The sequence below is a fragment of the Pleurodeles waltl genome, chromosome 9, assembly GCF_031143425.1.
Source record: "Pleurodeles waltl isolate 20211129_DDA chromosome 9, aPleWal1.hap1.20221129, whole genome shotgun sequence".
Classification (NCBI taxonomy): domain Eukaryota; kingdom Metazoa; phylum Chordata; class Amphibia; order Caudata; family Salamandridae; genus Pleurodeles; species Pleurodeles waltl.
Genome location: NC_090448.1, coordinates 908,493,341 through 909,070,056, shown reverse-complemented (window position 1 = coordinate 909,070,056; position 576,716 = coordinate 908,493,341). Strand labels below are relative to the sequence as shown.

General features: G+C 44.0%; 1 protein-coding gene across 1 annotated transcript; it reads right to left on the bottom strand.

Moving 5' to 3' along the window:
• Window positions 1–161,462: 161,462 nt before the first annotated feature.
• C9H14orf132 (chromosome 9 C14orf132 homolog) lies at window positions 161,463–539,117 on the bottom strand. The gene is made up of 2 exons (XM_069208256.1): window positions 538,636–539,117; window positions 161,463–167,196 (listed from the first exon to the last, which is right to left on the bottom strand). Exons 1-2 carry the CDS (start codon window positions 538,660–538,662, stop codon window positions 166,972–166,974), a joined length of 252 nt encoding a protein of 83 aa, XP_069064357.1. The 5' UTR covers window positions 538,663–539,117; the 3' UTR covers window positions 161,463–166,971.
• Between the last annotated feature and the right edge of the window lie 37,599 nt (window positions 539,118–576,716).

Here is a 576,716-nt window from a genome sequence, read left to right as displayed (position 1 = left end):
CCTCCCCCAGGCAGGCACCCTGCACCGGCGGACTGCTTCAAAGGCTTTGCCACCTTTGAAATCTGATTTCTGCTGCTTCTCCTAGCAGCTGATGGTCACCCAATGGTTTTCCCCCACTTTGTGTGGGAAAACTGACTGGAAACTTAGCCAGAGTGGGAGGCGTGGTGACCCCCAGCTGCACCACCCCTCAGGTTTGGCAGTCAAGGTGAACACTCCATTTAATTTTCCTTCATCTTGGATGACAGTAAAATAGTCAATCAGTGATAGGGATGTGATCCCTTCCCAGAGGAAGGGGTCACCAAGTCGGTGTAGCCACCCTAAAGTAGGAGGCCCATTGACCACTACCAGGTACTCCCTACTCCCTCTAAAGCCCACTAAATGCATTATTTATTGGACATCCCCAGACCTACAGATCAGATTCAATGTCCAGGAACAAAGAAGACCCGAGGCACGAGAACAGAAGTCCTGCTGCAACAAGAAAAAGGCTCCAAACCCTGACTGCTGCTCCTAGGACTCGACAATCGATGCCAAGGTGTCGCCTGGAAACCTGAAGGACTCTAAAAAAAAACAGAACACCTCCAGCTTTCTGCAAATCAAAATGAACCACCCTAAGAGTGAAGGTATTGCTCTCCTGCAACACACAAGCAAGAAACCAGTGAAATCCAGTTTACTGACGGGCCACTGACCAATGAACTCGACCTAGTGGCCCAACCAAAATCCACAAAACAAACCCAAAGGGCAAAACCTACCAGTGTGCCAAGTTTGGTGGCACTGTGACTTTCAGGGCCTGAGATGTACCATTGCTCATGGTACTGGACTCCAACCATTGGACACCCAGAAACAAAGTCCACTCCAGACCTCCAAAAGCCCAAGATGACTTTCATGGGATTTTACCAGTCCAAAGCTGTAACACTGTGCCTGGAGTGATGAAAGGCTTTTGTAATTTTACAGCTCGGCAGGGATGGCACTGTGCCAATCCTATGCATAAGGATTTCACTGTACAAATGTCAAAAGACTTTGTTTCTTTCCAGCTCGGCGTGGATGGCACTGTGCCAGTCCTATGCTTAAAATCTTTGCTAGAAAAAAAAAAATTTGAGGTGAGCAAATCTAGAGTATCGCTGGTGTTACTAGTGTCGCTGGTGTTGCAAGGTGCTCCTTACTGGAGCTGCTCTCTATCTAAACTAGGGAACTACCCAGAGTTCTCCCTTCTATTTTGCATAATTTATGTGCCACTCCAAGCCCGAAAGAGTTTTCTTTTGACTTATACTGGGTGCTTCCTTGTGTCTGGACAAACTAAAACCTCTCTGAAGAGATGTAATGACATTGAAACACTTGTCAGGGGTTGCTTTTGCTCATTCAAGGTTGGCTAGATCTTTACTAATCAAATTCCAGTGTTTCTCAAGAATCTTATGAATCAAATGGTTGTCTTTACTGGATGCCAGAAGGATTCTTATGGTTTCCTCTTCAGGTTTCTTACTGGCTTTGTGTGTCAAAATGTGTTCCAATTTGCAGATTTGGCTTGTTTATTTCCTTGATTTATGTCTTTCTGATTGCATCCTCCATTTAGGAATCTCTGTCCTGCTTTTTTAATTTACATGCATGTCTTCATCATTAGAGCTGTTCCTTCTTAGCCTTAAGAATTACCCATTGTCATTTTTCTGATAAGGTGTTGGTGAAAATGAGTTCCATGTAGGACACTTTTGGTCACGGTGGGTTTGCGATACAAAGTTGTCTCCAAAAATCCATCTTTTATGTACACCTCCACATTGATTGTTATTCAAAATCTCAAAGTATTTAGAAGAATTTGTTTTTTGTGCCCATCGAGATTATAACTCATCAATAAATCTTAGTCACAGAGCTATTTTATCAACATGTCTGTTGCTCTCATCTCTCCAAGTTACCTCTCTCCCACCATCCAATTGTCAGATTTGCATAGCATGGAGAGAAGGAAACTCCCATGGCTGTCCCAAATGTTTGGGCACAGTTTTGATGGTTTATTAAGAACACATTATACTTCAAGCACAATTCTATGAATTCAACTGCATTTGAGAGTGTTGAAGCTCTTTTATGTTCTCCTGTTGCAAAACATATTCTGCTGCATGTAGACCAATCTCATGGTCTGTAGACGTGTATAGCGGGACTACATCAATGGTCACTAAGATGTATCCTTCCTGCCAGTTGGTTTCTGAGAGAATCCTTAAGAAATCTCCTATGTCTTTTATGAAGGAGCTTAATGTTGTCACTAACGAGGCCAAAGAGTAATCCACATATTTGGACATGCTTTCACACAGGGAACCACAACTAGAGATGATTGGTCTTCTTGGTGGTTTACTTAACATCTTATGAACCTTGTGTAGAAAATATATGGTAGGGATTACAGGGACTTCCACCTTCAAAAACTGTAATCCTTGATCAATGAGAAAAGATTCCTTGTGCTATGCATTGAAGTTCTTTTCAAGGTCAATGGTTAAGTCATTAATAAGATTTGTATGTAATTTCCTGTAGTTGGTAATATTCATTCAGTTGTCAATACGCTTCATCCACATACTCTGTTATTTATAATCACTAACTTTCCACCCTTGTATGCTAGCTTTATTTCTAGTGTTTTGTTTTCCATCAGATAGGATAGTGCATTCCTTCTTCTTTTGATGGACTCTCCTTCATACCTTTATTTTTAGTTTTTTCGAATTTCTCCAGATCACTACTCACCAAGTCAAAAAATGTGCCAATATTGTTGCCAAGTGTCAGTATAGGACAGAATCAAAATGTAGGTATCGGGTTGCTGATTTTGTGACAATCCCTGTGTATTTCCAACTCCTGAGAGGCCTGAATCTACGTAAGGCATTCATCATCTAGATTGTGTAATAGATCATACAATGTATTGATTTCTATCTTCTGGGCAATTGTCAGGTTACTGTCTTTAAATTGTTCATTTACCTCTGCTGTCTCCTTCGGTTCTATTTCCCCAAAATATTTGGCCAACTTTACTTTACACACAAACTTATAGATGTCAATCTTGGTCAGTCCTTTTTTCAACGGTTTTTCTTCTTGGTTTTATTGGTAATCTGAGAGGTTGGCCACTAAATATCCTTTCATAAGAGCTTCCTGGCGGTTCATTGGCTCTATTACTGGCTTCTTAGCTGATATCTTCTTTTTCCTCCCTCTTCTTGTTTTGAACCACCCTGAGATTTGTTTCTTGATTAGCCTCTGCCCTGTCCTCTTCCTTTGCACCCTGGTGTTCTCTGGTTCATATGCATTAATTACATCTCCTCTAAAAAAAGTAGTTTTGATGGCCCACTGCGGTGTACCTTCTCCTTGACGTATCATAGCATCAGATTCACTCATCGTACCATTGAGTGATACCATTTGCTTTTTCTGGGCTGTATTGTGCTGTTTCTTAAAATCATCAAATCTTTTTGCAAAAGTTAGTATTGTGCTATTATTGTAATCTTGTTTATCCCTTATAAATTTCCTTTGTTTTCTTCCTTCGACCTCTGATTCATATTTCTCAAAATTCTTCCCCATCATATTTCTCAGTCATTTACTTTCCTGCTCTTGTTTTCTTGCATTAACCTTCAATTCTATTTCTGCAATTGTCCTGTGAACGTTATCTTTGTCTAATTTTGTATATTTGATGATGATTAGCATAAATTTTTTAGAAGATTGCATTCTATTTTGAACCCATTCTTCTAACATTTCTGGTTTGGTATCTGGATGGTTTTTTATGATAAAATTCTCAGACCTTTTTGAACTCTCCCTACTTCAATATGTTTTTCTAAGGTAATTAGCTCCCAACTTTTTGTTATTTCTTTCTTGAGCTTTCTTTCCAGTCAGTTACACAATTGTTTTATACTTAATTCACTCTCTTCTAATTTGGCACCTTCGTTCATTCCATTGGTAGTTTTATTATCTTGCCTCCATGATTACTGCTACACTTGCCTAGAAATCAGGCAAACATTGAGAGTGAGCATGCATTCTATAGTTCTGCACTCCTTCTTTCAACCACCCTTGTCTTACACACATGCAGGGATACTGTTTCCAGTACTAGACTGCTGCTGATGCTTGCCTTGATACAATGTATCTTTTTCAAACCAGTAACATCTTACCTCTAGGGAGACTTCTGTTTCAACAGAGTCCTCCGACTCTGCTCTCTGGCAGACGGCCTCCGTGTTTAACCCCCTGCTTCATAGATTGTTGGCTCATGTGCTGATTTAAGCTTGTCATGTAGGAGTGATAACTTCTCCATTGTATACTTCATAATTCAGCCAAAGCTACTACTTTGAAGTTGAATCATGTTGGTGAATCAGGCACTGCTTCTAATATTTAAATATTGTCAGAATGCAGTCAGGTTTATAAGGCACTCAAGTTTGCCGGTACTCGCATTGGAGCCTGAACTTGCTCCGTCAATACAAGTACCAAATAGAACACCACACTCCAGGATGATTAGTTAATCAGTTCTTTATTTTAAAAACACCACCACTAATCCACCCCAACATGTTTCGACTTCCACAAGTCTTGATCAATGTATGAGAGTCCTACTTCTCTTTGCATATATATACAGGTACCCATATAGGCCAACAATGAGGCACTATGGGAAACGTAGTCCATTAAAAGATATAGGGGGTCATTCTGACCCTGGCGGTAGACTACCGCCAGGGCCAACGACCGCGGATGCACCGCCAATAGGCTGGCGGTGCATCCATGGGCATTCTGACCGCGGCGGTACATCCGCGGTCAGAAACGGAAAACTGTCAGTGTCCCGCCGGTTTCCCGCTGCCCTGGGGAATCCTCCATGGCGGCGCTGCAGGCAGCACCGCCATGGGGATTCCGACCCCCTTACCGCCAGCCTGGTTCTGGCGGTTTTGACCGCCAGAACCTGGCTGGTGGTAACGGGTGTCGTGGGGCCCCTGGGGGCCCCTGCAGTGCCCATGCCAATGGCATGGGCACTGCAGATGCCCCCTAACAGGGCCCCACTAAGATTTTCAGTGTCTGCATAGCAGACACTGAAAATCGCGACGGGTGCCACTGCACCCGTCGCACGCCTTCAACTCCGCCGGCTCCATTCAGAGCCGGCTTCCTCGTTGAAGGCACTTTCCCGCTGGGCTGGCGGGCGGCCTTCTGGCAGTCGCCCGCCAGCCCAGCGGGAAAGCCAGAATAGCCGCCGCGGTCATTTGACCGCGGTGCGGTCATTCGGCGGCTCCCGCCGGCCCTGCGGTTACCGCGGCCGGCGGGAGTCAGAATGACCCCCATATTATTTGTTTTACCATGGAGGCAAAGTTCAAATGACAACCCAATTGGCGCAAGTGTGATAATTTACATTCAGAGTTATATTATCACCTTTTTAACATTGTCTGGGTATTCCTTGTTGCACCACCATAATTTAAGCACCAAGGGCCATATGTATGAACACTTTTTCCCACAAACACAAAATGGGTAAAACCTTTTGATACAAGTGGCCCTTAGTGACTGATTTTCCCTATGCGTTCGTATTGTGCCAAAAAAAGAACAATTTCTATATAATGAGACCACCATACTTCTCAATATGTGTGCTCAATTTGGTATATACTTTGTTCCTCCAATACTATGCTACAACTGCCTCTGTTTTGTTTATCTATCATAATAGGTAAATACTATCTTAACTATTTATCTACAAGCATTTCACAATTGAAATATTGAGGAAAATATTAAAATAGTGTTATAAAAGGTTCACAAATAAAATAACTTCAAATACTGCAACACTTGAAAGTCTGTGTTTATATGATACAACTTTAAATCTCAATATATCATATTTCCTTTTTACTTAATCAGGTATCTATATATTTATTACGTTATTCCTACTGTACAAGAAAAAAAGTGGTTAAAAAAAATCACTGTTTCCAATGCACTACTCTGTCTCACCCTGTACTTCTATCAATCTATCTCTTATCTCCACTCTCTGACTGAAATCAAACCTCATTCTACTACTATGATCTCCAAAATAACCCTTTGGAGATTCTTCCCTCCACTACCCCTTCTGGCTCAGCCCAAACCACATTTCCTACTACGATCTTTCAAACAACCCTACTAAATTCTCCCTCTTGTATCTCTCTTTTGACTCATCCCAAACATCATTTTACTACTATGATCTCCCTAATCCCCTTCTACAGACTTCCCTCCTCCATTTCTCCTTTACTCATCCCAAACCGCATCTTACCTCTATGATCTCTCAATTAACAATTTCTGGATTCTTCCCTCTTCTATCCCTCATTATTTTATTCAATCCAAATAAAAGACCCACATGTCCACAGCTCAAATCACCTCATATTTCCCTATACTAACACTAATAATATACTATATTTCCCTAAACTAATCCACCACTAATCCTTTTGGGTTCTGGAGTAGCATGCTTCTCACTGAAAGCACTTTGACACCTCATCAGGGGTAGTAAGCACTATATAAATACAATTACAATTACAATTATGATCAATAAGCCAATTAAAATATACAATCCTGTACTGTAAATAACAACCTTGATGATTCTATTATAAACTACAATATTTTTCACACTATCACATTAAAGACAGTATACCACATTCCAGAGATGCTGGGCTAACAAACATTATGCCAGACCACAAAACGGTTTTGACTGGCACAGTTTCATGTCGTTAGTAGTAAGTAATGAACAAAACTAAATTGGCTTTCGCAACTTTCATCAACATCAATTACACTCAAATTAGTTTTGGCTGGATTATTATCATCCAACATAAGTTCTTTCATAAATTCTTAAAATATGTATATCACTTTCTATGCACCATTTATAATACATGACACAACGCTTACTGATGCAAAGTGAAAGATGTTACTGTCCTGATCAGAGAACTTTGTATAAAATATACAAAAGTTCTTTCAAGGTTGCATACCACTAGTGTCCAGTCACAGCAAGCAGTCCTTGTTACGTTGCGGGTTGGTAATCCGCCTGCGGCGCTCCATTCTTGTCCCACGGAGAGGCCGGCACATTTGGGCCTTCGGTGGGCCATTTGTCTGCCCGCAGAATCCTTCTCTTGTGTGGCAGTGAGGTAGGGTGGCCCAGGGTAGGGCCACGGATCTCGCCGAGGTCAATGCATGCTCTGTTCTTGGGTGGCGTCTGGCCCCCACAACGCTTATATAATACTTAGCTGTTTCTTTGGTTCTGGGCTGTTCATTCTTTGGTCTTGGGGACCACGCTTTCTTTGTCCCAGAATGCTTGTCCTTCCCAGCATGCACTGTTCTTTCCTTTTATTAGTCCCTTTCCAAGATGGCATTTTGTCTAGTTTGTCCTATGACACTTTCGCAACTTGATATGGCATTTTTCCTTTTTCCTGTGTTGTTCACTTCCTGTTTTCTGGTATATAAGGAAGTTGAGTTTCTTTCTTCTCAGCTTTGCAACATGCTGGTTGGTGGTGGTCCTCACTCTTGTGTATTCCTGCTGTGGATTGTTCCTGCCTGGTTTTCCTTGTAGATTCCTGATGTTCCAGTTCTTGGAGTCCCGAGTTCTACTGTGCCTTTCTGATCTTCTGGAGCTCCCTTCTGGAGGTTTTTTTCCCTGGTGGTTTTCCCTCTGGAGCTCTTTTTGGAGGCCACGGACTGCTTAGACTTTCTTCTTGCCAGCAGCACCGTGGCTACCGGAAAGGGTGCTCTTATCTTGGCCAAACCAGGACGGGTAAGATCCGAAACCGTACTCCACTTACATCCGACAGGGACGGTAAGAGAAAGGCGAATCGTGACAGTCCTTAGCTCTATGGCTAAAATTCACCCTGAGATATACAAAAGAAAAGTTACTATAATGCAATGCATTGTTGATAGTGAGCTATTGGTGCTCTTGGGGGAGCAATTAGTGGTCTTATGATTGCAGAAGTTCACCAAACCATGCATATCCCAAAAAACTTGTGAAAGCCCTGAGATAATGCTTCACGGAAATCAACATCCTCACCAAATGCTGTAAAATCTCACAGACTGATTTAGGTCACCGCTAGTGTACCTTGCTTTAAAGCTCTTAAGTGTAACTACTATTATTTAATATTGTAGCTACTAGACCCCAGGATTATCAAACCAAACCCACAGAAGACATCATCATACCTGGTATTAGCCTGTCTCCAATCTGATTGCAGCAGCCCTTAATGTTACCAGTCTCAGCTACAATCATGAAATGCAGAATATGAAAAAATGTATTGAAAAAAGCACAAAAAACGTTTTGTAATTGGTAAGCTGAAAGTAAAGCGAACCTGCTAAATGTAAGGCCGGTCGGTCCTTAGAAATTCACTGTGGAACTAATTGTAATCAAAGAGGTATTTTGTAGGATATAACCCGGGAAGCGTCCCCTCAGTCTGGGCATTCGCAGGTACTTAGCTTGACTTGTTGTCACTCCTTCTATGAAATCAAAATGTGGCCTAGATCAAAAGTTATGTGATGATATCCTGGTAACCACCTGCCATTTTAGAGGGGAAGAGGGAGCCTCAACGTGTATCAAGGTCCATGAAAAATGTTTATAAGTCTATACATTACCGCCTCCAATCTCAGCTTAGCTATTTGCATTCCATATCAGTACAGTAGTGCGGGCCGGTGTTTACAAATGCTTGGCTTACTTCATCATATCCACATGCAGCAAATAGAAATGTAACCTAAAGCAAAAGTCACATGGTGATATGCTGAAAATCACCTGCCATCTTGGAAGAGAAAGAGGGAACCTCAACAAGTGTCCAAGGCCTATGTAAAATGTATACATTACTGTGTCTAATGTCATTGTAAATCTTTCTATACTGTATTGATATATTGATGCGACCGGGATAATAATATTTCTAGAGGAATTCCCATCCTGTTCTGCATATTGAAGAGGGCTGTCTATTAGTGCTGGAAGAAAGCCAAGGGCAATGCAATAGAGTGAATGTATACCTGCTGGACCTGACCCTTTCTGCTGGGTCATCCCCAGACCTTTTGCTTTATCCCTCTACTTTTTGCTGAATTTGATTTTGTGGCCCTTAGGACTCTGAGCACTTTACCACTGCTAACCAGTGCTAAAGTGCATGTGCTCTCTCCTTAAAACATGGTTTGGTTAGTACATCCACAATTGGCATATTCAATTTACTTATAGGCCCTAGTAAAGTGCCCTACATGTGCCCAGGGCCAGGAAATAAATGCTACTAGAGGGACTGCAGCGCTGCTTGTGTCACCCACTCAGGTAGCCTTTAAATATGTCTTAGGCCTGCCATTGCAGTACCTGTGTGTGCAGCTGTACTGCCATGTCGCCTTGACATGTACTACCCCTTGCCAAGCCTTAAACTCCCTTTTTATTACATATAACTCCCCCCTAAGGTAGGCCCATAGAGCAGGATGCTATGTAACTAAAATGTAGGATATGTACTTTTCAGGTTTTCATGTACTGGTAGTGAAAAACACTCACATTTTTTTACACTACTGCAAGACGTATCTCTCTCATAGGGCAACATGTGGATTGCCTTATTACAATTTATAAGTGCAATTTCCCATTGGGAAGAGATTGGACCTCCAGGTTTGTTGTCTCCAGAATCACAATTTAAAACCACAACTGATGATAAAGTTAAATCTTAAATTGTAATTCTGAAAATGCCACTTTTAGCATTTTTTTATCTTAAATAATCTAGTACCTTCTGCCTGCCTACAAATACACGTTTGGGTCGGTGACAGCTGGGCTCTTGTGCATTCCCTCCAGGCAGCCACACACAAAGGGAGATTGGGTGTGACTGAGTGGCTGTCAGCATGTTAATGGGCCACCCTAGGCAGGATAGGAGAGAGGAGCTGACACACCTAAATGGGCTGTGTCCTGATCCCACAGAAAGAGCTGCATAGCCCCAGTACTGAGTCTGAAGCCAGGGTAAGAAGATCAGGGACTCTGTGCACTTCAATGGCCTCTCTCTGAAGCCTCTAACTTTAAGGGCACCAGTAGGTATAAGAGCTGGACTTCTGACCGCATCAAATCAGTACACCTCTGGACCTGAGGACATTTTGCCAGGGAGATGGACTGCTGTGCTGGTAAAGGACGGTCACTCTAGCTGGACTTTGCTGGACTCCTGCTCTGCTGTGCCTGCCCTGCTGCCCGCTATTCTCCTTGTCTGGGAGTAAGAAGGCCTGGACCTGTTTCTCTACATACCCAGAACCAAAGTAACTGCAGGGGCTAGCTGGCTTGCCTTCTGTTCTGAAGTCTCAGGGACGTGAAAAACTTCTCTTCCATCTACAAACAGCACCTGGACTTTGCTTGCTGCAAGTCTTGCCCTGCCAAGTGGTGCCAACCCAGTCCAGGGCCCTTGAAAATGAGTATAAAGTGCTTCATCTGCCACAACCTGTGCAGCAATGTCGTTGCGCTGATCAGAACCACTGTATCACGTGCTGTGAGATCAGGATCGATGCATCACTGCTGTTGCAGGGGCTAGACCAGCACATCTCACTCAGAACTGCTCCATTGCCTTGGTTTACACCGATTCAGAACCAATGCATTGCTGCCACTGCATGAAGAAAATCAACACATTGACCCTCCAGCATGGAGAAATACGGTGCAACACCCCAATCGCATAGGGATCAGCAACACATCTCAAGCTGCAAAATGGATAAAGGTACTGCTGCTCAGACCAGTATATATTTGTACTTTTATTCATTTTTTTAATTTGATTAGGGTTGTGGTGGTGGCCTGGAATTTCAGTAGGGGCCTAGTATATTTTGCATTTAACATTTTTGCTTTTATAAAGCAAAAAAGGTTTCACAGAACACACTTCTTAAATTTGCACTATTCATTTATTTTATCATGGGGCATAGCCTGCCCATGGGGCATCCGTCCAGTACTAGTCATTGGGTATATAAAACAACTGTATGTGTTCTTCTAAAACATCTGTGATTTAGGCCAGAGATGGCACTAGATCAAATGCAAAATAGGTTTTTTGTATTTCATCTGTTTTCTGCAAAAAGTGTATTTTATGTGGTGCAAGATATTTTGATGTCTTGGGAGAATTTTTATAGCCAACTTAATTTTTGTTTTGGGCATTGGTAAATTAATGTTAGTGTTTTCTTCATTGTTTGCCATGCCTCCTTTGTCCTGCCAGTGTGTGTGTTTCTTTGATATAGGCCACCATTTTGTCTTTGTTCTCCATGCCAAGTGGCCTGTGGCTATTTTGTGTAAACAGTCTCCATAGGCCTTTCACTGTCCGTAGGGTTTGTGTTCTTTGTTGTCCATGCCTACTTGCTTGTTGTTGTTTGACTTAAGGCCAGTGGCCATTTTGTGTAGTCAGCCAGTATGCTTTTGCTGTAGTCATGCATGTGTTCTTTGGTGTCCATGCCTCCTTGTTTGTTGGTGTTTAAGCATGTGGCCAGTGGCAGTTTTGCGTAGCCAGCCAGTGTGTTAAATCCTTTCTTTCTAGTTTCTAAAGTTGCTTTCAAGGGGCATTGTTCGAAAAGGGCTATGCCTTTTTGTTGTTATTGCTTTCTTTTAGATTTTCTCTAATGTCAGTTCAATATTCTTGAGGGCCCTAGTAGTATGTATGTACAGTGTTTTTATAATATTATGTGCATTTTTTCTACTTTTCGCTGAACCTCCTTGCCCCCCAAAGGATTTCTCACAGTCCCTAGTGAGAAACCAGCAATTCATTTTGTATAGTGTTTGATATTTCTCAGCACCCTTGCCTGCCATATGACTATTAGGCCATAGGTGCACATCAGCATTCACTTTTTTAAGGATTATTTCAATTTTCCCTGGACCCCAGCCTGCCATAGGTCTGAGTCTTAGGTGCACACTAGCAGTCCCTTTTTTGATGATTAACCTATTTTTCCCTGCACCTACTGTCTGTCATTGGTCCCCTAGGTCATAGGCGCACATTAGCATTCACCTTTTTGAGGATTATTCAATTTTCCACTGCACCCGGGCCTGCCATAGGTCTGAGTCTTAGGCCAAAAGAAAACACCTGAATTCACTCTTTTAAGGATTATTTCATTTTTCCCTGCAGCTGCCTGTGTGCTTAGCGCCAATATTTAACTCCTTGGACAGACCAGGCATTAGGGGACCTGTGAAAGAAGTTCCCACCCCAATCTCGAGGAACACCCACACCAGAGGGTGGACGACCCCATCGTAGGTATGTAGGGTAAGTATGGGTGAGTATTATGGAATTTGTTTTAAAAAGTGCCATTGGGATCCCTAACATGGGGACCCCTGCAAGGCACTGGGTGCAATGGCCATGCCCAGGGAACACTTGTCCCCTGTGATGGCCATTGGGGTGGTGGGCATGACTCCTGTCTTTGCTAAAACAGGAGTCATGGTTTTGGAGGTTTGTGGGTCTGGAAGTGATGCAAGGCTGGTTAGCAGCATTTTTTTGCCTCTGACCAGCCTAGCGTAATTTTTTGATGCAAATCCCCTTTCACCCCTCACACCAACCCCATTCGGCAAGCCGGCGATAAACTTTTTGACGCAAAACATTGGAGCAGTTTTGCACTGCCTTGGTATGTATTTCCGATACATGTGCAAAGGTTTTCATCTTATTTCCTTGTTGCTATGCCATCTCAGGCAGGGAGGGCTAAAGGGGGGCTTAGGTCCTTATTTCTATGAAGCTCCCTGTTACTGTGGGAAAACCTCCCTGGGTAGGCCTCAAACACAATTGTTGTGGGTAACTCCTGGAGGTGAGAGATCAATTTCTATAATAATATTTTCGACTCTACATGCAATGGGGTAGACAATGCGCTTGATCTAGCCCTATAAAAAAATCATACATTCTATCCATACTAACTACATAATAGAGTGGGCCGGTGATTTTAATATTCAGTCTTGTTCTCTTCCAGCGACACAGGTATGTGGATTTACTAATCAGGATGGGGTGGGATACATCCACTTTTGCCACAATGATTATGGGAATGTTCTGAATTCAAATTGTTTTAAATATGATTTATTGCTATTGGGATGCGAATGTGATACAAAAGGGAAGCCGATCCTAACCTTCACTCGAAGGAATTCCTCATCCGTTATTGACCATATCCTGGTGTCTTCTTCTGCAAAAGCTTGTGTGGTACCCTTAGCATTGCCCAATCTGTATTAAGTGACCACAATCCTACTATTCTCCCATTTTTATTGTGGGGCCCAAGGTGGGAGGTCTTTACCACACTGAATAATATTGCCCCTTATAGGCCCAATGAGGTGAGAATAACGTGGACAGACATTGACCCCGACTGCATTTTGCAGAAAATTGGTAATGGAGATTCCTTAGAATGTAGCTATTGCTTACAGGATGAAGTAACCCCAAATATGTTGTTAAGTTCCTTTGATCACATTATTTGTTTTATCAAGGCCCATCTGACACGCCAAACAAAAGCCACTCGAATTACAAAAAAAAGGGGATGGTTTGGCCAGGCATGTACTGAGGCTCTGTGGGAGCTAAAACTTGCTGTCCATAGAACCCCTTAGGGACCCTGAGGTAATTAAGTCCCTCCTTGTTAAGCATAGTGAGGCTCTGAAGATAAGGAAGAAAGCGCTCCTGGAGCGTGGCTAGGCGAAATTGACAATAAGTTGCTTTGGGGGACAGTCAATGCTCCTTTCTTGACTACTGAGGCGCCCCCTGAGATTGGGACCTTAGTACCCTGTTCTGCATCGGTGGACCATTTCTCTGAAGTTTTTAAGCGTAATAGTAGGATCTGTTGCTTTGTTGGGGATGAGGAGTTGAGGAATAGGAACACCATTCTCCTGAAAATTTCTACTGATGAGGTACTTCTAGCTCTTCATGATAGCACTGGGGGTAGGGCCCCAAGCCCTGATGTGGTGCCGATAGATGTATTTAAATCAGCCACTAATTTATGGGGCTCTATCCTTAGAAGGGTGTTTAATACAGCAGCTGTTTATGAGATTCCGTCTTCATGGGGCTCTTCTGTAATTATCCCTATTTATAAAAAAGGGGACAAATTGGATCCTAAAAACTACACCCAATCTCGTGTTTAGACTCCTTTGTGAAGGTGCTAAGCAGGATTTTGTTGTTAAGGCTGGAAGAGAGGGCACGTTAGCATAATATTCTGCCCCTGCCCAATATGGCTTTAGAAAGGACTTGGGTACCATCGAGCAGTTTGTAAACCTGGACTTACTGACTGGGAAGTATACCAGGGCAAAAACAGGGGCTCTGTGTCTTTGTTTTGCACACGTAAGCAGTGCTTTTGATCTTGTTGAGCACACTTTTTTGTGGTCTACATTGTTTAATCTAGGTGCCCCAGGGGAAATTATTGAATTTGTGGCTCGTCTTTATGAAAATGTGTCTTGTAAAGTTTGCTTTGCACCGAGGGGTGAATGTACCCCTTCCTTTACAGTTGGAAGAGGCATTCATCAAGGTTGTGTCCTAGCCCGCCTATTATTTTCTCTATTTATTAATGGGATGGATTTGTTTTTGCAATCCTTTAAGGCTGACGCACCCTGCACGGCAGGGCATCTTATACCCATGTTGTAATATGCCGATGATGCTGTCCTACCATCTAGGACCCTGATGGGCATATAGGAACTAATGAATTCATTTGAGAAATTCATGACATCAAAGGGAATGGCGATTAAATAAACAAAAACAATGATTTTTGGCCATAAAGTAAAAAAAAAGTAGAACCTTTTTTATCCATATAACCCTGATCATTAATGTAAATTCCTTTAGTTATTTGGGGGATTCTATTTACAAGTAATGTGTCTTGGAAACATACGATTTCTACTGTTAAAACTAAAATGAGTAGGAATTCACAATGGATTTTTAGATTTGGAAGCAAATTAGGTAGTCACCCTGTAAGAGACATGCTAGATTTTTATAGGGTAAGAGTCGTGGCCATGGAGGCTTGCAGGGCTGGTCTACCGAGGCACATGGAAAGCACATCTCTGCAAATGAACGAAAATATTTTTTTTAAACGTTTACTCTGCTTATCTACCTCATCTTTTAATTGGATAATACATTAGGAGGTAGGATTATAGTTTCTGGAGGATGTGATTGTGACAAGACCTTTGTTATTATGGTATAATATTTGGGCAAAAGAGAAAAATAATTTTACTATACAGATCATTCAAGATTGTTTAAAATTGGATAATGTATTACGGATTCCTTGGTTAGTCTATATTGATTCTTCTTTTAATACCTTGTTTAAACTATCAATAAGGTTGGACCCTTTACAAGTGCTTTCTCTTTCTCAACAAACCATTAAAGAGTCCTCTCTGCACTATAGAATGGAATGTAGGAGGGGTGCAGAAATGATGAAATCGACTTATATGTCTTTTACCCCAGAGGAAGGTTGTGAAAGTTATTTATCTTGCGTTACTAATATGCAGCCCTGCTTTGTTTTGATAAGATTTAGATTGGGACTTGTGCACCATTAAGTTGTGTCACCTAAGATGGGGTCCTGTCCATCAGACATGGTTCCATGCCCATGTGTTGGGTTTAGTGGTTTAGTAAACAAAGCACGAAGCACTGTATGCAGTTCTGGCATTTATATCTTAAACACCTCCTCTTTGCCCAGAAAATCAGAAACCAACAAGCTGCTATAAAGTTTCTATTTGCTTTAAATTGCCCTTTTTGTGTTTTAATGTTGCACTTTATATTTTAAATGCTATTTATGTGAGGAAAAGTATCAGGTATTAGCTGGTAAGTGTACAGAATTGGTATGCGACACATGGATTTGATTAGTCTTTTTAGGAATATTTGAATTTTTTATCATTATGAACGTTTTATATTTCTGTGTGAGAATGGTTTTAATGATTTCATTGATTTTAATGTTTATTTTATGTACTTTAATGGCTATTTTGAATATGTTGAATAAAGTTTATGAACTGATCCGAACCAACATGACTGGCATGTTTGTTGTTATGCCGGTTAGTTTGATGTACGTTTTAATAAATGTTTTTAATTCATATAATTTGTTTCTAATGATATGCAGCATTTTATTTTGTATTTGTATGTTTTTTTAACCTAGAATCCACTACCTACTCACTGTGGAAATAAGCCTTCTGCTCAATCAGCTATTTTGGCATTTTATACCCTCATTTAAGATTGCTGGTCAGGGTACTCCACCACAAATGTGTCAGAGTACCTTGTCCACCAAACTGATATCCATCCACTCTCTATTTAGAGTCAGGTGAACCGTGATGTTTCTGCCAGCAGTGCCCTCACTGGATCTGCTGGTGAAAACCTTACACCAATGGCCAACAGACTTTTAGCCATTGGTGTAAGTGCCTCAGTCCAACTGCCATATTTAGAGCAGATGTTCTGAGATTTGTTTTCTGTTTGGGACCACCAGACAAAGCATGGGAATGTCAAATAGAAAAATAGAAAAAAACAAACCCCCCCACAACCTGGAAGAAAATTCCCAGGGTGTCAATACAATACAATACATTTCTAAAGTGTGCAGCTACCTAAAAAAGGTGTTCCGGCGCTAGCGGAAGAGAAAGTCACCTTGTAGAGACCATGGGAAGGAGTTAGAACATCCATGAAACCGGATCAAAAAGAAACATTTTTAAACTTTTTCTAAAGGCAATTTCTGAAGAACAACTTCTAAGGGCAAGAGCCAGTCCATTTCAAAGTCTAGTTGTCAAATAGAGGCAGGAGTGACGTCCTGTTCTGGACTTATATATCCTAGGAACATGAAACAATTTGAGGGGATTGGAATGCAAGGAGCAGGCGTGCAAGGACAACTTATGCCAGTGCCTAAGGTAAAAGGGACCCTTTTGGTCGAAAATTCATAAGGCAAAGATGAAAGCCTTAAATTGGATCCTATTGGTAATCGGGAGCCAATGAAGCTGTCTAAGTTGGATAGATATTGAGACCCAGGGAGGAATTTGAAGGATCAAGCGAGCCACCGCAGTTTGAATGGTTTGCAGACGATGGATCAAAAAACTTGGAAGGCCCAAGTAAAGACTGTTGGAATAATCAAGTCTAGAAGTAACCAAACCAAGTACAACAGTTTTTTGCTGCTCCTCAGAAATTGTGTAAAGTATACGATGCAAGGATCTCAGAGTCAAAAAAACAGGAACAAGACAAAGCTATAGTCTGTGGCTCAAAAGTGAGGGTGGAGACAAATTTGACTCTGAGATTCCTTACTACCTGAGAGGGGCATGGAGGGGATTCTATCTCTGACGGCCACCAAAGGCCAGGATCAGGGTTGGATTTAGTACCAAAAAAAAAATCTCTTTTTTGTTTGAGTTCAGTTTAAATGCATTCATCCAATCCATAACAGTTGTAAGACATAGCTTAAAGGAGCTCAAAGTGAAAGGGGCATTTTCCAGAAAGGTCAGGAAAAGTTGTTTACCATCTGCATATGAGACTAGATACACTTCAAGGTGCTCAACAATACTGGCCAGAGGTGACGTATACATGTTAAGAAGGATAGGGCTAAGGAACGAGCCCTGTGGAAGTCCACAAACTAAAGGATTAGCAGTGGAGGTAAAAGGAGGGAGGAAAAACTGCCTGAGTTTGATTGCAGATGAAATATTTAAACCATAGCAAGGGACGATCAGTAATACCAATCGTTTCCAGCCTTTCAAACAGAACAGCATGCAAAACAATATCGAAGGCCATAGAAAGGTCCAAAAGAACCACCAAAACCTGCAAATTACAGTCAAGGTTAACTTTAATGAATTCAGAGACTTCAAGAAGAGCAGTTTCAATACTATGACCTGGAAGGAAGCCTGACTGGGAGTCATGCAATATATGGTTTTCCTCCACAAAAGATGAGAGCAGCCCAGTAACATTTTTTCCACCATCTTCACCATAGTAGGGAGCAGCGAGATGGACCTAACATTACTCAAAATCTTAGGATCGGCCGAGTGCTTCTTCAATAAGGGAAGTAAGAGGGCCTGCTTCCAACCCAAAGGAACAACTGCCTGTATCAAAGACTCATTTAATAGGATTAACCACTGAGATTGCCAATTTAAGAATGGTCAGAGGACATGGTTCCAGTGGGGATCCTGATTACATTTAACAAGGTTCTTGGATGATTCTTCAAGGGAAACAGGACTAAAACAGGACTGTAAAAGTAGAGGATCAGGGGATGGAGAGTGGATTCAAGGAAGAGGAAGGGGAATGAGGATAAAAATCATTAAAAATCATGAATGGCTTGAATTTTATCATGAAAAAAGTTAAAGAGATCTCCACATAGCTCCATTGAAGGAGTAAGGGTGTTTTTGATCACCGGATGGGACTAAAAAGTGCTGATCACCTTAAATAATTCTCTAAGAGTGTTATCTGCCTTAGAAATAGAGAGAGTGATAAATGCTTTACAAGCCATACGAATAGCTTTATGATATTCCTTGAGGACAGACTGATACGTCACTTTAGCGACCTTATCATATTTGGTTCTTCATAATCTTTCAAGCTTCTTAGAACTGGGCCTCTGTACTTTAAGAGCATCGGAGAACCTAGGGGCAGAAGACTTCATTGTCTTTGAGGCGTGAAGTTTCCTAGGTTCAATAGTATCAATGGCCTTTGCCACCCATTCATTAAACAGAACAGCGGTCTATTCTAAATCTCCTGCCGATCAAATATAGCGGACTAGAGGGCATCGGCCAGAGGCAGGTCATTAACTTATACCATGGTCGAGACATTGTTTTAGCCATACAAGTCGAGAAAGAAGAAGTGGTACTTTAACCAATTGTTCAAGGTTGAAACCTTCTAAGGTACTCTTGAATTGTTTTGCCAGTTGTTTTTGTTTTTTTGTTTTGCAAACATTTATTGCACATTTATTTTTGTAAAACAAAAAGATTTGCTCATCTGCCCAATGACCCATTGTGGTCATTTATCAGACTTCCAATACCTTCAGATAAGTTCCTTTCCTCTGAAGACATAGGCAGACCGAGACCTCTGAATATAGCAAAAAGTGGCCTGTGCTGAGGGCCTAACTCATTTGAAGAGACTGTATTCTCTAATCAAAGTCTCTCTTCCTAGTACGCGGTCTAGTTCAGTGCTCGGAATCATCCATATCTTGGCTGTTGGTTGCTAACTATAATCACGTTGTGCAGGGTTCTCACTCCATACGTTTCTAATGGAGTAGACAATTTAAATCCGTGCATGCTTTGAAAGTAGGCAATACAGTTTAGCATTCTTTTTTATGTGTACTGATATTTACGTGATTTCAGTTCAGTGCTTAATTCAAGCTGGTGGTTCAGGCCACTGGTATAACAAAAGAGGAAGAAGGAGAAAGAAATAAGCTGATAAACCGTCACAAAAGGACAAAGAAGGAACATAGAAAAGTGAGATAAAAGGGCAGGGAGTGTCTGGTAGTGGAATAAAGAGGCCTGGGCTCAAGAATGCACAACCCTGGAATTGGCTTCTGCGCGGAGCTTTGGGCACCAGCACTCATTGTTTAATAAGTTAAGCACTGTTTCTAATATGAGACAAGCTCTCATCACCTGAGAAAAATATTGGTTGTGAGCAGTCGGGCTTGCTTTGCTTTAGAATAGGAACTGACTTGTTACTTGGTTTCCCTTTACTGATGAATAATTGGCTACACATTCTTTACATGAGGTTTCCAGACAGTCTCTGCTTGCATGTCTGGGTATTGCCTCACGAGATGATCAGAAATAAAACAATACACCTATGGGTACGTCCTCTTTCATTGTGTTTTTAATTGCAAATTTCATATACAAATAATGTCAGAAACAAAATATTGTGATATTTAGCAGGAGACTCATCTCAGTCTACTAAAAGTGGACAATTTCTCTCTTGTACTGCGCTCTGGAATTGTATGAGTATTACCAAAAAAAAGTCTGTATCAAATATATATTAATATAAATCCTATGATTTTTGTAAGAATTGGGACACACTTGGAAGAAAATTAAATGTAGTATACAAGAAGACAATGTCCTAAAAGTAAATTATGTCCTCAGAATCATTTAATGGCTTGAGCAGAAGTTGGATTTGGCTCGCAGGACCGCCTTAAGGGAGTAATAATTCCATTCATCATGATGCCACCCAAGGGATACCAAGATAATTGTTTTCAGTGTAGGAGGAATTTGCTATCTCATGCTGAGAAAGTGTACCGCGACCCGCATTACTTAGAGGACTGCAAAGTGCTAATGCAGTAACATCAAAAGTGAGATAATTATATATTCTTGCTAGACGATAAGCTGCGTGATGGGAATGCAATGAGCATTGTGAAGGAAGCAGGAGGAATACTTGTGTATACAATCCAGTTCCCTCTAATCTTTGTGAATGCTGCATTATAGAGACATGTTTCTTAATGTGGTGAATAGGAGTGTTGAAGGACATAATTTGCAGTTGAAAAAAAAAAATGTTTTTATTATCCTAGGGATTGAAACAACAGTCCTAAACATTTGGGGGTATGGATTATGAGTAGGCAATTGCATAATATGCTATGTGGGTTTGCCTAGTTGCAATCAATTGTGAATATATTGTATTTACTAATGGATTATCAGTGCTGATAGGTAGATCCGAATGGTTCAGTTACTGTAGTCTTACCCATCCTTGCTGGTATCAGTCATTTCATTTGGTATTATGTATACCTCTCTCTGATGGACTCATGCCAACCATGTCAACTCACTGATAAAAGTATATATTTGGTCAATGTCTGAGTTAATGAGCTCAGTTTGGGATTCCATCTGTCAACTATGCAGATAAAAATGGAACTGAGCGTGTTTATTGCTGGGATGTATTGAAGAGGCATTGATGCTATTGCTAACCTGCTTCATGTTGACACGTATGGATGTAGTCTATAGTCCATCTTTCAGTTTCTATATCCTTGACGGATGACACTTGCCCCAGTGGTGTGGGGGCCTTTCATACCAGTTTGCCCAAAGCCTCTGTTCCTCACTCTGCATAGTACTCTGAGATACTCTAACTCGAGCCCCAAAGCTCTGGCACTGAACACCATTCCTAGAGAGCACTGCAATGTCAATATTACGAGTGTTACTAAATTTCGGAGGTATTTCGTTTCCCCATTAAGTTGTATTGTAATGGAAGAAGAAGTAAGTGGCAGAAAGGTAAACATGTAGAATTTTGGGTTATAAATTTGGGGATTTCCGCCCTAAACTGAGAGTGTCGGCATGCATGGGACAGCTTTTACAACTTTCATCCTCCAAACTGCTGTAAAAGGTTGAAAGGTATATTTTGGTACAAACAAAATCCTATTGACGGTTGCTCGATCTGACATGTTATATTTAGAATTTGATTCACAAGCCCACTGCTTCTCACCTTTTTATTGAGATGAGTCCTACAGGTTACTGAGGTCCACTTCCCTCATTCCTTCGGCCATCCTTAAGTTTGTTGCCAGTCCTCAGAAACTATGTTGTTGAAAATTACACATTAGAGATCATTTTAGTGCTTTCTGTTCTTATATGGAAATTTCGCACTGATACTGAGATCCCCTGGATTTTAGTTGAAGTTCATGGCTAAATGTATGTTCTATTTTATTATACTTTAGCAATTTCTAATGTTCCAACCAGTCCTATCTATGCATGCCCCACTTTCCCTCTAGCTTTAAACAGATGTTTTTCATTGTTTTAAGTCGGCCTAGTCCGGAAAGAACTGAGAACTAACAAAGCGAAAAATGAGTGTTAATACTTGTTACTACTGAAACCACTTTTTCAGTTTTTTATGGAAAACTCTGAGTGTAACAAACCAGAAACCTTCAAAAAAACACTCTGAGTGATGGGGTTATTGGCGGTACCTGAAACACCTCAGAGGTGAAGTGGTGTAGAGGATGAGGGGACCAGCAGGAGGTGCAGTCCAATCACATGAATCAAGACCAGGAGCAACAGGACTACAGGGAGCAGTAGGAATGGGAGGCATAGGGCCAGGAGGACTTTAGCTAAAGAAGCATAAATGAACAGACATGGAGGATCAGGATGAGAAGGACCTGTATTACAAGGATCAAGAACATAATCACTATTGCCAGGCAGAACAGGAGGTCTAGCATCAAAAGGATCAGCTCAAAGACCTGAAAAACCAAGAGGACTACGAACAGGAAACTCATGGCTAGGATGATAAGGCCAGAGGGAACATAAAGCGCAAGACCCAGATCACCAGTGGGATGAGGGCCAGCACCAGAATCATGAGGACTAGGGCCAGCAGTACAACCCATACAAGCAGATACTATTGGACCAGGGATAGATAAAAAACAACACATCAGGAGCATTTTGTCCAGGAGGAGGTTAACCAAGACAAGGAGAACCAGGGCCAGGGGCACCTATGAAAATTGGATTAGGGTTAGAAGGGCCTGGATCAAACTACCAAGAGGGCCGCGGGGAACAGAATCAAGTGTAGGAGAACAAGTGTTCAAGAGAAACAAGACCATGTGGAAAGGACCAAGACAGCTATAAACTAGAGGTTCAAGGTCAGAAGAACCAGGTTCAAAATGGGCAGAGAGAGGATGATCATGGCAGTGACCACTGGAATCAATAACAGCAGAGTCAGAAGGACTAGGCAGGACATGGAGCAGGAGAATGACAGTGACTAGGAAAAGGAGGAGGAGACTCAGGAGGAAGAGGAAGTGGCCAGTGTCATGGTACTCCATATGCATTAGGGCAGTCCTTAGTTACATGGCTGATGCCTCTTATAAATTCTTGTACAAATTAGTTAAACTTCCTATGCAATATCTCTTTTTGAGACAAATTAAAGTGTGGCTTAAATTTCCTGTTACAAGACAGATTGCTTTCCATTGCTCTATTAGTCTTGTTGGTTACTTTCCTGAGCCAAATTAAGCTTCCTCCTGTACACCAACAAATTGTGAGCGCCTGCATGTTAATTGAAAATATAAGACTTGTGACTCATACCCTAGTTCTTTTTACATCATTTATAGTTTGCTATTTGGTAAAATGTATCAGCATAAGGGTTTGTGCATAACTGCTAGACAGAGCTCACGTAATAATAAATGGAGATTTTGCATTGAAGAAAGTCGGACCAGCATCTCACAATTGTAGTGATACCTATGTATCTTCCTTGTGATAATGGAAGAAAACGCCTGCGTACAGAGCTGGAAAAAGAGGATCATACTGTCTGCTCTTCTAAATATTAGAGAACATAGGTAATGCTTTAAGAGAACATTGGGCATGGAGCAATATGCTAATAGGTCTGCAGATATTATATTCTAATGGGACTCTCACAGTCACTAGTGATCAACAGCATGTGCAATCACTACAATCTTGACAATATATCAGGCATATGTTGGACTGGTTCATGAAGTACTTTGTACAATACAAGAACTTTCCTGTTGCAGTAAAACAATGGCAATTATGCTACATGGAGGTAGTTGGTCTTTTGGTAGTAGATTTATGCTGGATCTTTATGTGCACTTAATCACGTTGAGGCTTGGCTGAATAATGAATAAGGCTACTTCACACTCTTTTATTTGTCCATGCAGTGATGGTTTTATTAAAAATCATGTGTAGGAGTGAAAGCTATAATATGTAAGGGTCTCTAGTACAAAGAAAAACATGCATCAGGGCTGTAGTTAGTATTCAGAACAAACAGCATTACAACAGCCAATCTATCATCCTTCCTCTTCTCATCACAAGCTCAAGTATGGCCTTCCACTTGGGGAGCAAAAAGATATTCTGAAGCTCAGATGACACTCCAATGCTTGTGTCATTGCCTGGGACCTATAAAAATGTAGTTTTACTCAAGCATGTGCTAGTACACCAGAGATAATCTGATAATTGTAAAATAACCCTGGGCTCCTCAAAGTGTACAGAATCAGGTGTGCCATATTGTTAACTACATTGCTATACATTACAAAAAAATCTATCCCAAGGCCTGCTTCCAATATATTGGCACCTGGTAAGTATGTACTGGTATGATCCACAAAAATGTAAGCTCTCTAAGCAGTATAGAATTATATAATGAGTTTATTATGAGTTTATTATACAATTGTCAATTTCAGGAACAGTCTTGTATTTTTAGTGGGGTTTTCATCCATTACCATGAAGGCTGTGTGGCTTTTTGATGATGTTCCCTTCTCTAACACTCAGCGTCTCTATAATGGAAATCTTTTTTTACCTACCCTCAGCAACTCACACGTCTTTTCCCCCTTCCATTACATTTCCTCCAGAGCAACCTTGAACAACATCTCCCACAGTCAGACTCTTATGAATACAATTTAACATCACTATTGAACTTCAATACTTCTTCAAATTCATCACACTACTAATGGGCCTGTGCTACTGGATTTTAGGAACATTTTCCAGCGCCTTCTGAATGGCTAATTCTCGATCTACACATTGTATAATTAAGGGACTCTAACCTACCAAGACTATCAACAACTTTACTCCACTAAAAGCAGGGCGCAAAACAAGATTTTCATCCTCTTGCTCTAATCTATACTTGCCATTGCCCCTTCATATCATCTATATCTGATCACTTATCAAATCCCATCATAACCACTCCATGCTACATTACCTTCATCTTGCTGTACCAAGATTCCAGTGCACCACTTCAAGGTTCCAAATATTTTACCTACTTAGTGCCCATCTCTGGATCACTATTCCTTATTACATCAGCCAACTCATGAGCTTAAATGTAACCTCAAGTCCCACCAACGTAATGAAAGACCATTACAGTGGAATACTGATCTCTCTTCCTCAACATTCCCTGAAAGACAAGATATTTATTTTTGAAATGTAAGTTTTTCACTTTCTCTGTCATGCTTGGAAAGGTGAGTTACTAAGAAAGCTTCTGTAAACTTATCATTGTGTCTCACCACTAACCTTATTGTGTAAGAACTTCAATTAAACAATTCAAATTAGTAGTGTGCATGTGTCCTACTCAATAATATGTTCAGCATTTCTGTTAGGCTGATTTCTGTTAGGTGATGTAGGTCGTCTACCCATTCCAAAACAACCCTATGTGTTGTGGCCTTGAGTGACGAGCCAAACACTGGAGTGACATAGAGTGGAATATTACAAAGTGTAGTAGCATACAGTGGAGTTGCATACAGTGGAATAGCATAGACAGGAGAGGCATATAGTGGAGGAGCACACTGTGGAGTGCCGTATGCTGGAGTGGCATGGGGTTTAATAGGATATAGTGGAGTGATGTAGGGTAGAGAGGTGTTGACTGGAGGGGGATATAGTGGAGTGGTGCACAGTGGATTAGTGTAGAATAGAGTGGCATATAGTGGAGTGACTTAGGCCCTCATTATGAACACGGCGGTCAAGACCGCCGTGTTCATGCTGGCGGTCTTCCCAGTGACCGCCAGCGCCCCCAGAACCCCACCGTCCGAATAATGTACATTCCTCTGGGCCGGCAGGCGGAAACATTGTTTCCGCCTGCCAGCCCAGAGGAATGCCTGGCCGGGACATTGAAGGCGACTCCACATGGAGCCACCACCAATGCCTCTGTGTAGAGGGTGCAGCTGCACCCGTCGCGCAGATCATTGCCCAAAGATCGGGCAGTGACCTGCGCGATGGGGCACTGCACAGGGGCCCCTGCACTGCCCATGCCAAGTGTATGGGCAGTGCAGGGGCCCCCAGGGGTGCCCCAGTGCACCCCTTCCGCCAGCCTTTCCATGGTGGGGAAACTCACCAGGTAAAGGCTGGCGGCTAAGGGATCATTATCCGAGGGGCAGCACCGCTGCCCTGTCGGATAATGATGCCATCCACTGCCAGGCTGCCTGACGGAGGCAGCCTGGTGGTGTGTGAGGGCCGCCTATGGCGGCCCTCCCTGGCTTCCTTATGTGGAGGTGTGGGCCACCATGCCGGTTGGAGGGATTTTCCGCCACCGCTTGCATGGCAGTCCACACTGCCATGTTCATAATGAAGTCCTTAGAGTGGAATGGCGTACAAGGGTGTGGTGGGGACTGGAGTGGCATACAGTGGACTAGCTTACAGTAGAGTGGCAAACAGTCAACCACTGCTGTCTTGGCTCTTCTGTTGTGCTCACTCTCCTTGCATACTGCAAGCCACAGACTAGGACCTATCAAATTATTGCACATTCATGTGTCACATTACCTTTAAAGATACCAGATTCCATAAGCAAACATGGCTTATGAAACAGCAGCACTGAGTTTACAAAGAATGGATGTGATTAAGTCAAAACTGTACATTGTAGGTATAACACAGGAATGCAACACAACGTATTATGGGGTGGCGAGGCTGCAGTTCTCTTCTTAACTGTAGTGGCTTGATTGTAAGGACCATGCTCTTGCAGCATTGGTTTTGTGCACAACAGCCAGACAGAGCTCACATAAACATCAATGTAGATTTTGCATTGAAGAAACTCTGAAAAGCATCTCAAGTTTGTAGCCATTCCTATGTATCGTCATTAGATAATGGAATAGAACGGCTGTGGACAGAGCTGGAGCCAGAGGATCATCCTGTAGAGAGGAGAGGTGTAGAGTAGAGTGCGGTAAAGTGTAATAGCGTACAGTGGTGTGGTGTACAGTGTAGCTGTGTACAGTGGAACAGCGTATAGTAGAATGGCATAGAGTGGGACAGTGTACAGTGAATCAGTGTAGAGTGGAATGGCTTAGAGTGAAGGGGCATGCAGTGGAATAGCATAGAGTGCTATGGCATAGAGTGTATTTGTGCACAGAAGAATAATGTGCAAAGAGGGGAGTAGCGTAGAGTGGAGTGGGGTAGAGTGGAGTGTGGTAGAGTGGAATAGCATAGAGTGGAGTGGCATAGAGTGTAGTCGAGTACAGTGGAATAGTGTATACTGGTGTGGCATAGAGAAAATAGCGTACAGCGGAGTGGCATGGTATGGAGTTGGGTAGAGTGGAGTGGCGTAGAGTGAAATAGCATATAGTGAAGTGGGGTAGAGTGAAGTGAAGTATAGTGTAGTGGCATAAACTGGAGTGGCAAACAGAGGAGTGACGTGGAGTGGAATAGCATACAGTAGAGTATTGTAGCACACAGTGGGTAGAGTGAAGTGGTGTAGAGTGTAATAACATGTAGCATGTGCCATAGAGTGGTGTAGAGTGGAGTAGCATACAGTGGAATAGTGTACAATAGAGTATTGTAAACTGGAATGGCGTGGAATGGAGTGGAAAAACAGAGTGTAGTGGCATAGAGTGGAGCTGCATACAGTGGACTAGTGTGGAGTGAAGTGGCGTACAATGCAGGGGAGTACAGTGGGATAGACTAGAGTGTTGTAGAATGGAGTGGTGTAGAGTATATTAGCAAACAGTGGAGTGGTGTAGAGTGGAGCAGCATAGAATGGAGTGGTTTAGTGTGCAGTTGAGTGGCACATATTGGAGTGATAGAGTGGAGTGGCATAGTTTGGAATAGCGCAGACTGGAGGACAAAGAGTGGAGTGACATAGAGTGGAATGTGGTGGTTTAAACAGACGTAGGGGGAGAAGTGTATGAATTAATATTGATGTAATGTGGCAGAAATATAGATTATGGGGTGTAAATGGTAATTTTGGTAGAAGGTCTAAATAGTTTAAGTAGTGTTAATGTTATGAGTATCAAAATAGTTATATAGTTTGCCGCGTGATACCACTGTAACTTTGCGGCATACTGTGGTGCATACCAACGATGAGGTAGTATATGATTGGTTATTGGCTGTCTTTACAAAAGAAAAAGCAGCCATGTTGCTTTGAGTACACTTTGGCTTTGTTCTGGTTTAGGCACTTAGGTAGTAGGTTTTATTGTTGTTCCCTACCTAGTACCATTTTATTAAAATGGTAATAAGTAGTGGAATCTATTTATATTTTTTTATATATTTTTAAAACAGTTTATGAAGAACCTTGGTAGTACCTACAAAGTACTGAGTTAGTTACAGGAAAAAAATATATAGTAAAAATTTAAAATATACTGCAGTGTACTATAGTAGTGAAATGCAGTGTAGTCGAGTGTATTTATCCGTTTTTTTACCAGTTATTATTTTTAATTTTTATACAGCATGGTAATTTGTACATAATTTTGTGGTTGTCATAGACTGTTTTTGTAACAAATTAAACTAGTAAAATAATTGTGAATACACTATAGTAGCCTAGTATAGTGCAGTGTTTTTTTTTAAATTCCTTAACATTTTATTTTTTTTAAGTATTTTGGTACTTCCTAGGGTAGCACATTTGTACTCTGTAAATTAGTTTTAAAGATATTGAGACTTGTAAATAGTTTCCCCTACTTATTACCACTTTAATAAAGTGGCAATAGGTAAGGAAATATATAAATACTTACCTATACCTATGGCCCTAACTCAGAACGTATCCAAAGTGTACTTATTTTTACATTTCTTTATTGAGTATAAGAACAAAAAACAAGAAGAGGACATTATGGGAGCTCATGTAGTCTACATGCCTTGTGGCCCTTGGCACAATAAAAGTTGCATAATAATAGCACATTACAATCTTCGACTTCTTAAGTGACCAGTTCACAGAGGAGACCTCCAAGTCCGTACATTGACGTTGCAAAAAATATATTGGTAGCATGCAGTTTTTCAGTACTATTCAGGGCGATGCCGGTAACATGTGACAGTGTACTTAACACAACATGGCTTCCTGCAACATTTGTAAAAGCATTCATCAGCCAATCACATAATGCCTTGTTATCGGCATGCACTGCAGTCCTTTCACAAAATGTATGAAAATACTCTGCCACAGTTATCAGTAAATTAAAGTGCCTCATCATTTGAAAAATACTTGACCTACCAGTAGTACCAAAAAGGATCTTCTACTCACCATAATTTATAATCCTGCCTAATTTCAAGAAAATCCTACTGTTCGCACTACTGCCAATATAAAAGTCTACTGAAAATGTACTGAAATAAAAGCACGTTTTGTTATCTCCTTATTTCCTCTGTGCCCCTTGATAAATCACCACAAAACTTTGAATCATCTGCCAATGTTAAAAATGCTACAGGTCTGCAAGTCTTGTGGAGATTTGTTAAAAAGGGGCCGATTTACAACACACTAAAAGTCTGAGGAATTCGTATCTCTGGAAATCCTAACTGTAACTTTGGAGTGGCTTCTCCCACTGTGTAATATGTCTATATATGTAAACATATACAATGAAAAGTCAAAGGTTTAAGATGAATTATAGTTAGGAAAACTAAATTTATTTCTAAACAGAACCAAATTAAACTATGCAAAACATAGAAATGTAAAAGCTATAGTTATAACTTAAAGCTATAATTTCTGCCCTGAGCAAACCATATGATGAGAAAATCGTGTATGGTGGGGGCGCGGGTTTTAGTTATCTTAGGGCATGAGTTATAGTTTCTTGAGATAAGGGGAACTATAACTGATGAATTTCTATTCAAGGCAATTTCTTGCCCATGAGGGGCACCTCACAGATCCATCTAACTATAGCTACCTATTGGCGCCCACCTTTTATGTCAGTTAATTTATACTCTGCGCTCTTGGTGATTAGAAGAACACTGTTTGCACTTTATTCTGATTGTGAAGAAATTGAGTTATGATGATGTATTTTGACGTTGAATTAATAGTTTTGCCACAAGAAACCGAAATAACTAAAAATAATTTAAAAAAAATAGTAGATGGTAAGTTAATAATAGACTGCTACAGTGATATCTGATTGCATTTAGTGTGCAGTAGAGTGCTGAGTGGAGTGTCATAGAGTGGAGTAGAGTGCTGTAGAGTAGAGTGCTGATAAGTGGAGAGTCAAGTATCATAGAGCTGAGTGCCATAGAGCAGAGTGGACTAGAGTGTCATAGAGTGTTATAGAGTGGAGTGGCATAGAGTAGAGTAGAGTGGCGTAGAGTGAAGCAGTGGAGTAGAGTGGGGTGGAGTGGGGTGGAGCAATGGTTCATGGAGTGAAGTGGAGAAAAGTAGCATGAAGTGACATAGAGGGGTTGCGTAGAGGGTCATAGAGTGGGGTAGAGTGCCGTACAGTGGCATATAGTGGAGTGGAGTATAGTGCTATAGAGTGGTGTAGACTGCTGTGGAGTGGAGGACCATAGAGTGTTGTAGAGTGGATTAGAGTGTCTTTGAGTGGAATAGAGTGTCATGCCATTGACTAGTATTTTGGGGCCAGATGTAGCAAAGGGTTTTTCCCATTCTGTGTCAATGGGAAAATGTGTTCGTACATATGGCCCTTAGAGTGGAATACAGTGGAGTATCACAAAGTGGAGTGACGTAGATTGGAGTATCACAGAGTGGTGTTCAGTGGAGTGGAGTAAAGTGTAGTGGTGCAGGGTAGAGTGGAGTAAAATGCCATAGAGTGAAGTTTTGTAGAGTGTCCCAGAGGTTTGTGTTTTAGAGTGTTGTGGTGTAGTATGTTGTGGCATAGAGTGGAGTGGCATATAATGGAGTGGCAAATCATGTAGTAGAGTGGAGTAGTGTAAACTTGAGTGATGTGTCTTGAGTAGTGTGGAGTGGCTTAGGGTCATAGAGTAGGGTGTGTCATAGAGTGTCTTGTATTGGACAGGTGTAGAGTAGAGTGGCATAGAGTGGAGTAGTGTGGCATACACTAGAGTTGTGTGGGGTGTTGTAAAGTAGAGTACTGTGTAGTACAGTGTCATTGAGTGGAGTAGACTATTGTAGAGTGAGATAGAGTGGAGTAGAGTGCTTGAGAGTGGGGTAGGGTGTCATAGAGTGGAGGGGTGTAGAGTGTTATGAATTGGTGTAGAGTATCGTAGGGTGGAGTGGCATAGAATAGAGTGGGAAATTAAGCATCCAAAGTCAATCAGAACACTCCATTTTTAAATTGGCGCTCCTGTGAGAGTCTTTCAAAAATCTTGCAGATCCAACTGTCCTGATATACACATATTTTTTATTCTTAATTTTTAAAAAAGTACTGAGCACATTCTCTGGACCAAGATCTAGCTTTCTGCCAAATTTATTGTAATTCCATACAGCAGTTTTTGTTGTAGCCCTTCTAAAAGAAGTCTACAGAAAGTGCATGGAGATTTGAAGTCTATGGAAAGTGCATGGGGATTTTGCATTTTGGGACCTCTTTTTTCTCTTGGCCCCACTTGGCTGATCACTCCAAAACTTTACATGCAGAGACTAGTCAAAAAGTAGCACTTTTTTGGATTGTTTCATGGAGATTCGTGAAACAAGGCCAAAGGTATTAGCAACACAAAATCACTTTTCCTATGGAACAGCTGACCTAAATATAATTACCTAGAGGCGACCACCAATTTGCTACTTGGCAATATATATATATATTTAGTTAGGTCTGCATTTCTATAGAAAATGCCTTTTTTGATTTGCTAAAAAGTTTAGTGCTGTTTGTTTGACAAATCTTTAAGTAATGTGCTAAAAAAGTGCTCGGCATCGCCGAGTTCCTACATGGGAAGTTTTTGGTTGATTGGTCAAGCATGGGCCAAGAAAAGGGGATGTGCCAAAATGCAAAATACCTGTACATTTTCGATAGATATTTTTGAAACGTGATATCACAAAAACTTCTAAACGAAATTACAACAAATTTGCTTGGAAGCTAGATCTTGGTCCAGAAAGTGTGCTTTTTGTGCCTCGATTCAAATTCGTTCAGTAGTTTTTGAGAAATGAAGGTACAAAAATATTTGTATACCTGGACAGTTGGGTTCAGGGGACTCTTGTGAGAGTCCTGTGAGCTCAGCTTTAAAAATAGAGTGTTCTGATTGGCCTATGGGGCTTTTTTCCTTGGGAGATTCTCACAGAACGAGTGCACACTATGAAAGAAAATGTTACAGCATACATTACAAGACACCAGAAACTTAGTCCCCTGTCCTAAAAACATTGTTTTTTACAAAAATATGTGGTTAGATTAGCACTCGTAGGGGGCTCCCAGAGGGATTTCCCTGGGCCAAAGTTTTTTAAAAAAAGTTTTTTTGTACGGTCCTATGTACACCCAAGGGACCATGGCATAAAAATCAAAAATGGCATTTGCCATTTTAAAAAATTTTATATGACCCCCCAGGGTCACCAGATTCTAGGGCTCAATACATATTATTTGGGGAGAAGGTGTGCCTTGGGTCTCCCACCGCAAGCTGATTATGGCATCAGGGACCCTATCCCTCAGGGCCCTGACATACTTCTAAAAGGAGAAGGGCATGTGCTGTCCACTTTTTAGAGCCCCTATGAGTCCCCAGGAACCACATCCCCAGGGGCCAAATAAATGGGAGGCGGTATGTGGTCTCCCTCCCCAAGCCACTGTAGGGCCCTGGGTATTTATCCTCATAAGTCGTATGGCTTTTTAAAGGAGAAGGTGGCTGCATGACCCTCTCCTTGTGCTGGTATTGGCCCTGGGGACCCAACCCCCCAGGAAGCAATACCTCATAGTGCCTAGGGAGCCCACCTGTGGTTCTTTGCCCAAGAGAGTGTGAGTATATCATACCCACATTCTCCCAGGCAGAGAACTCAATTTTGCTCTTATCTAGGCGGGAGCAGTGAAAAAAATGCTAGTATGGTGCTGGTTGGGACACCGGGTGGAGCTGCAAGGGCTTTGGGGCTCCATCAACGACCCCTTGCAGTGTGGGCTGCCATCAATGATGTTATTTCTGATGTTGCAGCCATATTATCAATGATGTACCAACATGTCATGAGTGATGCAATATGGGCGGTAATTAGCTGTGCTTTGTAAGGGCACTCATTATAGGTATTTTAGGGTAAGAGCTATAATTAACTGAGATAACAATAACTGAAATTGGTGAATTTCAGTGGATTGTTCATTTAAAATGCTATGGCCCATATTTATGAAAAATGATGCAAGACTGTGCTGGCGCAGTTGTGCGTAATTTGTTTAGCACAAGCTAACGTCATTCCGTAGGACCATCCCTGCGCTATATTTAAAAAATGACACACGATGGCCCTAAGGAATGGTTAGCATCATAATAAATAATGCTAACCATTGTGACATGCCTTAAGGGAAAATGTCACTAATGCAGTAAAAGTGGCACTAGACCGTTTAGCTGCACATATTTAACACGCAAATGGGTTTGCACCATTTTTTACCGCATTATCATAAAAAAACAACGCACAAGCAAGAAAACATACAAATTCAAACACAAGATGGTGATTCCAGGGCAGGAGATACCCCAGGGAGACCCCAACCATCCAAGTACTAGCTAGGAGAGTCCAGCAAAGTCCCAGGAGAAGGATAACAGGAAGTGCAAGTTTACGCTGTCGTAAGATCCTCTCCCTCTTTCTGCGCTGCCCATGAGGCTGCTGTGGTGGTGTTTGTGTTGCTGCGGCAGTGGTGGAGGGACCTCTTGCCGTGGCTGACGTCTGTGGCCTGTGCCAAGCTGGAACAGTGGCACTTCCACGTTGGCCTAGAGGTTGATAATGTTCCTTGTGTTTGTTTGTTTTCCTTAAGTGTGTGGCCTCTCATTATTGCCTGGTCTGACCAGGCGTTAAATTGTAACGCTATTGGGCCTTAGAGTAATTTTTTAGGTCCGGCTTCGTAGTGTGTGTCGTTTTTTAGTCAGGAGGTAAATATGGGGCTGGAGGGTTAGCGTATTTGTTTGGAAGGGAACACCTACCTTTCATATCATTGCCACAATGCAATGCAAGGTGGGTTGGCGCTTCCAAAAAATGATGCTAATTCATATATTTTGATGCCAGACAGGTCTACCGTCAAAATATAAATATGGAGTTAAGTTAGCGCCGCTTTAGTGTAAAAATAAATGACCCTAAGGCGGGGCTAGCTGTCCCTAAATATGGGCCTATTTTTTAACTGACAATTTCACCTAACTATAACGTCCCTTTAACCGTTTGTTTTTTCATTGAAGTTCTAAGGTTTTTTCTTACTGTATAGTAACATGTTATTATAACTACTCTGGCAAATACCGTTTTCCTCAATTTGGAGTGGAGCAGTACTATGATAGCCCAATTGTCCAACCTGTATGTGGAGGTCAGGACACACTGGGAGTTGTAAACATTTATCAGAGGGGAAATAGTGTCTTGCCCTGTGGATCTTGAAAGTTAGAGATTGCTCCAGCTGCTCTACTGACTTTCAGACAAAAGCTATTTAGCTGTGACAGCCAAGACCCAGAGAAGTTAAAAAATTACACCTAAATAGCTCAAGTCGCTTACATTACTGACTGGCTGACCCTATAAGGAAAGCCTGGAGACATTCATTTTATAAGGCTCGCAAGCCGTAACGTGCGACTCTCCAAAGTTGATAGCCAGGTCAAGGCTGCTCATGAAAGAAGCTAAGCAGTCCACCAGCATGCATAAAGCATGGCCCTGGCTACAAGCAATTTTATGGGTGTTTACCTGGACTGAGTTCAGATGGGAGCAGAGTCAGTTTATGTATATAATAAAAAGCAGAGGAGCTAAGATACACCCTTGACGCACACCTTGTTTGAGGAACAATTATGGAGACATTTCCTTGATAATGACCAGATGTACCCTAGCTGCTAGATGGACCTGCATTGAGTGCAAGAAATTCACTATAGATAGCTTCACCCCCATATCCAGTAGCATCTGCCACAGTTTGGTCCTGTTCACAGAATCAAAGGCTGGTTACAGTGGACAACGCCTTACAAAGAAGTATTTATTCACTAACAGACACAGATTCAGGCATTCCTCCACTGTACCCAGCCCAGGATAGAACCCAAACTGGAATGGAGAGAGGATATTATGTTATTGGGCCCAAATAGTAAGATGGTTATAAATTACTCCCCCTATGATCTTGATTGTGCTACCTATTAGTGAAATTGGTCTGTAGCATTTTGGGGACATACGATCTCCCTTTTTAAGTATAGGCACAATGGTGGACAATGCCCAAGAACAACGGATGTTTGTATTCAAAGAGTGTTCAAAAACATTAACAGTCAAAGGACCCCACAAATCAGGCCTACATGTTATGATGTTGATTGGAACACCTATCTGGTCCTTGGGCTTTTCCTCCTGAGCTCTGCTGGATTGCTAACTCAACTTCTGATTGTGACACAAATAGGGGTGCGAGTGCTGTAGTCTATTTTGTGAGGAGTTAACCATGCCTACTTTCTCCTCAAGGCAACAGTCGGACCCTAAGATGTTGCAATGGTTCCTAAGTCAGACCCTATGATGTTGCAGTCAAGAAGAGAGAGGCATTTCTAAGACTGATTTTCATGACTGTGTCACAGAAAAGTTTGCTGTTATTCCCTCCTGCACTGAGCTCCAAGAGTTCCCAATCTCTCCTATGTAATTCCTCCTTCCTGGATTTAAGGTTGGATTTATAAGCCAAATGGATGGCTCTAACCTCGGGCTGCTGGATGGTGCCTTCCTTAATCTAGGGTTTGCTGCCGGGCAATGTTCAACGAGCCATCGGGGTCCCCCCTTGTCTGGCTTAGAGTGTTTAAGCAAAGAGAGTCTAATACACTGACTCAGGTTTTCATAATGGACTAACATATCACCCCCAATTACTTCTGACAGACAGTTGAGGAACAGCTCTTGCTGCAACTTCAACAGTGTGTCCATGGTGTCAGGTGGGTCTTTAAGGTGCCAGACAAGCCTAAGACCATGTGACAAATGTTGTGTAATGGGGATATCTTTGGTGGGGTGCTTATGTCTGCTTAGGGGCAGTTGTCCTAAGACAAAAAGGGCATTATGGTCCCCCACTCGGTCTGTACAATCTTCCCTTTAAAGAACCAGGATAAAAAATTAATGGTCACAAAAATATAATCGATAAGTGAAGTGCACCCATGTCCTATAAAAGACGGAAGGTGTGGTCCATCCCCGCTAACCGTATTGACAAGCTCGACTAAGTCGTGCACGGCTAAGTGTCTGGACACCTCGTCTAGCCCTTCCGTCACTGAGCTCTCCATGGAATTCCCCAGCTGATGTCCCAGACTCCCAGACATAGCCTTCCAACTTAGTATTAAAACTACCACACAACAAGTAATAAGGCTGCAGTTTTATACCACCCTCTGGAGGCTGCAACTTGAAAAGAAAATTAAACAAATGTGTGAAGTGGACGCAAACAGTATTGCAAAAATCAATATTGTAAAAATTAATTAAATAAAAGGTGGATCACGATAATTTGGTATGTGTAATTAAAATTAATGAGACTAAGGTCCCACAGTCAATAACTTTTACTTCCTCATGGAGACTCAAGCTGTACCAAGTCAAGAGTCTTCCCATGCTCTACCTCTGGGAAGAGGGAGTGGCTTGGCTGGAGTAGCATGCATAGCCATACCAGGATATGGGAGTGGTGGCTCAGGTTTCCTACAAGGCAATGATATCACACTTGTTGATGAAGGCCATCCAATCAGGATTATTACGTTTCCCCTTGAGACCCAGAATGTTCCAACTAAATATGGTGAATGATCAACCTGGCCTAGATCCTGGGAGACCACCCTTTGCTGCAGGAGAGTTCAGGTTAATACCATGAGTGGTAACAAGATTCGGCTGAGCACGGAATCAGTCAGGGCTTGATAGGGCTTTAAATCTGTTGGCAGTGGGAATGAAAAAGAAGGTGGTTGGTCTAATTGAGGAGACTGTTGGCCTTTGGGTAGGTGCCCTGTTGAGCAGGCCAGTTGGTTGGATTGAAGGTACGCAGGGTGAAAATCAACATTGGGCATCATAGGAGTAAATAGATTGGGCAGTTTGAGGGCCCCAAAAATGATTCATTCTCTGAGTTTGAGGGACAGGAGGTTTGCAAAAATGTCTTAAGGGAACCAGAGCAAGATTACTCGTCAATGCAGTGTGTGGTTCAGAACAGTACATTATGAGCTAAAAATGGAAAGCTAATATTCGCGTTTACACTGTCGTCTAAAGTATCAGCTTTCCATGCACATCTCTGAATTGGCAAAATGTCTTTGGCATGATAGAAGGGCAACCCTTTGTATTTCACAGGCCAATCTAAGGTTTTATTGCACAACTCCTCATAGATTCTTTCTATCCATTTTATAAGTGAGGGACCCCAATGACAATTACCTTGTAAGGACACATGGCTGGAGCGAGGTTTACAATGGTCTGTTCAGACTTAAAGAATATGATGTCAGCAAAAGGCTCCTTCCTGCACTGATTCATCTGAGTAGGGCCTAGGATAGAGGCTCGGGGGGGCATTTGGAACAGGGCGGGATGGGGGTCCCATAAGAGGTTGCTCATTTATTCAATGTCTCTAGTCTAGACAATGCTTTGCCCCTAATTGTGATGGAATGAGTTGAAGGGACAGGGTTCACACTAAATGGCTGTTTTGAAGCCAGCTATACGGGTGCTTCTGAGTGATGGGTGTTGTTATCAATGGTGGAAAAGGAGGACGAGCAGGGGAGGGTCAGTAATGAAGTTAATTTGACTTCAATGGAATATAAGCGTGAGAAAAGAGGCGAGATTTCTGTTGTCAGCAATGATGTAAACCTCTCAAAATGGCCTTCCATAAGGCGACCCAAACTATCCTGAGACATATTTAGAAGACCTGCCTCTCTTGTGCGGAAAGGCTAGGAATAAAGATAGTTGCGGGCCACCAAGTCTGAAACCTGCACAGGGGCATCTTGTAATGTGGCAGTATTAATACATGGCTGTTTGAGCCAGAGGCCATGCTAAGATTTTCTGGAGCAAGCAGGAGTAAAGTCGCAATTCACTACTTGAGTGAAGCCGGATGACATCACAGTTCTGTTGGAGTAATGACTGAGCTAGGCGAGTTGTTGGATAAAGTTGCCCTGTGTGCGGGAGTGAGGTCCACCCGTGACGAGTTTAGAGAACTGGACCCTGGTCCACAGCCCAGATTTAAAGAAAGTATTTTCTCAATTAGGGCAATTTCTGTATTAATGACTTCTACAGCTCACTCAAGCATGCGGTCAATAGAAGTAGATTCAACAGGAAGAAGTATAGGAAGAGAGCCACAATCAGCAGTTTTCATTTTCCCCATGCTGATGACCATATGAAAGGATTAGTAGGGCACAATATGAGGGAACCACCGAGGCCGGACAGCTGAGAAAGGTACAACATACAGGTAACCCACTTACATAACTTCCAGGGTTATAACGTTGGTAAAAAAGCGATACCTTCCGGCGTAAAAAAATAAAACAACAGATGAGGCCCAGCCCAATCGCTTCCGGCCTATGACGGACGAAGACGGGACCGGTCTTGGCCAGATCTTGGCTCATGCGCGTCCCGTACTGCAGGAATCCACCACTGCTTTTAAGCACTTTGCAACCGTCCTTACCCCTCCTGTGACAGGGGAATGCTGGAGGATATAGTCTCACCCCAGCAGGACTCCGACACCAACTGGAAGAAATTTGGGCAGAAAACAACGCGGAAACGCCTTTTCGTGGTCCTCTAATCTCATCATTCTAGGCATTTTGCTTATTATGGTTATACCCCAAAATGTTAACTCAAATTAAACATAAACCAGCATTTCTAGGAATCCGTTTGCTTAAGTTATCAGCTTCCTTACAAATTACCGAAAGGCGACTGAAATGTCAGTTTCACCATCAGGCCTTTGCAAAAAAAGCATATTCATAAATAAGTAAGGGATACAATCCCCTGCTATGATCGTTAATTAATATTAAGCTTCCTGTAGTTTTTATGCCAAGAGAGGTAGGCATTTTACCATAGATTTGCTCCAATTGTTTATGTTATTGAGAAACTGTCCATCTGAATGTATGTCATTTCCATGCAGAGACTTGAAGAGATCAATTTGTCAATACACGGACAACCGGTTATATAGGTGATTTCTGACAGATGGTATTTATTATTTAAAAGCTACTTTCTAGGCCATCCCATGTGGAAAGCTGTGTTTATCAAAAGCTTTTTCATAGTTTTGAAGGTCTCCTACTGAAATGCTCATTGAGGCAGAATATCCTGGTACTTCGTATTCTGAAAATGGATTTATAAGGTATTGATGTGTTTGCTGCCTGACAAGTTCATTTGAAAACACACCAAGCATTGCCCTTGACTGTGCAAACACGTCACTTTTAAAGGCCCTGGAGTACTGGAAAGATCAGAATTGAAAGATGGCTGTAACATGCCTAAAACTAAGTCGTTACACCAGGGACATGAAATAATAAAAATAGACGTGAATCTAAACATTGAATAGAACTTCAATTTCCTTCTACTTCTAACCACGTTATTTGTGCGATGAATCGTTTTTTGTTTCACGGATCTTTTTCATAGTAATCCACAAGGAAGAGGGCATCTGTAGAAAAATACTATCGCAATGGGTAGGTTTAGGAAGCCCATTGAAATGTTGATGCAAACCTAACTTGGGCAGAGATCCTTAAGGTGATTAAATTCTGGGAGAAATAACACATCAAAGACAGACAGATTTAAGTTAGAGAGAAAGAGAATTATATCAGGCTTGGAAAAAATAGAGAATGAGCGAGAGTAGAGTGCAAGAGAGACTCTAAGCCATTTTAAGGAAAACCCAAAGTCAGAAAATACTAGGCTGACAACCTCAAACCGGTGAAACTCCATTTTGGTGAATTTCCTAAATGAAGAATGAAAAATTAAAAAATGAAGAATAAAAAAAGTTGGGGTGCGGGTAAAGAGTTTGCCAGTGCCCCATCTGGGCATCACCAAACTCCCTAGTGAGGGGACCACTGCTTACTACTAGGCCCCCATATTAATATACATGGGATGTCAAAAGTCTCATTACACACACATATCGCATGGACCTGGGAGAAATCCCCTAATACCTCCCAGGTCCATCTAAAGATTCAGCTGCTGCAAAGTTACAGGAGTGGCTATGACAGCTATTACTCCTCTGCCTCCCCTGAGCCATGCCCACCAGTTTGATTAATTTTTTCTCTTAGGAGGCGAGGTGCGGCACCTTTCTTCATACCATCCCTCCCAACCAACTAACAAAAGACATAAAACAAGAGGTAGGGATTCGAAGAGGAATGACTAAGATTGGTCCCAGTCTCTTTGTTTTAAATCTTTCCTTCTTGGATCATTTTACAATGCTACGTCATCTCGGAATGCTGCTTTGTCCTCCCACCACCCTCTCACTCTTTTAACAGAAGAAATTAACCAGGAGGTGAGGATTTAAAGAGGAGCCAGATACTCTTTGGATTCTGTATCCAAAACAGTCAGCCTTAATCCCATTAGGCGTAGTTCCATTTTGGTTCCATTCATATTAAAGAACATGATATTCAAACAAATAACTCCACTTCAGGGACCTTTTTAAAGACATCAAAGCCATCTTGTGACCCCTTGACACACATGTTCATGTATGTTGACTGCACAGGAATGAAACGGCAGACATCTGCCCCCAAAAAGTCTTAAATATTGAATTGATAACCACATTGAACATGGTTTCGAGCGAGAAGACTCCTGCTGGATCCCAGACTCCAATTTAAACTTCGCAGATTGATAAGGACCTTGCTTCAAACATTGGGCTAAGTCAAAAGTAATTTTCGAGCTATAAGCATTCAAATGTTTGTGAATTTATTGTTATTGGCTATCCACAAATGTTTATTTAGCACAAGTAAATAAGTGCATATTAAGCCGCTATTGCTTATAATTATATAAGTGGTGATGAGCGAGTAGCTCATGGGGGGTTCTGGCTTCTGAGTTTGTGTGAATTCACAAACTCACCTCTGCCCCTCACTCGCCCTTGAAATGGCAGGAAATGTGCTCCAACAAACGGCTGGAGTACATCTTCTTTCACGTGGAAAGGCCAACAGGACACCACCAAACATGACAGGTGTGTAGAGGAAGATAATTCTACACGTGCAAAACTGATATTCATGTGGGAAAAAAGAAAGGAAAAAATTCTCAGTTGCACAAACAGGGAGCTTTTCCCCAATGAAGAATACTAAGGTGACTACAATTTTTCTGTGGGGAAACAGTCAGCCTAAAAATAATATTAACAGGTTCATTACGAGTTTGGAGGCAACTCTGTGGGACCGCCAAACTCGGGGAGGACACCACCACCATAGCAGTGATATCCCCACCATGTGTATTACAATGTTCCTGCCAGGTTGACCAGCGGGAGCATTGTAATACGCATTGCCACAGGTTAGGTCCTTAAGAGAGCTGTGTCCTACATCACAGCATAGAGGGGGCCGTCCAGCACCCTTGGAATGCGCACTGTCTGCAAAGCACAAGGTACGCATTCCGATGGTGCAAGGCAGGGGGGCTCCTTCACTGCCATTGGGCACTGCAGGGATCTCCTCTGGCCCGAAGCACTGGCTTTCTGCCAGCCTTTTCATGGCGGGCCCCCGCCATGAAAAGGCTGGTGGAAAGTGGGGTTGTATTCAGCCAGGCAGCACTAAGTTCAGCACTACCATGACTGATTACAATCCTGACCACCGTCACCCCGCCGAGATCTGTGACCCTGATGGGGACGGCAATCTTTAGAGGGGTCTGCCGCCTAAGTCATAATTGGGCGATTAGACCTCCAGGAGTGTGGCAGTCTGACCATCAACGCGAGTGTGGGGGTCCTTGGACTGCCAAACTTGTAAGAGGCCCTCAATCTTGATGCAGTTTTGAAGCATACTACTAGCAAATCGTGAATTGCAAAAAATAATAAACCTGTACCCTTTTGTAGGAATGTTACTTCATTTTTTAATTGGCCAGTTGTGTTCGGTAAGGAATGAGTCACACTGCTTCAGTGCCACATCCGGCATGTTGGACACCTCATTAAGACAACTAAACAGGAGTTAAAATCCACATTGTTGAACCCTGCCAACAAGTCCAACAAATTGAGCAGTGACTCCTAAAAGTGAGACCAGGACCACTTCGATTTCGCTATGGACATGAACTGTCTTTTTTAACTCAGGACATTGACAGCAAATTTACTATTTTTTGAATACTCACTTTATCATCTGTTTGAAAGGAGGACTTCCTATTGTTGCTCCCATAGATGATAGGAAGAGATGTTGGCTATTCAGAGATGTTAACAGTGGAGGATCAGATTTAAAGATGTTAATGTGCAGAAATTGGAGATACTCCTGCCAGAGCTTTGAAATATAGCACACCAAGGTGGCATTGTCAAGAGCCCATAGATGCAGCTCAGGCACCCTCAGCACTTAATGAAAGCTTTTACCCACTTGGAAAGCCTAAAACAGCACAGTATTTGCTACATAAATGCCCACTTAAAGCCCCAACGGCATGGCTGCAGCTGACACCATGAAGGTTGTGTGAGTTTCTTGCCCACTACATCAGCTTCTGATGCATGTTCCACGCCCAGAATGACTAACCGGCACCTTTGGAATGAGTAAATTATTATTGAACACTGCTAAATCACGTCTTTTGAAAGGGTACATTTTCGACCTCTTCAAAGCATGCTGCTTCACATCTTTATATTCCGTCAGAAAAGCATTCAAATACATACCTTCAGAAAGAAGTCTTCTCGTGTTTTTGACTTCTAGCGTTGTCAGTCCTGGGTTTCTAACACAAATGGCCCACAACCTCAGAAAAGCTGGTGGACATGTCCCTTTTGTGTCTCTGACACAGAGGCTTTCCGTCCCCTAGAACATTGTGAATGCTCTGTTGGAAGGGTTGAATAAAGGCATGCTTAGTGGATATCTCTGCCTGCAGCTTCCAGTTACAATTAACAGTTGAACGAACACTGCACTGACAAGCTGCTCATCAGTTCATGTGTCTACTGCTTCTAAGAGCTAGTTTTGTTTCATAGATGTCAATATATTCTTGAGCCAGCTACTACTAAGGATCCCACTGAGGCCTTCAGACAGGTTTCACTGCAAATTCAAATTTGTTTACTCCTTAGCAAATTCTAATTTGGTTATTCCTGGCAAATTGTGATTCAGTTCTTGTTACTGATATAAGTTAGCAAAATATGCCCACAGAAAATGATTTGGAATTCATGAATCGCATGTAGAATATAATACAATTTTGCAATTGCCCCAATAGTTCCTCTTTTTGTGGGGGAAAACACATTAAACTTGTAATTTTGCATCCCAGAATAATTGATAACTTGAGAGGGAATTTCAAATGCTAAATTACTGCATTTGTAGTTTCCTCATACTCAGAATGAAGTATTTTTAGACTAAGCATAATAACAGCTGGAAGAAGGAGACTGAATAACAGCTGGAAGAAGGAGACTGAAAAAAAGCTGGAAAAGTGTTACTGGTTCATTCAGGTGTTACACTCAAGCTGCTTCCTCAGCCAGACCAATGGATGTTCTGCAGGGTATCATGGAAATCAAGGGGGCTTACTTACAAGCCACTTGTGCCGCTGGTGTGTCACTTTTTCCCATATAAAAAGTGACGCACCAGCAGCGCAATGAGCTTGTATATAAGCCCCAAAGTGTTTAAGGTAGTTAGAAAGAAAATCAAGAAGAGGAGAGGGCTTAGGTTTTGCCTTGTTGATATGGCTGCGAGCTCACAACCACAAAATGCCATTGCTCTTCTTAAACATGCTGCGTTACAAGTCGCCACCTAAGGATAGTCACTTGAATTTATGTCAGGTGTCAGGTATTGGGGAGCTATGCCAAATATCACAGAAGAAATAGCTTCAACACTACATTAAGAAGAATTATTGAATTCAACAGTTCTGGCGCTTTTAGATTTAGGAATAATTGAGCTTTCTTATTATCTAGACAATAAAGACAGAACATTCAGCAGCATATGCCCTCTTCTCACATAGTTGATTTACATCATGGGTTGCAGCAAAGCAAGCTTAACGTTGATATCTTTCCTTATACACATGAGTGCCTTATCAGTGCCAACCACCCTCAGAGACATAACACTCACAACATGTGATGCAAGATTGCTTACATACACAAAAGTGTGAAATTTCCTTTCACACAAAGCACGTGCATAGCATAGTCAGCAGCAAGACAAACTTTCTTCACACAACCAACACAGGTACAGCAAAAGCAGTAGCAGTGGAATGAACCCAGACACAGCAGAGGTCCAACAGAAAAGATATGCCTTTACTTTTCGAACTTCATAATCAGTTGTTTACTGAGTTGTCTTGTTCTAAGATTAAAGTGAATATTTCTGCTTTAAAGAATTCTTATAACATTAAGGGGCACGTTATGGATTTAGGTGCGGACATACGAATCTGAATATCCAAATATGGCTAGGATCCTTGGCTTTACATGTCATTTTTTCTGAAACAGGAAACTTCATCTGGACCCAGGAATATCAGGTTCGAATCTGCATGTTTTAGCCCTTCTGAGAGAAGTAACAGGGTCAAACCCACAATTATTTACTACCTGCTAAGTGTAGGTGATACATGGGCGTGGAGGCCTTTGGAGACCTGTGGTCTGGATGCGCAGGGTGTAGAGCAGGACAGAGAGGAGGCCTTGCAGCTCTGCCATGCTGCAGTCACAGCACGATTGGGGGCCAGACATATCAGCTGCCTGCAGCCCCCCACAGCTCTGCTGGTATGAGAGGTTCTGGTATCTGCAATCCTGGAACTATTGAGTTCCACGTTTATAGAGTCAGTAATTCTGGGCATGGAGACACTGCAAAGGTCAAAATAGTCTGGGCAGTATCAGGATACCGCTACAGGCCACCTGTAATCAGAGCTTTATTATAAAATACTAAAATCACTATTTCACTGGTGCTTGCTTGTTGGTGTTCTCCTGGTTCACTTATACATTATTAGCATTATAAGGATTGCTCCAGTCCCATTAATATTGGCTATGGGCTTCTATATGCATATACAGAGGCACAGTTAAGTAAGTGCTTCTATAAAATTGTTGTGTGAAGCTGACACGTCATAAACTTTCAAAGTTTAGCAACATTGCCTAACTTTACCTAACAACATAAACGATTTTTTTGTATGAAGTTATTCAATTAAAAAACATAGGTGTTAATTTCCTGTTGTTGCTACTTCTTATTGAAATTTTAATCCACTTTTCTAAAACTTTACAAAATGTTGAAGTTCCTGAAATTTTGGTTTTGAAAACAACTTCCAATCCTTTTTAGACGTTTGTCAAGCGTGCCCTCCTTTTGGCACAGTAGAAGCAACATGGAATACATGCTCCTACCAAACACATGCACAGGTGCAGCAAAGGCCCCCAAGTTACATTTTATCTCACACACAAGAGAACAGCAGCAGGGCACTCACCCACACACTAGCACTCCCACACACCAACCCACAGACACACAGGCATACACATATATGTTTAAATTCTGAAGCTCCTGCATGTGCCCCGTGCTGTAAGACACGGGGTTTAGCATAATGGGCGTTGTGGCAATACCCAATTACGTGATGTAATCTTCATTCATCTTAATTCTTTTGATAGTTCCAGTCATTACGACCATCATTCATCTTGACTGGTATGGCCTTTAGAGATTGCTTTCTTATGTGAGGATGCTGAAATGCCAGCAGATTTATTGTGCACAGTTAGGTAGGCCGCCTTTCATATTCAGTATTCTTCTGTAGCTTTTTGTCTAGAGGTGTGAATCACCTCGTGCACAGTGATTCGGATGAGGATGAAAACGAGGGGTGTAGAGATAACGAGTCTTAGTTCTAGACGGATCCGACTTTAGCGCTGGTGGCACCTGATGCAACAAATTCCTTTCCCCCCCAATGCCCTCTTTCTCCACTGATTCGCTCACTATCACCTGAAACAATGCCCCTCGTCTCTCCAGAGTCGCTCTCTTCCATACATTTCATGTGTTTTGCAGTGCTACTCACACTAGTGTAGGGTGTCAGAGCATTTGACAGCACACACATTGTAAAGAGACAATGAATCATACGTGAGTAAATCAGTCAGTAGCAAATGCTACATAAGACAATGAGGATTCCAAGGTGTAGGAGTCACATGTGTCCCATAGTAAGCAGTATAATATGAGTGTTTGGTAGGAAGAAGCATAAACTCAGGATTTAAAACATACCATAGTGGTTGGGGTTGGATTTAATAATAAGAATACATCTACCCAAACAAACCTTTTTATCAATATTAGGGTAATGAAAGACTGGGAAAACATAAGGTTCTACTTTTACCATGCAGTTTCATGCAGGTCTTTGATGACAGTTCATAGGTCAGTAAGCTATATTAGGAGGGAGACTTATGAACTACAATCAACAAAAGGATATCTTTGACAAAAGCATTAACCCACTGAGCCATCCACACAAAATACAGTTATGTGATCTGCATGGCACACATTCTTTGCAGCAGGCTTATTAACTCTCTACAATACTTTATGAAGACTCAAAACTGCCACTAGAAAAAACTCAGATCTCTCTCCAACATGGACATTAAACACCAGTGTTATCGTGACATTTCAGTTGGTGCCTGAAAACTGCTGGACACACAAATAACTCTGCAGCACGTGCTCTAAACCCCTAAGATATTTCTAAACTGAGCCCCTGTCTGTCGAGCTTAGCACCAGGTGCAATGGTAATGGCCGCACTGCCCTAAAGCCAGCCCTGCTTGAAGCAGGTCAGTTTCTTCTTTGAAGGCAGCCCCTTTGTGTTTCAGTCACCCTTAGCTGGTTGGTTCTATGACCATCATTTTATTGCTTTAAGAGTTGTTTTTAAATCCCTTTCCTGACGTTAAATATAAACCCATTTTGGCATAAACTGCTGTTACATTTCTCTTTTCTAATGACCTTCTGTAGATGCCTAGATCTTCCCGGGTCTATATTCTATAACACATCCAAGTTTAATGGCTTTCTGCACCTTTGGCAATAGCCTTCAGGATGGCTGCTCTACCCTTAGATGTTGCTGCTCTTCGCCACTCCTAGTAGTGGTTATGCTCATGTATAACCTCTCACTATTGTTAAAGGGTTTCTCAGAGCAGGAATTCAGTAATACTACAGAGGGGAGAGAATGCCTTTTCAGTGCCTGGGGAAATCACCTGTTTGTTGAGTAATTAAGAAAAAACACATCATTGAAAAGCACTAATTTAATTGTAAGCAAAGTGGTTCTGTTTATAATTGAAAGTCAACAACCCCAAACAGCTTATAATTCATTAGGTAGTATTTGGGTGCTTATCTAATTTGGTTGTTGCAGTGAATAAGAAATGAAACATTCACCATGACTATCCACAATCCATAAGCGATTGCTTAAGATTGTTCATTGTGAATCATAGTAACCATTTTAAGTTTTAAGCACAGCAGAGTAAAGTGGAAATAGGTAAGTCTTTATTCACAAAGGTGAACTTACACCTTTGTGGAAGTTTACATTTGGTTCCTGTTCACAAATCTATTTTACTAGTAGTATCTTTACAAATGCAGAGTCTACATTCATAAAAATATAGGACTGTCCTAGGACTCAATGGAGCTAAAGAGTGGATGGTTCACACTTAGGGCTAGATTCCTAAAGGTAAACATGCACTTTTGTGTAAGTTTACAATTGTTTCTAGTCACAAAGGTATTTTACTAACAGTATTTTTATGACTGTGTGGTCTCCATACATAAACATATAGAACTGTCCTACTGTTCAAGCTATTCACTGAATGGAAATTCAAAACAGAGAACAACATTTACCTGGGAGACTTCAACCTGCTCTGGAGTGACCCCAAAGACACAGCTGCCTTCCTATTATCCTCAACCTTCACTAACCTCGACTTCATCCAAATATACTCAAGTTGACATAAAGGAACTACTCAAGATAATATTATTACAAAAGAGGACTCCATCATGATAAACTCCATCACTTCAGTTGACTGTTCTGAGCATTATATCATTCACTTTTCCCTGTCCCTCACATGCAGCACCCACCAGCTCAAAGCAACGAAGCATACATACTTGGCCAGAGACCTCAGAAACCTAAACCTCACCACCCTCTCCAATGAAGTAGTACATAAATGTCAACCTGCCCCCACCTCCCGGGAATGCAACAGTCTCCCAACCCAACAGAACAACACATTATTCAAGATCATTGACATAGTTGCATTGAAATATCTCAAAGCTAATCAGTAGACAAAACATCTGCCAAAGAACTCAATATGTAGAGAAAACCTCAAAGAGCAGCAGAGTGAATAGGGCAACAGTACTCATCAGCCCACTCCCTAACCCACCTGAGATCAGAAAGAAACAAATGCAAAAAGCTAATCTTCAAAACAAAATCTGCTTTCATAAAATCTGAACTTGACTCAGCAAAAACAGACCCAAAATAGTACGTAAAGCAGTAAAACAATCCACCCTCCCCAACCCATACACTAACATACTGTTCTAAAGAGAAATGTGGGAAATCACCATCCATTTCATGAACAAAATCAAGAAAATTGAGTTATTGCAGGTGCCCCTGCCCACTAACATTTCTTTCCACACCTCTCATCTATCAGTTCCATGTCCAGGTGGTCCACCTTCAAAACCGTCAAAGAAAAAGACCTGGCCCAAATCATTAAAAAAAATAAACTTTTCTTTCACCTCCTTGATCCCATTCCTGCCCAAATCCTACAACAAATCAGCAAGATGGTGGAGGCTACACCTCATCAACATATCTCTGGAATCCACACAAATCAAAATCAGCCAAGACACACCCCTTCTAAAAACACGGTCTCGACCAGGAGAACATTGATAACTTCTGCCCTATCTCCACTCTCTACTTCCTGTCCAAAATGTTAGAAAGCTGCACAGAGGCGCAACTCAAAAAGTACTTGTAGGACATAACCTACTTGATGACTAGGAATCAGGATTCAAAACTAGTCATAACATGGACACAGCCATCCTCAAAATCACAGACTAAGCCCTGGAGACCATAGATAATCAAGAATCGTGCTCCCAGATATAACAGCAGAATTCGGCACTGCCAACCACCTCATGCTAATAAATATTCTTGAAACAGAATGGGCATGAAATTGTTGATTCTCAGCTGGTTCACCTCCTTTCTTGAAAACAAAAGCAATTTTGTGAAAATAGGCAACTCTCACTCAGAAACTACAAACCTCTATCAATGATTTCTGCCTTGTTTGTCAAAATATACCTAGAGCCTCCCGCTGACATTCTAAAATGCTTCTACCTAAACTACCACTTCTATGCAGAAGACACACTGCTACATGAACATTCCCTCCCTATAAGACATAACCTATGTTGTGGAAACCCTCCATTAAACACAGACCTGGATGTTTGTGTAAGACATTGAAATGAACCCACTCAAAACTGAACTTTTCTTGATCTCTGCCCCAAAAAGGTCTATCCCCAGTGCTAATCTGACTCAAAAAGAGTGCTACTCTTGACTACAAACCAATCATTGTAGAGAGTGCCAAATCCCTGAAATTCATCCTCGACAAACACCTTAATGTTCTGAATCACAATAACCTAGCCAAGACATCTTGTTCAATTGAGTTCAAGTTGTTCAATCCCTGGTAATCTCAAGGCTAGGCTATGGCAATTCTCTCTTGACAAGGATGCTCAAAACTCACTTGTCGCCCCAAATAGCTACTCTACACACAGATGCTAGACTAGACTAAGGATCCAGGAAATTCAACAGGATTTCACCCATCTTCATGCCCCTTAATTAGCTCACCCTTGAAGCAAGATGTGTCTTTAAACTGACACACAAGTCTCTACAGGAATCTAAGAGCTACCTCCATCAGAAACTATGAATGTAAGGCGGGCAATGCATCAAAAGAAGCATTGGGTCAGTTGTACTGGAACCCCCTTCCATAAAGAAAACTAAAACAATGAATCAGTCCTTCTCAGGTTGTGCTCCAAGAGTATGGAACTTCCTACCAACCAGCCCCAGAACAATCCCTTTGCTCAAATCCTTAAAAATGTCTGAAAACCATACTTTTTCGCTGCCACCTGAAATCTGAGACAGACTGAACAAGTTCCACTATGAGAACATTTTGATCAACTTGTAGCAACTTAACAAGAGAGTGATATAAATTATTCACCCTACCTACTGTGTATATTTTCCCTTGCTTCCTGCTCAATATTCCCTCCCCCTCACCTCTCCTGTAGCATACCTGAGTCCCCCAATCCTGTAGACACTTTTGTAACCCCCTGAAGCCTACTGTTAATAAATAAGATCTCCCCCTAGGTCTTGTTCCACTCCCTTATTTCTTATCCCAATTCCCCCATCTTGAATATTCACCTGTTGCCTAAGTGTAAAGTGCTCTGATATCCAACGGTCTTATTTGCACTTTATAAAAATTGTTCAAAGATGTCATTTCCACCTAGTAGCTCATGCCAGGCACCTTCAGAACACTTTTGGACCATTGAAATATCATAGGAGGACTGAACCTGCTGTCTCAGATCTGAGAAGAGCCTAGGAGACTGGACCTGTCCTCCAGCTTGAATCCAGGATAAAGTTGTTGTCTCCGGTGGTATCAAGGCTGACCTCCTGTTAAAGCTACAGGGAGTCAACATGTACAAGAGGCCTTTTCCTGCGAATGTACACTGACGAGTGGCAACTGTACCCGGGGCTGAACCCTCCTGTTGACTTCTGATTGCCCCACTGTGAGTCTCCAAGTGCCTCTGCTGAGGTCATGGGGCTTTTGAAGTGTGCTCCTGAGATGGATTGGGATTTAAAGTACTAAAGTCAGAAGGTAACATTTTTTACCAGGATGCACTCTGCTAATATATCTGAGCTGTGCTCAATTGCGGTCAGTGTCTAATTTCACCTATGTCCTATTCTACCTCAAGAATTGAGTATCATTGGTACGCTGTGCTTCTCAGCACTATTTCTATTTATACATTAGAAATACAAATCTCTAGTTCCCCTTGTATTTTTTGTCATTTTGGTGTCATTTTGTTTATTTATTTTTTAGTTTGGGATATTTACTGGTTTACATGTTGACTTTATTACTGTTATATACGACTGTATAAATACTTTACACATTGCCTGTAAGTTAAGCCTGTCTTCTCTGTGTTGTAGCTACCAGGAGTTTGAGCTCAGGTTTATTTTAGTGAATTTAGTGATTCACTCTGAAAAGGATTGGGACTGATACTTGGAGTAGGTAATTACCGCCCTCAAATAGTAACCCAATTTTTTACATAGATCATTTGAATAAAGCCCATTGCATTCCCTTAAAAGAGTTTTATAAACTTATCTCTTTCAAAGCCTTTTAAGGATGATTTCAAAGTGGCGTCCAATGGCCAAAAGGAAAAACACCTTTTTAATTTAAAACATTTGAGCATTATTATCTACAATAACTGAATAATATGGGTGACGTTTTAAGACTACTTCTATTGATTTAGTGCAACTTAACTCTGACAATGTTATGACAGTATTTCAAATACCATTAAAGAGAAGGCAAACATAGCAGAGTAAAAACAGCTGGTAAAAACCGAAACTGTAGACAGAGAGAAGGCAGTACTATTAAATACTGACCAACCACCCTACTTGGAAGTCAAACCTAAACTCACTGAGGCTGCAGAAAAACCAGGACATAATCTGATTAGTACTGGAAATCTCAGCATTTAAATTGGCAAAAACATCCAAACAGGGCTTCTTCTGCCCACCTCTCAGGCTGTAGAACCCCATCTCTGGCCATATTACAGTAAATTGGATTAAATATTGAGGGGGTCATTACAACCCTGGTGGACGGTGTTAAAGCTGCGGTAATACCGGAAACAGCGCGGCAGACGAAAAAAGGGAATTATGACCGTGGCGGAAACTGCCAACATAGACAGCCACTTTAACACTCCGACCGCCACGGCGGTACAGACAAGCAGCCCGGCGGTCACCGCCAACAGACAGGCGGAAGACAATGTACCGCCCACAGTATCACAACCCGCCAATCCGCCACCTTTTCCGGGGCTGATTCACCGTGGATAAAAACACGGCGGAAACAGCTCCTACAATGGGATAACACTCACCTCAACACACTCCACGAGGAAGGAGGCCACCATGGACCTGGAACTACAAATACTCCCTGCGCTTGTCTTCCTGCTCCTCTATGAACACCAGCAACGTAGGCGCCGAAGACAACGGTGAGTACTGCACCTACGACATAGGGGAGGCAAAGGTCAGGGACACACACACGCAACACCCCCACCCCCAACCCAACCTTTACCCACTACAACACACACACCAATGCATTTCCAAACAGCACAGTAACAACCCACTGATGTATCCTGGGGAGTGCAAAGCCACAGTCTCTCAAGTCTCTACAGTGGGTGGGTTGCCCACTGTACCATCCTGGGGAGTGCAAAGCCACAGTCTCTCAAGTCTCTCCAGTGGGTGGTTTGCCCACTGATCAATCCTGGGGAGTGCAAAGCCACAGTCTCTCAAGTCACTCCAGTGGGTGGTTTGCCCACTGCTTTATCCTGGGGAGTGCAAAGCCACAGTCTCTCAAGTCTCTACAGTGGGTGGGATTGCCCACTGATCAATCCTGGGGAGTCAAAGCCATAGTCTCTCAAGTGGATAACAGTCTCCACTGGTTCTGGAGGGGGACTGGTGCCCAGAGTGCTTCATCCTGTGAAGGACAGACAGAGTGGATGCAGGTCTGCACTGGTTCTGGAGGGGGCTTGGTGCCCAGAGTGCTTCATCCTGTGAAGGACAGAAAGAGTGGATGCAGGTCTCCACTGGTTCTGGAAGGTGAATGGTGCCCAGAGTGCATCACGCTCCCCATGACGGTCCCAGTTCCGTCACTGTCCCAGCTGCACATGGGCTAACGATGCTTGATTTGGCGGTCTTTGCCCTGTTCAGCGGTATTCACCATGGCGGTCTTTGCACTGTTCAGCGGTGCTTGCCTTTGCTGTCTCTGACCTGTTCAGCGGTGCTTTGCCCTGTTCAGCGGTCTTCACCATGGCAGTCTTTGCCCTGTTCAGCGGTGCTTGCCTTTGCTGTCTCTGACCTGTTCAGCGGTGCTTTGCCATGGCGGTCTTTGCCCTGTTCAGCTGTGCTTTGCCCTGTTCAGTGGTCTTCACCATGGCGGTCTTTGCCCTGTTCAGCGGTGCTTGCCTTTGCTGTCTCTGACCTGTTCAGCGGTGCTTTGCGATGGCGGTCTTTGCCCTGTTCAGCAGTGCTTTGCCCTGCTCAGCGGTCTTCACCATGGTGGTCTTTGCCCTGTTCAGCGGTGCTTGACTTTGCTGTCTCTGACCTGTTCAGCGGTGCTTTGCCATGGCGGTCTTTGCCCTGTTCAGCGGTGCTTTGCCCTGTTCAGCGGTGCTTGACTTTGCTGTCTCTGACCTGTGCAGCGGTGTGTGGCATGACGGTCCCTCAGTGCCCAGCGGGGCTGTGGCTGTCAGGGCCCTCCAGGGCACTGAAGCTGGCGGTGGTCTCCGGACCAGTGATGATACTGCTGCCCTCCAGGGCACTGACTCTGGCGGTGGTCTCCGGACCAGTGATGATACTGCTGCCCTCCTGGGCAGTGACTCTGGCGGTGGTCTCTGGACCAGTGACGATACTGCTGCCCTCCAGGGCACTGACTCTGGCGGTGGTCTCCGGACAAGTGACGATACTGCTGGCGGTGGCGTCCCGGCCGGCGGGGAGGATGGTGGCCTTATCCGCCGTGCTGCTCTTACCAGACTTTGGAGACTTCTTCTGCCCCTTCACCACCTTGGGAGGAGTCACAGCTGACTCGGCACTCCCCCCGGGACCCTTGTGAGCTGTTTGGCCGGCAGGAGTCTTCACCCTCTCCCGTCGGGCACATTCCAACTTAAGGTGCTTTACAGGGGGTGGACTGGCAGTGCTTTGGCTCCGTGTCACACTGGCTGCCCTGGTGGCCGGTGCACTCCACAGACCTTTAACACGCACCACTGGTACCAGACTTTTTTTGGCTGAGTTGCTACTACGGGACCTATGAATTGGAGGGGTGGGGGCGGTGGGAAAGAGGTCAACGTTGCTGAGGAAGAGTTTCTGACGAACACTGGGATGGGTAGCTGGAGGGGGTCTGGGAGTGGAGGAAGAGGAGGTGGTTGTAGGAGGTGTAACTTTAGGTGATTTGGGTCCAGGTGCAGGTACTGGAGGCTGTCGTGAGGTGGATGGATGTTGGGTGTGTGGGTGCCGGCATTTGTGTACTTTGGGAGGGGGCGTCACAGACACACTGGGAGTGGACACAGGGGACGTGTAAATGGTAGTGGGGGTGGTGAGTGCAGGTGAGCGGGGTGTGGTGATGGGTGTTCTTGTGCAAGTCCTAGTGCCTGTAAATGTAGTGCATGCAGGTGAGAGTGTAGATGACACTGGGAGGGAGGAGGGAGACGACGAGGAAGGGGATACAGTGGAGGCAGTGTATGTTGCTGTGTCTGTATGTGGGTGATGCTTGTGTGAGTGCCTGTGGGATGTGTGGTGCCTATGTTTGCCTGAGCTAATTTTGTGTGTTGAGGTGTGTGCATGCTTGTCTGATGGTGTGCTTGGGATAGGCTGGGGTACAGGGGATTGGGTCTGGGTGGAGGAAGTTGGAGGGGGGACTGCTAGACACAGGGACAATGGCTGCCATGCTGAGGCCAGAGATTGCAGTGTTTGATGATGGGCAGCCTGACCAGAATGAACGCCCTCCAGAAATGCATTAATGTGTTGCAACTCCCTTTCTACACCCTGGATGGCATTCACAATGATAGACTGCCCAACAGTGAGTGACCTGAGGAGGTCAATGGCCTCCTCACTGAGGGCAGCAGGGGTGACAGGGGCAGGAGCTGAGGTGCCTGGGGCGAAGGTGATGCCCACCCTCCTGGGTGAGCAGGCACGGAGCGAAGGCTGAGGGGCTGCTGGGAGGGCGGTGCTGGTAGGGGGGGTGGTGGCTGTACCTGTAGAAGTGGGGGCACAGATGGTGCCGCCACCACAAGGGAGCTCCCATCGGCGGGCGAGTCCGTGTCGCTGTTTGGTGATCCGGTGACCGACGTGAAGCTCCCCTCACCCTCCGTCCCACTGGTGTATTCAGAGTCTGTGGTGTGGCCTCTACAGATGCAATTCCTGGGATATGGCCTACATGGCTATGAGTGTCATCTGTCCACATAGATGACACAGGGGCATGAATAGCTGTACTTGGCACTCTACAGAGGTGGGGTGGGGGGCCACAGGGCCATGCCTTACAAAGGGGCCTAGCCTACGTTACTCGCCCTGGCCTAGGGAAACCCACAGCCCTCCTCCCCCACCCAGACCCCTCCACTGCGCGCAAAGTCCGCAGAATGAGAGTGTACTCACCCCCTTGTGTCTGCTGTGATGCCCTCAAGCGCCCATCCAACTCAGGGTAGGCCACCGCCAGGGGGGTCATGGTGCGACGGGCACCCCTCCCACGTTGGGAGGCCATCCCCAGCTTAGCCTCCGCTGTCTTCTTGCTCCAGCGGCAAATGTCCTTCCATCTTTTACGGCAGTGGGTGCCCCGTCTCTGGTGGACCCCCAGGGTCCGGACGTCCTTGGCGATGGCAAAGGTCCTTCTTCTGGTGGGCGCTGACCTACATGACATGTACAGGGGAAGAAGAGAAGTCATTACCAACTGCACCGTCGAAGTGTTGCGCCCATCCCTACCCTCGCCATGTGGCACATGCATTCACACTCCTTCATGGTCGCAGAACTCTGCCCCCTTCCTACTGACATCCAGCCCTCTCCACCCAGCATAGCCTATACAACGTGCTCTCTGTGTACTTACCTGTTGGTCTGGAGGACCGTAGAGTAGCGTGTACTGGGGGAGGACCCCACCCACGAGCTTCTCCAACTCCTGAGCAGTGAAGGCAGGGGCCCTTTCCCGAGGCGCAGCAGCCATTGTCTCTTCCAGACCGAGGTCACAGCAGCACTTGCAGTGTAGGTCCTCTCCTGTCGAAGATCAGGTATCGAGTGATTGAACAGATAGAAAATGGCGGTCACGTCCGCGGCGGTGACGTCCGCGGCGGTGCGTATCATCACCGCCGGCGCACTTCATCATTGGCTCCTGGGACCCATAGGGTCCAATGTTAACCAATGCAGCATTGCGCCGCGGTCTATGACCGCCTACCGCGACGGTGTACAACGCCAGCGCAGTTACCTCACATCCCATTGTCCCAGTTTAGAGGTCAGGCAGCCGCCATTTCAGGGGCCCACATGGCTTCATTTACTACTGCGTCACACATACCTAGGCCTACACTCAACACACATACAGGAAGAGTTTTGTATTTGGTGTTGTGTTCTGTGTAACTGTGGGTACATACCTGAGAATTTGTTGACTCTGTGGTCGCTGTTGTCCTTCTTAGGCACCGTCAGCTGGGACATTTGAGGAGATGGCGGAATCCTCTGGTGTACCGACCGCTGGTGGACATTTGATCATCACCTACAGGTTTGACCGTGCCACAATCCAGGAACTGTGTACCCAGTTGGAGCCAGACCTGATCTCACCAATCCGCCATCCCACAGGAATACCCCCTGAAGTGCAGGTGCTATCAGTGCTTCATTTCCTTGCAAGTGGTTCCTTTCAAACAACAGTGGCCATGGCATCAGGGATGTCCCAGCCTATGTTTTCCAACGTGTTGTCCAGAGTGTTGTCTGCCCTGCTGAAACACGTGAGGAGCTACATTGTTTTCCCTCAGGTGGAGGATTTGGCTACAGTTAAAGGTGACTTCTATGCCCTGGGACATATCCCCAACATCATAGGTGTTATTGATGGCACCCATGTAGCTCTGGTCCCCCCCGTAGGAGTGAACAGGTGTACAGGAAACGGAAGAGTTATCATTCAATGAATGTACAGATGATATGTTTGGCAGACCAGTACATCTCGCAGGTAAATGCTATGTTCCCTGACTCTGTGCATGACGCCTACATCCTGCGGAATAGCAGCATCCCGTATGTGATGGGTCAACTCCAGAGGCACTGTGTGTGGCTATTAGAGGACTCGGGTTACCCCAACCTGTCATGGCTACTGACCCCAGTGAGGAATCCCAGGACCAGGGCAGAGGAACTCTACAATGAGGCCCATGGGCGGACTAGGAGGGTGATCAAACGCACCTTCGGCCTCCTGAAGGCCAGGTTCAGGTGCCTCCATATGACAGGTGGTTCCCTATTCTACTCACCAAAGAAGGTGTGCCAGATCATCATCGCCTGCTCGATGCTTCACAATCTTGCTTTGCGACGCCAGGTGCCTTTTCTGCAGGAGGATGGTCCAGATGACGGTGTTGTGGCAGCTGTGGAGCCTGTGGACAGTGATGAGGAGGAAGCTGAGGAAGAAGACATAGACAACAGGGAGTCAGTCATACAGCAATATTTCCAGTGACACACAGGTGAGAACAATTTTTTTACTATTACATTCACTTTCACACTTCTACCTCTATCCTGTCTGTCAATTAGAAGCAGTATTTGGTAACTGAGTTGTACATTTCCATTACGGTTTCACAGGTGTGGTTAACAACGTGTGTCATCTGCTTGCATCCTTCATGGACTTGTGATGTGTGACATAGGTATGTTGGCATTACATTTGTGGTTCAAGGGTGTTTATTGAAGTGCTAATTATTGGAGGGGGTGGCAAAATGGTGATGGGTGATGGTGGAGGAATGACCATGGCAGAGTCCAGTCTATTTGTCTCACAGGTGCACTGCCCATATGGGCATAGGAAGTGGAGCTGGGGCAGTTCCAATCTGGACAGGGTAACAAAGTGGGACAGTGGGATGACAATCAGGGTGGTCTCATTTCCTGGCGGGGGTCTTGCCATCTTGCTCTGTCCTGTTCCTGGATCTCAGGGACCGCTTGCGGGGTGGTTGTCCGTCTGCAGGGGGTGGGGTGCTGGTGTGGTGGTCCTGTGGCGGGGCGTCCTGTCCACTAGCGCTGGTGGAGGTGGTGGGCAGTTCATCGTCCAGGCTAGTGTCATGGGCCCCTTGGAGTGCCACGGTGTCCCTCATGGTCTTTTGTATATCCTTCAACACCCCTACGATGGTGCCCAGGGCGGAGATGATGGTTCTGCGTCCCCCCCTGAACCCCAAATACTGTTCGTCCTGTATGCGCTGGGTCTCCTGAAACTTGGCCAGGACCGTAGCCATCGTCTCCTGGGAGTGGTGGTATGCTCCCATGATGGAGGAGAGGGCCTCGTGGAGAGTGGGTTCCCTTGGCCTGTCCGCCCCCGTCGCACAGCTGATTGACGTGTCCTGGGGACGGAGGTATGGGCCCGCTGGGTAGGTGCTGTGCTGGTGTTACCAGAGGGTGGAAGGTCAGTGTTGGGCTGTGCCTGTGCAAGGGGAACCGACTGTCCCGAGGCCCACGATGGTCTGGGCTGGTCATCTGGATCCAGTTGGCCAGAGCTGATGTCGTCACTATGGGCCTCTTCTGTGGGTGGAGTGGAGATGTCTAGACCCTCCTGTGTGGTGATGTTACGTAGTGGTCCTGCAGGGGTATAAGAGCATGATTATTGCATGTGTGTGTGTCATGGTGTGCAATGGGTGGGTGTGCGTGTACCCCAGTGCAAGCATTCCTGTGTGGGGGCTTGTGTGATGATGGTGTGGGGGGGTGTTATGGGTATGTGCAGTGAGCATGCTTTAGTGATGGGTGTCCATGCTTGGTTGTGTCATGCAGGGCTTGGTGTTGGGATGTGTGGTTTGTGTTATTAGTGCATTAGTGAGGAGTTGGAGTGATAGGGGAGGGGGTGAGGGTGAGGGTGTGTGATAGCATGCAGGTAGGGTGGGGGATATGATAGTTAAGATTTGACTTACCAGTGTCCATTCCTACACTGACTCCTACGAGGCCCTCTGGATGCATGATGGTCAAGACCTGCTCCTCCCATGTTGTTAGTTGTGGGGGAGGAGGTGGGGGTCCGCCGCCAGTCCGCTGAATCGCGATGTTGTGCCTGGAGACCACTGAACGCACCTTCCCCCGTAGGTCGTTCCACCTCTTCCTGATGTCCTCCCGATTTCTTGGATGCTGTCCCACAGCGTTGACCCTGTTGACGATTCTTCGCCATAGCTCCATCTTCCTGGCTATGGAGGTGTGCTGCACCTGTGATCCAAATAGCTGTGGCTCTACCCATACGATTTCCTCCACCATGACCCTGAGCTCCTCCTCGGAAAACATGGGGTGTCTTTGGCGTGCCATGGGGTGGTATAGGTGATGTGTGGGGTGGTGTATGTGTTGATGAGTGTGGTGATGTGTGGTGGTGTGGGGTGTTTTGAGCGTGGATGTTTTATGGGTGATGGTATTGTGTGCCTCTGTGTGGTGGGGTTGTCTATTGCTGTTGTCTCTGTCTGTCGCCTTCGTCTATAGTTTTTGGTTGTAGGGGTTTGTGGGTGATGTGGGTGTGTGTTTTATATTGTGTTGGGTGTGTGGGAGTGTTGTTTGTATGTGTATCAGGTGTGTGTATTGTGAATTGACCAATGTGGCGGTCTTTTGGAGATGTGTGTGTATTGTGAGCGCGGCAGTGTGTACCGCCAATGGAATACCGCGGTTGAAAGACCGCCACGTGGATTCGTCGGTCGTAATAGCATGGGCATGTTTCTGTTGGCGTGACGGTGGAGGATTTGTTTTCACCAGTTTATCACTGACCTTTGGTGTGGCGGACTTGTGTGGGTGTCTGAATTTCGGCGGATTCCGTGCTGTGTGTCATAATAGCTGTGGTGGAATTCCGCGGCCGCGGCGGTGTATTGGTGGTCTTCTGCACGGCGGTAAGCTGCTTTTACCACCAATGTTGTAATGACCCCCTGAATCTCTTACACTTCTACAAGGACCTAAAAACGTATCTCTTCAAAACTGATATGCCTAACAGTTTCACTACACTCTCCTTTTCATCCTTCTCTTCAATGCAAGTTACAGATATACTTTTCCAGGTTTATGTAAAGCACTCTGATGTCATAGTGGCTAGGACCTCACTATATAATAAATATTATTGCTGTTTGACATCTTTTCCACATCCTATCCAATTACTTGTGGTATTCTGATTACTCATTTGCAGTTTGTCTTGGTGTCTTGCCTTCCTCTCTTGAATAGTTTATGCCATTCTTTGCTGACAGGACTTCGCAGACGGATATAAACAGAGTGTCAGCATCTGCAGTAAAGTCATCATTTGGACTTCCCAAAGCTTTATCCTAATTCTGTGCTGTTCAGTGTTTATATAAAGTTCTCAATGATTTTGTGGCCGCATGGGAGAAGGTTTCCATATTTACACTGATGACAAACTACCTCTGAGTGGAGATTTCAAGAAGAATGATCAGCCTTGATCTTGTCTTCTGGAAGTTATCCAGGACTGGAGACTACTGGCTTGCTCTCAGGCCTAATATAATCAAGTTTATGTTGGAAGCTGTAAGGCAAATGGTGTACATTGCATAAATGGTAGATTGACTAGAAACATATTTGTCACAGACAAGTTTAAAACCCCTGGTCATTTTTTGACAATGAGTTGAGTATGAAGGTAAAAACTCTGAAAGTAAGCTTCTGCCAACATTTATTTTGGCTTGACAAATTTTTAACTTATTTACAAGTAAAGGACCATGCCACAATATATGAAATGCTAGAGAGGTGAATGTCACTAACATTGATTTGAAAGTATAGTTTAACATGATTATTGTGTCAAAACTATTTTCAGTACAAAACATCGAGTAACAGACATCAACAGTAGGAATACCATGTTTATCTATGTACATATAATATAATTTTAAGGAATATTATATTTAATATTGTTTGCTTTAACATATTTGTAACAAATATTCTTAGTTTGTATATTAATTCTAGATATTAGTAGTATTAGTATAATTGTTATACATTTTTCTTACTATAATTTGTAATTTTAAACATGTAATTTTTAAAAATCTAATTAGTAATTTATAATTTATTAGCAGGTTTTTGGATTTGTAGGAGAATATGGTGGGAAGGAAATTTATTATAAAGTATTGTTCCTTCATGGTAATTATTTTTTAAATGTACATTAAATATTTAATTGGTTAATAATGATCTACTTTGTTTAATTGATTGTCACTTTATGTATTTACTTTTTAATGTTTATTTTGTTTTTGTATAGTTTAACTAGTAATTTATCACTTAGTAGTGGAGTGTTGGGTCTCTTAGAGAATAGGGTTGGAAGATATTTAAAATACATGTTTTTAATGAATTCTTCATTGTAATTAATATTTAATTAATATCTAATTATACACTCTTCAAATTGATTATTTTTATTGTAAGATTTTTGTTTTTTTAATTATTTATGAATTGCTTGATAATATTATTTCATAATACATTTTGTAAACTATATTTTATAATTTTAATTATTTGTGTTTTATTTGTTTTACTAATTGTTTTTGTAATTTGTATTGTTTTATTTATATTTTAGTTTAATTTATTTTTAGTGGTTGTGGGTTCTTTGGTTGAAGGGAGGAAAGTGACTTTTATTTAAACGTTAATTTTTTTAATTTATTTTATACATTTTTTTTTTTTTTTTTTTCAGATCTGTTTCCCAAAATGTTGGGTCATGAGCTAATTTTTGGGGGGTCGTTAAAGTCCTGGCAATAAATAAAGATGCTTCGAAATTTTGTATTTATGTGTTACATTTGTGAAATGTTAGGCTATGTCTTCTGCTGCTTATTTTTAACAGGGGGACTGGTGTTTACTAACCCCTCTCACTTTGCAGTCAAAGAAAGACATTTCAGGTGACTTATGTGACAATCCCGCTGGAGTACACGAGGTGTGAAAGGAAAGCTGGGGCATGCAATTCTTTCCTAATACACAATGAAATTTAAATAACTATAGATATACTGTACAATTCAGCAATTAGGAGAGCAAAATGAAGCACATTTATTTGGTAATTCTGTATGATGGGAAAAATATTTCAGAAGGATCAGAACAAATGAAGACACTTTTTCTTGGTGACACACATATGATAAATATTAGCTGAAAACCAATTTAGACACATTTTCATTTATGTGCAACATATTTTTATCTATAAAACTGTATGTCTGGCCAAATGTAGTAACCCAATAAATGGAAAATGTATTGGCTGCAAATAACAATGGGCTGCCACAGAGTGCTTTAGTTACATAAAAAAATTGCACGCCTTCTGTTCATTAAAGCTAGGTGGGAAGAGAAACTTTGTCATAATAAAAAGTGGGGTTTGGTTCTATAAAGTGTGGAATGCAGTGCTCTAGAAAGTATATATTTTTATATTGAATACGTTTTATGCTAGGGATTCAAATGTTTTTAAAAAGATTTGGGGAAGTTCAAAGACTTTCCCTTGTTTTGCTTAAGTTGGAGTGGTAATAGTAGATTTAATCCCTCAGAAGTCCAAGGTATTGCCTACTGTTGCTTATATTGGAGTTGGAATAGTAAATCTAGCCATTCCAAAGTGTAACACTTCCTCTACTGTTGCTTATGTCAGAGTGGAAATAGTAAATCTAGCTGTTCTGATGTTGAACAGTTTCCCTTATTTTGGTTATGTTGTGATGGTAATAGTATATCTAACCTCACTGAAGTTCAGCACTCTCCATCATTTAGGTTATGTTGTGGTGGGAATAGTAAATCTAGTCCTTTCAAAGTTATAATTCCCACTCCAATCTACTTCTGTAGATTGGCAAGGGAATAGTAAGTATCACCTCACCGAAGTTCAAAACTTTCCCTGCTTTTGGTTACGGTAGGGAGTTATAGGTAATGTATTCCCACTAAAGTGTAAGGATTTTTGGACTTTTGTTTAAATTCAACTTATATTACTTACTTTTGCTACTGTATTTTATTTTAATTGTTTTTACTTGAAATGTAATGTTTTGTATTAATTGTATGTGTTAGACTTTGCATCTTTTGTGTGATTTCTCCTAACTTTTTGCCCTCTGACCTTTAGTTTTGCTGACCTTGTTTTTGATGGCTTTGGGACTCTGAGCACTTTCCAACTACTAATCAGTGCTAAAGTACATGGGCTCTCAACTAAATCATGGTGATATCTGCTTATCCACAATTGACATATTTCATTTACTTATAAGTCCCTAGTAAAGTGCACTGCATGTGCCCAGGACCTGGAAACGAAATGCTACTAATAGATCGCACCACTGATTGTGCCACCCACTTGAGTAGCCCTCAAAACATGACAGGCATGCTTTTGCAGAGCCTTTGTGTGCAATTTTAAACTGCCATGTCGACCTGGCAAGGTAGCCCTCTTGCAAGGACCAAACCTTCCCTTTTAATACACACCCTTCCCTAGGGTAGCCCCTTGACAGCCCCAAGGGCAGGGCGCAGTGTATTTAAAAGTTTAGACGTACTTTTAAGGTTTAAATGTCCAGGTAGTAAAAACTGTTAAATTCGTTTTTCACTACTGCAAGGCTTATTTCCCTCATATGTTAACATTGGTAGTGCATTATTACACTTGATGTTTAATTTCCAATTGGTAAGAGATGGGACCCCTAAGTTTGATGTCCCTGGAATCACAATTTAAAATCACAACTGATGGTGAAGTTGGATTTTAAATTCTAATTCTTTCTTTAAATCATCTTGCGCCTTCTGTCTGTTTCTGAGTACATGTTTGGGTGAGTGTAAGCTGAGCTTTTGTGCATTCCCTCCAGACAGCCACACCAGGGAACTTAGGTTGAATTGAATGGCCATCTGCATGTTGATGGGCCATCCTGGGCAGGATGGATGGAAGGAGGTGACTCTTTCACTGAAATGGGCTGTACCTGCCTCCACACAAATGATTGCATACCCTCTGTGGTGAGTCTAGTGCCAGAGGAGGAAGGGTATGGACTCTGTGGACCTCAGAGTCCTCTTTTTGAGGTCTTCCCACTTCAAAGGCACCATTGGGTGTAAGAACTGGACTTCTGACCCCACCAATTCACTACACTTATGGACTTGATGACATTCTGCGAGGAAGAAAGATTGCTGTGCTGCTGAAAAGGCTTTCACTCTACTGAACTCTCTGCACTCCTTTTCTGCTGTGCTTACCATGCTGCCTGCTGCCCTTCTTACCTAGGATTGTGAAGGACTGGACCTGCATTTCTATATCCCCAGAACCAAAGTGACTCCAAGGGTTCTGGCTTGCCCCCTTTTTTGAAGTCTCAGGGACATCAAAGACTTTACTTCATTCTGCAACAACACGTAGACTTTACTTGCTGTAAGTCTTGCCCTGCCAAATGATGCCAATCCAGTCCGGGCCCCTGGAAGTGGGTATAAAGTACTGCAAATGTAAACTCCACTCATTGCCGTCATCGTGCAGGTCTGAACTGACACATCTCCTATTGACCCGATGCATCTCCACCGAGGACACAAGCATCGCATTGTTGACTGTGCAGCTCAGCGTTGATGTATGCCTTTATTGCATAGGGGTTCACCAACACAACGCTCTTCGAGGACATCGCATTATCGACTGTGTGGCTTGATGATGACACATCTCCGACTATGTGGATCAGAACCGATGCATCACTTGCATCCAAAGGATTCAACACTGATGCATAGCCTCCTCTGCTCCTTGATGTCAATACATCTCTCCTTCTAAGGTGCTACATTGCATTTGACCCACGTTCCATTACGGTCAGCCTGACCTTTTATATTTCACCTGTTCTAGCATGATCAGATATATGTTGGCATGTAATGCTTTTAAGCATTATATTTGCAGATATTCTTTGAAAATCCATCTCTGAACATCTACTTATTGGATTTTTGGTGTTCAGGTCTTGTTTTGTTCATTACATTAAGAAGTATTTGTTAACCTGGTGTGCAATATTTGTGTGTGGTGTTTTTAACTGGTGTGGAGTTTTTTAAGTGTTGCACAAATACTTTATCCAATGCCTCCTTGCTCTGTGCCAAGCTACCAGAGGGTTAGCACAGATTAATTTATAGTGCACAACTAACTTATCCTGACTAACATTGTGGTCTCTACTTGTCAGGGTGCATACCTCTACCAACTAAACAATCAATTTCTAACAGTATTTATATAATTGTGATGTATAATTTTGTTAAGTGTTTTATTTTTTTGTAACTCATTTTATTATTGCATTTGTTTTAATTGTTTTTAAATATTGTTTTTTATGCTTACGATATATATATATATATATATATATATATATATATATATATATAGGGAGAGAGAGAGAGAGATAGATGGGTAGATAGAAAGCTAGATCACAGAATTAATTAAAGTAAATATTAATAATTATATTAATTGTCATTTATTTTTAATATAAATTATGTTTCATTTTTCCATTGGTTAAATATCTTTTTGTTCATTTTTACTTCTACCTAATGTTTATTTTTTTAATTTTATGTATTTAGAAATGGTTTTATCATTCTTATATATATATTTTTTAATCTGCACTTAGATATCTGTGAATGTGTACTTATTAAAGCTATTAATTTTACATATTTTACTTACTTAATATTCTAAATACAATAGTAATAATTCTATATATATATATATATATATATATATATATATATATATATATATATAAAAACATTATTCGTACCTTTTTGGGTGATATTCTGGTCCACAATATTTGTGACACAATCATTTTGTAGTTCACTTCGAAGTATATCTGCTTTACGTTTTTTAGATATTTTTGACACATTATTCTTTTCAATCTGTATTGTTGTTTTTTACATTCTGTCATACAACTTTCAAGAGCTCAAGGCAGAGCTAATGTAGCTGCCTTTTTGTAGGTGCTACAAAAAATCTTGTTTCAGTAACTAAAAACCCCAAATTTTGCTTCACAAGTTGTGACTATACAAAATCAATGTGAACATGTCAGTCTCACCTTTTTCCATCTCTAATAGCTCCCAATCTCCGATTGGGTAAGCTATTGGAATCTCACGTTAATGTTTTGAAGTTGTTATTTGTGCAGGCTGACTCCCTGGAGGAGTAGGAATATGATACTCAAACCATACTGACTTTTATGTCTGTGGACAAGGATTGGGTGGAGATTCAGTTTGTGTTATTATCTAAATACCTGTAATTTTGTTGACTTCTAAATGCCTTTCTTACTGACAGTACTTTATTTTCAGCTGGGCTCCTCTCCTTCTGTTACAATAAATAAGACTTTGGCAACTTTCCATGACTCTGGAATGGCAATACATTGGAGGGCATTCAGCTAAATGGAGGGTCGACAGTTACATGTTCTTTGAAATACGTACAATATGTATTAGTACTTACATTTTAACCTTTTCCATAATCATTGTCAATCCTTGCCCAGTCTTTTTAGTGTGTGTTAAAGTGGCTACTGTAGATACCTATTATGTTCATTTGGAACCTTTGTATAGAAATTTCTTAGATTATTTTGAGGGTTTGTGGCAGTCACAGCTAATCCATTAGGGCACAAGAGCTTCACCCCGCCAACAGCAGCCTCTGCAAATCCTTTAACAAATGGAACAATAATAAACCATTTTTATTATCTTTTCATTTGTTAAAGGGACGGGCCATGAGGGATGACAAGGATGAGGAGAATCCACTGTGGACTCCCCTTAGTGCGCAGGTATGTTTGGCCAGCTGTCTCAGGCTGGCCAAACATACATGTGCAGTAGGCTCTCTCCAGCCCAGCAACTGTAGAGCATACACAGGCTCCCAGTCTGCCTGGGAGAGCCATGGCTGGGTGCTCCCAGCCAATCCTAATGCAGCATCAGAATTGGCTCCAGGGCAGGGCTGACGTGACAGCAGAGAAAAAGGTAGGTGATTTAAAAAAATTTTTTTAATTAATTTGCCACCCCCACATGTCCCCCGTGCCCTCTTCAGCTCCCCACCCCAACAAAGCCCCACAAGCCGCTCCTGGTTTGTGGGAAGGAGAATGAAGAGTTAGAGGCTAAGAAGAGCTGATGAATGACTGTTCAGTTCATCTGGAAAAAGCCTGTGATTGTAAGCCATTAAGGGCCATATTTATGGCAAATCGCTGCACTGCGTCAGTAGGAAGGGGCAGGAATGTGCCATATCTAAGGCATACCACACACTCCTGTCGTTTACCCCTGCGCTGGTGCACAATGAACTGCCTAGCACCAAGGCATGCACCCTTGCACCATTGTGCAAGGGTGCCTGTGTTGCAAGAAGGATTGTTTTTGTGCAGGAACAAACAATCCTGGGAGGCATAGTCCTCTTTTTATGTGTCCTGCAAAATGCGGCACACATAGAAAGAGAAAGAAACAATGAGAAATAGAGATATTTCTCCTTATTACCCTTCCATTTGGAAGTCGTAAGGTTTTAGCACATTTCCAGGTTCACAAGTTCTTGTAAATCTGTGAATGTGTCAAAATCCATGTCAGTTGCATGGGAACACCAACAGAATGTCCATTAAACGCCTTAACACGGCAGAGTAAGGCAGCGCAGTGATTTACACTGCGTTGCCTTGCTTCATATTTCTATGTTTTCGGAGCCTCTCAAAGCCATGCTAAGTGGCTTTGCATGGCTTCAAAAATATTACTTAAGGCTTGTGTCACTCATATACCACACTGCGTGGTGCAAGCATGATGCAAACTACTCATAAATATGCTCCTAAGTATGGAGTATCTGTGCTACGACCTCCATCTCACAGCTGCCATAAAATGTAAATTGCATTGCTGATGCAGTCGTGACTCTAGTGCAGGTGACAGTGTGGGAGACAGTTTAGTGTTTGGCCATGTCCCGTAGTAATAATGCCATGTGATGTACCCACGCAAGCAGTGACTATGATTCTTGGATGTGGCAAGAGATTAAGACGTGCATCCAAGAAACCAGTTTTGCCTAGAAAAAACGTTATTACCTTTCCTGCTACTCACTGGTCCTCCTCCTATGCCTTTTGGTGAAATTTTGCCTGTGCCACTGTGGCTGAATTTCCTGCTGCTTCTTTGCCTGCATCTATGTCTCACCACTCCATGCTTAAACACCGTGTGGCGATAAGAAAGGAAAAATCCTTGCCAAAAGTGGTCTGCCTGATTTATGGTGATTAGACAGATTGCTAAAGTGCTATTGAACTTAGCACTTAACGTTATGGATATCCTTTGAATTCTCTTCTGAATATCGATAGCAAGCTCCTGACAAAAAGAGACACTAATTTGTTTTTTTAAAGAAAAGTGCACTCTTAACCCTCAATGAATTGCATATATGTTTATAATCTTGGGGCCAACGAACTATGATTTTTATTCTTCTATCTGGTCATCAATTATTTCGACTTATCATTTGGAACCCAAATTCAATTTAAAAAGGCGTTTTCATGAATGTCAAACCAGGTAATCAAGTAATTACTAAACATTGATTTTTAATAATACTTACTGCATTTGAAAAAGGGGCACATTTAATTTCTTTATTCTTTGTTTATGAATAGTAAACGTCTGTGTTGTTGCTCTGCTGCAAAACAAAATTCAAAATAGGAAAGGGGAAAGTTTTAGGCAAGCGAAAACACAAGGGAGTGTCAATCTAGGATAATCACGGTGCCAGAGTTTTCTTTGCTTCTCGAAAGACTTGAAACCATTAGCGCTTAGAGGGGCACTCACTACAAGAGGCTCTAACATACCCTCATTAAGAGGAGCTAGACTGACTTTTCTGATCCACTTACCCCGTCTTGAATTGAATTACCAGGACAGTTTGGGTGGGGTTGGCAAAAAGCTTCTGTGATCTCATCTCGATCCTACACAATTGCAAGACCTGAAGAAAAGAAACAGGTTAGTGCCCAGGAGTCTATAATACTTTGTTTTTGTCTTATTATAGAGGTTTTTTTTAAGTTACGATCTTTAAGTTTTTTGTTTCTTAACCTTTGGGGCATATTTATACTCTGTTTGCGCCTGATTTGTGTCAATTTGGTTTCCGCAAATCCGGCACAAACTTAACTCCATATTTATACAAATGTATTGAGTTTGAGTAATTTTTGTACTGTGGAAACCTACCTTGCGTTATTGAGATGCAAGGTAGGCGTTCCAGGGCAAAAAATTACTCTAAGGCCTTTGCGCCTTATTTATACGGCTGTGCAAAAATGACGCACCGGAGGGTGAGGGCCTTAAAAAATGACTCTAAACCAGTTTAGAGTCCTTTTTAAATGCCTGGGTCAGGGCAGCCGTTAAGGGACCTGTGGGCTCATTTCCATGGTCTCTGACATTGGAAGCAGTCCACAGGTGCCCTTCTCTGCCGCCAGGGACACCCCCTGCCACCCCCGCCCACCCCTGGAGGACACCCATGGATGGGGGGACCCATCTATGGTAAGTAGAGGTGAGTAAAGGCAAGTATTTTATTTTTATTTTTTAAAGTGGCATAGGGGTGCCTAACTTGGGCCCCCTACATGCCATTGTGCCCAATGGCCAGGCCCAGGGGACAGATGTCCCCTGGGCCTGGCCATTGGGCAGGAGGGGGCATGACTCCTGTCTTTGCCAAGACAGGAGTCATTTACATTTGGGGGTGTGCATCAAATAATTATGCTAGTCAGGTTTCAGCCAATATTTTTTACTCCAACCTGACTTGCACCATTCTTTGACGCACAACCCCCATTCTTCCCCATGCCTCTGCTGCCCAGTTAGAGTCATTTATTTTGATGCTAACCAGGCTGCAGCGCCGGCTAACGTAATTCCATAAATAAGGCTCCCAGCTGGCACGTTGGAATGGCGTTAGCTGGCAGTAAACTTCAAAAAGTATAAATATGGGCCTTAGTGTTTTTTGCTGTGCTTAACTACTCATTTACTTTCTCTTCGGACTGCATTGCTCCTTTGATTTAATCACCAAAACTGAAACAAGGAATCTTTGCGTAACCCTGTTTAACTGCTTAAAACGTCTAATGCGCATTTACCTGGGACAGGGGAAGTTGCACAATTAATTACAACTACTCAAAAAGTGCCAGGAATTTGAAGCTTCCAACCCCTTTGGGCTGCGTACGGCGTTTGATTCATCCTTCAATTGGTGCAGGATGATGGAATGCCTTCCAAAAACAGGTGTGGAGTTCTTGGTTTTATAGTGGATATTAACTGGGTACACTGATGTTCAGGTGTTTTATTCTTTTTAATTGTTTTGTGAGCTTTCATTGGAGTGTTGCATTGTTTTGAACCATTCACAATAAGCCTGCATTTGGTGCTATGTCTGAGAAAATCCTCCAGGACTCAAACTCTATTATTAAAAAGACACACATTTTCCACATTTGGAAATAGTTTTTTTTCATACTCGGTTCACTTGGTAGAACATGTTAGAGGGAAATCTGTTAATAAAATAAAACAAATCATTTTGACACAATAATATAGGTTTAATCGATTTTCAGCTGGGAACAACAGGCAGTCTCACATAGAGGCCATGACTAAAGTTCAAAGTTCTGGTTCAAACACCATTAGCATTTATACTGTAAAAAACACACAAAAACTGTGGTCAAGAGTTCAGCATTTACGTAAGCAACTACAAGCAGTACAGATAAGATAATGAGGTGCCTCTGGAAAGAAGCACTTGCACTTGTTGGCCTCATGGGTGGGTAAGTTACACTGACGTCATTCACCATATCTATCTTTCTGCACAACAAGAGATTATGGGCCTGATTACAATTTTGGAGGAGGTGGTAATCCGTCCCAAAAGTGATGGTAAAGTGACGGATATACCACCAGCCGTATTACAAGTCCATTATATCCTATGGGACTCGTAATAGGGCTGGTGGTATATCCGTCATATTTGGGACGGATTAACACCTCCTCCAAAGTTGTAATCAGGCCCTATATGTTGCGTGCTGCTCATGGTAGCCCTGCCTTGCAAATACTTATCTGACCCTTACACAGTTCCCCTTAACACAATATGAATGACTTGTGGTTTTTAGGACCCCTGTGCTAAGGAAGGATACAGCCTTCTGTTCCACCCTGTTCATGCTAAGTGAACATTTTGAAAGCAACAGTTGGTGCAGCTTTAAAGAAAAACTCTCATTCTAATGTGGCTTTGGGCCTCTTGTGTGTTTCAACACAGCTAACTTAACAATGCAGCATGTGTATAAGTTTCCTAAGTAATAAGTGTTTGTTTGTCCTAAATATGGCCTGCCTTTTCTATTGAACCCACAGTCTGTCTTTTTTTAACATGTCATGTATTAAGCCTTTCACTACTTACATTGGTTTACAACTATGTAGCCTAAAATGTTGGTATTGGGATTTGGGAACTTATGTTTGTTTGTATGTGAAGTATTCCTATTCTTCCTACATCATTCCGCCCTCTAGTTGATTATTCAACTACTTTTCCTTCCCATCTACTAATGAAACTAGGGGAATCACCACATACCCGCTACTTTGTCCCTCCCAATTTAGCTGTCATCCTTTTGCAACATGCTATTATTACCTGAAAAATAAGACACATCAAAAGCAACAACACAATCAAAGGCAACAAGGCCTTGAACAACCCCGACATCCAGGATGGTACCCATTCGATCCAGCCCTCGAACCACCCATCAGGGGCACCCCCCTCATTGATTATTTTCTTTTGTAGATCATGCAATGTCTGAATGGCCTGAGTTAATGTCCCATTGTCCACATCATTGGCCGGCACATAAAGATCCAATCTTCTTACACACCCCTCCTTCCATGGCCGTCATTAAATCAAATACATATCTGTGTTGCATTAACATCAGCCTAAGGGCTCGGAGTTCTTCCTTGACAGCATTGAACCCATCTTCAGTTGCATTTATGGTCTTCATCAATTCAAAGTGCGTGATCTGCAGCCAGTGTGTAGTTGCCTTCGCCTGAATGAATGGTAGGATGCTACCAAATAAAGATTTGGGCATCATTAAAAAGTCTGTGTTCCTGTGGAACGTCTTTCCACACTTCAGTACCAAGAAAACAGCAGTTCTTTTTGTCCGGTAATAGTGAAGCAAGGTTGTTGGATGGCTCATGGGATGGTCTTGTAACTGAGAGATGTCCACACCTGGTATTACCAGGGAGCGGGTGTGCAAAGTCACTAGGGAGCAGAGGCCATTCCAGTTCGGGGGTAGTTGCATGTGGAGCCGGGCACCACACATCCAGTAGTGATCCATCAGGCTGGAGGTGCCGCCCTGCATATCGGCGTTGTAGGTGGTGATGTTGCAGTTGAGGTTACTCCCCACCTTTAATGTCCCATTCCCTCTGAAACAAAGAGAAAACTGTGTTAATTTAATTGCTATTCTTGTGTCTTGGTATCATTCCATAATGATATTGCTCTACATGAGAACTTGGCCTCGGTATGCCATTTATCATGGGCAAATACTGATCCTGTGATACTAAGAACTGGCCTGCCTGCGCAATCAGGAAGCAGGGGTTTAGCTCGTGCAGTAACAGGACTAACGTGAGTTGGCTGTAGCTGTGCTCTCATTCTGCATAAAAATAGGTGCAGGAGACAATATGTAATGTTTGGGGATACCTCTTTAGGGAGAAGCAATTTATCTACTCCAGCAGCATGGGGGATTAGAGAGCATACATAACAACTGGTGTTGGATGTAGATGTGCCTATACTGTGCATGTGCTGGTAACACGTATTATCAAACAAAGCAGTATGGAGAGGGTGATGGTCAGTATAATTATCAACAGTTCTACGCATGCGTGTAATAATTGATATAGGATCAAAAAAATTAAAATATCCAAGGGCTAAACGCAGCAATATCAGTGCAACGAGGAGGAAAAACAAACATAAAATGCATAACTTAAAAGAAGAATTGTCTAAGATTGAAGCTTTAGAGGGAGGCTTTACTCCGGTTGCTTCTCCTGTTCTCCCCCCTCTTTTTCCTGCTCGGTGTCCAAAGGGATGGATGGCACTGGGAAGGGTCCATTAAATTTGCAGTTCTTCCATTGTCTTGCAAAATTGCTAAAGTTCCCAAAGATAATGGTGTTTGTTGATCCTTTACAGGAGATGCGTTGGCGCGCTTCTTGGCTGCGGGTGTAACTTGTTTAGAAAAGAACTTTGCAACTTTGGTTAGCTCAGACATGTATTCATTCATTTCAGTTTGTACAACTTCAGGTGTACTCTCAGTCTCCAACGTATGTCTAGTTGATGGCACAAATGTGCTCATTGTTCTACCTGTCACTATTTGATGAGGAGTCAAATGGTGCTCTGATCCTGGGGTTTTTCTCAAAGCAAAGAGGGTTAACAGACTTGGCATTACGGTGAACACAAGGTCCTGCTTCAATCCACCTTGAGAATGGGCAGACTACAACTATAAGATAGCGATAATGATTGCATATGTCAATCATATCAATGTAGTCAATGTGCAGTTCCCTAAAGGGACCTTGTGGGCGAGGTATTGTAGAAGCTATTACCTTAAAGGTGGGATTTGGTGAATACTGCTGGCACACTGTGCAGGTGTGTGTGTACATTGTAATCATCTCATGTAAGTAAGGGATAAACCAATCCTGACGTATTTGGAGGGACATATTGTCTCTAGCAGTATGTGAGGGAAGATGTAGCTGGTTTAGAGCTATCAGTAGCAATGCTTGGGGCATGACAGGCTTCCCTGTTGATATTTGTCTGTATATTAAATCTGTTCCTGTTTGTGTGCATCTTCTGGCTTCCCACAACAGTTTCTCATGCTCTGGTGCATTTTCTTGTATCTCTCTTATATGCAGGTGAGCTGTTTCTGTGTAATGTCTGGATGCATTCTAAGGGTCTGAAGGTGTCAATGTTTCACTAGCTAACAAAACTGTTGTATGTGTGTCACTAAGAGGGTGTGTTGCTGCATCTTTGGCTGCCCAATCAGCCAGGGCATTTCCACAGGACACAAAATCCTGCAATTAGTGTAGGCTGCACATTTCACTACTGCAACTGAATGTGGCAGTGTTAAAGCTTGTATCAAGTCCTCTAAAAGGGGGCGGTGCATGACAGGGCTTCCATCAGACTTGAGAAATCCCCGTCTATTCCACCGCATAATGCTGGAATGCACTGTTGTAGTGACATAGGCTCAATCAGAGTATACTGTTATTGTTTCTCCTTCCCCTTGTTTGAGGGCTGCCCCTAAAGCTACTAGTTCAGAAGCCTGGGCTGAATATTGAGATGGCAAAGTTATCTGTTCAGTTATCTGCAGTGTGTCTGAAGAGTTGTGCTACATCACTCTGGCCACTGCAGCACCTGTATGTCTTATCCCTGTGTCCTGATCTATTGTGGAGGATCCATCCACAAAATATACAACACTGCCTGGAATGGGGTCTTCTGTTGATTGGCTACACTCATCTGGAGTATATGTGGCACAATCATGGGCATCATCATCAGTGACTGAAATGGGGTGTGCAAAGAAGGTAGCAGGATTGACTGTGTGGCATTTAACCACCTTCAAGGATGTTGGTGATAATATTATCTCGTAGCCTGATACTCTCTGTGCTGTTAGTGTTGTTTTAGCTTTCTGAATTATTGCAAACACAGGATATTCAGCATACAGGGTCAAGGGTGCACCCGTGACAATGGGAGCACTTTTCTCTACTGCAAAGGCTGCTGTGGCTAGTGCTTGTTCACAAGGGTAATGACTTTTCATGACAGAATCAAGTAGGCCACTAAAATATGCAATTGGTTTGTGGCCTAAAGGATACTTTTGGGTGAGGACAGCCGTCATCACCTGGCCATTACAGTGGCAATTCCTTCCTCTGTTTTCTTGGCTAGTTTCTGCTGGACCAATTTAGCTGCTGCTTTCTCTATTTTATCTTTCTCGCTCTTTTCCTTTTCTTGTCTCTTCTTACAAAAATGTATTATGTGTGCTTGTATCTCTGTCCATGGTTTGGCCTCTAAGGCAACTATATTATCCAATTTATCCTGCACTTCAGCTGGCAGACGCTTTTTCACTATATTGAAAAATAGTATTGCATTCTGTCCAGTGACATCCCAACTCTCCACCATTTCCTGTGTCCATTTTTTCTTCATTCTGCTAAGGAATTGGGCTGGGTCCTCATTTGGCTGCATTGTTTGTGCCATAAGGGACCCAATGTCTGGCCTGTCTGGATACATTTTCCTCAGTTGTTTCCAACAATTCCCCTTACTCTATTAAAGGGTGCCCCATCACATTTTGGGTTAGTCAATGTCACATCCTTTACTCCTACCTTTGTGGACTGAGTGTCTGTCTCATCTCTTATAAGGGAACTTTAGTAAACTCTTAATGTCCCCTATTGCAAGAGTAATCTCTTCAGTATGTTTCTCCAGAGCTGCTATCCATTTCCCAGCACCCTCAGCAAGTTGTGACAATTGTTTTTTAAGATTTTCTTTGTCCATCTGGAGCCAGGGTATATATTGAGTCACCCCTGGGCCCTTGAATATCAAGGGCAGTTGTGACAGGACTGTAGTCCTATTGCCAGTAGGGTGATGAGAGTCATACTTACAAGCATATCTCTGCCACACCCTCAAATGTTTCTGCATATAGGGATAATCCCAGTAAGGATCCCCTGTGCCCTCAAAAATGCACATTTCTGCATTAGCCATGTATAAGGGTTCAAAGGAACTCTCTTGCGGCCATCGTGTCATCTGTGATGCCAATCCTTTTGTCCAACCTGCTAGGTTGTCAGTAAAAGGGACAACATTATACCAACTATTTTCATACTCAGCTACTATTTAATTGGGTGTCAAATTATTGCCAGGGCATACAGGGAATGCATGTGCCATGTCTTTCCTCAGTGTCATTTTTCCTGCCATATCAAATGTTCCCTTTCTCTCTTATGGGCGTGCATTCGCCCCATCAAATACTAATCTCTGTAATTCTCTTAGCTTCTTTTGTAAAGTCTGTCCTGTCTTATTGTTTTCTTCTCCCTCACTGCATATTGGGACAGTTCCTTGTTATGGTCCTCAAGAAGGGACATTCTTTTAACATGTTCAGTGATGTCATCTAATGTCCCCTCTGATCCTTTGTAGAATTGTTTCTAAATCCAGATCTTCTTCACCTAAGCTGCTATGTGTGGAGACTGTGTCATCTAGTCCTTCTTGTTCAATTATTTGTGGCCTAGTGAGGGCCCTTGACTGCCTCTGGGCCCTTCCTCCTTTTCCCAAGTCGCTCTTTGGTCTACCCGTCCATCTTCCTGCTCTGTGACCCACTTGACTACACTATTCTCTTCTGCTCCTGAGTGCATGAACCTCCAGCACTTTGTGGGAGGATTTTCTGGTGTGAAAGCTAACCTTCTTGTCTCATTTTTAAGATTGGTACTCTGTTTTTTCAAAAACCTTCCTTTTTTCTAGCTCCATCCTTTCTCTGTGCCTCTCTTGATCCCTCTTTAGGTATACCTTCATTCTTCCTAGTGGGGGACATCTCATCCTCTAAATGAAGTGTAAATGTGGCATCTACTGTCCCTATGTATTTGATGCTGTCCCCACCTGACATTTCCCGTGGTGTACTGGCAATTTGAGGACATGGAGATGGGTGAACATATTCTCTATGTTTAGAAAAAGATTCTAATGGTGGGCTATACTCTGGGTCTGTGTATCCCACAGCAGGGGGATGGGAAGAGGTGGGTAGTGAGTGTGGGGCACCAGGTTGCAACGTATACATGCCCTGTACCTTTGCACTGCCTAACCTTAATTGCACATCTTGATAGGGGTGTGGAGGAGCCGAAGGGAGGGTCTGAGGCTTTGTTTTTGACTCATTCATATTTGTTTCACAAAAGACCCTCCATAGGTCTAGTGTGATCTTCCTTTTCTCTAGTTTATTTCCCTTGAATTTACTCTGTAGGAAGGTGGCAATGTGTTCTATTGTTGTATTATCAAATGTGCCCTCTGTGAGGCCACGCATGTGCAAGTTTTAATGTTGCTTTGTCCCCTTCCTTACAGTATTTTCCTATCCTGTCCCTGTCTCAGGAGAACACTTTAACCATGTGTTCTAAAGGAGACCCCATGTCTGTTTAGTCAACTTAATCTTTTGTACTATATGGTTTACACTCTAAATGGGCTTCTATTTACTTCCTATGGTATTTCCAGACTTCACATAAACTATTATTAGGCTGTGAAGGTGAACATCAGATATATATATATATATATATATCCCTAATCTCTGAAAGACTTTGTTCATTTATATATAGATATATATGGTAGGTGCATTTATGTGTGGCCTAAGTGGTTTGTTTGCCTGACACAACAAACAATGATATTATTGTGATATATATAAATGTTTATAAATTACTCATATCCTAAATTCCACACTGGGAGGTCCCTAATAAATACATACAGTAGGAGGTCTAATACTAAATATGAGTCTGTTATTATTGCAGGGAATTCACATGACTGTTGCCCATGGTTCCACTGAAAAATTGCAGTAACTTCAATATATTCACTTTCCGGCCACAAGGTGGCTCCAGTGTCACACATGAAAAAATTAAAACAAAATGTATTTATTTTTAGAGGCCTTCAAATGAGTGCCTTACAATTGGAAAGACAACTGCAACAGGTTTTGTACATTTCAAAATAAACTCTTTTATTCTAATTATGCGAAGATCCTGTTCACATCTATCTGAAAGGTAGTTAAATATATGTGTATGTATAGTAGCTGATAATTCTCCTTCTATTTGTATACCTTCAATATATATGTGTATGTCTCAATCTATACTATTTGATAATTCATCTGCCCTCCAATCTTGAGGTTCTATAGTTTAATAATGGGGATAACAGTAGTGTCATCATCATCATCATAGCTTTATTTCGGTAAAACACAGATACCATAAAAGCAAATCACTAAAAATTAAAATTTTACAAAAATATACTATAGATAAAAAGTCCTTATGTAAAAGTCCTTGAATGTAAAACATTTTCCCTTTAAGAACAAACCATATAGAATCGTGATAAAATAAATATGACATTTTCCATAATAAGTATCATGAAACAAATATATTCCTAATTTAAAAACGAGAGATGGGTTAAATGAGAATACAAGACATTCCCAATATAAACTCCTGTTAATGGGACGATTTTAACATTTTTATTCTAACACACCAAATTTTATCTAAATACCTTGCTAAGGCAAATGCCACCGTGCCCTCACTATTAGACCTAAAAATTCAGAGGGCAGTAAAACGGTTCTGAAAACCCATAATTCTACAAAGAGGGACGATCCACTTTTTACGGTGTCTATCGTAAGCAGAACAATGGAACAGTACATGAGCACTACATTCAGGAAGGGAGCAGTCCATCGGACAAAGATTGGCATAAGAATCATCTTTAGACCAATTACAGGTAAAAGAACGTAGCGGAAGGGAGCCTAGCCTGAATCTGATGTAAAGGGCGCGGGCTCGAGGGAATGTAATCAAATCCATATATGATTCAAACTCATAGTGACATTTGACTGATGTAAACTTGTCCGTCAAACTACCTAGAGGGACCTCTGTTAAATTCCCCACTTTTAGCCACCGCCAATATCCATCCTTTACAACTTGTGCCGCATTTTTGGGTAAATTATTAGGAGCCATCCAAAAATGGGCCAGCCCCAGTTTAGACAGACTAGCCCTAACATACTTGCACCAGGGAATTTTTTCCGCGTTGTTTCCACTTGTCAAGACTTTCAACCATATTCTATACGGGCTAAGTACGTCCAAGGACCATAGTCTGATCCAATATAGTATTGGTCTCAGCGCTGCTATATGAGCAATAGAATCGAGGTTCACGTCCATGCGTACAGGCAACGTAGGAGAACTAGTGGGTATTCTAAGGATAGACTTTATAAAGAAGTTTTCAGCAGTCTCCAGATCTTTTAGGTTTTCATGTCCCCATAGTTCCGCTCCATAAAGAGCATTCCCTCTGGCTTGTAACTTGTATATTTCCATTGCTGGAGTGATTGCAAACCTGGGGGACCTGTTCGCAAATCTCAGTACACCACCCAGGTTCTGCTTTAGTGACATATGAGCCCTTGCTATCTGAGCCTGCCATCTATGCGTATCCTCCAATCTAACCCCCAAATACACAAATTCGGCAACTCTCTCCAACTCGACCCCTTCCATAAAGATGCTCTTTCTTACTTTGTGTTTATTGTCACCAAAGATCATATACTTTGTTTTCGTAGAGTTCACTTCAAGACCGTGATCTCTACAGAAGGATGTGAATTTTTGGAGTAAGTTTGCTAAACCAGACGCAGTTTGGGATAGCAATAATGTATCGTCCGCAAAGAGCAGACATGGTGTCTTCACCCCCCCCTAGTTTGGGAGCATCATTATCACAAGCAAAGAGATAAGGAATGCAAGCATTTATAAAAATAAGGAAGAGGGTTGGGGCTAAAACACACCCTTGTCTCACTCCCCTTTTAATTGGGATCTCTCTAGTTACTTCTCCATTTGGTCCCCATCTAACTTTGGCAAAGGTCTTATTGTACAAGCTTTTGATTGTATTTAGTAACGTACATGGGAGTCCTGCTCTATCTAATATCTCCCATAGCTTTTGGCGTGGGACCAGGTCAAATGCAGATCTAAGATCCACAAAGGCTACGAATAGCTTTCCTCCTTCCAGGTCAACAGACTTCCATTTCATCGTGAGGAATCTAAATATCTGGTCGATTGTGCTAATTGTTTCCCTGAAGCCAGCCTGGAGGTCACTCAGGATTTGCGTTTCTTGCATCCATACCTTGACTCTCATCAAAATCTGATGACAAAATATTTTTTGGAGATTATCCAAGAGACTGATTGGCCTGTAATTTATTGGGTTAGATCTATTTCCCTTTTTATAGATAGGTATAAATATAGCACCCCACCAAGTGCAAGGGAAATTTCCAGTGGTCAAGACTGCATTTGATACTTTATTTATATATGGGACCCATGTCTCTGGGTCAGTTTTATATAAATCCGCCGGAATACCATCGAGGCCAGGAGCCTTTCCCAATTTTTGGGCCATAACAGCCTCTCTTGTTTCAGATAAAGTAAATGGCCTAGGGTTGCTTTCGGAAAGAGAACCCAATTCTTATGCCTCACGAACATTCACTTCCTCTTCATAGAGTTTTGTGAAATGATCAACCCAAGTATCGGCGGGGATATGGCAGTCAAGCCTATCGCCCTGGTTTGGCCCATTGAAAGCTACTAGGGATCAAAAACGTTTTGTATGCTTTTCCCTGGCTGCTGTAAATAGGTTCTGCCAGGCCTCCATTTCCCAATTGTTTTTGGCCTACTTTATTGTTGACGCATAATCTCGTCTGGCATTCGTTATCAAATTTGTATCTCTTGATTTGATCGCTTTGATCAAGCCATTTCTAGCAGCCCTACATGTTTTGTCAAACCACCTGTTGCAAAAGTGCACTGGGTGTTTGACATTTCTGTTGGTTTTAAAAAAAAGATCCTGCAAAGTATCAAATAATGCCATATGGATACTCAGAATCTCATTTGGAGAATGGAAGGAAGAGGTTTCAACAAGCTGATGTGTTGATACTGTATCATACACAATCTTCTGTAATTTTATTGACTTTTGAAAGACCTCCCAGTTCAAAGTACGCTTGTTAGAGGAGAGTGTTGGGGCAGCAAGGCTCTCTTATTGCAATGGGTATCCTCATTTTCTAGAATTAGGCCCTCGTAGGTGACTAAAATTGGAGCACGGTTACTTGTGTACTGTCTTCCTACGCGCATATCATGTACACTAAACCAAATTCTTGTATCGATTACTGCATAATCCAATGTACTACTATACTGGCCTCTAAAAAAAGTATGGTTTGCAGGTATATCTGAGGGAAAACGGCCATTCGCAGGGCGAAGGCCGTGAGTAATTATGAAGTGAATAAATTGTAGCACTCTAGTGTTTGACCTAACCTGTTTCTTTAGAGAGGAAAAAGGCGGGATATTCCATGCTACATCTTCTAATTGAATTACTTCTGAAAAAACACAATTTGGTTCAAGTGTAACATTTAGGTCCCCTACAATAAAAATAAAATGACAATTTATATATTCTAAAACCAAGGCATTTAATACTTGAAAGGTTTTGGACAATTTGTTAGGGGGACCTGGTCTATTGTAGATATTAATACATAGTAAAAGGAACCACACTTCTGCTGTATGGATAAAGCCAGTGTGTCCTCTGAGTCCACTTCAATTTCTTTAATTTTCCCCTTGACTGAGATCTTCAGCCATGTAATGAGCCCTCCTGCTGGTTGCCCCATTGGGGAAGGACTTGCTGGTTTACAGTAGGATTTGAAACCTTGTCAAAGAGCATTATCTATCGTCCATGTTTCTTGGAAAAAACAAATATCAAAGTTGTCTATGTAGACCCCCCAGTCTGGATCAGCCAATTTAGTACGGATTCCTGCCAAGTTCCATGACAAAAGGTTTGGGGTAAAGTGCCCATCACTTGCAGTCTTCTTCAATAAAGGTACAAGGATACAGATGTTAACATTTGGGTTTGTAGGAGTAGAGTTAAATAAAACATTTTTTGTACCTGGAAGTAGTGTCAATATTTGTTATGGGGTTCATGAGGCTACTACACTACTTTTAACTTTGAGAATAGTGTCCTTGTATTAGTTCTTTGAATAATTATTTATAATTGCCTAACAGGCATTTCTCTTATGTCAATGTAGGTTGTTTTAAGGCCTAGAGGTGATATACTACAAATACCTAAGCATTCATAAACTTCTGACTTAAAAAATGATCCTATGGTATTGATATTGCTAATCTACTAAGGTCAGTTCTGCTGCAGAGGGCGACAGCCTGACCATTATAAAAATGAATAATTAATTCAGGGATGTGGAATTAATTAGTTGACTTTTTGGGACCTGCCCAATCCAGTCAATTACTTTACTTTTGAGTATACTATTATAACTTAACCTTCATAAGAATAGGAGGTCTGATACTTATTCCTAAATTATACACTAAATAACAAACTTATATATTGACATTTATTATGTGGCCACATTTCTGTCTATACATGCATATACATACACAGTACATTTTAGTATACATACACAGTAATTCTTAATTTCATACTAGTGCAAACAAAATACTACTGGTCACTTCCCTCTGGATTCATAGAGGGGACAACTTTTCACTGTTTTCAACTATAAATTGTGACTTCCAGATTTAAGATCTGGGTTAGGTTGACATGAGTGTTCTTTAAAACATACACTGATTGCTCAGCCCCCAAGTCCAACACTACTCCTGACCACTTTTGACTTACTTAGTCAAGCTCCCTGTATCTTCAGGACTTACCACCGGGATCCCTTAATATTATCTCAATTCATACCCAATCTTGCATGCAAACACAAACATTACCTACATTACAGTGTCAAAATTGTAAATGTCTTTATAAAATAAAAGGAACAGACCTCGTACTTTGTCCACCTTACTACCTTCCACTGAGACCCATCTGTCCCCACGAAATCAGAGATTTTTACATAAATGTTGGCATCTCCCTTACCTCTTTAAAATGTGCACAAATCACCTTGTGGAGACAGGCAGGGCCCCCAGTCCAGCAGTTGGTGAGATCAAAGTAGAGCTCCTAAGCTTTTAGCTCGCCAATATGTTAGAGGGAAATCTGTTAATAAAATAAAACAGATCTTTTTGACACAATAATATAGGTTTAATCGATTTTCAGCCGAGAACAACAGGCAGTCTCACATAGAGGCCATGACTGAAGTTCAAAGTTCTGGTTCAAACACCAGTAGCATTTATACTGTAAAAACCACAAAAAACTGTGGTCAAGAGCTCAGCATTTACAAAAGCAACTACAAGCAGTACAGATAAGATAATGAGGTGCCTCTGGAAAGAAGCACTTGCACTTGTTGGCCTCATGGGTGGGTAAGTTACACTGACGTCATTCACCATATCTATCTTTCTGCACAACAAGAGATTATGGGCCTGATTCTAACTTTGGAGGACAGTGTTAAACCGTCCCAAAAGTGGCGGATATACCACCTACCGTATTACGAGTTCCATAGTATATAATGGACTCGTAATACGGTAGGTGGTATATCCGCCACTTTTGGGACGGTTTAACACCGTCCTCCAAAGTTAGAATCAGGCCCTATATGTTGCGTGCTGCTCATGGTAGCCCTGCCTTGCAAATACTTATCTGACCCTTACACAGTTCCCCTGAACACAATATGAATGACTTGTGTTTTTTAGGACCCCTGTGCTAAGGAAGGATACACCGTTCTGTTCCACCCTGTTCATGCAAAGTGAACATTTTGAAAGCAACAGTTGGTGCAGCTTTTAAGAAAATCTCTCATTCTAATGTGGCTTTGGGCCTCTTGTGTGTTTCAGCACAGCTAACTTAACAATGCAGCATGTGTATAAGTTTCCTAAGTAATAAGTGTTTGTTTGTACTAAATATGGTCTGCCTTTTCTATTGAACCCACAGTCTGTCTTTTTTTAACATGTCATATATTAAGCCTTTCACTACTTACATTGGTTTACAATTATGTAGCCTAAAATGTTTGTATTGGGATTTGGGAACTTATGTTTGTTTGTATGTGATGTATTCCTATTCTTCCTACATCAAACACACTGCTATAACCTCCACAAAGCCGAAAATATGTATTTTATACTTTCTTTCTTCACCACTCTTTGCTGCATCTGACCAGCTTTTCAAGGCATGTGTCAAGAGATGCTGCTAACCCATTAGACGTGCTACAATAATATCTGCACTTTCTAACTGACTTACTTACTCTCTCACTAACTCAAACGCTCACTCACTCTTGTACCCACTTCAAGGGAAATTGCATTATTTAGAAACAATGACAACATATGAAGAAGAATACGCTTTATACTTCTTTGTGCCTTAAATGTTTATTCCACAACTACCGTGCCTTAATAGTATGTAAACGTCGACTTCAATCTCATTAGTATTTTTAGCATATATTAACTTGTTTGGTGTGGTGGATTTCCTTCAGGTTTGGATGGGCAATTATGTTTTGTTTACATGTTAATTATTGCTTTCTTTTATGTTACAAATGGTACCAAGGGCAGTGTCATCGTGAAATCAAAAGGATCTTCTAAGAAGAGCACAGAGAATGCATGTTTAGTCCTTTGTGAAAAATACAAATCGTACCAAATATCCGATTCAGCAACAAGTCCCCCCTACTACTTGTCTTACTAAAAAAATAAACAAATGGAAATATTATTGGAACAGGCCAAAATATAATAGTATAACGGTGCAAAGTTAAAAAATACATTGAGACACATACTACTAATTCATACATTTAAAAAAATATGAAAAACAATAACAACATAACAGAAAAAACTATAATAATGCTAAGATTCTTGAAATGGTTGCTAACATTATTACATTTAAAGACTAGATGAATTATTGAAGAATGAATTGTATACTTCAGTAAAAATAATAAATGAATATATATAGAAACTATGCCATATTGTTTTAAAAAAGGGTATCTGGCCTATTCATTTGGTATTGCTGTTTAATCGCTTGTTTGTTTTGCATAATGAGTTGTTGAAACCTTTGTGTGGCATGGTGAGTCATTGTGCTATGCCTAGCCTGTGGCATATCATAGAAAGAGCTCTGTGCCAGTTTCAATTCCTGTACTAAGCTTGCAAAGTGATACAGGCAAGTGAGTACAACACTGCTCTGTGACTTGGTGTACACTTAACCTAACCCTGGGGTGGATGCTCACTGCAAGTTAGTTTTTCTTGTTCCAAAAAATATTAACTGTCACACACACTAAACACTCCTTTTATTTCAGTCTGCAACTACGAACCCATATGTTCTCATAGAGAACCTTAAATTAAACATGTGAAGTTATTAGTGCAGTTTAATCATTTCAGGGTTTGACTTCAACTTAAATGAATATGAAGAAGCAAAGTGACTGAAAGGATTTCTACAGAGGTTCTCAAAAATGTTACTGGCAACCATGGTGGTAAAAACACACACATGCGGTGACAGGTCTGTAGGGAATTTGCCATGAAGAGCCCAAAGTAGATGCACTTTTCTCAAAAGTGTCATGCAGATTCACTGAACGGCAGCAACGTTATTTCCAATGAAACTGTGACTTGACTATAATTACACTGCTGTAACATTGTAACATACATATATATATATATATATATATATATATATATATATATATATATGGTGGGAACTGCTAAAAATGGGAGGGGGGCACATTGCACCCCCTTGTTTTCAGCCCCAGGGACCCCATTGGCTGGAGCCCAGCCTTTTTAAAAAAGTGATAGGCCTTGCTGCAATTACAAAGGGGAGGGAGGGGTGGCACCAGCCATTAATGGGCCTGGGAACCCCATCCCCAGGGCCAGCTCAGATGCTACCACGCCATAAAAAAATGCCCGAAGGATGGCGTCCCCGGGGCCCAAACTGGCCAATGGAGGGAGCACATGCCTCCCTCCCACACAAAAGTGCACTGGGCCATGGGGGATTGGGTCTCATGGGTCAAAAGAGGCCCAGGGAAGGGGGACAGGTGTCCCTTTCCCCATTAACTATGGTGACGGGCACCTGTGGTTGCAATTGGTCTGGAGAGGGTGGGCCACAAGCTCCTCTCACCCTGAAATATGTTGCTGGGCCCCAGGGAATGGCATCCCCAAGGTCAAAAGTGGCCTGAGTAAGCCAGCAGTGGCCAACCTCCTGCTGCAAGGCTGTGCTAGCATGGGGTTGGCTGCATGTGAAGGGCTGGCTGCAGGGCTTGACTGCAGGCCTTGCTACCAACCCCTTCTCTGCGCATGACCAAAGGCCAAGCATGGGGCCGTTGGATTAACATATAGTAATTTAGTATTACTTTACGTTAAAAACCCTAGAAATTCACTGATAAAACCAAAGGTTACACAGGGACATTATAGTTTGAAAATTGATTTTTAAAAAACCTTAGAAATTCACAAAAAATTCTAGGTTACAGGGACATTATAGTTATGCTCAGATTTTAAACACATGAAACCATAGAAATTCATCAGTTAGCATTATCTTAAGAAACTATAACTTCTGTGTAAGGTGACTATAACTTGCACCCTCGCAATGCATTGCTAATTACCACACATATTACCTTGGTAACTACATCTTCTATGACATCATTGATAATATCACTGCAAGATTTGCAGTAACATTATTGATGAGAAAACTGTGTGTGTATGAGTATGTGTATATATATATATATATATATATACATATATATATATATATATATGTATATATATATATATATATTTATATAAATGTGTGTATGTATATACATATGTGTGTGTGTTCATGCGTGTGTGTGTGTACTGTTTCCTAGTTTAATTATAATGGGCACATTTGCTTTTTGATACAGAAATAAATGGCTAAACCAATCTGATAGAAGGTAGAAGTTTCCTAAGTGATTGTGCTTTTAGGAATGTGGTTGAGTTGGCTGTAAAGAGGGTAATGTTAGTGATATCTGCTCCCTTAAATCATGAACTCTTGATGGAATTGTGATTTGTGAATCTACTGAGGATTTACAACTTCAATTAAAAATAAATACAAGACATACTGTTGGACTAAGGAGCTTTTGTTAACTTTATGCATTGCAAATTGATTAATACAGTCCCAGATTCTGATTCTGAATTGCTGGCAATCATAGAAAACATTCCTGCATTGAGCATCATGTTAAGAAAAATGTATCTTTAAAAAATAATTTTTATCAGACGATTCTGTGACCCAAGATCGATTCATGAAATAATGAGTGGGGGGGGGGGGGGGTAGGGGGGGGGGGGGGGTTCAGTATCTGCGAAAAATAGTAAACAATGAAATGGTGGGAAAAATATTCTGGGGCCCATGTTGTGCTTGGATAATGGCCACCTTTAGAGTTGACCACACTCAGTGATTTGGGAGCAGAGTCTAGCTGCAGTCCAGTTCCTGTGGCCAACACCCTTTGCGCATGGCCAACGATTGTGTGTGGTAGGGGTTGTTTGCAGTAGCCGATTGGGTTTAGGGACAGGTTCGTGACCAAACCAGGCTACACATGGCTGAAGGCCATGATCTGAGGTAGTTGGTAGTGGTGGGTTGAAGGCCAGGCTTTGCAGTTAATCTGTGCTATGCATAGCTAAAGGCGGTGTACAGCAGGGATTGACCTCACGAGGCGGACTGGATACAAGGGCTGGTTAGCAACTAGACCCTACAACTAACCCCCTCTGAGGCACGCCAGGTCCTGCGTTTAAACCACATGGCAAGTGGTTGGGCCCTACGTCCACCACCACCTAGAGCATAGCTGCATGGAACTCTTGGATGTGTTATTTTATGCAGAAAAAAAATAAACATTCAGTGAAAAAGACCTCAGGTTTATAGCAAAATTATGATTGCCTTTGTTGCAACAGCTTAACATAAAAATCATCTAAAAACTTGTCAGGATACTTCAATTCGATTTCCTCAGAAGCAGAAGATAACTCCTCAGTCCCGACCCGAGCTACTCACAACGAATATTAATCCTTCGTGCTGAGTACCCCGGAGGGGGAAAGGGGAATGGGATGGTAGAGAGACTGCCACAGAGATGATGAACGCCAGTACTCAGTCTGCCTCTTCACATCTAAGATTGGATACAGCACCTGCAAGAGTCACAGTCGCAATTACTAGGGACATACAACATCAGTTTTTCACTTTCTACTCTCAACACTTAATTCTCTTTAATTCTATTATTTCTTCACTCACCCTGAGTTCTCTGTAGCCTTGCTTCTCTCTATAAATTATAGCTCTTCTTAAAAAAATGCTTATTACTGATTCTGGAAGAACTTCTCAACCTTTGTTAGAGATTGGTTTTATGTTGCAATATATATATATATATATAGTTGGTGATAATGCGTTCTTCAAATCAGCTGATGTTATTTAATTTCTCCTGTCTTATTGTGGCTTCTGTCAATACTTGTATTTGTAAATGCTTGTTTATTAAAGTTCGTTTCTCCTTTCTTGCTTCGACATTTGTTGCTAACTTGTATTTGTAAATGCTTGTTTATTACAGTTAGTTTCTCCTTCCTTACTTCGACATCTGTCGATAACTTGTAGTTGTAAATGCTTGTTTATTTAAGTTTGTTTCTCTTTTAACCCCTTAGCTGCTGGGCCTTTTCCCCCCCAGTGCTGAGCCCTTTTTTGGCTATTTGGGGTAGTTCGCGCTTAGGGCTTCATAACTTTTTGTCCACATAAGCTAACCACGCCAAATTTGCGTCCTTTTTTTCCAACATCCTAGGGATTCTAATGGTACCCAGAGTTGGTGGTTTCCCCTGGAGGAGACCAAGAAAATAGCCAAAATACAGTGAAAATGTTGTTTTTTTCCAAAAAAATGGGAAAAAAGGGCTGCCGAAGAAGGCTTGTGTTTTTTTCCCTGAAAATGCCATCAACAAAGGGTTTCTGGTGCTGAAATCACTATCTTCCCACCTTTCAGGAACGGACAGACTTGAATCAGAAAACCAAATTTTTCAACACAAATTTGGCATTTTACTGGGACATACCCCATTTCTACTATATTTGGTGCTTTCAGCCTCCTTCCAGTTAGTGACAGGAATGGGTGTGAAACCAATGCTGGATCCCGGAATGCTAAACATTTCTGAAAACTAGACAAAATTCTGAATTCAGCAAGGGGTTATTTGTGTAGATCCTACAAGGTTTTCCTACAGAAAATAAAAGCTGAAATAAAAAAATTATTGAAATTGAGCTGAAAACAACAGCCATTTTTCTTTATGTTTTACTCTGTAACTTTTTCCTGCGATGTCAGATTTCTGAAAGCAATATACCGTTTTGTCTGCTGGACTCTTCTGGTTGCGGGGATATAGAGGGCTTGTAGGTTCATCTAGAACCCTAGGTACCCAGAGCCAATAAATGAGCTGCACCCTGCAGTTGGTTTTCATTCTATACTGGGTATACAGCAATTCATTTGCTGAAATATGAAGAGTGAAAAAGAGGTATCAAGAAAACCTTTGCATTTCCAAAATGGGATCAAGATAAGGTTTTGAGGAGCAGTGGTTATTTGCACATCGCTGAATTCCGAGGTGCCCATACTAGCATGTGAATTGCAGGGCATTTCTCAAATAGACGTCTTTTTTACACACTCTCTTATATTTGGAAGGAAAAAATGTAGAGAAAGATAAGGGTAATAACACTTGTTTTGCTATTCTATGTTCCCCCAAGTCTCCCGATAAAAATGATACCTCACTTGTGTGGGTAGGCCTAGTGCCCGCGACAGGAAATGCCCCAAAACACAACATGGACACATCCTATTTTTTTTATAGAAAACACAGCAGTTTTTTCCAAAGTGCCTACCTGTAGATTTTGGCCTCTAGCTCAGCCAGCACATAGGGAAACCTACCAAACCTGTGCATTTCTGAAAACTAGAGACCTAGGGAAATCCAAGGAGGGGTGACTTGCGGGGCTCGGACCAGGTTCTGTTACCCAGAATCCTTTGCAAACCTCAAAAAGTGGCTAAAAAAACAAGTTTTCCTAACATTTCGGTGACAGAAAGTTCTGGAATCTAAGAGGAGCTTTAAATTTCCTTCCACCCAGCGTTCCCCCAAGTCTCCCGATAAAAATGATACCTCACTTGTGTGGGTAGGCCTAGCGCCTGCGACAGGAAACGCCCCAAAGCGCAACGTGGACACATCCAAATTTTTGGAAGAAAACAGAGGTGTTTTTTGAGAAGTGCCTACCTGTAGATTTTGGCCTCTAGCTCAGCCGGCACCTAGGGAAACCTACCAAACCTGTGCATTTCTGAAAACTAGAGACCTAGGGGAATCCAAGGAGGGGTGACTTGCGGGGCTCGGACCAGGTTCTGTTACCCAGAATCCTTTGCAAACCTCAAAAAGTGGCTAAAAAAACAAGTTTTCCTTACATTTCGGTGACAGAAAGTTCTGGAATCTGAGAGGAGCCTCAAATTTCTTTCCACCCAGCGTTCCCCCAAGTCTCCCGATAAAAATGATACCTCACTTGTGTGGGTAGGCCTAGCGCCCGCGACAGGAAACGCCCCAAAGCGCAACGTGGACACATCCACATTTTTGGAAGAAAACAGAGTTTTTTTTTGCGAAGTGCCTACCTGTAGATTTTGGCCTCTAGCTCAGCCGGCACCTAGGGAAACCTACCAAACCTGTGCATTTCTGAAAACTAGAGACTTAGGGGAATCCAAGGAGGGGTGACTTGCGGGGCTCAGACCAGGTTCTGTTACCCAGAATCCTTTGCAAATCTCAAAAGGTGGCTAAAAAAACAAGTTTTCCTCACATTTCGGTGACAGAAAGTTCTGGAATCTGAGAGGAGCCACAAATTTCCTTCCACCCAGCGTTCCCCCAAGTCTCCCGATAAAAATGATACCTCACTTGTGTGGGTAGGCCTAGCGCCCGCGACAGGAAATGGCCCAAAACACAACGTGGACACATCACATTTTTTCATAGAAAACAGTGCCTACCTGTGGATTTTGGCCTCTAGCTCAGCCAGCACCTGGGGAAACCTAGCAAACCAGCACATTTTTGAAAACTAGAAACTCAGGGGAATCCAGGATGAGGTGACTTGTGGGGCTCGGACCAGGTTCTGTTACCCAGAATCCTTTGCAAACCTCAAAATGTGGCTAAAATAACACATTTTCCTCACATTTCGGTGACAGAAAGTTCTGGAATCTGAGAGGAGCCACAAATTTCCTTCCACCCAGCGTTCCCCCAAGCCTCCCGATAAATATGATACCTCACTTGTGTGGTTAGGCCTGGTGCCTGCGACAGAAATAGATCACACAACGGTCAATGTTGGTCCTTACGTGAGGCAGCTGTTGACCCTGGGGTGATCCATTCCTGACACAGGCACTAGGTGTAGGCACTCAAGTGGGGTAGTGTTTTTATCAGGACAGGTGAGGAGTCACTGGGTGGTAGGAATGTTGTGGATCCCAGCATTTTTCCTGTAGTTTGTGTGACAGAAATGCGAGAAAAATTGAGTTTTTTTTCAACATTTCAGCTTTGCAGGGTAATCTGGGTAAGAAAACTTTGGGGAATCCACACAAGTCACACCTCTGTGGACTCCCCCGAATGTCTAGTTTTCAGAAATGTTTGGGTTTAGTGTGTTTCTCTATATGGCCGCCGAATCCAGGACCAAAAACACAGGTGCCTGCCTTACAAAACCAGTTTGTTTTGCCGTAGACAATTTTGATGTCTCCACAATATGATTTGGGTGGTGGAATTTGGGGCTGAACTAAATTGGGGAGCTCCCAAGAGAGCACTCTCTCTCTGCTTGCCGCCGCATTCACCTGCTCTCTGGGTTGGCCTAACCCACTATTGCCCAGTTGCACGAACAGCTTGCGAAGGGACAGCAGGACTGTCCTCATCACCTCCCTCATAATGTACTGGAAGAGGAGTTTTCGAATGGGACTCCTCTGACTGAAAAATCACTCCCAGAGTCTGCGCCATTGTCCTATCCCTCAGATGCTGTCTCAGTATCTGATGTCTCAGTCTCTGATCCTATGTCAGAACGGTCCTCTATAACCCGAGTGCAGGCAGCAGTCATCCATCAAGATGCCATCTCTGCTATTGGCTAAACTGTTGCTCTAAAACACTAGCCTACGTAGACAGTCACAAAATCGATGGTGTGTGTGAGATACGTGCAACAGTAGAGGCCACCTTACCTGCGCTTCTTCCCTCAATCAGCACGTACTTTCAAGACACTCAAAAAACACCTTGTCACATACCATTCGTCACAGTCTTTAGCACCTCCTGCACCCAGTCCAACAATCATTATTGGTGCTCCCACTCCCTCCTCCTCGGATTCCCTCATTACCACCCAGCAAAAGTGCCCTTCATCTCTCCATAGACTTTACTAATGTACTCAGCTATTTACATAAAATACAGATGTGCTCTTTGCAGTAGGCATATAAACCTTCTGCGCTTCTTTATGGCACTAAAACTGCCAGTAGACAAGTCGGACCCTTTTCCCCCCAGGGAAACCACACACATATTGACAAAAGTGATATATATATGACAGCCAACCACCTGAAACTCAACTCAAGCAAAACCGAAATAATCCTCTTTGGCCCACACAAAAACACCTGGGCCCCCCCATGGTGGCCCACCACGCTAGGCCCTGCACCCACCCCCACCAACCACGCACGCAACCTCAGCATCATCCTAGACTCCTCCCTCTCGATGACCCAACAAATCAACGCTCTTACCTCCTCATGCTTCAACAAACTCCATATACTGAAAAACATTCAAATGGATCCCCACAGAGACCAGAAAAACTGTCACTCATGCACTCATCAGCAGCAGGCTTGATTACGGAAACGCCTTCTACGCCGGCACCACTCTAAAACTCAAGCGCAAACTACACGCATCCAGAACTCAGCAGCACGACTCATCCTCGACCTCCGCCGACACAAACGCATCTCTCCACACCTCAAATCCCTCCACTGGCTCCCCATTGACATAAGGATCACCTTCAAGATCCTCATCCTCGCACACAAATCACTCCACAACACAGGCCCTGCCTACCTCAACGAGATTCACCTTCCACACCCCCACACGAAACGTCCGCTCAGCTGACCTCTCTCTCGCCTCTGTCCCCCGCATCAAACACACCACCACCGGGGGCAGATCCTTCTCCTACCTTGCACCCAAAACCTGGAACGCCCTCACAACCCACCTTCGCAAGACCCAAAACCTACTTCTTTTCAGGAAGGGCCTCAAAACCTGGCTTTTCGAACAGTGAACATCCCAGCCCCTTTCCCTCCCCCCAGCGCCTTGAGACCCTCACAGGTGAGTAGCGCGCTTTATAAATCTCTTTGATATAGATCTACCTCTATATATATATATATATATATATCTATCTATCTACATAGATATATCTATAGATATATCCATGTACCTAGATATATCTATCTACATAGATATATTTAGATCTATATATACATATATTTTTTTTTAGTTGTTGTATGGTTTCCTTGGGGGCCAAAATGGCCCCCAGGGAAACCCTACAACATCTAAAAAAAAATATTGCCCCCACAGGGGGTCACCCTGCCCACGGGCGACCCCCTGTCATTTCATTTTTTTTTTTTTTTAAAATCCCCTGGGGGGGGCGCGATCGCGTCCCCCCCAGGGGGCACCTACCTTTTTAAAAAAAAAAAATTATGCCGGGGGTTCGGGGCGGCCCGTTTTCCGGGGGGGCCGCCCCCCCAAAGTGAAATCCCTGGTGTCTAGTGGTGTTTCCTGGCCCCCGATCGCAGCACAGCTGCGATCGGGGGCCAGGAAACAGTTTCAGAAGGCCTCGTAAGAAAGGGGAGAGTCTCCCCTTTCTTACGAGGCCTTTTCAAAGTGTTTCCTGGCCCCCCCGATCGCAGCTGTGCTGCGATCGGGGGGGCCAGGAAACCTGAAAGTGTTTCCTGGCCCCCGATCGCAGCACAGCCGCGACCGGGGGCCAGGAAACACTTTCAGGAAGGCCTCGTAAGAAAGGGGAGAGTCTCCCCTTTCTTACGAGGCCTTCCTGAAAGTGTTTCCTGGCCCCCGATCGCAGCACAGCTTTCTTACGAGGCCTTCCCGAACGTGGAAAAGGCCGTTTTCCCCATCAAAGCAGGAAGCGGCCGCAAGGCGATCGCGTCCCCCCCAGGGGGCACCTACCTTTTTAAAAAAAAAAAAATTATGCCGGGGGTTGGGGGCGGCCCGTTTTCCGGGGGGGCCGCCCCCCCAAAGTGAAATCCCTGGTGTCTAGTGGTGTTTCCTGGCCCCCGATCGCAGCTGTGCTGCGATCGGGGGCCAGGAAACAGTTTCAGAAGGCCTCGTAAGAAAGGGGAGAGTCTCCCCTTTCTTACGAGGCCTTTTCAAAGTGTTTCCTGGCCCCCCCCGATCGCAGCTGTGCTGCGATCGGGGGGGCCAGGAAACCTGAAAGTGTTTCCTGGCCCCCGATCGCAGCACAGCTGCGACCGGGGGCCAGGAAACACTTTCAGGAAGGCCTCGTAAGAAAGGGGAGAGCCTCCCCTTTCTTACGAGGCCTTCCTGAAAGTGTTTCCTGGCCCCCGATCGCAGCACAGCTTTCTTACGAGGCCTTCCCGAACGTGGAAAAGGCCGTTTTCCCCATCAAAGCAGGAAGCGGCCGCAAGGCTGCTTTCTGCTTTGATGGGGAAAACACCTTTGAAACGTCAGCGCGCCTCGCGACGCGCTGACGTCACAAAGGGGCGGGTGGGGGGCGGGGGGAGACACGGAAGCTTCCGTGTCTCCCGAGGGAAGTTAAAAAAAAAAAAAAAATACTCGGGTGCGACGCACCTGAGGATTTATTAATACCCTTCCTGGTGTCGGCCACTGGTCGTGACCCGCACCAGGGAGGGTGTGTGGGCGTCGGCCAGTGGCCGATGCCCGCACTCAACAGGTTAAACTCTATTTTTGTTTATTACCATTGAATTTGTAAATGCTTATTTGTTAACAGTTCGTTTCTCCTTTAAACTTGGCCTTTGTTTATAACCTTGACATTTGTAGATACTTGCTCTTTTAAAGTTCGTTTTTTCTTTGACTTTAATATCTTAAACAAGAACCTTGAAAACATAAGGTTAATTCATACATTAACTCTGTAGCCTTGCCGGCTTCCACGGGAACGGTCTACTATCAAACTCTTCGAATAAACCTTGACAATATTTATCCGTTTTCTGTAATATAATCTTCAAATGTAATTTTACCTCACAGGAGTTTCTGTTCTGAAGCGCGCTCTCTCTCCACACAGCTGATTCCTGTCAGACCTCAGTTGAAGTGCAAGGCTTCCAGCTGGAGAGCTCGTAACCTAGCAACCAACCGATTGCAAGACTAGAACTGTAACTAACCGTCAGGACTCACAGCGGCCATCTTGGATCTTCTCTTCTTGATTCTTCCTTTGAAATAAGCGCAAGATTACTCTGCAAACCTTCTTCCAGTTTGGGCTTTGCTGTCTCCACTGAGGATATCTCTTTGCTTTTCTCATGCACTTCTTTGATTTGACTTGGCAAGTTTGTGTGGTCATGACAAAACTGCAATTGAATAGCAGCCATGTTTACATATTAAAACAGAAAAAAATGTTGAAATTCATAAGTTATAGTTAGGACCACTATCTGTAACCCACACAGCAGTCATGCAAAACGTGGCTTGTTCTCCAAATGCAATGCTCATGACCTCACAATAGTTAAACCAATATATTTTAACACTGAAGAACACAATGTATTTGAACAATTAGACTTATTTACCACAATCTAATTGGTACTACATTTGCAGTCACCTTTGTCACACTGGTAAGGGTAATGCGATCTGTAATCACTTCTGTAAGATGATTTACAGTATTTGTATTTGTATCAGTTTCATTATGGGTGAGGTCATAAGCATTGCATGTTGTGTGTGAATTATGGCTTGCAAAGCAGTTTTGGCCCTAGCCATAAGTTGTGAATTTCAGTGGTTTTTCAGTTTTAATTCATACCCATATTATTCCCTTTCTAATTGTTGGACTATCATGAGTATTCAAGAACAGGCTCTCTAAAACATACCTATAATTGAATTTGCAGCATCGCATGATTTTGTAAAGCAGCTATATCTACATGTTAAAGTTTTAATGGGTTTGCTAATCAAACCACTGTGAAAGGCATTGGAAGCCAATTTTTCAAGTGAGAGCCATGGGCGTTTGTTAGACCTGACATCTTTGGTGTGATATTCTACAAACCTTTTTTGCCTTCACTCCCTGATTTTTACTGAACTTCTTGGTGACATTAGAACTCTGTGCACTTTACCCTGCATATCCAGGATTAAAGTGCTTGTGCTTGATCCTAATCCCCTTACTGCTGGTTCTCCCCTTTAAGCGTGAGGCATTTTTCGGCTATTTGTGGTAGTTTGGAATAAGGACTCCATAACATTTTTCCACATAAGGTATCCACTCCAAATTTGCATCCTTTTTTTCCAACATGCTATGGATTCCAAATGTACCCCAGGTTTGTGGATTCCCCTCCAGGGGACTGAGAAAATAGGCAAAATCTAGCTACATTTTGAGGTTTTGGGGAAAAATAAGGGAAAAATGCTCTAGAAAAAAGTGTCTGTTGTTGTGTGCCCTAAAAATGGCATAAATTAAGGATTTGCTGGGCTAAAGTCATAATCTTCCTGGCTTTCGGGAACATGCAGAGATGAATAAAAAAAAGCTAATGTTTTACCACAATTTTGGAATTTTCAAAGAGGTAACCCATTTTACTTATGTTTGTGCGTTCAACCTACTTCCAGTTTGTGGTGGAAACCAGTGGAAACCAGTGTATATCCCAGGGGTGATCCAGAAAAGATACAGATTTCTGAAAAGTAGACAAAGCTCCAAATTCAGCAAGGGGCCATATGTGTAAATCCATCTAGGTTTTCCCCAAAAAACAAACTGTTGAACTAAATAAATATTGAAAATGAGTAGTAAAAAAATAGTATTTATTTTCATCTGTAAGTTTTTAATACAATGGGTAGTTTACAAAAGCAATATACCATTATATCCGCTAGACCCTTTTGGTTGTGAGGATATCCAGGGTTTATAGGTTTTCCAAGAACCCCAGGTACTCAGGGCCAAAAACTGGGCTGCATTGTACAGTGTTTTGTTTCATTGTGTTCCAGGTATAGACCAATTCATATAGTGAAATATGTAGAGTGAAAAATGGGTATCAAGGAAACATATGTATTTCAGAAATGGTCACCACATCTGGACTTTAAGAGCAGTGGTTATATTTATACATCTCTGAATTTGTGGGTACCTATACTAGCATTCAACTTAGAAGATATTTTTCATAATGTCTTCATTCTTCCACATAGGCTTATATTTGGAAAGCACAAATGCAGTGACATCCAATTGGTAATAAATTAGATGATGGAAAGTTCTGGAATCTGCAGGGAGCCACAAACGCCTTTGTGCCCAGTATTCCCCCAAGTCTCCTGATAAAAATAGTACCTCATCTGGATGGGTAGGTGTAGTGTCCGCAATAGGTAACAACCCAAAACACAACATGGATACATCACAATAATTCACTCAAAACTGACCCTTTTTTGGCAAAGTGGACAGCTTTGGATTTTGGGTCTTAGCACAGCCGGCAACTAGGAAAACCTGGCAAACGTGCACATTTATGAAAAGTAAACACATGAGGGAATCCAGGGTGGGGTGACTTGCATGGCTCTGATCAGGTTTTTTTTTTTTTTTTACCCCGAATCACATGCAAATGTTGTCTGAAAAAGGATATTTCCCTCATATTTCTGTGAAGGAAAGTTCTGGAATCTGCAGGGAGCCAAAAACTTACTTCCATCCACCATTCCTCTAAGTCTCTTGATTAAAAATGATAGCTCACTTGCGTGGGTAGGCTAAGTGCCTGCAACAGGAAATGGCCTAAAACGCAACAAGGATACATCACATTTTTTCACTGAAAACTGACCCTGTTTTGCAAAGAGGGTAGCTCTGAATTTTGGGACCCAGCTCACTCGGCACCTAGCAAAGTGCTGTGATTTAGTAGTCATGGGAGAATGTTAACTAAGACATCATTGACTGTCCATACTTCTGAATAGCAGGAGGATTCTACGATTTCAATAGAGGGCAGTTAGACTTGGACTGAAAATTCACCCATAAGGTTGAGGGCCTGTTGCTAGTCAAGTAAATTTGAACACATCAAAACTATCTAGAAAAGTCTTTATTATGTAAAAGACTTAACAGGAAACCAAGCAAATTTGCACATTTTTGAACAGTAGACACCTGGGAAATCCATGGTAGGGTGACCTGCGTGGCTCTCATCAGGTTTTCTTAACCAGAATCCCCTACAAACCTCAAACTTTGACAAAAAAATATATTTCTGTGATGGAAAGTAGTGCAATTCATTGGAAGCCACAAACCTCCCGATTTTCCCAAGTATCTTCACAAAAATGGTGCCTCACTTTTGTGGGTAGACCTAATGCCCACATAGGGTATGGCCCAAAATGCAACATGAATAGATCAAATTTTTCCTCTGAAAACTGAACCTTTTTCATGAAGTGGATATCTGTGGAGTTTGGGGCTTAGCTCAGAGAGCACGTAGGAAACCTAGCAAACTTGCACACTTTTGAAAACTAGACAATCAGGGGAGAATGCGGGTGTGTGAATTTCTTGGCTCTAACTAGGTAATTTTACCTTGGATCCCTTGAAAACCTCGAACTTTTACTAAAAGCACATTTTCTTCACATTTCAGTAATGGAAAGTTCTGAAATCTGTGGGGAGCCACATATTTCCAACCATCCTTCTCACTTGTTCCATGACAAGAACAGTACCCCACTTTTGTGGGTGGGCCACAAGACCACAATACAAAAAGGCCATAAAGTGCTGCATTGAGAGGCAAGCAATTGTGGCAGCTGCAGTATTTGAGGCCGACATTTTAAAAAGCAAGACAAGCAGAAAATTCCAGGGTGGTGTACCTTGTGTGGATTCCATGAGGTTTTGTTACACAAAATGCATTGTATACCTCAAACTTTGCCTGAAATCACAAATTTTCTTTACATTTCTGTGTTGGAATCTTTCAGATACACAGGAATCCACAAAATTCCTACTACCCAGTGTTACGCTACATGTGCTAATAAAAACACTGTGCCACTTGTGAGGCTGGGTCTACTGCCCTCAGCAGGAACGGTTAAACCAAGGTCAATGGAAGCCATTGTGAGGTGACTCCCACTGACTTAAGTTTGATCCATTCATGTCGCGGGCGCTAGGCCCAAATCCTACAGCTACCCCTATTGTTGATCTCTCCATGTTTTGCTTCAGGGTCTTTTGTGTCGTGGTCTCTTGGCCCACCCACACATGTGGGGTACCTTTCTTATCTGGAGACCTGTGGGAGCTCAGGGAGCTTTGTGGCTCCCTGCAGATTACAGAAGTTTTCCTCACACAAATTTGTGAAAAATGTGTGATTTTAGTCAAAGTTTGAGGTTTGCAGGGCATTGTGGGTAAGAAAATGTTCAGAGGTCCATGTGAGGCACACCACCCTGGACGCCCCCAGGTTTCTAGTGTTCACAACTGTATGGGTCAGGAAGGTTTTCTCAGGTGACAGCCTGCACCAGCACAGAAAGTGAAGCCATTCACCATTGCAAGTGGGCCGATAGTTGAAGTTAGCCACACTCTCCTGACCCATATCAAAAACAATACCCAAAAGAATCAAATGACATCTTGCTTGCTATTGGGATGGGATTCTTTAATCCACAGAGGAGCAGAAAGACTCACGGTTTAGAGGTGAGTGAGGAGCCTGATGCTAAGATGGGCCAGACCTACTCCAATATTTTATTAAAAAAAATATTCTTGCTATACAGTGGGCTTTTTACGCTATGGAGGGACAAATAAAGGCCAAACTTCCTGTCTGCCTTGGGGGAAGTGGAGACAGGGCTGCCCTTTTTTAGGGAGGTCATGAGGCCAATTTCAGAGTGCAACACCCGCACCACTATATTTTACTCCAAAGGCAAAATCCCTGGTGTCAGGTGAATTTTTTACCTCCGGGGGCAGATTTGGGGCAACCTCCCCAATTGGGAAAAACCTATCTGCCCTTTGGGGGGGAAGAAAGACATTATTGCTCCTTCTGAGGCAGGTGTATGGCTCAATGCCAGGGTAAGCCATCTTTCCTTTTGTTTTGGCGCAGTTTTGAAATCCCTGGCGTTCACTTGGATTGGAGTGAATACTTATATTTACCTACTCAGGGGGCAGAAAGACTAAAGGAGGGGTGTGTGGTGGGGAAGAGCATGGACCAATTCACAGGATGGCCACCCCCACTGCTATACAAATACTGCATAAATGAAGTTCTTGATGTATAGTTTATTTTCTGCCCCCATGGTGGCAGCTTTGGGGTAATTATCACCATTCCCCCTCCAGACAGGTAAAAAGACTGTCAGCACATTTTGTGGGTGGGGGCATGGCCATGCACATGATGAGAGCACACCCCTATATATTTTTAATGGCCTTGGTGTCTAGTGGGCTATCTGCCTCCCTGGGTGTGCAGATGGGTGGGTAATCACTTCATCTGCCCCCAAGCATGGCATAAAGACTGCCAGCATATTTTGTTGGGAGCTAGGGTCATTGCCATGCCCATGAAAGGGAAGCTCTCAACACTATATATATATTTTTTAATTAACCCCTGGTGCCTAGTGGGCTTCCTGCCCCTAGGGGGCAAATTGGGGTAATCACCCCATCCCCCAGAAAGTCAAAAAAGACTGTCAGCATATTTCATCTCGGTCAGAGGCATAGCCATGCCTATAGAGGGCAGCCCCCCTTCATGTTTTTTATATGACCCTGCTGCCTAGTCCCCGGGGTGGGACATAAAGACTGTAAATATCAAATGTAATGTGGGAGCACCAACCCTTACCTAAAGGGCTTCTCCCCCATCCCTGGTGTCTAATGAGTGGATTCCTGCAAGGGGGTCACTCTCCTGTGGCAAACCCAAAGTAGGGATGAAAAGGGCAGGGATAGCATTAGGAAGATGGGATTCTCTCTTTTCCAACAACAATCAGTGCTTATGGGGCTGAGGTATGCTCCCTGAGCACTGATGCATTGAACATAAAATGAGCCCATTGGCTTGTTTTACTTTCAATTTAGTGTAATGACATCAGTGCACCCAGCCTAAAAAATACTCAGGGCCTGATTTAGAGTTCAGCAGACGGGATGACCTGTCCTCCGAACTTCTGACGTGGAGGCTGCTGCCTTACTGGCTACCTACCCGCTGGGCCCATTATGACTTTCTCACTGGGCTGATGGGCCGAAACCAAGGTTTCTGCCCGGTAGCCTAGTGGAAAAGTGGTGGTAGCATTGTCACTGGCTGGTAATTGAACCGGCGGCAATGCTATTGCCCGCAGGGTGCAAGAGCACCATGGCAATACTCACAATCAGTGAGCATTGCCAGGGTGCTGGGCAAAGGAACCCTGCACTGCCCATGCCAAGTGCATGGGCAGTGCAGGGGCCCTCCTGCGGCCCCCTGCACCTGTTCTCTGCAGGCCTTTTAATGGCGGTGAAATCACCTTGAAAAGGCTGGTGGAGAGCCTGGTCATAATCAGCAGGGGGGCACTGACTTCAGCGCCGCCCTGGCTGATTCTGACGTCTGCCACCATCAGCCCGTTGGGATCGAGGATTCTGGTGGAGATTGTGGTAGGTTGGCGGGGCTGCTGACCAACCTCATAATGTGAAAAAACAGTGCTGATTGCAGAGGCCACCTAACTTTTTGCCCCCATTTTTCAGTTTTTGCAGGTGTTTTCCTGACTCTGATGGAGCCCTGGGTACTGCTCACCAGTCCCAGGGCCTGTGCTCTGTGTAAAATGAGAATGCAAATTATGCTAATTATAATTGGCTATGTCAAACTACCTATAAGTGCCTAATATATGGTAGGGCACGTAGGTTTAGGGACCCCTACATAAGTAGTAGGCCCATAGGTGCACTGCCGAGGTGCCCAGTGTCATTTTAAAGGTAGGCCTGCCTTACTGGCTGCTTTGAAACTAAAGTTATATGCAAATTCGACTTTGGAAATAAAAGCAATTCCGAAGTCTTTAACTACCTTATTTTTACATATACGTCACCCCTAAGGTGTGCTCTATGTGCTCCTATGGTTGGATGCCATGTAACTATGAGCAGGGACCTTATAAAATTGTTTTGTAAACCCTGCTGAGGTAAAACAGACAAATTCATTTTAACCCTCACTGTTGTGAATGGCCTCCATAGGATAAAATCAGGAGACTTTGGCCCTCATTCTGACCCTGGCGGTCGGCAGAGAGACGGCGGTCGGACCGCGAACAGACCGGCGGTATTAAAAATGGCATTCTGACCGCGGCGGTCCCCGCCGCGACCGACCGCTACTTCTCCACTCCGACCGCCGCGGCGGTCATGACCGCGGGGCTGGAGTTTCCGTACTCCGGCCCGGCGGTCGTCCCAAGACCGCCAAGGGTATTATGACCCTGCCTACCGCCGCGGTTTCTTGCGGGCGGGAACCGCCGTGCGAACCATGACGGTAAGCACTATCGGGGCCAGGGAATTCCTTCCCTGGCACTGATAGGGGTCTCCCCCACCCCCCACTACCCACCCGAGTCCTCCCCCCACACCCTCCACCCCCCTGCCACCCCCCAGAGGTGGTACGAACCCCCTCCCCACCCCCACCCCGACATGCACATACATGTACCCCGACATGCACACACCCCCAACATGCACATATACACACCCCCTACACACACATACACAACGGGGACACATACCCGCACACATACATGCCGACATGCGCACCTGCCGAACAGCACACATTACCCATAGACACAGCAGCACCCCCCGCCCGCATACACGCACTCACACACCCCCTCTACACACTCACACGCACACCCCCATGCACGCCCACATCACACAACACCCCCCCAACCCCTCCCCTCACGGACGATCAACTTACCTTGTGCGTTGGTCCTCCGGGAGGCGACGGGAGCCATAGGGACGTGACCGCCAACAGAAGACCGCCAACAGAAGACCGCCACACAGAAATGTGGGTCGTAATTCTGTGGGCGGTGTTCTGCTGGCGTGGCGGTGGAGGTTGACCAGTCTCCACTTTCCCGCCGACCGCCAGTGTGGCTGCTGGCGGTTTTCCGGCGGAACGCTCCCAGCGGTCAGAATGCGCACAGCGGCACACCGCCGCGGTCGGCGGTCTTCACCGCGGCGGTAACTCAGCGGTCTTGCGAAAAGACCGCCAAGGTCAGAATGAGGGCCTTTATTTTAATTAACAAAGTCCCCTTAAGTGCCAGATACGGTGAGTTTGGTATCAAATTAATTGTCATAATAAATCCCACACCTTACAATTGTTGGATTTAATATAACTAGTTGAGGTAAAGAGTTTTAAAACTCTACCTGAAAGTTGCCAAATATCAGCTCTGTAGTGCCCTTCTTTGATTGGCCAGCCTCTGGCAGCCTAGCCAGAGTGCTTTGATGAGGTGTGAAGTGGATTGGGCTGAACACAAAGCATGTGCCTGGGGGAGGAGATCTGCCTCAGCAGATGGTGAATCAGGAAAGGGGAGAGCGGCAAAACTGGTCTTCAAAGGCAGGGTAGGATATTTGGAGCAGCTCAGCACCTCCGTCATATCCTGCAACCCCAGACAATTAGGTGCCCTCTCGATTAGATTAGGGGAGGGATGTGTTTAGGATTTTTAGCCACACGTCGGATTTTTGAAGCATGTTGCTCCCTGGGACTGATTTTTGCCACACTTCCCAGGAAGTGGTCATCTAAGGGGGAAGGAGCCTGCCTGTGATTGGATACCTGGGACCCCCCTGCTTTCCACCCAGGAACAAAGATAAATATGGCAGAGCTGCACCCACACCTCAGATCCCTCCAAGGAAGAATATCAGAAGAAGGACTGCCCTGTTGGACCATTGACCAGGACCTGGATACTGCACTCTGAAGGACTGCACCAGCTGCACACTTGGGCTTCACCACAAAAAGGACATTGCCTGGCTTCAACTGGTTAGAGGAGGGACTCCCTGTTTGCTACAGATGAAAAATCCTGAAGAAATAGGACCAGCGGACCACTGTCCAGTATCCATTTTGGAGTGGCCCGGTGCATTCTGAGAGTTGGAGTCTGCACCCTCAAGGAGCAACTCAGAGCTTCTGGATCCTTGGTGTGTGCTATAGACTCGTAAAGGACCCTCAAAGACCTTCTAGGAGAATATTGGTGAACTTCTTGGAGAAAAGCTCCATAGAGATACTGACCCGCAGGGTGGATCTAGCCGGCTTGCCTCAACCACGACCCGGCCTGACTGGCAGGGTCTTCCTGCTGAAGAAAATCTCAAGAAAAGTGACTAAGTCTGAATGTAGTTGATCGGGACCTCCCGCGTAGTGTATCCGGAGAGGGCTCTAGGGACATCGGATTAAGATTCAGGTTTGGCCTGATTGAAGAATTCTTCACGAGGTCTCTTGCGATGCGTATGCGAGGAAGGGCTCCAGCGAGGGCAGATCGGACTGGCGACTTTGTCCCTCTGAAGAAAGTTTTCAAGAAAATGACTACATCCGAAGGTAAACCTTTGACCGAGGCCTCCCGCTTGCTGTAGCCGAGCAGGGCTCCATCACGGTCCCCCCTAAACTTTGACTTTACCCCAGTCGAGGTGTGACCAGATGACCAGATTGGTGCTTTTTCTTTCTAGGCGCTAAAAAACACTATGGCCCTCATTACAACATTGGCAGCAAAAGCCGCTTACCGCCGTGCAGAAGACCGCCAACACACCGCCGCGGCTGCAGAATTCCGCCACGGTCATTATGACCCACTGCTCGGAATCCGCCAAAATTGAGACAACCACACAAGTCCGCCACACCAAATGTCAGTGATAAACTGGCAAAACAAAACCTCCACGGCAACAGAAATACGCCCACACTATCACGACCCACGAATCCACGCGGCGGTCTTTCAACCATTGGCGGTACACACTGCTGCGCTCAAAATACACACACTCCTACAAAACACAGCCACTTTGGACAAATTGAAATACACACACCTGATACACATACACACACCACTCCCACACACCCAATACAATATAAAACACAAACCCACATCACCCACAAACCCCTACAACAAAAATACCAAAAGAAGGCCAGAGAGAGACACTACAAACTACTACCAAGCATCCACAGGCACACAATACCATCACCCAGATAACTTCCACGCACCTCACACAACACACCACTAAATATCACCCCACACATCACAACACACACCACCCCACACACCACCCACACCACCCCATGGCACGGCAAAGACACCCCAGATTCTCTGAGGAGGAGGTCAGGGTCATGGTGGAGGAAATCGTCCGGGTAGAGCCACAGCTATTCGGATCATAGGTGCAGCACACCTCCATAGCTAGGAAGATGGAGCTATGGCGAAGAATAGTGGACAGGGTCAATGCAGTGGGACGGCACCCCAAAAATAGAGTTGACATCAGGAAGAGGTGGAACGACCTATGGGGGAAGGTGCGTACCGTGGTATCAAGACACCACCTTACGGTTCAGCAGACTGGCGGCGGACCCCCACCTCCTACCCCACAACTAACAACATGGGAGGAGCAAGTCTTGGTGATTCTGCATCCTGAGGGCCTCGCAGGAGTAGATGGAGGAATGGACTCTGGTAAGTAAAACTTTAACTATTACATCCCCCACCCTACCTGCATGCTAACACATACCCCCACCCTCGCCCTCACCCCATCACTCCAACTCCTCACAAATGTCCCAATATCACAAACCACACATCCCAACACCAAGCCCTGCATGCAACAACAAAGCATGGACACCCATCACCAAAGCATGGCCACTGCACAAACCCATACACCCCCCTAAAACACCATCACACAAGGTCCCCCACAGGAATGCAAGCACTGGGGTACACGGTCACCCACCTATTGCACACCATGGCACACACAGATGCAATAAACATCCTTTTATACCCCTGCAGGACCCCTACCCAACATCACTGGACAGGAGGGTTCACACATGTCCACACCACCAACAGAAGAGGCCCACAGTGATGACAGCAGCTCTGTCCAACTGGATCTAGATGACCAGCCCGGCCCATCTGGGACCTCGGGACAGTCGGTTTCCCTCACACTGGCACAGGCCACCACAGAGCTTCCCTCCTCTAGAAACACCAGCACAGCACCCACCAAGCGGGCCCATACCTCTGTCCCCAGGACACGTCAATCAGCAGTGTGTCCTCCACTACAGGGAACCCAGGCTAACCCACCACCCCAACAACAACAGGGACCTGGGGGCAGTGGCAGTGGGCACACGGTCCAGGGGACGGAGGCCCAGGAAGACAGGGGAACTGGGAGGGCTGCTGTGCGACAGGGGGAGGACAGGCCCAGGGAACCCACTCTCAACGAGGCCCTCTCTAACATCATGGGAGCCTACCACCATTCTCTGCAGACGATGGCAACGGTACTGGCCAAGTTTCAGGAGACCCAGCGGCTGCAGGAGAAACAGGCTTTGGGCTTCAGGGAGGAACTCAGATCCATCAATTCCACCCTGGGCACCATCGTAGGGGTGCTGAAGGAAGTCCTCAACACCAGGAGGGACACTGTGGCACAACAAGGGGCCCCTGACACTAGCCTGGACGATGAACTGCCCACCACCTCCGCCGGCACTAGTGGACAGGAGGCATCGCCACAGGACCACCACACAGGCACCCCACCCCCTGCAGAGGGAGAACCACCCCGCAAATGGTCCCTGAGATCCAGGACAAAGACAGAGAACGATGCCAAGACCCCCGCCAAGAAATGAGACCGCCATGAATGTCATCCTTCTGTCCCATTTTGTCACCCTGTCCATCCTCAAACTGCCCCAGCTCCACTTCCTGTGCCCCTTTGGGCAATGCACCTGTGAGACTAATAGACTGGACTCTGCCATGGACATTCCTCCACCATCACCCCTCCCCATTTTACAGCACCCTCCAATATTGAGCACTTAAATAAACACCCTTAAAGCACAAAACAATCTGGAGTCTGTCTGTGATTTCGAAATTAGCAATTACAGTGACAAAATGCTCTTTCAATTGTAATGTCAACATACCTATGTCACACAGCTCTAGTCCATGTGGAAACAAAGCAGATGTCACACAGTGGGACCCACATCTGTGAAATCGTAAGGGAAAGTGACAACTCAGTGACCATACACTTGGTGAAAACGACAGACAGTAGAGAGGTTGTAGTGCCAAAGTACATGTAGTAGGCAGGTTTGTATTCTTACCTGTGTCTCACTGGAAGTATTGTAGGATCACCAAGTTCCTGTTGTCAATGTCCTCTTCTTCTGCTTCCTCGTCTTCACTGTCCACAGGCTCCACAGCTGCCACAACACCTCCATATGGACCATCCTCCTGCAGAAAAGACACCTGTTGTCGCAAAGCCAAGTTGTGAAGCATACAGCAGGCCACGATGATCTGGCACACCTTCTTTGGTGAGAAGAATAGGGAACCACCTGTCATATGGAGGCACCTGAACCTGGCCTTCAGGAGGGCCGAAGGTTCGCTCTATAATCCGCCTAGTTCGCCCAAGGGCCTCATTGTAGCGTTCCTCTGCCCATGTCCTGGGATTCCTCACTGGGGTCGGTAGCCATGACAGGTTGGGGTAACCAGAGTCACCTGCAAATGGCGAGGGACAACTGTTAGACACACACTAACCTGTAGGGATATCCCCAGACCCAGACAACCATTCCCACTGACTTGCTTCCAGGTGCTCACCTAATAGCCACACACGGTGCCTCTGGAGTTTACCCATCACATAAGGGATGCTGCTATTCTGCAGAATGTAAGCGTCATGCACTGAGCCAGGGAATTTGGCATTCACATAGGAGATGTACTGGTCTGCCAAACACACCATCTGCACATTCATCGAATGATAACTCTAGTTTCTGTACACCTGTTCACTCCTGCGGAGGTACCAAAGCCACATGTGTCCCATCAATGGCACCTATGATGTTAGGGATATGTCCCAGGGCATAGAAGTCACATTTCACTGTAGGCAAATCCTCCATCTAAGGGAAAACGATGTAGCTCCGCATGTGTTTCAGCAGGGCAGACAACACTCTGGACAACACGTTGGAAAACATAGGCTGGGACATCCCTGATGCTATTGCCCCTGTTGTTTGAAATGACCCACTTGCAAGGAAATGGAGTACTGACAGCACCTGCACTAGAGAGGGATTCCTGTGGGATGGCGGATAGCTGACATCAGGTCTGGCTCCAACTGGGCACACAGTTCCAGGACTGTGGCACGATCAAGCCTGTAGGTGACGATCACATGTCTTTCCTCCATTGTCGACAGGTCCACCAGCGGTCTGTACACGGAGGATGCCGCCATCTCCTCACATGTCACAGCGGACGGTGCCTATGAAGGACAACAGCGAGCACAGAGTCAGCCAACTCAGAGGTAGGTACACACAGCTTACACAGAACACGATTCATAATCCGAAATTTGCATGTATGAGTGTTTAGGCAAGGCCTAGGTATGTGTGACACAGTTAAAAACTAAGCCATGTGGACCCCTGAAATGGCGGCAGCCTGACCTGTAAAGTGGGACAATGGGAAGTGAGGTAACTGTGCTGGCGTTGTACACCGTTGCGGTAGGCGGTCGAAAACCGTGGCGCAATTCTGCATTGGTTAACATTGGACCTTATGGGTCCCAGGAGCCAATGATGATGTACGCTGGCAGTGACGGCACGCACCGCCGCAGACGTGACCACCATTTTCTATCTGTTCAATCACTCGATACCTGATCTTCGACAGGAGAGGACCTACACTGCAAGTCTGGAAGAGACAATGGCTTGTGCGTCTGGGGAAATGGCCCCTGCCTTCAGCACGGAGGAGTTGGAGAAACTCGTGGATGGGGTCCTCCCCCAGTACACGCCACTTTACGGTCCTCCAGACAAACAGGTAAGTACACTGGGAGCATCCTGTATGGGCTATTCCTGTGTCGAGTGGGGTGGATGAAAGACAGGGGGGGGGAGAATGAGGCGTGCATGAAACGACGGTGAGTGCATGTGCAACATGGCAAGGGTAAGGATGGGGGCCAATGACCGTGACGGTGCAGTTTGTAATAACTTCTCTTTATACCCTGTACAATTCATGTAGGTCAGCGCCCACCAGAAGAAGGACATCTGGAGTGCCATTGCCAAGGACATCCGACCCCTGGGGTTCTATCACAGAGGGAGCACCCACTGCTGTAGGAGATGGGAGGACATTCGCCGCTGGAGCAAGAAGACGGGGGAGACCCAGCTGGGGATGGCCTCCCAATGTGGGAAGGGTGCCCGGCGCACCATGACCCCCCTGATGTTCAGGATCATGGCGGTGGCGTACCCGGAGCTGGATGGGCGCTTGAGGGCATCACAGCAGACACAAGGGGGTGAGTACACTCTCATTCAGCTGATTCAGCGCGCAGTGGAGGTGTCTGGGTGGGGGAGGTGGGCTGTGGGTTTCCCTAGGCCAGGGCGAGTGTGCTAGTTAGGTCCCTTTCTTCGGGCAGACCCTGTGGCACCCCACCCCACCTGTGTACAGAGCCAACTACACCTAGTCAGGCTCCCGTGACATCCATGTGTGCAGATGTCGGTGATAGCATTGTAGGCCATGTCCCAGGGATTGAAGAGTGGACCCCAAGTGTGCGGCTTAATGCATGCACTCAACATGTCTTTCTTCTGTCTTCCCCCCCCTTTTTGTGGTCTCCCTGTTCTTGTGTGCATTAGCATCATCAGGTGGAGCAGCAGTGGCACCGGAGCAGGAGGGATCTGCATCCCACATGGCCCTAGAGGGCGACACTACGGAGTCTGAATTCACCAGTGGGACGGAGGGCGAGGGGAGCTCCACGGCGGGGACAGGAGCTGACACCAGTGATACAGACTCGTCCTCTGATGGGAGCTCCCTTGGGGTGGTGGCCACATCTGTGCCCCCCGCATCTACAGGTACCCCCCCTACCAGCACCGCCCTCCCAGCAGTGCCTCAGCCTTTGCCCCGTGCCCGCTCACCCAGGAGGGTGGGCATCACCTTCACCCCAGGCACCTCAGGCCCTGCCCCAGTCACCCCTGCTGCCCTCAGTGAGGAGGCCATTGACCTCCTCAGGTCCCTCACTGTTGGCAGTCTACCATTTTGATTGCCATCCAGGGTGTAGAGAGGCAGTTACAACAAACCAATGCATTCCTGGAGGGCATTCATTCTGGTCAGGCAGCCCTTCAGCGAGCATTTCAGACTCTGGCCTCAGCACTGATGACAGCCATTGTCCCTGTCTCTAGCCCCCCCCCCCAACTTCCTCCACCCAGACCCAATCCCCTGTACCCCAGCCTATCCCAAGCACACCATCAGACCAGCATGCACACACCTCAACACACAAAGGAAGCTCAGGCAAACATAAGCGACACACATCCCACAGGCACTCATCATATCCATGCACACATACCAATATCCACTGCCTCCACTGTGTCCCCCTCCTCCTTGTCTCCCTCCCAGTCTCGTCTCCACTCACACCTGCATGCACTACATCTACAGCCACTACTTTCATCACCAGCACACCCACCACCACACCCTGCTCACGTGCAGTCACCACCTGCACTACAGTTCACACATCCCTCTCCCAGTATGTCTGTGACGCCACCTCCCAAGGTACACAAACGCAGGCACACACCCACCCAACAGCCATCCACCTCACGACAGCCTCCAGTGCATGCACCTTCACCCAAAGTCACCAAACATACACCTCCTACAACCACTACCTCTTCCTCCACTCCCAAACCCCCTCCAGCTACCCGTCCCAGTGTTCCCAAGAAACTTTTCCTGTCCACCCTTGACCTCTTTCCCTCACCTCCCCCACCCTGTCAGTCTCCTAGGGCCCGACTCTCCAGGTCCCATCCTAGCTCTTCAGCCACAACATCTCAGGGACCAGTGGTGCCAGTAGTCACCAGATTCTGGAGTGCACCAGGCAGAAGGGCAGCCTGTGTGGCAAGGAGCCACAGCACGGACAGTCCCCCACCTGTCAAGCATCAAAAGTTGGCCAGTGCCCGGCGGGAGAGGGGGAAGACTGCAGCAACCAAAGCCGCTCCCAGGGGTACAGGTGGGAGTGTGGAGTCAGCTGCGACACCTTCCAAGGTGGGGAAGGGGCACAAGAAACTCAGCAAGTCTGGGAAGAGCAGCACGGCGGAGAAGACCGCCATCAGCCCCGCTACCCAGGAGGCCACCACCATCATCCCCGCTGCCCAGGAGGCCACCGCCATCATCCCCGCTGCCCAGGAGGCCACCGACATCATCCCCGCTGCCCAGGGGGCCACCGTCATCTGCCCCGCTGGGCCAGAAAGGACTGCCAGCACCAGCCCCGCTGGGCCAGAAAGGACCGCCAGCACCAGCCCCGCTGGGCCAGAAAAGTCCGCCAGCACCAGACCCGCTGGGCCAGACAGGACCGCCAGCACCAGCCCCACTGGGTCAGAAAATACCACCAGCACCAGCCCCGCTGGGCCAGGCAGGACCGCCAGCAGCTGAGTCGCTGCCAAGGACCCCGCTGCAACAAGCACCGATGAACAGGACACCACCGCCACAAGCACCGCTGAACAGGACACCTCCGCCACAAGCACCGCTGAGCAGGACACCTCCGCCACAAGCACCGCCGCCACAAGCACCGCTGAACAGGACACCTCCACCACAAGCACGGCTGAACAGGACACCGCCGCCACAAGCACCGCTGAACAGGACACCGCCGCCACAAGCACCGTTGGCCCATGAGCACCAAGGGCACTGACGCTACTGAGTCTGCCACAAGTAGGATGAAGCACTCTGGGCACAAAGCCCCCTCCAGAACCAGTGGAGATTTACATCCACTACCTCTGTCCTTGGCAGGATGAAGCACTCTGGGCACCAAACCCCCTCCAGAACCAGTGGAGATTTACATCCACTACTTCTGTCCTTGGCAGGATGAAGCACTCTAGGCACAAAGCCCCCTCCAGTACCAGTGGAGAAAGGCATCCACTACCTCTGTCCTTGGCAGGATGAAGCACTCTGGGCACCAAGTCCCCTCCAAAACCAGTGGAGATTTACATCCACTACCTCTGTCCTTGGCAGGCTGAAGCACTCTGGGCACAAAGCCGCCTCCAGAACCAGTGGAGAAAGGCTTCCACTACCTCAGTCCTTGGCAGGATGAAGCACTCTGGGCACAAAGCCCCCTCCAGAACCAGTGGAGACTGTTATCCACTTGAGAAACTGTGGCTTTGCAATCCCCAGGATTGAACAGTGGACAAAGCACCCACTGTAGAGACTTGAGAGACTGTGGTTTTGCACTCTCCAGGCTATGGCAGTGGGCAAACCACCCACTGTAAAGGTTTGAGAGACTGTGGCTTTGCACTCCCCAGGATTGCACAGTGGGCAAATCACCCACTGTAGAGACTTGAGAGACTGTGGCTTTGCACTCCCCAGGATATGACAGTGGGCAAACCACCCACTGTAGAGACTTGAAAGACTGTGGCTTTGCACTCCCCAGGATTGCACAGTGGGCATGGGGCCCCCTCGTGCATTTGGCATTGTGCACTCAACCGGCTGAGGTGCCCCCCTTTCCCTTCCCCCTGAGGTGCCTGTTTTATTTCTATCTGATGCCCCTGCAGTTTTCTCTCCGTCATGTTCGGGTATTGAGTGTGGGCCTCTGCCATGCAGTGTGGGCCCAGTGTTCCACGGATTTCAATGGAGCAATACCTGGACTACTAATCTTGGTGTATATATATTTGTTTATAGTGTATATATATATTTTTGCGTACTAGATTTTAATAGATTACAATGGTCACACTAATTTCCTTTTGTCTTTGCATTCTTCCGGGGGGTTAGGGTGTGTAACTGTAATGTATCATGCTGTATTAGTGTGTGTGTTGTCGTGGGTGAGGGTGGGGGTGTTGCGTGTTGCATATGTGTGTCCCTCCCCCCTCCCCTGTGTTGTAGGTGCATTACTCACTGCGGTCTTCGCCGCCGGCGTTCGTGCTCCTGGTAGAGGAGCAAGAAGATAAGGGCAGGGAAAATGTGAAGCTCTGGTTCCATGGCGTCTTGGTTCCTCGTGGGGTGTGAAGAAGTGAGCATTTTCCTTTCGAAGTCCTGATTCCGCCGTGTTTTTGTTCGCGGTGAATCCGCCCCGGAAAAGGTGGTGGATTGGTAGGTTGTGATACTGTGGGCGGTACATTGTCTCCCGCCTGTCTGTTGGCGGTGACCGCCGCGCTGTTTGTACCGCCGTGGCGGTCAGAGTGTTAAAGTGGCTGTCTTTGTTGGCGGTTTCCGCCACGGTCGTGATTCCATTTTTTTTCTGCCAGCCTGTTGGCGGTCTTACCGCTGCTTTAACATCGACCGCCAGGGTTGTAATAACCACCTAATTCTTTAAAAATTCAAATCTCTGGTTCCCATTATCTGATTTGTATCGTTTTGGTGTTGTTTTAAAGATAAAAATATAATCCGTTTTTATAAATTGGTGTTGGATTTATATTGTGTTTTGCGTTTAACTTATTTACTTTTTTGTGATTTTTAAATGGTTTACTCACTTGTCTCCTAAGTAAAGCCTTGTCGCTCGCTGACAAGCTACCAAGGGTTGAGCTTTTATTTTATTGATATTGGGTTTAATGAATTGAGACCTAACTGGACCTACATGGAGGTTAGTGGCCTATTTCTAAGTGTAGGTACTTACCTGCCCCTACAAATAACCCACTTTCCAACAATAAGCTTCTCCTGAGAAGCCATAGTTAAAAATATTATGAAGTAATACCTCTGGTGCTCTGCACCAGAGGTGCCTTTACCTCCATAGTGTCAGCCATTGGCCGACACCCACACTCAAAGGGTTAAAAAATAATAACATTGGCCTACACCTAATTGACATAATTTAGTTATAAGTCTCTGGAAATGGTACTTCATGTACCCAAAGCTTATAAATTAAATACAGCTAATAGGTAGCAGCACTAATTGTGCCATCCACTAATATAGCCTTGTAAAACGTGTCGCAGGCCTGCCACTGCAGACTGTAGTGCAATTTAAAACTGCCATTTTGCTCTGGCATTATAAGCCCTTTTCCAGCCCTAAAGCTTTTCTTGAAAAACTTAGAAGCTCCCCTCAAGTTGGCCCTGGCCATCCAAAGGCAGGGTGCATAGTGGTGTTTAACTTTTATTTATTCTGACAATGAGAAACTCCTAAATCAATCTTTCACAGATGCAAGGCCTATCTCTTCCCAAGATTAACCACGGGTTACCTTTTTTCAGTTAATAAGTGCTTCAGATTGGGAGCAGATAGACAACTACTGTTAACACTCAAATTAACTGTAATCTAAAATCCTCTTTCATTGTAAAATCTGATTTTCAGTTATATTTTAAAAATGCCACTCTAGGAAATGTGTCATTTTTTTGCCAAATGTTTCTAAGGTCTTTCTAGGAATTTCCAGCTACCTAGCACCATTAATAGTTCCCCATCAAGAATTTGTATTGGGCCCAGACAGTAAGCAATGGAAGGCGGGTGTTGTTGGGAGTGGGTTTTCCTCTCAGGATAGTCAGACGGAGTGATACCCTTCCCTGAGTGCATTCAAATGAGCTTGCCCACAGCACCCACAAAGGCACCTGATACTGAGCCTGCCCTTGCCTTTGTCACCCTAGACAGTTTTGAACTTGGACCAGGAAAAGGGGAAGAACTGACCAGAACCAGTTTAAGGGATCAGGAATAGATCTAGGAATTCTCCCACACAAAGGTTGGCACCTGGTATAAAAGTGGGACCTCCAGAACCTCTCATCAGAACACTGTTGGACCTGTAGAAGATGCAGAAGAAAGACTGCCCTGCTGTGAGGAGGACTGCCTCTCTGCTTGAAGGACTTCTTGCTGTCTGAAGAAGGAATACTGGACCTGCTTACCTTGATCCCAGGATACTCCGAGCCGTATTTATAGGCCCCTATCGCCATAGGAGCGTCACTTTTTGTGACGCTCTTATGACACTAAGCACCGTGCCGTATTTACAAGTTGGCGTTAGGCCAATTTTTTGGGCTTACCGCCACCTTGTAAATACGGCCCCTTCCCACGCAGCACTGTGGGTGGAAGGGGCGTGCAATGTGTGTTGCTGTGGGCGTGCCACAGCAAAACCCATTGCATTTTGACGCTGCCTCAGATTTATGAAATTTTGTAAACCTGAGGTAGGTCCAAAATCTAACGTTGCGCCTGGCATTAGCAAGGCACAACGAGGAGGAATACTTTTTTCCTCCTTTTTTTTGTTGCTTTTTCTATGCGTGCTGCATTCTGTCGCACGCATAGAAAAAGCGAAATGCCAGAAATGATTGTTTATGTGCGGGAAGATGTCCCTTCCTGCATATACAAAACCATTTAAAAATGACACTTTGGCACTTCTGCGTGTGCTGCCTTGTGAAGCACACACAGAAGTGCCAAAGCACCATTAGCGATTGTTTATGTGCATGAAGGGACACCTTCAACACATAAACAATCACACCCCTCAACACAGACATCCTTGCAAAATGGTGTAAGGATGCCTGCATTGGTGCTGGCAGCTAAATTTAGCACCAGCGCAGGGGGGAACGCAGGGGTGCACCGTATTCCCTTAAATACATTGCATTCATGCATTTCTAAAGTGACACAGCGCGGCGCTGCCAATTTTGTTGCAGCACCGCACTGCACCACTTTTCTTTAAATCTGGACCTCAGAGTGCCTCCAAGGATGAGTTGGCTCACCTCTGTGAGTTACAAGGGCACAACATTCTCCCAGGGGACTGGTGTTTTGCAGAATGCAGCACGCTTGAAAAGAGGAAACAACAAGGTGAACTAAAGATATTTCTCCTCTTTGCACCTTCCCCCGGAAGGTGTACTATTTTGAAACATTCCCAGGTTTTCCACTGTTGATAAATCTGGAAATGCACCAAAATTCATAAGTGGACGCCTGGTGACACCCATGCTCCTCCTGTGGATCCCTTCCCAGGGCAGAGTAACACAAGACAGTGACTTGCACTGCCTTGCATTACTTCAGGTTTACCAAGCAACACAGGGACATGGAAGGTGGTTTTGTGTTGCTTGGTAAATCTGACTTATGGATTGCGTTGCCCTTGTGACATCATGCATAATGCAAGGGCAGTGCAATCCCTTGATGAATCTGGCTCAAATTTTTAAGAACGGTATTTCTGTTATAAAGGAGAAATACGAATGCATAGGTGTGAATGAGTCTGTCTCAAAAAATGCTATATTAATATGAGGTTACATTAGAGCAATGGAAATGCTGAGATGCAAAATTCCAAGCGCTCCAAGATACCCTACTAATTGTCAGACTAATTGAAAATGAAACACCAAGCTTTGCACTACATTAGAAGTCAAGATAATTTAGATCTCCCAAAACAACTTTTCACAAACAAGCAGCTAAGTTGAAAGAATGTCTTTCCACATACAGAAAGCATTTTCATTTGAACCAACAGCAGTGTGAGAAGGGAAGGGAGTTTAACAGTGCAAGAGGTAAACTCCATTGAAATTCCAATATGTTTAGAAAATATAAATGTATTGAAAGTATTGTAAAACACTTTATAAGTAACATACGTTTGCAGACGAGATGCAAATGCGGAACAATAGGGCATTTGAGTTCCCCTTGCAAATTACTCACGCCATTTTTTTCCTTTATAAATTGAGGCTGAATATCAGTAGAGAGGGCACTTTAATGTCCTGTATGAGTGCATTTCACAAGATAATGCATAGGGGTCAATAAAAAAGTAGTGTGTTGGATTCAAAAGCAGACTTCACAATGGAATTTATTTCTACCAACCTAGCGCTAGGAAGATGAAAAGGAAAACAAAATATGCACACATTTGCCAACATTGCGATTTTGGTGGGAGACCACCTACTTTTGAGCCAAAAATGTCTTTTTAGTTTTCTCCCACTTAAAAACCTCCACATCAACTAAAAAGGATAGAGACATTCTATTTCCCTCTAAAAAAAAATCTCCATCTCATGTATTCCCAAATAGTGGCATGTATGGCGCCACCCACATGTTTATTTTGTTTAAAAAAGAAAGGCTTCCGTATAAAACCAGTGTGCACTGATTTCTAAGTGATTTCCCCTACCCTGCCCCTGCAGACGTGCAGATTTTTATAGGTGTGGTATTATTTGATCAATTAGCAGCATGCACAGTACATCTGAGTGCCCTTATGGTATTTCTTTATTTGACACCCAGTACAAATCTAATGCAATAATCTAGCAAGCTTGTCCATATTATATTTGATATGATATGTATTCAACCAATTAGTTTATTTTATGTGTATATATGTATGTACGTATGTATGCATGTAGTATTTGTATGGAGCAAACCTTGCATAAACATACATTCAATATACAGTTAAGTCCATAGATGTTACCTCTGTGGTCAAAGGTCAGTCAGCGTCCTGGTTCAATGAGGAGCTCAAAGTGCTTTGTAAAATATGTAAAAGATTCGAAAGAAGTTGGAGGTGACAATACTTTCCCTAGGACAACGGGCCAGATGTAGCAAAGGGTTTTTCCCATTCTGTGTCAATGGGAAAATGTGTTCGTACATATGGCCCAACATTTTGTATAGGAATACCTTAAATAAATGCCACCAAGCAGTCAAGAAAATCCAATCAGACTTCCTTACAGTTCAAATTGGCACCTTCCATAACAAACCACGTGCGCTTTTCAAAATTGTTAAAATATTTACACTCCTAGATGCCCTACTATAACCATTGATGCCTTTACTCAAACTGTGTAACCAGTTTACAGATTTCTTTAATTCTGAAATAAAAAAAACTCGGAGATTTCCTTCAGTTGCCATTCCGACTTTACAGGCAACAGCAAGCCTAGGCTTTGGCAGAAGGCCTCGCCTTCACTCAGTGGCCCCTCCCTATACGAGTTTGTCCCAGTTTCAATTGAGGAGTTGGATCAGGCCCTAAATTCATACAAATCCAGGTTTCTAGCCAATCCAGGGCCCACTCACATTCTTGCTTCCATTTGCGCAGCAACAAACCCCATTCCTAAATCTTCAGCTAAACTTATCATTACAGTTGGCCACTGTTCCTATTTGTTGGAAACAGGCAAAATGAATCCCTCCTCTGAAAAAGCCATCAGCGGTAAAATCCAAACTGTCCAACTTTAGACCTATTTCTTTGCTGCTGACTTTCACCCAGGTACTTGACAAATGTACAAACCAACAACTTTCTGGTTTATTGGAGATGAACTAGCTACTACACCCCTCCCAGTCAGGTTTTCACCCTGAATTCAGCACCGAGCCCACTCTGCTGGAGGTTGCTGACTCTATTAAGCTGTCGTGTATCAAGGTAATCAGATAGCCCTGATTCTCCTTTATCTATCCGCAGCTTTCAATACTGTCTCACACCCTATTTTAATACAGCATCTACATCAGTGTGAGTGGCCTTGCGCTGGCCAGACTGTGTTCCTTCCTTACAGGCAGACACCAATCTGTATGGATGACCCTATTTACCTCAGAACGAAAGCCTCTAGGTTTTGTGGTACCCCAAGTATCTACAATGAGTTCTACACTCTTTAATGGTTATATGTTCCCCTTGACAACTCTTGTTGAGTCCTTTGGCATACAAATAGTTTTGGACACCAAAGATACACAATTTCTCTTCACTCTAGATACAAAACGCCCCAAATACACTGAGCAATTTTAAGGCCTGCATTTCTGCATTGTTTTACTAGATGTGCACATGCAACCTGCAATGCAATGCCAGTAAAACCAAAATATTGGTCTTCAGGATTCCCTCCCGACTGGAAAAGTAACATCTGGCCAAATAGGGTTGTTCTTCCACCAGCCCCTGCTGCATTGGCCAGTAATCTGAAAGTGAAATTCAACAACTTAGTCACCTATGCCCCTCAGGCAGCGAGTGTTTTTGGCTCCTGCTTTGGACTATTAAAAAGTTCAAAACAATTCCTGTACATTCTCTTATTCCTGCCAGGCTGCTAAAGAGTGGAATGCTCTCCCACAGCAGCTTTGGGCCACAGAGGACATCTTGGTCTTTAACTGCCTGCTCAAGACCTGGCTTTTCGGCACTGCATTTCAAGCTCCATTACACCCAGGATCAGTTCTTAATAACATGCCAGAACAGTCATTGAGTAGCTGTTGGAATCTATAAATTCCTGGATAGATAGATAGGTAGCAAAATTCTGAAAGCAGACGTTGACTATTATGATACCATGATGTAGTGTTGTTCAAAGAGGTGTATTTTCAGCTCTTTCCTCAATTTGAGAAGTGCTGAGAAAGGTAACCTGATGAGTTTGAGAGAGCGTAGCTTACTTAACCTATATTAAAATGAAATGCTTATATCAATGTGTGATGATGCCGCATAGAAAACAATAATAATATCGATTTTGCTTAAACGTGCACCTAAATTGTGACCACGGTAAATGGCCACCAATGTATACGCATACTAATAATGATGAATAAAATGTTTATGTTATGTTTAATTAAGCTTATATTAACATTTATGTTACTGCATCTATATTGAAAATCTTTATAGGCCTTAAGTTAGTGTGAGCTGCAAGGTTTAGCTGCCCAGCTCTCATATTAAATGCATTTTTCTGTATTTACAGTATACTGACTCGCAAAGGGCCATGACCCTGCAAATGTTCTTTTTCTTCAACTTGGATGACGAATGTATCTATGTTAATTCCGTTCCCAAGCGCATATCCGGTGCCTTGGTTTAAAAAGTATGAACAAATTGAAACAAATGTAGATTAATGAAATGTACAAGGTCACTTAGACCGATGGACAATGAATCTGCTGACCCAAAAGACGTGCCAAAGAGTGAAGTAACGCCGGATGTGCCACCTCCGAAGACGTCAATTATGAAGACCAATCAAAGAACCATGAATTAATGTGGGGTGACAATTGGGATTACCAAATGCTAAATTTGATAGGTTAAAGATAGTGGGGTATAGTAAATGTCCAAAAGAATTTTGGGGGGATGTACTATGAAAAAGGGATAAAAACCCATGTCACAAAAGGGTCATTAGAATGAGGTAGGGAATGCTATTGATTTTATCCAGAAACTCTGCCACTCTGTTTGGTGACTTTGAGACTTATTAAACCATCCTCACCCATAGACGGCCCATTTACACTTTTCCTCCTTAAGAGGGGAGTTCCCCTTATGCCCTTTAGTTGAGCTTTGACTGATGGCGTTTTGACTGATGTCCTGAAGACGAAGACTGAACCTGTGCGCTGACCTAATCTTTGGAGGGTAATTATGACAATGCAATTTGTAATTTGTCTGTTTGCTTTTCCTTTCTAGGTACCAACTGCTTGATTTTTGACAGAGACCATAGCTAGATGTTTTCCAAATTGGTGCTCTAAATTGTTTGCATGAAGCCCAACATGCCAATGCTAATTAGCGGTGAGGACAGGTGATCATCAAATTGCAAATAGACAAATGACTGACACTATGCTATGTTGAACTGACGCGTATTTGACACTCTGCTATATTCTGATCTATGTTTATGCCATGTTATATTTTAATGTTCATGATTTTTGCCTTATTGAAATCTTACCAAAGCTGCCATATCGTAACTATGCTGTTGTGTTTCTTGGCTTTAAGATTGACGCACTTAATCTTAGATTGTAACTAATAGGGAATAAAATTCATAAAATTCTATTAAAGGTGTGGTTATTCATGGCTGAAAGTTCATGGTTGCGTAGTCAATTTGATTAATGTCTTTGACTAAAGTGAAATGTATTGTTGTGATAAATATTGATGACATTATTGATATATTGATTGACATATTGATCAGCTTTCCCGTCCTACGGTGTCTCTCAACTGGGTCAAAAGATTCATTGGCCTAAAATGAGTCCTAATGTGTAATAAATTAACATAAAAGGACGCGTCAACAGTTCTGGTAGCAGAGGACGATTTGGCCCTTTGGGGCCCTAGGACGGAGAATCATTGTTTAAATTGTTTTTCTTTAATAATGCAAATCGGAGGTATGATGGGTTTCTAAGTTCACCATGACTTTCCCGGGATCTCGGAGCATGCCTAAGTGAGTTGGGAATGTTCTCGGCGTCATAATGTGTGTGGTATAGGGTTTTGCGCTTGCTTAGCTTATGCCTTTTTTTGCAGGTGTTTGGGGAGGTTTGTGTGTATCTAGGCCAGGTAAATGTTGTTTAGTAGGAGTGGGCGTACTCCGCGGTATGAGAGTAGGGAAGTTGGCGTACTTCACATGAGTGTGGCACTTTGTGCTCAAAATTATCCACGTGGTTGGTTGTTTATGTACGGACCCATCGTGGTCTAAGACTCCGGAGTATATTGACAAGTGTAGGAGACACTTGAGTCTATGTTGTAATCTGTGCGGTTTAGTAGGTCAATTGGGCGTGGTTGACAAGTCGAGTTTGAGTCAAAGTATATGTGCGAAACCTTCGATGGAGATTTGGCAAGTTCTAAAGTGCACTAGGACGAACCATTGACAAATCAAGAGTAGAATTTGCGGGTTGAATTCTGCTTGCATATGCGGGGACTGAGGAAGAGAGAGTAGCGGCCGATGCTTCAAGTTAAATCTCTGTAAAGTTCTGAAGTGAATGTGTTACCCTTCCTGTAGTAAACCGGCAGATTTGTGTTGTCATTAAAGGTGCTCGCAATAATTTTGCATTCGTTTCTATGATTTTAGTGAGGGGCGGACGAGCTGCAAGACTTTGTCAGCTGCAGTGTGTGAGTGTGACCTCAGTGGTGCCGCGCTGAGATAGGTCAGTTGTCGAGAGAGGTCGCGCACGGATTGGCTGCTGTCTGTGAAAGGCAATAGGTTGAGAAAGGTGGGTGAAGAGTGTCCTGGGAACAGAGGGCCAGATGTAGGTAGGAAAAATTTAGCGAGTCGGAAATTGCGAGTCGTTGCGACTCGCAATTTCCGACTCGCTAAATGGCATGCAAGAAGAAAAAGCAACTTCAATTTGCGACTCGCAAATGAAGTCGCACCGCAGATTGCGAGTCCGCTGTTTGCGAGGTCGCTTTTTGCGACCGCGCTAAAAACGAACACGCAAATTGCGAGTGGGTGTCGCAAATTGCGACTGTGCTGGAAATTGAATGCAGGTGCAGCAGAACACTCTGGGAAACACTTCCTGGCTCCCGATGATGACATCACAGCCAGGAAGTTTACTAATACACCTGGGAGGAGGGAGGACCACACCCATTTTCAACTGCTACACTGCAAACAGGAGGAAGAGCAGCTACCATGGCAGAGACACCAAGAAAGCGCAAATTGAAATTTGCAGAAAAAGAGCTGGAGGTGCTGACTGAGGAATGCTGTCAGCCCCATGAACAACTGTTTGGTAGGGCAGCCCTCAGTGTGCCAGAGGTGGAGAAGAAAAGAATCTGGACAGAAATCCAGGACAAGGTGAACTCCAGGGGTGTCAGCCACCGGAGTATTGAAGATTTAAAAAAACTGTGGTATGACCTGCGCTCCCGGACCAAGGAGAGGGCTCCGGGAGAGGGCTCCGGGAGATGAGGGGCACTGGAGGGGGACCATCCACTGTACCACCACCCACACCCCTGGAGGAAAGAGTGGAGGAAACGTTGCAGCCAGAGGCAGTGTGCGGGATGGGAGAGCTGGACACTTCAGAGCCAGGACCATCAACCGGTGAGTGCCATGAGACATGCATGTACACCCATATATGCCATACCCCCACCCACCTAGTACACAGCAGCATGCACAACCAAAATAGCTCCATTTCAGAGTAGCAACCACCAGAATGGTGCATTATGGGCAATGTAGTCAAGTAGGCAGTTGATAGGCAACAGTTTATTAGGAAGTTGATAACAGATGGTAGATACTGATAGTGTGTTCCCTATGTCCCACAGGTCTCCCACACGACAGCACCGCCAGGCAAAGTGTCCAGGGGCCACAGGTCAGCCACCAGCCTGCAGAGGACTCAGGACAAACCACCACAGGGACCAGCACCACCAACACACAGTCCCCTCATGATGCACCAGTTGCCATACTGGTGAGTGAGCCAGCACCTGGTCCCAGGCACAGTGCCGTTGTAGATGACACAGAGCCTCCACAGCGTCGCAGGCGACATGTAAATGTCAATCCAGTGCCGCAGGCTGAGTCAGGGGACGCCTCCATGTCGGCTGCCGAGGCTGCACTCCTACAGGGTCAGCGCCTGCAGACACGGGAGATTAGGAGAATATCAGGGCCCATGCGGCGCATGAAGCAAAACCAGAACAGTGGCATGCAGTTGGTACACACAGAGCTGCAACAGCTCAATACACACGTCGGCGACCTTGCACTCTCAATGAGACAACTGGTGGCAGAACTCATAACAGAGAGAGAGGGTGCAAGGTGCCGTGACAGGCAGTTAATGCACCGGCTGGACCGAATGTCTGCCTCCATCGTCAGGCTGGCTGTGAACACCACTGGCCTTTCACGGTGCACATTCAGCCTCCAGGTAGACATGGGCCACTTTGCCAGTGATGTGGCACGTGGACTGGGGTGTCTCAGCCACGCCGTAGATATCATGGAGGCACGGCAGGTGGCTAGGGGCGCAGCTGACACGCCGTAGGACAGTGAGTAGGGCTCCACCGTCAGCAGTGTCTCAGCCAGTGACACCAGGGTGTTGCGCAGTGGTAGTGCAAGGCAGGGCACTGCTGACACACCAGGCACCAGCCATGCTGGCCGAGGCCGGCGTAAAGTGTGAGCTCCGCACTGTCCTGGAGTAGGGGTACATGAGATCAATGTGTCTCATGCCAGGTGGACTTTTACAGCCCCTGAACTGTAGTTGATGTATATAGTTTTTTGGTGCACATTATTAAAATTTCTTGTTAGTTCCACTTCACACCTGGACTCTTTGTGTGTGACATTAGTGAGTGTGGTGACAGTTAGCACGTACCTTCCAAAGTATTGGTTTGCAATGTGGTCCCGTCTCAGTCTGCCTTGATTTGCAATGCTTCTATCCCCATGATGGCGATGTGGTAGCTCTTGCTCTTCATCCTCTGAATCTGGGTCTTCTGGGGTGAGAGGTAGCCCACGTCTGGTGGCAATGTTGTGGAGTATAGCGCATGCGCCAACTATCTTGAAAGCTGTTACTGGGTTATACTGGAGGGCACCTCCACTTATGTGGAGGCATCGGAATCTTGACTTCAGCAGTCCAAAGGTCCTCTCTATGATATTTTGGGTCCTCCTATGGGCATTGTTGTATCGCCTCTCTGTCTCATTGCTGTGTGTTAAGTACGGGGTGAGTATCCATGGTCGTAGTGCATATGCACTGTCACCTGTTTGGCACAAAATGTACAATGTTAGCTGGGCATAGATGGTTTCCACATTGACCTGTGTGTATGTCTGCAAGGTGTATTCAGCTATACCTAGGAGGTATCCGTCTCCAAACTCCCCACGTTCTAGGCGTTGGTGTATCCCACTGTTCCTGAAAATGTAGGAGTCATGTGTACATCCTGGAAATTTGGCAACCATGTCAGTGATAACATAATGGGCGTCACATACCACCTGGATGTTCAGTGAGTGGGTACACTTCCTGTTGCGGAAAAGATATTCCAGATTTGCAGGAGGGCAGGTCTGTACATGTGTCCCTTCCACACACCCTATGCCATGGGGGAAGATGGCAATCCTGTAGAATTCCAACTTGGTGCTGTTGATTTCTGCCTCATTCCTGGGTAGGTATATGTATCTGGACATGTGTGTGAGTAAGGCATCTAGGAATGCTCTAAAGATCCGTGAGAGGGCACTTTGGGATACCCCACCTGCCACAGCAATGACCCCCTGATAGCTACCCGAGGCCAAGAGGTGCAGTGAGCATAGCACTTGCACATGCGTAGGGATGGCGCAGCCGCGCACAGTCTGGCGTTGAAGCTGCGGATTGAGTAAATCTATTAAATCTAGTATTGCTGCACTGCTGAGTCTATATTTATCATATATCTCCTCCTCTGTTTGTTGTAAAAGTGTCTGCCTGGTTCTGTATATCTTCTCCTGTCTCTGGCTCCTCCTCCTCCTCTGCTGTGCGGCGTGGGCTCTCCTCCTCATTCCTATCACATATATCTCCGCCATCTTGAGTAACCCAGGTGCCTTCTGGGTCTCCTTTTATACTTTGGTTCTGGTTACCACCTGCTCTGAGTTAGTGGTAAATTGGAAGTGCAAAATGGGCTTTTTGCGACTAGTCGCAATTTGCGAGTGGCTATTGCATTTGGTTTGCGACTCGCAAATTGTGACTTCCTATTTGCGGGTCGCAAAATGGGGTAGCTACTTTTGCGAGTCAGTAATGGCTTGTGTCGCATTTTTCGAGTCGGAAATGGGATTTTTGCATCCCATTTCCACTTTTGCGGGGTCGCAAATTGCGATTCGGGCCATTTGCGACTCGCAAAAGTTTGCTACATCTGGCCCTAAGTCGCTTTCTGATTAAATACAAATAAGAGAAATTGCAAAATTAATTTTGTCAAGGCATTTAAGAGCGCTCTGAAGGGAGATGCATATATTATGGCAACTGATGGGGAGACTACACCGCCCGAGGGTAGCTTACATGGTTATGGAGGAGAAGGGTGTCGCGCCTTGCTTATGGATGAAACAGTGGCGCAAATTAACAGAGAAAGAGGGATGTTTAGCATTCCCAGAACATGGGACGTTCAATCCAAAGGTGCTAGAGAACTTAAGGTGGATGCTAAGTACACAAAAAACACCTCCGAGGCCCGCTCAATATAAGGGTTTAGCGATTTGGGATTTGATGGCTCTTAAACATAGACAAGAAAGGTTCCAGAGAAGGCTAAAAAGGGCAGAAAAATCCTATGCAGAAGCTAGATGGGATAACGAGAACAAAATGTGGACAAGGGGAATTGTTGATGGATTAAAATTGTTCCCAGCAATAGCACAGGGAGAAGAGTCACAGGGAAAGAAAGCCTCCTGTAAAACAGATAAGGACTCTGGTAAGTCTAAAGAGAATAAGAGACCTTGGGAAGAGGAAGACGATTCGGACGATGAAGAATTCATGGACCGATTATTACATGATCGCCCGCCCACCACCTTATGCGGTAAGCAACAGTGTTCCAAGCACTAGCGTGGGTCCTGGGAACCAGACCCAGGAGAAGGGAGTTACTGATACAGTACAGACTAGTGATACAACTTCGATCACAGTACCCAGCTGTTTCTCTCATGGGTAGTATTTTTACTGATTCTGTATCAGGTGAGGCTTTGGTCTGACTTGACCCTGGACTGTCACCTTTTTCCTTATCTCTTTTCTTTGCCCAGCTGCCTTCCCATTTTTCTAATGCACCCCAAATTTGCACACTTTGCAATAGTTCTTTTAAGTGCGCTTTCATTCCAGCAGACCTCATGTGCTCAAAATCTTTTGAATCAAAGTCTAATCTGTAGCTTCTTTGCAAATGTTTAGTGTTTTCAATGTCAATATTGTATTTGTCTGCCAGGTTTGCTAATCTCTGATGCACCTTGCCCACTTCTTTGGTAATCTTGGGGCACGGGAATCTCAGTTCTGCTTCAGTGTATGACTCCAATCTGTTTACCCCCATCGTGTCCTGAAAAGACATATCGGAAGAAAACGCATAAGGGTGATAACTGGCCAAAGAAACCACTTTTAAGGATAAGAAGCATACCAGATGAAACAATAATAGAGGAAACTGATACATCCCGAGTGGAAGATCTAAGTGAAGGAGAACTGCAAGGTGAACGCAGGTTGAAGAGAAAGAGAGTCGCAAACAGAAGATATACAGGTCCTGAATGGGCATATGCTACAACATCTGAATGACAACAAGAATTCCTAGCATTTTGTTTTGATCGAGAAGTACCAGGTCAATACTACGGTACCTGAATTAACTCAAAGAAAAGACTTTGTTAAAAATCGAAATTGAAAACTAAGAAGGAGACCTATAAATTACCGGATGTGACATTAGAACCGGATTCGACTTTGAGAAACCTGATTACGACAAGTTGCTAACCTGATTTGACAATGGGGTCCTGGAGCGAGCTGAAAACGCTGTAAATACAAGCAGAGAGCAAGAGAGAAAAAGAGTTCTATATCATCCTCGAGTTGACTGTTATTCTGCTATCTGATTCTATACAGACATGGTTTATAATAGAGGTAGTAACAAGGGAAGTAAGGTGTGTGGTTGGTTAAGCCTTATAATAGGTATTGTGTGTGCAATAATAATTGTGGGAATGATTGTGGGAATGCCGTGGTTGGAGAAAAAGACTATTAACACTACTTCAAAACCTGAAACTACAACATTAACACCGAGGGAGAAGTTTGAGCAGGATGCGAGACACTTGCATGAGGGAACTAATTCAAAGGGGGAACTTTCTACTAATGTCTTCTATCGCTTGCTAAATGAGTATGTTGAGACCATGGATGCAAAAGATTGTTATGTGTGTACCAAGATTCCTTCGTCTGTGCAAGAAGGGGTTACCTATCATAGCCTTCCCCTAACGTACGGAATTAGCTGTAGTTTGCTACTAACCAGATTCTATAATCAAGAGCATGTGCAATACTTTTATTCAAATCTGGATGTTCTGTTCTCTTTTGTGCCTGTGATTGAATTTTTGAACAAGCTAGCTAAGGAACATGATATAAAAATAGTTAGAGGATTCTTTGAGCCGACGCTTACATTTGGAACTGCTTATGCACATCGCAACAATCTGACTTGCTTACTATCACCTGTAGAGAAAAGCTTTTTAGATCACACTGATGATAGACGCAAAGCATTAAAAGAAAGATTAGAAAAAGAGTTAGAGAAACGCACATATGCAAATGATTATGGTTACACCGCAATCAAGACACAAGGCAAACTAGCTATAGATGCATTACATGTAGGCAGGCTTTGTATATATAGGCCGAAATCCGAGCAGGACAATTTGTTTGTGGGAATGAGTGAATGTAGACATGTGTTCTTGTTTCAGAGTAAGTGGACATTTATGTTGAATGGACAGGATCCAGCGATCCCTGGGATCTATTACATCTGTGGACTTAATGCTTATTACCGTCTCCCTAAGGGATGGTATGGGACATGTTATTTGGGAATAGTCTTCCCAAAGATTTACCAGATTGATGACTTAAAGCAAATACCTAAAACGTCTGAATAACAACATGCTAGACAAAAATGAGAATCAGTGGCTGCTGTCATTGGTGATATATTCGGAGCTATAATCCCTTCAGTAGGGGTTATCTTGAATTCTATGAAGATTCAAAAGTTGTCTACTATTGTGGATAACATGCAGACAAATTTTACAGGGGCTATACTCCGGATGGATACTGAACTTGCTGTAAAAAGAGCTATGACTCATCAAAATCGGCTTGCTTTAGACATTCTTTTAGCAAAGAGTGGAGGGGTCTGCAAGATGCTCAACGAGCGCCATTGCTGCTCATTCATTCCGGACAATAGTAAAAAGATTAGAGGTATGCTTACTAACCTAACTAGAGATAGTGCAGATTTGAAGGATTTGAAGGAACCTGGAGTTTGGGAGAAATTTGGAAAGGGAATTGCCAGAGTAGGGAACTGGTTTACCAACATTTGGAATGCGGTACTTGCAAAAATACTAATGGGTTTATTAATTGTTCTGGCCTGTCTATTAGGATTGTGGGGGGCATGCAAAATTAATGATAAAATTAAGAGAAATTGGACCAAAAGAACCAGGAGAAATGAAGAAAGTGAGAGAGAGAAAATGTTCAATGAAATTTGGGAGAGTTCACATAAGGGACAAGATGTTGAAATGCGCATTATGCGTAAAGTGAAAAATTAAAATGAAGGGTTAAAAGGAAAGGTTTGTGTGATGACGAGCGTCATCAGAGGAGGGACTGAGAGAGCGTAGCTTACTTAACCTATATTAAAATGAAATGCTGATATCAATGTGTGAGGATGCCACATAGAAAACAATAATAATAGCGATTTTGCTTAAACGCGCACCTGAATTGTGACCACGGTAAGTGGCCACCAATGTATACGCATGCTAATAACGATGAATAAAATGTTTATGTTATGTTTAATTAAGCTTATATTAACATTTATGTTACTGCATCTATATTGAAAATCTTTATAGGCCTTAAGTTAGCGTGAGCTGCAAGGTTTAGCTGCCCAGCTCTCATATTAAATGTATTTTTCTGTTTTTACAGTATACTGACTCGCAAAGGGCCATGACCCTGCAAATGTTCTTTTTCTTCAACTTGGAAGACGAATGTATCTATGTTAATTCCGTTCCCAAGCGCATATTCGGTGCCTTGGTTTAAAAAGTATGAACAAATTGAAACAAATCTAGATTAATGAAATGTACAAGGTCACTTAGACCGATGGACAATGAATCTGCTGACCCAAAAGACGTGCCAAACAGTGAAGTAACGCCGGATGTGCCACCTCCGAAGACGTAAATTATGAAGACCAATCAAAGAACCACAAATTAATGTGGGGTGACAATTGGGATTACCAAATGCTAAATTTGATAGGTTAAAGATAGTGGGGTATAGTAAATGTCCAATAGAATTTTGGGGGAATGTACTACGAAAAAGGGATAAAAACCCATGTCACAAAAGGGTCATTAGAATGAGGTAGGGAATGCTATTGATTTTATCCAGAAACTCTGTCACTCTGTTTGGTGACTTTGAGACTTATTAAACCATGCTCACCCATAGACGGACCATTTACACTTTTCCTCTTTAAGAGGGGAGTGCCCCTTATGCCCTTTAGTTGAGCTTTGACTGATGCCGTTTTGACTGATGTCCTGAAGACGAAGACTGAACCTGTGCGCTGACCTAATCTTTGGAGGGTAATTATGACAATGCAATTTGTAATTTGTCTGTTTGTTTTTCCTTTCTAGGTACCAACTGCTTGCTTTTTGACAGAGACCATAGCTAGATGTTTTCCAAATTGGTGTTCTAAATTGTTTGCATGAAGCCCAACATGCCAATGCTAATTAGCGGTTAGGACAGGTGATCATCAACTTGCAAATAGACAAACAACTGACACTATGCTATGTTGAACTGACGAGTATTTGACACTCTGCTATATTCTGATCTATGTTTACGCCGTGTTATATAATAATGTTCGTGATTTTTGCCTTATTGAAATCTTACCAAAGTTGCCATATCGTAACTATGCTGTTGTGTTTCTTGGCTTTAAGATTGACACACTTAATCTTAGATTGTAACTAATAGGGAATAAAATTCATAAAATTCTATTAAAGGTGTGGTTATTCATGGCTGAAAGGTCATGGTTGCGTAGTCAATTTGATTAATGTCTTTGACTAAAGTGAAATGTATTGTTGTGATAAATATTGATGACATTATTGATATATTGATTGACATATTGATCAGCTATCCCGTCCTACGGTGTCTCTCAACTGGGTCAAAAGATTCATTGGCCTAAAACGAGTCCTAATGTGTAATAAATTAACATAAAAGTTCATGGATATTGTTTCAGATCCAATGTGCATAGATGAAGATGGCCTGTTACCTTGTATTTTTACATCATTGTGCCTCCAGTGTTAGGGTGGTTTGGATGTGGGTATGCCAAAAGGAACTGAGGATGATGAGCTTGTCAACCAGATAGAGAGTGGGAAAGCTTTGTAAATGATGTAGTGAGTTTGGAGATACTATGGGTCTTTAGTGGAGATCAGGGGAGGCTGTGAGGCAGGTTGCTACAGTCCAGACGTAAGAGTACAAGAGCTTGAACACCAGTTCTGAAGTGGCTCTCTGAGATTAATGTTTTCACTTTCTTTAGCAGAGTGAGCTGATACTAGCTTGGCTTTGTTTTCTCATCAGTACATTCCCTGAGAGTGATATATTTATCCAGGGTGAAACCAAGTGACTAGATGTAGGAAATGTGGTTACTAGTTGAGGGGGTTGAGATCCTACTGAAGCATCAACCCCAATTCTTGTTAGGGTGAAACACAAGCAAACCCAAAATTAACCTGTGCTTAACCCTCTGGTAGCTTGGCACAAAACCAGTGAGACTTAACTTAGAAGCAATGTGTAAAACATTTATGCAGCACACAAGCAGAAATAAAGTGAAAACACAAACAAAACAAATCAAACACAAACTTAAGAAAATAGAGCAAAATCTAATAACTTATTTGACACCAAAGCAAACAAAAATCCAATTAGTAGAGTCACACTTATGCAATTTTAAAGATTTAGGTAAAACAAAGTGCTCAAAAGCGCAAAGAGGCAACTGTGGTCATCTGGTCGTGCTGGACCAGGACAAAGTCATAAGTTCAAGGTGAACGTGATGGAGCATGGATGGCCGCAAAGGACTAAGTTAGGCCAGCTGAACAAAGTACCTTAAATCCTGGTTGTGGAGGGCTCGTTTGGAGGATGTGTTGCGCAGTGGTGAGTTAGGGCTGCAATGTGAAGTTGTGTGTCAAGGATGCATCACGCAGCAGTGATTCTGAGGGGCTGCAATGTAAGGTCTTGAATTGAGGATGTGTCCCACAGTGGCAATTCTAAGGAGTTGCAAGGCAGCACTGCAAGGTCCTGCATCAAGGATGCATCGCGCATCAGCTGCTCTGAGGAGCTGCAAGGTCCTGCATCAAGTTTGCATCATACAGAAGAAGGTCTGATGTGAGGCTGTGAGACAATGCATAGCACTGCTTCAATTCTGCTTGGATCACAGCTGAGCTGGTAGTGCTCCTTCATGCCCTCTTCCGAGGGTCCAAGACTGAGTGGCACCATTTAGAAGGTAAGACTCACATAAGACAGAGTCCAGGTGCCAGGTTTACGGTGATTGGAGCATTTTCCATTGTTGAGGCTCTGATCAGGACGCCAGCCAACTAGCAGTACTTATTCTTAGTCTTTCATAGGTCCAGATATGTCCTAAAGAACGGGGTCTGAGAGTTCACTATTTATACCTGGTGCCAGCTCTGAAGTGAGAGAAACTTTTAGAGTTTTCCACTCCAAAAGTGTCTGGAATGTCCTTCTTCCTTACCCTGGCCCCAGCTAGTCTGGGGTAGAAGAGGCTAGAGTGAAACCCTTTGTGATTGTGCTGAGGCAGAGCGTTTGTGATGTACAAGTGTGGCAGTTGACAACACTTTTCCCTCGTCCTGACAGAGATAGCCCTTCCTGCCAACACATATTCCCCTTTGTGCCACTGTCTTGGAGTAATACACAAAGAATTGCTTCCAACTGCACCTTGTCATATAACATCGGAAATAAGCCGTAGGGACCAAATGGTCGGGAAAAAATGCCAAATCTCTAAAATTGCCATTTTCAGAACTGTGACTTAAAACTCAACTGTACCATTAAAGAGAGTTTTACAGTGCGATTCTTTAGAGATCAAACTCAAATTCCTACTTGGTCCCAATTGAATGTTACAACTTAATAAATATAATAAAGGAACACAGTTGTATCCACTGGGAGAGGTACGTGTCTCATAGTGAAAAATTGATGTAAGTGGTTTCACTATCAGGACCTGTAACATTTCAAAGTACATGTCCAACATTTTAAATATACTGCACTCTGCCCTATGGTCCTGAGGGTGACGTGTATTAAAAAGGAGATCCTGGCCTGGCAAAAGGTTTAAATTGCCAGGTTGAAATGGCAGTGTAAAACTGACCACACATGTCGCAATGTCAGGCCTGAGACATGTTTAAAGGTCTATTAAGTAGGTTGCACAATCAATGCCTGCTAGCAGCATTTGATTTACAGGCCCTGGGTACATGTAGTACCACTCTACAAGAGTCTTAAAGTAAATAAAATGTGTCAATTGGGTGTAAGTCATTGTTACCATGTTTAGAAAAAAACAAGCACTTTATTACTGGTTAGCAGTGGTACTGTGTGCAGACTCCTAGAACCCAAGAAAAACAGGTTTAGAAAACAGGAGTGTAAAGGCAAAAAGTTTGGAGATGACCCTGCAGAGAAGGCCAAGTCCAACACTGGCATTGGCGAAAGTTTGGGTTTGAAGGTGTTAGGGGTCATGCCATTGAGCCAGGTTTTGAATAGTCTCTTTCTAGTTGTTCTTAGCAAATAATGGCAAGTCTATCTTTGTAGTGTTGATCTTCAGATAGTTCCTTGAAATCCAGACAGGGATAAGACTCAGGCTGTGTTTGAGACAATGGGGCCCAGATTTACAAAGCCCTTCCATTGCCAGTGCATCACGCAAGGCGGCGCAAAGCAGCACAAGAGCTTCAGTGAGATTTACTAAGCCACGCAAAGCCACCTTGTGTGGCGATGTGTGCATAATAAATCTGAAGTAACAAAAGGCAGCGCAAGAGTAATGCAAGACAGTGCAACTTACAGGATTGCACTACTCTGCCCTTGGAAGGCGTTCCAAAGGGTGGAGTATTGGTGTTCCCATGCCTCCATCCATGGATTTGAGCACATTCCCAGACTTACTAAGGATAGTAAATCTTCAAAGTGAGGCATTTGTTTATTTCACTTCATTTGTTTTCTTTCTATGTGTACTGCATTCCACAGCACATATAAAAAGGGAAAAAAATCCTCAGAGCATTGTTTTTGTGCAGGGAAGTGCCCCTTCCTATATTAAAATAATCTTGGTGCAACACAGGCACTCTTGCACCATGGCGTGAAGGTGCCTTAGCTCGGACCGCACTGCACTTTTAGTAGATATGGGGCAATCCTGCCCCCTGCCTGTCATGAAACGCAGGTTATCTTGCTGCTTTGCATTGCATTGCATGACTTGTTAATAAATCTGCCCCTGGGTATTTGAAATAAGCAGACATTAAATTTGTTGATCAGCAGCATAATAGGAAATTGTGATGCTGTTATCAGTGAGTAGAGCCCCATGAGGCACCATGGAAAGATTAAAGTAGACAAGATTCTGGGACCTGGAGGTCCCCATGTGACTGCAATGGCATTGGTTACATATATAGGAGAACATAACAAGTATCTTGTAAATCACCTCCAAGAAGAAATAAAACATAAAATAATAAAAACATATGTAGGTTGGGTAACTGGGTGCTTAGAGGTTCACTTCTGTCCAAAACAAACAAAGAGCACTGTATCAGAAATGTTTGTCACTTGCCAATCACCTTTTCTGAGACGTGGTCATGTGTCTAAAGGTGAAAAATAATGTGCACCACTCTGTTTTGATTCTGTAGGTTGGGGATGCATTTCTTTCGGAAACCCAAATAAACAGTGATAAAATACCGAACCCTAGATATATTTGGGCTTACAGCTTAGAGTTATTCATAGACAAGAAAATACAGAGTCGCATTAGGTATTACACATAGTACTGATTTGAACAACTCTTGCAGTTGTGGAGCAAACAATATCTCTGCATAGAACTAGACCCGCTAAAAGATGGCCATCTGTAAAGAGAGGTGCTGTACCAAGAACTACTGCCCTGCTCAATAGAGAAGCAGAATTGGAGTATTTACTTAGCAGAACAAATTCTGCATTCTCATTGTTTAAAAGAATTAGATTTATAGCACCCTGCTTCTACTGGCATTTTGGCAGTCAGCTAAATTCATATTATAATTCGACTTCTGACTCAGTTGCACCAGCAGTTGGTTGTTGTCAGCATAAAGCTCTCACCTAATGCCTCTGACTCTAATTAGCTGTGCAGGAGGATGCTTTGCAAATTAAAAAGAATGGGGTGATATGGTCGTTCCTTGAGGTATAGGACATTCAAGCTTAAGGTAATGAGTGCCAAAGGCATCTCGTTTGATAGCTGGAGAGTGCTCTTATAGAACAGCTTTAGCCAGTGCCCACCCTTTTCTGAAGAGTTTAACCCCTATTTCAAAGTATGAAGCAGAGTGTCCTAAATCATAGTATCAAGGCCTTTGACAAGTTGAGTAACATTGAGTCACAGAACATCCATGTTCTCTGAGCTCTAGTGCTTTCTCTTCGACATCCAAGATGGCTGTTTCTGTGCCCTGTACTGAGCAGAAACCACATTGACTGTCATCCATGAAATTGCCTTCCTCTGTGTACTTTTGTAGCTATTGGCATATTTCAGCATTCATTACCTTAGTTAAGAACGGAATTGTAGAGATTGGACGATAATTAGATGGCTTGCATGTGCTAAGCTTAGTTTTTGTTTTTTAAAAAGGCTTTGGGGTCATTCCCTTTCTGTAGCGAGGCATTTGAGAAGTCACTATCTTTGGGTATTACTTGAACACAATTCTTTATTCACATTACTGGACAAGCATCTTTGACATTGCGAAGTTCAGGCTTTCCAGTCAGAGAGATGAGAGCACATAGGTATCCTGGTAGGCTAGACATTGCAAAGGGGATTAGGATTTTTCAGTCTATTCACTAAATCCCACTCGCCGACAAACTCAAAATCTCCGCTAATACATGAATTGAAGGCAAATTAAATCAACGCTGAATTTTCTTCTTTGTGTGTAATGATGGCAACCACTTGCTTTGCCATCAACATTGCTCAATCCCCCCCCCCATTGCTTGTATCTTTTATATTGTACCTCCTACTACCCTTTTTGTTTGATTCCATGCCACTGACGCCTCAATGAGCCATGTCGAATCCTGTTTAACCCCTAGAGTGCGGGCGCCGGCTTCTGGCCGACGCCCACACTACCTCCCTGGGGCGGGTCACGACCGGTGTCCGACACCAGGGAGGGGGTTAAAAAATACTTGGGTGCGTTGCACCCGAGGATTTCTTTTTAAAAAAAAACACATCGGAGACACAGAAGATCTTCTGTGTCTCCCTGCCCCTTTGTGACATCAGCGCAACAAGTGAGACTCTCCCCTTTCAAACTAGGCCTTCCTGAACAGATTTCCTGGCCCTCGATCACAGCACAGCACATTTTCTTAATTGTTTTTACACGTGGAAAATGGATCATTAGAAGTACTGATAAAGGGACACACGCACGTTTTGAAATTTGAGTAAGAGAGATGGAGGCTGGGAATGCACGTGCCACTACAGTACAGCTAAGTGCCCAAAACCAAAATGTTCTTGGTGTTACAATCCACTGAGAGAAAATATGATTGGGACTGTGTAAAAACAATAAAGAAAAATCAGAGTGGTAGCATATCCAGCTTGGTGCATTATGGGAAATTAAGGGGGTGATTCTCACTCCGCCGCCCGCCAGAGTTCCCCCCTCCAGAATACCGCACCGCGGTCATTAGACCGCTGCGGGTATTCTGGGTTTTACACTGGGCTGGCGGGCGACCGCCAAAAGGCCGCCCGCCAGCCCAGTGCAAAACAACCTTCCCACGAGGACGCCGGCTCCGAATGGAGCCGGCGGCGTGGGAAGGTGCGACGGGTGCAGTGGCACCAGTCGCGAATTTCACTGTCTGCAATGCAGACAGTGAAATTCTTTGTGGGGCCCTCTTACGGGGGCCCCTGCAGTGCCCATGCCATTGGCATGGGCACTGCAGGGGCCCCCAGGGGCCCCACGACAACCCATACCGCCATCCTGTTCCTGGCGGGCGAACCGCCAGGAACAGGATGGCGGTATGGGCTGTCAGAATCCCCATGGAGGCGCAGCGAGCTGCGCCGCCATGGAGGATTCAAATAGGCAGTGGAAAACCGGCGGGAGACCGCCGGTTTTCCACTTCTGACCGCGGTCAAACCGCCGCGGTCAGAATGCCCAGCGGGGCACCGCCAGCCTGTTGGCGGTGCCCCCATCATTTTAGCCCTGGCGGTCTTGGACCGCCAGGGTTAGAATGACCCCCTTAGTCTGTTTGCAATCTTGAATGAATTGAATGAGGAGTAAAAACGTATTTAAACACTTGTGGGCGTGTGTCCTGTAATTACCGGCATCTGAAGAAGGCACTTAGCCGAAACGCATCATGCTGGGGTGAGGAAGTGGAATCCAAGAATGCCCCTGGCTCTGTAGTGGAGCCGCTTAGTTTGGACATTAATTACGTGCAGTGCTGCTCGTACGAAGGAGGCACCCACCTGATAGAGTTTGGTAACACAATGAGCAGCATTTGGGTGAATGTATATATATATATATATATATATATATATATATATATATATATATACACATATGGATTATATATATATGGATATATATATATATCACTTTTGTCAATGCATGTGTGGTTTACTGGGGGCTGCGATTGGCCCAGAGGAAAACTGGACCCACATATAAAAGTGATCTATATCTATCTAGCTATGTGTGTGTGTGTGTATATATATATATATATATATATATATATATATATATATATATATATATATACACACACATATATACATCTATAAATATATATAGCTATACATGTATATATATACATATGTATATATATCTATATATATATATATATATATATATTTATATATATATAGATGTAGATATCTATATAGATATATTTGCCAACAGTTGTCTTGCAGTTGCAGCTTGCGTCTTCAAAGCAATGCGCATACTTCAACTGACACGTTTCAACTGTAGCTTTTAGGCAGCAGTAAAAAGGTCAAGTAAGTATTGTGATTATGTTTCTGCTACAAAAGAATCAGACTTTTGTCTGGTGGCAGTTTTGATGCCATAAAGTAGCGCAGAAGGTTTATATGCCTACTACAAAGAACAAATCTGTATTTTATGTAAATAGCTGGGTACATAGGTAAAGTCAGCCATCACCTGCGCTATTATATAAATGAAATGTATGTCCAGGAAGGGCGGCTATGGAGAGATGAAGGGCACTTTTGCTGGGTGGTAGTGAGGGAATCCGAGAAGGAGGACATGGGAGTGGGAACACCAATAATGATTGTTCGACTGGGCGCTAAAGGTGCTAAAGACTATGACGATTGGTATGTGACAAGGTATTTTTTTAGTGCCCTGAAAGAAAGTGCTGATTGAGCAAAAAAGCAAAGGTAAGGTGACCTCTACTGTTGCACGTATCACACACACACCTGCAATTTTGTGATTATCTACGTAGGCTAGTGTTTTAGAGTAACAATTTAGCAGTAGCAGAGATGACATCTCATTGGATGACTGCTGCTGAAACTCTCACTCGGGTTATAGAGGACAGCTCTGACATAGGATCAGAGACTGAGACAGCAGATACTGAGACAGCATCTGAGGGTTAGGACAATGGCGTAGACTCTGGGAGTGATTTTTCCATTCGGAGGAGTCCCATTCGATAACTCCTCTTCCCGTAATTATGAGGGAGGTCACTAGGACAGTCCTGCTGTCCCTTCGCAAGCACAGTATGTGCAATGGGACAATAGCATACAGAGAGAGTTCTCTCTTGGGAGCTCCCCAATTTAGTTCAGCCCCAAATTCCACCAACCAAATCGTATTGTGGAGACATCAACAGTATCTATCAGAAAACAAACTGGTTTTGTAAAGCAGGCACCTGTGTTTTTGGTCCTGGGCTCGGCAGTCATATAGGGAAACATACTAAAACCAGACATTTCTAGACATCTGGGGGGAGTCCACAGAGGTGTGACTTGTGTGGATTCCCCCAAGGTTTTCTTACCCACAATATCCTGCAAAGCTGAAATGTTGAATAAAAACTCTATTTTTTCTTGCATTTCTGACACACAAACTACAGGAATATGCTGGGATCCACAAAATTCCTACGACCCAGTGTTTCCCCAGCTGTCCTGATAAAAACACTACCCCACTTCAGTGACTGTACCTAGTGCCTGCATCAAGAATGGATCACCCCAGGGTCAACAGTTGCCCTCATGTAAGAATCAACATTGACCGATGTGTGATCTATTCCTGTCACAGGACTAGGCCTACCCACACAAATGAGGTACCATTTTTATTGGGGGAATGCTGGGTGGAAGGAAATTTGTAGCTCCTCTTAGATTCCACAACGTTCTCTTACCGAAATGTGAGGAAAAAGTGTTTTTTTTGCCAAATATTGAGGTTTGCAAAGGATTCTGGGTAACAGAACCTGGTGAGAGCCCCACAAGTCACCCCATCTTGGATTCCCCGAGGTGTCTAGTTTTCAAAATGTGCAGGTTTGCTAGGCTTCCCTAGGTGCCGGCTGAGCTAGAGGCCAAAACTACAGCTAGGCACTTTACAAAAAACACATCAGATTTCAATGTACAAATGTGATGTGTCCATGTTGCATTTCCTGTCGCGATCATTAGGCCACCCATGCAAGTGAGGTACCATTTTTATAGGGAGACGTGGGGGAACACAGGATAGCAAAACAAGTGTTATTGCCCCTTGTTGTTCTCTACATTTTTTCCTTCCAAAAGTAAGACAGTGTATAAAAAGACGTCTACTTGAGAAATGGCCTGTAAATCATATGCTAGTATGGGCAGCCCGGACTTCAGAGATGTGCAAATAACCACTGCTTTTCAACCTTCTGTCATGCCCGTTTTGGAAATACAAAGGTTTTCTTGATACCTATTTTTCACTCTTTATATCTCAGCAAATGAATTGCTGTATACCCGATATTTAATGAAAACCCATTGCAAGGTGCAGCTAATTTATTGGCTTTGGGTACCTATGGATCTTGAACCTACAAGCCCTATATATCCCCGCAACCAGAAGAGTTCAGCAGACGTAATGGTATATTGCTTTAAAAAATCTGACATTGCAGGAAAAAGTTACAGAGTAAAACATAGAGAAAAATGAGTGTTTGTTCAGCTTAATTACAATTTTTTTTTATTTCAGCTGTTATTTTACTACTGTGCTTGCGAAGGGACAGCAGGACTGTTCTTGTGACCTCCCTTGTAGGCTCTACACAGATTACCCCTTGCTGAATTCAGAATTATGTCTACTTTTCAGAAATGTTTAGCTTTTTTGGATCTAGCATTGGTTTCACACCCAATCCTGTCACTAACTGGAAGGAGGCTGAAAGCACAAAAAATAGTAAAAATGGGTATGTCCCAGTAAAATGCCAAAATTGCGTTGAAAAATGTGTTTTTTTGATTCAAGTATGCCTGTTCCTGAAAGCTGGGAAGGTGATTTTAGCACCGCAAACCATCTGTTGATGCTATTTTCAGGGAAAAAAACACAAGCCTTCTTCGGCAGCCCTTTTTACCCATTTGTTTTTTTTTAAAAGAAATTTTCGCTGTATTTTGGCTAATTTCTTGGTCTCCTCCAGGGGAACCAACAAACTCTGGGTACCTTTAGAATCCCTTGGATGTTGGAAAAGAAAGGACACAAATTTGGCGTGGATAGCTTATGTGGACAAAAAGGCCTAAGTGCGAACTGCCCCAAATACAAAAAAAGGACTCAGCACTGGGGGAAGAGGCCCAGCAGCTAAGAGGTAAACATCGCTCTGGCAACCTAGATGTTTCTCCTTTTCACAGCATGTCTATTCTGGCAGTTGACATGCTTGATTTGATCGAGCCTTCTTAGTAACCTGATGCCATAGTGGCAGACCATCCAAAGTTCTGGCTTGCCAGTCAGCGTGATCAGAGCCTGTGAGTGTACTGGTAGGCTAGAGTCCCTTTCTCTGCTGAATCCTGATATGCCTAGCAGTGACACCTATGGGACCAGACTGTCTGAGCACTATCATGGCCAAGTGTCCCCTCCATCAACACAACAAGGAAGATTTTCCAGTGGCTCATCTACATTTATAAACTCTGGGTTTCCTGATTACATAGTGGATACACAGTGTGAAAATGCTTGCTTACCACCTATGCAACAAAATCCCAACAACACACGTACAAAGAGCAAAAACATCAAGGATTTTTCTCTTTGAAAGTTGCAAAGGTACTTAAACATCATTGGTACTTGAATACAGTAGGTGCTTGTGAATTTGAGGCTGATATTTTCTCGGAAAGGGGGAATAGTCTATAGAATTGAACCCTGTTCTGATGTTATTCTCTGTTTTTTGAGGATCCAACTCATAATCCCATTTTATTTATGAGGGGATGCTGTCTTGAATCATTCATTAATGCCAGATTGGGTATCTCCCTGTGGTTTTGACAGGTAACTCAGAATGAACCTTTTTGTGCATTAAATACTGAGATTAGAAAATTATAAATCTTGCAATCAGCGTAATGCACCATTGACTAGTTAGAATATTCTTTTTAATTAGAGTGTATTTTTAATAATTTAGCAAATATATGTAATTGAAATAAGGGAATTTTCACTTGAACTTTTGTTCATCTGAGGGAACCCTAGAGACCGCATGTTTCTTTCCACATACATTTGAAGTCTCTTACAATACAATAGTTCCTCCTCTGTACTGTAAGCAAAGGTATTGTACTGTATCACAGAATGGTTCATCCAAGCCTGTGGCATATATATTCAGCAAGCTTATATACTGTCCATTTGGTTGGCTCATCAGTAGTAAACCCTCTTCTCTATATTAAAGTGCTGTTTTTTACTGGCAATTGCAGCCCAGGTTCCACCAAAACAGAGACCCTTTTGGAATGCGCGAAGAGGCTGCCATGGTAACACACTCTCCATTTTTTAGCTTTTTTGTTACTTTTTATTTATGTTAGGTGTCGTTTCAGATTGCAAGCTATTTAAATATTGTGTCTATTGAGAACCAATCCAAACCTTTTACATTTTACAAAATTGATCAAACCCCTGACATTGCATATCTGGATCTCAATTGGTTTCAATATTGTGTACTTTTACAAACGTCCAGTGCTTAATTAGTTTCCAGTGCTCCTCACAAGCATGTATTTTTCAACACCAGCACTTATGACAGTCTGACACATTGTGGTGCTATTTGTCTTATTTAGAAACAAGCACAACAACAGTTGTTTATTAATTCAATGTACATATACAATGATTAAAATCTGCCTCCCAAGCCATTCTTACAGCTTTTGGGGGCCTGGAATAATCTGTATTGTCACACTAGTATGAGTGTGATGGTTAGTAGTTGGTTTGATACCATCATTGGTAGTGCTGACACGGGCAATGGGTGGTACAAGAGAAAGTGGCCTCCTGATGAGGGCCCTGGAACCTATTGTTTCACAAATTAAGCACTACAAATGTCATCCTAATTCCTTTGTTTGCCAGCTATGATGCCATTGCCGTTAACAGCGCCATCCATTTAATGCAGTCTCAGTTGCCAACAAAGTAACGCCCTTCCCCCAACCCAGGTTTTTGGTATGCCTCCGTCCACAGCACAATACCCTAGGAATTTCATGCATTATGGAGGGGTCATATCACTTGAAAGAATCCAAATTTGTGTTCAGTATGACATAAAACCTTAATATATTAATCCAAAACAAACAACAACAAACATCTATATCGCTGCAGCCATAGAATCATTCTTGGCTTTTCTCACTTCTATAGGGATATCACATGGTTCTGCTACAGTTCATTCCATCCACCAGTGCACCCCATTTAGTCTTGCTCTGACTACTCATGCAGGCCCATACCAGCACTCTCTGCGGGCCTTCAGCTCTGCCTGATAGGGTCTGTCTCATCCACACCAACCAAGAACTTCACGGGCTAGCTCTTCTCAGTGTAGCTCCTCAACCTCTCTGGTCTGTTGTTTTCTTGTGCAACGAGGATGCTGCAGGAAGTCCCTTTGGCAGACATTGCTTCTCCTGTATAGTGTTTATTGCTATGGAGCAGTCAGGATGTCCATCGTCTTTGCGCTGTCCCAGGGAGTCCTGCTCACAGTCCGTAGTCATGCCAGAGGGCCACTTCTGACTTTTGTTTCCAACAGGCAGCATCATCATCAATATGAAATGACTGAAAAACAACTTATAGACTGCAACATTTACCCGGTCGGGCATCAAGGTGCTAAAAAAGCCTACTTAACCCAAATAACCTGAAAGGAGAGCTAGCAATCCCTAGAGGATCTTATGGGTTAAAAAGCCATATTTTAAGCGGTATCTTAAATTATGAATGACTTTCAGCCTCTGCCAATGGAGGTGACAGAGAATTCCAAAATGTAGCTATGGAGATGGCAAAACATCCGCCATCCCGTCTGTCCAGATAATGCCTATGGACCATTGTCAGCTTATGACTCATTGAGCAAAGTCTCCTAGTAGGCACACACCAGTGAAACTTGCATCTGATAAACCTCTGTCCTTGGGTATTAAGAGCCTTGTGTGCAATGCACAAGGGCTTGAAAATTAATAATTATTTTTCAAACTGGAAGCCAGTGCAGCTGCAACAGTTCTCACCACATAATTTTAATAATTTGAAGCTTAATCAAAGATGTTTTCTTGATGTTAAGCTAAAGAGCATTACAGTAATCAAAAATATTCAAGGCCACAACTACTGTTTTACGAGCTGAAAGCAGAATGCAAAGAAATATTTTTCTCAGAGACCTAATTATGTTAACACATTAGGAAACTATGTAATTGGCCTGTAGTTCAAAAGAGAGAAGATGGTCAAAGATCACCCCAAGATTTTTTTGTAGAGTTGATGGGAACAGGAGGAGAGCCCAATACTTCTGGCCACCAATTGCTATTCCATACAGAAGAATTGCAACCAAACATAAGAATATGTGTCTTATCCACATTTAGCTTCAAGCATCTGTGCTTTATCCAAGAGCAGATCACCCACATACAGTTGTTAAAATTCCTGGCTACCCATTCCACATCTTTCGTGATAGTGACTATGATTTTAGTTCTATCTGCATACGATCACACTCACCAACAAAATGACTGCATTAACTTTGCCAGAGAGGATTCCTCGAGATTAAACAATGTTTTACCCTGCCTGGCAAGGAAAAGGGCTTTGAAACAAACAGTCCACAGATTACTGTCTGTGATCTTTCTGAGTGAAAGGACTTTAAAAGGCTCAAGGATTTTCCCTTAATCCAGAACTGGGATAAGCAGGTTGTCAATCATGCTGGAGAGACCGTATCAAAAGCTGCAGATAAATCCAACATAACCAGGACAGCGGTGATAGGCCTGGCATCCTTGGTGTTGTCTCCCCTGTCTTTTTTGCCTCTGCCTCCCATATTTTGACTGTGTGCTGGACTCTGTTTTAGCTGTTTTTGGTACTCTGGGCACTTTACCACTGCTGACCAGTGCTAAAATGCAAGTGCTCCCTGCATAAATTGTATGTGCAATTGGCTTTTCCATGATTGTCATATTTGATCAGACTGACAGTTGGGCTGTTTTTGAATCTCCATTAGACAGTGACACATAGGGAGCTGGGGTGTAGCCTGCATACCCTGATGGGCCATCTGGGCTAGAGTGGAGGGAAGAGTGGTCACTTACACCTGAATGGGCTGTGCCTACCCTCTCACAATGCAGTCTCCAGCCCCCTGGTGTGAGTCTGGAGCCAGGCCTGGGCAAGGCAGGGTCTTGTGAACAACAGAGACTTTCCTTTGAAGTTTGCCTACTTCAAAGACAGAAAGGTTATAGGTAGTGGACCCAAACCCCCAGAATTTCAGATTACGTCTGGAACCAAGAGGAACCTCTGCCATTGGAGGAGAGCTCAAAAGCTAGAGGAGGAGTGTGGCCCCTTTTCTTGTGACTGTGCTTTGCTGGGCTGGCCTGCAGTTGCTGCTTCTGCCTGAAAGAGGACAAAGACTGGAATTTGTGGTATATTCCTGCTTGTGAAGTGTCTCCAAGGGCTTGGACTGAGCTTGCCTCCTGTTTTGAAATCTCATGGCCATCAAAGACGTCCTCTGCCAACACCTGGACTCTCTGCTGAGACTCCTACCCTGCCAAGTGGTGCCCTATCCAGTCCCTGGGCCCTTGAAAGGTGAAGCTGGTAGAAAAAGGAATGAAATCCACACACAGGAAGCTGTGCGGGGAAAATGTTGTCACACAATCTGCAATGCAGCGGTAAAAACGATGCAAGCTCTTGCAGCACGGTTCTTCCATCACCGTATGGGCGGATTTCGCATGCATCATCACTGGGCATCAAAATAATCGTGAACCTGCGTGGATCTGAGGTACCCCGTCCAGAAATTGACGCATCGCTCTCTTGCGGGAGAGAAAGACAACACACTGCCTACCCAACCAGAGAAAACAATGATGCATGGCCTCACTTGCAAGTAAGAAATTGACACATCACTGACTTTTCTGATGCACACTCGCCCGTGCGGCTTTATTTTTGACACAAACCAGATACTTTGTGTAACAACAACGTTACATTGTTTCCTATGGAGTAAGACTCATTTTACTTTGAAAATTCATATCATGACTTGTGTATATTGGATTTCTGTCATTTGTGCCAAGCTACCAGGGGGGTGAGCAGAGGTTGTCTTAAGTGTGTATCTCCATTGCCCTGACTAGAGTGAGGGTCCCTGCTTGGACAGAGTGCAAACTGACTGCTAACCAGAGACCCCATGCGATCACACTCGCCAAAAAAATTACTACGTTTGCTTTGCCAGAGAGGTTACCTCAAGATTAAACAATGTGTTACCCTGCATGGTAGGGAAAAGTGCTTTCAAACAAACTGTTCACAGATTACTGTCTGTGATCGTTCTGACAGGAAGGATCTTAAAAGGTTTTTCCCTAATCCCGCACTGGGATAGGCAGGAAGTTAATCATGCTGGAGAGACCATATCAAAAGCTGCAGACAGGTCCAACATAACCAGGACAGTGGGTTCTCCCACAACTACTAATAGTCTGATATCATCTACTGCCTCATCCAGTGCAGATTCAGTGCAGTACTCAATTGGAAAGCACGACTGTGGTGTGTCCAACAGAACCTGTGCTTTAATGAAACTCATCAGTTGTTGATTTAGCACTTTAGCTGGAAAAGGTTGCAAGGATATAGGACTGTAGTTTTCCAATGAGTCTAAACAAGCGTTTTTTAACAGAGGCCTTACTATTGCTTCCTTCCATAACTTTGGAAAGCGATGCAAATCCATCACTGAGTTCAGTGTAACAGACAGCTGCTCAGTTACAAGAATTGGAGTTAAATGAAAACTTTTAGGCCAGCATAGATCCACTGGAGAGCTTCACTTAATGTTCAAAAGAAGATTCTTAAATTCCCCCACCGAAACGGGAGGGAAAGAAGCTAGGAAAGTAGAATTATCCATCCCAGTGCCATGCATTGGATCTGGAATATATTGTTCTTCTGAGTTAATATATTTATTTGTCCTATCCTGCTCCTTGGAATTCAAAAAGTCGGAATAAATATTCAGGACCTTTTATTGGATAAAAGTTGCCAAATTGTCACAGAAAGTAATGTCTGTCTTACTTGTATTAGGGGGGGAGGACAGCATCTTGAAGACTTAAAAAAGTTCCTTTGACGCATTTGGAGAATTCATATTTCTCTCTGAACAAGATTTAGATTTTTGCTCAAAGGTAGTTCATTTATAATCCTTCATAGCAGCACTATATACAACCTTATCCTGAGGATCATAATTTCTATGCAATTTGCACTGCTGTCCTCTACAAGATTGCCTCGTAGACCTAAGTTTCTCTGAACATCAAGGAACCAATGGCCTATCCCTATGCCTCCCAGAGGTTATCATTGGTAATCAAGGCACTTACCAGCCATCCTGCAAATTCTGAAGCTTCCTGTTTTACGTCCTTATGGTGCATCATAAATGTCCCGGATAGTGCTTTATTATAAGCAATCTCCAAAACCTTTTTGTATTCCCTCTTCATATCATTGTCAGCATGGAACAAGGCATTTTTTGTGTAGATGGACAGCTTATGTATAGACTTGTGGTCAGGATGTTGATGTGGCCAAGAGAGAGATGGCACATCCTCTCAGCATAGCTGCTCGCCACACCCCCTCACCCCAAATAGCCACACATTTAAGGCAAGTGCAAGGATGAAGCTAAGTGCCTGTGACATCAATGTGACCATGACACATGGCCATGTAGTGGTGGGCACATATAAAAGACATTGAATGGCATTTCACTTGTGCCAACCGATATTCACAGAACAAACCCCTGAAAATAACCAGAGACCCAGAGGGGCATTGTGGCAGAAATATATCCTGAAATTAAAAGAAAATGATTGGTGGAATGATTGAATTACTGTCAGTCTCTGATAATAGCTGTGGGCTGGATCCCAATCCATGTTCGTTTTTTATTCACTGTGCCACTTCAGGCAGGGAGCAACCATTTACTAACCTGTCAACCAACTGGCATATGGTTGCCCTCTGTCAGAAGAGGTACAGTGGGCCTGTTCCGATAGGAGAACTCCAGTCTGACTTGCGAAGGCCATATTTCCTCTGAACAGGAGTTCATGCAATCTTACATATTAATAACATTATTATCAGTACTGCGGTGTATCAAGTGTCATATAAAACACTGAGCTACAGGACCCATGTGGGCATCCTCACAAATTTCTGGTGCCATGCCGAAAACTACGAAGGAGTGATATGTGAAATGCTTGCATTAATCAAAACCTTTTGGTATTACTTTTGGCCATATTTCAGTCTGTTTTTATCATATTGTGAACCTCTGGACAGGAAGCAGACATATGAAACTTGTCTTTGGTCATGATTCATGATGAAGAATCCACCCCGAATTTCCAGATATTTTCCCTTCCATCAGGGAAATAATCAATCATACCCTGGTTTCAGTCTTTTTGGGCCACATCAGTGAGTTGTAACAAGAGCGTGTTCAGGCATACCCACTGCACTTAACACATCATACAGAGAAAAACAAAAAAGTGATTGGTGGAAAATTTGAATAAATCGCAGCCATGTACTCTGAGCCACTCTATTTAGTCCACAGTTTTTTTTCTCTCTGTGTGACTCCCAACGTGAAATACACATGTGCAAATCATCCTTACTCCTACTGAGATAGGAACATTCCAGTCTAAACTGCCTGACCACATCTTCTTTAAAGGGAGCACAGTCTACCCCAGATTTCTTTTAACCCTCCTAGGCCTCTTCATTGAAGCTCAATTTGAGTCTGACTGCAAATTGAGCTATTCGACCTGTTGTACTTTGTGTTTTACAAATCTACTACAGCATCATTATTCTATTTGAAAGAATGCATTTTGAGTGCATGATAGCTTTGTTGCAGCAGATATGCTAATATGAGAATATTCTAATGATTTGCATATCCATACTATTGAGAAAAACAATGTTGAAAACTAATAAATGAAAATACTGTGTAGTGTGTAAAATGCGCCCAAGGGGGGTGGTCACCATCTATGTTAAGAGTACTAAATAATGTGAAATGTTTAACATTTTTGTACTAATATATCATAATTAACGGTATAATCTATGTTTGTAATGCCATATGTTCTTAGCTTAGCTAGAGGCCTAGTAGGCGCTGGTCCTTGCTTGTTTAAACGTGGAGACACGATGAGCTGCAGAGAACTGGAACTGGAGAAAAGGACCTTGAACTGTACAGAGTTCAGCGACGGGGAGAAATCTGCAAACTCACCAGTCAACAGGAGAAGATCAGAACAAATTGTTACAATTATGTGTAGAGTAGGCTAAATGTACTTTCCCAGGACTTGAACAATGGAGCTACTGACTAAGAGCTGGGGGCAACAATTTTGTTACATGAGGAACCGGACGATGTTCTAATCGACAGAAGAACCAATCATGTTAATGGAACTTGACTCTCAAAATAAAGTAGACAAGAGGTAAACAAAAATTATAGGTTAGAGTCATAACCTTTGATAAGGTTGACCAATTGGAGAATTGTGGGACGGACTGAGAGACCCTAATAAAAAGTCATGACATGAGGGGAAAAATCAGAACGGAGAGGCAAAAGTTGATGATGTCAGGAGACGCTGTCCGAAGTGCTGAAACTTGGGCTTGCTTTCCGTGAGCCTGAGCCTTGCTGATGACTGATGACCTGGTGACAAAGACTGACTCGCTGCTGATCTATCTTGGATAGGTAGCTATAACCTGACTGACTAATGAATGCTTTTCTTTCTAGGTACCAACTGAGCTGTTTAAAAGTTTTTCTCTTTAGTTAGTGTTTCCCAAATTAATGTTTTTGACAAAATTGTTTTTGCATGAAGACCCACATGCTGATGCTAATTGGAGATAGGTAGGCTGACAAGGGTGACTTAGGGTGACTTTGACTTTGACTGACTGACTTAAATTGCTGAATTATTCAATTGCTGATGAATTGCTATGCTTTGTTTAACGTTGGTTGCATATTAATAAAGTGCTGAAAGTTCATTGCTCATGTTGCTAATAAAGTTTGGAAATCATGGTTTTGCAGTATAAAGGTTTTTGATTAGAATTGTAACTAATAGGGAATAAAACGAACTAACTTCCATATGAGTGACGGTGGTCTCTTATTAGATTAATTCATGGTATTTCATGTTTACTAGATTGATTTGTTGTGGATGTCTTTTACTCACTATACTTGACTAGGATACCCTATGCGATCCAAAAGATTCATCAACCTATAAGTTTACTTACTAAGGACAAGGCACGCTAACAGCTTTCAGTCTTCATGGATGCATTACAACATGTCATTTAGCACACTCGAAATTGAAAAATGTTTCACGAGAACTGTAAAATCAAAGTAAGGAAGTATTTTCTTCTTAAACCAGTCTCCTGATCCCATCTTTTGTGATTTGGTACACAAGGAAGGCCCCCGAGAATGTACTCGAACACTTTTTCAACGATATGCACATTTTTGCTGATATTTCGCGTAATATCTACCTATTTAGCAAGGAAAATATTTTGCAACTTTGACAAGCCCTCTGTTAAAACAGTTACATACTAGTGCTTGCATATTGACCAGATACGTTCGCCTTCGGATTCTAATGTGATGGAAAAATATGTATTATACTCCGACACCCATGCTTTAATCTGAAGACTAAAAAGAAGCCCGATTTAAATTCTTTATGGTAAAAAGCCTCTCATCGAAAATGCATCGTGAAATTCAGATTTTCCATTCATCTAAAAGCCGTTGTCTTCACTTAATTATGAATGCTTTTCAGACGAAAGATTTCTCTGCAGGTTTTCCGGACATGAAGAGGAGAGGTGAATGGAAACGTATAATTGAAAGGAAAGTGGTCGAACTGAGTTACAATTTGCATGCTCCTATGGGTATGGCGTCTAATTATTATTTTTGGTAGGACATCAAAGCACCTTCCAGATGCATGGACATTAGGTAAAAAATGGGCTGTGCTGTGCGCCTTAATTAATTTTTGGGACAATAGTAATGTAACTATTTTACTTCTGCATAGAACTAGATTCTAAAAGCCGTATGCATTGCTTCCGAACATTAAGACCTCTGAAATCTGAGTAAGCCATCAACTGTCCAAGTGTGTTGAGGCTCACACTTCTGTTCCTTGCTGTAATTTTAGCACTGAAACTGGACTCGTTGCATCTGCCAACAACATCAGGCTGATCTTAGATGTTGGTTGATTGACTGCTATTGTTCTCTTAGACCTCTCCACAGCTTTTGATGCCATCTCCCATGGCATTTTGCTGGATAGGCTTGACACTTTGACATCAGTTGCACAGTTTATAGCTGGTTCTCTGATCTTACTATGAGGATGTGCTCAAGCAGCTTCACTGGATCATTTTCGTTCAGCATTCAAATTCATCATCCATGGGGCTCCCTCAGGGTTCTTTGTTAAGTCCCATGCTTTTCAACATCTACAAGATCCCGTCATGCCAACTGTTAGAAATGGGGTCTTTGGATGGCAGTCAGGTTACCCCCTTTCCAAGCAAGGACCCTCAATCTAGTCAGGGTAAAGGAGAATCACCCTCAGTTAACCCCCGCTCACCCCCTTGGTAGCTTGGCACAAGCAGGCAGGCTTAACTTCAGAACCAATGTCTAAAGTATTTGTACCAACACACACAGTAACGTAGTGAAAATACTACAAAATGACACAACACACGTTTAGGAAAATAGATCATATTTATCTAAACATAACAAGACCAAAATGACAAAACCCAACATACACAAGTCAAGATATGAATTTTAAAAAGAATAAGAGTCTTAAATCCTTAGAAAACAGTGAGAACACTATTAGTGCACAAAAGTACCTGGCTAGTGTCAAAATAAAGCTGCACGGGCGAGTGTGCATTGAAAAAGGCCAGTGATGTGTTGATTCCTCACCCACAAGCGAGAATGTGTGTCATTCCTCCTTCAGTCGGATCGGTGTGCGTAGCTTCTTTCTCTCCCGCAACAGAGCGATGCGTCGATCTGGACGGGCACCTCGGGTCTGGGCAGGCTTTGCGTTGATTTTTGATGCCCAGCAATGTTGCATTGAAATCCGGTTGCACAGTGTCAAGAAACTGCACTGTGTGGGGGCTTGCGTCTTTAAGAGCAGCCACTGCGGGTGTCGCACGTCATTTCTCCAGCCACGTTGCGTCGATCTTCCAGACGTGATACCGGTGGAGCATTGATTTTAGCTGTGAGGCCGGCGGTGCGTCATTTATCAGCCGTGAGGCAGGTGGTGCGTGAAAAGTTTCCCCACATGGCGGTCTTTGCATGGATTTCTGTCCTTTTCCACCAGCTTCACCTTTCAAGGGCACAGAGGCAGATTAGGGCACCACTTGGCAGGGGAGGACGCTCAGCAGAAAGTCCAGGTGCTGGCAGAGAGAAGCCTTTGTTGTCCCTGAGACTTCAACAACAGGAGGCAAGCTCAGTTCAAGCTTTTGGAGCTTCTTCACCAGTGGGAGGTCACACAAAAGTCAGTCTTTGTCCTCTGTCAGGTAGAAGCAGCTACTGCAGGCCAACCCAGCAAAGCACAGTCACAGGCAAAGGGGCAGTACTCCTCCTCCAGCTTCGCCAGCATTTCTCCTTGGCAGAGGTTCCTCTTGATTCCAGAAGTAATCTGATTTTCAGGGGTTTTGAGTGCTCTTCTTATACCCCTTTCTGCCTTTGAGGTAGGCCTATTTCAAGATCCTGCCTTGTCCACGCCAGGCCCCAGACACACACAAGGGGGTTGGAGACTGCATTGTGTGAGGGCAGGCACAGCCCTTTCAGGTGTAAGTGACCACTCCTCCCCTCCCCTCAGCCCAGATGGCCCATCAGAATATGCAGGCTACACCCCAGTTCCCTTTGTGTCACTGTCTAGAGGAGAAGCAAAAACAGTCCAACTGTCAAACTGACCCAGACAGGGAATCCACAAACAAGCAAAGTCACAGAGTGGTTTAAGCAAGAACATGCCTACTTTCTAAAAGTGTCATTTTCCAACACGCAATTTAAAAACCAAATTCACTAAAAGATGTATTTTTAAATTGTGAGTTCGATCCCAAACTCCACATGTCTATCTGCTCCCAAAGGGAATCTGTGCTTTAATAATATTTAAAGGCAGCCACCATGTTAGCCTATGAAAGAGATAGGCCTTGCAACAGTGAAAAACAAATTTAGCAGTTTTTCACTGTCAGAACATGTAATCCACACACGTACATGTCCCACCTTTAACCTAGGGCCAACCTTAGGGGTACATTACATGTATAAAAAGGGACGGTTTAGACCTGGCAAGTGGGTACACTTGGAAAGTTGAATTGGCCGTTTAAAACTGCCAACACAGACACCTCATTTACAGGTCTGAGCCATGTTTACAGGGCTACTCACGTGGGTGGCACAACCAGTGCTGCAGGCCCACTAGCAGCATTTGATTTACAGGCCCTGGGTACCACTAGTGCACTTTACTAGGGCATACTAGTAAATCAAATATGCAGATCATGGATGCGACAATGCACAATCTATACATGGAACACTTACACTTTAGCACTGGTGAGCATTGGTAAAGTGTCCCGAGCAAACAAAAACAGCAAGTCCAGCACACAGAAGCAACCTGGGGAGTAGAGGCAAAAAGTTAGGGGAGACCATGCCAATGATGCCAAGTCTAACACCAACCTCATTTTCCTTTTTGCCCTTCATTTTTATGCATATGTAGATGACACCTAATTGAATTTTTTGTCTTGATGGAGACCTCCATCTACTGCAGAATGAGTTAACAGGATGTGTTTGATTGGCATCCAGATGAATGACTGGGAACTGTCTCAGGTTTAAAGCAAATAGGATGGAGTTCTTTGTATTTGGAAAGCCCTTTTTTTGGTCCTCCAATTGATGACTTGATTGTTTTCTCTTCCTATACCCTCTTCCAGTGCTCTGAAACTTGGGGTAACCTTTGACAACAAGTTCACTTTTGAAACTCACCTCAATAAACTTATCTATAACTGTTATTTATGTTCAAGTTTATTAGGGAACTCATTCTGCAACTTCCTCGCTGCTCCAGGAAAATCCTGGTCATAGCAGTGATCATCTCTAATTTTGACTATTGCTACATCTACTTTCTGTACAAGTTGTAGTTTATTCAAAATGGTGCAGCCCATCTTATCCTAGTGTTGAGCAGGAGAGCTACTATCTCTGCCCATATCTCTTCCCTTCACCGGCTATCCATACATGAACATTATCTTTTCATTATCTTTTTCTGTCATAGGACTCTATGGGGGTTATTCTAACTTTGGAGGAGGTGTTAATCCGTCCCAAAAGTGACGGAAAAGTGACGGATTTACCACCAGCCGTATTACGAGTCCATTATATCCTATGGAACTCGTAATACGGCTGGTGGTATATCCGTCACTTTACCGTCACTTTTGGGGCGGATTAACACTCCTCCAAAGTTAGAATAACCCCCTATATAGGCATCACCCTGATAGCCACATGGTCTCTCCTTTCTCTTTCAACCCACCTGGGGGACATCTAAATGTTAGCACTCTTCATTTAATCAGCTTTCCCTAATTCAAGAAAGCTTGCTTTGGTAGCAGGTCCTTTCTGTTGGTGACCTCTCAAGCACAGAATGATCTCCCTTTGTCTATTTGTTCCAAAAAGTGTCTTTCCTCATTCCATAAACTACTCAAGACTCATTTATGTTCTATGTAGTTCTGCTGTAAATTAGTTCTGAGACCCTTGTTTGGCTTATTTGTATGCTTTATAAAGTCAAATCAATCCATAATTCTTTGTATTCATGCTAGACTGTAGGTATATATTTTGCTCCACATTTGTCAGAAGGAAGAACTGAGGATATGAATGATGTGCAGATAATATACAGAAATATATCTGCACACACTTTATTTTTAAATCTGAAGCATCTAGCACATTGTTGTAAGGATCCAGTGTTTACAATGGGAGATGAATCTTGAAGGTGCAGTGCTGCCTTTCAGTAAATTTATTCATACGGTTTTGCAACAATACTCAATGTTACCAATGTTGCTAAAAATAATTTTATTTTCTCTTTTGTGATTGTTTATGCATGGTTTATATGGTTTGTCTAAACTGGATATAAAAATATTTTTAAGAAACAGAAAATATTAGCATATCCCTCAGGAGTTCATGCTTCTTAGCAATCCGGTCTTTTCTGTGAATTAAACTAATATAGTTAAATGTCATAGTCATTTAACTCGAAAAAAATCGGACAAAATTTGGACGTTTAACACTTTTTAATTTCATTAGTACAAGAATACACTGGAAATTGCATGTACAGTGAAGTTGGTTGATACACTGGTCAAGAAGAAAAGCGCTGAAAAGGAAAGATTGCTTTTGCACCAAGCAATATTCATACATTATTGAGCCATTTACAAAAAGAAACTATCCCACAAATTACTTCTTCAAGAAAATACTTTCTCTACACAAAGTTTCGTTAACCAAAGTGCAAATAATTACAAGAATAGAGATTCTGTTACCAATCCTTTCAATATAAAACAGTACGCATTTCTTGGAAAGAATCAAAAAAGCTGAATATTAAATTTCTGGAATGTATCGCTCAAAGTTTAAATTTCAAAATGCTGCGTTAACAAAGGATCCTTTACTCCTGTGATGTAATAAAGCATTGCAGTATATAGGAAAACACTTATGGGAGTTCTATTACGATTACTTGATGATGATCAAAGAGATAGTAGGGCTTATTCTTTAAAAAATGCAAGTGCAGTATATTACTACACAGCCTAGCAATATTGAAATATGATACATATTGACGGAATCACCAAAACTATTAATGTTTTTACAGTATTTACAACATGATTCTTTATTATCAGCAAATTCATTTGAATGTTGAAAGCAGGAAAGCTATCAAGACTCCTCAGAAAACAGCCTGAAGGCTGCTCTAAACCCTCTCCCACAAGAATTTGCTCTTCAGTATTTTGGTCATGAAGAATTAAGATATGGTGGCCATGCCGTGTTTTCACACGTAGACCACTCATTTATGCAGGATTCGTAATCAAAACAACTTTGTGTATGCATTCTACCATGATATGCCAGAGCCAAAATGCTTTTAAACAGTATTGATCGAAAAATGAGCTCCATGACTTGAAAAGAAATCCAGTCCAAAAAATAATCTAATTTTAAATAATATATATATTTACACATATATGGTCACTCTCATTAGGCCAGCTATCCTGAAACAAGAATGGCAGACCATGAGCATCTAAACGTCCGCAATTAGTGTTCTCCATTTCAGTTGGTCAGACAATTTCAACAGTTTTTTCAGATTTTTCTCTTACTAATTTTTTCTGCCTTTTGATTGAAAGAAAACAACACGCTACTGGATTGTTTCAAAATACTCCTATGCATTCAACAGATCAAAAAAAAAATTGACAGAGATATAACAACAATCGGAAAATTAGCAATCAGAAATTTCAGGATATTCATTGGTGAACGCTATAGTTATTTGGATAAGTATGACGTCATTTACAAGCTCACAGTTTTGAACCTACTAACAGAAACGGAGGAAATCATAAATGTATCTCATGTTTGAAAAGGAATGGCATAGGGATCGTATACTGTCTATACAGTGCAATGGGACTGTTTAAAGTTTGCTTACTCAAAAAAAAGATATTCTTTCTCTTTCATATGTAGTGAAGTTCTGCCCACAAGAAACCACTAAAAATAATGCTTTCAAGTTTCCCTGGCTACTGGCATCACTTGACACATACCTCCAATGCTCCAAGAGACTCATTGCCTAAGTTAGCTTTAGCTGAACATTTTTGGTTAGAAAACTTTATTTTTTACATTGTTTCCTCCAGGTTTTAAAAAGACTATATATTGAGACTTTTTCATATTGGGCAAGTACACAGCTTCTTAAAAGTAAGTTTAATGATAAGGGTACGTGGTATTTATGAATACATGGCTGAAATTATTAAATATTGTACTAGTAAATGGGGCACCCTACTGTGCGGTTTATTAGAAGGAAAATAGCTTAGAAAGGGTGCTCTCTGTCTGTCTCCACTAAAATCTTGTATACATAAAGTTCTTTCATTTTGGTTGTTCGTCATATCAGTCATACTCAAAATGAACTCTTTTGCTCCTAAATTTCAACATTAGGTCCTTGGATTTGTAGACTACACTGCAATATCTTGCTTTCTAGGCAACATGTTTGCACTCTATAAAGTCTTTATGGTGTGAAATGGCACCAAATGCCCTACTTGATATTTTTAGGAAAAGCTACAAACATTACTGCTTTAATGCTTCCACAGTTTACTCACACAGAAAACTAAAGATCAAAGGTGACAAAATAAATACATTTGCAAAATTAGCGCATTTCTTTTTGTTTTTAGTTATGAACAAATGTTGTTGGTAAGACATTCAAACCTGTTGAGGAAGGCCTGACAATGATTTTGTTTTCATTGTTTATTCTATTCACTGACGCAAAGAGCTATCTATAAATACTCATTATTTCTAGAACGTGGCTAGTTTCTCACTACCACGGGCAGCATTCTCAAATATCCTGGGCTACCCAGAAGTTTCCATAGAAGAATAACTCATTTTTCTCTGATGACAATTTCAGATTTTTCAGGGGAACTAGTTTTTTTAGTAATGTCCAAATAGTGTATGATCCGTATGTAAGTCTAACATTTTGGGCAGAAAACCCTAAACTCTGAATTGTTCAAACGTTGATCAAACTATTTTGATTGCGGTCGAAATTCTGTAATATTGGAAAAACACAACATAACTTCCACATGGCAGCAGATCACAATTTCCAATGGCTCTTCTCACAAATCGGATAGTATCACAAGTTACTGTGAAGCGAATTCTCCACATAGCATAGATATGAATTGTAAATACAACAATAGATTTGCCATGTTGGGGCACACTGAAGAGCACTGTGTATTGTTTCTCCAAGATGTTGGTGTTTCAGACTGAGCCTTGTGATGCTATATTAGGTAATGAATAGCCAGGTGGATTAAACTAATGATTGTTACAGGACATTTGGCTTGCAGAAGGCATTACAATTTCTTTTTTTACTCTAGTGTAACCAGTGGTTAATAGTAGTTCAGATAAAAACAATTTATTGAAGGCAAATATAGTTTAATCACTAGAGAATAAGTAAATATATGAGCTAGATTTACAATGGGTTTGTATACAAATATATACACATACAATATAACCTAATAAGTGCTATATCTTTTTTTGGGTTCATATCAAACTGTAAAAATATTCTTCTGGCGTGTTTGTAAACATATCAGAAATTCCTTTCTTCAAAAATGATCCTACGGGGGCAAATTGCCATGGTTTTTCCATTTGCCTTACTTTATAAAACATCAATTTCAGGTGGTCTTCAACTAAAACTTGCAAAGTGTCATGGTAAGTATGCCAACTATGTTGAGATACCTTGTTGACAGGACTTAATCAGATTTCTCTTATAGCTTATTTCATTAAACTGGAGGCAAGATATAGAATACCAAAAGGTGCAATTTGTTATTCATTGTGACACATTCTCCCATTTCTTTTCAGTGCAATGTATTTTTGGTGGGGTCATAAAATAAATGTATAATCATTCTATCATTGGTATTGTTACAAAATAAAAAGCAACAGGTTCCTTGTTCACATAAAGGCTTTGAAAAGTGCAATATGTCTATTTTGCAATGAAGCAAAAGAATGTTTTAGAAGTTTTTGGATAATTCATAAATACATCTGACCTACACACTGGTCCTTTGCGCATGGTGTGATTGTAAATAAGAACTCACAAAGAATGTCACTTGTGCATGGTTCCTAGTAATATATGGGTCTATTATGACCTAAGTAGACTAAATATATGTGGGGCTATTAGATGTCTTTAGTTTCCCTTCTTAGTATTAGTAGGCATTTTCTTTTCCTTAAAGAAAAGTTTCTCTTAAAAGTCTCTCCTTCCTGTACCAACCCTAGGATTTCACTTGGTTGAGCACTTGGTTCAGCACTTACGCTTGAAGCTTTCTGGGTTTTTTAAAGTAATGATTACTGTCAAAAATGAAATGCATTATGTTTGGGAATATCTACTAAATTCAGACTACGTGGGTGTTTACCTTATTTACAGATAGGACTTTCGTGATCACTCCTCAAGGATGTCCACTAGTCTAAAATAAGTACTGATCTATTTGTGTACTTAATATGTATAAAGATGATTAGATTAGCTGGCTTTTTCGTGAATTGAATCAGATATAAACTATTCATGTACAAGTTCCGACTTTTCCTCTGTAAATCAGGTCTATGTCTGGCAAGAATGTATGAATTGGGACCAAAATGTTTTACCAACAATATAATTCTGATATAAAGATGACACAACCACACTTTACTGGGAGGAACTGCGTAGTTTTATCATGCTACCTCCAGGTAGTGAACTTCTTAATCTTGTTGTTGTTGTAAACATTTTTAAAGTGGTTCCTCTATTTGCCTCAGACACATAGGTAATCTAGCTGTTTACACAGGTTTTCTCCCAGGAAGCGGAACCCACTTTTGCTTTTCAGGTCAATAATGGCATTATCCATTCATCCATGTAGCCATAGTTAAGTCTTTTCCTCGGCATGGGAGGTTCCTTCTTGCCCACCCGCATTTCCTCTCCAGGTAAAAAGCCTCTCATCGAAAATGCATCGTGAAATTCAGATTTTCCATTCATCTAAAAGCCGTTGTCTTCACTTAATTATGAATGCTTTTCAGACGAAAGATTTCTCTGCAGGTTTTCCGGACATGAAGAGGAGAGGTGAATGGAAACGTATAATTGAAAGGAAAGTGGTCGAACTGAGTTACAATTTGCATGCTCCTATGGGTATGGCGTCTAATTATTATTTTTGGTAGGACATCAAAGCACCTTCCAGATGCATGGACATTAGGTAAAAAATGGGCTGTGCTGTGCGCCTTAATTTTTTGGACTATAGTAATGTAACTATTTTACTTCTGAATAGAACTAGATTCTAAAAGCCGTATGCATTGCTTCCGAACATTAAGACCTCTGAAATCTGAGTAAGCCATCAACTGTCCAAGTGTGTTGAGGCTCACACTTCTGTTCGTTGCTGTAATTTTAGCACTGAAACTGGACTCGTTGCATCTGCCAACAACATCAGGCTGATCTTAGATGTTGGTTGATTGACTGCTATTGTTCTCTTAGACCTCTCCACAGCTTTTGATGCCATCTCCCATGGCATTTTGCTGGATAGGCTTGACACTTTGACATCAGTTGCACAGTTTATAGCTGGTTCTCTGATCTTACTATGAGGATGTGCTCAAGCAGCTTCACTGGATCATTTTCGTTCAGCATTCAAATTCATCATCCATGGGGCTCCCTCAGGGTTCTTTGTTAAGTCCCATGCTTTTCAACATCTACAAGATCCCGTCATGCCAACTGTTAGAAATGGGGTCTTTGGATGGCAGTCAGGTTACCCCCTTTCCAAGCAAGGACCCTCAATCTAGTCAGGGTAAAGGAGAATCACCCTCAGTTAACCCCCGCTCACCCCCTTGGTAGCTTGGCACAAGCAGGCAGGCTTAACTTCAGAACCAATGTCTAAAGTATTTGTACCAACACACACAGTAACGTAGTGAAAATACTACAAATTGACACAACACACGTTTAGGAAAATAGATCATATTTATCTAAACATAACAAGACCAAAATGACAAAACCCAACATACACAAGTCAAGATATGAATTTTAAAAAGAATAAGAGTCTTAAATCCTTAGAAAACAGTGAGAACACTATTAGTGCACAAAAGTACCTGGCTAGTGTCAAAATAAAGCTGCACGGGCGAGTGTGCATTGAAAAAGGCCAGTGATGTGTTGATTCCTCACCCACAAGCGAGAATGTGTGTCATTCCTCCTTCAGTCGGATCAGTGTGCGTAGCTTCTTTCTCTCCCGCAACAGAGCGATGCGTCGATCTGGACGGGCACCTCGGGTCTGGGCAGGCTTTGCGTTGATTTTTGATGCCCAGCAATGTTGCATTGAAATCCGGTTGCACAGTGTCAAGAAACTGCACTGTGTGGGGGCTTGCGTCTTTAAGAGCAGCCACTGCGGGTGTCGCACGTCATTTCTCCAGCCACGTTGCGTCGATCTTCCAGACGTGATACCGGTGGAGCATTGATTTTAGCTGTGAGGCCGGCGGTGCGTCATTTATCAGCCGTGAGGCAGGTGGTGCGTGAAAAGTTTCCCCACATGGCGGTCTTTGCATGGATTTCTGTCCTTTTCCACCAGCTTCACCTTTCAAGGGCACAGAGGCAGATTAGGGCACCACTTGGCAGGGGAGGACGCTCAGCAGAAAGTCCAGGTGCTGGCAGAGAGAAGCCTTTGTTGTCCCTGAGACTTCAACAACAGGAGGCAAGCTCAGTTCAAGCTTTTGGAGCTTCTTCACCAGTGGGAGGTCACACAAAAGTCAGTCTTTGTCCTCTGTCAGGTAGAAGCAGCTACTGCAGGCCAACCCAGCAAAGCACAGTCACAGGCAAAGGGGCAGTACTCCTCCTCCAGCTTCGCCAGCATTTCTCCTTGGCAGAGGTTCCTCTTGATTCCAGAAGTAATCTGATTTTCAGGGGTTTTGCGTGCTCTTCTTATACCCCTTTCTGCCTTTGAAGTAGGCCTATTTCAAGATCCTGCCTTGTCCACGCCAGGCCCCAGACACACACAAGGGGGTTGGAGACTGCATTGTGTGAGGGCAGGCACAGCCCTTTCAGGTGTAAGTGACCACTCCTCCCCTCCCCTCAGCCCAGATGGCCCATCAGAATATGCAGGCTACACCCCAGTTCCCTTTGTGTCACTGTCTAGAGGAGAAGCAAAAACAGTCCAACTGTCAAACTGACCCAGACAGGGAATCCACAAACAAGCAAAGTCACAGAGTGGTTTAAGCAAGAACATGCCTACTTTCTAAAAGTGTCATTTTCCAACACGCAATTTAAAAACCAAATTTACTAAAAGATGTATTTTTAAATTGTGAGTTCGATCCCAAACTCCACATGTCTATCTGCTCCCAAAGGGAATCTGTGCTTTAATAATATTTAAAGGCAGCCACCATGTTAGCCGATGAAAGAGATAGGCCTTGCAACAGTGAAAAACAAATTTAGCAGTTTTTCACTGTCAGAACATGTAATCCACACACGTACATGTCCCACCTTTAACCTAGGGCCAACCTTAGGGGTACATTACATGTATAAAAAGGGACGGTTTAGACCTGGCAAGTGGGTACACTTGGAAAGTTGAATTGGCCGTTTAAAACTGCCAACACAGACACCTCATTTACAGGTCTGAGCCATGTTTACAGGGCTACTCACGTGGGTGGCACAACCAGTGCTGCAGGCCCACTAGCAGCATTTGATTTACAGGCCCTGGGTACCACTAGTGCACTTTACTAGGGCATACTAGTAAATCAAATATGCAGATCATGGATGCGACAATGCACAATCTATACATGGAACACTTACACTTTAGCACTGGTGAGCATTGGTAAAGTGTCCCGAGCAAACAAAAACAGCAAGTCCAGCACACAGAAGCAACCTGGGGAGTAGAGGCAAAAAGTTAGGGGAGACCATGCCAATGATGCCAAGTCTAACACCAACCTCATTTTCCTTTTTGCCCTTCATTTTTATGCATATGTAGATGACACCTAATTGAATTTTTTGTCTTGATGGAGACCTCCATCTACTGCAGAATGAGTTAACAGGATGTGTTTGATTGGCATCCAGATGAATGACTGGGAACTGTCTCAGGTTTAAAGCAAATAGGATGGAGTTCCTTGTATTTGGAAAGCCCTTTTTTTGGTCCTCCAATTGATGACTTGATTGTTTTCTCTTCCTATACCCTCTTCCAGTGCTCTGAAACTTAGGGTAACCTTTGACAACAAGTTCACTTTTGAAACTCACCTCATAAACTTATCTATAACTGTTATTTATGTTCAAGTTTATTAGGGAACTCATTCTGCAACTTCCTCGCTGCTCCAGGAAAATCCTGGTCATAGCAGTGATCATCTCTAATTTTGACTATTGCTACATCTACTTTCTGTACAAGTTGTAGCTTATTCAAAATGGTGCAGCCCATCTTATCCTAGTGTTGAGCAGGAGAGCTACTATCTCTGCCCATATCTCTTCCCTTCACCGGCTATCCATACATGAACATTATCTTTTCATTATCTTTTTCTGTCATAGGACTCTATGGGGGTTATCCTAACTTTGGAGGAGGTGTTAATCCGTCCCAAAAGTGACAGAAAAGTGACGGATTTACCACCAGCCGTATTACGAGTCCATTATATCCTATGGAACTCGTAATACGGCTGGTGGTATATCCGTCACTTTACCGTCACTTTTGGGGCGGATTAACACTCCTCCAAAGTTAGAATAACCCCCTATATAGGCATCACCCTGATAGCCACATGGTCTCTCCTTTCTCTTTCAACCCACCTGGGGGACATCTAAATGTTAGCACTCTTCATTTAATCAGCTTTCCCTAATTCAAGAAAGCTTGCTTTGGTAGCAGGTCCTTTCTGTTGGTCACCTCTCAAGCACAGAATGATCTCCCTTTGTCTATTTGTTCCAAAAAGTGTCTTTCCTCATTCCATAAACTACTCAAGACTCATTTATGTTCTATGTAGTTCTGCTGTAAATTAGTTCTGAGACCCTTGTTTGGCTTATTTGTGTGCTTTATAAAGTCAAATCAATCCATAATTCTTTGTATTCATGCTAGACTGTAGGTATATATTTTGCTCCACATTGGTCAGAAGGAAGAACTGAGGATATGAATGATGTACAGATAATATACAGAAATATATCTGCACACACTTTATTTTTAAATCTGAAGCATCTAGCACATTGTTGTAAGGATCCAGTGTTTACAATGGGAGATGAATCTTGAAGGTGCAGTGCTGCCTTTCAGTAAATTTATTCATACGGTTTTGCAACAATACTCAATGTTACCAATGTTGCTAAAAATAATTTTATTTTCTCTTTTGTGATTGTTTATGCATGGTTTATATGGTTTGTCTAAACTGGATATAAAAATATTTTTAAGAAACAGAAAATATTAGCATATCCCTCAGGAGTTCATGCTTCTTAGCAATCCGGTCTTTTCTGTGAATTAAACTAATATAGTTAAATGTCATAGTCATTTAACTCGAAAAAAATCGGACAAAATTTGGACGTTTAACACTTTTTAATTTCATTAGTACAAGAATACACTGGAAATTGCATGTACAGTGAAGTTGGTTGATACACTGGTCAAGAAGAAAAGCGCTGAAAAGGAAAGATTGCTTTTGCACCAAGCAATATTCATACATTATTGAGCCATTTACAAAAAGAAACTATCCCACAAATTACTTCTTCAAGAAAATACTTTCTCTACACAAAGTTTCGTTAACCAAAGTGCAAATAATTACAAGAATAGAGATTCTGTTACCAATCCTTTCAATATAAAACAGTACGCATTTCTTGGAAAGAATCAAAAAAGCTGAATATTAAATTTCTGGAATGTATCGCTCAAAGTTTAAATTTCAAAATGCTGCGTTAACAAAGGATCCTTTACTCCTGTGATGTAATAAAGCATTGCAGTATATAGGAAAACACTTATGGGAGTTCTATTACGATTACTTGATGATGATCAAAGAGATAGTAGGGCTTATTCTTTAAAAAATGCAAGTGCAGTATATTACTACACAGCCTAGCAATATTGAAATATGATACATATTGACGGAATCACCAAAACTATTAATGTTTTTACAGTATTTACAACATGATTCTTTATTATCAGCAAATTCATTTGAATGTTGAAAGCAGGAAAGCTATCAAGACTCCTCAGAAAACAGCCTGAAGACTGCTCTAAACCCTCTCCCACAAGAATTTGCTCTTCAGTATTTTGGTCATGAAGAATTAAGATATGGTGGCCATGCCGTGTTTTCACACGTAGACCACTCATTTATGCAGGATTCGTAATCAAAACAACTTTGTGTATGCATTCTACCATGATATGCCAGAGCCAAAATGCTTTTAAACAGTATTGATCGAAAAATGAGCTCCATGACTTGAAAAGAAATCCAGTCCAAAAAATAATCTAATTTTAAATAATATATATATTTACACATATATGGTCACTCTCATTAGGCCAGCTATCCTGAAACAAGAATGGCAGACCATGAGCATCTAAACGTCCGCAATTAGTGTTCTCCATTTCAGTTGGTCAGACAATTTCAACAGTTTTTTCAGATTTTTCTCTTACTAATTTTTTCTGCCTTTTGATTGAAAGAAAACAACACGCTGCTGGATTGTTTCAAAATACTCCTATGCATTCAACAGATCAAAAAAAAAATTGACAGAGATATAACAACAATCGGAAAATTAGCAATCACAAATTTCAGAATATTCATTGGTGAACGCTATAGTTATTTGGATAAGTATGACGTCATTTACAAGCTCACAGTTTTGAACCTACTAACAGAAACGGAGGAAATCATAAATGTATCTCATGTTTGAAAAGGAATGGCATAGGGATCGTATACTGTCTATACAGTGCAATGGGACTGTTTAAAGTTTGCTTACTCAAAAAAAAGATATTCTTTCTCTTTCATATGTAGTGAAGTTCTGCCCACAAGAAACCACTAAAAATAATGCTTTCAAGTTTCCCTGGCTACTGGCATCACTTGACACATACCTCCAATGCTCTAAGAGACTCATTGCCTAAGTTAGCTTTAGCTGAACATTTTTGGTTAGAAAACTTTATTTTTTACATTGTTTCCTCCAGGTTTTAAAAAGACTATATATTGAGACTTTTTCATATTGAGCAAGTACACAGCTTCTTAAAAGTAAGTTTAATGATAAGGGTACGTGGTATTTATGAATACATGGCTGAAATTATTAAATATTGCACTAGTAAATGGGGCACCCTACTGTGCGGTTTATTAGAAGGAAAATAGCTTAGAAAGGGTGCTCTCTGTCTGTCTCCACTAAAATCTTGTATACATAAAGTTCTTTCATTTTGGTTGTTCGTCATATCAGTCATACTCAAAATGAACTCTTTTGCTCCTAAATTTCAACATTAGGTCCTTGGATTTGTAGACTACACTGCAATATCTTGCTTTCTAGGCAACATGTTTGCACTCTATAAAGTCTTTATGGTGTGAAATGGCACCAAATGCCCTACCTGATATTTTTAGGAAAAGCTACAAACATTACTGCTTTAATGCTTCCACAGTTTACTCACACAGAAAACTAAAGATCAAAGGTGACAAAATAAATACATTTGCAAAATTAGCGCATTTCTTTTTGTTTTTAGTTATGAACAAATGTTGTTGGTAAGACATTCAAACCTGTTGAGGAAGGCCTGACAATGATTTTGTTTTCATTGTTTATTCTATTCACTGACGCAAAGAGCTATCTATAAATACTCATTATTTCTAGAACGTGGCTAGTTTCTCACTACCACGGGCAGCATTCTCAAATGTCCTGGGCTACCCAGAAGTTTCCATAGAAGAATAACTCATTTTTCTCTGATGACAATTTCAGATTTTTCAGGGGAACTAGTTTTTTTTAGTAATGTCCAAATAGTGTATGATCCGTATGTAAGTCTTTTGGGCAGAAAACCCTAAACTCTGAATTGTTCAAATGTTGATCAAACTATTTTGATTGCGGTCGAAATTCTGTAATATTGGAAAAACACAACATAACTTCCACATGGCAGCAGATCACAATTTCCAATGGCTTTTCTCACAAATCGGATAGTATCACAAGTTACTGTGAAGCGAATTCTCCACATAGCATAGATATGCATTGTAAATACAACAATAGATTTGCCATGTTGGGGCACACTGAAGAGCACTGTGTATTGTTTCTCCAAGATGTTGGTGTTTCAGACTGAGCCTTGTGATGCTATATTAGGTAATGAATAGCCAGGTGGATTAAACTAATGATTGTTACAGGACATTTGGCTTGCAGAAGGCATTACAATTTCTTTTTTTACTCTAGTGTAACCAGTGGTTAATAGTAGTTCAGATAAAAACAATTTATTGAAGGCAAATATAGTTTAATCACTAGAGAATAAGTAAATATATGAGCTAGATTTACAATGGGTTTGTATACAAATATATACACATACAATATAACCTAATAAGTGCTATATCTTTTTTTGGGTTCATATCAAACTGTAAAAATATTCTTCTGGCGTGTTTGTAAACATATCAGAAATTCCTTTCTTCAAAAATGATCCTACGGGGGCAAATTGCCATGGTTTTTCCATTTGCCTTACTTTATAAAACATCAATTTCAGGTGGTCTTCAACTAAAACTTGCAAAGTGTCATGGTAAGTATGCCAACTATGTTGAGATACCTTGTTGACAGGCCTTAATCAGATTTCTCTTATAGCTTATTTCATTAAACTGGAGGCAAGATATAGAATACCAAAAGGTGCAATTTGTTATTCATTGTGACACATTCTCCCATTTCTTTTCAGTGCAATGTATTTTTGGTGGGGTCATAAAATAAATGTATAATCATTCTATCATTGGTATTGTTACAAAATAAAAAGCAACAGGTTCCTTGTTCACATAAAGGCTTTGAAAAGTGCAATATGTCTATTTTGCAATGAAGCAAAAGAATGTTTTAGAAGTTTTTGGATAATTCATAAATACATCTGACCTACACACTGGTCATTTGCGCATGGTGTGATTGTAAATAAGAACTCACAAAGAATGTCACTTGTGCCTGGTTCCTAGTAATATATGGGTCTATTATGACCTAAGTAGACTAAATATATGTGGGGCTATTAAATGTCTTTAGTTTCCCTTCTTAGTATTAGTAGGCATTTTCTTTTCCTTAAAGAAAAGTTTCTCTTAAAAGTCTCTCCTTCCTGTACCAACCCTAGGATTTCACTTGGTTGAGCACTTGGTTCAGCACTTACGCTTGAAGCTTTCTGGGTTTTTTAAAGTAATGATTACTGTCAAAAATGAAATGCATTATGTTTGGGAATATCTGCTAAATTCAGACTACGTGGGTGTTTACCTTATTTACACATAGGACTTTCGTGATCACTCCTCAAGGATGTCCACTAGTCTAAAATAAGTACTGATCTATTTGTGTACTTAATATGTATGAAGATGATTAGATTAGCTGGCTTTTTCGTGAATTGAATCAGATATAAACTATTCATGTGCAAGTTCCGACTTTTCCTCTGTAAATCAGGTCTATGTCTGGCAAGAATGTATGAATTGGGACCAAAATGTTTTACCAACAATATAATTCTGATATAAAGATGACACAACCACACTTTACTGGGAGGAACTGCGTAGTTTTATCATGCTACCTCCAGGTAGTGAACTTCTTAATCTTGTTGTTGTTGTAAACATTTTTAAAGTGGTTCCTCTATTTGCCTCAGACACATAGGTAATCCAGCTGTTTACACAGGTTTTCTCCCAGGAAGCCGAACCCACCTTTGCTTTTCAGGTCAATAATGGCATTTTCCATTCATCCATGTAGCCATAGTTAAGTCTTTTCCTCTGCATGGGAGGTTCCTTCTTGCCCACCCGCATTTCCTCTCCAGCACGTGAGGTGGACCTTTATGTGACATGGCTTCATTGAACTGATATCACCTTTTCATTCCCCTTAAACGGCACCAAGTATCGCCTCGCTGTGGAACCAGACTCCACTTGAGTTGAGTTTTCCTTTGTTTCGTCTGAAGGTAAATTAATGAACACATTTATTTAAGCATATCTTGCCTTCTCCAATTCTACATTCAATAAGACCAAGCACAGTAACTAGAACTGGAGCACACACGCTGCTACTCTGCATGTCCTGTACCAATCCTTTTAATAATGGATTTCAATTTGGCAGATTAGAAATTAAGCTCCTGAATAATCTTGTGTTACAGCTTCCTGCAGCTGCTTTCCGAGCCCTTGGACACAATATGCAATTAGCGTGATATTTATGGCTTCTTGCTGAAAAATTCGGCATAGCAGTGAGATGAGCATACTGTGCCTGGAACATACCATTTCTGAAAACCCTGTACCTTTGATCTTGTAGGCCTAATATATCCTCTACTCAACTGCAGTGCTGACATTGTCATGTTCTTGTCAACGGGTCGATCTTTGCCACGTTAGCTCCCATCTTACCTCGACGCTGAGGTGCCATCAAGATCTTTACAAGTAGTCTGGGGAAGTAGTCCTCTCCTTTTACAAATAATACAGCTAGGGATCTTGTTAGCCGGAGGTCAAAACAAGATAAAACAAGCATCTGCATTTTCAAAGCACTGATCCAGAAAATGTAATCCAGAACTTGAATGTCTGGTTCCCAAAACCAGTTTAAAACAGGCACATCTTCTATAAACTGAATTCAAAGTTCTTATACCCTATTGACTTGGCCAATGATTTTACAAATACATTGATACATTAAATGCTTCACTTATGCTACTAAAGGATTATACAGAGCAGTTACCTGTACACAGCCACCATTAGCTATATATATTTTGCTAACAATTTTATTGTTTTGATGGCAGTTTTTGTAAGTTAATGGCTTGCTGATTGGTGGCAGCAACAGTCCTCAGCAAAACAACACAGGCTGCCGGTTTCGGCATGTCAGCAGTGTTCTCAGTTCACAGTTGTCTTAGAAAGTAAAGGCGTACACCACGCCAACCACCACAATGTTCCCAATGGTGGCTATTATGGCAATCCATAGCAATATAGCATCATTCGAGGAATGGGTTGTCTCTTCCGGTGGACTGGGAGCTGAAGCTGCGGCATGAACGTTGGCCGATGAGTTGAAAAGCGAGTAATCCGTGCCGAATTCTTCATTTGGAGAATCCATGAATGCTCCTCCCAAGACAGGAAGCTGTAAAGAAGAGTTAAACATTAGGCATTATATATTTTCTGACAACATATCATGAATATTCAATTAACGTTTGCACAAGGCAGAGATGTTAATGCTGCATAACACTAATTCACTGAAGACTCAATCCTGTTTCAAGCCAGGTACCTGGCTCTGGCTAATCTCAAAGTCCTCATGGAGGCTGGAGCCAAAAGCAAGCCCAGTCTGCCCCATTTCGATTTGAAGGTAAATATAATTGAAAGTGAGAGAGGAAAGAATGAAGGAGCAATACTGTGTGAGAGAGAGAGAGAGAGAGAGAGAGAGAGAGAGAGAGAGAGAGAGAGAGAGAGAGAGAGAGAGAGAGTGTATCAAGCGTAGAGCATGTTTAAGAATAATGGCTTTAAAGCTCTCCAGACCACTGAAGTATTGGACTCTAGGATTTTACAGTTTTGTTTTCTGGATGAATAACTCAGTAGCATTTTCTCCTCAGCATCATTGTTGCCTGGACGATTGCAAGCAAACCTTTGTCATAACACAGATTGTATGAGTGCAGCTGTTTTTGTGAGAAGTAGTGTTTATTGATGCTGTGCTTAAACCACCAACATTTCAAACTCAGAACACGTATGTAAAAAGCTGCAGCTTCTGCGCAATAGCGGAGGAGCGTTGCCCCACTGGCTAATAGCCAGCAGCTGAAAAATTAAACAACATTGTATTATCATTTTATTTTTCAGCTGCTGGTTGAGCAAGCATTTGCATGGTAGGGCAGGGCTGGGCCATGGGAGGGGGAGGAGTGGAGTGTCCTTAAGTGCACATGTAAATTTGGCCGGCTGTCTTAGGCAAGCCAAACTAACAGGTGCACTTAGGTTTCTCCAACCCAGCTATGTTGCACAGCCGGGTTAGAGAAACAGCAAATACTCTCATGCACTGTCTGAGCAGCAAACCAAGCCACTCGGGCAATCCTGGTGCTGCTCTCATGCTATGTATGAATACTGGGACACCATCAGGAGTGAGAAAGTAAGGCAGCAGCAGTAGAGGTAAGGTTTTTTTTGTTTTAATTTCCCCCTCTCCCTCTTGAGATTTGAGGCGGCTGCCACTGTACGTAAAATAGCTTGCAACACTGAAATTATATTTCTGTGTAACAATGTTCGGTACAAAAATAATTTTAACCGTAACCATGGTTTGATAACTCAACATTTCCAACTGCTATTTTACTTATTTGGGTGAGCAAACTTTCACTCTTCAAATAACCAATGTCTGTTCAGTGCACCCAGTGGGTTTATTTCAAAATAGTCTACCTACCCTTCTCTGCATTTTATCAGATTGCCGCCTACGCTCCTTGTGCAGTCTTGCTTTGACTTCAAATAGTGAGATACAGTATGCCATTAAGGTACAGCTGTGTCACAAATTACCTGAATTCTGCACAGAAGAGCTCCAAGAAAGATAACAAGATTTTTTTTGCTGCAGGTGCAATTGCACTACATCACATAAATACATTTGAGCTCCGATCATATCTTAAACGTGAAATCCATAATCAAATAATCTGTTATACTTTCACTCTCCCCATATGCCCTCAAATCTGCGCAAGGCTTCCACCTGTTGAGCATATATCTTTTCTCTTTCCCACACCATTTCCATCTTTGCTTTTCATGCTGTACAGACAGGGGTATTGGTGATTTCCAATCCTGAAGAATCAGTGACTTAGCAATTAAAGTAGCAACAAATATAATTTGCTTGGAACAAATAGGTAAACCAGAATGTTGCGAGATACCAAATAATGCCTCCAGCGGATTTGGAACCAGTTTATAGGATATAAAAACACTAATCCTCTGAAATATTTTCTCACAAAATATTGCCAGGTGTTTGCATGTAAAACTTATATGAAGCCAATCCCCCTGAAGCGCCTGACAGAGTGGACAAGAGCCCGATACCTCAGGGTACATTTCCTTTAATCTAGCTGGAGTATAGTAGAGAAGCCATTTAGAATAAAATTCATTTTTTAAACAATTTGGCCCCCTGAGTGCTTTATATGTTAAGTTGTTGTGAATTTTCCATTGCTGTGTTTCTATTTTGTATCCAGTGAGGTTTTTTACTTCAATTAAAACTTGAGCGATTATGTCCGATGTATGCCCTGTATAGAGCCTCCTATACCAGTTGCCTATGCCGAGTAGGTTCCTAAAATAGGTCTGACCAATGGTAGAGCTAGAGCTTTCTGTTGTTCTCTCCATTGTTTTCCAGAAAATGCTGGATTTGATAATAGGAAAACCTAAGATCATCCAAAATAATGTCTCTCTCAGCAAGGCATTGCGTCCATGTTTTAATATGATCCCCTACTGAAAAATCAGCAAAGCCCCCGAACCCCCCTCTTCTCATTTCTGTACATATCCATGATTAAGCTCTAGACCCAGCATCCAGGAATCCCGAAGTCTAATTGATTGGTCGACCCTACAGCTTTGGTATTTTACCTGTATCGACAACATACTGGCTTGAATCATTCCCGGAAGTTTGTATCTCACATGTTTCAGAAGGCAAGGTTGTTTAAGGAATCGAGGAAGCTGTAAGCCACTCACATCTAACATATGGTTAAGATAAAAGCTAGTGGTTGGCAATAATGTGGTCTTGGAAGCCCAATCCAAAAAGGATGCCTCATAGTAAGTTTTAATATTGGGGAGTGCTAGCCCCCCTTCTTCCACTGAAAGAGCTACCTTCCCTAGCTGCAGACAAGGTTTCTTATTTGCCCATATAAACTGTCTAGTCAGCAAATCAATTTCCCGAAAGAACTTTTGAGGAACACTCAAGATTATGCTTGAGAAAATAAATAACATCAAAGGAAGGATTATCATTGTGACCAATGCCACCCACTCTATTATCGTCAGAGGAGATGCTTGCCATTTCTGTAATAGACCTTGTGTTTTCTTAAGAGTGGGTATATAGTTTAACCGTAAGAGATCTGAAAAGCTGTTGGACACAAATATCTCTCAGTATCTAATGGGAATAGAGGTTGAGGATTGGACCCGAATGTCCATTGGTAGAACTATTTTCTCAGCATTATACAAAAGAGCTTCTGACTTAGAGTGGTTAATTCTATATCCGCCCAGGTCCAAAAAGATCGCAATCTTTGAGAGTGCTCTGGCAATATTACGTGAATCTACACGAAGATATAAAATCATATCATCTGCAAATAATTTAAGTTTAGGTGCTTGAGGAAGTGGGGGATATATATGTTTGTCTTGCCGGATTGCTGCTGACAATGGTTCGATGAAGAGTGCAAAAAGTACTGAGGAAAGAGGACAGCCTTGTCACGTGCCTTGTGCTATATGTACTAAACCTTCTATTTGTGCATTTATTAGAACCTTAGCGTGAGCTCCCGAATAGAGATTAAGTAATGTCTGAATAAAGTTCCCTGGAAACCCAAACCTTTCTAGAGTCATAAACAAAACTTCCAGTTGAACCAAATCGAATGCCTTCTCGGCATCAAGCATTTTAATTGCTGCTGCATGCTTATTTTGGGAGAAATAGTCAATTGCCTGTACCAAGAAATTAGTATTCGAGGACAATAGCCTTCCTGGGAGAAAGCCGCATTGATCCTCATGAATAAGTCCCTGTGCCACTTGGGCTGAGCTTATTGCTAGAACCTTTGTAAATAACTTGTAATCCTGATTGAGAAGACTAATCGGACGATATGAGCCTGGATATTCCAGTAGCTTATCTTTTTTTTAAAAACTAACCACTGTAACCGTAGAAAATGAAAGTGGAACCTCTCCCCCTTCTAAAACTTCATTAAATAAATTCACTAATATTTTAGCTATTTGGCCCTCCAAAATCTTATAGACTTCCACCAGAAGACCATCATCCTCAGGTGCCTTCCCATTAGGCGCTCCCCGAATTGCCACTTTTACTTCCTCTAGAGTAATGGGAGCCACAAGTACAGCTTGTAGTTCTTGATCTAACCCTGGCAGTAAAACTGCGTCTAGGTACTGTTGAATTTGAGATAAATTTGCTTGCATTGTCTCTGAATAGAGCTTTGTGTAATGGGAGAGAAAGACTCACTCTATCTCTTAGGGCTGATTTACCATTATTCCCTGCTCCACATCAAAAATGTTTTTTATCATATTAGAATTAGATTTTTTCTGACTGACAAAGCCATCAATCTCCCTGCATGCTCACTATCTTCATATTGCTTCTGAAGGCTTGTGTGTCTATTAAGAATTTCACGAGAAGTGTACCAATCTCTTAATCTAGTCTGGGCCCTTTCGAGCGAAGAGGCTGTCTCCTTATTACATATTAATTGGTGCTGCCTTGTCATATGTTCAAGCTCTTGTTGAAGTGTAGTGTTTGTTTCCCTAGCCATCTTCCCTAATTAAGCTTTAAATTAAGCTGCCTCACTTCATATATGGGCTTTGGTGCCTTCCCATATATTAAAAAGGGAAGTAGAGCCTTTATTCATATTCAAAAATTATGTGACTGATGCTTTGAGGGATCTAATCCAGCCTTCTTCTGTTAAAAGAGATTAATGCAAAATCCAGTGTGGATGGCTTGTCTGACTATTAGGTCCCATTATGCTGGCCCAGGGGACTGAGTGATCTGAAAAGGGATTGGCCTGTAGGCCTGTCATTGTCTTACCAAACATATGAAATTAAGATGTAATCAATCCTTGAGGCAGTATTGTATCTTTTAGAGAAACAGGTAAATTCCCTTTCCAGAGGATGTTCAGCCTGCCAAACATCTATCAGCGCTAAGTCCTGAGCTAACTTGGTAAGCATTTGAGATGCTCTTGGTTTATTCTGTGGTTTGTTCCTATGTGATGTATCTATCTGAATACTTGGTATGATATTAAAATCCCCTCATATGATGTAATAGTACTGGGGTAAGGAGAAAGATGCATATAAAGCCAGTATGGACCCTAAATCGTCCTCAATGGGGAGATAAAAACTCACAAAGTGAATCTCCTTATTTGCTACTATTGTGGTCAGTACTATCCATCTTGCCAGTGGAACCCTAAAGACCTCTTTCACCACCCTCGGAAAGTCCAGAGAAATTAAAACCGCCACTCCACTCACTGCAGCATTGGCCGACAAAGAAAATGAATGCATAAGAAAGTTGGGGAGTTTAGGGAGTTTTGCATGGAGTTTCAACTGGGTTTCTTGTATAAGGCTATCTGCACCTGCGATGCTTTTAACCACTTAAGTATTGCTTTAAATTTTACATTGTTATTGGCACCATTCAGATTACATGAAGCGATATTTACCCTTTTCTCATCCATCCCTTATCTTCCTATATAGCTCGACAAAACAATTGCCATACCCCCACCACCTGCTCTGTCCCCACCGAACAAATATGACCGAATGCAATTCTCATGTATTTTTTTCTGTACATAGACAGCTGTGCTGATCTGCATTTTTAATCACATCCCCATCAAATACTCTACCCCAGAGTAATTGATATAGTTGGCTACATTCCACCTGCATTTTCTCCTCTATCTCCACCCAGTGCTCCCCTCCCCTGTCCATCAACAGGGGCTTTACCCATCCTGGCCCCACCCTCCCATTGCGCCCTAGTGACCCACCAAGCCCCCGTAACCCGCCCTACCCTCCCTATCCTCCCTCCAGCCCGAAGAATGAGTGCATTGGTATGCCACTCTAGGGCTTAAGCCTTAGGAGGCGGCAATAATATATCAACTACCTATCCAAACCACACAGTTTGCTCACAGCCACTATGATTGTTGCCTTAATGTGTCCAAAAGGTCTTTTGCCTGCTGCACATTTTGAAAGATATAAGCCTGCCCCTTTTGAAACACCTTATGTTTGGCTGTTTGCACAATGCCTGCTGAGGCCCCCAGTTTCAATCAATCCTATGAATCAATCAATCCTATGAATTTGTGTCATCATCTTGCGGCTGAGACCAACATGTCAGAAAAGATCCAGAAACTAAAACTGTTGTCAAAATTGAATTTTTTTGCTCCTTTGGCCTTAGACAGTATTTGTTCTTTGATCCTGTAATCGACAAAAATAACCAATATAGTAAATGGATATTTGAAATTTGTGATACGCTTTGCAGGGACTCGATGAGCCGGCATGATGGAAAGATCGTCTTTAGTCCCAGCCTTCTTGGGAAGGATACATTTATATATTAGGTCAAAGATCACTTTAGTCACAGACAATGCTGTTTCTGTCTCTTCTGGGACTCCTGTAAACCTTAAATTAGATCGTCGAGATCTATTTTCCTGCTCATCGAGTTTAAGCTGGAGTTCCTCAGGTTCAGCCTGAATTTGTGATCTTGCTGACACTTGTCGATTTTTTGCATCCTCGAGGTGTGACACACTTTGTTCCACTTGAGTGACCCCTATAGAAAGAAGAGTTAGATTGGCATTTAACTGCTTCAACTGCTGATTTTCTTTACGTGCCTCCTTCTGTGAGAGTTTAATTGCGCGTAGTTCTTCCAGAACTTGACCAAGCATGGCCTCCACTTCAGTTGCGTTCTCTGATTCTTTTGCTAGTCCCGAGGTAGGTACAAAAGCCAGAGATGCCTGAGACCCCTGAGACACCTGAATGGGGGTTGTGCCAAAAAATACCAAGACAGGTGAACTTGGGGAGGACCACCTGACATAGAGTCCAATAGGATATCGGGAGTTGTTGGTCTACCCTGTATGCTCCCTTTAGTCATATTTGTCATGCTTGCCATGTTTGAACCTAATAATATATTGGGAGTTGTTGATCCACCCTGTATGCTCCCTTAAATCATGTTTGTCATGTTTATCATGCTTGTCCCTTTGTCTTTCTCATGTTATTCTTTTTGCACTTGAGCTGCTGGCCGAAAACAAAGGGTAAGCAGGTCTATCCTTGTACTGCCCCTCGCTTGAAGTTAGTCCAGAAAGTGAGTTGGTGCTACCCTTGTACTTGAAGGGCTTACTTGATTTTTGTCATTGCTTGAGCTATCAGTATTCAAGCTGGCAGATACCACAACAGGGTTGGTAGACTGGGGGTACTGCAATGTCTATTATTCTTGGCTGATTGGCGAGCTGGTCCCAGGGACAGCCGAGGGAATGTTCGCCGGGCCTAGAGGCCCTTCCGAGTCCCTGGAGTTACTATTCAAATGGTCTTGCATACTGGTGTCCTGTCTTTTATTTCTCATGGCAGTGGTCAAATTTTCAGACTTTTGGGGGGCTTTCCCCAACGTACGTGATTTGAAAGCTAATTCACGTGTCATACGTTTCATTATAGAAATAATGTCCAGAGCAGAAGGAGTCTTTTTTTATTTTTAAGAAGGGAAAAAGAGTGGTCTTTAGCTCTCCCTCCTCTGGCAAAATACTCTAGGAAGTTGTGATACAAAAGCTGGAGAAGCTAGAAAGCTGCTAACTACATCCAGATGCCTCAGGCAACTTTCTCCACACCTATAGCGCTGTCTGGGACCTAAAGCATGGTATCCTGTAGGCATATGGTTGATATGCTTCTAGAAGAAAAAACACTCAGTCCATCCCCATACCACAGTCAGGCACAGCCAGGCATACACCAAATTCTACCCCACACTTGTGACGTTGATTATCTCAGTAATTATCTTGAGTCTTCAGTTTCTTTTTTGCACCAGTCTTTCATCCATTTAGCGAAGTGTGGAAAATGCAGAGCCCAAAAACAATGGCAGAGCAATGAGCCCCTAGCCAAGTCAGACTGCCAGATGGTCCCTAGATGATCTTTCTGACTCCCGACTCCCGCTCCTGCTCTGGTCCGAAAACATCGAAATCCTGGGTCCCTGGACGATGGCTGCCGTACGTCCCACACTGTGCAGCTGAATTCGGCCCTGCAGTCTCACCGTGTCACACCCTGAGTTCATCCCTGCTTCAGCGCGTCTTCCGATGCTGCGCAAAGCTCAGCCGTCCTGCTGCCTCCGGAAGCTCAGCCTCAGTCACGGAGCAGGACAGGAGCTCCAAGTAACCACTCGAGAGCAGGATGAATAAATAAATGCACTAGAAACTGAGTCAAGACTAACAAGGTTTGCCTCAAAGAACCTACTAAAGAGAGTGAAAGTAACATGCAGCTTCTCCACAATGTCATCAATCTTCTTGTTGTTTGTGAAATATTGATTCACAGGCACAGCTACATTGTGCTGTTCCACTTTCATTAACAACTCTCTTTCTCTCTCGCTCTCTCTCGCTCTTTCTCTCTCTCATGAAGTACACTGTGCAGAGAGTCCAGTGGGAATTGGTATTGCAGAGGCAAACATTGATAGGAACAATTCTCCATTTGTGGTACTCAGAGGCAATAAATGAGACACACACTCAAAGAATAAAGACCAAGTTATCTGAGACCAAGTTAGAAAAATAACAATTCATTTTATTATGTTTCAAACCCAAGAACTTCTTAATCAGGTAAGTAGACTTTTAAGCACAAAGACTTTTCAGTTTCAGAAATAGACAGTGCAGTATTCAGAGTTCTCTGAATGTTATTTTACAGAGGAAAACAATGTTCAGCAAAGACAGGGTTAACAACGACTTATGAAACCAATCTCAGGGAGTGAAGGTAAGTACTGGACACTGATCAGAACCACACCAGCAGGTCACTCCGAGCAGCGCTGGGGTGGCCGTGTGCAGGGTTCAGTAAGGCATCAGGTGCCCAGTGGTTTACTATGGGAGTTTGTCCTTGTGAAGACAGGCTGCAAGCTCTGGGTAGGTATCCAGGCAGGGACAACAAGGTAGGTAGTATATTTGGGGAGCTCGGGGACATAGGTGCACCTTTGGTCCTCTTCTCCTGTGCCCAGAGGCGATGGATTCAGGGGTGTCCTTAGGTATCAGGTTTACATGTACGGGAGCGCTCGCGGTCAGGGGGTCCTGTATGTTGAGGCTGTAGGCGTTGTGGAGGAGTCCGGCAGGGGTGGAGCCAGAGTGGACTCAAGCTCTTAGGAGACAGGAGATATTGTTGGCACTGATGACCCACCTCAGCTGGGGTCAGTGGTCACAGGTGCTGTGGTTGCTGTAGCTGTCAGATGTTCTATCTCCACAATCCTTGTGGAGGATGCAAAGGCTGCAGGCATCTCAGAGGAGTCCAAGATGGGTGAGACCAGACTAAGCTCAGTTTCTGGGCAGTTGGGGACCTGCGTTGGCACTGTCGGTTGGCTTCACCTCGGGTCGTGGACGTCGGGTGCTGTGGTCACTTCTTGTTTTGTGTTTCTGGGATTCCAGCATCTGCAGAGTCCTTTCTTTGGAGTTTCTTGTTACAGGGCAAGTTCGGAGCCCACAGGAGACTGGAGTTGGCTTTTTTCTGCAGGATTCTTAGAGGTCATCAGGCAGGCAGGAAATAGGATGGTTCCAGGCAAGCTGATTCTTCTTTTCCTCTTCTGCGGGTGCAAACCTTTTTTGCCCAGCTCTTATTAGGTTGTTGAAATCTGAATTCTAGGGTTCAGGGCTGCCATCTAAATACTCAATTTTCGGGTGTTTCAGGGAGTATCAGGTGGTAGCCAATGTGCTGACCACCTTTAGGGTGACTACTCCCTTCTTATGTCCACTTCTGATGGGAAGTGGGCATAACCCTAACCCTAGTGGCCTAATTCCTTCCAAACATGATGGAGGAATTAAAAAAGTAATGTCCACTTCAGCTGGTCTACCTTAGGGGTGGGACTGGCATAAAGTGGCCACTCCTCCTAATTTAACTAATTTTCCCACCTGTGCTGCCGCCAAAAGTGGAGTCACGACAGGAAGGGTTGGTCATCTCCACCATCAGGAGAGACCTGTGTCGCATTTCAAAGGCCGCAATGCCTTTGATGCTTCCCGTCCTGGAATGTCCATCTTGCCTGGGAGAGGTCACACCTCTGCCCAGTGCAGGGCTTTGTCTCAGGCCCTCAAGAGTGCTGTCTGTCACCTTGGGGCCAGAAATGCATCTGTGGTGGCTGAACTGGTCAAGACTTTTCAGTCAGCACACTAGTAGTTGGAAGATTTTCAAGGGGCACTGAGGTCAGTGAGGGTTTATATTCTGAGGTATCTGATACCAAACATTCTAGGATTCAGGGAAGCCATCATGTAGCTTGGGAACATCCAGCACATGCATTTAAAAGGGCTTCCCTCTGCACTTACTATGTCTAAGAATCGACAAAGACATAGCAGGGGCATATCTGCTCATGCAGATATCCCCTTGCATCTAATACAATGCACCCTGCCTTAGGACTGTAATGCCTGCTAGAGGAGTGAGTTACATATTGTATATGAAGTGTTAAGGGACATGACACACAGGATGTATGTCATGTTGTGTTTTCAATTTTAGGAGCACCTTGTCACACAGCCTGCAATGGCAGCCTGCATCAGGTTGGTACTGGGTCCTTCAAAGTGGCACAAGTTGAGCTGCAGCTCTGAGGGGCCCTCTTCAGTACCCATGCTCTAAGTACCAGGGGTACCATTTACTAGGGAGGCATGGAGGCTGAAGGGCCTGGTCACTTGGTGATTAAGTGACCAAGTATCTTGTGTTAGGGAAGAAACACTGGCACTGAGGAACTGGTTAGAGGGAACCCACTGCACTTTAGTCAAAGTTGCATCTAAAAAACAGGCAAAAAGTGTGGGGTGTTACTACAACCAGAACCTATCCTCTCCCCCCCCCTCCAGCTCTCTGTCTCTCTTTTTTTTCCTCTCACATAAAGTGCAGTGTGCAGGGAGTCCAGTGGGGAATTGGTATTACAGAGGCAAAAGTAGATGGGACTAATGGTCTATTTGTGGTAGTGTTGGCGAGCAGTTAGGCTTATCAGAGAGTAGTGCAAAGCATTTGTTACACCCTCAGAGTACTCACACTTGGCAGTGTGGAGACAGTTGTGCTCACTGAGCCATTATAATATGTTTATGGGGAAGGCATGCTAATGAGTGTATTTTTTGGTGTTATAGTGCATAGTGATCTTCTATAAATGGGACTCCTAGGCCCTTCAAAAGTTATGGACAAGGCCGAGATTGAGCCTATAGAGTTTTATTACTGTATACTGTATCTGAGTTGAACTATTGTTACAAGTGTTGAGATCATGCCATTTGCTAGATGTGCCTGCAAACGAGATCAAGCCATTCATAGATTGTACTTTTTAGTGCCAAAAGGCACTGAAGACATTTCCCTATTCTGGCAATGTTTGACCCTTCACAGTATGTCAGCTGCTTTTAATTCCTACAAACAAATTTTATAGTGTGGTGGGGAGCTAATTTTAAAGCTTGCAGATATGTAGTATGTAGAGGTGGATTGACCATTAATTCAGCGTTAGAGAAGTCTCCTGCTGCTATCGTCTCTTCCCTGCTTTTCAGAGCAGTATCACTACAGGTGGCAACACTTATCACCACTAAAGTTAAACATGCTGCTAAAAGTCATTCTTTTGTACTGTAGCGCTTACACTCCAGTTGCTATGGCAACAAATGCTGCCCCTTGAAAGCTCCTCTGCACTGCTCACATTCACAGTATCAGGGCAGGGTCACCATCCTGGTGCTCAGGGCATCATTTATTTTTAAACATCCTATGATGAGCAGGTTTACCTGCCTTCGAGCAGAGCTTCTGAATTCAATGGGCCTGCACGTCCTGTGACAGACAATAAGCAATAACATTTGATGCCCTGCATCAGCTTCAAAACACACATTTTGGAACAAAATGGGGTAAATATTCCCTGATGGAACAAGCCACTTTGTACTGTCCCTCCTAGATGATGACATTTACTACATTTTGTCTTATGCAGGCCTATTTCAGAGAGAATGGGACATTTGATCACCCTAGAATCATCCCGTTTGTGAGAAATGTTCAAAAACACTCAGTGAACAGCTCTTCAGCAAAACTGGTGTCATGATTAGTGGCAGGCAGGCAGACATGCCTAAAACTTTCACACGTTGAAATATTGACGTTAATAAAAGCAAAATAGAACTATTGTTAAAAGTTAAAAGTACAAATATTTAACATCAATTTTCTTTTTAAGTTTTTTCGAGATCCTTGGGTTATTTATCCATCTATTTATGACAATTCCCACCATTTTTGTGATTTAATAAAAATAGTTGAAGAATCACATGATGATTGTTTGATGACTGGCTCACTCTTAACACTCTAAGAGCTAAGCTGAATCTCTGGCTCGGGTCGGATCAGCTGTTCTCATAAATTCTCTGGTTTCCCACCTCTAATATTTGTTAGTGATATGATCTAATATGCTATGAGTCCTTAATCCTCTTTCTCCTAACCTATGTTCGCATCCTCTAGGCTAAACATCACCCTCCCTTTTTGTCCACCTTGAATTGTCTCTGCTCTCACTTTTATACCTTCCTCCTCTTTACACACAACTTTACTAAAAGAAGGCTCTCTTCTCTGTTCTTCAGGTGTTGAAGTGCAGAATGGAGGAGGTGGGGCTGGAATTCTGTGCTATTGTGTCGGGAGATTTTAATGCAAAGTCGGGAAGTCTTAGTACAGTGGTAAATCCCTTCAAGTGTGACTGCGAGGATTATTCGGCACATGGTATGCAGGATCCTAGAGGCAGGGTTCTGATTAAGGAACTTAGGAAGATGGGCCTTCAGAATTTCTGTGACTTGGAAGTAGTAGATACTTACCAACTCCCAACTTATGTGGGCAGAGGGTCTGGAACCACAATTGATTATATCTTCGTGTCATCACCTATGAAAGATCTGGTGATCAGAGGAGAGGTTCTAGGGGAGTGTATTAGTGATCATAATCCCCTTATAGTTTGCTTTAAACTCTCAGGGGCTTTACGTAAATTAGGACGAGGTGGGCCCACATCAGTGGAGATAAGGGATCAGGGCAGGCGGCTTGGTTGGAAACATGTGCATCCCCAAAAAGCTGTAGGAAGGGTGGCGGGGGAAAACCTACATTTGTTTATGGAAATACTTCCGATAGAGGCTCTTAGTCCTAAGGCATTTATGGATGCAATAACAGTAGTAAATATAGCAGCAAGAGACTGTTTATTTTCAATAGGCAGCCACCCCAGTAAGCGCAGATGTAGGTGGTTTGACAAGGCCTGTTACGACGCTAGGGCAAACATGAATATGGCCCTCAAGAAACATCCCAGAGATAGGGTCCTTGTGAAAGAAGCAAGGATTAAGTGTAAAAGGGCTTTGAGGGATAGTAAGATAAAACACAAAGAAAAAGCTTGGGAAGAGTTGGAGCGTGCTATAGTCCTGAAGGATCCTGGTTTGTTTTGGAAGGTGGTAAATAGAGGTTCTTTTGGAACAGAGACATCTGAGGGCCTTGGCTGTATTATTGCCACGGAGGCCTGGGTAAATTACTTCTGTATAATTTTTGAGGGAATCCCCTAAGAAATAACCGGGATAATGAGTAGGAAATGGCTCCCAACCTAGCAATCAGGTTTTCACTCCAGGAGGTTATTGATACAATCCAGGGTAGCGCTAGTAATAAAGCCCCGGTCCGGATTCGATCCCTATGGATTTGTATAAATCCAGTCCCCAGGTATGGGCACCTATTCTTTTTAATGTTCTTAATGAGGCAGTTACTGTGGGTATTCCTGCCTCTTGGAGATTGGCCTGGATTATCCCAGAATTTAAAAAGGGTGATCGGAATGATCCTAAGTCTTGTCGCCCCATCTCCCTCCTTGATTCTTCTGTGAAGATTTTGGGACGGATCATCTTAAGGCGTATCGAGGCCTGGATGATAGGAAATGAAATTTTAAGCCGGGACAAGTACGGATTTAGGGAAGGTCTTGGCACGCAAGAACAATGCCTTAACCTATTGATGATGATTGGTAAATATACGCAAACTAGGAAGGGCACCCTCTACCTTGCCTTTATGGACCTTAGTTGTGCCTTTGATAAGGTAACTCGGTCTATACTGTGAGAGAGGCTAAATCAGTTAGGGATGGATCCTAACATTGTAGAGTTGCTCCGGTATCTCCACTCAGGAACGGTTGCAAATGTGAGGGTGGGGACTAGTGGGAAATGTTCAGAGGCTTTTAAGCTCACAAGGGGCGTTCGCCAAGGGTGTGTTTTGGCTCCCACTCTGTTCCTTTTATAAACAAATAGATTGTCATATTTTCTGATGGAACACTGTAGGGATGTCCCAAAGGTGAATGGCATTAATGTCCCTGTGTTGACGTATGCAGATGATGCAGTCCTTATGGCCTGCACTATGAATGGTCTCCATGAAGTTGTTAGAGCATGCCTCCTTCATGTCAGCTTTGGGCCTAGAGATTAATTATAAGAAATCACATTTTATAGTTTGTGGCAGACCCTTGAGTAGGGTGGGGGAGCTAAGGATTGATGATCAAACCATTAGCAGGGTTCAAGAATTCCCATATTTGGGGGTCATCTTTGATGATAAAGGTTCTTGGAAACCCTGTATTGCCAGAAGGGGTGTGCTTTTCCATGCTACAGTTGGTGTGACATTTGATTTTGCTGTAAGGGTAGGAAGTAAACCTATTAAGCCTTTGCTTGAAATCTACAGGCGGAAATGCCTCCCTGTCCTGTTGTATGGTGCAGCACTTTGGGGGTATATGGATACCCGAGCCCCTACTGTAGAAGAAAATCATTTCTGCAGAAGGCTATTGGGGTTGGCCAAATACTTCTGGTTTTTGCCTTCATTCGGAATTAGATCTCGAGTTTGTGCAAGACAACATCCAGCTGGCTCCTCTTTTGTTATGGATTTCTATCTGGAGTAACGAACATGCCACTTATAGTGAGATTTTAAGGGATTGTTTGGCCTGTGAGAATGTAAAGAACATCCCCTGGCTGACGTATATAAGAAAGATGACCCATGATTTGGGGCGGCCTGATTTGTTTGATAATCCTGAGGGCCTGACTAGCCGTGATAGAAATTGGGTTAAGGATAACTTTTTGAGAATCAAAGGACTAAAAGAGAGGGGGAGGCTTTAGGGAAAAAATCGGTCAGGGATTTTATTATGCTAAAGAAGGGGGTGGGCCCTGAGCGTTATCTTTTAGAGATAAATGATGTGAAGGAAAGGTCTCTTATTACTCAATTTCATTTGGGGATCATTATAAGTAATCTATGTTTCCCGTTAGGCCAGTATTAGACAGTGTCCCTGTGACGGGGTGTCCCTGCAGACCTTGCCCCATTTTACATTATTTAGTGTTTTTTATGCACCTTTTAGAACTCGTTCTTTATTACCTCTGTTGAGGCGTAAGGGTTTTGTGCAATATCGCCCTGCTTTTATGTGGCTGCAAATGGCCTCAGATGCATTGGTGTGGAGGGGGCTGGGATCATTCTTGAAGGGGGCTATTACTTGGTGTAATAATGTAGAGTTTATATAATGAAATTCTTTTATTTAAATTTTTTAATAATTAGGTTTTATCTGTTTGTATTTTTGATGGATACTTTTATTATATATTGTCTTATTGCTATTTTGGCTAATGTATTGTTGTTTATTTGTTCTAATGGTTGAATTATTTCATACCAAATAAAGTCTTTTTCTAAAAAGGTCTTCTTTCAAAGTCCTCTTCTCCCTCTTTAGTCCAAATTCAAGTGTGAATTTCGAGTTCTCGTTGCATTCATGTATTATTACAATGATTTCTCTTGTGTTTGTTAATTGTTCCTCCCAAAAGATGTTTTTCAATAAAAAATTGTGTTTTCTAGAGTTGTTAAAGTCATTCTGTTCTTAATTAAAGGAAGCAAGATCCCCACTGTTGTCCTGATTACAAATGTGTCCTTAAGTTCAAACAAACAACCATCAGTGAGGATTTATAGAGCCTGGCTAATCACCCGCAAGGGTATCCAGAAGCTGTCTGCATGACCTGTTCTAGGAAACACATGCAAGCTCCATTGATTTTAGTTCATGTGAAAATGCATTTTAGTCATTTGAACAGCTTATATTCCAAATATCTCCAAGAGTCCACTATAGAAAAATTGAGAACTGATAGCTTTGCTTGAACCTTACGCTCCTTTCTCAACTATAAAATTTGGTTATTTTTCAGCACAAGCAACTTATCTCCATCTCAAACTAAAACAATTTAAAAAAAGACATTAGTAGTGAATATTCAATTGTTCTTATTTACGTTCTGTACATGTTGGACAAAGTAATTTCAAGAGTGTTCAGGGGGTCCCAAATATAAAAAAGAGGCATCTTTGAAGACCTTGTAATAATGTTGTAAAATATACATATAAAATATATGATTTAAAACCAGTTCTGTAAATAAACAGATCATTAGGTCCTTTATAGGGGCACGGTGATGCTTAACAATATGAACTCAGGGCCTGATTTATACTTTTTTTTGCACCGCATTTGCGAATTTTTTTTACACAAAAGCAGCGCAAACTTACAAAATTCAATTATATTTCGTAAGTTTGCGCTGCTTTCGGATAAAAAAATGATGCAAATGTGGCACTAAAAAAGTATAAACAGGCCCTCAGGCCCTGATTTACACTTTTTGATGCAAACCTGCGTAAGCGCAGGTTTGCGTCAAAAAGTACAGCACCGGCTAGCGCCGCTCCAGAGCGCCAGCCAAGTGCCATATTTAAGGAATGACGCAAGCCGGTGCTAAGGCCCGGTTTTGATCAAAATACATGGCGCTAACCGGGTGGGGGAGGCGTAGGGAAAACTGGAGGTTGTGCATGAAAGAATGGCGCTAGTCAGGTTAGAGTCAAAATAATGACCTTACCTGACTAGCGCCATTCTTTCATGCACAACCCCCACGGACATAACTCCTGTCTAAGTAAAGGCCATGCCCAAGGGACTTAGGCCCTCATTACGACTCAGCCGCCTGCCAAGATCGGACCGCCGGGCGGCCGCCAATGCTTCCGCATCCCCGCCGCGGCCATTTGGAGATCCCCACTGGGCCAACGGGGATATCGGCCACAACACAGGAGCCGGCTCCAAATGGAGCTGGCGGTGTTGCGGTCGTGCGATGGGTGCAGTTGCTGTCAGGGGGTTCCTGCACTGCCCAGGGGCTCCCAGGGGCCCGCAACTCCCCATACCGCCAGCCTTTTTCTGGCGGTTCAAACCGCCAGGAAAAGGCTGGCGGTAGGGGGACTCATAATCCCCTGGGCAGCACTGCAAGCAGTGCTGCCCTGGCGGATTAAAACCGTCGGGGCCATTGTGGCGGTCAACCGCCATCCCTGGCGGTGTGACCGCGGCACTTCCGCTGCGGCCCTAATGACCTGGGAAGCACCGCCAGCCTGTTGGCGGTGCTTCCGTCAAAACAGCCCTGGCGGTCTTGCACCACCAGGGTTGTAATGACCCCCTTAATTCCCCTGGGCATAGCCATTGGGCCCATGCCATGTAGGGGTGGCCCAGTGTAGGCCCCCCTATGGGACTTTAAAAAAAAAAGAGGTAATACTTACCTCTACTTACCTGACCTTACCTGGAATGGGGTCCCCCATCCTCCACTGTCCCTTTGTTGTGGGTGGGGGTGTCCCTGGGGCCTGGGGAGGGCACCTGTCGGCTATGGAAATGGGCCCACAGGTGCCCTAACGCCTGCCCTTACACAGGCGCTAGATAATGGCGCCAAGCAACCTTAGCGCCATTATTTAGGCCCACTTCCCTCCTGTGCACCATTCTAGGGCCTTTGAGTCATTTTTGCCCGGGAACTTCTACCTTGCATCTCACTGACGCAAAGACGTTTCCGCAGCCAAAAAATGACTTTAACTCCATTATTTTGGCACTAGAAATGTTTAGCTCTAAAATATAATTATGGAGTTAAGTTTGCACTGAATTAGCGTAAAAAATAGAATTACGCTGATCCAGTGCAAACAGAGTATAAATGTGCCCCTCAGTTTGGTGGAAGCCCAGCGTGTGTCATAACGTTTGCCACCACAAACATTGGACTTTCGATTTTCAATGGTATTACTGCGACTCCCATGCACATAGTTTACCCAAGGATATTGCCTTGGAAATTGTCCGATGGCATTTGACGTTCTGTAAAATTCAATGAGTTCTGACAACGTTGTGCCCATGCTGGTTGTCCAGGATACTCTTCCACCTTTTCAGAGGTTTATTCATTGACAGGACTGTCAAAAAAAGCACAAGTGAAAGTGTAAACTAAATTCGAAAATGGATACACGTTGTTTAATTCTTGCTCTATTCCTTTCCGAAAGCAACAGCCTGTAGAATTTCCTGTGGGCAGGTAATAACGCTCACAGTTCTTTTCAAGGAGGTGTTTAAGGTAAATGGGCGACAGCGTACGTATCCACTGGTAAAGATTGAGTATGCCAATGTACTGATTACAGGATTATCTTGTTTCTCTTTTTACCCTCGCCCCTGTCTGTAGCAGGCAGGGCATTGGTGTCTAAGACCTCAGCTAATTCAAACTTTTATCAACACGTAGTTTTGTTCACACAAGAATGAAGGATATTTCTATACGAATCCTGGTGATTGGACAAACTGTAGGACATGCAAGTGCAGTGGCTACTCCTTCCCTTTGGGAGAAAGAGATTAGAATTATGCTAGACATGGACAACCTCAAATTGTGGGTGGATGTGGCATGGGTAGCCAACATGGCAGGTAGCTGAGCCAAGTGCTCCTGGTTTGTCTCTCCACCATCGTCAGTGAATCCCCCACACTGGGCATCTGGATTGGTGTCAATGACCAAAGGACAGAGGGGAAAGCCTGAAGTACCAATGCAGCTGGGTCCAATCGCCAGGAGATTTGGTGGGTGGCTGAGTTTTGAAGCATGGCTCATGCAGCTTTCACTGAGTGCCAGGGAGACTGCCCGAGCCATGCCTGCTGGATCCTGCTACATACTGAGGGGCCAATGCTCCATTGACTGTGCCTGAGTCTGACAAGACAAGTGAAGAACAAGATCCCACAAGTGAAATTGCAGCATAAAGAGGGGGACCTGGAGGAGCTCATTAGTGTTAGGGTGGTGACTACGCTTCTTTAGGTCCTTGCTTGAGAGGAGGCCCCCTGCACCAATGCGCAATAGGCAGTGCATTATCTATATTTTGGAGGTTGTGCTACCTGCAGTCTCTGCCCAAGGGGTGCCCCTGGGATGCCATCTTGCTGCTTTCTGCGAAATCCTGACACATCCAGCAGAGCCAGCCCTCCACTGACTGGGTTTGAGGCCAAGGAGATGGGCAAAGATCTTGAACCCTAGATGTCATAGTGCCATAAGGTGAGGGGGGCTGGAGGTGCACCACAGTGTGAAGGCCGCAGCCATGCTTCATTAAGCCCTCCTTCAAGAGAAGAAACCCTCCCCACTCCACCATGCAATAGGAAGTATGCCACCTACCTCTGAATTTGGCAGCACTCCTCGCTACAGTCTATCCCCCTGGATGCCGTCTGAGAAACCATGTAGCAGCTCCTTAGAGCACACAATTGGCAGAGAGATGCTCAAGGGCACACCCTAGAGGCATGATGCAACACCTCCTTGACTGTGCCATGGGTACCGGCATAGAACAACCTAAAGCACCTCTCCTGCCTTCCCCTTGACATTCAGTGATTCTAAGATGGGCATGTACTGTTCTGGGCTTGTCATGCTGTTATGCTCCCACCAGGGTCCTATCATCCAAGGAGGTCTGACATACCGCAGACTTCCTTGCCCCACACCGATCTTTACAATGGGCGCACAAGACTCCCATAAACCAGGTGTCCATCTGCCTTCAATAACCAAGGTTGCCGGCAGCTCCTCCGACCCATCACAGGCCCCTGACAAGCTTGATGTTCTCCTTCAGGCAATTAAAAGCTCACAGGTGTGCCTAGAGGTGAAGGTTTATGCAGTGGCTTAGGACATTACCCTCCTGAGGGGGGTACCACGGTAAACAAGTCACTCACTCTGAAAAGCGACTGACCAAACTCCAGCTTCAGACCATGGACCTCCCGAAACAACTCTGGGGCTTGAAATAAAGAGTGCACTTCTTAGACAGTCACACAGAAGATGCAGAGGGCCTGGTGCAGAAATAGTTGGATGGTGGGCGTTCTGGAGGGAAATGAGGGCCCCAAGATAGTAGATTAGGTATGTAAGAGACCTGAATTAAAGAATTCCTACTGGGTGCTCCCTCCCCTATCTAGCCATAGTCAAAATCCTAGACTTCTACGACAGGGGTGCATCCTCAGACAAGAGAGCCATTCTGTACCGCTTCTGCAGAAAAATCATCACATGCTTATCTTTCCAGATTATATGCTGGAGGTTCAATGACAGAGGGCTTCCTTCTTGTGGGTCAAGCACAGACTGTATGAGATGTGGATGAAGTAAACCCTCCTCTTCGCAGCAAAGCTATAGATCATGCAGAATAACAAAACCTACTTCTTCTCAGAACCTTCCGAGGCCAAGGATTGGATGGAATGGAACGGCTGATCTGTCCCCTCAGCGATACCCAGGTATCTGGCCCTGAGGGACCAATGTGGACTGCACAAGGGAAAATTCTTCTTGCATGTTTTAATGATGGATGCTCTTTGGATCATATGGGAGTTTTCGGTTGCAGCACGAGATGCTCATCACTTCCTTCATGTCCCACATATGATGGGAGACGGCTGCTGCTTGAACAGCTGTATTAACAGAGCTCTGCTTGACCGTACCCCATTTTCCCTACAGCCAGAGCAGGGGGTGCAGGAGGAAGAATGTGTCAGGCCTCTTCAATAGGAGGAATGGCCTATGGCATTAGAATACTCCAGGAGAATCTCCAGAAATGCTTGCTTTAAACCTATTCAAGTCCCCATCGTATATAGAGTGTATCTGTGAGAAAACAGGGCTGATTGCAGAGGCCCCATAACTTTTTGCCCCCATTTTCCTCTTTTTGCTGGTGTTTTCCTGACTTTGATGGTGCCCTGGGTACTGCTAACCAGTCCCAGGGCCTGTGCTCTGTGTAAAATGGATATGCAAATTAGGCTAATTATAATTGGCTAAGTTAACCTACCTATAAGTCCCTAGTATATGGTAGGGCATGTAGGTTTAGGGACCACAGCATAGGTGGTGCACACCTAGGTGCATTGCTGAGGTGCCCAGTGTCATTTTAAAAGCAAGCCTGCCTTGCTGGCTGCTTTTAAATTAAAGTTATATGCAAATTCGACTTTGGAATTAAAGGTACTTCCAAAGTCTTAAACTACCTTATTTTTACATATAAGTCACCCCTAAGGTGTGCCCTATGTGCCCCTAGGGCTGGGTGCCATGTAACTATAAGCAGGGACTTTATAAAAATAGATTTATAAGCCCTGGTGAGGTAAAAACAGCCAAATTCGTTTTTCCCTCATTGAAGTAAATGGCCTTCATAGGCTAGAATGGGCAGACTTTATTTTAAATTTTAAAGTCTCCTTAAATGTTACATACCAAGAATTTGGTATCAAATTGATTGTTGTAATAAATCCCACAACTTCCAGTTGTGGGATTTAATATAACTTGTCCAGGTAAAAAGTTTAGACTTTACCTAAAAAGTTGCCAATTTCAGCTCTGCATTGTTTTTGCTGCTGTGCTCTGATTGGCCAGCCTGCAGCAGCTTCTGCCAGGCTGCCTTGATTAGGTGTGAAGTGGCCTGGCTTCACACAAAGGAATGTGCTTGGGGGAAAGAATCTCCCCTCAGCAGATGGTGAGGCAGGAAGGGGGAGGGCTGCCAAACTGGTCTTCAAAGGCAGAGAAGGACATTTGCAGCACCCAGCAACACCCCCACATCCTGCAACCCCAGACAATTAGGTGCCCCCTTGATTAGATTAGGAGAGGGCAGGAGAGGGGTGTGTTTATGATTTTTAGCCACACCAGTGGGTGGGCTCAGCCAGATGTAACCTCCGAAAATCAGATTCATCCATGTTGGATTTTTAGAGACTGTTGCCTTCTGGGATGGATTTTTGCCACACTTCCCAGGAAGTGGTCATCACAGGGGGACGACCCTGTCCCTGATTGGAGAACCAGGGCCCTCCTGCTTTTCACCCAGGAGCAAGGATAAAACTGGCAGACCTGCACCCACGCCTCAGATCCCCTCCAGAATTCAACAAGAAAGGAACTAAAGAAGAAGAAGGACTGCCCTGCTGGACCCCTGGCCTGCACCTGGAACCTGCACTCAGAAGGACTGCACCAGCTGCACACTTGGGCTTCACCACAAGAAGGACTTTGCCTGGCTTCAACTGGTTCAAGGAGGGACTCCCTGTTTGCTACAGGTGAAAAATTGCTAACCAGAGTCCCCTGCACCAACTCCTGAAGAAAGCGACCAGCTGACCACTGTCCAGTGGCCAAAAAGGAGTTTGCGCCAGGTGCATTCTGGGAGTTGAAGTCCGCACCCCCCAAGGACCATCACAGAACTTCTGGACCCTTGGGGTGAGCTGTGGACCCCAAACTAACCTTAAAAGAACATCTGGGTGAAGCCCCAGAAGTTTGGAAAAGATTTGAGAATTTTTGGAAAAAAGCTCCAGAGAGGGACCGACCCGCCGCGGAAATTCTAGCCGGCTTGCCTCAACCGCGACCCGGCCTGACTTCGTGGTTCGTCCCGGTAAAGAAAAACATCCAAAAAAGAGACTAAGTCCGAACGTAAAAAGTTGACCGGGACCTCCCAGCCATCGTATCCGAGAAGGGCTCCATGGACGTCGGATCAAGATCCAGGTTTACCCCGGTCGAAGGATTTTCATCTCGAAAAAACGACTACGTCCGAAGGTAAAAGTCTCCACCGAGGAAACCCACATCGCGTATCCGGACAAGGGCTCCAGGAGGTCGGATTCAACTGGCAGGTTCGTCCCGGTGAAGAAAAACTTCAAAATAAAGACTAAGTCAGAAGGTAACTTTTTAACCGAGGCCTCCCGCGACCTGTAGCCGAGCAGGGCTCCATCGCGGTCGGCCTGAAAGTTTGACTTTGCCCCGGTCGAGGTGCAACCAGATGACCCGATTGGCGCTTTTTGTTTCTAAGCGCTAGAAAAGTAATAATTCTTTAAAAATTCATATCTCCGGTTCCCCTGAACCGATTTTAATCGTTTTTGTGTCATTTTAAAGATAAAAATATAAACTATTTTTATAAATTGGTTTTGGATTTTTAAACTGTTTCCTGTGTTTTATTTAATTACTGTTTTGTGATATTTGAATGCTTTACACTTTGTCTCCTAAATTAAGCCTTGACGCTCGTTGCCAAGCTACCAAGGGTTGAGCTGGGATTAATTTACTGAGACCTAACTGTACCTATGTGTAGGTTAGTGGCTTGTTGCTAGGTGTAGGTACCTACCTGCCCTACCAATAACCCATTTTCCAACAGTATCTTTCTCCACAGTACATTACCCCAGTCTACTCTAGTTGCCTAGACGTATGCACCCGCTGTAATACCCCAGAAGTGGGATTAAGACACATACTCTTGGACAGCCCCTTGACTCATCCTTCATGGGACAATATACGGATATGCCTAGTGAAGATCGCAGTAATTCAGAGAGACCACCCTTGCAAATGCAAAGCAGCAACATGCTTCATTGAGTTTGCCCTCCTCTTAGCCAAATATTCTATCACCATGAAGTGGATGATCCCCAAGCCCACAGCTATAGAGCCCTGGATTCAGACCTTTACCAAAACGGTGACTTCTGAAGCCACGGCCTTGCACCACAAGCAGACCAACGGCCTCATATGCCATCCCATTGACCACGCTTGGGAAGAGCTCCTGTAAGGATTCCTGGCTCCTGAAAATTATCCTAATCCTGAGATTGATGCCTCAGCCATACCCTAATCTAGTCCAAGAGAAGGCATCCCTGCCTCCCCTAAAGCTTCTGTGCGTGGCCCCTCCTCAACCCTCCCTAGGACCATAGTGGCCCCTCTGTTGGACCCAAGGGTGTACTGCTACAGGAACCCTTCCACCCCTCCTGTCCACTGCCTCAACTCTTCCACACAGCCTGCATTCCTAACTGATTAGACAATTTGACCACCACATTCTGTTGCATGAATGGACTCATACATTCCCCCTACTAGTGGTCCCCCAAGTATAGATCCTCCTTGATTTGCCCACATGAGATGCCATCAGACCCCCTCGACAGGTACAACACCAACATCTGGAACTACATGGGCAACATTCTCCTGCTTCTGAACATCCCATGCCCTACAATGATAATGTTGATTGTGAACCATTTCTGTAATCATATGAGGTTCAGGGAGAATGTTTTCTGTCTGTATCTGGTTGAATATTTAGAAATATTAAATCCTCAGATTGGCAGTGCCCTTACTCCCACAATTTGCATGCCCCTCCAAGTGTGTTTTCACATGAAATATCAACGTTTTTAAACAAATAGTGAAAATGAAAAACATCTAAGAAAAATAGTGTTAGTTGACAAGTGTATTTTGCAGCACTAAAAGACACTGCTGGGAAAGATTACAGCACCCGGAATATCAATTATATTTGACAATTTAATTATAAATTCCAAAAGTGTGCATCTCTAAAAAAATAATGGGATAATCTCCTGTCAGTGTAATGTAGTTATGATGATCTTTCACCCATGGTTTCTCTATATAAATAGGACACCCAGATTTATATTCCTATATAATTTAAAAAAAATTCAGGCTGTTAGACATGCATCTTTTCTGTAACCTGGGGCTAGAAGAATGCCCAATGTCTTTGGATTTCTAAATGCCCCAACTGTGGAAGATATCTTTGCTGCCACAATTTTACATTTTATTTTTCAGTCACAATAGGGAGGAAACATCTGATGAAGATTTGGAATCTGTGTTCTTTCAAACAGGTGACATTTAATGTAATCAAAGAAGTATTTTGAAATTGGTAGTATGTGTTCATAGTGCACAATAACTTAACTTCATATTTTTATCCCCATTGACCAAAACCAGAATGTTTCTGATAACTTCCATGGTATTGATTACTAGCACTATTATGATGCAGAATGTATTAAGTGAGGGTGGTGTTTTGAGCAGGGAACAATGGTCACGATACATCAGGAATTTCACTTAAACCCAAAGGGGTTGTTCACATGTCTTTGGGTCTGTGATTTCTTTCTTTATACCCAAATGGCCCAGTGACTGGAAATATTGTAACTTCTCCAAATAGATTTATATCTATTAATTACTAGGTGAAATTCCTTTCTTTTCTGTCCTATGAATGAAACTAGCCATTTACCAGCATTGAAGCTTTTAGCAGAGTTGGGTTTCCCGCTGTCTCCGGCAGATATAGAAATGTCATTAGGACTTATGAAAAAGCGACTACTTGTTACTAAAATGAGCAATATTAAATTCTACTAATGCTTTATTATTTCTATCTAGGTAAAGTAAATATTGACCTTCAAGATGCCTATGGCGCAATGCTCCTCATGCTGATCCATAGCACATGTACACCGGATGCCCCAATGTACAGGAAAATACTGTTAAAATGCCTCCAAAGACAATAATAATGGGATTCCGGTGGCAAGTGGGCTGGCATGTCAAGGGTTACCTCCTTAACATATATACTATTGATTGCTTATTTATCGCTATTCCCTGGATGATTGACTAAGAGATCATTTATGTTCTTATACTACTTTTCATGTGCTTATTGATGGCGCAAAACTATAAAGAATAAATGCAATTAAATCACAAGAAGAGAAAGCATAAGTGAGAACGGTTACAAGGAAGATATCAGATTGCATTGAGAATACACTCATGGAAGACGTCCACTGTCCTGTAATCCTCAATCACTGAGAAGGCACTGCCTGGATCATGGATCACGAATGCACAGAGAGGAACTTCTAGATGAGGTTCATGTTGCAGTGGCACTACAACACTTACATCACACCTTAAGAAAGAGCTCACTCACTGCTCGAATTCTCAAGGGCCATGAAGTCACTGCTGGAGCTCTTGAAGACTTTGAAGGCACTTCTGGGGTAGCTGATGATACCTTGGTATACTAAAGCAATGAGACAGCACCATACCTTCCACCTCCCTCCTTCTGCAACACTCTGCACATAAAAAGGTAGGCATCCTATCTTTTTATGTGCAGTGTTCCAACCCCCAATACAAAGTCTCTGCAAGCAGAAAGTTAAAATTTAATTTTTTGTTTATAAATACTGTTGGAGTGTGTTTTTTAATCAATATTAAAATGAAAAGCTTGCAATATATTGTGTGATGAAACCGCATAGAAAATGTGTTAACATAGAAAATAATGCACGCGTTGAAATGTGCCCACGGGGAGTGGCTACCAATGTATACGAAGACTAATGAAAAAAAAACTTATAAATTCTGAAATTAGTATGTAATAATGTTTGAATTTGTATTAGTATATCATAGTTAGAGTTGTGTGTTAAGAGTTTGCTTTATTAAATCAGAGGGCCTTAGCTTAGCGAGGGTTTGGGCCTAGCTGCCTGGCCTCATATTGAACTGTATTTTCTAACGTGTAATGTGCTGTTTTCCTGAAGGACACAAAGCTGTATTTTTCCAGGAGTTATGTGTGTGTAGCCGGAGGAAATTCTTTCTCATGAGAACCGGCTTGCTCAAGGCGACGTTTTTGCTAGATGCAACAGTGTAATTTGTAACAGGTGCAAGGTTAACCGTACTTGGAGAAGACAATGAAGACACTGACTGGAGCGCAAAGTGTAACATTCTCTACCTGACATTCCAACCATTGAAGACGTTAATAACTTGGACCAATCCGCAACACGGGAACTGAAATTGTGGAAAGTTCTAGTATGGTGCTTACCGAATTAATGGATAGGGATAATAATGCACCAAACTTCATCCAATGAAGAATTAGGGAATAGTTAGACAGTTTTGATTTAACATCGTAACCCGAGGAAAATGGGGGACATTTCTTCTTCCACTTTAACGGGGACTCTTACCCTTGCCATTTGCCATTCCTTTGATATGAGACTTTTGCTAGAGAACTTTTGCCAGTTGCCATAATTTAGTTTAGTCGTCCAGTCACCTTAAACCATCCTTTGCTCATTTTTTGCTTGATGCTAACTTCTCCTCTATCTGAGGGAAGTAATCCGTTCTGTAGCTATGCTATATTGAGACTCTGCCCAGTCCTATCTCTGCTGATGGTGAATCGACTGATGTCCTGAGGATGAAGACTGACGCTGTTTGCTGATCTGTTGGATTGGTAACTATCTGATGCAAATTGTAATTGTCTGTTGCCTTTTCTTTCTAGGTACCAACTGCTATTTTGATAAAGCGCCTTAGTTTAGATGTTTTCTAAATTCGTGTTCACTAAATGTTTTGCATGAAGCCCAACATGCTAATGCTAATTTGAGGTTAGTTAAGGTGTTCAATAATATTTTATGCAAATAGACAAATGATTGAGTTCTTGCTTTGTTGATTCATGTACTAATGAGACTCTCGATTCGTATAATGATGTGCCTAGATGCTAAATGAAATTAGTAGATGTATTGATTAAAATCGTGTTTTGATTTTTGATTGGATTGTTTTGGCGTGGATCTATTGCTAATGAGATTAACAGACATAATATTAGATTGTAACCAATAGGGAAATAAATATCTTAACTTTGACTAAACTGGTGGGGTTATTTGTGACTGAGAAATTAATGGTGTGTTCAATAATACATTTTATTAAATGTTTATTGACTAGTGATTGTTGTTATTGATTGATTATTGATTTATTGATTGGTGATGACAAGGAAATATTTCATACTGGGAAGTCTCCAAACGTGGCCCAAAGGTTTGTCGGCCTAAGCGCGTCTCCTGGTAAGTTTACTTATCTAGGCTCTGACGCGCTAACAATACCAAAAAGGAGTACACTTACACAAAAGTGCAAGTTTACCTTTGTAAATTGGGCCTAGAATGCTCAAGCTTGGGGACCTTCGGAAATTCACACATAGATGAAAACAAAATATAAATACTGTCATTTTCCAAGACTTTAAGTTCATTTTCAAGTTCTGCAAAGTATACAACTGAAAAATGTTCTGTTTAGAACAGGAGCTTGAGATAATAGCCCCAAAACCAAGTTTATGGTCCTTGGTCCGGTGAGGTAGAAATGTGTATCAAGGAACATTAACGTTGGTACTAATGTAATCGACCAGGTATACTATTTTGATTATATAGGAAAACCTGCTCAAGAAGCATAGCCCCTTTACTGGAAATCTATAATATGAAGGCCTTAGGTGTGGCACTGTATGGCTGTGAGCTTTGAGGCTTTGGGAACATTCATATGCTTTTCCTTGCTGAAAAACAGTTCCTAGGACACTTTTAGGTTATCCGGCAAGTACCTGGATGATCCCCCTCTTTTGTGTTCTGGTTCATAGATGTGTTCATAACAAAATTGAGTGTAGAATCCTCTCTTACTGACACCAACTATGACCACAGTGGTTTTAAGACTTTACTGTGTGTGGCTAACCACCCTGCCTCTGGTTGTGCTCTGTACGTTTGCATTTGGTAAAATTGGGACTCCTTAGATTGTGGTTCTTCCCTGAAGATCTATGCAGAATCTTTAAAACTAGACTTAAGGAAATTTAGTGAGAACACATCATCTTGCAAATAAACTAGTAAGGGTCCCTGGTAAGGGGATTTCTTGAAATCAAGCAGCTGCCTTTGTTTGAAACAACTATTCATGAGATTGTTCCTCCACAGGCAAGGAAACTGTGTATTCAGTTTAAATGTAAGACACTCTAAACCCAGCAATTTTGTAGTAAACGGTCCAGGGGTCTATCTGGAACCGACCTATGTCCAGTCTGTTATGAGGCACAGGAGTCTTTGAAGGATATTGTTTTTTGCCCAGTGTACCATTTAACCAGATAGTCCCATTATGTACGAATCTGGTTACTAGGCGGGATGTGGAGGCCTTCAGAATTCTATCTACAGATCTAAGCAGAGTGATAGTATTTCCACTGTCCACATTTTTATTTGCGATTTGGCTTTGGCGTTTGAAGGTCATTAATGGCACTGAGGCTACCGCAGATATTTGCCCTTTTTCTGATTAGCAGGTGATTGGTTGTGTTAAGGCTCTCAGGGTGTCTTGGATTCTGTGCCTAAAGACTTCTTGAGGTGGGCTAGGTTTGCTTGTACCTTTGTATTTTGCCAATTTATTTATCCTTATTATTTGTATATTGAGTTGTCTGAGCCTAATGCTTATTTGCACAGTTTTGAGACTTTGCACTTTATTCTTAATATCAATTTTTACAAGATATTTTGTGAAGCTCTTCCTCTGAAGCACTATTATGCCTGTCGTACTTTTCCATTTGTTTTGCACACTTTCATGATCTAGCTTCTGGAAACCTCTGGTTGAGAAGTTTAGCACTCTTTTGCAGGTTTTAAAAACTTGTTTTCTTTTTTCTTTTTTTACTATACTGGATGAATTGACTTTTATTGTTGTTTTTCTTTTTCTTTTGTATTTATTTATGATATGATGCACTTAAGGAAACAAGCATTTGGTTACATGGTTCTTTTTTCGTTTTTTTATGATGAATTAGTATATGTATGTACTTTCATGACCCTAGATATCGATATAAAGTGTTCAATCATTAATCGAAATATGGTTAATTTTCATATATTGTACATGATTGAGTACATCAGCCAGCAGCTTGATATTATTCTAATACATTATTTTATTACTTTATCAAAGTATGCTTTCTATTTTATATTGAGTAAGTGCTTGCTTATAATTAGGGCACAATGTGTAAGGGGGCACGGACCTCGGGAAGTGCAGCTGCAGGTTGTTTTGAGGCAGGGCCTCTGACCTGCAATTTGTTTTTTTACAGGTTATTTATGAAACATAAAAGTACATCTTTGCTTAGGTTAAGCAAATTTGGAAAAAAGGTAAGATTCACTCTTCGACTAAATAATTGTTTGATTCTATCTAATATTTAATCTCCCATGGCAGCCAGTAGAAGATTTGTGGTTATTCAGCACATGATCTGAAATACAAAACACCAAAAATAACGTGGCAATCCTTTATTTTCTGTGGCCTCCTCTGTCAAAAGTCCCGAGGGATAATTACCCCACGTTTCCATGTATCTTGCACCCCTTAGCACCTCCTTGAAAATGTGTTTTTGTAGGATGACAATGATTCAATCTTTTGAATATTCTGGATCAAGGTAGATTGGTATATGTGTTCTGCTTACAATATACAATCACGTACGTACGCCATCGTAGCCATACATTAGTGTCAGACAAGAATGAAAACCAACAATTTAGATGGATTGCTAAAAATTCAATGTTTTTCTTAAATCAGAATAATGTTTCATTAAACATGTTTGTAGTGTCCAGCTCGCTTTCAAACGCTAAATGAGCCCTATACATTTTGTTCTTCAGATTTGAATATGTGCCCAATGTATTGCCAGTGTAGTTTCTACTTTGATGTGTTCGAGAAAAATTATTCAATTTGTGTGCTTAGGCTGTGCTATTATTGAAGTAATCATACATTTGCATCATTAAAATGCTGATCATACATACAAATTCGAAGGGCGAGCATATGCCATGATAATAAGAAGCTTAAAGACTTTGGAGCACTATAAATCACTCTACGGATGGTCCAGTTAGTTTTCAGTCGACCACAGGCACACACAAAGGAGATTTAAAACACAAAAAAGAATTATATGATATTGCAATACAGGTGTCAAATGAATGGTGTTTATTGATCGCTTATCATACATATGTTCAACTCTTTCTCCAATCCGGAAAATAAATGGCCATGTTAGATAAGGTAAACGAATACATGTGAAAAGCAGAATGGCTTGAATGTATACAGGGAGTGCAGAATTATTAGGCAAATGAGTATTTTGACCACATCATCCTCTTTATGCATGTTGTCTTACTCCAAGCTGTATAGGCTCGAAAGCCTACTACCAATTAAGCATATTAGGTGATGTGCATCTCTGTGATGAGAAGGGGTGTGGTCTAATGACATCAACACCCTATATCAGGTGTGCATAATTATTAGGCAACTTCCTTTCCTTTGGCAAAATGGGTCAAAAGAAGGACTTGACAGGCTCAGAAAAGTCAAAAATAGTGAGATATCTTGCAGAGGGATGCAGCACTCTTAAAATTGCAAAGCTTCTGAAGCGTGATCATCGAACAATCAAGCGTTTCATTCAAAATAGTCAACAGGGTCGCAAGAAGCGTGAGGAAAAACCAAGGCGCAAACTAACTGCCCATGAACTGAGAAAAGTCAAGCGTGCAGCTGCCACGATGCCACTTGCCACCAGTTTGGCCATATTTCAGAGCTGCAACATCACTGGAGTGCCCAAAAGCACAAGGTGTGCAATACTCAGAGACATGGCCAAGGTAAGAAAGGCTGAAAGACGACCACCACTGAACAAGATACACAAGCTGAAACGTCAAGACTGGGCCAAGAAATATCTCAAGACTGATTTTTCTAAGGTTTTATGGACTGATGAAATGAGAGTGAGTCTTGATGGGCCAGATGGATGGGCCCGTGGCTGGATTGGTAAAGGGCAGAGAGCTCCAGTCCGACTCAGACGCCAGCAAGGTGGAGGTGGAGTACTGGTTTGGGCTGGTATCATCAAAGATGAGCTTGTGGGGGCTTTTCGGGTTGAGGATGGAGTCAAGCTCAACTCCCAGTCCTACTGCCAGTTCCTGGAAGACAGCTTCTTCAAGCAGTGGTACAGGAAGAAGTCTGCATCCTTCAAGAAAAACATGATTTTCATGCAGGACAATGCTCCATCACACGCGTCCAAGTACTCCACAGCGTGGCTGGCAAGAAAGGGTATAAAAGAAGGAAATCTAATGACATGGCCTCCTTGTTCACCTGATCTGAACCCCATTGAGAACCTGTGGTCCATCATCAAATGTGAGATTTACAAGGAGGGAAAACAGTACACCTCTCTGAACAGTGTCTGGGAGGCTGTGGTTGCTGCTGCACGCAATGTTGATGGTGAACAGATCAAAACACTGACAGAATCCATGGATGGCAGGCTTTTGAGTGTCCTTGCAAAGAAAGGTGGCTATATTGGTCACTGATTTGTTTTTGTTTTGTTTTTGAATGTCAGAAATGTATATTTGTGAATGTTGAGATGTTATATTGGTTTCACTGGTAATAATAAATAATTGAAATGGGTATATCTTTTTTTTTGTTAAGTTGCCTAATAATTATGCACAGTAATAGTCACCTGCACACACAGATATCCCCCTAACATAGCTAAAACTAAAAACAAACTAAAAACTACTTCCAAAAATATTCAGCTTTGATATTAATGAGTTTTTTGGGTTCATTGAGAACATGGTTGTTGTTCAATAATAAAATTAATCCTCAAAAATACAACTTGCCTAATAATTCTGCACTCCCTGTATTAAGCAGACTTTAGCATTGTTTCCGCGTAATAAAGTATGGCAAGTAACTCCAATTTATTCCTACATATATGCATATTCCATCCTTCATTAAGAGTGTACTTTTCTAATCCTGCATAGCAAATGAAAATTTCGAGTTTTGTGGTGGGGGAAGGGGGTAATGCCAGTAAAAACTACCAGTACAAGCGGATTTTGGTGTGCCACGTTTTTTTGCAGCCTGCGTCTCTTTAAGCAAGTTTGCTGTCCCTTGCAGGCACATCCATATGGTATGATTCTCGGAGGCAATTCTGGCTGATTAACAGGCATGAGACAGACATTTTGCAAATTCAACTGATTATCAGATTTTGCCATGCAGCCAGATGGTATTTCTAAGAACAAAAAGGATACTCTGTGCTACCAAATCAGTTAGTGTGTGAAAACAGAGAGTATATTGCAAACTGTATTATTGTACGATATTTTATAATATTACACGCTGCCCATAATAACACCATTACTAGGACACAAGCATTTGTTGAGGAAGGCAACATCAAGGCAAAACACAACATGCAGCACATTATAACTGTCCTGGTCAAAACAAATCTAGGCCCAGACTTTTTGAGGCAAAACTGTGCTAACGCAGTTTTGTGTCAAAAAGTTGAGCACCGACTAGCACCATTTTTTACACCACCTGGGCGTCATATTTATACTATGATGCTGGGTGGCGCTAAAAATATGTTAGAGTCCATTTTTTTTACATTAACCATTGCGCATTGTTGTATGGCAAAATGACGTTAATGCCGTAAAAATGACTCTAAAACATTTTACGACACGTCGCAAAACGGAAATGCACCATTTTGACCCACATTAGCGTCAAATACAGAAGCTAACAGAGAAAACAGTGCAAAGGAGAGGCAAAATGGACCCCAAAAGCCAGGCGTGACCCCAGGGGGACCCCAATCAACCAGAAACAAGCCACGAGGACACAGACAAGGAGGGAGAAGAAAAAGAGAAAGTATTGTTTCAATGCAGAGGAGCATGAAATACTGGTGAGAGAGGTGACAGAGCATTAATATCAACTCTTTGTCACCTCCAAATTGCCAATTGGAAGGAGAGAGGCAATCTGGCAGCAGACAGTAGACAAGAATAGGATTGTGGCAAAGGTCAGGAGAACCGTAACAGAGTGCAAGAAACGCTGACATGATTGTTAGCGAAGCACAAAGGAAAAAATTGCAAGGAACAGGAAGGCAGCACTGCATACTGGAGGTGGGAGTCCAGCACCACAAGAGGACTTGGGAGAGATGGAGGAGATGGTTGCAGCGGTCATCCTGGAGGAACTGGTCATTGGATTTGCAGGACAGGAAAGAGCAGACTACCAGGAAACACCACAAATGCAGGGTAAGTTGCATGGGGGAAAATAATGTCAACCTTTCAAGTGCTAGAAGGGGGAGGCACATAGGACTCACACAATACATGTCAAAGGAGCGTGGAGGGACACATTGCACATTAAGCAAGTTGCACCATGCTGATGTAAGCTTCACATGTACCTACGCCTTGGTAGTGCCAAGCACCATGACACAATGACAAGCACCAGGCCTGAATAGCTACATGTACAAATGCAGCACATGGAATGGATGGCATGTATAATGACTGTGCCTCTGGTAGGGTCATCACAACATCTCCTGCATATAGTCATATTAACCCTACCAACATGACCAAGACTTCAGAGACTAGGTAGTCAGTCAATGCCATACCTGGGTTAATGCCATGGTGGTGTCTCTTGCAGTAACATCTAGCAACTGATTTGCCTTCTAGTCAAAACACATGTGTGCTACATCTCACAGTACACAATTCATAGCAACTGTCCCAGACATGTGCTGGTAGCACCACCACCCCACACATTGACAACACATCCACGTAAGGCAGCCACCACTCCATCATGCAGTGAGGATGCCCCTTGGGTGCTGGGAACAATAATCTGAGCAGGCACAGGGGGAATAGGAGGGTAGTCCAGTATCACTAGAAACATGCCACCACCCAGACCAACTAAACTGGTGTAGTGTGGAAACACACCTTGCTGCTTAACAGAAATGTGCCACTCCAGAAAATATGTACCACAGATAGCAAACTGTAAGTCACAACAGTTACAGCCCGAGCCCACAACTACTCTGACACAACCATGTGAGACACAGAGGAATGGGGAAATCAACACACACATACAACACATGGGGTATGACTGTGTACATAATGGTGTATAATTCCACATTGACTGGTGGGGGATGGTGCATGGCAAGGTCTGGGGTTGGTAAGACTGCCTGCTCAGTGTACCGTTTGTGGTTGGCATGCTTAGTCACACGTTGGGATGGCGGGTGGAAATCTGTCTGCTCATGATAGCTCTGTGGGGCACTTAGCACAACATTGTTGATGGATCAAATTGAGTCAGAGGCTGTCTTGGGTGCATTGGGTGTGACAGAACACGTTGCACTTAGCTACAAATCAGGCAGTGGAACGGACAAATGGGCAAGGCATTATACCCCCTGCACTGCCCATGCCAGGTGCATGGGCTGTGCAGGGGCACCCAGAGGCTCACCACACCACATCACCACCAACCTTGGCATGGGGGTTTCACCGCCATGCAAAGGCTGGTGGAAATGCGCAAACAGACCTGGAGTGTGGCGTTGAACGTAATACTGGTCTGGTGTCACAAGACAGGTGCCATTGCCAGTCTGTGAGATTCTGGAAACCTGCCAGTGATGGGCCATTGGCCCATGGTGCATTCCCCATTGACAACAGTTGCACTACCACCTGAGCTGTTGGGGGTGGTCATATAGACAATGGCAGTCAAGTGGTCATAGGACTGCCGCACATGAAATGAAGGACCAGTATGACAACCTGCAGAATCACCATCAAACTAGCTTGAGGCCCTGACCTAAGTTCACCTCCAGTTAACTGGCCATGTCCACAAACTCATTTACCATAAGGCACTGTCACATACATAATGATGTACACAGCTAAAATATTATACCCATGCTGGTCATTCCTGGGTCCACCCCTGTGCATGTGTCAAATTAGCTGCATTGCCACCATGCAGCATCTCGTGGATCATGGTGCAAGGATGGCTGCATTGAGGGGGAGATAGTGGGTTTGTAGGAAGGCACACTTACCTGCACACACAGAAGATGAAATTGAACTCAGCTAGGTCCATGTTTGCTTTGCAATGTAGCACACATACACATACACATACATCAACATGAGGAGCTATCAATAGTAGCAAGAGCATAGTGTCCTGGCAATGCCAACCCTGGGGTGGTAAAAGGTTACAGTACTTTATGGGTGTAAGTGAAACATGTAAGACTGGGACAGCGGCATATTGACATGTGTGGTGCTGTGGCTGGAGCACTGCAACACCCATTGCAAGGCCTCATCATGCAAATGATGCATAGGGAGGATTTATAATGATACGATGGTGTCAAGCCACTGAAATGCTATAGATCACACCTAATAGAAATGACGCACCAAATGGCCCCACCTGAGCTTCCCCTCATGTGACACTCAGGTGGGGTAAAAGGGCTGATAGACTGCAACCAGTACAGGAATAATGTTGGGGACTAAGACAACAATGAGCCACCAATAGCAAGTCAGTGATGTGACAACTGCCACAACACAGAAATATTGATTTTGAACAATCTCATTGTAGAGTATGATGGCTCACCTGCTGATCTGCCTGTCCTGGAGTACCCCAATGACCTGGATGACCAGCTGACACCCATAAGCCAAGAGACCCTCCAAGAAGTCCTCATATTCCTCCAGACACCACCGCCAGTCACAAAGAGGAGTAATAATATAGCAGCCATCCCAGATGCCCCACCCAACATCCCAATAGTATGACCTGCCAGCACCGACACAGCTGAAAACTCCAAGGATCCAGGGACCAGCTTTGAGAGGACAGTGGTAGGAGTCCAACAGGAGCTGTCCAAGGAGGTGCTGGTGAGGAGGCAGACAATGGCAGCCAGCCTAGAGGGTATGTGCATGTGCCTCATTACGGCTAATGAACAGACTGCAGCCAAACAGGGCACACACTCCCAAATGTATGGAGTCCAGCAGTGTCTGAGGGACATGGCTGCTGCCATGAGTGAGAGGCCACAACAACAGCCCTCCCAAACTAGCAGCAGCGTGATTGAGAGCAAGCAGGACTCAATGCACCGGGAAGTGGCCTCCCTCGGGGCAGACATGGCTGCCTACCACAGGGATGTTTCTGCTATCCTCAAAAATCAGCAGCTCCTCCTTGCTGCAATGATGTCATATGTTGTTCTACAGATGGCAGCTGTCGGGAATTGGGAGTCCACATCTCCATCCACTGAAGTGTGTGTGGCCTCCTCTACCCCCCCACCTCCACCATCAAGGGCAGAGGAGACACCACACACATCAGAGGATGAAGATGTGGAACATATCATCTTCACTCGTAAGAGTTCAAGGTAGCACCAGCCCATGCCACATGGCCAGTGTTTTCCTTTGCCCTGTGCTTGAGATCATGCCAGTGTTAGCACAGTTGGATATGTGCACTCTTCAATGATACACTGTTGACCTTTCTGCTATGGACGGTAATTGTCTCTCTCTTTTCCAACTGGCAATTCATGTTCCTCTGCACTGAATGACACTTCACCCAAGCATGTCCCATGACATGTCCCTCAACCCTTGACTTGTGTTGCGTCACAATTGATATGGATTTCACAAATGGGGTCCCCGACCTGGACATTGCACTAAAACACTTGTAAATAAACACCACCTACACAACCAGCATGTCTTTGTGTATTGTGACACAATTACTGTGCTTAGGAATTGTGATGTGTGTAACATGTCTTCAGTCAGAGTGTCAGTACAAGAGTGCAGGAATATGGGTGCACATATCTATGCACACGAATCCTACATGATGAACGACAATGCTGGTCTCATCCACTACAAGCAAATCACTGAGTATGTCAAAAATGTAGAACACATGTATGCTTCACCCACTAGATTCAGCAGGAATGGCTGTGAAACAGTTCTCAGGAAATATCATCAGATGGAAGTACCAGTAGTACACATTGGTGTGAAACAGAGGTACTTAACCTCATCCGTAATTGCCACTGGTCAGTTTAGCAGGGTATATATTAAATGTAGGCTGTTGTCAGATGTGCCACAGTGGCCAACATTCTTACAGAGGACCCTAACAATGACAGCTGAATTACCACACCTACCTGTCCAATACAAAGTTAACATAGTCACCTTGAGTGTTGGTACACTGGATGGCAGATGCATAGACAAGTAGATGTGTTGTAGCTGCCAATGTGACAGCTCAGTTGTAAACAGGTGATAAAAATCTGATTTTTAATAACAATGAAACTAAACTAAAAAGAATGAATAAAACCTATCCCAACCAAGCCTAACCTATTCTAACTATACTTAACTAACAACTAACCCTAACTACCCTATAATAAACGTATTTAACACATTTAACAACACACTCTAAACATTGCCACCCACAACCCCCTTATGTTATGAGACACATGCTGGACAACATACACTAAACTACTCATATACTAACTATATCTAAACAATCATATATATTTTTTGTTTTTTTCTTAAATTCTTTTTTAAACACATATATACCCCGACAATACCCCCACCCACCAACCCACAAAGTAACATGTAAAAAGTAAAAAACCCACCCTCAAACCCACTTATCCTAACTAAACTACATACCTACTATTACCTAACCCTAACCCCCTAAAGCCCACTATAAAACATTAATACAAATGAGGAAGGAGTGGACAGAAGTGGAGGTGAGAGTTCCAAACCCAATCACAACTTTGCCCCCGTGAGGTTTTTTTTGATGTACTTCAGTCTTTTGGTATTTGCTGCCACCTCCTTTTCCAAACTGCCCAACCTTTTCAAAACTAGTGTCACATCCCTCTGCAGGCCTTGGAGCTTTTCCTGGTCCATGGCAGCAGGTGGTGTAGGCTGTGGAACTGATGTGTAAGGTGTTGCAGCTGAGGCTGTAGTTATGGTCGGAGCTGTGCCCCCCTGCACAGCTGTGGAGCTTGGTCTCCTCTATGTGGCCACTGCCAGAGTGGGTCCCCCTTGGGTAAATGCGGTGTGCCATCCACCGGAACCCAGATTCCACTGCCAGGATATGTCCATAGTGGACTGCCCTCTTCTGGAATGCTCGCAGTTTCTCATTGCTCCTGTTGGCAGCTGTTAAATTGAAACAGGCAACCATGAGTGTCATCATTGTGTGGAGCATGTACAGATTATTGGCTTACACTTTACATCTAATTACACATACACTCAAACTCACATTCTGGAAAAGACAATGCCCTGAATAAATGCAACGACAACGCTGCCTTAGTATCATTTCCTTGACACCAAAGCAACGCACAACAAGATTAGGAACCAAACCAAATGAGGTGTGCATTGCTTTTGTGCTAAATGTAATGATGCAAAGGCAGGTAAACTTCACATAGATCAGGCCCAAAATTCCTCATTATCTGTGTCAATTTTCAACCATACATCACCATTAACTTGAAATTGTTATTGGGAGGATGGGAAGCAGTTGGTAATCATAAGGAGTCAGTGGTGATAGGCACACATGCAAACCTGATCATTATGACTGTCACCTACATTGTGAGCATCACATCTACCTTACAAATTAATTTGCTATTCCTCTCCCCCTGTCCCTAAGGGGGGATGGCCATGCAATCCATCATCTCAACTATCCCAGTCATCCACCAAGGCATGCCCACTCATACATGAAGTCAGAGAGTGGACCATCTGTTCGGAGGGCTGCCAACTCGGAAGCTGGTATCCATAGGTCTATCACATCTACATTCATGTGTCCAGGTGTAGACACTCATCAATACCTGATCTGCCAATACAGTTCCTCACACACCCATATCCATGCCAGCACACGTCTGGCCTTGACCTGCATGCACGCCTATTACATTTGACATGTGTTACATACATGGAGTGCAAAATATGGAGCGCCATGATTGGGGACAATTGCCCACCCAAACCTCCATATTCATTACAATAAAGGTATGCACCAAATTGGGTTCAAAATGGTGCATCCCTGTGTTGTGAGAATGACGGAGTTCCCCAGTGCCAATATTCTCACAGTGTTGCACTTCTTAGTCACATATGGACCTACATGTGGGTTGTCATCACCTTGTTTACACAATGCTGCCCATTGAACACCTCAAGCCTCACAAGATATGACCCTCTGCTTCTGCATGGGGAACCTTTAAATGAGACACCATCCAGCCTACTTTGATATCTGATCATTTGACAGCTTATCACATCTAGCTTTGTGCGCAACACATAAGACTCACTCACACCAAACCCTGGATTACTTCACAGGACACACATTATCACACTTACTGGATACATCTGGGTCCTCAAATCTTGCCACTTCACCGATGGTGTAGGGGGCAGGTCCACCTGTAAGATATGAATGGAAAACCATGCTTAGTGTCCTATCACTTTCACTACTAGGGGTCAACAAGTTACAGTGGGTACTACTTTAGAGGAGAGAGCTAGTTATCCTTGAGTAAAACAGTGCAACAGACACACCACTACAAACACATGATGACACTGACACTCAGGTGAGTGAGAGCCACACATCTGCACACTTACACTGGGCCTGAGACTCATGTAATGCTATCTCTGTAACAACCATATGTGGGCGATCTATAGAAGATGGAACTCGATGATATAAGGGGGAGTTGTGTAACAAATACATGACACTACCCTGGTGCTTTGCAAAACAATTGACTCAGGTATTCAAGCTTGTCCTGCAAGGCACCCAGAGGCACTTTGTGATGGACATGTGGCTCAATTATTACTTTGCAATGATCATGCATTGAGTAATCCATGACTGATGTGGCAAAGTTGTCTGATGGTATCAAATGCCACATTTACATTGTCCCCTAAGGTGGGTAAGCCCCTTTTGCTAACATAATAGCAGGGATCATGTATGACAAATGATGACAAAGTAGCGCTATACATGCATTGCCCTACTTTGTTGACATAATCCAGGTAAATATGGTAGGCTGGCGGAATCTTGGTGTATCATACATGACACTATGCTGGGGCACAGGTGTCGCCATGGCCCCTGAAATGTATGACTTAGTGACGGTTGTGCATTACTCACCAGACATCTGACCTGCATTGGTATAATGGTAGGACCTGTGAACTCCATGTCTAGACTGGCACAGTTACACTTCATTCTGGTTGCATGCAAACTGTCCACAAGCATTGCATGCAGCACTCCAACACATCTGCTACTGTCATTCAAGAGCGGTGAACAGTAAATAGTATGCCAATGGGAGAATCACCAACAGGGCCACTGATCTCCACACCAAGATGATCCAGCAATTCCTGCTCCTTGGCCACCAGATTTGCCCAGAGATGCTTCAGCTGTTGCTCATTCCTGGTGCTTCAAAAATACCCTCTTCAGGTGGTGGAGCACCTTGCCCCACGGTAGCTACCGTGCCTCGGTCCGGTAACCTTGTATGACCCAGCCCTCCATCTCCAACAACAATGGCAGGTAGTGGGCTACTAGCCACACAAAGCCACCCATCTCTTCCTCTCCCATTCTGGTCAACCTCCACCTACTAGACATATTTAGACAGTACAGGTTAACCACATAAAAAAAAATAGTGAATATAAAGGGAACTTAAGCCTAATAACTAATCCCAACTATCCCAACTTAACAACTATCCCAGACAGACACCCCACAGTACAAGTACAATTATACACAAAAAACACACAAATTTACAAACACTGGGACAAAGTACAGACAATAACTGGAAAAACACAACAGGGGGGATACCTCAAGTTACAATACGCAGGGAAATCACACCACCAACTCCAAAACATAACTACACAGTTAAAAGAGGCACAGACTGTAAAGAGAAAGTTAAAGTACAACTACTGTACCATGCTTGTAAACAGGATGTCCTATTATATCACTTCCTGTCCCCGTGCATCATGTTTTCTGTTATGCCTGTATTTATATGACGCATGTGATATTTGTGTGGGTATTTTAGACGTAAGACATACGTGCGTCGTTTATTGATGCATCACCTTTATGCGTTGAATTCACTGAAAATCAGCATTGAGAAGAGTGCGAAGGTGGAATTCATGCTAAGGGTCCATGTGTGATATGCTTTGCATTTGCGGATGTTTTAGATGCATTTGTGTGCATTTTCATGACTCAATTCCTGATTGTGTGTTTTTGTACAATTGTCTATGGATGGCCCCTGTATCAACAAACAAATGACATGGGCTGTGCTGCAGTGTGTAATATTGTGTATGGCCACATGTGGTAGTCTTTGCAACAATGTGATGAGGTTGTGATTGGTCTGTTACACCGATGTGTGTGTTACAGAGTCAACAGCATGCAAATAGTTGCACGTCGTGCATATGCATGCATGTGTGACAACAGTGTATCTACATATGTATGGCAGTCAGTACAATGCAATAGTTCTGGTTTGTGATTCTAAATTGTGTTTTCTTATGTGATGTGTGAAGTTGTCTCACTGAGCATAATATTTAAGATGACATACACAGCTCAGGCATTGTTGATGATGGCTGAACAATGCTACCTAGGAAATGTTACCCAACAATTGTCTCCCTATTAGGTTTTGAGTTTATGGTGACTTGTGTGTGGCCTACACACATGTGTGACATGTGTATATCTTTGGTACATACTGTGCATAACGCACTCTGCTTACATTCCACCTAGAATATGTTTTGACCACAAATGTTTGATTAAACTCATTACATTTAGCAATGGTTGTTGTTTTTGTGTGGTGGACCTGCAGCCCTAGCTGCTTATGTTCTCATCCATACTGATGTGCATTCCACAGATGTGTCCTTGCAAAGTGTGAGGTCATGAGTACCCTGTGTCAGGATTGGGCTCCATGGCATTGGCAAGACTGATTATCATGGATGTACTGGGCAGGCCCAAGTTCTTCCATTGCTTGTCATACCTGGGCTAATCATGATGACCATTGTTACCAATGATGTCCCCCCCTTGTCACACATGCTCCGTGCAGCCATTGAACTCTGAGTTGTGATAGTATTCTGTCCCAAAATTACAGTCTTTCAAATTTTTTACATCCACTACCTCATGTATGGGCTCCTTGCTTATCTCCTATTTGGACATGTTGTAGTTGTGTGTAATGAGCTATTGTTGAACAAGTTGGCAACGTGGATGTAATTCATATGTTGAGGTCCATAGATTGTGTCCATCAGTTGTCACATACCAGTGATGAGGCTATTTGTGATGTGTGTGATGGTGGCAGTACAATTTTACGCATCACATGTGATGTTGAATCAGTACTTTTCAGATTAGTATTTGTAACATGCTCCCTGAGGATAGACTCACAATCCTAAGGTAAATGTTGTGGAGATTGATGAGACCAAAGCAGGATTGTTTGAATATGTGAGGTGTTTATTTACAATAGGTACAAGGGGAATTGATTTTTAAGTGAAGAAGTTATCAACTATATGCTGTCTGTGGCGTATCACAGCAGCTGTGTTGTGCTGTTCCCCCTCATTTTCAGCACCACCATTCTCCTATCCCTCCTCAGGCAGGTCATCAACCTTCTCACACAAGGGGACGTTCATCCGCACACATATGTTGTGCAGGATAGCACATGTCATTATGATCTTGCAGACAATGTGTGGGGCATATAGGAGGCTGCCTCCTGTGAGGTCCAGGCACCTGAATCTTGACTTCAGGATACCAAATGTCCTCTCTACGATATTCCGTGTCTTCTGATGTCCCTCATTATATGCATGGTCTGCTGCTGTGCTTGGGTTGGCAGATGGGGTCATAATCCATGGCTGTATGCTATAACCCTGATCCGCTGCAAAAGATTAAAGGAGTAAGTTGTTGTTAAGGCTTGCAACAGGTGTGTCATGTAGCATGGCAGTTGATATTTTGAGTCGGTTGTGACTCATATGTGTTTGTAGTATGGTGTCAGTTCCTGGTCATCCCAAGTTGGCTGTGCGTCGATCTGGTGGGCCGTGCGTCAAAGTTCCGGTCGCAACGCAGGTGCCGCATCGATCTTCTCCTTGCTCAGTCGGGCTGCGTCGTTCCGGTTCGGCGCGCAATGAATTCTCACCGCGGGGCAGGCTGTGCATCGTTTTTAGCAAGCTGTGCATCAAATTTTCGCCACACAAGGAGTCCAGTTGCAAGAGAGAAGTCTTTTTGGTCCTGAGACTTCAGGGAACAGGAGGCAAGCTCTATCCAAGCCCTTGGACAGCACTTCTTCACCACAGCCAGGGAGCAGCAAGGCAGCAGGGCAACAGCAATCCTTCACAGAAAGCAGTCTGGTGAGTCCTTTGGGCAGCCAGGCAGTTCTTCTTGGCAGGATCCAGGTTCTGGTTACAAGTTTCTTCTCCAGGAAGTGTCTGAGTTGGAAGGGGCAGAGGCCCTTCTTATATACCCAAATGTGCCTTTGAAGTGGGGGAGACTTCAAAGAGTGGCTTAGAAGTGCATCAGGTTACCTTTCAGTTCAATCCTGTCTGCCAGGGTCCCAGTAGGGGGTGTGGCAGTGCTTTGTGGGAGAGCAGGCCCTCCACCCTCCCAGCCCAGGAGGACCCATTCAAAATGCAGATGTATGCAAGTGAGGCTGAGTATCCTGTGTTTGGGGTGTGTCTGAGTGAATGCACAAGGAGCTGTCAACTAAACCCAGCCAGACGTGGATTGTAAGGCACAGAAAGATTTAAGTGCAGAGAAACGCTCACTTTCTAAAAGTGATATTTCTAAAATAGTAATATTAAATCCAACTTCACCAGTCAGAAGGATTTTATATCACCATTCTGGCAATACTAAATATGACCTTCCTACTCCTTTCAGATCAGCAGCTACCACTCAAACAATATATGAGGACAGTCCCAATGTTAGCCTATGAAGGAAGCAGGCTTCACAGCAGTGTAAAAACGAATTTGGGAGTTTTACACTACTAGGACATGTAAACTACAAAGGTGCATGTCCTGCCTTTTGCCTACACAGCACCCTGCCCTATGGGTTACCTAGGGCATACCTTAGCGGTGTCTTATATGTAGAAAAAAGGGAGTTTTAGGCTTGGCAAGTACTTTTAAATGCCAAGTCAAATTGGCAGTGAAACTGTGCACACATAGGCCTTGCAATGGCAGGCCTGAGACAAGGTTAAGGGGCTACTTAAGTGGGTGGCACAATCAGTGCTGCAGGCCCACTAGTAGTATTTAATCTACAGGCCCTGGACACATTTAGTGCATTCTACTAGGGACTTATAAGTAGATTTAAATAGTTCAATTGGGCATGATCCAATGTTACCATGTTTAAAGGGAGAGAGCATAGGCACTTTAGTACTGGTTAGCAATGGTAAAGTGTGCAGAGTTTAAAAACCAGCAAAAACAGTGTCAAAAAAGTGGAGGGAGGCAGGCAAAAAGTTAGGGGTGACCACCCTAAGGCTGTCAAGTCTAACATGTCATTACATATAATGTGTGGCACTTAGGTCCATTGAAATGAGTAAGTGACAATGCACAACAGGTCTCCAACACTGGCAGCACTGTCCTGCAACATTTTAACTATGCAAGAATGCCCCATGTGTGACATGTTTCTAGGGCGCCAGTAGCTAATATGCAGCCGTGCACCTACACTGCAAACCTTGTACTTGGCTAGCTGCCCTGTGGAGGTGGCTGTATCTGTGCAGGAAGGGACACTTTCCTATACATATGCTGTTTTGATGGACAATTGGCTCTTTCTGTGTGTGCAGCAGTATGCAGCATGCATTGGTGGCACATTCATATGAGTTCAAAGCACAGTCAACTCCTTATTGCAACCTGCACCCCTGAGGTGGTGTTTGATGTTGGCACTGCTTCAGGTTTTAGGTGACACCTACACTTGAGTCAGCATCATCATGCTATGTATCTTGTGGTGATTGACCTGCAGCAACACACATTGCACGCCCCTTCCATGCCACATACTGCATGGGAGGGTGGCTGATTTACAATGTGGCTTCAAGTCACAAAAAAGTGGTCATCTGCCATGTTGTACATTCAGTGCAGGCCATGACAATGGAACTGGGGGCTTTTACATCGGTTGCTTGGTGATCCTGAGTGCCAGCTAATGTTTGTAGCAGCCATCGGGTGTCCAATGGTGTGTATCCCATTGTTTCAGGATGATCAACATTACTACCAGTGTCTCTCCTATCTTCCAAACATGATTCAGCATTTATACTGACAACACATGCACAGTGCAGGCTATGGGATGAAGCTCAGCTACTTAGAAAATGTGTCCCTTGGCTGAGTGCATGTGAGGTCAGTGACGTCTTGTATTCTTCTACAGGGTCCCACTATGGCATCCATGATCTTCACTGTTTAAGAATGACTCTGCCTCATGGTGGGCCATTTATTGTTTATGGTACTGACATGATGGTGTTGTGGGTCAGTAAGTGGTGCATGTGAGGTGGTACTACAGTAGGTGTGGTGCCACTTCTCACAAATCTGGAACATGGTATTGTTTTAGCATTTCTATGTGTGTGAGCCAATGCGTCAGACAGATGTCTATGCACACTACATGTAAGTCAGGTATGTGTTGATAATATGTAGTTGGTATTGGCAGCAGTTGTCTGGCATTTGATGTTTGTTCTGGCAGTGACTTGCACAGCATGATTTGAGGGATCTGTGCCTATATGAGACTTACATCACATGAGGATGGTGTATGCTATTGGCATGGCTGTGCTATTCTTTGTTTCATGTACTGTGTGTGAAATGTACGTAGTAGGCAACCTGTGGGCACCTGTAGTGGTCTGTGTAGTTCTTCTGTTAACAAAGGGTACTTATCTGCCCCTGTCCTTCACGTGGTGTGCCTTTCAAGCTGTGGGTGCGTTACATACATGAGGGTGTATGTGTTTGTGGAGTGACCTGATTTTGCTGTACTACAGACTGGTGCATATGTGTTGTTACCTGCACATCTGTGTTACCCTGGTCATGTGTTAATGTCTTGTGTGTCCTGCAGGGTTGGTGTGTTGTATGTATATTGCTATGTTTGTTGACTTACCCACAAGTAGGCCATTTCCATATTGTCCATCCTGGAAGTGTTCATTGATCCTGATGTGCCTAGATAGGAAGGAGTCATGGACACTCCCAGGATACTTGGCCAAAATGTTTATGAATAGTCCCCGGTGGTCCACAATGCCCTGCACATTAATGGTATGCGTGTGGTTGCGATTCCAGTATAAGTGCTCTGTTGCTGCAGGTGGAACGAGCCGGATATGGGTGCAGTCAGTTGCACCGAGCACATGCAGAAAGCCATGGATTTGGTAGAACCCCTATTTTGTCTTCTGCTGCTTTTGCTGGGTGTTGGGGAGGCTGATGTGGCAGTGTGTCAGGGAGATTATAGCGTCTAACATCTTTGGCAGTAACACAGAGAATGATGGCTGTGAGACAACAGCAACCAGGGCACCCATTTTTTGTAATGAGTCACTTGCCAGCATGTGTAGGGCAGCTAGCAGCTTTGTCACAGGAGGTATGTTGTGTGGGGTCTACAGGATGGCTGTGATTGGTGGCTCAATGTGGTGCAGCAGATGTAGTATGGCTTGTCGGTTCAGTCTGTATGTCCTTATGATGTCCTGGTCCCTGAGGCCAAGGAGGGTTGTCCTGGTTCTGAAGACCATCTCCTGCCTTCTGAGTTGCCTTTGTGGGCTGCGTAGTGGTGGTGGTGATTGCTGTAGTTGTTGCTGGCCTCTGCATGGTCTTGCAAGCTGGATCTGTAGCACCTCCATCTTCTCCTGTTGGTTGGTAATGTTGCTTCTGTGTGTTTTCGTTAAGTAGTGATGAGTTTGACTCATTTTAACGCCTAGTCTGACCCAGGCATTAAAATTTGACGCAAATCAGAGTTACCTTAATTTTTTGGGTCCGCCTCCCACCCGTACATCTTTTTTGCCCAGGTGAATAAATATGTCACTAGGGGCTTTGAGTCATTTTTTGGACAAGAACGCCTATCTTGCATCTCATTGATGCCAGGAGGCCTTGCGCATCCCAAAAATGACGTTAACTCCAATATTGTGGCGCTAGACAGGTCTAGCATCAAAATGTAAATATGACGTTACATTTGCGATGAATTAGAGTAAAAAAAATTATGATAATTAAGCACTAACAGAGTATAAATGTGCCCCCTAGTGTTTTTTTTTATGGGCCATTAGGTTTTGACCTCTACTGGATGTAAGGAACACTGAACAGGTTTGAACCCCTGCATGCTCCTTGTGAAATATCATGCATTTAATTTCTAAAGCAACACTTTCTGTTACACGGGAAGACAGATTGCCTTTGATACTTATCTAGTAAAACAACATGATCCACACACTGCAGTTATAGCGTATAATGATTAATGGGTAAAGTACAGTGTTGGACCTGGCCCTTTTTGCAGGGCCATGCCCAAACTTTTTGCCTCCTTCCTTCTATTTGTCCTGACCTGTTATTGTTGGCTTTAGAACTCTGAGCACTTTACCACTGCTAACCAGTGCTAAAGTGCATATGCTCTCTGTGTAAATTGTACAGTTGATTGATTTATCCATGATTGGCCTACTTGATTTACTAGTAAGTCCCTAGTACAGTGCACCAGAGTTGCCCAGGGCCTGTAAAGCAAATGCTACTAGTAGGCATGCAGCACTGGTTGTGCCACCCACATAAGAAGCCCTGTAATCATGTCTCAGACCTGCCACTGCAGTGTCTGTGTGTGCAGTTTTAAACTGTAAATTCAACTTGGCAAGTGTACCCACTTGCCAGGCCTAACCCTTCCCTTTTCCTACATATAAGACACCCGTAAGGTAGGCCCTAGGTAGCTCCATGGGCAGGGTGCAGGGTGTGGTTAAGGTAGGACACATACTAATGTGTTTTAAATGTCCTAACAGCGAAATACTGACAAACTCGGTTTTTCCCTGTTGCAAGGCCTATCTCTCTCATAGGTTAACCTTGGGGCTGCCTTTAAACATGATTAAAGCGTAGATTCCCTTTGGGAGCAGATAGACATGTGGCGTTTGGGACCTCTGAACGCACAATTTAAAAATACATGTTTTAGTAAAGTTGGTTTCAAGATTGCATATTTAAAAATGCCACTTTTAGAAAGTGGGCATTGTCTTGCTTGAACCATTTTTGTGACTCTGCCTGTTTGTGGATTCCCTGACTGGGTTAGTTTGACAGCTGGGCTGTGTGCACCTTCATCCAATGACACAAAGGTGGCTGGGGTGTATCCTGCATATTCCAAAGAGCCATCTGTGCTAGGAGGGAGGGGAGGAGTGGTCACTCACACCTGAAAGGGCTGTGCCTGCCATCACACAAGGCAGTCTCCAACACCCTGGTGTGTCTGATGCCTTGCCTGGGCAAGGCAGGATTTCACAAACAAATGAGACTTTCCTTTGAAGTAAACCTACTTCAAAGGCCAAAATGTGTATAAGAAGAGCACCCAAAACCACAGACTTTATACACTTCTTGAGGTAGACACTCTAACTCACAGACACTTCTGGACAAGAAACCTAGTGGTGAAGAATCCCTGAACCAGACCTGACAAGAGGAACTGCCTGGCTGCCCAAAGGACTCACTGGGACTGTTTTTCTGTGAAGGACTGCTGCCTTGTTGTTGCCCTGCTGCCTTGCTGCTCTCTGGCAGTGCTGAGAAGTGCTCTCCAAGGGCTTGGATAGAGCTTGCCTCCTGTTCCCTGAAGTCTCAGGACCAAAAAGACTTCACTCCTGTAACTGGACTCCATGTGCAGCGAAAATTCGATGCACAGCCTGCTAAAAACAACGCACAGCCTGCCCTGCGGTGAGATATTTACTGCACGACGAACCGGAACAACGCAGACCAGCTTCACAAGAAGATCAACGCAGCGTCTGAGTTGCTACTGGAACTTCGACGCACAGCCCACCGGATCGCCGCACAGCTGACCTTGGATGATGCAGCCCAACTTCCAGAGAGGAATCGACGCAGTGCCTGCTGAGCGGGAGAAAATTCCATGCAACGCCCACTGGATCAACGCAGCGCTTGTGACTTCGCTCTGCAAGCCCATGATTCCACACACCGTCCCTGGGGCGCCAGAAAACCCCGCAACCCGAAGAGGAACCAAGTCCACGCATCGGAAATCGGCGCAGTCTTCCCCTACGTGGAAAATAACGACTCAGGTCGGTGTGCGAAGGGGCGAAACCGATGCACACCTCCCCGTTGTCCACACATCGCCTCCTCTGCGGTCCCTTGTGGAGATTTTGAATGCGAACCAGGTACCTTGTGCTTGCAAGTGACCTTTATTGTTTTTAAGAGACATTTATTTGTTTTTGCAAATACTTAAGACATTTTTTATCACTTTTACAGTGATATCTCAACATCTACTTATTGCAATGGTCCCTTGCGGAGATTTTGAATGTGAACCAGGTCCTTTGTGCTTGCAAGAGACCTTTATTGTTTTTAAGAGACATTTATTTGTTTTACAAAGATTTAAGACACTTTTTATCACTTTTACAGTGATATCTCAGCATCTACTTATTGCATTTTAATCGTTTTGACCTGCATCTTATCAGATAAATATTATGGGGCATATTTATACTCTGTTTGCGCCGGAATTGCGTAGTTTTTTTTTACGCAAATCCGACGCAAAGCTAACTTCATATTTATACTTTGGCGTTAGACCCGTCTAGCGCCAAAGATCTTGGAGTTAGAGTCATTTTTTAGCGTGGACACCTACCTTGCGTTAATGATATGAAAGGTAGGCGTTCCCGTCTAAAAAATGACTCCAAGGCATGTGCGCCTTATTTAAACTCCCGTGCAAAAATGGCGCACGGGAGTGGGCGGGTCAAGAAAAATGACATCCAGCCGCTTTTGCGTCATTTATTAGCGCCTGGTCAGGGCAGGCGTTAAGGGACCTGTGGGCTCGGAAGGAGCCCAGAGGTGCCCTCCCATGCCCCCAGGGACACCCCCTGCCACCCTTGCCCACCCCAGGAGGACACCCAAGGATGGAGGGACCCATCCCAGGGAACTTAAGGTAAGTTCAGGTAAATAATTTTTTTTTAAAAAAATTGTGGCATTGGGGGGCCTAATTTGTGCCCCCCTACATGCCACTATGCCCAATGACCATGCCCAGGGGACATAAGTCCCCTGGGCATGGCCATTGGGCAAGGGGGCATGACTCCTGTCTGTGCTAAGACAGGAGTCATATCAATGGGGGTTGGGAGTCAAAAAAAATGGCGCAAATCGGGTTGAGGCCAATATTTTGCCTCAGCCCTGACTTGCCCCATTTTTTGACGCCCAAGCTCCATTTTCCCCTACGCCGGCGCTGCCTGGTGTGGGTCATTTTTTTTTACGCACACCAGTCAGCTGCGCCGGCTAACGTCATTCCATAAATAAGGCGCCAGCATGGCGCTTTGGAATGGTGTTAGCCGGCGTTAACTTTTTTGACGCACAACTGCGTTGGCGCAGTTGTGCGTCAAAAAGTATAAATATGGCCCTATATATTTTTCTAAACACTGTGTGGTGTATTTTTGTGGTGCTATATGGTGTTATTGTATGATTTATTGCCCAAATACTTCACACATTGCCTTCTAAGTTAAGCCTGACTGCTCAGTGCCTAGCTACCAGAGGGTGGGCACAGGATAATTTGGATTGTGTGTGACTTACCCTGACTAGAGTGAGGGTCCTTGCTTGGACAGGGGGTAACCTGACTGCCAACCAAAGACCCATTTCTAACATTCAGTTTTTAAAGTAACGAACAAGGGATTTTTCTGTGACGTAATAAATCATAAAGGAAGATGAAAACATAACTTACATGCTTCCGTATATAAAAGAATTCATTAAAACCCTAAACTTGTAGCAATTCAAAGGTATCAGCACCAATTTAATCTGTACGGCTTAATCCTCAATCTAATTCTTCTTAAAATAAGCACATTTAAAATTGATTTCAAGTAGCTATTTATGTTTTGATGCAGAGGGATGCACCGCCCTCTTGGGGGTTACTCGTTTTGCCACCTTTCACTAAAACCCAGATGTGTTTGCTCTTACACACAATCTCATAGTGGCATCAGAGCCTCAGACTACTTTATCGGTTACTCTTGTTAATTTTGTCATTATTCTCTTCTTCTTTTTATTTTAAGATGAAAATGTAGTTGTACAGTTGGACTTTGTGCTATCCTTGTCCGGCTGACTGCCATGTGCCGATTGTGGGTTAGTTCCATTGAGGTCTATAAAAAGATGGATTGTTCTTGTAGATCTTCATAACTCAATCCAGTGTGATGATTGGTGGTGTGCATGTCTATTCAATTGGATCTATGGGTTTAATTGTGGTATGTGTGCCAGTGTCATTTGTTTCCATGGTGGCACAGTGACCCTAACATGTTGAAATAATTTGTGTAACTTTTCTGTGTGTTGCTAAAGTAAGTTAGCACTACATAGCACCCAAGGGCTTTTCCCTCCTGATCACCATGCTTTGATTGGGGTATTCAACTAAACGTAGTGTCTGAATGGAAAAAGATCTTTTCAGGAGTAGGGATTTGGGCCTTTCCAGGACTCACTCTGGCAAACTGGACAGCATGAGTAGCTTCCTTTCATTCACTTGGAGCTTTTTCTTTGAACAAGTCATGCTACGTGGAAGTTTGCTCAGCCTACATGGTGTTCTTTGCTAGGGATTGACATTGATGAAGTGTTAAACCTTGGGCATGTATGGTCGTGCTGATAAAGAAGTGGGTCTTGATGCAGTGGGACTTTAAACTAGTTAATTGACTGGTAACTTGTATGATAATTAATTGGGGGAAGATATTGCGATAACATTTTCAAGGGCGCTGGATTTATGATATTGGAGTTCTGTGGGTGTTGAGAAGTAAGTACCTTGTGTAAAAGCCGTCTTACAACTGAAAACCCTCTGATTCGCAAAAATACAGGGGCTGTACCCGCAAAATGGCTTCTTGGTATGTATGAAACCCATTTAATAAGTCAATATTGAATGAGTTTACCAACCCATAGTGTGTTGCAATTAGAAAGGGGAGTGAAATTGGTGCTGTTTCCTAACTGTGAATCTGTACCACATGTATCAGTGGTTTGCGGCCACAAATACAGTTGCAAGCCATTGACGTTAACAGAAACCTACAGTAGGATTTCACGACTGCTACCTTAGGCCTACGTTCCCCGATGCCACCTGCTTTTCTTTTCATTGATGCCACATGTCCCATCCAGTGTATATAAATTCTAGGGCAAAGCCAGCTAAGACTTTTGGCCATAAGCTACAGCACCCCTCAAGGAGCATACTGCCCATATGGAACTTTTCTACGGCAATATGTGTGCATGGGTTCAGCCCCAACTAACCTGGGCAATTACAGAGTGTTTGAATTTTGTAGCTATTTATTTATTCGTTTAAGTAGACTATCTTTTTGGAATTCATGAAACAATCACAACATCTAACATGAATAACACAATCCCAAGCAGGAATGAAAATTATATATTTTTATTGGTATATTCAAATATGTTTCCTTAGAGCAATGTTATCTATAAATATCGTACCAGTTTGGAACTCTGGATTTCTGACTTCTGCTGCTGCGGACCTGTTAAACCAGCCTTAGGCCCGTTTACTACGTACAGATGTCATCCGCGCGTCTCCTTAGTGCAGCTTCCATTACTCTGCACCTGTCCTCATTCTGTCAGGGAAAAATGCTGCCACTGAACTCTATAAGAATTAATCATAGCTGTCTCAGTGTAGTGCAATAGTATTAGCACAGAGGCGCCTGGCCTGTTGCATATGAGGGATTGTAAACTTTGAGGAATGCGATCATTTCCACTCCTCACTTTGAAGGCACGATATGCAGTCCAATGCAGTGAGGCACTCAGACAGCAGTTTGATGCAAAGCCGTGCCTCTTTACATAAAAAGTAGTGTTGTTCTTATTATGGAGCTCAAGCTTCGTATGTGCAATCTCTGTGAAACCTGTTTCATAAAACCGCAGTTTCTAGCTACATATGTTAGTTTTGTGATGCGTTGTATAATGTGTGCGTCATCCAAGGTGTTTTCCCATGCTTCATTCATGGAGCTTCTATTGTTATCACCCATCAGTGGTTAGTTTGTAGGAATACATCTGTTGTTCTGCTTTCAGGGAGGGGCACCATATAAAAGCTGAACAGGGGAAGGAGCTGGGGTGTTTCAACACAGCGCCACTTTGTAAACCCTTGTGCCACATTATGTCTGCGCCAGGCATAATGTATGCAAGGGGGAGTTCCAATGCAGGGAGGCCCGAAAAAATGGGGCCATGAAATTTACAACATTTCACTGAACCATTTTTTCCATCATTTTTAACACCTGCTCAGAACAGGCATTAAAATGACGCACCCATTGTAATCATTGGGCCTTCCTGTGCTAAGTGAAGTGCACAATAGCATAAAAAATGTTGACACTATTGTCCTAACAACCACCATGGTGAGCCGTATTATAAATATGGTGCAACTATGGTGTTGTTATGTGGGGCAGGGGTGAGGCAATGCGTCTCTTTCTTGTACGTACGCCCTAAGTGTTCTGGCCATAGACTAAATTGAATTTCTTTGTTTTTAAACCTGTTTGGAACTCTAAGAGTGTTTTCTTTCTTTTACTTGTGAGAATGTTATTGCAGAGGATAGGTCAGAGGTCTGTCCCCAAATCTATTGAGCCTTGGTGTGCAGGGGTCCTGTTGTTGCAGGTAAGTCCATCTCAGTGTTTGAGCTAGCTGTATTAGCCTCTTGGTCCCTGACTTCATTGACCCATCCACAAGTGCATCTTTTTCACCACCACCAGTTCTGTGGCTGAACTGCCTCCTAAACGACAGGTCCAAGTGTGTGATCTTATATGTAATACACTGACTGGCCTCATTAAAGCAGGAACAAATCGTGCCCCACTTGGCACTGTACTGTACTGAATTATACTGCCAGTAGAAGCTCTTTTACGTGGCAAACTTGTTTATTCTCAATGTGCACTCCTTCTGCAGAAGACTACGCCCAGGAGGTCAGACTCTGCTTATTATTTTCATACATCCAATAAACATGCTAACCTTTACCATATGCCTATGATATTATTTTCTTTGTTTTTTATAAATCCCTCAAACCTAAATACCCACACGCCTTTAATTGTTAGGTGTAGCTTCCTTCAAATCTTCACATTCTTTCTGCAAACCATAAAACAGATATGGTATGTTCTTGTGCAGAATCTGCATTTTATTGGCAGCTAACAGTGCAAACAAGGTGAAGTATGTCAGTTTGAGAGTCCTCACAATCAGATCCTGGAACACATGTCCCACTGCAACCTCATTGTTGTCAAGCGGCCTGAATCATGGGGGCATACCATTGTTTAGGTGACAAACTGAAATACCACAATACATGCTTCCACAATTATTTCATCCCCTATACTTTCCTCATTACCTTTGGGTCTTAGTCCACTCCATTTTGTTTATTTTTCTTGCTATGTCATGGTATTTAACTCAATTTTACTCTCACAGTTACAACTGTCTCCCATTCTCTCTCTACTCTGCATTTCAACTTTTTTTTTGTTCCATGTCTCTTCCTTTCTGTTCTGCTGTGTTAGAAATTGGGTTTCTGGATGACAGAGTTATGCAACCTGTTCAACCAGGAACCACAATCCTAGTCAGGATGAGTCACTAACACACCCTAAATTAACCTGTGCTCACCCCGTTGTAGCTTGACACAGAGCAACCAGCCTTAACTTAAGATGCAATATGTTCAGTATTTGTGCAGCACGTCAAACGGTAAAACTGTGAAAACACCACACAAAAAGATACCATATCTGGTTAAAAAAATAGATCTTAATTTAATGAACAAAACAAGACCAAACCAACAATAAGTAGAAGTCGAGATGTGAGTTTTTAAAAAGGAAACTGAAATGTAGAGCTTAAAAGTCCCAGACAAGTCCTACTGGAGTTGTACCTTCTCAAGAATTGAGCTAAGAGTCCTGAGCACAGGGAAGAAGTTCGCTGGGAGCATGGAGAGCATCGCTGGTGGTGGTTTGATATGTCGGCTGGGCATCGCAGACTAGTGGAATGGAGCCTCTCTGTCACGAACAGCAATGCTTGCTGTGCAAAGGAATGAACTTCCGGTAGCACCCGTTGATTCTTCGGCGAGCGGCACAGTTCTGGTCGCATGGAGCCCAAAAGCTTGACTTCAGGAGCCCACAAACCACATGCAAAGGCCCAGGACTTGAGAGGAGCCGGCTGAAGATGGGTCTGGAAGTCTTGTGTGCCCCTAAGACATCGGAAGAACAGGAGGCAAACCAGCAAGCCCTTTTAGTCACTCTGGTTCTTGGTTCAGGTGATGTGGTTCCAGTCCTTCTCACCCAGGCAATGAGGGCAGCAGGCAGCAGGCCAGCACAGCAAGAAAGCAGTTCTTCTAGCGCAGCAGTCCAGGAAAGAGTAGAAGTCCTTGAAGCAGCACAGCAGTCCCTCTTCCTTGCAGAGTATCCACAGGTCTAGAAGTGTATTGAGTTGGAAGGGTCAGAAATCTAATTCTTATACATAGCGTTGCCTTTGAAATGGGGGAGACTTTAAAGAAGGGCTTTGAAGTGCACAGAGGTGCTCTATTCCTGCCCTGGGTGAAGAATTACTACCAGGGGGGTATGCAGTCCTTTGTGTAGGGTCAGGGCTCGGCCAATTCAAGGGGAAAGTGTGAGACTGTAGCCAGCTCCTCACTCCCATCCTGCCAAGGAGGGCCCATCAGGATGTTAATGGCCCATTAGTCATATCTAAGCTCTCTTTGTGCATGGCTGTCTACAGGGCATGCAGAAGCCCAGCTGTCACCTCACCCCAGAAGTGCATTGGAGATTGGCTGCAGGCACACAGGGCTAAAAGCAGGAAAATGCCAACTTTCTAAAAGTGGCATTTTTGAAACTGTAACAATAAATCAGACTTTACCATTAAAGAGAATTTATCATTCTAATTCCATGGGTACTAAATATGACTGGTCTACCCTTTCCCAATCCGAAATTACAGCTTATTAAATGTAATAAGGCATCCCCAATGTTATCATAAGGGAGGGATAGGCCCACATTAGTGAAAAACACATTTCAGAGTATTTCACTACCAGGACACATAAAACCTGAAGTATGTGACCTGCCTTTTAATTAAATACCACCCTGCCCTATGGGCTACTTAGGGGCTACATTTGTAATAAAAGGGGAGTTTAAGATTTGGCAAGGGGTTTTAAATTTCAAAAAACCTTGGCAGTGCAACACCGCACTCAGGCTGCAATAGCAGGCCTGTGACATGTTTTAAAGTACTACTTAAGTGGGTCGCACATGCAGTGCTTCAGGCCCACTAGTAGCATTTAATTTACAGGCCCTGGTTTCTTTTTTAGGGACGTATAGGTAAATTAAATATACCAATTAGATATCTACTTATAAAACCATGTTTTAGTAAATGAGCTTATGCACTTTAGAATTGATCAGCAGTGGTAAAGTGCCCAGAGTCCTAAGGCCAACTGAAAGAAGTCAGCAAAAATATGTGACAAGCAGGCAAAACATTTAGGGGAAGACTACCCTAAGGCTGTCAGGTTTGACATGCTGGGTAACTAACTTTGCCTCTTTATCTTTTCACTGTGCTTCCACTTACCCCATTCGTTTCATACCTTTCCTTCTTCTACATTTTGTCCCATAGACCTCCTTAACACCTCATCCCTTCCCCTTTTGATTCCCCTCTTTGATGCTTGTTATCACTTTGCTTTTCCCCCCTTCCTGCAAACTTCATGTTTTCTATTTCTAACATTATCCCATTTGTTTTCTCACCTGTCACTTATTCAGCATCTCCCTCTCACAGAATCTGAGTATCTTCACAACCTATGTTATTACTTCACAGCCCTTCTTCCCCTGCATCTCTTGACTCCCTATTTAGTTTTTCTTTCCAGGAAACACAGTGTCCGTAGTAACTTGGTGCGTAAACCCCTTCAGCTTTCTATTTTTCTTCATCTTTTCATAATTGGGAATGCTTATGCTATCCATGCCTCTACCTACATTCCCACCATCAGTTGCCTATTTCACTGACTTAACTTTCCCTGCCCTAGTTAACAGTTTTAGAAATGGAGCTGACAATTAGAAGGCCTCACTGCTGTCTGATTCTTATAGCCCTACAAGGCAGCTGTCTTTTCAATCTCTCATTTTTGTGTCACTGTTAAAAGGTTTACAATAACAGCTGTGTGTTTACTGTAGTTTTCTACCACTATAGCCAATGGGGTGCCTATATCCTGTTATCCTCCTCATAATCAAAATGTGGTGTACCAGGATTTCGTCCCTTAGGGATTGGATCCTTCGGGCTACCTTGCTGTCATAGTGACCCCTTCTAGTTAAAAAACCAGTATGCCTAGCTATGGCCACGATGGGGCTGCATCCTCCCCATTACTATGGTGGGTGAGGGAATTCAGAATATGGAGTCATGTGCCTTCACAGTTTAGGAGTATTGTCCTTGATCAGGTCTTTGAGTACCGTGATTAGTTACCACAACAGGGAATTTAGGAATGGGTGTATAGGAGACATAGAACACATTGCTATCACATAATATCTGTCTCTGCAGTCACAGGACGGTCTTGATATAGCATTACAGTGTGAAACAGGCCAACTCCACCCGTTTCCTAGGTTGTGGGGTCTGCTGTACAGTCATCTGTTTATTGTATGCTGTGAATATGACAATAATGCATTCATATATGTATTTATTTATTTAATCATATGCAATATGTACAATCCTATCTTACATCTGCCATGTGAGTTCTGCATCCTGGAGCTCTTGTTTTCTGTACATGCGTATATGTGTAGTTCATTTGGGTTTAAGTCTGATTCGTTTAGGAAATGCATGTCTGTTTCAACACATATTAAGGCCCAGATTTACGACAAATTGGTACAGAATGGTGCTGCACCAAAAGGAGCACCCCCGCACTGCACCACTTTTAAAACGCAGGGTTGCGCCTTATTTACAGTAATGCTGTGCACCCCTGTGTTTCCATCTGCTCAGTGCTGAATTCAGCTGCCTGCACCAACACAGCTATTCTTGCACCATAGTGCAAGGGTGTCTGGGTTGAGGGGATGGATTCTTTATGTGAAGGAAGGTGTCCCTTCCTGCACATCAACAATTGCGATTTGGCTCTTCTAAGTGTGCTGGAAAATGCATCACATAGACGTACAAAGGCGTCATTTTTCAACAATTGTTTATGTTTCCTACATATAAACAATATTTCATGGCCTTTTGCTCCTTCTATGTGTGCTGTAGAATTCAGCACACATAGAAGGAGCAAAAAAAGAGGAGGAACAAAAGTATTCCTCCTCGTTGAGCTATGCTAATGCCACCCCTGGGGTGGTGTTAGCTTTTGGCGCTCCCTGAGATTTATGCCTTCTTGTAAATCTGGGGCAGCATCAAAAGCAATGGGTGTTTCAGTGGAATGTCCACAGCAACACCATAGCACGCCCCTCTGACACAGAAAACTGCATCAGAGTGACCCATATTTACAAGGAGGTATTAAGCCACTGAAAGTGACGATTCGATGGCGCTAGGGCCTTGTAAATCTGGCCCTAAGTATTTCACATATTTGACCACTTCAATGATACTCCAATAAAAAGTTGGATGTATGACTTTTGTCTCCCCCAGAAAGAAAATAATAAAGTTTGTGTTTCTTAAAACTTCTCACAGCATTTTGACTTTACAGTACCCATAAAAGTTGTCTTTTGTATTTTGCATTTTGTCTGCATTTGAATATAAAAGCGTTCCACTTAATGTGCTAAAAAAGAAACTGCAAATAGATTTTCTCCATAAAATGTATACATATTGGCTTTAACTATCGTAATAAAAAGAAACCTGTCAATTTCATGAGGTTTTAAAAATTATTTGACACTCTTTTGAAAATGTATAGTTTTGGTATGTTAAGCGAAAGAACATTATACGTATATAGGGCCTCATTACAACCTCAGCGGTCTTTTCAAAAGACCGCCGAGGCTGCTTGAGCCAGAATACCGCCAGTGCTAGTGGTATTTCTGGCTCCCTATTATGACTTTTCCTCTGGGCCAGCAGACGGTAACAGTGTTACCGTCCGCTGGCCCAGCAGAAAAGTCACATCAACATTGCTGCCAGCTCGTAATAGAGCCGGCGGCAATGCTGATGTGCAGCGGGTGCAGTAGCTCCTGTCGCGCATTTCACTGCCCAAAATGTGTGTCTGGTCTATGCCTGGAGGCCCCTGCACTGCCCATGCCAGGTGCATGGTCAGTGGTGGGGCCCCCAGTGGCACCCCAAGTTCCCCTTACCACCGGCCTTTCCATGGAGGTGTTTACCGCCGTGGCCAGGCTGGTGGTCGGGGACTCATAATCCCCAGGGCAGCGGTGCTTGCACCTTTGCCCTGGGGATTTCCGCCTGGCGGTATAGTGGAGGGGCCGGCTATTGCACCACGGTCATAATAGCTGGCAGAATACTGCCAGCCTGATGCCGGTATTACCGCAAACTTACCGCCAGCCGCCAGGGTCATAATGAGGCCCATAATGTTTTACTTTTTTTTGGTTGTATATGATTTGACAAAAAACACATGTTTTGAAGATAATTTCTTCGTGAAACTTTCCTCATTTTTTTTTTTATGAATTGCATTTCCAGGACGTTAATATATCGAGGTGAACGCCATTCACATGGAAACAAAGGGCCAGATTTACACGAGCTGTGATGTGCCACTTTTATTGCGATCTCCTAAGGCCACCATGTGTGCCCCGTATTTACAATACGGTGTACCATGGCGCATATTAGGACAATAACGTCAAAATATATGATGCTATTGTGGTACTTTGCGGGATTAGCACCATAAATTGTAGCGATAATCCTGCAAAGTAAAGGGAGGCCCATTGAAAGTAATTTTGATGCCTGCTCTGAGCAGGCATTAAAGTTGACTCCAAAAATGGTGCAGTGATACGTTGTAAGTTCACTGCGCCATTTTTATGGGGCTCCCTGTAGGAGAATGCCGCCCTTGCATACATTATGTCTGGTGCAGGCATACTGTGGCGCAAGGGAGCACAAAGTGGTGCAATACAAGCATTGCACCACTTTGTGAATATGACAAAGAAGAACACCCTCCTTAATGCCACATTAGTGTAAAAACAAATTATGCTAGTGTAGCGCCTAAAGGCGCTAGGACCTTGTAAATATGTCCCACAATGCCAGTGGTCTGTTTTCAGTGTTTTCATGATACCCGTATCGATACCAGTATACATATATTGTTGCACCTCTTTCACTGCTTTTACCACAGGAACTCAATCACTAGATATATTTTACTTTCTCTTCCCTTTCTTTACTCCTCAACCTCAGTCGCAACATAGATGAGTTGTTTTTCTTTTACCTCATGGCTATCCCAATCTCCCTATCCACATCTACTCTATTTTATTTTTTCCCCACTTATCCCACACCCAAAGGTTGTTATTTAACTTCTCCTTCAACCCCTATCTATATATTTTGTACCTATACCCTTGTTCCTATACCCCTACCTAGGGCCAAGATAATAGGTATCTCATAGGAGGCCACCGTAGCATGCTCTCCGTACCGGTGGTACCAAATGTCAATGTCACTATTATCTTCCGAATGTTACACTCTAATAAATGCGAGAATGTGGTTTATTTCATCTCACCAAAGTTGTAAAATGGGATGGATGAGGTATTGTCGTTTTAGTTTTTTACATATATTTAACTTTTAAATGCTCCAATGAAGTGCGTTAGTCAAATATATACTGACAGTGCCACCATGTGATGGCCTGTCAGAAATACGTGCCGATGTTAAGAAGTAAGTGCCAGTGTCGAGAACTAGCAAACACCTCCGCAAATTAAGCATTCCCTACCTTCACTGTAATACTGCCAACTCTATCTATATTCTGCTTTCTTCACCTTCTGGCTATACTGCCATACTTCTATTCCAAAACATGTTCCTTGCCCTTCTTTAATCCCATCACCCCCCATTAACTCCTCCCCATTTACTCTATTTTATTTTCTCCTCTCTTCTTCGTTCTTCCTATAACTCAGCTATTTCTCTATTGACTATCACTAGCATACTGCTGGTAAATTGGCATAAGGTTCCCATTGCTTGCGGTAATTGCGGCTACTAGGGGCATATTTACAAGAAATGGTGCAAAGGCACTGATGTGTCAGCTTTCTTGCGTCGCTCCTGCCTCACCTAATGACACCATGGGTGCGCCATGTTACATTATGGCGCACCATGGCAGTTGTTAGGGCAAAACCGTCAGAATTTTTTATGCTATTGTGGTGCTTGCTGCACCAGTGTCAACATTTTTGATGCTAGTAGAGCAAAGCGCAAGCAGGCCCATAGATTACTATGGGTGCGTCATTTTAATGCCTGCATTGAGCAGGAGTTAAAAATGTTGCCAAAAATGGTGCAGTGAAATGTTGTATATTTCACGGAGCCACTTTTGTGGGCCTCCTAGTGCTGGAACGCCCCCCTTACATACATTATGCCTAAAGCCGACATATTGGGGTGTAAGGGGGTGCAAAGTGACGCATGCATGCATTGTGCCTCTTTGTAAATACGGCAAGGCAAAAATGCCTCCCCAAAACCACAATAGCTTGTGGTGCAAGGAGGAGCTTGGGGCTTCTAAATATGCCCGCTAATTTTATAAGTAACTGACAAGTAAGGAATTATTCACTTGGTGCAGTCAGTGCTGGTATTTGTGTACATTCCTGGATACCTATTTCTAGGTGTATGCTAATCTTCAACAGGAAGTAGCTGTTCACATTCAGAGATCTTGAAATGCTCCTTGTATTTCATCTGGTCAAGTACCAATCCAAATTACACTGGTGTGTCCCACTGCTCATCAGCCTAATCACTCTCAAAGGAGCATTAACAATACTTGGGAAGAACCTAAATAGCTTAAAACATGTGTCTAAAGATATCAAACAATGATGGCATTCACATTAGAAGGCAAATACATTCAACTGTATGTACAAATACTACAATGAACTGCATATGCCATAAAGTGTTTGGGGAGAACTGGTGCTAACCTGCAAGCTATGTGCTACAACTCGCTAGAAACTGTAGTTCCTCCCAGAAAGGGTTTTTGTAGCTGATGAATCATTTGAAATGCACCAGAGTGTGGTGAGGTACCAGGCATAAGGAACTGTCAGCAGTATCTTAAGCAAACTCAGATCTGAAGACTACTCTCTGCTGATAAATGCCAAATAGCTTCAAACAAGTGTCCGGAGATGCCCAGCACTGGCTGAACCCAAATTTGATGGCAAATGCCCTAACTGTGTGTACAGATTCTAAAATATACTGCACACAGCAAAATACAATTAGATTAGTTGCGGGTTACCATATCAGCAGTTTTCCCTCTTCTTCTTAAAATTGTGGCTTCTATCTAAGAAAGCTTTTGTGGTCAAAGAGCCAGTAGGGATCCACCTCAACATTGAGAAATACTTGACCCGAGAAACTGAAAGCCGCATGCTAAACACTCCCAAAACTAAGGGCTACTCTCTGCTTATGAACGCCAAAATGCGTGAAACATGTATCTAAGAATGTTCAGCACTGGCTGTACTGCTAATTGAAAGTGAATACCTTAAGTTCAAAGTACAAATACCACAATGGGCAGTATATACCCCAATTCTCTTTGGAGAACTGGTGCTAACATGCCAATAGTGTACTTTCATCACCTTGAAACTTTAACACTTTATAATCACTTTCCGAACATGATGTTGTTTTCCTAAAGTCAAAATTGCCTCTTATTGTCCACTATGACTTTTTTAAATTAAACTACCTCTAGCCTTACCTCTGATATATAATGTTATCACAGTTGTTTGTTCTTTTAGCATTATTTTCTTTGACTATGAGATGATGCATCAGAAACCTATCTCCCATAATTTGCAAGTAGATGGCTGCTAGTCCATGTGAAGTAGGTTATACTCCTCCATTATGGCACTGGATATCACAGCATCTCTTTTACTCCTTTCAGACTGAGGGGTAAAGGTGTCCAGCATTGCCTTTTCCACACAATTCTAAACCCTCTGAGTGACAGTGGAAAAGTGTGCATATTCTATTGGCTGGAGGTTCACAATGGGTGTATAAGACATGGCCGACTCTTATGGATTGAAGCACTGAGGCACAGCACTATATTGGAAAGGTGGAGTTTACAAACCCCATCCCACAACTCTCATGCATAGCATTGTTTATCCATGGTAAGAAACCAATGGCATGGCCTGTGTCATACTAAGAATGCAATTAACAGTGCATGATCTAATAATGCCCTGCACTACCAATTACAATGTTAGGATGGTGGACCTGATGTGTTGTGGGAATTGCAACTGGGAGCCTTTCAGCTGAGGATTGTGAGGTCAAAGAAGGGTCAGACATGTGTACCTAGCCAGCTGAAAGTATGTATTAAAAAAATGTATGCAATGGGGGCGCTTCTCTGCATATAAGTCTGTGTTTTTGATAGTGTGTCTTTGTTTATCTGTATATCCCAAGGCATGTATATTTGTGTGTTCACGAATGTGCTTGTGTGTTAGTGTAGGAGTAATGTGCACAGTCTTGGTATAATTCCAGTTCTGGCAAAACTGTGTTGCATTTTGACATTGTCCAACTTATGCCAATAGAAATGCTGCACTACTTGTGTGGCTGAACCAAGTACCAGTGACAGGACCCTATCAAACCAAAAACAATGAGAGCACTTGCATGGGGTATCCTATTGACATCGATTGGATCCGTTCCTGTCGCTGGCACTAGGCCCAATCACACAAGTGTCACAGCATTTTTATCAGCTGAAGTGGAGAAATGCTAGGTGGTAGAACTTGTGTGGTTCTATGCAGATTCCAGAACTTTACATCACTGAAATGTGAGGAAATGTGTTTTAGTCAAAGTTTTAGGTTTGCAAAAAATGCTAGGTAAAATAACCCAGTGAAAACAATGCAAGTCACTCATCTGTGATTTCACAAGGTGTCAAGTTTTTATAAATATACAGGTTTGCTAGGTTTCCCTAGGTGGCGGCGAAGCTAGGGCTCAAAAACCACAGCTACCCACTTTGCAAAAAAAGGGTTGGTCCTGATTGGAAACATATGATGCATCTATGTTGCGTTTTGGGCCATTTTCTGTCACAGGCACTAGGTCCACCCACACAAGTGAGATACCATCTTTCTTAGGAGTCTTAGGGGAATGCAGAATTGTAGAGTAAGTGTTATTATCAATTGTATTTCTCTGCATTTGTACCCTCCAAATGTAAGACAATGCATGAGAAAGAAATAATTTTGAAAAATGCCCTCTAATTCACATGCTAGAATGGGCACCCACAAGTTCAGAGATGAGCAATAACCACTGCTTCTAAATTGATTTTCTTGTGCCCAGTTTGTAAAATATATGTATGCTTGATACCTACTTTTCACTATTTATATTTTACCATATGAATTGCTCTATACTCAGTACTCAATGAAAAATCATTGCAAGGTACAGATTAGTTATTTACTCTGGATACCTCGAGTTCTTAGAAAACCCACAAACCCTATATATCCCCACAACCAGAAAGGTCTAGCAGATGTAATGGTATATAGCCTTGCGAAACAACCTTCGTGATGAGAAGTTACAAATGAACACATTGTAACAAATGTCTGTTTTTCCCTACTGATTTTCAATATTTTTTTATTTCAACACTTTGTTTCTTTGAGAAAACCTTGAAGGATCTGCACAAATGAGCCCTTGCTGAATTCACAATCTTGTCTAGTTTTTAGAAATATATAGCTCTCCAGGATCCACCATCTGTTTCCACCACAAGCTGATAACACAAAAAATAGGAAAAATGGGCCAGCTCTCAGTAACACGCCAAAAATGTGTTCGAAAATTTGTTTTTCTGAATCAAGTCTGTCTGTTTCTGAAAGCTGGGAAAATGGTGATTTTAGAACCACAAACCTTTTGTTGACGTCGTTTGCTGAAAAATAAAAACAGACACTTTCTTCTGCAGCACCTTTTCCCCCCAAAAAACAAAAACATTCTTGATCCCCTCCAGGGGAATCCACAAACCCTGGGTACCTTTAGAATCCCTACAATGTTTGAAAAAAAAAGGTTACAAATTTGGCATGGATAGCTTCTGTGGATAAGAAGTTACAGGGGCCTAAGTCTGAAATACCCCAAATAGCGAAAAAAGGCTTAGCACAAGGGGGGAAAAGCCCAGGAGTGAAGAGGATAAACAATACCCATACTCACAGTGTTGAAAATGTAAGATGCACTCACCTGCCTCATTCGTAAAACCACACACCTGCTTTGCTAAATAGCAACATTTCTGAATATTGTAGTTCACTACCCATACAATTTGACAAACAGTTTTAAATTGCCTAAGAAATGCATCAAGGTCAGATTCCAAAGCTCTTACATCCTTTCAACAATATAATACGTTATTAAAGTAAATGATAATAATCATATCAAACCCCTTTAAAATTCAACTGCACAAACTGATAATGGGTAAAGGACATGCCATATATTTTCATCTTGACAAGGAGCAAATTGGAACGACTTAAGCCCACCCTTTGCTCGACCCGCTGGGGACAGGGTAGATGGAATAAACACAGAGGAAAAGTCATTGATGTGCAAGGGATCAACCTGAGATGTTTCCTGAATACACATTACGTGGAAAGTAAGGGCAATATTAAGCCACTCATAAGCATTCAGTTTCTTTTTTGGCCATGCAATATTCCAAGTCAGAGTTTCACAAATCCCATTATAACCTGAGTCTGAAGGATGGGGATCTTCACCTACACGAACCCAGAAAAGCTGCCTTTAAAAGAAGCCTAAAAGGAGAAGTGTGATATTATCCTCTAACAACAACGTAGAAAAGATATCTTGTAGAATTATCTCTACAAACCTAGGGTGTCTAAAAGTTATGCTGAAGCGGTCTCCAGCAAATGATTTTTTGATGGCCCGATTCAGCCCTCTCTCTGTGTTAGCAGAATTTGATCTGCAGCTGATATTGGTAATGTTGACCTAGGTGACCTAGGCCCTCATTATAAATCTGGTGGTCCATGGACCCCCAGACTCACGGTGGTGGTGGTCCGCCCGCCCTATTATGACCGTGGTTGAAACACCTCGGTGGAAACGCCGCCACCACCAGGCTGCCACCACCAGGAACTGACACTGGCTCCATTTGGAACCAGCGTCACTGTATAGGCCCTGTTTCCCACTGGGCCGGCGGGAACATCATTATAGGGAGGGTGGGGGCTTCGCCGCACTGGCGGTCTTCCGTCAACCATCAGCACAGTTGATGGCGGGGTATCCCGCTGTCATCAAAATGAGGGCCCTAGACTGGAGCCAGTGTGAGACTATGGGCCAGATGTAGCAAAAAGCAAAATTGCGACTTGCAATTTGCGAGTCCATCCGACTCGCAAATTGCAAGTCGCAATTTGCTATGCAGTACGGTGTCTCAGACACCGAGTGCGACTCGCAATGGGGTCGCAATGACCCACCTCATGAATATTCATGAGGTTGGTCGCAAATTGCGGCCCCATTGCGAGTATAGGCACTCGCTAACATGGAGGCCTGCTGACGTCAGCAGACCTCCATGTTCGCGACCTGCTTTTAAATAAAGCAGTTTTTTTTTTTTAAGTGTAGCCCGTTTTCCTGACAGGAAAACGAGCTGCACTGCAAAAAAAACGAAACCTTTTGTTTCGGTATTTTTTCAGGGCAGGGAGTGGTCCATTGGACCACTCCCTGCCCTGAAAAAATATTTTGGGGTCCAGTCACAAACTGGAAGGGGTGCCATGGGGACCCCTTCCAATTTGCGAGTGGGTTACCATCCACTTGAAGTGGATGGTAACTGCGATGCCATTTGCGACCGCGTAGGCGGTCGCAAATGGTATTGCATCCCATAGCGACTCGCAAATACATATTGCGAGTCGGTAACGACTCGCAATATGCATTTCTGCATGCCAAACCCACGTTTGCGACTCGCAAACGGCGAATTTCGCCGTTTGCGACTCGCAAACGGGTTGCTACATGTAGACCCTTTGTTCCTTAATTGAATAGGTGACTCAGCAGAACCCTGTGTGGGGGGAACGTTTGCCATTATTACTAACTAGGGTCAACATGTGAGGGGTAAATTTATCATATCCAAACTTAGAAGCCCAGCTCCTCTCTCATGCAACTCTCTGGGTCCCACAACTCGAGACATGTTCCACCAAGGCAATTGTTAATTTCGAAGGCCTGTCTCTTGGGTTTCTTGTGTTAATAACATTTGCTACTAGAGTGCAATGTGTGGCCGGCAAACTGTCGGGGAGTCTACGCATTCCTTGACACCCCCAGGGGTGATCAGATTACCCTCACTCATACCCTCAGAAGCTTTTTCAAGTGTACAGTTATAGGTTTGAATAGGTTGAGTCGGCTGCAGAGCAGATGATTGACTATTGTCAGTGATCCGGTCTAAATGCAAATTACAAGGATTACAAGACGCAGGAGCCCTCAAAAAGTCAACCTCTAGTGGTGCTATTCCTTGCTTCAAAATGGTATTTCTTTTCTCATCAAAGGCATCCATGGTGTGATGGTTCTCATTTCCCCTTTTTGTATAATATCTATGCTAGCCTAATGCTGTAATTTGTGGCATGTGTAATCCTCCAATTTCTCCAGCTCAAACACCACTTTTGCAACAACTGCTGATGGCTCCCTAGACTGAGACTTGTTTGTCGACAAGGTTCAATAAAGGTGCAAAGTCTCAAAAGACAGAGAGATTCCAAAAAGGTAAAAAAAGAAAAGCAAAAGAAATCCAATAGAAAAAAACAGTATGTGGTTGTGTAAAGGTCTACAATAAAACAGTAATGTACACCAATTACTGTATGTCAAGTACAAATACACTCCTAATCTCATCGCTAATCATCAATGTTAGAAACGGGGTCTCTGGTTGACAGTCAGTTTACACCCTGTCCAAATAGAGACCCTCACTCTAGCCAGGTAAGGGAGATACACAGCTCAGATAACACCAACTCACCCCCTTGATAGCTTGGCACAAGCAGTCAGGCTTATCTCAGACAAAGGCAATGTGAAAAGTATTTACACCAACACACACAATAGCACAATGAGAATACCACAAAAATACTTCACACCAGTTTAGAACAATAGCCAATATTTATCTAAATCAAACAAGACCAAAACAACAAAAATCAAACATACACAAGCAAAGATATTAATTTTTAATGTAAAAAGAGTCTTAATCCATAGAATACAATGGATGCATTGTTTTAGCACAAAGTAGCTGTTATGTGGAAAAGTAAGGCCGCACAGGTGAGCGTGCTGCAGAAAAACAAGCAATGCATCAATTCCTTACTTGCAAGTGATGCCTTGCATCGATTCTTTCTCTGCTGGGTAGGCGATGTGTCAGTTTCTGGGCCAGCAGCCTCGGATCTGTGCACTGATGTTGAAGTTTGTCATGCCCATGGACCATGTATGGACAATCCAGATGCACAGCAGCGATAAATCTGCGCTGAGCTGGCGATGTGTCAGTTTCACCAGTGCTGCATAGATTTTTCAGCCGCAATGCAGGCACTGAGTCAATTTTTCCTGCTGCTTGGCTCTGGTGTGTTGATTTTCTCTGTGGTTCAAACAGCTTCTCCTTCCAAGGGCCCAGGAACTGGATGTGGCATAATCTGGCAAGTCAGGGGGTGCTCAGCAAAAGAGCCCAGTTGTTGGCAGATGAAAGCTTTGATGTCCCTATGACTTCTTAACAGGAGGCAAGCTCATTTCAAGCCCTTGGGTAATCTTCACAAGCAGGATACACAGCAAAGTCCAGTCTTTGTTCTCTCTAAGGCAAAGGCAGCAACTGCAGGCCAACCTAGCAAAGCACACACAGCAAAGGGACAGTACTCCTCCTCACAGCTCCTCAGCTCTTCTACTTGGCAGAGGTTCCTCTTAATCCCGAAGTGTTCTATAAGTCTGGGCTTTTAGGTCCACTACTTATACTCATTTCTGCCTTTGAAGTAGGTAAACTTCAAAGGAAAGTCTCTGTTGTTCACAAGATCCTGCCTTGCCCAGACCTGGTTTCAGACACACTCCAGGGGACTGGAGACTGCATTGTGTGAGGACAGGCACAGCCCTTTCAGTGCGAGTGTCAGCTCCTCCCTCCCCACTCCAGCCCAGGAAGACTCCTCAGGATATGCAGGACACACCTCAGCCTCTTTTGTGTCATTGTCTAGAGGGAATTCACAAACAGCCCAACTGTCAGTCTGTCCCAGATATGGATTCCACTGGCAGGCAGAGGCACATAATGGTTAAGCAGGAAAATATCCACTTTCTGAAAGTGGCATTTTCAAACAGACAATCTAAAAATCAACTCTACCAAAATATGTATTTTTACATTGTGAGTTCAGAGACCCCAAACTCCACATGTCTATCTGCTGCCAATGGGAAACTGCACTTAAAATATATTTAAAGGCAGTCCCCATCATAATCTTTGGGGGAGATAGGCCTTGCAATAGTGAAAACCACATTTGGCAGTATTGCAGTATCAGGATATGTAAAACACACCAGTACATGTCCTACCTTTTAAATACACTGCACCCGCCCATGGGGCTACCTACGGCCTACCTTAGGTGTGACTAACATGTAGTAAAAGGGAATGTTTGGGCCTTACAAGTGGGTACACTTGTCTGGTTAAATTGTCAGTGCAAAGCTACACACACAGACACTGCAGTGGCAGGTCTGAGACATGTTTATAGGCTACTCATGTGGATGGCATAATCAGTGCTGCAGGCCCACTAGTAGCATTTGATTTACAGGCCCTGGGCGCCTCTAGTGCAACTTACTAGGACTTACTAGTAAATCAAATATGCCAGTCAGAGATAATTAATCATAATTACAATTTAATGAGGGAACACTTGCACTTTAGCACTGGCCAGCAATAGTAAAAAGCTCAGAGTACCAAAAACTAGCAAAAATGAAGTCCTGCACACAGTTAAAGATAAAGGAAGTAGAGACAAAAAATATGGGAAACCACACCAAGGATGCCAGGTCTAACACCCACCCACCATCTGCCATCACTTTAAGAGTCTAAAGATTTGCACCATTGCCTTATGTCACAATAAAACAATGTCTGACAGTGTAGGGTAATCTGACTGTGTACTGCCAATCACACTGTTACCAAAAAAATGTCCATGCTAGAACCGGAAGCCATCATGCCAAGTACCATAAAGCAAAAGCAGAGATGAAGAGGCCTCAATGAGGCACATTTAGTCAGAAGGCTTAGAATTAGAATTTTTTTTCTTCATATTTTCCTACTGTGTTTGAATGTATGTGTCTTGTGCACATCTTTGTTATAATGCTGTTCCAGGTGTAAAGGTGGACACCCTTGGTATGATGGTGCCCAGCCCTGGTAAAATGCTGGCCTTACCAGAATTATGGTAATATTGATCACATATTGGCATTCATGGACCCATGATGCCCAGTGATGAAGACAGTCTGGCACTCACACAATAGTGGCAGTTTTTGGCATATTTTGGACATCAGTGGCATGATGGTGTCAACCTGTGGTAGTGCTGGTCATGGCATAATCATTGTCATTCTGGCTGTATTTTGACTCTAAGGCCCTCATTACAACCCTGGCGGTCAAAGACCGCCAGGGCTGTTTTGGAGGTTGCACCGCCAACAGGCTGGTGGTGCAAACTCGGGTATTACGACCATGATGGAAGCGCCGCGGTTGCACCGCCGGGACCGGCGGTTTTCCGCCACATTATCGGCGGTTTTCCGCCACATTGGTCCTGGCGGATTTAATCCGACAGGGCAGCGCTGCTTACAGCGCTGCCCAGGGGATTACGAGTCCCCTTTCTGCCAGCCTTTTCATAGCGGTATGAACCGCCATGGAAAGGCTGGCGGAAAGGGGAGTCGCGGGGCCCCCTGGCACAGCCCCACAAAGCTTTTCCCTGTCTGCACAGCAGACAGTGAAAAGCGCGACGGGTGCAACTGCACCCGTTGCTTGGCCGCAATACAGCTGGCTCCATTTGGAGCCGGCTCCCATTTTGCGGCCGACATCCCCGCTGGGCCAGCAGGCGGAAACTCGGTTTCCGCCCGCCGGCCCAGCGGGGATGTCGTAATGGCCACTGCGGGAGAGCCACCGCATTGGCGGCCGCACAGCGATTACAATTTGGTGGGCGGCGGTTGCCACCCGCCAAAGTTGTAATGAGGGCCTAAGTCTCAGGAAGTTGCACCCTATCCACCCTTGGTATAATACTGGTCCTGGCATGTGTGTGGTAATTCTTGCCATATTGTAGCTATCAATGGCATAATAGTTACTGCCATTGGTACTGTTGACCTTCGCATAACGGTGGCCATTTTAGGCACTTTAGCTCCCAATATGAGAATCTCTGCATCCCAAATGAGGCTAGTAATAGAATTTACTGGGCCCACCAGGATTCTGAGAGTTGTGATAAAACCACAGACCTGTAATCTTCCTGAATGGACTCCGGTAACTGAAAACAGCTCAAGTCCCTTGTAGAATCTATTGGAGATACTGATAAATAACCTGGAGAAATGACTAGGCATTACAATTCAAAAGTAATTCATCAATTCTCTCTGGAACCTCAGGGTTCCACTAGTAACCCCCAGAGGTTCTGCACCACTGGAGTGAATGGTAGCCCAGATTCATTAACTCGGGTCAAATTACCCTCCTTATCATGACCCACTCTATATGAGGGTCTTATTGGGCATCAATGTCATGATGGTGCCCACTCGTCAATCTTATAAAATTGTTCCTGGTACAATAAAGATAACTTTTAGCATATCACTGGCAGATATGTCTGATTGTGTCCTCTCTTGGTACTTCTATCCCTGGTCCAATGGTTGTAATTTCTTGAATATTGTTCACTTCTCTGAAATGGCAAATTGACACATGGGCAACAAACATGCAGTCACTAATACATGAAAAGCTGTTACTGCAGGATTTAAAAGAATTATGGGCCTGATTACAACTTTGGAGGAGGTGTTAATCCGTCCCAAAAGTGACGGTAAAGTGACAGATATACCACCAGCCGTATTACGAGTTCCATAGGATATAATGGACTCGTAATACGGCTGGTGGTATATCCGTCATTTTACCGTCACTTTTGGGACGGATTAACACCTCCTCCAAAGTTGTAATCAGGCCCTATATCTGTACAGTCCTGAAACAACTGTCCAAGAACCTCTCTCTTCTTTCTATTATACAAAGCATTTCATGTTTCATTACATATGATTAAATTCTAAATGTTTACGTAAGAGGAGTGTAATTTATTCTTGTTTTCAATTCTTTTTGAGGACTTCTTTTACTTTTCCCCCTTTTCTCCCTTATGCACACCCATGTGAAACTGAAACCCAGTACATTGCCAGCCATGGCCCTGATGTTCAACTGAAGAGCCAACAGGTGAACTGTAAACACCCAAATTCCTGTGTAATATTATAGGAGTGTATGGCTAGTACAAAAGGCAGGGTACAGTTAAAAACAACATTACAGATAAATATTCCAATATTTTTTTCTAATGAATATTACTTATTTCTTCTTAGTAAATGTGAGTAATTTCTATGTGTTGGTTCTTGAAAACTCAAACTTCAACTTTGCATCTATCACAGGTCTGAGTTTGCAAGTGTCCTGCAGATAAGCATCCTATCCAAGACTTTTGAATTTGACTACATATTTTTGCGGAATCCAATGTCATTGATCAGTTCTCTTTGTCAAGTGGACAGGTTTTCTGAGACTTTGTCATATTTTTTTTAAAATACTGTCTATGCCAAAATGTTCACTAATCCTCTCTGTGGTTTGGGAGAATCTGTACTTGGCGTGTAGGAAGACAACTGCATATTTATTGAATTTCCTTATCCAGATCAATAGATACAATTAAACCTGTTGGGTGTATTTGTATTAGCTCCTTAGCTGCTGGGCCTCCCCTAAACCCCTCCACCCATGATGAGCCCTTTTTTCTTTTGGCTACTTGGGGTAGTTTGTGCTTAGGCCTCTATAGAGTTTTGTGCATGAAAGGTATCCACAGTAAATTTGTGTCCTTTTTTAATAACAACCTGGGCATTCGAAAGGTTACTAGGGTTTGTGGAGTTCCCCGGAGGGGACGCAGAAAATGGGCAAAACATAGCAACATTTTGAGTTATTAGGGAAAAATAGGAAGAAAGTGTTCTGGATGAAAGTTTATGTATTTTTTCATAAAGATAGCATCAAAGAAAGGGTTGCTGTGCTAAAGTCACCATCTTCCTAGCTTTCAGGAACATGCAGAGGTGAATCAAACTAACCATTTTTTACTAGAGTTCTGTAATTTTTCAAAGAGGGAATTCACATACAGACCATTTTTTACCATATGTTGTGCTTTAAACCTACTACCAGTTAGAGGTGGAAAACAGTGTCAACCCCATGGATGATCCAGGAAATCTATATCTTTCTGAATAGTGGACAAAATTATAAATTCAGCAAGTGTAGATCCCTCAAGATTTTCCCAAAGAAACTGTGGGCCTGATTTAGAGCTTGGTGGATGGGTTATTCAGTCACAAATGTGATGGATATCCCGAATGCCGTATTACGATCTCCATACGCTATAAAGGGACTGGATATCCGTCACCTTTGTGATGGAGTAACCCAGTCGTCCAAACTTTAAATCAGGCCCTTGGTGATGAAATAAAGAAATATTGAAAACAGGTTGTAAAAAACAACCATTTGTGACAATGTTTTCATCTGTAACTTTTTGTCATGATGGCTGATTTACAAAAGCAATGTACCATTACGTTCACTAGATGTTATTGGTAATGGGGATATATACGGTTTGTGGGTTCTCTAAGAGCCCGAGGTACCCAGAGTCAACAACTGAGATGCCCCGTACAATGATTTTTCATTGTGTACTGAGTATAGACCAATTCATTTGATGAAATATGTAGAGTGCGAAATATGTATCAAGAAAACCTATGTATTTCTGAAATGGGCACAAGGTACAGAATTTAGGAGCAGTGGTTATTTGTACATCTTTGAATTTGTGGGTACCAGTAGGTGCATATGATTTATAGGGTATTTTTCAAAATGACCTGCTTCCTACACACTGGCTTACAATTGGAAGGCACAAATGCAGAGAAATCCAATTGGTGATAACAAATATTCGACTATTCTATACCCCCAAATGTCTTCAAATAAAAATGATACCTCAATCATGTGGCTAGGCCTAGTATACGTGACAGCAAATGGCCCCAAATGCAACATGGGTACATCACATTTTTTCACTTAACACTGACCTGTAGTTTGCAAAGTAGATAGCTGTGGACTTTGGGCCCTAGCTCAGTTGGCATATAGGGAAACCTAGAAAACCTGTACATTTTTTAAAACTAGACGCCAAGAAGAATCCATAATGGATTGACTTATGTGGCTCTCACCAGCTTGTTTTGCCCAGAATCCCTTGCAAACCTCAAACTTTGACTAAAGCTACATTTTCGTCACATTTCTGTGATGGAAAGTTCTGGAATCTGCAGAGAGCCACAAACTTCCTACCACCCAGTATTTCCCTACGTCTCCCGACAAAAATGGCACCTCACTTGTGTGAGTAGGCTCAATGACCACGACAGGAAATGGCCCTAAAAGCAGTATGGGCACATCACATTTTTCCACTCAAAACTGACCTGTTTTTTGGAAAGTAGGTAGCACTGGGTTTTGGGCCCTAGGTCATCCGGCACCTAGGGAAACCTAGCAAACCTGTACATTTGTAAAAACTATGCAGGAAATGCAGAACTATGTGACTTGCATGGGTCCCACGAGGTTTGTTTACCCACAATTCCCTGTAAACCTCAAAGTTTGGCTGAAATCACACACTTTCCTTATATTTCTGTGATGGAAACTTCTGGAATCCATAGGAATCCACAAAACTCCTATCAACCACCATTACTCCACTTGTGCTGATACAAACATGCCCTACTTGAGTGGCTGGGCCTAATGCCCCGACAGGAACAGTTCAAACCAAGGTAAATTGGAGCCCTTGCATGGGGAGTCCTATTCACCTTGGTTTGATCTGTTCCTGTTGCTGGCAGTAGGGCTAACCACATAAGTGGTGCAGCATTTTTATAGCCACAAGAAAAACAATTCTGTGTTGTGGGGATTTTGTGGAATTCTGTCAGATTCTGGAAGTTTCCATCACAGAAATGTATGAAAATGTGTGATTTCAGGCCAAGTTTGAGATTTGCAGGGCATTGTGGGTAAGAAAACAACATGAAACTCACAAAAGGCACACCAATTCACCCTGGTATCTCGTGATTGTCTACTTTTCAAAAATGTTTGTGATTGGTAGGTTTCCATGGGTAGCAGGTGACCATGCCCCCAAATCCCACATGTAGCACTTTAGGGCTTTTTGTGTCAAGGAGCCTTAGCCCACCCACATCTAAGGTACCATTTTTAGTGGACAACTTGGGGGAATGTTGTGTGGTAGGGAATATGTGGTTCCCCACAGATTCCAGACATTTTCCTCACAGAAATGTGAGGAAATTGTGTGTTTTAAGTCAAGGTTTGCAGTTTGCAGTGCATTGTGGGTGGGAAAATGTTGTGGGGTGCATGCAAAGCACACTACCCTGGACTCCCTCAAATATCTTGTTTTCAGAACTGTCTGGGTCTGCTAGGTTTTTCCAGGCAGCAGCCTACCCAAGTCCAAAAAGTGCATCTGTTCACCATTGCAAGTGGGATAATACTGGGAGTTAGCCAAACTCTCCTGGCCCATATGTGAAATCAACAGCCAAAGAATCAAATGTCATCTTGCTTTCCACTGGGCTGGGATGCTTTAGTCTGCAGGGGAGCAGAAAGACTGAAGTTTTAGGCGTGAGGGTGGGGCCTGATGTTAGGATGGGAAAGACCCACCCCATTATTTTATTGCAAATAGATATTGCTGCCCTACAGTGGGCGTTCTACCCCCTGGGTGCAAAAGTCCAGGGTAATTACCGCTTCTGCCCCCAGGGGGGCAGAAAACCTGGTGCCAGATTTATTGGAGGGGGGATCGCCATGCCTATGCCAGGCAACCATCTCTCATATATTTGAAAATAAATTCTCTGCCCTCTAGTTTGATTTCTAGGGGTAATTACCCCACTCTGCCCCCAGGGGGTTGGCGCAGAAAGACTGCTGCCCCTTTCAGTTGGGGAGGAAACTTGACCACCCAACCCTCTTTGTTTTTTTTTAAACAAAATCCTTGATGTCTAGTGAGCTTTCTGCTCTCCCCTCCGGGAGGGAAGATCAGGGGTAATTATCCCATCTGCCCCCCCCCCCCCAGAGGCCAGAAAGACAGTGTTCCCATGTCCCGTTCATTTTTGGTGGGGACATTGCCATGACCATGGCAGGAAGCCCCCACTCCTCTTTATTTTAAAAAAATGATTCCATGGAGTCTAGTGGGCTTTCTGCCTTCCCTCGAGGTCAGATCAGGGGTTAATGCCCCATCTGCCACCAGGAGGGGCAGAAAGACTGCATTATAAAGTTAAAGCCTGGGGAAGCACTATCCCTTGCCCAAGGGGCAGCTTCCTTTCCCTGGTGGCAGGTAGGCAGTCCAATAGTACTGATTCAGTGAAAGTAAATCAGATCACTTTCCTTCAACTACAATGCCAGCGCACCCTGGACGATCATCATTGTAGTAAAAAAAAAAAAAAAAAAGAATCAGACTACTCAGGAAGCTCTTCCTGAGCAGCCTGATTAAACAATAATGGACTCCATCTGGTTCTTAGCACCAAAGGAGCCTTTAGGTTCCCCCCCAGTGTCAGCCATTGGGGTTATGAGTGGCTATAAGTTTACTCTAAAGAATTATATACTAAAATGAATTATATGCTATTACCCTTCTGTGCTGTATTCTTTTTGCACTGCATCACACCCTCTTAGCACTTTGTGGTGCCCACCAGCACTGCTCCCTTTCTGTTCTGCTGCCACGTTGCTCCCTCCTGCTCCCTGCTCAATTGTGACTGGCACCTTGTGTTCCCTCCTTGCACCTTTTACTTTCCCCACCCACCATCGCCTTTCACTACCCTCCCTCCTACAACCCCACTCCCCTTGCATCCCGCCCTCCCCTATAACGCCAAATTATTTGGCTTTTGTCGGTTCAAGTGATGTCTACCGGGCTTCATTATTATCCTAACACCTGCAGTTTAACAGTGGTTCTTCAAGCTTCCCCAACTCAAAGAATAGAGCAGGATGGTGGAGGCATTGTATACTTTGTAAGAAATGGCACAACTTAAGCAAAAGCAATGCAGGTGTCTCTACGTGTAAAACAAGGATCCGTGACTGCAGTCCCTCCGTACACCCTCTGCCTATTACTCAGATTTGCAAACAGTTTTCTTAGTATGAAGTAGATCACATGATCTGCAATGCCACTGCTTGCCTGTCTCATTATGTTGACTTGTTTGTCTAAGGCCTTAATTATGAGTACCCTGTAAAATTCAAACATCTGTGCAAATCACTGTGTAGGTGTGGGAGTTATGATTATGTCAGAAAAAGATGACAGTCGGATATTTCAAAAATAAAATGTAGCAGTTCAAACTAGGTGGAAAAACTCAATAAACAGCACAGGTAGAGAAAACCCAATAACGAGCATGCTTATTTTGGTAGGACAAGCACCAAAATTTGCAAGTTATGCCCCATTTTGAGGACAAAATTCATAACGGCCATGCCATTATTTATGACACTTGAAAAATAACTAACTTCACTGTATTGTTATAATATTAATGCACTTACAAAGAACTAGCAATCGAGGCCTTCATTTATTGCAGAATCACTGATAAAAGCTCATACATCCACAGACGAAGGTTATACCATGAACAATGAAGTGTATCAGGTATCAGTTATAGGGAGGTTACTATCCTTTACAGTGTGTTATTTTGCTTTCTATCTGATACAATCGCTTCTTTACCAGTTCCATCAGGCAAATTAAAATTATGTTTTCAGTACTCTAAGCAAAATAATTATGAGGACCCATGCTATGGATCTTAAACATACCTAACACTTAGCACCCAGTTTTGAGTCAGACAGAGCGAAACTGTGGCAGGGAACTTCACTCTCTCCGATTCACACTAGGTACATTTTTTCAGATTGTGAGAGAGCCAAAACCGATTTTCCAGGCAATAATTCGTGATGGAAAATGTGATTTAGGCTTTGACTGTAGCATCAACTAAGTCTCATTTCCCCCTTTTTGTGGCGGGGATTATACAGTGCCTCACCATCAGAAAAAAACAACCCTTCCCTCCTCGACTCCCCCCCCCTTACCTCACCAATAGATTCCCTGCATATATATTTACCACTTGCTCACAGCAGTTAGTAAATGTATGTGTTAAAACGCCATAGAATTGGGAATTCTATGTAATTGTATGACTTCGAGAAATCGGCCCCACTTAGTAGTTTCTTGTTCCATGGTTTTTTTTCTCGGAATTGTGAGGTATTGGTGCAAATGTACCTCACATTAACTATAAAACCGAATGCAGTTCCTCGATTACGCCAGTACCGTCCAATTTATAATCAAGCCCATTGAAGCATTTTAGATCTCTCTTTCAATTATAGCAATTATTACAATTATTCTTTATTGTTCAATTACAAAGCTACTAAGTAGATTAAATAGGAAAACTATATTTTGTCTTGCACTAATATTCTTCCCTATACCGTCCAATGCACGGGACTGCGTTTAAGTGAAATATTGACACAGCACCCTAAGATAATGTACACATTGTATCCTTCTCGCTAGTTTGGGGATTCAACATATCTCGTCTCAGTTTCTCTGCTTCTCCTGACCTAACAACCGTCCCACTAGTGGTAGACAGCCAGCACATAGTGCTGTTGTTTATCCGAGGGGACAGATCAATCAAAATACAGAAATAAAATATTCTGTTCAGTATCTTAGGCAATTTGTTTCAAGCATCATTGTAATGACTGTTTCTAAACTTCATAGAGGACTAAAACTGTAGAAAAAACAGGGAGGAGGGATAATTTTTCAAATGTATGGATCTGTGTTATTTAGTCTCAATCTTGATGTGTACAATTCCATGTTTCTGGCTCTCCGAAGTTGAAATTTCATTGAATACAACAAAAAATTCAACAAGAAAAGGGACTTTATTAATGGATGAGGAAGGGGGAAAGTAACAAAATCATATGGACAACAGTGGCTCTATCACATGAACTAAACACAGGTGGTGGCTACAGTTTTGAAATGAATTGTGTTTTGAATGGTTGAAGACCTGGAACAGCCCTATTTTACAACCTTAGAAACTGTTACATGTTCGCTTGTCACAGGAACCTCAGGGCACGGGCTGCTTCTGGCTAGAAATGTATTACCATTTGTTAACTTATATAACGTAAACAACTCAACATAACACAATGACTGACACAAAGCACCATAACAAAGCAATTCAAACTTAAGGTGCATTACAGATATGTAGTTAAAACAATACACAACAAAAGCACTGCAAAAAACAAAACACAACTCCAAGTTAGACCTTATCTTTTAGTCTCCATTCAGTTCTCAACAATTTCTGCTGTTTCACCCGTAGTTGGACCAAATATCTTGGTAGTTCTCTCATGCATTCCATTGCAGACTTCCATAAACACTGTTTTACAGATTCCAATAGGATCTTGCCAGCCACCACTCCTCAATCAGATTTCCCACCCCATTGCTTATTTCCATTAGGTCTCTCGTACATAACAAATGCAAGTACCATATATTCTATGTATGCACTCTTTGACATATTACCCCTAGTATCTCTGTTTTTTTAACTCTTCTTGTGGTCTCCTTTTACTTCCACCCATCACTAACAGACTCTTTATCCATACCTCATACTTCATTAGTAGGACAGGTCTCTCCCCCAACCCTAACCACACATTCCAATCTCAGTTTAAATCTCCCCCAATAGGATTACAAGACTGTCAGCCTCATAACATCCTCCTAGGAAATATAGAGTTTCAGCTCACATCTGCTATCCACACACTTTAACAAAATCTAATGTTCTATTACGGATTTACTAGAAATTTTCCCCGAACCTGAAGGTGTCACCTATTAAGTTTGAATGATAACGGAGCTGCCCCTCGTCTGTTATTATCTATCTGCCACATTTGTATGGCACACTATTCAAAGTATCACATTTATTAATGGTTTGGAAATCCGAGGAGGTCCGCATTAAAATTTCACAAGACATATTTATACACCTCAGGCAAAAAAAAAAACAATACGATATATAAAACCCCAAAACCTATCAAGAGAAATAATATACATTTCCAATAATAAAAATAAAATATAAAAACGATTTCAGTAAGATAATACCTTAAACCCCATTCAACAGGTGCAACAAAGTTCAAACCCTCAGTGGAAATACAGTATTATTCAAAATAGCTACATCGAATATCCTACAAGGAATTTAGCTTATCATGTGCAAAATTACACAAAACCTCAAACTGTGCACACATTCAAAACAGACCTAACAGGCTTGAGAAGATAATTCATTTGATAGTATGAAAGAAAAGGTTGAGAGCAACACTAAAATAGCTACATCAAATATCCTAGGTGGAAATTAGCTATCGTGCAAAATTACGTGCAAAATTACGCAAAGCGTTGGACTGTGCACACATTTAGAATAAGTCTAACACCCGCTTAAAAAAGTTAAAAACGCCATAGCAAAACATTTCATTTGGTGGTTTAAACAAAAGGTTGATAGCAACACTAAAAGAAGGAACATTGCGTATTAGAAAAACGAGTTTCAGCCATTTTTTTATGAACTGGCTTAGGGAACAAAAAACACATGCTTAAGACCTTGGATATCCATAAGACATAAATCACAGACATTAGAAGAGGCATTCCATTTGTGGGTAAGTGTCTTTAGAGGTAGCACATTCAACCTCAATAAAAGAAAAGCTGCCTCACTCCTTGCAGGCGGTTCCCAAACAGGTAAGACTGCAAAACACCTGGGGACACTAAATTTATCAAACCTTCAAACCGCTTCTTCTGCATGCAAAATTTGAAATCACACTGGAAGCTTTTACGCAGTATAACCAGTGTTAAACACCTTTTCAGCTGAGAGCATGGAAGCACAAGCGTAGAATGTAAATCCAATTCTAATCATTTCAGCGCATAACTACGATTTCTAAAGAACTGAGATTTATGTCTCAAAGTGGTATAAACGTCTCTGTAGATCAGGTGCCTCAGGGACAATTCGTCACTATGAAATAAGTAGTGTGCCCTCCTGAGCACACCCGCCAGGCCTAATACATAAATGCTTTTAAGGCCGAACTTTAATCTCAGAGCCGCAGAAGAGGCCAGTGTATTACAAAGAGCCAGACGACAAAATATTTGCCCCTCAATTCTATCCAGGAAGACCCAATCTGCCACATTTGTGGTTTCCAGCGCATATAGCAAAGTAGCAGGGATCTTAGCCTCATACACAGACAGAAGATGGCCAACATGTCGACCCCCAACAGCCTTATAAAACGCCCCCAAACTCAAGGCTTGTGTCCGGGGCTTAGCCAGATTTTTAGAAATGTGCTCTGACTCACTTAGTAAAGAGGACATAACTTTCCCCAAAAAGCAATAACATTTTACTTGTTCAAGCCTTTGGCAGCCCACCAAACAGAGCTTGTTTTTTTAACTTCTTTTCTTGCCCCCAAAGCCCACGACTTGCGATTTCTTAGCATTTATCTTCAAATGATGTTGGTCTATGTATCTAGTCAGGACTGACAAGTGATTATTCAGCCCCTTCGGAGTTAGGTCCATAATTGCTATATCATCTGCATATAGTAGATTAGTCAGTCACCTGTCGCCCAGCAATACTGGGAGCAAAACCAACACTGTTGGATAAGACAGTTGGCAAATCATAAATATACAACAAAAATAACAGGGGAGCCAATAGGCAGCCCTGCTTTAAGCCATTTTCTATCATACTTCTGTCTGATAGGCCATGGTTCCCTCCTAGCAATACTTTGCACCAGGTTGAGAAATGTAAGGATATCAAAAGGTGTAACAAAATAGCTGCAATACCTAATTTTGCTAGCTTCAACTATAGAGTAGGTCAATCAATCCTATCAAAATCTGTAGAAAAATCAATAAATGCTGCATAGATTACTCCCCCTCTCAGCAAAAAAAAACTTTCCATTTATCGCTTGCAGGGCAGAGATGTTATCAAGAGTGGTTTGCCCTTCCCAAAACCAGACTGCTCCAGTGGGAGAATAGAATTGTTATCAACCCATATTTTTAGATGCTCTAGGAGGGTTTCTCAAAAATCTTTCCAACAGTATCCAGTAAGGCAATTTGTCTATAGTTCGCAGGAGAAGATCTATCTCCTTTCTAATATAACAGGACAATAACGCTCTCAACCCAAGAGGGAGGGACTACACTGTTTACATGACAGAAGTGGAAGACAGAGTACAAGATCTTGGCCCAAAGCATGGGTTCTTGCTTAATTATGGAAATAGGAACCTCATTGGGACCCATAACACCAGATAAACACATGGGGACTGTAGGAGCCTCAATTTCTGCCACAGAAGAACTAAATCATTTAAAACAGCTTTACAATCTAGCCGAGTGATCACATGATTAGAATCAAGGCCAGAGTTTGAAGCATACAAGATCGTAATATAATCTTTCCATAGGGCCTCTGGAATGGGAGGCACAACTGATGATTTACGAGTCCCGCAACCATCAGCCACAATCTCCCAAAATTTATGGGAGTTCTTTAACCGTGCGGCTTCCCTTAGGTCAATCCATTTCCGCTCATGGTTCTCTTTCTAATGCTGGCCGTCATCAGAGCCTTCCTTCTCTTCAATAGTGAGATCAGTCTGGCCCTTCCGGCATCTGCAAAAGCAAACTGTAATCTCACTAACTTATTTATTTCTTTACTTAACTGCCACACTGACAAATTCTTATGCATAGCTCTCCTCTCCAATATTTTAGGTGGATTACTGGTACCTTTAATCTGATTACCATTACTAAAGCTCACATAAAACACGGTGAATCAGTCAAAGGGATCCCTACTCCAATTTTCATTTTCTGAGATGGCTCTTTCAAGTTGTTTTTCCATAAATCATATGTATGAATGAGGCCAGCAAGTTCTGCCAGTATTACTGACACAATTAGTCACAGTGCTAAATAACTGCCAGGATTCCACTGCAAGATCCTGCATCTTCAGGGAAAGAACAAGAAACTTATGTTTGCTTAACGTCGACTCTGGCACAGTCAAATCCTAGGCTGACTGTGCAAAAGAGTAAGGAGAAACATAGTAATCAATTATAGAGACACTCTTCTGTGATTTGTGCATTAATGAGGCTGGGGAATCTGAGGGAATCTTCCATTGAGAATCAAGTAACCATACTCAAACACTTCAAGAGGTTATATCCCCTTTTGTCGGTTCTGCTTTTGGGGGAACATTAAAAGTACATACCCTGTCTAAATCACCAAAGAGATCAACAGAGTAACTAGACACTTTACAGTTTAAGTCCCCCGCCAGCAGAACTTCACAATCAGCAACATCCTGCTGAATCGAAGAGACAAAGTTGAACACTTCAAGTAACAATTTATCCTGTCTCCATTCAGGCGGAATGTACACTTTCACATTAGAAAAGGGGCTCTTCTATCCCCAGTAATAAAGGGAGAGGCCTTCACTGCTTGAAAGCAATTTGAGGAGGTAGAAAAACATTCAAATACCCATTTTAATTTGTTACTCAAGAGGGTGGCTATTCCACCTTTAGCACACCCTTTTTTTGAATGTTGAGCATTATGGCTAAGGCAATGTAGCCTGGAGAAATAAGGTCTACAGTACACCAGGTTTCCTGGATGCAGATTAAATCCAAATTGAGACAGCTGAGGGAATCTATATTCCCAATACCATTCACTAAACCAGCTGCATTCCTGGAAGCTACTTTAAAGTCATTGCTAGTAGCCTGGGGATATAGTGTTAGCCTTTGCCCTTGTACAGTTTAACGCTCCTTCTACCCAGCTCAATTTCTCACCCTCGGTTTCACCTGACAATGAAGAAGAACCCTTCCCATCCGAATTCACACATTCTATCATTCCTTCACCATTTGTAATGAAAATATTCAAATTTTCTAAGTTAGAAAATACAAAATCATGAAAAGGATTCGACCTGCCTCCCTTTGACTACGTTGGGGCACACTATTCTTCCCTCCTCAGTTACATCTTTGAAGAGAATAGAGCTTTGATCCCCACGTTTCAATCAGGTTGTTTTTAAATCTCCTCTAAGACTTTCATTTCTTTCACCATGACCTGTTACTTCCTTAAAGGCTGTAGGTTCTCCACATTGCATTGCTCGTGGAGATGGATCAAGTTCCCTTATTGATAGCTGCACTGAGAACATCCCAGATGCAGTATGTGTTTCAGGAGCATTCTAAGGGCCACATTAAGCGCTGACTGCAATTCACGGGGAGCTAGAACCTGAATTAACAATTCCAGCTGATATTGCCACCTATGAATGGAGGTATTTCTTCTTAAAGTGTCCAAAAGAGAGTATAACATGCACTCCAAGTTCTTTACTGTATGGACATTCCCGATGAAGGGGACATTACTTCAGAGATTTTCCTACCAGTCATGAACCAGGTGGAAAATGCCAGAAAATACATAGGTGGTTTTACCAGGTGCACAAATTGACCCAGCAAAACTGGACTCTATATTCCTGCACTCAGTAATTTCAGATGCCCACACACAATCGACTGGATCAATGTTCCTCCAGGATTCCACTGTGGCTGACTCGTTATGAGGGCATGAGGATCGAAGTTCCCTATTAAACCAAAGCTTGCTTGAGAGGAACACCTTTCTTAGTTCAATCAGCTAAACTATGGAACTATCTACATGCCCACTTTAACTAAGTTGACCAACACACCTTATTCTGCAGTACTATTAAAATATGCCTATTCCATCTGAACTACTATCACATGACTGAAGTTGTTTCCTTTCCCATTGTAGTTATTGTGATAACTTCATCCTGATGTTTAGAGGACATTGAACCTGAGTCAATATTCCATTCTAACTACAGTGCTAGTGAAGGTATAAGTGGACATGTACATATTCACATCTGACACCCTAGCCTGTGTAGCCGCAGTTACATGCTCTCCACAACACATTTGAGCACAGCTTTGGCCCTCAGGCATTATACCTAATGTCCCTCTGCACCCCTTCAACACCAGCAATCTTTGACCTCTGCTCTGGTCATATTGGGGCACCACCATACCTCAACTGCAATATTAGCAGAGAACATTCCTGGGACTCACGCATGTCAGCCAGTGCCCCTCACCTAGGACACACACATGTCCCCATGCGAGTTCTGGCTGGCAACTCTTCTGGATAAGGTAACCTTACTAGCAGGCCAAGCAAAAGGCAGCTGCACATTGTACAAATATACCAGTGACAATGTCTTAACAGTATATCAACAATGTAATCATAAAAAAACCTAAAACAAAACAAATCTTATTATTATAAAGTTAATTCATGTTGCTTATTTGGATGACTTTTTTACCAATCACGTTAAGCATAGAAAGAAGGTAACAATTGCAAGATTTATATTTACAATTTTCAAAGCTTTAGGTTTACACATGGCAAACCAGTATTTTGGAAAGAATTATAAAAATGCAGAATTCAGCTCACAATTTAGCATAAGCTCCAGCTTGTATCAGATAATACACAATAATACTGAAGGAAAAATAAACAAAATCCGAGTTCTTACTCAAGTCGATATTTTTTTTTTGTGTTTTATAATTTTATGCCATAATTGTGTATTGTTATGTTTCTCGAACCATGATTAATTTAAAAAGAAGTGCTTGTTTTCTTTTTGCAATTCATCGGTTCCTTCCTGTGCCCTTGCCTTCTTTAAGTGGATTTGCGCATTTTCCCCAAGTATTCATGTTTCACAGTTATTGATGTCCAAGCAAAGAACGTGGAGAAGTAGCTTTGACCTTGAAGAATGTCTAGGGATCTGGACGAATTACCTCAGAAAAGCGCACATGTCTGAAAAGCAAGCAGAGGCTTGTACAAATCCCTCCTCGTATACTGTAATGGCGAAGAATTATAAAAGTATCTTAAGCGTATCTAATGGTGGGCCTCGTTGCAGATTTTATAGTGGCTTGAGTCAGAAAGTACCTCTCAAGATTATAAGTGTAAATACCTCAGACTATGAATTTGATTAATCATATGTACTGATTTTAATGAAGAACCAATACCTGCCATTAGAACAAGACATAACATTGGTTTAGGAAGACTTATTTGTTACATTGAACTTAATTTAAGGATTGGGATTTATAACAGTAAATTAATTGCTTGAGCAATAAATAACTTTAATTTACAAAAATAAGGACCCAGTGTCATGAATTCTGGACCGAATGTAAACACTTTGTGATCAGTGTTTTTGTTACACTTTTGCAAATTTTGAAAAAAAAATATATGTACTAATAGGTAATGAATACTTGGGGAAAATTAGCAAATCCCCTTAAAGAAGGCAAGGGCAGAGGAAGGAACCTATGAATTGCAAAAAGAAAACAAGCACTTCTTTTTAAATTAATCATGGTTCGAGAAACATAACAATACACAATTACGGCATAAAATGATAAAATATAAAAAAATCTAATCGACTTGAGTAAGAACTCGGATTTTGTTTATTTTTCCTTCAGTATTATTGTGTATTTTTTTTGTAAGCTGGACGTTTGATCATTTTTTTTTCATTTCAAATTTGAAATGTATTTTGTTTATTCATTATTTTATACAGACATTTATAAAGCAAGTTATAGCCTCAGAACTAGGAGATAGTACTGGTTTTGGGTAGAACGCTCTAAAATAAAAAATATATAAATGGTCCTTTAGAGAGCATTGGCGCACCATTGTGTTGCCTGACGTGAACATTAGCCTACATCATACACCTCCACTCTATGGCTGGCATATGTTTGCAGTGCGTAATCAGGGATTTAGAAAATAGAAAAAAAATCTGGCACAAATATTCACATTACGAAGAGTGAATGTTAAGAAGCAATACAAAAGGGGTGAATTTTATTTTACCGTTTGTTGTAGGGGGCAAAACATTATATAGCTTATATTAGCCTCTTGGAAAACATAAATGAGAAACTACCAGATGCAGCATTGACAGAACATCAAGTTAGATGCCACAAGAAGCTAAAAAAAACACATGCACTCCTGCCCCTAATCAAGATGACCATGAAAAGTCTATTGCTTGTCAGTAAAAAGAATGGCACAGCAGAAGCACCGACGCAAACGTCGAGAGCTACTGTCAAAGACATGTAGCAAGTCAAATCAATCTAGATGACAGCTCTCACATCCAATTCCGTGTCAAATTAGTACTCATGCTTGGATGAGACAAGAGCTTTTTGTTCAAGTAATAGAGCGAGCCTCACTTTTACGAGATTTCCATTTTCATCACTATAGAAAGTTAAACTAAGGAGGTTTGTCTGTCTTCTAGTCTAGTAGGACTCATACAAAATGTGCATCAAAGAAGAATAAAACAATGGAATTTTCACAAATGTTTCCATCAATGTTCTTCTAAGATCTGCTTCCTTTAATTGATAAATGTGAATTAGTAGTGGGTAAGATTTTGTTTGGAAGAGGCTTCACCTCTATTCTCAGGCAGAACTTTGAAAAATCCTAAAACAAACATATCAAATAAGGCTCCATACTGATCCAAAACCTTTGGATTATTTCCTCCATGTAAGTGATTGCAAAATAGCTGTGAAAAACCTGGTACTATCACATCTATGTGAAGGCAATGCCCTGCTCAAAGGATTCCAGACAGAATTTGCCCCCTTGAAAGGCATTTAGGACCTAATTTAGGGGATTGCTAGAGGTAATAACCTCTACCACTGTGGCTGGACTACCACCCACCATATGTAAATAACTCTGCCAGCCCTACAGACATTTCTCTGCCTTGACAATTGCTGAGCATCTAATCAAGTTTCAAGCGGCTGTTCAAAACTTTTTAGTTTTTCAAAAACAAACTCTGAAAGCACAGGAAAAAACTAATGACCATTAAACCCAGAGAGGGTTCTCCCAGGATGTAGAAGTAATTTTAAATTATTTTCTGTTTGGGATGGCCAAGGGTTCCCTGGTGGTCCTGAACTGAAAAAAGTATGTCAGATCACTCACCCTAACTAACACTGATGGTCTTATGATACCAATGGGTCAAACTCCATCAGCCAGCGGGGGCTCTGCCGTCAGACACACAATAGTGCACTAAACTCTACATAAAGCAAAGGGCTGTCAGTTTGATGGACACGATACTCTGTCAGATTTGTGCAGAGTCCCCCGTCTGCCGAACTCTAAATAAGGCCATACGTCACACCAACCCTATCCTGATGAAACTCTACTTGTTTTGAAGACTAGCTACAAACTCACCTTGAATGCCCCCCACGCTTATCCAGCTGACAAACTAACCATCTCCAATAGTTGACACTGCCACAGCAAGGTTGTCACCAGATTAGAGGTGAAGAAATGTAAGAAAGAGAAAGCCTGCTAACTAGCTATAATCTCAGCATCTAGAACAAGTTCCATGTGAAACTGCCTCAAACATGAACCAAATCACAAACGAGTTGAACCCCACCTCTTAACAACATTTCGACACAATCTACAGTAGCACACCTCCCATCCACTCTGTGAAAATACCATGTATTGTATTTTCGGCCCCTGACGAGCACTATGTTGCCCTGTTTTAAATTTGTGCTATGCAACAGTTATTCCCTTCATCCAAAAGATTCCAACGATCTGATTGTCTGGCAACAAATGTACGATTTTGAAGCGGCTGCTAGAAAGGACATCAGGCAAGAAATCCTGTATCTTGAATAAAATTGTGACAGAGGGTGAAGGAGGAGGTAAGCAGATTCTGAACCTGGTAGATATTGGGGGCATTAACTATCCCCAAAAGATTAAAAAAGCCTATGATTTTCTAGATTTTCTAGATTTAAGTTTGTACATCCCGGATTGATATGTAGTTTAAAAAAATAATATATATATATATATATATATATATTTTTTTTTATGTGGATATTCAAAGCCTACAAAAATGAAGGGCAAACCGATCAGGTATAGGGACTTGCCAAAGGCCTACCACTGGGGCCAGAACCCACTGCATTTGGCCTCTGACCAAGTCCTGTGACAACAGATTCCTGTACATGGGCAATCACTGAGCATAGATGTTTGGGTGCAAAGGATGGAGGCTCATGGCATAACTTGGTCACTAGCTTCCACTAGCCATGGTTATAGGCCTTGCACAGTGGTATAGAGCTTGGCTACTGCTAAAGGCCTGCACCCACATCTCTGCTGTCAGTGCTTAATTTGAGCCAGTGGTTGCAGGTCGGGTCCATCAGCACTCATTGCTGAGGACCAGCGCTTATTTTTCCTCAATTTACTTTGATCAAGAGGAAGAGACTAAAAACACAAAAAGGGTATGGAAGGAAGAAGAGAGAAATATAAAAAACAGTGACAAAGGGAGAGAGCATGGATGAACAAGAACCTCCAAGAGTGAGATAAAGGGGCATGGAGTGACTGGTGAAGAATTCACGAGTCATGAGGTGAATTCAATACTATGCATCCCCGTACGCAGTATGTGGAACCATGACCTTCGATAGAGCATGCAGCAGAACGCAGAACAAATTTTTCTTTTACAAATTAAGCTCTGCCTGCTGCTGTATGCTGTGGTGGTTTTCACCTCAGGGCATTAGGCAGGTGCCCTCTGTTTAGGTGATATCCTGTTTTCTAACTACACAGCACATGGCTGTAGGTTGTGGGCAGTTGAACTTCAACCCTGCTGTGAATGGAAAATGACTCTGCCTGGTAGGGATTTTCTGCACAGTAAAGCTGTCAGCCCCTCAGCCAATTCCCACTGCATACAGTCAAATTCAGTCCATAACAGGGCTGGCTTCGTTACATAGTGGGTTGGTAGCAATGCCGCCATACACATATATATGAAATTGATGGTGTGTAGTTATGGTTAGGCCGAGTTTCAATTGAAAAGCCATTTTGTGTTTTCTTAATAACGTTGACGTCATAAAGTGAATCTGCATTAAATGCTCAAATGAAAATGTTCATCCAATTCAGGTTTGACATGGCAAGAGTTGTGCAGTTTGCAAGCAGGGGCATAAAAATGTGATTCAAAAATGTATACTTTCCAAAAGCAACCCTTACTCTCAAATACATAAAAAAAAACTTCTGAATGGAATTACATTCAATTTGGCATAAAAGTAGAGCTTAGTTTGATGTTAATCTGTTGAGTAGTTTGTTTTAGAAATTAATATTAAAACAGTAGATTGGAACCGCTTAAATGAATAGAGATATCTGTAATATTAATATGTGGGGATCAACAAATTAACTGGCAGACTTTCCACAGACTGAGGATTGGATGTTGAATATCAACAACAGAAACGTCATGCTACCAAAATATTATGGCCACAATATTGAGGAACAAAATATGAAGCAGTTTAGTGTATAAAGGTAAGTATAGATGTATTATTCTTAACTCCAAAGCTTACATATATCTCCATTTCCACATCATACTTACCTAAACATATCTTCACAATATTTTGGGCCTCAATATTTTGTCCATGACATTCTCGTAGCACTATATTCTTCAATCAATATGAAGGTACATGATGACGCGAGTAAGATCCGGGACCAGTCCTGTGACCCGAAGGGATGTGTGAGTGAACACTTACCAGAGGTACTGGACTACTATACCTGTCTTGAGTTTAGTACATAGAGCTGTGGTGGACAGACCTTTTTATCAGTGTCAGCGAAGTGGGGGCGGACAGGTCCACTCATGTAAAGTTCTGCTTCTACATGCTTACTCATGATCTACTGCTAACATTCCAAAAGCATGTTGTGCATATTTGTGTGTGTGTGTGTAGCCTGTGTGGTACATGTATGGTGTGTGTGTAAACCAGAGTAATGGAGACTTATGGGGTCCATTGTGAATGTCCATGGCATGGCTGGTATCACAAGATGGAGGTAAGGTTGTTTTTCCAGACAGTGGAATTGTGTTGCTGAGATTCCTCAAGCTGGAGGGATGAGACCAAGTCAGTGGAGTGAGGCAATAGGGAAGGAGGGAAGATCCTTTAGAAATTCAATTAGGACTTTTGCTGAAACACCGACATTTGGTGGATCGTAATGTCAAATGGCGGGACTGCAGATTCTGTGGTGCAAAATGAGGGTACCTTTACGTGACAGCCAAGTAGAGAGGCTTCACACCTTATTGTGCCCCTGTTGTAGGATTTCCAGGCTGAAGACAACCATGATGTGAGAAGCATCACTCTACGCAAAAGCTAGGACACTTGAAAGTAGAACCATCCAAACTGATTCAAAAAGTGCAAATAGAGGATACACATATCCCGTTTGATACTACTGTACAAAGGTGTGACTCACTGACCCACTTGTTGTTCTTGTTCAACGTTCTCTATGGCCAATAAAAACCATGCTCAGAATACTACTCAGAAGATAGCTGCTTAACCAGAGATGGCATCTGCTTGATAGTCAGGTTCTCAGATATGAGGAAACATCACCCGAGTAAACCTCTTGCTCAAAGTGCTGTTTAACTGACCCGAAGTGCCTAGAAGACAGCCTTCCTGCTGAGAGAAGGAAAGGGCCTGCCAACCCAGCAGTGACTGTCTAGGAGGACCAGGGTGCAGCAGGGTCCCAATGCTGGTGATATCTACCAGAAGAGAAAAACTGTGATTAGCAATCTGTATATCCATGTGTGAGTGGCTAAATAGACTTTCAACCCATGGTTCCTGGTGCAAACTATGACAATGCAACTTAAAGATCACCAAAGCCATGTGGGTCTGGTATCCACATTAGCATTGTGTGTACCATTATTGCACTACGAGAAAATCTGTGTCTACCTCGCAACAGTATCAGTAGAAATAGTGGCTTGACCTTAGCTGCCATGCCAGAAGAAATCAGGCTTGACCTTAAGTGTCTTGCCACAAGAAGTCACCTTGCCTGAAAGGAGTAAGGCTGGTCGCTGATCTTGTTGCCCATCTGAGCCTGTGCTGTCCCTGAAGCCTGACCTGTGCTTGGTCAGGGCAGGATCAACCAAAAAGGGCCTGCACTAATCACTTGCACACCTCTTTTGTGTTGAGCCTGAATTCTGTAGGGACCGCAGTCCAGGATTGTGAGACTGTCCAACTACATCCATCAGAAATGTGAGGGAGCAACATCTCCAGATGCTATCTGATGAGCAGGTGACTGCAGCCAAAGAGGATCCCCACCTGGAGTTACCAAATTATGCACCCTCCCACAAGCAGAAAAGAGTACGCATGGAGACGAAGATGGCCAGCTCCCTGATTACACCGAATCTACCATGGACTTGAGGGACCAAGCTTCACTCTGTAGAAACTGTAAATATGAGCTGTGAGACGTTGACAGACTGCTATAGCAGGGGTGAACTGCACCCTGTCTAATCATGCTCCCACTTTTACCCTAGGGGAAACTCCAGGACAGGAAGATGGGCCTTTGGGGAAGTAGTGATTAGAAGTGTACCTAAACTCAAGGCCTCATTTACTCCAGTGGCACAGAGTGCCAGCCCATATTTACAAGGCCATGCAAAGCCACCTTGCTTGGCTTTTTTTGACCTTGTTAATATGGACCTCTTTCACTGCATGAAAGGGGCGTCCATGTGTGTTGTCTGGGGTGTTCCTAGCAACACCTATGGAACTTAAAGGAATCTGAGGCATTCTGAGATTTTCAAGTCTGGGAGTGGGTCAGATTCCTACGCCACCTCAGGGGTGGCATAAGAGTGACTCAACTGGCAGAAATATCTATATTTCTCAGTTTTTTTCTGATTTCTATGTGTGCCTTCATATACAAAAACAATCATCCCCACAATGCAGGCACCCTTGCACCATGGTGCAAAGGTGGCTGCATTGGTGCATGGCAGCAATTTGTGCGTCAACGCAGTGGGAGAGGACAGAAATGCAATATCGTGTAGATATGGTGAATTTCTGCCCTTTTCTGGCGGTGCAGGACAGTGTAGCAAGGCACTTTCTGTGCCGACCTATGCCATGGGCCTACTGTGAGTCTAGTATTAGTGTGCATTAAAGTACTTTTCCATGTGTGTTGTCTGGGGTGTTCCTAGCAACACCCATGGAACTCAAAGGAATCTGAGGCATTCTGAGATTTTCAAGTCTGGGAGTGGATCAGATTCCTACGCCACCTCAGAGGTGGTGTAAGAGTGATGCAACAGGCAGAAATATCTATATTTCTCCCTGTTTTTTTCTAATTTCTATGTGTGCCTTCATTGACAAAAACAATCATCCCCACAATGCAGGCACCCTTTCACTATGGTGCAAGGGTGCCTGCGTTGGTGCATGACAGCAATGGGAGAGGACAGAAATACAATATCGTGTAGATATGGTGAAATTCTGCCCTTTTCTGCTGGTGCAGGACAGTGCAGCAAGGCATTAGCCGTGCTGACCTATGCCATGGGTCTACTGTGCATCTATTATTTAGCACTAGTGTGCATTAAAGTACTTTTCTTCTTGAAAAATAGCACTGAGTTAAACAGTTAGTTATTGTGCTGTTGTATCTGTGGAGTCCTCAGCTCTGGCACCTCCGCAACACTTCCCTGAGAAGCTTCTGACCTTACACCATTGCTTCCACTGAGTCTCAACTACTGAAGGGTTATATTGGCCCACTTTCCAGAACCATTGCAGGAGAGACCCTGGGATATTGAGGCATATAATTTCAAACTCTATGGTAGAAGCCCATTAGCCCCTGCTTGCTCTGTGGTGCTCTGACCACTATGTGCTTGGCCACAATTGTTTGTAAGACATGGCTTGTGGCATTCCCTTGCATTCAACTCCCATGCAACTATTCAATGTTGCTTATGGCCTTTGGCATGTGCAGTAGAAATGTGCCATGCCCAGTCCTTTCTTTGCCCCTTACCACCCAAAACATTGACACACAGTCAATAGACATGCTTAGCAGACTCTGGGCATTAGGCCTGCCTGTAGGCATTATGCATAGACACATCCCAGGCAAACCAGCTGCTCATGGCGATGGCCTTGCTCAGCAGCCTCTGTGCACATGGACTCACTTATGGCTTGCGCTTTGCCAAGGACCAAGACCTAGACACCACTGTTACATCTAAATGTACTGTGTATAGCCTTTAGCTGCAGTGCTCCATGGGCACATTACATGGTGTATGTCAAATTAATGAGATGACAGTTAAAAAACATGTTCTTCCCTTTTAATTTAGGCACCATTCAGTTAATCTTCATGAAATTTGGCAGACCACTAACAATTTAATCCCAGTTATCGCATTTAACGTTTAGTGCAGAACTATCAAAAGCCATTAAAGTTATATACATGTAAAAAACATCCCTTTGGCAACATGTTAGTGTTAACCAATGGAATTTTAAAAATTGGATCACCTTCTGCACCTACTCCCTGTCCTCACCCAGACAAAACAATACAACAACATATAGAACCCATGACATCTAGAACACAAAGGAACTCAAACTGGTGAAACACCACTGCAGTTAACTGATATGCATGTCGAGAACGAGCCAGAACAATGCAGATAGAAGCACATTCCTATCTGGCCTGAGACTCTACCATGAAATTATCCAGATCAGAACCCACCATTCTGGTGGACAGCATCAATGCTAGCATCAACAGAAGCAAATAAATTTTGTCCTCACAATCGGCCACCTCCAACTTGATCACTCCCACACAGGACCTCTGCAACAATCACTCTCAATTCTTATGCAGCAGTATCACCACCTTTTATAGCAACTTCAGCCTGCAAGCAGACCTCACCAAAGGCCTACCAATCTTACCTAAACAACCAATACTTACCACACAGCCTGTCATCACTATAGATAAAACTCCTGCCACCATGAAGTCCATCCATTTTCGGGCCCTATTGGAACCCTGCCCCCACCATGCCTACTGCAAAGACTGCAAATCATCAGTACCATGCTCACATCCATTCTGAATGCCTTCACTTCTCCCATGACCTTCTCAGAAGCTTAAAAACACACAACTGTGCTCCGATTTCTGGAGAAACCCTCTGGTGACCTTTCAACCCTTGGCAACTAAAGACTGATCTCCCTGCTACCATTCCACATCAAGATCTTACAAAACATAATCAACAGACACGTCTATGAACACTTCAATGATCACCAACTCCTCAATACTCACATTGGATTCAGACAAAATCATAGCATGGAAAATGTTCTCATTGCTTCCACGGATGGCAACTGCATGACTGTGGGTAGCGGAGAGAAAGCAGCCATCATCCTCCTGGGTGTCTCTGCTGCATTCAACACAGTCTCCCACCTCATTCTCATCCAACACCTACATAACATCAGATAACAAGTACATGCTCTTTATTGTATCTGCACATTCCTGACTGGAAGGACCCAGTCGGTCAGCCTGGCAAGTATACCTCCGACACTCACACCCTTATTTGCTGAGTTCCTAAGGATCCTCCCTGAGCCCAACTCTCTTCAATGTACACATGATCCCGTGAGCAAGCATCATCTGCTCTCAAGATATCAATATCCTCTCCTACGCTGACGACACAAAACTCATTCTCTCCCTCAATAACAAGACTCCCTGTACCCAGATCAAGTTCAATGCCTGCATCACTGAAATCATACACTGAACGAATACAAACTGTTTAAAGCTGAACACCAACAAGACCAAAATTCTGATCTTCATGAAGGGCACATCACCAAGGACCGACGCCCATCCCTATCACCCTCTCCAAGAGCCTCAGGGTCATCATCAAGAGCAAACTCAACATGACCTCCTAAGTCAATGCTGTCACCACTTCATGCTTCCATTTCCTGAAGGTACTAAGGACAATTTTCTAATGATTCCCAATCAGCACCAAGAAAACAGTCACAAGCAAGCTGGACTATGGGAACACCCTCTGTGCCAGGATTAACAAAAACTCATCAGAAGGCTGAAGACAATTCAGAACTCAGAGGCCAGAATCATTCTCAACCTCCCAAAAGCACACACATCACACCACACCTGAAGGTGCTACACTGGCTCCCCATTCACAAACAAGAACAATTCATACTCCTCATCCACAACTTAAGGTACTACATAACACTGGCCAAGCATAACTCAACAATTGCATCTAGTTTCATAAACCTTCCAGACACCTCCACTCATCTGGACTCCTTCTTGCACAAAACCCATACATACAGAAAGCCAGTTCCACCTGCATTGCTTCTGAAGTATGCCACTACACATAAGAGCCTCCTCCTCTATTCTTGAATTCCAAAAGAAACTGAAGACCTGACTTTTCAAGAAGTTCAATTAGATCAAAGGTGTGCCTAAATTCACAGCTGCTCAGTGCCAGGATACCATCCTGGGTGACAGTGTGCACTAAACTCTGCTAAACATAATATAACAATGTAATTTAGGGGTCACCAGAAGTCACAGTAGTAATCCCTGCTCTCCCCCTTGCTACCTTTAGTATTGTTTTCTGACCCCTGGCCTATGTAGTGATCAAGCAGGACTAGAGTAAGAGAAATCTATTACTAGTGCACACTTTTAAAATAAGAGCACAATGTGGCGGATATTGTAAACAGTTGCAGAGAAACTGTGACAATCTGTCTATTGCAGGGCAACCCATCTTCCAGGCCCAGGGTCCACGGAAACTTCCCTGCAGCAGAAGCTTTTGATAACGGCACTGTAAACATTGTTTCAGTTTCACTGAAATCTGCCAGGAATTAAACAGTTTATAGAACTGACAATGCTGAAAGAGGGAGGTTCTATGAGGATACACTTAATTAAAATGTTATTAAAATCTTTGCTGGCCTGTGCATTTATTTAACATTTCCCTGTATTGTGCATGAACATGTGTGTGTGTGTGCATGTGTGTAGTAATATAACAGAAAGTGTATGTGTGAGAATGTGACCATGTGTGTGAGTGAAAATGACCGTTTTGTCACTTGTATGTAATTCATGGTAAAGGTTTTGCACTGGCATACTGTATGTCATTCTTAGCATAAGTGAGTGTTAGACATTTTAGTCTTAGGGTGGTCTTTCCCCCAACCTTTTGCCTTCATCCTCCATTTTTTTACCTCATTGTTGCTGGAATTAGGGCTCTGCACACTCTACTACTGCTAACCAGGACTAAAGTGCTAAAGTGCTTGTTCTCTATCCTCTAAAACATGACACTATTGGCTTATCCCAATTGGCATATTCAGTTTACGTATACTTCCTGGAAAAGTGCACTACATGTGCCTGGGGCCTGTAAATTAAATTAAATGCTACTAGCGAGCCTGCAGCACTGATTGTGCCACCCACTTAAGTAGCCCTTTAAACATGTCTCAGGCCTTCCATTGCAGAATCTGTGTGTGCAGGTTTAAATTGCCATTTTGACCTGGCAAAATAAACCTCTTGTCATGCCCAAACCTTTCTTTTCATTACATATTTCTTCCTAGGGTATGTCCTGGACAGCGCAGAGGGCAGGGTGAAATGTATTTAAAACTTAGGACATATACTTTTAAGTTGTAAATGTCCTTGTAGGAGGCTGGCTCTTTATATAGTGTACGGAAATGATGTACACTGTGTAGAGAGTCAACGCAACCCTGTTTTTGGTATCTAGAGGTAAAAAGCAGACCACCTAATGCTCTGTTTTTGTGGAAGTGCTGGTGAACAGTTAGGCTAATCCAGGAGGTGCTAAGCATTTGTTGTACTCACAGTATCTATAAATGTGGACACACAATGGAAGATTAACTCGAGACCAATTTACAAAAATACTTCAGATTTTTATAAAATGTTTCAGACCAAGATTATCCATATACGGAGGGTACTTCTTTTCTTATGATTTTTGAAAGTTTAGTAAATGTTCATTTTTGTGTGTAAATACACACCTTTGGAATCAATGGGAAAAAAATGTAAAAATGCATATTAAATCAGGCAATGCGCTCACAAATGTCACCTTCTATTTTTAGGTTGAGGTAATCAAAGTGTCCAATGGGCCAGCCGAAGAACACTGGGCAGTTCCTGGTTTAAGCCAGAGCAGTGACTGAAAGTCTTGGAGCTGACATCCAAAGGAGAAGGGGACTATTTGAAACACACTGCATCGATGGACTTAAAGGTCTGGTGGGTCCCGTTGAAGGGTGGAGGTTGCAAGGGGTTAGGGAAATTTAGAGCATAGCTGCTTGGGCAATGCAGGGCCAGGGAGGCTGGGTGCTATGCAGATAGGTCAGTCAGGAGTTGTGCATCTTTTTGTCTTTGGAGTCAGGAGCAGGTCACTTGGAGGGTTGATTGCAGGTCAGCAGGGCCACTCTGGAGGGTGATTCTTGAGTGTCCTGAAGTCCCTCGACTGATGCTTGCTAAGGGGCTTTTGAGAGCCCGGAGTGGACTTTGCTTCTGGGTGTCTGATGTTGGGGGTCCGGTACTCCAGGTAGCAGTATGCCACAGCCCTGGAGAGCTGAAGTGCAATCAAACTTGGCATGGTGGCAGGTCTTGTCCTTAAGGGCTGTTGTACAGAATTTGACTGGGATGCTCGGTCCGGGTCATTGGTCAGCAGCTGGTAACTTTACCGGACTTTGCAGGTTCCTTGCCTGCACGGTGCAGGGATTAATACTTTCACTCAAAGGGGGTTCCCTGGTGACTTTTAGAAGACTGGAAATGCTCTGGGGTTTTGTAGAGTCCTTCAGGTTTCCAGGCCATGCCTCAGTGGTGACTGTCAAGTCCTTGGAGCAGCAGGCTGTGCTTTGCACCTTTTTTTTCAGCAGCAGGGCTTCAGTTCTTATGCCTTCAGTTTTCTTGTCCTGGTCTTCTTTGTGTCCATTGAATCTAATCTCTTGGTCTAGTGATTCCTTCTAAATACTGCATTTAGGGGTGTTGGGGGAGTATCTGCTAGTGTCCAATGAGTCACCTACCTTAGGGTGGCTACACCCATTAAGTGACCACTTCCTGTGGGAAAGGGTCACATCCCTAACCCTGATTGACTATTATCCTATCATCCAAGGGTAAGAAAAATGAAATGGAGTGGTCACCTCGCCTGCCTCCCCAGGGGGGTGGTGCAGGCTGGGGATGGCCACTCCTCCTAACCTTTCTAAGTTTATCACCGGTTTTTCCACCTAAAGTGGGGATAAAACCATTGGGAAGCCATCTGCTGCTAGCAGCAGAGGTGGATGTCAGATACCAAAGGCGGCAAAGCTTTTGAAGCTGACCAGTGGGGCAGGGTGCTGGCCTGGGAGAAGAGGTATGACACCTCTGCCCAGGAAAGCCTTCATGTTCTGGTTCCTGAGAGCACAGGCTCTCACCCTAGGAGTCCAGAATTGTGTCTGGTGGTGGCAGGCTGGTTAGAACCAGCCAGCAACAATGCCAGTGCTGTTAGGTTTTGCAGGGGGCACCTCTAAGGTACCCTACAGGTACATTTTTATATGAAATCCAACACTGGCATCAGTGTGGGTTTATTATTATGAGTTGTTTGATACCAAACAACCAGGGTTCACGAAGGCCATGGTGTAGCTGGGGAACTCGTAATGACCAGTGTCCAGCACATGCATTTGCTATGGATTCCCTGTACACTTACTATGTCTAACAGTTAGCAAAGACACAGCAGGGGCATAATTGCTCATGCACACCTATGCCCTCATATGCATTATAGTTCACCCTGCCTTGGGGTAGTAAAGTCTGCCAGAGGGGTAACTTACCTATATTGCATGCAGTGTTAGTGGACAGGGCACTCTTGGTGAGTGCCATGTCGAGTTTGCAACTTTGGATACACCTTGTCATGCACTTGCAATGGCAGTCTGCATGAGGCTGGTGTGGGGCCTCTCAGAGCAACACAATTGGTGCTGCACCTCTGGGGGGCCCTCTTCAGTTCCCATGCCCTAGGTAGCAGTGGTGCCATTTACTAGGGTCCTACTTAGGTGGCTGAAGTGCCAAACATAGTACCGTTTTAGAGAAAGAGCCTTTGTAGCAGGGGCCCAGGGTACTTACTGTTTGAAACCACAACAATTTCCAGGCAAAAATAGGGGGCTACCATGTCAAAAGCGCCACAGTCCTGTTAGTGTCAAAGTTCTTAAATGCTTCAATATCCACTACTGCAAGGTGTATTTCTCCAATAGGAAAACATTTGAGTTACCTTATTACATTTTATAAGCCTCATTTTCAAATGGGAAGAGATCATTTCTTCAAGTTTGGTGTCTATGGAATCACAATTTAAACTCCTATCTTATGGTGAAGAAGCATTTTCAATTGTTAGTCTGAAAACACCTTTTTGATTGACAGGACATCTGTGCACTTCAAAGGCATGCCTTTGAAGTCTCTCCCACTTCAAAGGCACAACTGGGTAAAAGGAATGTACATCAGACACCACCACTTCAGTATACTATACAGCTCCTATGGTAAGTCTGTGTATTTAATTAACATAAATGTAAGGGTGTAGTGACTCAGTCTACATATACCATCGGAAAATGTTGACACAAATCCTAGCTAGCTCACAGTGCCCCTTCTAAACCCCTAAACACACCAGGGTATCCGATGGGTTCTGCAACCTCAAACATGACTACTCAGATTCCCAATGTAATTGTGGAAAAAGATCTAACCTTTTGTTTTCACGTAAATCGTCCAATAGTAGACACAAGAAAGAATGCAAAAAAGTCATTTAGAACATTTATTGTCTTATTCTTACATAAAAAACATGATCTGCAATAATTTGGCAAACGAGGCAGAAAATGGTAACCAGCATTACAAAGAAAGTGAAAAAGATAAACAGTTTAACCATGGTTTTGTGATTGTGTTGGTGCACTCCAATCTCTAACTGTGTACACCGTTGAGAACATAGTGGGAGCACCCACTGCCAGATCTGTTGGGAAAACCTGAGCCCCCCTACTTAGATTAGTGTCCCAGGATGCCAGGAAGCTGATCTGGTGTAGTGCAGGCTATTGGTCCTGGGAAGGGAAGAGGTCAGATTCAGGATCACGTCAGAGTCAGCCAAGCTGCACATCGGACACTGTGGCCCTCATAATGAACATGGCGGGCCGGCGGTGGCTGTAATTGCCGCAAACAGCATGGCGGTCCGGACCGCCATATAATGTACAAGGCAGAACCACCACAGATGAAACGCCGCCACCGCCAAACTCCCACCACCAGGCAGCCTGGCGGTGGCAGCGTTTCTGATCCGACTGGGCAGCGCTGCAAGCAGCACTGCCCACCGGATAATGAGTCCGATTACTCCAACCTTTCCCTGGTGGTTTACACTGCCAGGGAAAGGCTGTCAGAATGAGTGACTCGAGGCCCCCCTGGGGGCCCCTGTACAGCCCATGCACTTGGCATGTGCATTCCAGGGGCCCGCATGCACAGCCCTGTCGCGCATTTCACTGCCTGGTTTATGGGCAGTGAAATGCGCGACGGGTGCAGCTGCACCCGCCGCACTGCTACATTGCTGCTGGCTCCATTTGGAGCTGGCGTCAATGTTTAGGCCCTGCTTCCAGCTGTGCCGGCTGGCGGAAACACTTTCCGCCCGCCAACCCATCTGGATGTTTATTATGTGGCCGGCAGGGTGTTCTGCGTGCTGGCGGTCTTCTGTTGACAGTCAGCACCGATCTTGGCGGCTTTCCCCACCGAGATTGTAATGAGGGCCTGTGTGCCACATTCCAGGGTAAGTCCAGCAGAAGTGCTCCTCTGTCACCTATGGGTTGGAGTTAGTTTTTATAATACAAGCACCAGCCATGTCACAATATCTCAGAGGTGCAAGCTCGAATCTGTAATATGTCTACAAATATGGAGCTGTGTCCACGGACAATCAGTGTTTAGGCATTGTGTTCTGTCTGCTCGGCTTTGGACAGAGTGTACATACTAGATGGCATCAGTGCTTAGTAGCAACAAGCATTATGTACAATGATTTTGCAGTAAAATATCATATAAACGAGGAGCCATGTCAGCTTTACTGACAGAAAGAAATACTAAGTTAAAAATGTGCATTTAAAAATGGAAGCTCTAAGAAGGTGCTAGCATGCTTTAGTACAGCTGCTGAAGGATGGCCAATTGGCTGTAATGCACTCTGCTGGACTCCTGTTTTACTGTGCTGACCTGCTGCCAGTTGCCTTTTCGCCTGGGGTAGCTTGCTAATTTAAAGATAATAATTTGGCTTTGGCTTTGGTTTTAAAGCCGAGCCAGTAAAAGTGTTTCAAGATACAAGAAAAAAGATCACATCTTCTCAGTCCAGCTATTGAGTAGAAGCTGGAATGGTTGTTTCGTGGAAAAAAGGAAGCTTTTGGTATTGATAGTCAAAAGGCTATGTCCAATCTGGAAATGCACAAGTGACAAGGAGAGGTTAATGGCTTGTAATGGAAATAGAGGATTGGTAAATTCTTTAAATGTGAGCTTCAGTGATGAGAGGAGAGTCCATTGTGATACAGAGAGACTTATTTTCAAGGCAGTGGTCCTGCTGTGGCCTACAAAATAAGGAATTCTGTCTTAGTAGGGGCATGCTTACAGACATCTAAAACCACCTATCATTTAATGGGGTCTCAAATCCCAAGCTGACATCATGAGTGAAACGTTCTGGATGGTCCCTTTCATATCAGTATCGACATTCCCAAAACAGGATTCATCCTACATAGTCGACACTGTGACCCACTGCATGTTACCCACTGCTGGGTACAGTCTGAAGCAATGAAAATGATCATCTGCCACACTCTACACATGATATCCCTGCCCCAAAGGCTTCCAAATGGTTGGTCAAACCTGCAGAAGCATCAAGCAGGAACAGGGAATGACTTGTGGTAAGACCAAGCACCCACCAACATGTCCTAGGCTCCCAAGCCACAGCCTTTGGCTTTGCCCTGTTAGTACAGGAAGTGGTTTTGACCACACAATGTATCTGTGACTCCTTCACTGTGCTCATTGAGTATGGACTGCAGCTATGCCCAATGTGTACTGTGACAGATTATCTGTAGCCACAGTACTCACAGACCAAGGCCTTTTAGATATCTCAAGTTTCTCAAGTATATACCAGGCAAAGGACAATAACTTTATTCAAGCATTCTTTCCTGAAACCTGACTCCACCCAATGAGGTACTGGGCATAGAGTGGATTCTTTGCCTATGTTTTGTGTCTAGCACACCTGCTGACTGCTCAAGGCCCATGATGAGGCTATGACAACATTTGCTGGTCAGTGACAACATTTGCTGGTCAGTGTAAAGGGAATCCCCTTGTCCTTCCAAGTAATACCTAAGTGTTTCTATGGGCCATTTGATTATAAGAGCTTCTTTCTCCATCACTGTGTAGTTCTGTTCACAAGGAAACAGCTTTCTACTTACATATAGAACAGGATGTTCCTCCCCAGTACTATCTATCTGGGGCAGGACAACTCTGAGACACACCCAGAGGCATCAGTTTGTAGAATGGGCAGCCGTAGTTGGGGCTTTTAAGTATTGGTTCTGAGGTCAGAGACTGTTTTAGGGTTTAAAAGGTGGTAAGAACTTCTTGTCTTCAGAGGGTTGTTTTAGATCTTTTTTGGTTTTCTGAGATCAGTTAAGAGGGCTGCTAGCTGTGAAAATCTATGAATAAATTTATAGTTATATCCAGGGAGCCCAAGAAATGCTTGTAGATCCTGTCTAGTCTTTGGCAGGAGGACCCCTGTTATGGCTGCAACTTTTTTTAGACTGAGGTCTAATATGACGTTTACCCAAGAGGAATCCAAAGTATTTGATGGTCTTAGCAGCTATACAGCTCTTGTCTGAGTTAATTTTCAGTCCGCTGTTCCCCAAGGTGTCAATCCCAACTTGTAAGTGGATTAGGTGTTGTTCCATTGAAGAGCTATAAATGATAAAGTTGTCTATATAGGCGGCTGTGTACTGCCCATGGGTCTTTAGATTGTAATTCATCATTTGTTGGAACATTGCAGGGGCACCATGAAGCCTGAAAGGCAACACTGTCAAATGATATTAACCCCCGAGTAGAGAAAGTCGTTTTCTCTTTGTCGGATTCTCTCAATGGGACCTGCCAGTAACCTTTACTGAGGTCTAATCTACTGATGTATTTCGCTTTCCAGTGTATTTCTGGAGATTTTATTAAAGTCAATACAAAACTGAACTGACCCGTTGTGCTTTGGCACCAAGACAGTAGGTGAATTCCACTCAATAAGGGAGGGTTCGATAATGCCCATCTGTAGCATTTTCTTTACCTCTCTCTCTATGACTTCCCTACGGGTTTCAGGAATTTGATATGGTCTCAATCACACTGTTTTCCCAGGAGGAGCATTTATTGAATGCTCTAGGACAGCAGACCTGCCTGGGAAAAAGGGCGGATACCTCCTGCAGGGGTGGCAAGTGGGTTGCATGACCTGATTCAGGCTAGCTGGAAGGTCTATATTTATATACTGAGAATAAAACAGATCCCCTTACTAGGGTTTCCAAACAAGACAGGTAGGGGCCCCTCCCACATCTTTGGTAGGTTTATTTGATAGATCTGTGTTATCTGTTTTTCAGGATTTATCTCAATACAGTAAGTGACAGAAGGCCCCTGGTCTACCGCCTTATATGAGCCTTGCCACTGTTCCAAAAGTTTGTGGTCTGTTAAGAGCATCATAAGGAGGACCCAGTCCCCAATGGCTAAAGACAGGGATTTTGGCTTTTTATCATATTTGGCTTTTTAGGGATAGTTGAGCATTCTCCGCATTTGTCCTTACTATACTTTGGATTTGCTCCAAGTGGGTTTCAAGGTTGGTAAGAGGGGTTTTGACCCATGGTTCTCTTGGTCCCATTCCTCTTTTGCCATTTTCAACCAGGACCGAGGTTGGTGATCAAAGATTATTTCAAATGGTGAAAACCCAGTACTCTTCTGGACTTTGCATCGAATTGCAAAAAGAGCCAGAGGTAAAATTTCCTCCCACTTTTTGGTTTCTAGATCCAGAAGCTTCTTCTGCATCTAGAAAAGATGTCATTATATATTTTATAAAGGCCATTGTTAGAGGGTGATAAGCTGTGGTGCATATTTGTGTGATTCCTAATTATTAACACACTTACCTCATTAGCTTTGAAATAAAGGGGGTCCCTTGATCAGTCAAAACCCCTTTCAAGAAACCTACACTTGAAAAGTGTTGATCATGGCTTTGGCTATGTGTGTGGTGGTGGGTTGTCTCAGGGCCACTGCTTCAAGGTAACATGTAGCGCAGCCCACCATTAGTAGGACATATATACAGCTGCTGCTCGAAGGGAGCAGGGGACCGATGATATCCATTCCTACTCTTGTAAATGGCTCCTAAATTACTGTAAGGGGAATCAAAGGTATTTGGATGGGTCGATAACAACTGTTCTTTTGGCATATAGGGCATTCCCTACAGTACCTCTTTACCTGTTGATTTTTGCAAGGCCAATAGAATCTGTCTAGGATGGTCTTCTCTGTCCTTGCTGTGCGAAACTGTCCCCCAATAAATGGCTACGACCTAAGAACAACACTTTTGAAGGGAGTTAGAATTAGCAGCTTGTGAAGTGGGATTTCCCTCCTTTCCTATACAGTAACCTCTCCTTTTTGTACAATTGGGGACCTACTGCTTGTGGGTCTTCCTGTTCAGAAGCAGCATTCCATTCTTCTATGAACAGGGTCGCTTCACCCTGGGATGCTCAAAATTCCCATTGGAGTCCCATATGACGCTGTCAGTCTCTACTGGCAAGACAACTTGCAAACATTTCTATTTCTTCTCTTCTTTGTTTTCTGGATTTTCATACTTTTGGGGTACACCATTCACAGTCCTCGCTCTGAGAGAAAAGGGTGTTTCACCACCATGTGTCGCCTTCCTTCCAGGTTTCCTGGACCAGGGACTCCAGGTTGGGGTAATCATTCCCTGTGATTGGTGGTTTAGGCAGCTTGGGAATGTGTTCCACATTTAGGAGTACAATGGGATCTGTTTGATGTTGTGAGTGGGTTTCTGTCATAGGATACAGTTTTTTGTCCCTGTGTATGCATTGTACCTTCACCAGTCCCGCAGGCTCTTGTTTTCCACCAGGGAGAATCTAAGGCATCATGACACTTTGAAGACATAAGGTGTCCACCAAGGCAGAAACAGGTCCCCCATTTATTCTCATTTGACAATGGTAGGGTTGCCTCGTCTTGGTTGTGATACAATACAGAGACCTGACCAGGCTGATAGCTTGTTTTAGAGGACAGTGTCTGGCAGTATGTCCAAATCCTCCACACTGGAAACATTGAGGCCCAGGGTGTTGGGGGTCTAAGGGTAGGACTCAGTAGTATTGTTACTATCTCATGTCTTCTGGGCACCCAGGGTTTGGGTGGCCTCACAATACAGGTCCCGTCCCCCTCCAGTTGTATTCTTTGTGTTCTATCTGACTCTTATGGGCTCTGTTGAAAGCACTTGCAATGTCCCTTTCTAATTTTAGTTGTGTGTGCTGACACACCCATTTCTGGATTGGCGCATGTAGGGGAGCAAGGTATTGTTCTAAATATATCTTGTAAAGGATTTCTTCTTTTGTGGCAGTGGTGGTCCTTAACTATTGGTTAGTCATGTCCTTGACTTGATAGTACAGGGCCCGGGGTGTCTCCTGGGTTCCTTCTTTGATCTTTTGTGACCTTATCATATAGATTTATCCATCAAGTCCCAGTCTCTCCTGAATATTCCACTTTATTTCCGCATATGGGGTGGTTCCTTAGGGGTTTACTGCTTGAGTTCTTCCGACAGCAAGGGACCTAAGTATTGACCACATCTGTCTGCAGCCCATGCCCCAGCTAGGGCCATACACTTGTAGTTATTAAAGAAGAAATCTGGTTTTCCACACTAACATACTTTTGCAGGACCACAGAGGGCAAGGCACTGTGACCTCTCTGCTGTCCTAGGACATCTGCTAGGCCCACGATGGCTGTGTTTTAGGACTTGACCTGATCAGTCAGGGCCTTCTGGAGGTTATCTCTGTCTTCAGCCACTGCATCATAAATTGTTCCATTACCTTTTCCAGCTTCTGTTGGCTCTCCCTAATCTTGTTAAGAGCAGCCACCATATCGCCAGATCCGACCTTTGACACCAGGTGTAGGAGGCTAGGGTGGATAAATAAGCAAGGAAGCTGCATAGGTTTCTGAATGGTGAAGTTTATTATATATTCACAATAAAATCATAGTAATACTCCAGGGTTTAGCAGTGATTCTTGCAACATGTATCTCTTTTTCCTCCCTCTAGGATTGATGGTGGTTCTTGGTCTCTTCTCGAGGACTCTTCTTGAACAGGATGGTGTTGCTGGGATCCTCGGAAAAGAAAACAGTAATAAGTAGGGATTGACATGGTCCTAATGATGTCTGTACCAGCACCTTATCCATGATACATTTTGTGATTTGTAACAAGAAAGATATCCCTTGCCCTTCTCCTGGTTCTAAACAAACTTACCTTGCTTCTGCATTATGGTTGAATTGGTTTTAGTAGATCTCCCCGCCCCTAGCACTGTGAGGTCATCAAATGTTTCCCTTCGGTACAGGTTCTTACGGTGGACATATGGCACTTCTGGCAGGTAAGCGTCCCCGGTTTTTCCATTTGTGTGGGTGGATTTTCACCATACCAATACCAAAAACCACTGTGGACCCCTGAGCAAGCATAGACAAAAGAAATAGTTTTGTGGGTGGTAAGGCAGCAAAACCCCGAGCGTGCAGCCCAAGAGCCTCCACCCCGTAATACCTCCAGCTCCCTCCCTCGATTCACTCACTCACTATGACGCAAATCTGAGTTGAGGCTTTCCAGCATCCTCCGGCAGCAACCACCACTCTTCGGACCATCTTCTGGGCATCCTTGAGTTCGCTGACATTATCGCTCTCAGTTCAGGTTCCGCTCTCAGTACCTCCATGCTGTATCTCATCTAGATCCCTTCTCGCTCTCTTCTTTTTCAATTCCTCGCGTGATACCTCTTCCCCCATCCTCAACGCTTTTGTTCCCTCCCTTGTGCTGCACTTATTGGTTTTCAATTCCAGGATAACTGCCCTTCTACTGGAAAACACCTTTGTCCTTCATAATGTTGATGAACTCTCCAGGTCACAACCAAACAGACTCAGCATCTCTCTCTTTTCCTGTAGGCATTGCACTGGGGAAGCGAGATGTCAGATGGACTTCTTGATCCTGTTCAGGTACGTACGGGGACCACCAGTGCTCTTTCTCCCATCCACCCTCTCCTTTACCAATCTTAACATGATCTTCCAAGATGAAAGTTTGATGAACACATTTCGTTTTTTGAAGGCTACATGCAGATTTGTATACAGGATATAAGTTATGGGCAAAGGCACTACTATTTTCTATGGCTGTACACAGTACGAGCAAGTTCCAGTAGAATGCATGCATCATATACGAGTATCACTGTTGAGTTTGGTCAATATCAGGAGTATCAATGCCCCTCATCTTACCTTTGGAATGAAAGACGATATATTTTCAATAGACGTACCAAAAATAGCCTCTTTTTTGGAGTGGAGTGAACATTTCTATTTTCACTACTGATGTGGATTTTCACCTGATTGAAAACTACATTTTGTAGTAAGACTATGACTATCACCAATGTCCACGATTACGTCTTTGGGAATCCTCTAAAAATGTGAAAATACTCTCGGAATGCAGAAGGAAATCAAGGGAAGTAGGCTTTTGTTTGTTTATAGTTAGCGTTCGAGAATATGACCAGTGTCTCATTTTTCTATTTCACTGAGTGTGGTCTGTGGTTCTTCAGATAAATAATCAAATTTTTTCCCGTTGCATAAAAAAATGTCAAAAGTACAACATAGCAGGGACAGAATACTTTGCATATACTCTTGCTTTTTAGGCCCACACAACTCAATCAATCAATCAATCAATCACGATATTTATAAAACGCGCTATGTACCCGTCAGGGTTTCGAGGCGCTGGGGGGAAGGGGGGGGGGTGGAGGTGTGCTGCAGTTAGCGGTCGAAGAGCCAGGTTTTGAGGAGTCTCCTGAAGGTGAGGAGGTCCTGGGTCTGGCGTAGAGATGTGGGGAGAGAGTTCCAGGACTTGGCGGCGAGGAAGGAGAAGGATCTGCCGCCGCAGGTCTTGCGCTGGATTCGGGGGACGACGGCGAGGGCGAGGTTGGCGGATCGAAGTTGACGTGTGGGAGCGTAGAAATTGAGTCTGGAGTTGAGGTAGGAGGGTCCGGCTTTGTGAAGTGCCTTGTGAGCGTGGGTGAGGAGTTTAAAGGTGATCCTCTTCTCCACCGGGAGCCAGTGGAGTTCCCTCAGGTGAGGGGAGATGTGACATCGGCGGGGTATGTCGAGGATCAGTCGGGCGGAGGCATTTTGGATACGCTGGAGTCGTTTGATGTCTTTGGTTGGGATGCCTGTGTAGAGTGCGTTGCCGTAGTCAAGTCTGCTGCTGACGAGGGCTTGGGTCACCATCTTTCTGGTCTCTGTTGGAATCCACTTGAAGATTCTGCGGAGCATGCGGAGGGTGTTGAAACAGGAGGAGGAGACGGTGCTGACCTGTTTGGACATGGTGAGTGCAGAGTCCAGGATGAAGCCGAGGTTTCTTGCGTGGCTGGCAGGGGTGGGTGGGGGTCCGAGGTCGGCGGGCCACCATGAGTAGTTCCAGGCCGAAGGAGAGCGCCCGAGGATGAGGATTTCCGTCTTGTCGGAGTTGAGTTTCAGGCGACTGTTGTTCATCCATTCGGCGATGGATTTTAGTCCTTCGTGGAGGTTTGTTTTGGCGGTGAGTGGGTCTTTGGTCAGGGAGTGGACGAGCTGGGTGTCGTCGGCGTAGGAGATGATGCTGAGGTGATGCTGGCGGGCCAGTTTTGCGAGGGGGGCCATGTAGACGTTGAACAAAGTAGGGCTGAGGGAGGATCCTTGGGGGACGCCGCAGATGAGGTTGGAGGCTTTGGAGCGAAAGGGGGAGAGTCGGACTCTCTGAGTTCTGTCGGAGAGAAAGGATGAGATTCAGTGGAGGGCTTTGTCTTGGATGCCGGCTTCCTGGAGGCGGGTCAGTAGGGTGCGGTGTGTCAAAAGCGGCTGATAGGTCGAGAAGGATGAGGGCCGAGGTTTCGCTGTTGTCCATTTGATGTCTGATGTCATCTGTGGCGGCGAGGAGAGCAGTCTCCGTGCTGTGGTTTCGTCTGAATCCGGATTGTGAGGGGTCCAGGATGGAGTTGTCTTCGAGGAAGTGGGTGAGTTGTGTGTTGACGATCTTCTCGATGACTTTTGCTGGAAAAGGGAGGAGAGAGATCGGGCGGAAGTTTTTGAGATCGTTGGGGTCGGCCTTGGGTTTCTTGAGGAGGGGTTGGATTTCAGCGTGTTTCCAGCTGTCCGGGAAGGTGGCGGAAGTGAAGGAGAGGTTGATGATCTTGCGGAGTTTGGGGGCGATGGTGGCGTTGGCTGTGTTGAAAACATGATGAGGGCATGGGTCCGTGGGGGAGCCTGAGTGGATGGTGTTCATGGTTGCCATGGTTTCTGCGTCGTCCACGTGGGTCCAGGCGGTGAGGCGGCAGTCGCGGTTGGAGACGTCGGGGGGGGGATTTGGCGGTGGGCCGGTGTTGAAGCTGTTGTGGATGGTAGCGATTTTCTGGTGGAAGAAGGTGGAGAGGTCGTCGCAGAGTTTCTGGGAGGGCGGGATGTCGTTGGCGTTGGCTTTTGGATTTGAGAGTTCTTTCACGATGCCGAAGAGTTCTTTGCAGTCGTGGGCGTTGTTGTTGATGCGTTCGGTGAAGTGGGCGCGCTTGGCGACGCGGATCCGTTGGTGGTGTTCACGGTTTGCGTCTTTGAGGGAGGCGAGGTTGTCGGGCGTGCGTTCTATGATCCATTTCTTTTTGAGCTTCTGACAACGGCTTTTGGAGGTGGTTAGTTCGTCTGTGAACCAGGCTGGTTTTTTCTTTCCTTGGTTGGCGGTGGGCTTCTTGAGTGGGGCTAAGGTGTTGGCGCAGTCGAGGATCCATTGATGGAGGTTGATGGCGGCTGTGCTCGGGTCGGTCGCGTCGGGTGGAGGGTTTTTAACGAGGGTGCTGGTCAGTTGGTCTTGGGTGACTTTGCCCCAGCGGCGGTAGGGGGGTAGATGGATGCGGTGCTGCTCGGTAATTTTCTTATAGGAGAAATGGACGCAGTGATGGTCGGTCCAGTAGAGTTCGGAGGTGTGGCTGAAAGAGATGTGGTTGCTTGAGGTGAAGAGGGGGTCGAGGGTGTGTCCAGCGGTGTGGGTGGGAGTGTTGACCAGCTGGCGGAGTCCGAGGTTGAGGAGGTTGGAGGTCAGTGCTGCGGTGTTGACGTCGTTGATATTTTCCATATGGTAGTTTAGGTCTCCCAGGAGGATGTAATCCGGGGAAGCGAGGGCGTGGGTGCTTGCGAGGTCGGCGATGGTGTCGCTGAAGGGGGCTCTTGGTCCTGGAGGGCGGTATATGAGGGTTCCTCTGAGGGTCGTGTTGGGGTCTGTGTGGATCTGGAAGTGGAGGTGTTCGGCTGTCTTGAGGGTGTCGTCAGTGTGGGTGTGGATTTTGAGGGAAGCTTTGTGAGCGATGGCTATTCCGCCGCCGATTCCGTTGGTTCGGTCTCTTCTGGTGATTTTGTAACCGTCCGGTATGGCGATGGCGATGTCCGGAGCCGAGGAGTCGTTCCACCAGGTTTCGGTCAGGAAGGCCACGTCGGGTGCAGTGGAGTCGAGCAAATCCCAGAGCTCGATGGCGTGTTTTTGTGCGGAGCGGGTGTTGATGAGGATGCAGTTCAGGTGGTTGGGGTTGAGTGATTCTATTGTTGGTTTTGTCGTTCTGATGCAGGAGAAGTTGCAGGAGCGGCAGGAAAAAGGTCCTTTAGTGTGCTTCGGGGACGCCAGGAAGCACTCCGTGGAGGAGCCGGTGTTGAAAGCGCGGAGTTCGTTGGCTGAGTAGCAGATGCGGGGCGCGAGGACCAGGGGGGGTGGCGCTGGGCGCGGTCCAGGCGCAGACGGGCGCAGACGGGCTTGCCTCTAGCGCGCCAGCGGCGCGGACGCGCAGCGCCAGCCATTAAGAAGGGAGGGGGGAGGGAGGAGCAGCTGTGAGGCGGGAGGCGGGAGGGAGCGGCAAATGGGGGCGCGAGGGGCGCGAGGGGCGCGGGGCCGCAGGGAGGCAGCGGCAGGGATCGGGGAGCGCACAAGGGGCAAAAACACAGAAAACAAGCAAAACTAAAGGCAGTCACAATAAGAAAAACCACACAATAAGAAATACAATACTGGCACAATACACGATCGGGGAGACAGCAATCAGGGGGGCACAATGGGGGCAGAAGCGCCGGCGGCTAGGCGCAGAAAAACGAAAAACAACTTACGGGACGGCGGAAGCGGCACACGGGTCAAGTGAGCCCACTAGCCACCAGGGATGAGGCGCAGGAGGATGCCTGCGGGTGGAGGAGGGCCTCGAACACGCAAACGGCAGCGTGGTCGTGGGACAGAGGCAGGAGGCAGCAGGTTGGTGCTGCGGTCGTGGGGGGCGAGCTCAGGACCTAAAACAGGTCAGAGTTCACTCCACCTTCCCCTCCAAAATTCCACCCTTCACATTTATATATTTAAAAAAGAGATTGAACTGCAGTTTTTGTTTCACAAGCGACATAAAAATAAAAAGGCAACAACTGTGGTCACCACAAGGAAAAAATAAATAACAATGACTTAAACACAAAATGTAAGGAGCCGCAGCTCAATAAAAAAATACAACCAATGTAATGGTGTAAGAGGAGAAGCTAGTTGCTTTTGCAAGCGTCTGACATGTTTAAATGTAGCTTTTTTATGATGCATGCATTAAACCTCCTTAGCCCTTTTAAATGTGATGACATTGTGCACTTGCAGACTGGATCAAATCTGTACATCCTCTTGATTTGCTGCTCAGTTGCTTTTCCTCAAGACAGTATTTATGTACAGACTTTTGTTAGGGTCTCTGGGTGGACTGATGATCTCAATTATATTAGTTGTGTTCTGTTTATTGAAACAGTATCAAAATCACACAGAGAATTTTTTGCAAAGCATGAGACACTGGGCCAGATTTACAGTTTAGCAAACAGGGCAGTTGCTCACAAAGTACCTTGTCCGCTACATCCTCAGTACGCTCGCCACATTTATCGATGGGAGAACTTTAAGGCCATAACTATACTTTTTCAGCGCCGCATTTGTGTCATTTTGTGAAGCAAAAGCGGTGCAAACTTACAAAATATAATTATATTTTGTAAATTTGTGGCGCATTTGCGTAAAAAAATGACGCAATGCGGCGCTAAAAAAATACAACTATGGGCCTAAGTTTTTTGTCAAGGGAGTCCCTCTTGGCACGGTCATCAGAAAACTTCCCATGGTGGTCTGACAGAAATTGGCCATTGTAGGAGGAACATTATACAATTCACCATATTTAGGGTGGCGGCGTAATGTCTCAGGCTCCCAGGATATAGGGTCTTTTCTGTTGTTGTTTTTTTGGAGAAAAAAAACAAACTCCTGCTTTGAGAGATTGTTTCAAGAAAAAAACATTTTTGAAAGTTTGGCCAACAGCCATAAAAACCAACAGCTGCCATCTATCAAATATTTTTGATACTGAAAGGAATATCAGTGACACTAGTTCCTTTCAATGTATAGAGATGTCTGCTGGGCTGGCAGTCATCTCTAAGTTTGAAAGATGGTAGCTGTCAGAATGGCAGGGGTAATGTGTGTGCTATCTTGATGAACTGTACTTTTTCCACCAAATAATCTTAAATCAAGCCCAATGTTTGTTCTGGAACAGATATTTAACTTTCTACCATAGCACTGGAGTCCCAGATGTGATGTGCCTGCCCTACATGAATAAGAGAACAGCACATCTGAATGAATGTACTCCTCTCTAGTCTACTCAAAAACGAACAACTGAAATCCCTTTACTTTCTAACAATACATATGTTTCATACCCTACCCCTTTGCCATTCATGTCAGGGCTTTCCACAATACCCCAACCCACACTGAAATCAATATTTATGCTACATCTGCAGAGATCGTCATATACCTTATACATTACAATGCAAGCCACTTGTAGAGCCCACAGCTGCCTCCGTAGAGGCATCCAGAGCTAGAGGTAGAGGTCCGAAAAGGGCAAGTCTGATAGTATAGGGCTTAAAACATGAGTCAAAAATGAAGGTTTAACATTCCTTCGATAGGTAAATTCAGAGAGGCTGCAACACAAGCTGAGCGGAAGAGCATTCCACAGTTTGGAAGTCAGAAAGACAGAAGATCTGCCACCTCTTCTAGCCCTATGAATACGAGGCACTTGAAATAGTTTGAGGTTGTTAGATCCTAGGGATCTAACTTGGCATTGTCCTCCTAATGTAGAGAGGAACTTTTAAGAATAAAGGCCTTGAAGGCAAAGATGAGAGCCTCAAAGTGGACTCTTTTGATAATTGGGAACCAGTGAAGATGCCGTAGGAAGAGATAAACCAAAACTCGAGGAGGAATCTTCAAGATTAGCCAAGCGGTGGAGTTCTGCATTGTTTGTAAGCATTGAATTAGGTGTGATGGCTAACCCAAATACAAACTGTTGACATAGTCCAGTTTGGACATAACCACGGTGTGGACCATCATCTTGTGAAAGTCTTCAAATACAAGGTGGAACATCCTTTTTAGTGACCTAAGTGTGGCAAACCACTGTCAGAACTAAGCTTGATTTGGGGCTTAAAAGTAAGAATATAATAAAATTTCTATCACCATAAGTGCTGGAAGAGGAGAGCGCCCAATTCTGTCAGGTACCACTTGCTGGAATCCAGAGAGGCCTTGATGCCAAAGAAAAGAATCTCAGTTTTTTTTTTAACTAACCTTTAAATAGCTTGCATTCATCAATTCAATCACTGCCTTCAAGCAGAACGTAAAGGAACTCAAGGTTATTCGAACCTTTTCTTGAAAAGCTAAAGGGAGTTGGGTGTCGTCCGCATAGGAGACCACCATCACACCCCATGTCGCAACTAATTCTCCCTGTGGCTGCAGATAGAAATTAAAAAGGATGGGACTGAGTGCTTTACCCTGCGGCACGGAACACTGAAGTGGATAAAAGGAGGAAGGAAGACTGCTTGATAGTGATCCTCGATGAATGATTGTAGCCATAGCAGAGCCTGATCTCTGATGCCAATCCTTTCGAGTCTGTCAAGCAAAATAGAATGGAAAACAGTATTGAATGCTGAGGACAGGTCAAATAACATCACCATAACAGATGAGTTCTGGCCCAATTTTCCTTTATGATACCTCAAGCAGGGCAGACTCAGTACTGTATCCCACACAAAAACCTAATTGAAAGTCATGCAGCAGATGGTTGGGCTCAATGAAATGAGATAGCTGCCTATTAACAATCTTTTCCAAAAAGTTAATGTTGTAGGAAGGAGCAACATCAGTCTAAAGTTTCTTAATACCTTAGGGTGGGCAGAGTTTTCTTTTAGGAAAGGAAGCAGCAAGGCTTTCTTCCAGCTCTTCGGAACCAGAGCCAGGTCCAGGGAGTCATTCATCAATTTGTTTAAGGTGGGATTTATAATGGGGTGGCATAAAATATAGCAGGAGGATAAAGATCCAAAGGGGATCCTGATTTGCATTTTTGAAGTTCTGCTGCTAAGGATATGTGTTCAAACCTAGTAAGTAGAGAATCCGGGTTAGAAGAAAGAGTTAAACCCTGACCAGCGGGAATCTGCACAGGAAATTGCTCAAAATGTCTTGAATTGTCCTACAAAAGAAATCAGAGAGGTCTTCATATAACTCATTACAGGGAGAAAGAATGTTTTTGTTGCATTGGGGGAGAGGAATGAGTTATTGATTTTAAACAGCTCTCAAGATGCCTCTCTAATGGGGGAAGCAATTAAGGTTTTTTGAGCTTTCCAGATGACAGTGTGATAGCATTTCAATAGAGTCTGATAAGTTGCTTTAGCCTCCTTATTGTATGCAGACCTCCATCTTCACTCTAACCTTTTGCATAAAGATTTCTCCGCCTTTAACACATCTGAAAACCATGGGGCAGATGGATTAGATCTTTTGGAAGTGTTGGATTTTAGCACGCAATTAAGTTCAGGGCATGGCCAGCCAATTATTAAAGCTACCTGCATCATGTTTCAAAACTCCCTTGCAATTAAAGGGAATAGATACCCTATATCTCCATAAACTGGAAATCAGACATTTTGTGCCATGGTCTACATGTTTTCCATGTCAGCTCTTGTGAACTACAAGGAGGTGTGGAGAGAACACTGAAAGGAACCAAAAGATGGTCTGACCAAGTGAGTTTCAGTGCTGGTGCAACCAGGACTGTCCAGGAGTTCGATAAAATGAGATAGAGAATATGAACTGCTTTATGATTGGGCTCCTTTCCTAGCTGCTATAGATTGAATCCTTCCACAGAGGTCAAAACTGCTGAGCAAGTCTGTTAATCATGTTGTTCACATGTATATTAAAATCACCTAATACTATAAAATTGGCTTGAAGAGGAGACAATTGGCCAAACACATTGGATGGTAGCTGAAGAGAGTTAGTCGAAGCATCACAGGGGGTGGTAAATAGGCACACCAGATAGAGCAAAGAATGGGGCTAAAATAAAAGTAAATGTTAGCCCTTTAATGTTATTAATGTTTGTCAATTTAAAGATGGAGCAAGAGTCGGAAGATTGCCCCCACCCCCTGTTTTTCTTCAGCCAATGCAATGTCACCAGTCGAGCAATCTTTGAGCCATGTTTTTGAAATTAATTTCCCATCTCTGCACTATAATCATGGTTTCCAACTTTTGATTGCTTATCACTGTAATGAAATATTGGTTTCTTGCCCACAATGTTACAGTCATGACCACTATACTATACAATATATTCAGCTCAGCCACTCCACAAGTTCATCCACGCTGCACCCAATGCACCACCTTACATTCTTCATCCACACAAGCCAACTAAACACACCGTGTTTCAGCCTGATGTTGCATATACTAAACTTAAATTTAACACCAAGAAAAGAAAGTCACTGTCCAACATATTATACATTTAAAGAGGACTCAATTTCTCGTTACCTAAGCGTTAGCTTTGTCACAACTAAATCCTTTTCTAAAGTACATCTCTGTCCCATGAGTACTATTACATCATCCTCAGGCTCATCACAAAGTAACCTCTCTCTTACCAGCAACTCAGCCACTCCCCTCATTGCTGTCCTGAAAGCCCCTGTAGGCTACATTCTGAGCACTGTTCCACTGACATAGTACACCTTGCCCTTGATGCCCTATTCTTCCTTCCCTACTGCGTCTGAATACCTACTTTAAAATCCATTTTGTGCACAGCACCCCTTTGCCTTGAACATGGTTTACACTATTCCTACTATGTCACACACATAGATAGCTTTATGAAAACAGTTCTCTTCCTTTTCCATTAACTCCGAATTCTTAACTATGTTTCCTTCCTTCTCCAAAGTAGCATTTGAAATGTGCTTGTCTTTACCTCAACTATGTAACCATACATCCATATTCAAACCGGTTACACCTTTATCTGTCAATATTACACAAGGAACTTGCCCTTTCATTTACCAGAAACCATGCAACACAATGCAGAGTGAATATCTGCAGCATACATTGCACGGGTGCTATTTATGGAGCAAAGCATGGTGATGATGTCTTAGACTATGCACCAAGTAAATGGGCTATGTTTGCCTGATACTAAATATGAGTCTGGCAATGAGACATGGTGCGAATGTAAGCAAGCAGTGTTTTGCACCAATTTTGTTTTTGAGGCAGACTCCGAGTTCAAAATTTCCCACACAGAAAGTTACCCAAGGCTCTATGCGTAAAATGTGCAATTGTTGCAGAAATTACAGATATTATGTTTATGTTTAGATGTATCACACAATTTACTTTTGCCCATATTTTCCGCCTGTTTCATTTCGACAGTAGAACTCCATACGAATCTAGGTAAGTTTGCTTTACATGACTTTAACTGATGTGACTCTAATTAGGGGTGGGCGTAAATCTAATAATTTGCTGTAGCATAATTACACAAGGTTACTTAAGGTTACACAGACATATGTGAGGAGCATAACCCTGCATTTAGGGCTTTTTTTAGCGCAAAATGAACCCTTGCATCTAAAATACACCAGCGAGTGAATTTTTTGCTAAGAAAATTCTGCTAAATGCAACAGAATAGGAACAGCAGCAGCCAACAGTTGCCCACAGTCTGTTCTTGTGCTTTTGACTTGGTATTCTTGCCAGAAATTATGCCAGATTACACTAACAGGTGTTATTGTGTACTTTGTGGTAATTTGTCATCACAAGAGTAGTGCAAATGCACCAAAATTACTTCAATTACTCTGGCATAATTAAAACCTAGCTTTGATGTAGAGTCCTAAGGGTTTCAGGTCTGTTTCTGCCTTATTATGAAGCGATCTCATGAATTATCAGGTGTTTGGCACTACATTGCACAATATCATGTAGAGAAGTGATCACATCAACATTAAGAGCAAAACTGCAAAAGCTGATGGACATCACTATTTGCGTTAGTTCACAATTCACAGAGCTGGATTACAACATGCGGACATCTGCTAAACATTAGTAAATGTGCACCTGTTTTAGAATTCTTCCTTTATTGCCTAAAAATACTTGTTTACTTTGAGATGCATTATTCCAAGAGATTACAACATTTCAAACTGAAACACTAAAAGGAGCGTGAAGAAGAAAGTTAACCAATATTCTCCAATTATATTTCTGGAACGGCTGTTGGCAGTGTACCTATAGTTGTGCCACCACAAGTCGAAATTTCATATTGTGTTGACGTAATCAAAAATAGTATGTTTTTTTAAATTCAAAATGCACTTAAAATAAAATTTTAATGTGTGACTGACTTTCCAAAATTGTAAAATTCGGATTTGAGTTGGGAAATGTTGCTGAGACAGTCAGTGGCCTAGTGAATTTGAGTGCACGCCTTCGAACTCATAGGAATTCACAAACATTTGGCAAGTCGTTTCAATCCACGGAAAGACAGGTAAAATTATACCTTGTAAGGCTAGAATACATTCCATGTGATCCTTGGTTAATGAACTGAGTCCTCTAGACCCAAAGCATTAAAAGGACGCATGCAATCATGCAGAGAAAAAAATAATGAAAACTGAACTTTTCATAAAGGAATTCCATCACATATCCAGGCCACCAGAAATATGTGACTTTGTGGCGGCGGATTTTGCAGCATTCTTCTTCACATACTGCACTTGTCACATAATCCACGTGAGGTTCAAAGCTTGCAGATTTCAACAAAAATGTTTCTAGCATAGAAGGATCAAAACTCACAAATAGCACCATATATGGTACCACACAGTATCAGAACTTTGACAAATGCTAACTGGCTACTTTTCTTGGTTGATATGTTTCAGGGTTACGCTGCTACTAATGATATGCACCATTTGCACAGACAATATAAATGCATGTTAAAATAACAATCAATCAGAATATTGCGTCCACAGTAAATGCCACATTGTGCTTTATAATTTGTCTTTTCTTGTTTAGTGAATGCTGGTAGATAAATCGGCGCTCCATTGCCGCATACCTCCAGTGGTCCTGGATATGTGCTACCTTACATTATGCACTGTTTTATTTTGTTTTCAGTCCCTTTTGAGATCTTGCTGTAGATTTATATATAACAGTGTAGTGTGGTCAGTTTTACGTATTTGTTGCGCTTTAGCTTCAGGCTTTAGGCCTTTATGCACTTTGCCCTGAATATATTTTATTCATTTGCTGACAGCTTAGAGCCTCTGTGCACTTTGCTCTACATGCTTTTTATTAGGCTTCGTACTGTTATTTTTTGAATAGCCAGTTCTACGGTGTTGTTTTTTTATTCATATCACACTGTTTTGCCTACTTCAGCACTGGAGTTCTCCATAACATTTACTCTGTGCTTCAGTCAAGGATACAGTCTGGTACATTGCCGATAGACGTGGTAGGAGTTTAGACTTGGCATTCCTGCGTAGGGACATTTTGTGATCACGATGACATGTTAGTTATAAAATCACTTCCTTGTCCCAATACACGCAAGAGGGAGATTCCGACCAGGGAACCACAACTAGACGCTGACTGCCTCGTTACAGATGCTGAACCAAGATCACAGGTCTTTGCTCAGGTATGAGGGCTGATGTCTCCACAGTGATTCTAATAGGCAAGCTAGAAGCTTAACATGCTGTGCTCTAAAGAGAACAAGCAGAGGGAGAGTAGAAACTGTTAGACAATATGATAGCTTTGTTCTTATGTTTTACTCTCTTGGTGACTATTTCAATCCTACTGTGTTGTATCGTTCTGGTTATTGCGGCTCACGCCTTAATATCTGAAATACAGTCGTTTTATTAAAACATTATATAAAACTTATACTGTCTTTGTCATTTGTATATGAGATCATATTGTAAATAAGAGAGTTGGTTAGGATCTGAGTAACCACGACTTCCCTGAGAAGTTCCAAAGATGTCATGCGCTCGGCTGCCGAATTATTCCTTCCACATGGGAGAAATAAGTCACTGCTAGTTAGCCGGAGCAAAAACCGGATTTAGGGTGACAGAGTTCTTTACACGTGGGTTAGACTCAGTCCCCCACACCGTTATCGATCCTGCTGCCTAGAAATCCAGTAGTCTCATTTAGAATAATGAGAGCCCAGGCGACAACAGCTGGAGTCTAACCATGGCAGAAGTAAATTGCATTACATGAGAAAGGGGAACACCCTATTTTCGGATTGACATCAGGCTAGCAGATATGAGACCGACTGCAACCACAGGCTCTTATTATTTTTTAACAGATGTTGCACAAAGGAATCATAGTTATTATTGTGCTGCGCTTGTCCTGATTTCATTTCGTTTCTAAGAATTAAGAAGAACTACTAGTTGGCATAAGTCCATAATTTCACATCTAAAAAACCAAACACTTTAGTTTTTTGCTAACTAGGACTTTGGCAACCAAATGGATTCTTTCTTCTATTCCAGTCATTATTGCAAAAGTGAAGGGTTGTAATAATTTTCACTAGCTTTCACAGATACTAAACTAGTGTAGTGGTGGCAGCCAAAAACTATGAGGCCAATTCACAACGCCGATTTAGACCACTATTGTAGACTTACTGTAGTAAATGCACTTACCCCTATCAGGAATCCATAAAAAGAGTCCTGGCAGGTGTAAATGGACATATTATTGTGGATTAGCAAATCCCACTTCAAGCATGGGAAGAGGACTGAAGAAGGAGTGGTTGTTAACCTTTTACGTTTTTGAACGACCACAAATATGTGGGTATACTCATAAACTACAACACAACCATATCCCATCTGGGAAAAGGTCGGGGATTTACTCCAGCCTTAGGTTATATGTCATGTCCTTCTGGGATGGGAAGCGCAATAGCTCAACCCAGATTTGGTGATAGTGTTAACATATGTAGAGGGCTTTCCTGTTGATATAGACATGATTTGGGACCTAACTGCATGACAACTATAAGGCTCACAAACTCTTTAGAGTGTATATGTACATGGTGTAGGGTCTTGAGAACTAATATTAGTGGACAGGGATGAGTAAGAGAGCACAGTGTTAGAGATTCCCATATTATAGTAGAAACCAGATTGGCATTTTCAGTAGAGAGGACTCTTCCATTCTGCTGTCTGGCTGTGTGTAAATGATATACATACCAATGCCATTTTGTTGTGCACAGAACAAATTTAGAAGGTAGAATGAAGCAAATAAATTTGCTTGCCTTCTGGACATGTCTCTGACTGAAACATCATTCCTTCCTTACAGTGTAAAAATGAAAAAAACTGCACAGTATCTCCCAACCTCTTTTCCCCCACAGAAAATTATAGGAGAAAAAGTATAAAGAGACCAAAGATGTTGCAAGGGGAAGACATTGAACCTGATTGCTTATGGAGAGTTGACAGAGCACCGTTGTCTGACTGCAGAGGAACAGCCTTCTGAGATATGTGGGAATAAGTGCATGGCTTGGCATAGTCAGAGAAATTACTAATCTTACAGGCTAGATAACAAACATGAGGCTATTAAACAATCTATATATAGGAGGTAATTGGGGATTAGACTAATTTATTACACTGGGTAGAGACGTGTAATGTCCATGCGATGTAAAATGCTTTGGATTTTTCTAATGTTTATCTTACTTTATATAATAAATGCTGTGATTACATTAACAATTACCATCATTCTGATACATACTAATTGTACGTAATAAAATACCTTTTAGTGTAACATATAAATAGCTGTGAGGTCTACTGTTTTTGATATCCAGTGTGAGGGTTCACACATCTAAAAAAAAAACAAATAAGAGATTCTCTGGCATCTTCTTTCATGCACAACATTTTGAATCTAGGTGGGCCTAGCTCATCATAGGGAACAGTGAGAGACCCCTGTTCTCCTTTTCTCTGAAGCAGGCATAGCATGCATTGCCCCTTGGGGCTAAGGAGATCTAACGAAGGTGTGTTCCCTCTATCTCCTCAAATGAGGTTAACATCAGTGTAGAACAAAATATTTCTTCACAGTGAAAATGTTTTACAGTTAGAAGAAAAAATGTGTTTTGGCACATTCGGCTGCCTTTCCCGCTGTGGAGAATTGTGCTTGATTCTGCACAGAGGGAATAGGAAGCCCTTAAAATCACAAGTGCCATGTTACACCTAAAGATCTGCACCTGGCGTGGATTTCCAGATATATCATTACATCTGTTTTACAAACAGCACAATGCGTAAAAGTACATTCATATAGAGGTCTCCCCGTATCTATTATCACGAACTAGCACCTTTGAATCCCCATTGTCAGATACCACATTCAGCTTGGCTTTTAGATTAGGTTAGAAGGACTATTTTTTAAGGAGATGTGAGTTTGATATCTTAAGACACTAGCTCTAGAGTGAGAGGATTGGCCAAGCAATAGTAGTGAGACACCAGGAGAGGGATATTTGTGTGTTTGCACGTGCATGTGTTTATGCGTGTTTGTGTGCTGCACCTCGTAAAGGTACATTTCCATTCTCTGGCGTGCTGGGAAGAGAGTGAAGATCGAATTTTTTTGTCCCAAGTGCAAAGCACTCAGGGTGATCTGGAGCTCTAAACTTTGTCTTTTTGCATGGACGGTCTGACCTTTGAAAAAGCAAATGCTATTGTAATACCTCAGCACTACACACCTGAGTTCTTTGCAGATGGAGTAGAGATATAAGATTCTTTACACGGCATAGGAGAACAAGTCTTATACATATAAGGTGAACATGAACAGAAAGGATGCTCATTGTGCCTGTAGAAGATAACATACAGACGTTTGAGATATCATCCATGTGGATTAACATGTGAAGTGCACATTGATGAAGGAAGGATGGCAGCAATGACGGGAGGGAAGGAAAGCAAGGACGCAACAGATGGCCAACAAAAAGGATCAATCATTGAAGTCTGCTGGGAGGAGGAAGGAAGAACCATGAACTGCTGCAACGGGAGGAAGCTTGACATAGTGTGATGGCCAACACAAATGTTCCCTTAGTGAAAGCTCCCTGGGCAGCAATTTAGCACGTAAAGGAGGGACATTTGGCACAATGCACCAATACAAGTGAAGCATTTAAGACAAATACAACAAAGAACGAATAGCAAGAGTGGGCGTGGTTAAAGCCGGTATACTGAACACTGCATGTCTCGCAGAGACAGCACATACGCTTCCTAGGCTGAACTTAAAAATGGTTCATGAGATTGATCTCACGCTTTTTGTGAACAGTTGTTTCCTGCTGTAACCCAACACACTGTTAAAGTTATCGATCCAACATGTGGATTCAATTAGCAAGATATCCTTGTGGCTGACCCCATACTAGTCAATGGCTAATTTTTCATTGTTTGTGTTAATGAAAATCTATTTCCTAATTATGAGTGCAGTGCTGCCTATTTTCCTGGTGCAGGCTGAACTTAAACTGTATGTATAGATATTGGCAGTAGATATTGCCCTTATGAGAAATATATTTTATGCTTTTGATTCAAGTGTAGTTCCTGTTCATTCTTGATAATGTCATAAAGTAGATGAATTGGTACCCCTCACTCTTCCTGGTTCCAGATCTTAGGAAAGTGTGAGCGCTAAAGATATTGGTAGGTGTGTGACAGGCTGGCGGTCTCTAAATCAGAGTTGTGCCATCCACCTTTTTTTATTTAATGATGGGTGCCATCACAAATGTCTGGGAGAAAAGAGAGCAAGGCAGAAGAAAAGTGGGAGGTGAAAGCTAGGAGACTGGGAGAGAAAGATTGGAGAGGAAGGATAAGAGATGTTTGACTATTATTTTTTCTGTGGCTATATTATGGATTTAATGCCTTGAAAACGAAAGCAGCTCGATGTCTTTATAACAGAAAGTGTGTTGGAAACTGAACCATTTACACAAGTTTCTAAAGTTTGCTCAGGGGGCTCCTGATTGAAGCCTCAAAATGACAAAACCGCTCAGTTGATGTGCTTGCACACATAAACAAATTCCAGCTTTGGTCTTACTCCCCTATATTTTCAAAGTTCAACAGTCTTCATTGCTTCTGAATACTTTGTTCTAAACTGAATGCACTCTGTCACATTTTTTCTACCCCCGAAAAATTCTGCTGGAACGATTGGAGCATTGAATATATGAATGGGTACAGGATTGTGCAAAATTCCTTATCAATAGTCTTTTGGGAATTTGCTTAATAGGTACTGACCAGACACTTTTATACTCATGATTTAGATCTGCACTAAAAAGGAAGATTTTCCAGGCTTAAATAGGTAGAATCATAATTTGCCATCAGAGGCACAGTGGAAGAGTTGTTCTTGGTTGTAGTTCAATCCTGCCTAGTTTACACTGAAGAATTTGGTCCAGAATTAAGTGAAGCCATTTTTCTAATTTGGCCATCAAAATATAGGAAGGCATGAGTCTTGTATGGGCAATCTGTTTAACCTTCTGAATACCTCCAGGTCTCAAAAGATCCCTATCACCTACGGTGTTGCCTAGGATTCTATACTGTATCGGTCATTGTCAACTGTACATGGAGTTGTTTGGTGTGTAACTCACAGGTAACAGCATTAAGATATACCAGTATGCCCATAATACACAAGTCTAAGTGAAAGTCTCTTCTGCTTCAAATACTGCCTGTACAATATCAAGACCTGGATATCAAGCCCTACCTGACGCTCAACCGAACCAAGACAGAATTTCCTGTTAATTGTCATGAACAACAAACAAGAAACAGTACAACCCCGGCTCAACGACATGACCATTGACCATTTTATACTCCAACTTTCACTAAATGCCAAGTCACTTGGATTCTCTTTGGGTACCAGCCTGGTCCTCAAGGAACACATTGTAAATAAAAAAAGATAGACTGCTATTAACTCTCTTGTCTAGAGAAAGTGAAACCATCTCGGCCAGAAAATTACTTCAGAACTGCTGTTCAAGCCCTCATACTTTCACATTTAGATGGTGGCAATGCACTGATTCATGGCATCCAAATTACTACTAGGTTTGGGCGATATATTTGGCTCTGCTGATGGAGTTGGTGGAACTTTGGCCACTCAGCATTATGGGGATGATTCTCACCCTGGCGGGTGGCGGAGGCCGCCCGCCAGAGTTCCCCCCTCCAGAATACTGCACCGCGGTCATTAGACCGCTGCGGGTATTCTGGGTTTTACACTGGGCTGGCGGGCGACCGCCAAAAGGCCGCCCGCCAGCCCAGTGTAAAACAACCTTCCCATGAGGACGCCGGCTCCGAATGGAGCCGGCGGAGTGGGAAGGTGCGACGGGTGCAGTGGCACCCGTCGCGAATTTCACTGTCTGCAATGCAGACAGTGAAATTCATTGTGGGGCCCTCTTACGGGGGCCCCTGCAGTGCCCATGCTATTGGCATGGGCACTGCAGGGGCCCCCAGGGGCCCCACGACACCCCATACCGCCATCCTGTTCCTGGCGGGCGAACCGCCAGGAACAGGATGGCGGTATGGGGTGTCTGAATCCCCATGGCGGCGCAGCGAGCTGCGCCGCCATGGAGGATTCAGAAGGGCAGCGGAAAACCGGCGGGAGACCGCCGGTTTTCCACTTCTGACCGCGGCCGAACCGCCGCGGTCAGAATGCCCTGCGGGGCACCGCCAGCCTGTTGGCGGTGCCCCCGTCATTTTAGCCCTGGCGGTCGACGACCGCCAGGGTTAGAATGACCCCCTATGTTTGTATAGCAGAGTTCTGTGCAAATTCCGCTAATCACCATGTATTAGAGTTTTTTCTCATGTGCAGCTTGCCAACTGTAAGTTGACGAGCGAGATTTGCCATCCTGTAGCACAATTTTCTGTTGGTAGAAGGGCACCTGGTGAGATTTAACCAATTCAGGCAGTTGCGGGAGATCATGATAACTTTAAAGTCAGAAATCTGCTGCTCAAGTAGAAAATCTAATCCAGCGCAGCAAAATCAACATGAGAAGCTGCACCCTCTGGGGTGCCTTGTGGTGCCATTTGCTCTGATTTTTCAGCACTTAATGAGTTCCTGGTGCTAAATCATATTGCAAGCAGAGAGACGTTCCTATTTCCACCCATTTGTGGAATTACACAGAATCTCAATGAGTATTTTTGTAACTCCATAGAATTCCGCGAAGTTAAATTCAGCAAGTTTCACCCTGGCATAATTGCCACACTGGTTCCCATTATGGGCATCTTACATGCCACAGCACATCGCATCCAGAGCCTGGAGAAATATGAACACATCATCCCCATCCTGATGGAACTCAATGGACTCTCGTTGCCAACCCGCCTGTCTTCAAAACAAGCTCTATCATTTTCAAAGTGATTGTGATCATCCTCCCCACTCCGGCTTATGTTGCAGACAAGTTTACCATCTCTAGTGGCTCTGGGCACACATGCATCCAGGACATATTTAGACTGCAGATTAAAAAGTGTAAAAAAGAAGAAACAAGGCAGGGGACGTTCATCACCTGTGTACCCAGGATGTGTAGAAGCATCCTCACATCCATCAGGACTGTCCAATGCTGCTCCAGTTTAGGAAAGATTTGAAGACACACATCTTCAAAGAACACTATGTTACAAAGCATTAACTGACAAGAAACCAGCTACCTCTCTTATCACTCGATGACTTTACGCTTGTCTTTGATCCTGTCCAGCACTCCCCTGCCCAGCACTCTGTTGCCTTTTTGCTAGGTTTACACTATAGAAATATCACATACCAGCAAAACCGGTCTCCTGAAATCTGAGTCTTTCTACTGTTGTGGGTTCATTTTAGAGCCTTGTTTGGACACATGTATTTTAGCTTAGGCCTGCGACCTGTCCCCTTTTACATTGTTACATGCTTCATTTCATTTATTCATTTTAATTCATTTTAGCGTAACTGACTTTTTAGCTATTTTATTTTTCTAATCAGTGGCTATTCTGCAAAAGTGTTGTTATTGCTTTTCTTGCACAACATTTCACCTTGTACCTCTGCCTAAGGCTGCCAAAGGACTGTACATGATAATCTATCTGGTATTGCCTCCACAAGAGTGTGCAGCCAGCCTCAACACTCAGAGACATAATTACATGAGGCCTGTTTCTTAGAACACAACAAGTTTTATTATAAAAACAACATACAGGCCAAAGAAGGATAGAGACGTCATTACAACCAGAGAATCCATACTAAACCGTATGCCATTTTATTGCCACGCTGCTGACTTCAGCCCTGGCTCTACAGCCTTTTGAGGAGACGGCAGGCAGACCTCTGCTTCAGGTATGGGGCGAATGTTCCTTACACGGACTAAGCACAGGCAGAGAAAGGGATAACACTACCATGCTCTCACATAGAAGCTAGGAAGCGTGGGTAGGAATTCTTAGGCATATGTTTATTCTAATATGTTGGGATTGTCTATCTGCTTTTCACCCTTGGTAACAATTCTGATTGTGCTGTGTTTTATCTTCCTAATAATCATTGCTCATGCCTTTTATCATAAAGTGCAGCCTCTTCAATGAATGCACTGAAAACTGTCCTGCATCTCTTTGTCTACTGATGTACTCTGCAGGAGTAGCTCCAAAATACTAGTGCTACTCCTGCAGAGTACATAGGGTCCCATTCTAAAGAATGGGAGGCCCCTTTTAACGCCTGCTCTGAACTTCTAAGTGCTATGGTAAAATTTAGCAGAAACAGAAAAAAGCAAGCCAATAAATTGAATTTCTTAAGATGGATCACACAGCATACCTTTCTAAGTGAGAAATAGCTGTTTATCAGTTGTCTATCACAGCCCTTGCCCAGTAATGATAAACAGTCAAAACTATATAAATACCAATATCAATATATATTTATATATATATATATATATATATATATATAAACACACATACATATATATGTATGTAGATAGATAGATAGATAGATAGATAGATAGATAGATAGATAGATAGACAAACATTTGTATTTATAGTTTGTAGAGGCCAGTGCTAACCTGGCACCCTGCACCGCATTAGCTGAAGGTCATTTAAAAATTAAAGAAATTAATATTAATGTAGTATAATAAAATACACTAAAATAGGAATAACTACATCATTAAATAGGATGAAAGGGATGCAATCAAAATTATTTGAATGTGTCATACTATTATTGTTTCACAGTAAAGACAGAGAACTTTTTTTACCGATGTATAAGCTATTCATTATGTAAAAGTATATTTCAAGGGTTGAAATGCTTAAATGCATAAATTAAAAACTGGAATAAACACACTGAAGAAATATTAAATTATGGTGACTGCCATGCCTCTATTTGAAAATCACTGAAAATCACTGAAGTTGGGCAAAGAAGAGGAGAAGTGGAGGGGCTTGTTGGAATGTCACCTGGCTCGAGGGTTAGTTAACTCGGTGTTTCTCAACTGTGCAGCAATGATGCAATGGATCCTGGTGCAAGCAAGAAAAATTGCCCCTTTGACTGCTGCTGGGGTAGTAAAATTCAGCAATTATCGGGATCCAATGCACCCTTAGGTGTCCCTGGTGTCATTGCATCTGCTGTACTAATAGTACCAGAATCGCTTTGCATTGTGTAAAAAAAACTGCCCCGTGACAGAAAAAACTGTAATCTTGAAAACATTCTAACAAAACATAACCACGGAGTTTGTAGCGTGGACATGATGGACACATATATGTGCAGGTGTTTAGTTTGAGGTTTGGGAGATGTTCCACAAAATGAAAAGAGCAATTGTGAGAAATAAAAAAAGATGATAATGGAAACTGGGTGATACGACTGACATGGTGGATTGATTATTGTGTCCCTTAACTTCCACACACGTTTATTTATCGTGCCCTGGATTCTAAGTTCCACATCCATAAAAATAGCTTCTCTCTGAAAATGAGGGCAAATCCACTTTATTTTATTCTCTTGCACCGCCACTTCTACAAGACAACTGCTGCCCATCTCAGAATGTTTATAATTTACTTGTGCATTTTGATATAGCGCGGACCCCATTCGTTTTTAATAATATACATTGTATTCAAGGATAGTATTATCAGTGTTCAATGTTCAGTGTTCATTTATAAGCCATTCAGAATTTCAGCATCTTCTCGCTTTATGTAATACCTTAGAGCACCAGTATATGCTCTGCCCCACTGGACTCTTCCATGATCTCTTTAACATCTGTTGTCTGCATAGGTTCCACTCTATATATATGCACATTGTGATGGCTTCATCTTAGGTAGAACATGTTAACATAGCTTGATTGTCTAACAAAGGCTGTTATTGGCATTTGCGGGAAGTTAGAGGGCTGCCGTTCAAGTAGATTTTCTGCTGAAGTAGATTTTCTTCTAGAGCGGCAGCAAAATAAATATAAATGGCTGCATATTTTCTATCCGTTGGTGGAATTATCTGTAACCCTGGAGAATTCAGCAGAGTGAAACTCCATGAGTTCTGTCCGCCCTACTCAAAGGGAGAAAGAAGAGATGAACAAGAATCTGCAAGAGGGAGATAAAGGGGTAAGGAGTATGAGGTGGTGGATGATAAAGGCATTAGGTGGGAGAAAGACTAGACAGAGTTGCTATTTAGCAAATTTGACATTTGGTAGCCTCAGCAGGAAGCTTCTGAGTAAACCTTCGCTCCCCAGCGCTTATTCTTTCACAAATTAAGCATTATGTTACACTGAGCATACTGCCAAGGCCCTGAAATAGCATATCTATGAAATGTGTGAGGATAAACGATAGCATCCATCAAACAGAGAAAATAAACATTGCTGTCCCCTTTCGACATAACCTAAAGAAAATATTGAAAACAATAACAGCACACATGTTCTTTCTTCATGAATACATCTAGCATCGCACACCATTTTGTCATGTAGATGTTTTTGTGTCCTATGGTAGTTATTGTTGTCCATTACAACTTTATATAGAGTAAGCACAAAAATAGCTGCATGCATTTATGGCATTTTTTGACAGTGGTATAAGTGTTAACATACTCTTACTCTTTAAAGGTGTGCTTTCTAAGTGCCTATTTATGAACTGAGGTGTTATTTATTACCCCTGATAACTAGCAATACCACGGGGTACATTATTTATTGGGTGCAATGAATAACACCTATTATAAGTTTATGGGGAATAACATGCAGATTTTGGTGTTTAATGCACCAAACTCCACAAGACACAGTAAATGCCATATATTTTCCCCTGCTAAACTTCAGCAGGTTTGATCAGCTGAAAACGAACGAATTTTGGGTTATTTTAAACATCCAATAATTATCAGATGTGTTAAATAAAACCAAACTTGCAGTACCGTTCTCTGCCTAAATATGGGTTTATGTATAGTACAGAACTTAATGGCCACTCATGATTAGGCCATAAGTGTCTAAGTTAGATATTCAAGTGTACTAAATATTAAGAACAAAATATTGAAAAAAATATCAACACGCAACTCTAGATTTTTTATAGCTAACTTCACATATATGTCCCAACGTGGTACATATGTCTTCAAGTTACTTAGATGTGGAGTTAGAAATAGTAATCTATACTTTCCTATAAGCACTTAGCTTTCAATATTTTTTCCCTCAATATTGTGTCCACAATATTCTTGTATGTCGTTATTCTTCATGCTGATTCTTGTTAGTACAATCCTATTTTTAAGGAGTATAGAGCTTCAGTGTTGTGTGATAATGTTCCATTCTAAGCCTGTTTTCTGAGAATGTAGTTAGGTTCTTTATGTTTACAGCAAATGCCAGCTATCGCAGAGTCATGAGATATGAGTTTCATGCTCAAGTCTCTTGACAGCGATAGCATCCGGTCATGTTCTCACAGAGTGCTTTGCCCTCAAACCTCCTCTCTGCTGATTGGCACACTGACGCTGGCCATACAGGTCTGAAGCCTGAATAACTCTGGGCCGCCTCTCAGAGTGTCAGTGCTGCAGGCACATGGAATGAGACCCTTCAGCACAGAACTGCAGGGCTAATAATTGGTAAGTCCGGTGGTAACTAGCCTGTCGGACCCTTTCAAAAGGAAGTGTCAAAGGGTGAAACACAGACTCACTGACTCCCACTGTTATTGATATCATCTTTTGTACAGCACAGAATTGAATAAAAAAATAAGGAAGCTGGTAACCAATGTCCATAACAACAAGCCACCACTGCTTTGAAGACTGATGCAAAAAACAAACAACCCTTTCAAGGAAAGAAAAGTATCCTCAACTTGTAAACCCAACAGGTGACTTCCACAGAGCACTAGTGCATGAGTGGCTGAGAAGGACAGGACTCCTCAGTGAAAATAACCTAGACAAACAGCCAACTCACAGCTTTTTGACTAAAGCATATTAATTCTTAACAACTCATAGCATTCTCTTGGCAGTTATCCAGAGGACCCTTTGATCCCTACCCCTGGCCAAACTCACAGCAGGCCTACTAACATCAGATAATTGGTATACCCATAGGTCTAGGAGATGTATTTAATATTAAAACTAATTTGTAATTGTAAAAATATCAAAATATGGTACTCCCATACATCACAAAGTAAGGTAGATATGCAAAACACCATTTTGAGTTCCATGTTTCAGAAATCCCACATTTGCTCAAAAATCAACTTAATCATTCCCACTCAAGATACCATTTTAAAATTTACTGTGGCTTTTTTACAGGGGAGAACACAGTTCCCTACATTCAACCTGCAAATATAGGACTAAAACAGGGCTGTGTCTTGGCCCCGCACCTCTTCAACTTTTTCACGGCAGATCTCTCCTTGAAGCTGGATGCAACCAACTCACACTCTCCAAGGATGGGAAGTTTGACCCTATCACACCTTTCATACGCTGACGATATTGTTCTGCTAAGCCACACGAAAATAGGGCGGCAGCGGTTGGTCACTACTTTAGGTGAATACGCAAAGACAAACAAATTAGAAGTTAACACGTCAAAGACCAAAACCATGTCCATGGGATGTCCTCTGAAGCTAGCTAACAATATAAAGTTGAATGGCATTATCCTTGAAACAACTCGCTGCTATAAATACCTTGGCATCATTATCGATAACAAGGCCAATTTCGCGCCGCAGAAGCGCTACGTTGCACAGAAGTGCAAAGCTTTGACGTTTGCTTTCTGTACCCTAGCAAAAAGATTAAAAGGCCCATCGTATAAGCCATTACTGTCTGTTATGTCGGCCAAATTCCTCCCAGCCACTACATATGGAAGCAAAGCTTTATATGGGAAAGACGCCCTGCTACTGGACCAACAACAAATACAAATCTATAAGCAGGTCTTAAACTTCCTGGCTCCGCTTCTCCCGCACAGTTCAGGCTAGAATTTGGCCTAATACAGCAGCAGTTGGGCAGGAAAGTGCATACAATAAAGTTTTATGGTATTCAGTGAGCAACAATCCAAAATCAGTATATAAAAGGTATCTGTATAATTCTCTGCAAGAGACAGAAATGATGCACCTGTGGGACTCTAACATCTCATATCCACTGTTGCAACGAGCGTTAAAAAAGGAAATGGGATTGCAGTCCTTTCTAGCTGATAAATCTAAATTTGCACAACGCTCGCACGCCTGGCTTCTTATGCACACTTATACCACCTTGGCGCCATCACAATATTTGAATTCAACGTTCTCACTACATATCAAGCATCGTTTGCTGGCTCTTCGTCTAGGTGCTCTACCATCCAGAGCGGACCAACCATCTTGGCAGAATGGAGGAGAATCTTCCTGTAGGTTATGTAAAGGTCCCAAGGAAGACATGGTCCATCTGATTTGTATTTGCCTGGCCTTAAAGGAAGCACGACGACAACTGTTAAAACCAGTCTTTGGGAGGAATGGGATTCGTTCCTGTCGACCAGCAGTGATGTCAATGTTTGACCCGCACGATCCGCAGTCAATCTGCAGATTCATCAAATTTCTGACTGTCCACACTGCAAGTGTAAACTTACTATTTAGGACACACCTTAGCTGACAGTTGGCTCACTTTTAAGTGTTCATTTATTTTATTAGTCGCGTATTAAAGTTTGGACAATGTTATAGCACGTGGAAGGACACATTTTAAGATGACTCCATTAAAAAGGTAAAAGAGAAGCCTGTAGGCGCAACAGCAGGTTCTCAGGCTGTACACATTGAGTTAGCATGTAACATCAACGCACCACGGGCATCAAGTGTCTGCAAAGTTAGTTTAATGGTCACTCCGCCCCTTAACTGCTTTAGAACTGCAAGCTATCAAAAAAAAAAAAACCCTGGCACATTGCACTTTAGTTGTGTATTTATTTCAAAGATTTTATAGATTGTTTTTCCTTTTGTTTGTTCTTCTTTTATAGAATTTTATATATTGTATACAATGCATTGATTGTTATGGTTTTCATTAACTAAACAATAAAGATTACTACTACTACAACTACTACTACTACTACTACTACTACAGAACCTGCAAACTAGCACTCTACATAATATAACTACATGTCAGGATAATCATTTTTAAATACCATTTTTCATAGCTCAACAACTAAGTCACTGAAAAAATAATTTTAAAACAAATTTGGTTACTGGTTGATGGGGGTGAAATCCTACTCAAACAGCAACCACAATACTTGTCAGATTGAAGACACAAGGAAACCCCAATATAACCTGTACTCAGGATGTCATTGTGAATCACTGTAGAGCGAAGAGTCGGGTTCACTGGAACTTTACATTGGCAAGCAGTGGGGGCAACAAGAGATTCATGGGAACAGGCCTGTTCACATTCAGAAAGAGTCCAAAGCTCAAGTGAGGCCACATCAAGGGTCAGGGACCTGGGAGGCACTACTTGGGGGCAAGGAGGTCACTACAACGTAGGCCAGCAGGTGACCTCTGGAGCTTGTTATGTCTTTGTAGCTCAGAACAAAAGGTAATCTGACTGAACATTGGAGATAAAGGCTGCAGGTCCAGTCTTCCTTCTCAGCAAGCTGGCAGCAGGAAGCAGATCAACAGGTTAGCAGGCGAGTGGAGAGGCAGCCTTCTGGCAGCAAAGCAGCACAGCAGTTTGTTTTTCCTGTAGTCCTGGTCCAGAACTGTACTCAAGAGTTGGTGTCTGAGGTCCACTATTTATACCTGATGCCTTCTTTGAAGTGAGAGAAACTTCTAGATGATTCCCTTTTGGACACCTCGGGTTTCCTGCCTCCCCTGTCCTTGCTCCAGACTAAAAAAAGGGGGTATGAAACCCTGTGTGTGAAACCAGGACACAGACTATGTAGGTGTATGTGGGGCTGTGCCTAGCCCCACCCTCCCATAGATGGCCCATCCAGGCGCACTTAAGCTTTTGGGTCAATATCTCAGAGGACTACACAAATACCATCTGCCACCCAGGCATGTGGTCCAGAAATAGGCTGCAAGCACTAAATGGCAAGGGCAGGAAAATGCCAACTTTTCAAAAGTGGCATATTCAAAATTGTAATTCAAAATCCGACTGTGCCATAAAAGAGAAATTTTCATTACAGCTCTGAAGACACCACAATGAACTGTTTACAAGTTACAGCTTATTAAAGGTAATAAAGTAAATTTAATGGTATCCTTTGAGAGAAGCAGGCTTTGCAGTAGATAAGAACACATTTAAGAGTTTTTCATTACCTGGACATGTAAAATTTTAAATTACATGCCCTGCTTTTTAAATACATAGCACCTCTACTGTGGGCTGTTTAGGGCGTATCCTAGGCGTGACTTATATGTAATAAAAAGGCATGTTTGGGCTTGCCAATAGGTTTATTTTGCCAAGTCGAAATAGCAATTTAAAACTGCACTTGCAGGCTGGCAGGCCTGAGACGTGTAAAGGAATACATAAGTGGGTGGTGCAATCAGTGCTGCAGGCCCACTAGTAGCAATAAACCTACATGCTCTGGGCACATGTAGCACCACTTTGCTAGGTATTTACAAGGAAATTGAATATGTCAATTTAGTGTTAGCCAAACCTACTGTGTTTAGAAGAGAGAGCACATTGGTTTAGTATTAGTTACCAGTAGTAAAGTCCCAATGCCAACAAAAACTAATTTTTCCAAAAAATGCTGGGTAAAGGCAAAAGGTTAGGGGTGACCCTGCATAGGGAACCAGATCCAACAAATATGTTTCACTTTTCAGCATCATAGTATTTGTGTTACTTCGTGTTAGGTCAGTCCTATACTTGTAAAGCAATACTGTAGATAAATGGACCTGACATTTGACGAGCTATTATGAGGAGTACTGTTCAGCACGTTAGGGTAATGGCAATTGTCTAAACTCAAGACATCCAATAAGTTTCAAAACTGAACATTTCCACAGCAGTTTTAATTTTCTGTGTGCTGATTATCCCATACCTTTAATAAGAAATATAGATGGGTACAAAATGTATACTTTCTCTGACAATTAAGCTGATACCCAGTGTAAGCACTTCTTAAGTTAACATAGTTCTTATAAAACATGTGCAAATATCTTTGCATGCTATATCCCTTCAGAAGTGTCATATCGGCTTATTAGCCAAAACCTTCTCAAGTAAAAACTAAAACCGATAACATTTTCTGAAAATTCGTCAGATTCCCTAAACTGTATTAAAATGCTAAACTGTTTATGAAAATATCTTGAAAATAAGTAATTCAATTAAATTAAATCTTTATTTGTACAAAACAAATTGACACAAAGTTTTTTTTAAACTCATGCAGCAAAAAATGACATATCCTAGTCAACCCTGAAAATGCAGGGCAAAAACGAGAAGTTAGTCTGACAATGAGCTGACCATGAGCCACAATTGCACAAAGACACCGCCCACTTCAGTATTTTCAAAATAATTATTAACACAGTCCATATATTTTACTAATGCTCAAACGTTTGAGGATATTTCTTTCTAGAGCACAGATTAGAGTTGCCTGGAGATCTCATTTATAAATGTAGTTTCACACATGAGACTAGACTGAAAAAGTCTAAATTCTAAAATGATTTCAGATTTTAGGCTAGGATTAAACAAATAAAAGACATTACAAAAACAGTTTAATAAGGTGCCATCAATCCCAGGCCCCAGCTGTTGTCTACATCCTCTAAAAAACAGAAGAAACAATTTTGACTTTATTTATTCTAAGAATGAGGGGTCTATCATTAGAAGTGGTAGTTCTTAATATATATGACTATTAAATCACAGCAGGTTTGAGCTGCTGGGATTCAGTGGGGATGCAGACTTTATTGCACCTTGAGATTACAGGTTGTGATAACCATTGCACCACATAGAACTGAGATTCCTGCACAAACAGGGGTTTGAGTATTGATTGAAATTTGCCAGGAAACTGGTTATGAGGATCTTACTGTGGTTTGTGACTTGCCTGTGGTATTCAGTGTGAAAAAAGCCAATTCCATGTGTAATTCTTTTCATACTTAAAAAATATTGCCCATCAAGTCACTGAAATTTACCAGCCATGGTAAATAGTTCCTGTAAGAAATGTGGGTAATAATTGAGGGATGGTGAATTTCCACATCATGTAATAGCCACTACCATTTTCAGGGTGAACCCTTAAAGGCACTACATTAACCTGAGCACAAACCCCTGGTAGCTATAGCACCCAGCAGGCAGGCTTAATTTAAAGTATTTAAGCAGTACCAAAATACTAATAAAGTCAAAAACAGAACAGTAAAAAACATCCCAAACCAGTTTTAAAAATAGAGTAAAGTGTAATAAATAAAATGACACTATAGTGACAAATATCCAATAAGGTAAACTGTAGATATGCATTTTTTAAGTTCAAGGTTCAAAATAGTGCCAATAGCTATTGCCCACCAACTCTGGACCTCTGGTCTCACTTGACTGGATTAATTGGCCTAAGTTAAAGCCAACCAAAATGGAGCGTGGGTTAAATACAGTATTAAGGCTCTTCTGAGGTCACAGATAGTAGGTCCAGTATTCCTCTGTTCTTTCACATGTTGAGAAAGTATCCAGAGGAAGGTACTACGGGTGATTGTGGGAGGGAGAAACTCCTTGTCACTCTAGAACTGATAGGATAAAGGTTTCCTGGGGTGAACCTACCCAGTTTTACATCATTTCCAGTCTGCCCTAAAACAACCAATCCCACAGTGCCCCTGCCTGAAACCAAGATGGCAGAACCAGTCATTCCCCATGCAGAACTATAGTACCCACCCTTGAGGGGTATGGCCAGGGAACTGAGCAAACCTTCCTCTGTGGTCACTCAAAATCAGTTGATGCCTGGCTGATAAGGGGAAAAAGAAGTGCATGGAGGTCCAGTTGTTAGCTACATCTGCCTGTGACAGGGCAGGCCTCTTTCAAGTCAATTACGCTCTTGGGTACAGACACAGTGGTCAACCTGCCAGAGGAATAGAACACCTCCCACACTCAGCACCTTTGATTCAGCTTTGGGAACAACACCTCATGAAGTAGGCTATCATCTCTTGGGTAACAGATGTAACTCATGCAAATGGGCCTGGAAGCTTCAGGCAGGGAACAGCTAACATTCTAAAAGTACTTTTTCATAATATTTATTACAAATCCAGCTTCACCAGTGAATAGGGCTTAAAATAAATATTTCAGATAGTCCAAAAAAGAACTTTGGAGTTGTTTCCTAGCAGGAGATACCATTATTAAATGTAATAGTGTTACCCAATGCTTTCCTCTGAAACAGCCAACCCGCTACAGCTATTAGGGCCTTTACACTGTAAAGACCCATTTGATATAAAACATTTACAGGTCCTAATTTTAAATACTATGAACTTTGCCTTATCAGCACTTGGGGGGGGGGGGGGCTTTTTAATATTTAAAAGGATGTTCTAGGCCTGTCAAAAGGGGTTATTTTGACAGGTTGGATTCACAGTTAGAAAATTGCATAGCCAGGCTGTAGAGGATAGGTCTGCAATTCTGTTTGCATTGTCACTGCAGTGGGTGACACAATGGGTGCTGGAGCTGACTAGTGACATTTAACTTATAGGCCCTGGATACACTGTGTGCCATATACTAGGGACTGATAATAAATGTAACTATGGCAATTAGAGTATGTCAATTACACCATGTTTAAACCGGGAGCACAGGCCTTCTACCTCTGGTTAGCAGGGGTAAAGTGCACAGACTTGTACAGTCATCTAAACAGGTAAGGCAAAAAATTAGGAGTACAATACATAAAAAATAGTAATTTCCATCAACTGTCATTTCTGGCATACATGAAATCAGCATGCAAATCTCTTAAAATGGGGCCTCAATACAGATTTACTAAGATAACAGATTAGTTGTCTTGCAAGTTTTTTACATTTCAGAGCATTTACACCGTTCACTACACTAGTATCATTGCAATACAACTTCTTATGAGCACTGGGCTCTTACAAACTCCAAAGAGCCTCTGAACCTTCCTTTGTTCTAGTGAATAAAGCCGTTTACTGCCCTGCAGATTACGGTTGCTTTGTATATGTGACTTGACTGCAAATTCCTTAAATAAGCTAAGCAGAGGTAATGAAACCAGTTTGCAGTCATGCACTGCATTCTGACAAGGTGTCCAACATGTGCACTCAATAAATCTGTCTCTGTTATAGGAGCCAATCAGTACCCTTGGGTACGATCTTGATGGCCTTGGTTCTAGTTATTCTCCAGTTTTTTCCTTTCATTATGTTTGCTATAAATCTTAGAGTGGAAGCCCTCACATACCATCTTGTTCAGCATACCACTCATCTAGAACTTCATGCCACATACATACGAAGATAAAATCACCCATTGTGGTATCCAGGGTAGCTGGTTTTCATAGTAGTCATTCTAGAATGTTGGGAGGATGACAGCTGACCTGAGAACTGGGAGGCAATAAAGCTACTTTGTGTCATACAATCAACTGTCTGTTCCCTACAAAGATGGCGACAAGGATGTGATACTAACTGGTGAACTTTCGGCCATTCATTGTGTGTGTCCATTTGTGCCTGTGCCTGAACGCAGTTCTGCAGCTGCACCTGGATGCTGATGAACAGTCTAGAACAGCTCACGGAGTTTCTCTCCACAGGGAGACATTGAAGGGAACTGGTGTGGAGGAGGCTGAAAATTGTCTCCAAAACTAGGGATTTTTGCTGTTTCCTCGGTGCGCTGTGCAAGCCAGCAGATTTAGAGTGTGAAGCCTGGTTGATCCTTATGCATGAGACCATGAAGCACAGGGAGCGCTGGGCCAGTTGTTCCTGATTTGCAAGGAACTTCTTGGTGCACCGCTGGTGTGCCGTGGCATCAGACTTGCTGTGTGCTGCCAGGAACTGCCACCTGGAGCCAATGTCAGGATGTGGCTTGTGCTGCATGATGCTGTGTATGCAGCATATTTCACACTGCGAGGTGCAGTCTTGGAAATGTTTTAGTCTTCTGTGTTTCTGTCAGAGATCAGCACACCTGTCCAGCAGAAAGGTACTTGCTGTACTTCCGGGCTATGGTGATACGGACAACATTGTAAGTACAGTTTTTTAAGGTAACTTACCTTTGGGTGTATTTGGGTGTCCATGGTGCTATGCAAGCCACTGGGGGCACAGTTTTACCACTGTGAGCTTACCTGCCTATTGTATTTGTCACTTAAGGTGATACGCACACCATTGTTGATATTATCAAGAGAATATTGCCTATCTGCCAGCATTTCATTAGTGTTGCTCACTAGCTGTGATTGTATGTCTTTGGTGATATGCATGCCATTGTAGGAGCAGTTCTGGAAGTTGTGTCTGCCAGCTACGAAAACTCTAAGTGATGTCAGTATTGCCTCCTATGGGTACCTTATTTTATGCACAACTCATTAACAACATTGTCTGATTTGCACATTTTCAGTATTTTGCACAAGGTGTAAGATTGGGGTAGAGTATATCAGTAGGGATCTTCATATAGCTTCCCTTAAGCATACATCATGAGTGCACAGGCCTTTCACTTAAGTCCACCCATGCCCTTTCTTCCTCGAGTTGGGGTCTCCCAAATCAAATGGCCTGACTGGAAGGATTATTTAATATATTATATCTCTGCTATTGAAAAAGAAAATGAGGAAGAGTCACTTCTATGAGGAGGAAAAAATATTATTGCACAGTCTGGGTCCTGAAGCCTTTATTTACATAACCAGATGTTAAAAAACAAGGGAGAATGCAGATGTTTTGGAGAATTTAGATCATCACTACCAACCAACGGTGTCTATGGCCATTGACAGATAAAATTTGTTCCATCTGAAACAGTCTAAATCAGAGACAGTCGAGGGTTACATAGCTGCATTCACAAAGTTAGTGAATTCACATGTTTGGACACTTGCATGATGATCTAGTCAGGGACCAAATCATCAAGCATTCCAGCAGTACCAGTAAACAGGAACGAAATGTGGGTGTTTGGTGATGTCCCTTTACATGAAATTATAGTCATATTTTAAAAAGCTCAATTGTCGAAAAGATGTGCTAATGCTGCATTGAAAAATGGAGGAGAGTCTGTGTGCAAAATTATGAATACGCATGGAACCGAGAAAAAGGATTGCAAGAAATATGGAAATAATGAGGGGGTTTAATGCAAAATGATAAGGCTAAAACTGATAAATGTCCCGCCTGTTTCAGATGTGGCAATAGAGGTCATTTGGCTAAAGAAAACAATTGCCCTGCGTGAATGTCCAAGTGTTCATTCTGTGGTTTCATTGGCTATTTTGCTAAAGTTTGTAGGAAGAAAAGCAGAGAAAACCCTGTGAAGTGTGTGATGGATTTATTTGCAAAAGAGCAGGAAGCAGAGAATGGCTTGTCATGGGAGGATGGTATCATAAGCATTTAGGATGGTCACTTAGATGTCATTGGGATAGTGAAGAAGAAACATGTTTGTGTAATGACCACTGGTGGAGTGGACATTCAAACTGTAGCAGATTCAGGATCTCCTTCCATGATTGTGCAGCATTCTGTATGGGATGACAAATTGGTTAGAGTCTTAGGGGATCAATCAATTATTACTGATGTACACCCAGTCACCTGCACAGGTAAGAAGATTCCTATGGTGGGATATAGATATGCGATATTTGAATTTAAAGGAAGGAAAGCACAAGGGAAGCTGTATGTGGTAGAACAAGGCCAGTCAGTTCTCGACTGGATTGATGAGATGGAACTTAGGCAACACTTTAGACCCCAATAGTGTAGACCAGGTTTTGTTACTGGGAGAACCAGTGATTCCAAAGGAAGAAACAGTGAGGGAAAGATTTTCAAATGTATCCTCAGGAACTGAAGGGAAATTGAATGGGCTTACACACCGGATCATTTTAAAAGAAGGAGCAGCACCTATGTGCCATAAAGTGAGGAACATACCCATGAGTATGGCAGAGAGTGTGATGGAAGAATTGGATAAGCTAGGAAAGGATGAGATTATTGGGACTGAGTGGTTGGCAACCCTAGTGGTGGCTAGGAAATCCGATGGATCCATAAGGTTATGCATAGATCATAGAGGTTTTAATAAAAACATTGTCATAGATAAGTTTCCGCTTCCATGGATCAATGGACTCTTGTCTAAAATCAAGGGAGTTAAGTAGTTTATCAAGATTAACTTCACTCCTGCTTACAATCAGATTCCACTGCACCAATCCAGCAGAAGTCTAACTTCCTTCATAACACCATTCGGGTGTTACAGATTTATATAGATTTGTTTTGTACTGGTGTTAGTTGCTGTGTATTCCAGTGCCTGATGCGCATGGTATTCAAAGACCTCAAGAGGGTAACATATTTTCAGGACAATATATTAGTGTTGGGCAGGGACAGGCAAGAGCATGATGACAGGTTGAATCAAGTCTTGTAAAGATCAGCTGCTAAAGGTCTTGCAGCCGCTCTGAGAGAATACAGGTTTGCCTTGAGGTCCATGATATTTCTTGGACATTAAGTGGGTAGAGAAGGTATTTCTCCCAAACAGTATAGCCTTGAGTATGTTAGCAATGCTCCGGCACCAACCACCAAGGAGGAAGTTAGATAGTTTCTAGTGTTAGCCTAATTTTACTCTAAATTCACAAGTAATTTAGCTACCAAAACATATGATTTGAGACAGTTGTTGAAGGGAAGAGTTGAATTCAAGTGGAGTGAGGAGCTACACAAGGACTTTGAATCTGCTAAATGGGATATTTTTACAGTCGCCCCGTTACAGGGGTTTGAGCCAAATGCATGGAGTGTGGTAACTACAGACACCAATGGTAAAGGCCTAGGTGCTGTGATGATGCAGAGTACTAATTTGGGAACTGAGTGTTCTGTAGCATATGCTTGTCTCTCTCTAAACCCAGCAGAGGAGAAGTTCTCAGTAATTGAAAAAGAAATGCTGGCTGCAGTATGGGTCAGGGGGAAATTCAGACAATACTTGTGGGGTTCGAGGTTTACACTATGCACAGATCACAAACCTCTTATAAAGGTTTTGACATTTGATGGGACACTTAAGGTAATACCTCGGTGACATTATGACTGCTTGATTTTGTGTATGATGTGGTATATCTACCAGGTAACAAGAATAGGGTGGCTGATTATTTAATTTGCTCCCCATTACCCTTAAGTGTACATTTAAGTTGTGACTGAGAGAAGTACAGTGTGGCAATTATCAGTTCTATGAATGAAACAATTGTAGATGAGGATTGGGCTACTTACTTCTTACTATGAGGAAGACAACATTTTGAAAATGGTGAAACTGTTCATCACAAAATGTTGCAGTGACAAGAAGGAACTACATGAAGAGTGCTGGATGTTTTGGGAAATCAAAGATGAATTATCTCTAAGGAATACAGAATTCATTTTGAGAGGTGACAGAGTAGTGCCTCCTAAAGGGTTGAGGGAAACAGTTTTGAAAATCAACCATGAAGTACATTTGGGTATAGTAAAATTAAAGAGGAGGGTAAAATATTCATGTTGGTGGCCAGGGTTAGATGCTGATGCACAAAGATTTGTGTGAGCTTGTTCTATTTGTGCCAGCTTTGACAAAGTCCTGTCGGTCTTTCAACCCACTCTTGGCACTGCCAAATGTCAGAAAATCCATGGGGGAATTTGAATGTGGCTAACTTGGGACCCATTTTAGACAAGGAGGGTGTACATAAATATGTAATTGTCTAAATGGCCAGAAATTGAAGTAAATAACAATGTGGATACACAAATAGTGGTATCCCTCTTGGGGAAAATATTCTTGAGGGAAGGTATTCCCAAGTCCTTGTTGAGCGACAATGAATCACAATTTGTTACTGATATATTTGTGAAATTCTTGGCCACAAATGACATTAGAAGGAAACACCCCACTTTGTCATTCTGCTGGGAATGGAGCCATAGAAACGATTCAATAGAGTGATTATGTGGTGTATGCAGGCCCTCATCACTGGGCATAGACTGGGTGAAGGAGTTTAGATGGTCTTACAGAATTACTCCTACCATAACAGGTTACAGTCCCTTTAGGATGTTAATGGGTAGAGGACCATTTACTAGGGACAACACAGCTTGGACTAATATGAAGTTATGTAGGAAATGGCCACCCTCTGTGGTCAAAAGTAACTTCCTAAGATGGCAAAACGTGTATAAAGAATATTATTTCAAGAAGCATGGTGTCAAAGATGTACGCTTGGTCCCAGGCGACTAGGTAAGAATCAAACTGAGGTTCAGAAGAAAAAGTGTTGCAGTAAGTTCTCTGTACCTCCTCAAGTGAAGGAAGTTTACTCCAGATCAGAAATGCTAAGTGTTGGGAAGATCTGGCACTTTGGAAGGATGTCAAGATGAGATAAGGTCTTAACTTGAAAGGATGAGAGGAATATGGGATGACGATTGGGATCCTAGTGACACTAAGCTGATGAATGCTGGAGTAAACAGAGAGGGAGCAGTACAGAATGGTGTCAGCGAAAACACTGACACCTTGATACAAGGGGGAGGAGTACAGAATGGTATGTGTAAGAACACAGATACCTGGATGACAGGTTTAGAGCATTCAAGAAAGGAGACGAGGAATAATAGTGATGTTGTTATTGAAGTTCTTGCTGAACTGGGAGTCTCCACTCAGGTGGGGAGAATGACAACATTGCCTAAAAAGATTCAAGAATTTGTGTTGGGGTGATTTCTCAGTGAAAAAAACAGAAAAGGGAACAACATTTTGAGTACAACATTAATTGTTCTCCATATTAAAAGAAAAAGAGGTAAAAAAGGAGTCATACTCATGTCGGTACTTGATGTACAATAGGTTGTGTCTGTGATGTTATTTAATATGTGCACATTGTGTTAATGTTTTTGAAATGTAATTCTGTTAAAGTTTTGAATTGTGAGAAGGGGGATGTCTGGTACCGAGGGTAGCTGGTTACTATAATAGTGATTCTAGACTGTTGGGAGCATGACAGTTGACCAGAGGACAGGGAGGTGAAGTTTGTGCCTCCAGTTTGCTCTCCAATAAAGCTACTTCATATCAGGCAATCGACTGTCTCTTCACTACACCTGTGACAACAATTTAATGCGCAAAGGAACTCAACCACAACCAAGGATCTACTCCCACATGTGTGTTGCTTGCCTTAGTTACTATCTGAATTTTGTGCGCACTGTTCTTTACAGTATCAAAACAGATTATTATGTTTTTGTACACTCATCATGCTAGTTGCTTTCTTTGTATTCACATATCTTGCTCGTATTTTATATTGGAAGGGAGCGATAGGGCTATATAGATTTCTGAAGATCGTTCAAAAATAAAATTAAAACAAAATATGAGGCTTAGGATAAGCATCATAGTGCAAAGCACATGCATCAATCACTTGCTCTCTCGGTAACGTCACTATTTCATCTCTGGCTACAAATCTTAGCTCATTTGTTTTATCGTTCTGAGGTTTTATTTGGTCTGCAAATGCTGTTTGAAGACCTTGAAAGAGGAAATCTCTCATGTTTCTAATCGGGAACAGACTAGGGACAGCACCATCAAGATATGCTTTACTGTGGAAGATTTTTTGAAAATATGTGACAGAAGTAAGTGACCTGGAGAAATCCATGCAAGCCAAAATTCAGAGAGACAACCTTTTATAATTAGCTGCTGAAATGTATGTGTGAAAAATAGGAAAGCGCCGGTGAATATAAAAACAGAACATGAGACAAGCGTTATGCACTTTTTTTAGCATATTCCTAGCAAGGTCAGATGTAATTTGGTTTCTGTATTTGAATAAAGAAGTCATGAATTCATGAATTCATGAATATCTAATCACTTCCGCAGTTTTTTACCATACTTTCCCACGCCAGAGCATCTCGGGTGCTCCCTTCATTTTCAAATCATAACTTACATGCAATGTCATTTACTACAGACAGTGTCAGGGGAACATCGGTCACAGCCTAGGTAACTACAAAATAGCATTGTTGTGTGTTAACAACTGGAGTCACATTTAAAATACCATAAATCAAACCGAGTGCCATTTCAAGACAGGGTTACATCTATCCAGGTACACAATAAACCAATTACATGATCATAGGTTGGTGGTAAAAGAAAAAAACGGATTCAGTACAAAATATTCCTTACATGTTCCTAATGTGACCTAGTGCTCGAGGCAACACTTGCAAACGCAGTAATTTCGAGAGGTTGGATTTTAGTCAACTACTACAATAGTTGTCACCACTTTAGGAAAAGGGCGTGAAAACAATTACACAAAACAAAGCACTTTCTTCTGCCTCAGAGTCCCAACAAATCTAGCGCCAATGAACCTGCAGCAAATGCCCGCATATGGAATTACCATATACTACAGTATTTTACAATTTCATTAAACATCTTAGAAGAGGGTGAACCAGGGCTCAACCCAGATCTTGGCTCGGGATGCATAAAGAAGCCAGGCAAGGAGGCAGATACAATATATCTTACAAATAGCTCGTATTTCTTTTTTCAGTTTTCTGGTTTTATTTGATAAATAAATGCTGCAGGGAAGTCTGCTCGTTCTAGGAATTGGAATAGTGAGTCAGAAGGCCAGCGGAGTGACCTTCTTTACGAAGGTCTTAGGATATTTAGGTGAAACATTGTGGTAGACGCCAGTCAGGGATGTCGATTCACCAATAGGCCAAGGCCGTAATGGAAGTGACATCATACACCCTCTGACCCCAATGACACCATAAGAAGTGACGACATATGAGACCAACCATATTTGGATTGCAATTTCATAACGACATTTGATGTCACATGAACATGTACAATGATAACATCACAGAAAGTGACTGCTGATGTTAAGAAGTATGTAATACATGCATGGTCATTAAAAGACACAACAGCTGTAAAAGGAGTTACATATCTATTTTAGTCACCTCCTGCATTTTAACTGGGAAGCCACCAAGATAATCCATGGGCCTAAACATCATTTACCCAGGTAGAACCATCACAGGTCAAAGGTAGTCATATCAAATCATGCCCAAACACCTCTATTCAACATCAATTGACCAACGTCCAATAGGAGTATAGGAGAAGTGACACCATATGCCTTCCAACTGGGAGAACAGTGGAAGAAGCCTCGACCCATGAACTATAGTCACTATGACCTCACTGAAGTCATGTGTCCTTTGATCCAGAAAACATCACAGGAATTGACATAACTTTAGTAAAAACAACATGTGTAAACCTGATGTAATGACAAACATCTTCAGAAGCAAATCGATGTCATATTTAGCCATCGCTTACCACAGTGCTGTCATCATATGGCAGGGAGGCACCTATGATATGTCAGGTGTAAACATGATCCACCCAGCTATGCTTATCACATGTCAAATGCAGTAAAATGTAGGCTTTCAGTTTCTATTTGTTATATATTCTGATTGCTTTTTTCAGTGTCATTAAATGTTGTAAAAATAAGTAACTGTCAGTGTTAGTTCCTACATAAAACATGGGGCTGGTGTTTTCCAGTACCTATAAAGAATATTGCGATTTATTTATTTCCTTCTTTCATTAAGTCCTATTGTCAGTTCTACCTTCTTTTTATTCTGCTCCCAACTCTCTTCTTTGCATCCTTTCCTTGAATTTGTCCCTTTAATATAAGGGCTCTTTATAGCTCGTTCCTCAATTTCTGTGTTATTTCATAGCATTCAAACTCTCAAATCCAACTGTCTTGGACGGAACTATGTAAACAATGTGTGTGAAGGCGATGGCCCCGATTCACAAAGGTAAACTTAGACCAAAAGTCTACGTTTTCACCAAAAGTCTGAGTTTAGACTGTAAGTCTAACTTTACTCATAGTAAGACACCAAGACAGCGTGGGAAGTAGACAACAATACACCATGAAACAAGTCACGAGACACAACGCATCAGTTGTATAGAGTTGAGTTAGCAGCCTTTGTAACAGGAGAGTCTTAGTGGAGACCAGGGGGAACTGAGAAAGAGACTGGTGTGCACATGGGACCACCCACCAGCATGGCAGACACCGCAACATAGTTGACTCTCCTCGAGGGGGTGATGGTTGCATTCAACTCTCTTCCTCATTTTACTAAGGGAGGATGAGAAACCAGGTTGGCATGACTCACCAGGACTACGGCTCATGTAATTTGGCACCTCTTCTTTGTCTTTCTATTTTCTTTCTATCTCTTTCCGGCTATCACATCCTTCTTTCTTACCCCCCATCCAGTTTCCTTGCATTTCATTATATCCCAATTCATTGTTTTAAACATTTAAATAGACAAGTGAATTACGGTTTCTGGTGCAGAAAGACAGGGATGGTGGGGAGTAAGTGTGGAGAGAGCGCCCGCTATGGACTTGAACATCGTTAAGTTTCAGTTGGGGTGTTGGGAAAGTAGGGCTACAGACCTCACTGACTGTCCTTGCAATGCAGTTGGCAACTGTAAATGACTGGGAACACGTGTCAGAACAGGGAGAGGTGGGGAGGGATGAGGCGGCAGTTACATTTTCGAGGGCTATGGCTGTTTTTCTTCTTGTTTTCAGCTGTTGGACGACACAAGTGATGGAACCTGCATTGCACACATACCCAGTCAGGTACCCATTGAGGTGCAACAAACGGTTAATACTATGGGCATGAAAGAGAGAGGAAGAATAGCACATGAAGGGGCCACCATCCAATCCTGGAATGTAAATGGTCTGAGCAATAAAATGAAGAGAAGTTTAGTCACCAATTATATCAGGAGATAAAAACCAGATGTGGTCTTCACACTTGATGGTATCCCACTGAAGACTGCTCAATAGAGGGGCCTATATCCCCTTGATGCCAAATAATTTCACTTCTGACTCCCGAAGAGTAGCAATATTAATCAGAACCCCCTGCTCCCTTTACAAATAGACAGGCAATGGATAAATCCAGATGGGAAATATGTAGCTGTGCTGGCATGTGGGGAAGGAGAGATGTGATACTCATTAGTGTTTATACCCCCCCCCCACGCCTCCAGAAGATCACTCTGGAAAAGGTAACTGAAATCCTGCTGACTACCAACTCCTCCTTACGTATAGTAGGTGGAGAATTTAATGATGTAATGCACACTAACCTGGATGGGTCTAGACCAACTCAACTTGGCACCCGGGAAGCGCGATTTGCAAGCACATTGGGGATAACAGACCTCTGGGGCAGACACAATCCAGAGAGTCAAATGTTTTCTTACTATTCTGACACCAATGGAGTATTTTCAAGACTGGATCACATTTTTGCCCCAGCAGGGGAGGTGCCCATGATAGAAGCAGTCAAATGTATGGTGAGTGGAATAGCATATCATGCACCACTCATGATCGCAATCAGGCATAAAAACCAGACACTGGGTATGGGATGGAGGTTAAACGCGTTGGAACACAGGGATGCACAAATTAGAAAGGAGCTTAGGGTTGACACTGAATTATACTTCAAAGAAAATTTCACTTTAGTTGATTCAGCCATAATCCTGTGGGGGGCGTTCAAAACAGTATCATTGCACACAAGAGAAAACGGGAAAAACGGGAGATGAAAACAATAGAGGGAAAGCTGCTCTCCCTTGAAAATGACCTAAACCCCACAGCAGACTCAAGGGTGCTGTGCACTATAGCACTATTGAGAGAAAAATACCGAGCTCTAGCAGATAGGGAGGTAAGATCCCAAATTCTTGCTATCCAACATAAACTTTATGATGCAGGAGTCAAAGTGGGAAAGCTATCAGCCTGGCTGGGAAGGAATCAACACCGCTGCCTTTTCTGACTCACACTCGCTAAGCGACGTTATTTTTGACGCTAACCAAGTACTTTGTGCAAAAGCATAATTTTTTTTATGCAAAAGTGGAGCTAACCTACTGCCACATTTATATTTTGACGCTAGGCCTGTCTAGCGTAAAAATATCTGAACTAGCGTAATTTTTTTAGGAGCACCAACCCAGCTTGCGTTGTCTTGCAACAAGGATATGTAAGGTAAGCATTCCCTTCCAAAAAATGACACTAGCCCTCCAGCGCCATGTTTGCACCCCGACATTAAAATAATGGCCAGAAAGGAACCGGTCTCAAGAAATGACGCAAAGCCCAATTTGCGTCAAATGTTAATGCCTGGTCAGACCAGGCATTAAAATGAGACCCACACACCACTACTTAAGGAAAACACACAGAAGGAAAATTGGAAACCTCCTGGACAACATAGAACTGGTAATGCTCCAGCTTGGCACACGCCGGAGATGACGGCCACGACAACAGGTCCCTCAAGCACCACCACAGCAACCCCAAACACCACCACAGCAGCGACAAAGATATTTCGACAGTCCACAACCATCCTTGGGCTCAGAGAACAAGATGTCATCAGAGCCTACCATCTGAAGTGGGATTCCACTGTACACTTGCTGCACCACAAGGCGGCAGACATCACTGCAAGGGTGGAAACTCCAGCAAATATTCCACCCATGACCAAACTCCTCACTGTCCTCCATTTGCTGGCGTCAGGATCATTTCAGACAATGGGCGCACACATGGCTGATATCTCTCAATCATCCTTCTCCACCTTCCTACCAAAGGTTCTGGATGCAGTCATCAGCCTTACACCCCACCGCATCTGCTTCCCCAACACCCAGCAACTGGAGCAGGAGACCAAGCAAGGTTTATACCTAATTGCCAGTGTCCCGCATGTGCTGGGTGCAATGGGCTGCACCCATGTCCAAATTATTCCACTTGCAGCAATGGAACCACACTACAGGAACCGCAAACACACCCCTTCCATAAATGTGCGGGCCATTGTGGACCTTCACAAACATCCTATCCAAATATCCCAGCATAGTCCACGATGCCCACATATTCTGGCATTCCACCATCAATGAACGGTTCCAGGATGGGCAATGTGGCAATGGGCTAGCCATAGGTAAACCACCATACCAACCAGTACTCAGACAACACACCAATCTTGTAAAACAAACAAGACATACACCACACTAAACACACATGGGCAGGGGAACACAGATGTACAGGCATCGACACATATGCCACATGCAAAACTATACCACATACATTGCACATCACACACACATACACCCATGTGTATATAATGCAGCCACAACCAGACTGGCACACCACATGAAAGACAGGTGGAGCTATGTCCCCCTTGCATACAGAAGCTGGGCCCAAACCACTACAAGTGTCCACTGGTTGACAACTAAATACAGATCCCACACACATTACACCAAACAATGAATAGCTCATCTATGTGAATGGCACAGGCAATGTCAGTGTAAAGACAGTCACAGATAGGCACTGCCCCACATTTGTCATGGTGTTTAAGCCTCTGGCGGCACCAATATCAAATGCCACCCAAGTATTGCCTTTACCAACTACATGCCACCTACACATACCTCACGCACCTGTAGTTTGCACCTTCATCTGTCTCCTGCATTTTGCTGCACACAAAGGAATACCTCATCACCAGCCATGAAAGACCATGGGACAGATAAATGAGAAGTGGTGCAGCACTTAGTCCAGTGCGACTTCACATGCGCCCATTGATGCCTCCTAATGCCACCATGTGTGCACCGTTTAAAAGAAATGGCCCACCCCGGCACAGAGTAGGTACAATAATGTAAAGATAATGGTGGTCATTACAACCCTGGCGGTCGATGTTAAAGCGGCGGTAAGACCGCCAACAGGCCGGTGGTAAAAAAAATTGCAATTACGACCGTGGCGGAAACTGCCAACAAAGACAGCCACTTTAACACTCCGACCGCCACGGCGGTACAGACAAACAGCTTGGCGGTCACCGCCAACAGACAGGCGGAAGACAAAGTAATGCCCACAGTATCACAACCTACCAATCCGCCACATTTTCCGGGGTGGATTCACCGCGGATAAAAACACGGAGGAAACAGGATTTCGAAGGGAAAACGCTCACCTCTACACACCCCACGAGGAACCAGGACACCATGTAGCCGGAACTCCAAATTCTCCCTGCGATAGTCTTCCTGCTCCTCTACCAGGAGCACGAACGCCGGCGACGAAGACCACGGTGAGTACTGCACCTACAACACATGGGAGGGGGGAGGGGAAAAACAGGGACACACACACGCAACACCCCCACCCCCACCTTCACCCACTACAACACACATACTAATACATATTGATACATGATAGTTACACGCCCCAACCCCCCCGGAAGAATGCAAAGACAAAAGAAAATGAGTGTAACCATTGTAATATATTAAAATCAAGTACGCAAAAATATATATATACACCATAAACAAAATATACACCAAGCTTAGTAGTCTAGGTAGTGCTCCAATGAAGTCTGTGGAACACTGGGCCCACACGGTATGGGCGAGGCCCACACAAGATCCCCGACCATGACGGAGAGAACACTGCAGGGGCATCAGAGAGCAAGAAAACAGGCACCTCAGGAGGAGGGAAAGGGGGGGCACCTCAGCCGGTTGAGTGCACGACGCCAAATCCATGAGAGGGCACCATGCCCACTGTTCAATCCTGGGGAGTGCAAAGCCATAGTCTCTCTAGTCTATACAGTGGGTGGGTTGCCCACTGTTCCATCCTGGGGAGTGCAAGGCCACAGTCTCTTAAGTCTCTACAGTGGGTGGGTTGCCCACTGTACCATCCTGGGGAGTGCAAAGCCACAGTCTCTCAAGTCTATACAGTGGGTGGGTTGCCCACTGTTCTATCCTGGGGAGTGCAAAGCCACAGTCTCTCAAGTCTCTACAGTGGGTGGGTTGCCCACTGTACCATCCTGGGGAGTGCAAAGCCACAGTCTCTCAAGTCTATATAGTGGGTGGGTTGCCCACTGTTCCATCCAGGGGAGTGCAAAGCCACAGTCTCTCAAGTCTCTACAGTGGGTGGGTTGCCCAGTGTACCATCCTGGGGAGTGCAAAGCCAATGTCTCTCAAGTCTCTACAGAGGGTGGGTTGCCCACTGTTCCATCCTGGGGAGTGCAAAGCCACAGTCTCTCAAGTCTATACAGTGGGTGGGTTGCCCACTGTTCCATCCTGGGGAGTGCAAAGCCACAGTCTCTCAAGTGGATGACAGTCTCCACTGGTTCTGGAGGGGGCTCTGTGCCCAGAGTGCTTCATCCTGCTAAGGACAGAGGTAGTGGATGTATCTCTCCACTGGTTCTGGAGGGGGCATGGTGCCCAGAGTGCTTCATCCTGCTCGTGACGGACTCAGTAGTGTCAGTGCTTGAGCGGTGCTTGAGGCGGCAGTGCCCTGTTCAGCGGTGCTTGGAGCGGTGGTGCCCTGTTCAGTGGTGCTTGGAGCAGCGGTGCCCTGTTCAGCGGTGCTTGAGGTGGCAGTGCCCTATTTAGCGGTGCTTGAGGCGGCAGGCTCCTTTGCAGTGACTCAGCTGCTGGCGGTCCTCTCTGTCTCAGAGGGGCTTGTGCTGGCGGTCCTCTCTGTTCCAGCGGGGCTTGTGCTGGCGGTCCTCTCTAGCTCAGCGGGGCTTGTGCTGGCGGTCCTCTCTAGCCCAGCGGGGCTTGTGCTGGCGGTCCTCTCTGATGGCGGTGGCCTCCTGGCCAGCGGGGATGATGGCTGTGGTCTCCTGGGCAGCGGGGATGATGGCTGTGGCCACCTGGGCAGCGGGGATGATGTCGGTGGCCTCCTGGCCAGCGGGGATGATGACGGTGGCCTCCTCGGCAGCGGGGATGATGGCGGTCTCCTCCGCCGTGCTGCTCTTCCCAGACTTTCCTGGTTTCTTGTGTACCTTCCCCACCTTGGGGAAGGGACACAAGTACTAACCAAGTACTTTGTGCAAAAGCATAATTTTTTTTATGCAAAAGTGGAGCTAACCTACTGCCACATTTATATTTTGACGCTAGGCCTGTCTAGCGTCAAAATATCTGAACTAGCGTCATTTTTTTAGGAGCACCAACCAGCTTGCGTTGTTTTGCAACAAGGATATGTAAGGTAAGCATTCCCTTCCAAAAAATGACACTAGCCCTCCAGCGCCATGTTTACACCCCGACATTAAAATAATGGCCAGGAAGAAACCGGTCTCAAGAAATGACGCAAAGCCCAATTTGCGTCAAATGTTAATGCCTGGTCAGACCAGGCATTAAAATGAGACCCACACACCACTACTTAAGGAAAACACACAGAAGGAAAATTGGAAACCTCCTGGACAACATAGAACTGGTAATGCTCCAGCTTGGCACACGCCGGAGATGACGGCCACGACAACAGGTCCCTCAAGCACCACCACAGCAACCCCAAACACCACCACAGCAGCGACAAAGATATTTCGACAGTCCCCAACCATCCTTGGGCTCAGAGAACAAGATGTCATCAGAGCCTACCATCTGAAGTGGGATTCCACTGTACACCTGCTGCACCACAAGGCGGCAGACATCACTGCAAGGGTGGAAACTCCAGCAAATATTCCACCCATGACCAAACTCCTCACTGTCCTCCATTTGCTGGTGTCAGGATCATTTCAGACAATGGGCGCACACATGGCTGATATCTCTCAGTCATCCTTCTCCACCTTCCTACCAAAGGTTCTGGATGCAGTCATCAGCCTTACACCACACCGCATCTGCTTCCCCAACACCCAGCAACTGGAGCAGGAGACCAAGCAAGGTTTATACCTAATTGCCAGTGTCCCGCATGTGCTGGGTGCAATGGGCTGCACCCATGTCCAAATTATTCCACTTGCAGCAATGGAACCACTCTACAGGAACTGCAAACACACCCCTTCCATAAATATGCGGGCCATTGTGGACCTTCACAAACATCCTATCCAAATATCCCAGCAGAGTCCACGATGCCCACATATTCTGGCATTCCACCATCAATGAATGGTTCCAGGATGGGCAATATGGCAATGGGCTAGCCATAGGTAAACCACCATATCAATCAGTACTCAGACAACACACCAATCTTGTAAAACAAACAAGACATACACCACACTAAACACATATGGGCAGGGGAACACAGATGTACAGGCATCGACACATATGCCACATGCAAAACTATACCACATACATTGCACATCACACACACATACACCCATGTGTGTATAATGCAGCCACAACCAGACTGGCACACCACATGAAAGACAGGCGGAGCTATGTCCCCCTTGCATACAGAAGCTGGGCCCAAACCACTACAAGTGTCCGCTGGTTGACAACTAAATACAGATCCCACACACATTACACCAAACAATGAATAGCTCATCTATGTGAATGGCACAGGCAATGTCAGTGTAAAGACAGTCACAGATAGGCACTGCCCCACATTTGTCATGGTGTTTAAGCCTCTGGCGGCACCAATATCAAATGCCACCCAAGTATTGCCTTTACCAACTACATGCCACCTACACATACCTCACGCACCTGTAGTTTGCACCTTCATCTGTCTCCTGCATTTTGCTGCACACAAAGGAATACCTCATCACCAGCCATGAAAGACCATGGGACAGATAAATGAGAAGTGGTGCAGCACTTAGTCCAGTGCGACTTCACATGCGCCCATTGATGCCTCCTAATGCCACCATGTGTGCACCGTTTAAAAGAAATGGCCCACCCCGGCACAGAGTAGGTACAATAATGTAAAGATAATGGTGGTCATTACAACCCTGGCGGTCGGTGTTAAAGCGGCGGTAAGACCGGCAACAGGCCGGTGGTAAAAAAATTGCAATTACGACCGTGGCGGAAACTGCCAACAAAGACAGCCACTTTAACACTCCGACCACCACGGCGGTACAGACAAACAGCTTGGCGGTCACCGCCAACAGACAGGCGGAAGACAAAGTAATGCCCACAGTATCACAACCTACCAATCCGCCACCTTTTCCGGGGTGGATTCACCGCGGATAAAAACACGGAGGAAACAGAATTTCGAAGGGAAAACGCTCACCTCTACACACCCCACGAGGAACCAGGACACCATGTAGCCGGAACTCCAAATTCTCCCTGCGATAGTCTTCCTGCTCCTCTACCAGGAGCACGAACGCCGGCGGCGAAGACCACGGTGAGTACTGCACCTACAACACAGGGGAGGGGGGAGGGGAAAAACAGGGACACACACACGCAACACCCCCACCCCCACCTTCACCCACTACAACACACATACTAATACATATTGATACATGATAGTTACACGCCCCAACCCCCCCGGAAGAATGCAAAGACAAAAGAAAATGAGTGTAACCATTGTAATATATTAAAATCAAGTACGCAAAAATATATATATACACCATAAACAAAATATACACCAAGCTTAGTAGTCCAGGTAGGGCTCCAATGAAGTCTGTGGAACACTGGGCCCACACGGTATGGGCGAGGCCCACACAAGATCCCCGACCATGACAGAGAGAACACTGCAGGGGCATCAGAGAGCAAGAAAACAGGCACCTCAGGGGGAGGGAAAGAGGGGGCACCTCAGCCAGTTGAGTGCACGACGCCAAATCCATGAGAGGGCCACATGCCCACTGTTCAATCCTGGGGAGTGCAAAGCCATAGTCTCTCTAGTCTATACAGTGGGTGGGTTCCCCACTGTTCCATCCTGGGGAGTGCAAAGCCACAGTCTCTTAAGTCTCTACAGTGGGTGGGTTGCCCACTGTACCATCCTGGGGAGTGCAAAGCCACAGTCTCTCAAGTCTATACAGTGGGTGTGTTGCCCACTGTTCCATCCTGGGGAGTGCAAAGCCACAGTCTCTCATGTCTATACAGTGGGTGGGTTGCCCACTGTTCCATCCTGGGGAGTGCAAAGCCACAGTCTCTCAAGTCTCTACAGTGGGTGGGTTGCCCACTGTACCATCCTGGGGAGTGCAAAGCCACAGTCTCTCAAGTCTATATAGTGGGTGGGTTGCCCACTGTTCCATCCAGGGGAGTGCAAAGCCACAGTGTCTCAAGTCTCTACAGTGGGTGGGTTGCCCAGTGTACCATCCTGGGGAGTGCAAAGCCAATGTCTCTCAAGTCTCTACAGAGGGTGGGTTGCCCACTGTTCCATCCTGGGGAGTGCAAAGCCACAGTCTCTCAAGTCTATACAGTGGGTGGGTTGCCCACTGTTCCATCCTGGGGAGTGCAAAGCCACAGTCTCTCAAGTGGATGACAGTCTCCACTGGTTCTGGAGGGGGCTCTGTGCCCAGAGTGCTTCATCCTGCTAAGGACAGAGGTAGTGGATGTATCTCTCCACTGGTTCTGGAGGGGGCATGGTGCCCAGAGTGCTTCATCCTGCTCGTGACGGACTCAGTAGTGTCAGTGCTTGAGCGGTGCTTGGAGCGGTGGTGCCCTGTTCAGCGGTGCTTGGAGCAGCGGTGCCCTGTTCAGCGGTGCTTGAGGTGGCAGTGCCCTGTTTAGCGGTGCTTGAGGCGGCAGGCTCCTTTGCAGTGACTCAGCTGCTGGCGGTCCTCTCTGTCTCAGCGGGGCTTGTGCTGGCGGTCCTCTCTGTTCCAGCGGGGCTTGTGCTGGCGGTCCTCTCTAGCTCAGAGGGGCTTGTGCTGCGGTCCTCTCTAGCCCAGCGGGGCTTGTGCTGGCGGTCCTCTCTGATGGCGGTGGTCTCCTGGCCAGCGGGGATGATGGCTGTGGTCTCCTGGGCAGCGGGGATGATGGCTGTGGCCACCTGGGCAGCGGGGATGATGGCGGTGGCCTCCTGGCAAGCGGAGATGATGGCGGTGGCCTCCTGGGCAGCGGGGATGATGGCGGTCTCCTCCGCCGTGCTGCTCTTCCCAGACTTTCCTGGTTTCTTGTGTCCCTTCCCCACCTTGGAAGGTGTCTGAGCTGACTCCACCCTCCTACCGGGACCCCTGGGAGCGGCTTTGGAGGCTGGAGTCTTCCCCCTCTCCCGCCGAGCACTGGCCAACTTTTGATGCTTGACAGGTGGGGGACTGTCTGTGCTGTGGCTCCGTGCCACACTGGCTGCCCTGGTGGCCGGTGCACTCCAGATTCCGGTGACTGCAGGCACCACTGGTCCCGGAGATGTTGTGGCTGAGGTGCTAGTTCGGGACCTTGGAGACGGGCGGGGTGGGGGAGGTGTGGGAAAGAGGTCAAGGTTGGACAGGAAAAGTTTTTGGGAGACACTGGGACGGGTAGCTGGAGGGGGTTTGGGAGTGGAGGAAGAGGTCGTGCTTGTAGGAGGTGTTTGTTTGCTGACTTTGAGTGAAGGTGCTTGGGCAGGAGGCAGTCGTGTGGTGGATGACTGTTGGGTGGGTGTGTGCCTGCGTTTGTGTATCTTGGGAGGTGGCATCACAGACACACTGGGAGAGGACACAGGGGACATGTGAATGGTAGTGGGGGTGGTGACTGCACGTGAGTGGGGTGTGGTGGTAGGTGTGCTGGTGATGGCAGTAGTGGCTGTAGATGTAGTGCATGCAGGTGTGAGTGTAGATGAGACTGGGAGGGAAGAGGGAGACAAGGAGGAGGGGGACACAGTGGAGGCAGTGGATGTTGGTGTGTCTGCATGTGTGTGATGCTTGCATGAGTGCCTGTGGGATGTGTGGTACTTATGTTTGCTTGAGCTTCCCTTGTGTGTTGAGGTGTGTGCATGCAGGTCTGTAGGTGTGCTTGTGATAGGCTGGTGTACAGGGGATTGGGTCTGGGTGGAGGAAGTTGGAGGGGGGAGGCTAGACACAGAGACAATGGCTGCCAGTGCTGAGGCCAGAGTCTGAAAAGCTCGCTGAAGGACCGCCTGACCAGAATGAATGCCCTCCAGGAATGCATTGGTTTGTTGCAACTGCCTTTCTACTCCCTGGATGGCATTCAAAATGGTAGACTGCCCAACAGTGAGGGCCCTGAGGAGGTCAATGGCCTCCTCACTGAGGGCATCAGGGGTGACTGGTGTACAGAAACCGGAAGAGTTACCATTCCATGAATGTACAGATGGTATGTTTGGCAGACCAGTACATCTCCCATGTTAATGTCAAGTTCCCTGGCTCAGTGCATGACGCCTACATCCTGCAGAATAGCAGCATCCCTTATGTGATGGGTCAATTGCAGAGGCACCGTGTGTGGCTATTAGGTGAGCACCTGGAAGCAAGACAGTGAGAATGGTTGTCTGGGTCTGGGGATATCCCTACAGGTCAGTGTGTGTCTAACAGTTGTCCCTCACCATTTGCAGGTGACTCTGGTTACCCCAACCTGTCATGGCTACTGACCCCAGTGAGGAATCCCAGGACAAGGGCAGAGGAATGCTACAATGAGGTCCATGGGCAAACATAGTGGATAATCGAGCAGACTTTCGGCATCCTGAAGGCAAGGTTCAGGTGCCTCCGTATGACAGGTGGATCCCTATTCTACTCACCAAAGAAGGTGTGCCAGATCATCATGGCCTACTGTATGCTTCACAACTTAGCTTTGCGACGACAGGTGCCTTTTCTGCAGGAGGATGGTCCAGATGGCGGTGTTGTTGCAGCTTTGGAGCCTGTGGACAGTGAAGACGAGGAAGCAGAAGAAGACATGGACAGTGATCCAGCAATATTTCCAGTGAAACACAGGTAAGAATACAAACCTGCCTACTACATGTACTTTAACACTACTACCGCTCTACTGTCTGTCGTTTTCACCCAGTGTATGGTCACTGAGTTGTCCTTTCCCTTACGATTTCACAGATGTGGGTCCCACAGTATGACATCTGCTTTGATTCCTCATGGACTACAGCTGTGTGACATAGGTATGTTGACATTACAAATGAAAGAGCTTTTTGACACTGCAATTGCTAATACACTATTCTGAAATTACAGACTGACTCCATATTGTTTTGTGCTTTAAGGGTGTTTATTTTAGTGCTCAATATTGAAGGGGGTAGCAAAATGGTGAGGGGTGATGGTGGAGGAATGTCCATGGCAGAGTCCAGTCTATTAGTCTCACAGGTGCATTGCCCAAATGGGCATATGAAGTGGAGCTGGGGCAGTTTAAGGATGGACAGGGTGACAAAGTGGGACAGAAGGATGACATTCAGGGTGGTCTAATTTCTTGGCGGGGGTCTTGGCATCATTCTCTGTCTTTGTCCAGGATCTCAGGGACCGTTTGCGAGGTGGTTCTCCCTCTGCAGGGGGTGGGGTGCTGGTGTGGTGGTCCTGTGGTGGTGCCTCCTGTCCACTAGCGCCGGCAGAGGTGGTGGGCAGTTCATCGTCCAGGCTAGTGTCAGGGGCCACTTGTAGTGCCACAGTGTCCCTCCTGGTGTTGAGTACTTCCTTCAGCACCCCTACGATGGTGCCCAGGGTGGAATTGATGGCTCTGAGTTCCTCCCTGAAGCCCAAATACTGTTCCTCCTGCAGGCGCTGGGTCTCCTGAAACTTGGCCAGTATCGATGCCATCGTCTCCTGGGAGTGGTGCTAGGCTCCAATGATGTTGGAGAGGGCCTTTTGGAGAGTGGATTCCCTTGGCCTGTCCTCCCCCTGTCGCACAGCAGCCCTCCCAGTTCCCCTGTGTTCCTGGGCCTCCGTCCCCTGGACCGTGTGCCCACTGCCACTGCCCCCAGGTCCCTGTTGTTGTTGGGGTGGTGAGTTAGCCTGGGTTCCCTGTAGTGGTGGACACACTGCTGATTGACGTGTCCTGGGGACGGAGGTATGGGCCCGCTGGGTGGGTGCTGTGCTGATGTTTCCTGAGGGGGGAAGCTCTGTAGTGGCCTGTGACTGTGTGATGGGAACCGACTGTGCCGAGGTCCCCGATGGGCCAGGCTGGTCATCTAGATCCAGTTGGACAGAGGTGCTGTCATCACGGTGGGCCTCTTCTGTTGGTGGTGTGGACATGTGTGGACCCTCCTGTCCGGTGACGTTGGGTAGGGGTCCTGCAGGGGTATAAAAGGATGTTTATTACATCTGTGTGTGCCATGGTGTGGAATGGGTGGCTGTCCGTGTACCCCCGTGCTTGCATTCCTTTGTGGGACCTTGTGTGATGATGGTTTAGGGGGGTGTATGGGTATGTGCAGTGGACATGCTTTAGTGATGGGTGTCCATGCTTTGTTGTTGCATGCAGGGCTTGGTGTTAGGATGTGTGGTTTGTGATGTTGGGACATTTGTGAGGAGTTAGATTGATGGGGTGAGGGTGAGGGTTGGAGTATGTGATGGCATACAGGTAGGGTGGGGGATGTAAAAGTTAAGATTTGACTTTCCAGAGTCCATTCCTCCAGCTACTCCTGCGAGGCCCTCAGGATGCAGAATCGCCAAGACCTGCTCCTCCCATGTTGTTAGTTGTGGGGGAGGAGGTGGGGGTCCGCCGCCAGTCTGCTGAACCGCAAGGTGGTGTCTTGAGACCACAGAACGCACCTTCCCCCGTAGGTCGTTCTACATCTTCCTGATGTCATCCTGATTTCTCGGGTGCTGTCCCACTGCGTTGACCCTGTCCACTATTATGCGCCATAGCTCCATCTTCCTAGCTATGGAGGTGTGCTGCACCTGTGATCCAAATAGCTGTGGCTCTACCTGGATGATTTCCTCCACCATGACCCTGAGCTCCTCCTCCGAGAACGTGGGGTGTCTTTGCCGTGCCATGGGGTGGTGTGAGTGATGTGTGGGGTGGTGTGTGTGGTGCTAAGTGTGCTGATATGTAGTGGGGTGTTGTGTAAGGTGCACAAAAGTTATGTGGGTGATGGTGTTGTGTGCCTGTGGATGCTAGTATTGTTGATGGTGGTGTCTCTCTCTGTGCTTCTTTCTCAATTGTGGTCGTAGGGTTTTGTGGGTGATGTGGGTGTGTGTTTTATATTGTGTTTGGTGTGTGGGAGTGGTGTGTGTATGTGTATCAGGTGTGTGTATTTCGAATTGTCCAATGTGGCTGTGTTTTGTAAGTGTGTGTGTATTTTGAGCACAGCGGTGTGTACCGCCAATGGAATACCACGGTTGAAAGACCACTGCGTGGATTCGAGGGTCGTAATAGTGTGGGCGTATTTCTGTTGGCGTGACGTGGAGGTTTTGTTTTCGCCAGTTTATCACTGACCTTTGGTGTGGCGGACTTGTGTGGATGTCTGAATATTGGCGGATTCGGAGCTGTGGGTCATAATAGCTGTGGCCGAATTCCGCAGCGGTGTGTTGGCGGTCGTCTGCATGGCGGTAGGTGGCTTTTACCGCCAATGTTGTAATGACCGCCACTGTATGGAATAGTAGTACTCTGTAGGAGTATTGAGAACATAACTGACATTTCATGCACCCTATATAGGGACCCATGCAAAAATATGGTGTGCCCCCTCCCAACACCTGCACTGTGCATGTGTTGAAAGTGTCTGTGATACGTAATGTACAGGAAACTTGGATATTCCACTGCACCTATTGTGCTACTCCTCTAATTGTGTCAATCACACTCTTGTACACATGATGGCTGGTACAGTCATCATCTTCCAGAAATGGTCACTAAGTGTCGCACTGCATGTGTAGTGCCACATGGTAACATGGAGGGCTGAGTTTGGCTTTGTAGGGCTACCATGGTATCAATACAAATAACACCATGGTGGTGCAAGGAGGTGGTAGGTTCTACTAAAAATAGGACACAGCCTCAAATATGGACAACACAACACGTTTGGCATGGTTGAACTGTCAGTTTTGATTTATTTTGCCAATCACCATGCCCCTGCACCACAACCCATGATAGTAATGTCCATCAACACAAACCAATGCAACCATACCACAAAACAGGAACACACACAATATCACTCCCCCTAAAACTAACATCTGCCATGGAACATATAAAACCATAAATATGCATTACCAACACATGTTTTCTCATTCCTTTGCAGCCGACCAAGGTTATGACATTCAACCATGGGTGATGACTCCTTTTGGCAACCCGACAAGGGTAGAAGAGCATGCATGCAATGAAGGGCACATAAGGATACAAAATGAGTCAGAGAGGACATTTGGGCGCCTGAAGTCGAGGTTCAGGTGCCTGGCCCTAACAGGAGGAAGTCTGTTGTATGCACCACCCTGGAATGCAAGATGATGTTTGTATGTGCTATCTTGCAAAACATATGTATACAGACCAATGTTCCCAGGGATGAACTGGTAAATGTCCCCAATGAAGGGGAGGATAACAATGGTGCAGCACAGTTGGAGGGGGAACTACAAAACACTGCTGCTGGAGTTCACAGGAGACCACAAATTGAACAGAACTTCTGCACCTAGACACTGCACAAATAATATACCTTTGTAAATATCACCAATACATTATTTTGCACCAGAATGTCCATGGTCTACTCATTCTCCACTACATATATCATTGGAATGTTGCTCAAACCTCAGAGAGCAGGAAAGAAACACAACAGTAACAAGATGGTTGGAACATAGGTTGTGATGTAAGAGGGTCTAGCGCCTCCATGCCACACATCAGTGTCACATAACTCACAGCCATGTGGATCACAAAGGCCTAGATCCACGCACCACAAAAAATATGTGGCGTTAAGTGGACATTGTGCAAATACCTACCCCTTTCTCCACATCACCCCCACACCTGACATAATGTATGCAAGGGGCGTACATACAGTAGGGGCTATTTTCAAATGGTGCATTAGAAAAGTAGGAACTGCACTGTGTCACATCTCAGGCGGATAGCTGCTATGCCAGCACTGAGCACGTGTGACAAGGGGGAGATCATTGGTATTAATGGACCTTCATTGACTGTTCTGGGTTAGGAACCAAAGTTTGAACCTAAGCCTGCACCGTATATCAATGGCGTTATGTTCTAGCACTGCTGTTGGGCCCAAAACTGCCACATGGTCATCTGTATCTTAAATCTAGCACACACGTTGGCTGAGGAGTGTGCAAAGCGTGGCTAGACAAGTGAAGCAGCAATGGGTGCTGATCCACTCTCCATAAATAACGCCTATAGCCAGGATTTAACAATAAAATGGAAGAACGAACACCAAATTAATGTCTGGGTGGAATGTAGGTAGAGTCTGTTCCACTCCCTATGTACATTCTAACACACTTGTCACACAAATCTGCTGTCTTGACACATGTGTGCAGCTAATCCAGATATACATGTGAAGACAGATGTACGGGTGTATGGCCTAGGAAGAAACGGGTTTGCAATTTCCTACAATGGTTGACATGTGTCATCAAGGTTACCTAGTTTACCTAGTATAGTCCGTATGATACCATCACACAGCACATATAAAAACCCAGCTCTCATTGACACTCACATGCTTGACCAAGAGAAAGCTACCAACAGTGACAAATTTCCCTAAAGTGTCTAGGTCTCCAACATACCACCCAAGGTGTGAGATGTGCAAGTATTTCTAGCAATGTCCAAACATGTCACAGACCCATCCTAAAATGCATTGCTGAAAAAGGAGACAGATATGTTGCATGAGGCAAATGAAGAATACAGCGTTGAGATGATTTCACACACAAACAAGATACACTCATGGTGACAGTGACATAAGTTGTGGAATGCAGAATTTAGTGCATACCTATGTACACCAAAGAATGTGAAAGGAAAGTTGAGAGAATCCCACAGATACTTTCTGCCCATGTATGACCGGACAACGTTGCAGAAGAAGATGTGTACAAAGTGTAAGCAGCCTAAAGAATGTCAGCAGTGTAGAACCTAATCTATTCTAAACAAGATATGCCGTACATGATGGAGAAGGTACACACATAGACCAGTACTGACTGTGCACACAATAATGTCACCATGTGATCACCCAACATATGTTCAGAGAGGATGCCTAGGTCAGTACATAATCCCACCCATGTTTGCTACAACAACAACGTTGTAGTTTCCTATTGCATACTATTCTGACAGAAATCAGTGACAGATTATATAATCTGTCCCCAGGGTCGAACAAAAATTACAATTTACACTAGAGATACAGCCCCTAATCAAGCTACAAAAGGAAATTACTAAGAATGTATTACCATGTCTGTCAGACATTCCAAAAGATGGGACATGTCCTACACGCACAAAAGTAGCCAGTCCTCTGTACATGATAGGGCAAGCCTGACATCAAGTACCCCAAATGAAAATGAAAATCCCAAGCCATTTGATCACAAATATGCATATGCCAGTCTGCAGGGGACTGTGCATTGCTCTGCTGAAGAGCTATCATGAGGAGGCTAGATCCCCACCCAACACCCCCTAACCCCAATGCTGAGGCTACATTGCCTCTTGACAAAGTCAGAGGCCTGATGCATGTGAACGGTGGACTGAGCAGGGTGGAGCACCGTAAACCTGCACCAAAACATGCGACCATGGATCTGTGTGGGTATAAAAAGTCACACAGTACTAATGATCACTAGGCTGTCACATTTTTCTTGACTGCAACACTGCTACACAGTTGTATGCCATTGTATGTGACAGTCATAACAAACATGTTATGGTCGATTGTGAGTACCTAGTTTGTGGCATGCACAGATATGTCTGTTATCTCTGCACACATGTTCCACTAGAATGGCACATGCCTGGTATTGTGTGTTGGAGTCTGCACAAAAGTCTACTTTACACTAATGAAAATGCATTTGTATCACATGATTATTGATATACTTAAATGACAATCAGATGTGTTCCAACATACGGAAACATAGGTGGGACTGATTTGACAACACAGCCATTTAACAAAGTCCAAAATGTGTGCATGCAGGAAGATAGATATGTGAGGCTTCACATCCAATTAACATACCGCTGTAGTAAAATTTACAAATAAGACACTACACCTAACTTTCCACACACACACACACATCACATAACAACCTTCTTTGACTCATGTGAGTACACCGTCTCCTGCATCATTGATGCATGGGGAACTAAAAGTCACACGTGTAGCAGAGCCTCATGAAGCCTGAACCTAACAACATACCTCAGTGTAGAAACACACGTGCAAATATTGCCAAGCGTGATCTAAAAACAACTCAGCCATTATCCACTGCATCCACTGAGTACAATTTGTCCTGGGTATCACATGCATTACCATGTATTGGACATAACCCATCATATCTACTGTGTTGTTGTTAAATGTACATTTGGAAATCATTCATTACAATGTGGAAGACCCAGATATATGTTTTATATCACATATGTACACTCCTAGTACACATGTGGTAACATGTATGTGTACAAAGTCTAACAGCACATGCAAATATGCAAACGGTATTAGTCAGCACATGCAACACACTGACATACAAACATAATGGTAACACATACCAATGTTACCATTAAGATATGAATGAACATGCACACATAGGTAGCGATACCATACTTACTACATACATGCATAGCTTCTGTGACATGGTATGTGAATCTGGGTGCACTATCAGCCTTTCCAAAAAAATCCACGCATTCCTGTTATGCTTCAAACATTTTGACGCAAACTGCCAAATTCCATACTCCACTATGCCAAAAATATGACATCTAGCCCCTGCGCGTCAATTGAAAGTCAACAGGCCTTGTCAGGCTTCATGGGAAGGAATACCATGCATGACCGTCATGCATCAATTTTTTTTTTGCGCAAACGCCAACATTTCTTACTTTGCTAAGCAAAAAAAGTATGCCTGTCCCCTGTGTGTCAAACGCAAGTCTTGAGGCCTTATCAGACTCATTACGAAAAAATTAACACATGACCATCATGCGTAAACAAAACCTACACATATCAGAAAATGTAACACACAGGCCCAGGAAGTGATGAAACAAGACTTCCTGGCTGCATACCTGGTACAGTGCATTCACTTTCACTTTCACTTCACAGTCTTTTTGGCTGCAACTGTGTGAGGGTGTGTATAGCTGGTGCTGTTGAACGACTGGTGTTGTTGGAGAGTTTTGTGCTGTGTCCTTTTACTGTTGTGTGCTTTTTGTCTTTTTCCTCAGTCTTTTGTATTGTTTTTGTCCTGTACTTGTCATTATATTGTGGGGTGTTTCTCTAGGGGTAGCATAGTTTGTTGGGGTATTTCGGGTTAGGTGGGGTAGTTAATTAAGTTTATTTCTTTGGGTTCTTACATTTACAGTTTGCTCAAACTGCATAATGTCTAGGAAAGGGAGGGTAACGAAGACGGTAGCAGATGAACTGGGAGGGTTCTTTTGGCTGGTGCAGCATTACCATTTGATGATGCTAGTTTTGGGTGGCCTCGTAATACAGGGCTATCCCACAGAGACACAGAAGCTGAGGTGGGGCAGGGTACTCCACCACCTACACTGAATGTTAGGAGTAGTGCGTACCCACCAGCGGTTGAAACACAGTTGGGCTGACCTCATTACATGGGAGCAAGATCTACTGGATTACCTTGGGATTCAGATTGGTGGAACAGTTGGTAAGTACCCCATTTGCATTGCAACATCCTTATTTTTATGTGCATGACAGGTGGACATAAGGTTGAGTGCAGCATGTTTTGTCAAGGGTAAGAACAGGCTATTCTGGGCCAGATTTAAGAGTTCCTGGAGTCATCTTAGCGCTGCCATTGTGAAAATCATAAATGATGCTAAGGCAGAGCTATTTTCTCTGTGCCATTTTAACAAAGTGGTGCGAAGTATGTATAGTGCCACTTTGTTAAGCCTTGCATAGGATGTTGGCTGCGCCAGGCATTGTGTATGGGAGGAGGGCCTACCTCTGTAAGCAGGGGCAAAATAAATGGGGCATGAATATTTTTATATATCCTAGTGCCATTTTTCCCACACTTTGAATTTCTGCTCAGAGCAGGTGTTAAAAGGGGGTATACCTTTATATATGATGGGCCCCTATGTACTCTGCAGGAAGAGTGCAAAATGTTTGTTGCCACTCCTCCTGAGTACATCATTTACGTCTATATGAAATGATGCAATTGCCCCCTACCCTGTGGCAAGGTGCGCCATATATTTCATACAACGCACACATGGAGTGGGAAAGGGGGCGCTAAGGAGCGCAAGGACAGTTGCAAGGCACTAGGTACAGCATCACTTTCCTTAAATCTGCCTCTTTATGTCTTTGGCCAATGACATTTAAGGGAGCTTAGCTAGGCACAGGGTCCAGACTACTTGATCATTCCTCTTTGTGTATATTGTGTATCACATATACCCCATAATGTTTCTATTATCTGACACACATGTGATGAATTTGTACCACAGGCCTGCCCCATTTTACAGACAGTATGTGGAGGGTTTGCATCTGTAGCAGCACTAGCACATTACTCAGGAGCCTGAACCAACACAGGCATACTTGGACCACAGTGCAAGTATGTCTGTGTTGAGGGGAGTGTATATACGTAGGTTGGTATCCCTTCCTGGACATAAATGGTCTACTATGGTGACAATGGTTGCACACGCAGTATTGGCAAGACATCGGTAAGGTTATTCAGTTAATGTGCAGGAATGGACAACTATGTGAACATAAGGAAACTGTCAAGGCATTTAAGCGCTAGGTCATGTGCCTTGAAATGGCACACACATATTAGTGACAAGAAACAAGGATGTATCACTGCATTTCTCAACAGTTTGCTATGCTCACACCACCCCTGGGCAGTTGTTAGTCAGTCAGTCAGTCAGTCAAAGAATCTTTATTCAGCAAATGCCATAAAAGCACAATACATTTCAAGCTAAAAATTTAAATAATTAAAATACAATGCAAACATTAAAAGCAATGATAACAAAGCATCTTCAATCAACAGTATCATAAAATTCTATACATTGCCATTATCAATCAATCCGACAACCCTATAAAATATAAACATCAACAATTCAAAGATAAGAGCTCAGCATCGGGATAAAATCATATATTGCCAATTTATGCTAATGTGTATCTATTTCAATCAATTCATATTGTTTCCTAATGGCGAAAGCCGATTTAATAAAGCTTAAAACAGAATGGTACAATTGGATTGAAGAGAGTTTTTGGATGTTAATCAATGCTTCCTGAGGAGATGTAGTTTGCATTTTATACAAAATTGGCTGTATAACAATTTGTCTATAACAGAATAAAGCGGACAGAATAAGAAAAAGGGACACGTGCTTTGCTTTGAAAAGTTATCGCAGGGGCGTTTGGAATCATTTTATGCCAAGTACATTTCTTTGGAAAATCCATTCTAAAATGTATCAAATTTAATCTAAATAAAACAAGGAGAGAATATGATGAGGAGCTCGAAAACCAAGTTAAATATGGTTCTAACACCGTGGAAGTAGAAATTTGAACATAGGATTCAAATGTTTTCAATTTTACTGCCCCTTGGTATCTGCAATTCGCAGCATACTCTATATATTGTGTTTTAAGCAATTCCTTAGCATTAGTGGGTAAAGACCCTGTATTAGTAAACATGTTCTCTAACCCTAAATTCCAAAAGGGATTTTGAACATGAGTAAGCCACTGAATTTTAGCTGATTGAACGCAATCTAAAAATGCAATCTTGTACCAAGCTGGCCGCAGGATTTGTCCAAACTTTTAGCCATAACAAAAGTGGGGCAATACCAACCGAATCCTCAATATACCGTACTCCCAGCTCCTCATGGCAAATAATATTTGCTACATTCTTAGGTACCAAAAGCAGCCTATGCAAAAATGTGTTCTCAATTCGTTGTAAACGGGCTGGTTTGATGTAACCCCAAAGACCCGCCGCATACATAGCTGCAGTAATACATTTAGATTTATAGAGCGTAATAATCTGATGAACTGGCCTATGACCCAGTTTATGGGCGAAACAAAAGATCGCCTCTATATTTCTCTCCATTTGTCGGATCTTAAAATTAAGGTGGGGGTACCATGACAAGGAGGAGTTTAAATATATAACAGAAATCTTTCACTTTAGTTAAAATATTTCCATCCATAGTAAAACATTTTGTGCGTGTGTTTCAAGGGCCACATGTCATAATGTGTGACTTTACAAAATTAACTTTCAAGTCAAGATCCTGCATAAAAGTAAAGAAAAGATCTAATAAATTCTGAAGACCATTTGCTGTGCAGGCAATCAAAATAGCCTCATCAGCATACAGTAAGACCGGGAGTTGTCTAGATCCCATCCTAGGGAAATCCTTACAATTTTTTACTAAAAAACTACAAAGGCCATTGATATATAAGAAAAATTAAAACAATGCTAAAATACAACCCTGCCTAACTCCTCGTAAGGATGGAAAAGGAAGAGATATTTCTCTGCGCTGGCCATATTGGACTGAGATTGTAAGGTCAGTGTATAAACGTTTAATTAATTCAAGCACATCCTGGTCAACCCCCATTATATCCATAAGTTGCCACAATTTCTCTAAATTCACCAAATCAAACGCACTAGATAAATCACTAAAAGCTAAGTGGATAGATCCTCTCCTGATAGTGACATATTTACTAAGAATAAGATGTCAATTGAAAGCCTGCTCCACTGTGCCTAAACCAGGCCTGATGATGTACATGTTTTGAGGTTCTAGGGGGCTTATGTAGGAAACACTTGCACCACCGGTGCCTCGCCAATCATCAGATTTTAAGTGAGGCAGCAGTCATGTAAGGAGCCTCTTTGTGTTGGCCAACAGTCAGCTGAGTTCACAATGAGAATACAACTCTGCTCAAGTTGGTTGTGGGACATGTCTGCGGAATTTTGCTAGCTAAATGTGTGCAGAATTAGCAACATGGCCTACCTATCATGATATTTGTGAGTGATCTTGGTCACATCACGTGAGCATAGAATGTGAATGCTGAGTGTGTACTTGGTAGTTAGGAGATGTCTGACATGCATGTGCACATGTTTCTTTACTAAATAGGAATACTGTAACTGCACTCAGTGCAGTGCCTATCTTACTGTGCCCCTTAGGGCACCCATATAGCCACCATGTGTGTGCCACATTACCCAATTTGCACAACATATCACAGGGTAGGGGGCAACAGGTATCCAATCTGTAGACAACACAGATGTACTGTTCATGCTTTGGCCAAACTATATTGGCAGTAAGCCTGAAATGTAAATGTGAGCTCATTGTGAGCAATGGTGTGGCCTCTTGTAACGCGTGCTCTGAGCAGGTGTTAACACAAGGACACATAAACAATGTTTTGCCAAACCTTATAATTGCCAGCGGGAAGTTTCCTGTCCCCCATCAGATGACCCACACCTTGCATTCATGGTGCCTGGCCAAGGTTTGATGTAGCACCAGGGTTGTCAAAGTGGTGGATTGCATACATTACGCCACTTATTAACAATGGCACAGGGATTCCGGAGTTGTAGGGTCACTCCCTGGTGCAGGTCACAACCAGTGGCCTACGCCCGGGCGGGGTTTTGAAAATCCTCCGGTGCAATGCACCAGAGGATTTAAAACATGTTTTTTTAACCTGGGAGATGTGGAAGAACTTCTGCGTCTGCCCCGACCCCCTCCCACCCATCTATGACATCAGCACGTCTTGAGGCACACTGACATCACACTTTTTCCCTTCTGTACCCACTCTGGTGGGGAACAAGAGGCCTAAACGGCCTCCCCAGATGCCAGGAAGGCATTGATGGAAAGGGGAGACTCTCCACTTTCCATCGATGCCTTCCTCACACCGTTTCCTGGATCGCAGTGCGGCTGCGATTCATGGGCAGGAAACAGTCCTAGGCACCAGGGATCTTGTTTCAAAATGGCGGCGTCGGCCCATCTTACACAAGCGACTCTTAGGGGAGCAATATGTTTTTTTTTTTTTTAATGGTTTCCCCTGGCCCCCCAGGGGATATTTAAAATAAAATGAAAATATTGGGATCAGCCCTCCTGACATGGGCTGACCCCCTATGGGGGCATATATATTTTTTTATACGTGTGATTTTCCTTGTGGTCGCAATCGGCCCCAAGGAAAGCACGCATATTAAAAAAAGTGATTTAGAGAAAGATTTTCTCTATATATATTTATTTATATATATATATATATATATATATATATATATATATATATATATATATTTATATCACTTTTTAAACTTTTTTATGTGTTGTCTTCCAAGAGCCACAATAGGCTCCCAGGGAAACAACACATATATAAAAGTGATATATATATATATATATATATATATATATATATATATATATATATATATCTGTCCTTTGTCTAGTGGCGGTTTTGATGCCATGAAGTAGCGCAGATATTTTATATGCCTGCTGCAAATGATAGATATGTATTTTACCTGAGTGGAATAGTAAAGCCAGGCGTTACCGGCGCTTTACAATAAATGAAATGTATGTGCAAGGGTAGCTATGGAGAGATGGGGGCACTTTTGCTGGGTGGTAGTGAGGGAATTAGAGGAGAAGTACAAGGAAGGAGAGCACCAAAAATGACTGTCGCACTGGGTGCCACTAGCGGTGAAGGCTGTGATGATAAGTATGTGGTAAGGTGAAGGAATGCTGTGTCTTTTTTGTTTTTTTCAGTGTCTTGAGAGAATCTGCTGATTGAGAGAAGAATCAAAGGTAAGGTGACTTTACATTTACTGTTGCACACTTCACAAACACACCTACAAGCAGCTAGTGGTTTAGAGGGACAGTTTAGCCAGTAGTAGAGATGGCGTCTCGTTGGATGACTGCTGCTGAAGCCATAACTCAGGTTATGGTAGACAGCTCTCAGGCAGGATTAGAGACTGACACAGCAGATATTGAGACAACATTTGAGAGAGAGGACAATGGGGCAGAATCTGGGAGAGATTTTTCAGTCGTCAGAGTCCCATCCGATGACACCTCTTCCAGTGATTCTGAGGGAGACAATGACGACAGTCATGGTGTTCCTTCTCAAGTACAGTCTGTGCAGTGGGACAACAGCAGGTTAGCCCAAACCTGATAGCAGGTGTATGCTGCGGGAAAGAACAGAGAGAGTGCTCTCTTGTCAGCCCCCAAATTTACTTCAGCCACAAATTCCACCTTTACTGCTGAGGCTGGATGTAAAGTCGATATGGCCAACTTTTTGCCTGTCGACTACATCAATCTTTATTTGGATGTTGACCTCCTTCAGCAAATTGTGCAGCAAAAAAATGTACGTGCAGAACAATTACTGAGGGAGCATGAAGGCACTCTTGGGCCCCGTTCTAGGGCACGCCAGTAGACTCCCACTTTGTTGGCAGAGTTGAAGATATTTTTGGGCCTTACACTCAAAATGGGGTTAGTGCAGAAACCCACCTGGCAGTCCTACTGGACGACTCGCACGGTTTGGGTAACCCCCATCATCGCACCAAACATGAGCAGAGATTGTTTTTTGCTACTGCACCGCATGCTGCATTTCAATGACAATTCTGCTGCATTGCCCCAGGACCATCCAGACCATGAAAGGTTGTTCAAAATCTTAGCCTGTTGTGGACCATTTGTCTGCCAGGTTTCCAGAGATCTATACTCCTGGAAAGAATATAGCAGCTGATGAGTCCTTTATCCTGTACAAAGGACGCCTGCTCTTTAGACAGTACATTGCGAGCAAAAGAGCTCCTTGATGCATAAAGTTGTACATGCTGTGTGAGAGCTCTTCTGGCTGTGTGTATAGCTTGAAAGTGTATACAGGAAAGGACTCCACCCTAAACCCTGTGGGTTTCCCTACCACATAAGGGGTCACAGGTAGGATTGTATGGGAACTTGTCCAGCCACTCCTTCACAAAGGTTATAACCTCTATGTGGACATATTCTATAAAGGAGTACAGCTGTTCAGTGAGCTCTAAAAAGCTGGCACTGTGGCCTGCAGTGCAGTTTGTTGTAACCGCAAAGGATCCCCATAGGAGCTTGTTTGCAAGAAGCTCCAGAAATCCCAGAACACGGCGTTGTGTTCCAATGAACTGCTCACAGTCAAGTTCTCGGATAGTCGTGATGTATATGTGCTCACTACAATTCATGATGACAGCACTTCCCCAATTATGGTTTGGGGTCAGACGGCCGAAGTCCACTAGCCCATCTGTATACTTGATTACAATAAGTACATGGGCGGAGTGGATAAGAACCACTAAGTTCTTCAACCATACAATGTGTGTTGTAAAATGAACTTTTACCCACCTGATCCAGATGGCAACATACAATGTGGACAGCCTCAAGAAGACTCATGACTTTCCTGGACTTGCAGTTATCTGCAATTAAAAGCAGAAGCAGCAGCCTCCACCTCATATGTCCTGGAGGATGTGGCAAGGCTGGAGGAGCGACACTTTGTTGATTGCATTCCTAAAACACCCAAAAAGGATCATCCATGTTGTTGCTGTAAAGTGTGCTTGAAGCATGGAAAGCGGCAGGAGAGTCCGTATTACTGTCCCCACTTGCCATCTCAGCCAGGCCTCTGTGTCCCTCCTTGCTTTACGTTGTATCATACTAAAGAAAACTTCTGGGAAATCGACTGAGGTGGAGCTGCCATTGGGTAATCCTTTCACTGGCTGTGCATGGATACTGTTAGAAATGGGGTCTCTGGTTGGCAGTCAGGTTACCCCCTGTCCAAACAAGGACCCTCACTCTAGTCAGGGTAAAAGAGAATCACCCTCAGCTAACCCCTGCTTACCCCCTGGTAGCTTGGCAAGAGCAGTAGGCTTAACTCCAGAGTGCTAGGTGTAAAGTAGTTGCACCAACACCCACAGTAACTTCATGAAAACATTACAAAATGACACAACACAGGTTTAGAAAAATAGGAAATATTTATCTAAACAAAAATCCACAATACCCCAGTCAAGTTATCAATTAAAAAGCAAAAAGAGTCTCCATGTAGTTTTAAACACACACTAACACTGTTAGCATGAAAATGTACCTTGGGTGTGCCAAAAATAACCCCACACGGGTGAGTTTGTGTCAAAAAGGGCTTGAGATGTGTTGATTTCACACACGAGCGAGGCCTTGCATCGTTTCTCCTTTCGTTGGGTCAGGGAGCGTCGTTTCTGCTCTCCAAAGGAGAGTGATGCGTCAATCCGGTCAGCACTCTCAGGTCCGGGCAGGCCTTGCGTTGTTTTTACATGCCTAGCGGTGTTTGCGTCGGAAATCCAGTCGCACACTGATCTGAAAACCATGCAGCGCGGGTAGCGATCTCACCAGCCTCTGTCAGAGATGCTGCGCGTTGTTTCTCCAGCTGCGTGCGTCAATTCTTCGGTCGCGTTGCAGACGAGTGTCAATTTTCAGCAGTGAAGCCGGCGGCGCGTCGTTTCTTCAGCAGCAGATCAGAGTTGCGTCAATCTTTTCCCCGCACACGCTCTGTGCGTGAATTTCTTCCTCTTAGGCTGCCAGCTTCTCCTTTCACGGTCCCAGCAAATGGATGGGCAGCACAGGGCAGAGTAGGAGTCTGTCCAGAGACTCCAGGTGCTGGCAGAGAGAAGTCTTTGCAGTCCTTGACACTTCAAAAAACAGGAGGCAAGCTTTAAATCAAGCCCTTGGAGTTCTTCACAAGATGGAAGGCACACAAAGTCCAGTCTTTGCCCTCTTACTCTGGCAGAAGCAGCAACTGCAGGATATCTCCAAAAAGCACAGTCACACACAGGACAGCTCTTCTTCCTCAGCTCTTCTTCAGGCAGAGGTTCCTCTTGTTTCCCGAAGTGTTCTAAATTCTGTGGTTTTGGGGGCCCTTCTTATACCCATTTCTCCATTGAAGTAGGCCTACTTCAAAGCAAAGTCTCTCTTGAATGTGAAATCCTGCCTTGCCCAGGCCAGGCCCCAGACACTCACCAGGGTGTTGGAGATTGCATTGTGTGAGGGCAGGTGTGAGTGACTACTCCTCCTCTCCCTCCTAGCACAGATGGCTCATCAGGAAATGCAGACTACACCCCAGCTCCCTTGTGTCACTGTCTAGTGTGAGGTGCAACCAGCCTAACTGTCAAACTGACCAAGACAGGGAATCCACAAACAGGCAGTCACGGAAATTGTATAAGCAAGAAAAAGCTCACTTTCTTAAAGTGGCATTTTCAAACACACAATCTTAAAATCAACTTTACTAAAATATGTATTTTTAAATTGTGAGTTCAGAGACCCCAAACTCCACATGTCCATCCCCTTCCAAAGGTGTAAGAGAAGCCCCCATGTTAACCTATGAGAGGGACAGGCCTTGTAACAGTGAAAAACGAATTTAGCAATATTTTACTGTCAGGACATGTAAAACACATTACTTTGAGGGTCATTCTAACGTTCGCCCGCCAAAGTAACCCCGTCGAAAGACCGCACCGCGGTCAAAAGACCGCAGGGTAATTTCAACTTTCCCGCTGGTCCGGCGGGCGACTGCCAAAAGGGCGCCCGCCGGCCCAGCGGGAAAGACCCTGCAACAATGAAGCCGGCTCCGAATGGAGCCGGCGGAGTTGCAGGGGTGCGACGGGTGCAGTAGCACCCGTCGCGATTTTCACTGTCTGCAAAACAGACAGTGAAAATCTTAATGGGGCCCTGTTAGGGGCCCCTGCACTGCCCATGCCAGTGGCCCCACGACACCCATTCCCGCCATGAAACAGGCTGGCGGGAAGGGGGTCTGAATCCCCATGGCGGCGCTGCATGCAGCGCCGCCATGGAGGATTCTCCGGGCCAGGGGAAATCCGACGGGAAACCGCCGGATCCCCCTTTCTGACCGCGGCGGTAAATGGCCCTGGAAGCACCGCCAGCCTGTTGGCGGTGCTTCCGTTGCCCTCCACCCTGGCGGTCATAGACCACCAGGGTTGGAATGAGGGCCTTTATGTCCTACCTTAGCCATACACTGTACCCTGCCCTTGGGGCTACCTAGGGCCTACCTTAGGGGTGTCTGACCTGTAAGAAAAGGGAAGGTTTAGGCCTGGCAAGTGGGTACACTTGCCAAGTCAAATCTACAGTTAAAACTGCACACACAGAACTACTTATGTGCCGGACACGGCCCAATCCAACCAATCACTGCACTCACATTGACTTACTGCTGCCAGACAAGGGCCCATCACATTCATACGCCACATGACAGAATAAGTTTGGCTACATTTTACCATATGGTATTTCATGCACCATCAGTGCACTGACTGTGCTAAATCCAACTTCTTTCAGTTTGTGGATGCAAGTTGGGGGCGTCGGAGCCTTGAGAGACCTATTCCTCGAACTGAGCGAGCATATCTACCGTTGAAACTAAGGCAGGCATACTGGTGAAGAACTCCTAAGGTCTCTAAAGTGAAAAGTCAAACAAATATCCTGTGGGATTCATTCACCAACACTTCTACTTTTGCTTTGAAAGTGAAGCTACAAATTGAGTTTGCACACTTTCACACAAGAAGAAATGTTGGTGAATATTTCCGACATGACACTTTTTTGACTTATTACACTTACTCTGGTTCTCGTTGGCAATCATGGTGGTCTCTGCGTAGCATACATAAGTTCCCTAACAAGCACTTCAAAGTCATGCCTTTAATATTTTGCCAGATAGGGTAACCCGTGACAATGTGGCATATGTTCTGTCCAGTAGTATGTGCAGTATGGGGATTATAATGCATGTTAATTGGAGGAAACACCTACCATGTTCTGACAGAGGATATAGGTGTCAGGCATGCCATAAGGAAGTCCATGATTTCCTGTAGCAGATGAAGTAAAATTCTGTGGCTGCTTGCCTGACGAAGCAGTAGCCCATAGACGCTTGTTATCTGTTAGACTTTTCATACTTGGGGGGTCATTCTGACCTCGGCGGTAAAAGCCGCTTACCGCCGGTCAGAAGACCGCCACAATACCGCCGCGGCCGCGGTCAGCCGCCACGGTCATTCTGACCCACAACTGCCAAACCTCCAAAAATCCGACCTCCATTGCAGTCCGCCACATCAGCGGCCAGCGATAAACTGGAGATGACTAAACCTCCACCGCCACGCCAACAGAAATACGCCCATGCCATTACGATCCACAAATCCACGCGGCGGTCTTTCAAACGCGGTAGTCTATTGGCGGTACACACTGCCGCGGTCAAAATACACACACCTTTACAAAACACTACCACATTGGACAATTTGAAATACACACACCTGATACACATACAAACAACACTCCCACACATCCAATCAACTATAAAACACACACCCACATCACCCACAAACCCCTACAACCAAAAATCAGAGACGAAGGAGAGAGAGACACATCAGAGAATAGAGAGCCAGACACACAGAGGCACACTACAACATCACACACACCACATAGTAGCACAAAGCACCACACACCAACACACTCATCACCACATACACCACCCCACACCTCATCCACACCACCCCATGGCACCACAAAGACACCCACGCTTTACGGACCAAGAACTCATGGTGATGGTGGAGGAAATCATCTGAGTGGAACCCCAGCTCTTCGGCTCACAGGTTCAGCACACCACCATAGCAAGGAAGGCGGAGCTATGGTAGCGGATCGTGGACAGGGTCAACGCGGTGGGACAGCCCCCCAGAAATAGGGACGACATCCGCAAACGATGGAACGACCTACGGGGGAAGGTGCGCTCGATGGTGTCGCGACACAACATCGCGGTGCAGAAGACTGGCGGAGGACCCCCACCCACCCCACCAGAATTCACAGCATGGGAGCAAGAAGTACTAAACATCCTGCATCCTGAGGGCCTCGCTGGAGTACCCGGAGGAATGGACTCAGGTAAGTCCTATCTCATATACTTCATCCCCCCCACCCCACCAGCATGCCAAACCACACCCCCACCTTCACCCCCAACCCACCATCACACATCATCCCTGAGAATGTTTCCCTAGCACAACCCACCCAACCCCTCACCAACCCTTGCATGCCACCACAAACATTGGACACCCATTACCTAAGCATGACCACTGCACATACCCATCCCCCCCACAAACCACCCTCACAACACCACCCACAAGGGAATGCCTGCACTGGGGGACAAGGGCACCCATAAATCGCACGCTATTTCACACACAGAAACAATAACCATACTCTCTCACCCCATGCAGGACCAGAACGCCAACACACCGGTCAGGAGGGTCCTCAAATGTCCATCCCACCCCCGGAACAGGCCCCCAGTGAGGACAGCAGCTCGGTCGACCTGGAACCTGATGACCAGCCCGGACCATCGGGGACCTCTGGGCAGTGGGTTCCCCAAACACAGACACAGGCCACAGCAGACCCGAACCCCCCTGGGAACAACAGCACAGCTCCCACGCAGCGGGCCCATGCCTCTGTCTCTAGGACAGGTCAAGCAGCGGTGTGTCTGCCACTACAGGGCACCCAGGCCAACCCAACACCCCAACAACAACAGGGACCTGGGGGCAGTGGGAGTGGGCACACCGTCCAGGGGACAGAGGCCCAGGCAAACAGGGCAACTCGGAGGGCTGCCGTGCGACAGGGGGGGGAGGAGAGGCCCAGGGAACCCACTCTCCAAGAGGCCCTCACTACCATCATGGGAGCATACCACCACTCCCAAGAGACGATGGCGACGGTACTGGCCAGGTTCACCGAGATACAGGCACAGCAGGAAGAACGCTACATGGGGTTCAGCAACCAACTCACCACCATCGCTACCACCATGGGGAGCATGGTCCAGGCCCTCAACAGGATAGAAGACATGTTGCGGGACCATGTGGCACCACACAGGGCCCCTGTCACTAGCCAGGAACAGCCTACCACCTCCACCGGCGCTAGTGGACAGGAGGCCCACACACAACGACAGGCCACACGAACCCCACCTCCTGCTGAAGAACAACCACCCCGCAAGAGGAGCCTAAGACCCAAAAGAAAACCAGAGTAGCATGCCAAGACCACCGCCAGCATGAGATACCCCCAGAAGTCATCCCACTGTCCCACCTTGCCACCCTGTCCAAACTCAAACAGCCCCTGCTCCATCCTTCCACAGGCATATGGACAATAGAGCTGTCAGACTGAGAACTGGACTCTGCCATGGACATCACTCCACCCCCACCCATCACCGTTTTACCATAATGTACCATTATCTAAGCACACAAAATAAAACAATTATTGCACCGAAAACCGTTTTGAGTCATGCTGTATTCTCAAAAAATCGTACAACCCATAACAGTTCACAATATGTGATGTCAGTTAGTGATGACAACATACCAATGTCAATACGCTGTAGTACATGGCCAAACCAAGCAGAAGTCGGGCTATGAGTCATTAAGCACTGAGAAGGGAAGGGAAAAAGAAATGTTATTTAAAAGAGCTGGGGGGAAATACATAAAGTTGAGATGCATGAGGCTCTAAGTAAATGGGAAATGGCGTGGCTGAACCTTACCTGTGTGCTACTGAAAATACTGTTGTATGACAGCTTCCCTGTTGTCTGTTTCCTCACCGTCGTCTTCCTCCTCTTCACTCTCCACAGGCTCCACGGCTTCTACGACACCACCATCTGGACCATCCTCCTGCAGGAAAGGCACCTGCCGTCGCAAAGCCAGGTTGTGAAGCATACAGCAGGCCACGATGATGTGGCACACCTTCTTTGGTGAGTACATTAGGGATCCACCTGTCATATGCAGGCACCTAAACCTGGCCTTCAGGAGGCCGAAGGTCCTTTCTATGACCCTCCTAGTACGCCCATGGGCCTCATTGTACCGTTCCTCTGCCCTGGTCCTGGGATTCCTCACTGGGGTCAATAGCCACGGCAGGTTGGGGTAACCAGAGTCACCTATTAGCCACACACGCTGTCTCTGTAGCTGTTCCATCACATAGGGGACGCTGCTATTACGCATAACATACGCGTCATGCACTGACCCAGGGAACATGGCATTCACATGGGAGATGTACTGGTCTGCCAAACAGACAACCTGCACATTCATAGAATGGTAATTTTTCCTATTTCTGTACACCTGTTCATCGTCATTTGGGGGTACTAATGCCACATGGGTCCCATCAATGGCACCAATGATGTTGGGGATATGTCCAAGGGCATAGAAATCACCCTTCACTGTGGCCAAATCAGCCTCTTCTGGGAATATGATGTAGCTCCTCATGAGTTTCATCAGGGCAGACAACACTCTGGACAGAATCTTTGAAAACATAGGCTGAGACATTCCAGATGACATGGCCACTGTTGTCTGGAATGAGCCACTTGCAAAAAAATGGAGGACTGATAGAACCTGCACTAGAGGGGGAATTCCTGTGGGTTGGCGGATGGGTGACATCAGGTCTGGCGCCAGCTGGGCACACAGTTCATGTATAGTGGCTCGGTCAAGTCGGTATCGGAGTATTATATGGCGTTCTTCCATTGTCGACAGGTCAACCAGCGGCCGGTACACAGGAGGATTCCTCCTTCTCTTTGCAAGTCCCTGCGGACGGTGCCTAGGAAGGACAACATGGAGCACTGAGTCAATCAACTCACAGGTACGTACAACACAGCTTGCACAGTACAGGAAAATGTATTGACTGCTATGTTTGTATGTGTGCAAATGCAAGGCCTAGGCCTGTGTGACGCAGTAGAATTTAAGCCATGTGGGCCCTTGAAATAGCGGCTGCCTGACCTCTAAACTGGGACAATGGGATGTGAGGTCAATGCGCTGGCGTGGCACACCGTGGCGGTAGGCGGTCGAAGACCGCGGTGCAAAGCCGCATTGGTTAACATTGCACCCTATGGGATTCAGGAGCCAATGACGATGTGCGCCGGCGGTCGCGGTACGCACCGCCGCGGTACGCACTGCCGCGGGCGTGACCGCCATTTTCTATCTGCTTAATCACTCGAGACCTGATCATCCACAGGAGAGGACCTATACTGCAAGTGCTGCTGTGAACTCAGTCTGGAAGTGACAATGGCTGCTGCAACTGGGGAAAGGGCCTCTGCCTTCACGTCTGAAGAGTTGGAGAAACTTGTGGACGGGGTCCTCCCCCAGTATGCGCTACTCTACGGTCCTCCAGACCAACAGGTGAGTACACTGAGTGCACATTGAATGGGTAATGCCTGTGTGGAGTGGGGTGGCTGTCAGTTGGTGGGGTGGGGAGAAAATGAGGAATGCAACGCACGACTGATGAGAGTATGGGCCACATGGCAAGGGTGGGGAGGGGGGGCATGTACTCCAAACATGCAGAAATTTGACGTTTTCTCTTTCCCACCCTGTACATGTCAAACAGGTGAGCGCCCATCAGAAAATCGATATTTGGCGTGCCATCGCCAAGGAAGTCCGGGCCCTGGGGGTCTACACCAGACGGGGCACCCACTGTCGGAAGAGGTGGGAGGACATCCGCCGCGGAACCCGAATGACTGCCGAGTCACTGCTGGGGATGGCCTCCCGACCTAGGAGGGGTGCCAGTCATACCCTGACCCCCTGATGTCCCGGATCCTGGCGGTGGCCTACCCTGATTTGGATGGGCTCTTGAGGACATCACAACAGACACAAGGGGGTGAGTATCAGCACATTCTCCTATCTATACGCGCAGTGGAGGCGTCTGGGTGGGGGAGGAGGGCTGTGGGTGACAGTAGGCCAGGGCGCTTTCTGTAGTGTAGTCCCCTCCCTTAGACATGGCCCTGTGCCCCCGCCCACCACCTCTGTAGGGTGCCAAGTGCAGCTATCCATGGTCCAACATCACCCATGAGCGCGTCTGTTGTCCCTAGACCTGTTGGCCTAGTCAGAAGTACAGAGTAGTGTACCCCAAGTTCGCGGCTTAGTGCATGAGGCACCTGTGTCTGTCCTCTCCGCCAAGGCTATTGACAAGGCATGCACTCAACTTTGTTTTATTTCTCCCCCCACCCTTATTCTTTGTTTCTTGTGCATTAGCATCATCAGGCGGAGGAGAATTGGCGTCGGAGCACGAGGGAGCTGTAGGTCACCAGGCCCTGGTGGGCACTGACACAGACACCGAGGGCACCAGTGATCCGGAGGGCGAGGGGAGCACCACAACGGGGGCCGGTGGAGACACCAGCGACACGGACACGTCCTCGTTTGGGAGCTCCCTAGCGGGGGCGGCAACATCTGAGCCCCCCGCAACAACAGGTACAGACGCCACCCAGTGCACCAGCACCGCCCTCCCAGCAGCCCCTCAGTCTTCGCTCCGTGCCCGTTCGCCCAGGAAGGCGCGCGTCTCCTTCGCCCCAGGCACCTCAGCCCCTGCCTCTGTTACCCCTGCTGCCCTCAGTGCGGAGCTCATTGACCTCGTGAGGACGCTCATTGTTGGGCAGACTACCCTTTTGAATGCCATCCAGGGGGTGCAAAGGGAGGTGCAACAGAGCAATGCCTACCTGGAGGGCATTCATTCGGGTCAGGCTGCCCATCAACGAGCGTTCACTTCTCTGGCCTCAGCACTGACGGCAGCCATTGTCCCTGTCTCCAGTCTCCCTCTTCTAACTGCCTCCAGCCTTTCTCTGTCTCCTGTTCCTCAGCCTATCCCATCCACACCATCTGACCAGCCTGCACACACCTCAACACCCAAGGCCAGCTCATCCAAACATAAGCACCACAGAACACACAAGCATTCACCCAAGCAACACCCAGTTGCAGACATACCAACAGTCACTACCACCTCTGTGTCCCCCTCCTCCTCGTCTCCCTCCTCCCTCCCTGTGACGTCTACACTCACACCTGCATGCACACCAACATCAGCCAGTTCTTCCATCACCAGCACACCCTCCACTACAGTCCTCACACGTGCAGTCACCACCCCCACTGCCATGTACACGTCCCCTGTGTCCTCTCCCACTGTGTCTGTCACCCCCTCTTCCAAGACACATAAACGCAGGCAGACACCCAAACAACAGCCAACCACCTCACGACAGCCTACGTCTCAGTCACCTGCACCCAAGGACAGCACACCTGACTCTCCTACAACCACATCCTCTTCCTCCACTTCTATCTCCACTACTCCTACCCTTTACCCTGGTCCAAAGAAATATTACCTCTCAAATGTTGACCTCTTTCCCTCCCCTGACCCACCCCCTCCATCTGGGAAAAGTCCCAAAGGCACCTCAGCCACCACCAGCCCAGCTTCCAAGGTACAAGTGGTGCATGGAATATGGAGTCCACCCTTTGGCGGCAGTGACACTTCGCTGAGCAGCAAGGGGACTGGCAGCCCCCCCCAGGCAAGAGGACCTGGAAAGTGAAGGGCCGCCGTGAGCGGACTGAGACGGATGCCCCCAAGGAGGTGACTCCGGCCACTTCACCTGCCACAACAGCCAGGGGAGGCAAGGGCCCGAGAGCCCCATCTAAGGAGCGGAAGGGCAGCAGGGCGGAGAGGCCAGCCAGCAGGAGCGCGGAGCAGGAGGGCCCCACACGCCCCATCCCGGATGCAAGGGACGACACCAAAGGGCCCAGGACTCCGTCTCCGAAAGGGCCTGACACTGCACGTTCGGAGGGCGAGTGAGCAGGTTGTCCAGGCCAGGTCTGACTCCCTACACTGACTGGAAGAGCACCGCTGAAGAGGGCCCCGCCGTGAAGACAAGCACCGCTGAACAGGGCCCGCCGTGAAGACAAGCACCGCTGAAGGGGGCCCCGCCGTGCAGAAGTGCACCGCTGAAGAGGGCCCCGCCGTGAAGACAAGCACCGCTGAAGAGGGCCCCGCCGTGAAGACAAGCACCGCTGAACAGGGCCCCGCCGTGAAGACAAGCACCGCTGAACAGGGCCCCGCCGTGCAGAAGAGCACCGCTGAAGAGGGCCCCGCCGTGCAGAAGTGCACCGCTGAAGAGGGCCCCGCCGTGCAGAAGAGCACCGCTGAAGAGGGCCCCGCCGTGAAGACAAGCACTGCTGAACAGGGCCCCGCCGTGAAGACAAGCACCGCTGAACAGGGCCCCGCCGTGCAGAAGACCACCGCTGAAGAGGGCCCCGCCGTGCAGAAGTGCACCGCTGAAGAGGGCCCCGCCGCGAAGACAAGCACCGCTGAACAGGGCCCCGCCGTGAAGACAAGCACCGCTGAAGAGGGCCCCGCCGTGCAGAAGAGCACCGCTGAACAGGGCCCGCCGTGAAGACAAGCACCGCTGAAGGGGGCCCCGCCGTGAAGACAAGCACCACTGAACAGGGCCCGCTGTGCAGAAGAGCACCGCTGAAGAGGGCCCCGCCGTGCAGAAGTGCACCGCTGAAGAGGGCCCCGCCGTGCAGAAGAGCACCGCTGAAGAGGGCCCCGCCGTGAAGACAAGCACCGCTGAACAGGGCCCCACCTTGAAGACAAGCAACGCTGAACAGGGCCCCGCCGTGCAGAAGAGCACTGCTGAAGAGGGCCCCGCCGTGCAGAAGTGCACCGCTGAAGAGGGCCCCGCCGTGAAGACAAGCACCGATGAACAGGGCCCCGCCGTGAAGACAAGCACCGCTGAAGAGGGCCCCGCCGTGCAGAAGAGCACCGCTGAACAGGGCCCCGCCGTGAAGACAAGCACCGCTGAAGGGGGCCCCGCCGTGCCGAAGTGCACCGCTGAAGAGGGCCCCGCCGTGCAGAAGAGCACCACTGAACAGGGCCCCGCCGTGAAGACAAGCACCGCTGAAGAGGGCCCCGCCGTGAAGACAAGCACCGCTGAACAGGGCCCCGCCGTGAAGACAAGCACCGCTGAACAGGGCCCCGCCGTGCAGAAGAGCACCGCGGAAGAGGGCCCCGCCGTGCAGAAGTGCACCGCTGAAGAGGGCCCCGCCGTGCAGAAGAGCACCGCTGAAGAGGGCCCCGCCGTGAAGACAAGCACCGCTGAACAGGGCCCCGCCGTGAAGACAAGCACCGCTGAACAGGGCCTATCTCTCTTATAGGTTAACATGAGGTCTGCCTTTAAATAATATTAAAGTGCAGATTCCCTTTGAGAGCAGATAGAAATTTGGAGTTTAGGATCTCTGAACTCACAATTTAAAAGTACATATTTTAGTGAAGTTGTTTTTTAGATTGTTAGTTTGGAAATGCCACTTTTAGAGTAGGCGTTTCCTTGGTTAAACCAATCTGTGACTCTGTCTGTTTGTGGATTGCCTGTCTGGGTCCCTTTGACAGTTGGGCTGTTTGTGAATCCTCTCTAGACAATGAGACAAAGGGAGCTGGGGTGTAGCCTGCATATCCTGATGAGACATATGTTCTAGAGTGGAGGGAGGAGTGGTCACTTACACCTGAATGGTCTGTGCCTGCCCTCTCACAATGCAGTATCCAACCCCCTGGTGTGTGTCTGGGGCCTAACCTGGGCAAGGCAAGATCTTGTGAACAACAGAGACTTTCCTTTGAAGTATGCCTACTTCAAAGGCAGAAAGGGGTATAAGTATTGGACCCAAAACCCCTGAAAATTAGATTACTTCAAGGATTCAAAAGGAACCTCTGCCTGGAGAAGAGCTGAAGAGCAGAAGGAGAAGTGCTGTCCTGGTCTCTGACTGTGCTGTGTTGGGATATCCTACAGTAGCTGCTTCTGCCTGTGCAAGGGGACAGAGACTGGACTTTGATTTGCATTCCTGCTTGAGAGGTATCTCCTAGGGCTTGAAGTAGAGCTTGCCTCCTGTTTTGAAGCCTCAGGGACAGCAAAGGCTTCACCACCCAGTCCTGAGTCTGCCTGCTGTGGACGCTAGCTTGCCAGAGGGGTGCCATTCCAGTTCCTGGGCCCCTGGAAGTGAAATTCTGGAGAAAAACCTGTCTAATGACACCAGACAATGCCATGCAACTTCACATAAGAACGCAGCTGCCCTGTGATGTCATCGCAACTTTGCAACCGACGCCCCTTCACCTCCACCACTCTGCAGTAAGTACCCGACGCCGCTGAATGACACCTCTGCCCTTCTGCCCTGTAGCACTGGAACCGACACTGCATCAGATCCAGCAATGCCTCGCTCTCTGACTCTGTGCACAGGCATGTTTTCTACTTTTTTGCTAAAGTACTGTACCTGGGAGGGTTGCTTAATACCAACCTCCAGCATTTGTGCCTCTAGTCAATATTTTGTGGTTTTAAGTACTAAATTCATATTTTTAATATGACAATTATCTCTCCATGTGTGTTGCACAGCGCCGCACCAGTTTTGAAACGCAGGGATGCACCATGTTTACAGGAATACGGCATGCCCCTGCAATTCCCCCTGCACAGATTTGTTCTCCCTGCACCAACGCAGGCATCATTGCACCATGATAAAGGGGTGTCTACGTTGAGAGGATAGATTGTTTATATGTAGGGACGTGTCCCTTCCTGCACATGTACATGCAATTATGGCAAGGTAGCATTTGAATGTGTGCCTCAGGATGCATCACACACGTGGCAATGAAACAAGGAGGAAGGAAAGTATTTTGCCTTGTTGTGCCTTCCTGACACTACCCCTGGGGTGGTATTGACTTCAGTCCCAGTCTCTGATGAACATGATGTGTTGAATCTGGGGCAATGACAATATGCAATGGTTGTTGCTGTGGCACAGCCACAGCCACACTAATTGCATGCCCCTTCCAGGCAAAGTGGTGCATATTTACATCGTGGAGTAAAGCCATAGTAAGTGGTTTATGTCCACGTTGGGTATATGTTGGAGTGCATTGCGCAACTAGAGCGTCACTACGATTGTGCCTTGGGTGGCAATGGGACATTTTGATTCAGGGCCTATGTGTCCAGATGCAGTTGTGTATATGTTGGAGTGCATTGCGCAATGAGAACATCACTACAAGTGTAGCTTAGGTGGTGATGGGGCCTTTTGATTCAGGGCCTATGTGTCCTGATGCAACCTTTTGGCATGCATTGAATGTGTCCTATGTGCCTCCCCCTTCAGCCATTTGTGAGATTCCAGATAGTCCCCTCTGCAACTTACCCTGCATTTGTGGTAGTTCTTGGCAGTCTGCACTGACCTGTCCTGTGATGCCAGTGACCAGCTCCTCCGGGATGACCACTGCGACCATCTCCTCCAGCTCATCCAGGTCCTCCTGTGGTGTGGCATTTCCACATCCAGCCTGCAGTGCTGACTTTCGATTCCTGGCCAGATTCTCCTTAGTTCAGCACTTGCAATCGTGCCAGCACTTCTTGCAATCGATGACAGTCCTCCTCACCTCCGCCACACTGTTGACTTTGTCCACTATTGCCTGCCATATAGCCTCTCTCCTACCTATTGGTAATTTGGAGTTGACAAAGAGCTGGTGTTGATGCTCGGCCACCTGTCTGACCAAGGTATCACGCTCCTCCTCACTAAAACAACACTTCCACTTCCTTTTCTCCTTCTCCTAGGTCTTTGGTGGAACCTCCTGGCTGGTACTTGGCTGATTGGAATCTCCTTGCGGTCTAACCTGGCCTGCATTCTCCATCTTGTCTTTCCAAATGTTTTTTTCTTGCTTGCTCTTTTTTTTTACGCTAATGCGGTTAAATATGGCACTAACCCATTTTGCGTAAAAAAAGGGCGGCAAAAGCGGTCTAGCGGCACTTTTGCAGCATTAGCAAAAACAGTTCTTACGGCATATCGCAATGGTGAGCGTCATTTTTTTGGGTTCTAACCATTCCTTGGCACCATCGTGCGTCATTTTTTAAATATGGTGCACTGATTGAGCTAAGGAATAACGTTAGTTCACGTTGAAATTTTGGACGCACAACTGTGCTAGTGTAGTTATGCGTCATTTTTCATAAATCTGGGCCTATATTTAATAGGCAAGTTGTGGCTTCTCATTCATAAATGCAAGGCTACAGCTAACTAGGGGTGGGTGGTGAGGTCTGCTCCGCTGGTGGAGCTAACAAAGTTTTTGGCACTCCATGCTCCAAAACCTCTTCTGGCCCCACCAGCATAGTGGAGCTCACTGCGTGGGCACTGCAGCCTAGTTATGGCCACACAGCACCAGTGCAGACAGTCTGAGCTTGTGCTGTGTATTCCATAACTGGGCTGCAGTGCGCACTCTCAGCCCGACGTTGGCACAGCAGCATGGAGCTGCTGCGGGTTCCAGCTCTGGACTGGATCCTCCAGGCCTCCCTCCACCAGCAGTCCGGGCCTGGGAGCATGGGGCAGAGAAAGGCAGGACCACAGGCTGCTGACAACGAGGACCCAGGTGAGTCTTCGTTTTTTTTTTTCTCACTCTGCTAACTTGTGCACAAGAGGCCTTAAATGGCAGCTTTAGCTGCGTACAGCTGTGGCCTGAATTCAGCGAAAGCTGCAGCTTCAGGCCTTTTGTGCACTGGCCTGCCCAAGCTTCTTGTGCATCGGTCGACCCTGTATGTAGTGCACACGGGGAAGACTGGTGCATAATAGGCCTGAAATGGCAGCTTTTGCTGCCTATGGCCCTGGCCTGAATTCAGGCCAGAGTCATAGGCAGCGAAAGAAAGCTATTGTTTCAGGCCTCTTGTGCACCGGCCTACCCCGTGTGTAGTGCGGGGCCCTCTCCTGAATGCACCCAATCTCTGAAGCGCTAAGCAGGGTCAGGCCTGGTTAGCCAGGCCCGACCTTGCTTAGCACTTCAGAGATCAGCCGTATTCAGAACACTGTGGCACAAGGAACACCATCTCCGTGGAATTCCACTGAGTTTTTAATCAACTCTGTGGAATTCCACAGAGTGGAATTCTAAGAACTCCACCCAGGCCCAAAACAAACTTAATGAAAGGAAATGCAGCAACCCTAATACGAAAAAATAGGACTACCTTGATCAGATATGGCATTAGCTGTATGGCCTGCGCAACATGCTTAACTAATTTACTATTCTTACAGGAAAATAATAATAAAAGCAGATCTGTGGAAATTAATTTGAAAACCTTCATGACAACAATTGTTTGGCTGGTCCATGTTTCTGGTTACTTGATTTTCAGGCTCAATCAAAAATTACCACTTGCTTTTTGCTCATGCAAAAATGAAATTCACTTTTATGGACGAGTGTACCTGTAAACTTACATCTGTCACGATTTTTCCAGGCATACTTCTGGAAACATCTGGGAAGTCCTAATTGTTGAGAATTACCATCCATGCGAGATGAGTGAATTATGGCTACAAATTTATGTCTGCCTTTAACAACTGGACCAAGAGCTACCGAGGGCCCTCATGTCGTGTGACACATTCAGGCAATCATCATATCCCTTCTTGTAATATTCTATTTTTGTAGTTTTGTGTTTTTGCTTTGAACACTGTAACCATAGGCTCAAAACACCAGCATGAAAAGTGCGCCTGGCTAAATATCTAGAAACGGCAGAGCATCTCACAAGTACAGCTTGTCGTTCGTGTAGGTATGATTAAATGTAGGCGTTTGCTGTGGCTCCAGACCAATAGTGCAGATCCTTGCAGCCCAACATGCTGGGAGGTAAATAGCAGAGAATATGACTCCTGGTGTCTGTTCACCATGACTCATCCTTCTAATTCTCAGCTTTCACCATGCAAGGGGTTCTTCGCTTGTGGCTGCCCAGGCTGCCATACTTTCCAGGTGCATGCGCTGAGCTTCTATACCCTGAAGAAATGTACTAGTGCCTGTGGCAGGAAGGAGATTGAATCTCCGCTATTCAGCACCAGTTGCAAGTTGAACAAGCATTTACAATGCAACGGGTCTTGCGTTTTCTCATGTTAGAGCTGATCGCTTTGTAAACTCCTAACCCGACTTTTAACCTATCAGGCAAAAGTGCATTTATGTATATAGCCCGAAAAAGTGAAATTAACTATGTAAAGCGCTCAACTTCTGCCAAGCGAGATCGCGCTCGTAAATTAAAGAAAAAGAAGTCCACGAGCCCAATGGAAAACAGCGAGCCTCGCATGTTTTCTGTACTTGGTCGCTGCACTCGAGGAGGGCTAGCCACCGGAAAAGGCATGACGTATGCGTGCCTTCGACTAATGAAAGCAAGCAGATTTTATTAGGCAATCCCACGAACCAATAAAAAACACTGACGTGAAGTTGACAGGGCTCCGAGCCCTTTTTCTAAATACAAAAACATCTCGCTGCGATACGCATGCACGAGCGCATGCAACGCAGGCTCGACCCTAAAAATGTGCATTGCCTGCATCAAGTTTAGCTTCAGACTTGGAAAACAATTGTTGCTTTTCAGGCTAGGAAGTGCAAAAGCAGTGTCGGCGGTGCCAAAAGGCAAGCGCGGGGTCGCAAGTGGAACCCTTGTCGTTCCTAAATGATATCAGTTACACAAAAGGACTTCTTACTCATCATGAGCACTACCAGGTTATTCACAATACGGAGCAAAAGCTCTTGGACTCCATAAAACGCGCGTGTTCGTTCGATTATTATTTTAACCACTGCTAGGCTTAGGATTTGGCGTTTCTACCCCCTGAGCACTGTATTAACACCACCATTGGATTGCTTTAATAGGTAAATTACGGCATAACGCTGGGAACAGTAATGGATTAACTCATTGATTCTGTAAGAATGTTCGGTTCAACAAGAAGTATAAGGGCAACTAGAACTGAGGCTCAAACTTGTCAGCACCTCTGAATGAAGCCGCCAAAGGAGCCTGCGTTTATAAATGTCCTGATGTGCAAAATTGGACCATTCAGCAAGTTCTTTTTAATGCAGAATAAATACTATCAATGATGATTTCGTTCAAGGGCAAAGCTATAAATAATGCAGCCGGTGTAGTAGCTACACTTTGGACCCCGATTATCAGTAGATTTTGATAACAAACTCTGGCAAGGCAGTCATTTCCCCTGCTTGCATGAGTGCCCGCGGAACCCTGTGTCACATATTGTCATCACTGCCATCACTGATTTTCAGTTTTTGCTCTCTTTTTGTAATGTTATATGAATTGTTTTTTTCGACAGCTAACATACATCACCGTGGACTACTCAGAAGGGCTGGCTCGAAAACCCTGACTGGCTTTCAAATTAATCTGAACAAATGATGTACATTTGACCTACGAGATGAATTACTACTACTGATCCCTAAACAAATCCGTTTTCACCAATTTTTCCAAATGCAGCGGTGGTTATGCTATCTTTATCACAGAGGCCTGTGTCTAGAAGCCTGCACTCCTTTGAATATGGTAGTATCACTTATACTGGTGGGAACAGTGGTGCAGATTCAAGAAATTCCCAGGGTAGCGAAACTGACATCACACACACCTTACTCCCTTTAATCCCTGATAATATCAAATGATTGACTGTCTCACCATTATCCCCTCAAAATCCTGTTCTTAATCTGGGGGCCAAGGACCCCTGGGGGTTGCCAGCTCCAATTTAGGGGGTCCGTGACTATATAGAAAAATAAAAAAATATTGACAGATTAAAAAAATGTAGTAAATAAAGAAGCAACATGTAAAGTTGATAATGTTTAAATGTTAAGTATATGTGAAGGAATTTGCAATTAAAGGCTAGAAATTAAGTTGTTGTTATGAGTTTGATTGGTGGGATAAGTGCAAATGCATCGGACAGAATATAGACTGGATAATGGGTGGTCTCAGTTGAATTTAGAAAAGCCTCGACATTCCTATTAAAATAGAAATTTTAGATTTTTTTGTATTTGTAAATTAAATATTTCATAATTTGTGATTTTGTTTGACGAATGCTTGTTTCTGTATTTTAGTGTATTGTTTTGAGGATCAAATTATCAAATTTGCTTAAACTTTTCCCGGGTTTCCGGTAATGACTTAGTGAGGGTCCTCAGATTCCAATAATTATTCAGTAGGGGTCCTCGAATTCCAGTAATGATTCAAAGGGGTCCCTGGATTGAAGTAATGACTAACACAGAAGTCAAAAGGTTGAGTATCGCTGGTCTCGGAATGAGCGAGGACCAGAAATGGCCATGTTAAAATTCTGTCTCTGGCTTCTCTTCCTAACAGTTTTGACAAAAGGTTGCAAGGGCATTGGTCACCAAAGGACAGCCCTTTGGTAATACCTGCTAACTACGAGGATCCCTAATTGGCATATATGGGCTGTGGCTGTACATAAACAACGTTGTGTCTGTGCATACGCAACAAGCCACCTGAGGAACTCCAAGGTTCTTTTGTTGTAAAACTCACCTCTATTCATAACGATGATGGCGCGATTGTATGTATTTCGCAAAATACATACATTGTTTTTGCATTCACTTAAAACACTGAACTTGCAAACAAGCATCATGCTATGAGAAATACACACAGAAGTCTAGTGGCTGTCAATGACCTAAAGTAAGGTTGGAACTTTGTCCTCTCTGTGTCAATATTTACTGCATATATTGCATTAACCACTTCCCCGCCAAGGACGTAATGGTTACGTCTGGTGGCGCGGTGCTGGGGTGCCACAGACGTAACCATTACGTCCTGGTAGAGGCCCTTGGGAGAAGTGCTGGCGCTCCCCCCAAGGGCATCCTCCCAGGGCAGGGCTCAAAAGGGAATCGCTTCCCCTTCCAGCCGACCCCTCCCCACCCCGCAGTGACGTTTGATGACATCAGCACGCCAACATGTGCTGACCTCATCAGAGGTCAACTCCTGTCGCCCTGGAAACAATGATTCCATCGCGACCGAGGAGAAACTGATTCGTTTCTCCTCTGTACAGGGGTAAGGGGAGGCAGAGAGGCATGAAAAGGGAAGGAAAGGCTTTTCCTTCCCTTTTCATGTCTCTCTGTGCATTCCTGCAGCACGTAGACACCAGGGAATTTTTTTATTTTTGGGGAAATTATCATAAGGGGAGCAGCCCCTTGGGGAAGGGCCACTCCCCAAGGGGGGCATTTTATTTGAGGCCATTTCTGCCCCCCTTGGGGCAGATCAGCCTATATTAAGTAGGTCGAACTGCCCCCAGGGGGGGCAGAAGCCATTAGGCAACAGGGATTTTTTAAAATTTGTATTATTGATAAGCCCTTAGGCAAGGGTTGCTCCCAGGGGGCAATTTTTTTATTATGCCATTTCTGCCCCCCAAGGGGTCGATCGGCCCATATTAATTAGGCCGATCTGCCCCCAGGGGGTGCTGAAGCCACTGTACATCAGGGATTTTTTAAAATGTATATTGATAAGGTGAGCAACCTCTTAGGCAAGGGGCGCTCCTTGGACTTTGGGACGCTGCCATGTAGAAACATCCACAAGACTTAGACACATCTGAAAACTAAACATCTGGGTGAGTCCAGGATGGTGTGCATCACATACACCCGCATCATTTTCTTACCCACAATGCCCTGCAAACCTCCAACTTTGCTGGAAATCATACATTTTTTCCCCATTTTTGTGATGGAACCTTCCGGAATCTGCAGGAATCCACAAAATTCCTACCACCCAGCATTGTCTCATCTACACCAATAAAAATTCTGCTCCACTTGTCAGCATAATTTTTTTTTATTTCAAACGGCCCTTTTGGACCCGCTTTGGTTCCTCCTCGATTTCTACATGTTTTTGGCTTTTCCCAAAAACATTCCCAAATTGGCCCACCTACACAACTGAGGTAACATTTTTACTGGGAGAGTGAGGGGAACGTTGGGTGGTAGAGAATTTGTCCTGCTGCGGTGAAACCACACAGTAAAGTGGGAAAAATGTAATTTTTTTGCCAAATTTAGGGTTTGCTGAGGATTCTTAGTACGAAAACACTGGGGGATCCATGCAAGTCTCACCTCCCTGGACTCCCTTGGGTGTCTAGTTTTCGGAAATGTCTGGGTTTGGTAGGGTTACCTGTATGGCTGCTGAGCCCAGGACCAAAAATGCAGGTGCCCCCCCAGCAAAAGCTGGTAGTTTTGTATTTAATCATTTTGATGTGTCCAGATAGTGTTTTGGGGCATTTCATTTCGCGGGCGCTAGGCCTACCCACACAAGTGAGGTACCATTTTTATCAGCAGACTTGGGGGAATGCTGGGTGGAAGGTAATTCATGGATCCGCTAAGATTCCAGAACTTTCTGTCACTGAAATGTAAGGAAAACATGCTTTTTGGGCCAAATGTTGAGGTTTGCAAAGGATTCTGGGTAACAGAACCTGGTGAGAGCCCCACAAGTCACCCCATCTTGGATTGCCCTAGGTGTCTAGTTTTAAAAAATGCACAGGTTTGGTAGGTTTCCTTAGGTGCCGGCTGAGCTAGAGGCCAAAATCCACAGCTAGGCACTTTCCAAAAAACAGCTCTCTTTTCTTTGGGAAAATGTGATGTGTCCACGCTGTGTTTTGGGGCATTTCCTGTTGTGGGCGCTAGGCCTACCCACACAAGTGAGGTACCATTTTTATCGGGAGACTTGGGGGAACGCTGGGTGGAAGGTAATTTGAGGCTCCTCTCAGATTCCAGAACTTTCTGTCACCGAAATATGAGGAAAAAATATTTATTTAGCCAAATTTTGAGGTTTGCAAATGAATCTGGGTAACAGAACTTGGTGAGAGCCCCACAAATCACCCCATCCTGGATTCCGCTATGTGTCTAGTTTTCAAAAATGTACAGGTTTGGTAGCTTTCCCTAGATGCCAGCTGAAATAGAGGCCAAAATCTACAGCTAGGCACTTTGTAAAAAACACGTCAGATTTCAATGTAAAAATGTGATGTGTCCATGTTGTGTTTCTTATCGTGAGCATTAGGCCTACCCACGCAAGTGAGGTACCATTTTTATCAGGAGACTTGGGGGAATACAGAATAGCAAAACAAGTGTTATTGCCCCTTGTATTTCTCTACAGTGCTTCCCTCCAAATGTAAGACAGTGTATAAAAAAGACGTCTGTTTGAGAAATTACCTGTAATTCACATGCTAGTATGGGCACTCCGGAATTCAGAGATGTGCAAATAACCACTGCTTCTCAACACCTTATCCTGTGCCCATTTTGGAAATACAAAGGTTTTCTTGATACCTATGTTTCACTCTTTATATTTCAGCAAATGAATTGCTGTATACCCGGTATAGAATGAAAACCCATCTCAAGGTGCAGCTCATTTATTGGCTCTGGGTACCTAGGGTTCTTGATGAACCAACAAGCCAGATGTATCACCACAACCAGAAGAGTCCAGCAGACGTAACAGTATATTGCTTCCAAAAATCTTACATCGCAGGAAAAAGTTACAGAGTAAAACGTGGAGAAAACCTTGTAGGAGCTACGCACATTACCCCTTGCTGAATTCAGAATTATGTCTACTTTTCATAAATGTTTAGCTTTCTGGTAATCAGCATTGGTTTCACACCCATTTCTGTCACTAACTGGAAGAAGGCTGAAAGCACAAAAAATAGTAAAAATGGGGTATGTCCCAGTAAAATGCCAAAATTGTGTTGAAAAATGGGGCTTTTTGATTCAAGTCTTCCTGTTCCTGAAAGCTGGGAAGATGGTGATTTTAGTACCGCAAACACTTTGTTGATGCCATTTTAAGAGAGAAAAACAGAAGCCTTCTTCTGCAGCCCTTTTCCCCATTTAAAAAGGGGTCAGGGGAACCCACAAAGTCTGGGTACCCCTAGAATCTCTAGGATGTTGGACAAAAAGGACGCAAATTTGGCATGGGTAGCTTATGTGGCCAAAAAGTTATGATCACCTAAGCGCGAACTGCCCCAAATAGCCCAAAAAAGGCTTGGCATCTGAAGGGGAAAAGGCCTGGCAGCAAAGGCGTTAACATAAATGATGAACATAAACTAACACAGATCTAGATACATAGCAAACATATTCTGACACAGTAAACACACAATTCAGGGACAGAGTGGAATGTTACATGCATATTGCATTTAACATTCCACAGCACAAAGGCTTTTGCATTCTCTTTTGTCTGTATTGCGCATAATCCTTGCTCCTATGTGCAGTGAAAACTAGGCTTAGTTTTTCAAAATAAGTCACATGCGCTTCTGTGCAACAGAGTAGAGGGGAATGGAATTTTGTCATAGCTTATTTTTTTAGAGTTTCAAAACTAGTTGATACATCTGATAGTAGTAAGACTGGCATTTAACAATAATAGTTATCAAACCAATGAACAAAATATTATGTTATCATTATATGATGCAAATATGCAATACCACTTGCCGTAAAGTGATGATAGCTGTAGAAAATTAGATGAATATAATAACTTTTGGGTCGGTAGACTAAATTAAGAATGTACATGGGTAAACGGTTTATGTTGAAATGATTGAGCATCCCTCTACAACTTGTGCGAACGGAGAATTCTGACACAGATTTTCAATTAGTGAATATTAATGTCATAGCCATTGAAATAACTAGGCCAAAATGTTCTTTATACATGAAAGCAATTGGCTTGAAAATAACAGGTTTTAAGAAAGATGGAAAGACTTTCCCAAACAGCCGCCCACAACTGATTAATATGATGTCAGTCAAAATTATATTTTATTTTTGAGAGCATCATTAGTAGATGGAGAGAGAGGTTACTGATGTCAGATGAACGAGGTCACAGGTCAGAATATCAAGGATAAAAATATAGACTGCCAAAATATCACAGCCAGAATATCATATCAAATACCCGAATAGCATTAAGGTAAATATAGATTTAAAGTTCTGAATTTCAATGATGTACCCTGATGATATGAGTGATATAATCTATGAGGTCACAGACAGTCCATGGTGGGCACAAGTTATAATTAGCTCAGTTAACTATAAGTAATGAATTACAGTGTTTTTTTAAACATTAGTGTTTGTGTTATTTCAGCACCTAATTATAAAACTGTAAACTTTGCACTTGTATAGCGCACTACTCACCCGTTAGGGTCTCAAGGTGCTGTATGCATACCGCTATGGAACCCCTCCTGGCTTTTCCCTGTGAGGCGCCCACTCCTGGACAGCCCTAGGGTGAAGCCAAGCATCCAAGCGCTGTGAGGGCCGTTGTGGAGATTAAGCAAGGTATTGCCCAGAGTTACAGAGTGGGGCCCAATAATTAGATTAGGCACTGAGGCAAGAATTATCTGGTCCAAGGGAATTGGCCCAAGACCCGCTGAGGTGGGAATTGAACCCTGGTCCCAGACCAGATCTCTGTAGCAGGGTCTGCCACTCTAACCATTGTGCCACACTTCTCCAGCCTAACTATACTGTCACCGTAACCTATGTTTTTTCCAACAAATTCGTATGGATTTTAAAATGTAAGTAAAATCCAATTACCATACCTTTCAATAACGTCAATTTAACTTTTGTCTTTTTCAGTGAATTTCTGGGGTGTTTTGATCAAATTCAGCCCCCACTGAGCACAGATTTTGAGTGTACACAGCAGGGGTTGGAAGCAGGACCTGGCCACTGGCTAGATCTTGAGCTCAACCCACCATGGGTGGCCAACCCCCTGCTTTGCACCTCCTTCTGCCATTCGCGGCAGGAGATTGGTCACAGGGCCTACCCGGCCTGTAGGCAGCCAACCCTCCCATTTCCCACAAAATGTGGCCTTGCTTAAGGGGGGTTACACTCAACACCCTGCTTCAGGCAGCCAAGTCCCTGCTGCACACAGACTTTGACTGTATGCAGTGAATGGTTGGCTGCAGAGTCTGCCTAGGAACCAGGCCAGCTGCCAATCTCAGCTGCTGGGGAACACCCCCTCGCTACGCACAGCCTCTGGCTGTGACAGTGAATGTTTGTCTGAAGGGTCTTGCCCCCAACAAGCACCTGTTCACAACTTTCCATAGACTCCCATTTCACCTCAGGTCGTGAACTCACCACATGTGCCCACCATCCACTGTTGTGGAACACCCCATTGATGGGGGCCAAAGGCCATGTGCAGTTGGGGGTTGGCAGCCGGTCTGGCATCCAGGCAAGCCCTGCAGCCAGTATCTCGATGAAGGCCAAAAGTCCCACAGACACCCACTCCATATTATATTATATTTATTTATTTTTGTATTTTAAATATTTGAAAGGGAGTGTTTTCACTGCCAAAAAAGTGTTAATTGAACAGGTTGGGCTGCAGATGTAAACTGCTGTGATCAGGCTACAGTGGAATTCCTGAAGCCATGCTTTCTTGTCACATTAGTGGATGGCATAATAAGTGCCTCAGTCCACAGATGACAATAACTTTAGGTGCTATGGGTGAGGTTTCTACTCTATACATAATTGCCTTTTATGAAAGTTAAATATGCCAATAAGGGATTAGCCAATTAATACATGGTTTAGGGATCAGACCAAATACACTGGGCATTAGAGAGCACTGTCCCACTGTGCAGAGTCAAATAATAGCAATCAAATTCAGCAAAAAATGAAGGGAGGGAACCATGCAAAAAGGATCATTTAATCACACATACTAAGGTGCAAATATTACAAAAGTCTGAACTGATGTTTTTTTGTGATTCGTAGGTCACTTGCTTTATAACTATATGCTCCAATGAGCTAATTTGCACAAATTAAAATTTCAACTTTTCCCAATGATCAAACAAACAAATGAAAGGACCATGTATTGAACTACAGCCCTGTTACTCATTTCTCAGATATTATCGTTTTTACATAAATGTACAAGTACCTATTTCCCCAAAGTCAGTTCTCTTATTCTGTGTTTCATTGAATGCAAAATAATTCAAATTATATTTCTTCTAAAAGGATTTCATAGCCACTCCTCACCAAGCCCCTTCGCCAATTTATCTGTGGCTAGTCTCAAAATAGCTGCTACTTTCAGGCCTTCACAGTTACTGTTATGTTAATTTAAGAATTGCGAGATATACAGAAAACTAGAATCCATATGTTTAATTGTTCTTATAAGGATCTTACTTTCAAGTTATACGAACTCACATAGGCACAGCAGAGAATACAATTCTCGTGTTCTCAAACAATTGACAAAACTCAGAATATGGTAGGCTTTTTTTTTAAAGTATGTTAGTTTACAATTGACCTTTGTTTAGCCCTTATGGAGACAGTTATGTATATAAACTCCTGTTACTGGTGTGTTCAGCCAGTTTCACCATTTCACTTCTGAGAGTGGCTCCAAGTAATACAATCATTATGATTCAGGTCATGGATATACTTTTCAAATTCTTTCACACATGTGACTAAAACAAACATCAAATCATCTATGTACCTCAGCCAAAGGTAAGCATGTTCATTCCAACGTTCACAACTGCAATCCAAAACTGTTAATCTTGCTCCAAAAATTATTAGCAGATTGGAGACGTTCGGGGCCAAGGCACAAACCCATGAGAGTTTGCAGGACTAGGCCGCGGCAGCAAAACTCCACTCTTTGCATCATATTTTCAAAGGGTACATAATGGGCCCCATAGCAGGATTGCAACAGTGGGGGAGTTTGATTTGTGTACCTGATAATCAGGAGGCCAAATTGGAGCACATCGAACCCTTTACAGTCGATTGTTTTAGAGCCATTGCTATGGCTACCTCCTAAGGTTCACCCATGGACCCTCTACTTTATAAGCACTGGAATGAATTGTGAGATGAGTTATTCCCATTGTTGCGGCACATATGCTGCCAATCTTGACATATGGACACAGTGCCTTTGGCGTGGAAAAAAGCCTTGGCCACACCTATTCTAAAGAAACCATCAATTGATACAACAGCTCTCAGTAGCTATAGGCCTGTCTCCCTCTTGCTGTATCCTGTAAAAATACTGGGGCTCTTTGCCAATAAAACATTGTCACATTATGTAGAAGATCATAACTTATTATTGGAAGAACAATTTCGTTTTTGCCCAGGTAATGGGACTGAATTTGCCTTAATTACAGCCATAGATGAACTCCTAATGAGGGTTGGTCAGGGTCAGTCAGCCGTCCTGATCTTTGTTAGAACTTTCTGCTGTATTCAACACGGTCAATCATAACATGCTCTTGACTAGATTGGTCTCTATCAAAGTCAGAGGCCTGATACTTGATTGAATCCACTCGTATTTGTCAGATCGCTATCAGGCAGGGGCCCCACCCCCTTTTCACTCCTAATTTACAATCATTAAACATGAGTTCCTCAGGGCTTTTCTCTTAGCCCCATTCTTTTTAATACCTATATGAGGGCCCTGATCACTCTGATTAAATCTCAGAATGTTAGTGTAATTAACTATGCCGATGACACCCAGCTTCTTCTGTCACTTGAAGGCAACCAACAGGCGGTAGTGAATGGTTTTCACGATTGTATGAATAATATATTTGGCTGGTTGAATTCTACCTCTCTTAAATTCAATGGTGACAAAACAGAGTTCTTGTGTTGCTCCGCAAACAAGTCAGTCTTTGGCATTTCTCCCCTCTAATCTCTGGTCAATGCCTACTAATGGAGTGACCTCTCTATCTGACTCTGTTTGTAATCCAGGGATCATGTTTGACAATAGAACCAACCTGGAATGTCATGTGAATAAAGTTGAAGGCACCTGTGTTTTGGAACACAGGACCCTTCAGAAGATTGTTCAATTTTTACCTCAATTGGCTTGAGCGCTGGTGGTTAACAGCGTTATTATAAGCAGGTAGGGCTATTGCAGTGCTTTCCTGCTTGGCTTATTTTTTGTTCAACAGACTTTCCAGAGTTCAAGTTTCAGCTGCCAAGTTAGCCTTAAATAGACCTCTGCATGCTTCAGCCTCGCCTCAAAAGCACTGAAGGATCTACATTGGCTCCCACTGAGGAAGAGGACTGTTTTTAAATCGCTCTATATCATCTTCAAGATTCTCCAGGGTCACAGTCCAGCCCCTCTGAAAACCAGGATCAGGAGATATAGTTCAGGGAGATGTCTTCGCTCTTCCACAGCCAATCTGGTCCATGTGGCTAGATTCAAGAAAGTAAAATAAGGTTGGTGTGCCTTCTCTATCAGAGCAGCCCAGCTATGAAATAAATTATGCCTTTCAGAAACACCTTAAAAACTTTGCTTTTCCCGAAATAGGTCCTCTTTTTAACATGTTTCTAAGGCTACTATCAGTTTGGTAATGTTATAGCACCATCATACCAGTTTGTTGGCAGTGCCTTTCAAATACCATAGCTAAATAAATAAATAAATGATTCTTGTATGATTATAGGCTAGTTCTCAGCACTCTTGGCAGTATGCCTTCTTCTCACCTAACTAGTGGACTTCTTCCATAGCCCTAAAACGTATCTCCACTTTTAATGGATAGCAGCAATGTGATGTTCTTTCCGTGGCCCATTTCATCCTCTCTGCATCGTCAAAGAAGTCTAAGGTAAACATGCATGCACAGCTCAGGCACCAATTCATACACGAGAATTGTACTTTGTAGCAGTTATTAACAAACCAACCTGTCACTCATGTGTACCGATTTAAACTCAAATATTTAGAAGGAACCAAAGTGAGAGCTTGTTTGTGTGGTGAACTGTTCTATAATGAAGAAGCATTTGACATTGCTTCCAAGGTTTCAGAATCTAGAATGGTAGACATGTCTCTAATAGTCACTGTAGTTCAGGATATCTGTAGAATGACTCCATACAATCACAGACTGTTGCTGGTGATGAAATTGGAAATGAAACATTCTTGGAGGTTGCCATCTTCACAATTAAAGGAGAAATTGAAGTGTACCATTTTGCCTGCAGAATGTATCACTCTGCTTGGGACCAGCTTTCAAACATGTACAGCTCTTTTGAAGTGACCTGTAACACGTTTGCTTGCAGAGAAAACATGCTTGTTCAGTATGAATGGTAAAATCAAGAGAACTGTGACACAGGGGTGTTGCACTAGGGAAAGTGCTAAGGGCCTGATTTAAGAAAAGTGGTGCTGCACCCGGTGCAGTGCCACTTTTCTTGCACCCCTTAGCACCCCCCCCTAACTCCACCATGCGTGCGCCATATCTAAGATACGGCGCACCATGGTGGTAGTTAGGGGAACTAGCGTCCAAATTTTGGACGCTAGTTCAGAGCTTTGCAAGACTAGTGTAAAAAATGTTGACGCTAATCCTTCAAAGCCCATTGAGGCCATTGTAATCAATGGTGTGCCTCCTTTTAACACCTGCTCTGAGAAAAAAATGACGCAAATAAATTTCTTAGATTTCTTTGTGCCATTTTTCACCCCCCCCAATGGGGGATCGCCCCCTTTGAATACGTTATGCCTGAAGCAGGCAAATTATAGTGCAAAGAGTTACAAAGTGGCACAATGCATGCATTGCACCACTTTGTAAATTTGACGCAGCGATTTTGGCCTCATGGGGCCACATTAGTGTAAAAACAAATTACGTTAATGTGACGCAACGAGGCAGGGACTCCCCTAAGACTCTTCACCAGGTGACGTTTGGAATGGACACTAGAATGCTTTTTTTTTTTTTTTTCAAAGTGGTGTTAGACTTCAAAAGCACAGCAAATCACTAGACAATCCTGCTGATTGCCCTGCTGAGAAAATAAAGAAGTTAAGGAAATAGGGACCTATTAGTTCCAGTGCTTGTTGCTTCGGTGGGGGGCACCAGCACTTATTTTTCTGCCTCAGGCATTTACTGTTAGCAAAAGACACATATGGGAAAGACGGAGAAAGAGTAAAACGAAAAAGCGTCACAATGAGAGAAAGCAGAAATCTGCAAGAGTGAGCTGGAGGGGCAGGGAGTGGCTGTAAATAGCTTGAAGAGCCCCACGATGGCTTCACGTTTACCCTGCCTCGGTATTCCGTGTTCGCACATTTAATTGCAGCAGCCACGTATTTAAGAGGAGGGCTTTGGGCACCGGCACGTTTTTATTTACAAATTAAGCACTGATTAGTTCTGTACTGAGTTTTACTAACTGCTGCTGAATCCCTTATAAGGATGGTATATAGAGTTGAGCAGCTAGACAATGTCAAAGATACCGTAAATGTAATGGTAATGGACTTTGCACGAAGTGAGAAACATAGGCATCCCTGACAAGAGCAGTGTAGCGGCTGTTCGATGAAAATCACATTGTTGCTAAGAAAGATGATGTTTCAGGTTTTTTGTCGGAATTCAAAACATGGCACCTACCCATGGGTAGAAAATCTGATTGATAAAAAAATTAAGCTGGCCATCACAAGGAAACAATCAGGTAAATAAGAAAATCATTTTTTCCTGGCTTTTTTTTGTGCTACAGGAAAGGAAGAGAATGTTAGTGTTGTGAAAATACTGTCCAAATGTGACATTAATACAGGATCAGTCATTAACCCCCTTATTTTTCACGTCCCTCCGCTTTAGTTGCTCTAAGTGCAGCGGCGCTATTTTGACTACTGATAAATTAAGCTGTAATGATAATTAGTCAAGGAGTCCATCCAGGGGAGCAGCACCATGCGTGTTATTTTTTGTTGCTCGAGATGATTTATATTTTAGTTTATTGTGGTTAATCGAATAGAGAATAATTAGACGGAAATTTAATGTTCGCCGCATTTTGGGCTAAGCTCAATTATAGCCTATGAAGCGTTATGTTTAATGCATTATATTTCAGTTTTCCATTTTCACTGCTAATTATGAATGAAACACAATGGGAGCCAAATGTGCGTTCATAATTCGTTCCACAGTTAGCTCTCCTGTATTTGTGCACCTTCTTGGAGTATAGGGCCAAATAAAGTGGTTTTACTTTACATTTTTACCTGGACAATCTAACCTCATTGTTTCTTTCACCTGCAGCCCTCCCCGGCCCTAAACTTCCCATAAGCAATAGTGTACACACGATGTATAATTCCATCTTTGGAAAGACATTAGCCATATGCCGTAATAATAATGTCATGCAGCCTCTCTTTCTCAAGTGAGTGTGTTTATTTGCGTGCTAGTCACATGTTGCCTTGTGCATAGATTATCCACTCCATTAAAAAAATATATATATATTTGCATTTGGTACTTAGAGGCATAATTAGAAGAAAGAGGAGCATTGGTCCCAATGCGCCACTTTTCTTACATCTCCCTGCACCCCCCTAACAATACCATGCTTGCACCGTATTTACAATATGGCTCACCATGGCGGTCATTACCACAACAGCTAACAGTTACAATTATTGATGCTCTTGTGACACTTTGCTGCACTAGCGCAAACATTTTTGGCACTGGTGCAGCAAAGCACAGGGAGGCCCATAGACCAATACAGGAGCATCACTTTAACACCAGCCTTGGGCAAGCACAAAAAATGACAGGAAAAAACAGTGCAGTAAAATCTTGTAAATTTCACTGCACCATTCTCTTAGCCCCCCCCCTTGTATATATTATGCGTAGCACAAGTATAATGTGGCACAAGGGATTGCAAAGTGGCACAATGCATGCATTGTGCCGCTTCGTAAATATGGCATGGGGGGATGGACTACTTAGTGCCACCTTGGCGTAAAAAAAATGAGGCTAAGGAAATGCTAAGAGGCGTGGAGGCTTGTAAATCTACCTCTTACAAGGCAAGTGCAGCAGTACAAACATCAAAACAAGCATTGAAATGCCAATATATCTGTCTTAAAAAAAAATCTAAGTAGCTGTTAATTTACTAGTGAGGTTAGGCTTGCATGCACTATCAACCTCAGCTTTTCAAAGTAAAACATATTAAAAAAGAATAAATACAATAAATTCTAATATATCAATAATATGTAATATAATAATGTATACAAAAGAAAAAAATGCCTTCACCTAAAAGTAAGTGGCCTATACTTTCATTAAAATACACAAAATTAAGCATTGCAATCAGCAGCCATTTTGGAATAGTATGTGCATAAAATATCATTGTGTTAAAGTTGCTACATGGCTACAATGTTTAGAAGTGAAGTTTCAACCATTTCAAAGCAATAAACAACCAACCACTAGGGACAATTCTATTAGGAGGTTGCAACCTAGTTTAGAACCAGTGGCACCATCAGCTGTTACCTGTAGGAGAACAGATGAAAACTAAACAAACTGCCCATGAACCCTGCATTAATGCACATTCATTTTTAGGCGGTTGTGACCATTTAATCATGTGAAATGCCATATCTTACTAGTCAAAAAGGCCGATGGATTAAGTAGGCTAACCCATTATTGCTTTTATGGGAGAAAACATACAAATACAGACCAGTTGCTGTTGAGCAATAATCAGGTTGGATCCTGCATATCTTATATCTGAAGGTTGGCAAAATCAAAGTGATTTTATGTAAAACTCAATAAGATCTCAAGGCCCTCATTACAATTTTGTTTGAATACAGTCAATGTGTAAAGTATTTATGCAATAAATCATACAATAACAAAGTGAAAACGCCACAAACATATATCACACAGTTTTAGAAAAATATAAGATACTTATCTGAATGAATCAAGGTCAATACGATCAAGATTTGATAAGTAGAAGTTGAAATATCACTTTGGTAATGATAAGAAGAGTCTTTAGTCATTAAAAAGCAACAAGTATCTCTTGCAAGAACAAAGTACCTGGAATGCATAAAAATGACATTCACGGAGACCACATAGGAGGGTATGCGAGGAAAATGAAGGGTGTGCATTGGATTTCTAGGTGCGCACAGACAATGAGTCAATTATTTTCCAAGCGACAAGGGCTTTGTGTCGAAATCCGGTGCGCAGGCTTGAATGCTCATTGCGATGTGGGGTCTTTTGACACCTAGGGATGATGCGTGGAAATCCTGGGCGTGCAGGAGGAAGTGACAGGTTCTGCGTCTGTCCAGTGGGCAATGCGTCAGATTTTCTGTCGCACACCAGGCACTGCGTCAATTCTTCCCGCATGAAGTCAGGCTGCATCGTTCCAGGTCGGCAATGTGTCGATCCGGTGGGTTGTTCGCTGAAGTTCTGGCTGCAATGCTGGCACTGCATCGATCTCCACTCGGTGAGCCAGGCTGCGTCGTTTTGGTTCGGCAATGCAATGATTCTTTCATCGCTAGGCAGGTTGTGCATCGATTCCAACAGGCTGTGCATCGATTTTCGCCACACAAGGAGTTCCTTTGCAGAGATGAAGTCTTTTTGGCCCTGAGACTTCAGGAAACAGGAGGCAAGCTCAATCCAAGCCCCTGGAGAGCACTTCTCAGCAGAGCCAGAGGCCAGTAAGGCAGTTGGGCAACAGCAAGGTAGCAGTCCTTCACAGCAAAGTAGTCCAGGTGAGTCCTTTGGGCATCCAGGCAGCTCCTCTTGGCATGTTGCAGTATCTGTCCCAGGAAGTGTCTAAGTTGGTAGGTTCAGGGACCCAGTTTATATACCCAAAAGTGCCTTTGTGGTAGGGGAGACTTCAACTAGTGTTTTTGAAGTGCACAAGGTCTCCTTTCAGTACAACCCTGTCTGCCAGGGTCCCAGTAAGGGGTGTGGAGGTCCTGTGTGTGAGGGCAGTCCACTGTCCTTTAAAATGTAAGTGTCAGGCCCTCCACCCTTAAAGCCTAGGAAGACCCATTCAGTATGCAGATGTGTGCAAGTGTGACTGAGCATCCTGTGTTTGTGGTTGTCTGGTGAAATGCACTAGGGAGCTGTCAACCAGTCCAGCCCAGACGTGGTTTGGAGACAGGCTGTAAGGCACAGAAGGATTGAAGTGCAGAGAAATGCTCACTTTCTAAAAGTAGCATTTCTACAATAGTCACATAAAATGTAACCTCACCAATAAGTAGGATTTTGTATTACCAATATGGCCATACTAAATATGACCTGTGTACCCCTTTCTGATCAGAATCTACCACTCAAAAAGTTTATAAGGGTAGCCTTAGTCTTAGCCTATGAAAAGAGCAGGCCCCATAGCAGTGGAAAATGAATTTAGGAGTTTTCTACTACCAGGACATATAAAATACACAGATATATGACCTGCCTTTTACCTACACAGCACCCTGCCCTCTGGGTTACCTAGGGCCTACCTGAGGCGTGACTTACATGTAGAAAAAGGGGAGTTTAAGGCTTGGCAAGTACTTTTAAATGCCAAGTCGAAGAGGCAGTGAAACTGCACACACAGGTCTTGCAATGGCACACCTGGGACAAGGTGAAAGGGCTACTTATGTGGGTGGCACAATCCGTTCTGCAGGCCAGCATTTAATTTACAAGCCCTGGGCACATGCAGTGCACCTTACTTGGGACTTACAAGTAAATTAATTATGCCAATTGGGTATGAGCCAATGTTACCATGTTCTAAGTGAGAGAGCATTTGCACCTTGTTAGAAATGGGGTCTTCAGTTGTCAGTGAGGTTACCCCCTGTTCAAGCAAGGACCCTCACTCTAGTCAGGGTAAAAGAGAATCACCCTCAGCTCACCCCTGCTTACCCCCTTGGTAGCTTGGCAGAGCAGTAGGCTTAACTTCAGAGTGCTAGGTGTAAAGTATTTGTACCAACACACACAGTAACTTAATGAAAACACTACAAAATGACACAATACAGTTTTAGAAAAATAGGAAATATTTACCTAAACAAAACAAGACCAAAACAGACAAAAATCCACAATACACAATCCAAGTTATGAATTTTTAAAGATTAAATTCAAAAATTGCGCTTAGAAACACAAAATGCTTTGATGAAGTGTGAACACGGCGTCGTGACGGAGTCATTCTCAACAATCCGACACCATCAGCTCCGGCCACAGAGTCACACGGACCCCCAGGTACAGTACCTTGGTGAAGAGTGAAAACAAGCCGATGCGCGAAGTCGGGGATCGCAGCGTCCGTGCGAAACGTTTTATCCGTGCACTTCGAGCAGCGTTGGTCACGACGTGGTGCGGCGACTTCCACCGAGTTGTGGACTTCGTCGGGGCTGCAGCAGTGTCGGGCCTGCAAAGGTCGTCGCGTTCCAAGGAAGATCACGGAATCAGTTGAAGGCAGCGTCACCGGATTCAGCAGCGGCGTCGGTCCGGAGGTCTCCAAAGTCAATTTTCTTGAATTTTCACCAGCTTTTCCTTTCAAGGGCCCAGGGACTGGATAGGGCACCACTTGTCAGGACAGGAGTCCCAGCAGAGAGTCCAGGTGCTGGTAAGGGAAGTCTTTGATGGCCCTGACACTTCAGCACAGGGGGCAAGCTCAGTCCAAGCCCTTGGAGAGTCCTTCTCATGCAGGAATATACCACAAAGTCCAGTCTTTGTCTCCTTGCACAGGCAGAATCAGCAACTGCAGGATAGCTCCACAAAGCACAGTCAGAGGCAGGGCAGCTCTTCAGCACTTCTCCAGGCAGGGATTCCTCTTGATTTCCAGAAGTGAGCTAAAGTCTGTGGTTTTGGGTGCCCTTCTTATATCTAATTTCTCCTTTGAAGTAGGCCTACTTCAAAGTTAAGTCTCTTTTGAATGTGAAATCCTGCCTTGCCCAGGCCAGGCCCCAGACACTCACAGGGGGTTGGAGGCTGTATTGTGTGAGGGCAGGCACAGCCCTTTCAGGTGTGAGTGACCACTCCTCCCCTCCCTCCTAGCACAGATGGCTCATCGGGATATGCAGGCTGCACCCCTTTGTGTCACTGTCTAGTGTGAGGTGCAACCAGCCCAACTGTAAAACTGACCCAGCCAGGGAATCCACAAACAGGCAGAGTCACCGAAATGGTATAAGCAAGAAAATGCTCACTTTCTAAAAGTGGCATTTTCAAACACATAGGGGGTCATTCCAACCTCAGTGGTAAAAGGCGCTTACCGCCAGACAGAAGACCGCCATAACACCACCGCGGTCGTGGTAAACCGCCATGGTCATTCTGACCCACAACAGGCAAACCGCCAAAATACCGACATCCACAAAAGTCCGCCACACCAAAGGGCAGCGATAAACTGGCGATGACCAAACCTCCATCGTCACGCCAACAGAAATACGCCCATGCCATTACGACCCACGAATCCACGCGGCGGTCTTTCAACCGCGGTATTCTATTGGCGGTACACACCGCCGCGGTCGAAATACACATACTCGTACAAAACACTACCACATTGGACAATTCGAAATACACGCACCTGATACACATACACACACCACTCCCACACACCCATTACAATATAAAACACACACCCACATCACCCACAAACCTCCACTCCTAGAGATTCGTGAACACGCACCGAGAAAAGACATCCGAGCACCCAGACGCCCAATTCACTGTCACCCTGCAACATTAGCATGCACTTCACACAACACAACAATACACATCACCACACTTAGCACCACACAAGCCATCCCACACATCACCCACACCACCCCATGGCACCTCAAAGACATTCCAGGTTCTCAGATGATGAACTCAGGGTCATGGTGGAGGAAATTGTACGAGTAGAGCCACAGCTGTTCGGGACACAGGTGCAGCACACCACCATTGCCAGGAAGATGGAGCTATGGAGCAGAATAGTCGACAGGGTCAACGCTGTGGGACAGCACCCAAGAAATAGGGACGACATCAGGAAGAGGTGGAACGACCTACGGGGGAAGGTGCGTTCCATGGTATCAAGGCACAACATCGCGGTGCAGCGGACTGTCGGCGGACCCCCACCTACTCCCCCACAATTTACAACATGGGAGGAGCAGGTCTTGAACATCCTGCATCCTGAGGGCCTCGCAGGAGTAGGCGGAGGAATGGACTCTGGTAAGTCTCATCTTCACTACTTCACCCCCCCACCCCACCTGCATGCCATCTCATACCCCCACCCTCACCCCCACCCCCATCACAACTACCCCTTGCAAATGTCTCACCATCACAACCCACCCATCCCAAAACTTAGCCCTGCATGCGACCACAAAGCATGGACACCCATAACCAAAGCATGCCCAATGCACATCTCCATCACCCCCCCCAAAAACACCGTCACAACAGCCCCCACAAAGGAATGCCAGCACTGGGTTACACGGGCACCCACCCATTGCACGCCATTGGCACACACAGAAGCAATAACCATACTTTTATACCCCTGCAGGACCGAAAGACAGGTCACCGCGCAGGAGGGTCCACAAATGTCCACTCCACCCCCAGAAGAGGCCCACAGTGATGACAGCAGCTCTGTCTCCCTGGATCTAGATGACCAGCCCGGTCCATCGGGGACCTCGGGACAGTCGGTTCCCCTCAGACAGTCACAGGCCACAGCAGACCTTCCCCCCTCTGGGAACACCAGCACAGCACCCACCCAGCGGGCCCATACCTCTGTCCCCAGGACACGTCAATCAGCGGTGTGTCCACCACTACAGGGAACCCAGGTTAACCCACCACCCCAACAACAACAGGGACCTGGGGGCAGTGGTAGTGGGCACATGGTCCAGGGGACGGAGGCCCAGGGAAACTGGGGAACTGGGAGGGCTGCTGTGCGACAGGGGGGGACAGGCCAAGGGAACCCACTCTCCACGAGGCCCTCTCCTCCATCATGGGAGCATACCACCGCTCCCAGGAGACGATGGCCACGGTCCTGGCCAGGTTTCAGGAGATCCAGCTTCTGCAGGAGCAACAGTATATGGGGTTCAGGGAGGAACTAAGAAACATCAGTTCCGCAATGGGTACCATCGTAGTGGCCCTGAATGAGTTAATCACCACATTGCGGAACACTGTGGCACCTCAAAGGGCCCCTGTCACTAGCATGGACCAAGAACTGGCTACCACCTCCGCCGGCGCTAGTGGACAGGAGGCCCCGACACAAGACCAACAGGCCACCAGAACCCCACCCCCTGCAGACGGAGAACCAGCCCACCAGCGGGCCCTGAGATCCAGGAAGAAGACAGAGTAAGATGTCAAGACCCCCGCCAGCAAAGGATACCGCCCTGATTGTCATCCCACTGTCCCACATTGTCACCCTGTCCAACTTTAAACTGCCCCTGCTCCACTTTCCACAGGCATTTGGACAAAGCACCTGTGATACTGATAGTCTGGACTCTGCCCTGGACAATCCTCCACCATCACCCCTCACCGATTTGCAACCACCCATCCAAATTAGAGCACTTGAATAAACACACTTATTGCACATAAACAATCTGGAGTCTGTCTGTGATTTTAACAAATGTATTAGACATGACAGTGCCAAAATGTTTATTCACATTGTGATGCCAACAAACCGCTGTCACACAGCTGTAGTCCATGGGGAAACAAAGCAGATGTCACGCAGTGGGGCCCACATCTCTGAAAACGGAAGGGAAAGTCACAATACAGTTACCATACACTGGGGGAAAAAGTCAGACAGTAGAGAGGTAGGAGTCTTTAAGTAAATGTAATATGCCAGTGTGTACTCTTACCTGTGTGTCACTGAAAATACTGCTTTATTACTGTGTTCCTGTTCTCTATGTTGTCCTCTTCGGCTTCCTCTTCTTCACTCTCCACAGGCTCCACAGCTGCTACAACACCACCATCTGGACCATCCTCCTGCAGAAAAGGCACCTGGCGGCGCAAAGCCAGGTTGTGAAGCATACAGCAGGCCACGATGATCTGGCACACCTTCTTTGGTGAGTACATTAGGGATCCACCTGTCATATGGAGGCACCTGAACCTGGCCTTCAGGAGGCCAAAGGTGCGTTCAATCACCCTCCTAGTCCGCCCATGGGCCTCATTGTAGCGTTCCTCTGCCCTGGTCCTGGGATTCCTCACTGGGGTCAGTAGCCAGGACAGGTTGGGGTAACCCGAGTCCCCTAATAGCCACACACGGTGCCTCTGGAGTTGACCCATCACATAAGGGATGCTGCTATTCCGCAGGATGTAGGCGTCATGCACTGACCCAGGGAACTTGGCATTAACATGGGAGATGTACTGGTCAGCCAAACACACCATCTGTACATTCATGGAATGATAACTTTTCCTGTTCCTGTACACCTGTTCACGCCTGCTGGGGGGTACCAAAGCCACTTGTGTCCCATCAATGGCACCTATGATGTTGGGGATATGTCCAAGGGCATAGAAATCACCCTTCACTGTAGGCAAATCCCCCACCTCAGGGAAAATGATGTAGCGCCGCATGTGTTTGAGCAGGGCAGACAACACTCTGGACAACACCTTGGAAAACATGGGCTGGGACATCCCTGATGATATGACCACTGTTGTTTGAAATGACCCACTTGCTAAGAAATGGAGTACTGACAGCACCTGCACTAGAGGGGGGATCCCTGTGGGTTGGCGGATGGGTGACATCAGGTCTGCCTCCAGCTGGGCACACAGTTCATGTATAGTGGCTCAGTCAAGCCTGTATGTCAGTATGACATGTCGTTCCTCCATTGTCGACAGGTCCACCAGCGGTCTGTACACGGGAAGATTCCTCCATCTCCTCGCATGTTCCAGCGGACGGTGCCTAGGAAAGACAACAGCGAGCACAGAGTCAATCAACCCACAGGTACGTTCCCACAGCTTGCACACAACACGATTCACTATGCATTGAATGGGTTGTATGAGTGTTGAGGAAAGGCCTAGGTATGTGTGACGCAGTAGAAATTAAGCCATGTGGGCCCTTGAAATGGCGGCTGCCTGACCTGTGAAGTGTGACAATGGGATGTGAGGTCAATGCGCTGGCGTGGCACACCGTGGCGGTCGAAGACCGTGGCGCAAAGCCGCATTGGTTAACATTGAACCCTATGGGTTTAACGAGCCAATGACGATGTGCGCCGGCGGTCGCGGTACGCACCGCCGCGGTACGCACCGCCGCGGGTGTGACCGCCATTTTCTATCTACTTAATCACTCGATACCTGATCTTCCACAGGAGAGGACCTACACTGCAAGTGCTGCTGTGACCTCGGTCTGGAAGAGACAATGGCTGCTGCGACTGGGGAAATGGCCCCTGCCTTCACTTCTGAAGAATTGGAGAAACTCGTGGATGGGTTCCTCCCCCAGTATGCGCTACTCTATGGTCCTCCAGACCAACAGGTAAGTACACTGGGACCATGCTTTGTGGCCAATGCCTGGGTTGAGTCGGGTGGATGAAAGATGGTGGGGAGGGGAGCGATTGAGGCATGCATCAGACGACAGATGAGAGCATGTGCCACATGGCAAGGGTGGGGATGGGGGGCCACTCACATTGAGCATGCAGAAGGTGATTAATTTCTTTCTCCCCCTGTACATGTCACATAGGTCAGCGCCCACCAGAAAGTCGCTATTTGGCGTGCCATCGCCAAGGACGTCCGGACCCTGGTGGTCCACAACAGATGGGGCACCCACTGCCGGAAGAGGTGGGAGGACATCCGACGCTGGAGCAGGAAGACGGCGGAGGCTCAGCTGGGGATGGCCTCACAACGTAGGAGGGGTGCCAGTCGTACTTTGACCCCCCTGATGTCCCGGATCCTGGCGGTGGCCTACCCCGATTTGGATGGGCGCGTGAGGACATCACAGCAGACACAAGGGGGTGAGTACAACCTCATTCTGGTGACTTTGCGCACAGTGGAGGTGTCTGGGTGGGGGAAGAGGGCTGTGGGTATCCCTAGGCCAGGGCGATTTCTGTAGGCTAGGCCCCTCCGTAAGGCATGGCCCTGTGCCCCCGCCCCCCACCTCTGTAGGGTGCCAAGTTCAGGTATCCATGGCTCTGTGTCATCTATGTGTGCAGTTGTCGTCCATAGGCTTGTAGGCCATGTCCCACTGATTGAGTAGTGGACCCCAAGTGCGCCGTGTAGTGCAGGGGGCTTCTGTGTCTGTCCTCTCCGCCAACGGTGTCGCCTATGCATGCACTCAACATGTCTTTCTTTCTCCACCCCCCTTTTTTATGGTCTTCCTGTTCATGTGTGCATTAGCATCATCAGGCAGAGGAGAAGTGGCATCGGAGCACGAGGGAGCTGCATCCCACATGGCCCTGGAGGGCCATGCAACGGACTCTGAGTACACCAATGGGACGGAGGACGAGGGGAGCTCCACAGCGGGGACTCGTGCTGATGTCAGTGGCAGCGACTCGTCCTCTGAAGGGAGCTCCCTTGTGGTGGCGGCAACATCCCTGCCCCCCGCAACAACAGGTACAGCCGCCACCCAGCGCACCAGCACCGCCCTCCCAGCAGCCCCTCAGTGTTTGCCCCGTGCCCGCTCACCCAGGAAGGTGGGCATCTCCTTTGCCCCAGGCACCTCAGGCCCTGCCCCTGTCACCCCTGCTGTCCTGAGTGAGGAGGTCATTGACCTCCTGAGGACCATCATTGTTGGGCAGTCTACCCTTTTGAATGCCATCCACGGTGTAGAAAGGGAGGTGCACCGGAGTAATGCATACCTGGAGGGCATTCATTCGGGTCAGGCTGCCCATCAGCGATCGTTCAACTCTCTGGCCTCAGCACTGACGGCAGCAATTGTCCCTGTCTCTAGCCTCCCCCCTCCAACTTCCTCCACCCAGACCCAATCCCCAGTACCTCTGCCTATCCCAGACACACCATCAGACCAGCCTGCACACACCTCAACACCCAAGGGAAGCTCATCCAGACATAAGCACCACACATCACACAAGCATTCACACAAGCAACATCCACATGCAGACACACCAACACCCACTTCCTCCACTGTGTCCCCCTCCTCCTCATCTCCATCCTCCCTCCCTGTGACTTCTCCACTCACTCTTGCATGCACAACATCTTCAGCCACTACGTCCATCACCAGCACACCCACCAGAACACTCCGCACACGTGCAGTCACCACCCCCACTACCATTTACACGTCCCCTGTGTCCTCTCCCAGTATGTCTGTCACCCCCTCTTCTAAACCACACAAACGCAGGCAGCCACCCACCCAACAGCCATCCACCTCACGACAGCCTCCAGCCCAAGCACCTGCACCCAAAGACACCAGACTTCACACTCCTACAACCACATCCTCTTCCTCCACTCCCATACCCACTACACCTACCCGTCCCTCTCTTTCCAAATTGATTTTCCTTTCCAAACTTGACCTCTTTCCAACAACTCCCCCACCCCGTCCATCTCCTAAGACTGCAATCAGCACCTCAGCCAACACAAAACCAGGACCTATCAAGACTGTTGTCCAAGGACTGTGGAGTCCCCCACCCTCAAGGGCAACTAGTTCTGCTAGGAGCCAAGGCACTGCCTGCCCACCCCCGGAAAAGCACCCAAAGATTACCAGTGCCCGGCGCGAGAGGCCAAAGACACCAGGGACCAAAATCCCTACCCTGGCTCCGGCTGGAAGTGGGGTGCCACCTGGCACACCGCCAAAGGTGGGAAAGGGCCACAGACGACCAGGGAAGGGTGGGAAGGGCAGCACGCCCGACAAGTCCGGCAGCAGGCCAGCTGCCAAGGAGGGTCCCACCAGCCCCATCCCAGGTGTGCAGGAGGACACCCAGAGGCCCGGTACTGAGCCCGGGAGGGCCCGCAAGCCAACAGACAGATGGGCAGGAAGGCCCCTCCAGCCACATGTCAGGTGGCGACTGACATCCATGCCTGGGCCGGAACCGCTGCACTGGACACTCATCTCAAGCACCGCTGAACAGGGCACTGCCGTCTCAAGCACCGCTGAACATGGCACCGCCGTCTCAAGCACCGCTGAACTGGGCCCTTCATCTCAAGCACCGCTGAACAGGTTACCGCCGTCTCAAGCACCGCTGAACTGGGCCCTTCATCTCAAGCACCGCTGAACAGGGCACCGCCATCTCAAGCACCGCTGAACATGGCACCGCCGTCTCAAGCACCGCTGAACAGGGCACCGCCGTCTCAAGCACCGCTGAACTGGGCCCTTCATCTCAAGCACCGCTGCACTGGGCCCTTCATCTCAAGCACCGCTGCACTGGGCCCTTCATCTCAAGCACCGCTGAACAGGGCACCGCCGTCTCAAGCACCGCTGAACAGGGCACCGCCGTCTCAAGCACCGCTGAACTGGGCCCTTCATCTCAAGCACCGCTGAACAGGGCACCGCCGTCTCAAGCACCGCTGAACAGGGCACCGCTGAACTGGGCCCTTCATCTCAAGCACCGCTGAACAGGGCACTGCCGTCTCAAGCACCGCTGAACTGGGCCCTTCATCTCAAGCACCGCTGAACAGGGCACCGCCGTCTCAAGCACCTCTGAACATGGCACCGCCGTCTCAAGCACCGCTGAACAGGGCACCGCCGTCTCAAGCACCGCTGAACTGGGCCCTTCATCTCAAGTACCGCTGCACTGGGCCCTTCATCTCAAGCACCGCTGAACTGGGTCCTTCATCTCAAGCACCGCTGAACAGGGCACCGCCGTCTCAAGCACCGCTGAACAGGGCACCGCCGTCTCAAGCACCGCTGAACTGGGCCCTTCATCTCAAGCACTGCTGCACTGGGCCCTTCATATCAAGCACCGCTGGGCCATTGGCGGAAGGGGCAGTGCCGCATCTGTGTCGGGCAGGGCTGCACGAAGCACTCTGGGCACCAGTCCCCCTCCAGAACCAGTGGACACTGTCATCCACTTGAGAGACTGTGGCTTTGCACTCCCCAGGATGGTACAGTGGGCAAACCACCCACTGTATAGACTTGAGAGACTGTGGCTTTGCACTCCCCCGGATGGTACAGTGGGCAAACCACCCACTGTATAGACTTGAGAGACTGTGGCTTTGCACTCCCCAGGATGGTACAGTGGGCAAACCACCCACTGTATAGACTGGGACAGTGGGCAAACCACCCACTGTATGGACTTGAGAGACTGTGGCTTAGCACTCCCCAGGATGGGACAGTGGCCATGGAGGCCCCTCTTGGATCTGGCGTCGTGTACTCATGTGGCTGAGGTGCCCCCCCTTCCCTTCCCCCTGAGGTGCCTGTAGTTTTTCTATCTGATGCCCCTGCAGTGTTCTCTCCGTTGGTGTCAGGTATCCCGTGTGGGCCTTGCCCATGTGATTTGGGCCCAGTGGTCCACGGACAATGACTGCTAAAATTATCGGACTTTTAATATTTATGTATATATTAGTTTTAAATGTGTGATATTTTTATAAGCCAATAATACAATATATTCGACTGTTTATGATCATTTCATTTTGTCTTTGCATTCTTCCGGGGGGTTTGGGGGTTGTAACAGTGATGTATTGCTATGCATTGATGTGTGTGTTGTAGTGGGTGAGGGTGGTGGTGGGTGTGTCGCGTATGTGTGCCCGTAATATTTTCTCCTCCCTCCTCCCCTGTGTCGTAGGTGCAGTACTCACCGTTGTCTTCTGCGCCAGCGTTCGTGCTCCTGTAGAGGAGCAGGAATACAATAGCTGGGAGGATGTGTAGTTCGGGTTCCATGCTGTCCAGATTCCTCGTGGGGTGTATGGAGGTGAGCGTTTTCCGTTTGAAATGTCTGTTTCCGCCGTGTTTTTATCGGCGGGCTACCGCCCCGGAAAAGGTGGCGGATTGGTGGGTTGTGATAGGGTGGGCGGTACATTGACTCCCGCCTGTCTGTTGACGTGACCGCTGCGCTGTTTGTTTGTCCCGCCGTGGCGGTCGGAGTGTTAAAGTGGCGGTCTCTGTTGGCGGTTTCCGCCAGGGTCAGAATTCCATTTTTTTAACCGCCAGCCTGTTGGCGGGTTAGCTGCCGCTTTAACACCGACCGCCAGGGTTGGAATGACCCCCATAATCTCAAAATCAACTTTACTAAAAGATGTATTTTTAAATTGTGAGCTCAGAGACCCCAAACATGTCCATCCACTCCCAAAGGGAATCTACACTTTAATCAGATTTAAAGGTAGCCCCCATGTTAACCTATGAGAGGGATAGGCCTTGCAACAGTGAAAAACGAATTTAGCAATATTTCACTGTCAGGACATATAAAACACATTACTATATGTCCTACCTCAACCTTAACCTGCACCCTCCCTTGGGGCTACCTAGGGCCTACCTTAGGGGTGTCTGACATGTAAGAAAAGGGAAGGTTTAGGCCTGGCAAGTGGGAACACTTGCCAAGTCGAATTTACAGTTAAAACTGCACTCACAGACACTGCAATGGCAGGTCTGAGACATGATTACAGAGCTACTTATGTGGGTGGCACAACCAGCGCTGCAGGCCTATTAGTAGCATTTGATTTACAGGCCCTGGCACCTCTAGTGCACCTTACTATGGACTTACTAGTAAATCAAATATGGCAATCGTGGATAAACCAATTACATACAATGTACACAGAGAGTATCTGCACTTTAGCACTGGTTAGCAGTGGTAAAGTGCTCAGAGTTCAAAAGCCAACAGCAATAGGTCAGAAAAAATAGTAGGCAGGCGGCAAAAAGATCAGGGATGACCCTGCATAAGAAAAAAAGTCCAACACACCTTAGCACTGGTTAGCAGTGGTAAAGCTCGCAGAGTCCTAAAACCAGCAAAAACAGTGTAAAAAAGTGGAGGGAGACAGGCAAAAAGTTGGGGGGACCACCCCAAAGCTGTCAGGTCCAACAGAAACAAATTTAAAAAATGAAACTTAGGCTCTTAATGGGGAAACGTCGATGGAAAACTGAAATTACAAAGCTGTGCATTTAAAACACAACTGTTGTTTCACTACTCTCATTTTCTGGTTAAAAAGTGGTAAAATGAGTGTGGGGAAAAACTGGACATGGGTTAGAACATTCTGGAAATAGCATGGGAACACTTATCCACCTTTGTGAAGCTCACAAGTTATAATGCTTTGAGAATTCAGGCACAGTCTTTGGGGTATCTGCACATCCACAGGGGGGAATTAAATACCAGTTTTCCAGACAAACTGGTAATCACTCACCAGTAAGAAGATTTTTTTCTTTAGTTAAACGCTGATACATTGATAAAAGCGATTTTACTTTACAATAAGGCTAGATATATGCCTAAACTCAGAACAAAAAGATGAGTATTGAAATCTAATTGTGCCCTGACATTGGACACTACCGTCTCCTACTTCACCTTCACTGCCTCCGTGTGCTTCCTGTCCAGTGGGAGTGTGCGGTAGCTGATGAAGCCTACTAGCCTGCTCCCTGCCTTTTCCCAGAGGCAAACTTCTGGTGGAAGACAACTTCTAGGTAACAGATTCAGGATCTTGCAATGCTGTGCACTCTGCTTTTGGCTCTTAACAAGGGAATTATCTTCCCTTGCCCCAAATGCCTCTGTGTTTTTACTAGCGATCTGGTGTGTGTTGAAGCCAGTGAAGGGAGGACAGAGGTTGTAGAGACGCAATGCACCAAAAGTCTACTTGCTCACAAGGAAAAGTGTTCCCTTTCTATGGCCCCGAGGAATCTAGGACACAGCTCCTATATAACTAATTGTTGGCCTCATTCAACGTGAGAGCTGCGCGCTCGGATCAGGCAGATCCTGGTCTAGGGGCAGGACTCTGAAAAGTCTGCCAGAAACCAGAAGAGACTGGTCCTTCTGTCTTAGCTCTGTGCTGTAAACATATCAAACAGTAGAAAACGGAGGCCATTGGTGGTTCAGTAAAATGGGAAAGGCGCCTAAATGAAAAACAACATGCGTTGGAAAGGCGTCTAAATGAAAAACAACATGTGTTCCATCCACACTTATGGATATAGGCCTTGATTTATACTTTTATTGCTCTGCGTTTGCAATTGTATTTTGTAAGTTTGTGCCGCTTTTGCATCAAAAAATGAAGCAAATGCAGCGCAAAAAAGTATAAATCAGGGCTATAGTTTGCAGCAAAAATATTGTGGCTAAAAAAGTAGACTTACAAAAAAGACGTGTCCTGACAAAATAGAATGAAAAAAGATGTGGCTATGATTTTTAAAAAAATATTATGCCTTATATGGTAAAGGTAAAGGTACTGGAAGCAGGGAGAAGGGAGCATCCTCCTGGACCATGATGACCCAGTAGGTAGAGGGACTGGCCTCTACATATGCAACAAACCACCAATCTCTCATGTCCCAAGGGGCCTGAGTCGAGTAGATTTTGAACCGGATTCAATGGGAACAACTATATTTGATATTTATAAACGTATACCGTGTTAAACATGAGTTATGATGATTTAATCATTGAGGTCACTACCGTGACTCAGGATAGGGCCCCTTTAACTGCAGATTAGGTAAAGTAGACCATGAAGAATTACCAGTAATTTTTTTGGACATTTCAGACAATGAACATGTCGACCTGTTAGGGGAATACAGAGATATTCCCTTTACATTCCCACCTGCTTTCGTTTTTAACCTTTAACTGTGACTTGTCTTAATAAAATATCTTTAGGGATCACTAGTTAATTTAAAATGGCTTGTGCTGACAAATCTGTACACAATCCTGGGTATCCAGCAGAATTCCAACGTTCACAGGGCAAAACTAGAGAAAAGATCTTCGGCAAAGAGCCCCTTCTTAGAAGCCCATTAGGTATTGTGGCGCTGGCCCAGCAAGGAACTAGCCCTCTGATGAAACATGCTACCCCATGAGGTGGGTGAGAGCTCTTGCTCCAACAGTTTAAATATTCCATTGTGGCACTCAGTGGTTAGATTAGACAATAATAGTCTACCTGGTTTGGCGTAGGCATAGCACATTGTTTTGTTAATAATTATATAAGAGGTAGTGTATGTGCTGGACCTTGATTACTCCGTGTACCCCCTTGTTCTTTTCTGTGAAAGGGATCATTCTCCTGCTAAAGTAGAGAGGAGCATTTACAGTGAGGTGTATAATAGGGCAGGGGACTAGTAAATGGGTTGTAAAATTAACAAAAGGATTTGCCTTAAGAGGTAGTCAGGGGATGGTATTTCAGAGTTTGGTAGCATTATTGGGTAAAGGGCTTTTATGATTCAAGGAATGGTAAGTGTTAGGACGTAGTAAGAGGTTTTTAGGGTTCAGGTAAAGTTCACATTAAGGGGGAGGGATTCAGGTATGGATAGTAAAAGAGTTTTTTTAGGGTTGAGGAAGCTCGAGTGGTAATGGACAGTACAGGTTTTATGGGGGTCAATAAAGGGCTGCAATAAGTGGTAGTAAGGGATTTTTAGGGTTCAGGGAAGGATAGAATTGAAAGGAAATTTTGGGATTTTATAGTTTAGGGATGGGTGGCATAAAAGGGTAGTTGAGGGGATTTTTAGGGTTCAGGTAAGGGGACTGTTAAGGGAATAGCAAGAGTTTTTTTATCATTATGGAAAGAAGCAAAAAGGGGAAGTAATTATTTTTCAGATTCAGGAAGAGGTAGCATTTTGTGATAGTAAGGCCTTTTACAGTTCAGGCAAGGGTAGCATTAATGAGTCTTTAGTGGCATTTAGGGTTAGGGGACGGGTGGTGTAAATGGGTACTAAGGGGTTTAGGGTTCATGGAAGGGTAGTGTTAAGGGGTAGTAAGGGGATTTTAAGTTTCAAGGAAGGGCACATAAGGAGGTAGTAATATGGTATGGTGAGCAAATCACAGTCATGTGAACCTGGACACTGGCAGAAAGGCAATATTGGTTTTGGCAGAAAAAGGCCAACTTTCTGAAAGTGGCATTTTCAAAATTGTCACTTACAATCCAACTTTACTATTAAAGAGGATTTTAAATTACAATTGATTTTAGTCTGAACATTATTTCGCTATCAGCTTCCAATCAGAAGTTAGCATTTATTACATGTAATAAGGCAACTCAGTGTTCTGTGTCTACGGAGAGATAGTTTTCAACAGTGAGAAATGACTGTAGGGATTTTTCACTGCCAGGACATCTAAAATGTAAACCCATATGTTCTACTTTTTAAATATTATGAACCCTGCGTACTCGCGGTCGCATTTGAGACGCACACTGGGATGCCAGTATAACTGCTTACGATTTACTGTTTCTTGAAGATTTAGCTGTGCGGTTTAGTTGAATATATGGTCACTCTAGCACGGACTCTGTGGCATACTTAAGAGGGATTCTGTTAAGTTGGACTTGGACTGTGACGTCGTTACTCTATTGATTTTGATGGAATTTTGCTACATTACGATGTTTCTACTTTTGAGCCCTGAAGAAGTCGTTTGGGATTATGGTCCCTTGACGAAACACGTGTTGGCTTGAGTGTATTTCAAAGCTTGTTTGCGTCTCAGACCATTTATGTGAAGCTTCAACGATTGGACACTTTGGGATTTCATCTTCTGGAGAACTTTTCTCTACAATAAAACTTTGAGGAACTTGATCATATATCCATGGACTGACTGTATTGCCTATATTGGATTGTGAAATTACTGCATTACGTTATTTGCTGCACATATACATGGTTTTTTGGTAACTTCTTTGAGCACCTCACGCAGGTAATTTTTGTGTTTTTGTTTACATTGTAAACGTTTGAGGGATGGGTGTGGTCCCTTGTGAAGGCACCATACAGTGACTCTGTGGCCTATTTTTGTCCTTGAGCGCCCTTGTTTTCCCACTATTTGCACTACTTTTCTTCGTCACTTTTTAAATACTATGAACCCTGCTGCCACAGTTTTTGGGGCCTATCTTAGGGGTAACTTATTAGTATTAAAAAGAAAGGTTTTGACCAGGAAAAAGGTTTATTTAGCCAGGTTAAAATGGCAGTCAAAAATGCACACATGCTGCAGTGGCAGGCTTTCAACATATTTTTAAAAGGCTAGTTTACTCCTGTCCAAGCAAGGACCCTTACTCTAGTCAGGGTAGCTTGGTACAATCAGGCAGGCTTAACTTCAGAGTCTAGGTGTAAAGGATATGTACCACCACACACAGTAATTCAGTGAAAACACTAACAAATGACACAACCCAGGATTACACAAATAGGTAATACTTATCTAAACAAAACAAGACCAAAATGACAACATTCCACCATACACAAGTCAAGTTATGAATTAAAAAGCAAAAAGAGTCTTAAATCCTTAGAACGACAGTGCTAACACTGTTAGCGTGAAAAAGTACCTGGGTTTCATCAAAATAACACCGCACGGGCGAATGTGCGTCGGAAAAGGCCAACGATGGGTCAATTTCTCACTCGCAAGTGAGAATGTGCGTCGTTCCTCCTCCGGTCGGGTCGGCGTGCGTTGTTTTTCCTCTCTGCAGGACAGCAATACGTCGATCGGGACAGGCACCTCGGGTCGGGCAGGCTTTGTGTTGTTTTTCCGCGCCCAGCGAGGTTTGTGTCGATAATCTGCCCGCATGGTAGCAGCAAAACCACGCTATGTGGGTTGCAACATTATCAGCCTCCATCAGTGGGTGTTGTGTGTCGTTTCTCCAGCCGCGTGCGTCGACCTTCCAGCCGCGATGCAGGTGGAACTTACATTTCAGACTTTTCTCAGCTGCGTCTTGGAAGGTGCATCGAAATTTGCCCTCACGGCTGTCTGTGCATGGATTTTCAGTCTTGGTCTGCCAGCTTCACCTGTCAAGGGCCCAGGAACTGGATTGGGCACCACTTGGCCGGCCAGGAGTCTCAGCAGAGAGTCCAGGTGCTGGCAAAGGAAGTCTTTTATTGCCCTGAGACTTCAACAACAGAAGGGAAGCTCAGGACAAGCCCTTGGAGATTTCCTACACAGGCAGAAGCAGCAACTGCAGGATAGCTCCACAAAGCACAGTCAGAGGCAGGGCAGCACTTCTCCTCAGCTCTTCAGCTCTTCTCCAGGCAGAGGTTCCTCTTGATTTCCAGAAGAGATCTAATTTTTCAGGGGTTTGGGTGCTCTTCTTTTACCCATTTTGGTCTTTGAAGTAGGACTACTTCAACGGAAAGTCTCTCTTGTTTGTGAGATCCTGCATTGGCCAGGCCAGGCCCCAGACACACACCAGGGGGTTGGAGACTGCATTGTGTGAGGGCAGGCACAGCCCTTTCAAGTGTAAGTGACCACTCCTCCCCTCCCTCTAGCACAGATGGCCATCAGCATATGCAGGCTACACCCCAGCTCCCTTTGTGTCCCTGTCTAGATAGAGGTGCAACCAGCCCAACTGTCAAACTAACCCAGACAAGGAATCCACAAACAGACAGAATCGCAGAATGGTTTAAGCAAGAAAATGCCTACTTTCTAAAAGTGGCATTTTCAAACACACAATCTCAAAACCAACTTTACTAAAAGACATATTTTTAAATTGTGAGTTCAGAAACCCCAAACTCCACATGTCCATCTGCTCCCAAAGGGAATCTACACTTTAATAATATTTAAAGGTAGCCCCCATGTTAACCTATGAGAAAGAAAGGCCTTGCAACAGTGAAAAACTAATTTGGCAGTATTTCACTGTCAGGAAATATAAAACACATTAGTATATGTCCTACCATAAACTTACACTGCAACCTGCCCATGGGGCTACCAAAGGCCTACCTTAGGGCTGTCTTACATGTAAGAAAAGGGAAGGTTTAGGCCTGGTAAGTGGGTACACTTGCCAAGTCGAATTGGGAGTTTAAAACTGCACACAGAGACACTGCAGTGGCAGGTCAGGACATGATTACAGGGCTACTCATGTGGGTGGCACAACCAGTGCTGCAGCCCCATGAGTAGCATATGATGTACAGGCCCTGGCACATCTAGTGCACTGTACTAGGGACTTACCAGTAAATCAAATATGCAAATCATGGAAAGTCAATTACATATACACATTATATAGGAGCCCTTGCACTTTAGCACTGGATAGCAGTGGTAAAGCGCCCTGAGTAACAAAAACAACAAACAGAGTGCAGCACATATCATCAACCTGGGGAACAGAGGCAAAAAGTTAGGTTAGACCATGCCAAGGATGCCAAGTCGTACAGGGAAGTAAGGGATTTTTAGGGTTCAGGGAAGGATAGAATTGAAAGGAAATTTGGGGATTTTATGGTTCAGGGATGGGTGGTATAAAAGGGTAGTTGAGGGGATTTTTAGGGTTCAGGTAAGGGGACTGTTAAGGGAATAGCAAGAGTTTTTAGCATTATGGAAAGAAGCAAAAAGGGGAAGTAATTCTTTTTTAGATTCAGGAAGAGGTAGCATTTTGTGATCGTAAGGCCTTTTACAATTCAGGCAAGGGTAGCACTAATGAGTCCTTAGTGGCATTTAGGGTTAGGGAAAGGGTGGTGTAAATGGGTACTAAGGGATTTAGGGTTCATGAAAGGGTAGTGTTAAGGGGTAGTAAGGGGATTTTAAGTTTCAAGGAAGGGCACAAAGGAGGTAGTAATATGGTATGGTGAGCAATTCACAGTCATGTGAACCTGGACACTGGCAGAAAGGCAATATTGGTTTGGGCAGAAAAAGGCCAACTTTCTGAAAGTGGCATTTTCAAAATTATAACTTACTATCCAACTTTGCTATTAAAGAGGATTTTAAATTGCAATTAATTTGAGTATGAACATCATTTCGCTATCAGCTTCCAATCAGAAGTTAGCACTTATTATATGCAATAAGGCAACTCAGTGTTATGTGTCTAAGGAGAGATGGCTTTCAACAGTGAGAAATGACTGTAGGATTTTTTTCACTGCCAGGACACCTAAAACATAAACCCATATGTCCTACTTTTTAAATATTATGAACCCTGCAGCCACAGCTTTTGGGGCCTACCTTAGGGGTGACGTATTAATATTAAAAAGAAGGTTTTGAGCAGGAAAAAGGTTTTTTAGCCATGTTAAAATGACAGTTTAAAAATGCACACAGGCTGCAGTGGCAGGCCTCCAAAATATTTTTAAAAGGCTACTTTATTGGATGGCAAATGAGTGTGTCAACCACTATTAGCAATTAATTTACAGGCCCTGAATGCAGGTAGTCCCACTTACTAGGTGCCAATTAGGTGTTATGCCAATGTTACTATGTTTTGAGAAGCGAGAACACGCACTGTAGCCCTGGTTAGCCTGGCTAAAGTACACAGAGTCTTAATGCCAACAAAATCAAGTTCAACAAAATGAAGAAGTATAGGCAGTAGGTTAGAGGAAATATCATGCCAAGAATGTCAGGTCCAACAAATAGAATATGTTTAAGACATGTGTTGCAGCAATTGTATCTGCTAATAAAACTCTAATAGTAATTATATTAATAAAGAACACAAGCCTACATTAAATTAAACATATGCCAACTGCCAATTTTGTGGTAGGCAGACATACTTAACTGTGATAGGCCTACAAAATGACTAGAAATATTGACTTAAGTTAGCCTAACTGCCAATGCCATGATAACGGAAAATAATGCATTCCTACAAAATGCTTGTTTTTCACACTCAATAGTTGTTTGTGCAAGATGTTTTTCTCCTCTTTGAGGCAGATGTTGCAAATTCAGAACCACTCTGTTAGTGAATCAACACTTGTTTTGTACTAGACAATTGATAGCAAGATTCTCACCAGCAGGAAACATAACAACAACAAGAATCATGAATCATGGGAAGACGTTTTTAGACCACAAGAAAACAACATTGTAACTTTTCAAGGGCAAATGTTTGAAAGTCTATTATGCTCTGATGAGAGGATGGGGAGTGAAAAAATAATGTTGCAACATAGAATTTGTGTATTTATATTAGCGTGTGTTCCTAGAGTAAGGGGAATTTCCTTTCCCCGGGATTCTGACTAGATACTAGATCTCTGAGCTTCTGGACTTCTCTGCACAATAGATTATTGAGCCTAAGTCCTAGAAGTCTGCTGATTTAAGACTCTGAATAATTTCCACTCTGATTTGCAAAGGCTTTATACTTATGATTGATCTCTGTCATCAGAACTCTTCATTGGGTTTCTGAACTGACACCTTTTTCTCTCATTACATTAATTTATTTAAAATATGGAGTTTTCTTTATGGAACATGCTTGCTGTATTACTTCAATACTGACTGTGTTGTTAACAAATATTTTGTTCTATTTTATAATCAAATATCCATTGATGGAGTATATCAAGTGTTAATGCAGAAATCTAAAGATCAATGCTTAATGAATGAATAGATGAAAAACGGAAAGGTTTGAAAATAAAACCCTCCAACTCACACTAATTCTTCTTATTCACTGCTTATAAAAGTCTTTATTGATTTATTGACTATGTACATGATTGCTCCCCATTCCTCTTCGTCCACCATCGAAGGTCCACACAACCTGTGGGATGAGTTATTTAATAATCATGTCTGAAAATTGAGATACAGGAAACTCCACTCTATTAAGTGGTAATTAGAGAACAGTTAATGCCACAAGATAGAGAAGATGAAATATGTTCCCACAATTTATAATTGCCCACGTCCTTTAATCCCAAAGCCAGAGTTTGAAGACTGAAGGAGTTGCTGTTTCAAAGATGGTTGCAGTGGTGGAGGTGTGAGTACCAATAGGGTTATGCAGCAAATCAAATCAAATAATTTCTTAAGAGCACTACTCACCCGTTAGGGTCTCAAGGCGCTGGGAGGGGAGGGGGGGTTGCCGGTTACTGCTCAAAAGCCATGTTTTAAGGTGCTTTCTGAAGGTTAGGATGTCCTGGGTCCTGCGTAGGTTGGTGGGGAGGGAGTTCCAGGTCTTGGCGGCAAGGTGGGAGAAGGATCTGCAGCCGGAGGTGGTGCATTAGATGCGGAGGACTGTAGCAAGGGCGAGGTCGGCGGAGCGGAGCTGTCCAGTTGGTATGTGGAAGTTTACTCATTTGTTGAGGTAGGCCGGTCCAGTGTCATGTAGGGCTTTGTGAGCGTGGATGAGGACTTTGAAAATGATCCTTTTGTTGATGGGCAGCCAGTGTAGGGATCTGAGGTGGGTGGGCAATTGTTTTTTTTAGATTAATTTCATGTGCTGATGTTATGTGGTTTGTATATGCTTAGATTTTGAGCAGTGGAAGTTAGTATTGGACTCAAAGTAGTCCCAGGATAGACAGTTAAAAAATAAAAGGTGTTATTTGCCTGCTAAAAGTTAGTGGTGCAGATTTGTGATGGTCCAATGATGGGGTGTGATTGTACTAATTGTGGTTGGTGTTAGTGGAACCTATTGTCAAAAGGGGAAGCTACATCAGCCAGGGTGATTTCCTGCTGGTCAAAATTTCATTTGGGTGTATGTTTATGTAATGGAATTGGAGGGTGTTAAAATTATTTTCAATTGTTTCTTGCATGCATGAATTACTTAGAATTTATTTAGCAGCGCAGAAAAATAATATTTGTCTGTTTTGCTTCTTTAGAGTTGTAGAATTTGTATATAAGAAAATTGTAATGGAGGGAGAACCACTGCAAGGAGTGAAAAATTACATCATAGAGTACCACACGGTGATAGGTCAGTTGGTATGAAGCGCAGCGCTGAGACTGGCTGGCAAGGTATCAAGTATTAAGCTGTAATAGGTGTGTAAAATAAGAATTTTGACTGGATTAAAGGAAAATACTGATGTATACAGGATTGTGAACTGAACAAACATTGAAGTTTTCAAATGTAATTACTGTTAATTTGCGGTACAATTTTAACAATCATAAAATGTTTTGAACATCCTGGGAAGAGGCTATTATTAGTCTAAATCTGAAACCTAGTAAGTATCCATCACAGTGTGAGTTCTAAAGACCATTTTATTATTAAACTCAGACTGTTAGATTTATACCCATATTTTACCAAAAAGGCTCGAAAGGTGGTTGGCTCATTGGTTCATGATGATCAGAAGTGCTTCATTAAGGCCAGACAACTTTCTGAGTTAATGCATGACTTACTGGATGCTATTGATTTGGCACTTCAGGATGGTCTACCTTTGGCGCTTGCATTTGATGCAGCTAAGGCATTTGACTGGGTAAGTTGGCCCTTTTTGTATATGGTCATTGATTGATATAAGTTTGGGGATGTTTTTTCTAGAGCAATTAGGGCCCAATATAAGAATCCTGTGACCATAGTACTGATTAACACCAACTTCTCTCAGTAATTTAGATTCAGACTAGGGACCCGTGAAGGCTGTCCACTCCCCCCCCCCCTCTGTCTAATTTGTATATTGAGCCTTTGGCAATTAAGATTAGAAAGAATATAAATATTGCGCCCTTCCAATGTAGGGGATGGGAGAACAAAGTAGTCCTTTATGCGGACGACTTAATGATATACACTCGGAATTTGGCTGGTTCACTCCCAAGCATTCTACACTGCTTGGAGGAGTTTGGGAGAGTGTCAGGGTACTTAGTAAATCAACAGAAGATTGAGATAATGTGTTGGAATACCACCTATTACAGCCCCTTGGTTAAAAAGGAGATAAGAAATCTGGGGGTGCAGATTACAGCTAACTTGCTTGAGATTGCCCACATCAATTTAAAAAAACTGTTAAGAGTGTGGCTAGTCTTCCACTCTCCTTCATTGGAAGATCAAATATTTTTTGAAGATGGTTATTTTGCCAAAGTTTACTTTTTTGTTTAACACAATCCATTTAGAGTTTAAGCTGGCCTGGTTCAAAAAGCAACAGGGGGAGCTGACTTCTTTTGTGTGGGCATCAACAGGGGTTTGTATTGCTTGGAAGAAGCTGTGTAAAAGGAAAAGACAAGGAGGGATTGCGAGTCCCAATTTTGAAAATATTATCTGGCATTTCCACTAAAAAACATAAGAAGGCTACTGAATGACAGTTCCAGTTTTACTCCTTTATTTAATGCTATGACTAGTTACCTCTTGGAGGCAGGGGATTATTTTCTATTTATATTTGAACATCCAAAATATTTTAAGAAGATTTGATTAAAGATCTTGATGGTGGCTTGCAAGATGTAGTTCCAGGTTCGGAGAGTTCTAGGGATATCATACTATAGCAACTTGGCTCCTCTCAGGGACTCGCCAGGCACCCCAGAATGCCTTCAAGATAAATGATATCTCCCCCTAAAGGAGAAGGGGCTGGTGAAGTGGGGCCAAATGTTGGAGGATCATGCTTTGTTGCCTTGGTCTACACTTACTGAGCAACTGGGTGGTGTCTTTTCTAAATTTAAATATTAGCAATTGGGAGTTGGGCGAGAGCTTTAGCTAAGGAAGGAGAAAGACACAGGGAGAATAGTTTGGAGAAGAAGCTGATTCAGAGATGTCCTTTTCATAAAGAGGTTGCAATCATGGTACTGGATGTTAATAAAGGCTGGGGAGGAATCTCCTCTCCTTCTTGGAAAAAGAAATGGGAAAAGGCTCTGCCATCACTGGATGTCATCACCCTCTGGTAAGTATCCATATCTACGCTTTGGGCCACAGTCAAATCTTCTTCCTTAAAGAAAAATATTTTGTTTACACTGCATAGGGCCTGTTGGACACCGAAGAAGCTGACAGGTTTGGGGAACCTTAAGAAGAACTATCCCCGTTGCAACAAAGAGAGGGCGAATGATCTTCATATGTTTTGTCAGTGTCCTACGTTATTCCAGTTTTGGCAGGATACAGGTAGGATAATTATGGCCATGATTAGTCCATAAGTTAAGGTAAGCCTCTCCCTGATAATATTCAGGGTGGTTAATTGGAAGAGCTGAGCTGGGAGATACAAGGATATGAAAGATCCTTGTTGTTCGTGTTAATTCTCCTGGCCCATCAGGAGATATGTTTGAAGTGGGTTCTCCCTTCTTCTCCGACATTACATGAATGGCTGACATCAGTCACATATTTATGTCACTTAGAGCACAGTGGTCCTCTTAAAAAAAAGGTATAGATTTTGGGTCCTTTGAGAAAAGGGATTAATTTTACAGAGACAGGCCCCTATGGCTGTGCCATAGATTGACGGTCTCCACTGATTAAGAGTTCCCACAAGTCCTGTTTCTATGGGTATGCTGAGTTAGGTGACAACCTGTTTGCTGCCAGAGGATATGGAAACCTGTTTTGGTCTTGTGTGGCTTGTGAGCAGACGAAGCGGTCACAATGGGATCTCACTAAGTTTGAGGTTAAAATCTGGGCTTTGACTCTCCTGCGCCTTTAGCCTCTGTGAATTCACAGTGAGGGCAAAAAAAACCCACCACAAAGCAGCCCAGCATGTAAGCACTCAACATACACCCACACACACATCAGCCACCACATCCCCAGACACCCCCGCTGGCCCACACACCACATCAAGCATATCCATGGGCACCATCGCAACAGGAAGTAACACACCCATCACACCCAACATTCTCACAGAGACCACCGCAACAGACACATACAGATCCACCATATCTGCAGACACCATCCCAACAGACACACAAACATCCACCAGTAAAGGGTTCTTTTAACTTGTCCTTTCTTTTCCGTTTCCTCCATCCCGTCCCAAACCCAAGAGGCCCCAACCCACATCCCAAACCATCCCTTCCACATCCAGGTCCTTCCTTGTCACACCTGCCCCCCTGCAAGTACCCAGACCCCTCCCCTCTAAGAGGAAGCCCACTCCTCATTAAAAAGAGTCCACCCCTCCCAAACCCACCCATCCCAAATCCAAACCTGCATCCCTCAGATGATCCCTGAGGTGCATGCCCACTTGATATCCCTTCCTGTGAGGCTCCCTGACAGTAATAGGCGTCAAGTGTAGGCACAGTACTGTGCCATGAAAAACTGCTAGACTGGCCAAGGGCCTTTGACATTTTGCATTTGGTTCCAAATAAACCCAAACAGTTGTTATTTTGGGTACACATTTGTCCTGAAATTCCTTTCCTATCTTTATGTTGCTCCTGAGTAACGTGTGTTGTCTGCCCATAGTTGTGTGTGTTACAGCCTGCTTGCTGATCCATTTGATGTTGTTTGCAATATCTGACTTTGTGGGCAGTGCTGGTGTCACCCAAAACAAAGGTAGATGTTGACTGTATGGATAGGTGTTTGTTAATACAATTGTGGTGTAACTGAATTGTGTTTTGTTTGGTATGATCAGTATTTCATCTTGTGTTGTCCAATGTCAGCATGTATAATGGTAGACTTGTCCTTCTGGTATGGATTGTACATTTGTCTCATGTGTGGGAGCTCGAGTTCTGTTTGTCCACACATGGAGGGTGTACAAATGTGATACCTTTGTTTGCATTTGACTTTGCATGTGTCCATTTTAATGTGTGTACCTTGCAGCGACTTCATCTAGATATATGGCCCATGCTGTGGCTTTGTATGTGCTTTCTTGACTTGCAATTCTACATTGAACAGATAGGCTTGTCACTTGGCTCTACTATTGTTTATCCCTGAGACACCTGAAGGGCCACATTCTGCACAAACGTTGTTTAAAGGGTGTGTGCGAAGAGCAATGTGTCCCATCCTTCCCTGAGTGCTCCTAATGCTGCATTCCTTGTGAAGGTATTGCTGGCATAGTGAGCTTTGTATATTTATCTATGTAACTACAGTGCATCACATTGTCCTTCCATTGTGTTGCAGCGTGGGTGATGTGTGGGTCCATTGCAGGGCTAGATCATGGGAGGGGTGTTTGTGTTCCATAACACATCCATACATATGTGTGTTGAATCTGAAAGCAGACTATGATATGAATGCAATGTGAGTGTGTCAGTTGTATTTGTAGATGTGATATTGAGGTGTTGTTAGTGTGGTGTGACACAGTGTTGTGTACACTTCACTGACCCTGTGCCTAAGATGTGCAGACGTGTGTTTTTGTGTAGTGTTGTGGTGCAGTGTGAGTGACCTGCCCATAGGAGGCATTTTGTGGCTGTGAATGGGTCCCTCTTTGTGAATGACTCTGGCTGTGTACACAATGACAAATGTAGTTGGTGCCCCTAATGTGAATGATGGTGCGATGATCTGTTGTTGAGCATAATCACACAGGTAGGTGTGTGTACTTACGGTTAGTTGCATCTATGGCGGCATGAATTTTGTGCTCCATCAATGAGCAGCAGTAGCAGCAGGATGTGTGTGATAGGCTCAATGGCAGCACACGATGTGTGAAGCTGCATGTATGTGAGTTTCACCCTTTATACTCTCCATTTCTGCCTGCTGAGACATGGTGTTTGGACCGCCACAATCACATTGGTGGTGTGCAACCTCATAATGTGTCCAACGGAAACACTGTCTCTGCTGGCCTATTTGTGCTGCCTCGTGACTGTGGTGGTCTGTGCTACTTGGAGGTGACGGTGGGACTGCAGAAGTCTTTGCTCCATAGGCACACATGACTCGAAATACAGTGGTCCGACCACCAAGTCGATGGCAGTTGGACTGCCACCTCTTCCAAGGCGGTGCATAGACCATCAAACTCGTAATCAGACCCTATGTCTTGTAGTCTATATTACTATGTAAAGCACGATTGTATACATCCCTATGCATAAGGAGTCATAGATTATTGTTTTAATTTGAGTTTGAATGAAGTGCCAGTGTTATTATAGTTAGAGTAACTAATAATTATAAACTAGTAACATGAGCACTATATAACAACTTCCAAGCCACTTATTAAGACTTTCAGGGAAAGTGTAGAAAAAGAGTGGTGCAGACAGAAGTCAAAGTTTTGCTAACCAATCATTGAGATTGAGAGATTCATACAAATATTATCAAAAATAACAAAATGCTGAGACCCTATACTCCAACAAAAACAACCACAAAATTATTGACTCCCAAAATATCACCATTAAAAGTATTTAATACTTGAATATCAAAACCAATAAAAATGAAATAACAGTATTGTTACTACTTAAAAATGTGCAGTAGTCCACAAATATTAAAATTTAATTTACTGACAAATAATTGTCACCAATAATTAAAACATATACATTAAATTAAAATACACTAGCTTAATAATTTTAAAGGTCAAAAACCATAGCAAAAACATAAACATAAAATTATCTAATTATAATAATTAAAAAGCCAAACACTAAATATGTGTGTATAAATAAAATCCAAGCAGACTGAAAAGCAACAAATTACTATAATAATATTAATAAATAAATTAAGGAACAATAGAACACATAACAACAACCTGTTTCAAAGATGACATGAAATACAAATTAACAAACAATGAACAGCGTGCATTACACATTTCTGAGCAGTATAACAAAGTGACTTTCAAATCAAATAAACATTCCCCATCCCCTTCAAACCTACATTAATTAAAACTTACTTTTTTCCTGCTAAGGTCCATGATCTCCAAGTAATCCACAAAATCAGAGAAAAACTAATTCCAATAAATGCAAAAAATGAAATAAGATATCCAGTGTGAAATTAAGAATCCATGGGAATTATCCAAAACCTGAAAAATAAAATAGCAAAATATGCTCCAGGAAAACTGCCCAGCCACACAACACAAATAATCCCAAACTACACCAAATCAAACAATATGAACATACATACATATAATACGATATATTATAAATTACATAATAAACCTAACATTTAACCACTAAACAACCACAAAACACTAACCTATACTAACTATCCAAACTCTAAACACACCCGACCAGCTACTAAGGGCCTAATTACGAGGAATGCTGTATGTGCGCTGGCAGTCAGATCACTGCAACCTTGGGAGTCCGACCACCACATTATGAGTCGGATGACAAGCACACTGCCACCACTCTCAGGATCAGAGATCATGACGGGCTGACAACTGTGTAAGTCATGGGCAAGGTGATACTGAGTTCAGCACCATTGTACTGATCACAATTTGCCTTTCTGCCAGCCTTTTCATTACAGGGACCCTGTCATGAAAAGGCTGGTTAAAGGCAGGGACGGGGCCACAGGGGGGCATGGGCAGTGCAGTGCCCCCCATCAGCACCCTCAGAATTCACCATGGCAGACAGTGACATTCTGAGGGTGCTGGGGGCACCATCAGTGTGACGACATTGGGCTCGGCTCCCTGAGGGAACATAGGCCAATGCTGCTGCACTGTTTCTGCCAGCCAGACCAGCAGAAACATCGTAGTATGATGTTGGGGAGGCCATCGATTGTACCACAAAGTTTGTAATCGGGCCCTAAATACCTATAACAATAACTTGTATTGTGACCTGACAGTAGAAATGGGGAACCTCAACCAAGGGAAGTGCAAATAAACCAAAATGAAGTAGACAGACTAATAAAATAACTATAGCTTTATAAAAGATGATCCCTAAATGTAAAGAAGAAAAGACTAACAAGCCATATAAATTCATAGAAAATAAACAAATATTGCTCATATACATTTTTTATGAAGAATGTGAAAAAAATGTACAAAGTCTTGTAAAAATAAACAAAAATGCACAAAATGTAAAAAGTGAAAATATACAAAAGAAATTATAGGAAAAAACCTGTTTTTGCATGATCACACATATATTTTTGGACTGACGCTGCTGTTGTTTTGAGTCTGTGCACAGGTGCTCTGCTTATCAGACCACAGTGCATGTGCTCTGGCACCTACAAATGTCAAAACTGGCAAAACGACTAATTGGCATATTTAACTTACTTATAAGTCTGTACAACATGGTGCAAGGTGTGCCCATGGCCTGTAACTTGGACATCACTAGTGGATGCCACACATATTTTGCCAACTCTAGAGTGACAGTCAAAGCATGAATGTAGGCCTAACATGGTAGTTTGTCTATGCAGTTTCAAAACTGCAAATTCAACCTACCAAAATAATTCCCTTTGACAACCCTAAATCCTTCTTTTAAATATTAATAAGCAAAGTATGTAGGCTGTAAGTGCCCATAAGGCATAGTTAGTAATATTTTAAAGTAGGACATGTAAAGATTTTACGTTACACATGTCCATATAGTAACAAGGCCCTTAGAGCTATATTCATTGTAGCAAAGTTAGCTGTTCCACAGGAAAGCACTGGGCGATTATATTAAAATTAAATAGAATCATCTTCTCCTAGCAAATAGTTTACTCTTGGACTTTTTAAAATAGCTACCAAAGTCTTAATTCATTGGTGTAAAGCTACTTTTAAAAAGTCACCTTGTACTCATCTGAAGTCTCTAGAAGCTCAAGAAGAATTGTCACCTAGTATCTGATCAGCTTCTTCGATGAACTTGGTCCCAGAGCTGAGGCAAAAGCTGTGGGTGTGAATAGGCGTTCTATTCTTCTGACAGGGTGACCTTGTTGACTATGCCAAGGAACTTAATTAACTTTAAAGAGGCTACCCTGTTACAGGCAGATGCAGCTAACACCTCAGTCTCTCTTTCATCTTTGTCCTCTGGTTAGCAAGGCACCAATCTCAGTAGGATGGGCGTTGCCCTCAGAACCGGTTTTGAGTGACTACTGAGGAGGGGATGCTTAGTTCCCTAGCCAAAGCTCTAGGGTCTGTACAAGGAAAGAAGGATTCTGCCATGTTGGATTTAAGGAGAGAGAGGCACTGTGGGATTGTTTGCAGTTGACCACACAGGACCCGCTACATAGAAGGGTAGGGTTACTCCTGGGAACTTTTTTCCTCATTAGTTAGGGAGGGCCCAGGAGTCAGCTTCACCCACAGGCTAGTGCCAGGCAAAAATATGGTTGATGAGAAAAGAAAGACAGACCTGTGAGGAGATGTGAAAGGCTGGACCTACTTCCGCTTCTATCCAGGACAAAGAAAATGACTCCAAAGGTCAAGTTAGTTAACTGCCTGTTAAGCAACAGGAACACAACAAACTGCTAAATGACCTTTCTCTAAAGAGGTCAACTGACCAGTTCCAAATGGACCTGCCCTGGTCCTTACTGGTGTCTTCTGCTGGAGTGAGTCTTGACCCACAGTCTTTTTCCTGAAATCCTAAGATTTAGCTGAGTCAAAGTGTACTCTTCCTAATCCCTGGAGAAACCTGGCATTTAGAAACTTTCAGATCGTTGGACAAACCTGCCAGGTCTATCAGATGAATCTGCATTGCCTCTGGGCCAAAGATCCAGGATGCTTTCACTTGGAGCTTTTCTGCAGCAGCAAATTTGTTTCAACAGGACATCCTGGAGAAGGCATCGGGCCTGGAGGTGCCCTGCTCTGCTACAGCTTAGAACCTTGCCCCACTGGAGGAATTTCAACTCCATAAAAATAACGAAATCTAACCGTAGAAATCTTCATCGAGCAAAGGCACGAGAAGTATCCAGCTGGAAAGGGAACTTCATTGGCCACAAATTTTCAATTCCTCACACTTAGAATTTTTCTGCTAAAGGTCAAGGGCTCCACTGGGATGTCTGGCAGCCATTCAACCTCATGGATCCTCTTTTGCCCACAGCCTGCAGTGCTGCTCCAGTGAGGATGTGTGACTTTCATTTCAGAAAATAAAATATCAGAATAAGATTAATCTGGTTTCTGTATCTGACCTGTGCTTATTGGTGGCCAGACTTAAATTACAGCAAATGACTGTAGTGGGCACTTAACTCTTTTTGGCACTATTTTTATTTAAACATTTCAAAAATTAATATCTTTGGTTACGCTTTTTGGACCTTCTTGTCACTTTGGTGTAATTTACTAAAATGTTCTCTAATCTTACAAATTAGGAGGGATTTTTCTGGTTTTGAGGTTTCAACTTTTAACTCTTTTGGTACTTTATACATTTTCCTAAGTTATGACCTTCTGCTGTGCGCTGTAGCTAACAGCATTAGAGCTCAGAATTAAATTATTAAAACCTTTACAGGACTTAACAAGAATATTGACATTATTACTTGTGATGGTCTATCATCCATCCCATATAATAATCCACTTTTTCACAGTATTTAAAATATTAGTTTACAATACTTATTAATGTCTACAAACTAAACATGTATTTGTAAAACTGTTTAAGAATATTTTTGTGAAAAACAAGTCTTCTGTTTATCATTTTTTATATATTTAAAAAATTGTGCAATACGTAACAATGTTAAACCTATGTGTGCAATAAATGCTAAAAAGTGTAAAATATGAACGTGTCATAAAATGTAAAAAGATTCAGAATAAGTTATGAAAATGACTGCATGTTGAAAGTATTAAAATATAATAATAACCCTAGCATACAAATTAAAAGACATGAACAAATATTAAAAATGTAACACAGTATGTTTTTAAATGTGGTTCTAAGGTAAAAACAAAACACATATTTACAAACATATGTCTCATTATTTTAAATAACATACAATTCCAACTCCAATCTAATGCACACCGGGAAACAGTTAGATTTTGGGGGGTTTATATTTAGTGTTCCCACCCCAATCTAAGCTACTTTAGGAAGAGTGTTGGACATTGAGGGGCCAACCCTATTTTTACTCTAAACTAATGTACGTTATGTAAAGAGTTGGACTCTGATGGGGGTAGATTTACTATCCCCATTCCAAACTAAACTATGTTAGAGAAAGTTTTGGACTCGGAGGAGGGTAGATTATTGTTTCCACTCTGGTGTAAGCGTCACAGGGGACCACCTAGGGCTTTGAGGGGGTTAGGTTTATTATTCCCTAATCTAACCTACTTTGGGGAAAGCATTAGACCAGAGGTACAGAGATTTACTATTCCCTCTCCAATCTAAGCTGCACTGAGAAAAGGGTTGGTCTTTGAAGGGGTAAATTTACTTTTCTTACTAGAATATAAACCGCATTGAACAAATAAGTTTACTATAACAAAATATGATAAGAAATATTAATAACTGTAATTTAACAAACTTACAAACAAAGTAACATTTCAATGAAAAAAACAAATAAATGTAAACTGATATAAATAAAATTAAAAATGCAATTAACACAAAATATCACCAATAAAATAATTTTAATTCGAATAGTTAAAAACAATTAGTAATTTTGAAATCAGAAAAAAAGTATTCTGAAATAAATACACACTTTTTTAATTAATCTAAAATAAATCCAGAACTATTTTTATAAATTCTTTGTTACAAAATATAAACTTAAACACATAAAGAATTAATTCCATTGTTTAAAATGTTGCACAAATTATAGGTACATGAAAAATAAACGTTTCAAGATATTTTTGAAAAGGAAATCGAAAAAGATATGTTCTTCACATAATAAAAAAATTAAAACATAAAAATTAACAAACATTCAAACACTTTTTTTCAAAAACTGGCGGAACCGCCACACTCATGGGGAGGATGCCACTGCCATGGCAGTGCTGTTTCCCCCACCCTATTACAATGTTCCCACCAGTCCGATCGGCGGAAACATTGTTATGAGGCCCTAAATACCAAACAAATATGATGAATAATAATTAATTTAAATATTTTTATAATATTACTTAATGAAGTATAATTCTTGAAAGCTGCAACACAACACCAAAAATATATTATTAAACACTCCCCATTCGTTTACCCTATACGTCCTACAGTCCAAACCAAGCCCCTATAAAAACAACACAAAATATATATATATATATATTTAAAAATAAAATATTACAATAAAATCAAAAAACTATATTACATACAACAATGTTATGTACAGTACACCACTATTTTTAACAATAGTGTTAATAATGGTAAATAAAACGCAAAAAACAAAATCTTACTTGTGATCGTCAAAAAGATGATATTATTGTTATTACATATTTTAGTAACACAATATTTCCAACTCGATATTCTGGTAAAACACAGAGGCCCCACAACACTGTAAAATCCCATGATACTTAACTCAGCAGTGTTAATCATATCAAGATTACATCCCCACACATTTCTCTGCTTTCTATTTGTTAATAAGAATGAAGTAAAACAAACTATCATTTGTTGTATTAACCAATAAATTCAATTGAAGTTTAAATGATTCTCCCTAAGAGGACCCAAATTGTAATTTAATCTTGTCTCAAGAGATAGCCATTTACATTATAAAGCAGTATTCTTACTCCTCCCGTTGAGATTCAATTAGACCCATTGGATCAATTTATGAAAAGTGCCCTATAGAAACTACTATATTTTTCAGTCATCTTTCAATGTTGTGTATTTTGATCTGTGATGTGTGAGATCTTCCTGAGGTCTTCATCATACTGTGGTGCTCATTAGTGATGTATTGAAAGAGCACCAAAGTACGACTACTCTATTCTACTCTACACAATTATACTGTTTCTTCCTGATGTGTTCAGCTCTCTTCTAGGAGTAAGGGCTCTGTTAGCTGTGGCATCTCAAATCCTGTGGAGAACAGGCTGTGCAAGGGGAACTTGAAATATCATAGTCAAGTTCTGTAAAAACATTATGCCATAACTTTTCCTGTTAATGCCATGTCAAGACAATAGGGAAACTGATTGTAAGGGGTGGGAGACTAGAAAAGAGATTTGCCTGTGCACCTGAGGTCACCTTTACTTATCTGATTATCTCATTCCTACAAAACTACAGGTCTGCCCTAGGAATACAAAAGAGGGGTTTACAGAAAACTAACAGTTTGGAGAATGCATTATCCACAACTCAATGCTGCAAAAAGGTAAAGGCTAAAATGACATAAAGAGCATGGCAAGTTGCATTCATAACCAATAGAGAGCATGTGCATAATGTAGCAAATGGTTCATGCTCTGCGAGTGAAAATTGTTGAAGGAAAAACACTGACTGTGGAAAAGTACAGACGATGATGGATACTCTGTAAACAAAAACCTTTGCTAATCATTGAAAAAGAAGTTCTTTCTTTGTGACATTTTCTGTCAGTCATCATGAAAAAGTAATACCATAGGTAATGTTTCTGATAGATAATTGATGTGGCTGTTAACATATTTCATGATAAACTGTAGGCAAGATGTACTGCCAAGTCATCCTTTCTTGAATAATGAATGCTAATTAATGTCCCCATTCCATAAAGGCAAATTGTATCGCATCTACTTATAAATTATGCTAAACCACTTTCCCCAGAAGTAAACATGCGAATGAGGGTGCCATAAGTAGCAAAACAGGGTACACAGAGTGCTGTGCGTCTGAAATGAATTAGCTGATGTTACTCATGTAATTATCATAATCACTGGATAATCGTATCATGTTTACACACAAAGGTACAAAATTAACACATATTATTGCCACAATGCTGATTTACTTCGACTCAAAAGGTCACACAACTTGCGTCAATGAAGGTTGAATGTCAGAATATTATCTAATGGAAGATGTGGTGTCTGTGTTGAAGTACGATGGTGGAATCAGTCAATAGGAGACATGATATATAATTGTTTTCACCAGTCAATGTACCACAAGGCAAAAGATATCATGACATGAGGTGCCCGGAGACATTTCCAATCAATAGGTTATGTTTTAGCATTTCTGAGCGAATATTTTGAGGAATTATTTTTGAAATAGGTAGTTCTAAGATAAAGAGAAAACTGAATCTATACAGGTATGCTTGCACTAAAGGAAAAAGCACACTTCATAAGTATTTGTTTATTTATTATGTTATTTTATTAAAGTGTGATTATCCAAAGCATGGAACAAATTATGGCATTGAGTTATAGAAGATCAGACATGTAAAATCCACTTATGCCAGGCAAATATGCTAAATCAAGCAGAATTACCACAGACCTAATTATGTGTTTCGCGGTCTTGTGACAGTCTAGCTCATGGTGGCGGTTGGGCTGCCGCACACCGGCAGTCTGACTGCCAGATTATGACCCAGTAGGACTGCTAGGGGACAGCTGCCATCACCAAGATCAGGGATCGTGACAGGTTGGTGGAAGTCAAAATTGTGGTCAATCATGGTGGCACTGAGTTAAGCACAGCCATGCTGATCATGACGTACCTGCCATGATGGCTCCCCACCATGAAAAGGCTGTGGGAAAGGAAGTGCTGGGGGCCAAAAGGGGGCCCAAGCACTGCCCAAAACCATGACTTGTACAGTGCAGCCCCCCCACACTGCACCCTCAAAATGTGCACTGTCTGCTGTGCTAGGGGCACCCTCTATGTGAAGGCATTGGCCTAGGCTTCCTGAGGAGCTATGGTCAATGCCACTCATTGTTTCCACCAGACTGACTGGCAGAAAACTCCTAGTATGAAGGTTTCTGCCAGTCATCCCAGTGGAAACATTGTAATTGGGCTCGGGGGAGACCTCCAGCTCCACAGCGATCTTCTCCCCATGGGTCTTGCAGGCCGACCGTCAGTCTGCCAAACTCGTAATCAGGCCCTAGTTAATTGACCACAAGCAGTATTTCAAGCAGTATTACCAACACAATGATTTAGCATGGTTGTGACATTTACACCACCAGAAATCTTGTCAGAAATTAAATGCTGCCTGCTAGATTAGTTATATCTGTCTAACTATGACAGATTTACCAAATCTGCTAAGAATTAACAGAATGTACAGTTACAGAAATTCCTAAATCAAGTGCCAGGGTTGTTCCCTTAAAGACTGCAAAGAAGGCTAAATTACAGCAGAATACAGCTCTATTTCACAATTTCTGCATCAATCATATTGACCAGCACACATATCCACTCCACAATAGCAACTATCAACATATCAGCGACTTAAAAAGATTTAGGGAAGTATAGATTGACAAATTTTAACTCCACATCTACTTACCTTCAGAGGATGTTGGTTGTAAATATTGTGGAGTTGATCTATGTGTGGGTCAATATTTAAACTTCACTAATGTGGTAGGGAGTGCCTATTTGCACCTGGTGTCTTGCTGAATATGTGAGGTAAGGTGCTCTCTGACATTCATACCTGCCCACCCTAAAATTACATTATGTAATGCAGGATGTCTAGATGTCATATATATTTATATGTATTAACATTTCATGACTCACTCATTCCTCCATGGTGAACTTCATAGGATAAATTCTTCTGCTATGTTTTGATTTGTAATACAATACAAGTAGTGCAGATTTTGATTTGCTGAGCCTTGAGTCACAGATCCTTTTCAAGTTGATGTGAGTTCAACACAATATTTCAACAGCCCACAAAGAACTTCACCGTTGAGTTTCACCAGTGATTTCCAGTGATGAACTGAGCATGTAAACAAATACTGATAGCTAAAATTGAAACATGTGAAAATTGAATCACTCCTTTACTAACAAAAATAGGTGCCCTGCACGTGCAGCAATAACCACATTTACTTGTAATTCAATATCATATGTAGGAGATATTTAAAGCACAGCTCTAATTCTGTAGAAAAACAAAGAGTTTTTGGTAGCTTAGATCAGATAATTACCACAGAAATGTAACTACAAATTTGTACTAATTACTGAAGAACTTCTTAACAAATGTTAGGGGCAAATGTAAATTTGCCTCCATTCATTTGTTGATACAAATGAAGCACATAATTGGCTATTAAGGAATTCACAAAGAATATCAAAAGTACTTATGGAAAACTTTAAAGTCCAGGTTCCCACATGTGTAAGGTCTACAAATGAATGAAACTGTAACCTGCTGGGGAAGTATGATACAAATACAAACATGCATTTGCAAATCTAAGGTTTTTCTTCTAGTTTCACTAGGTGAAAGCAGTCTCCACTAGACCTCCTATGATGCCCTTATCTGAAGTAAATATGTTAGCATTTCTAGGGTGACAAATCCCTGCCAATGTATAGGTTAATAATCACAAAATCAGAAGATTGTGTCTGTGCATATCCTTTGCAGATCAATCTCACTGAAATGTGCATAAACTTACTCACGTCCTAAATTTGGTATTGTGGTAATTTCTTCATACGCATTAAATTCCCAAATCCACAAATGCCGTGTGTGAAGGTAAAATTCCACCAATTCGGATTGTGTAATTCAGAATTAGGAATTTATCCTCATACATTGATTTTATTTTGCACATCAGTTGGACTTAATTGCATAAACACTTTTAAGAATTCACTCCATAGAGATTATGGTTTTATGTCTCATAATGCCTGCTTCAACTATTCAGAGCTAGAAGAATTTAGTGAAGGTGTTAAGCCCATATGCATTAAATTTGTATTTAATCTGACCTAAAAACAAAGATGAATTCATACCTTATCCAATGTTATCCAACTATTAGTATGTGGCAGCTGGTATAGCATGAAGTTGGTGGTGAAAGGACTGTTGTACATGGACTGTCCCACTGTTGAATTTAGGGTGCACCAAATCTTTTGAAAATGTTAATTTATATTTTCAGGAGCCCTTATTTGTTTATGATTCCTTAGGAATTCAAAATTTGCTTGATAAAGAAATAATGTGATTATAGGCCAGAAGTGTGACACATTTTTTAAACATTTTAGTAAAGTGTAACAGAATGCTTTGATCTCCAACATTCTTGCCTTGGCAGTCATTGTTTACTTTGCACGTTGGTAAAGTGTTAGACTAAATTGTCTTAAAATGTAATGGCAGCATGATTCATAATTAATGGATGTATAGCGAAAACTGTTATTTTTTCAAAAAATTAAGACAGCCATTTAAGCCATCCAGTCATCTTTGAGATTTAGATGATTCAGTTCAGAACCATGGGTCTTAAATAGGTCTCCTGTTCAAATGATTATCTTACCTTCTTTTTTTTTAAATACAATTTAATAATGAAAAGATAACTTCAGTAACTCGCCATGCTTAGTCTTAAAAATACGTGTTCTCCTGTGACTGCAGAATACAGTCTGCAATTGTCCTGCATGGTTTACTTTTGACTATTTTCACTCTGTCATTCTGCCCATTATCCCTGACTTTTGGCGACCTGACTTTCTATCACTATTGACCAAATATCCATTCATTTGCATTATAATTCACTTGAACATATTTCTTCAAATCCTTTCATATGATATTTGTGCATTATTGTTGGTGTGGCTGAGATAACTAATATAGAAATAGCGAGTGGCCAATTTTCTTTTAATTCTGTTGGTGTATTAACCTATGTATAGAAAACAGAGGCAAGTAATTTTATCACAGCAGAAATGGAGGCACCTAGGTTTACAATTGCAGAGCTGCTGAAACATAGATAGGTTGTGATTGTGTTTGAATGTCTCTCCTACCTAGAGGTGGGTGAGCTACCAAAAGCTCGAGCCAGGCTTGAGCCTGAAGGCAGCCTCTGGCTTAGCTCATGGCCCTCTTGGAAAACTGAGCCCAAAAAGATCCAAGCTTTCACACTAGCAAATGAGGCATAGTTGCTATGTAAAACTGCCAAAAACAAAATGTGGAGTCTGGTCGTAACACACACTTTAATCTCATCCTCTAAGAGTTAAGGACTAATCATTTACCTTTATGATAGGAAGAGATACTCATCTAGTGACTGAATTGAACATTGTGAAAGTAGAAAATCTGACAGAATCCCAGCTCCCTGCTTGACTGAACTGTGTAGTCCTAGGCAATGCTTTATTTCACCTAGCCTCAGTTTTCTTCATTATTGCATGTGAGAGCATTGTCAAACACATGATATCGGGAACGAGCTGTACAAAAAGTTCTCTTGGGTCTCATTTTATAGTCTATAATATTGATCCAACCATAATAAAAACATAGGCCACACTATAGCACACATGACAACTCACTCGCCTCTTAGTTCACTTATAATATTGTCATCAGAGTGGGGTAGGAATGCTTCTCACTGCATGCTTAAGAAATACTTCTTAATACAAGGATATAATTGATGTACTAGAGTGGAATGTTTCAGCATGTTCAATAAATACACTTTTTTTAATAAGACATATTATCATCTTATACCATTCTGTTTGTTGCATGATTTACAAGTCAAATATTTTAAAGGCTGTGCTCGCAAGTGAGCTCTTAAAAGCCAGAGCCAACCGTTGGATCAACTCTCGCTATTAATTTGTTGGCTTGCTCACCTCTGTTTCTACCTCCTGCCTTCAGCTGAAAGAACAGCAGAACTACATGAAAATGTTAGCATTATCAACCAAACTTCTTTAAGTAGCAGACAGCTGTTGTTTTTGCAACTCTTCAGCCTAGAAGTTGACATGAGTACTTTTTGAGATGCTGTGAATTAAACCTGTTACAAAGTTAACAAAACCACTGAGCAGTAAGGGAATAGTCAATAACCCTCTGAAAGGTGGTGACTCAAGGATGCCATTGGTCCTAATGCAAGTCAGGAAAATGAGTTCCCATAATCCTAGTTTGGTAGTACAATAAGGTCAAATATAGCCCGGGCCCTCTGCACCTGTTGCATGATTAATATCGACACCCTTGCTTCCTAAAACAGTGCAGTACATTGAACTGTATGCCTCACTGCTGTTGCTGGAGGCATTAGCTGAGAGTACTAATGTGATTTGCTTCCTGTTGAGAAAATGTGCAAGTGAGTTTACAGCTGGCATCATTTTTCAATTATCACTCTAGGATGTAATTTAATTTATTTCTGAAAATGTCTGTGTCAAATGCCACACAGGTATATCTCCAGACAAGCTAGTTGAATGTAATGTACTCTGATTTGCAGTTATATTGTTTTGTGGAGCCACATGATGTCAATTTGGTGATGATCCCTTTATGCTATATAATAGTTTTGAAACCTGATAATTCTATCTTAAAAAATCAAAACACAAGGAGAATAGGGAGAGCAGAGGGGAGTGCAGAGAGCACATGTGGAGCAGGCGAGAGAGAAGGAAAGAAGCAAATGAACTCACATTGAGTGCTGAAAGCAAAATAACAAGCATTGTTAATTGCATTAGGTTTAGGCTATGTTATTAATAATAAGCAGTTTTGTGTTGCAGTGTTGTGCAGTGGCGGGCTGTTAACTCAGTTTATCTTTTCCTGGTATTATGATGCACCCATGTAAAATTCCAACACAGTGTGGGTGCCCTAGGAAATTAGAGTACTGAAGGGATGGATGAAGGCCAAGAACCTCATGAAATATAGCTTTAAAGATTCAAACTCTAACATCTTTATGCATTTGTCACTTTGGGTACAAGAAAATAGGAAATTACAGGTAGGATGCGTACCCTGGAGAGGGAATAAGAGAGGACAGTTAGGGCCCTAAAATGGGTCTGGTGGTCTCAAAACAGCCAGACTTGTGGTGGCGGTCAAACTGCTGTGGCGTTCCGAATGCCAAATTACCACCCTTGCTGTCAGACTGCTAAAAGACCACCATCTCCTCTAGGATCTTTGATCCCGACGGGATGACGGCGGTCATGGTTGTAGTCAGCCACAGCGGCACTGAACTCATGCAGATTACAACCATATTTTCTGCCAGCCTTTTCATGGCGGTTCAACCGAGAAAGAGAAAAAGTACAGGGAGCCAGAGGGGGGCCCTGCACCATTGGAATGGCACTGTCTGCTGCGCAGTGAGTGCACATTCCAAGGGTGCTAGGGAGGCCCCCTATGCAGCGTCATTGGACTCAGCTCCATGTGGATGCATCCCTCATGAACAGATAAGACAAAATACACTTTCTTCAAGCCCATAGATAGGGAAGGTTTCAAGCTCTGGTGCACCAACCAGTGAATAGAAGTTTACTGGAAATGGTGATGCTGTAAAGGATGATGCCGGTAAATCATGTCAAAACTATCTGACATGGTTTTACAGAGACAGAGTCATCCGTTAAAAGATTCATGCAGTGATTAAAACTGCAAGCTTTGAAGAAAGGAGGCAAACTTGTAAAAGCCTAACAAAGAGTGGAAGGGAGAGCTTCTGATTTTTGGGTACACATGCAGGGACAGATCACTAAGAAAAGCAAGGTGGATTCTGAGAGAGAGGTGAACAGCAAGGGAATATGAAAGGCTGCAACTATTTGGTGATGTGGTCGTATACTAAAGCTCCTAGCCTAATATTAACCTTCCCATCCAAGCATTTTTTAAACTTACAATGAACTAAAAAAGTGTTTTTTACATTTTGCCCAAGAAACTGTCATAAAAACCACTACATCTATATTTTACACAACCAGCAATCATTTTGATTGACATGGATGACAAACCAGTTACATTTTAGGATACTAGATGACAGAGTACCAGTGTGTGAAAGGAATTCTCAGCCAATGGAGAAGCTTGTTCAGTGAAGGTGGCACAACGAGGACACCATGAACACCACCAGGACTCGCACGTGTTTTTTAGACAGTCTGCATGTGATTGCTGCAAAAAACACATTTCAGTTTCTTGTGCCTCAAGAACATTAAATGAGCTCCACCATTTCTGAATGAGAACATTAACTTTTGTTAAGAATTAACTGCTGAAATAGAGCCATGGTCATTTTAAACAACGTTCATATGTATCTAGTGCAATACTCCTACCTTTGTGCAACACCTTATGCTTAAGCACTGCTACAAGTTAATTACATCAAGGAAGGAGTGCCTACAGTGCTCACTCAGCACACCCAATCATTCCCATCCGGACAACACTACAACCCCACTTATTTGTACTCTATAAGCGCCTCTGGAACCTGATGACTGTCAAAGTGCTTTGCATCCTCTTCAGGAGTTGGAGCACTATAACACTAGACATTGCATCAATCATGTTGAACAAAAACAATTATGTTGATGAGAACCCATCTTTTACCAAAGCGCCTTACACAAGAAACTGATTGTGGCAAGTCTTTATCTGTGATGTGTCGCAGTCACATATGGTTCTTTGGCACTGAGTGCAACAATAAGTTCATCTAATAATTCAGCATATCGATTTCAGGGGCACTGCCCACCTTAAGACCCCAACGAAAAGTCTACATACTGTAACATAGCCACATAAATATGTGTCCTGAGAAGGAATGTGGAAGCTCCACATCTTCCTATTGAGATCAAGGATAAATTAAATATTGGTATCCTTCATGGGAAGGGCACTTTCTCACATGTATTTACTTAAAAAGGGCATTGGTCTCAATACAGATAATCATGTTAACACTCCGCATTGAAAGTGGCTCAGTTCAAGGAAGTGATACCCCTACCAAGCATAAAAATATAAAGCAACATGCTCTAATCATGAACGTTATATTTGTGAAATGAACGCCCTGCCATAATGATCAGTCAGCCCTTACGGACTTCGGTGCTGTCCCAGGATGTTATCTGTCTGCAGTGCAGCTAAAGAACTGCTAAATAGCCATGCCTGAAATGCACCCTGCTGCAAACCAAATTAAGTCGACCCCATGGCATCAGTGAATGAACATAGAAACCAGACTGATAGAATGCTCAGAGGAAAGTAAAAACAGACCCAAAGCCTGGTTTGCATAATTCTAGAAGTAGAACTGACGTGTAATGCAGCTGGTGTAACTCAGGTAACATATTTACAAATACTTCAACCGTGGTGACCCCTTGGGGTAAAAACTGTGATAAAGGCAGTGCAACTCTGATAACTGAAACATAGAAATAGGGAAAATAATGTGGGAACAGTCTTCACATGCCTCATATTTCTGCTGTGGAGGCTATTTGAGTGTAACAGAAAGAAGAGCTGGCATAATACTGACCCCAGGGAGTGCATGCACTTGATAGAGAGGTACTTTCATGCAAAACAATGTCCTGAGAGGTGTCTATATTAAACTAAGGCTGTGTGAGGGCGATAAAGATAATAATAAAGGGAAGAGCCAGCATGAAACTGACAAGGCACATGTAGTTCATTATGAGAAGGGGGCCGTGTTGAGAGCTGTGCAGGCAAAACAGCAAACAAAAAGTTCTGCTTCAAAAGCGGATGAAAACAGTAGTGCGATCTTGGGAGGAAGAAAAGGAAATACCATGCTACAGCCAATAGAAATGGAGGAAAAGTATGTGGCAAGCACAGGAACCAATGAAAAGCAAGGATGTGGGATGTAAGCCCTTTTAAGATATATATTAGCAAACACTGTGCAAGTGAAACCTAAAAAGGAGTCTCCTCATGCATGCAGTGGACGGGTACAACTTATCAGTCAAAACACGGTGATAACGCTGCAAGCCATTAATGCTCCTTGTGGGGTCAAAACTAAGGGGCATATTTATACTCCGTTTGCGCCGAATTAGCGTCGTTTTTTTCGACGCAAATTCGGCGCAAAACTAACGCCATATTTATACTTTGGCGTTAGACGCGTCTAGCGCCAAAGTATGAGGACAGAGCGTCATTTTTTTGCGTGAACGCCTTCCTTGCGTTAATGAGATGCAAGGTAGGCGTTCCCGTCTAAAAAAATGACTGCGCCGCAAATGCGTCGTATTTATACTCCCGGGCAAAAATGACGCCCGGGAGTGGGCGGGGCAAAAAACCCCGCATTTGCGCCGGATTTTAGCGCCTGGGTCAGGGCAGGCGTTAAGGGACCTGTGGGCTCAAAATGAGCCCACAGCTGCCCTCCCATGCCCCCAGGGACCCCCCCTGCCACCCTTGCCCACCCCAGGAGGACACCCAAGGATGGAGGGACCCACCCCAGGGACATTCAGGTAAGTACAGGTAAGTATAATTTTTTTTTTTTTAATATATTTTTTTGGCATAGGGGGGCCTGATTGGTGCCCCCCTACATGCCTCAATGCCCAATGAACATGCCCAGGGGACATAAGTCCCCTGGGCATGGCCATTGGGCAAGGGGGCATGACTTCTGTCTTTACTAAAACAGGAGTCATGTAAATGGCGTTTGGGCATCGTTAAAAATGGCGCAAATCGGGTGGAGGCGATTTTTTGCGTCAACCTGACTTGCACCATTTTTAAGACGCCCTAGCGCCATTTTTCCCAACGCCGGCGCTGCCTGGTGTACGTGGTTTTTTTCCACGCACACCAGGCAGCGCCGGTCTGCTTGCGCCGGCTAACGCCATTCAATAAATACGGCGCCCGCATGGCGCTTCAGAATGGCGTTAGCCGGCGCAAAACTTTTTGACGCTAAACTGCGTTAGCGCAGTTTAGCGTCAAAAAGTATAAATACGGGCCTAAGTGTAGGAAAGAAAGGCATGAAATCAGGAGGGAGTGATAAGGATAAACAAATGACCATGAGCTTGACCCAAAACCTACACTAACAACATGCAATGTATTATTACCATTAGATGCTTTCAACAGACAGCTAATGTTGTATGTAATCAATGTTGTGGTTAAAGTGCTTTTTCTGTATGGATGCCTCTTCCCAGTAATAATCTACTTCTACACCTAAATCCAGAGCTTCTTATCTCAATCACACGAAGAAACTGAAAAAAACATGAACTCCATCCACTCAGGATCCCCCTCCGCCCCCTGTCCACATCGCATCTACAACAAAGCCAGCCCAACCATCGCCCCCATACTCCGCGACATAATCAACTCCTCTTTCGACTCCGCCACCTACTCGGACCCCTAGAAGCACGCGGAAATCATCGCTCTCCTAAAAAAAAACAAAGCTGACCCGGAGATTCTCTCCAACTATAGCCCCATCTCCCTCCTCCCTTTCCCCGCCAAGGTTGCCGAGAAACTAGTCAACGCCCTCCTATCCCACTTCATCTGAGAAAACAACACTCTTGACCCCTCACAATCCGGGTTCCGCAAGAACCACAGCACGGAAACCGCCCTCATCGTGTGCACTGACGACATCAGGACCAAAGTTGACAAAGGCGAGATCGTCGCACTCATCCTCCTAGACCTCTCCGCAGCCTTTGACACTGTCTGCCACCACACACTCCGCACACCCCTCCACAACATAGGAATTCTCCACAAAGCCTTAGACTGGCTCACCTCCTTCCTCACCGACCGGGCCCAGAGAGTCCGCCTTCCACCTTTCCACTCCACCGCTACCAAGATCATCGGCGGAGTCCCCCAAGGGTCCTCCCTCATCCCCACACTCTTCAACATTTACATGATCCCCCTAGCCAACATCCTCCGATCACACGGAATCACTATCCTCTCCTTCGCAGATGACACCCAACTCATCCTCTCCCTCACCCGCTACCCCACCAACTGGATGACAACTAACCACCTCAAGCTTAACTCCAACAAAACCGAGATCATCATCTTCGGCCCCCAAAAAAAACATATGGGACGACTCCTGGTGGCCCACCGCCCTAGGTCCCGCACCCACACCCGCTAACCACGCACGCAACCTCAGCATTATCCTGGACCCGTCCCTCTCCATGACACAGCAAATCAATGCTCTAACTTCCTCCTGCTTCCACACACTCTGCACTCTAAAACAATCCTTCAAATGGATTCCCCCAGAGACCATTAAGACAGTCACTCAGCAGCAGACTAGACTATGGTAACGCCCTCTACGCCGGCACCACACTCAAACTCAAACGCAAACTCCAGAGAATCCAGAACACAGCTGCACGTCTCGTCCTTGGCCTCCCCCGCCACGACCGAATCTCACCACACCTCAGATCCCTTCACTGGCTCCCCATAGACAAGAGAATCGCATTCAAGATCCTCATCCACGCACACAAATCCCTCCACAACACCGGCCCAACCTTACCTCAACGAAAGAGTGAACTTCCACACTCTCACCCGCGACCTCCGATCAGCCGACCTTGCCCTAGCCACAGTCCCCTGCATCCAACGCACCACCACAGGAGGCAGGTCCTTCTCCTACCTTGCCCCCAAAACCTGGAACTCCCTCCCCACCAACCTTCGCAAAACCAAAGACCTCCTGCTCTTCAGAAAGAACCTCAAGACATGGTTGTTCGAACAGTGACCCTCCTTGCCCCCCCTTAACCCCACCTCAAGCGCCTTGAGACCCTCACGGGTGAGTAGCGCGCTCTATAAATTATTTTGATTGATTGATTGATTGAATCATCGAGGCATTTTTTCATATTTCTAATATAAGCTATCCTGGGGATTTTAAGTGCCTGAACCAATGCTAAGTAGTCTCTAAGAATTATTTATTTTAGTACACTGAGGCCCTCAATTCAACATTGGCGGTATCAACCTACCGCCACGGCGACAGGCCCCAACATACCCTCACCTTGGCTACCAGCCGTCTACCGGTATCATGACCGCGACGATATTCCTCCAGAATGCTAGCGGAACACCGCCATGGCGGTGGACGGACAGCACCACCGACACGCCAGCAAAACACCGCTGACTGTATCAGGAGCAAGGATACGGCCTGGGGGTGTTTTGCTGGTGGACGCTGCTGCTGACAGCAGCGCCGCAGACCGTCTCCAGCCGGAGGACCACCTGCAAGCAGGTAAGTTGAGCTCTCCGACCGGAGAGGGGGTTGGGGGTGTTGTGTGTATGTGGGGAGTGTATGTATTGGTATGCATGCATGCGGTTGTGAGTCACGTAGGATGCATGTGCGAGTGTGTGATTGTGAGTGTTGTGTGCTGTGAATGCATGTGTGCGACTAGGTATGTTGGTGTGTGTTGCGGTGTGTGGGTATGTATATGTGCATGCATGGGTGGTGGTGGGTATGCGTGTGTGCATGTGTGGGTGTGTATATGTGTGGGGTACAGGAGCAGGAGGGCGACGGCGGGGGAGGATTCTGGGGAGGTGGAGGGGGCCGGAGGAGACCACTAACAGTGCCAGGGAAGGGATTCCCTGGCACTGATACTACCGACCGCCATGGTTTTTGTGGCGGTAGGCTGGGTCGTAATCCAGAGGGTGGGAATGTGGCAGCTGCCGGGCTGGAGACCGAAGTCGCAAGCCCAGCGGCCATTATCACCCTGGCGGTCGGTGTGTTAAAGTAGCAGTTTTGGATGACGATAACCTCCATGGTCAAAATCCAATTTTTTTTACCGCCAGCCTGTTGGTGGCATTACTGCCGCTTTAACACCGACCGCCAGGATTGTAATGAGGGCCTAAATGCCATGAAAGAATTGGTTTAGCCTCTATTAAATCCATTAAAAATCAGAGCCCTAATTCCATGCACATAACAGTCCATGGAATTGAATGTGGTGCTGCAAGAAGTCTTCTCAGAAATGTAGTCTCTTCCCGTTGTAATATTATATTGCCATCCCTAATATTGCTGCAGCAACTGTTTTTCAGCATTTCTTTAAGCGGCTTCATATCTAATTTTGTCGCATAACTAAAAATCCCTTCATTATTTCTTAGCATGATGGTGCAACTAATTTCTTTAAGATGATTCAAGTCACTCTCATGAAAAATGTAGGCCTAAATAACTAAAATGTTTAGTACTTAAAATCTTACTCCCTTTTTTGTAAAAGGGACAAGTCTTCCAACAAATAGTAAACATTTTTCGGGGCCCCCGATTAATCTTTAGGTTATCTTTTCCATGAACTCTGTGAAGGCATTAATAAGATTCTGCAAACTTATTGGCGTTAGGGATAACAGAACTGCGTTGTCTGCATACAAAATAATTGGTACAGGTTGTTGACTAACTCTAGGAGTATCAACACCAAGAGTCTGCAATTTTCCATCAATGCCATTGATATATATGGAGAAGAGAAATGGACTTACAACACATCCTTCTCACACTCCTCTTCCTATCCTAAATGATTGTGTTAGTTCCCCCAGTGACCCATACAGAACTCTCAATCATAAATTAATATACATATAGGCTTTCAGTGAAATTACATCCTTCTGAGCCCCCAATAGATCCACACAGTTCCACAGCTTATTGCGGTTTACCAAATCAAGTACACAACTAAGGTCGATAAAGCATATATATAAGCTGCCCTCCTTTTCCTTTGTGTAATTCTCCACCAAAACATTGAGGTTGTACAACTGTTCCACAGTCCCAAGCCCTCTCCTAAAACCATATTGTGCTTTGATCAGAATATTGCTATTTCCAGCCCACTGTTCCAATCTTTCTAGGATGACTCTTCCTAGCAATTTGGCTGAGGAATCAAGCGGGAGATGGATCCGTAACACTTTGGTTCATTCTTTGAACCCTTCTTAATGTTTGAGATGATTAATGATTCAGACCAGGATGATGGCATAAATCCAGCCCCAGGCACATGTAGGACTTTAGTTAGCAAATGTGTTCATGGGGCAGAGAGATACTTACTGGTGTCCAAGCCAGGAGCCTTTCCCACTGGACGATTGTCTAGTGTTCTGGTTACCTCCCCTAAGGTAAAGGCAATACATGTTGAAGGTATTACTAAGGGTGCCACACCTTCTATATTTGATCTTAAAGATGGCAAGCAAAGTTAGAAAAAATAATCCGCCCAAGCTACCGCCGGAATCGAGTAACCTAGGATAGGTGCAGATTTATTTTTAAATAGGGGGGCATTTATTGTCTTCCAGAATAATGTACTATTCTTGGTCTCTGCAACCTGAATTAATTTTACAGAGGCCTCCTCCTGTAACTCTTTTTTCTTAGCATTTAATTTCCTTTTATACCAAATTCTACTAGCCTGGATAGCAGTAGGATCCCTGAAATTGCAATGAAGCAACTTGACAAGATCACTGCAAGTATGAGTGCGTTTCTGATTAAACCATCTTTTAATCACCTTTCCTTCACCCTTGATTAACCTAGTCAAACGTTGGCTGATAGATTTAGAAATGAGAACATGTGCTTTTATAATCTGCTTAGATTCAGCTTCATGATCAAGGCAAGTTATCATGTGACCTAGATTTCCAGTTATTAACTCTGAGGTAAAGCTAGAAGGATCAACTGCAGTCCATTGTATTTTAATAACATTTGGCCTGACTGGGGTGATTTTTGTTATTCTACCTAGCTGATTTGTTGGTTGTAAATGTATTTGTACCATAAAGGATATCGGACTGTGATCACTAATACAAGTTCACCCACCTGGAAATGAGTAGGTATAGTCATATTGTTCACTGAGGCAAGAATATGATTAACTTTACTATTGCCCTCTCTACTGAAAAAAGTAGGAGGTTGAGGATCACGACAAGAGCAATAAGAGTCTGTCTTATTTAAATGGTATTTAAACATTGAATTATTTAATTATTTAGAAAATGTCTAAAATGACCAAAATCTTCACCCTGAATATTGGTAAGTCCACACACCTGTTTTAAAGAGACAGGACATTTGGTAACATTGAAAGCACCAGCCGAAATTATATAAACATAATTTGATTTATGACAAATAAAGCAATCTAGGTCATTCTTCAAAGTTTCTACCACCTCAGACCGTGAAGCATCGAAAATGTTATTCTAGAAATTAATTATCAGAAGATCAGGATTACCAACCAAGATTAAAAACACAAATTAGTAATATGATGATGTTAAAAATGGTTTTAACACATTTAGAGGTTCTCTTGTTGAAACCAGAATAAGACGACCTCCTTTAGCCCTCCCCATGCTAGATTAGGTGGCTGCTGTACAGAAAGATATGAACACACCAACATCAAATCTGTCAGTTAACAATGTTTCTTGAAGACAGACTATCTGTGCTTCATTAACATATGTGGACCAATCCTCTGTTGTGGGTTTAGTGACCAGTCCTGCTACATTCCATAATACTATTAATATTTCTGATGAGCCGTTCAAATAGGTAGTTGTTATGTCTTTTTCAGTGACTTCATGGGCTACGTTTGCCACTAGTTCACTGTAGATTGATAACCTCCCCTGAGGAGAAGTAGGGTTAATCCTGCCCGATATGGCAAGTCAATCAGTTCCATCCAAATTATGTATGGAGGCAGATTGATTGATAACTATGACCAGGCCTGGTGTTAGGAATTTTTTATTATGTTTTGGCTTGAAAGGGGAAGAGAATATTTAGGTCTGTAAAAAACCCAAGGGTTCAACCTTTAGTTCATTCCTCAAATAAGAACCTTGTAGTTGTGCGTTCTGGAAGGTCTTAAGAATATGTTAAATCAAATAAGAATGTCTGAAGTTCAAAATTACACAATCTCTCTCCAGTGTTTTCCTAGGGTTTCCTATCCATTTAACTCTTCTCACTATCAACATCTCTTCAATTAACAAGTTCATATTTGATATCCTTTGTGCTAGCCAGTTCATTGCTCTCCCCAAGATTTCCTTCTTGGTGGGCTCAAGCAGGATACCCCCATTAAATTTCAGACATGGGTGTAACTTCCAGTGGAAGATGCAAAACAAACTTATATGGTAGGTGAGTTTGTTCTTCTGATGAATTTCATCAATCACAGAAAGCCTTTTCTCTGCTCTTGGTAAGTACATCACACTATGTTGAGATTCCTCTAAATGGACACTCATGATGGATCAGGGGCTCTATCTGAGCTGGTCTCAATTGCACACTTGTGCTGTTATCTCCATTGGGGTCACCATTTGCCATGTCATTTCTACATTCTCTTGAAATGTCACCCCATCTTTCCACTTCTGTACATGAGAATGAAAGCTGCTTCTGTAAGAGGTCCAAAACATCTGTTAAGCCTGTTTCAAACTGGACATTTTTTGGATATCCCTTTTAGAGACAACTTTACTAAATTCTCCATATTTTTACAATGAACACTCACACACTGAACATATGACATCAGGTCGACCCCTATTGTACTGTTGTCAGTTTGTCCAGATGACTTTGTTAGACCCCTTTTCTTTATAACAGGTAGAGGTAGACCCGCAGAAGTAGAAAGATTTGCAATTAGGTAGAGGAAAGCATATGAAACACATGGATTAGATTTAAGTTGGGACTGAGAGTTTGCTGTTGAAAGGATTGCTTAAACACCCTTATACTTTTCCACTGTGATAAGAGCCTCAGAAACCACACACTGAGTTGCTTTCAATCTCTTCTCCATATTGACAGTCTCTGTACTTTTCATGCTTATGTTCACTGAGAGAAATTTGTAATTGAGCTCACGCTAGGAATGGTATTATCCTTTGTAACAGCTTTAATTATAATTTTTCTTTTGCCCAAGATTGTGAAGTAACAGCACAAAATATAAAAGCATGCAGAGGCACATACTATTTTGAAAATCAAATGTAAGGGGAGTGGCCCAGCCTTGACCTTCTACGGACGAGTGCAGACTGACCTGCTCATAGCTCGATCTTCTCAACTCCCTTTATGCACTCTCCCAGCATGTAGAGCAATGCACTGCCTCCCCCACACAGGGAACTCTGAAAGAGGTAGTCCATGCCCCCACCAATAGCACCATTAGCACCGATCAGACATCCTGCACTGCAGGAGTCCTCTACTCCTTTTATGCGCCCGCATGGACCATAGAGCAATGTGTCAGCCTCCCCTGCCACAGAGAACTTTGGGAGAGGTAGTCTGAGCCCCCACCAACAGCATCAACAGCACCAATCAGGTGTCCCATGCTGCAAGAGTTCCAAACTCCTTTTATGTACCCTTCGAATGAGTAGAGAAATGCTGTCGCCTCCCCTGCTGTAGGCAACTCTGGGAAAGGCAGTATGGGCAAGTACCAACAGCACCTCATGCTGTGGGAGTTCTCAATTCCTTTTCTGCGCCCCCACCAGCAGCACCAACAGCACTGATCAATCATCCTGTGCTGCAGGAGCTCTCAACTCCATTTATGCACCCAATCTGTGTAGAGCATTGCGGCTGCCTTCCCTACCACAGGGAACTCCCGGATATGTAGCACCGGCCACCACCAACAGAGCCAACTGTACCATTCAGGTGTACCCTTTATTCCATTCGTTTTTGTAAAATCATGAGTAAGCATAGATTGAAGTAGGATGCGCTAGTATATGATTGGTTCAAAGCAGTCACTCTTGAACTTTGCACTTAGTTTAAAACAATATAACAAAACAAATGCTTCGTGCAACTCTCTACATTTTATCAGGATCACATTTCATGGGTTTATGCTGTGGAAAGGTGATAAAGATCATTTTATAAATATACCCAAAACACTGGGCAACAACTGTGGCATGTCAAAGAAACAGGGGTGGCTGGTGATGGAAGGGTGGTGGAAGGTCCGCCCCTCTTCTTTTCCCTTAGAAAATGTCAAAATAAAATCAGATTTGCCAAGTACTAGTGCACTGTTGTTGGTTGATGATTAATGCACTCATCTTAGTCTTTCTTGTCTGTATGCCCAACATCTGCCTGCAAAGATTAGACTATTTGCCAGGCTGACGATTCCACAGCCCTGAGGTCTAATAGGTCATCAGCTCGGCAATACCTTAACTTCGAGGATTGATCTGCATTCCATGATGGTAAGGTTAGGCCCTCCACGCTTCAAGCTTAAGCCCTGAGCACTGGAGATTCACGTCAGTCAGGGAGTGAAGACCATTGCCACAGTGGGCATCATTAACCCCAACTATCCTGTAATGAATTGGGAAAGGGTGGGGTAGAGGCTGCAGATGGAAAGCCAAGAAATCAAGTTTGCATACTGAGTCATCAATTTTGAAGACACACTGCACAGACTTCTGGTGACTGCCGCCACTGCTGTATTCAGGGGCAGCTCCTCCATCAGCAGCAAACCTTTAAAAGAAAACGATAACAAACAAAGTTTATCATTTTCTTTTAAAGGGGCGGGCCACAGGGGTGATGAGCAGTGAGGGGGAGTGCTCAGCATTCCACCTCAGAGTGCATGTGTGTTTGGCCAGCCGTCCCAGGTTGGCCAAACACACATGCGCAGTAGGCTCTCTCCAGTTGCTGGGCTGGAGAGATCCTGCACATATTTAATTATAAAACAGTTTGTTATCAGTAATTTAGTCAAAAGAGGTACTCCACAACTGCCTTTGAAAACTCATTTGCACCCAGTTTTCATCAAAAATATTCATAGCATATGTTTTAATAACTATCTGGAAATATAACTTGGTGAAGCCAATATTATTTATGGCTGTCCTGCTGTAGTTGGTAAGTTAATAATACATTTACAAAAACTCCTTACCTTTTACCAAATCCAAACCACAAATGATGTAAGAAATAATTTTGAGTGCAGGGATGCTCCAAATTTATGTATTTTTTCATGTAATTGTGTAAAAATGTGGCAGACTCATGAAAAATTACATGTAATTGTGTGAAATGCAAATTCATCTTTAGTGCTATATTTTAGTAAAAAAAATGCTTCCACTCGCCAATTTTTGACAACAAGGCCCTCATTCCAAGTTTGGTGGGCGGGGGTTGCCGCCCGCCAAGCGGGAACCGCCAATTGGCCGCTCTGCGGTCAAAAGACCGCGGGGGCCATTCTGACTTTCCCGCTGGGCTGGCGGGCGCCCGCCAAGGGAGCGCCCGCCGGCCCAGCGGGAAAGGGCCTGCAACACAGAAGCCGGCTCCGAATGGAGCGGGCGGTGTTGCAGGTGTGCGACGGGTGCAGTTGCACCCGTCGCGCTTTTCACTGTCTGCTAAGCAGACAGTGAAAAGCATACTGGGGCCATGTTAGGGGGCCTCTGCACTGCCCATGCCAGTGGCATGGGAAGTGCAGGGGCCCCCAGGGGCCCCACGACACCCGTTCCCGCCATCCTGTTCCTGGCGGTAAGAACCGCCAGGAACAGGATGGCGGGAAGGGGGTCGGAATGGAGGATTCCTATGGCCAGTGGAACACCGGCGGGAAACCGCCGGTTTCCCTTTTCTGACCGCGGCTTTACCGCCGCGGTCAGAATTGGCCAGGAAGCACCTCCAGCCTGTTGGCGGTGCTTCCGCGGTCGTTGGCCCTGGCGGTCGATGACCGCCAGGGTCAGAATGACCCCCAAAGACTTGTTGTCAGAGTATGGGCCATGAACCTTAAATTGTATTTCACATAATTTACATTATCAAAATGCTTTTATACAGTACCTAAACAGAGTTTTTCATTCCACATAGAACTCCGAAAAAAATTGCGATTAATTAGAGACTATTTAATGCACCCTGAAAAATCATCTTACATCCAAATGATGGCAGCACTAGTGTTTTATTGTGAAGAATTGATTACGTGCCAGATAGTCTGTCACACTGCTTTTGAAGGAGGATAATCCTTCAGTAAGTTCTTGGCCTTGAAAATCTGCCAACAATCACTTCTTGCCATAGTACAAGTATTTGGACTCGTATAACTGTGAAAATAGTGGAGAAGTGTTAGACAATCACAATGGGAGCGCCTGCCGGCCCAGCGGGAAAGGGCCTGCAACACAGAAGCCGGCTCCGAATGTTGCAGGTGTGCGACGGGTGCAGTTGCACCCATCGCGCTTTTCACTGTCTGCTAAGCAGACAGTGAAAAGCATACTGGGGCCATGTTAGGGGGCCCCTGCACTGCCCATGCCAGTGGCCCCACGACACCCGTTCCCGCCATCCTGTTCCTGGCGGTAAGAACCGCCAGGAACAGGATGGCAGGAAGGGGGTCGGAATCCCCATGGCGGCGCTGCTTGCAGCGCCGCCATGGAGGATTCGCCCAGCCGGGGCTAATCCGGCGGGAAACCGCCGGACCCGGTTTTCCGACCTTAAAGCCACGGTGGGAATGGGCACTGAAGCACCGCCAGCCTGTTGGCGGTGCTTCCGTTGCCCGCGGGGTCGGAATGAGGGCCCAAAACTAATTTCGGGCTAAAATTAGCAGTGTATTTTTTTTTACAGCAAATGGACCATTTCTGCGACATATTTGTTTACTGGCAATGGTATCTAATGCCATGAAATTGGCTAACAGCATCATTTCGTGACTTTCTCACAGCACCATAAAGTAATGGTATGAGAGACCCCCAACTGATCTAATGTGAATCTATAGGTAAAGGCATGTAAAGTTGAAGACTGGTGTGAATGAAAACACAATAAAAAGAAATTGAAACACTACAGTGTCTCAGTGCTTAATTTATACCACCTGTTAAAGGAGCTGGGCATCGACACTCATTTTTGGGGGGGCAGTGACTCAAAGCGCTTAACTGAGGCCAATGGTGGAAGGTGGGACCATCAGATACTTATTTTGGGGGGCCTACATTTATTTTTAATCAACAGACTTTGATGCACTGTAAGAGAGTGAAAGTACAAAAGGGGGAAGAAGGAGTTAGGGAAAGATGGAAAACAATGGCAAATGGATAAAGTTGGAATGAAAAAGAACATGCACGAGTTAGACAAATAGCCAGGGTGTTTCTGGTGGTAGATTAAAGAGATATGAGGGGGAATCAAGACTACACAGCTTTGGTATTCAGCACCCCGATTCTCAATACCACATGCTGCAGGCTTCAGAACACATTTTGCGACCCAGCATATATTCTTTTACAAATTAAGCTCTGATTTTGAACCATCTATAGCAAGAGAGAAAAGCAGAAGAGGGACAAATAAAGTGGATGGAAAACAAAGGAAAAAAATGACAAGGGTTGCAATATGGTGAAAAAGAACCTGCAGGAATGGAAGAAAGAGATAAGTAGTGCTGGGTAGTGGAAGAAAGAGTGACGAATTGGAATCAAGACTAGGCATTGGTATTCTGCAGTTGTGACATTTGTCAGTACCGGAGGTCGAATCCTCAGAAAAAGCTCGGGTTCTGCACTTACTTTTTTTTCACACATTAAGCAACTGGGTAACTGATAGAAAAGTAAATCAGAAGTGAATGGTTGACTTGAGCCAAAAAAGTAGAGAGAATGCAAGACACTGGCAAGTACTCCAGAACTGAAACAAATCACCCAGAAAACTCACAAGGATTCTGAAAGGTGAAAAAGGTTAACATTTTTGCACCAAATGCTGACATGGGAAAGCCAGATAAATACAATTAAAACTGGAAACCAATAACAGGCACACTACACAGTAACACAAGACTAACCAATCATTCACATGCACATTCAGTAAATGGCAAGGCCTGTTCTCCACTACTGAGTCTGATATCGGTAAAACACACAAAGATCCAAGAATCTGAAAACGAGACACATGCTCTGTAACAGAAACAAATGGGACAGTGTAGGGACTTACGCAGGTCTGTGGAAAACTCACAACCAGCAGAAAAATATCTGCATAGCAAGGTTATATAACTTATACAATGAGAGGTTGGCATTAAATAGCTGAAACATATGTATCCACTAATGGCTAGAAGGTCACATGTCACAGCCCTCAATCTAGCAGAGAAGCACACAACCATCAGATAACGTATAATTTAGGATTGGAAGGCATTACTACACACTTCACCCTTGGGGCCATGTTTACTAATAGTTCACAGCAAGTTGCTGCACTGCATGAACTGGAGAGAGCTGAGCGGCGCCATATTTGCTAAGCTATTGTGGAGTGCAGTTCTCTCTGTGTGCTGGTGCACTTGTGGCTGCCTAGCACCAACAAAGCCGCCATTGTACCATGGTGCAAGGGTGCCTGCATTACTAGCAGGATTGCTTTTGTGCAGGAAGGGATTCTTTCATGCACACAAACAATCCATAGAGGCATATTCTCTTTCTGTGTGTGCTGCACAATACAGCACATGTAGAAAGAGGAAGAAAGGAGGAGAAATTAAGGTATTTCCACATTGTGCGTATGCTGGGGATGCGCACCATTTTGCCGCAAACCCAGATTTACAACTCTGCATCAAGTTTGCATCAAAATACAACAGTGGATGGACAGGAAGGCACATGCTCCACCTATGTAATGCCTACCCAACTCAGGGTAATGCAAGTAAGTGCTGAGCGCTTTGTTGTGTTACTTTATATTTACTAAATCACACAATGCCATGCAAATTGACTTTGATTTGCTTTGTAAATGCCAAAATGGATATCACGTCTTGGCTAAGCCACAAAAGTGATCCAACATGACGTCTGCTGTGTTACGATCCCTTTATAATCTATGGGGGATAATATTTTGGCCCACAGGATATCTGTCACATTTCTGACAGAGTAACCTGTCCGCCAAACTCTAAATCAGGCCCTATACCTATTATGGTAACCAAAATAAAACCTTACCTAATACACTCACAAAGTGAAATAGAACATTGCATTACCAAACCTACCATTGAGAAGACCCCAAACAGAAAAAAGCAAGAATAGAAATTATATCAAGACATTGACATTTATATCATAATCAAAATTCAACACATAATATACATCTTCACATAGATCAGTGCGAAACTGCAAAAGATGTCTCTTCTTGAAACATTTTCCCTATATATCAAGATGATACCTCACAGACAGTATTATGCACAATATGGACATAGATATAGTGACACACACACTTCATAGGTGAACCAGCTTTGGCAATACTGATATGCCTGCATTGTCTGTAATACTTACAGCAGGCACATGCTGGAGCCATTATCACATGTCTCCTAAACTGCAGAACATGTAGCTGTTTCATCTACAAAATAATGGGTCAATTACACATTACACACATCCTCAATATGCTGTGAGTTGGTAGTAGGGGTTTCTTTAGCTTACTAAGAGACGACTAAAGCTGTTAGCAGTCAGATATCAAAAAGCAACTAAATACAGCCACACATTTGTCATCATTCATAAGACATTCCATCCTTGGGAAAGCCCACAACCAGCAGACAATAATTTGTGAACCAAGACAAGACAAGAGACAAACATACCACAACTAGTACCACTGAATGGACCTTTACTCCTGTGATTGTGCAGTTTCTAGACCTGACCGTTGTTCAAGAGCTCTACCAATAACCACATGAAGCAGACAACAGACTGCACATCAAGACACCCAAAAGTGTCACGACCTGAAGAAACTGATTAATATTGTGCTAATAGACATCTCATAAACCATGGCTGGAATGAAATTCAAAATCAGCCTGGCAAAAATGTTCAAAGCAGCCCCTTGCTGCAGGAAATCATAACTAGAAATGGGCATTGAAGGCATGGTTGTGCGATGGCAACCCACATATCAAGAGAGCAAGAAAATAGGACTCATAAAGATTACTAGAAAATAGCATACTTTTAATGAAAAGTATAAAAAATAATAGCTTGTTCCTCAATTACGTCAGCCCTAAATATATGATCATTAATGCATTAATGAATTGCCTTTTGGTGGAACTATTTATAAATATGTATACACATATATATATGCCCTAAGAAAACTAACTTGTGCCCCCGCCATGCACAGTTTTCCATCAAAACTTTTATTGCAAATATTACATTGATATTATCAGTTATGCTATCAAAGATGTCATGAGTGTCATAATTTGTGGGGTAATTAGCAGGACACATGTTATAGTTTACTTAGGGCATGAGTTAAAGTTTCTTGAGATAACTCTAAGTATAACTGGTGAATTTCTATGGTTTTGTACGGTAAAAATCGGAGTCTATCTATAGTGTCCCTGAAATCTTTGTATTTTCAAGTAAATTTCTGTCTTTTTTTATTCTATTTCCTAACTATAACATCCCTGTAACCTTTGTTTTTGTCAGTGAATTTGTATGTTTTTTTAACGTATAGTAATTTTTATTACTATACATTAATTAACTACTGCCGTACATGGCCTTTGGCTGTGCACAGCTGGGGTTGGCCGCAGGGCCTGGCCTGCGGCCAACCCCTATAACCACCCAACCCCATAGCGGGGGTTGTCCACAGGGCCTGCAGCCAACCCCTATTACCACCCAACGTAGCTGGGGTTGTCCCGGTGGCATTTATATTTTCAATGTAGCCCCTCCACCACTTCCCCAGGGCTTTAATACAATTAAAAGCAGGGGGGCTGTCACTCCCCCCCACAGCCCCAAATACTCTTACCTCCCCAGGCACACATTCAATACAAATGCAGAGGGCTGCCCCCTTAACTACCCCGGGGACCACCACCCACCAGCGGCACACATTCAATACAAATGTGTGGGGGGGGGGTCGCTCAGCCATCTGCAGCCCTGAGGGACTGCCACCTCTCTGGGGCACTCATTGTATTTCAATGTGGGGAGGACCTAGCAGAAGGAAGAGAGAGAGAGAGAGGGACAGAGAGGAAGAGAGAGAGAGAGGAAAAGAAACAGAGAGATAGAGAGAGAGAGAGAGAGTCTCTTCCTCACAATTTATCTTTTTTAATCTCTTTGACCCACTCACACACCCACTCAGACCCTTACGCACCCAGTCACAGACCCATTCACACTCATGCACCCACTCACAGTCCCACTAATACTCATGCACCCACTCACAGACCCACTCAGACCCCTGTGCACCCACTCATAGCCTCACTCAGACCCCCAGGTACAGAATCACAGACTCACCCAGACACTCACACATCCACTCACAGACCCACTCAGACCCTTGTGCACCCAATCACAGACCCACTGAAACCCTCACACACTCATTCATAGACATGCACAAAAACTGACACACCCACTAAGACACTGATGCACCCACTCTCACACCCAGACAGACACTCTCAAACCCACCATCACCCCCAGATACACCCTCTCACACCGATTTTCACATCCAGAGAGACAGGCAGCAGCCAATTCCCTCCTCACAAGGCCAAAGGGCCATGAGCAGTGTGGGGATAGGTGGTTGGCCACAGGGCCTGGCAGCAGGTAACTATAACCACTGCCCTCACCATGCACTGCTAATTACACCACGAACTACAGCATTCATGACATCTTTGATAACATCATTGATAATGTCACTGTAACATCTGCAGTAAAATTATTGATCAGACAACTGTGCATGGCGGGGGAGCGAGTTACAGCATGAGTTATAGTTACTTTGGATAACTATACCTATAACAGGTGCATTTCTATGGTTTGGTACGTTTACAATGTGAGCCTAACTATAACATCCTTGTAACCTTAGGTTTTATTAAGTGAATTTCTATGTATTTTTAATTCTCTTTCCTAAATAGAATGTCCCTGTAAACTTTGATCTTTTCAGTGAATATATCTAAACACTGAAAAGTCAGCCTTATTATAGGCTCAGTTGATATGAAAGAACATCTATAAGTATTCAATTTCAGCTTGCATTGATGCATGAAATTATTCCTTGTGAGATGCAAACTATGTTTTCTCAGCAATTTTCGAACTTTACCAACCCATAAGTACATGTTGTATTTGCAAACGTACGTTAAATTTTCGATGTTTTTCAGAGTTGCAAATTATGACTTTTTCAGGAGATACAGGCCAGTATATTACATACAATTCAACTCTTCAAGGTCAAACATTTTATTACCATCACTATTTTACAGGGACGTTTAAATAATTAAACTCGCATGAGTGATGCCTCCCAAATGGACATATGAAATACGTTTGTAATTCTCTGAACAGCATTATACTGCATGACTAATGAGTGTATATTTTAGCGGAAAAGTCATGTTGCTATATACATACAGATGAAAGTGCCGTTATATTTAATTGTACTGACCGTAATGCAACATGTTTATTTCCTGGCGTGATTTTCTTTAAGAAATGTTACTGGATTGTGGGTCGACATGTCACCTGTCTCCTGCAATGGGACTTGCGATAACAGAAACGTGTCATTGATTAACCCCTTCCCCGCCACGGACGTAATGGTTACGTCCATGGCAGCGCCCGTGTGGCGCCATGGACGTAACCATTACGTCCTGAATGCTGCCCTCGGGAGAAGCGCTAGCGCTCCTCCCGAGGGCCGCCCCCCCACCCCCCCTAGGTCAGGGCTGACAGGGGAATCCCTTCCCCTTCAACCCCCGACCCCCCCCCACCCCCCCTGTGACGTCAGCGCGCGAGCGCGCGCTGACAATCACACAACCTCCCCCATCGCGCTGGAAGCTCTGAGAAATGCTCAGCATTTCTCTTTCGATCACGTGGGGGAGGCCCGGAGGGGCTTCAAAGGGAAGGAAATGTATTTCCTTCCCTTTGAAGTCTCTCCGAGGGTTTCAAAAGCCGGATTGCTTGCAATCCGGCTTTTGAAACCCCACTAGACACCAGGGTTTTTTTTTTTTATATGAAATTGACAGAAGGGAGCGACCCCTTGGGCAAGGGTCGCTCCCAGGGGGTCTTTTTTTTTTAAGGCCAGTGGGGGCAGAAACCTCTAGACACCAGGGATACTTTTTTTTTATTTATTTTTTTTATTTGTTTTCTTTTGTTTTTTAGGTGTGGGATGCGACCCCTTAGGCAAGGGTCGCTCCCATAGGGGGAAATTATATTTAGGCCATTTCTGCCCCCTTTGGGGGCAGATTGGCTTATTTTTATGAGGCCAATCTGCCCCCAAGGGGGGCAGAAACCACTAGACACCAGGAAGTTTTTTTTGTTTGTTTGTTTTTCACGTAAGGGGAGCGACCCCTTAGGCAAGGGTCGTTCCCTTGGGGGGCAAATTTATTTTAGGCCATTTCTGCCCCCCATGGGGGCAGATCAGCCTATTTTTATTAGGCCGATCTGCCCCCACGGGGGGCAGAAACCACTAGGCACCAGTGATTTTTGTTGTTGTTGTGTTTTACAGATGGGGAGCGTCCCCTTAGGCAAGGGTCGCTCCCCTGGAGGGGCAAATTGTATTTAGGCCATTTCTGCCCGCTTTGGGGGCAAATTGGCCGATTTTAGGTCAATCTGCCCCCAAGGGGGGCAGAAACCACTAGGCACCAGGGATCTTTTTTTTGCGCCGTCACGCAAGGGGAGTGACCTTGTAGGCAAGGGTCGCTCCCCGGGGGGGGGGGTGGGGGGTGTGAGGGGGGGCAAATTTATTTTAGGCCATTTCTGCCCCCCCTGGGGGCAGATCGGCCTATTGGTATTAGGCCGATCTGCCCACAGGGGGGGCAGAAACCTGTAGGCGCCTGGGCAAATAGTTTTTTTGTGTTTTTTTTTTTGTTTTTTTGTTTGTTTGTTTTTTTAGAGATGGGGAGCGACGCATTAGGCAAGGGTCGCTCCCCTGGGGGGCAAATTGTATTTAGACCATTTCTGCCCCCTTTGGGGGCAGATTGGCCGATTGTAGGTCAATCTGCCCCCAATGGGGGCAGAAACCACTAGGCACCAGGGATCTTTTTTTTGCGCCGTCACGCAAGGGGAGCGACCTTGCAGGCAAGGGTCGCTCCCCGGGGGGGTTGGGGGGGCAAATTTATTTTAGGCCATTTCTGCCCCCCCTGGGGGCAGATCGGCCTATTGGTATTAGGCCGATCTGCCCCCGGGGGGGGGGGCAGAAACCTCTAGGCGCCAGGGCAAATTGTTTTTTTTGTGGGTTTTTTTTGTTTGTTTGTTTGTTTTTGTAGAGATGGGGAGCGACCCATTAGGCAAGGGTCGCTCCCCTGGGGGGCAAATTGTATTTAGAACATTTCTGCCCCCCTTGGGGGCAGATTGGCCGATTGTAGGTCAATCTGCCCCCAAGGGGGGCAGAAACCACTAGGCACCGGGGATTCTTTTTTTGGCACCAATGTCACGCAAGGGGGGGCGACCCCATAGGCAAGGGTCGCTCCCGGGGGGGCAGGGGGGTTGGGGGACAAATTTATTTTAGGCCATTTCTGCCCCCCCTGGGCCCGGCTGAGCTAGAGGCCAAAATCCACAGGTAGGCACTGTTTTCTATGAAAAAATGTGATGTGTCCACGTTGTGTTTTGGGCCATTTCCTGTCGCGGGCGCTAGGCCTACCCACACCAGTTAGGTATCATTTTTATCGGGATACTTGGGGGAACGCTAGGTGGAAGGAAATTTGTGGCTCCTCTCAGATTCCAGAACTTTCTGTCACTGAAATGTGAGGAAAACATGTTTTTTTAGCCAAAATTTGAGGTTTGCAAAGGATTCTGGGTAACAGAACCTGGTCAGAGTCCCACAATTCACCCCATCTTGGATTCCGCTGGGTTTCTAGTTTTCAAAAATGCGCTGGTTTGCTAGGTTTCCCCAGGTGCCGGCTGAGCTAGAGGCCAAAATCCACAGGTAGGCCCTGTTTTCTATGAAAAAATGTGATGTGTCCAGGTTGTGTTTTGGGCCATTTCCTGTCGCGGGCGCTAGGCCTACCCACACAAATGAGGTATAATTTTTATCGGGAGACTTGGGGGAACGCTGGGTGGAAGGAAATTTGTGGCTCCTCTTAGATTCCAGAACTTTCTGTCACCGAAATGTGAGGAACATGTGTTTTTTAAGCCAAATTTTGAGGTTTGCAAAGGATTCTGGGTAACAGAACCTGGTCCGAGCCCCGCAAGTCACCCCTCCTTAGATTCCCCTAGGTCTCTAGTTTTCAGAAATGCACAGGTTTGGTAGGTTTCCCTAGGTGCCGGCTGAGCTAGAGACCAAAATCTACAGGTAGGCACTTCGCAAAAAACACCTCTGTTTTTTTCCAAAATTTAGGATGTGTCCACGTTGCGCTTTGGGGTGTTTCCTGTCGCCGGCACTAGGCCTACCCACACAAGTGAGGTATCATTTTTATCGGGAGACTTGGGGGAACGCTGGGTGGAAGGAAATTTGTGGCTCCTCTCAGATTCCAGAACTTTCGGGCACAGAAATGTGAGGAACATGTGTTTTTTTAGCCAAATTTGAGGTTTGCAAAGGATTCTGGGTAACAGAACCTGGTCCGAGCCCCGCAAGTCACCCCTCCGTGGATTCCCCTAGGTCTCTAGTTTTCAGAAATGCACAGGTTTGGTAGGTTTCCCTAGGTGCCGGCTGAGCTAGAGGCCAAAATCTACAGGTAGGCACTTCGCAAAAATCACCTCTGTTGTCTTCCAAAAATTTGGATGTGTTCACGTTGCGCTTTGGGGCGTTTCCTGTCGCGGGCGCTAGGCCTACCCACGCAAGTGAGGTATCATTTTTATCGGGAGACTTGGGGGAACGCTGGGTGGAAGGAAATTTGTAGCTCCTCTCAGATTCCAGAACTTTCTGCCACAGAAATGTGAGGAACATGTGTTTTTTTAGCCAAATTTTGAGGTTTGCAAAGGATTCTGGGTAACAGAACCTGGTCCGAGCCCCGCAAGTCACCCCTCCTTGGATTCCCCTAGGTCTCTAGTTTTCAGAAATGCACAGGTTTGGTAGGTTTCCCTAGGTGCCGGCTGAGCTAGAGGCCAAAATCTACAGTTAGGCACTTCGCAAAAAACACCTCTGTTTTTTTCCAAAATTTAGGATGTGTCCACGTTGCGCTTTGGGGTGTTTCCTGTCGCCGGCGCTAGGCCTACCCACGCAAGTGAGGTATCATTTTTATCGGGAGACTTGGGGAAACGCTGGGTGGAAGGAAATTTGCAGCTCCTCTCAGATTCCAGAACTTTCTGCCACAGAAATGTGAGGAACATGTGTTTTTTTAGCCAAATTTTGAGGTTTGCAAAGGATTCTGGGTAACAGAACCTGGTCCGAGCCCCGCAAGTCACCCCTCCTTGGATTCCCCTAGGTCTCTAGTTTTCAGAAATGCACAGGTGTGGTAGGTTTCCCTAGGTGCCGGCTGAGCTAGAGGCCAAAATCTACAGGTAGGCACTTCGCAAAAAACACCTCTGTTTTTTCCCAAAATTTAGGATGTGTCCACGTTGCGCTTTGGGGTGTTTCCTGTCGCCGGCACTAGGCCTACCCACACAAGTGAGGTATCATTTTTATCGGGAGACTTGGGGCAACGCTGGGTGGAAGGAAATTTGTGGCTCCTCTCAGATTCCAGAACTTTCGGACACAGAAATGTGAGGAACATGTGTTTTTTTAGCCACATTTTGAGGTTTGCAAAGGATTCTGGGTAACAGAACCTGGTCCGAGCCCCGCAAGTCACCCCTCCTTGGATTCCCCTAGGTCTCTAGTTTTCAGAAATGCACAGGTTTGGTAGGTTTCCCTAGGTGCCGGCTGAGCTAGAGGCCAAAATCTACAGGTAGGCACTTCGCAAAAATCACCTCTGTTGTCTTCCAAAAATTTGGATGTGTCCACGTTGCGCTTTGGGGCGTTTCCTGTCGCGGGCGCTAGGCCTACCCACACAAGTGAGGTGTCATTTTTATCGGGAGACTTGGGGGAACGCTGGGTGGAAGGAAATTTGTAGCTCCTCTCAGATTCCAGAACTTTCTGCCACAGAAATGTGAGGAACATGTGTTTTTTTAGCCAAATTTTGAGGTTTGCAAAGGATTCTGGGTAACAGAACCTGGTCCGAGCCCCGCAAGTCACCCCTCCTTGGATTCCCCTAGGTCTCTAGTTTTCAGAAATGCACAGGTTTGGTAGGTTTCCCTAGGTGCCGGCTGAGCTAGAGGCCAAAATCTACAGTTAGGCACTTCGCAAAAAACACCTCTGTTTTTTTCCAAAATTTAGGATGTGTCCACGTTGCGCTTTGGGGTGTTTCCTGTCGCCGGCGCTAGGCCTACCCACGCAAGTGAGATATCATTTTTATCGGGAGACTTGGGGGAACGCTGGGTGGAAGGAAATTTGCAGCTCCTCTCAGATTCCAGAACTTTCTGCCACAGAAATGTGAGGAACATGTGTTTTTTTAGCCAAATTTTGAGGTTTGCAAAGGATTCTGGGTAACAGAACCTGGTCCGAGCCCCGCAAGTCACCCCTCCTTGGATTCCCCTAGGTCTCTAGTTTTCAGAAATGCACAGGTGTGGTAGGTTTCCCTAGGTGCCGGCTGAGCTAGAGGCCAAAATCTACAGGTAGGCACTTCGCAAAAAACACCTCTGTTTTTTCCCAAAATTTAGGATGTGTCCACGTTGCGCTTTGGGGTGTTTCCTGTCGCCGGCACTAGGCCTACCCACACAAGTGAGGTATCATTTTTATCGGGAGACTTGGGGCAACGCTGGGTGGAAGGAAATTTGCAGCTCCTCTCAGATTCCAGAACTTTCTGCCACAGAAATCTGAGGAACATGTGTTTTTTTAGCCAAATTTTGAGGTTTGCAAAGGATTCTGGGTAACAGAACCTGGTCCGAGCCCCGCAAGTCACCCCTGCTTGGATTCCCCTAGGTCTCTAGTTTTCAGAAATGCACAGGTGTGGTAGGTTTCCCTAGGTGCCGGCTGAGCTAGAGGCCAAAATCTACAGGTAGGCACTTCGCAAAAAACACCTCTGTTTTTTCCCAAAATTTAGGATGTGTCCACGTTGCGCTTTGGGGTGTTTCCTGTCGCCGGCACTAGGCCTACCCACACAAGTGAGGTATCATTTTTATCGGGAGACTTGGGGCAACGCTGGGTGGAAGGAAATTTGTGGCTCCTCTCAGATTCCAGAACTTTCGGACACAGAAATGTGAGGAACATGTGTTTTTTTAGCCACATTTTGAGGTTTGCAAAGGATTCTGGGTAACAGAACCTGGTCCGAGCCCCGCAAGTCACCCCTCCTTGGATTCCCCTAGGTCTCTAGTTTTCAGAAATGCACAGGTTTGGTAGGTTTCCCTAGGTGCCGGCTGAGCTAGAGGCCAAAATCTACAGGTAGGCACTTCGCAAAAATCACCTCTGTTGTCTTCCAAAAATTTGGATGTGTCCACGTTGCGCTTTGGGGCGTTTCCTGTCGCGGGCGCTAGGCCTACCCACACAAGTGAGGTATCATTTTATCGGGAGACTTGGGGGAACGCTGGGTAAAAGGAAATTTGTGGCTCCTCTCAGATTCCAGATCTTTCTGCCACAGAAATGTGAGGAACATGTGTTTTTTTAGCCAAATTTTGAGGTTTGCAAAGGATTCTGGGTAACAGAACCTGGTCCGAGCCCCGCAAGTCACCCCTCCTTGGATTCCCCTAGGTCTCTAGTTTTCAGAAATGCACAGGTTTGGTAGGTTTCCCTAGGTGCCGGCTGAGCTAGAGGCCAAAATCTACAGGTAGGCACTTCGCAAAAAACACCTCTGTTTTTTCCCAAAATTTAGGATGTGTCCACGTTGCGCTTTGGGGTGTTTCCTGTCGCCGGCACTAGGCCTACCCACACAAGTGAGGTATCATTTTTATCGGGAGACTTGGGGCAACGCTGGGTGGAAGGAAATTTGTGGCTCCTCTCAGATTCCAGAACTTTCGGACACAGAAATGTGAGGAACATGTGTTTTTTTAGCCACATTTTGAGGTTTGCAAAGGATTCTGGGTAACAGAACCTGGTCCGAGCCCCGCAAGTCACCCCTCCTTGGATTCCCCTAGGTCTCTAGTTTTCAGAAATGCACAGGTTTGGTAGGTTTCCCTAGGTGCCGGCTGAGCTAGAGGCCAAAATCTAAAGGTAGGCACTTCGCAAAAATCACCTCTGTTGTCTTCCAAAAATTTGGATGTGTCCACGTTGCGCTTTGGGGCGTTTCCTGTCGCGGGCGCTAGGCCTACCCACACAAGTGAGGTATCATTTTTATCGGGAGACTTGGGGGAACGCTGGGTAAAAGGAAATTTTTGGCTCCTCTCAGATTCCAGATCTTTCTGCCACAGAAATGTGAGGAACATGTGTTTTTTTAGCCAAATTTTGAGGTTTGCAAAGGATTCTGGGTAACAGAACCTGGTCCGAGCCCCGCAAGTCACCCCTCCTTGGATTCCCCTAGGTCTCTAGTTTTCACAAATGCACAGGTTTGGTAGGTTTCCCTAGGTGCCGGCTGAGCTAGAGGCCAAAATCTACAGGTAGGCACTTCGCAAAAATCACCTCTGTTGTCTTCCAAAAATGTGGATGTGTCCACGTTGCGCTTTGGGGCGTTTCCTGTCGCGGGCGCTAGGCCTACCAACACAAGTGAGGTATCATTTTTATCGGGAGACTTGGGGGAACGCTGGGTGAAAGGAAATTTGTGGCTCCTCTCAGATTCCAGATCTTTCTGCCACAGAAATGTGAGGAACATGTGTTTTTTTAGCCAAATTTTGAGGTTTGCAAAGGATTCTGGGTAACAGAACCTGGTCCGAGCCCCGCAAGTCACCCCTCCTTGGATTCCCCTAGGTCTCTAGTTTTCAGAAATGCACAGGTTTGGTAGGTTTCCCTAGGTGCCGGCTGAGCTAGAGGCCAAAATCTACAGGTAGGCACTTCGCAAAAAACACCTCTGTTGCCTTCCAAAAATTTGGATGTGTCCACGTTGCGCTTTGGGGCGTTTCCTGTGGCGGGCGCTAGGCCTACCCACACAAGTGAGGTATCATTTTTATCGGGAGACTTGGGGGAACATGGATTAGCAAAACAAGTGTTATTGCCCCTTGTCTTTCTCTACATTTTTTCCTTCCAAATATAGGAGAGTGTGTAAAAAAGACATCTATTTGAGAAAAGCCCTGTAATTCACATGCTAGTATGGTCACCCCGGAATTCAGAGATGTGCAAATAACCACTGCTCCTCAACACCTTATCTTGTGCCCTTTTTGGAAATACAAAGGTTTTCTTGATAGCAATTTTTTACTCTTTATATTTCAGCAAATGAATTGCTGTATACCCGGTATAGAATGAAAACGCACGTCAGGGTGCAGCTCATTTATTGGCTCTGGGTTCCTCGGGTTCTTGATGAACCTACAAGCCCTATATATCCCTGCAACCAGAGGAGTCCAGCAGACGTAACGGTATATTGCTTTCGATAATCTGACATTGCAGGGAAAAGTTACAGAGTAAAACGTAGAGAAACATTTATGTTTTTTTCACCTAAATTTCAATATTTTTCTTTTTCAGTTGTTATTTTCTGTAGGAAACCCTTGTAGGATCTACACAAATGACCCCTTGCTGAATTCAGAATTTTGTCTACGTTTCAGAAATGTTTAGGTTTCTGGGATCCAGCATTGGTTTCATGCCCATTTCTGTCATTGACTGGAAGGAGGCTGAAAGCACAAATAATTGCAAAAATGGGGTATGTCCCAGAAAAATGCCAAAATTGTGTTGAAAAATTGGGTTTTCTGATTCAAGTCTGCCTGTTCCTGAAAGCTGGGAAGCTGCTGAGTTTAGCACCGCAAACCCTTTGTTGATGCCATTTTCAGGGGAAAAACCACAAGCCTTCTTCTGCAGCCACTTTTTCAAATTTTTTTGAAAAAAACAACATTTTCCCTGTATTTTGGCCAATTTCTTGGCCTCTTTCAGGGGAACCCACAAAGTCTGGGTACCTCCAGAATCCCTAGGATGTTGGAAAAAAAGGATGCAAATTTGGCTTGGTTAGCTTATGTGGACAAAAATTTATGCGGGCCTAAGCGCGAACTGCCCCAAATAGGCAAAAAAAGGCCTGGCACAGGAGGGGGAAAAGGCCTGGCAGCGAAGGGGTTAAAAATACAGGGACATTTTGCACTTTTGTGCTGCATGTGTGGCAGGCAATAATGCCTCTCTGAAAAGTGATTACCAAAAGAAACACTATTACAATAACCTTTTTAAAATTAGAACAAAATTATTTTTAAGTTTGACGTGTAATAGTCCTTGTGTCAACATATGTGCTGAATTTCAGAGGAGGCAACTGGAGTCCCAGGAGTAAAAATACCAGCAGCTACTGCCAAATGTCTAAAAAAGATGGAATGGGTGGTGAGGGGGATTTGAAAGGGAACCTAAATGGAAACTCAAATCGGCCAAACACATGTTTTCAATGACATCTTTTGGCAGAGCGATTTCACTTTATAACATGCATGGTAGTGGCCAAGTTGCAGGTGAATTTGGTCAAATTATCCAGAAACCTCCATCCCAGGCCATGAAACCAAACCACCTTAACTCGAAGCAGAGTAGACAAACCTACCCGACCAAATTTTAAAAGTCTAAAACCAAAATCAATAGATCCTAACCACCCGGAGTTATGCCCACCTGCTTCACCCACCACCACTTACCCCAAAACACACATTATGAGATACAAGTGGTGAAAGGCTCCTAGAAGCTAGCAAATGTATATATCCTTTATTTAGAGCACTGAAGTTAAAAACACATCTGTGAAATCATCAGCCCTCCATTAAGACCTAGACACAATAAAAGTTTTTAGCAGAATTATAAAATGGTGATTGGAAAAAATGGATGGCTGTAGGTTATTTGCAACATTCTACGGACAAGAATTTCTAAATGAAAGAAACAAGGTTTTGAAGCATAGAAAGCAACAAATATGTGTCTTACTAAAGAGTAAAAAACAATTATTGGAATGGTTAGGTTTTGTGATCTTTGAGTGATTCAAAGAATTTGGCTTTAGAGAATGGTCTTAAAGTCTTTGTCTCATTATTAATTATAGTAGAGGCCAACATATGTTAATGGTTAGCCATGGAATACCTAAAAATATTTTGAGTAGCAACATCTTAATTTGCCCCTCTAAATGCCGATTTGGCTATGGTGACGTCTAAAAGAAATTTATTACGGAGTAATGCGAGCTCCAGCTATAACATAAAATGGATAAAATAGAGGTTGGGAACTAATTGCCTGATTTAGATTTTGGCAGTAGGATTACTCTGTCACAAACATAAAGGATATTTCTTCATCCTCATTACAAGTGCCTTATATCCTGTGGCACTTGTAATAAGGCGGCAGGATATTTGTGATGTTATGAAGGAGTAACCCATCCACCAAACTCTAATTCAGGCCCTAAATCATAGCTCCACCTTTCTGTTTGAAACAGATGTGCTTAGCTTCTACTGTACATTATTTAGCAGAAAGTTCCACAATCTGGGTCTACCATTGACAAGGAGCAATTGTCATTGTTTTTCCTCTCTACTTTCAAACTCTATGGCTAAAAAAGATTTTTGCGGGGCATAATGTATTGATTCGAAAAGTTTTTGGCTTGTCCTGTAAAATGTTTGCCTAATGCAAAAAACTTATGAGATGAGTTTGACTTCGATACCTGAACTTTCTGGTTGCTAAAGTACAGCCTGGATAGATGTTGAAGTGGATTCCCGTGCTCTTTGTCATGTCTTTGTTCTGAATCTTAAGAACCACGCTTAGGGAACCCTCTGAACGAATTGTATAGTAAAATACTGGTATGGCAATGAAAGATTGAAAAACACATCAAAATTATTAAGAAATATTATCGTCTGGTGTAGAAATAGGAATTTTTCACAGTCACACACAATAATCAGCAGTAGTTTGCCATGTTGGTCTCTGAATGTGAGATTTGTTCTACAGCAACACAAGTTGATCAGATGTATGATGGAAACACAACAGCGTTTACAACTAATGCCTTTACAGCGACACCGGAACCATGGCAGAGATTTGACAATGAATGTCTTTATAATGCATTTTTTACAATGAATATGCCTTTACCACTAAAATGCAGGTATTTTACAAAAACCTAGTGGCAGTCACCAGTAGGTAGTTATAAGTAGGACCTAGTTGCTATAGCAAGAGTGTTTTTTTGTTTTGCCTATAACTTTGACAATGCTTGGCAAATGTTCACAAAATTTAAAAACTCATACTTTGCTAAGTTCAGCTTCTGTTTTTAAAGATTCGGAGTGATCTCTCAAGCGAGGGCCGAGAAAAAGGGAGGGGGCCTAAAATGTGTCTTCCCCATTCATTTTTCCATAAGACCTTTAGACAGCCCGAACCACTGAACGGAATTATACCAAACTTGGCACAAAGTTAGTTTCTGTTCCACAGATCACACTTTTTGTGATTTGGTGCAAATCTGTTCAGTAGTTTTGGAAAAAGTTAAGGCCAAAATATATAGATATATAGGGACACAGATCCTCCGCGAATCCAACTGTCCCCATGCTGATATCTGATTGGCTCAGAAGACTTCAGCAAGAAGTGCTGGCAGCCATCTTGAGACTTGGCTTCAGCTAAGTCCCAGAAAAAATGACAAAAAAAAAGAAAAGGGGTCAGGGTAGAGTTACCCTGACCCTTTAACCCTGGTGGTGGGGTACCTGAGGGCAAAAATGTTTTTAAGTGAGTGAGGCCCAATGGCAGCGATGGGGACCGCCACCTCCCCCGACCTATCCATTCAATTAATGCAGAGGAGACTGTGCCCCCGAGCCCAAGGGGACCATCACCACCTGCAGCTAAAAGCAATTTATTTGCGGGGCCGTGTGCCACCCCCTGCCCCAGGGACTACCACCCCCGGGACAAATTATTTAAAAAAGAAAGGGGGTCCCTATGGGACCCCCAATCCCCAGGGACTACAACTCTATGAGCTCATTGGAGGGGGGCCACCATCCCCCAGGGCAAATCTTCAAAAAAAGACAGGAGGTCCCAATGGGATCCCCACACCCCGGGGACCACCACATCCCCGGGGCAATGTCAACATTGGTGGGAGGCTGCATTCCCCCCCTCTTGAAGCCATTGATGGCCCTGGGGACCACACCCCCAGGGCGGGCTCCTGCTATGTCCTGGGGGTGTCAAACCCTGGGACATAGCTTATGCTGTGGCTCGGTTGCAGTTCTGCGGCTGCAGTCAAGCCACAGCAAACACATTTCTGTTGGACAGCGGGACCTCTAAAGCAGGTGCTGTCAAACAACAGAGCTTTCATCTCTGTCCCCTGCACACGTGCAGGGAACAGAGATGAAAAGCTCCAGTAAGCACGGAGCTGCTGTCAAATCAGCTTCCTGCTTCCTAAGCAATGGCTCTGCCTTAAGGCTTTTCCCGCAGTGCCAGGTAGTCCATAAAAGGCATTTTATTCAAAATAAAAATGTTAAATACATAAATAAATAATGAGGGACCTGAAAGCCCACAAAAGGCAAAAAGAAAAAAAAACCTGTAGCTCAGTGTGAAGGTTGCAGACCTTCACACTGAGCTTTGGGGGCTCAAGTCCAGCTGGACTCATTACCATTATTTTTAAATACGAAAATATATATTTTTAAAATATATATATATACATTTTTATTTTTATTTGGATTGAAATATCTCATTCTAAGTATATCAGATATCAAAGCCTAAAAAAACTCTAGCTCTCTCCCTCTGACTTGCTTTCTCTCTCTCTTTCAATCAATTCGCTCACTTACACACCCACTCATACACTTACGCACCCACTCACAGACCCACTCAGACACTCAAGCACACAGACACACACACCCTCATACACTCAAGCCCCCAACCACAGACCCACTCAGACCCTCATGCACTCACTCAGATCCTCAGTCAGACCCTTAAGCACCTACTCGGGCTCACTCATATAGTTACGAATCCACTAGCACACCCACTCAGACTGTCACAACCCACTCACAGACCCACTGACACCCTCATGCACCCACTGACAGATATGCACATGCACTGACGCTCCCACTAAAACACTGATGTATGCTATCTCACACCAGATAGACAATCTGCCAGACACTCTCATCACCAGATATGCCCTCTCAAACCTATTATCACAACCAAAGAAGCCGCGGACAACTCCTGCAAGGCCAAAGGGCTATGCGTAGCATGGGTTTCGGTGGTTAGGGAGGTTGACCGCATGGTCTGGCTGCAGCCCAGGTCTTGTGGGAAACCTCCATGGCACATGGCTGAAGGCTGTGTATGATGTAAGGTTGGGTGATTATATGGGGTTGGCTACAGGACTTAGCTACAATCCAGCCCCTGGGGCCAAATTTCGCTGTGCATGGCCGAAGGCCGCACACTGCGGTGGTTGGATTAAAGTATAGTATTGAAAATTACTATATGTTAAAAAAACAGAGAAATTCACTGAAGAAACTAAAGGATACAGGGACTTTATAGTTAGGAAACAGAATTTAAAAAAACATAAAAATGCACTGAATAAAACAAAGGTTGCAGGGGTGTTATAGTTAGGCTCACATTTTAAACGTGCAAAATCTTAGAAATTTGCCAGTTATAGTTAGCGTTATCTCAACTAACTATAACTTGTGACCTAAGGCAACTATACCTTGCGTCCCGCCATGCAGTTTTTTCGTCAAAAATGTTACTGCAAATATTACATTGACATTATCAATGATGTAATCAAACACATCAGAAGTGCCATAATTTGTGGGTAATTACCAGTGCATGGCGAGGACGCAAGTTATAGTTACCCTAGGGCATGAGATATAGTTAGCTGAGATAATTCTAACTATCTAACTATAAATAAACGTACAAAACCATAGAAATTCAGCTGTTATAGTTAAAGTTATTTCAAGTAAGTATAGCTCGTGCCTGAAGGTAAATATAACTCACATCCTCGCCATGAACAGTTTTCTCGTCAATAATTTTACTACAAATATTGATTACAGTGATATTATCAATGATGTCATAGATGATGTTATGAGTGATGTTATATATGAGGTAATTAGCAGTGCACGGAGAGGGAACCACTAGATATATATAGTTAGAACCATTTTTCCATAGAAAAAGCTTTTTTTGACTTGCCTATATCTTTGGCACCACTTGACAAATATTCACAACGTTTTCCAGAAAAGAGCCCTGGTGATTCTAGTTTGCGCAAAGAAAGTTTTGGAGTGAACTGTCAAGCAGGGCTGAGATAAAAGGGGGGGTCAAAAAGTTGTGTTTCTCATCTAATTCCCATAGGACCTTTATAAACGACTACAGCCTAAACCACTGGAAGAAATTACACCAAATTTGACAGAAAGGTAGCTTTGGGTATGCAGATATTGCTTATGCTTATTTGGCATAAATCTGTTAAGTAGTGATTGAGATTTGATGGAAATCCAAATTTGTATATCTGTGATTCTGATGACTTGGGGCCAGATGTATCAAAAAAGCCTTTTACGATTTGGAAATAGCGATTTTTAAGAAATCGCTATTTCTGAGTCGCAAAATGCTATGTATCATATTTGCGATTCGGTAATAGCGATTTCTTAGAAAATCGTAAATGCTATTACCGAATCACAAATTGCGATACAGCTCCCATTTGCACCTATGGACCTGTCGGGCCATATTTGCAAATTTTTTGCATTTCCCAAATTGCTAATTTCTAACTGGAATTCGCAATTTGGGAAATGCAAACTCCAGGGTGCTGGGGGCCTGCTTCACCCCAAAACAATTTTGGAAGACATGTAAGGTGCACACATGCCAAAAGGGCATGTGTGTATTAAATGTCAAATTTAAAAATGCATTTTAAATGCATTTTTAAAATTTGCACCTGGTTACCACCAAGTTCAACTTGGTGGTAATAGCGATTCCTTAATGCCCAATCCGCATTAAGGAATTGCTTCATACATGTGCTTAGGAAATTGCATATAAGGATTCCTTATTTGTAATTTCTTATTTAGAGAATCGCAAATTGTGATTCTCTAAAGGGGCTCGCAATTTTCAGGAATCACTATTTTAGCGTTTCCTTTAAATTGCATTCAGAATGCCTTTCATACACTCTGAAAGGTCTTTTTGCATTTTCAAATGGGCATTCGCACCGTTTGCGAATGCAAAAAGGCTTGATACATCTGGCCCTTCAAATCATGCAGGGAAATCCACAGCTCTGTTTGGTTGCCAACACTTCAAACCGGGAAGTGTTGACAGCCATCTTGGGACTAGGCTTGAGCCGGGTCTGGGGGAGTCCATGTTGCTCCCCATAGCAATTTATATAATCTAGCCCTGGGGGTGTGGTGGTCCCCTGGATATTCCATTAGCCCCCCCATGTAATTGTTTAATGTTGTCCTGAGGAGGTGGTGATCCCTGGGACCCAGCAGGGTCTGTGCAGTTTCCCTTGTTTTTTTGATTTTGTAGCCCTGGGGAGGTGGTGATCCCCGGGGCCAGGGGGGCCGTGCAGCCCCCCATATATTTATTTACTGTTGTCCTAGAGAGGTTGTGGTCCCTGAAGCCCAGGGGGCGTCCACGCAGCCCCTGTAAAAAAATATCTTATGTAGCCTTGGGGATGTGGTAGACCTCGGGCCAGGGGGTTCTGTGTGGTCCCCTAACTATTTTTAATCTGTTGCTCCAGGGAATGCCATGCATGGCATTGGTTTGGGGTATTAAAGGGGATTGGCGTAAAAGCCCAGCTGCTGGCCTTTTGCCTTGCATGGCATGGGGCTGGGTGGCTATAGCAGGTTGGCTGCAGGGCCTGGCCACTGGCCTGGCCCTGTCACCAGCTCTCATTGTGCAAGTGTGGGGACGAGTTGTTATATAGGATTGGCTGCAGGGCCTAGCCGCAGGCCATGCATTGATAAGAACCTCAGGTATTACAGCACTTATGACAACTTTTAAAACATCATTAAAATTATCAATGAATCATTAGCAGTCAAATAATTGAAGAGAAAACTGCATGGTGGGGGTGCGAGTTACAGCTACCGTAGGCGCAAGTTATAGTTACTTGAAACAACTCTAGCTACAACTGCTGAATTTATATAGTTTTGTGCGAGTAAACTTAGAACCTAACTACAATGTCCCTGTAACCTTTGTTTTTACCAGTGAATATATATATATATATAAATACTATATATATACTTAATACTTTCCTGCAAATTAGTTAAATTGTTACAAATATATGTCCGAAATTCATTGCAAAGGCATCCGTGGTAAAGGCATACTTGTAAAAAATGTAGTTGTAAAACAGTCATGGTAAAAACTATGGTAAAGCCTTTGTTGTTAAGGCGTGGTTTTGCCGTCATTGTAAGCGAAGTTTCCCTTCATGATCTATTTTCCAAAATTAATCAATAAAATCTTTATTCAGCAGTGCAACAATAAAATTTGGAGGACATCATGAAAAAATACAATTCATACATTCAAGATCCAGAAGCTTCAGGAACGGAGATTCTGGCAGTTAGGGATTTCTGTAGAAACAAACAATATTCAATATAACAACATGCATCAAAAGAATGCAATTGTAGCTGAAACTAAAATGTGAGTGCAGGCCTGAGTTGTCTGAAGCCAAAACTCTGAAGTAGAGGTATAGGATAGGATACTTTGTCTTTCTTATAAAATTTACAGAAAAAGTCATAATGCAGAGCACATTAATAAGAGAAATTGTTACATGGGCCAGAAGGAAGTTAATTGCTCAGTCACCCATATTGGGGAAGGCAACCATACAGTGCAAAGTGCTTAACCAGAAACATGTCAACATAAAACCGTGATGGCCATTGGTAACTGCAGATAAATAAAATTGCAGACCTCCTGTAATTAGCAGCAACAAATGATCAATGTTAGTCAGTTTGCATGCTTCCCTCTGTGATCGCTTCAATTCACAAGAATGTTTTAAAACAAATGGGTATTAATTTGTTTCTTTGGAAGGGTACAGAGGGAGTCAGGGTTGCTGAAGGATTTGGGCCTTCCCATTCTTGCATATGTTAACAAAATATTCGTATTAAAATTAGTTTCAGTTTTTGTCCATAATGTATGCTGCAGCAAAAGGGGACGAGGAGTAATCAAGTCCACCAGGTAATTCAGACCCAGTTCTCTGTGGCATACATTGTTGGTACAACGGGGGGAGGGGAACGGCCAGTAGCCTCTTCACAAAATGATGTTTCGATTTTTAGGGGGTCTCACAGTTTGCCTAACACCATAAACCTGCTCCATACATATAACAGCGACACCAATGGCTTTACATACCTCCAGCATCTCTTTTTGAGGTTTTTTATCCAGTTTACTGGCAAATCTAAGAACATACTCAATAAAACAGATGATTTGTTGTTTCCTGGTTAATCTTATTTGAACCCATTTCCCAGAAAAATAAAATTGGACCCCCAAACATGAAAAGGTACTGGTTTTCCCACTTTTGTGCCCAAAATGGCCGGTGTATTTAATGTAGGGACCTTAGGGCCACAAGTCCTGAATAATGACCTACTGCAATTCGTTTTTAGGTCAGGTTCACCCATAAAAATTACAAAAGTGTCTAATATCTTTTGGAGACTATTAGCAGTCCTTGACAGTAGCACTGCATCATCAGCGGACAACAGGATAGGGATCAGATAGGGATCAGATGATTGCCAAAACAGAACATGTACTTTCCATTATTGACCAGGTAACTCTCTAGTGCGTTAATATAAAATTAAATTAAAAAGGGTGCTAATACACATCGCTGTATATCCCCTCCCCCTCCCTATCACAAACAATTTGAAACATTCTTTCCAAATTGTACCACTCCTGAAGCATTGAAATACAATTGCCTTAGGTAAAAAAACAATGGGGTGTTTTAATATTATTACCACAGTTTGAAGTGGATGGCACAGTCAAAGGCTAAGTGTATCGAACATTGTTTTGCCAAAATATATAGGTCAATTAAAGGATACAATTTCTGTGACTCCTACATGGCACTTGAGCGTTTTCTAAAGCCTTATTGCACAACTGTCAAAACCATCTTCTACTCCTCGCATTTATCCAGTCTATCTAAAAAAGTGCACCTGAAAATCTTAACCAACTAATATGAAAAGTGATATAGGATGCCATTTAGGATTTTATCTATTCCAGTTTTCAAAAATGGGCACAACCATCCTTTCAGACCACGAACTAAGGGGACCATGTTAGTCTACAGAGGTGCCTACAGCTTGATATTTGATTTAAATATATTAAAAGACATTCCATCAGGGCGGGCAGATTTACCTTTTCTACTCGCTGGTACTCGCTGTTATAGCTGAGAGAACCTTGTTGTACTCAAAAGTTTGTAATTGATGGGGGAACACCTGACTGTCAGGATCCAGAGTTATCATGGCCAAGTCCGGATATATGAATAAATACCTTCAAAGTGGTCAACTCAGTAATTACCTGTGATAACCTGTGAGGGCACAGCATCCTCCTTGAAGTAAGTTAACTTTACAACCTTTCAAAAGCTGGTGGTGTGTTTACTTTGGCTAGCAGCTAATGGTGGAACCAAGGCATTATCTCTAATCTAGCTCTCCTAATCTCAAATGCTGTTTTGTAATTACGTCTGCATCTCCGTACTTCTTCTATACCTCTGTGGGACTTGGTAAATGCTGCTCATAAATTTCAATTGACTTGAGGTCAGGCCCGGTCGAACCATCTATACTGGTGTTCCGTGTGCTGACATTTTGTGATAGTTACCAAATTCCTGACTGAGTTTGAAATAGCCTCAAAAGCAGTCAAGACCTCTTTATCCTCAGCCCTAATGCAAGGCAAAAAGTAAATTCCTGATAATTCTGGTCGATAAGTGCTGCTGTGGATCATGGGGTCATGGGGCCACACTTCCTGTTCCCAATGATTTTTTCCAGATCTGTGATAGAAATTCCAGATCTGTAATAGATTATGAGATTTTCTAACACCGTTTTATTTCAGATCATTTGCAATCTCACTTCCCCTAACCAATAATATAGAAATCTGCAGAATGTTATTTAATATATGAGCGTTTGGGGTTATGCACTGTATTCCACGCTGTTTTTTTATTGCCCTTCCAAGTTTGTAATATTTTGCTGATGCCCCCCCCCAAAAAAAAAAAAAAACACACACCTATATATTTTCTTCTTAGTAAACTTGAACATGATTTAGTTGGTAATCGTCTGCCACTGGCACTGTAGTTTTCAATATCTCACCCTGACATTTAGAGGCAGCGTCATTAATTATTCTTCAGAACTTGTATTCCATTCTGGAAAGATGACCTCAGAAGATTAAGCTGGACTTTTTTTCTGCCGAAATCGATTAGGTTGTAGTTGAAGATGTAATAGTCTACCCTTTCCTTTATCTTTAACGTGTACCTGGCCTCTAATCAAATAGATAAAATTTATGGCAATGCAATTAAAACACATTGACCACTTGTTTTCCTGAGCGGTAACAAGTGAGCTGTAAATGTGAAGGAATAAAGATCGCTTATTATGAGCAGAGAAACCTGAAAGAACCTGCTGCCTCATTTGTTCACGTCAAATTCTGTGCTTTTATATATATTATTTCTTTTGGCTGCACTCTACTTTATTACTTTCCTCATATTCCTTGTTTGAGCAGGCAGAGGTTTTATCTGAATTTAATCACTTTCTCTTTGCTGATTTCCTATTTTTACTGGGAGGAAACTTGAGGTTTAACATTCGCTTCATCATCTTTGGAGGGGGTTGTACAGCTTTGAAAATTCCCTTTACAGTATTTATTTCTTAGCTATTCTCGTTGGAGACAACTTTTCTATCGAGTCAGTAAGTGAATTCTTTATTCGATCGATACAAGACCATAACAGCACACAATAAAAAAAATCCGTATCTCTCAATAATAAACCCATGCTTTTAAAACACACTTTCATCATTTAGTATATCCTAAAAGAAAAGCCTAAAAGACTTGCTTATTAGTAAAGACATCTGAATGAATACATTATAGCAAGCTGTCCTAACCTGAACTTTTCCGGTATGCTAGAGATGTTAAGGGTACTTGTTGGATTTTTTTGCTTATGCAGGGTAATCCCCAATCTTTTTGCCTCCTGCCTCCTATTTTTTCTGACCTGTTGCTGTTGGCTTTTGAACTCTGAGCACTTTACCACTGCTAACTAGTGCTAAAGTGCATATGCTCTCTTTGTAAATTGTATGTAATTGGTTTATCCATGATTGGCATATTTGATTTACTAGTAAGTCCCTAGTAAAGTGCACAAGAGGTCCCAGGGCCTGTAAATCAAATGCTACTAGTGGGCCTGCAGCACTGGTTGTGCCACCCACATAAGTAGTGCTGTAATCATGTCTCAGACCTGCCACTGCAGTGTCTGTGTGTGCAGTTTTAACTGTAAATTCGACTTGGCAAGTGTACCCAATTGCCAGGCCTAAACGTTCCCTTTTCTTACATGTCAGACACCCCTAGGGTAGGCCCTAGGTAGCCCCAAGGGCAGGGTGCAGTGTATGGTTAAGTAGTAACGTAGTTTATATGTCCTGACAGTGAAATATTGTTAAATTAGTTTTTCACTATTGCAAGGCCTGTCCCTCTCATAGTTTAACATGGGGGCTACCTTTAAATCTGATTAAAGTGTAGATTCCCTTTGGAAGCGGATGGACGTGTGGAGTTTGGGGTCTCTGAGCTCACAATTTAAAAATACATCTTTTAGTAAAGTTGATTTTAAGATTGTATGTTTGAAAATGTCACTTTTAGAAAGTGGACATTTTCTTGCCTATACCATTTCTGTGACTCTGCCTGTTTGTGGATTCCCTGTCTGGGTCCGTTTGACAGTTGGGCTGGTTGCACATCACACTAGACAGTGACACAAAGGGAGCTGGGGTGTAGCCTGCATATCCTGATGAGCCATCGGTGCTAGGAGGGAGGGGAAGAGTGGCCACTCACACCTGAAAGGGCTGTGCCTGCCCTCACGCAATGCAGTCTCCAACCCCCTGGTGAGTGTCTGGGGCCTGGCCTGGGCAAGGCAGGATTTCACATTCAAAGGAGACTTTACTTTGAAGTAGGCCTACTTCAAACGAGAAATTGGGTATTAGAAGGGCACCCAAAACCACAGACCTTAGAAACACTTCTGGAATCAAGAGGACCTCTGCCTGGAGAAGAGCTGAAAAGCTGAGAAGAAGTGCTGCCCTGCCTGTGACTGTGCTTTGTGGAGCTATCCTGCAGTTGCTGCTTCTGCCAGAGTAAGAGGACAAAGACTGGACTTTGTGTGCCTTCCTTCTTGAGAAGAAATCTCCAAGGGCTTGATCTTGAGCTTGCCTCCTGTTGTTTGAAGTCTAAGGGACAGCAAAGACTTCTCTCTGCCAGCACCTGGAGTCTCTGGAGAGACTCCTACTCTGCCCTGTGGTGCCCATCCAGTTCCTGGGACCCTGAAAGGAGAAGCTAGCAGCCTAAAGACAAGGTAATCCACGCACAGAGCGTCGTGCAGGGAAAAGATTGACTCAACTCCAATCTGCGGCTGAAAAAATGACGCGCCGCCGGCTCTGCAGCTGAGAAACGACGCTCGCAGGAAACGCGACCGAAGAATCGATGCACGAAGCAGGAGAAACGACGCGCAGCATCGCCGACGGAGGCTGGGAGATCACAACCTGCGCTGCGGGGTTTTCAGATCATAGTGGGGCTGGATTTCCGACTCACACCCACCTTTGCAGGGTTATTTTTGATGCACACCCTCCCGTGCAGGGTTATTTTTGAAGCACACCCGCCTGTGCAGGGTTATTTTTGATGCGCACCAGGTACAATTTCACGCTAGCAGTGCTAGTGTGTGTTTAAAACTACTTAAAGACTCTTTTAAAAATGTTATTGATAACTTGACTTGTGTATGGTGGATTTTTGTCGTTTTGGTCTTGTTTTGTTTAGATAAATATTTCCTATTTTTCTAAACCTGTGTTGTGTAATTTTGTAGTGTTTTCATTAAGTTACTGTGTGTGTTGGTACAAATACTTTACACATAGCACTCTGAAGTTAAGCCTACTGCTCTGCCATGCTACCAAGGTGGTAAGCAGGGGTTAGCTGAGGGTGATTCTCTTTTACCCTGACTAGAGTGAGGGTCCTTGCTTGAACAGGGGGTAACCTGACGGTCAAACAAAGACCCCATTTCTAACATTGCTGATCAGCGGTTGGGATTTGGACTTGTTTTGTACTTGACATACAGTGATTAAGTGTATCAAAAGAAGGCACTCTTTACAAACTTATTATTCAGACAATACCATTTTTGCTGAGATATATACAATGCAGCTGGACTTAGAAAGGTCATAAAATTAGCCTGCTTATGAGGCGTATTTCCTTCTTATTTTTAAAGCAGAGGAAATATAACTAATAACTTAAGAACACACAAATTGAGAGTCTAAACGCTGTAAATAATACAACCCTTATCTTTGTGTATTATAAGTCATGTGGCCTAGAAGAGGATATAAAAAATGTGATATTAAAGTGTGGTACAGTGTGCAAAATAGCATAAAGTGCATTTTAGATTGAGGAGAAACCCAATCACAGGGACAATGTGGGATTAAGGTGAACCAAGAACCTGTTAGTGGGAATGCTACAAAAAATGGGACTGTACTTAATCTCAAACATGTTAGGTAGAATATATGCTTGGGGTTCACTATCCACAGTGAGTACCGCTCCATCCCCACTGAAGTTGAAATTGTCACCTAGCAAAAAACCGATGCCATGTCTGGGAATTTTGCTATTCTGTCATTTTTCTTGTCAATGGAGAACGTTTGCTTCACCACCTTCTTAGAATGGATGCTAATGCTGCCTGATAAATCAAAAAGAGTGATCAACCCTAGACCATGAAAGGATTTCTTAGCATATGCAAGCCAAGGAATAACAGCCATATTACTTAAACTAAGATAGTCCACTAAAACCTTGCGAGAAAACCTGGTCTCAGACGCGGCCCACAATTTCAGCCACAAAAGTAAGCAAGCCATTCTCACTTGATCCTCCAAATAACCCGAATCAAGTTTGAGGGGTGAAACAAAACTTGGTGTAGTTTTAAAGTTGGCCACCCCTCCTGTCTTTGACATACTTCCCTATCATTAGGGATGTTAAGCGCTTGTTCAATTGTACCGAGCCCCGGCTGAAACCCATATTAAACTTTTGAAACAAAAGAATTGGTATCAGCCAAATCTTCTAGCTTACCCAAAATTGCTTCCCGTAATATTTTAACCGAAGAATCCAGTAACGAAATAGTCCTGTAACAAGCTGGGAGGTTCTTATCTCCTTTTTTTTTAAATCAACACTATAATTGACTCCCTCTGGGAGTTAATAGGATCACTGCTTATGACAACTCAAAGTAGAGTGGTATTAAGGGAGCTCCAAAAAAGACATTGTGCCGAACAAATCAATAGGAACCCCATTAGGGCCTGGCACCTTCCCAGCCAAGTAACTCAGGATGGCCTAAGTGTTGTCTTATACATGAATGGAATCACTAAAGTGGAGTTTGCCAGATGAGAAGGCTCCGAACAACCTAAGAATGGGGGCTGATCCAGCACCAGGTTACCTGGGTGAATTATTTGGGAGAAATGAGAAAAACAATCAATTGCCGGAATATGACATTTTATGCCTGTAGATGGGTGTTCTGAGAAAAAAGAACAATTTGCAATCTCCCAAAAAGCTCTACAGTCTGTAAAATCAGCTGCTGCTTCTAGATCTTCCAAAACGTTGGTAGTGATTTCCTTCTTTCTTATACGTAAAACATGATTTTGTTCCTTTCCCGCTTTCCTAATGGCAACTATTTTGGTAGAGATAGTGTTAATGGCCTTTTTAAGGGCTTTAAGGGCAGCAGTACAATCCGGTTTGAACCGTGAGTGAGCTGTTTGCTCCTTAAGAGTTTGTGCCGTCGTTAGGGTGCCTGAGGCCATTTTACAGACTACTACAAAGTCATCTCGAACTTGAACTGGGTGAGCATCAATGGAAATACAGCACATTATGTCCTCCCATGTATCAGTTACCAGATCTTTAAAAAATTTATTCAGTTACATACTTTCCCACTTCATAAAAACCCCTTGTGGGCAGAATATTGTAAAGGGGGCCTGTTCCCACACGTGGGGTGGTTTGCAAAGAAAAAGAAAAACTGACAATGATGGTATTATGGTAATTAAGTGGGGAGGGGCGAATTTCGTGACTAACTAATTTAGATACCAATCCTGCTGTAAGTACGATTAAATCTATTATGCTACCTTTGCCTCTTCCAACAAATGTAATAAACTTAGTAAAGCCCAAGCATTGCATGCCTGATGAGAAATATAGATTATGAGTTCAAAGCTTCCCCATATCCTGAATGTAAAAAATTATTATGTTTTCATCTGGCCCAATTCTTGATTCCACAGACATGGTTTTCGCTAAGGGAACATCTAACAACGTTGAAATCTCCTGTGCAAATAAGAGACATATGATTGCTTTCACTATGAATTAAATCAGTTACGATTCTGCCCAACTCGTCTATAATACAAACGGGTTCTTTTCAAATGCCCGTATTGTGAAGAGCACTTTCTAGATCTCTTACACTGGGCTACATAGCACAGATCACTACTTCAGCAAATGTTCTGTAATGGGTAGTGGCATAAAGGCTTTTAACATATGCATGAAGACCGCGCATTCTGAATACAACAGCAGTCTTAGTATGTAATTGGCCCTTTCTTTCCACTACATTTAGGAGTTTGAGCCAAACTTAAATTCCCTCATCCCTTTTTACGAAATAACACAGATTACAATGTATTGATATTAGCATTTAGCCATTAATTTAATACGTTTAATTTAACTAACTATGGGCCAGATGTACGAATTTCCGATATTGCGATTCGGAAATTGCGATTCCATGCGACTCGCAATTTCCAAGTCGCAATATCGGATGCAGAACGGTGTCTCAGACACCGTCTGCGACTCGCTATGGGGTCGCAAAGACCCACCTCATTAATATTAATGAGGTGGGTCGCATTTTGCGACCCCATAGCGAGTCCCTGCACTCACAGGGATGGTGGCCTGCTGAAGTCAGCAGACCTCTATGTCTGTGACTGCTTTTTAAATAAAGCAGTTTTTTATTTTTTATTTTGCAACTCGTTTTCCTTAAAGGAAAACGAGTTGCAAAATAAAAAAAATAACGAAACCTTTTGGTTTCGGTTTTTCAGAGTAGGCAGGACCACTGCCTGCTCTGAAAAAACACTTTTTGGCAACATTCACAACATTCACAAAGGGTAAGGGGTCCCATGGGGACCCCATCCCTTTTGGGAATGGGTTACCACCAGTGTCACACTGGTGGTAACTGCGAATTGCTTTGCGACCGCATTCGCGGTCACACAAAATTTATTGCATAGCGATGCGAGTCGCAAATATGAAGGGAACACCCCTTCCTATTTGCGAGTCGCATTCACAATTTGCGAGTCGGTACCGACTCGCAAATTGTGAATGTGCATCGCAAAAGGCTTTTTGCATGGCGCAAACTGCGGTTTTCGCAGTTTGCACCATGCAAACAGCTTTCTACATCTGGCCCTTAATCCGTTACAATGCCATTTTCCACTGCATGGGGCACAGCTGTACCAAAAATGTCATCAACGTGCTATCACTGACATGAATTCTGATATGTGGATATTCTGTTCATTTACTCAAACCAATTAATATTTGATTTAAAGTAGAATTTAATTTACAATGTATGACCAAATATTGTGAATAATGTATTTATGTTCACACAATGATAGATTACATTGCTATACATTTGCAGTTGGCAGCACTGCACTACAGCCAAATCCACATCAAAATTCTAAGTTCATGCTGTATGCAGTTGTTTTTACATATAGGTTAACTCACTGTCAGACATGCTAACTCACATAGTGCCACTGTGTGTTACATGATTTTGTCTCCCTTCACATGGTCACTCTGTGAAGAGCTGAAATCACACTGTGGAAGGCAAGGTGAGCAAGAAACCCCTGCATATATTGGAGTTCCAGCTAGTTCTTTGTGGCTGTAAGCAGCTGAAGTCCATTAAGAGGTATGAAAAACCCCAGGACATTGGTGACTTCCTCAGCAACCTTTTGTTTTTTTGGAGGGGGGCTTGGTGGAGGGCAGAGTGCCTCTTAGGTAGTTCTCGATATGAGGCCCCCTCTCATCAAGGGCCCCACCCTCTACTAACACAGTGACATTTATTTACAGGTTGGCAGGTCTGGTCACCAGACAATAAACAGTATAAGATGTCAGATCCTTTTAGGGTCCTAAGAAACAATATAACAAATGAATTGTATTCTATGAGCTGACAGGCATAATATAACTGACCATGGTACTACCAGGCATTGCCGCATACTGCATTGTGATAGGCAATGACGCCATGCTCAAGGTCTGGACGAGTAAAACACATACTTTCTGTTATACTCCCTGGTATCGTGTATGCCCCACATAGTAGAAGCTGTTACCTTCCGATTATGCAGCAGGAGTCCAAATATGTAGTCTTAGGTCCACCATCAGGAGGGAGGAAGAGTCCAACGAGAATGCGTAACAAACGTCTGTGATGGGATTGTGGAAGTGAAACTACACAAACAGAGTTGATAGATGAGTCTGTAACAGGGCAGCTGCCATTTCCTTTTAGTCTCTGATTAGAGGCCTTCCTTGGCCACCTTCAGTGATCCTTTATAAATGCCCCAGTTGTGAAGTACAGTTCCTAGATCTCCTATACTGGACTACACAGCACAGAACACCACTTCACCAAATGTTCTGTAAAAAGCAGTAACATAAAGGTTTTTAACATACATTGAGCTAAAAACTTTTTATCTAATTTGTGACTTTGGACATTTTCATCATCAAAAAAGTAGTGTATTTCAACAAGAAATGTGTAGAATTGCATTACTCCTGGTAATCAGTAAAGAGGGATAGGCGGTACTTAATTTGTAAAGTCATAGCTGACCATGCCCAAAGCTCTGCTCAGAAGCCAGTGCTTTCATAATACTGGCTTACTGAATACCAAGGATGTACAGTTTGAATCTGCTTCATTTATCTTTAATCCACTACCAGACATTGGGTGCCCATTTATTTCACTTGTGTTAGTCCCTGTTTTCTCCGTTTGTGATGGTTTCCAATCGTTCTCTTCCTCCTTCTTTTCCTATAGTTTTTCCTTCTCTTGCTCTCCTTTAATATCTGATGAAGAAAAATAAGTCCCCACACATGAGTGCTGATGGGCCTCACTGGCAACCACCAGTTCAAATTAAGCCTTGGGGATTGCAGAAATCACAGAGTAAATGACAATGGCACCCTGAATATCATAAAAGCAGAGAAGCAAGTATATGACACTGTTACAAAAGAATGAAAATACTAATCAAGGTAAAGTAATATGAGTCTGATTCATGAAAGAAGGTGTCATAACTCTCTTGTTTTTCACTTCTGTCTTTCACAAGCCTTGTCTTCACAAAAAGGTGTAATTTGTGACTGCCTTGGGAAACATTCTAATTCATTACAAAAAGGAAAATGGGCCATCATCTGCTTTCCAAGTCCAAAATTTGTGGGCACAGTCTAGGATTAGGAAACTTGCACATTCTTAATTTGATTTACAAATTATTTATTCTCTTACTTAAAATATTTTCTTTACCATGTTTTTCTTTCTATATCATGGTATATATTAGGGTGCTGGGTGCTCCTTTTGTACATGTTCCATAACAGTTTGATCTGGACCTTTTAGTTGTCCCTACACATTTTGGGATGCACACAAGGTGAAATGTCAAAAGTAACGCCTTAATGTACACATGCACTTTCAAACTAGGCCTTCCTTATTCACGGACCTAAGAGTTGATTTAGAAGGGGGCATGGCCAGAATGGCCTAAATGGCGGATGTCTCTTTCTAGGCTCCAGACTCCTAGCCTGAAATCTTTTTGAGTTCTACTGTTGGTGCTTACGTTGGGGAGCTAAAACACAGTTGACGCAAGCCCCCTGGAAACTGGGCCTTTTGGAAAGGCTTCTTGACGCTGATTGAACTTTTCTATCACAACTGTGCTGATACCATGATGGTGAATCCTGAGTTGCCAAACTGTTTAAGTGGCCACCCTGGGCTACACTAACTGCCGGAGGATCAATGGAGACACTGCTGGCCTGGGGACCTCCCATGTGGAGTTGACACCTGCCTCCTGAAGGTTCCAGGACTTACCACGTTGAGGCTGGCTGCGGGCAGAGTGGAGTGAGGGTTGTGAGGGCCCTTGCCTCCCCTTGGCTGTGATAGCCTTGAAGACTACCTAGAGTTCTTCTAGCTGGGCTTGGCTGGAGATGAGACTCAAGGCCTGCCGGTGGACGGAACCACAGGGATCGGCTGGCTGGGATAGATCTTTGAGTGACTCACCACACTAACGTGGGTAAACACGAGAGGTTGCTTAAGTGAGACTGGGGCCTGGCTCAGCCTTGGCCAGGCCCGACGCATGGCTCAGAAACTGATCAATGCTGAGAAATTGCACACTGAGAGACACATTCCAAGCGAATGACAGACTCCTGCCTCCATTCCTCTTGCTAGCCTCCCACTGAGACCATGCTGGGCCAAGGCTGCAGTGTCGTGCTTGGACCAAGAACACTTGAGGTAATCCTGGGCATGGGGCCTTCACTGCTTGGGGCCTCAATTGCCTGGGAAACTGTTCCTGCCTCCCTCATCTCGACGTGGTCTGGGAACGATGGCCCACCTCTGACTACTTGAGCTTCTCACACCCAGACAGTGGGCTAAGGCATTGACTTGCAAGCTGCTCATATATGAAGCATTCTCCTCTACTTCTACTAGGGTGTCAGTGGTGACAAGAAGAAGTGCAATTGAGGCTGTGGTCTTCACCAGGATTTGGCAAAAGCCCTTCCTCGTAGCAGTACATGGACCTGAGAGTGCTCTGATGGTGGCCCTCTGGCAAAGCAACATATCTCCCAGCCATCCACCATGGGACAGGACAAGCTAGCCCCGTCTCAGGCGTAGCGAAAAACAGACATATTTATGGACCCTCCCCTGAAGCCTCCATAACATTGGTTCTGGGGACACCTCTCATAGTTGTTCGCAGCCTACAGACAATGGAGTCATATTGCTGAAGATTGTTTTTATATTTAGGACGATAGGTGTATTTTTATGGGATGTTGTGTAGATTGGCAATCGTATGCTGGTTTTAAAATTATAGTATGTGCTCTCTGTAAAAGCTCATCTAGTTGGTAAGGCTTTTTAAACTGGGAGAGGTGAGTTAATACACCAATCCCTTTGAATATGAATATTTTTTAGGATCACTGGTGCAGATTGTGCTGGCTTGTTTTAGCCTGTGTCGAGTGAACACTTTCAGACGCCATCTTATTTTGACAGTTTAGCTGTTTATGTACTCTGCTGCTGTATTGTGTAGACAGACTGAGGGCTGTATAAGCAGTCCTCAGGTATGCCAAAGACAAGCCTGTCAGCACTTGTCTGTGCCCCACCCTCACTCACCATAAACCATGCTGTCCATTTGATTCTAGAAATGCCCGCTCAAGTTAAGGTTAGTTCATTACAGAGGCATTACTGACTGTTGGGTAGGGGCAGCTTGGAAAATTACTTTGGGAGGGATTTCTACCTTTGCATCTTCCCTATGCTAATGTCAGCGGGATGGATGAGTTGTTCATCGTGATAATTACTGTTTCACATCACCATCTGTTTTGGAGGTGGATGCAGCACATGAGGTTTAACAGCACCTCCTATGCTGTGCCTTTGGAAAAGACTGAAAAACAAAAACAATCGAACACATGAGGTGTGCCTTTGGTTAACTACAGCTCAGCAGTTAAGCCTGCCATTGAGATCTTTTAGCTACTATATTCTGGGGAGTGTGAGATGCAATTTTTGAAAGAGACTTGGTTCTCTGTCTCATCTGCCCCTGATTTAGCTGCCCTTTGCCCACTGGGTTTACTGTTGCTTCATCATTTCTGTTCTCAATGAGAAGGGGGTAGCTGTAATTGTTAGTTCTGATTACTCTGTTAAAGAATTCTCTCACTGATATTCCTTTAGCGGAGTTGTTATGAGTTTCCATCTTCTCCTCTTCTACTGTGTTATTCAGTGGGCTAGTCTGTTATCATCCACAAGGCCAGTCAAAGTTTTTAATAGTTCTTTTCTTGATTTCATTGTACTGTTGCCTAGCTCTATCTCTATCATGTGTGTAGTGGGGGATTTTAAGATATGGATTGAGTCCTCCCCCTTCACAAACTACTGTTGACTTTATTGATGGTATAGTGTTTCTAAAGCTATATCAGAATGTTTTGGGCACCACACATCTTAAAGGCCATACTTTGGATTTTGTCATTGAACTGGCTGAGTTGGTAAAAGGGGTGGAAACCATCCTGTAAATCTGGACATATCACCACTGAGATGCTCTCAGGCATTTGTTTCTGCATTATGAATAATTAGAACATTGGAATGTTCGGATCTCCATTGCAGACAATGGAGTGCTACGGGATTTTACGGTAAAAGCCCGGAACATTCCAATGTTCTCTTTGTTCACAGCAACAGCTGTGAACAAAGCCTCACAGAACCCAAGGGGATTTTAATCCCCTCTGGCTTTGTGAGGAATTTGTTTTATTTAATAGAACATTCTGCCCCCGAGTGGCAGAATGTTCTAATAGCCTTAGAACCCGCTGTAGCGGGCTCTACTGGCCATTAAAAGCCCTCTCCCTTGTTAAAGGCCCTCGCCTTCGATCAGGCCTTTAACGTGGGAGCAGGCCTTTAATGGCTGGTAGTGCCCGCTACGGCGGGTTCTAAGGCTATATTAAACTCAAATTATCCTATCAAATTTACCTTAAAACTTCATCTGAGAAATTTCCCAGGGCAACATTGCTCCAGGATACCTCAGTTTAAGAGGTCTGAGAGGAAACTCATAATTCCCAAGCTCATTAGTCAACTGGAAGGGGTGAGAGACCCTCTAACTTCTATCCTTTGGAAAATGGCTAGAAGAACTATGTGCACTGCGTGGAAGCAGCAATGCCTACTATAATAAACTGGTTGCCTTAGCTAACGCAGAAATCTATGACAAAACTAATTTTGCTGGTGTATATTCTTCTATAGAAATGTTCAAACTAGTGAGATCACTAACTCCACCTAGTTACGTGTCCTCCTCTATTGAGCATTCACAATAGCTTGCAGATCTGAACTCTTATTTTTTTAGAACAAAATAAAGTCCATCTGTTACTCATTTGGCTCCTCGTAAAAGGTGAGTATATGTAACTTGAAGGAGACATCTTCTGCCCCTTTAAGTGGTTATCTGATGGGAGCTCCTGGTATGTATACTGATATGGAGGAGGCTATTGAGATTTCTTCATTGGACCATTGTGAAATACTGTCCCAGGAACAGGTTACCTCATTTACAACTACAAATAAGTCAGGTTCTGCCCTGGACACCATCTCTCCAAAGTTGTGAAAGTCCTGTAAGTAGGGGAGGTCGGCCTTGGCAAAGCCTATGTTGGAAATGAAGAACAATGCCAGGATAAAAAAAGAGAGGAAACAGGCATTAATTTCGCCCATTTTGAAAAAAGCTTATTGCAGATCAATCGGTTCTTTACAATTTTCATCCCATCTCGCTTTTCCCATTTGGGGTCTAGAACTTGGAGAAATATGCCAAATTGGGTCTTCTGGATTTTTTGATAACACCATACCCTGTTACAATCTGGCATCTGTTCAGCCCACAACGCTGAACCTGACTTGGTAGGAGTTTTAGATGATTTGAGGTAGCCTAGCAATAGTGCAGACCCAGTAGCTTTAGTTCTTTTGCATATGTCCAGAGTATTGGAAACAGTTTCCCACTCCATACTCCTTCCAATTCTTAGGGAGACTGGTATTGGTGGAACAGCCCTTCAGTGGATTGCAGCTTATCTAAAGGGTAAACCTCAAGCTGTCTATCTCCCTCCCTTCATGTCATACTTCAGGGCTTTAGCCATGGTGTACCTCAAGGATCTATTCTCAGACCCAATCTGTTTAATATATAGATATAAACATCAATTGGCTATGTCGATCAGGTCTTTTGGTGCCACATATGAATTGACGATGACACTCATTTATCCATCTGACACTAATTTAAGTAGTGCCATGGACAAAACAGAGCCTGACCCACTAGAAGCAGTGTGTGTTGGGGGTCTCATCCTGGCTCCAATATGAAGTTTAATTCTGCTGAAATGGTGGTTTTGTGGATGACTCCATTTAGGTTGGCTATAGCTTTTCCTTCTACATTCTGGCCCCGTACTGGATCTTATCTCCTTCTCCTAGCTCAATGTTTGAAAAATCTGGGTTTCTCCTTGGACGAGAATTTGATTCTCATAAAGTAAGCTAATTAATTGACCTCTACTTGTTTTTTCCTCTTGATGGTTCTCAGGAAAATTGTGCCACTGCTGTTGGTGGAACCTTGATGGTTAGTGGTTCAGGCTACTATTCTAAGTTAGTAGATTTTTGTAATTCTGTATTCCTGGGCACTCTCAGGCTGTGCTGAATAAATTAATAATTACAGCATATGCAAAATATGGCACCCAAGTTAACTCTGGGCCTGGCCTGGCATGCCTCATCTTCTTCTGCACTGTGTACACTACACTGGCTTCCAGTTATTAAAATGCTTGTTTTTAAATCTCTTTGTATAGTACACCAGGACTCTGGTCCTGTTTACTTGAGGAAAAGGTTTAAGATGTACACTATGGCCCTCATTCTGACCTTGGCGGGCGGCGGAGGCCGCCCGCCAAAGTCCCGCCGTCAGGTTACCGTTCCGCGGTCGAAAGACCGCGGCGGTAATTCTGACTTTCCCGCTGGGCTGGCGGGCGGTCGCCTTCAGACCGCCAGCCAGCCCAGCGGGAAAGAGGCTTCCACGATGAAGCCGGCTCGGAATCGAGCCGGCGGAGTGGAAGCTGTGCGACGGGTGCAGTTGCACCCGTCGCGTATTTCACTGTCTGCGCAGCAGACAGTGAAATACATGTAGGGGCCCTCTTACGGGGGCCCCTGCAATGCCCATGCCAGTGGCATGGGCACTGCAGGGGCCCCAAGGGGCCCCGCGACCCCCCCTACCGCCATCCGGATCTCGGCGGTCCGACCGCCGGGATCTGGATGGCGGTAGGGGGGGTCGGAATCCCCGCGGCGGTGCAGCAAGCTGCGCCGCCGCGGAGGATTCAATGGGGCCGCGGTACACTGGCGGGACCCCGCCAGTGGTGCCGGTCCGACCGCGGCTTTACCGCCGCGGTCGGAATCCCCATTGGAGCACCGCCGGCCTGTCGGCGGTGCTCCCGCGGTCCTCCGCCCTGGCGGTCAAAGACCGCCAGGGTCAGAATGACCACCTATATCTGGGTTCCTTCACTCTTTAGATGTTTTTTGCCTCACATTCACAGAATCTGTGTATGCTCAATTTAGAGGAAGGGCTTTTTTAGAGGTGGTGGAAAGGTTATGGAACACTTTGCGCATTACCCTGCGGAAAACAACTATTCTTTTTTTGCATTTTAGAAAGGCTTTAAACACATGCAATGCTTAAAATCCTTCTTCCAAACATGAATGTTGGATTGAGCAGTTTTTATGTTTAAGTTTTGTGCTTTCATAGGTTTAAATTGATATAGTAGCAGTTTTCGCTCTCAGCGCCCAGGATACCTTTTTGAAATTTGTGTGCTTATGTACTCATAACATAACATAACACACCATAACATACCATTACCTAACATGACATAACATAACATATTGTAACGTAATGTAACGTAACATAACTTAACATGACATAACGTAACATAACCCTGTGTGGAGAAGTAATTTCCGATTCATAGGTTTTTTTTTAAGGATCAGAAGGCTTGTTGCTGGAAAACTTCCAGGAGCTCATGGCTCCCACCAAATTCACTACTGTCATATTTCCTTATCGAGCTGATGTTGTTGTAATGACTTGAGTGGTAAAGGAATGCGTTGTAAAGACGCATTCGTGGTTCAAGCCGTGTTGTAAAGGCACAACGTGACTAGAGCTTCGTTGTTAATGCTGTTTCCCCTCTAAAATCATGATAATTCCAGACTACACCCCCCAAGTTCAACAACTGGACAAATTCTTTGAGGAAGAGAAACACATTATGAGGGCTGTAAACCTTTAGTAGATGCTCTTGTTTCCTGCCTGGCTTGTGGCTCCTCCATAATTCAAGACCTTTTTCTTTGAGAACACAGAGACAGCAGGATTGCTGCTGGAATGAGTAGCCATGAACCTAAAGTAGAGGACCCCAGACTTGCCAGGTTCCAGATACACCAAAGATGCTGAAGTTCTCAGAAAGATAAGGGCTTCCGTAGGACCTCCTCAGTTTCCCCAGACACAGTCCACGCTGGTGCCAAAAAGAACTGCCAGTTGGTCCTGAGTGGGACTGAGTGGCTGGATATCCAGACATGGCCTTAGATGGTAATGTAGTGGGCACACTAGGGCCCGTATTTATACTTTTTTAGAGCTGTATTTGCGCCGCTTTTTGACGCAAAAGCGGCGCTAACTTACAAAATGCAATTGAATTTTGCAAGTTTGCGCCGCTTTTGCGTCAAAAAATGACGCAAACGCAGCGCTAAGAAAGTATAAATATGGGTATAAATGAGGGAGTTTGGCAGCTTTCTGCTGGGTGGAGAAGTGTGCTCCACTGCAATCCTCCAGAGTCCAACTAGCATTTAATTGCATAATATGCCAGCAGCATGATATGTTCTTCATTGATAATTTCATGTCTGGGGATTCGGGTATGCAGGAGTGGAATCTCACCTGATTTTCTACCAGTTGTGCTATGACTGCTTATTGGATGACAGATGCTTCTAGGGTCGAAAGTGTGAGGTAGGAGGGTGCAGGATGAGGGGAGGATTGGGTTGGGTGTGGTTGACCCTGGTTTCTATGGATGGTATGTTCCCTAAAGAGTTTTTCTCTACACATCATACAGTGCAAATCCTCAATCCAGATGGAATGTGAGAATACTGCATAACATCAGCTGGGCCCAACTTGTCTCTAACATACCTAACCTCTGTCTTTTGATAAAATTGTAACTATGTTCACCTTTAAAGTTATGACCTGGAATGTCAATGACCCACTTAACCATATAAAATGGGATGTGTTTCTTAGATTTACACACAGACATGTCACCGCCATCTTCATGCTCAAGTGAACCCACTTGTTAGGCAAATACTGGGTGTTCTATGCGGGTCATTCAAGAGGGTCCAGGGGTGTCGCAATCTTGCTTCACAGAACCTTCTGGATGGTGCTCTTGAGGGTTATGTCAGATGAGCAGGGGTGACATGCAGGGTTTGAAGGGTGCTTGGACCTACAATCTACTTAGTGTCTACATTCCCCTGCACCTAGATGAGCCTGCCTTGAAGGTTGTCAAAGCCCAGGTGACTGGTCTTCCACATGGGTGTACACTTATTGGTGATAACTCCCTACCTAGACTCAACAAACCTTAGATGGGCATGCAGGGGGAGACACTGTCCTGTCTGATTGGGTGCTAAGCTTTGGGCCTTAGGATTTGTGGCACATTTGGAACTGACAGCTAGGGAGAACACCCACACCTGGGCCACTATAGGCTCCAAATCTTATATTGATATTTTCTTTCTGCTGCTGATCTCCTGGAGACAGCAGAGGTCAACATCCTTCTGAGAGGAAGTTTGGATCACTCTTCAATATTGGTCAGCTTCAGGGCATGAGGAGTCGGCTGCTGGCGTATTTGGCAGCTGAATGCTTAGTGTCTGGTAGACAATGAAAGTCAACACTTCCTGAAAAAGAAGTTATGGGGATACATAGACCTTAACAAAGGCTTGATGAATTCCCTTGGTACCTTGTGGGCAACTGGGAAAGAATGTATGGAATGAACTCCCAAGTCATATTTGAGAGCCTGAGAGGCAGAGAGAAACAGAAAAATAGTTTCTCTTGAAGCACATATTATGGATCTAGAAAGGAAGGTTGAAAACACAGGAGATGAATAAGTCAAGCACTGATTAGCACTCCACAGGGCAACACTAAGACAGCTCCGCCTTGAGGAGGCCAGACAGTTTTGAATAGATTTCTCTAGGAATGTGTATGAATGGGGAGACAAATTGGGCAAACTATTGTGCTGGTTAGCCACTCATGAATCTCCTTCTTGACTTATCCCAGGAATCGTTGAGGTGCATGGTGCTACCTTTGTGAACTCAACTGCCATCGAGTCACATTAGGGATCTCTGCCAGTCTCTCTATGTGAATAAAGAGAAACCACAAACGGATTTTTTGATAACCCTCATTGCAGATCTGCCAGTCCCAGGCCTTCCCTGTCTTTGTGCAATTGGAGCTCGACCAACCACTTTCATTGATGGAAATAGAGGAGGCCCTGTCTGGAGGGAATGCACCAGAGACAAACTCTCCTTACCTCCCTTATTAGAGATGTATAGGGAATCCCTTAACAAGGGTTGGTTTCTACAGCACCTGGACCTAACCACCATTGTTGTGCTCCACAAACAAAGCTGCCCCCCTGAGAGGTGCATCTTATACACCTACTCTCTCTTATGAACACCAGACTCAAGCTGTATGGAAAGGTGTTGGCAAATAGGCTTATCTGGGTGATACTAGCGTTGGTCCACCTGGACTAATTTTTCCTTCATTCTGCATAGTTGCACCCGGCAAGGTGTCCGGCAGTTGCATGTTGTGCTGGAGAATCACCAAAGTCTTACTTGTCCTGATGCCTTTCTACTTAATGACTTTGAAAAAGCCTTTAAATCCCTAAACTGTGACGTTTTGATGGGGGTGTTAGCAAAACTGGGGTTTGGACCCTGCTTCCTGGGTTATGTTCAGGTTCTCTATGACTGGCAATGGACGCAGTTTATGTTAACAGTATCTTGTTCCACTCTTTCCGAGTAAAAAGAGGCACCAGACTAGGATGCCCCCTGCCACTTCTCTTGTTTGCCTTAGCAATTGAAATGCTAGCAGCATGGAGTGGCTGTGTTGCCCAGATGTGGGGATAATCATGGTGGGGGGCATAGAGGACAGCATTTCTTTCTACGCCAACAATGTGGTGTTGTTCCTATCTCACCCAATCAACGTGGGACCCAGACTTGTCCAAATGCTGGATTTCTACAGGCAGGCTTTTGGTTCCTGTAAGAAATAGGGTTTCTGGCTGGCAGAGGTATGCACCGTGTCCATGCAGGAACTACAATCTTAGTCAGGGTAAGTCAGTGACACACCATAAATTAATCTGTGCTCAATCTCTGGTAGCTTGGCACTGAGTAGGCATGCTTAAATTAGGAGGCAATGTGTAAAGTATTTGTGCAACACTTAAAGCAGTAAAACAGTGAAAACGGCACACAAAAAATTCACAACAAATTAGAATTAATATAATGAACAAAATCAAACCAACAAACATCTAATAAGTATGATTATTTAAAGAACGTCTTCAAATGTAGTGCTTAAAAACTTAGGGGCATATTTACAAGCCCCTTGCACCTTCTTACATCACAGTAGTGTCATATGTACTGATGCTAATGTGGTGTTAGGAAGGTTTTTTGGTGTGTCGTAGTTACAAAGTGGCGCAATGTGAGCATTACACTATTTTGCACTCCCTTGTGCCACATTATGCCTGTGGCAGGCATAATGTATGCAAGAGGGGTGTTCCGACGCTAGTAGGCCCACCAAAATGGTGCAGTGAAATCAACAAGATTTTATTGTGTCATTTTTGGTATGATTTCTAATACCTGCTCAAAGCAAGCATAAAATGACTCATCCATTGAAACCTATGGGCCTTCTTGCACTTCGCTGCATTAGCGTCAAAGGTTTGGATGCTAGTGCAGCAAAGCACCACAATAGCATCCAAAATGTGGATACTATTGGCCTAACGACCGCCAAGGTGCCTCAAATTGTAAATACTACGCACCCATGGTGTCATTATGTGGGACAGGGGCGATGCAAGAAAACTGGCGCATCAGCACTGATGTGCCAGTTACTTGTAAATATGCCTCTCAAAGCATTAACTGGGGCTATCTAAAAAAGCTAGACCGGGGTGAACGTTCAGGCCGACAGCGATGGAAGTCGGGCCACCTGCAGGGACCAAACTTGTCCAACTAAAACAGTCCCTTGTGTGGAGGGTTGCGCTGATGTCGAGGGGCTGATGCGAGGAGCAGAGGGGACAGTGTGAAGGCGATGCATAGGTTCCAATCTGTTCAGCCACAGATGTGTCCTCGAGCGGCACAGTCATTGATCCTCGGGCTAGTGATGCAAAGATGATACGTCAGAGCAGATAGTGATGTGTTGATCCTGAACCGCACAATCGGTGTTATGATGTGTTTGTTTTCAGCAGCATTGGTGATGCACCAGCATCAAGGCAAGATGTGGTGGTTGCGATCAACGCAGTGACAGCAATGCATGGATTCTGCTGGATCAGCACAGGAAAACCCACTTCCAAGGACCCAGGACAGGATGGCCACCACTTGGTAGGGCAGAACTCACAGTTGGCAAAGTCCAGAAGCTGTAGCAGGGGTGGGTGAATTATTTGATTTCCCTGAGACTTCAGAACATGAGGAATCCAGCATGGCCTTGGAGTGACTTTGGTTCTGGGGATGTAGAGATGCAGGTCCAGTCCTTCTTACTGCCAGGCAAGGACGGCAGCAGGCAGCAGGGCAAGCAAAGAAAAGTAGGAGTCCAGCAAAGTTCAGCAGAGATTCAGCAGAGTGACAGTCACTTCAGCAGCACAGCAGTCCTTCCTCCTGGCAGAATGTCCTCAGATCCAGAAGTATAGTGATTTGGTAGGGTCCGAAGTGTATTTCTTATACCCAGTAGTGCCTTTAAATATGGGGAGACTTCAAAGAGAGACCTTTGTATTGCACAACGTCCCTGTCCTTCCCTCCCGGGCTCCATACACACTACAGGGATTATGCAGACCTTTGTGAGGGTTCAGGACTCAAACCATTCATGTGTAAGTGTCAGCTCCTCCCTCCCATCCCGCCCAGGATGGGACATCAACTTGCAGATGGCCATTCAGTCACACTTAAGCTTACTTTGTGTGTGACTGTCTGGAGGGAATGCACCAGAGACCAGCTGTCACCCACCCAGACATGTATTCAGAGAGAGGCAGAAGGCACTAGATGATTTAAAGTAAGAAAATGACAACTTTCTAAAAGTTACATTTTCTGAATTACAAATCAAAATCTGATGTCGCTATAAGTTGTGATTTTAAATTGTGATTCCAGGGACACAAGCGTGGCCGTCCCATCAGTTGCCAATTGGAAATTACACTTAAAAACTGTAATCAGACAATCCCACTGTTAACCTATGGGAGAGAGAGGCCTTGCAGTAGTGAAAAACTAGTTTGAGAGTTTTTCACTACCTGGACATGTAAAACTTAAAAGTATATGTCCCTTAGGGCTGTCCAGGGACTCCCTTAGGAGTGACATATGCATTAAAAAGGAAGGTTTGGGCCAGGTAAGAGGGTTGACTTGCCAGGTCAATGTGACAGTTTTAAACTGTATATGCAGGCTCTGCAATGGAAAGCCTGAGTCATGTCTAAAGGGTGACGTAAGTAGATGGCACAATCAGTGCTGCAGGACTACTAGAAGTATTTAATTTCAGGCCCCTGGGTACATGTAGTGCACTTAACTAGGGACTTATGAGTAAATTAAATATGGCAGTTAGAGATAGGCCAATGACAGCATGCTTTAGAAAAAAAGCACATGCACTCTAGCACTGGTCAGCAGTGGTAAAGTGCTCAGAGACCTAAAGCCAGCATAAAGAGAGCCAACAAATAGGAGGTCAGAAGGCAAAAAAGTTAGGGGAAACCACAGCAAGGATAACAACTCCCCTTACGAATTACCATGAACAGTGAATTGGCAGACTTTTATCCCAGTTCTGCAGTTACGTTTCCAATAGTTAGGTATTCATATCTCTCTGCTCCTGTGCCTTACAAAAAGCCTAAACCTTATACCCCTTCTAAACAGGATGTAGAACGGCCTTGGCCGATGGGCAACACTGTCACTCAATCTCTTGGGGAGAACCTCAGTTTTCAACATGGTGGTCCTTCTGAGGTTCATTTATGTCTTTCAGAACTTTCCACTGTTCATCCCTCAGTCTTGGTTCACTGAATTGCAGGTGAGGATATGGGTTCCTATGGGCAAATGGACCACTCAGCATTGCATTCAGCAAGTGCATTCAATCAGTGCATAATGAAGGACTGTGAGACACAAATTTTCACCTGTACTACTAGGCGTCACAACTGAGGGTACTAGTTTACTGTACAGTGGCAGGACCCGGGCTTCCGTATTGAGGTCTCCCCCATGGGTTGCAACAACATATTGGGGATGCTCTATGGAGATCCCATTCCCTATTCTATTTTGGAGCTCTCAATGGTGGTTCTCCTGGCTGGGAAATCAACGCTGCACTAGACAGGTTAGGACCGAATACTCATGCTGAAAACTCCTCTGGCAGGGACAATGGTTGAAGCAAGTGACAAGGCTAGAGGGATTCTCTAAATAGGCCCTTATAGTTATTTTGAGGGTGTGGATGTAATCCAGGGCTCACACATGAAGTCATCTTAAGAGTTGCAAGTATATTTTCAACTTCACAACTCCCAATTCTGTGGACTCCTACAGCTCCTTCACACCATACTGCCATATTGCACCCATTTAAATTAAACCCCTAAATACAATGTAGTAGAGGACAAAATCATCATGGGTTTCCTTGGGAAAGTTGGTATCGCCTGCATTTGTAAATCTAACTCCCTGGATTTCTTCACCCCGTACAGGAACAATGGGAGGGATGGGTAGGTCAGTTCAATGAGGACTACTGGAGGGGTGCCAAAAAGGCACCATTGGCGATATCCTCCTGTCTCTCCTCTTGTCTCTGTGTGATACAATGCACCTTACCTTACTTACTTAACCCCATTGAGACTCTGGCAAGCTGCAATGCACTCTTCACCTAGATGCTTTTGATTACCAGATGAGAATGGGGACTTTTCCATATGGTCTGGACCTGCTGATCTTTGCAACCTACTGCATAGGAATATTTAATATACTCTCATGAGTGATAGGGTGATCTATTGAGCCTACAACCTGTGTTGACCTTTTGGGACTACTGGAGAATTTGAGTGGTCCCAGGGGAGACCGTTATGGGTCTGGGTGCCTTGTTGGCCTAACGAGACATAGCTTGCACTTGCACCACTGCCACGGAGGTCACTCTTGTGGGCATGGACTGGTGCACAAATGGGAGGAATCTATCAGTGAGATAAGATGTTGTGACAAAAATGTCTTAAATCTAGGGCAAATGATGGCCTAATATGGACTTGAATATTGATGTAATGAACTGTGTGATTTATCATTTCATATATACTCTGCTGCTTTCCAAGTCTCCCCAGGGTTTCCAAGAGCTTTTAAATCATTTTAACAATTTTTGTACAGAAAGGAGACTGTAACTGAATAGCTCCAAAATCAAGTATATGGTCTTCAGCCCTGCCGGACACAGAAGATCAAAGAGAAAGATAACAGGGGGTAGCAATACAATTGGCCAGGTGCCTCATTTTGATTACGTAGGTGTGAGGCTTACACCAAATCTCAACTGGGGTTTGCAGCTTCAGAAATCACACTCAATTTTAAGATATCACACAGCCTCTATAGCTAAAATCCATAGGAAGACTATCTCCAGGAGTGTTGCACTGGCCCTTAAATTCTATAATATTATGGAACTAGAAGCAGCCCTGTATGGTTGCAAAATATGGGGAGTTGCCAATATCCAAATCCTCACCACGGTCGAAAATAGATTTATAAGATCACTTCTAGGATTACCAGCAAGTACCCCCATGACCCCACTATTTTTTGATTTGGCCCAAAGATACATAATTCAGGAAGCTGAGTGTAGAATGCTTGTATATTTGCATTGGTTGTGGTCAATAGCAACACTAAGCTCCTACCACGTGGGCGTGAGAGACTCCCCCCTTGGCTCGTCAACTGTATATACAGTTTAGGTACAGGTCACTCCCGACGACAAAACTTTGTAGAAATTGGGCTAAAGCTGCAACTGGAGATGGTACATGTCCAGTCTGTGGAGAGCCTCCAGAATCACTTACACATATATTGTGCTTTTGCCTGCATATCAGCTCCAAATAAGAAAGTAAGTAGCCCCACTTTGTAAGAATTTGGGTATGGGTTGCTATATGGAAGAATATAAACGTCTCTGCATGGACGCAAGTAGACTGATGGTCTTTTCAATTCCTAGATATCTATTGTCAGTTTGTGTTTGGCATGACAAATACATACAAGATGCCTAGGAAGTGGTAGAGCTTTTCAAGTCCTACAATAAAGAGTCTTTTGTTGAAATGGAGACTACCCATTCATGGTTCTATTGTTCTTTTTATTTTTCTGTGGCTAGTGATCTAGAAGTATGCATCCTGCCTCCTGGAGGTTTGTTCTAGCACTTTCATGTACTTTTGCACATCTTGTTACGGGGGGAATATATTTGTAGGCAGAGGTTAGCCCCGGTTCCAGAATGGTTCTACAGCACTCTTTGGACTGAGAAGTCCGGCTCTTGGAATTACAATATTGTTTCTGATGGGTCACCTCCTTATATCGACTAATGCTTGATTCTATTCCCCTCCCCCTCAATACATTTTAATCCCTTGTGAATATTCTAACTCATCCAATCAGCACTTGCACTTTCAATGGTCTACAACTGCTGTTTAAATTTGTATCAAAATATGGAGCCCTCATGTTTTTAATCCTATAGTGTTACACACTTTTTGACTGTGGCTTCTCGACAATGTCATCTACAAAAGCACTAATATGTTTGATCTCAAACTATAACAACTACGCTTTGCAAGGATGTTTTTATGTGATTTTATACATGTTGTACTTTTATGATCTTGGTGATCGAAATGAAGTTATTATGATGATATATCTTACTTCGTGCATTGTATTGTGTGTGTTCAGACCTAAAAAAATAATTAACAATTTATGAAAAAAAAGCTGATATAAAGTTTGATTGAGAGGATACGCAGCCATACTGCTAAATTTAGAAGTATGCAGATCAACAGTATGTCAATTACAAGGCCTACTCTGGCTCTGTCACCTACATACTCCTCCAATGGCTTGACAGAATACAGGCAGTCGGAGGTTAGTCACCCATGGGTCCACCCAATTTAGAGTGGGTGGTTGGATAGTCTTGTTTGCTGTCCATCACCGCTGATAAAATCTTGAAGTAAGGGACAGAAAATCTAAAAAATGATAACTCCTATACAATGGGAAAAAGTCCCATGATGTAGAAGGGTCATTAGTTTTCTTTTTTCAAAACAAACTCCTGCTTTGGAAGTTTGTTTTAAAAAAAAGTAAAACTGTAAAAATTTGAAGGACAGCTGTGCTCCTTGACAGAATCATCTGTCAAATTTTTACTGCATTGAAAGAAGCCGGCATGGATGTCCATCTGGTTGATGGAGTAATTTACTCCCTCACCATGACGGACATTAAAGCTCTAAATGGAGGCCATTACATTAGTTTTTAACTATTGTGACTATGGTGTAACTTACACAGCCATAATGTATTCCCAATTACAGGTTTAAGTCAGTCTTGATTCAGGAACATTTCTTTGGGAATCAAATCCCCTATGATTTCCTGCTAATTGCTTTACATGAAAACACAAAACTAGCATGCAAGAGTAACAGGAAATGCCATCTTCCTACTTTACAGGGACATGGCGGGTATTCCCCAACACAGGCTACAATAATTTTAATCCTCTCACAGGTTCTGATTGTGCCTTGAGTACACATACAGATACACCTCTCATACCATTATGTCTCCCCCTCCTTTTCTCTCACCACAAGACATTTATTCTCTGTCAACCCCTGACTCCTCTCACATGCACTGTTCTCCAATCAAATCTACCCCCTACTACATTCCTTGCTTCATGGTGTCCTTGCATCTGCTGCCCCACCTTTCCTCTTCTGCTGCCAACGTCCTGTCTAATTGAACAGATTTTTAGGTTTACAACCAATTATGCACTACTGCTTCTCCTGCTTCTCCATAGGTTAGTATACATATTTTGGTAAGCTTGTTCCAATGACAAGGCTCCTCCCTCATTCCTTTTCTCCTGAACCCTACTTTCCTCATGTATCTCAGTGTTTTGTGGTGACTTCAGAGATGACTACATGGGATGGTTTACACTTTACAGTCACCCAATATAACATAACTTGCCATGCTCGTGGCAATACCAAGTCAATATTTCAAATACCTAATATATCCTACATTTCAAGATTCAAAGCAAACCACTAAGACCTGTCACTGATGTTGGCACAGAGAATGAAGAACTCAGAATGCACACAGGAAAGCAGAACACAGGGCACAGGACACGCGCTGCCGGTTGAAGTGGTTGCAAGAGGTTGGGCTGTCAGAGCCCCTCTTTGAATTCTACAGCCCCCTCACAGTGAACAAGTGCCCTGCTTCAATGTGGGTTGGTATACAGCACTTGGCCTCAACTCAGCTCGGTAATAGCAAGCTGCACAGGGTGCACAGGGTACACAGGCGAGCCACAGAGGAAGCCCAGCGAGTGGCAGCAAGTGGAGGGAGAGACTGCCCGTGGGGGCTGTGCCACTACATGAGGCAAGGTGGCAGGTTGTGGGCCTAAAGCGGGCCCAGGGCACAGGACCGAAGTAGCACCTCAAGCAGTGCAAGACAGGAGTGGGGTGCTGGGGCACTGGTGCAGGAAACACTAGGCTGCAGGCAGCTCACATCGTGTGGAGGCAGCTGGCGCTAGGCCGATGTGACTTGCACACGGGCGGCTTTCTGTTCTGCTCCTTTTGCACCTCCATGGCCTACCTGTCAGCTGTCTGCTGAAACCTGTTAAATATTCCTCACAGAGCCCTCATAGAGACCTTTTGCTATCTGCAGGGCTGTGCTTATTATTCTATGTAGCATACAGAGTGCTTGTGCCCTCCTTCCTCTGAGTCTTGTGTTTCACAGGACACCTCATTGCTGGGAGTGTGTGGTGGCACTGCATGCCAGAGGAGCTGACAAGAGCCTTTAGGAAACTGATTATTGATAATTAAGTGCCTTTAGAGCTCCCATGAACAACTAGTTGAGCTGCAATTAAGCTGCAATGAGGCAGCAAGGCTGCACGGAATAATAAGGGATTTAAAAAAAAAATAATATTAATTATGATAGGCATATAACGACTGGACTAGCTTGCAAATTACGCTTAACAAATATACAACTGGTAATAAACTACAACTACAAAAACTTATAACATACAGATGTACAAGTGCGATCCATTGTAGTTAGTGACCAGAATGCCTTCACAAGTACCCCGCAGGTTTTCGCAGGTGCCAGTCACGTGCCAGCCAAGTGCTTGGCAAGTGCTCAGCTGAGTACCTGGTTACAGCTTTGCTGTAATGAGGTCAGGAAAAATGAGGACCAGCAGGCAAGCCATCCAAAAGAAAAGAAAGAGGGAGGTCCATGCACTTGAGATGCCAGACGCAAAAAACATTAAGCGAAAGATGACTGCGAAGACCGCTAGTGAGGGCAGCTTCTTCACAGCAGGGGATACACTCACTGAAAATACTGAGGGCAAGTTGGATGGTGATCTACTGCAGCCCTCCAGCCATAAAGTGCCAGGGACAATGGAATAAGGCCCGAAGATTTTAAAGCACTCAAAGATATCTGTTTACTTTCTGCCGCTGGATGAGGTCGAGGCGGAACCCACTCTACTTCTTTGGCTCTGACCCCGGCCCTGTCCCCAGCCTTGTGCCCATTTACGAGCCTGAGCCCCAAGAGGGAAGTGATATGGTCATGGGTGGGGAGCAGCAATCATCGCTACAGAGGTCACCGTGATTAAAACCTCCAACACTGACCTCAGAGGTTATAGTCTCTAATGCTTCAAATGGGAGGCACCCATTCAAACACCAATCCCAAATCTACTTGAACTTGGTGCAAGTCCACTGCAAGGGCCAATAGCGGAGTTACAGCATATGGGATTTGAGGTCGCCCACTTGTGTTATGGCCAGAGATGGTAGTAAAAGCTGCTGTTCAAACTTGTACTCAATTTTCAACACAATCCCAGGCTATCAAGACACAATCACCACCCCACAAGCTCAATTGAATGTTTTTGGGAGAGGATTGGCTGAGAGTCAGTCTGAGCCCTCACAAGTGAATGAAGGTGTACCTACGCCCCTCTCAAGTGAAGCAAACTCATCAGGCAACCCAAAAGCTGATAGTCCAAGAGCAGAGGGCTCAAAGACTACAAAAAAATCTGCTGCAGCCCCCAACAGTTTTGGGGTGCTGTAATAAACACAAGGTAAGCCATTGTGGAGACATAAAATCACCACGCTAATAAGTTGAGCATTCAAATCGATCTGCCTAAAACGCTCAGTGTTTTTGTGTCAGAAAAAGACTGGAAATTGGAGGACCTAAACGTATTGATTCAAAGAGTTCAAACCAAGAAAGATAATGATTTTACAATGTGTACATGCAAGCAAGTGCTTGACAAACTGGTGCAACTACCCACCCTCTTAGAGGAAATGGTTGGGTAAATAAGGAATGCATTAATTTTACTAAAAACCAGCAAGAAGCAGCCACCCTGGATTTGGGTTTAGTGAGCTCTTTGATGATGGTAAAGAGTTCCTTGCTGTTGTGTGAGTTATTATCTATGCGTTCTTTTTAGAATGACCGTTTGGTGGTCCGGATGAGTTGGTGGTGTTTGCGTATGGTTGTTTTGAGGGCGGAGAAATTGCTCATTAAGGGTTCTTGGCGTCCATGCTTTCTCAATTCTGCTGCATTCATGTTTGGAGGCTTGGAGTTCTGTGGTGAACCAGGGGGCAGTGTTGATGGTGCGGGTGTTGTTGTTTCTTTTCAGTGGGGTGAGGGAGTCTGCGCAAGTTGTTAACCATTGTGTGAGGTTGTGGGCAGCAATGTTGGGGTCCTTGGTGATGGGGGTGGAGCTTGTGTGAGTTTGGCGTTCAGGTGTTCTTTGGAGACCTTGTCCCACATTTGGTAGGGTGCGTTGTGTTGTCAGTGGTGGGTGGGGGGGTTTCATGAAGGAAAAGTGGCCGCAGTGGTGGTCAGTCCAGTGGAGTTCAGTGGTGTGTGTAAAGGTGACATGGTTGCTGGAGGTGAAAATTGCGTCAAGCGTGTGTCCTGCTCAGTGAGTGGGTAAGGTGACCAGTTGCTTGAGTCCGAGGTTTATGAGGTTGTCTAGCAGGGTTGTGTAGTTGCGGTCGTGGGTGCTTTCCAGTTGAAAGTTGAGGTCACCAAGGAGAATGTAGTCTGTGGATGTGAGGGCGTGGGAGCTGATAGTATCAGCGATGGCATTGCAAAATGGGGGGCGGGGTCCTGGTGGTCTGTAAATGAGGGTTCCTCTAAGTGTAAGTGTTCTGCGCTGTCTATGGTGTTGTTGTTGTTGGTGGAGATTTTGATGGTGTTTTTGTGTATGATGGCGATACCTCCTCCTGGCTTGTTTATGCGGTCTGTTTTGGAGATTTTGTATCCTTCTGGGATGGCTATGGCTATGTCTGGTTCTGATGAGGAGTTCATCCATGTTTCCGTGAGGAAGGCGATGTCAGGGGAGTGTGTTGTGATCAGGTCCCAGAGCTCGATTGCGTGCTTGTGGATGAAGCGGGTGTTTAGGAGTATGCAGTTAAGGTGGTAGCGGGATAGTTGTTGTGGTTTGTGTTGGTGTTGTTGTGGTGCGTGTTTGAGTTGGTGTGGTGCGTGTTGGTGTTGTTGTGGTGCGTGTTGGTGTTGTTGGTGTTTGTGTGAGTGCAAGAAAAATTGCATGAGTGGCATGTAAATTGTCCATGTGTGTGCTTGGGGTTGGCCTGGGTGCAGGCGGGATGCTTTCCTGGGTTGAGGCGTGGAGTTTGGTGGAGGAGTAATGCTGCCTCAGGGGGTCGGAGCGGCAAGGGCCAGGGGGACCGGCGCTAGGCGCGGTCCAGGCACGGATGGGCGCAGACTGGCTTGCCTCTGGTGCGCATCAGGCGCGCCAGTGGCGCGGCCGCACAGTGGCTGCCATTGAGAGGGGGAGGTGGGAGGGTGAAGCAGCTGGGAGGCGGGAGAGAAGGGCAAATGGGGGTGCGAGGGGGCGGGGCTGCAGGGAACACAGCGGCAGGGATCAGGAGACCGGCGAGAGCCGGCTGGAAAACGGGCGAGCACACAATAAGGGCAAAAACGAAGCGGAATACAGAAAGGGCACAGGGGCAGATAAAAACAGTGCAGAAAATGAAAAATGATTTGAAAGTAACAAAATACATGAAATATAACAAAGCAGAGCACAACTAGATATGCCTACCACTAGGCACCAGGAATGAGGAGCAGACGGGTGCCTGCGGGTGGTGGAGGGCCTCGAACTTCTTCTCCAAGCAGCAGTAGGCGGGGTCAGGGGCACGGAGGCAGACTGGTGGAGCCAAGTGGACTCCTGGTCAGACCAGGTCAGGGGGTCACACAGGGTCCGCGCAGCAGCCGCCATTAAGAGGGGGAGGTGGGAGGGTGGAGCTACTGGGAGGCGAGAGGGAAGGGCCAATGGGGGCATGAGGGGGCAGGCCGCAGGGGACGCAGTGGAAGGGATCAAGAGACCACCGAGAGCCGGCTGGAAAACAGGCAAGCACACAATAAGGACAAAAATGAAGCGGAATACAGAAAGGGCACAGGGGCAGATAAAAACAGTGCAGAAAATGAAAAACGATTTGAAAATAACGAAATATAACAAAGCAGAGCACAACTAGATATGCCTACCACTAGGCACCAGGGATGAGGAGCAAGCAGGTGCCTGCGGGTGGTGGAGGGCCTCAAACCTCTTCTCCTAGCAGCAGACAGTGGGTAAGGGGCATGGAGGCAGGCTGGTGGAGCCAAGTGGATTCCTGGCCAGAAAGCATTCCCAGCACCTCAACCCAGAAGGAGTCAAAAGCCGGGCACTCCATAAACATGTGGATATTTGAAGCATTTGGAGCCCCACATTTAGCACAATGCACCACTTCCCCTTTCTTTATTTTGGTAAGCTTTGCCAGGGAGATATAAGCTCTATGTATTGAGTACAAATGATTTTTCCTCAAAGCAGCAGGTTTTACTACATCGAACAAGATTTTCATTGATTCTTACCACCCCATCTGTATCTGCTCCTGTGACATAGTGCCTTCCCAAAGATACTCAGGCAGTTTAAATTCGCCGCCTATTAACTCCCGAATCTCCCAATACCAAACTGACACCTTAATACTGCTAGGGGAGCTACTGAGCAGGTTCTCCGCTAGAGGGTTCCCCCTGCTGACTCATTTGAATGGTCTGTGTCCAACCTTTCAGCTGAATGTAGTTAAATCTGGACAGAGCGCCGCCCGGTTTTATGCCTTAATTCTTCCTAGGGGAGTAACACCCCTTCCCTTAAGAGGTCGCCCCAAAACTCATAGCCTGCTTCCCTTATTGGTTTGGCTAGTGCATCTTTTAAGGTGTGCCTGGGGAATCCCAGACTGGAACATTCCTGCTGTAGTAGGCTATTTTAGTTGCTGTTTTAACCTGGTACCAATTTTTCAGCACATCTTTCAGGATCTCTAGTTTTACTTTCTTAAAGAACTTTGGGTCACCGAATTTTAAAAGGAAATGGTTAGCTGCTCTTGGCACGGTTTCTGTCATGGCCCTGAACATAGCACCAATCGCTGTAGCATCGGGTGAGGCAAACAACATCCTCCAGTTCCTCAGTTGGAAAGCCCATGCATAAAGTTGTAAGTCAATGATAAACCTCACATCTCTCTCCTCCTTTGCAGCTTTTTCCATGCAATCCAGGCACCCTTGGAGGCCCAATGAATGAGTTTATTGCTTGCTGAGTCTTGTTGAGATATCTTCCATTCATTTGGAGTGGGATAGAGTTATGGATAAAATTTATCTTGGGCAAAATTATCCTCTTGACTAAATTAACTTTCCCCAGTATTGTCAACGGGAGTTGGACCCATCTCCTCATTAATTTACTGCAGTCCTCCAGACGTTTTTTCTGATTCCTCACTACAATGTCCTGAGTTATCACTAGACCTAGATACCTCATTTCTGCCTTCCCTTGCCATGTGTCACCCTCCTGGTTCCAGGACTTTATTTACGTCTTCTCCCGGTTTGCATAATACTCTTAGACTGTTTTAAAATCCTGAGGTTGCCTCAACAGTGCTGGAAATGCGGTTGACAAATCTGTAGTGTACACCATTAAATCTTACGCATACAATGCTACCTTCCTCTCTCAGTGCTTCTACTTGAAGTGGACGATTTCGGGATCCTGCCTTATTTCCTAGCAAAGGGTTCAATGTTTAGGTCAAACAACAGCGGGGACAAAGGGCAACCCAGACTGGTACCTCTAGATATCTCAAAGGGCTCTGTTGATTTTCCATTTACCAGAATTCTTGCTGAGAGGGCATGATAGATCTGATTAATGGCCCTACAAAAACTTAAGTTATAATATCTCAAGATCAAATTTAGACCAAATTGACCCTGTCAAAAGCCTTTGTGGCATCCAAAGTTATGATACCTAAAGGGATCTTATAAGTAGTTGCTAAATCTATTGTCCCGATTAGGGTAAGAGTAAGTTCATGTAGATATATGCCCTTAATGAAGCCCTTCCGATCCACACCGATAAAGCCTTTTACAAACACATTTAATCTATCTGCTAATATTTTTTGCATATCACTTGTAGTGACAGTTCAACAGAGATATAGGTCTATATGACTCACTCCTGGCTGGGTTTTTGCCTGATTTCAAGATCAATTAAATAATTCCTTCATTCCAGGGAGCTGGAATGAGGAAGCCATTCCCAAATTCCCCAGTAAACAGATCTAACAAAAAAGGTGCTAGAACTTTGTACAGTTCCACCGGGAGACCATCTGGACCTGGGGCTTTCCGGCCTTTACTACCCCTTAAATCTGCTGTTTTTTCTCCTAACGTGATTGGTCTATTCAGCCAAAGCTGCTGTTCTTGTGATAAAATAGGGAGTATATCCTTCCCTAGACAGGTTCAAACCTCTCCCTCCCCAACAATTACTTCTTCAGTATGGAGCTGAGAGAAAAACTACAAAAAAACACTGTCTATTCTTTCTCTGTCTGTTGTCCTTTCTCCTAACTGGTCTAACTCAATTGCCTTAATGTAGTTCCTTATTTGATCCTTTTTGGCCTTCCAAGCTAATAGCTTCCCTGGACTTTTGCCATATTCAAAATGGGCCAGCTTGCTCACCTCCCACCAATTCATTACTATGGATTGTAAAAGGCCTTCGAATTGCTGTTTTATAATGCCCAACTTTTGTTGCAATATCAACTTCTCGCTCTCCTCCGTGCTATTTGTTAACTGATCTCTACATTTCACCATCTCTGTTTCCCAAATTCCATTTTCAGCCCTATACTGCTTATTCTTATGACTGGCTAGATTAATAACTTACCCCTGTATAACTGCTTTGAAAGTGTCCTAGACCACATTAAGCGGGGCTGACCCTAAATTCGCCCTAAAAATCTCCTCTGTCTCTGCACGCAACTTAGTTATAATTTCCTCATTGAACAGTAATGTGCGATCTAACGTCCACTGCCTATTCTTTCTCTCTTTTGGTAGCTTCATTTTAATATTACAACCCCATGGTCTGATAGGTGAGCAGGGAGGTATACTATATTTTTTACCAAGTCATACCACAGCTGACCCACCAAAAAATAGTAAATACATGAAGAGTGGCTGTATTTCTTATTATTATATGAGAAGACCTGTTTCGAACCTGCTCTCTCCCTCCACAGATCGGACAGGACCCAATCCCTCACCATCCCTCTCAAATATTGCTGGGATTTTGGACTAGCCACTGATCTAGTCTTTATCGATCTGTCAAGTTTGTTATCTAAAACTACAATGAAATCCCCTGCCATTATAACTGGATCAGGCAAGTCCAAAAGCTGAGCGAACAACTTCCTAAGTCATTCCGTATCGTCACAATTGGGGCCATGGTATCCTACCAGTGTGATTTTCTTCCAGATATCTGTGCATCCACTACTATCCAGCTGCCTGCTGTATCTGTGTTAACCATTAGTATTACTGCATCAGCCTGATGCTTGAATAAGATTGTCACCCCCTTAGTGTTAAAATCGTGTTCAGTGCAAAAACTGTGACAGACCCATTTCTGTCCCTTAAATCCCTGCTGTGGTCTCTGGTTAGGTGTGCTTCCTGTAAGATTAGCACTTGAGCAGGGGAGTCCCACAAGTACTGTAAAATCCTATCCCTTTTACCTCTCATCCTCAAGCCATTCACATTCCATGACAATATTTGAATACCTTGTTTTCCACTGGTCCCCTGGTCCACCCCCTTGCTATCCATTTATTGCAATTGGTTTAATAGTTCCTAAGGTGCATGAGGCTTTTTTTTTCAATTTTCTCCAACATGCTCCCCATCCAGTGATCCCCTTCCCCCACCACTACCTCATCTCCCCAACCCTTCCTTTGGAGAACTCTCCCTTCATAAAAGGACTGATGTTGGCCCAATTCTGAAGCACTTTGGGTTCTCCTCTACGGGCGAAACAATCTCAACCTCTAGCTTCTCTCGACACCCCCACTTTTGATGACCTCCAGTAACTCATCCGCTGTTTTATTCTCCCTTATGTTATACATTTTGTTATTGTACATAACTCTAAGGGCAGCTGGGAATTTAAACTGCACTAATGCACCATCCTTTTAAAATTCATCCAACTGTCTCCCCAGGTCCCACTGTTTATTTAAAGTTACCCTAGGCAGGTCTGACCTGATCTCAAATGGAAACGTTTCTGCTTTTTAGAGTTTCCTGCCTGAGCGCCGTAGTCAGAGTCTTTTTTTCTTTCAATGAATATGTTTGGAAGTTTATCAAAATCTTCCAGGACTTTATGCTATTAGGAATTTTTTTTAAAGGGTCTCTATGAATCCTCTGGATATCACTTGCTATTTCTTCCAAGCTTTCCTCCAGCGAGAGTGAGGCTTTTGAGAGAGATCTCAGATACATTTTGAGATGTTCTCCTCCCACTCCTTCAGGGGCATTTAAAACCCTCAAGTTGTTCCTCCTGGAGCTGTTTTATAACTACTCCAGCTTCTTTTGTAAATCCTGGTCGCTCTCCTTTAATGATTTTAATTCTTCCTTATGTGCCCTTATTTTCTCCTTCATTACTTCCACTGACTCTTCTAGTACCTGAGTTCTAAACATCAGGAGATCCAGTTTTCTTTCCAAGGCTCCATAGGCCTCCCTTATCTCTCCTTGGTTAGTTTCAGAGATCACAAAGCCCCTTTTAATGTCCTTTGACAAGGCCGGGATCACCTTCTAAATGTTTGCCGCTAAAACTGAGCCCGATGTAGGAACCAGAGACAGGGGGGTAGGAGTGGCTAATTCCTCATTTGGCTTGGCAGGTAGCCCCCAAATCTTGAGGGGCAACGCACATCAGGGCTCAGGGAGTTGGTGTCGACTTACGACCTCAACGTTCGTTACTGAGACCCAGGTGAGGGCTTCAGTGCGCTGCCGTCCTTGCAGCTGCCATGTTCTCCCCAGTAAGTCAATAATGTCAGTAATCTGGCATTATTGACTAACTCAGATGTCAGAGATGTCAGGGGCAGAGAGAAATCCAACAAGAAGAGAAGACAGCAAGTTATATATTGCTCAAGAGAACAATAGCTTTGGGATGCCAAGGGAGGAGAGAGCAGGATTCCACCCAGGCACCATGTTGACCTGCAGCTAGAGTGGTAGCCAGTGTAGTAGCCTCCCACAGTAGAAGCTGCTGCAGCAAATAATAGCATTTTATGCCCAAGGGGGCCCACCAAAACAATTACCAGTACCAGAAGAGAGTTTCCCAGGAAAGCTTGTGGAAAATGCCTACAACCCCACTGAACACTGCGGTTCTAAGGCAAGCTAGCTGTGCATCCCAGAGTTTAAATTCAGGGGAACCCACAATATTTTGAACCGCACAAATGTTCTAAAGTGAGTTGATCAAGGGCCCACTGGGTCTTGCGGGAGCGGAGTCCCCAACCTTTTCCATTAAATTCCTCACCCTTTGACACAAGCAAGTTTTGGATCCTACACTGGTTACTTTTAACTTTTTACACATCCAAGCCAAAATCATGGCTTGCACAGAGTTGTTGAAGAGTTGGTGTATAAAAAGGGCATTTTCAGGAAGATCGCTACCCTGTTATTTCTGGCTCGAGAACAGCTCACTAGCGAGAGTGGGGCCCATGTCGCAACTCGTCTGAAATAAAAAGTGGGGCAACAGGTATATTCTAAGGGGGCCACACCAAAACTACTACCAGAACTGCCAACAAAGAGAGTTTCCCAGGAAAGCTAGTGGAAAATGCCAACGCCCCCGTTGAACACTGCAGTTCCCAGACAAGTTGCTGTGTATCCCAGAGTTTGGATCCAGGGGAAACCACAATATTTTAAACTACACAAATGTTCTAAAGTTGATTAAGGGCCTACTGGACCTTGCAGGAGTGGAGTCCCCGGACTTTTCCATTGAATTCTTTGTGCTGTGACACAAGCAAGTATCAGAGCCTACACTAGGCACTTTTAACTTTTTTCACATCCAAACCAAAATCAAGGCTTGTAAAGAGTTGTTGAAGAGTTGGGGTATAATAATAGGGAATTTTCAGGAGGATCTCTACCACTGTTACTTCTGGCTCTATAACAGCTATTAGCGAGAGTGGGGCCCATACCCCAACTAATCTTTAAAAAAAAGGTATCCTCTGTACTGAAAGGTCCAGTGGGCATGTCACCCAGCATAAAATAAATTCCTGAGTTGATGATTCCAACAACAAAGGTCCAGGTGATGGAATGCCCATGAAGTAATAGTAACCAAAAGGGATGAAACGGATAGCTGAAGTTGGCTCCCATCTGCCCTATCAGTGGCACATCAAGTTGACCACTAAGCAGATAGAAACGAGAAACCAACAAAGTATGCCACTCTGAGTATTTGCACCTGGAATCTGGGAAGCCTGGCACAGAAAATTGAAGGTGCCTCGCTGTCAGAATATTTCAACAAATTTGATATCATAGCCATACAAGAGAAATGGGCACAATCCAGCATTCCCTTATTTGGGTTCATTGACTTTAACAGGTTGGCAAGCAAAAGTAGTATCTATGGACACGCAAATGGTGGATTCTAAACCTATTGCAAAGGTCATAATGCTAGATATCAATGAGTCATGGTTACTGGTGCTTTGCCTGGAAGAATGGAAAAGCAGAAGACAAGTCCACTGGTCCTGATTAACATCTATATTAACCAGAGGGGGAAAAACTGCAATAGTTGATAAATTAACCAACCTGCTCTTGAAGTGGAAAGGTGATCCGCGGATGGCAAATCTGGTAATCACTGGCAATTTAAACCAGAACCTCTTCCAATATTTAAAGGGGGATGATGATGAAGCGCTATACTTTTTGCCCACTCTAACCTATCACATGTGTTATAGACAAGACAACCTCAGGTAAAAAACTTGTGAGGGCCTGTGATTCAGCTGGACTGATAATGTTAAATGGTCGCCTCCCCAAGGGATAGTCCACCATCCTGGACAAGGTCCTATGATAAGCTGACCTCCAAACTTAACTACACCATGGTAAGCACCAGCTTGCTTAGTAATCGATAGGTAATCGATTTTAAGATAAACCTGAGACTGGAGAGTGACCAACACCCACAAAACATCTGGTTTAGTTTGAATACGATGGTACTGTGCTGTGTCCAGATAGTGCAGGCAGATGCACACACCGACAATCTAAAACACCTCAAATGTAGCCTGGAAAATATTCAAGACCTGGCAAGCAAAGCAGTGGGAATCCTGAAAGCAGCTACAGCTAGTGAGCAGAATCCATTAAAGGCCTACAAATGTCTTTCAGAATGTTTGGCAGCACGGTACCCGGCCACTACCTCGTGCAACTGCACAAGTATTAGGTACAACAGGAATATCATTTGGCCAAAAACAATCTGCCTTACCAGATCACAAATCAATAAAACCCTCTGACATTTGGGGCATTTTCAGCAGAACCCTGCATTGCTGAAGTGCCTTCGACACGATCGTAGAAGGCTAAAAAGAGAGGCTTGGCTGTACAAGAAAGGAAAATCTGAAGGGCTAGGGCCAAGCTTCTTTACTCCTTAAAACAGAATGTTCACAGATAATTTTGGAAGCTAATAAATGAGCTTGACAGGGGTCCAAGGGTGCCAACTAATGTCAAAATAAGCGAGGAAGAATGGGTGAACTCCTAAGAGTGCAATATAAAGGAAGTATCAATGCTGTTTCTGCCCCGGACCTTCGCATAGGCATCAACATCAACATCAACATCAATAATGATTCAAACATCCTAGAATATCCAATTGCGACACTGGTAAAAATGATTGAGAACTCACCCACCAGATGTGCGCTTGGCCCCAAAGGAATACAGCCAGCCCTCTTGAAAGAAAACATCATGACCTTGGCAGGCTTTCTGACCGCAATATGTAATCGTATACTGCTGACCAAAAGCATCTCAAAAAGATTGGAGAGGGTCAGACATATGTCCCATTACTAAAGGTGGGAGAGCCATGTCCCCAAGTAACTACCGCCTGATAGCTCCGCTAGACGTGGACCTTAAACATTTCTCAATCTTTTGGAATGGGTGACAGAGGCCAGAAGGCTGCCGATGAACGAAATGTGGTGGACTAAAAAGCAAGGGACACTTTCCAATCTTATGGCTGTGGGCTCATTATGAAAAGGACAAGTGATACTAGCTCCCCATTCATTATCTGCTTTGTGAACTTTTAGATGGCCACAAATGCTGTCATCGTTTAAGGAGTGCTCCCGAAGATACACTAGCCTATCTTGCCAGCATGGAAATTAACCTTTAAATTGCCAAGTTCTTACGGAACAGTATAGAGAACCTTGGCCTTTCAGACTTATGGCAATTGAACACAAGTGATTCCATCTTTAAGAAACATTTGAACAAGTGCGTCCAGCTGAAAAGCCACCGAGAGAATTAAACGTTACTAGCAAAACGAGCACACGGGTGGCTGGTGATTAATTTGTGTGAAACCTGAAAGAAAAAACCTTACTTCAAGGCAACACTTTCTCTGACCATAAAGAACTCATGAAAGTGTGGTTTGGTCTCCTTTCATCTTCAGATTATACACCCACATGCCAAACGAAAGGGCAATTCGATGATAAACTGCACTGCTTGTGCCAACAATCGAATGAAACATTCATACATATACTTTGTTTATGTCCCACATTGTTAGCACATGGAAGGGCCCTGTTCTGCAAAGAGTTTCTAGCCCTGGAAGTAAGAACCTGTAGGTTGGTGGCTATCGAGGCCTTATACCCACAAAACCTTATGCTGAATGTGTAGCTGATGCAGTTTCTAGCAATTTTAATCACAGATAAAAGCATTACCCATGGCTTAAAGTAGGGCTTTTGTCAACGGGATTTCGGAAGAGCCTTATTTTTCATCCTTGGTCTGCCATGGGATGACTCAGCACATCCCCTTTCCCAAAGTTGTTTTGTACCACCAAATCTCAACCACTTCGGGCTGTTTAGCTCTCGTCACCCTCATTTATGCTCCTTTTTTTCTTGGAGTATGCTACATGGCCCTACTACCCTAGGGGATGAATATGAGAATCATTGATCCCCCTCTCAATGTTACTGTCCACGACCCAAATAGTCGGGCTGCTAGGGGTAGAGCACGAGGAATTCTGACCCCTATCTTGACCACTCGGGCTGCTTAGCTCTGGTCATTGGAGTATGCTATATGTCCTTACTGACCTGGGGTATTTGCTGGTTTACAACTACCTCATGCTTTGCTCTCCATGGTTGCACAATGCACTTTAAGTATGATCTGTTGTGTTTATCGAGGTTGAAATAGGATTGGCTCACTAATCTTATATTGTTTAACTTTGCTCCGTTTTAGCCTTTAAACAAGAGTATGACTTGCTGAACGTGTATGTCTAACTTTGTAGATTGTTAGGGCCAGATGTAGCAAATAAAACATTTGCGAGTTGCAAAGTGCTTTCAATAAAGCAGTTTTTTTTTTTTAAGTGTAGCACGTTTTCCTTAATGGAAAACGAGCTGCACTTTAAAAAAAAACCGAAACCTTTAGTTTCGGTTTTTTTTCAGGGCAGGTAGTGGTCCCTTGGACCACTACCTACCCTGAAAAAATGTTTTGGGTCCATTCACAAAGTGGAAGGGGTCCCATGGGGACCCCTTCCAATTTGGGAGTGGGTTACCATCCACTTCAAGTGGATGGTAACTGCGACACCATTTGCGACCGCGTAGGCGGTCGCAAATGGTATTGCATACCACTCAGAATCGCAAATAGGAAGGGAACACCCCTTGCTATTTGCGATTCTGAAGTGCATATTGCGAGTCGGTCCCGACTCGCAATATGCATTTCTGCATAGCAAAGAGGCATTTGCACCTCGCAAACGGCGATTTTCGCCGTTTGCGAGGCACAAATCCTTTGCTACATCTGGCCCCTAGTGCTGTAAATATATGATTGAAAGTTCTTAAGATTGCTGAATTGTACACGTTTATGGTTTTAATCTACTAATATTGACCTGGGGTAAGTGCTAGTTTATATCTACCCTATGCTTTGCTCTCCATGTTCGCACAATGCACTTTCCCTACGACCTGCTGTGCTTAGCCAGGTTGAAATAGGATTGACTAACTGATCTTATATTGTTTAACCCTGCTATGTTTTAGTCTTCAGACGAGAGTATGACTTAACAAAGACTAAACGTCCAAGTCTAACTTTGCACATTTTCAGTACTGTAAATGAATGTTAAGTTTTTCAAATTGCTGAATTGCAAACATGTATGGTTTTCATCGACCTATAAACTAAATTACTATTAATACTACGCTATGACCTTTTTTCATAATAAAGATTCTGATTTTGATTGAACTATACAACTATATAATTACAGTTGTAACCACGTAAAATTAACTAAGCATTTTATACATTTTATTAGTCCATTCCACACAACAGCACACACGTTTGCTAGAAATATAAAATAAGACACAGCAAAGTAGCTATGGTTATGAATGTCTTCTGAAATCATTAGAACAAAACAACTCTATGTACTGCTGGGCCACAAAAATGCCTGTATTTTTATTGCGTGGTGAATAAATGAAATTCTGATCAGTTTCACAAATTATTCATGTACACTCAGGTTCTTCCAATGTGCATGCTACACATACAAAGATTTACAGCTACAAGTACAGATGGAAATGTCCATTTTCTAAGCATGAAAAGCTGGCATGACAGTTTCAGTGTATTATACTGTATTGTGTAATACTGAAACTCACTTTGCTTTGCTTTGCTTCTAAAAGGTATCAAATCCGACAACTAATAGGGAAAGGGTACAGGAAATCAAGGAAACTGCCTATAATGGAATTATGGGCATGATTCACAAAGCTTTTTTCAGACCTTTGTTGAACAGAAGTACGCAAAATGACCACTTGGCACATTTAAACTCCCAATCCCGATTCTGCAAGTGGGGATACCTAGACTTATACATTTATAATGAGGAATTGTAAATGAGTAAATTGCATTTCTAGAGAACAAAACTCAGTTGTTATAGAGGAACTAGATCGTTCTTTGCATTGTTAAATATTGTACTTTAAGGAGGTGCTTCTTTAGCTCTTTCCAAATTTGAAGAAGGGGTGGAGATAGCCGTGCTGGATCTCTAGATGTTGTTCTGGTTCCTGGGTGCAAGGATGGAGAAGGGCTGTTGCCTCACTTTTTCTATTTGCACACCTTCATCTGCCATTGGAGGGTGAGCTTGTTATTCAGATATACAGGCGTGCTGGTTGTAATGGCTTTGTAGATGATGCAGCTGATTCTCAAGATGGTGCAGGAAGGAGAGCCCGTGGAGTTCCATTAGGGTGGCAGTGACATTTCTGATTATTGCCCTGAAGGGCAGCCAGTATGGAGACTGTGATGCAGTGGAGCACAGCTTCATTTATAAGCCTAGGGTTACTGAAATATTTCTAGCTGGCCTGCAAATGTTAGTGAACTTCCACAAATGTTTAAGTTTGTGGGTAGTATCTGCATACCCCTTGCAGGTATTCTCCACAATGGAAAAGTACTTCTCTTAGAAGAAGGTATATTTGAGGATAGTATTGAGGAGACAAATCCACAAGTTTGTGCAGAGGGAAAATATTTCTCCCTCATAAAGCAGCTAAATATCCCAAAACAGATTTGTGCCAGATTAACTCTAACAGATTTGTCCAGCCAGTGAAAATTCAGTAAGCTCAAACTTTAGCACTGAGAGTACTCCTGAAAATTTAATTCTGGTGTAGATTTCCAGACCATCCATTTTAAATTCCATAAAGACCACAATTCTGCTTAGAATGAAGAACTGATGACAACAGAACATAGGCCAGACTTTCTTTCGCAAATCTTTTTGAAGCTGAATCTATGTATTTAAGAAGGCCATGGATTCTGGTATTTAGGTATTATTCCTGCATGGTCAGTGAATTAGGTTCTACACTGCAAACATACTCAGAAATAAATATGTGAAAGGCCAATTCTTTGTTTGATTCGCTCACACAAGTATGGTATTCTTGAATGGTTTACTAGACACGGCCTCAAGCTTAGCATCTGTAAAACAGGACTAGCATTACCTGCAGCCAAAGCATCTTCATTTTAAAGTCAGTCATAACTTTGCTCACTTTCCTCACTAACTATAACTTCAGCTACAGTTGCACAGGTCTAGTCCATGAGTTTAAAGCTTGTTTTGACACTAAAGTTTAACACTCAAGTAACAGAACTCTCACAAGAATGCTGCTAACAATTACTATACTGGTTCTGTATTAATCAATACCTTCTACTCTTGGTTTTCCATTTCAATGCCTAAGCTCTGGTTACCTTAACTTCCTACATTTACTTTAGCTCATTCAAAATTGAGATTTTAGAAGTGTAGATTAGCTAGCAAATATTTTGTGAGGATTATATAGTTTTCCAGTGTACTTCGACCTGTGCAAAGTTTTATTTGATCATTGAAAGACCATTTCCAGTGTCCTGAGAATTGGTATTCATGTTTACATAACACATGTGTGAATAACAAAGCTCAAAAGTGTAGACATACACACCTCCATCCTCCTGAAAAAGAGTGTGGAGACAAATTTGTTACAACTGCCAAAAAAGAAACCAGTAGTAAGACAAGCACCATATATGGCCAGCCACTTGTACTGCAAAACACTCCTATAAAATATAATGATGGTGGGGAACTAAAATAAAAAGCCATAGGAAAGAATGTCAAATTTAATTACAATATTTAAAATATTAAGTAGCTGCAAATATCAATAAATATATTTTAATGTTAAAACAGATATAAAAATTAAAACATATTTATTATTTAATTATAGTTTAATTAATTAAGAAATATATTAACAACATTTTTGATTTAAAAAATCAATGAAACATCACATTTTAATAAAATATGCTGAGATTACTCTTAATTAATTCTATAAATCACTTTTAATAATTATTAATATATAATCAAAAGTACTGTTTTACTGTAAGTAGGAATGTATTTTTTACTTTAATCTTCATTACAAAATTTGAATTTAATTTGATATATTTAAATTAATTGTAGATTAATTGTAAGTTATTAATGATGTATATTTTTTCATTTGTTCTACATTTTCAATACATATATAAAATAATTTACAATAATATTCAACACAAAAATATTTCTACTAAGATGTTCCAAATATTTATAACCTTATTACATTTCCCCTAACTTTACCATACCAAGATCTCCACCACAGAGATGGAGCTTTCCCTATGGTAATGTATAGGGAAATGTTCTATATCGTTTCAAACCAGCCATCGCTGATAGAAGCCTTTTGACATATATCTGGTCAACTTATCCCTGATGTTTCAGACATCATGGAACATGCATAGGCAGAGATACTGAATGTATGACCCTTATAAATGCCAGTACACAGTAAATTGCAAAATGCCTTTTGAACCACCTTCTCATACAGCTAGCATACATACATTCCCTTTAGTTTTCTTAATTATTCCCACAGAGAAAGATAGAAGCACTGAAATAAGATTGCCAAAGATCTGTTGTGTCCTACACAGAAATCTGACTATCATTTCACATTGTTTAGAACAGGAAGCTACTGAGCAATAGTCAAGGACTGTTGTGCTAATAAAAAACATCCCAGGTAATGCTGGCGTGTGCTCCTCTAACAGGAGTAGGTTAAAGAACTTGTCTAATTTTAACCATTATTAGTGAAAACTACATCAAAAAAGGATCTGTAAACTCACTTTAAGACTTTTTTTGTTCCTAATTGAGTAAAGGTATTCAAATATTGTTTTGGAAGTATGGTGTTGGATTATTCCCAATACGGGGAAAGATGTACAGGGGAAGATGTACTGGTAGCACAATTTTCTTAATATATCTGAAACATTATTCAAGAGAGGCTGAGAGAAAAGGCTCAAATACAAATGCAAACATAACTACTAAAAACATTACTTCAAACGTAATGGCAGGAGTGGAACCTTATTCAACATCCCTCCCAAACCAAAGCATAAGAAGGAAATTATCAGATTTACACTGAGTTTAAGATCAGCACCTCTGTGAATTATTAAGAAATGAAAGATTAGTTTACGCAAAATGAGTGTTATGGACACAAACAAGCATTCCCTCTTTATTGATCAATTGGTGGTTCATAAAATATAATGCTTTCTAAATTATGTACATGCTTAATGCACTCTGCAATCAGTTTAGGCTGCCTTTGAAATATTTTAGGAAGTAATCTTTTTGTTGAATTCCATAGGCCAGTGGCCATTTAAAAAATACTTGAGGGTATTTCTAAAAGGGCTGAATCAAAATAACTGAACTTTTTTTAATGCTAGACATTGTATGAATGAATGTCTGAAACATATTTGTGTATTCAGAAATAATTTGAGTATGTGCTGGAATTGACCCCTTCTGGAGGGTCATCCCTAAACTTTTTGCCTTCATGCTCCTGTTTTCTAAACCTGTTTTTAGTGGCTTTTACAGCTCTGTGCAATTTACTACTGCTAATCAGTTATAAGGTGCTTGTGTTCTCCCCCTAAAACATAATAATGTTGGTTTACAACCAATTGTCACATTTAATATACTTGTAAGACCATAGTAAAGTGGTACTACATATACCCACGGTATGTAGATTAAATGCTACTACAGGGCCTGCAGCACCGATTGTGCCACCCACTTACAAAACCCTTTATACCTGTCTCAGGCCTGCCACTGCAGTTTTAAACTGCCATTTCATCAAGGCCTACTGGTAGGCAAAAACCTTCCTTTTTAGTACATATGTTGCCCCTAGGGCAGTGGTTTCCAAACATTTTTGACCCGTGGCTCCCTTTATCTGTTTGGCAGTGGGCCATGGCTCCCCATTATATTACTTTTATTTGGCGGGTGGGGGGTGTAATTCCGGCCTCAGGAGTACTTCCATTTTTCTCGCTGAAAATAATTGGGGGGATGCTGTCTGTGTGTTCTTGCCCCCTGTCTGTGTACCCATACCTGCCATCTGTGTATTCCTGCCTACTGTCTGAGTGTCCTTGCCGCCTTTGTCCCGATGCCTCCTCTCTGTGTGTTCTTGCATCTTTTAGTGACCTGCCTCATCTGTGTATCGGTGTTGGAGAGAGGAACCGACAGAGACTCGAGGAGAAGGCTGTCTGGGTGTAGAATAGTTGCTTGCAATTTACGTGAAGGTTTGAAAATGCACATAAAGGAAGATGAATGTCCCTGAGTGACATAAATATGTAATAAGTTTTACGGTGGCCAAAAAGAATCGGGCGAGATAAAAGGTCATAGAAACATATTTGTTGCCAGTTTATTATCCATGATTGGTATGAAGATGATAAAGATGAGTGTGTGCCAGCTGTAGGTTTTACAGTACAGGAGGGTAGAGAAGTATATGGAGCCAGGAGATTTTAGAGTTAGTGAATAACGGCATTGGTATGTGCAAGGAAGTGGCTGAAGTGGTCAGGATCTGTAAGGAACCACTTTCCTAATATTTTTTTTTAATCTTACAGTAACAATTCCAATAGTTTTGTTGCTAAAAATAACGGTTCAGAACTGTAAATGCCGACCTTCATTGTTGCACCGCAGAACACAGTTCCTATGCTTTTTAATCCACTTCAACCCCTGGTTTGGGCAGAGGAGCATGTTGGCTTTAAATAGGAGAACCTGGCATAGGTTAATGTGGGTGGGAGGGGGTCGTAAATGCATGGTGTGTGTGAATGCTTACACGTGTGAGTGCTGCAAGTAGTATATTCATGTGAGTACACAATGCCACTTCAACAACTGTGGTATGGGGGGGCGATGTCAGTGACTGACCGCAGTGGTTCCCGAACTCTGTGCGTGGCGCCCCTGTCTTGTTTTAATGGCGCACAGGGGTGCTGCGGCCCACAGTTTGGGAAACACTGCCCTAGGGTATGCCCTAAACAGCCCATGGGGTAGGATACACTGTGTTAGACATTTAGCTTTTTGCATGTCTTGTATTGAAAACTCTTTAACTTGTTTTTCACTCCTGCAGGTCTACCTCTTTTACAGGATAACATTGGGTTTTCTTATTACATTTAATAACTGCTAACATTTGAGCGGGAACAGGTAAGCATTTCATGTTTGGCATCTGAGAAATTGTAATTAAAAACTGCAACTTTCACCACAGGCTGAAGGGACTCCAAGTGTCAGCTGACAGACTTCCTGTTCTGAGCTACAGACATAACATGCTTCAGAGGCTCCTGCAACTGCCCAGCTGACCTGCTACCTGCACCTGCAACTGGACCTGCCTGAGCAATGCTTGCCTCTTCTGGAGTGAGTCCAGACCCCCAAGATGTGCCCCTCCGGTCTTGGACCGTTGGTGTGGTATGAGTGTGCTCCTCTACCAAGAAAAGATCCTGAAGTTTTGGGCTCTTCATGACTATGAACGGAATTGTATGCAGCAAGATCCTGCCACCTGCATCACCCATCAACACAAACCTCCAATGAACCTGACTTCTGAATTATAGTAGAACCTAGAAGACTGGTGCAATTGTTTTTCTATGGACAAAGATAAGTAACTATTGTGTTCTTATAAGATGTAAATAGAATAAAAAACAAGCACTTGAATAATGAAAAACAATGGTGCTCCTACAATATTGAAATAAAGTTGAAAATACCAATTTTCTTTGTACAGCCCCAGAAATTAAATTGATGTTTTTTATAAAGTTTAAACTTATTCTTTACTATACTCTGAAATCCAGCTCCAGAGGACTATACCAGTTGTTAAATTTCCTGTAGCTGTTTTACATTTGTGAGCCAAATCCAAGGGGCTAGCGTATTCAGCAGAGTGCTCTAAATTAGAAAAGGAGAAACAGAAAGGCAAATATTGGAATGTTTGACCAAAGGGACCACTCAAACTATTTTCAGCACTGTACAATTATCTTCTATTCAGTGTAGATCTCAACATTTGAGAGTTATAATATGCTCTAAAGTGTTCTTTTGTAAAAAGGTTGCACTGTTTCTACTAATATATTGCTATGTTAAAAGAAATATCCCCTTGACCTACACTAATACTATAAGGTAAAAATGAAGGGATTTTCTTTAGAAATATAAACAAGTCATGAAAGCACACGTTTTAGCTGAACCTGTTGCATCCAGTACACATTACTATGACCCTAACATGTCTTAAGACTTCAAGATTCTTTAGTAGCAAGAAGATTTAGTGAAAGAGTCTCAGGAAGCAAAATGTAACACATTGGGAATGCATTTATTGTTAATTTCATATGTTTTTGATGGGAAGAACAAGTCTAAGCCTCATGTTTGTTAGATGTTTGTGGACATGTAAAGTGTGCTCAACAGCTCTTTGATTAATCTGAAACTAACACCCACTGGTGCTTGGTTTATTTTTTAAAATGGCAACTATGCATGCATAATGATTATATCTATTTACGATATGCTCATTTTGCAAGTTAACACTTAAATCGATGTTAACCCGAAAAAGTATTCAGCAGAACATAAGGAAATACACTTTTTTTCTAATTAAGGCACATTTCTTCCAAACGTGTAGAACCCTGAGACCTCAGTGCGTCAGCCAGGAAATTAAACAGCCGCTACCAATTCGACGACATTATGCCAACTCAAAATCTTTCATTTAAATTTCCTCCTCCTGGCTGCATTTAGCCCCTACAGCAAAAGCGTCCTAGCAGGAGCCTCAGACATTATTGATTTGATCTCAAAAGTCATTCAGAGTTGTGCTTGAAAGGAGACAAACCAGGCAACTTTCAATTAACACAGATACTGCCAAGCGCATTATTATATTTATGGATAGCGTGCTGATTATATCCCTGAACCGAAACTGTAGAGGTTACAGCTCCCTGAATTGCAAAAAATCTAGCAACATAATTTTTTCTCAAATTTGCATCACAGCCTTTTGGTTGGCTTACTGGGATCGCATTTTGTGTGGGAAGGTTTTATCCGCTTTTCTTTTACCAGAAAATATTGCAGCAATATCGCACGCATTTGAGTTCTGTCTCTGTAGATTGTCCGGTTTCTGATTATTTTCTGGGTTTTCAAGTGATTTAAAAAAAAAAAGTATTTGTGAGCACTGAACTGATATGATTTTTGGAGGATTCAACGGTAAAGGAGTAAATCGCGCACTCTTACAGAGTAGAAAATGAGTGGGCATGAATGACCATTGCACATATATCCATTACCTTAGTTAGTTCCCCTCCTCTGTCAGGGCTCAATTTTGAATACCATGATAATTAGTGTCTCCTGTGCAAACATCTGTTTACACTGGTCACAATTACAAGTGGGTCAGAGAGTACTGCACTCTGTAATTACCGAGTGTGATAAAATCAACACCCCCCTGCATATATTTCAGCAGTTCAAACCTGCTGAAGATTAACTGGGGAGGAGTCCTGGAATACACCATAACGTTCTGCACTAACATCTGCGTGTTATACCGAATTTCTGAGGGCTAAACCTGAAATAGGCAACACATATTGCGCCCTTTAAAATCTGATCACCAGCGTATGGGATTTTACCAGATGCAATTATTAATGTATCTCCAAAAGAGCGCTTTAATTGAGCCCTTACATATAAAATGTGTTGCAGATAGAATCGAAAACATTAGACAGTGCTTACAATTTCACATCTCTTATTAAGGCGACTTGATGATTGGAGAATGGGCCAGATGTATCAAGGGTTTTTACCCATTCTGTGTTTATGGGAAAATGTTTGTACAAATGGCCTGTGAGAGCTGAACTCCCAATAATAACCTGAACCTCACTATCTTGAGCACCCCGATTTTTACCTAATCAATACGAGTCCAAAATCTCCAGTTGATCTTGTGGTAAGAGACTACGCTTCTCATAAAAACACAGGCCCATATTTATACTTTTTGACACAAACCAGCGCCGGCGATGGTTTGCACCAAAACATTTACCGCCGGCTAACGCCATTCCTACGTGCCATGCGGGCGCCTTATTTAAGGATTGACGTTAGCCGGCACTGCGGGCTGGTCAGAGTAAAAAAAAATGCCTCAAACCAGGCAGCGCCGGCGTAGGGGAAAATGGGTGTTGTACGTCAAAAAATGGTACAAGTCAGGTTTGAGTAAAAAATCATGGCTCAAAGCGGACTTGCGCCATTTTTTGATGCACAACCCTCGTTGAAATGACTCCTGTCTTAGCAAAGACAGGAGTCATGCCCCCTTGCCCAATGGCCATGCCCAGGTGACTTCTGTCCCCTGGGCATGGCCATTGGGCACAGTGGCATGTAGGGGGGCCCAAATTAGGTCCCCCATGCCACTTTAAAAAAATAAAAAATAATACTTACCACAACTTACCTGTACTTACCTAGGATGGGTCCCCCCATCCATGGGTGTCCTCTTGGGGGGGGGGCGAGAGTGGCAGGGGTTGTCCCTAGGGGCAGGGAAGGGCACCCCGAGACTGCTTCCTTGATCTGAGACCATGGAAGTGAACCCACAGGTCCCTTAACGCCTGCCCTCACCCAGGCGTTAAAAAACGGCGTACATCAGGCTGTGCGCCATTTTTTAAGGCCCGCCCCCTCCTGTGCATCAAAATGACACAGGAGTATAAATAAGGTGCACAGGCTTTAAAGTCATTTTTTTGATGGGAACACCTACCTTGCATGTCATTAACGCAAGGCAGTTTCCCGCATCCCAAAAATGACACACACAGAGGTTTTTTTACATCTGCTGGGTTGGGCATCATAGTTTAAAAATGCGGTAAGGTTTGCGCTGAATGTGCGTCAACATTTTTGCTCATTTAAGCAAATTTAAAAGATAGGTATGCATAATGACAACATGTATACATTTTGTAGCTCTTGATGTTATATATTATTTGGCTAAAGATAATACTAGTGATTACTTGTTTGGCCCCCGTGGTGTTATTAGAACTTACCTGAATCAATCTTGCCCATTTCTTAATATTTCAGTATCCTAAACAAGATAATGGCCCTCATTACAACATTGGCGGGAAAAGCCGCTTACCGCCGTGCAGAAGACCGCCAACACACCGCCACGGCCGCGGAATCCTGCCACGGCCATTATGACTCACTGCTCGGAATCCGCCAAAAGTCAGACACCCACACAAGTCTGCCACACCAAAGGTCAGTGATAAACTGGCAAAAACAAATCCTCCACCGTCACGCAAACCGAAATACGCCCACACTTTCACAACACAATAATCCACACGGCGGTCTTTCAACTGCGGTATTCCATTGGTGGTACACACCGCCGTGCTCAAAGTACACACACACATACAAAACACAGCCACATTGGACAATTCGAAATACACACACCTGATACACATACACACACCACTCCCACACACTCAGTACAATATAAAACACACACCCACAAACCCCTACGACCAAAAATCACGAACGAAGGCCAGAGAGAGACACCACAAACAACTAACAAGCATCCACAGGCACACAATACCATCACCCACAGAACTTCCACGCACCTCACACAACACACCACTAAATATCACCCCACCTATCACCACACACACACCACCCCACACATCAACCACACCACCCCATGGCACGGCAAAGACACCCCAGGTTCTCGGAGGAGGAGCTCAGGTGGAGGAAATCACCCAGGTAGAGCCACAGCTATTCGGATCACAGGTGCAGCACACCTCCATTGCAAGGAAGATGGTGCTATGGTGAAGAATCGTGGACAGGGTAAATGCAGTGGGACAGCACCCAAGAAATTGGGATGACATCAGGAAGAGGTGGAACGACCTACGGGGAAGGTGCGTTCCGTGGTCTCAAGACACCACATCGCGGTTCAGCGGACTGGCGGCGGACCCCCACCTCCTCCCCCACAACTAACAACATGGGAGGAGCATGTCTTGGCGATTCTGCATCCTGAGGGCCTCGCAGGAGTAGATGGAGGAATGGACTCTGGTAAGTCAAATCTTAACTCTTACATCCCCCACCCTACCTGCATGCCATCACATACCCCCACCCTCATCCTCACCCCATCACTCCTACTCCTCACAAATGTTCCACTATCACAACCCACACATCCCAGCACCAAGCCCTGCATGCAACAACAAAGCATGGACACCCATCACCAAAGCATGCCCACTGCACATACCCATAAACCCCTATAAAACCATCATCACACAAGGTCCTACACAGGAATGCAAGCACTGGGGTACACGGACACCGACCCATTGCACACCATGACACACACAGATGTAATAAACATCCTTTTATACCCTTGCAGGACCCCTACCCAACGTCACCGGACAGGAGGGTCCACACATGTCCACACCACCAACAGAAGAGGCCCACAGTGATGACAGCAGCTCTGTCCAACTGGATCTAGATGACCAGCCCGGCCCATCAGGGACCTCAGGACAGTCGGTTCCCCTGACACAGTCACAGGCCACCACAGAGCTTCCCTCCTCTGGAAACACCAGCACGGCACCCATCCAGCGGGCTCATACCTCTTTCCCCAGGACACATCAAGGAACAGTGTGTCCACCACTACAGGGAACCCAGGCTAACCCACCACCTCAACAACAACAGGAACCTGGGGGCAGTGGTAGTGTGCACAAGGTCCAGGGGACGGAGGCCCAGGAACACAGGGGAACTGGGAGGGCTGCTGTGCGACAGGGGGAGGACAGGCCCAGAGAACCCACTCTCCACGAGGCCCTCTCCTCCATCATGGAAGCCTACCACCACTCCCAGGAGACGATGGCAATGGTACTGGCCAAGTTTCAGGAGACCCAGCGCCTGCAGGAGGAACAGTGCTGGAGGTTCAGGGAGGAACTCAGAACCATCAATTCCACCCTGGGCACCATCGTAGGGGTGCTGAAGGAAGTACTCAACACCAGGAGGGACACTGTGGCACTACAAGGGGCCCCTGACACTAACATGGACGATGAACTGCCCACCACCTCCGCCGGCGCTAGTGGACAGGAGGCACCGCCACAGGACCACCACACCTGCACCTCACCCCCTGCAGAGGGAGAACCACCCCGCAAACGGTCCCTGAGATCCAGGACAAAGACAGAGAACGATGCCAAGACCCCCGCCAAGAAATGAGACACCCCTGAATGTCGTCCCTATGTCCCACTTTGTCACCCTGTCCATACTTAAACTGCCCCAGCTCCACTTCCTGTTGTCCATGTCCTCTTCTTCTGCTTCCTTGTCTTCACTGTCCACAGGCTCCATAGCTGCAACAACACCGCCATCTGGACCATCCTCCTGCAGAAAAGGCACCTGTCGTCGCAAAGCTAAGTTGTGAAGCATACAGCAGGCCACGATGATCTGGCACACCTTCTTTGGTGAGTAGAATAGGGATCCACCGCCATCATCCCCGCTGTCCAGGAGCCCACCGCCATCATCCCCGCTGCCCAGGTGCCCACCGCCATCATCCCCGCTGCCCAGGTGCCCACCGCCATCATCCCCGCTGCACAGGAGCCCACCACCATCATCCCCGCTGCACAGGAGCCCACCGCCAGTACCTGCCCTGCTTCCCAAGAGGCCACCGCAAGCACCTGCCCTGCTGCCCAAGAGGCCACCGTCAGCACCAGCCCTGCTGGGCCTGAGAGGACCGCCAGCACCAGCCGCGCTGGGCCAGACAGGACCACCAGGACCAGCCCCGCTGGGCCAGACAGGACCGCCAGCACCAGCCCGCTGGGCCAGAGAGGAACGCCAGCACCAGCACCACTGGGCCAGACAGGACCACCAGCACCAATTCCGCTGGGCCAGACAGGACTGGCAGCACCAGCCCCGCTGGGCCAGACAGGACCGCCAGCACCAGCCCCGCTGGGCCAGAGAGGACCGCCAGCACCAGCCCCGCTGGGCCATGAAGGACTGCCAGCAACTCTGCAAAGGACACCGCCGCCACAAGCACCGCTGAACAGGGCACCGCCACCACAAGCACCGCTGAACAGGGCACCGCCGCCACAAGCACCGCTGAACAGGGCACCGCTACCACAAGCACCACTGGCCCATGAGCGCCAAGGGCACTGACGCTACTGAGGCCGCCACAAGCAGGATGAAGCACTCTGGGCACCATGCCCCCTCCAGAACCAGTGGAGATTCACATCCACTACCTCAGTCCTTAGCAGGATGAAGCACTCTGGGCACCATGACCCCTCCAGAACCAGTGGAGACTGTTATCCACTTGACAGACTGTGGCTTTGCACTCCCCAGAATGGAACAGTGGGCAACCCACCACTGTAAAGACTTGAGACACTGTGGCTATGCACTCCCCAGGATGGAACAGTGGGCAACCCACCCACTGTACAGACTTGAGAGACTGTGGCTTTGCACTCCCCAGGATGGAACAGTGGGCAACCCACCCACTGTAGAGACTTGAGAGACTGTGGCTTTGCACTCCCCAGGATGGAACAGTGGGCATGTGGCCCTCTCGTGGATTTGGCGTCGTGCACTCAACCGGCTGAGGTGTCCCCCCTTTCCCTCCCCCTGAGGTGCCTGTTTTCTTGCTCTATGATGCCCCTGCAGTGTTCTCTCCGTCATGGTCGGGGATCTTGTGTGGGCCTCGCCCATACCGTGTGGTCCCAGTGTTCCATGGACTTCATTGGAGCACTACCTGGACTACTATTCTTGGTGTATATTTTGTTTACTGTATAGTGTGTATATATATATTTCTGGGTACTTGAGTTTAATATATTACAATGGTTACACTCATTTTCTTTTGTCTTTGCATTCTTCTGGGGGGTTTGGGGGGGTGTAACTATAATGTATCATGCTGTATTAGTGTGTGTGTTGTCGTGGGTGGGGGTGCTGCGTGTTGTGTGTGTGTGTCCCTGTTTTTTCCCTCCCCCCTACCCTGTGTCGTAGGTGCAGTACTCACCATTGTCTTCGCCGCCGGCGTTCGTGATCCTGGTAGAGGAGCAAGAAGATAAGGGCTGGCAGGATCTGCAGCTCTGGTTCCATGGCGGCCGGATTCCTCGTGGGGTGTGTAGAGGTGAGCATTTTCCCTTCTAAGTCCTGTTTCTGCCGTGTTTTTGTCTGCTGTGAATCTGCCCCGGAGAAGGTGGCGGATTGGTAGGTTGTGATACTGTGGGCGGTACTTTGTCCTCCGCCTGTCTGTTGGCGGTGACTGCTGCGCTGTTTGTTTGTACCGCTGTGGCGGTGGGAGTGTTAAAGTGGCTGTCTTTGTTGGCGGTTTCCGCCACGGTCGTAATTAAACATTTTTTACCGCCGGCCTGTTGGCGGTCTTACCGCCGCTTTAACACCATCCGCCAGGGTTGTAATGACCACCAATGTGTCCTCAGGCACTACATTAATTAAGACATCTGATTTGGCCACATAACGCTTTGGATATAAAGGATGTGAGATGCTTGAGGTGGGCAGGATGTGATTGGTTCTGGCAGGCTTTGGGCACCAGTGAGATGTAAGGATAGGAATCTTAGGTAGGGTTTGTGTTTATATTAGTGCTGCTGGGTTTTTCATGTTGTGACTGTTTATGTGTGTTAAGCCCAGACTTGTCTCATTAATGAGAATTTTTTCACTTCAGTCTTGGGGCCTGTGTTAATGTTAAATTTTCCAACCTAATATTGAACAATGCGGAGAGTATGTCTCATAGCTACCTATTTGTAAATGGGCTCCTATAGCTCTGTGTGAAGTACAAGCAAAGAGATTATCTATCCCCTTATTCAACTACAAAATAAGGAAAATTTAGTGGAAACTGTGGAAAAGCTTTATCAGAACACCCCTGACATGAAGTGATTCCTTCCCCTTATTAAACTACGAAATAAGGAAAATTTAGTGGAAACTGTGGAATAGCTTTATCAGAACACCCCTGACATGAAGTGATTCCTTCTGCACTGACTAAGGAGGAATCCCTATTTCAGGTCATCATATCAATGTATCACTTAATCTTTAGTCATCTGGGATCTCCCCCTGAAAATCTTCCCATCACTGCAGAACTTCAGGCACAGCTGGACTGATATTGTAGGTCCTAATCAACAAATACTCTTTCACTTTTTCAGTCATGCACTCAATAAAAAAGGTAATGCTTATGTCTCATCTTCTTAAAATGGTTTATCTCTTTACTTCTTGCAATACTGGTTAAAGCTTTGTTGAAGCACTGCAGCTCGAAAGCCACTGACAAACTTCCAATTCAACTTCTATGTCATGTTTGTGTGCCCATTAATACATTATTATCATCTAAATATTGCATATTAGTGGCAATGCGCTGCCTCTGAATGCTGACCTCAAATGTACCGATTATTTCATCTTCAAATGTCCAGTAATGCATTTCTTATATCCCTAATATCTCATAATGGTGGTCATGCTTTGCTATGGATGCTGGCTTCCACTCTTATGAGTAAAGCATAATAGAAAGGTGCACATAAGTGCATTCCATCTTCATTCTTAAAAACTACTACACAAATGAAAAATCTATGATATATTTTGGCATAGCAGTGTGACAAACTGAAAATTGTATAAATGTGATAGGTTTATGAGAATATTTGACTTCATTCACAGAGCACAATGGTGGTAGGAGTATGGTGTCACATCATTGTAAAAACATTTAAAATGGAGCCATGATTCCACCTATCACACTTTCAAGTTGAGTGTTCAGAAGCTTTTCACGAGAAGGCTCTGATAGAGTACTCCCAGGGTTTAGTGATGACAGGGATGGACTTCCTAGTTTTCACATGGAGCATTTCCCAGGACGGAAGGAACTTTGGGAAGCAGGTTTTGAAGGCTCATGCCTCTAACTGTGAAATCTCACCAGGTCTGTGGGGTTTGGCAGCAAGCACAACAGGGGTGTAAGGTGAGAGAGGGTGGAGAGAAAGAGGAGAGAGAGATTGAAAGCGTTCAAAGGCTGTGAGAAATTGAGCCACTGTGAATATATAAAGTTTTATTTATTGGTTTTGTTAATTAGCATTTATTAGCACACAATCTGCCAGAAACGTAAAAAATAATACAGTCACTAAAATGGCATCAAGTCGAACATAAATACACAATTACAGAGTAATTACCTTGTAAATGAAATTTAACAGTAGTATTTAAGAGGTGTTCTTATGAGAGCATGATGGGAACTTAAGGCTAACGCCTCTAAATTCGAAATACTCTGCTCTTAGTATTATGTCTGTGCCTCTGCGTTGTCTTAAGTATTTTTGGGTTCCAAAAGAAGACATGTTTTGGGGACCTATGTTTAGAACAACTTTGAATTGTATTCCACATTTTCTGATAATTTAAGCCTCCGTGGTACCAAACAATATTGAATTATACTTAAACGTTCAGGAATGGGGTCACACAGCTGAAGTATGCCTTGCCAGTGTCGTAAAATCCTTAGGATGGCACTGGACAGAGAGAGAGAGAAAGAGTGAGAGGTAGAGGTAGGCTGAGATGGGGAGAAATTGAAATAAAGAAATATAGGCAAGATAAAGAAAGAGAAAGTTACATTTCCAGAGGTGTGCTTGGAAGGTAGTGGCCCTGGACAATTGTACTCTGTCCATGCCTTAAAACGTCCCTATTGTGCCTATGCGAAGAGGCATATTGTTTTGTATTGTTCATTCAATAAATTATCACACCTCTTTGGAGATTGGTCTCTTAAAAGGACCTGGATTGGCCATTTATTCCATTGACCATTTCCCTGAGCAGCTAGAGCAATTGAAGGCTGTGTTTTGAGGAATGACAGCTGCTGCCCCTGTCTGCAGACAGAGCAGGCAGAAAAAGCGAGAAAGAGAGAGACAGAGAGACAGAAGGAGAGAGAGACTGGAAAGCAACAGGAACGAGAGAAGATGGGATACAAGGCTAATTTGAATATTTTCAGGGGGGGCTGTTTAAACATTTTTAGTGGGGGCTGCTTTGAACATTTTTGCCAAGGCATTTTTGTTTCCCAGTTCAGCCCTTCCCTTAAACAACATAAACAGACAGTATAAAAAACAGAGCTGTGTAGAACCTTTTAACTCGTCTCTCTTAAAAACATTGCCTTCTGCCAGTAATGAAACTATTGTGACATTTTCCTAACTCAACAAATTAAAATACAAAACTTGAGAAACAATACACGTCTGTGCTCACACTGGATTAAAGGAGAAAGATAACAAAATATTATCTGTTCAAACAGAACATAAAAACACACCCATTTATTTTTTTTGTTTGTTTAAATATTATGATTTTAGTAAGCATTGCACATCAATTATTGTGCCCTTATAGCTCTAGACAAATCATTCAACAAACATCTGTTTCAAAGATATACCAGTTTTTTATTATCTGTTTTGACTACACAGTCTGTAGCTGGTAAATTGCATTTAAAAGCGCTAAATAGCCAAAATATGAATCTCAAAATAAATGTACAACTATACAATCAGAGATCTTACCAATTACCTTCATCAATTTATCTTAAGCCCAAAATGACATCGAAAAGGAACAGCAGTTGTAATTGCAGACCAAACATGCCAGCATTGAATGCACACAATAAACCACAATAACAGTTTAAAGCAACCAGCAGCAAACCCCCATGAATCGGAAATACTATTTTAACACACTGAAATTCTGTAAACAATGCTTTTCAGAATTTGATTTGGTGCCATGGAGACACTCAATCAATTATACATCAATAAAGAGCACAGTACCTTAAAATCAGGACTTTGGCTGCTAGGTAGAGTATTGCACAATTTAAAACCAGATGTGAATTATGAGCCCTATTACCAAACAATTTTACAGTCTTGAGTTGGACATGGGTGCCCAAAGAAGTGATCTGCTCATTTAACTTATGACATTCTGTTTCAAAGAATCAGAATTAGCAATCAATATTGCAAATATTTTGCAGTTTAAAGCCGATTGGTAGGGAAGGGGATGGCAATGTTGGTGTTCCCAGACAAGAGGCAAGAGAAGGTGCAACAGATTATATTAGAAAATAATATCCCTTAATTAATTAACGTGCATGACTGAAAACTAGGCCTAGCCAAAAGCCGCATTTAAGTTTAAGCATGCACTTTCCTTTCGAAACTTTGCATGACGCGCATTTGCTTGACTTGCTTAATTTGCTAACATTGATGAATTCTAGCACACTTTAGTTCAGCAGAAATGTTTCTATCATAACCTTTGTATGGCCTATGCATGACACAAACTTCCTCCTATAACAAATAAATCTATATTATTATTATTTTTCTATCTGCCTGACCTGCATTGAAATTCCAAAACTTCCGAACTAATCTGAAACATGCTTCTTTGTGAATAAGCTTATAGAGTGCAGATGTGTGCAAATGGAAGTGACCAAGTAAGAACGAACTTAAAAACTTATACAAGTGTCTTATTTTTCAGAGAGCAAAACACATATGAAAGAGTGCTTATGTACCCAGACTAATTTTGAGAGAGACACTGTGGGCCTCATTACGAGTTTAGTGGAGGGGATTACTCCATCACAAACATGACGGATATCCCTTCCGCCATATTACAAGTTCGATTATATCCTATGGAACTTGTAATACCGGGGATGGATATCCGACACGTTTGTGATGGAATAATCCCCTCTGCCAAACTCATATTGAGGCCCAGTGTGTTACATGTTTAGACTGTTCTTTGTCCAAAAAGTCATATAGACAGAGCGGGTCATTCCGACCCTGGCGGTCGGTGGCCGCCAGGGCCACCGACCACGGGAGCACCGCCAACAGGCTGGCGGTGCTCCTACGAGCATTCTGACCGCGGCGGTTTAGCCGCGGTCAGACGCGGAAAGCCAGCGGTCTCCCGCTGACTTTCCGCCGCTCGTAGGAATCCTCCATGGCTGCGGAGCGCGCTCCGCAGCCATGGAGGATTCCGACTCCCCCTCCCGCCATCCAGTTCCTGGCGGTTCTCCCGCCGGGAACCGGATGGCGGGAGGGGGAGTCACGGGGCCCCCGTAAGAGGTCCCCTAAAAGTATTTCAGTGTCTGCAAAGCAGACACTGAAATACGCGACGGGTGCAAATGCACCCGTCGCACCTTCCCACTCCGCCGGCTCTATTACGAGACGGCGTCATCGTGGGAAGGGAGTTTTCCCCTGGGCTGGCGGGCGGTCTTGCGAAGACCGCCCGCCAGCCCAGGGGAAAACTCGGAATACCCTCCGCGGTCTTTCGACCGCGGAGCGGTATTTCGGAGGGGGGAAGTCTGGCGGGCGGCCTCCACCGCCCGTCAGACTCAGAATGAGGGCCAGAATGTGTTCATTTCACAAGAAAACATGGTTCCTGATTGGATCTCTAATATCTTGAAAAACAACTTTGCAAAAATGTATTTTTCATGTTACGTTTAAAAATGTGTTCCCAGGGAAAGAACAGTGGCTGTTAGCTGAATGGAATTGACTGCTGCTGTTAGACAAGCGGGGACGTCAGCAGACTCAGACCCAGACTCTCTCTCTGAGCTCTTGACATAGTCAGATTTATTTCATGCCTAGACTATTCTCTATTTAGAAGTGTGTTACAGTAATCTTTATGAGTAGTGATAGCTTCCTAGACCAGACTGCTATTAAAATGTGTTCTTTTCTTTATTCATAATCTAAAATTTCTTTACTTTACTGATTCAGAATATTAGAATAGGGACAGATTGCAGGACATGCCTTGTGCTATGTTCTGTAAATTGTAATTGATTCATAAAAAAAAGACTCAAACCTATGATTAAATATATCTTTTAAAACTTTAATCAACTCTCACTATCGACTCCTAAAGAAGAGATATTTGTAATGCATATTTAGGGAGAATTGCAGTGTGTACCTATACTCATTTCCAAGAACCTCCTCTTGGACCCTAAGCGGTGCAGGGTATTTTATAATTTTAGGATTCTCCTCTCTCCCCAGTGGTCAATATAAGGGCAGTGGACACACACAAAGTTGCCACTTTGGTCCTGATTAAAAGTGGAGCTGTAAACTCCAGTTTCTTTGAAATCACCTGTTTGTGCAGGGGATGGAATTGTGAGATTTGGAGTAAACACCACACCAGCACAATTGTCACATGATACATTTTGGCAGATCAAATTGGTCACTCATGGGGGGAGTGAATAATACAGGCAGAAACATTCCTGACTTGTAATGGTAAAAATTGATCTTGAAGGACACCCATATTTCAGAGGCTTTTAGAGTATTAAAAGAAGGAGTTATTCTGGAGGAAACACTATTTTCTCTTCGAAGAGAGAAGGAAATATAGCTGAGGAGCATTTTTTCATAATCCAAACATATGTTCTTTTTTTATTTAATTTCATTCAGAGAACCCTGTGATTTGCAAACCTTTCAGGCTTAATGTAAAATGGAGAAGGAAACATAAGATGCATAGATGGTTTACTTTATATTGGTGAATAGAAGAGAAAAGAACTCCTAGCAAAAGTTCCATGCTAGGCAAAAACCTTAAGTGGCTGGCAGATAACAACCTGTTTCACAAAAGGGTAATTGACCTCAGACAAATTTCAGCTATGCAAAATTATTCTAAGAAATATTGTTCTCCAGAATTTCTAAGAAGCTAAGCATGGGAGATTATTTTACAAATGTTCTGCTAAACATAATCACACAAAAGGGATTCCAGACACATCAATGAGCAAAGTCAGCAAGTTGCACTTGAAATACTCAAATATTTTTTAACTGGATTTTAATCACATGGGTTTGTTTTCACTCATGCACAGAGTTCTTGAACGAGGTTGGTGATGGAAGTGATTACAACCTTCAAGAACATAGTATCTGGTATTTTTATCCTTTATATGCCAATTCACAAAAATGTTGCTGTGGGTTCCTACTGTGGTTCCTCCTGTAGCACTGGTGACTTACTCCTGGATCACAGGAAACAACTAAGAGCACTACAAGTCAAATCTACTTATCACAAATGTTTTGTGAATCAAGCATAGGTTTTAAAAAATTTTATATCGAAGCCACTACAGATAAAATAATTCAGAGTTATGAAATCCTTCTTAAAATGTGGGATGATATTCATACTTTTGTAAAGATCCTGGCATATGATTTGCAACACATAACAGGAGAACAGTCCTTCACGATGCCTACAAAAAAGGCCTACAGAAAGGTCTTATTGAGATGCAGATTCTTGAGACGTAGGAAAAGCAAGGACTTACGTTTGTGCTTGCTGCTAGGAAGTATTTAAGGCATCATAATACCACCATATGTGATGAGCCCTAGTGTAGGCACAGTTGTGACTTTGATCTTCATGGCAATCATAGGTAGTGAAGAAGCCTCGCACTATGCGGTCATTGATTTTTCAAAGGCCTTCAGTGATGTACCACAATCAAGGTCATGGACTAATATACTACTGGCATCTGCTATAAACAATTTAGTAAATACATTTTCTTAACTACATTGTAACACTTATGTGATAATTAACCTTGGTTAGTTGACCTCCGTAATCATGATAGATATAAGACTTTCTTTTTCCCTACTCTTCCAGTGGCTAGAAGGCATTCCTCAGGTGGCTTAGTGACCTTAATATTCCCTAGACTGCCATGTCTCTTTACTAATCATGTCTAGAATTTTCTTGGCAACTAAATTTAAATGTAATCCTGGGTTTTCTCTCTTATTAGTCTAACAATCAATAAATCAATAAACTTCATTGTTTCAGCTAAAAAGCCATACAACATAAAATGCATAATAAAAATGAAGTGCAAGTTAGTGTTCCTTGCACACATAATACTGTTTTAATAAGGCACAAAGTAAAAATTTTAGATTCAGAAACAAATTATTAAATATGACCCTTTTAGGCTGCTCACTAAAAATACAGTTCTGTTTATCAAACCCGTTTCTGTCACTGCCACATAAAATAGATAACATTTCTACGGCCATAAAAGGAGCCTAAAGCCTTTGCAATAGCTACACTGCAATTTTACTTTTATCAGTGTAAACACAAAAAAGCCACCAATTACAGCAATAATAATGCTAGAGCATTTAAATAATGCAAGATCCCTCTGCTTTCCATGCAGAACAGGTATACACTGCTACTGCTGTGTAAATTTCCTTCAGGTCAGTTCTATATCAGAGCTCAAGGACTTCTCTACAGCACTGTGTGATATATTTTAAGAACAGTAGTTGTAGAAAGAACCTGTGGGCTTGCAATATGTTAGTATATAAAGGTATGTAATGAACAACTGTTTCTAGACCACCCAGAGCAGAATTGCAGGTATATGAAGTGTTGTCTGTTGCTTTCAAACATTTTTTTAATATACAATACCTGCAGATTTTCAACCCTTTAATTAAGATATAGAGCTTTCTATACGGGAAAAATTGCATCCATGAAGGACTCGAAGCAAGGCGCTGGTTTGAGCTTTAGGCACTTTGTAAACACAGTGTTTTCATTAATTCCTTCCTTTGCCCTTGCATGCTTCCAGAACTGCAAGATAGAAGAATGTTATTTGTGTGCCTGAACCATGGCATAGAGGCATGTCTTTATGTGCTTCGAATGTCCTAGTGAAACAAGGCCAGAGAATGATTAGGCCACACTCAGACCCAGAACCGAACAGGGCTAAAGGCTGTAAGATCCTTTAATTTGGCCATGCCAATTTCGAGTCTTAGCTGCCATTGAAGTTCCTAGACCTAAGCAGAGCATATGTTGAAAAAAAGAGTTCTCTGTCACTTGCAGTCCAGGCAATGTTTTATAGCTCCATATTTCCACACCAGACAGACTTGATGCAAGTGCATTTGTTTTGTAGGCCATTATTGCTGGCTTGATTAGACGATTACCAATTTGTTTTGAGGATCTTCATACAGCATTAGCTTGTTGGCTCAAAGTCACATTGCTTTTCACTAAACGTCCTGCCCAAATAAGATGGTCATCAACAGGTATGCCCAGGTAGTCATATAATCGCACTCAATCAAGCAGTTTGTTTTGTTTGTATTGGTAGTACGTTTCCTGTTATGGCAGAAAAGCTCAAAACCTGCTAGAAGATGAGGCATTGAAACTTCTGTGCCAGCAAATTGCAATGCATTGTCTGCGAAAAGAAGGCTGGAGACACGCATTGAGGAAAGCAACAACCACTCCAGAGAGCTCTTCAGCAGAGGGAGAGAATTTTCCCACCCCTCCACCCCGGAGAGCATGATCCACCCCTCCCAAGCTCTCTGCGAGAAGCTATCTGACTTTTTCCAGCACAAAGTCATCGACATATACAGCAACTTTGATCCCCAGGCCACCCCATCCCAGCTCCCCCCACGTCCACCACCCCCACTGAATCCCTGAATGAAAGCTGCTTTCAACCGAAGACACCATCACAATCATGACTTCAATCCACTCCGGTTCCCCTACGGACCCCTGCCCACACCATTTCTTTAACTTGGGAAATTAGAATATAGGAGCCCCCCACACTGAAATCCTGAACTCCTTCATCACCACAGCCACTGTTTCGAATGCCTGGCAACACACCAAAGTCAAACCCCTTCGTTCTGAAGAAGCCCTCAGCAGACCTCAAGGAGATCAAGCACTACAGCCCCATCTCCCTTCTCCCTTTTCCCGCCAAAGTCCTGGAGAAAGCCATCAACCACTAGCTCACAGACTACCTCAAACACAACCACCTGTTCGACCCATCCCAATCTGGTTTCCGAACAAATGACAGCACCAAGACCATCCTGACCAAGACATAGGGGGTCATTATGACCCCTGTGGTGAGTGTTAATGTGGCGGTATGACGGCCAACAGGCTGGCGGTACATACCGCCACATTATGAGATTAACAGGTTGGCTGCAGCCACGCATTCGTACACACATACATCCAGACACGCTCACACACATTCTTACAACGATCACACTAACATGCAGACACGCACTCACTTCACCATTTTTACATGCATTCACTCACACGCGTACAACAACGCAAACAACACAACGCACACAGACGCATTCACACACTCACTCAGACATTCATGCACACACTCAGACACACAACACCCTCTACCCTACTACCTCCCTCCCCTGTCGGAACCCCGACTTACCTTGGGCGAGGAGGTCTTCCGGCAAGGAACAGGAAGGGGGACTGCTACTGACAGCAGCGCCACGTCAGCAGAACACTGCCAGGCCGTATTACTGGTCATTATATGGCTGGCGGCATTCTACTGGCGTGGCAGTGCTGGTGGTAGAAGTGCCAGCTTACCACCGTCCACCACCATGAGTACTGGCAGATTTACCCCCTTATTGTGGCAGAAGTCAGGCAGTGCTCATAACAAAGCGGGGGGATGGTAGCCGCGGTGTTGGTATTTTGGCAGCCATCACCTTGGCAGTAGCCGTTTTTTACCGCCGATGTCATAATGATTAACTTAATCTGTGGCATCCCCCAGGGGTCCTCAATTGCCCCACCCTCTTCAACGCCTACATGACCCCCTTGGCCGATGTCATGTGCACCCATGGACTCAACATCGTCTCCTATGCCGACGACATTCAGTTCATCCTCCCCCTCACTGACGACATCCCCTCAACGTGCTGCAACTTCCAAAACAACATTATTAACATCACCACCTGGATGAAGAACAACTGCCTCAGTTTTAACTAGGACAAAACAGAGATCCTCACTTCAGAAACAAGTCACCCCCTTCGGACGATTCATGGTGGCCTTCCACCCTCGACCCCCCTCCTGCACCCTCCAACCATGCACGGAACCTTGGATTAATCCTGGACACCCAACTCATCATGAAACAACAGATCAACAATGTCTCCTCCTCCTGCATCCACATACTCCACATGCTCTGAAGGATCTTTCACTGGATGCCCATCTCCTCTAGAAAAACAGTCACCCAGGCCCTCATCTCAAGCCGCCTAGACTACAGCAACACACTCTATGCAGGAACCACGAACCAGCTCACCAACCTCCTCCAGAGCGTCCAATATGCCGCAGCAAAACTTATCCTCTATCTCCCCAGAAAAAAACAGGATCTCTCCTCACCTCAGGGCCCTAAACCTGCTGCCCATACAACACAAATGTCTCTCCAAGCTCCTCACTCATGCCTACAAGCCATTCACAATGCTGGGCCTACCTATCTCAAAAACCACCTCTCCTTCCACCAACCAAACACAGAATTCCGATCAGCCACCCTCGTCTTGGCCACAACCCCCTAATCTACTGTGAATGACTCAGGGGCAGAGCCTTCTGATACCTCATTGTCAAGTCTCCTCTTAAATGACTTCCTCTATCACCTACACACATCCCCCGCACGTGAGGACTTCAGAAAGCAGCTCAAGACCTGGCTCTTCAACCACCATCTTCTCCTGGGCCAGACCCACAACAAAACAACAGCACCTGGAGACCCTCCGGGGTGACAAGCTCGCCCCATACAAGAACCTTCTGATTGATTGATTGATTGATGTATTTGTCCCCAATCTTGTGACCCTCAAGGTTGAGATCGATGAGGAATTTGAATAGTCCATTTATCTAGATGTTAAGTAGCACTGGAGCAAGAACACATCCTGTCAATCAATCAATATTTGTAAAGCGTGGCTACTCACCCATGAGGGTCTTAAAGCGCTGAGGAGTGAGGGGCCTCATCCGAAGAGCCAAGTCTTGATGTTCTTCCAGAAGATGGTGAGTAACGGGCTTTGTCTGTGCAGGGGGAGGTTGTTCCAGCTCTTTGCTGCAGTGTAGGTGAAAGATCGTCCTCCGGTGGTGGTTTTGAAGATGCCAGGGCCATCTGGGTGGAGCAGAAGGATCTGGCGGGGTGTGGAAGGAGACACAGTAGTTCAGGTAGGCTGATCCTGCATTGTATATGGCCTTGTACGTGTGGATGAGAAGCTTCAAGGTGATTCTCTTCTCAACTGGTAGTCAGTGGAGGGTCCTCAGGTGTTAGGAGATGTGTTCTCGGCCTCTCTTTTTTGTGAAATGGGACCATAAGAGCAGTCTTCCATGAATCAGGGACCTTTTCTTGCATCCATATTGCATTAAAACCTGTTGTTAAATCTTGTAACCACATGTCCTAATTATTCTTGAAGATATTGATGGGAATTCTTGTCGGTTATGCAGCTTTAAACGTTTTTTGGGCCTTAATAGCACTGGCTACCTCTCTCTCGCTGAAGGCATCCATGTCATTGTTTTATAGTGCAAGCAAAGTTTTTGTATATTTTCCCCCTGCTTTGGGTTTCTCTTGGCCAAGATTTGGTAGATTGTCTTCTGGGTCCTTTTGCTACAGGGAAAAGAAGTGTTGAATCCAACTCCAGGACTTATATTTGTTTCTAGATTCTTAGCTATGTCCTCACTGTCCCATTTTATAATCTCACAAAATTCTTTGACATTTTACCCACCAATTGCTTCCTGCAGTGCTTGCCAAACCTTGATGCATTGATTATTTTTTTGGCCTTAATTATATGTTCATAGGCCTTTCTGGCCTCATTCAGGGATGCTTCACCAAACCGGCTAAAATTGCAAGATTTGAGTGCCTTTGCTTGGGTTCTTTTCAAATTGATGCATTCATTGTCATACCATTCCTTTTAAGAGGATTGTGCTACATTATCACAGCTCCATTTGTGATCTCTCAGTTTTGAGCTTGCGACTTTGAGGACATTCTCAAAAGTAAATAGCAATGTATGCCCCAGTACATTTCTGCATTTGACATCACATGGAGGGATTTTCTTCCAGGGTCTGAGGGAAAATCAATCTAGTTCCATTGGGCCATAGTTATTTGAATGGTTTTCCTTTTGCTGGTTAAAAGCACCTTGCACTGGTATGAACTGCTGGTTATATGCTGAATGTTTTGAGGATCCTTTGGTAAAAAAAGCTGCATCATGATAATTTTCCAGTATTTCAATCACCTCCATGTCCTTGATAAGATGCCATGATTCAAGATTCATTATCCGGAAGTCAATAATGCTTTCATGCTTCCCTGCTCTAAATGTTGGTTGTGGTGTAATATCAGAAATTAAGCAACCATTCAAAGGTCTTATAGCTAAGTCCACTAGAATGTTACAAAGGCGTCTCCACTTTTTTTTGGCTTGTAAATTAGATGGGCCAGTGAAGTGATCCCCTGTGCATTATCTTCATCCACCACTGTTCGTTCCAGCAGTAAAGAATGCAACGTAGTGTTAGAATCTCCACATATCAAAAGGATTCTGCTCAGCCTTATTGTGAGATTTGAATTTTCCATATAATGATCTGCTTCCTCTCACCAGGTTTTCAATGCTAACTTGAGAGTTGTAAGAATCAGAAAGACATCTTTCCCACCACCCGGTGGTAGCTATGTGGTAGATATACTTCAAAAAGGTGCAGTACCCACTTCTGTTTTTTTAACTTGATTTGCTGAATACTATTATTTATGCTTCTGTATGTTAGTTCTGCGTTATTTATGAGACTGATTTCTACCTAGATAGTGAGACCACCCTTCGGCCTGCCTTTGGGCTCGCTATCAGCAGGCACAGTAAAAGAAATATAACCATCCTGGTCTATATTATTCACAATCCAGGTTTCCTGGAAACAACAAATATCATTTTGTTTCATTTTATTGTTATGTTCTCTGATTAGTCAAATATTATAGTAATTATTTTGAATTCACTATGTCTGAACACTATGTAACGCTGAGTTTCTTGATTAAATATTTGCCATGAAATACAAAGCTGATCTCGACAATTTTGGTGCTTTATTTATGTGTGATTTCAGTTTTAAATATGGCTCATCCAGGCCAAATACATCAAGATAAATTGTGAACCACTCTCTCGACCAAACTGGGTCCTCATGGGGGGAGGTGGTTGTGGCTAGACAGAATGCAGAGAGCAGATTTTTTCAGGACTTCATTGACAACTGTGGTATGTTCAGTGTTTCAGTATGTACAGCAAGGCACCATTCAACATGACAGACCATTAAAGGGAAGGCTACTCTGATTATCACTGACTATGTGTTCATTTCAGATCACCTCACGGAGAATGAAAAGTCATGTGAACTGGTTGAGGTCCATGAGAGTGATCCCAAGGCTATAATGACAACCTTATGTCTACATGTTAGGCCACCTAATGCTCCTGAAAATGTAATGTGCCCTGGGATAGAAAAAGTCACTGTAAGGAAGTTATGTGGGGTTATACTGCAGCCAGGTAAAAACACAATTTTTGCAGGTAAAGAGAACATGTAATACATCCTTAGTTGTCTCTATGAAGTTGAGACTAATTGTATTGCATTGGAGGATTTTCAGAAGATTAATAAAGGGTTTGCTAGGTTATTTATGGCTAATGAGGACATGTCAAGACACTGGAAGATGGCAACCTTGGCTGATGTTATTTGTAGAAGAGCTGAAAGGAGCAATATGTTGTTATCAGATCCTCTTCTACCACTGATGGCGGTGGAGCGAAGAAGAGAATCATTTATAAGGAGGATATTCAGACAGCCAAGCCTCAAACTAAGATGAAATCTGGAGAAACATGATGTGGCTTATTCTGGTCTAGGAACAGCTGCCCTTTCTTAAGACTAGTGGCAGGGGAGAAGATGGAGCCCATTTTGGAAATTGTTAATCTAGAGAATTGTTGGTATACAAATTTAGGGAGGTGTATGATCTCAAGGTGTGAAGGCCTTGAGATTTCCTCCACCAAATTTCTCTAGATCTTCAGATCTGTGGGAGGTATTGAAGTCGGTAGATTCAGTAGATACTAGCCATGCAAAGAAGAGCCCAGACCTGGGAGGGGAACTTATTGATCCATACTGACCAAAGTATTTAGTGTGGATTTTAAATTTGGTCAACTTATTGTCTATTGGGCCCATTCTATCATTATACCTATAAGAAAAGGTCCGGGATAATCTGAGCTGTTATTGCTTCTCCTCTCTTTTAGATTCTAATTGCAAAATTTTGGCCACAAGCCTGTAGAATGGATTCCAGAAGTGGGAAGACAGTAAAATAACCCATTAAATGTTCAGCTAGGTTTCAAACAATGACTAGAACAAGAGAACTAGGGAAGAATGTTTACATGCTCGTCTTTTATGAACCTAAAATCACCTCCTATCTTGTTGATTAGTGTAAATTATGTAAATATACTCAGAGAGATGGGAATGGATTTGTATTAAAAAGTGAGTTCCAAAGAATACATCTTTGTCTCTGGTCATCAGATCACATTAGGAGCGAGTAGGGGAGAAAATACCAGACCATTCAATTCTTTCTGAGGATGGGTCTCCTATTCCTCTGACATGTTGAAGGTTTGGCATTCCCCCAGAATGATGAGTTTTCTCAAGAGTAGAATGGTGGAGGAAACTTGATTTTTATGCTCTTTTGATGCTTCCTCTCCCCAAACGTTTATGCCTGTTTTCCTTATTTTTGTAAGCTGATAATAAATACCCCCTTTACTAGTTTGGTTGTCTCTACGTTTCTATCCGCAGCAATGAAGATTAGAGTAACCGTGAACGAGGATTAAGGGATAGGAATTTTGATTTGATGGATTAATTGATGTTGTCAGGTTTATGCCCTCCATGACCAATTCTTTACTTTTGATGATTTAATGCTGTATAGTGTAATTTTATCGTTATTTTCAAATTCTTCCTTAATTTATAAGTGATGTGTTGAATTAATTTTTTAATTGTATGACTGACTGAATGTTTGATATAAACAGAATTTTCTCAGAGTTTATTTACTATGCTTGGCTCCAAACATTAAGGCCCATACTTATACTTCTTGACGCAAACCAGAGCCGGCCCTGCTTTGCGTCAAACAATTTACCACCGGCTAACGCCATTCCTACGTGCCAGGCTGGCGCCTTATTTAAGTATTGATGTTGGCTGGCGCTGCGGCTGGTCAGAGTAAAAAAATATGACTCAAACCAGGCAGCGCCGGCGTAGGGAAAAATGGGGGTTGTGCGTGTGCAAGTTAGGTTTGAGTAAAAAATCATGGCTCACACCAGACTTGCGCCATTTTTTGACGCACAACCCCCATTGAAATGACTCGTGTCTTAGCAAAGACAGGAGTCATGCCCCCTTGCCCAATGACCATGCCCAGGGGACTACTGTCCCCTGGGCATGGCCATTGGGCACAGTGGCATGTAGGGGGGCCCAGGTTAGGCCCCCCCATGCCACTTTAAAAAAATAAAAAAATTATACTTACCCCAACTTACCTGTACCTACCTGGGATGGGTCCCTCCATCCATGGGTGTCCTCCAGGGGTGGGCAAGGGTGGCAGGGGGTGTGCCTTGGGGCAGGGGAGGGCACCTATGGACTGCTTCCATGGTCATGCCCTCACCCAGGCGTTAAAAAACAGCGCACGTCAGGCTGTGTGCCGTTTTTTAAGGCCCGTCCCCTCCAGTGCTTCAAAATGACGCAGTAGTATAAATAAGGCGCACATGCCTTAAAGTCATTTTTTGGACAGGAACGCCTACCTTGCATGTCATTAACGCAATGTGGTTTCCCGCATCCAGAAAATGACTCACACGGAGGGATTTTGATGTTCGCAGTGTTGGGGGTCATTGTATAAATATGGGGCAAGGTTTGCGCTGAATGTGCGTCAAATGTTTTGATGTACATTCGGCGCAAACAGAGTATAAATATGCCCCTATAGTGCAATGCAATACATCAGTGTAATTCGACACGCACGAAAATAAAAAATAGAGAGGCTCGCTGAATCCCCTTTGCTGCTGTCAATGAAATGCTCTGTCTGACCAATGATGGTTCTGCGAAGACTGGATATTTTATAGACCACTACAAGGCAATAGAAAAGTAAAGGCTGTCAAAAGAATACAGTAAAGAGGCAATACATCCAGAAGCACAATATTGTCATCTCAATAAACCACAGATCCACCAACCGCACATTTCACACATCATTTCACACATCAACATGATACACATGAGCATTATTTACATTAATCATATCATATCTTTTTTTGTTTTTGTTTTAAAAAAATTATCTGAATTAATTTTGCCAGATGCACGACCACAGTTGTCATGTGGAGGACGCAGTCCTACAACCTAAGGATTTCTCGCACAATGCACTGTTACCAGTTGATGCATTATGGATGGTTTAAAATAGGTGTTCACAGGGTTGCGATTGCGTGTGCGGCAGGTTTTCTACTTTTCAAAAGTCCTTAACTTGTACGGAATATAATGGGATATGTGTAAATGATCCCAAGGGAACTCTCTGCTGACCATATAACATGAAAAGAAAGGGAAAAAAGGTTTTAAGTGGGATAACATATTCAAACACAATATATTCAAACACAATCTCGTATTTAAGCTCTCAGCTCTCAAATAAGCACTTTCTTCACGTTTATCTTAAGTGCAACCATGTGACCTTTTGGGACTTCTAATTTAGAAATCCCTCAACTAATTCCCGTTTCTATATTATAATATTACAAAGTTCTGCACTGCACGTGTTGTCCTTTCAAAACACTGTTGGCTGTGTACAATAGCATCCTTGTAAGTTACTTCGACACACTATTTATGACAGTTCTCTTTCTCTAATGAGAACACTGTGAATTTATTATGAGCCATCTGTGAGCAGGAGTCCCGTGTATTGAAAACATCTCGAGGGCTCCTAATGTTGTGCTTTTCTTCATGTCAACCCATCTTTACATTTCACAGACGTTGGAGCTCATCCGGGCAACAGTTTGTTTAAATAGGTGCTTCCCTTTCCTCTTGCTAGTCCGCAGTGAGTGTGTGTGCATGCATATCCAGTGTTTAATTTGTGCCGGTGGTTGCTGGTTGTGGGCACCGGAAGTGATTTGTGGAGGCCAGTAATATTTCATCATTAAGCATTGAACTGCCTCCTAAAACATAAAGACCGAAGAGATAGAAAGAAGGAGAACGAGAATATCTGGGACACAGTGACAAAGGACTAAAACAGAGATGAAGGAAAAACGTGCATATGGGAGATAAACAGACACGAAGTGATGATGAGTGAAAAATAAGCAGCCTTGATATCTGGCAACAGGGCGTTCAGCAGTAATAGTTGTTATTATTATTATTATTATTATTATTATTATTGTTATTATTATTACTTTTACAAATTAATTATACTGCATGTTGGAATATTGTTATTACTGTTATTGAACATAGGTACAACAGAATCGGGCATAAGTTTGGCATTTGGCATGGCAGGCAATGAAATAGAGCGAAATAGCTAGGAAGCAGTATTCTTATGGCCCAAGCACTTAGATGTGTGCTATGATATTTCAGTTCACAATTGAGTATGTATAGTAACCATTTTTTTCATAATCACACACAGGAATTTAACCCTCATCAACCTGGTCGTCGGAACAGCACTATTGGTTTGGCAGGGACTGAAATCAGTAGGAAGAAACTTACACTGAGTGTAATGGGAAGGCTGGTGGACTACCATCTTCACAAAGTAACAAAAATTGGTTGAATTTATGAAGTTCCATCTGGCTGCTCTGCAGAGAACATGGTGGCCAAATTCAGTGTCACTGCTTTGAGGGCAGGGATGCGCGGAGATCTCTGCTATCAGTGCCCTCAAGCAGCAATTCCAGCCGCAGGAAAGTTGACTGTTTCCTGTTGGTAACCCAGACCAACAATAACTCTGCAAGTTCTGCCTCCTGTAAAAATTGGCCATTGCATATGACAGGTGTCAGATTTAGTTTGGTCTATGAATCATCACTGACCTGCATCCCTTGTCCACTAACTTGCGCCTTCTCACATCCATTGTATTTCAGCCTTCCCAGACCAGCACTCTGCCCGATTAATGTGGCCTTTGCTTTTTTCACTGTCCTGCTCTCAGTGATCAGTTTACATGCACCCTCTCCCAGGCATCCACATGCATCTTCAAGTCAAAGACCTGCACTCTCAACCCTTCTCTGCTGGCCACACACTGCCTGTATATGTCACCACACTCACAAAGCCAGAAAACACACAAACTGAAAAATCCACATTAAATAAAAAGGCCGTGGTCCATTAAAATAAAGGAACGTTGACCTCTAGTTCAATGGAGGTATCAAAACAACCTTCAAAATCATCCACAACCTAATAACCAGTGTCATATCATGATGTTACGAACAAGTGCACAAAGACATTGTGAGACTTTTTGTCAAAAAAGTTGTACAATTACAGCAGCGAAGGTGCAGCTTGTTAGACCTGGCATTCTTGGTGCAGTATGCCCCTAACTTTTTCCCTTCAGACCTCCTGCTTTTGACGAATTCAATTTTGCTGGCTTTTGGACTCTGGAAACTTTACCACCGCTAACCAGTACAAAAGTGCCTGTGGTCTCAGATCAAAACATGGTAACATTGGCTTCTATCCAATTTGCAAATTTACTTTACTTATATGCCTCTACTAAGGTGCACTATATGTGCTCAGGGCCCATAAAATAAATGCTACTAGTGGGCCTGCAGCACTAATTGTGCCACCCACTTAAGTGGCTCTTTAAGCATGTATCACGCCTACCATTGCAGATCCTGTGTGTGCAGTTATAACATGCCATGGTGACATGGCAAAATAAACCTTTTGGCAGGCCCATATGTTTCTTTTTAATACATCTAAGTCACCCTTAAGGTAGGCCTTAGGCAGCACCACAGGCAGGGTGCAGTTTATTTAAAAAGTAGGACATGTACATTTAGGTTTTACTTGTCCTTGTAGTGAAAAACTCTTTAAAAAATTACTTTGTTACTACTGTACGGCATATCTCTTCCACGGGCTATCATTGGAGTTGCCTTATTACATTTTATAAGTATAATTTTTTAATGAGAAGAGATGAACAAATCATGTTTGGTATCTCTGGATTCCTAATTCAAACTACCAATGTATGGTGCAGTTGGATTTTAAATTACAATTCTGAAAATGCTGGTTTTAGAAATTTGCCATTTTCTTGCCTTGGCCACTAGGTCCCTGTAGCCTTCTTCTGGTCAAAAGACTGGGTGTAGTTGGCAGTTGGGCTTTGTGTATTCCTCCTCAATAGCCACACACAATGGGAGCTTAGGTGTGCCTGGATGTGCCATCACTAGCAGGAGGGGAGGGAGAAGGTGGGTCTAACCTCCCTTACACCTGAATAGGCTGTGTCCTGTCTCCACAAAGGGCTGCATACCCCCTGTAATTAGACTGCAGCCAGGGCAGGTAAGGCAGTGAATCTGTGCACTTTGAGGGCATGCCTCCAGAAGCATCTACTCACTTCAGAGGTGCAACTATTTATAAAAGAAGGACCTCATACACCACCACTTCAGTATATTTCTGCACCTGTGGATATTCTATGAGGAAGAAGGACGGATGTGTTGCTGAAAAACTGCCACTCTTCTAGATTGCACTTTGCTGGACTTCGGTTTTGCTGAGATGACCTGCTACGTGCTGCCTCTTGTTTGTGTGAGAAGGACTAGACCTGCATCACTAGGACCCAGGACCCAGAGTGATTCCAAGCGCTAGTTAGCTGGCATCCTGATCTGAAGACTCAGTGACATAACATGCTTTCAACAACCTTTCATTAGCACCTGGACTCTGCCAACTGTGACTCCATCCTGTTAAGAGGTGCCACCCCAGTCCTGGGCCCTTAGAAGTGACCTTAAGGTGCTTTGCCAGCTTCTATTGTTCCAACAGAACCAACCCATCTTTGCTGCTGCGTGGTTCAGACCTGTCATAAAAACCTGCAACACCGCTGCAGCCCACATAACCTCATAACCTCCTCTGCGTAATGCATTCCTGATGCATCACTATCTCTGGGCTTCATCCTGCAAGTCCTCGTTGATAGAATCATCAAAGCTGATGCAGTAAGACCTCTCATCACAGACTCTCCTCATTTCAGAACCAATGTCACGCTTCGACTGCATGGCCATCTTCGACACGGCTCCATGCAACTCTCTGCAAACCAGGATTTAAGGTACTATGGTCAGCATGTTCAGCTGGCCTAACTGGGTCGTGAGAGCAACCAATGCTCAATCATGGTTGGCCTGAACTTGTAACTTTATACCGGTCCGGAACAACCAGATTTTTATAGTTAGTGTATTTTTCAGTTTAGCACTATTTTCTCTAAAAACTTTAAAAAATCTGTATCTCTGGTTCTGCTAAACTGATTTTTGTCATTTTGGTCTTGTTTTAATTTAATAAATTACCCTCTATTTTTGTAACCTGATTGTGGCATCTTTTGTGTGGTGTTTACACCCTTTTTACTGTTTGACATATTCCACAAATACTTTACACATTGCTTCTGAATTAAGCCTGACTGCGCTGTGCAAACTACTAGGGAGTGGGCACAGATTAATTTGGGGTTGGTGCCTTAGCCTGACTAGGATTGAGGTTGCTGCCTGACTATGGCTCAAACCCCCAACAATGAACAACCCAATTTCTAACACAGCTGTTAAGTGCACTGCTCAGAAGCAGAAGTATAATGGAGAAGTGTGACATGTTTTCAAGAAATGTTCATGCAGCATCAGACAATAAAAGTCACACAAAGACTCTTGGGTCATGGTGATGGGCCAGAACAGTAGGTAGTGACTTTAGCAACATGAAGGAGTGCAAGATGCATTCACTTTGCTGTAGACATGTTGAGATCTCTGGAATATCACAGCAGGAATTCCTTCTGTGGGTAGGCCAGCCACCCTTCTTGGGTGAAACTATTGTGAGCACCACCACCAGCACTGCTAGAAGGACCTAGTCAGACACATGCACAGAGCACTTCCTGCAGACCTGGCTACTTTAACCCCTGACAAACTTATCCATCCGCTAAACAGGCAGCCATGGGTATGAGGGAGCCTGGCATTGGTTCAGGAAGACACATCTCTTTTCCATGTGCTGTGAAAAGGAACTCAATGTCTACAAATGACTTTCAACGTTTGGAGAATTATTGAGGGTAGTAATGATGATGCCTATATTATGAATAATTGCTGATAAGACATTTTGCGTAGTCAGCCAATGGCAGGACAAAAACTAAAAACACTAAGGCCCTCATTATGACCCTGGCGGTGTTGCACCGCCAGGGCCAACGGGGGCGGGAGCACCGCCGTTAGGCCGGCGGTGCTCCCTTGGGCATTCTGACCGCAGCGCTTTGGCCGCGTTCAGAAATAGAAAACCGGCGGTCTCCCGCCGGTTTTCCGTTGCCCATTTGAATCCCCCATGGCAGCGCAGCTCGCTGCGCCGCCATGGGGGATTCTGACACCCCTCACCGCCATCCTGTTCCTGGCGGTTCGCCCGCCAGGAACAGGATGGCGGTAGGGGGTGTCGTGGGGCCCCTGGGGGCCCCTGCAGTGCCCATGCCAATGGCATGGGCACTGCAGGGGCCCCCGTAAGAGGGCCCCGCTAGTATTTCACTGTCTGCATAGCAGACAGTGAAATACGCGACGGGTGCAGTAGCACCCGTCGCACCTTCCCACTCCGCCGGCTCGATTACGAGCCGGCTTCATGGTGGGAAGGTCGTTTTCCCCTGGGCTGGCGGGCGGCCTTTCGGCGGCCGCCCGCCAGCCCAGGGGAAAAGTCAAAATACCCGCCGCGGTCTTGCGACCGCGGTACGGTATTTTGACGGCGGGACTTTGGCGGGCGGCCTCCGCCGCACGCCAAGGTCCGAATGAGGGCCTAAATCTCTAAAAGCTTTATTTCTTAGTGACACATTTCAGTTCTGTTAATAGATGTGGTTGTTGCATTAATAAATCCATAATGCTTAAAAAGATAGTTTTATAACAGTCACTTTTCAATATTATTTAAATAATTGAGAATATTGCCGTAGAAGAACATTGATTGGAGAGTCACTGAAATTAAATTCATCAACAGTCACATTTCACAAAGAAGCAATCCGATCCAATGCCAAACATGGAAGACAGCACTGAAGCATCATAACAAAGCCTCAACAGTGATTTTGGCACGTAGAGTCAATTTATGTTGCATAGCTTATCAATACCTCACTGCCGAAGGTGACAGCCTGATGACATGTTAAATATTAGGCCAATTGCTTCCCTACAGAGGCTACAAGCCTCTTTTGCACACCTTCACCTAAGATTTAAGTTGAAATTCTGAGTTTCATAAAGCAAAATATCTGAATATATGATGTAGAAGAGGTACATCTACATCATGGGTAGATTGACTCAGTGGCAGAGAGGGGAGCTCCTCCCCTGATGCCATGCTCATGCCCACATGCTGCATGTTATGCCAAGAGAGAGAGCTGGAGGGAGGTTCAAAGGTTTTCTGCTGAACCGTAGTTCCAGGCTCAGGATCCGGGCACCAGGGACCCCCTAAGACAGCTCCCAGAAGACCCACAAGCCATTATTTCTCTGAGACAGCAATTGCATGGAATGTGGTCGAGGTCAGAAAGCGCCAACACTAGGCACTCGGTATCTGCGTCGTCACTCTGCCTGATCTGTTACAGCGCCTGGCCTGCTCGTGGAGACGGGCAGACTTGGGTGTACAGCAGGGCAGCGGGTGAGTGGTAGAGTTACTCTTGGAGTTTCTCCTGTGAGCCCTTCAAGGTTTGGGGCACAGTTGCTTTGCTACATGGAGGAGTCCTTGTATGCCTATGCATAACCCTGGGCTGTGCCAGTTATGTCCCAGAACCGGCAGTCCGTTGATGCTTCTTCTTCTTTGGTGTGGAGCTTCCTTGCCAACTGTTCATCCGGCTTGTCAGTTCTGACTGATTGCAAGTTCCTTTGATATTTTTTGTAATGTAGTCCTGAGTGCAGCTCATAACTGTGTACTTACCATGTGTTCGCTTCTTGTTACATCCGTGGCATTCATAGTCCTTGTGTGGGTGGAGGAGGCGGTGACATGGAAGAGCCGGTGACAACAATACCAGGTGAGGAGGTAAGTGCTGTTGCTGTTTGCTGGATGGTGTTTGTGCACTGCCTGCTAAAGTGTTTTCCCGAGGTGGCTGTGTCAGCCTTGACACTCCATGCTGACCTCGAAGACTTTATATTCCTCTTCATGGTACTGCTGGCCTTAGGTACTCAGGAGGTTGCTTCCTCCAGTAGAGAGACACTGCACAAAAGACTATTTCATTGGGAAACATCTTAGGGTGCCAAGCGATCTGTTCGGCCAGTTGGTGTCCTGGTCTGCACCTATAGGGAGATCTTGGTTAAGCATAAATGTACCGGGGGGCAGCGTCATTCCAGCCCCTAAAACAAGAGTGATTGGCTTGATGCTTTAGAGAGCGATTTGGGTTGTCGCCACAGAAATTGAGATGACTGAGAGGAGACTCTGTATGGGTCCATGCTTATCACAAGGACTGGCGATTCTACTCTGATGCTAACCAGCAGCACCCCTAAAGGAGTTGGAAGTGCTGCCGTGCTACGGCTAATGGTAGATTCAGCCTCTAATATGCCTAATGTACCTAACGTGGCCTCTAACCAAACACCCGATAGCCTAGCTCTAATACAATCTCTGGGGGCATCGCTGGACAAACACCAGCCTGGGGAGCACCGGCAAGCTGCCAAATGAGTAAAACGGGTTTCCGGCAAAAACAAATGAAGAACAGTATCCCCACCAACATCTCCCTTATTTCCCATGCACCTGAGTTCCGGGGCTTGGGTGAGGAGAAAAAAGAATCACATGCCAACTTAGCCAATAAGTGTTTGAACCGGCTCACGAAGAGCAAGAACTTCCCTACTTCCCTACCTCCCTGGCCCACAAAACACTTTTTTACTCATAGAGTACAGTGGTTCAGGAGGCGTAGAAAAGACTGCCCGGGGGACTGTGTTATAATCAACTTTAAAGATCGTGAGCTGGTTCAAAAACTGCTGTTTGACACAGGGCATATGTGTGCAGGGCATACTAACATCAGTCTTCTTCCTCTGGGGCATTTTTACAAACCATCACAGGGCATAGGTAGGGCCAAACAAACTCTCTTACCGGTGCAATTTCCCATGTGCACCCTCATTCTTGACACTAGTGTACTACGGCCAGTGGGGCCATACAATGTCCCGGTGTATAACCAGTTTGACGCCCTCGATCAGGTTGATCAGGTTGATTGACTAGTCAATAAAGAGGTTTTGCAGTGTTTTAATTGCAACAAGAATGACACTGATGGCCTCTCTAAGAGTAGGTATCCAAAAATGGGGGGTGATAGCAGGTCAGAAACCTTCCATCAAGGAACGTGACCTTAATGTGGGGGCCGTGGATGGTAGGGACACTTTGGAGGCCTGTAACAGAACTGGCCCTGGTACAATTACTCCTTACTACCTAGATTGTTTGAACCAAGGGGGCACCACGCAACCTGAAAAAACTCACCTTCCTCATTTACGGACCATATGACCCTTCACAATTGTCAGACACACATGGTAAGAAGGACGCAGCATTATTTGCTCGCAGAATGGGGAGTGAAGAACTGGAGGCCTTGGCAACAAGAAACTTTAAAATCTGTTTAAAGGGGGGGTGACAATGGCCACTTGGAATAGCTCAGGCGCCGGTCAAAACCTATTGAACACAGACTGCCAAAAGCTGGTTGCGTCCTTTGATATTTTCTGTGCTCAAGAAACCTGGATGCTAGATCCTTTTCATACAGCTAGTTTTTCTTCCCTGTTCCAACCCGCACTCGCTTCCCTGTCAGGAAGGGCAAGTGGGGGCCTTGCCACTTTTGTTGCCTTTAAAATTCTAAATGTACATGTCCATAAATGGTCCTCTCCACAGGTTTTGGTATCACTGATTTCGTTGATAGAAGAATTCGATATCTTGTTGATACATTTTTATAATAATTTTCTGAACCATGAAGTAGAAAAAGGAATGAGTGATTTTGAGGAATTTTTCATGGTTTTTTGTCCATGAGGGAAGAAATGCAATCTTAATATGGTTGGGGGATTTCAATTTCACTCTGTGTCCCAAAGGAGACAACCACTTTTATGGCTTTTTCTCAGATGAATGTGAGGACAAGGCACATTTTAACCATACCAGGTTGGGGGGCATTCTGAACACGATAATCCTGAAACATGATCTTATAATTATGAGCGAGGCCCAGTCAAACAACACTGAGCCGATTCCAACATTCACATGTGGGACGTTACAGGGACAGATGATTTATAGTTATAGATTTTATATTAATATCTGCAGCTGCTGTGCCCCTAGCTTCGAATTTTAAAATATTGGCAAATTGCCTTATTGACCATAACCCTCTATGTTTTACCATGAAGATAAAAATGTATAAAAATCCTGCATCCGTGGAATGTACCATGGGTCTCTCTTTCAGCTTCACCAACAAAATTGTTCATGACTATATAGAGTCTATTTTTGTATGTCTGGATTAGAATTGCACTGGTACCTCAGTTTTATCGAATTACAAGCCTATGTGAGGCAATTTCTGATGGTTTGGATACTCATAATCCCCAGCCTGGGATCTCTCCACCGCATTGGTGTAACACCACCGGTTTGGCGGTGCATAAGCACTTGAAGGCGGTTCTCAAAATCTCACTGTTTAATTGCCCACATGTTAAAAAGGCTAGGTGAGAGTACCAGTATGTTGTGCAGGAAAAGAAGAGGTTAAAAAGGGAAAAGGCCTGTGAAGAGTTGGCCCTGGCCTCATCATTAAGGGATAGTGCATGGTTCTAGGTTGACACCATGTTAGAAAAATAGAACTTCATATCCTACCTAAAACAAGACCAAAATTTTAAACATTTAATCAGTAGAACCGGAGTTATAACTTTTCAAAGAATAAACTGTGAAATAGTGCGTAAAAGCATAATTCTCCAACAGTGATGCCTGGTCGCTCTGGACCAGGTCAAAGTAAAATGTTCAGACCAACTGCAATGGAGTGTGGGTCAGATACAGTCCCAGATTAGTCCTGCTGGAGTTTTAGCTTCTCAACTTTAGTGCCAAGAGCCCACTTTCGCTTTTGAGAGGCTTGCAGGAATAAGGAGAGTGTTGCAGGAGGTGGTCAGCGTGGCGCAAAGAGCAGGCTAAGTGTTGCATATGGGCTCACTGGTGCTTTGAGGCGGCAGTCCTCCGTGGGTGATCAATGCTTGCTGTGTGAAGAGAAGGGCTGGCAGCTGGTTGCTCTGACTTTCAGCATGAGCGGCACGGTCTCATTGTGAAGCTTTTTTTAAAGTTCCCGTGAGCCACACCATAGGTCCAAGACCTGTGAGGCACCACTTGGAGGTCAGAAACTCACTGCAGCTGGGTCCAGGAGCTAGTTGGGGAGCCTTTTATGTCCCTGAGGTTCAGATCAGGAGACCAGCATACTAGCCTTTTGAGTCACTATGGGTTCCTGGGTTCAAGTTGAAGGTACAGATCCAGTTCTTCTTCCCCAGGGCTCCAGACTAACTCCAGGAGGTATTCGGGTCTTTGTGTGGAGGCAGGGCACAGCCTATGTGTAAGTGGGGCTGTGCCCAGTTTCTCCTTTCATCCTGTCAGTGATGGCCCATCTAGGCACACCTAAGATCCCTATTGCATGTGGCTCTCTAGGAGGAATAAACAAAGCACAGCTGTCACCTACATCCAATCATTTGATCAGAGACAGGCTGCAGGCACCAAATGACTAAGGCAAGAAAATGCTACCTTTCTAAATGTGGCATTTTCAGAATTGCAATTCAAAATCTGACTTTACCATAAGTTAGGATTTTAAATTGAGACCACAAAAACACCAACCTTGAACTGGTTATTTTTTCTCATTTTGGAAATTACACTTATAAAATGTAAAAGGGCCACTGCACTGTTATCCTATGGGAGAGATACGCCATGCAGTAGTGAAAAGTGAATGTAAGAGTTTTTCACTACCAAGACACGTACAACTTAAAAGTATGCCCTACTTTTTAAATACATTGCACGCTGCCCTCTGGGCTGTCCAGGGCCTACCGTAGTGGTGATTTACATATATTAAAAGGGAAGGTTTGGGCCTAGCAAATGGCTTATTTTTGCTAGGCAAGGTCGAAATAGCAGTTTAAAAGTGCACACACAGGCGCTTCAATGGCAGGACTGAAACATGTTTAAACATGTTTAAAGGACTACTTAAGTGGGTTGCGCAACCAGTGCGCAGGCCCTGGGTACATGTAGTACTACTCTGCTAGGGACGTATAAGTAAATTGAATATATGCCAATTGGAGATAAGCCAATTTTACTATGATTAGAGGAGAGAGCACTAGCATGTTGGCACTGGTTAGCAGTAGCCACGTGCACTGAGTCCTAAGGCCAGCAAAACAATATCAGCAGAAAAATGGGGGAGGAAGGCAAAAGTTAAGTGGGAAGACCACCCAGGTCTAACAGCTGTTAGTTAGGTTCCGAGATGTAAAGGTCTCCAGGAGTGCTCTGAGAAATTCCACAAGGGACCTATTAATAAGTAATTTCCCTGCTCAGGAGTAGTCCTGAGAAGAAAAGTAACACTGTCCATTGAGAACTGCCATTAATCCTTCATTAAGTGTAGTGCAGAATTGCTAAAACAAAAAGCTCTGGTATTTCTGTTGCATTGAGACAAAGGGCCTGATTTTAAAATTTGAGGATAGCATACTTCATCACAAATGTGATGGAGTACTCTTTCTACCAAACCCTCAGTACACTCAGTCTATTATGATTCAGGTGGGCCATCAGTTTTCTGATGGTGGAGCCCTCCTCGGTTCTGTAATTGGAAAACTTACTTATCATCTGACAGAGCTGGGTCCATCAGAGGAAGTATACCCAACTGCCCACCATATGTAGTCAGATGTGTTTTTTCTGCTCCTCGCCACCAGGAAAAACATGGCATTCATGGACAGAAACAATAATGCTCTCCACCCCCTAGTAGAAATCGTCAGTGTATGGGAGCTCTTAGTTGTTTCGTCTTTACAAACAAACTTCAACTTTGGGAGTTTGTTTAGGAAAACACGTTTGTCGAAAAGCCACTTACCAGACAGTTGCTGACCGGTTGTGGCTCGCTGCGCTCATGGGGGACAAGGCAGGTGCAGCACGCACGGGTGGGTTGGGGGAGGGCGAGAACAATTTATTTTGAAAAATTTTAAATTAAAAAAACGTACCTGTACACTGTCGCTTCGTTCCGCTCTGCTCGCTCCTCCATCTCCTCCATCTCCTCTGCTGCATGCAGGCAGAGGCTCCCAGCCTGCCCTGCAGCCAATCATGAAGCTGCTCAGAGCAGCGTTAGGATTGGCTAGGAGCGCTCAGCCAAGAGCACAGAGATCACCAGTGTTGAAGCAGTAATTTCTAAATTTGAAAGGCATTACTCTGTCACAGTGGCAAATATATTGTCGTCCACCACCCTGATTAATGGCAGGCCACACTCAAAACGCATATTAATTTAGCTCAGATGGGAATTAAGCATCCAGTTTAAAGACCCTTACAACATGCATCACATTTATCTCGTTTAAATGATGTCACCCCTCGTCACACGATGCTACTCTCACATACAAATCTCAGCAACTCTGCTAATAGGTACCTGTGCTGGCACATCAAAAGTGTAGTAGCCCTGCTGATATGTATCAATGCCCACTCATTTGAAAAATATCTGTAGTGGTTCAAACAGAATTTTATATACTTTCAGAACCAGTGTATTCCAATCCGATCATCTGAGAGTAGAAAAGAATTACCATTTGATGGATTTTAGTAGTTAAACTAGTAAACATGCAAAACTGACATCATGATGACATGTTCTGCACATACCGAAATCATTAAAAGATCTGACAGGAAAAAGCAAACCAAATAATGCTCTATAAAGCCACTACTCAGATAAAATTTCTGATGTTCTGTCTGGACTTGACTCTGTTGCTAAAAGCAAAACAAGGTAGAAACAAAACATAAACAAGTCTCTTCTCTATGTGCTTGTTTCAGACATATCCTGTTCTGGGAGACGCACGGCTGGCAAAACGGTATTGTTGCATTTTTCAGCCATTCTCTGCTCTTGTTTTTATATATAGGCCCCAAATAAAAAAAATGGCGTAATTCTTAACCCACAGAATTAAACTCCGGTATGCATACAGATAAATGAGACTTTCCTTTTCACAAACCTCTCCAGAGGTACATCTGGAAAGCTATGCCTATCTCAGGTTCATGCATTCTCCAGGGAGGTTTTTCTTAGGTTCCTCTTATGCCTCTGTGAAAGCGTTTCATCGCTAACATTATACATGTTGCACAATTACATACGTTAAAATGCTATTGCTTTTGTACAATCGCACATTTTTTCTCCAAGGGTAAAATATTGTTCACCGTGCAGAAAGTCCTCTAAGTACTCTCCAACCCTAATTTCTTAGGATAAACCCTCCAAGTGCTGCCTTCATGTACCTGGCGAATCTTCAGAGTCATGAGTATCCCTTCCTACCTTATTTCTTGTACTATAAATATGCTTTGAAATAAACATAAATTCTAGACTACAAAGATAGCATAATTGAAAGAAGAACCTTTCCTCGGCTGTGTCAAGAAAAGAAACATCCCTTTCCTTCCATGAATAATATGATCATTACAATGTCAATATTATAACAGCCTTTTTTATAGTCTGGTTTGACAGATAATTATGTGAGTATCACCAGGAGAGGGGCCTTGGCTTTATCCACATGTAGGGAGGCAGGAGCTATCTATGGTCTGGCTTGACAGTGCAACAGCCACCAAACAATTATGTGAGTTTCACCAGGTGAGAGGCCCTGGCTCTGCCTACATGTTGGAAGTTACCAGTACATGTTTTGATTAGACAGCAATTGTGTGCGTCCACAAAAATGTGCTGTGATCATTTTATTTATTAATCCAGCTGCCTCAGCGTGAAATTTTAGGGGCACACGCATGCCACCGCAATGCTATGAAAGTGTTTTGGGTAACTAGATAATTATGATATTTCTCTCTGGCAGCTGCACAGGTGGAAAGAAGGCAGTCACTAATGTACATGGATTTTCTATGGTCTGGTTTGACAGTGCATTCATAAGCAAGACCTATTGGCATTGCCAATGCTGTATATACTGCTACTAATAACAGAAACCGCCACTGTTAGGGCGCTCTAGTGATTCATCTGCCTGGGGTATGCATGAGTGAACTATTGCTCTCACTCACACGATATCTAATCACCAGTATGACTCTACATCAATATTATGAAAATAATTTAGGATCAGCTCACCACAAGAGTGACATGGTGCTCACTTTTCTAGCAGTGCCACTTAAATATCGATAAGATCACGGTTGAATCATATGAATAACAGATATGTGACAGAATTATTTAGAAGGCAAGGGAAGTCTACATCAGTGCTCAGGTAAGGCATACATGATGGCCTGCAGGGATAATAAGTCGTTGAGAATGGGCGTACACCTTTTGCTTACAGTTTGTGCACGTTATGTCTACTTCTACGTAAGCAATATATAAAGAAAGGTACATTAACAGGTTTCTCGCTTATTTGTGCACAAGCCAGAGTACGAAGGCTAGTGAGCAATCTGTGTCAACCGTAAACACTGTAAGAGAAGGCAGTGCGTGGAGGCCAATTACACAGCGTTCACTGACACTGCAATGACTTCTGAGACATCGGCGTGATGCAGTGTTGTTATTAGAGTGGCAAGGCTCTCAAAATACCTTTTTTCGCTTCTAAGATGCTGCAGGTAGAACATTTATCGACCTAGTAGGATCACGAACCAGTCGATGGCCTAATACATCACTGGAAAAGATTGCACTACGGACAGCGTAATTTTGCACCTTGTGTGCATGAGCTAACTACTGCAAGAAACGAATTGCACTGGTGCAGTTTATGCATTCCAGAAACATAGGTACAATATGACACCGTACTAAGTATTCCGCCCAGGTGTATAGATGAAAAAGGGCCTTGTAAAGAGCAAAACATAATAATAATCATCTTTCAAAAGACGACGTTGGGGGTCGAACTCCGTCGTTATGTCCTTATTTAACGGTGAAAGTCCTGACGGATGTTTTAACTAGATTATTTCTGCATTCACCAAGGTGCACTACAAAGTGATTGCCCTTTTCTAGAATGGAAAGGGTCATTTCACACCAGATTGTTTGAGAACAGATTATTTTGAAATGGAGAGCTTTACTGCTTTATGATTGCTGAGAGGATTAGTTTGGATATACTACAGGGCACTTTGCAGTGTATGTCTGGGCAAGAATATTGGCTTAGATGGACAGATTTTCTCTTCATGGGCACACATGGTTGGCTTTAAATGTGTTAGAAGATTTTACTACTCTACATACGACCTAAATTGTCCATCCTGGAGGATTTCTGAAGTACATCTAATATGTGTGTTTAATCTAGAGGTGGACAGATGCCTGAAAACACGAGCCAGACTCCAACCTGAATCCTGGCTCCTGCAGAGTTCAAGGTCCTGTTGGAAGGACAAGCCTTTAACGAGCCAAGCTTTCAAGTGACTTCTGCCGGCCACCCATCCAGGATGTGGTGATAGGGCCAGAGTTGCAAACTTCGGAACTGGGGAACCAGGTTCATAGCTCAGTATGGCTCAATACTCTGGGCAAATCACTTACTTACTCTCTTGTGCCTATAAAAAATGAATGTAATCTTGGGAAATATAAGGGATGCTCACATAGAACACTCCAATACATTTGGGTTCTCGTTGTATAAAAAATGCACAAAGAGTTAAAAACAAAGCGTAAACGTAGAAAAAGAAAGAAAAATAGATGCCCATTTAGTGGCTGATGTATACAAAGTGAAATCAGAAAACCTGAATAAATTGTAGCTTCTCTACTTAAATTTTGTGATTTTAGGCAAATATTTTATTTCAAAACCTCTTACTCTTCATTATGAACACACTTTGAAATATGTGGTTTCAGAATACAAGTAGTACAAAAACCCATAGTGTTTGATTTAATAGACTATTATATTGCTCTATAATAATCAGTGCCACATACAGAGTTTACATGACAACTGTCTTGTCCCTTATTTCACTAATGGTTGATCTTTAAAAACAATCATGTTTAATAAGCACTTCCTAGTTCAGTGCTATGTTACGTATTCGTGTGAAAGGAATACACTTTTTGAATTTTGAAGAGATTCTAGCATATTTTACGTGATGTTTATTGTATGATTTAAGAAAGCAAACATGTTCACGGCTCGACACGCACATAACCGCTAAGAGTCAGCCAGAACTTTGGCTGGGTTCTTTCTGTTTATTTGTTGGCTCGCCCACCTCTAGCGTAGTCATTACAGAACCATTACAGACATATTATAAGAACAGTGGTTCCATTTACAGTCCAAGTCGAACAGCTGTCAACATGTGCCACTATGAAACGGTCGATGGCAGAATAAAGATTGCAAGTCTGGCGATTTAGTACAGGATCCTCTCAAATTTTACAACGACATTTGCACCTACCGAGGGATGGAAAAAAAAAACTCTGCGTTGAATGACCACGCCCGCGTGTTATTTTTGCACTGGTTGATCAGTATAAAAAATCCTTTCCTACCAGTCAGTTGATGCAGTTATGTGAACAAATTGCGCCAATGCACGCGTGCCACACATTTGCGCAACCTAAATTATCCGTCTCCCAGTTAATAGGAGTGTGTGCCTTTTCACTATTATTGATGAGAAGGGCATCGGGGGCATTCTACGTGCTGCACTAGTTACTGAGCAATTTTGCACTGGTAACCAGGAAATTCTGTCCTGAAACGTCCACTGATTTCAAGATGACATTCTCGCCAAATTATCATTTCAAGAACAATGTACATGCAGACCGCAAAATGACATTTTGCTCTAGCCATCGAGTGCAAATTTGGTTTCAAAATTGCCCTGTCAATAGTGAAAACTTTCAGTGCATGGAATCCGTCTCTAGAAGAGCTGAATGAATGCCTCATTGCATTATTTCCATTGTCAGAAAGTAGAATGGTATGAAAGGATGGCTAGTGGTGGGGTCGAGTCAATGATATCTACACTGTTCGCAGCTACAGGTCCTCATGCAAACAGCCACATGAGGTCTCAGTTCACTTACCCAAAGGCACAGCTCGCTGTGAACTACGTCTAATGGCTCACTCGAATTCGATAATAACAGGAGCCCATTTATTACAAACACGCACATATTATCCACGCTCTACAGCTCAGCCGTGGAAACAAATTTCCATAGTAACAGCAGAAAGAACGGGAGCCTCATCTGTCACACATGCCTGTCGAAAAATAGGGATGTTTCGTTCCCCGGGCGTCCCGAAAAAAAATAAAAAATAAACCCTTACCTGGGCTGCCATAAAGGAAAGATCCATGGCGCTGCTGGTGGCGACCCCCGCCTCTCCTGCTGCTTCTGTCAACCTCCTGGAGGTCCCGGGTGTAGCGTTGCTGGGGTCAGCGCAGGGCGAGTTCTCCTCAGGGAAACTGCGGCTTCGAGTTTAATCCACCCTGTAGTGGCCCTGCAGACGGAGCATGATCCGCCCTCGTGCCATCCTCTGGTCCTCGGAAATGGGAATGACCCGCAGGAGAGCGGCTCTCTCCAGAAAGGAAGCAGGCAGAGAGCTCAGGCTGCACATTCGCGCGCACACAGGCACAGACTGAATGCCAGGCTGTCATGTGACCTGCTCGGCTGGATCCAAGCGATGCCCTCCATTGGTAACCCTGTCACAACCGTCTTGTTTGTCACTTACTGTTTATTCTCCCGGGGATCAAAATATTCCAGCTATACCTAATGCCACTGCGCGCGCCATGCGAGCGACGGGATGAGAAGGTTTGGGCAAGAGTGTCATATCAATTAGTTCCATGTCATGAACGCTATAGTTCTGCCCCCTCAGCTTACTGTGGCGAGGACCACCTTTTCAATTCTAAACAACTTTTATGTAGTGCAGAACAGTTCAGGTCGACTCTTTGCGCTTTAAATGGTGCTTTGCACTTCCATGCAAATACATATACTGTTGATATAATTTCATTACCATGCATCCTGTTAAAGCAGCTAAGTTAACAGATTTTAGATTGAGCATTCTAGACCACTTGTATATAATTTGTATAAACTTCGTTATGGGCTTCAGCCCCACCCACGGCTTTCCATTTGTCTGTTTCAGTGTCCTTTAAGAATCCTTGTTGGCTACTGGTCAGTTAGTCCCCTTTGTCCCTCCTTTGCGTCAGTTGTTCACTCCTCCAGAGCTTGCCCGTCTCCCCCCGGGCTTATCGGGCAGCAGTGGGACAGTCCACAGCGGGAGAGGTGGATTGGTTGGTCTCTCCGTATGGGGCGGTTACTTCAGGGTGGGTTTATAAGGCAGGGGCAGGACGTGGGCGGCCTCTTTGGCCGTTGTCACACCCAGAAGGCGGTACTGAGATTTTGCCCCACCCGCCCTCCTAGTTGGAATTTTATTACATGGGGGGCTACGGGGCTGTTTTTTTTTCTCTAAATTTTGGGTTATGCATTTGAGACAGATGTTGCTGGGTACTTCCATGGTTATGTTATTATGGGTTTTTGAATAGTTCTAACAGGACAGGTCTGCTGTTTTGGGGTAGGTTTTTGGGGTGGTTTTTCTTATGCGTTTGTGGGTTAGTTGGGAATCATGCTGCTGGAAGGCAGGTCTGGCTAGGCAGGGGTTTTCACAGAAAGGCTTTGGGGGGGCAGGGGATGGATGCTAAAAGATGAGAGGGCAGGGAGTTTTCACAGGCAAGGGTAACTACAGAAAGTGGACAGCATGACAGATGGGTAATGGATTGGTTGGGTCAAGGGGTATTGGCGAGTGGTAAGATTAGAGGGTGGCGGAGGGGTTAGGAGGACATATTTGTATTAGTGAGGATTTATGTAGTTTTGTGAGGCTTTCTGCCAAGGTTATTGTGTTTTGCCAGACCTGTTCTATTAAAGCAGCCTTTTACCCCTTATGATGAGAGTTGTGGTCTGTACACTGTTTTGCCTGATCTGTTTAGGGACTACTTTTCCCTTTCTGTAAGAGCATTTGACACAAGATGTTTTCAGTCGCTCCGTGGTCCGTTTCTCAACAGGGCTGTAAATTATGTTCTAATCTTTTACATTTGCTGTGCAAAGACTGAGGTTAAATGTCACAGACTGTTTTCCGACCACTGCTGTTTTTGCCTCCCCTCTACTGCCGCGACCACCACAGCTTTAAAGCACCCAAGCTGCTCCTGCCACCCGGTTAAGTGTCGTGCTCACTGCCTGCTGAGAGATGCGGGTCCTTGCTTCTTTTGCTGCACCAGCACTGTGGGGACTACTTGCCTCATGTTTTATAACAACCACCTCCATACTTTCTGCCACTCTCAAAACATATCAATGCCATACACACATTACGTGTATTTTCTTTCTCCTACTTGCTACTGATAACGCGTCCAGCCCTTATAAGTTACCTGTACCTGGACACGTTGGAGGTCGGTGAACCTTTTAGCTGAGTTGGGCTCTCCTCATCCTCGAATAGTCGGGTTACTTAAATCAATAATCAATAACTGTTGTGCGGGATAGCCAATACTCAATTAATGGATCAAAATAACTCATTAGGAATCAATAACAGTTGGTAATTCGACGCACCATGACCTTTCAGTCATGAATAACCGCACCAGTTTATTAAAAGTTAGTGAATTTATTTCCCTATATTAACAAAGCTAGCACAATGTATATAAGTCTCAAAACCAAATGATATATGTATATGAACACTACTAGCTGTCCATAACGGCGGAAGAAACGCAATCTACGCAAAATCTGAATTATGATACATTCAGTTATGGCAATACAAATCACTAATATGAGTAATTGCATTTGACTAATGGCATACATCGGTCAGCATGACAAGATTTCAATTCAACATGGTGCGTCAAGTGCATACCTCAACTAACCTCTAATTAGCATTGGCATGTGGGGCTTCATGCAAAATGAATTTAGTCAACACAAATTTGGAAAACTTCTAGCTTGGGCCCTATCAAAATAGCAGTTGGTACCTAAAAGGAAAAACACAATGCATAATACAATTATCCTTTCATAATTACCAATTACAATCAGCATTCAAGAAAGTCTTCGCCCTTCAGGTACCAGTTCGATCGGCATGGGGCAGATTTCCTTGCAGCAGCAAGGAGAAAGGGGGCAAAGTCACTGCATGGGCAAGACGGGGTAATTTAAAGTTAAAGTCTCTAGGGTGAGGATTCTTTAAAGTCTCTTTCTCTGCGACAGAGAAAAGGGCATCAAGATGACGTCTAAGATGGCGTCTTGGATCAAACCTAAAAATGGCATCGTAGAAAAATGGCTGACTTCTCTTTGTCCAGTGGGTTTAAGTAAGAAACATTCCAAATTCTGCAGGGTCTTCCATTGGAGGGTTCATAGGGTGGCTTCAAATTGACAAATGAAAAATGTCTTTCTACTAGTACTCATTTATGCATACATTGTCCTTGGAGCCTTGGAACACAAGTTGTAACAAGGTTTGCCAATTATTTTGGTATCTGTACCCTCATTGTCCCCACCTGCAGGCTGACCTTGGATCAGAGGGGATGAAGCCGGCCTAGTACGAAACCTTGGAGATAAGTGTATTAGTCATCTCTACTGGAAAAATACAGAATAAGGTTCTTTTAAAAGTAAGAAAAAAAACATACAGTTGAATTTGAGGTCAAGCAACTAGGCCAAAGCCTCTACTAAATGTAAGCTTAAGCATTAAACAGTTTCAACATGAAATCATGGCACACACTTGTAATTATGACAGATTACTACAATTTTCAATTCTCCATGATTAATAAAGCTTGTTTATAATATTGGCGAACAACCCCGAGGGCACAATTTCCCTCGTACATTATTTTCTTTACTAAAATCACACTACATTATACGATTTTGGTTACATGATATATGAATATATGTCGGACTTTTCTTTTCCTGTGTCATCAATCCCTCCTCTGATGACTAATTATGTAATCACATCAAATCTACCCACAAATTTTATCCCATTAAAATTCTGTCCTAATAATTTGGCACTTCAGTCAATTCCCTCTTTCTTTTGGTTCACTTTGACTTTTCTCTATATATTTCTACTATTTCGTTTTCTATTTTCTCTTCTCTTTTCCTTTTGTTCCTTGTTTTCAATATTTTAATAGCTTTCCATATTTCCCAAATGCCTAATAAACAAATTAATATTATTAATATTCCCTTTACTATTTACAGTAATAATCCGTTCCAAACGTTGCTGAGCCAATTTCCCACAGAAGCAAATCCTTTCCCAACCTTTTCCCATACTCCTGGTTCTTTCAATTCCTTCAAATCCGTACTTTCATTAGTTAGGTTTGTAAGCATTTTTCTAATTCGCCCACTGCTGTCCGGTATGTATGTACAACAGTGACGTGTACCAAGCATTTTGCAAACGCCACCATCCTTTGCTAAAAGAATGTCTAAGGCAAGCCGGTTTTGAAGAATCATAGCTCTTTCTGCAGCAAGTTCAGCATCCATCAGGATTATAGCCCCTGAGAATTTTGTCAACATGTTATCCACAATAGTAGACAACTTTCGGATTTTGATTGAATTCAATATGACTCCCACTGAAGGAATAAAAGCTCCGAATATATCTCCTACCACACCAGAAGCTGTCTCTCTCTTCTGAACATGATGTGATTTAGACAGCTTTAGAAATTTCTTTAAGTCGTCTAGTTGATAAATCTTCGTGAACGCTATTCCCAAATAACATCTCCCATACCATCCTTTAGGAAGATGATAATAGGCGTTAAGTCCACAAATATAATATACCCCTGGAATAACTGGGTCTTGTCCATTCAGCATGAACGTCCATTTAGGCTGAAACAAAAACGTATGTTTACATTCACTTGTTCCCACGAAAACTGTGTCATAATATGATTTATGTCTATGTATACAGAACCTCCCTACGTGTAATGTATCTAAAGCTATTTTCCCTTGTGTCTTTATCGCGGCACAAGCATAGTTATCTACAGATGTCCTTTTGTGTAATTCCCTTTCTAATTCCTCCTTCATCTCTTTCCTCCTATCGTCAGTGTTGTCTAAAACGGTTATCTCCATCGGTGAAAGCAAGCATGTAAGGTTCTCCCTATATGCGTGAGCTGTGTGGAAAGGTGACAACGGCTCAAAGAAGCCCCTCATTAATTTTATATAATAATCCCTGGCTATTTTACTCAGGTACTCGATTATGGGGACATATGCAAATGTAACATCATAATTTGAATAAAAATAATGAATGTACTCCTGACCATAAAATCTGGATGTTATCATACTACATGTAATTCCGTACGTAAGAGGCATGCTATGATATGTCACCCCTTCCACTACTGATGTAGGTATTTGTGTACATACATAACAATCTTTCGCATCCATCGTCTCAACATATTCACTCAGCAAGCGATAGAAAACATTAGACGAAAGTTCCTTTTTATCATGCAGATGTCTTTCGTCTTGTTCGAGTCTCTTTAAAGCTGTTAGTTCAGTAATAGTAGCAGGTCTAGAAGTAAAAGCGTCATTCGTACCTTTCTCATCCTTTCCATGCATTCCAAGAACTATTGCTACAATGATTAGTACGCATGCAGTTATTAGACCTATACACATGTATTTACAACACTTCATTTTATGCCCCTGTGTAGTGTAGCCTGTCATGATCTGTATAGAATCAGAAAGTTGAAGACACTTTATCAAATCGGATTTGCAGCTATATATACAAGCTGAACGAGTTCAATGTTCACACTGTTTTCTTTAGCAGCCTAGGGCCAGGTGTAGGTACAACAAAAATTAGCGACTCGCAATTTGCGAGCATGTGCGACTCGCAATTTGCCTGTCGCTAACTGGAATGCAGGTAGAAATTGCGCAGACAAATTGCGACTCGCACCCGGAGTCGCACCGCAGATAGCGAGTCCACTGTTTGCGAGGTCGCTTTTTGTGACCGCGCAAAAAATGGACTCGCAATTTGCGCGTGGGTGTCGCAAATAGCGACTGTGCTGAAAATTGAAAGCAGGTGCTGCAGAACACTCCAGAAACCACTCCAGAACACTCAGGAAAACACTTCCTGGCACATGATGATGACATCACAGCCAGGAAGTTTACAAATACACCTGGGAGGAGGGAGGACCACACCCTTTTTTAACTGCAGCACAGCTAACAGAGCACCAGCAACCATGGCTGACACTCCCAGGAAGAGAAAACTCAAGTTTGCAGAGAAGGAGCTGGAGGTGCTCACGGATGAGTGTTGTCAGCACCATGATGAGCTTTTTGAGAAGGCAGCCCTCAATGTGCCAGACTCTGATAAAAAAAGAATTTGGCAGGAAATCCAAGAGAAGGTAAACTCCCTGGGGGTCAGCCACAGGAGTGTGGATGAACTAAAGAAGAGGTGGTACGACCTCCGCTCCCGGACCAAGGAGAGGGTGGCAGAAAGGCTCTGGGAGATGAGAGGCACAGGAGGGGGACCATCTTCCATACCACCACCCACACCCCTGGAGGAAAGGGTTGAGGAGACCCTGGAGCCGGAGGCTGTTACTGGAATTGGAGAACTGAACACCTCTGAGCCTGGACCATCAACCGGTGAGTACCATGTGATATGCCTGTACCCCCATCAATGCCATAGACCCACCCACCATGTACACAGTGGCATGCACAACCAAGATAGCTCCATTTCAGAGTAGCAAACACCAGAATGATGCATTATGGGCAATGTAGTCAAGTAGGCACTTCATAGGCAAATGTTTATTAGGAAGTGTTTAACAGATAGTAGACACTGACAGTGTTTTCCCCATGTCCCACAGGTCTCCCACAAGACACCCCCACCAGCCAAAGCAGCCAGGTGCCAATGGTCAGCCAGCCCCAAGAGGAGACAACAGGACCAGCCACCACTCCCACTTGCACCACAAACACCATCCCCTCTCTGGCAACACCTGTTGCAACAGTGGTCTTGGAGCCTGCACCAGGTACAATCCGGAGTGCCACATCAGACATCACAGGGCCTCCACCGCTGCGCAGGCGACGCAGGATGAGGAGAGCAGGGCAGCAGGCAGAGTCAGGGCTTCCATCCACAACACCAACGGAGGCCCAACTGCTACGGGGTCAGCGCCTGCAAAATCAACAGTTAGGGCGGATTAGTGGGGTTCTGCAGCGCTTCGAGAGGAACCATGCCAACAGCATGCAGCAGGTGCATGCACAACTGGAGGTCATTGGCAACAACACTGGTGACCTAGCCCTCTCAATGGGTGAACTGGTGGCTGGACTGCTAACGCAGAGTGAGGGTGTGCGGCGCAGGGACTGCCAGCTGCTCCAAAGGCTGGACAGGATGGCCTCCTCTATTGTCAGACTGGCAGTGAACACAACTGGGCTGTCAAGGAGAACAGTCAGCCTCCAGGTTGACATGGGCCACTTTGCGGGTGATGTGGTACGGGGACTGGGCCGGATCACCCATGCAATAGACCTTATGGAGGCACAGCAGGTGTCCAGGGGTACAGGTGACACCCCACAAGACAGTGAGGAGGGCTCCACTGTCAGCTGTGTCTCTGCTGGTGACACCAGGGTACTACGGAGTGGGAGTACAAGGCAGAGCACTGCTGAGCAACCTGGTACCAGCCAGGCTGGCCGAGACCGCCGTAGGCTGTGAGCGAAACACTGTCCCTGATGTTGGGGCACATGATGGCAATGTGTCCCATGCCAGGTGGTCATTTGAAGTCCCTGAACAGTTTTTCCTTGTCTATAGTTTGGTTTTTGCACATATTAAATCATTTGTTCGTTACACTTAACACATGGAGTGTTTGTTCTATTGGTGAGTATGGTAGAAGTTGGCACGTACCTGCCAAAGTATTGGGTTGCAATGTGTTCCCTTCTCAGTCTGCCTTGATTTGCGATGCTCCTATCCCCATGATGGCGATGTGGTTGCTCTTGCTCTTCATCCTCCGAATCTGGGTCTGCAGGGGTGAGAGGTAGGCCACGTCGGATGGCAATGTTGTGCAGGATAGCGCATGCGACAACTATTTTGAAAGCCGTTATGGGGGTATACTGGAGGGCACCTCCACTTCGGTGGAGGCATCTGAACCGTGCTTTCAATAATATTCCTGGTCCTCTTATGTGCACTGTTGTATCGCCTCTCACATTCATTGCTGGGTGTTAAGTACAGAGTCAGTATCCATGGCCGTAGTGCATATGCACTGTCATCTGTTGGGCACAAAACGTACACTGTTAGCAAGTCGTGGTTGGTTTGCACATTGATCTGTGTGCATGTCTACAAGGTGCATGCAGCTCTACCTAGGAGATATCCGTCTCCAAACTCCCCACGTTCCAGGCGTTGGTGTATCCCACCGTGCCTAAAAATGTAGGAGTCATGAGTACTGCCTGGAAATTTAGCAACCATGTCAGTGATGACATAATGGGCGTCACATACCACCTGAATATTGAGTGAGTGGGTACACTTTCTATTGCGGAACAGATATTCCAGGTTTGCAGGAGGGCATATCTGAATATGTGTTCCATCTACACACCCTATGACATTGGGGAAGTTGGCAATTCAGTAAAAGTCTAACTTGGTGCTGTTAATTTCTGCCTCATTCCTGGCTAGGTATATGTATCAGGACATGTGTGTGAGTAAGGCATCTAGGAATGCCCTGAGGAACCTTGATAGTGCATTTTGGGATACCCCACCTGCCACAGCAATGAACCCCTGATAGCTCCCCGAGGCCAAGAGTTGCAGTGAGCATAGCACTTGCACATGCGTAGGGATGGCGCAGCCCCGCACAGTCTGGCGTTCTAGCTGTGGTTTGAGTGAGTCAATGAAATCCAGTATAGCTGCGCTGCTAAGTCTGTATTTGTCATATATCTCCTCCTCAGTTTGCTGGAAAAGAGTCTGCCTTGTTCTGTAAATCTTCTCCTGTCTCTGGCTCCTCCTCCTCCTCTGCTGGGCTGCGTGGGCTCTCCTCCTCACTGCTATCAGGTATATCTCCACCATCTTGTGTAACCCAGATGCCTTCTGGGTCCCCTTTTATACTTTGGTAATGATTACCACCTGCTCTGAGTTAGTGGTAAATTGGACATGCAAACTGGGCTTTTTGCGACTAGTCGCAATTTGCGAGTTGCTATTGCATTTGGTTTGCGACTCGCAAATTGCGACTTCCTATTTGCGGGTCGCAATATGGGGTCGCAAATTTTGCGAGTCTGTAACGGCTCGCATCGCATTTTGCGAGTTGGAAATGGGATTTTTGCATCCCATTTCTGATTTTGCGGAGTCGCAAATAGCGATTCGGGCCATTTGCGACTTGCAAAAGTTTGCTACATCTGTCCCTTAGTCTCTTATCGGTTAGCAGCTTTGTCTTAAAATCAGTCTCAGAGTCAATCAAGTTAGCAATGTCTTAGCCGGTTTAAAGGTCAATCAGGTTTTGTGGCTATGTATGCCCCCTCTGGACCAGAATACCTTCTGCTCTGTATTCTCTTTCTTTTCAATTTTGCATCTCCCTTTGATTCTCCCTCATGGGTACTTTCTTCCTTGGTCAGGTCTTTCTCTTCACTTGGTGTTGCTATTGCGACAGACACTTCCTTTCTTTTCTCTTTCAACTTTGGCTCTTCATTTTCATTTGATATTTCTTTAATCCTTAGTTTCACTGGTGATATACTTTGCCTCCGTTTTGCACTGTTTTCTCCTGAGGGACCTGCAACCGATTCCGGAAGAGGTTGAGCGACTTCACTTTGTCCCTCCTCTTTTTCTTCTTCCAGGAGGTTGATCAGGTTTTCCTTTTCTTTGCCTGTATCGTCTACTTCTGGGAAAGCCCTCCTCTGATCAGGCTCTCCTGCTTCTTCACTTGTCGCAGGCTCTTTGTCACCCTCAGGGTCTCCGTCACTTTCTGATGTCTCTCCCCCGTTCTCCTCAAATGGATCGGCTGTTTCTTCCTCAGAGAGTATCTCTCCCTCCTCTAATTCTGCTTGTTCACCTCCAGGTTCTCGTTGCTTTGTCTCGGTGCCTGGTACTTTCTTGTCGGTCACTGGTGATTTCAGCGCTTCAACTTCCTCTTCTGTGGGACACGTCACCCTTTTCATGTGACTGGCGTGAATCCAGTTGGGAACTCCCGCACACTTCACATCGGTAGTTGTCGTCAGAATTACTTGGAAAGGTCCTTTCCAACGGGGTTCCAGGCACGACTTCCTCACGTGCTTCTTTATCATGACCCAGTCACCTGCTTTCAGGGCGTGTCCTGGATCTTGGATCGGTGGCAAGGTGGTTGCCTCCACCTGGTGAGAAAAAGAGCGTACCACATCAGCTAGACCTTTGCATTAGTCCAATACCATATCATCTGTAATATTCAAAAGAGCATTTGCAGGAACTGCTGGAAGTCTCATGGCTCTGCCCATGAGGATCTCGTGCGGGGACAGTCCAGTTTTCCTATCAGGGGTGTTTCTCATAGACATCAATACCAAGGGCAATGCATCAAGCCATTTCAAGTTTGTTGATGCACATATTTTCGCCATCCTTGATTTCAATGTGCCATTCATTTGCTCCACTAATCCTGAGGCTTCAGGGCGGTAGCTACAATGCAACTTTTGCTCAATGTACAGCGCTGCACACAATAATTTTATTACTTCGTTATTGAAGTGACTTCCCCTATCTGATTCTAAGGAGATCGGGAATCCAAAACGTGGTATTAGTTCCCTCAAAAGTAGTTTGGCAACTGTAAGACTGTCATTTCTACGTGTGGGGTATGCTTCAATCCAGTAACTAAAAATACACACAATCACCAACACATACTTCAAGCCTCAATGCACAGGCATTTCAATAAAATCCATTTGCATCCTGCTGAATGGACCTCCAGCTCTCCCAATGTGGCTCAAATTTACTACTGTTCCTTTCCCCGCGTTCATTTGTTGACAAATAACGCAACGGTGGCAAACTGCTTCAGCAACTTCACGGAATTTGGGGTTAAACCAATCAGTTTTGAATAGTCTGACCATGGCGTCCCTTCCAAGATGAGCCTGTCCATGGTAGAATCTGGCCAATTGTGTCAACAGACTGTTAGGCAGAACCAATTTCCCTTCACTTGAGACCCACAAATCATCTGGTTTCTTTGCACACTGTAATTTGCTCCATGAGAGTTTCTCATCTTCACTAACATTGTTTTGTAAAGACTTCAATTCATCAATTGTATCTACAACCTTTAGAGCAAAGGCTTCGCTTGGTTCAAGTTGTGGCTCATTTATTAAGTTCCATTCATCTCTGAGCAATATACAGTTCAATGCGCAAAACCTTGCGACTTGCTCTGCATATCCATTTCCCAAAGAAACGTAGTCTTGTGATTTTGAGTGTGCACTGCATTTTACCACCGCAACTTCTCCTGGTAACTGAATAGCATGTAACAATTCTCTTATTCTTTCACCATTTTTCACTGGTGATCCTGAAGAGGTAAGGAAGCCTCTCTGTGACCACAACTGTCCAAAGTCATGCACTATTCCAAATCCGTACTGACTGTCAGTATAAATGGTGACTTTCATCAATGCGGAAAGTTGGCAAGCTCTAGTAAGTGCTACCAATTCCGCTACTTGTGCAGAGTAAACTCCTTGAAGCCAGGATGCTTCCAGAACACCTGTTATGGTACATACAGCATATCCTGCCTTCAATATTCCCAGTGCATCTCTTAAACATGAACCATCAATAAAAAGGACTTGATTGTGGTCTTCCAATCGGGTGTCTTTGATATCAGGTCTTGGTTTTGTACAAAATTCAGTCACCTGGAGACAGTCATGCTCGACGTCTTCAGCGTTCTCAATTTCGACATTCTCACTGGGAAACAAGGTTGCTGGATTCAACGTAGTGCACCTTTTCAGCTGCACATTCGGTGAACCCAAAATTATTGTCTCGTACCTTGTAAGCCTAGCACCAGTCATGTGCTGTGTTCGGGAACGTGTCAAAAGTATCTCGACTGAGTGAGGGACCATAACTGTTAAAGGATGTCCCATCACTATTCCTTCACTTTGATTTAAACTGATACCAACTGCTGCTACGGCACGCAAGCACCCTGGCAGTGCTGCTGCGACCGGATCCAAAGTAGCTGAAAAATATGCTACTGGTCTGTTAACACCACCATGGGCTTGAGTCAAGACAGACAAGGAACATGCATCACGTTCATGACAAAACAATGTGAAAGGCTTTGTGTAATCAGGCATGGAGCCCTGCACATGCATTCCTTTAATTCAATAAAAGCATCCATCTCATCTCCTTTCAACTCTATTTCATCCAGCGCATCCTTCTGGGTCAGTTTCAGTAAAGGTTTTGCTAGAGTCGAGAAATTGGGAATCCATTGGCGACAATAGCTCACCATCCCTAAAAACGTTCTCACTTCTCTTCTCGTCTTCGGTGGACTCATCTGAAGTACACTTGTTATCCTTTCTTTCATAATTCTTCGTGACCCTTTCTCTATTTGGTGACCCAAATATTTCACTTTCCTCTGGCAGAATTGTAATTTTGAAGGGGACACTTTGTGTCCATTCCTTCCTAAATGATTCAGTAGGGCAATGGTATCAGCTGTACAGTCACTTTCTGTCTTGGATGCAATTAGCGGATCGTCAATGTATTGCTCCAAGGTTGATTTGACCGGTAATTCCAACGATTCCAAATCTTTCTTTAGAATCTGATTGAAAATTGATGGTGACTCCGAAAACCCTTGAGGAATTCGACACCAACTGTAGACCCTGTCTAGGAATTTGAAACAGAAGAGAAATTGGCTGTCCTCATGAAGAGGCACAGAAAAGAATGCTTGTGACAAATCGATAACTGAGAACCACTCAGCATCACAGGGAACTTGAAACATTATCACAGCTGGATTTGGTACTACGTGACAACATTTGACTATTATGTCATTTATTTTCCTCAAATCCTGAACAATCCGGACTTTTCCACTCGGTTTTATCAGTCCCATGATTGGCGAATTACATGGGCTGCTTAACACTTCTTTTAGTACTCCCTGTTTTACAAACTCATCAATGAGTTGGGCGACTTTCATGAGGGTGTCTTGTGCCATGTGGTATTGTGGGGTCTGGGGAAAGGTTACATTGGGTTTTACAGTCACTTTCACTGGTTGCACTCCTTTGACCAATCCTACTTCTTTCCCTGTCATATCCCACACCTCCTTTCCAACTGTTTCCTGTAACTCAGCAGGAATATCTGCTTCAGTGAGCATTGGATAAAGAGTAATCAGGGGATACTCTTCATCGACAGTTTCCACTTTGTCCCCTCCTACACTGTCCTCTTCTTCCCCATCACTGTTGGTCTGGATTTTAATTCCATCATTTGAACACATAATCGAACACCCCAATTTACACAATAAGTCTCTCCCTAATAGTGATATCGGGCTTGAGTCGCACACCACAAATTTATGAGACGCTTGATAGTTACCAATTCTGACTTGCATTGGATCTGTGATTGGGTTTGTCAGGTACCTATTTGCCACTCCCACTACTTGAACTGTCCTCCCCGAAAGTGGCAAATTTGGCACTTCGATGCTCCTAACAGTAGAGCGTGTAGCTCCCGTGTCAACCAAGAAAGAAATGCGGTGACCCATAACTCTTCCTTCCACATACGGACCCTTTTGATCAACTTCCAAAGATGCTGCAAGCATACAGTTCCCCTCCTCATCTGAACTTTCACTCTCCCATACATCGTTTATTCCATTCTCACTGTGTAATGGGAATTGGTGTACTGTGCCATTTTGGTTCATTCCTTGACCCGTGACCTGTGGAGGAAGCATTACTTGTTGCTGATTCATTGGTGCTAAGGGTATTTGCATTTGCTGATTAGGTACCATAGGAAACTGCTGTTACATTGGCTGCAACTGCGCCATTTGGGCACGGGGCATTTGCACCTGTTGCGGTTGTATGGGTTGTAAACCCTGCATCTGATTTACATTATTCTGAAAATTTGGATTTGGACCTCTCAATTTCGGTCCTCTCATATTCTGAAATGCATTGACATCATTGTTTTGCTGACCTACACCTTCCTGCACCATCATTGGGCACTCCCGTTTCCAATGTCCGACAATTCCGCACGTGTGACATGGCATCACCTTCTTCATTGCCTGTATACCATTTGGAATCATAACAGTATTCAAATCAGGACCATTATTCACAAAACCTCCTCGACCACTACCTCTCATCTGCGGCTGAAACATAGCATTTCCCTGCTGTTGCTGCTGCGGCATCTGTTGTTGAAAACCTTGCAAACCTGTCTGAGCTGCTCTAAGCTGCATCACAATCACCTTTTCTATCAACCTTTTCTGTTTTGTCTCAATCTCATCACTGCAACATTTTGCATAGTTCAACACTTCATCGATCGATTTTGACTGCCAACAAAACAAATTCATTTTAATCATCTGACTGACCTCGGGTCTCAACCCTTCCACAAATCTGAACACGAAATGGAGCATGTCCTTTGCCTCAATCGTCTCCATGCCACTGTAATTTTTAAACGCTTTCAACAATCTCTCATAGTACGCATGTATCGACTCTTTAGCCTCTTGTGATGTTCTGTCAATCCTCTGCTAATCCACATTTTTCGACGCAACCTTGGTCTTCAAGTGCTCAATCACCTTATGGTATAAACTCATTACCGTAGGTGATGGTGCACCTGTGTCCCTGTCCCTTTCTGGTTCATTTGTCGGCCAACCTACAGTCCTTTTGCAATCTTCCCATAAATCTGCCGGAACCACAATTTCAAATAAAGTATTCAGGTCTTCCCAGATACATTTTGCGAGTTTCACAAATCTATCTGTCTGTTGATACCATTCAATCGGTTTCTCTCTCAACTTGGGGAAATCATCCGTAAAGGATTGAATATCGCACCTGTGCCACGGTACATGTACAAGTTTTCCCCCTGCTGTTTCTCTCATTGGCAACATGGTTATCAGGTCGTCATTCTGTTGTGCCTTTTCATTCCGATCTGGGGTACTTTCTTTCTTTTTGTCCTTTTTCTTAACCCATTTACTTTCCCATTTATCCAGACATCTCCAGACCTGCGCGCTCTGCAGTATCTCTTTAAGGTGCGTTTTCATCCCTGCCGATCTCATGTGTTCAAAATCTTTTGTCTCAAAGTCTAACTTGTAACTTCTGCTCAAGTGTTTAGTCTTACCTATATCGATCTTGTTTCTGTCTGCAATTTCTTGTAACTTCTTATGTATGTTGCTCACTTCTTTTGTAATCCTGGGGCACATGTATCTCAGCTCTTCTTCTGTGTATGACTCTAACCTGTTCAGACCCATTGTTCCCTCTACTAGTTCATCTGCTTCCATGCTCAATCTTATTTTATTCAGGTATTCTTCTCCCTTCCCGCTGGATGTACTCTGTGGGGAGTTCAGACTGTTGAACCATTGTGTTAGCTGTTGTGCATTCAGTCCCATCAGTGTAGCACTTACATCAACTGCTACTGATGGTTGCGGTAACGTTTCAGTCTTTGAAGTTAACAGTACTAATAGTGGTGGATGTGACCTTACCACAGCCGAAGGAGCACAAATTGGAATTGGACTAAATTCCGACAGAGACCCAGACATATTTGGCAATGTTGCTATCGGAGTCATTTCTGGAGAGTTTTCTATGGGTCTTCTCCCTGTCTCGTTTTGTGTCATTACCCCTGGTCGCATACGTTTGAGTTTGCCCGTATATACAATGGTACTTGCGGACCCACAGTGATAGGCAGAGACATTGCATCTGGATTCTGTCTGTTCCCTGAATTTTGTGGCATGTTGATCCCCACATTATGGTTCATCATTGCTGGCATACCTAACTGGCTTTCTGTTACTCGTGTGTACCTCGGCACTTCTTGTGCCTGCTTTTGAGGCATCAAAAATTGTGTTGATTCGGCTTGAATCAACGTCGGGTTTTGATAACCCTGTCCTCCCTGGGCCATTGAGTCAGAAGTAATTCCCAAATTATGCTCATCACAGCAGTGCTTTTGAACCTGCAGCTGATAAGTATCGACAGGTTTCAATTTAGGCACGTCAGGATATATCCTCTGGACTTGTGGTATCTGTGGTGAAAAAGGCATATCGGGACCGTTCTGTCTTTGTGATATTCTCAAGTTAGGTGTTACACTATCCTGTGTTGATGCTGGAGGGGCAGTGCTAATGCTTGATCCTTTTTCGCTTTCCACATATGGTGGCGGGCGATCATTCGGCAATTGTATAATGAACTCCTCATCGTCTGACTTGTCTGACCTTTTTGAGTTTCTGTTATTTTCTCTATCTCTGGACTGACTCCTGTTTGTTTTATAGGTAGCTTTCCTTCCTTCCATCTCTGCTTCATCAGTAATTGCTGGGAGCAATTTAATTCCCTGCAATACGTCTGATCTCCAAACTTTTTGTGTGCTATCCCATCTAGCATTCGCTAGTGTCTTTTCTACTTTTCTTATTCTTGTCTCAAATTTCTTTTGTTGTTTCTAGCTATTAGCTCCCAAATTGCTAGTGCCTCAAACTTTGCTGGCCTTGGAGGTACTTTCATGTCGTATAGCGCAAATCTTAGATTCTCCAAAACCCTTAGGTTAAACGACCCATCGATAGGGAACGCTACACTTCCATGCTTCTCTGTTAATTTACACCATTGCTTTAACCAAGGACGTGGTGTGACACTCTTTTCTTCGATCACGATGTAAGCTGGTGTACCCTCAGGCGGTGTTTCTTCTCCTACTTTTGCTTTAATATAAACATCACCCATCATGGCACTCTTAAATGTTTTGAAAAATTACATCTTTTCGTCTTCTATTTTTTTCTAAAATGTGTAATCAATAAGTGACTTTAATTCCCGGAATACTCTTCGCTTGCCTTTCCCCTCCAATTGCGCTTCACAGACTGCGTCCAATCCGTGCACGACCCTTCCTCACCAACCAACCTATCCCAGCGCGGCTCCTAGTGACGTCACACCCACACACTGCGGCTGACAAAGTCCTGCGGCTTGTCCTCTTTCATTCAGCTTCACTCAAAACTAATTTCTGCAATATATCGCGAGCACTAACCAAAGAGAAGAAAACAAATCTGTCGGTTTACTACAGGAAAGGTAACACAATCGCTTCAGAAACCTTAGGGATTTTTCACAAGCCTCAGCAGTTATTCCATCTTTCTCGGTCTCCCACTTTCGCAACTAAAATTTGACCCGCAAACTTTTACTCTCAACTGATCAATGAACTATTCTAGTGCGCCTTAGAATTCGTCAAATCTCAAAGTCGAAAATTTTCTTTCATGCCTCAGTATTCATGCCGACTTGTTGACCGCACCCGATCAACCTATTAAACCGAACAGATTACAACATCAATCAAGTGTCTCATACACTTGTCAACATACTCCGGAGTCTCTTGACCTCGCAGGGCCCGTCTCAACAACAACAACCACGTGGACAATTTTTCCTGCACAAAGCTCTACCCACATGTGAAGTTCGACGACTTCCCTACTCTCACACTTTGGAGTCACACTCCTCTAAAACTTCAACTGGAGTCCGTAACCCCCCTAAAATCCTCACAAACTTCTCAATTCATCTGCGGCAATAAGCTATGCTCATACCGTCACTAGAAACGCCGAAAACATTCTCACACCTCCATGTGCTCCATTCGAAAGCTCCGAGATCCCGGGAAAGTCATTGGGGACTTAGGGCATCATCATTTCTCCAACTTGTTTTATCAAAGAAAATTCTAACCTAACTCCATCTATTGCTCGGATGGGGTCCCAAAGGGCGAAACCATCAATCTCTGCTACCATCTACTGATAACTTATAAGTTACCTGTACCTGGACACGTTGGAGGTCGGTGAACCTTTTAGCCGAGTTGGGCTCTCCTCATCCTCGAATAGTCGGGTTACTTAAATCAATAATCAATAACTGTTGTGCGGGATAGCCAATACTCAATTAATGGATCAAAATAACTCATTAGGAATCAATAACAGTTGGTAATTCGACGCACCATGACCTTTCAGTCATGAATAACCACACCAGTTTATTAAAAGTTAGTGAATTTATTTCCCTATATTAACAAAGCTAGTACAATGTATAAGTCTCAAAACCAAATGATATATGTATATGAACACTACTAGCTGTCCATAACGGCGGAAGAAACGCAATCTATGCAAAATCTGAATTATGATACATTCAGTTATGGCAATACAAATCACTAATAGGAGTAATTGAATTTGACTAATTATATACATCGGTCAGCATGACAAGATTTCAATTCAACATGGTGCGTCAAGTGCATACCTCGACTAACCTCTAATTAGCATTGGCATGTGGGGCTTCATGCAAAACTAATTTAGTCAACACAAATTTGGAAAACTTCTAGCTTGGGCCCTATCAAAATAGCAGTTGGTACCTAAAAGGAAAAACACAATGCATGATACAATTATCCTTACATAATTACTAATTACAATCAGCATTCAAGAAAGTCTTCGTCCTTCAGGTACCGGTTCGATCAGCATGGGGCAGATTTCCTTGTAGCAGCAAGGAGAAAGGGGGCAAAGTCACTGCATGGGCAAGACGGGGTAATTTAAAGTTAAAGTCTCTAGGGTGAGAATTCTTTAAAGTCTCTTTCTCTGCGACAGACAAAAGGTCATCAAGATGTCGTCTAAGATGGCGTCTTGGATCAAACTTCAAAATGGCATTGTAGAAAATGGCTGACTTCTCTTTGTCCAGTGGGTTTAAGTAAGAAACATTCCAAATTCTGCAGGGTCTTCCATTGGAGGGTTCATAGGGTGGCTTCAAACTGACCAATGAAAAATGTCTTTCTACTAGTACTCATTTATGCATACATTGTCCTTGGAGCCTTGGAACACAAGTTGTAACAAGGTTTGCCAATTATTTTGGTATCTGTACCCTCATTGCCCGCACCTGCAGGCTGACCTTGGATCAGAGGGGATGAAGCCGGCCTAGTACGAAACCTTGGAGATAATTGTATTAGTCATCTCTACTGGAAAAATACAGAATAAGGTTCTTTTAAAAGTAAGAAAAAAAACATACAGTTGAATTTGAGGTCAAGCAACTAGGCCAAAGCCTCTACTAAATTTAAGCTTAAGCATTAAACAGTTTCAACAAGAAATCATGGCACACACTTGTAATTATGACGGCTTACTACAATTTTCAATTCTCCATGATTAATAAAGCTCGTTTATAATATTGGCGAACTACCCTGAGGGCACAATTTCCCTGTACATTATTTTCTTTACTAAAATCACACTACATTATACGATTTTGGTTACATGATATATGAATATATGTCGGACTTTTCTTTTCCTGCGTCATCGCTACCTTTTTGCATTTTGATTTTAAATTAATTACATTCTGCAAAAGTGGCACAGTCTCTTCAATATGGCTGCTTCTTCAACCAGTCTGCCAGAGAAGTAAAGGAAGTCTTATTTGCTTATGTCCCCTGATATTATCCGTGTACAACTGCAGTCAGCCTTACCCCACGTGTCAGCTGCTGACTGGAGGTGTTCAGTTCCAATCTGAAGGTGTGAGTGTAGCAGGGCAGGTGACCACTGCCATTGAAAGGTGATTGGGCTGAGGGAATGTTTGTGGGGCAGCAGGGAAGGCCCAGTTTGTCTTGTGTTCTTTCTGGAGGCGCACACATTTTTTATCTGTGACTCTCATACGGCAAAATTTGAACTGTTTGAAGTTCCCATTGTGTGTGTGTTTTTTGCAATACAGCAATTGCAAAACAACTTTTTGTTGTTTAGTGACTAAAGAGCGCGCACCCGCCGTTATTTTTATTGGTAATATGGCAATGTTAAAACAAATTGTTGATTTTGTTATGACTTAAAATCTCTCAGTCAAAGTGAGCTTTGAAAAATTAGCTTTGCCTTTCACATTCCCTATCCTAGTTTGCTAAAATGGCCACTACCCAGGTGTACTTTATTTCATTACTGGTGAGAACCTGGCAGCTCCTTAAAAACAGTGTTACCAAAATTATATTTTGGCATGTGAAGGTTTAGCCTTTGTTTTTCATGTCCTTGATACGCAAAAATCTTGTACCATCAAGCACACAAAAACACATTCGTTTTGTTACAAGAATGATGTGATATAGACCTTGAGCTACAGCTTTCTAACCTTGGGACCTAGAGTCGTAATCCCAGTTTCGGCACTTACTTCAAAATTGTCTGGCAGCCGGCGCATTAGTGCCTAATGCATTCCTTAACATTTGATTCAAATATCCATATCCATTTATAATTTTGTTTGTTAAGGCCTGTTTTAATATGTATTTTTCTTTATATTGTGCTTACATTCTAATTCTGGTTTCATAATTTCACACTCCAACATGAGATCTAGCACGCATTATCACTTCACCTGTTCTCTTTTCAGTCTTTACTAAGTGAAGTGCTCCCCCCTCAGACAGACATCTTTCTAAGTTTCCTTAGAAAAACCTGGAATAAAATGCTTCTTCTTCCCAATTTAATAACCCGTCTGTTTGTCCCATTCACCCATGTCGTAGATATTGCTCTATCAAGTAACCCTGTATATTCCCATGGTATTTCATGCTCTTTTCCCAACTAATTTGATGAAATATTGCGTGCATCACAATTTTTATTATTGTCAGTCGAGCAGTGTCAATTAGAGCCTAAATTATCAGTGAGAGAGTCTATGCTGGCAGAAGATTCAAATGTATTCTCTACCCAAATAGACTTTTGCTGGTTTCTAAATGAGCAGCATTATTAACAACTGCAGAAAGATTGGCATTCTTAATAAGCTAGGCCTGCATGGTGAGGACATTCTACAAGTGCAGAGCCCTACATGGGACTCGGTCATAAATCTCGATGACTGCCTAGTCAAAGTCATGGGAGGCCTCAAGCACTTTCTGAGGAGTTACTTGTAAGGATGGAGCCTTGAGCAGCGCAGCACTTATGTGAGTTCTTAAAATGGTTCTAGATTCTACACAGTTCTCAGTCAGAAAACCTGTTGATTGACAAATCAGTGAAATTGCATGGGGCATTTATCTATCTGCATTAACTGGACCCAACATGTGACCTGCTTGATGGTTTAAGTAAGTTAATGGAGAAGAATTCTGTAGAGGACTGGTGTCTTGGTTAATATGTGATGTACATTCAGTGGTCTGTTGCCCATCTTTTCCATGATGAGTGAAGATTCAACTCAAGATAAAAGGTTTTCCTCGAGCTGTGTATTTGCTATTTGTACTTCCCCTCAATTAGACATCTTCCTTTTTGTCTTTCTTCCCCAATGTAAGTTATCTCATTATTTTACTCTTGTAAATTTGTTTCCTCACTATAGAGTGGTCTAATGCTCTGGGGCAAGTTTGCATTATACAAAATCAGAACAAAAAAGAAATAAATATATTGTGTCTCTACATAGCACTTCCACCAATCCTGTCATCTCTACCCCAGACTCCCACAACATAATACAGTGATGACTGTGACCATTAGGGTAAAAGAGTAAAAATATAAACAGATCCACCATCCTGGTCTAATCATAAGATCTAGAGATTCCTATCTACACCCTAATAACTAAAGCTGAGTGCAGTGGTTTTAGCCCTTCTGCCTGTCCCGGTTTATAGGAGGAGCCCAGACCCCATACCTGAAAGAAGGACAAGGGTCTGCCTGTTGTCTTCTGGAAATCCTCCTGGTTGGCTGGAATGGCAAGGTCAGGATCAGCAGAGTTGTTAATGTGATAGAGTACGTTCTTAAATGGCCATGGCTGGAATGCCTTTTACCCTTCTTAGGCATATGCAGTAATTATATAACAAAACATATTGTTTTCTGAGAACAGGCCTGAGGTAATTATATGTCTATGGTTGAGGTTTGACTCCATAACTCTTGAAGCAGCAATACTGGGTAAGCTCCCACATACAGAACATGACAGCCTTGAAGAGCACAAAGTGAAATACGTGCAAAGGACTGAAAAATGCAAAACATGAACAACCACACTTTCTCGGAAAGTCAGCAGATTAAAATATAAAAACATCCAAGCTGAAAACCGAGCTGTGCTAAAATATAATAAAATGAATAAAATGTTTATGTGTGTGAAAGGGCACAGACCCCAGGCCTAAAGCTAAAGTTAAGGTGCCCAATCAAGATGCTAAAAGGAACCCATGATAACCTCCCCTTTGTCGGTACAGGAGTGCAGGGTTCAAAACCTAAAATGATGTATACTAATGCTAACTACCTAAAAACAGGCTAAAATATACATAAAAGAGATACAAGTTGACAAACAGACCAGGCCGAATTACACGGCCAAATTGAAAGTGAGTCAATGTAAGAATTAAAAAATTGGCAAATTAACAACAATCATGGTCCTGCAGGAAATCTATGAGCATATCAATGGAGATCGAATCCTGTAAGGCCCCACTTCGGCAGACGATAAAAAATGAGTGGATGACTGAAGGTATAACTCCGGATCACCTGGAAAGTGCTGACAAAACAAGAACCTCTAGCCTTAAATAGTGTACAATCCCAGTGGTTTTAGATGCATTAAAAATGCGGCTGACCAATTCACTGAAATGTTTTGGGAAGTTGGTATTTAAAATGGACTGTATCTCTGCAGATGACCTTGCCACTTGCAGTTCATAGGATTCACCGGCTGATGTGAGAGCAACAAGTTTTCAGTCTGCTCAGCTTGTCAAAATGTACATTATAAGTAGCAATGTGAGGACACAAATCTGCTACTATTGTCTGAAGTGTGGAGGGAAAAAGTACATTACCACAGCAAGTCCCAATTTGAGAGACCAAAATTACATAAGCGACACCTGTTCTCATCCGATGGAATCACTCAGCATTAATTAACTCCAATTCTAAACTAACTGAAACACTGGGTGAATCAAAGGGACGGGAATACCTTTCAGATATTAAGCTAAATTTGCAACTGAAGTGTTACATGCACCTAGCAAGGACATCTGTTTACAAATCGTAGAATGGCTTACAGAAGTCTCACATTAGCTCCCGCTAAGAAAGACCTCTTTCTTGTCGTTCAGGAACTTGTAATGAAAGGGCAATTCCATACCTCATGAATGTATTTATCTCCTAACTGTTAAAATCTGCCTACAGGAAAATGTTTTAAACACAAAGTCACTTGGAATGTTGATATGGGCAGACTGATCACTCCATGTATTAACTGCACTGACCATGGTAATTCAGCCACAGTAAAAGGCAACTTTTTAAACTTTTCAATGCCAAGCATGATTTAACAAGCTTCCTTCTTAGCCATTATCTGCTGTTTTCATGTCAAGTTAAATGCGGAAAACAACACCTTAGAGTTAACATGCTTCAAGGCACGCAGTCACTTTTCAGAACTTGTAGCGTCCAAATCAACTGCATAATGGACCTGAGTTGACCCTGTCCATGGTGTAAAAGTGACATGTCATTTTGAATAATGTCAATTGCAGAGGACACAATGTTATTTAATGTGTAAATGCAGTTGGGCAGTGTGTTCATACCATTATTGACAACGGCTAGAGCTTCCTCTAAATTTTCTTTATCTATTTGCCTTAAATGTACAGCAGCTTCCATCTGAGAAAGCTTCCATAGTTCATTACATATTACATATAAGAAATATGTTGAGCGTGGTCTTCTGGGACTTAACAAGAAATCGTTTAAGTCTACATCTTCAGAAAGGAGACTAAGGTGGTCATTCTGACCTCGGCGGTAAAAGGCGCCTACCGCCGGTCAGAAATCCTCCATAATCCCGCCGCGGTCGCGGAAACCCGCCACGGTCATTCTGACCCGCAGAAGGCAAACCTCCGAAAATCCGACCGCCACAACAGACCGCCAGACCAGCGGTCGGCGGAAAGGTGGAGGTGACCAAACCTCCACCGCCACGCCAACAGAAATACGCCCATCCCATTACGACCCACGAATCCACGCGGCGGTCATTCAAACGCGGTATTCCATTGGCGGGACACACCGGCGCGGTCAGAATACACACAAACGAACAAAACTCAGCCACATTGGACGATTTGAATCCCACACACCTGATACACATACACACACCACTCCCACACACACAATACAATATAAAACACACACCCACATCACCCACAAACCCCTACGCTAAAAAATTCGTCAAGAAGGCAAGAGCGAGACACCAGCATCCAAAAAATAACAGCCACAGCCACTCAACACCATCACCCACACACTATCCACACACAAAACAACACACACCACCACACTCAACTCACTTAAATACACATACTCCACCCCACACATCATACACACCACCCCATGGCACCCCAAAGACAACCCCGCTTCACAGACGAAGAACTCAGGGTCATGGTGGAGGAAATCGTTCGGGTAGAGCCCCAGCTGTTCGGCACACAGATACAATACACCAGCATTGCCCGGAGGACGGAGCTATGGCAGAGGATTGTCGACAGGGTGAACGCAGTGGGACAGCACCCCAGAAATCGGGAAGACATCAGGAAGCGATGGAACGACCTACGGGGGAAGGTGCGTTCCATGGTATCCAGGCACAACATCGCCGTGCAGAAGACTGGCGGCGGACCCCCACCTCAACCCCCACAATTCACATCATGGGAGGAGGAAGTCTTGAACATCCTGCATCCTGACGGCCTCGCAGGAGTCGGCGGAGGAATGGATACTGGTAAGTTGAAGCTTCAATACTGCTTCCCCCCCACCTGCATGCCAAATCAGACCCCAAACCTCACCCCCATCCTCGAACCCCACCCTCACCCCCACCCCCATCGTCACCCCCACCCTCACCCCCACCACCATCCTCACCCCCACCACCATCCTCACCCCCAACCCCAGCACACCTATTCCCCGCCAATGTCTCACCATCACAACCCACACATCCCAAAACCTAGGCCTGCATGCGTCCACTAAGCATGGACACCCATCACCAAAGCATGCCCAATGCATATACACATCCCCCCCACAAGCCACCCTCACCAAAGCCCCCACACACGAATGCCAGCACTTGGGGACACGAGAACCCACAGATACACCCATATGCGACACATTGAAACTATAACCATACCTCTATACCCCTGCAGGACCCGACCGTCAACACACCGCGGCGGAGCGGCCAGAATTCTCCACACCCCCCACCCAAGAGGCCGTCAGCGATGACAGCAGCTCTGTCGACCTGGACACCGATGACCAGCCCGGACCATCGGGGACCTCTGGACAGTCGGTTCCCCTCACACAGGCCCAGGCCACTACAGACCCAAACCCCTCTGGGAACACCAGCACAGCTCCCACCCAGCGGGCCCATGCCTCTGTCTCCAGGGCGCGTCAATCTGCGGTGTGTCTACCACTACAGGGCACCCAGGATAACCCACCACCCCAACAACAACAGGGACCTGGGGGCAGTGGTAGTGGGCACACCGGCCAGGGGGCAGAGCCCCAGGGAAACAGGGGAACTCGGAGGGCAGCTGTGCGACAGGGGGGGGAGGAGAGGCCCAGGGAACCCACTCTCCACATCATGGGAGCATACAACCGCTCCCAGGAGACGATGGCGACGGTACTGGCCCGGTTCCAGGAGATCCAGGTGCTGCAGGAGGAACACTATCGGGGGTACAGGGAGGACATCAGAGCCATCAACACCACCCTGGTTACCATGGTAGGGCTGCTGCAGGACCTCGTCAACAACAGGGCGGACACTGAACAACACCCAAGGGCCCCTGCCACTAGCCTGGACCAAGAACAGCCAACCACCTCCGCCGGCGCTAGTGGACAGGAGGCCCCCGCACAGCAGCAGCCCACCAGACCCCCACCTCCTGCAGGAGAAGAACCACCCCGCAAGAGGGCCCTGAGATCTCGCAAGAAGACAGAGTAGGATGTCAAGACCCCCGCCAGCAATGGATACCACCTGATGTCATCCCACTGTCCCACATTGTCACCCTGTCCATCCTTGAACTGCCCATGCTCCATCTCTCCACAGGCCTCTGGACAATGCACCTGTGTGACTGTTACTCTGGACTCTGCCATGGACATTCCTTCACCATAGCCCCCACCCACTTGAAACCACCCATCCCATTTTGAGCACTTAAATAAACACCTATTTTGCACCAAAATATCAGGAGTCTGGCTGTGATTTCAATAGATTGTAATTGACATGACAGTGCAAATATGTCCTTGTACATGGTGAAGTCAACAAACAGCTGCCACAAAGCTGTAGTCCATGGGGAAACGAAGCACAGGACTCGTAGTGGGGACCCCAGATCTGAAATAGGGAGGGAAAAGCCAAAACTCAGTCATCATACACTGGGGCAAATAGACAGGCAGCAGAGATGCTGGAGAGTAGTTAGCATTTACTAAATTATCTTTGAAATGTTACCTGTGTCCTATTGGAAGTACTGTTCAATGATTCTGTCCCTGTTGTCTGTTTCAGCCCCGTCGTCTTCCTCTTCGTCACTCTCCTCAGGTTCCACCGCTGCCACAACACCACCGTCTCGACCATCCTCCTGCAGGAAAGGCACCTGGCGGCGCAAAGCCAGGTTGTGAAGCATGCAGCAGGCCACGATGATGTGACACACCTTCTTAGGTGAGTACATTAGGGATCCACCTGTCATATGCAGGCAGCGAAACCTGGCCTTTAGGAGGCCAAAGGTGCGTTCGATCACCCTCCTAGTACGCCCATGGGCCTCATTGTACCGTTCCTCTGCCCTGGTCCGGGGATTCCTTACTGGGGTCAGTAGCCACGACAGGTTGGGGTACCCAGAGTCCCCCACTAGCCATACACGGTGTCTCTGTAGCTGTTCCATCACGTAAGGGATGCTGCTATTCCTGAGGATGTAGGCGTCATGCACTGACCCTGGGAATTTGGCATTTACATGCGAGATGTACTGGTCAGCCAAACACACCACCTGGATGTTCATTGAATGGTAATTTTTTCTGTTCCTGTACACCTGCTCTCTGTCTCTTGGGGGAACCAAAGCCACATGGGTCCCATCAATGGCACCAATTACGTTGGGAATATGTCCAAGGGCGTAGAAATCACCCTTCACTGTAGCCAATTCGCCCACCTCAGGGAAAATGATGTAGTTCCTCACGGATTTCATCAGGGCAGACAACACTCTGGATAACACCTTCGAAAACATGGGCTGAGACATCCCGGAAGCAATTCCCACGGTTGTCTGAAATGACCCACTTGCCAAGAAATGGAGTACTGACATGACCTGCACCAGAGGGGGAATCCCTGTGGTTTGGCGGATGGGGGACATCAGGTCGGGCTCCAGCTGGGCACACAGTTCATGGATAGTGGCACGGTTAAGACGGTAGGTCAGGATAATGTGGCGTTCTTCCATTGTCGACAGGTCCACCAGCGGTCGGTACACGGGAGGATTCATCCGTCTCCTCGCCCAACCCAGCGGACGGTGCCTAGGAAGGACAACATGGAGCACACAGTCAAGCAACCCACAGGTACGTACTCACAGCTAGCACAGTATACGATTCTCTATGCAGTGAATGGCGTGTCTGAGTGGCTATGCAAGGCCTAGGCCTGTGTGACGCAGTTGAAATTGAGCCATGTGGGCCCTGGAAATGGCGGCTGCCTGACCTGTGAAGTGTGACAATGGGATGTGCGGTCAATGCGCTGGCGTGGCGGGCGAAGACCGCGGCGCGAAGCCGCATTGGTTAACATTGAAGCCTATGGGTTTCAGGAGCCAATGGCGAAGGTCGCCGGCGGTGGCGGGACGCACCGCCGCGGTACGCACCGCCGCGGACGTGACCGCCATTTTCTATCTACTTATCCACTTGCGACTTGAACTTTCACAGGAGAGGACCTATACTGCAAGTGTTGCTGTGACCTCGGTCTGGAAGGGACAATGGCTGCTGCGCCTGCGGAAAGGGCCCCTGCCTTCACTGGAGAGGAGTTGGAGAAACTTGTGGATGGGGTCCTCCCCCAGTATGCGCTACTCTACGGTCCTCCAGACCAACAAGTGAGTTTAATTCAATATGGATTTGGGGCCACTGGCTGGCTTGGGGGCCTGGCGGGGGGCCTGGCGGGGATGGGGGGCATGTTGGGCCTGGCGGGGGGGCATGGCGGGGGGCCTGGCGGGATGGGGGGCATGTTGGGCATGGCGGGGGGCCTGGCGGGGATGGGGGGCATGTTGGGCCTGGCGGGGGGCATGGCGGGGGGCCTGGCGGGGATGGGGGGCGTTGGGCCACTGGAAAGGAAAATGCTGAGAAACTTGAACGTGGTATTTCTCCCTCCCTGTACGTGTCACATAGGTCCGCGCCCATGAGAAGATCGGGATTTGGCGTGCCATCGCCAAGGAAGTCCGGGCCCTGGGGGTCCACCATCGACGGGGCACCCACTGCCGCAAGAGGTGGGAGGACATCCGCCGCGGGACCAAGAAGACCGCCGAGTCTCTGCTGGGGATGGCCTCCCAATGTAGGCGGGGTGCCTGCCGTCAACTGAGCCCCCTGATGTTCCGGATCCTGGCGTGGCCTACCCTGAATTGGATGGGCGCGTGAGGGCAGCACAGCAGACACAAGGGGGTGAGTACAAGCATTATCTACTCTGTTGTCGCGCAGTGGAGGTGTCTGGGAGGGGGAGGAGGGCTGGGGGTCCCCCTAGGCCAGGGCGATATCTGTAGGCTGGGCACCCCCGTAAGCCCCTGTGTCCCCAGCCACCACCCTCAGTAGTTTGTCAGTACAGCCATCCCTGGGCCGTGTCATCCATGGGTGCAGTTGTCAACTCTAGGCGTGTAGGGCATGTTCCACGGAATGCGTAGCGTACCCCAAGTGCGCAACTTAGTGCAGGGGGCATCTGTCATGTCCGCTAACTGTACCGGAGATCCATGTACTCAATATCCCTTTATTTCTCTCTCCCCCCCCCTTTTTGTTTGTCTTTCTGTGCTTGTGTGCATCAGCATCATCAGGCGGAGGAGAAGTGGCATCGGGGCAGGAGGGAGCTGCATCTCACATGGCCCAGGAGGGCCATGCCACAGAGTCAGACTGGACCAGTGAGACGGAGGGCGAGGGGAGCTCCACGACGGGGACGACTGGACCCTGCAGCGACACGGACACGTCCTCGGAAGGGGGCTCTCTTGCGGGGGTGGCACCATCCGTGCCCCCCGCCATTACAGGTACAGCCGCCACCCAGCGCACCATCTCCGCCCTCCCAGCAGCCCCTCAGCGTTCGCCCCGTGCCCGCTCTGCCAGGAAGCCGGGCATCTCCTTCGCCCCAGGCACCTCAGGCCCTGCCCCTGTTACCCCCGCTGCCCTCAGTGAGGAGGTCATTGACCTCCTCCGAACGCTCATTGTTGGGCAGACTACCCTTTTGAATGCCATCCAGGGGGTGGAGAGGGAGGTTCATCGCAGCAATGCGTACCTGGAGGGCATTCATTCGGGTCAGGCTGCCCATCAGCGATCGTTCCAGGCTCTGGCCTCAGCACTGACGGCAGCCATTGTCCCTGTCTCCTGCCTGCCTCTACTAACTCCCTCCTCCCAGTCTCCTGTTCCTCTGCCTGTCCCACCCACACCATCAGACCAGCCTGCACACACCTCAACACCCAAGAGAAGCTCATCCAAACATAAGCACCACAGATCACGCAGACATTCACACACGCAACATTCCGATGCAGACATGCCAACAGTCACTACCACCTCTGTGACCCCCACCTCCTCGTCTCCCTCCTCCCTCCCTGTGACGTCTACACTCACACCTCCATTCACCTCACCATCAGCCAGTGTTTCCATCACCAGCACACCCTCCACTCCAGTCCGCACACGTGCAGTCACCACCCCCACTGCCATTTACACGTCCCCTGTGTCCTCTCCCACTGTGTCTGTCACCCCCTCTTCCACACCACACAAACGCAGCCACCCACCCACCCAACAGCCATCCACCTCACGACAGCCTATCCCTCCTGCACCCAAAGACAGCAAACGTGACTCACCTACAACCACATCCTCTCCCTCCACTCCCATTCCCACTGTACCTACCACTCTCCATTGTCCCAAGAAGCTCTTCCTCGCCACTACTAACTTCTTTCCTGACCCTGAGCCCCCCCCTCCTTCTCATCGGGGTAAGAAGAGCACCTCAGCCACCACCAGCCCTGCAGCCCCCTTGACAAGGGTGCAGGGGTATTGGAGCCCGCCAGCCCGCATGTCTGGATCTTCGCCCAGCAGCAAGGGGACAGCCAGCCCACCCCCTGGGAAGAGGAGCAGAAGGCGGAAGGGTCGCCGCAGGAGCCCGCCTTCTACATCCCCCCCGGACACCACCCAGAGACAGTCACCAGCCACAGCTCCAAAGGGAGGAAAGGGCCACAGGCCCACGACTAAGGAGGGCAAAGGCAGCAAGTCGGAGAGGTCAGGCAGCAGGCCTGCTGCCCAGGAGGAGCCCACAACCCCCATAGCCGCTGCCCCGGGAGGAACCGGCACAGCTGCCCCGGGAGAGCCCACCACCCCCATAGCCGCTGCCCAGGGAGGACCCAGCCCAGCTGGCCAGGAGGGCCCCACCACCCACAGCCCAGGTGGGCAGTGAAGGAGCACCATCCCCGCTGCCCAGGAGGGCACCACCAGGCAATTAGCAGTTGGCCATAGACCGTCCGCCGTCTCAAGAACCGCTGAACTGGGCCCTTCAAGGCAAGGAGCGCTGAACTGGGCCCCGCCGTCTCAAGAACCGCTGAACTGGGCCCTTCAGGGCAAGAACCGCTGAACTGGGCTCCGCCGTCTCAAGAACCGCTGAACTGGGCCCCGCCGTCTCACGCACCGCTCCGCTGGGCCCCGCCGTCTCAAGAACCGCTGAACTGGGCCCCGCCGTCTCAAGAACCGCTGAACTGGGCCCTTCAGGGCAAGGACCGCTGAACTGGGCCCTACAAGGCAAGGAGCGCTGAACTGGGCCCTTCAAGGCAAGGAGCGCTGAACTGGGCCCCGCCGTCTCAAGAACCGCTGAACTGGGCCCTTCAGGGCAAGGACCGCTGAACTGGGCCCTACAAGGCAAGGAGCGCTGAACTGGGCCCTTCAAGGCAAGGAGCGCTGAACTGGGCCCCGCCGTCTCAAGAACCGCTGAACTGGGCCCTTCAGGGCAAGAACCGCTGGCCCTTTGGCAGACGTGGCAGGGCAGGATCTATCTCGGGCAGGGCTGCAGGATGTCCTCTGGCCAACTTGCCTCCTCCAGTGGCAGTGGGGTCTGTTATGGACTGTATGGACTGTGGCTTTGCTCTCCCCAGGATGGCCCAGTGGGCAGGCCACCCACTGTATGGACTGTATGGACTGTGGCTTTGCTCTCCCCAGGATGGCCCAGTGGGCAGGCCACCCACTGTATGGACTGTATGGACTGTGGCTTTGCTCTCCCCAGGATGGCCCAGTGGGCAGGCCACCCACTGTATGGACTGTATGGACTGTGGCTTTGCTCTCCCCAGGATGGCCCAGTGGGCAGGCCACCCACTGTATGGACTGTATGGACTGTGGCTTTGCTCTCCCCAGGATGGCCCAGTGGGCAGGCCACCCACTGTATGGACTGTATGGACTGTGGCTTTGCTCTCCCCAGGATGGCCCAGTGGGCAGGCCACCCACTGTATGGACTGTTTGGACTGTGGCTTTGCTCTCCCCAGGATGGCCCAGTGGGCAGGCCACCCACTGTATGGACTGTTTGGACTGTGGCTTTGCTCTCCCCAGGATGGGCCAGTGGTCATGGAGTCCCCTCGTGGATCTGGCGTCGTGTACTCAAGTGGCTGAGGTGCCCCCCCTTCCCTTCCCCCTGAGGTGCCTGTCCTATTTTCTTTCTGATGCCCCTGCAGTGTTCTCTCCGTGGAGTTCTTGTCGTGGGACTGGGCCTTGCCCCTTTGCACAGGACCCCTGTGATCCACGGACAGTGGTTGGACTACATTTAGTAGCTGTATATATTTTGTACATAGTTTATTTATTTATTGGGATTACTGGTGTACATATTTCAATATATCTGCCCGTTTATGATCTCTTCTTTTGGTCTTTGCATTATTTCGGAGGGGGGTGGTTTGTGGGTTGTGACAGTGATCTGTGGGAATGCATTGATGTGTGTGTTGTAGTGGGTGTGGGTGGGTGGGTGTGTGCCGGTAATCTTTTCCCTCCCCTGTGTCGTAGGTGCCGTACTCACCGATGTCTTCCGCGCCGCCGGGCGTGCTCCTGGTATATGAGCAGGAATAGGAGTGCGGGGATGACCTGCAACTCTGGCTCCATACTGCCGGAATCTCGCGTGGAGTGCGTAGAGGTGAGCGTTTTCCCGTTCGTAGTCTGTTTCCGCCGTGTTCTTATCGGCGGTGCTCCCGCCCCGGAAAAGGTGGCAGATTGGTGGGTCGTAATAGGGTGGGCGGTACTTTGTCTGCCGCCGGGCTGTTGGCGGGAACCGCCGCGCTGTTTGTTTGTACCGCTGTGGCGGTCGGAGTGTTAAGTTGGCGGGCTGCGTTGGCGGTTCCCGCCAGGGTCAGAATTGCATATTTTAGACCGCCGGCCTGTTGGCGGCTTGGCCGCCACTTTATCACCGACCGCCAGGGTCAGAATGAGGGCCTAAGGTGTATTTTTGCAGCTGTTAATGTGGAATATTGTAACCATTGTTGACAAAGTTTACCCACGCTGCATGTGGTGACGATACCCGAGTGTGGTGTGATGATGAAACAAGGGTCAGGTCTGCTCTCTCTAAAACCCCATGTAAAGGTAAAAAAATGTGCATAACAACCATTTGTGTCCACTAGCCGCAACAATGACCTGCTGAGACCTTAAAGTGATAAATTAAAACTAAAGGGACTGTTCTAAATCCAACTGTTGGAGATTGCCCTTTTTTTAGGGTTATCCCCAAATGTTTTGCCTTCTTCCTCCTATTTTTTGGCTTTAGGACTCTGGGCTCTTTACCACTTCTAACCAGTGCTAAAGTGCATATGCCCTCTGTCTAAAATGTACTGGTGATTGTTTTCTCCATCATTGGCATATTTGATTTGATAGTAAGTCCCTAGTGTGCCCAGGGCCTGTAAATCAAATGCTACTAGTGGGCCTGCAGCACAGATTGTGCCATCCATTTGAGTAGCCCTGTAAATATGTCTCAGACCTGCCACTGCAGTGTCTGTGTGTGCAGTCTGGACCTGCCAATTTGACCTGTAAGTGGACCCACTTGCCTTGCCCAAACCTTCCCTTTTACTACATATAAGACATCCCTAAGGTAGGCCCTAGCTACCTCTGTGTGCCAGGTGCAGTGTATTTAAAAGGTGGGACGTGTTCTAGTGTGTTTTACATGTCCTGATAGTGAATTACTGGCAAATATGTTTTTTACTATTATAAGGCCTATCTCTCCAATAGGTTAACACAGGGACTGCCTTTAAATATCTTTTAAGTGCAGTTTCCCATTGGGAGCAGACAGGGATATGGAGTTTGGGGCCTCTGAGCTCACAATTTAAAAATACATCTTTTGGTAGAGTTGGTTTTCAGACTGCCTATTTCAAAATGCCACTTTTAGAAAGTGAGGATTTTCTTGCTTAACTATTCTGTGCCTATGCCTGCCTGTGGAATCCACGTCTGGGTCAGACTGACAGTTGGGCTGTTTGTGAATTCCCTCTAGACTGTGACACAAAGGGAGCTGGGGTGTAGCCTGCAAATCCTTATGAGTCTCATGGGCTAAAGTGGGGAGGAAGGAGCTGACATCTACACCTGAAAGGGCTGTGCCTGTCCTCACACAATGTAATCTCCAACCCCCTGGAGTGTGTCTGGAGCTAGGCCTGGTCAAGGCAGGATCTTGTGAACAACAGATACATTACATATAATCTATGAACTGTGCCAAACCTGTGAAATAAACTAGGTAATGTTGTGTATCACATGTGTCAACTAGAATGTAAACTGAAAACACACATATCATTGTAGGCCCTGTGACGTTGTCCAGAAAGACACAGCCTGCAGTGACTTCTGCAACATGTATGGGTGTGACATCTGGTCAGGCATCACACACTTGTGGGATGTCAGATACTGGTAAGGATACATAAAAATTACTTTACCAAATGCTCATGCTGGGAAACTGTGGTTTAAATGACAGCAGCTTGTGTGGTGTTTCTAATATCACTGGTGTCACTCATTTCCATATGCTCACATATTGCTCATAACAGTATACCACATCCTAGCATGTTGGCCAAAGAAAGGTTGACTCAGAATGTATGTGTACAGTACCTACCTAAGGGTTCATATTGGCCCTCATGTAGGTGGATTTTGTGTAGGTCAGTGCAGCAAGTCTATACATTACAAGTCATTACACCTCAGGAGGTGGAAGGTGTTTGCACCTCCTCAGGTTTACATGGTTCTGTCACTCTGGGGAAGTGTGACAATCAATAGGTGTTGTGTGGAAACACATCCCAAACATTCATGGAATGCCACTCAAGTGCAGATTAAGGCAACACAGTGATTTGTGCAGCCTTGACTCATTCCATTGCTAGGAGGCCATTTCCAAACCAGTGTGCGCAGCTAGAGTCACATAGATAGTGATGCTCCTGTGCTCTGACGTGCTCATAAATAGGTCCCCAAGTTTCTCATAGAGAGGGCAGTCAAAACTTATTTGGAAGTCCATGACATGGATACTTGCTGACAAAATCCCAGGAACCAACAGCTAAAGTAATGATGTGAATGAGGGGTATGCTGATACCATCAGGCTTACGTTTGGTAAGTTGGGTTGTGCCTGGTAAGGTGGGTGTAGAGGAGAAGAAGATTATATACATCTAGTGGTTGAACTGCACAATGTGAAACTAGTAAAGGTGGGGATCAGCGCACCATCTCCACTTGACCAAATTGTTTGATCCTAGACCAATGTTTATTTCTCTTTGACTCCACTTCCCCCATAATTATAAGTGAGTAAACCTAGGAATATAGGACTGCAGGATGTGTGCTGTACCTAACCGTATCCAGTGTCAGGTAAAATAAGTAAAATAATTCATGATGTTGTTTTCTGACATTGGGAACACAGGCCAGAAAAAGAGTGCACAGCAGAACCGCCTGACCTCAAAGTCCACAATGGGCAATGTTGTTCCATCTTGGAGGGGGGGATTAGAATGAATCCTACCCATACCTTGGTTGATAATTGTGTATATTGAACATGTACTCTGCAATACATTGACAAAATCTAATGTGCGAAGATGAACCAGCTCTGCATGTTGTGGAAGACTCCTTTACAAATTAGCAGATACCACATCATACTTAGGATGCATGATGTCCCTAAAAATGAAGGTGTGTCCAAAGGTAGGAAGTGAAGGACACCCTAGTTATTTCGGTCCCTTAGCTCTCAGTAACCTCCAAATACATGTTTGGCTGTAAGTGTGATATCTGGTTGATATGAGGGCCGCCTGTAACTTGTAACTCACTGGTCCATACCTCTGACATGTAGAATCAGCACCATCATCCTTTGCACTTAGGTATGGATATGTCTGTTATATTACAGCTGCTGTCAGGATTACTTCAGTGATATGGATGACACCATTGAGGGTTTTAGGAGACATCCTGGCTGTAGCAGTAAAACCCACAGCCCTCCGTCTGTCAGTTAACTGTGCCATATACTGTTGGAGACAATGGATACCCTATCCATGTATAATAACCAAATCCTTGTAGAAGGGAATAAGCAGATATTGCCACTTCAGCATTACATCTGAAGTTGGTGTGTAAAATGTACCCAACATAACCAGCGATGTGTATTTCAAGTGTGCATATTCACATATAAATCATGCAGAACATGAACTATGGTGTCAATTCTTTCACAAGCTGCTGCATCATGGAACATATCTTGTGCTACACACATAAGGTGCCCGATCCAGTAGCTGACATCAAAGGGGATCTCAATACCACATAGAGCTGTGTTTGGAACTGATGAGTTTACATTTGCATTGTATATCTGCATTGCACACCTGAATTCCACAGTGTGAGCTGTCACAAGTAGGTGTACCAAAACCAGGTCACATGTGAAACATCCATTGATGTGAAGATAATTTGACTCAATCCCTGTGTTGCATTGCATGATATTTTAAGGCAAATACTTAGCCTGTTGCAACCTCAGTCTCACAGGTGGTGAGGACGATGAGTCCAGTCAGGAGGAAGGACCATCCACTAGTGGTGATGTGCAATCTGAGGGGAGAAATCACTCCTCTTCCAAGCTACCATGCCAGTTGCCAGAACTGAATGAGAGGAGGAAGTAGAGGAGGAAGATTAGGCCCTGAATCCAATGGATGTAGGGGCAGATCCCCCACACACTATTGTTGGCCCACAACACATTCCATGAAAGTCTACATCAGCTCTGGTCAGCATAGTGCCTTATCCCCCCCCCACCCCCCCCCCCCAAGGATTTTCCATTCCTCACACATCCCAACACAGCCATCACTTCCTCACAGCCCTTACATCCGGGTCAGACATGTTGGTTCCCCTACATAGTCATACCCTGACAGTGGCTGCCGGGCCTTCTCTCCAACATCTGAGGTACATGCCAGCCCTGGTGAGGAGCAGATAGCCCCTAGGCACAAATCTCCTCCTCACAAACTCCCAGCCGGCCCCCCATCCCCCCACTGGTAGACTTGCTGGTCACATTCGAGGCCGTGCCAGGTAGAGAGGGCTGGCAGGTATTCATGGTGGAGAGTGGGAGGAGGAGTTCTTCCAAAAGCAGTGAGCTGTGAGGCAGGACATTTGTGATATGCCCCCGCCTCACAGTGTCTGCAGCCTCCACCCATTCTGTGGCTACTGTTGTGACCATCTGGGTGGGCGCACTCTCCCTGCCTGAAAATTTTCCAGGTCTCTCCTCCTCCTCTTCCTCTTCTGTTGACGAAGTAGGCAGTGCCGACTGAGTTTCCGAAGATGCCCTCCTCTGTCCATGGTCCTCTCCTTGGTCTTCCTGGCAAGCCGGGCCCACTGAAATAGAAGTGCAAACTTTACATGATTACATGAAGCAAGTGCTGACTTTGTTTCCATTTTATCTCACTAACCAAATCTAGGTGACTTAGATCCCAAATGAATGTGTACTGTCACTGTAATGTCCTGACATTACTCACACATTGATATCTGACACACTTGTGGGGTGTATACACTTATGTAGTGACAAAGCCTCATCTTCAGCATTATTACAATGCTGAGCCCTGATTCTCAAAGATAAAAAAAGATGTTTGTAGTAAATTTAGATCAAATGTCTGAGTTTACCTCTGTAAATTGGGCCCAGTGATTTCTTTCCTTTCCACCTAGTCATCTTCCAAAGTCAGTCTACAAGTAAAAATGTACATAGTCTGTACGGATCTGTCCACACCTAAGCTTGTATGTATGATCATCCAGTAATGTGCAGACTGGGTAGTCTTAAATTGTCTATTGCATGTCATCTGATGTGTAGCATGGTCTGATTCCACAAAATGCTTGAATGGGTGTACAGATACAAACCTGCCCTTGGTTATGACCTTTGCTAAGTGGTGGGTCTATGTATTGGAGGATTCATTACACCATCAGCCAATCTACAATGCGGGTGCCACATTTAGCATGCCAAGACTGCCTGTTGGTGCTGTAAACCAGTTGACACATGTGCATTGTTGGTGCAGCTAGCTAGATGTTACATTTGACATACAAGCCACTGTTGTGGAGATGTGTGCCTTTGGTTTCTCTTGGAAATGTTTGTACCATTTTGTGTGAAACAAGTATCCCAAAGTAAGCCTTTATTCCAAGATACATAAAATAATACTTTAAACTGACAAAAAACACACAAAGAGCATGCATGATACCGCATCCAACACCCAAAACAATATCTTGACCCCACACTGGACATTGTCTGGCCCATCTCTTTGCCATTGCACCCAGCAGTGATAAGGCCCTAGGTTCACCAGTCATGGTGTTGGCATTGCATTTCTTCCTTCAAATGCAAGAGTGAGGCCCATTTCCGAACTAGTGTTCAGAACAATATAAGTCCCAGGATGCAGCCTGGGTTCTACATCCAGTGTGCTCCAGTGAGGCATTGGCTTTATGACTACTGCAGGAGTTGCTGGGATTACATGAAATGTGACATGAGAGACACACAATAAGCATGCATGATACCGCATTCAGCATCCGAAAAGCATCTTGACCCCACACTGAACATTGTCTGGCCCATCCCTTTGCCATTGCACACCAGTGAAAAGACCCTTGGTTCACCAGTCATGGTGTTGGCATTGCATTTCTTCCTTTAAATGCACGAGTAAGGCCTGTTTCCCCAGTAGTGTTCAGAACACTACAAGTCCCAGGATGCACCCTGGTGTCTGCATCCAACATGCTCCAATGAGGCATTGGCCTTAGGACTACTGCAGCAATTGCTCAGATTGTGCACTCTGTGACAAGAGACACATGATGGTGCAGCTCAGTCACCACTTACATCATACTAACAGACACATGATGCAGCCCAGGCACTTATCAAGACCCTGCTGATCCAATTCCTCCAGCTGGGCATGAAGGGTCAGTCAGGCTGTCCTCAGGACCCTCCAGGCAGGATCCTCTGCCATCCTGCTGCACTGTTGAACCAACCTCACCC

Bases quoted from the DNA above. Each gene is read 5' to 3' on its own strand.
- C9H14orf132 (XM_069208256.1), bottom strand. From the start codon at position 538,662: ATGGATCTTTCCTTTATGGCAGCCCAG. The intron at 167,197-538,635 runs GTAAGGGTTTAT...TCTTCTTTACAG, and splicing joins TTTCCTTTATGGCAGCCCAG to CTTCCTGTCTTGGGAGGAGC.